We start from the raw sequence: 446,937 nt of genomic DNA, 5'->3' as shown, positions 1-446,937 counted from the left end.
AACGCATGTGGCATCAACATACTGGGTGGTTGTTTTCTTGTGCCGTTTGGCACTGTGTTTGGTTCTGCTCGAGAAATGAGTGACTACCTTCTTTACTTTGCTTAATGTGGGTCTTCTTGTTTACTATCAGCATCAACACTGAATTTGCATTCTGGAGGACGGCAGTTCAAATCTCAGTCTGGCCATCCAGATTTAGGTTTTCCGTGATTTACCTACATCACTTAAGGTAAATGCCGGGATTGTTCCTTTGAAAGGACCGGCGAGTTCCTTTCCCATCCTTCCATAACCTGAGATTGTGCTCTATCTGTACTAACCTCACTGTTCATGGGCTATTAAACTCTAATTTTCCTTCCTTCGATACAAGACACCAAATGCCTCGCAAGAATGTGCTTGAAAAATTCCAAGACTGTCTTTTAGCGCTGAAACTACAGATAATCTTTGGTCTCGTATGTGTCCATCCCTTAGAGACAATGCAGATGAAATTGTAGAAAGAACATCTCGGCGAAAACAGTACAGCCAGTCATTAATCTACGCAGAATGTGTGCATGGAACAGAACTTTACTTTGCGCTTCAATAAAAAGTATCGTCTGCCACTCACTTAACAGTGATTCTCACAGTACAGGTGGTTGTATCGATATGTCCATAGAAAATGAAAGAGCACGAAAAGCCGCTCTTTGTAAAATAATAGAGCAGTTTGCATATGAAAGAACGAAGAGAAACATATTCGAGTAAAAATGGGAACTCAGGACACTAACCTCATATGCTTCCTTAGCAATTTACGTTTTACGTGGATGTTCACACTTATGTACCTTTTTGAAACCATCTTTTCGTTGCAGTTTTGTCTTTCAATACTGTATATTATTGGACTTTTCATGTGGCTATTCTGTATTGTAATCATTTTATTTCTACTGTTTTATTCTAAATGTAAGATATCTAATTAGTTAAATACAGATTACCACAGGAAACAGTTTGGATTTGCATATAACTGAAACATATCTTGGATAGTGTGCAGTAGTTATTTTATGCAAGGATGTAATGACGAATAGCTATTCCATGTAATGATAATGCCCAAAAATTGTTAAGATTATATTTCTCTTACCAAAGTATTAGGAATAAAATTAATTATTTTTTAAAAGCTTTGTTACTTATTTTAATCTTTTACTCAACTCGGAGGAGAGCAGTCATGGTGCTTTGTAATGTAAAATCTGAAGTCATTATCCTGTTGTGCAAATGAATCACAGTGCTGAAGTAAGATAAGTTTCCACAAACAGTTACTTTCATGAAACTTGTCGCTGTGGCAAAATCGTGAAATATAATAGTAAAATTAAAACCAAGGGAACGTTTAGGACCGTCATCCATAAGGAAAGCCTGAAACCAATTTTCAAATGTAAATTTGTTGCTGTCAGGTTTTTGAGACGTAGAAAGCGTCTGATTAATATTCTGGGGACGGACACTATTTTCTATACTATTCTCTTTTCAATAATGAAGTCCGAACTGGGTTGGAAGCATTTACTTTTCAGCATTTTCTCTTTAGCTTTCGTAGTGGAATTACGTATGACGACAATAACGACACTGAAACAATCATCAAACGCGGGAGAGAAGCGTCACTTCACACGAAGACAATTAAATTCTACGTAAAAATCGGTCTATATCCCATTGCAGCATCTGACAGGGAAAGGCTGTTTGACATTTTTTTAAATTCCAGAAGGGTATCAATAAGTCTCTGACAACACTGGTGACAACACTCTTGCCTGCTATGTTTCTGTCATCTGAGAAAATGTTTATTTCTTTGTCTTTGAAGATAGCATGAATACACGAGTATAACATGTGTGTGTGTGTGTGTGTGTGTGTGAATCACACGCAGTATGCTACCATATGAATGTGCCTACAACAATGTCGTTGCATTGATAACATATTCAGCTAAATTAACTGCACAATGGACAACAAACTAATGCCAGAAATTATTAATTTTACTGTGTTTATATCTAGAACTGACATTAAGCATATACTCGACTGTCAGGAAAGTCTTTATTTATGAAATAGCTGCCATTTTTCTTACTACGTACTTCCAACTATAATTTATGAAGTGCAGTAGCCTACAGTCTATTGTTTAAAAACTAAAAAATTCAAGAAAGGGAAAAATTGGATGTTCCTGTTTCACATGTTTGTGTTCATGTTAAATGGAAAATGTAGATACTGGCTTCGATTAGCAAGACAATATTTGTCTACATCAGCTGCTATAGAACACTGAAATTTGTGGTATTTTTGAACACCGACAATAAAACACAGTGAACAACACTACAAAGTCAATTTACTATCACATGCGCTGTTCCCGGTAGTTTCACGCAGCTATATCGGGGAACCCGTTGAGAAACGAGTAAAGTTTATCTGACGTTCTCTCTTCAGAATGGCCTTTACTTATCATTGCGTAAGCTATGTCAGAAACATTGTACGTTAAACGATGTGCGTTCTTGTAGAAGAAAGCAATTTTCAACATCATATTCCAGAAACTCCGCTGAGTTACGGACATGTTTGTTGACAAAGTATGTGTTTGAGCTATTTTTAAAAGTTTCGTTCTGTTTTGTAGAATGAGCATTTGAAAAAGGTCGCTTACTTGTTATATGGAAGAAATAATGACAAGAAATTATTTATTTACCTTCTAGTGCTTTCCTTAAACGATCGCATTTGAGCCACCTCATTTTACGTAATTGGCAAAATATCCACTATAACGATCTATTATTGTCACATTAACAGTTTCATACCAAAGATCCCTCAATAAAAGCTGCAGACATACTCTGGCGTAGAGAGATTATAAGCCACATTCTGACATAACAATCGCGACACTGTCTAGTTTTCGTTACCCAACGCGATAGCAGTGCGCCAAGCGGCCATTAGTTCTAGGTACAATATCGGATAAATATGAGTACTATCGTTTACATTGATTTGTAACGCTGTCTTTACCATAGCGAGCGCGTGTATTGCCATAAAAGTCGACGATTACTAAAAAATGACACTCCATTTGTCATTTGTTAGTTGCCTAAGCTCCCAGAGAGGATGAAACTGTGAACTACAGGATATTTTATGTGCGATTCTCTTGTAACATACGGATACTTACTGAAGAATGTCATTTTCATTTTTAACAAAAAAATTGCCAGTAAATACCAGTAGACCCGACCTACAGAGAGAAGTCATAAGTCTACTCATCAAGGCGAAGTTTTGTCCGCCACACATCCAGCCCAATTCACTAAATTTTGTTGTATGAAACCTGTGTGATATTATTTAACGTACCATATATGTCACCACGCCTGTAGATGAAAGGTAGGTTGCACAGATGTAATAAAACGACAAAAAGCAATGAAACTGTTCCGAAACTGGGAAGAACCCAATTCCACAACTGTTGCTACATCTGAGCCACAAACGGTAAGAATCTTCAACATATTCGCCTTTGAAGCAAAAGGTATTACATTTACAAAAATATTCGTTTATCAGAAAGTCGACTGAAGTGTAATAATGGGCGTATCATTACGCTCCATAACATTTTTTTATGTGTCACGGGAAGTTCCTACTAAAATAGGAAGAGACGACAGAAATATACGCTTTTCATGCATAAAATATGTATTTCTATTCTCTCGCCGTCCGCGAAGTAAATTGCAATTCTGCACTTATTCAAAAGAATTTCTTCATGAACAAGCTGTACCTTATGTTACTGAATCAGAGAAATTCGGCTGTTTTTACATATATTTCACGATAATTAATGTCTCTTTGTAGTTTAGTAACGCATGGAACGCAAAAATACACCATTATTTCGTTACTTATGTATGAAAATAAATAAAACTTTCATTATTCTCATGACTCATGTCACTCTTTCCTTTCTCACCGCTTGGAGCGCTAGTACCGTTCCAGCTGTCAAACGGTAACAACTTTCACAGAGAATGTAGCGACTGTAGATATCAAGACTTTGTTATAGGCTCTGTACTTGGGCGTAACGCATTTCAAAGCCTAGTAGCAATGCAGCTTAACGAAAATTAGTTCTGGAACGCTGTATGCCAGTGACTACACTACCGCATGTATATAGTTTTGAGATGCTGGTAATGTTGCTACGGCGCACTGCACATTTAGTGCTGTATTTCAAAAAGTGACGGACACTGGGGGCTCTCCGAAACCAAAAACATTTCTTAGTTGACGTCCACGATCAGTGGAGGGAAGCCCTTGTACATTCATTGCTAACCATTTTTGTTCAATGATTCATGCATCAAGTCTCGTAGATTAGAGCACGAAGAAGCGACTGCAGGTACAAGGAAGAGAGTAAAGCGCTCATTAGTACACACAGCGCTCATTTTTAAACTTATTTCTTACGTCAAACTAAGTACTGACTGTCATCAATTATAGTCTCATTAGTCACTGACATTTGTTTTACGCTACCTACAATTTAAAAAGAAGCAAATATATATATTCTTACACAGAGAAAAACCAATGCTCTAAAAACAGTTATAAACTTAGCTTTACTCTTGATTTATCCGTGTCATTGAGTGGTTTGTGGGTCCACCTTAATCCAAACACTTTGTTTGCTTCCCCAAACTAGTTTAGGCGATAGTTCATTATCGTTAATCCTTGTCTAATGATCTCAATGTCGACGGAAGATTAAACCCTAGTCTTATTTCCATTTTTCCTTCCTTTTTTCCGTTAGCTTTTGTGGTTTCTCTTTTATTCTAAAACACATGAAATACAGAATTGTTAAATAGTGGAACATGTAAAGTTTTCAACTTGTTTCAGTTAGCTTTTGCTGTAGTTAAGTACACTTCCTTTTGCTTCTGACATGTCTCGTATGCTACTACGTTACCTGCGTATGGCGAATTTCTTATACAGTATGTTATCAATAACATGAGTGCCTGTCATTAATAAAACTTGATTGGAAATTTTTGGTAAGTTCCTATGGGACCGAACTGCTGAGGTCATTGGTCCCTAGGCTTACACACTACTCAGTCTGACTGACGCTAAGGACAACACACACACCCATTCCCGAGGGAGGCCTTGAACCTCCGACAGGAGGTGCCGCGCGAACCGTGGCGAGGCGTAGCAGACCACGCGGCTACCCCGCGCGACTGAAATTTAATTCTGTCTTTGCATAACGTCTACGTTCCAAACCAACGAAACTGCAGATGTCATGTGAAGAATCGGTGAATCTTAGCATAGATCCTGTGTGTCAACTCAAACGTTGACTTCAATCTCTGTGTGACTGCTTTATAAATATCATTTGTTTGAATAAGCAGTCACATAGTAAACTGAGGCAAACGCGTGAACTAACACACGTACAGGGCAATACTTATTAACGTTTAAAAAGCCCAGAATCGACGTAGATGGAGCTGAGACAAGTAATTTAATATAAGACACATGGAAAATACCCAAAAGTGGATGACAAATGTAGAAATATGACGTCACCACTTGACGCATCTCACCGCACGCGCAGCGGTTGAGCCTATCGCTCCGTTGCATCTGACCATCCCAACCCAACCCAAGTATTCACGTCGGGGTGGATCTGGGCCTACGTGTGAGACCAAAGCGCGTGGGGCACAGGGTTCGAGTCTTGCAAATGGGAGGGAGGGTATTTTATGTATGCTTTAGAAAACTATGTATTTACTCTGAGGTAAGATTCATTGTTTTATTTACCGGTCTCACAATCTCCACTGGTTTATTGTACAATACAGTACAACAAATACCCAACGCACTGCGTCACAAATAATTGAGTATAAGCTTCCGAATTGCGTCGCTATCAGTAAATGACCTACTTTTTCTTTTCTAAACAAAGTCCGTAATAAAACAAGGACGGATAAAAGGAAAAAAGCAAATTAAGAACGGCTTTTACTTGGATACAGCGAGGACAACAATTTTTTAACTTCCACGTTTACAACAGATCATATTTACAAAAGGTGTTCGAAAAACGAGTAGCGTAGTGGAGCGATATGCAGCACTGCACCCTACCGGCGACGGTAGGGTCGACAAGCCCAACCGCTACACGTGCGGCGAGGTACCTCATGTGGCGACGTCACATGTTCAACATTTGTCATTTACCTTGGGAGTATTTCCCGACATTTTAAACGTTAACAAAACTCACTCTGTATATACTCTTGAGATCCACAGAATCGTCACATTATAGCTGTAACACCACTGTTGATTCATTCAAATCGTGCCACTATGCCCAGATTGCATGTGCTGGAGTTGCCCCTTTTCCGAACCTGATAAGGCAACTAGCTTTCTGTTCAATCGGATGGATAGTGTTATGCAAGTTTGTATTATTCATATTCAATATAGTATTAAAAGACAGGTTATCAGCATACATGTTTATTTATAATGTATCCAAAATACAATCACAAGACAGCAAAGCAGACAATTGTGAGTATGATTCATGTTTATCCGGTCCATCCTTCACTGGTAACTGGCATACACTGTTATAAAATGGCTTCTGCTCTTCAGATATGTGTTTTAGAATTTTCTTCGTATCGTCTATTCCCTTCTTTTTTACTGGAACAGGTCCACCATACACTTGTTTACATGAACATGGCTCCTTCTGTAACTCAGAACTCGAGGACTTCTGTTGATGGAATATGACCCCCTGTTCTAACAAACAATGCGTAGCGTAGATAAACCTAATTTGAAAACAAAAAGTAGACACGACCTCGGTTTCCAATCCGTCGATTCAACAGGTTTATGATTCCATCTTATACCATAGGCATGAAGTCAGCACTTGCTAAATTAGACAAAATACAGCAGCGGTGTGATGCCTTCAGCACAGACCATTTCTCTGCTCTAGAAAGAAGAAAACATTCGTATCTATATTCGACGGTAGCTTCTGATGGACGTTGCGGAGAATCCAAACTCTGGAGCCCCTAATTGCTTAGAAGCCATCTGCCCTGCAAAAAGTTTCTTCGGATCAGTGTTCATTCCTCTACTGAAATGAAAGGTGTGTATCTGAATATTAAAAGCTACTAACAAAACCGTATCGTTACTACCAAGTTCGCCAGAAGTATGAACATTTCGAAATTACTTTTTCTCACCTACTCTCTTTGTATAATCTCATCTGCTCCCCGAAGATGACACAACGAACTTTAAAAAGAAACACACAACCGCCAAAATGCAGCGGCCAGATTCCACTAAATCTAACACTGACGGCGAAAATTGCAACACCAAAAAATATTAATGTAGAGTCATGAAATTTCATGTGTACATTCGTCTATGTAAAATAATTATTTAAGTGATTAACACTGAAAAATCACACGTCAATGTAAGCAAAGGATAAGCCACTCCAAATGTGAAATGCTGGTTCATTAATAACCGGACTAACTTCCAGACAGATGAATGCAGGCGTGCAAATGTGCATACATTGTGTTGTGCAAGTACCGGATGTCAGTTCGTAGGATGGAGTTCCACGCCTGTTGCATTTCGTCGGTCAATACGGGGACTGTTAATGCTGGTTTTGGATGACGCTGGGGTTATCATCCCACGGTGTCCCGTATGTGCTCGATTGGAGACAGATCTGGTGATCGAGCAGGCCAAGGCAGCGTGTCGACACACTGTAGAACTTGTTGGGTTACAACAGTAGCATTTGGGCGAGCATTATCGTGTTGGAGAACACTCTCTGGTATATTGTTCATGAATAGCAGCACAACAGGTGGAATCACAATAATTGATGCACAAATTTTCAGTCAGAGTTCGTGAGATAACCACGACAGTGCTCATGCGGTCATACGAAATCGCACCCCAGACCAGAACTCAGATTATGTCCAGTGCTTCTACAATGGTTGGTTTTAGGCCCTCAGCTGACCGCCTCCTAACCAACAGACGTCATCACTTCCACAGAAACAGAACCAGTTTTCATCAGAAAACACAATAGACCTCCACTCTGGTTCCAGTGGGCTCTCGATTGACACCACTCAAGTCACAAATGGCGGTGGTTTGGGATCAGTGGTACGCACGCTTCAGGACGTCTGGCTCGGAGCTGTCGTAGAAGTTATCGATTTGTTACAGTTCGTTGTGTCACTGTGGTGCCAACTGCTGCTCAAATTGCTGCTGCAGATGCTCTACGATGCGTCAGAGCCCCACGCCCAACGTGACCTTCCCTCTCGGTAGTTACCACGTGGCTCTCCGGCATTCAGTCTTCTTGCGACCATACATTCTCGCCACCACCGCTGCCAGGTATCATATATAGTGGCTACATTCCTGCTGCAAATCTTTCCGCGATATTCCACAAGGAACATCCAGCTTCTCGTTGCCCTATTACACGACCTCGTTGAAACTCAGTGAAATGTTGGTAATGGCTTCTCTGTCACCTTATGGCATTCTTGGCTACACACGTCTGCCAAATGAAGTTTGTCTCACAACTCGTTCTTGGTGTTGCGATTAATTTTCCGTCAGCGTATATTACTAATTCGGTAGCCCAGAACCCAATACCAGTTGCCGGTTATCTATTCAACTGCTTCCAGAGGCAACAAATAATTTAAATTGAATATTTTGCATAGTTACTGACCTTTCTTAAAAATTTTAAAACATGTCATGAACTACCCATTAAGAGGTATAATCTAATGTTAAAAGTGTAAAACATTAAGACAAGTTTTGCAGCTAGAAAGTGCTCAGAAGTAACGTAATTGACGGCGCGCAAATATGCGGGCTGTACATAATTTCAAACCTTTGCGAAATTCTCTATCACTGACTCCACTCTCAAAATGAAGTATGGAAAAAAGTTCATCCCCTACTTCATTTTTGCTATTCATGCTGAAAAGCTACCACATCAGGCATGATGTTTTAATTTATTAGTTCTTGACTACTGCCTCTATTCGGCACACAGTTTGTAGACAGTAACCACATATATAAATGAATGTACCTGCAAAATCATATCATTTTATACCTAATTCAGGGAATAAGACGTCATAAACATTTAGATGCGCGAAAAACTAGCTTCTGCTTAAAATGGACGCAAACTATCCAGACTATATTGATCCAGTGTTTCATAATTGGACCACCTAGCGACTTCCAACGAACTTTACACACATAATTTTAACCTTTTCCTAAACATTTTTTCGCTTACGTGCTTAGAGTCAAACACAGTGAGGTGACAAAAATCATGGGATGGCGATGTGCACATATAAATATGGCGGTAGTATCGTGTACACAAGGTATAAAAGGAAAGTGTGTTGGCGCAGCGGCTATTTGTACTCCAGTGATTCACGTGAAAAGGTTTCCGACGTGATTATGGCCGCACGACGTGAATAATAAGACTTTGAACGCGATATGGTAGAAGGAGTTAGACGCATGGGACATTCCATTTTGGAAATCGTTAGGGAACTCAGTCTTCATTGTGTCAAGATTGTGCCGACAGTACCAAATTTCAGACATAACCTCTCACCACAGACAACGCAGTGGCTGACGGCCTTCACGTAACAACCGAGAGCAGCGGCGTTTGCGTAGAGTTGTCAGTGCTAAAAGACAAGCAACACTGCGTGAAACAACTGCAGAAATCAATGTGGGACGTACGATGAAGGTATCGTTTAGGACAGTGAGGCGGAATTCGGCGTTAATGGGCTATGGCAGCTAACGACCGACGCGACAGCCGTTGCTAACAACACGACACCGCCTGCAGCGCCTCTCCTGGGCTCGTGACCGTATCGATTGGAACCTAGACGAGTGGAAAACTGTAGCCTGGTCAGATGTGTCCCGATTTCAGTTGGTAAGAGCTGATGGTAGGGCTCGAGTTTGGCGCAGACCCCACGAAGCCAAGGACCCAAGTTGTCAACAAGGCACTGTGAAAACTGGTGATGGCTCCATAATGGTGTGGGCTATGTTTATATGGAATGGACTGGGATCTCTGGTCGGAATGGACCGGTCATTGACTGGAAATGGTTACGTTCGGCTATCTGAGACCATTTGCAGCCATTCATGGACTGCATGTTCCCAAACAACTATGGAATGTATGTATGTATGGTATTTGCCATGTCACTGGGCGGCTGTTATTCGAAATGGCTTTGAAGAACATTCTTGACAATTCGAGCGAATTATTTTGCTACCCAGTTTTCCCGACGTGAATCCGTCCGAGCATCTACGGGACATAATGGAGAGGTCAGTTCGTACAGTAACTCGTTCTCCGGCAACACTTTCGAAATTTTGGATGGCTATAGGGGCAGCATCCATCAAATTTTCTGCAGGGGACTTCTAACGACTTGTTGAGTCCATGTCATTCAAATTGCTGCATTTCGCCTGGCAAAAGGAGGCCCGACACGGCACTATTAAGTATCCCACGACTTTTGTCACCTCAGTATAGTTGGAAAGGGAAGGTCGGCACAAAAGCCGCCACTGCTATAACGCCAAGCAGAACCCCCAAGAAAGTCATAGTTAACTGATTAGTGATTCTGCAGCCAATTCCTAACGTCTACATCAATACTCTGCGAATCACTGTGATGTGCATGGCAATGGTACTTCTTATTGCACCACAAATAAGGATTTCTTCCCGTTGCATTCGTATATGGGCAGCTGTAAGAATAATTGCTTAGATACTTGGAGCACGCTGTATTTAGTCTGATCTCGTCTTCACTGTACCATTGGGAGCAATACGTAGAGGCTTGTTGTACATTCCGAAGTTCATATGTTACTTCTGGGTCTCGAAATTTCGTAAGTAGTCTTCCGTGGGATGACTAGTATCTGTCTTCAAGTTCAGGTTTTCTAGCGTCTCTAAGGCGGTGTACCATGGATGCAACAAATCTTTGGCCATTCGTGCTGCTCTTATTTGTATTCGTTCAGTTCTCTCAGCTAGTACTACATCGTATAGCTCTCAAAAGCAGTCATCTACGAAGGGACGCACGAGTGCTTTGCAGGGAACCTCCTTTCCTGATGGATTGTGTGTGGCTTATATTATACCACAGAACAAACGCAAAATTCGGTATATAAAGGAAGAAGAAAATCTAATTGTCGAGGGGGATCGGAATGTGGTTGTGGGGAGAGCATTAGAAGAAAGGGTTACGGGAGAATATGGTCTTGGTAGTAGAAATGAGCGAGGAGAAAGACTGAGTTCGCCAGTATATTTCAGATAGTAATAGCAGATACTCTGTTCAAAAATCACAAGAGGATGAGGTATACTTGGAAAAGGCTGAGAGGTACGGGAAGGTTCCAGTTAGATTACATCAGGATCAGGCAGAGTCTGAAATAAGATATTGTATTGTAAGGCGTACCCAGGGGCAGATATAGACTCATATCACAATTTAGTAATGATGAAACATGGGCAGAGGTTTAAGAGACTAGTCAGAAAGAAAGAATATGCAAAGAAGTGGGATACGGAAATACCAAGGAATGAACAAATACGCTTTCCAAGGAATGAAGAAATACGCTTTAAGTTCTCTCAGGATAGATACTGCGACAATGAATAGCTCAGTAGGCATTTCAGTTGAAAGAGAGTGGACATTTCTAAAACGGGTAATCACAGAATTTGGAATGAAAAATATAGGTAACAGGAAGGTAACTGCGAGGAAACAATGTGTAACAGAAGAAATACTTCAGCTGATCGACGGAAGATGGAAGTATAAAAATGTTCAGGGAAATCAGGACTACATAGATACTTAGAAATGAAATCAATATGAAGGGCAAGGAGCTAAGACGAAATGGCTTCATGAAAAATGTGAAGAAATCGAAAAGAACTGATGGTAGGAAGGAATGACTCAGCATGTGCTAAAGTCAAAACAGCCTACGGTAAAATCAATAGGAAGAGCGATAACATTAAGAGTTCAATGGTAATTCTACTGTTAAATGCAGAGGAGCGAGCGAAAAGAGGGAAAGAGTACACTGAATGCCTTTATGAAAGGGCGGGCGGTGGGGGAGACTAGTCTGGTGATGTGTAAGAAGAAGAAACAAGAGTCGATAGGGAAGAGATAGGGGATCCAGTATTATAGTCAGAATTAAAAGAGCTTTGGAGGAGAATAGGTAACATTCCATCGGATTTCTAGCATCTTTGGCGTAAGCGGCAACAAAATGACTATGTTCACCTTGTTGTGTAGAACGTATGAGTCTGGTGATACACTGTCTGACTTTCGGAAAAACATCATCCACACATTGAACTTCCTGGCGGATTAAAACTGTGTGCCGGACCGAGACTCAAACTAGGGATCTTTGCCATTCGCGAGCAAGTACTCTACCGACTGAGCTACCCAAGCACGACTCGCGACACCTCTTCAAAGTTTTAATCCGCCAGTACCTTGTCTCCTACCTTTCATACTTCACAGAAGCTCTCCTGCGAACCTTGCAGAACTAGCGCTCCTGAAAGAAAGGATATTGCAGAGACTTCTTCCAGGAGTGCCAGTTCTGCAAGGTTCGCAGGAGAGCTTCTGTGAAGTATGAAAGGTAGGAGACAAGGTACTAGCGGATTAAAACTTTGAAGAGGTGTCGCGAGTCGTGCTTGGATAGCTCAGTCGGTAGAGTACTTGCTCGCGAAAGGCAAAGGTCCCCAGTTCGAATTTCGGTCCGGAACACAGTTTTAATGTGCCAGGAAGTTTCATATCAGCGCACAATCCGCTGCAGAGTGTAAGTTTCATACTAGAATCATCCATACAATTTCGAAGATTGCAAGAGCCGACAAGTGCGAAAATTATCGCACAATCAGCTTAGCAGCTCATGCATACAACTTGCTGACAAGTATAATATATAGAGGAATGGAAAAGAAAAGTGATGACCTTTTAGACGACGACCAATTTGGCTTTAGGAAAAGTAAAGGCACCAGAGGGGCAATGCTGACGCTGCGGTTTATAATGGAAGCAAGAGTAAAGAAAACTCAAGACACGGTCATAGGATTTGTCGATCTGGAAAAAGCGTTCGACAGTGTCAAATAGTGAAAGATGTTTGAAGTTTTTAGAAAAAAACGATTAAACTACAGGGAACGACAGGTGATGTATAATATGCACAAGAACGAAGAGGGGGAGACCAAAAACGAAGTGCTCGGATTGAAAAGGGTGTAAGACAGGCATGTAGTCTTGCGCTCCTCATGTTCAACTCATACATCGAAGGAGCAATGACGAAAAGATTCAAGAGCGGGGTTAAAATTGAGGAGGAAATGATATGAATGAGAAGATTCGCTGATGATATTGCTATCCTCAGTGAGTAAAGAAGAACTACAGAATCTTTTGAATGGTATATAGAGCCTAATGACTACAGGGTATGGATTGAGAGTAAATCGAAGAAAGACGAAACTAATGAAAAGAAGCAGAAATGAGAACAGAAGAAAACATCAGAATTGTGGATGACGAAGTCAAGGAATTCTGCTATCTAGATAGCAAAATAATCAATGACGGACGGAGCAAGGAGGACATAAAAAACAGACTATACCTGGCCAAGAGAAGTCTACTAGCATCAAACTAACTAACTAACTAGCATCAAACTAACGGTTTGACAAATAGTAATGTACTCGGAATATAGTTCTCAGTGAAATTACGACAGAAACTAATCTGTCACTTTTAATTTGTTTGGTCCGGTTTACCGTTTTCAGACTTGAAGAGTTCATAAAAGCCCCTACATATCTAACATCATGTCTCCTTTATCTTGTAGTTGGCAGTGAGTTACTGGTTCACATCGGTGACTTTTTAGTGCTTTCGTCCAGGTTTAATGGGGTGGTATCATATTACAGCATGGAAAAAAAGTGTAATTTTTAATATTAGGGTTCATAATGAAATATAATATCCCATTGTACCTCTTAAGTCTGTAAATGAGAGTCAAGAGATACTTACGTGGTAAACGCCTTGACATTTCTTTCCATCAGGAGATTATTGGCTTTGACTTTGAGAGGCTATACATAAAATAAGAACAGTAATAAAAGTATATCTCGATATTTACTAATTTTTACATTTACATCAGTTATTTTTACGGATCGTTGAAGCTCCTATAATCTAGTACATAATTACAGATACACATAGACCCATTGTTTGTTTACAGTTAACATTTTACTCTTCAGTATTCTACGCTAGTTTTCTGTTCATTCACAATATTATCACAACACAGCATCAGTAGTGAAAATCGAGAGTGCACAATTTTAAGAGTACGCATCTTTTTAATGTCTAGTGCACCTCAAACGTTTCCATGCAGCACACAACTCCTCTGTTTGTTACTGTTTTCACGTCTTGTCAGAGATCTTCGGTCTGGAAGGCCAATTAGTGACTTTTATGTTAGATGGTCACCAGTTTCTTTATCTTAATCAGTCATGTGCTGTAGTGCAGAGTGCATACAAAATGTACGAAAAGTATAGTGTTCAGTAATATGTAAAGTATCTTCAAAAGAACAGTATCTACAGTAGTAACACAAAAGCGACAGTAAAATAAAAGGATTTACATCTGACGAAGCAGATAGACGCTATGAAACTTTTGGTAAAGACAAAAAACTTTGTTGCACCAGTGAAGTCACGGAAAAAAAAAGAAACGTGGCGTCACTAGCCACTGGGCGTTCTGTTAGTTTCAGAACTGTAGCTGCGATCATAAAATACTGGAGCGTAATCTTTAATACTTGGGAGTTGAACTTTATTCCGTTTCATGGTAAATATTTCATTTAGTTTTAAAATTGTAAAAAATATGTCCGCTTCTCACGTAGGTTTCAGGAGTCTAGTCGGTCTTGTTCTCTGAATTTCTGAAGGATGTTGTGGTACAGATTGACCAAGTAAAAGTTGTCCCGAAAAGCGATTTCGAAACTTTGACAATTTCATTTATACAGCAAGAATATCATTTGCAATCGGAACATTTACAATTGTGTTTAAAGTGCAGTTATCTTGTTCATTAATTAGACCAGCTTATTTCGTTTTAGACTCAAATATATTCCTGGTCAGTTATATTTTTGTCACCCGTTATTTGCAGGCAGAAAAATGACTTTACCTTTTTGACATTGTGATTACTTCCTTCGTTCATCTGTCCCTCCCTCTCTTTGTTGACCTTCGTGTTTCGCGAATAGACTGTCGTACGAGTTACATGTACGTTCGAATAGTGCAGATTACACAGTAACGTAATAATAACATCAGTAAAAAAAAAACAATATTATCACCGTAATAGACGCAACTGCCCTCTGAAAGAGGTTTCAGTTACACATGTCCTTTTTAAGACAGGTTTGTCGATGTATGAGTTCTTTCAGCGTAACACATTTTCACATCGTCAAAATTTGCTAAATTAAAATCGTCAGAAGGTAAAACTAAATGTGTAGAATTGTTGGATGTGGAGCACCCAAGAAACGCAGCCACCTAAACCTGAAAGGTTTCCTTTATTCACTTTCTCAACCTTGCGAACTGCGTAACTATTTCGTGTAGGTGGCCGTGAGTAGTGTAAATAAGGTGCAGAGTCAAGTTTTTGTAGTTGATGACGAGCGTAATTATTACTTCCAAAAATTTCAGAGGACTGCTGACTTGAGTTTCCATTCGACAGACGAATTAGCATCAAAAACTATTATCCCTCGTATGTGGCAGTCCAAGCAGATGTGGAATTTGAACTGAGGACATTGATATTAAATCTGATGTTTATAACTACTCCTCCACCACGTCCCCTGGCCACATACTGATGAATCAAAATTCAAACCGCCTGTCTGTAAGTCGAGCGCAGTCACAGTGCTACGCTTTAGCGGCCTCGAAGGCAAGGGCGGGCATCGTAAGTCATCGTGTAAGATTATTTTCCTCAGTAACACATTAGTATCTCTATAGCCAATACAGAAGACGGAAGAGCGATGGATGCAGAAAGAACACACGTATTGCTCCCAACAGGATAGCGGTGAATTCATGAGAAGTAGTTTCTCGAAACTTGACAAGAGATTATTGCCAGTCACACAATCAAATAAGCCACCCGAATGCAACGCTAAATTTCATGGCATTTGATGCGAAGTAGGTATTTCGTTACGCTAAGCAATCTCTGAAAGAGCTTTTTAAGTCTGCAGTCCTTTGAAAATCCAATCAGTCGCGATAAAAAACGGAGAAAACCGTTGATAATTTTCAAACTATTGCTTGTAAGAACAGGAAGACACGCTAGCACCGACTCTTTGGACGCATTGTGATGGCGCGGCGGCAGCTGGAAGGTTAGCACAGCCAGAGGTGAGTGGCGATGGCCAGCGTTGCTCCTTGGTGGTTCAGTCTCGGCAGTTCAAGGGCGGACGGCGGCGCTAAGAGCCGATTGGGATGACGGTGGCGGCGGCAGGGGCGGTTGCGGAGTCGGTGTCGCCGGTGGCGGTGATGGGGGCGGCGGCAGCGCCAGCGTGGGGCGCTGGCGGCTGCCAACCCCCAAGCCCCGCCTCCAACTCGCGAGCCACCGCGAAGCACAGACGGTCCTGGTTCGGCGCCGCCACCACCTGAGCAAGTAACACAGTCACCGTAGAGTTGCAGTTATGGGGAGGCCCTCGATTCAGTGCTTCCCAACCTTTCTGAATCCATTACACCTGAATGTAATAAGATGTTAAAAAATAGCTCTGAGCTCTACGGGACTTAACTTCTGAGGTCATCAGTCCCCTAGAACTTAGAACTACTTAAACCTAACTAACCTAAGGACATCACACACATCCATGCCCGAGGCAGGATTCGAAGCTGCGACCGTAGCGGTAGCGCGGTTCCAGACTGTAGCGCCTACAACCTCTCGGCCACCACGGCCGGCTCGCTAGATTGCAGATTATACAGGGTGTTACAAAAAGGTACGGCCAAACTTTCACGAAACATTCCTCACACACAAATAAAGAAAAGATGTTATGTGGACATGTGTCCGGAAACGCTTAATTTCCATGTTAGAGCTCATTTTAGTTTCGTCAGTATGTACTGTACTTCCTCGATTCACCGCCAATTGGCCCAATTGAAGGAAGGTAATGTTGACTTCGGTGCTTGTGTTGACATGCGACTCATTGCTCTACAGTACTAGCATCAAGCACATCAGTACGTAGCATCAACAGGTTAGTGTTCATCACGAACGTGGTTTTGCAGTCAGTGCAATGTTTACAAATGCGGAGTTGACAGACGCCCATTTGATGGATGGATTAGCACGGGGCAATAACCGTGACGCGGTACGTTTGTATCGAGACAGATTTCCAGGACGAAGGTGTCCCGACAGGAAGACGTTCGAAGCATCTGAGGGAGCACGGAACATTCCAGCCTATGACTCGCGACTGGGGAAGACCTAGAACGACGAGGACACCTGCAATGGACGAGGCAATTCTTCGTGCAGTTGACGATAACCTCAATGACAGCGTCAGAGAAGTTGCTGCTGTACAAGGTAACGTTGATCACGTCACTGTATGGAGAGTGCTACGGGAGAACCAGTTGTTTCCGTACCATGTACAGCGTTTGCAGGCACTATCAGCAGCTGATTGGCCTCCACGGGTACACTTCTGCGAATGGTTCATCCAACAATGTGTCAATCCTCATTTCAGCGCAAACGTTCTCCTTACGGATGAGGCTTCATTCCAACGTGATCAAATTGTAAATTTTCACAATCAACATGTGTGGGCTGACGAGAATCCGCACGCAATTGTGCAATCACGTCATCAACACAGATTTTCTGTGAACGTTTGGGCAGGCATTGTTGGTAATGTCTTGATTGGGCCCCATGTTCTTCCACCTACGCTCAATGGAGCACGTTATCATGATTTCATACGGGATACTCTACCTGTGCTGCTAGAACATGTGCCTTTATACGTACGACACAACATGTGGTTCATGCACGATGGAGCTTCTGCACATTTCAGTCGAAGTGTTCGTACGCTTCTCAACAACAGATTCGGTGACCGATGGATTGGTAGAGGCGGACCAATTCCATGGCCTCCACGCTCTCCTGACCTCAACCCTCTTGACTTTCATTTGTGGGGGCATTTGAAAGCTCTTGTCTACGCAACCCCGGTACCAAATGTAGAGACTCTTCGTGCTCGTATTGTGGACGGTTGTGATACAATACGCCATTCTCCAGGGCTGCATCAGTGCAATAGGGATTCCATGCGACGGAGGGTGGATGCATGTATCCTCGCTAACGGAGGACATTTTGAACATTTCCTGTAACAAAGTGTTTGAAGTCACGCTGGTACGTTCTGTTGCTGTGTGTTTCCATTCCATGATTAATGTGATTTGAAGAGAAGTAATAAAATGAGATCTAACATGGAAAGTAAGCATTTTCGGACACGTGTCCACATAACATATTTTCTTTCTTTGTGTGTGAGGAATGTTTCCTGAAAGTTTGGCCGTACCTTTTTGTAACACCCTGTATAGGTGCGCCGTCGCCAGTGATATCGCTGGTGCCGTACTGCCTGGTATCACGTGATTGTGGAATTGAAACGGGCGCTGCGGTCGCCACACCAAAAGATTACCATATATGGTGCGGGACTGAGCACCAATGACGTCACCGGCAATGGAGCAGCTATACCCGCAGGACAGCAGCATCCACATGACAGTTAACCACTTAACAATGGCAGACGAAATATCTGCCGAAAGCTCGTGGGCAGTTAACCACTTGACATGGCTTGAAACCCCAGAAAATTTTATTAATGGTTATCGCCGCGAGAGCACGCATTCGTACAAAATTGTATTTAGTTTTTCTAAATGTTTTCTTAAACCACGAACTAATGAGCCAGTGAGAAGATCGGAATTATTTATTTGTAAAAATCATTTTTATATAAGGACGAAACGATTTTTAGTGCATTGTGAGTGCTACATACAACTCCTTTACAGAAAACAAAGCTAACTGTCCACATTTGTGTTAGACGCTTACTACAAAGCATGCTTCCTCAGTACCACTCCTCTCCCTAGCGACACTTGTTCCACCAACACCTTGTAGTTACATTTAAAACCAGTCAAGCTGAAATATGTGCACTAGAGGCAAAAGTATTCTAAAATGACGTAGTCTGTTAAAACGCATTTCTCGTGTTTCTTGTACTGCCACGAGAGGCAGCAGTTTATGCTACGACGTTTATTCTTATGCTGGTGATAAATGGTTCAAATGGCTCTAAGTGCTATGGGACTTAACATCTTAGGTCATCAGTCCCCTAGACTTAGAACTACGTAAACCTAACTAACCTAAGGATATCACACACGTCCATGCCCGAGGTAGGACTCGAACCTGCGACAGTAACAGCAACGTGGTTCCGGTCTGAAGCGCCTAGAACCGCTCGGCCACCGCGGCCGGCTCTTATGCTGGTGACTGTTACACCACAAAACGGCTAGGTCGTTTCCTTAGACGCTTACGTGTTATCTGAAGAATCCCTACACATCGGATTTCAGAAGTTGTGACAATTGTTCTTCTGTGGCACACTTCACCTGGATAATTGATTTACGACACTTTTTTCACAGAAGGTGACGAAACACTTCCTTCACATGCATTTTAAACATATTTCTGGTATGTAGGTCTACACGTTGTACACGGAATGTTGCAACTATGGCTAAAATGTCATAGGTATGTCACAACCACAGTTTACGCTTCCTATCCTTCCAGTCGTTTCTGTTTATGGCAATATAACAAGTAGTTAATTATTATTATTATTATTGTTATTACATCTATGAATTATCCCGTCGGTTCTTGGGGGAACATAGATGTATTACAAACTTCTACGATAATATCTACTTAATAGTTCGTTATAAACCGTCTTTCAGCTTCTTAGGTCATCGTCAGACAACTTAATTCTAAATAGATAGTCCACACAACTTCAGCGAGAGTTCATAGCTGTACAAATACTATTGTACAAAGATATGTGATATTTTATGACTATATCGAGACAAAACACAATCATATACCTGACGAAATTTCGAACAAAAACGGCTCTGAGCACTATGGGACTCAACTGCTGAGGTCATTAGTCCCCTACAACTTAGAACTAGTTAAACCTAACTAACCTAAGGACATCACAAACATCCATGCCCGAGGCAGGATTCGAACCTGCGACCGTAGCGGTCTTGCGGTTCAGGACTGCAGCGCCTTTAACCGCACGGCCACTTCGGCCGGCAATTCCGAACAAATAAATCTTATGTTACAATATATTCAAATATTAAAACTATAGGAATGTATAAGAGAAATATGTTGTACAGGTGAGTAAAAGTATAGGTTACTATGTCATATCGACAAACTAGTGAATGTGATCAACAGGCCGAAAAATCGGGGGAGGGGGCGCGGGGGGGGGGGGGGGCGAGGGGGCTGTGGGAAGAAGTCTATGGAGTGTGGGTGTGGAACAGTTATAACAAGCTTATTATCTAATGATGAGAGAAAAATGATTGGCTGCTGCTACTTTAGTAAGGATGAGTAACGGAGCTATGCTTGGTCGTTCAGGGCCAGGTCAGGATTCCTTGATTGGTGTTTATTAATTGCCAGAATTTCGAGTAATGCCAGTTTTATGCCTTGAGTTCCTCTATGGAGAATATCACACTTCACATCATATGAATGACATTCATTCAGAGCATGTTCAGCAAAAGTGGAAACTTTCTTTCTCAGCAAGTAACCGCTACTCATGTGATTCAGAGAGCATGCAGAAGGCTATGGATTCTTTTAATAACAAACAAATGGGCTGGCAGCTTGCCTCAAAAATGTTCGGCGTTCCTCAAGCTACTTTAAGCAGAGTACAAGGCTAGAATAAGAAGTTCTAGAAACTGATAAAGGTTTAGGCCAGTACCAGAAAACGTTTGCAACAGAGTTAGAAATTTAGCTGTTAAAGCACATTAAAGACCTTGAATCCAGGCTATTTGGACATACACCGAATGATGTAAGGAAACTTCCATTTGAGTTGGCCAAGAGTAATGAAACTGGTAACCAGTTAAGCAAGTAGACATTGATGGTATGTAAATATCTGTTATATTAAATAAAGCAAACAATATGCATTTGATAGCCTACCTATAGTTCGATAAACCACACTTTTGTGCCGACTACATGAGACCTTTCCAGATGAGACATATCATTTTGTCCAACGGCTTTCATGACATGACACTGTGTACGCTTTCTAATAATACATTGTGATAATCGTATAAGACATAATGTAGTTTTCTTTCACGAATCGCTGTGTGGTTAATAAGTTTTAGTAACTTACAAAAAACAGAGTTTATAATACAAAAAATGTACCCATAGCAGAATTTTTCCCCTTAGGGTACGTCATTCTGGAAGACTTCAGGCTGTCTTTGCTTTGTGTATGACACCTGCCACTAATAATAATAATAATAATAATAATGTGTATGCCCTATGGCAATCTAATAGTCATAACGTAACTATTATTGTGTTGCGCCACCGGTTTGTTTATTTGTTGCAAAGTGAATAATAAGCAATTTCTGATCCATTGTGGGAAACACCTACAGCCTGGAACAAGATTTTCGAGAGATATTTAAAATCTGATTTTTACGCCTCAGTTTTACTGCCATAGATTCATGGTACAAAGTACAAAGCATGTGCATAATGTGTAGACTTTGTGAGGAAGAAGATGTTCATACATTTGTTTCACAAGCAGTAACATCTACATCATACTCCGCAAGCCACCTAATGGTGTGTGGCGGAGGGTACTTTCGGTACCGCTGTCTGATCCCTCCAACCCTGTTCCACTCGCGAATAGTGCATGGGAAGAATGGTTCTCGGTAAGCCTTTGGATAGGCTCTAATTTCTCGAATTTTCTCCTCGTGGTCATTACGCGAGATGTGTGTGGGGGAAGTAATGTGTTGTCTAATTCCTCCTGAAAAGTGGTGCCCTCATATTTCAATAGTAAATCTCTTCGTGATGCACAACGTCTCTCTTGTAACGTCTTCCACTGGAATTTCTTTAGTATCTCCGTAACGCTCTCTCGTCAGCTAAACGATCCCGCGACGAAACGCGCCGCTCTTCGTTGAATCTTCTCTATCTCCTCTATCAGTCCTACGTGATAGGGATCCCAGATAGATGAACAATACTCAACAATCGGGCGAACAAGCATCTTATAAGCCATTTCTTTCGTGAATGAGTTACATTTCCTTAAGATTCTTCCGGTGAATCTGAGTCTGGTGTCTGCTTTTCCAACTATCTGTTTTGTATGTTCATTCCATTTGAGGCCGCTCTGGATAGTTACGCCTAAATATTTTACAGCAGACACTGTCTCCAGCTGTTTGTCATAAATAGTGTAGCTGTACAGTAGTGGATTTCTATTCCTATGTATGCGCAATATGTTACATTTATTTACGTTCAGGGGAAACTGCCAGAGTCTGCACCATTCATCAATTCTCTACAGGTCGTACTGCAAATTCTTACTATCTTCTGGTATTGCTACTTTGGTACAAACAACAGCATCATCTGCGAATAGCCTTAAAGAGCATCCGACGCTTTCTACTACATCATTTATGTATATTGTGAACAACAACAACGGTCCTATCACACTTCCCTGTGCTACTACGGATATTACCTATATATCTGCCGATTTAGTTCCGTTAAGAGTGACGTGTTGAGTTCTATCTGCAAGAAAGTCTTGAATGCAATCGCAGGCCTCCTCAGATACTCCGTAAGCTTGTATTTTTTTTCATTAAACGGCAATGCGGGACGGTGTCAAATGCCTTACTGAAGTCAAGGAACACGGCATCAGCCTGGGCGCCGTTGTCCACTGCGCTGTGGATCTCATGGAGGAACAGGCCGAGCTGAGTTTCGCAGGATCACTGTTTGCGGAATCCATGACGATTTTTATAGATGAGCTGTTCATTTTCCAAAAATGTCGTAACTCTTGAGCATAAACATGTTCCGTAATTCTACAACAGACTGGCATAACGATATACGTAGGTCAACAATTGTGTGGATCTGTCTTACGCCTTTCCTAAAATCGGGAATGACCTGCGCTTTTCTTCAGTCGTTAGGTACCTTTCGTTGCTCAAGCGATCTACGATAAATTACTGCTAGAAAGGAAGCAAGTTATTTCGCATAATATTTATACAATCTTATAGGTATCTCATCTGGTCCTGTAGCCTTTCCACTACTAAGTGATTGAGCCGCGCGTGATAGCCGCCCGGTCTTGGACGTCTTGTCACGTTCCACGCCGTTTCCTCCGTCGGAGGGTCCAGTCCTCCCTCGGGTAAAGGTGTGTGTGTTGTTCTTAGCGTAAGTTAGTTTAAGTAAGATTAAGTAGTGCATAAGCTTAGGGGCCGGTGGCCTCACCAGTTTGGCCCCATAAGACCTTACCACAAATTTCCAAATAAGCACTTGTAGCTGCTTTTCAATTTCGCGAACGGTTATCTCAATATCTGCCAGTTCGACGTTCGAGCGACGATTGAAAGGAGGGACAAAGTTGCCATCTTCCGCGGTGAAACAACTTCGAAAGACCGAAATCAGTATTTCGGCATTCTCTCTGTTATCTTTCGTTTCGGTGCCGGTATGGTCGCTGAGAGAATGAATAGATGATTTTGAGCCATTTACTGATTTTACATACAACCAAAATCTCTTAGAATTTTTAGTCAGGTCGGTTTACATCGTTTTACTTTCAAAATCATTGAACGCTTCTCTCGTTGCTCTCCTTACGCTCATTTTCGCTTCGTTCAGCATTTGTTTGTCAGCTAGCTTATTACTTCTCTTGAATCTGAGATGAAGTGCTATTCGTTTACGTAGCGCTTTTCTAACACGGTTATTGAACCAGGGTGGATCTATCCCATCCCTTAAAACCTTACTCGGAACATACTTGTCTAGGGCATATTGAACGATGACTTTGAATTTTTTCCATTTGTTCCCCACATCTTCGTCCTCATCAACGAACATTTGATGCTGACTGCTGAGAAGTCTGAAATTTGTATCCTGTCAGCCTTGCTGAGAAAATATATCTTCCTACCTTTCTTATTCCTTGTAGGACCCGTCGTTATAGATGCTGTCACTGCCTTATGATCACTGATACCTTCCTCTACGTTAACTGATTCGATAAGTTCAGATTTGTTTGTTGCCAGGAGGTCTAAGACGTTACCCTCACAAGTTGGTTCTCCAAGTATCTGATCAAGGTAATTTTCGGACAGGACATCCAAAACAATGCCATACGAATCCCTGTCTCTGGCACCAGTTTTGATAGCATAACGCTCCCAATCTATACCTGACAAGTTGAAGTCACCCCCTATTACAACGGCATGATCAGGAAAATTACTAATGATATTCTGCAAGCTCGTCTGAAGCGCCCTACAACCTCAGATCCTGACCCAAGTAGTCTATAAAAGCATCCGATCATCAGTTTTGACCGTTCTTTGGTACTCAATTTCACCCAGATTAATTCACATTCGGAATCTGTGATAACCTCACTAAATTTTATCGAATTTTTTACTGCAATAAACACGCCGCCACCATTGGCGACTAACCGATCCTTACGATAAACGTTCGAGTCTGAACTTAGTATTTCATTGTCACTGACGTCTGGCTTCAACCAGCTTTCTGTTCCCAATACTATCTGCGCATTATAACCTTCAATAAGCTATACTAATTGTGGGACCTTTCCTTGGATGCTCCTGCAGTTTACTAAAATCATAGTAACCTTTTCTGTCTCTGATCTACGAGGACCGAGATTCTCTGATGTCGCTGTAACTGATTTAATAGGCAAATTGTCTTTGATCCCAAGGGAGGGGTCCTCTAACCTAAAAATGCCCCATGTGCACGCCACATGTACTCCGCTACACTAGTAGCCGTTTCCTGCGTGTAGTGCAAGCCTGACCTATAAAAGGGGACTCTAAAATTCTGCACCCGATAGCGGAGGTCGAGAAATTCGTATCCGATACCATCGCCGAGTCGTCTGAGCCTCTGATTTAGACCTTCCACTCTGCTCCAAACCAGAGGACCGCGATCAACCCTGGGTACGATGCTACAAACAGACAGCTTAGCCTGCACCCCGCGTGCGTTGCTAGTTGCCTTCACCAAATCAGTGAGCCGCCGAAAGGAGCCGAGGGTGGCCTCAGAACCCAAGCGGCAGGCATCATTCTTGCCGACATGTGCCACAATATGCAGCCGGTTGCACACAGTGCGCTCAATAGCCGCCGGCAGGGCCTCCTCCACATCACGGAGGAGACCTCCCGACAAACATACCGAATGCACACTGGAATTCTTTCTCGCCTTGCCTGCTATCTCCAAGAGGGGCTCCATCACCCGCCTAACAGTGGAGCTCCCAATGACTAGCATACCCACCCTCTGTACTTGTCCGGACTGGGCAGGAAAATCGACCACTGGCCCAACAGGAGAGGCAGCCCGTGCTGGCTCAGAGTTATCATCAACACTTGGTAGCACCTCGTACCTGTTGCTAAGACGTAGGGATCAAGCCTTACAGCCTGCTCCCTCTTTCGCCTTCCGCCCAGTGACACGCGAACCCACCACTGTCTGCCACCCGCTCTGGAGTGAGGACGGACCGGTGAGATGCGTATCGGAAGTCGCAGTAACGTCCGGGCCACCAGGGGATTCCAGTGACACCAAAGATGTCGCAGGGATCGTCACTGGCGCCCCGACGTCACCGCAACTCCGAGTATTAGCTAGACGCTTGTCGACGGTAGCCAACGCAGCTTCCAGCTGTTTACGGACAGCAGCCAACTCTCCTTGCGTCCGCTCACAAGAAGCACAGTCCACAGCCTTATCGTACTCTGTATAAAATAGAAATAAGGGCTCAAATGGCCCTACTGGGTTTGAAAATATACCAAAGGAGAAGAAGGTAACACTAAAAGTTGGTGCGCACATTTCTCACTGAACTCTGAGAGCGAAAGCTATTAAACAGAAATAATTTTCACTACACGGAAAATTTACACTAGGAAGCCCTCTACACAACGATATTCTCAAGACTTACGCAAAAACAAAACCTAAGATTAATTTTCTAACCACTAATATATACAGTAAAATACACACGTGCAGGTCACTTTTTTGCAGAAAACAAAAAACAAAGACTAAATTAATTTACAGTTTATAACAAAAGTGCTGCTGCTGCTTTGCTGCGCGTCCTCTCGACTCGGCGGCTGCCGCTACACTCTGTAATTTCATGCGTTAATGTTAGTACTCGTATTTTTTTGAAAAGAAAATCGAAATTATTGGTATCACAGCCATACAAAATTGTGATTACTGTAATGATTTCCTAAAAGTAGTTTAGTTTTGTGGAAGAAACGCAGTCGCACCGTTTTGTTTTTACCCCTCATTAAGTTTCATTTTTCTCCTCAGGGGTAATTAGCCCTTGTTGGGAATCACTGGCCTAGAAGAATGCTACAGGCAGCCAGTACAGGGACTTAGCTCCAACGTTCCATTCAAGACTCTTCTTCTACTTTCTTCAAGTGTAAGACATTTGCTTGCTACATTATCCTGCTGAATGCCTCTATTGTCTTACTATTTGATCTTCTCACATCTTTCTTGCTCTACCTATTGATGTCATCACCGTCGGTCGAAGGTGTATTATTTTTTTAGGCATTCTATTTGCATTAATTCCTGTAACGCAATCTCTCCATAACCTTTCTATACTCCTTGATTTGTTCATTTATAGTTTTAAGTCCCAGTCTCTGTCAGCTGTTCTTCTAAAAAACCTCATTTCCGCAGCTTGTCGATTTCCAGCTCTTGTTATCTAACTCTCACTGTCATTAAGTATTGCCAGTGTTTTTAAAAACATTACTATGGTCTCGTCTTTTTATTCAGTGTTCCGTATCTGCCCCATTAATACAAGTAAATGTTTCAGTTTTTTCGATATGTTTTTTAGATTCTGAAGGAGGTAGTATTTCCCAAGATGCTGAATTCATTTAGTCTCTCTATTTTCTGTTCGTTTATTACAACTGTTCTTGGGGCTGGGCCTCGAGCTTTACAAGACATGACTTCTGATTTTTGGACCCTATTATTAAGTTATCGCCCTTGGCAATTATATTTAATTTATAAATGGCTTTTGAAGGGTCTCCTCGCTCTCAACTATAGGAAGTTGGTCATCAGCAAAGAGTGTTGTCTTTACATATTACGATGCGTAAAGTTAGCGTAAAACTATTTCTTTTAGCCAGCGCCTCAGCGTAACATCAACATACATAGTAAGAAGTATCGGAGCTAAACTGCATCACTGCCGTCATCCTGCATTTGTTATTAATTTAACAGTATTTTTCAACAATTGCAGTTTTAGTATGTTGTTTCATGGACTATTCTTAGTAAGTACTGCCTCTCCTGCTTAATATTTCCTACAACGTTCACCCGTCTACATTGTCAAACTGTCAAAAACATTTGCAATTAATAAATGGCAGATATATTTCTCTGTTAAAATCTACATGCTTTTCATTTATTTCTCTGATGACGTGTTGTGTAAACGCCCTTCCCAAAGCGAGATATTTTCTAAACAAGGCGTTTTCTGAAGTTATTGAGAGGTATTGTGTTATTACTTCTGAAAATATTTTACATCCAGTGTTTGTCCCTAAAATTTTCACAGTGTTTCGTATTCTGACGTCTTAAATGCAGGAATTACTATGGCTAATTTCCAGCTCTTCTGAATTTATTTCGTTGTCAAGCATTTATTTACGATGAGAAGAAACCTAAAGTTCATAAGAAGACCCACTTATTCATTTTAGAGGGTGAGATCTGACTCCATCGACAATGTGGGAGATCTCGTTGTCTTCCTTGGCAGCTGAACTAATATAAAGCTCTCGAGTTTCCAGCCAAATCCGTTCATAAAAATGTCGCGACTTTTCGATGATTTCACGCTCATCTTCTAGCGAAATATCGGGAAGACTTTTTAATACACTCCATTCCACAGGCAGAGAGTATTGTTAGAGTACTGAATCAGGGAGGGTTCAGTCCAATTCCAAGCGAACTGCTAGAGGGGCAGTGGTGTTCCCTATTGGGAATAAATGGGAGGGGATTACCATTCTGGCATATGCCTTCCAACCAAGTGAAATCTCCTAAAAACTAGGATCAGAACCAGGAGATGACAACTATTTTAAATCTAACTGTGATACAATATGTGTCAGAAAAAGTGAAACGTGTTTGTGAAAAGTATTTATGAGTATACAATCTACTTGTTCGATGTGTGCACTGTGCCTTCGTGACGGTAGGTTGGTGCTGTTTATATAGGCGATGCAGCGCTTTGGGCTGGCCCCTCCCCCTGCCACAGAAAGGGTATGAGTGTGGATGGGCGAGGAGTGGGAGGGAACGGGCTCGAGTTCCGGTGTAGTGAGTCAGCCATCACCTCGCGCGTTGTCATGCCTCTAGGCTGGGAGCGATCTCACTATATTATGGCCAATAACGAATCCCAAGCCACCACCTTCGTTCACGAGGTGATCATGAGTCCTAATTTTGATGACTCCCTTCATTACGCCGTACCAAAATCCACTCGCACTGCACAGCACTCTTCCCCGTTCAAAATCAAACTTATGGCTTTCTCTCAAGCTTTTGGCTTCCTACCCAAAACGAATATATCTGGCGAATTTCAAGCAGCGCTGTTGAACGCAGCATTGGGTTTGTCCGATGTATCGCAGCTCAAACTCACATTGAATGCTGCAGACATCCGGCATGTGCATTCCCGGTGGATCCTTGGCGAGCGAACAAGATCTTTAATCTTTCGCGATAGTCGGAAGATGGTTTTAGCATCACATTTCTCGAAGATCCTTGTAATATTTCCTGTCGGTGGTCGCACATGAGGGAGAAACGATTACCGCTTGTCCTGGTCCTGTGTTATTTCGGAGCTGCGGTTATTAATCTGTGTGTCACTAGCCTTTCCTCTGGAAGACTTCCCTCAGGTGTGGCAGTTCGGTAGACAGGCTTTCTTGGTCGGCTATGGCCCGACCCCTGAGGACAAGCGGTTCTCAAAACAGTCCTGCCTTTGCCTGGGTGGTGGCAGCTGCATGCATGCAAGTCTGACTTGCCTGTTGCCAGTTTTCTGCATACAGAGGGACCTAACGTGCTATTTTGCTTCTTCCGTATCTAAATGTCAAGAAATTAGATGCAGTCGCATTTCTCTACTTCCATGGTGAATTGTATGTTCTCATGAATGATGCTGATGTGTTCAAGAAATTCACGGTATCCCTGCCAAGTGGCCACACAATGAAGGTATCATCCACGTGTAATACAGAAGTGTTCGGGTTTGAGGCGTGCGGTCTCTATACCACTTTCCTCAGAATGTTGCGTGAATAGATTGCTTATCTGATATGAGGAGAAACCCCATAGCCACACCATCCACCTGCTACTTTCGATAATTCACCAGAGGATCATATGAGTGACGTTCATAGAAACGTTGACGAAATCATTCGGCTGGAAACCAGAGAGCATTATACGAGTTGTAATTTCAGAGTTTAGTCAGGAATATTTTCCAAGTGTGTTGGTACAACGGACTGATGATTCCACAGCAATTTAATTCTTTTAGTTTTTTATGCTCATTTATCTATTACGCAGAAAATATCAGCACAGCAGTGCAAATGAAATATCGACGGTTTATGTTGTGTTTCTTGTTTGGAAACGTATTTCTTCCATTTACTTGAGATGCCAACGGCCTTGCCGCAGTGGTAACACCGGTTCCCGTCAGATCACCGAAGTTAAGCGCTGTCGGGCTGGGCTAGCACTTGGATGGGTGACCATCCGGTCTGCCGAGCACTGTTGGCAAGCGGGGTGCACTCAGCCCTTGTGAAGCAAACTGAGGAACTACCTGGTTGAGAAGTAGCGGCTCCGGTGTCGGAAATTCACATAGGGCCGGGAGAACCATGTGCTGACCACATACCCCTCCATATCCGCATCCAGTGACGCCTATGTGCTGAGTATGACACGGCGGCCGGTCAGTACCGTGTGAGTTAACGAGCATTTAGCTCTTATTTAAGTATATGGCCGAAAGAGCCAGCCTTCAGGAACTGTGAAACGAACCCTGTCGTCCAGGAGAGGCTCTCTGCATCGCGGTGTAGCTTGCTGTCCAGGTTTCCAGAGGGTGCGTTTCTGGATGAGGTGTCGAATATATTGCTTCCTCCTACTTATACCTCCCGAGGAGATTACGAATGTAAAATTAGAGAGATTCGAGCGCGCACGAAGGCTTTCCGGAAGTCGTTCTTCCCGCGAACCATACGCGGCTGGAACAGGAAAGGGAGGTAATGACAGTGGCACGTAAAGTGCCCTCCGCCACGCACCGTTGGGTCGCTAGCGGAGTATAAATGTAGATATAGATGTAGATGTAGACCGTGCGCAGATTCGCCACGAGATGGGGAAATTCACAGGCGTCTATTGCGCTGTAGTGTGCGAGTGAGTCAGACGAGAACCTACGTCATAGGGAAACCCAGTAGAAGGCGATTGTGGCCAGGGAGAAGTAGCAGTGTTAAATGTGGCGGACCTAAGATCGGCCATAAAGCGGAACATTTATGAAAATTATTTCATTCTGTAGTAGTGCAGGGAATGAAGCTACAGTAATTTTAATCTACCATACTTCATAAAATTTAATGGTGAACCCAATAAAACCTGAATATTGATCATATCTATAATACTTTAGGATTTACTGTTGAAGTGAAAGTAACAAGTTTTGTAACAAAGACCTGAATGCTAAAATCTGAACGCTTTGGTCGATCTTAACGATCGACATTTCATATAGAAGCGCATCATTAAAACGACAAATGTTGTATATATCAACGCTGTAACTTTATTCGTTTAAAATATATAGTAAATTTAAACTATCAGTATTTTCAGTTAAGCATCAGATCATCATTTCCTCCACACAAAACACATTGAGCGATGACAGCGAGACACCATATTGAATCATTAGGCAATAGAAAATTTGTTGTAAAGTTTACTTTTGTTCTTTATTTATTTATCAGAAATCACATTGGTGCAAGGCTAATGGCCGTGGCATTCAAAGCTCAGAAGGAAATTGTATTGGTTTTATGTAAAAGAATTTAGCATTTTTCATTTAGAGCGTGAAAGTGATCAAGCTTTGATTATTTAAATATGTTAAAATGTAAAATAGTGTAGAATAAGCTGTAGCCAATCAGATGTACGACTTCAGGAAGGGAATTGCCCTAGTCATTTCAACGGAGATGTTGGGCGCGCGGGAAACGCGCTTGGAGACGGGCAGAAGGCAGTTCTGGTTTAGGCATCGAAGAGTACAACTCTGGTCGAGACACCAACGGGGACAGTTCGGATGGAGACGGGAAAACGGACAGTTCAGCTGGAGACACCAAAGGGTACAGTTCGGATTGAGACGCGAAAGCCGACTGTCGGTGAAGTGAAACGGCTTAGAAAATTTCGCGTTGTGTGGCATCGCGGGACTGAGCGGTGAGCAGCCGCGCGCCTGGTGTGAACGCGTAACTTTTCGCGTAGATAACTTGTATTACGCGATGAGATTGTGATGATCGAACTGTGTCAAATGGATATGTGCTCGAATGTAATAGTAATTCTAAATGCGACCACTTTCGCCATTGGTTTTTTTTCTGAATGAACATTATTCTAACCAAACTGCAATTGTGTGGCCTACATCATTTATGGGTCGTTAATTTAGTTCCCGGTATCATTATTACTGTTGTTATATGTTACATTAACTTTGTTTCATACAATTTCGCAAACTTGCCATCAGCCAGATAAGTTAACCAAAGGGTCATAAGTGTATAATTTAGGGCGTGTAATGCGACACGTGCGTTTCAACCCTTAGACGAGTTTGAGCTAAGACATTTCGACGAAGAGGAACCGCATGTGGGCTCGAACATCTTTGGGATGTTATCTTGCAACCGTTGGGCCTTCATGGCTTGTTCGGGAGGAGCTTAATTTTTTTTTTTTTTTAAGTCTCTTGAGATACTTGCTGTTGCTCCAGCAGTGTTAGTCGTACGTAAATAGCGACATAGACCGGTATGGATAGGTGCTCATGTGCACCATTCGTATGTGTTCACTGACTGCAATGGAAGAGCAGCACAACAAGACTCTCCTGAGCTTTTCCCGCAGCGACCGCAACCCCATCACAATATTTCGCATCACAGAGTTGTCGCTTTAGTTTGTGCTTTATGTTGAACGTTTTGGTGGCAACTTGTTATAGGCTTTTTCATTGTTGTGAAAACTATTTCCACAGAAGCAAAGGTAATTGTGGTAACAAATGAATAAAACATAATTACATCATTAAGAGATACCGTAGACAAGGGTACGCTACACCAAAATACTCAAAGGAATATTCTTGAAGGACCTCCAAAATTGTGGCGATGGAGTTCGGGTTTAGCCTATACAATCAATACGTTAACAAAGGCTCTCAAAACCGCTTTTCCCGATATCACTCCAATACCGATTCCGGAAATGAGCGTTTGGCTGCTGGATTTCAGCTACCACAATCAGTATTCGTGCCATTCATGGTGTTGTCGTGTTCCACTTGCTATTTAAAATGTTGTATAGTGCGGACTAAGTGATTTTATAAGGAGAAGAAGTAGTGTTCGACTGACCAGGAAGGTATATCATTCATCTAAAGGCTAACATACTTTATCTTTATTAAATAAATTTATATGTCTCCCGAATTAGAGCTGATTGGCAGCCAACCCTATTAACAGTATAACTGGCTACTTTCTAAACTGCTATACCCACTCTCTCTGTTAGTTGCAAAGGCTCTCGTGCAAAAACAATGGCTGGTCACTATTTGTTAATTTTATGCTCAGAAAAATATCGTGTCTTCACTTAGACGGAAGTTTCCTACCTATTCGAAGTCTACAAAAGTATGCGAGTACGGTAATCTTCCACAGTTGATCACTTTGTACTTTTTCCTACAACGCACGTGATGCAAGTGGGTGTAATAAAACAATTTCGAATGGTATATAACCTCTCATCTTCCTCTTTACAACTTCACCGACATCCATAAGGAATCTTACAGTGTCTTCATTAAAACTGTTACGGAAGTACTGACATGCTCATTTCATTGTGTTGTGGAGCAACTGATCCACAGACAACATTCGAGTAAAACAAATGACGCTCGGAGAACACATGTTGCACCGGATCGCAAAATCGATAGTGAGAAACTACGAGGGTTGGAAGTTTAATAGTGGCAACTATTTATTTACAGCTCGTACAAAATAGATACGTGTTTCAAAGTTTTACTGACCTTCAAAGTAGTCACCAGCATTGTGTATAACCGTTGCCAGCGATGTGGAAGTCGTAGGATACTCTTAGCAGTGCCAGTTGTGTTGACAGTTCGAGCGGCGCAGTCTATTGCCCGACCAATTTGTAGCGGTTCTGAAGCGAATTCCGTGAAGTGTTTCCTTCAGTTTATAAATCGAGTTGAATTTAAGAGGGCTTAAGTCAGGGGAGTGCAGTAGGTGGTATAGCACTTAGCAACCCCATCAGTCAAACAAATCAGTAACAGTTCACACTGTACGTGCTTGAGCATTGTCCTGCAAAACGATGTTCGGGTCCTGCAGAAAATGTCATCACTTCTGTCTCTATGCTGTTCATGTCTGGAACACAATCTACGACCAGCTTAGAGACAGAAGTGATGTCACTTTCTGCAGGACCTGACCATAATTTTGTAGGACAATGCTCAAGCACGTACAGTGTAAGCTGTTACTGTTCCCTCTTCCGGAAATTGTTTTTCGTGTAAATGTGGTGATGGACTACCTCATGCAAGATGGGTACATCTACAATTTCATTACCTTTCCAACGTTTCAAAACAAGATGTTTTGTAAAGCGGGGTACGCAGAGCGACGATATATGATATTTCTTTAAGAGTGCAGTCAGACAGCATTATCGTATAATTTCATGGATTTAAATTTTGTGTGTAAGAGGGCACTTTATTGAGGGCATATCTGAAGATACACATTAACATATATTCCAAATTAGAAGGAAGAGCAGGAAGCTTACAAACTGTGTGTTTCCATGTACCTGACTGTTTCTATCTGTGTGTGTGTGTGTGTGTGTGTGTATGTGTGTGTGTGTGTGTGTGTGTGAGTGAGTGTGCGTGTGTGTGTGTATTCTAGTTATGACTTCACTAAAGCTTTTTATTATGGTACCTGGTGTTCGGGGTGGATGCGTGTATGATTTAGGTCATAATGTTTGTATGGGGGATAGAGGAGTACTATTATTTATCTACTTGACGTTTACTAACTTCAAAAAGGTTTGGCTACTAATGCTTGTTTCATTGTTTAATATTTGTTTTTTTGTTGCTTTTGGAATTTGGAAATTTTCTCGTATTGTTAAGAGAGGTCTTTTTCTTAATGCGTGTGATTACGAGGGCAGTTCAATAAGTAATGCAACACATTTTTTTCTGAAACAGGGGTTGTTTTATTCAGCATTGAAATACACCAGGTTATTCCCCAATCTTTTAGCTACACAACACTATTTTTCAACGTAATCTCCATTCAATGCTACGGCCTTACGCCACCTTGAAATGAGGGCCTGTATGCCTGCACGGTACCATTCCACTGGTCGATGTCGGAGCCAACGTCGTACTGCATCAATAACTTCTTCATCAACCGCGTGGTGCCTCCCACGGATTGCGTCCTTCATTGGACCAAACATATGGAAATCCGACGGTGCGAGATCGGGGCTGTAGGGTGCATGAGGAAGAAGAGTCCACTGAAGTTTTGTGAGCTCCTCTTGGGTGCGAAGACTTGTGTGAGGTCTTGCGTTGTCATGAAGAAGGAGAAGTTCGTTCAGATTTTTGTGCCTACGAACATGCTGAAGTCGTTTCTTCAATTTCTGAAGAGTAGCACAATACACTTCAGAGTTGATCGTTTGACCATGGGGAAGGACATCGAACAGAATAACCCCTTCAGCGTCCCAGAAGACTGTAACCATGACTTTACCGGCTGAGGGTATGGCTTTAAACTTTTTCTTGGTAGGGGAGTGGGTGTGGCGCCACTCCACTGATTGCCGTTTTGTTTCAGGTTCGAAGTGATGAACCCATGTTTCATCGCCTGTAACAATCTTTGACAAGAAATTGTCACCCTCAGCCACATGACGAGCAAGCAATTCCTTACAGATGGTTCTCCTTTGCTCTTTATGGTGTTCGGTTAGACAACGAGGGACCCAGCGGGAACAAACCTTTGAATATCCCAACTGGTGAACAATTGTGACAGCACTACCAACAGAGATGTCAAGTTGAGCACTGAGTTGTTTGATGGTGATCCGTCGATCATCTCGAACGAGTGTGTTCGCACGCTCCGCCATTGCAGGAGTCACAGCTGTGCACGGCCGGCCCGCACGCGGGAGATCAGACAGTCTTGCTTGACCTTGCGGCGATGATGACACACGCTTTGCCCAACGACTCACCGTGCTTTTGTCCACTGCCAGATCACCGTAGACATTCTGCAAGCGCCTATGAATATCTGAGAAGCCCTGGTTTTCCGCCAAAAGAAACTCGATCACTGCCCGTTGTTTGCAACGCACATCCGTTACAGACGCCATTTTAACAGCTCCGTAGAGCGCTGCCACCTGTCGGAAGTCAATGAAACTATACGAGACGAAGCGGGAATGTTTGAAAATATTCCACAAGAAATTTCCGGTTTTTTCAACCAAAATTGGCCGAGAAAAAAAATGTGTTGCATTACTTATTGAACTGCCCTCGTATTTTGCTGCCGTTTTTATTGAAATAAGGGGTGATTATTTTGACGAAGGTGTTCTGAGGCGTTGAATGCCTGGTGCCATATTTTTATGCTTTCTATGGTCTTTGTATCTCACTTCAAATGTTCTACTGTCTGTTCGAAGTACAAATCATCACAGTTGTTACGTTAAAGTTGGAAAATACCAGATTTTTTTATGTATGTCAATGTGATCTTCTTTCTTCAAACATTTCTGCACGGAAGTATACTTCAGTTATTAATAAATGTCGCTACTGATCCCCCATGGTATACAAAACGGGCCAGATCGCTGTTGCAGAAGCAACGAAAAAAGCATGCCTAATTTAAAAGAACGCAAAGTCCCCAAGATTGGCAAAGTTTTGCAGAAGTTCGAAATATAGCGCGTACTTCAATGCCAGATGCTTTTAATAATATCCACAACGAACCTCTGTATCGGAATCTGGCAGAAAACCCAAAGAGATTCTGGTCACACATAAAGTACACCAGTTGCAAGACGCAGTCAATACCTTCACTGCGCCATAACAACGGTGAAGCCACTGATGACAGTGCCACTACAGCAGAGTGATTAAACACGGTTTTCCGAAACTCCTTCACCAAAGAAGACGAAGTAAACATTCTTGAACGCCAGTCAAGAACAACTGCCAAGATGGGAAACATAGAAGTAGATATCCTCGGTGTAGCAAAGCAGCTTAAATCACTTAATAAAAGCAAGGCCTCCGGTCCAGATTATATACCAGTCATGTTCCTTTCAGAGTATGCTGATACAATAGCTCCATATTTAGCAATTATATACAACCGCTTGCTCACAGGATGATCCGTACCTAAAGACTGGAAAATTGCTCGAGTCACACCAATACCCAAAAAGGGAAATAGGAATAATCCGCTGAATTACAGACCCATATCATTAACGTAGATTTGTAGAAGGGTTTTGGAAAATATACTGTGTTCGAACATTGTGCATTACCTCGAAGAAAACGATTTATCGACACATAGTCAGCACGGATTCATAAAGTATCGTGCTTATGAAACACAACTAGCTCTTTATATTCAAGAAGTAATGAGTGCTATCGATAGGTGATGTCAAATTAATTCCATATTTTATATATTTCCAGAAGGCTTTCGACACCGTTCCTCGCAAGCGTCTTCTTACCAACTGCGTGCCTGTGGAATATCGTCAGTTGTGGGACTGGATTCGTGATTTCATCAGAAGGGTCACAGTTCGTAGCAATAGACGTAATAGAAGTCATCGAGTAAAACAGAAATAATATCCGGCGTTCCCCAAGGAAGTGTTATAGGCCCTCTATTGTTCCTGATCTACATTAACGACATAGGAGACCATCTGAGTAGCCTTCTTAGATTGTTTGCGGATGATACTGTCAAGTACCGTCTTGTAAAGTCATCAGATGATCAAAACGAGCTACAAAATGATTTAGATACAATATCTGTATGACGCGAAAAGTGACAATTGACCCTGAATAAAGAGAAGTGTGAAGTTATTCACATGAGTACTAAAAGAAATCCGCTAAATTTCGATTACACGATAAGTCACACAAAACTGAAGGATGTAAATTCAACTAGATACTTAGGGATTACAATTACAAAGAACCTAAATTGGAACGATCACATAGATAATGTTGTGGGTAGAGCAAACCAAAGACTGCGATTCACTGGCAGAACACTCAAAAGGTGCAACAGGTCTACTGAAGAGAGTGCTTACACCAAGCTTGTTTGCCCTATTCTGGAGTACTGCTGTGCGGTGTGGGATCCGCGTTAGATGACATCGAAAAAGTTCAAAGAAGGGTAGCTCGTTTTGTATTATCGCCAATGACATGATACGTGAATTGGTCTGGCAATCATTAAAACAAAGGCGTTTTTCGTTGCGACGAGATCTTCTCTTGAAATTTCAATCACCAGTTTTCTCCTCTGATTGCGAAAACATTCTGTTGGCACTGACCTATATAGGGACAAATGATCATCATGATAAAATAAGAGAAATCAGGGCTCGCACAGAAAAATTTAAGTGCTCGTTTTTTCCCGCGCGCTGTTCGCATGTGGAACGGTAGAGAGACAGCTGAAAGGTGGTTCATTGAACCCTCTGCCAGGCACTTTATTGTGAATATCACAGTAATCACGTACATGTAGGGCCTTGTTTTATTCCTTGTTTATTTAGGACGTTACCAACCATGTCAATTTGTTTGCAAATGTCAATTGGTACAGCCAGTCTATTGAACTTCTTCCTATACTTGTGATGGCTGGGTGTTGTGTGCTGTCCTTAGGTTAGTTAGGTTTAAGTAGTTCTAAGTTCTAGGGGACTTATGACCACAGCAGTTGGGTCCCATAGTGCTCAGAGCCATTTGAACCATTTCTTCCTATTCTTCAATGCACATAAAATCACAAACATTTCAAACAAGCCGAGAAACCTAATGACGACTTGTTGACGATTCGAAGAGCGTTTACATACTGTAGAAAAACCGATTGTGGAAGCGGAAGTCTGGCGGCCAGAGCCGCATTTCCAGAATTGATACTGGAGTGTTTACAGCAAGGCGGACAGCACGCGCGAGCCGCGAATGGCCTGTATAACAGCTTTGCTCGATTCTTCCCGTAAGTCGTGACTACAGCGCGGCATTTCATTTAGTATTGCGGTGTGGAATTTTGGTCGGTACAAACCTTTTCAATTCGGCAGAATCGTGGTGTTAGCACTGTTTATACTTCATTATTTGTTTGTGTTATGAATGACGTTCACATGTCCAGTGACTATTTGGACTTTAAGGGGCAGTCTAGCGATCTGTCATCACAAGCTTTTAAAAATGAACTGGAATGATAGAACAGAGGTATGAGAACTCTCAATACCTATTATGCAGTCGCATACGCTACGGTTATTGCTATGAAACAATATTACAGTGCTATTCAGAAAGAATTTAAAGACTTAGTTGACAATGAAGGAGCAAGACATTACACCGATAGACACACGGACTCATCGGTCAGTAATCAAAAAGCACTTTGCGCTAAATTTTCAGCTATGTAGAACTTAGTGTGTCTGAATGGTATCATTTCTAAAGTGACAGGCATTATTTCGTTGTCAGTTGCAACGGTTTTCGATGGAACCAAACAAAGAATATAGAGACTTTGTGTATTACTGCAGTGTACGCTGGTTAAGTCAAGAGACTGTCTGGAACGATTTTTCGACTTAAAACTCGTTATTGTTGAATTTGTGAAGGGAAAAGGGGGGAAGGAACGAAAATTAAAACATGCAGAATGGATTGCAGATATCGCATTTTATGTGGACTTGACTGCACACTGCCCAGAGCAAGACTGCAAGGTGAGAAACAACTTCTTTCTGATTACGTGAGGATGCACTTAAAAAGAAAATTGCGTTCTAGAAGGAACACGTTCCGACAAACACCGCCGGCCGGAGTGGCCGAGCGGTTCTAGGAGCTACAGTGTGGAGCCACGCGACCGCTACGGTCGCAGGTTCGAATCCTGCCTCGGGCATGGATGTGTGTGATGTTCTTAGGTTAGTTAGGTTTAAGTAGTTCTAAGCTCTAGGGGACTGATGACCTCAGAAGTTAAGTCCCATAGTGCTCAGAGCCATTTGAACCATTTTGAATAAACACCGTCCAATTCCATTAGCTCACATGCGTTCTAAAGAAAATGTGAGATCTGAAGAATTCATTGTGGCCCTCAAAAATAACAAGGACAGTTTCCTAGACGTTTTCAGGACACTGTCAATCTTGCATGTCTTTTCAAACTTTTCTCGAGATCGTTTTTTGTTTCAGTTGAAAGGATCACTGTGGCTGCAGAGGTATAACTGATTGCACTGCAAAGTAATTCCCGTTTTAATGACAAACCTTTTTACGTTGAAAGTGCCCAGGACGTCTACATTGCTTTCTTCAGATAGTGTTTCCACGTCTCCATAAGAAGGTTGCGGTAGTACCATAATATTTCGATCGACTTAATTGTATGAAAGATCTTTTTCCGATTATGAAACTGAATAATTTCAAATGACTAAGCACTATCGGACTTAACATCTGAGGTCATCAGTCCCCTAGACGTAGAACTACTTAAGCCTAACTAACCTAAGGACATCACACACATCCATGCCCGATGCAGGATTCGAACCTGCGACCGTGGCAGCAGCACGGTTCCGGACTGAAGCGTCTAGAACCGCTCGGTCACAGCGGCCGGCTAAACTGAATAAGTTAAGATTACGTGGCAACTAGGGTGCGAAAATCTATCAAATTGCCTACATATGTCCTTATGCGAGATAAAAATTATGTTATTATTCAGCGTGCCCGAAATAATTAAATAATATTGATATGTTGTCGAGAAATGTGAAAAATATGACCAAATAATATGCAGTGCGACTGCATTGCTATTTAAATGTGGCCCATTCACAGGTTCCACGTCTGCCCCCTCCAAGTGCTGAGACAGCGTGACCTGGCCTTGGGCGTTGTGTGCAGCGAGGGTGAGCACTATGGCATTCGCGTCAGGGCACGGCCTTCGAGCCGGAGTCTTGGCCACGTGTGGTTGACAGTAACCAACCAGAAGAGGAATTAGGATGTCGGTTTACAGCTATCCTGATTTCTGAGTCCGGTGTGAACAGGAGAATGCACGCGACAGCATAGATCCAGGGAGAGCAGAGCGTAACTACTTTACCTGCAGACCGAGGGGCATGCCGGAGCTGGGGTCCAGGCCTGCCGGACAGTGCGTGGCTGGCAGCCCCAGCGTGTTGAAGACGGCCAGGTAGGCGTTGTTGGGGAAGCGCACGAACTGCTCGAACAGCACGTTGGCCGGGTGCGGGGCCGTCGGGTACAGCAGCACGCCGTCCTCGCCCAGCAGTTCCTGCAAGCACGGCGACACACAACTTCATGGGTGTAATCTACTCAGGTTTTCAGTTGGACAAGTCTGGGAAGTGTACTGTGGGTACTGGGACTTGTTGGTGTTATAGAGAACAAATGAGCAGACCAACTGCCGAAAATAGTGCAGCAATGGTTCAAATGGCTCTGAGCACTATGGGACTCAACTGCTGAGGTCATTAGTCCCCTAGAACTTTGAACTACTTAAACCTAACTAACCTAAGGACAACACACACATCCATGCCCGAGGCAGGATTCGAACCTGCGACCGTAGCGGTCGCGCGGTTCCAGACTGTAGCGCCAGAACCGCTCGGCCACCAGCGGCCGGCAAAATAGTGCAGCACCTAGTGACTGTCATAGCATACCTGCCAGCCAAGAGAAATGGAATCGACCATGTTAGTGAACACAGATTGCAGCATCAGAGGTTCATGGTATTGGGCGGGCGATTGAGCAAAAAAGTCCGCATCACCTTTGGTTTCTCAACTCGGCGCTCGCGAGAAAAGAAATAGCTACAGTTAACAGACCAAGAGCAAGTCAATGAATTACACGAATAAATGAAGAAAAAGTGCTATAATAATTTCCAGGTATTGTAATGTTGGTTTTATTTACATTTTGAGGTTACATTACTTATTTATACTGTAAGTATACATGGCAAATTCATATAGTAGAACCAACCAAATAACTGTTATGCATTACATGAATAAAGTAAGACATGTCAATAATAAGGGACAAATGACAAAAATAATAGTTTATTAGACAATTTAGTCTTCTTAGCGCCGATGATACAAAATGAAACATTGCTTTGGATGGAGTCCCACATTGCATTTTACACAGAGAAATTTTGTGCGTGGGTGCCTTCTCCAAGCGGTCATTTCTCAGGGTTCCTATAAGGAACAGGTAAAGACATCATGTTCTGAAATTTATATCCAATATTAAGGTATCCCTTGGCAGTGCAAATAAGTTAAGCTTCTATGTCAATGCAGTCAAAAGATACGGCCATATATGTCCTATAATTTGACGCGTGCCAACTGAGTTATCAAAACACACACAATAAATTTACATAAATATAAGCAGGGTGTCCATAATTTAAAAAGCTGTAGAAAGAGAACCACTGCTCAGAAGACGTCAAATTTGAACAGCATATCATTCACACACAGGGGGGTAACATCGAGAACCAAGAAAAAATTTAACGAAAATTTTGATTAATAGATGGCACTGTAAGCGTCAGAATATGCACACCAACAGACGGACTTGTTCGTCAGTTTGCTTCTGAGATGTCCGACATGACAGTCTCCATGAAGGATCACGTGCTGATGGTAAAGCTCTTTTACAAGAATGGTGACTGTGAGCCAGCAGCCCTGCAGAAGTTCCGGATACTCAAGGGTACAAAAAAAGGCGCTGGTCCGACGTCTGCTAATGGTCTGGAGAAACTGATTACAAAATTCGAAAACACAGCTTCTTTTGAACTGCAGTGTGGCAGAGGGAAGAAAGCAGTTGATCCGACATCTGTCTAAGATGTGGCCACAGCACTGCAGGTGGGGTCGAGAGTGGTGTGCAAACATGGAGTGCATGGGAGATTGCCCAGATGTTGAACATACCTGTGAGCGTGGTTCATAATAATTCATATCCATATAGAATCACCCATGTTCAGAAGTTGCTCCTTGCTGAGCTACCTTTTGAATTTCTTACTTGCATGGAATTGGACAATGGATGGCCATCGGTCATTCTGTGGAAAGACGAAGCCCGCTGCCATCTCCAAGGACATCTCAATACGCAGAATTGTAGAAGATGGGCGGATCGCGCGCACATCACTCTGTACCACTTCATCCTGCAAAGGTGGCTGTGTGGTGCGGATTGGCAGCATCGTTTATCGTAGGGCAGTATTTTTTCGAGGAGATGAGTCCTTGGGATCTGTTAGCCGTACCCTCTCTGGTAAACAGTATGAGAGTCTTTTGGCACCAACGTCGTTCCAACCCTTCAACAGCAATCGTCCTATATTGTGGCGGTAGAGGGTGCTCCTAGTGCAGTCATTCGAGGCGTAGCTCAGTGGGCGTGCTCCATTCATCCTGCATGACCACTATCAGCGTCTAGATGGAACTTGCAATTCCGTTGCAAGTTTCGCGACGCCCATGGCGTGGTATCCATACGTGATGCCACAATTTCCTTACAGCCTGACCGTACAGATCACTTGATCTTAATAGGTGTGACTTCAGGCTGTGCCGTTATCTGAAAGCAGGTTGTTTTCAGTGCTGAATTTAAGGCATGCATTGCACAACACACACTGAACGGGAACCCCAATACACTCTGATCTGTTGTACAACGCGCTGCTTCTCGATTTCAGTTTGTGACACAAAGCGGTGGACAGCATATTGAATATGTTTTCTGCCAGTTTCACAAATGGAAACCGATGCCATTTTGCTTTTTATGCAGTTTTTGTCCCTAGGGCGATTAAATATCAGTGTCATTTTGCTTTTTTTGCTGTTTTCGGCAGCAGAACAGCTAACAACCGATGTTATTGTGGTTTTTATGCGGTTTTTGGCACCAGGACAGTTAAAAACCGATTTTTGCCACCAAATGTGGATCGACGTTGGCTGAACATTGAACAGTAAGGAAGGTGTAATGTGCAAATCAAACTACAGGCGTCGTATTGCGATTCATCTGTCATTTGTAGGCGACGTATTTACGTTAAAGCACTTACAGTGCCATCTATTGGTAAAATTTTCGTTAAATTTTTTGTTCTGTGAAGTTCTCCCTGCATCAGTAATATGCTGTTAAATTGGACATCATTCTGAGCAGTGGTTCTTTCTCTACAGTGTTTTGAAACTGGAACTTTAATTACACACACACACACACACACACACTGGATGATTCAGCAGCCCTTATCTATATATTTTATGCAACCGCAACAGCTTCAAATACCACACCCAAGAGTTTCATATTCACTCGCTAGAAAGAATTAACAGGATCTTTTCATATGAAATTTAATGCAGTTAAATTTTGTACTGGCATACGTTGTCGCTAGAGATTGTAGTTCGCGAACGATTTTTACACCGGAATTTTAATTGAGAATTCGACAGAGGAGTTCCGTATTAATCTAGTACGATATTCGGTTTAGGAATATGTGTTAACGGGAACAGTAAAACATGAAGAATAAGCAGAATTCCAGAAGCGACTGAATAGCCCTGCACCTCGGCGGCAGTAGGCAGCGCGAGTCAGGGCGACACAAGACACGGGCTAACAAGGGAACCTCCCCATCGCACCCCCCTCAGATTTAGTTATAAGTTGGCACAGTGGATAGGTCTTGATAAACTGAACACAGATCAATTGAGAAAACAGGAAGAAGTTGTGTGGAACTGTGAAAAAATAAGCAAAATATACAAACTGAGTAGTCCATGGGTGACATAAGCAACATCATGGGCGAAGTCTGCTTAGAAGCGCCGTGGTCCCGTGGTAGCGTGAGCAGCTGCTGAACGAGAGATCCTTGGTTCAAGTCTTCCCTCGACTGAAAATTTTACTTTCTTTATTTTTGCATAGTTATTATCTGTCCGTTCGTTCATTGACATCTCTGTTCACTGTAATAAGTTTAGTGTCTGTGTTTTGCGACCGCACTGCAAAACCGTGCGATTAGTAGACGAAAGGACGTGCCTCTCCAATGGGAACAGAAAACATTTGATCGTAAGGTCATAGGTCAACCGATTCCTCCACAGGAAAACACATCTGATATATTCTATACGACACTGGTGACGGCATGTGCGTCATATGACAGGAATATGTTGTCGACCCACCTAACTTGTACACTTGGCGAATGGGTAAAAAGATTCTTCTACCTTGCCCGAGTTAGGTTTTCTTGTGGATGTGATAATCACTCCCAAAAAAGTGATGAAAACATAAGAGTTTGTCACATAAACTGAAAATAAACAATTAAAATTTACACTTGATGGAAGATTTGAACCTAGGACCTAACGTTCCGCAGCTGCTCACGTTACCACGAGACCACGGCGCTCCTACGTTACTATTGTCCTTATTGTTGCTTATCTTCCCTTGAACTACTCAGTTTGTATATTTTGCTTATTTTTTCACAGTTCTACACAACTTCTTCCTGTTTTCTCAATTGATCTGTGTTCAGTTTTTCAAGGCCTATCCACTGTGCCAACTTATAACTAAATCTGAGGGGGGTGCGATGGGGAGGTTCCCTTGTAAGTTGGGCATCGAAGACATGGAGAAAAAGTTTTTATTGTGTTTTACTGTCCCTCTTAATACTTTTATCTCAAGCAAGTATCGTACTATGCTAATTTTGGACCGCATCGACATCTACATCTACACAGATACTCCGCAAGCCACAGTACAGTGCGTAGTGGAGGTTACCCCGTACCACTACTAGTCCTTTCCTGTTCCATTCCGAAATACAGCTATGGGTAAACGACTGTCTATATGCCTCCGTATGAGCCCTAATGTCTCGTATCTTATCTTCGTGCTTCTTACGCGAAATGTATTTTCGCGGCGTTAAAATCTTTCTGCAATCAGCTTCAGATGCTCGTTCTCTAAATTTTCTCAATAGTGCTCCTCGAAAAGAATTTCACCTCACCTCCAGGGATACCCATTTCAGTTCTCGAAGCATCTCCGTAACACTTGTGTATTGTTTGAATCTACCAGCAAGGAATCTAGCAGCCCAATCGTGAATTGCTTCGATGTGTTTGTTTAATCCGACCTTTTGCGGATCCCAAACGCTTGTGCATTACTCAAGAATAGGTCCCCTTTGCAGGTGAAGCACTTTCTCCTAAAATTCTCTCAATAAACCGAAGTGTAGCATTCGCCTTCTCTACCATAATCCTCACACGCTCGTTCCGTTACATATCGCTTTCCAACGGTGTGCCCCGATATTTTAACAGCGTGACTGTGTCAAGCAGAACATTACTACTAACGCTGTATCTGAATATAGTGGGTTTGTTTTTCCTAGTCATCTGCATTATCTTACATTTTTATACAGCAAGCTGCCATTCATCACACCACTTTTGTATACGTCATCTCGTATCCTTCTACAATCACTCAACTTCGACACATTCCCGTACACCACAGCACCATCAGGAAACAATCGCAGGTTGCTGCCCGCCCTGTCGGCCAGATCACTTATGTATATAGAAAATAATAGTCACATTTCCTTGGGGCACTCCTGACGATTCGCTTGTCTCTGATGAACACTCGCTGTCGAGGACAACATACTGGGTTCTATCACTTAAAACGTCTTCGAGCCACTCAAATATTTGATAACCTATGCCATATGCTCGTGCCTTCGTTAAGAGTCTGCAAAGGGACACCGTGTTGAATGCTTTACAGAAATTTAGGAATATGGAATCTGCCGTGCCCTTCGTCCACAGTTTGCAGTATGTCATGTGAGAAAAGGGCAAGGTGAGTTCCGCACGAACAACGCTTTCTAAAACCAGACGTCAACTTCTCGGTCACAAGAAAATTTATTATGTTCGAACTGAGAATATGTTCAAGGATTCTGCAGCAAACCGATGTTAGAGATATTGGTCTGTAATTCTGAGGGTCTCTTTCCTTGCCCCTCTTATATACAGGCGTCACCTGCTTTTTTTTTTTTTTTCAATCGCTTGGGACTTTACGCCGGACGAGAGATTCGTGGTAATTGCTAGCTAGGTAAGGGTCCAATGCCGTATAGTACTTTTTGTAAAACCGAATTGGCATCCCATCCTGACGCGGCGACGTATTTTTTTCAACTCTTTCAATTGCTTCTCCACGCCAGGAATGCTTATTACTATGTTCTCCATATAAGACTTTGTGCGATGGTCAAACGATGGCATGTTTGTTGTAGGATTCTCCTGCATGAACGATTTCTTAAAAGCGAAGTTTAAAACTTCGGCTTCTGTTTTGTTGTTTTGAACTGCCGCGCCAGACTGCTGATCACTAATCCTCGTCTCTATACTAAGGCTATCAATAAGTTCAAGTCTGTTTGTAGCTAAGAGGTCTAAGACATTTCCATTGCGCATGTGCTGCCGAACTAGCTGCCCAAAACAGTTTTCAGAAAAATTGTACAAAAGTACTTTGCATAACTGTCTGTCTGTATCCCCTGCAATGAATCCAAAAACCAAGTGAAACCATATGGTTCCAGAGACCTTCCCAAGTTTCTAAAATCTCTGATGTATATATGCTGACTGGAGCGACGAATCAAAATTTATACTAAGGCCAGAACCGTTGTCTCCTGCCCACAAGGCAGATGCGCTAACCATTACATCACCTTGATACAGTGGCTTTATACAAAGGCACAGACTGTCTTAGCATGCTTCCCTCCTCAGTCCAAATTCCAGCATCTAAAGAAATGGGGGATCCTGCCTGAAACCCTGGGTAGTCCGTATAGTTGTGCAAAGCAACTGTGCGAGGGTGGTGCAGTGATTAGCGTATCTGCCCAATGAGCAGGGGACCTGAGTTCAAATCCCAGCCTCGGTGCAAATTTTCATTCGTCGCTCTAGTCTGCACATATACATCAGATATGTCTGAGACTTGAAAAGGTCGCTGGAACCATAGAGTTCCATTTCATTAAAGCACTATGCCTGGGATTCAGGCAGGATCCCCCGTGTCGTTCGATGCAAAGATGCTATTCCATTACAGTTGGAGAGCCTCTGCAATGGTGTTCGAGTTTAGGGGGGATACCAAGCAGGCTGAGGCACGAATGGTAATTTGGGCTGAGGAGGGAGGCGTGCTAGGATAGTCCGTGCATTTGTACAAACCACTTTGCCATGGTGGGGTATCGGTTAGCGCATCTACCTAGTGAGCAGGATACCTACTTTCGAATTCCAGCCTTGGTATAAACGTTCATTCTCGCTCGAGCCTGCATACATACACTCCTGGAAATTGAAATAAGAACACCGTGAATTCATTGTCCCAGGAAGGGGAAACTTTATTGACACATTCCTGGGGTCAGGTACATCAAATGATCAAACTGACAGAACCACAGGCACATAGACACATGCAACAGAGCATGCACAATGTCGGCACTAGTACAGTGTATATCCACCTTTCGCAGCAATGCAGGCTGCTATTCTCCCATGGAGACGATCGTAGAGATGCTGGATGTAGTCCTGTGGAACGGCTTGCCATGCCATTTCCACCTGGCGCCTCAGTTGGACCAGCGTTCGTGCTGGACGTGCAGACCGCGTGAGACGACGCTTCATCCAGTCCCAAACATGCTCAATGGGGGACAGATCCGGAGATCTTGCTGGCCAGGGTAGTTGACTTACACCTTCTAGAGCACGTTGGGTGGCACGGGATACATGCGGACGTGCATTGTCCTGTTGGAACAGCAAGTTCCCTTGCCGGTCTAGGAATGGTACAACGATGGGTTCGATGACGGTTTGGATGTACCGTGCACTATTCAGTGTCCCCTCGCCGATCACCAGTGGTGTACGGCCAGTGTAGGAGATCGCTCCCCACACCATGATGCCGGGTGTTGGCCATGTGTGCCTCGGTCGTATGCAGTCCTGATTGTGGCGCTCACCTGCACGGCGCCAAACACGCATACGACCATCATTGGCACCAAGGCAGAAGCGACTCTCATCGCTGAAGACGACACGTCTCCATTCGTCCCTCCATTCACGCCTGTCGCGACACCACTGGAGGCGGGCTGCACGATGTTGGGGCGTGAGCGGAAGACGGCCTAACGGTGTGCGGGACCGTAGCCCAGCTTCATGGAGACGGTTGCGAATGGCCCTCGCCGATACCCCAGGAGCAACAGTGTCCCTAATTTGCTGGGAAGTGGCGGTGCGGTCCCCTACGGCACTGCGTAGGATCCTACGGTCTTGGCGTGCATCCGTGCGTCGCTGCGGTCCGGTCCCAGGTCGACGGGCACGTGCACCTTCCGCCGACCACTGGCGACAACATCGATGTACTGTGGAGACCTCACGCCCCACGTGTTGAGCAATTCGGCGGTACGTCCACCCGGCCTCCCGCATGCCCACTATACGCCCTCGCTCAAAGTCCGTCAACTGCACATACGGTTCACGTCCACGCTGTCGCGGCATGCTACCAGTGTTAAAGACTGCGATGGAGCTCCGTATGCCACGGCAAACTGGCTGACACTGACGGCGGCGGTGCACAAATGCTGCGCAGCTAGCGCCATTCGACGGCCAACACCGCGGTTCCTGGTGTGTCCGCTGTGCCGTGCGTGTGATCATTGCTTGTACAGCCCTCCCGCAGTGTCCGGAGCAAGTATGGTGGGTCTGACACACCGGTGTCAATGTGTTCTTTTTTCCATTTCCAGGAGTGTACATCGGGGAGTCCGCAGAAATTCCACTCTATACTCGGTAGATTAAAGTCATGATATGGGTATTAACTGACCGTAGACTTCCTTTGAATGAATCTAGAACTGTCACAGCGCAATCAAATGGCCAGCAAAAACATCCAACAATTAACTTCGTTTCAACTAGACCTGTTACGCGCGACCAGATATCTTCACTGTTACAACCACCTTCGAATAGACACGTAAATTTGCGTTTAAGAAATCATTTTGTTTACAACGAGAAACAAACCGACGCTTTCTGTTGAAACTGGGAGACGCTTGAAGTAAGTGATGAGTAGTATTTATTGGGTTCAGTCTATCTACACTCTGCAAGAATGAAACTGCAAATACCTGCCGAAACACCACAGAAGTTGTGCCTGTCTTCTAAGAGAGAAGACACCTCCAGTATGTATATACACTCCTGGAAATTGAAATAAGAACACCGTGAATTCATTGTCCCAGGAAGGGGAAACTTTATTGACACATTCCTGGGGTCAGATACATCACATGATCACACTGACAGAACCACAGGCACATAGACACAGGCAACAGTGCATGCACAATGTCGGCACTAGTACAGTGTATATCCACCTTTCGCAGCAATGCAGGCTGCTATTCTCCCATGGAGACGATCGTAGAGATGCTGGATGTAGTCCTGTGGAACGGCTTGCCATGCCATTTCCACCTGGCGCCTCAGTTGGACCAGCGTTCGTGCTGGACGTGCAGACCGCGTGAGACGACGCTTCATCCAGTCCCAAACATGCTCCATGGGAGACAGATCCGGAGATCTTCCTGGCCAGGGTAGTTGACTTACACCTTCTAGAGCACGTTGGGTGGCACGGGATACATGCGGACGTGCATTGTCCTGTTGGAACAGCAAGTTCCCTTGCCGGTCTAGGAATGGTAGAACGATGGGTTCGATGACGGTTTGGATGTACCGTGCACTATTCAGTGTCCCCTCGACGATCACCAGTGGTGTACGGCCAGTGTAGGAGATCGCTCCCCACACCATGATGCCGGGTGTTGGCCCTGTGTGCCTCGGTCGTATGCAGTCCTGATTGTGGCGCTCACCTGCACGGCGCCAAACACGCATACGACCATCATTGGCACCAAGGCAGAAGCGACTCTCATCGCTGAAGACAACACGTCTCCATTCGTCCCTCCATTCACGCCTGTCGCGACACCACTGGAGGCGGGCTGCACGATGTTGGGGCGTGAGCGGAAGACGGCCTAACGGTGTGCGGGACCGTAGCCCAGCTTCATGGAAACGGTTGCGAATGGTCCTCGCCGATACCCCAGGAGCAACAGTGTCTCTAATTTGCTGGGAAGTGGCGGTGCGGTCCCCTACGGCACTGCGTAGGATCCTACGGTCTTGGCGTGCATCCGTGCGTCGCTGCGGTCCGGTCCCAGGTCGACGGGCACGTGCACCTTCCGCCGACCACTGGCGACAACATCGATGTACTGTGGAGACCTCACGCCCCACGTGTTGAGCAATTCGGCGGTACGTCCACCTGGCCTCCCGCATGCCCACTATACGCCCTCGCTCAAAGTCCGTCAACTGCACATACGGTTCACGTCCACGCTGTCGCGGCATGCTACCAGTGTTAAAGACTGCGATGGAGCTCCGTATGCCACGGCAAAATGGCTGACACTGACGGCGGCGGTGCACAACTGCTGCGCAGCTAGCGCCATTCGACGGCCAACACCGCGGTTCCTGGTGTGTCCGCTGTACCGTGCGTGTGATCATTGCTTGTACAGCCCTCTCGCATTGTCCGGAGCAAGTATGGTGGGTCTGACACACCGGTGTCAATGCGTTCTTTTTTCCATTTCCAGGAGTGTACATTGAGGTGACAAAAGCCATGGGATAGCGATATGCACGCATGTAGATAGCAGTAGTATCGCACACTACGTATGAAAGCGCAGTGCATTTGTGGAGCTGTCATTTGTTGTACTCCGGTGATTCATTTGAAAAGGTTTCCGATATGATTATGACCGCAAGACTGGAATTAACAAACACTGAACTCGGAATGGTAGTTGGAGCTAGATGCATCGGACATTCCATTGTATTGTATTGTATTGTATGGAACTAGGGACCTAGAAACGACTCAGTGGATCACAACCCCACAACAGGCTCCAGCAGTCTACTCACCCCTCCGCCGCCCCACGCCGAACGCAAGGTTATTGTGCGGTTCGGCCCCCAGTGGACGCCCCTCCCCCTCCCCCTCCAGGGAACGTCCCATACCAGACCATACCAGACGAGTGTAACCCCAATGTTTGCGTGGTAGAGTAATTATGGTGTATGGTGTTTGTGCAGCAATCGCCCACATAGTGTAACTGAGGCGGAATAAGGGCAACCAGCTCACATTCGCCGAAGCAGATGGAAAACCGCCTTAAAAATTATCCACAGACTGGCCGACATACCGGACCTCGACACTAATCCGCCGGGCGGATTCATGCTGGGGACCGGCACGCCTTTCCGCCCGAAAAGCAGTGCGTCAGACCGCACGGCTAACCGGGTGGGCGGAAATTCCGTTTCGAATATCTTTAGGCAATTCAATATTCCGAGACCCAAAGTGTCTAGAGTGTGCTGAGAATACCAGATTTCAGGAATTACCACCCATTCGGACAACGCAATGGCCGACGGTCTTCACTTAACGACCGAGAGTAGCGGCTTTTGTATAGAGTTGTCAGTGCTAACAGACAAGCAACAGAAATTAATGTTGGACGTGCGACGAATGTATCCGTTAAGACAGTGTGGCGATATTTGGCATTAATGAGCTATGGCAACAGACGATCTACGCGAGTACCTTTGCTAACAGCAGGACATTGAACTAAAAACCGTGGCTTGATCAGATGAATCCCAATAGCAGTTGATAAGCGCTGATGTTAGAGTTCGAGTGCGGCTAAGACCTCGCATAGCTATGAATCCAAGTTGTCAACTAGGCAGTGTGCAATTTGGTGGTGGCTACATAATGGTCTACACTGTGTTTAGATAGAATGGACTAAGTTCTCTGGTCCAGCTGAACGGATCGTTGGCTGAAAACGGTTATATTCGCCTACTTTGAGACCATCTGCGGCCCATTCATGGACTTTATGTTCCCATCAACGATGGAATTTTTGTGGATGAACTTGTGTCATGTCGCCGGGTGACAACAGTTTGCGATTGATTTGAAGGAGATTCTGGAGAATTCGAGCGAATAACTTGGCATCCACATCTCCCGACATGAATCCCATCGAACATTTATGGGACATAATCAAGAGGTCAATTCCTGCAGAAAATCCTGCACCATCAACACTTTCGCAGTTATGGACGGCTGTAGAGGCAGCATGGGTTAATATTTCTGTACGGGATATCCAACGGCTGGTTGAGTCCATGCTACATCGAGTTGCTGCACTACGCCGGCCAAAAGGAGGATCGACACGATATTAGGGGTTATCCCACGATTTTTGTCACCTCAGTGTATAGTGACGCACATTGTCTTTTCAATCCATCGTTCTGTAGATTCCTCTCCTGAATGATGATACGACGTAGTACCTTGATGAAAGTCGTGTGCCAGCGTTCTAATATTCCGATCATTCACTGTGAAATTTAATTTTGTATCTGTTGCTTTGAGAACGCATATTGGCTTCTAAATTAATTTTTTTGCATCTGGCAACAATGCGGGTGTTTATTAACGAAGTTCTTCCTGAATTATTTCTGTCTGAATAGAGTGACTTCTTTCTCAGTTTTGACTGGTACGGTGCCATGTTGCATGGCCGCCATCTTGTTGTAACTCGGATTGATTCGATTGGCAGCCTAACAGCTTGCTGAATGTGTTGCGGACGGATCTCGCATAATACTATGATGTTAGATGAAAATGATAACCATAAATGTTATGGATGAATTACGCTTTTATCCATAAATTCAATGACTACAAAACTGAGGAAACATCCCCACTTGCACTGCTGGACGCTATAAGCAGGAGAAAAATACTTATTCAATTTTTGATCACTTTCTGGTGAATGATTATTCAATTAACAACGTTCAACGGCAGCTATGGCAACTACATTTTTCCATGTAAGTGTGTGATTGTGTGTGACTATTTCTAGGAAACATTACACGACAGATTCCGTTCCCAAATTGTTTTCTGGAGCATAAGGTTTATACTTATTACATAGCTCAAAGGTTCAGAGTTTAACCATCGCTACTTGTGGGCGTAGTTCATTTCCTTTATACCACGCTCAACTTACAATATGCGGTTGAATACCAGACGCTGTCTGAGAGCGAACAATCGAATTCTTCCAATACATCTGAAGAATGGACCACACAAGGCTCACTATGACAATTTTCAATCTCTTCAACAATACCAAATTCCGTGGAATTGCGGTAGCACATGTGGATGGGTACCTAGACTAAGATATACTATGTGACCAAAGTATCCGGACACCTGGCTGAAAATGACTTACAAGTTCGTGCCACCCTCCATCAGTAACGCTGGAATTCAATATGGTGTTGGCCAATCCTTAGCCTTCATGACAGGTTACACTCTCACAGGCAAACGGTCAATCAGATGCTGGAAGGTTTCTTGGAGAATGGCAGCCCATTCTTCATGGAGTGCCGCACTGAGGAGAGGTATCGATGTCGGTCGGTGAGGCCTGGCAGGAAGTCGGCGTTCCAAAGCATCCCAAAGGTGTTCTGTAAGATTCAGGTCAGGACTCTGTGCAGGCCAGTCCATTACAGGGACGTTATTGTCCTGTAACCACTCCGTCACAGGCCATGCATTATGAACATGTGCTCGATCGTGTTGAAAGATGCAACCGCCATCCCCGAATTACTCTTCTACAGTGGGAAACAAGAAATTGCTTAAAACACCAGCGTAGGCATGTGCTGTGATAGTGTCACGCGAAACAACAAGGTGTGCAAGCCCCTTCTATGAAAAACACGACCACACCATAACAGCACCGCCTCCGAATTTTACTGTTGGCACTACGCATGCTGGCAGATGATGTTAACTGGGCATTTGCGATACCCACTCCCTGCCATCGGATCGCCACATTGTGTACCGTGATTCGTTACTCCACACAACGTTTTCCATTGTTTACGCTCCTTAAACCAAGCGAGGAGTCGTTTGGCATTTACTGGCGTGGTGTGTGGATTAAGAGCAGATGCCCAACCATGAAATCCAAGTTTTCTCACCTCCCGCCTAACTGCCATAGTACTTGCAGTGGATCCTGATGCAGTCTGGAATTCCTGTGTGATGGTCTGGATAGATTAAACATTACGACCCTCTTCAACTGTCAGTCAACAGACGAGGTCGGCCGGTACGCTTTTGTGCTGCATGTGTCCCTTCACGTTTCCACTTCACTATCACTTCGAAAACAGTGAACTTAGGGATGTTTAGGATTGTAGAACACGTACAGACGTATGACACAAGTGACACTCAACCACCTGACCACGTTCGAACTCCGCGAGTTCCGCGGAGCGCCCCATTCTGCTCTCTAACTATGTCGAATGACTACTGAGGTCGCTGACATGGAGTACCTGGCAATAGGTGGCAGCACAATCCGCCTATTATGAAAAGCGTATGTTTGTGAGGTGTCCGGATACTTTTGATCACACAGTGTAAGCAGATAGTCTGTTGCTATTTACAGCGATGGGATAAAAATTTGGAAATACCGCGATTAGGCGTGGCTTACATAAACGTAGATGCTAGCCAAGTCAGCAGGTTGTGCAGTTTTATTTGACCTGTTGTATTTGACATGTGCAATGTACTTAATAAGTTGCAAGCGTCAGACGTGGTCAGAACAGTGTTCTGTGTGGTTGTGGGTGCTTTGCGCGGGAGCAAACAAAGGGAAGGCTTCCGACACGGCCATTCGATTCGGCCCATGTTTGACGGGTCGCCTGTGTACAACCTAAAATAAAAGACTAAGATATTTTGGATGTCAAATCAGACACCTTTCAGCCGTCTAGTTTCCAAACTTATTTGGCTGCCAGTTTCGGCAGGTTACTACGCCTTCTTCAGGCCCCTGACCGACGTGTAGAAAGATTCCAGCTCGGTTCTGATCAAAACAGTGGCCAGCAGTACTGATATTAGTAGATTTCTGCTAGCTATAGCGATCACTTCAACCATCATCTGCCGACCCTTTGCCATTCCATGGTAATGCTTAGTGTTTTTTATGTTTCCATATTTCTGACTGCCCTCTGTGTTTATGTTTTCTAATGTTTCTAAAATATCTTTCTCAGTACGTCGTAATAATTATATTTACATCAGATGTCGATGAATGTTTATTGTACCTCACCATGTGAAAGAATGACTATGGCTTCTCAATAAGTAAAGTGTACTTCCTCCAACTGACAGTACGTGCTGTTAGGAAGATTGATTAGCTGCTCTGAGATGAAAAGCACTAGCACTTTTTTTTATCTAGGAAGTATAACCTACTGGCGACTCTCTTGTGCACTATTTAAAGTCTTTATAATATATACAGTATTACCAGTTGCCGTGCAAGGGGGTCTTGTTTAATCCGCAGTTTAGCAGTGTGGAGAAGAAACAGTGGTACTAACGTAACAAAGGAGTTGATGTTGTGAAAGACAACACATAATCATGCCCTAAAAATTCAAGCAACCACACAGTACCAGAGCATAAAATCATGTGCCAAAATAAAATTCACAAAACTGAAGAAACAAGACATAAACGCTTTTAGTAAGGAGGATTTTCTGAAGCTAGAAGCGGCGCTCCTGATGTATCTGCTTCGGCAGAAGAGATGTGTTATGAAGTACTTACACAAATCTCTCGACGTAGCTCGTCCACTTCATCAGCGAGCCCTCGTAACGTTGATTCGGGCAGGCTGTTGGCCCACTTCTTCAGGAAGGAGTAGTGGAAGACGTACATGTTATGTGGCAGGCGGCACACCATCATCTTCAGTAGCGCCAGCGCCAGGTTCTCGCAGTCCTACAACAATTAAGGGTACAACAGTGTTATGTTATTTCCTAAATGATTACAGGAAAGTGTATAAAACTTAGTTCGTTACCAAAATACCGTTTTACCTTTCCGGCATTTACTGTGGAAATATCAGGCGAGTTTATGCCGTAATTGTTCAGACGCGAAGTTCGTAAATCAAGCATATTATGTACTCATAATAGCAGATGAGTAAACTACGACGTATCTGACCGTACAGCCTCAATTTCCGCAGTTCTTCCATGATCCAAAAATTTTCATTGTTCCCTACTTTTCTTTCATAATTGTTCTTGTTTTGGTGCACACTACCTCCTCTCAAAATATGGAATGTAAAGAGCTTGTAGTAGAAGATATTCGTTTCACCGTATCGAAGATGAAGAAGTACTAACAGCTCTTGCGGTATGCATTTTACAGCTCATATTAACTAGACTTCTTGCTCCGAACAATCGTTCCTGTCATTTTACCATTACTCCTAGGACACCCTGTACAATTTAAAATATTTAGACTAGTAGAATAAGATTATAAATCTCTTTCAAGGTTGACAATATGTAAATGCTTAGGCAAAGTGAAATATAGTAAAAGTTGTGAGTTTTTAAATTGCAGATGTATTTTGCTTTTAATTTGCCCCAGATTGTCAGCAATTTAAATGGTGTATAGATCCTGCCAGTTTTCTCCACGTATGACTATATATCTGTTTACTGATTACTGCAAGAGGAGATGTTTGTGGAGGGGGCTATTACATGACACAAGGCCCAAAAAGGCGAGGTGGCCACACGTAGCCGGAGAGCCTTCTCTTTTGTTAAAATTCAGTAAAACAGGTTTCGGTCTATAAATTAGACTATCTTCAGGCCGTAAACACCATGATGGCGACTGGTGGCCGTGGACGGCAGCTGACATCAGTGATCTTAAGAATATCGCTCTGTCCACCTCCACCAGCCGCCATCATGGTGCTTACGGCCTGAAGATGATCTAAATTATAGACCGAAACCTGTAGCCAAATAAACATCTGTTGCGATCGAGACTGTTTACTGAATTTAACATTTTATACCTATCGCTGTTAACGCTCAGCTGGTAGAATGCTTTTTAAAATTTTAAATTCTGTTTTGTGGTTATGGAGGCAGCAACCAGAGTGTACCAGTCGCTACGGACATTGGACGGAGGTATCCCAGTGGGAATATTCTTCCAGAATCTTTCTCAGTCCCGTGGTGGTTGTTTTATTATTTGTGGCTGTGGCGGAGGAGCGGTCGTTCTTCTTCTATTCTACACCTAGATGCATACACTGCAAGCCACCTTACAGTGTGTGGGGGATATTACTACTGTTACCACTGTCTAATCCCCTCTTCCCTGTTCCATTCGTGTGGCAAGGATGATTGTTTGTAAACCTCTATATTAGCTCTGACTGCTCGTATTTTCCCCTTACGGTCATTTCACGAGAGGTATGTGGCAGGAAGTAATATGTTGTCCGACTCGTCAACGAACGTACCCTCCTGGAATTTCGATAGTAAACGTCTCAGTCTTGCACAACATCTCACTTGTAGCATCTGTCAGGTGGGTTTGTTGAGAATCTCCGTAACACTCTCGCACCGACTAAACGATCCCATGGTGAAACGCGCCGCTCTGCCTTGTCAGTACTACCTGGCAAGGGTCCGAGATCGATAAACAATACTCAAGAATCGGCCGAACGAGTATTTTTTAAGCCACTTCTTTCGTGGATGAGTTACATTTTCTAAAGATTTCCCCAGCGGGAATCTCTCGTTCTGTGGTACAGCATTTCAATGTCAGTGTCAGAGGCCCAGTCACCTCAGACTACCCTGTGCGCTATAGGCTTTTCTCTTCCACCCACATTCTCTCGCGTCTTGCATTGCTCCTTGCGCAGTTAGATCATAGGGACTCCCCACATTTGTAGGGGCACACTATACATTCTTTTTCTCTCACGAAGAAAAAGCAATATTGACATGTCTCTCCAATAAAAAACCCTGTATTGGGGAAATGGCAGATCCCCACAGCAGATCCCATCCCACTACCTACAGCATGACGCATGCGACGCGGGTTCTGGAGGTTAGCATGCGGCACAAGTGGCAGAGATGCAACCTGTTCCCGTCAGCATCATCGTGCTGCTCACGACCTATCAGGAAGTCGTCGCCCTGAGGAAATGAGAAAATTTGAAAAGTTCCTATGGGACCAAATTGCTGAGGTCATCGTTCCCTAAGCTTATACACTACTTAATCTAACTTAAACTAACTTACGCTAAGGACAACACACACACCCATGCCCGAGGGAGGACTCGAACCTCTGAGGGGGGGAAGTTGCGCGAACCATGGCAAGGCGCCTCATACAGCGCGGCTACCCCACACGGCAGGAAATGAGAGATCTTCGCCCGACTGACGGGTGGTGACGTCACATCACAAACAGAAACACAACTATCAGACACACCACCAGCACCAAAAGTACCAAGTAGGCCCTCACTTTCACCAGTAGGGTTCCAGGAACAAGAGTTGTTGGCACCAGAGACCACAGAGGAAGAACAAAGACACAAATACGGACCAAGGCAGCTAGCAAGTCCGAGTGGACAACAGCACAAATAGTACTGCACAAGCACAAAACAGCAACCAACCCACAGCTACGTAATACGCAACACAAACTGGTTTTCCCCGAGTCATCATATACACTACAGGGATACAAAAGCCCTCAACAAAGCATTCGCGAGTACGCACGCAAACACAACATATAACACCAAACTTTCAGGGGACAAAGGGCAAAGATGGATGAGTACAAAGACCTACAGTACTTGACTTACAGAACTGCTGATGAGAAAACGCAGCGTTTTGTGATCTAGGGACTTCATACCTATACCTAAAAACGCTGCACTACAAGAGGAACTCATCACCTTTGGCTGGGAAAACGTAAGCACGTATGTGATGATGGGGTACTGGAGATGCAGAAGCATACCCAACTACATGATGTAGCACCCACTAGCTGACACAACCAACACCCTCGACCTATCGACTGTACATCTCCTCCTTTGCATCGTCGTGTCTGTAGAAGAACAGGAACCATCGTAAGTCCCCAACAGTGCCACCACCGGCAACAATTCGGTCATGCGGTCAAACACTGTCATCTGGCAACCTGTTGCTGCAAATGTGCTCGCAACCACACAACTGCACATAAACAGAGACAAATGATGATGATGATCTGAGGTGAGAGGCGCTCAAGAGCATGATCATCAGCGTCCTGACGAAAAGTCTGCATGCCAATCTCATGGTTGGGGATGAAGGATGTCCCCACATGCACAGCAGTTTATAATATATTAAAGTCTGTCTCTGTTCCCTACCAATTTAGGGATGAGGCCTGACAGTGCACAAAATTTCACCACTCTTGTAACACTGAAATCAGTATCTGCAAGGATGGTAGACAGATCTCCAACAAGACTGAGGGCTGCCCTAATATCAATATTTAGGCCAAAATATGCTGAATTGAAGGTGGCACACCACAAACTTCACAGATTGGGGTTCTTTCGCCGGAGGAGGAAGCCATGTGTTAAAGGCCTATGTCTGACGTGCACTCTGATAAGCGGAACTTCCTTCCAGCAGTGAGGGTGACATGACGTCCGCCATGCCTGTGTGGTCGATTTGAGAGACCACAGTTTGTTATCTGTCACCTGTCACTATTCAGTCTCCTACTGACACATGATGCGTCTGTGAGAAAATGAGATGATGGCATGCAATGGGATGGTAATTTGATGGACAACACCATCCCGACATGCTTCCTTGGCGGTTTTGTCGGCCATATCGTTTTCCTGTATCCCGATGTGGCCAGGTATCCAGCAAAAGATCATCTACTTGCCGCAGTGTTGGAATCAACTGGTGTACTGGATATATTTTATGAAGTACTTGTAGTGCACTAAGCCAGTTGAAACACTCAAGAAACCTTTTATCGTGATGTCCGTGAATCCTCTCCAGTGCCATCAGAATCCCATATACTTCCGCATCATAATTTGTAAATTGCTCTGGAAGATGCATTTTAAAAACACTGTCGGTGAAAACAGCACAACAACTGATGATTTTCTCTTGCTGAGATCTATCTGTATAAACAACGATAAAACTGTGGTACATACTTAAAACGGACTAAAATAAAGTTGTAAAAATATAATTTGGAGTACACGTTTTCTTGTACTGTGTCAAGCATACAATCACTTTGGGCCTCTGAAGACACCAAGGCAACAACGTGTTCCATCCCTGGCTGTGTATTTGGATGTCTGATAGATCCAGATCATAAAGACAGTCTATTTCACGTATCCCAAATGGCTTGGTCGAAAGAGGCTGATCGCTGAACAGCCGTTCAGAGGTGGGTTGGGCTGCTGCACTAAATGTCAATGACTGAGGTGGTACTGAGATTTTCAGTGCCTGTCGAACCACAAGGATATGTCGCCAAATCCAGAGTGGTGGTTCACCAGCCTCTGCACATAAACTCGGAACTGGGCTGGTACGAAAGACACCAGTCGATATCCGAATGCCCTCTTGACGAACAGCGTCTAACATCATGCCGTAGTAAGTACGGGCTGATCCGTAGACCACGCTGCCATAATCTAAACGTGATCAAACAGTGCCCTACAAAACTGCAGAAGGCGAAACTGTCAGCTTCCCATGTTTTCCGCTAACGCATTTCAAAATATTCAATGACTTGAAGGTCTTTGTTCGTAGGTCCTTCAGCTGTGTGAGCCAAATTAACTTCGGGCCACATAATAAACCAAAAAGCGCATAGTTTTTTGAAAACATAAAGTATTGTTCTCCATTATGAACACTGCTAGGTTAAAACGTCGACGAGCGTGATTAAAAGTGACACACGTAGTCTTCTCTGGTTAGAACCGAAAACCAGTTGTCCTGGCCCAGGTTTCCAGCCTCTTAATGGTCAGCTGTAGCTGCCTCATCGTCGTCGTAAGATCAGTGGAAGAGTAGAAGACTGCATGGTCATCCACAGACAAAGAGTATTTGACAGGCGTCCTGACTGCAGAGGAAATGCCACTGATAGCAATGGCAAACAATGTGACACTGAGGACACTGCATTGGGGAACACCACTCTCTTGAACATAGCAGTCAGACAAGGTATCGCCAACTCGATGTTGAAAACGCTGGTCCTTGAGAAGGGATTGGATAAGAAGTGGAAGGTGTCCACGTAGTCCCTATTCATGAAGTTGGCAAAGGATGTTGTACCTCCAAGTAGTGTCATATGCTTTTTCGAAGTCAACAAACACACAAACCAACTGTTTTCAGCGTAAGAAGGTTTCCTGCATCGCCATCTCCAGTAGAATTAAGTTTTCAAGGGTGGTACAGTAGCGCCTGAAACCACAGAGGGAGCACCTCAGGTGACCTCAGGATTCAAGTAGCCAGACGAGATGACAGTTGACCCTGCGTTCAAACAACTAGTAAGGGCTACACTCCAGTAACTGTTAGGGGCGCTAAGGTCCTTGCCTGGTTTCCAGAATGGAATTAATATTGCCTCCTTCCAAGTCGTGGGATACTCTTCATCAGACCAGATCTGACTGAAACAATGGAGGAACTGTCCTTTCACTTCAGGGCACAGATGACGAAGCAAGGCATAACGTACCTTATCAGGTCCTGGAGCAGTGTCTCTGGCCGCAGACAAAGCTGATTCCAGTTTCCACATTGAGAACAGAAGGTTGTAGACTTTCTCATTAAGCGAGAAGAAATTGAACTTCCTCATCTCAGCAGTCCTACGGAACACCTGAAAAGCAGGAGCTTGTCTAGATGACGTAGTGACAGTAAAAGAGTGTTCAGCAGAAACCTGAGGTGTACTGCCATTGCCTGCAATCCGTCTTATTGAGTCCCAAATTTGTGCAGTGGAAGTGGACCGATTAATGGAAGTCATAAATTCCTTCCAAGAAACCCTCTTCCTTTCTTTTATCACTCGCCTCACATGTGTTGTCGCAGATCTGAAGGCATGAAGGTTTTCTGTAGTTGGTCAGTATTTGAAGTTCTGCAGAGCTGTTTGTCTGGCCTTGATTGCCAGTCGACAGTCGTCATTCCAAAAAGGTACAGGCCATCGTCTGAGGTGGTTACTAGACTGGGGGATGAACTCTGCGGTAACCCATTGGATCTCACAATTGATATGGGCCACCGTCTCCTGTGCACAATCCTTTTGTTCAAAAGTGGCCTGTCGACTGTACTGCAACCAATTTGCTCTTTGTATCATCCATCTTCGTAGTCTCCTGTCATCCACTGTCCTAGTCATAGACGGATCCACACTGGGAAGTAGTCACTAGAATGTAAATCTGTAACCGCTTCCCACTGAACTCAGTCTGCCATAGCTGGGGAACAAAAACAAAGGTCAATGGCTGAAAAAGACCCTGTAACTGTGGAGAAGTATGTCATCTGACCCACATTCAGAAGGCAGAAATTCTCATAAGGACGAGTCGCTTGATCATCCGACCGCTGGAGCCAGTGGTAGCCGAGCCCCGCAGCACATTGTGTGCATTGAAGTCCCCCACAAGGAAGAATGGGCGCGGGAGTGCCCGGAAGATTTCTGTCAGTGCATCTGCATCCAAAGCATCATTAGGTGGAAGATACAAAGAAAACACTGTGATATTCAAGGGCGTTGGAACTTTCATGGCTTTTGCTTGTATGGTCGTGGTAAGAGGGACAGGAGAGGAGTGGCATCTGTCATCAATGGATGCAGCCATTCCACCTTTAGCCCTGTCTCCTGTAAATCGCCCTTCCTGTAAGGGTGGTAACTCTGTAATGCAGATGTGTCAGTGACTTTAAGATGCGTTTCTTACAAGCAGATGCAGAAGGGCTTCTCTTGGACCAGAAGCTACAATTGTTCCAACTATGACTGATATCCATTTAAATTATACTGCAACATAGAAGTCCCTGTGGAAGCCATTGTTTAACAGTGGTTGTTTTCTTTTTCCCTCAGAGGCGGTGATTTACTGGGGTGATCATGGGAGACATTAGCCAGTTCCTGGCTCTCTGGTTCCCCCAGTTGGAAGTCGATATCCTCAAGAGCATAGTCCCCATCACAATGGGTGAGAGCTCACCGATCCGAAGGTTTAATTACCACTTTCTTCGACTTGGAACTACTTTTCGAAGGACGTCTTTCTGTACTTATGAGAGGAGGTGGTTGCCTGGATTGAGGGGATGGCTTAGTAGGTTTCTGATGGTGGGCAATGACGTGTGGCTTAGGTGGTAAGCCCATTGACGATGGCTTCTGAATGACTCCGGCTTCAAGTCTAGCCTTTCCCCCACAGGTACACCGACAAGTGCATGTGCCTGTACATGAATCTGTGGTCTCAGTTTGTGTGGAGGCATTACACCTGGCGATGGGCGTAGCAAAAATCGGAGGTTCCATATCTCTGAAAGCTTTTTCAGCTTCACCATAGGGTATGCCTCTCTTGACTTTCAGCTTCTGTATTTTCCTTTTTCCGTTGTAAATTGCACACTTTCTGCTCCACACTGGGTGATACCCAGACCAGTTTACACATTTCAGAGGAAGTGTACAAGATTATCTTCCCTGCATAATGCAGTCTCCATTTTATGCGCAAAAGATGGCTTCCTCTCATGTTAAATCAGAGTCCGGAGGTAAAATAGTCCCCCCATTCGGATCTCCGGGGGGGGGGGGGGGGGGGACAACTTGAAAGGAGGCAAAAAATCAAAACGAGAATTGGTACCTTGAATGTCAGAACTCTGCTACAAGCAGGAAAGCTAGAAAACCTTAAAAGAGAGATGGAAAAGAATAATATGTACCACGTAGGAGTTGCTGAGGTAAGATGGAATGGACATGGGGAGTTGCAGTCAGATGAATATGTATTCTACTACTCATGAGGAGAAGTAAAAGGAATTAATGGAGTAGGAATGATTATGACAAAGGAATTGGCTAAATGTGTGGAATATGTAGACTATGCAAATGACCGGGTTATTGGTGTAAGGCTGAAAGGAGCACAAAAAGATTTACTGATTGTCCAGGTGTATATGCCAACTTCAGAACATGATGACCAAATTGTAGAGGAAACGTACAATGTAATAGAGAGAATAATGGACGAAAATAAAAAATGCTGCAAAATAGTAATGGGAGACTGGAACGCCATTGTGGGAGAAGGGAAAGAGGGAAAAATAGTAGGCAGTCATGGTCTTGGAAAGAGAAATGACAGAGGTGAATGGTTAATTGACTTCTGCAGGGATAGGCAGCTGATAGCGGCAAACACATGGTTCAAGAACCATAAGAGGAGGCTCTACACTTGGAGATCACCAGGGGATAAATACAGAAACCAAATCGATTTTATACTGGTAGAAGAAAGATACAGGGATGGAATCAAGAAGGTGCACACATTACCAAGTGCAGATATTAATAGTGATCACAACTTATTTATGGCAGAAATAGAAATAAGAATGAAAAAACTGAAAAAGGCGACAATGGTGAAGAAGTGGGTTTAGAGAAGATAAGGTCCAACAAAGAACAAATTACAGAAATGCTGTCTCGGGACTTTCTAAACACATTACGAGACAAAGAAGCACCTGATAATGCCAACGAGTACTGGAATATGCTGAAAGAAGGAATCATTAAAGCAGGACAGCAAAATATAGGATATGTAAAAGGGAAAAGGTCAAAAAAACCATGGGTCACACAAGAAATGATTTCCAAGATGGAGGAGAGAAGAAAATTGAAAAACAAGAATACTGAAGATGCAAGAAAGATATACCGAAGGTTAAATAACGAACTGCGAGGGCTAGGAAAAAAATGGCTAAAAGAGGAATGTGATGAAATTGAAGAACTGGACAGGAAGGGAAGATACGACTTACTATACAACAGAGTAAAGACTATGACATGGGAACAAAACAGAGCAGGAAGTGCTACTATGGAAATTTTGAGTAAAGACGAAGAGGTAGTGTACAAAGATCGTGACGATGTCCTCCAGAGATGGGAAGAATATATAAAAGAGCTATATGACACAAATAGCAAACCAGAAACTCTGGAACTTGAATCACACAACAGTGTAAGTGATGAAGAGAAAGGAATGACCATCATAATGGAAGAAGTAAAGTCTGCCATTGCTGCAATGAAAAATGGCAAAGCAGTAGGTACAGATACAATACCGCGAGAAATAATAAAATGCTTGCACCACAATGGAATAAGAGAAATATTGAGGTTATGTAATAAAATATATGACAGTGGTGAATGGCTTGAGGACTTTTTGACAACAGTAATGATTCCATTACCGAAAAAACAAGGAACCAAGAAATGCAGCGAGCACAGGACAATCAGCCTCATTTCACATGCAGCCAAAGTGATGTTAAGAATAATTAATAAAAGACTTGAAAAAGTAATAGAGGAGAATATCGGCGAGGAGCAGTTTGGCTTTAGACGGAACACGGGCACCAGAGATGCAATAGGGCTCCTACGAATCTTGGGAGAAAGGTTTATTGAAAAAGGAAGAGACCTATATATGTGCTTCATCGATTTAGAAAAGGCATTTGACAATGTGGTTTGGGACAAGCTGGCGACTATTATGAGGGAAAATAGAGTGGACTGGAAAACCAGAAGACTTATAAACTCATTATACCTTAACCAAAAAGTTTCAGTTAAAAGTGAGAGGAGAAAGTACAAACTGGATCAGACTAGGGAAAGGAGTAAGACAAGGATGCTGTTTATCACCTACTCTTTTCAACCTGTACGTGGAAAATATGATTGACCAATGCTCATTAGATGACAAAGGAGTAGAAATTGGAGGAAGAAGAGAAGGGTGCTTGAGATTTGCTGATGACATGGTCCTTCTAGCCACAGGGGAAAAGAATTACAGGATTTGGTGGACACCATTGCAACTAACGGAAAAAGATATGGAATGAAAATTAACACAAATAAAACAAAAGTATTGGCAATAGGAGGACATAAGGAAATAAAAATTGTGCTGAATGGAGAAACACTAGAACAGGTGCAAAATTTTAAGTTTCTTGGAAGCAGGATAGACACCGACTGGAAGTGCACCACAGAAATTAAAACAAGGATAGCAATGGCAAAAGAGGCGTTTTATAAGAAAAGGAGAATCTTCTGCAGCGGTCTGGGCAGAGAACTCAGAAAGAGACTCATAAAATGTCTTGTATGGAGTGTTCTTCTATATGGCGCTGAAACATGTACTATGAGGAAAAAAGACAGAGAAAGGCTGGAGGCTGTTGAGATCTGGACATGGCGGAAGATGGAAAGAATAAGTTGGATGGACAGAGTAAAAAATGAAGAAGTACTGAGAAGAGTGGGAGAGAAAAGGCAGTTACTAAATGTAATAAAGAGAAGAAAAAGAAATTGGATTGAGCATATATTAAGAAAGAATGACGGACTGATAAAAACAGTTTTAGAAGGTTATGTAGAAGGGAAAAGGAAGCGAGGAAGGAAGAGATTCCAGATACTGGATGACATGATGGACGGTACAACATACATCAGCCTTAAGAAGGAAGCAATGGATCGCAGAAAATGGAGAGGCAAAGGACCTGCTAATATAGCAGATAACTGATGATGATGATGTACAAGAATTGCTTGATTCGTGAGCTGAGCCTCCACTGTTGCCATACGTAGCGCTCCCATTACATTTCATGTGGTATGGCCAATTCTTTGACATTTGAAGCATCACATTGGGTTAGGAACAAACATGTGAACGTTAAGACGGATGTAGTCTGCAAGGATATGTTCAGATACTTCCGGAGTACTAAACGCTACAATAAATATTGCCGATTTTTCCAATTTGGCATTGACTCTCCTCATATAGTTCCGCACTTCTGTGACGCTCATATTTTTCCATTCTTCACGTAACTCGATGGGGTCCACCTCTATTATATTGGAGCAGGCAATCGCAACCTTACTAAAGTTAAGGATGTTATGCAACTCAGCCTCGACTGGGTAGTTATCTAAGGCCTTACATCTCAGAAGCTTAGATATTTGGTTTGAATTAGCAGTATCAACTAGAAGCGTTCCATCAGAAAGTCGTTTGGCACTTTTTAGAGACCCAGAAATACCATCCAACGCCTTGTGAATGTAGAAAGGCGAGACGTTCTCAAACGTTCCCCCTGTTCTCTTGATTACAATGAAAGTGTAATGGCACACTAATGTCCTGTTAGTATGATTCTGAGATTTTTTTTCGGTGAATACTGACCAACTGAGCTCTCTTTCATGAGTGGGTGTATGTACTACCTGATGGTACACCCGTCCTCACAAGAGTAGTAGTTTGGCGAGACCGTTCCGTGGGGATCCCATGAGATACTAGCCTGAGCAAGCCTTATACAGCTGGGGGTGGGGGGGGTGGGGGGGGGGGGGTGGCAGATGCCCCATGGTTACCCGCTAGAGACTGATATACCTCAACAGCCTTTCACCTCATCAACACGTAGCGCACCTCGAGGTTGAGGGTCTTTTTATATTCATGTGTACCTTCCTTGCAGTCCAGGCCGTGAATCCAAGACCCCTGTTCTCCAAAACACACACCATTGCACTGCTGCACCACATGGCAGTCACTGAAGCATGCCCGGAGCTTACAGTAACAGAGGGCTGATGGTGCTTACCAGCCCCCAGCTCAGGAAACCAAGGTCGCCAAGCCCATACCCAACAACCAAATGCCGAGCCCCTGGGGGAATAAACACAGACAGAGGCAAGTGCACCAAAGTGATATACTCATGTGGCCAACTACAGAGGGTACACAGCGTACAAAGGGGCACTGAGATGCAAAAACGTCAAAAACAATCAAGTAATTGTCAGAACAGGTCCGGAACCCCCCCCACCCTGCCCTCCCCAATCGACATCTGCATCTACATCATACTCCGCAAGCCACATAATGGGGTGTGCCGGAGGGTACTTTCGGTACCACTATATGGTCTCTCCAACCCTGTTCCACTCGTGAATAGTGCTTGGAAAGAATGATTGTCGGTAATCCTCTGTATTGCCTCTAATTTCACGAATTTTTTCCTCGAGATCAATACGCGAGATGTATGTGGGGGAAGTAATATGTTGTCCGACTCCTCTTGAAAAGTGCTGTCCCTAAATTTCAATAGTAAATCTCTCCGTGATGCACAACGTCTCTCTTGCAACGTCTGCCACTGGAGTTTGTTCAGCATCTCCGTAATGCTCTCGTACCGGCTAAACGATCCCGTGACGAAACGCGCTGCTCTTCGTTGCATCTTCTCTATCTCGTCTATCAGTCCTACCTGGTAGAGATTCCAGATAGATGAACAATACTCAAGAATCGGGCGAACAAGCGCCTTAGAAGCCACTTCTTTCGTGGATGAGTCACATTTCCTTAAGATTCTTCCGATTAATCTGTGTCTGGTACCAGCTTTTCCCACTATCTGTTTTATGTGGTCATTCCACTTAAGGTCGCTCTGGATAGTTACTCCTAAGTATTTTACGGCATCAATAGTGTAGCTGCACAGTAGTGGATTTCTTTTCCTATGTACGCATAATATGTTACATTTACTTACGTTCATGGTCAACGGCCAGAGTCTGCACCACTCATCAATTCTCTGCAGGTCGTTCTGCAAATTCTTACTATCTTCTAGCGTTGCTGCTTTGGTATAAACAACTGCATCATCTAAGAATAGATTTAAAGAGCATCCGACGATTTCTGCTAGATCTTTTATATATACTGTGAACAACAACGGTCCTACCACACTTCCCTGTGGTACTCTGGATATTACCTTTACCTTTGTCGATTTAGTTCCGTTAAGACCGACGTGTTTAGTTCTATCTGCAAGAAAGTCTTGAATCCAATCGCAGGTCTGTTCCGATACTCCGTAAGCTCGTATTTTTTTCATCGAACGCCAATGCGCGACGGTATCAAATGCCTTACTGAAATCAAGTAACACGGCATCAACCTGAGTGCCGTTGTCCACTGCACTGTGGATCTCATGGAGGAACAGAGCGATCTGAGTTTCGCAGAATCTCTGTTTGCGGAATCCATTTCGATTTTTATAGAGCGATCTAAGATAAATTACTGGTAGAAGGGGAGCAAGTTCTTTTGCATAATCTTTATAGAATCTTATAGGTATCTCATCTGGTCCTGAAGCTTTTCCATTACTAAACGATTGTAGCTGCTTTTCAATTCCGCCATCGTTTATCTCAATATCTGCCATTTCGACGTTCGTATGACGATTGAAAGGAGGGACAGTGTTACTATCTTCCGCGGTGAAACAACTTCGGAAGACCGAATTCAGTATTTCGGTCTTCTGTCTGTTATCTTTCGTTTCGGTGCCGGTGTGGTCGCTGAGAGAATGAATAGATGATTTTGACCCACTTACTGATTTTACTTATGACCAAAATCTTTTAGTGGTTTTACTCACGTCGGTTGACAACGTTTTACTTTCAAAATCATTGAACGCTTCTCTCATTGCTCTCCTTACGTTCATTTTCACTTCGTTCAGCTTTTTCTTTGTCGGCTAGGTTTTTACTTCTCTTGAATCTGAGATGAAGCGCTATTCGTTTACGTAGTGCTTTCCTAACACGGTTATTAAACCAGGGTGGATCTTTCCCATCCCTGAAAACCTTACTCGGAACATACTTGTCTAGGACATATTGAACGATGCCCTTGAATTTTTTCCTTTTTTTCTCTACATCTTCGTCCTCATCTCCGAACATTTTATGCTGACTGCTGAGATATTCCGAAATTTGTATCCTGTCACCCTTGCTGAGCAAATATGTCTTCCTACCTTTCTTAACATTCCTTGTAGGACCCATCGTCACAGATTCTGTCACAGCCTTATGATCACTGATACCTTCCTCTACGTTAACTGATTCGATAAGTTCAGGTCTGTTCGTTGCCAGGAGATCTAAGACGTTTCCCTTCCGAGTTGGTTCGCTAACTATCTGCTCGAGTAAGAAGCGAGGTCTCCTTCACTGATATAATAGCTGACGTCAGTGGCGAGGGAGGGCAGAGGACCCTCAGCGCCCGTCACACGCACACAAGCAGTAGCCTAAACAACACACAGGCCACACAGACAACACAATCCACTGCACCTGCACCAGTTGCAACAGAGGAACCAGAGGGCGACACAAGCCTACCCTGCGAAATTGTATACTGCCACGTTCATGCAACCACAGCAGACACACCTACAGGGAACCTGAAACTCAGTGGAGGAGAAGGAAGAACACCAAAACAGAAGAGAGAACTCCACCGCCCCACAACAAACACGCCAACAACAGGCCAATGAAACACAGGCACACACTCAAACACTACCCCCCCCCCCCCCCCACCTCCACAGCAGCAACACATGCACCATAAGAAGAGACACGCACCACACTAACACACAAGCTGGTCCATGAACCATGCAACTCCAGAACCAGCTGCCAAAACCTTCTCACCAACAGAGCAGCCAATGTCAACAATATATTATAACAATTGGTGGCTTATTGGATAGACTATTCTCCAGTCACACATTGTTTAAGATCCTCATGAGAGCCTCGCCACCACACTTTGCACACAGCTCATGGCTGCTGCACCCTGCCAGCACATGACTGTCGTACAGACTTCACTCATTGCACTTCCTACACCCTTTCATGGACAATACAGCACGTCAGCTACCTTACACAAACAACAGAACTCTGACAGAGACCCTGTTTGGAACACCAAAGAGACCCACAAACAGAGGACTGAACTAGGTGCGTTCGTGGAGTGGAATGGCATCCCAATCACTCTCTCATGAATGAGACACTACTCAAACAACAAAGACCACTACGCTTACTGTGCCTTTCGTACCAAGGGACTAGGCGACAGGACGGAAGGGTGGAAGGTGGGACAGCAATCATTACACAGAGACATAGAACGCACGAACATAGAGCTCCCTGAACTCGAAAGGATGTAGGCCACAGCCATTAGGGTCAAGTTTAACGAAGCCTACACTGCACTTTTATCGCTATACAACCCGCCAAACAATATCGTAACTTGCGATATCAGCACGGAACTCAGCATACGACATCGAGTAATCGCAACTGGAGATACTAGTGTGAACCACCCAGACTGGAATACGAATACAAATAGGTAGCTCCAAAGGCAAAAAACTTTACGAACACTCATTAGGCCGAAACAGCCTCATACTAGGGGTGGATGTACTCACACTCAGGCCCACACAGCCTCATAAGGGTATCATAAGCACACTCAGTACACTGAATGTTGAAGTTGAAAATGATCTGACCTCAGACCAGCTGCCAGTTATACTGCACATGGAAGATACACTACAGAACATAGAACCACAAACCATGTTAACTGGGCTCTGCTTAAGGAAACGCTAGGTGATCGTAGTCGTAGTTGATGTAGCTATCGAAGCACTCACCACTGATGTCTAAGTCCCAATGACTGACACCATTCTGGTTCTCGTACCACAACACCACTCAACGACACTGTCCCAGGAAATCGTGAGCCTCATTTCAATGGCAAACCGTCTCAGGAGATACTGGCAGTGCACCAAGCACCCATTATACAAACTGCACATTAACAGGCTCCAGGGTATTAGAGGGGAGAAAATACAGACATTTAAACCACACAGCAGGATCAAAACCTCGCATACTCCGCAGTGGAGAAGGCAGAGTTCAGGACCAGAAAACAAGCAGCGTCGTTCACACTGAATCTGGTTTCGTCAGACCCAGTATTCACACCTCAAGCGGATCAGGAGGTTACTCGTGTAACGAATTTTTTGGTGCTAGCGCACACAAATTCATTTGGGCTATTAAGCCAACCTCAGCTAGGAAACCTCCTGGCCTCTATGGCATTCAGAACCGTTCCTCCAAGAGTTCACGGACAAAGCGATAGAACACCTAACACACATCACAAATACTATTCAAAGCCACCAACACTTCCCTGTCTTTTGGGAGGTGGCTAAAGTCCTGGCCGGCCGCTGTTGCCGAGCGGTTCTAGGCGCTTCAGTCCGGAACCATGCTGCTGCTACGGTCGCAGGTTCGAATCCTGCCTCGGGCATGGATGTGTGTGATGTCCTTAGGTTAGTTAGGTTTGATTAGTTCTAATGACCTCAGATGTTACGTCTAAGAGTGCTTAGAGCCATTTTTTTGCTATCCCATGACTAGTCACCTCTGTGTAAGTTGTGTACATGTGTTTCAGGATAATGTCAAGAGGTGTGCAAAAGAAATATTGGCTGACTTACGTTGGGGTCATCCGCCTTCATGAGCGGATGCTGGTGCAGCTGCATGCTCATCGAGAGGGGCGCCGACAACCGCACCGAGTGCCGCAGGCCCTTGATGTGAACCTACAACAGACAAGGCCTCAAATTAAAATTCTGAACCCGCTCCTGTCACCGAAGTAAAAAGTATACAATTTTGCTTGAAGTAATAGCGATTTGTGCGTTTTCACGGCCGGAAATGTCACAATTAATAAAATATTCAGGGCTGTTACGCCGTAGTCAGATGGATTTCACATTAAACCCAACGATTCGCCCTCATTTGCGGAGGAAGTTTCCAAGAGGATCGTAGCTTCTTTGAGTGTCCGATTCACATCCTGACTCGCTGCTTACTGCAGCAAAATTCCTTTTACGCGTGCTTCCATGCAGTGGCGTGACGTCAATGTTTTGTATTGGGACCAACGAGAAATACGGGCCCTGCGACGATTTTGTGATGTCACATTAGTCGGCTAGTCCACCATACTTCGCGAACGCTCGGCTCCGTGTAAGGTCCACGGGAAATCAATATGTAATCGAAATGGTACCCACTAAAGGCCTTCGTTGTGTGCTATCGAGAGCAAGCATTCATTTAAACGAGCAGTCAAGAATTGTTAAACTCGTCTGAAACAGTTACTCGCTTCCCGCCGGAGACGGCTACTGGCACTTGTATGACCTGCGGTGTCACGGTCTGTGTCGTATGCGCCACAACCTGTCTTCCTCGTGGGCCTCATTTGAATACCCCAACGCAACTGGCAGGCCATTGTCGGTCGTCGTCGTCGGCTGTTTGTATCATCGCATCGTTGAAGGGTCCTACGCATTTGCAAACCAGAGGTGCTTGAAGCGGAACTGAAAAATCGCACCAATGCATTGCTCAGCAACGGTTATTCGTCCGATGAGGTACGAAGAGCGTTATTACCGCCGCGAAAAAATCATAGCGATGCCCATGAGCTTGTGGAACCGAAAGTTTTCCTGTTTTTCGTTATGGACGTTACTGACCGCATAGGAAAAATCCTGACAAAACGGAACATCGTGATAATATAGCAACCCAACCAGAACATACAAGATCACCTAAAATTGGCCAAGGATGCTCGCAAACCGTTGGAAGAAGGGTAAATTTATAAAGTTCCGTGTAGCTGTGGGTAGGTGTACGTGCGTACTACAAAAATGACGGTAAAAAAACCACTAGAGGAGGACAAGAGCAACTTCAGGGGAGAGACTGACGGATCAGCTGTTGCCCAACGTGTTTTGCAGCCAAGAGACTACCACATTCATTTTGAAGTACAGGCCGCTATAAGCGGATACCACGGAAGGCTGTTCAGAGAGGCCATAGAGATTGTTAAACACCCTAGGAATTTCAGTAGGAAGGAGGGGCCATCAAATTGAATGACATCTGGATCCCGATGCCGAAGAAGATGTGTACGCGTCTTCCACCATGGGGTGATAGCAACAGCGGACGATGGCAACCCAAAACGGCAAATTACGCTCGGATATTCAAAGCACGTGACGTCACACCACTACATGGGAGCACGCGTAAACTAAATTTTGCTGCAGTCAATACCGAGCCGTGGTGCGAATGAGACATTAAAAAAAGTAACTGCCTCCCCCCGCCCCCTTGAAAATTTTCACTGCAGAAGGGGACGAAACTTTGGTTTTTAATCTGAAATCTATCCGACCACGGCTTAACAGTCCGCAATATTTGATTAATTGTTTCAACGACAATGTTCACGCTAAAGGTTTTGGAGTATAACGCACCAGTTGAACAACACTAATACATGAGAATCAAATATTAATAAATATCAACAATAACTAATCCATACACTAAGTACAGTAATAAAAAACATAGCGCAATGTGAGCCTATGGAATGCATATAGTAGTTCTAAGTCATGTACGTCTGCCGTTCTGGTTCTATTGTTTGTAAATGTCACTCCAACTGTGAGTAAAATATGTAATATGAATTATTTTACTTAAAAGGTACTACATTATTTTATTTTTATAATATTCAATATAGTCTAATCAGACACTCAGTACCGCATTCTTTAAACAACCATACAGAGTACTCAGCGCATCCATTCTAAGCAATTTAAATTTGTTTCTTTCTAGTTATATAGAAGGTTAAACTACAAACAGTACTTTCAGAGCCATAGAGTTGTCATGACGTCACAAAAGTGAAGTCAAGGTCCACCACGTTAGTAGCCTCAAAAATTAGCTTCTTGTTAATAGAGTTCTCATAAAAAATGCCAGCTTTCATCGTTTACATGTGCACTAGTCGTTCTCATTACAGTCCGTAAAGTGCGAAGGAATCATATTTCATTCCTAAGTGAACTCGTTCAAGCAATGTCTTCTTTTATATATATAAGAATTTTCTCCATGAATTGTATTACAGGTTGCGAATATGAACAATCATCAGCAGTATAATACAATGACGACAGTGAATATTTGTGCATGGCCAGGACTCGACCCGTATTTCCCACCTTACGCGAGCGGTCGCCTTAACCACCCTGGCTATCCGTGCGCGACTCACGGCCTGGCGCAAACTTCCATATGTCGTCGTTCCTGCGTCACAACCTGCACACTCACACACATTATGTAATTCGCCTACAGGGGAGGCCATTTTAACTGAAAGTCGCTGCCTGGTATGGGCGTGTCAATATAATATTTCAGTGTCTATGCTATTAAGAGCAGCATGCAGGTATGTCCGAAGAAACATTGCATCGCACTTCTGAACAACACAGACACTGCTATAACGTATAATACTTTTAGTTGCACTAGTTACTTTCACTTTAGTGGTTTTATTTCTGTAAGTAGCAAGTGTAATAGAACTGCCAACTAGTTGCACTAAATGATTGTTTTCAAATAACCATTACCATGGTTTCGACGGATTTAAATCAGTCTTTCTCGGAAGGACAAACCTGCATCCAAAGCGGTAACGTAACTTACAATCAAAACGTCATGGACCATGTTACATATCAAACAGAAACTACTCTCTACAACAATTTAGGAACGTCAAAAACAATATGATACATACCAGTATACGACAAGTAGTACTTACGAACCTGACATTAGCAATCATCAGTAAAGCTATCTCCACATGACATGTGTTGGCAACGGTCTGAATGTCCAAATGAAAAAGTTAAGGTACGTAGAATCAAGGGCTTGTCACATCAGTAAAACCAATCTCTTAAAATAACATGCTATGTTAATGGTGACATGTCGACTGAGGGAGAATGGTGAGCGTGGATACCAGGAAAACAAATCATGAGGCGCATGCGCCGATAAACATGTAGGCTTGGCGGTTTAAGCAGTTAATAACCGTAAGCACATTGAAATTATTGACAGAAATACACCATGCGAATCAACAAGTATAGAATAAAATGTTGCAAAAGCCAATGCATATAATATCTACGAGGGTTGCCCAGACAGTAATTCACCACATTTTTTCTTCAACAATTCTTTATTGAACATAATGAGAATCACACGTATGAGAGAATACTGTTTTATCTACACATCCTATTTTTCCACGTAATTTCCATCCCTTTCTATGGCCTCCCTCCTGCGCGAAACAAAATGTCGTCCACGAATGGCATTCTTTAATGCCCCAAACAAGTGGAGCTCCGAAAGGGCAGTTTCAAAACGGTGTCTGTAGGTGATGTACATTACAAGCAACGTGCCGTCATTGAATTTCTCTCTGCAGAGAAAGAAACTGTGGGAATATTCACAAACGCTTGTGAAAAGTCTATGGAGCATCTGGTGTCGACAGAAATACAGTTAGTTGCTAGGCACGGAGGGTGAGGTAATCAGAAGGCGGTTCGGCGGAGCTCTACGATTTTGCAGCGTTCGGGGAGACCATCCACGACTTTCACACCTGACATATTGCAGCGAGCTGATGATGTCATTCGCGAGGACAGACGCATTTCGACTCGGCAGTTCGCGCTGCATGTAAAGGAAGCGTGGATGCAGTTGTCCACACTCTTTGGTATTCAAAAGTGTGTGCAACATGGGTCCCGTAGTGTCTATCGATGGATCATAAATCGCACAAAAAAATATTTGTCTTGATTTATTGCAACGTTTTGAAGCTGAGGGGGAGGCTTTTTTATCCCGGACTATAACAGGTGATGAAACCTGAAACCTATGTTCACCATTTAGAGCCCGAAATAAAACAACAGTCGAAACTTCCTGCAGACGAAAAAATTCAAAGCAACTGTTTCCACTGGTAAGGTCTTGGTCATTATGCTCTAGGACTGTGAAGGTGTGATCCTCACTGAAGTGATGCCAAGAGGCAATACCATTAATTCAGAAGCATATGCCAACGCATTAACAAAACTCAAGACGCGCTTCTGACTACTTCGGCGCCACAATAACCCAGGAGATGTTTTGCTGCAACACGATACCGCTCGGCCCCACACAAGGCTGAGGACTGCTGAACACATCGCAAAACAGGGTTGGACAGTGTTACCCCATCCAACCTACAGCTCTGACTTAGCCCCCTCGGAGTTACATTTGTTTGGGCCATTAAAGGATGCCGTTCGTGTAAGACATTTTGAGGACGAAGAGGAGTTGATTCACACAGTGAAGTACTGGCTCCGCCATCAGGACAAGAATTGGTACCGCCAGGTCACACTCAGTCTTGTTTCAGGTAGGAGGATGGCCATAGAAAGTGATGGAGATTACATGAAAAAATAAGATGTGCAGATAAAACTCTATTCTTTCGTATATGTAATTCTCGTTATGTTCAATAAGAAATTGTTGAAGAAAAAAATGCGGTGCACTACTTTCCGGACAACCCTCGTAGTATATTATATGCATTTGTCTTTTTCAACATACTATTCTATACTTGTCGACTCGCGTGGTGTATTTCTGTTAGTAATTTCAATGTGCTTACCGTTATTAGCTGTTTAGACCGCCAAGCGTACATATTTATCGGCGCATGCGCCTCAGGATTTGTTTCCCTTGTATCCACACTCTCCATTCTCCCTCAGTCGGGATGTAGCTATTAACTTAGCATGTTATTTTAAGAAATTGGTTTTACTGATTTGACAAGCCGGTTTTACTGATGTGACAAGCTTTTGATTCTGCTGATCTTAACTTTTACATATGGACATTCAGACCATTGAGACAAATGTCATGTGGAGATAGCTCTACTGACTGATTGCTGAAGTGAAGTTTATAAGTACTACTTGTCCTATGTTGGTATGTATTATTTTGTTTGTGACATTCTTACACTTTTTGTAGGGAGTAGTTCCTGTCTGATAAGTAATATGGGTCCATGACGTTTTGTTTGTAAGTTGGTCACCGCATTGGATGCAGGTTTGTCCTTCTGAGATATACTGGTTGAAATCCGTCGAAACCATGGTAAAGGTTATTTGAAAACTACCATTTATTGTAACTGGTTGGCTGTCTACTACACCTGCTGTTCTGTAACCGTTGCTGTAGTGCAGCCATGTTCAAAATATTCTGTAATTAGACTTTCTATTTCCTGTCAATCGAAGAGCGCTCAGGTAGACCCCTGTGAGAAGGGAATATTGCAAATCATCCGGACGTAGCAAAATATGTTCCCAGCTTTTTCGGAAAGAGGACACAGAGGAAATATCATTGGAAGGAAAATCAACATTGGCCATATTTTGCTGACAATAAAACAACAAAATACGGCCATTGTTGATTTTCCTTCCAATTCTATCCACTATTTTGGTCGTGGTGCACACAACACGCCATGGAGTCGCCAATCACGGAAATATCATTTTCGTAGTTCTGTATTGAAGAAAATGCTGGATAACGAAAGGAACCTTTTCAGATCACTTGCTTAGTTTCTTGGTTATTAGAAACGTGTAACAAAAGGAAAGTTATATTAACGAGGTCAAATGCGTCGTATTACTGAATCAAATATGCCTTTAAGACTAGAAAAATAACTGAAAATGCATTCCTAACGTTGTGCTTTTCGTTGTAGCGCTGTAATATTAACTATTTAAAACAACAATGCTAATTTTAAATAGTGGTCAGCCAGTGTTTTGGGGCTTACCAACAATGCGGCGCCGGCTGCAAAGCAATATGCAGCGTGTAAGTCTGTAACGCCATTTTCCCTTATTCTACCTCCTTATTGACAATTTGTAAGTGAAATGTAACTTTGATCGTAGATATGATCTTCTCATGTAACAAAGATGTCAGTCGGCACTCCCGTGGACACTGCGCTGTTTTTTGTGTGTGAGATACAAGTGAAGATACATTCGTGCCACATCTCTAAATGCGAAAACTGGAACAACATGTAACTGTGTAGAAAGCAAGCACAACTTAACCGGTAATATATCGTAAATATACATCTTGCGAAGTGTAGTAGCTGAACAAAATTGTTGATTTTGCACAGGCGAGCTGCAGCATGCAGTTGCTGTCTATATTTTAACTATGTACTCACGCGTAATGGAATAAATAAGAATACATAAAAATGTCTGATTGTTGTATTTCTTAAAAATAATAAATTTACTAATAGATTAATATCACTTTCAATAGACTCTCTCTCTCTCTCTCTCTCTCTCTCTCTCTCTCTCTCTCTCTCTCTCTCTGTGTGTGTGTGTGTGTGTGTGTGTGTGTGTGTGTGTGTGTGACTGGGTGGGAGGGTCGATGATGGGCTGCATGACGACGTGGTACTTTTTTTTTTTAATTTAGCTCCATTTGGGACCTGGAAGTGCTCAGCGACCTTACTTATTTCAGTTGGTGAAACAATTACAATAACTGAGTGAATAACTAGATCACAGAAGCACTACTAAGTGCGCATAATGGCGTAACTAAATTTTGGTTTCGATACAATACCCGTTTAACTTCTTGTTAAATTCTATAGAAAGCAGTGTATTTGTACTGTTTCTACGAGGAACGTTCAGTAAGTAATGCAACACTTTTTTTTTCTAAAGTACACTGGTTTTATTCAGGAATTCAATACACCACATTAAACCCCATTATTTTGGCTACAAAACCCCGGTTTTCAACATAATCTCCGTTCAATGCGATGACCTTATGGCACCTTACTGGCAGGACCACTTTACTGGTCGAAGTCAGAGCAACCGACTTGAGGCATCAATAACTTCCCATCATCCACATACTGCTTCGTGTGGAGTGCATCCGTCATTGGACCTTCGTTGCTCTTGTGGTGTGTGTGTGTGTGTGTGTGTGTGTGTGTGTGTGTGTGGACGAGGGAGGGAGAGGGGGGGCAAATGCTGCGCTTACCTCACGCAGTGATGACACCACACACGCTTACTGGTTTGGCACACCACAGCAAGACAGTCGCTTCTTTCTAGATAGTGCACGCACATGTACTTATTTTAGCTCGCTGATGTTGGCTATGGCTATCACAAAACATTCGTGGTCCGAAGTCGACCGACTTCACTTAATTCGGAAGTAGGGAGGCCAGGGACACGACACGACGTCGTGAACAAAGAATATGTGGTGACGCACCTGCTGGGCCGGGCGGTCCCTCACGGAGTCCAGCCAGGCGACTGCCCTGCGCAGAGCGTCCTTCTGCGCGCGGCTCACTGAGTCCGTCAGCACGCCGCCGCCGTCGTCCTCCATGTACAGCACGCGCACCGACTGCACCGACACCTGCACCACAGCACAATCGTCATCCACCAGCAGTATACACAGCAGTTGCCTGAGGACGCCGCCAACTGCGGACGCTGAGCACTGGTACATTTAAGTGGTAACACAATTTCGTGATATAATACAAAAAAGCGTATGCCACCGAAATATTTATTTTATTTAGAGATATACTCACCTGGCAATTACAGCCATTACGCCCTCTCTCACATCTAATCAGTCATTCCCAGTGAGTCAACATTACAATATCGATATCACACTCTGAAGCGCTAAAGAATCTAGCATAGGCATGCGTATTCAAACACAGAGATACGTAAACAGGCAGAATACGGCGCTGCGGTCGGCAACGCCTATATAAGACAACAAGTATCTGGCGCAATTGTTAGACCGGAAACTGCTGCTACAAAGGCAGGATACCAAGGTTTAAGTGAGTTTGAACGTGGTGTTATAGTTGGCGCACGAGCGATGGGACACAGTATCTCCGAGGTAGCGATGAAGTGGGGATTTTCCCGTGCGACCATTTCACGAATGTACCGTGAATATCAGGAATCCGGTAAAAGTTCAAATCTCCAACATCGCTGCTGCCGGAAAAAGATCTTGCAAGAACGGGATTAACGACGATTGTAGAGAATCATTCAACGTGACAGAAGTGCAACCTATCCGCAAATTGCTATAAATTTCAGTGCTGGGTCATCAAGTATCAGCGTGCGAACTATTCAACGAAACGTCATCGATATTGGCTTTTGGAGCTAAGGCCCAATCGTGTACCCTTGATGGCTGCACGACACAAAACGTTACGCCTCACCTGGGCCCGTCAACATCGACATTGGACTGTTGATGACTGATCGGACGAGTCTCGTTTCAAATTGAATCGAGCAGATGGACGTATTAGGATACGGAGAGGACATCATGAATCCATGGACCCTGCCTGTCAGCAGAGGACTGTTCAAGGTGGTGGAGGCTCTGTAATGGGGTGGGGCGTGTGCAGTTGGAGTGATATGGTCCCGGCGGAGGTTCGAGTCCTCCCTCGGGCATGGGTGTGTTTGTTTGTCCTTAGGCTAATTTAGGTTAAGTAGTGTGTAAGCTTAGGGACTGATGACCTTAGCAGTTAAATCCCATAAGATTTCACACACATTTGAACATTTGGAGTGACATGGGACCCCTGATTCGTCTATATACAATTCTGACAGCATCCGTTACGTCGATTGTGCATTCGGACGGACTTGCGCAATTCCAGCACAATGCGACACCCCACACATCCAGAATTGCTACAGAGTTCAGAAGAGATCTCCAACCCCTCGTACTCTTAGGGATTTATGGACAACGCTGTAGGGTTCATGGTGTCATTGCCCTCCAGCACTACTTCAGACATTAGTCGAGTCCATGCCACGTCGTGTTGCGGCACTTCTACGTGCAGGGGGGAGCCCTGCACGATATTAGACAGGTGTACCAGTTCTTTGGTTTTTCAGTGTATAATGTTCTTAACTGCAGTAGGACAAGTTGGGGATACTTTCATATGACTAAATTTTATGAGAGTTAAACATACTGTAGTGATTTTTCTCTTGAACTATTCGTCCCTATGCTGTTTACTATATTTAAAAAATGATTATTAAATGCTCTTGCTACCTGTGACTCATCATTCATAGCTCTTCCATTCAGTTCAGTAGTAATGTTATCCTGTTCTGTAGCTGGTTGTCCAGTCTCTCGTTTTACTACATTCCATATAGCTTTAAGTCTGTTGTTGGACTTACTGATTTCTGTCATATGCTTGTTACTTGACATTCTATTAACCTTTCTTAGTAGTTTTGAGTAGTTTTTGTAGTTTGCAACTACTGCTGGATCTCTATTTGTTCTTGCCAACAGTTACATACCCCTTTCCTTTCAGAAGATTCTTTAATTCCTCTACTGATGCATGGTCAAGGATACCTTCCCTGATACTTGAGTGAGCTGTGGAGGATAAATTCTGTACGGTACAGAGATAGGAATATATCCAACAACAGTGGTCTTGTGTGTATGAGTTGTGTTTGCGTGAACGTATGTATGTTGTACATTTCAGAAGAAGTCTTTTTGGCCGAAAGTTTACTTGTTTAGCAGTCTTTTTTCTGGTTACTGTCTGTGACTCAACATCTCCACTATGTGGTGAGTAACCTTCTATCATTTTCATAATATTGCCATTATCCCATACTGGATTACCCATTGTTTAAATAAATGAGTACATGGAAGTGCTGGTCTGACAAGGGGAGGCCACGAAGTTGGGATCATAGATTTACTTCAAACTTTGTACACCTTTAGTAGGCCATTAAATCAACATAATGTACAAGTAGTTAAGATGCACTTCTCTATCAGTTCCGAGAAAATCGCAAGAGAAGTTTTACGCATCTATTATGTGGCTTATGTGATTAGCGTTCGAGCTTCGTAAGACGAACGCCTATGAAGCGACAGTTCGACCACCGCTCAAAATTAATTATTAATCTATTTCTTTTCATCACTAGCATTATTATTTAATTTATACTACATTTGAGAAGTAATATAATGAGAAAAAACACTTGTATTTCACGAAGTTTCAATTTATGTTTTTCATGTTTGTATGGCATACTATCCTGCAACGTGTAACGTCAAGATTTCATCCGACGAGTAATTGTACAGTACTCTTGTGGTCTGGCACATTGTGACTTACTGCATTACTGATTCTGAATAACGTCATTCGCATCAGCACTTATTGAGGTTTCGCTTGGGCTTTTCAAGCCTGCCCCTCGTCCTTTAAAATTTGATTACAAACAGTAAATAGCCAAATAAAATATAAAATTCATTACAACTTCATGAAAATACACGTGGTTTTTTTCATTATAGTGTCTCTCAAATGTCACATAAATTAAATAACGTGACCTGCGATGAAAAAAAGATAGATTAAAAACAAGTGTCACCAGGATTCGAACAGTCGTCTCGTTCATGACCCTCTTGCAAAGTGCGAACGCTGGCGACTTTTTTTATTATTCTCATTTTATTCGTTATTGTTCGTTGTAATTGCTCTGGGCGGACGTCCCATGAGACCCATTCTAGCCCAAACACTCACTTTTTTATTACAGAGGGCAGCCTTGACCACAATGACTTCTTACGGCCGGCAACTTCGCACAGATATATCACTAACATAATAGACGCGCAAAACTTCTCTCGCGATTTTCTCGGGATTGCCAGAGTATTGCACTTTAGTACTTCCACGTTACATTGTTTTAAAGACCTACTAAAGGAGCACAAAGATTGAAGTAAATCCGTGATCCCAACGTCATAGCCTCCCGTTGTGGGATGAAGAGGTTAACGCAGGTGAGAAATTCGTGGCGGGCCACACCTAACCTGTCTTCAGACTGATGACCAAAAATAATAGTGCAATAGATATGTAGTCATTAGTAAAATGTTATATAAAGTCCTTGTTTAGTTAAATGCTAATATGTTAAAAGTGATGTTTGTCTTGCATCGGTTCCTACGATAAACTTATAGCTGCGACTCTTTGCTGTGACCCAGCACTATCCTTTCTCACTGGTGACGGCATATTTCCTAAATTATTTTCGCAGACTTTGAGAGACCTGCGACTGTATTTCTTTTTGCAAATTCACATTTACTTTCGACGTTTTCCGTGGATTTCTATTTAGAGCGTAATTCGAAAACGCGACTCTGATGAAGTGCTTGTTTCGGTGATCCGAGTGACATGATATTAATGTATTACGTCTTACCTCGCGTCTTATTTTCGCCCGTTTGGCAATGACGAAGAAAACCACAAGAGGGCAACAACAAGTGGAAAGCGTTCGCAGAAGTACAGAAGGGGCGTTTTGGTTATTCTCCGTCAACAATGAGGCCATTAGAGACGGAGCAGAAGCTCGGATGCGGAAGGAAATCGGTTGTGTCCTTTTCAAAGGAAATATCCTGGCACATTCCTGAAGCGATTTTGAAAACCACGGAAAACTTTAATCTGTGTGACCGTAGAGGAGCGGGATTTTAATTGCCGTCCTCCCGAATGTGAGTCTAAACGCGTCCTGGAAAACGAAAGGTAGCGAGATCGAATCCCGGCTGGTTTACGTAATATTTCAGTCTTCCTCCAACCTAGTCTTCATCTCTCAATTATGTAAATATCCGCTAGAAACTATAAGTAGTTTGGTTCACACGTTTAACGGTAGATCCCCTTTCTCTGGTAGGATTACTGGGGTAGGTTAGGGTTATGCAAGTCGCAGAAGCGTGGTTCAATTGAAAGAACTGCGCAAGACGGTTGAGCCTCGTGGAATTATTGTTATTGCAATTATTACTAGTATAAAAAATACGTCAATTCGTTAGGCCGCTCAGGAATAGTCTAGTGGCCGTCCAGAAAGGACTGTTTTAACCTCCTGACCACAAGATCATCTGAAACGTTAGCATCCTGCTCCGTAGAAAGCATCGGTGCATTATCGTTCCATATTTTCTACTGTGCTAACATCCTCAAGCATGAATCTACGCAGGAAACGAATCTAGATAAGGGAAAGAAAAGTGATCAAGTCACGAATTACTGTACTAGAAAAACCGGTAGACAGTTCCAGGGAAAGAAAAAGAATCACGATTACTTCAGGATGGCTTAGCTCAGTGACAGAACAGTGAAAAGAGACGGGTCCGATATGAATCGATGGTTCTTAATGTAAATAAAAGTGATCCGTTTTCATCCGTCTCCTTGCGATGTGAATACTTCAAGTTATTGCTAGATCTGACAAGATGGTCGATCATATACAGAAAGAACAATGAACTCAGCGACACTAAATACAACGAATAACCATAGAGTGTGTGTGTACTTCATACTACAGTGAGGAGAAATGAGTGCACTGAACGAGTCAATACAGGGTTATTACAAACGATTGAAGCGATTTCACAGCTCTACAATAACTTTATTATTTGAGATATTTTCACAATGCTTTGAACACACATACAAAAACTCAAAAAGTTTTTTTAGGCATTCACAAATGTTCGTTATGTGCCCCTTTAATGATTCGGCAGACATCAAGCCAATAATCAAGTTCCTCCCACACTCGGCGCAGCACGTCCCCATCAATGAGTTCGAAAGCATCGTTGATGCGAGCTCGCAGTTCTGGCACGTTTCTTGGTAGAGGAGGTTTAAACACTGAATCTTTTAACCCCACAAAAAGAAATCGCATGGGGTTAAGTCGGGAGAGCGTGGAGGCCATCACATGAATTGCTGATCATGATCTCCACCACAACCGATCCATCGGTTTTCCAATCTCCTGTTTAAGAAATGCCGAACATCATGATGGAAGTGCGGTGGAGCACCATCCTGTTGAAAGATGAAGTCGGCGCTGTCGGTCTCCAGTTGTGGCATGAGCCAATTTTCCAGCATGTCCAGATACACGTGTCCTGTAACGTTTTTTTTGCAGGAGAAAAAGGGGCCGTAAACTTTAAACCGTGAGATTGCACAAAACACGTTAACTTTTGGTGAATTGCGAATTTGCTGCATGAATGCATGAGGATTCTCTACCGCCCAGATTCGCACATTGTGTCTGTTCACTTCACCATTAAGAAAAAATGTTGCTTCATCACTGAAAACAAGTTTCGCACTGAACGCATCCTCTTCCATGAGCTGTTGGAACCGCACTGAAAATTCAAAGCGTTTGACTTTGTCATCGGGTGTCAGGGCTTGTAGCAATTGTAAACGGTAAGGCTTCTGCTTTAGCCTTTTCCATAATATTTTCCAAACCGTCGGCTGTGGTACGTTTAGCTCCCTGCTTGCTTTATTCGTCGACTTCCGCGGGCTATGCGTGAAACTTGCCCGCACGTGTTCAACCGTTTCTTCGGTCACTGCAGGCCGACCCGTTGATTTCCCCTTACAGAGGCATCCAGAAGCTTTAAACTGCGCATACCATCGCTGAATGGAGTTAGCAATTGGTGGATCTTTGTTGAACTTCGTCCTGAAGTGTCGTTGCACTGTTATGACTGACTGATGTGAGTGCATTTCAAGCACGACATACGCTTTCTCGGCTCCTGTCGCCATTTTGTCTCACTGCGCTCTCGAGCACTCTGGCAAGACTCAAGTCTCACACGGAATTTGCAGTCACCCCTCCATAACGGCCAAAGCCCGGTCACGTGATTCCACCTCCACGAGGAGGGGTGTACTGCCAGCGCTCCTGGTTTCACTTGAGTGTACTAGGTTGAGTACACCATCGCAGGTGTTCCTGTCTGTGATGCAGCGTCAAGGGTAGCGTCGTCGAACTGTTCGTGCAATGGTTGTACTAACTTGTATAGGCGTTTACTAAACTTCGAAAATGTATTGTTGAAGGGCAGTGGCAAGAATTCGTGCTTCAAAGTCCACATTCTTTTGGGCTAGTTGCTATGTTAAATGTAATCCGTCCAGAAGAAATTAGTTATTAAAGCGCATTTCCATATTTCGCTATTTGAATTTCACGTAGTGTCCACCAATATTTTTCGTTTCTTTAGATAAATATAAGTGTGTACTAGAAACATACTTCTGTGCAATGTTATTCAAAAGAACAAGTTTCCGAAACTAATAACACACACATATTTTGGATATGCAATAGATACATAAAGTAATTCATAATAATGGCAACAGAGTTTGTCACGGCAGCAAATATATGTGGTTATTGCACAATGCTTTAAAAACATTCAGCAGTTTGCTGAGGACGACTGTATGGAAAATATTGACAGTTTAATAATTATTGTATCCTATTTGAGCAGCAAATGGACAAAATGTTGGAAACTTATTCTTCAGCCGACTGTAAAAATCTGAAAAGTCATATCCCATGTATTGCCAAACTATGCAGCCTAAGACACAGATATATTATGAACATAATGCTTGAAGTATGCGGAATAAAATCTCACAAGAACACCAGCAGACAGCAACTTCAATAAAGAAACGAAACGAACAATGAACTCTTTGCATCTGCTAAATGTTTATGTACAAAGAAATAGCCAACTCGTTACAGCACGTTAAAGTGGAAATTTCACGAACTTAAGCCTTTTTAATTGCCGTACACGAAATTAAAGTCGACTCCTTCGGCAGTTTTGTCACAGACATTTTATTTTGAACAATAAAAACATCACAGTAGAAACTCATGTTCGCTACACACGAAAGTTAATAAGAAAAATATTTATTTTGAGAAACAAAACGGAAAAAGAGTGCAAACTTTTGTTAAGTCACTTAATCTTCTACGCTCTTTTTGGGCTGTACGTTTTTAAACAACTCGTGGTAAAAACCTGAAAAGAATCTGTGCAATCTGGCTGTAGTACACTTTGCTGGTTTTCCTTACAGGCAACATAGTACACTCAAGTAAAACCAGGAGCGCTGGCAGTCACGCCCCGCCTAGTGGAGGTGGGAATCACGTGACCGGCGTGTGGCCGTTGTGGAGGGGAGACTGCAAATTCCGTGTGAAACTTGAGTCTTGCGAGCGCTCTGGCGGCAGAAACCTGAAGTGCGGCTTCAGCCGAACAAAACTTTATGAGTTTTTCTACGTATCTGTAGTGTGTCGTCACCATATGTCAATGAATGGAGCTACAGTGAAATTATGAAATCGCTTCAATCATTTGTAATAGCCATGTATATTACTTAACCATGCTCTAAGTTCAGCGAGCAAGACATTACTGACAGTAATTGTAGTAGGAACATATTACTAGAATTGAACCAGTACATGTATTTTCGTAGGAGTTGTTGATTTAACATAATAATGATAATGGCAGCAGTAACTGGGGGTGCTAATATTTGTATCAATAGTAGACGTAGTGGTTAGTGCGTGAAGTTCGTTGCGTTTTCCCATAAGTTTAATAAACGCAACACATAAATATAATGCAGACTTTAGTCATCAATAATACATTCTCCTTCACTCTTTACAACAGTCTGTCAGCACTGTGTAACATTTCGCTTTCGCGATTGTAGAAATCACATACAGTAGTTTTCAGGCTTTTTTGTCAGTCTGGCAGAGTGCGGGCGGACGTGATCATGGAGTACCATCACTTCAAGCGGTCTTCTTGATCGCTGTTCTCGGACTGCGTCTGCAAGACGTTTCAATCAGCAGTGGAAGCAATTCGTAGTACATCACGCCGTCGCTGTTCCACCAGATGCATAAAATAATGTTTTGCGGATTCGCGCAGGTCTTTGTACGTTGAGTTGCTGCTTTGTTTGGGCTCAATCATTATTTTCTTCTCCTTGCGTCATTATAAAGGCGTCATTCTCGCTACCAGTAACGATACAGAATAGGAATGATCGGTGTCCTGTATGTGTCAGCTGATGACAAGCAAGCAGAGATGCAGACATGGCCACCCTCCGATTTCAGTGATTTTGGCTTAGTGCATGCTCATACACACGATCGTATGAAATGTCTCACAATGGTGAAAGCACTAAATTTCATTACATTCGCAGTTATCGAGTACACTGACGTGGATAGTTGTGGATTAATGCGTTTCAGCGATCTTCATCAATCCCAGACGGTCTCCGTAAACATGTAGAGTCACTAATGTCAAAACGATCCTTATTAAAACAAGGAAACCGTTTTCGTGCCTTGCTCTGTCCGGTGGCATTAGCCCGATACAAGTCGCAAATGTTTCTGGCTGCCCCCGCTGGTGTCACGCTTCTATTGAGCTCAAACAAAAGAACATATCGGAAATGTATCGATTTCTCCACTTGGCGCCCCGTTTTCTATCGTCCACAGCAGCACTCACTATCGTCAGATAACAAAATAACAATATGTAAACTAAAAGAGCAACAGTGAAATGCAAATAAAAAATGACAACCAATAAATAAACCATAGCTACCTGGATACCAACATACAAAACAAAAACACTGAAAACTTATGCATCACTCTAATATACGTAATTGTAATCATGATCGTTGTAATACAACCAATGAAGCAGGTGACATTGTCCTCGATGGTGAGTGTTCAATCGGAGGTGAGGGTATTATCTGGAGTGCCCCAGGGAAGTGTGGTAGGTCCGCTGTTGTTTTTTATCTACATAAATGATCTTTTGGATAGGATGGATAGCAATGTGCGGCTGTTTGCTGATGATCTTGTGGTTACGGGAAGGTGTCGTCGTTGAGTGACTGTAGGAGGATACAAGATGACGTGGACAGGATTTGTGATTGGTGTAAAAAATGGCAGCTAACTCTAAATATAGATAAATGTAAATTAATGCAGATGAATAGAAAAAAGAATCCCGTAATGTTTGAATACTCCATTAGTAGTGTAGCGCTTGAAACAGTCACGTCGATTAAATATTTGGGCGTAGCATTGCAGAGCGATATGAAGTGGGACAAGCATGTAATGGCAGTTGTGGGGAAGGCGGATAGTCGTCTTCGGTTCATTGGTAGAATTTTGGGACGATGTGGTTCATCTGTAAATGAGACCGCTTATAAAACACTAATACGACCTATTCTTGAGTACTGCTCGAGCGTTTGGGATGCCTATCAGGTCGGATTGAGGGAGGACATAGAAGCAATTCGGAGGCGGGCTGCTTGATTTGTTATTGGTAGGTTTGACCATCACGCGAATGTTACGGAAATGCTTCAGGAACTCGGGTGGGAGTCTGTACAGGAAAGGAGGCGTTCTTTTCGTGAATCGCTACTGAGGAAATTTAGAGAACCAGCATTTGAGGCTGACTCCAGTACAATTTTACTGCCGCCAACTTACATTTCGCGGAAAAACCACAAAGATAAGATAAGAGAGATTAAGGCTCTTACAGATGCATATAAGCAATCATTTTTCCCTCGTTCTGTTTGGGAGTGGAACAGGGAGAGAAGATGCCAGTTGTGGTACGAGGTACCCTCCGCCACGCACCGTATGGTGGATTGCGGAGTATGTATGTAGATGTAGATGTATACATTAAAAACAGTTAAAACAGCTTCTACATTCATATTACAAATATGCTCCAGAAGCCACTGTCCAATGCATGGCGGAAGGTAAATCGAAACAATATCATCGATTTTATTCGGAAATGGGGTATATGCTGTATGAAAACTGCATGAAAAGTAGCATATTGGTAGACATCGAAATTATAGCGTGGTAATCGTAGGAGTCCGCCCCTTAGCTGAGAGGTCTGCTGCGGGCCCAGGGTACGATTCCAGGCCAGGTCGGAGATTATGTCCGCTCGAGACTGAGTGTTGTGTTGTCCTCATTATCATTTCATCATCGAAACTCAAGTCGCCCAATGTGGCGTCAACTAAAAAGACTTGCAACTCGGTGGCCGCCGGCCGCGGTGGCCGTGCGGTTCTAGGCGCTTCAGTCCGGAACCGCGAGACTGCTACGGTCGCAGGTTCGAATCCTGCCTCGGGCATGGATGTGTGTCATGTCCTTAAGTTAGTTAGGTTTAAGTGGTTCTTAGTTCTAGGGGACTGATGACCTTAGATGTTAAGTCCCATAGTGCTCAGAGCCATTTGAACTCGGTGGCCGAACTTTCCCAGGTGGGGAATCCCCACCGTCAATGCCAAAGGATCATCATCATTATCATCGTCATCATCATCATCATCATCATCATCATCATCGTCATAGTGGTAGGAATCTACATACATCGATAAAAAGTTGCGTTTAGCTTCAGCGTAGGAATAAATGCATACTCACTTATGGTCCAGAGGTTTACACATACGTAAATGTGATCTGTAACGGCCTACTGTTGTTATCGAGAAATGTGAATAAAACGAATGAATAATTAGAGGATACGTAATTGTGCAGACGCTGGCGCCTTACCGGCTGCAGGAGGCGCAGGTCCGGGGCGAGGGGCCCGGCGAGGACGTGCAGCATGAGGGGCAGGTCCCCCGCGTAGCGGCACATGGGCGACGCCGAGAAGAAGCGCGGCCAGCGCTTGTCCGAGCCCGACGGGATGTGGCCCTCGTGCGGCACCACGCCTGCGGCACAACACGTCCACACTGTCCACAACTTCTGTCTCACACACCACACCTTCGTTCGTAGCAGAATACGAGAGAACACGCGATTCCTTAAAGAACTGGATTCCCTTGTATAAAACTGGTTCCGAGTTCTGATTACCTTACAAATGAGTTAGTGTGTTAAATATTTCACGTTAAGCATGTGTGAAACTCTCTTTAATTAATCTTGGGTATTAATAAACCGCTTCGGCTGTATTTAGTCCTTTATTTTTAGTTTTGTGGCACTAAAAGCCATATCTTCAGGTGAACATATAACTAAAACTGTAGAACTAAAACGCTCAGAACTTTGTACCGAACATTCGTTGTCCGTCAGAACAGAACACCGCTAAAAGGCGATATATGTCATGGAATAAAACAGCCGGATTCCAATGGGGTGGCTAGGTCCGCTTCTGAGGTCTATAAGCAATCGCGAACAGGCAGCTCCTGACGAATAACAAATGTTGGTTACAAATTTCCGAGCTTTGTAGCTGTCATGTTTTAGTTATATGTTCACCTGAATATGTGGCTTTTATTTCCGTGAAACCGGTAGTGATCAAAAAAATAAAGGACTAAATACAGCTGAAGCGGTTTATTAATACTCAAGGTGATTGCTCACAGCTGTGGTTGCCCTATAAGGCTGTCTGCTCTTTAGTTAAATTGCAGTAAGCTTAAGACGTAGAAACGAATAATAATCGATTTCAACAGCTGCTGCGGAAAATGGCCATGCACATGAACTAGTATGGACGTCTTGTCAGGCATTTCCAAGCGGTCCTCACAAGAAGTTTAGAAGAATACATCTCAACCTGCATAAAACTGTCGAATATACAAAGTTTAACAACATCTGCAGATCAAATAATATAATACCTTATATGTGGTGCTACATAACGCATATTTTAATCTTACGAAAGTTCTGTATAACGCCGCTGTTTTCCCCCATTTCGTTAGCAAGACAGAAAATCGTACATCTACAGTGATGGAAAAAATGAAAAATCCACAGAAGAAAGATTGCAAATTTAAAAGCTAAACAAATACCTAACACAGCCACAAATGATATCCATTCCAACGAGAAACATCATTTCTATCCAAGACGGGTCAACCTCACTGACACTGTTTTGCATACAAAAGAAATAAAACTGCACGAAAAAGGTCTGAAACACAACGTAAGCACACAATAGACGAAAAATACATACAAATCCTTGTAGTTGGATCAGAAAGCTTTCTCGCACAGGAAAGGAGACAAAATGAGATAAACGTTGATCTGACGAGAGACCTAGTAGGTAATGAAATCAAAAAGATAATAACACAGGTGCAGGAAAACATAGGAAATCAAAATAATACAGATTTCATAACACCGACAAAACTTAAAAAGAAACTGCAGGAACACATCATCATTACAAGGGCAGCTAAAGGAAACACAGTGGTTCTCATGGATAAGGAGCAATATATCAGTAAAACACAAGAGTTCATCACAATAAATAAAATTACAAAACGAAAATCAGATTCAACTAACAGATTCCAAACAAACTTGAGAAGCGCTCTGAAAGACACTGAAAATACACTAGAAGACAATCAAAAAAAGAAAACTATTAACAAATCCCAGTGCTCCATCCTTCCGATGTTAACCAAAACAACACGAGACAGACCTCCCCGACCGAGCCATTGTGAGTTATAGATATGCTCCCACATGCCCCCTAGCAACATACATGTTGAAAATCTTATCAGAAAACTACAAATTACAAGAGCATACTACTGCAAGAAACACCACACTTGTGATAAGCTACATAAAAGATGTAGGGTTCCAGATATAGCCACCCTCATGTTATTTGATGTAGAGAATATGTATTCAAGTATACTAATAACTGAAACAATAAACATTATAGAACAAAATCTTAAGACACACAGTACACGTCCATATGAATATATCAAAGAAACAGTCAAGCTACTATAGCTAATAACACAAGAGAACTATTTCCAGTTAAGTAATGAACTCTGTTTACAAAGTGAAGAATTACCAATGGGATTCCTAGTGTCTGGAAGGATAGCAAACATATTTATGAACCACGTAGAACATGGTACTTTTACTGCTAAATACCTACATCTTCCTGAGGGTATTTCCGGTCTGTCGTTGCAACTACAAGAAGTTTCTTGTAGGTGCAACGACAGAACGAAAATACCCTCAGAAATTGTAAAGCAACTATGGACAATATAGGCACACAAATGAAGAACTTAAAGGTGCAACATCCGATACTGGACTAGAAATGTGGATGTCATCTTGTGCCTGATAGAGGAATCAAGCAGGACAATTGACCAGTTACACACACACACACCCACGCACACACACACACACACACGCACGCACGCACGCACGCACACACACACATAAATTCTGTTCACATGAAATACACATTGCAGTACAGAAAGAGCAAAATAGGCAGTTAAGTTTCTTAGAGATAGCCATAAAGATTCAAAACAGCCAACATACATTTGACCCTATTCAATACCTCCTCATTAGTTACATGATCTACCCATCTAGTCTTCAGCATTCTTCTGTAGCACCACATTTCGAAAGCTTCTATTCTCTTCTCGTCCAAACTAGTTATCGTCCACGTTTCACTTCCATACATGGCTACACTCCATACAAATTCTTTCAGAAATGACTTAAATCTATACTCGATGTTAACAAATTTCTCTTCTTCAGAAGCGCTTTCCTTGCCATTGCCAGTCTACATTTTATATCCTCTCTACTTCGACCATCGTCAGTTATTTTGCTCCCCAAGTAGCAAAACTCATTTACTACTTTAAGCATATCATTTCCTAATCTAATTCCCTCATCATCACCCGACTTATTTCGACTACATTCCATTATCCTCGTTTTGCTTTTGTTGATGTTCATGTTATATCCTCCTTTCAAGACACTATCCATTCCGTTCAACTGCTTTGCTGTCTCTGACAGAATTACAATGTCATCGGCGAACCTCAAAGTTTTTATTTCTTCCCCATGGATTTTAATACCTACTCCGAATTTTTCTTTTGTTTCCTTTACTGCTTGCTCAATATACAGATTGAATAACGTTGGGGAGAGGCTATAACCCTGTCTCACTCCCTTCCCAACCACTGCTTCCCTTTCATACCCCTCGACTCTTATAGCTGCCATCTGGTTTCTGTACAAATTGTAAATAGCCCTTCGCTCCCTGTATTTTACCCCTGCCACCTTTAGAATTTGAAAGAGAGTATTCCAGTCAACATTGTCAAAAGCTTTCTCTAAGTCCACAAACGCTAGAAATATAGGTTTGCCTTTCTTTAATCTATTTTCTTAGATAAGTCGTAGGGTCAGTATTGCCTCAAGAGTTTCAATATTTCTACGGAATCCAAACTGATCTTCCCCGAGGTCGGCTTCTACCAGTTTTTCCATTCGTCTTTGCTTAGAACTGGGTTTCCATCTGAGCTCTTGATATTCGTACAAGTGGTTCTCTTTTCTCCAAAGGTCTCTTTAATTTTCCTGTAGGCAGTATCCATCTTACCCATTTTCGTTAATAAAAATCACAAATTATCTTCCATCAAACTTTAGGCAGTCCTCATGACACACTGTCTTTTGGGGAAGCAAGTACGAATTCTCACTCGCTACTCGTATGGGAATTAACCTGAGCACCGAGAGTGGGAGATTTCCCCCTCGTGCTGTTAAAGCCGGCGTATGTAGCAGACCACTACTGGACGGTAGACTAACTATTGCGCAACAAAACGTTCCGTTTTAGGTAAAAGTAGTCTGTCCTGATTTGTACGTTAGTTCAGAGAAACTTAAAACAAAGGTGGGTTAAATTATACACTTTTGCTGGTTTTCCGTTAAATTTCACATTTTTTGAAATAACCCAGAAATTAATAAAGATATTTAATCAGAGACCTCAGTGTTATGTATCTACCACTTGCTTGTTGGTGACGTATAAAGTTCCAAAAACACTTGACGGAACATGATACTGAACCTTCGAAGTCGGAGTTAATGGTCACACGAACACAGCTAGTAAGTAGCCAACGGGCTGGCAATAGGGCGCTTCGTTGGCCCTCTTAACACTTCGACAACAAATCCACGAGCATTAGGCACTGTAACTTCAATTTCGAGCCCCACGTAAGTTTTGGTTATCCCGCGTGTAAGTGCCAGACTACAAATCCAAGGGTTTGAAATTGCGTCGGGGTTAGCCTTCGCAGTACACCGCAGCAAACTTTTCAGTTTTAGCAGCGTCTTTTGTATCCGGAAAATACCACAGTGAAGTATGCTGGGGTTCCACAGTGAACTGTAGATGGCCAACACAACTTGTGTAGTAGCACTAAGTTTATGGAACCAACTTGGAGGTTGATAACAGCTTTACCACTTATTTTGTCAGACGAGATGAGACGATATACACCTTCCTTTATTGCATGTGTAAACTAGTTCAAAAAAGCGAATATTCCCTACAGGAATTGCCGTGTCTGAGAAATTTCAAAGTGCGAAGTCATACCGTTCCTTCGATATACTTGTCAGCCAATACAACTCTTTTCTGGTACGTAGAAAATGAAAGCTTTCGTTAAGGCCCGTGATCTGCCGAATAACCTGGCAGGACTGTGATTATAAAACCACGGGCTAGGCTCACTACACATACAGCATCCTCTCACAGCCACTACCGACAAACTGCAAACGAAGATTCTATCGTAAAACGACTCTCTTTTTTGCAGTAAAGAGTGTTACATTACAGCTAACTGGAGCGGCGTAAACACCAATTTGTCGTACAGGCAGTTGTGTTAGTTCGAAGCTATGATCTTTTCTCCTCTCCTCATTATGTTTATTTTTTTTAAGGTGTATTCATCGTGCTGCAGATCGGTTGTCCATTGGTGCATGTCATCGACTGGCTTAGTGAGCTACCGGACATTCACCAAAGCAACCCTGTTAGGCACCGTTTGCAACGAAGGGAATGGAAACTAAACTAAAGTGAACTAGCATTCGCAGGTAATTCCACAATCTTCTCAAGCTTGTAACTGTGAACAAGCGTTTATACTGGAGGGAATAGAAAAGAAAACTGTGAACGAGCGTAAAGTGTTAGCTCTACGATTGCTGCGTTATACTTTTCTGGCGCCAATAATTGCTACACTGGTTTCACTCGGTACAAACTTTTTATTGGCTCGATGAAAAACTTTCATCTTCAGAAAGTCTTAGTTTACATGCAGAACGCGCTGTTTTTGACAATGCATGCAAAATCGCGTAGTGGTCAGTGTACTGCCTTGTAAGCAGGAGACGCAGCTTCGAATGCCAGTCTGGCACAAATTTTCAAATTTTCAACTTGTCCCATTTATATAAATCAATGCCCACTGGCAAATAATGTCTAATTTCTAAGTGCCTTGATTCATAGTGACTTCGGATATGATGATGATGAGGTCCCATACTCCGAGGAGCGTAGGGGACGACGCGGGAGACCCGCACCACCGACTAGGCAAGGTCCTAGCGGAGGTGGTTTGTCATTGCCTTCCTCTGACCGCAATGGAGATGAATGAGGATGATGAAAACGACACACAACACACAGTCATCTCGAGCCATTCCCTGACCTCGCCGGGATTCGAACCCGGGAGCCCGCGCGCGGGAAGCGAGAACGCTACCGCAAGACTACGAGCTGCGAACCACACACACACACACATATATATATATATATATATATATATATATATATATATATATATATATATATATATATATATCTGAAAGATTAGCAGTTGTTAGTTTGATGGTATATATATACACTCCTGGAAATGGAAAAAAGAACACATTGACACTGGTGTGTCAGACCCACCATACTTGCTCCGGACACTGCGAGAGGGCTGTACAAGCAATGATCACACGCACGGCACAGCGGACACACCAGGAACCGCGGTGTTGGCCGTCGAATGGCGCTAGCTGCGCAGCATTTGTGCACCGCCGCCGTCAGTGTCAGCCAGTTTGCCGTGGCATAGGGAGCTCCATCGCAGTCTTTAACACTGGTAGCATGCCGCGACAGCGTGGACGTGAACCGTATGTGCAGTTGACGGACTTTGAGCGAGGGCGTATAGTGGGCATGCGGGAGGCCGGGTGGACGTACCACCGAATTGCTCAACACGTGGGGCGTGAGGTTTCCACAGTACATCGATGTTGTCGCCAGTGGTCGGCGGAAGGTGCACGTGCCCGTCGACCAGGGACCGGACCGCAGCGACGCACGGATGCACGCCAAGACCGTAGGATCCTACGCAGTGCCGTAGGGGACCGCACCGCCACTTCCCAGCAAATTAGGGACACTGTTGCTCCTGGGGTATCAGCGAGGACCATTCGCAACCGTCTCCATGAAGCTGGGCTACGGTCCCGCACACCGTTAGGCCGTCTTCCGCTCACGCCCCAACATCGTGCAGCCCGCCTCCAGTGGTGTCGCGACAGGCGTGAATGGAGGGACGAATGGAGACGTGTCGTCTTCAGTGATGAGAGTCGCGTCTGCCTTGGTGCCAATGATGGTCGTATGCGTGTTTGGCGCCGTGCAGGTGAGCGCCACAATCAGCACTGCATACGACCGATGTACACAGGACCAACACCCGGCATCATGGTGTGGGGAGCGATCTCCTACACTGGCCGTACACCACTGGTGATCGTCGAGGGGACACTGAATAGTGCACAGTACATCCAAACCGTCATCGAACCCATCGTTCTACCATTCCTAGACAGGCAAGGGAACTTGCTGTTCCAACGGGACAATGCACGTCCGCATGTATCCCGTGCCACCCAACGTGCTCTAGAAGGTGTAAGTCAACTACCCTGGCCAGCAAGATCTCCGGATCTGTCCCCCATTGAGCATGTTTGGGACTGGATGAAGCGTCGTCTCACGCAGTCTGCACGACCAGCACGAACGCTGGTCCAACTGAGGCGCCAGGTGGAAATGGCATGGCAAGCCGTTCCACAGGACTACATCCAGCATCTCTACGATCGTCTCCATGGGAGAATAGCAGCCTGCATTGCTGCGAAAGGTGGATATACACTGTACTAGTGCCGACATTGTGCATGCTCTGTTGCCTGTGTCTATGTGCCTGTGGTTCTGTCAGTGTGATCATGTGATGTATCTGACCCCAGGAATGTGTCAATAAAGTTTCCCCTTCCTGGGACAATGAATTCACGGTGTTCTTATTTCAATTTCCAGGAGTGTATATATATATATATCTGAAAGATTAGCAGTTGTTAGTTTGATGGTTTTATATATATATATATATATATATATATATATATATATATATATATATATATATATATATATATATCGTCTGAAAGATTAGCAGTTGTTAGTTTGATGGTTATTTAACATTAAAATAATTTTACATCTTTCAAAATAACAGTAAAATATTTTATACTTAATGTTTTGAAGGTTCCTTATTCTAGGTTTAAATTGTTCCTTAAAAAACTTTATGTCTTTGTTTTAACGTGATATTCATAATAGTTTCAACGTTTATGCAATAATTTCTACGTTTACACAACAATTTCATTAAAAAATTAGCTTATCCTATTCTGCCCTGTGCGTGGGCAGAACAGGAAATATGCATGCATGTCTTTGAAAAATGTAAAGAGATACAAAAAATACAATTTTAACTAAGTTGCAAGTAAGGTTTGTTAGATTATGTTACAAGGTGATTTTTTGGCTTCAAGAAATGTTTTCTTCTTTACAAGAACTGCTAAGACCCTCGTAAACGATCAACTGTGTTTGACAAAGTCTCTCTTATTTAGCCACGGATTTGCCAAGAAAGCCCGTACACGTTCCAACAATGTATGTAAGTTTAACCTCACTTTGAAACAGACGCAATTCGTGTTCGTCTGTAGTCTGAGCGTGGTGAGTACACTGTCTGTCAACAGTGACGTAGAGAATAAATTGAGGTCTCCGTATAGGTAATCTGCCAATTTCTCTTCGAAGCGGAACTGATTTTATAGAAGAGAAAGGACCAATCATCAGTGAGGACGGATATGACTGGGATATCAACAACAACCGTTGATTCCCCTGACACACTCCTTAGACCCGATTGTGACATTACTAACAAAAATGTGGTTGTTACTGATAATGAAGATGGTTGGTTGGTTGGTTTGGCGAAGGAGACCAGACAGCGTGGTCATCGGTCTCATCGGATTAGGGAAGGATTGGGAAGGAAGTCGGCCGTGCCCTTTCAGAGGAACCATCCTGGCATTTGCCTGGAGTGATTTAGGGAAATCACGGAAAACCTAAATCAGGATGGCCGGACGCGGGATTGAACCGTCGTCCTCCCGAATGCGAGTCCAGTGTCTAACCACTGCGCCACCCCGCTCGGTATAATGAAGATCTCTTGATTTTATATATTAATGTATTATAAGTATTTCAGTATACAATAAGCATATACTTTGATGTCATTTACATACGATAGTTAAATTGCTTTTGCATAATCCTTCAACCAGTGGTTTCACAAACTCCTGAAAGTATTAGACATACGACTACCTTTTAAATATGGGTTAAACATTCAAGGTTTTGAAAAAAACTCTCCTATTGCCAGAAAGTGAAGGGTAAGACCAAGTCTTTGTTCAAGGGAATGTTTCTTTTATCAAATTTGTGTCTTAATTTGAAACTAATGGCTCTTTCATATACATTAAACGTTCAAAACAGGACGGTGAAACCCTAGCGAAGTCAGCGAAAGTAACGCCGTCTTCCACATTCAGCTCTCGCGGCATATTCTTCCCGTCACGTATTCTATAGTGTGTTTTCGTCCAACACGATATCTTCGCTTTCGTCTTTGTCTGCTTATGTTATCGAGTATTATTAATGCAGCGCCACATGTCATTAATTCATCCCATTCTCTTGACATAGCGTTGCACATGAAGCGAATACGTGAAACATAAAATATTTCCCGCCAGTTTCAGTCGATGCGAACACACACACAGAAGTGTTTGTCGCTAGTATGGACGTGGACGATAGGAGCGAATATAGTTACAAACATGTTATGAACATGATCAGAAACAATGCTAAGAACGGTTAACGTATTCACAAACTCAGAGAAAACGGGACTTGACGAACTGAGTTGTATCGGCCACAGCCGAGCATATTGGGAATCAAATGCTGCGTCGCTATTATGACCTGTCCACATTCACCGACACCTGACAATGTGAATTCATATTCAGACTACTATCAGTAAATGTATCATTTCTTACCTCCCCAATAGAACTCAGTGAGATTCTTGACAAACTTTCTGTATGAGGGGGACGAATTTACACATGTAAACGGCGACATGCAGCAGGACGAAATGCTGGTCTGTACAATAACATGACAACGGTAGTGGGTTGGGTTGGTTCGCACCCAGTCTGCATATTTGCCAGATGCCCGTGTCCCCAATGGAATCATCCATTCCGTCGTGCAACGTTCCAGATTTACCGATACCAACTCCTGTGACCTCATATGGCCAACTGCCCTATGGCAGGAAGTTCAAAAATAGCCAAGTTGTACTACAGCGTTTTCCTCTACTCATATGACGTCACTGTGGAAGTAAGCAGTTGTCCTAACTGTAAAAGGGTGGAAAATTTAAAAAAAATACAAGATGGAGCACTGTCCTGTTGGTGCGAAATTCAAAAAGTCCAAGGTTGTGATCCAAGATGGCAGTTCTGGGAATACGAGCACTGCCCTACGATGTCAGAATCCGCGATGGCAATTCAGGATGGAAGACCTGGAGAAACGGGGAAGCCTGCATAGTTGTCAAATTTCCCCAGCCCTATGACATCAGAATCCAACACGGTGAATATGAGGGATATGGGCAGAGTCTGCGTAGTTGGCAGGTCGCTTGTGCTAATTATATAATCCGGTCCTAAGTTTAAAATGGTAGGAAATTTAAAAGTCGTTGTTTTCCCTCACTCCTGTGACGTTAAAATTAACTTGTCCGAAGTCCAGTTCCCAGAAGGAAATTTTCACTCCGCAGTGGTGTGTGCGCTGATATGAAACTTCCTGGCAGATTAAAATTGTTTGCCAGTCAGAGACTGGGACTAGGGACCTTTGTTGTTTTTTTAAAAAAATTCCAGTTATCTTAAGTTGAAACAATTCCCATCACCTATAAGACATCACAGTTTAAACAGTTTCCCATTCCCAATCATCTGACGTAACAGGTCGACACATTAAGTTTGAAGCCAAATTCTCCTATGTTTAAAACGTTGGGATATTAAAAATAGATCCACATGAAACTTCCTGGCAGATTAAAACTGTGTGCCCGACCGAGACTCGAACTCGGGACCTTTGCCTTTCGCGGGAAAGTGCTCTACCATCTGAGCTACCGAAGCACGGCTCACGACCGGTACTCACAACTTTACTTCTGCCAGTACCTTGTCTCCTACCTTCCAAACTCTCACAGGAGAGCTTCTGTAAAGTTTGGAAGGTAGGAGACGAGGTACTGGCAGAAGTAAAGTTGTGAGTACCGGTTGTTAGTCGTGTTTCGGTAGCTCAGATGGTAGAGCACTTGCCCGCGAAAGGCAAAGGTCCCGCGTTCGAGTCTCGGTCGGGCACACAGTTTTAATCTGCCAGGAAGTTTCATATCAGCGCACACTCCGCTGCAGAGTGAAAATCTCATTCTGGATAGATCCACATGTTGTAAATTTAAAGTGGTGCGCTGGTCATAAATTCGCTTGTCCCGAGTTTAAAACTGGGAGAAATTCTCAAAAAGTCTTTTACCCTAAGTTTAAAAAGATGGGAAGCCTACCTTTTGTCAGAACTATAAGGAACTTATTCTAAATTCAAAACTGTATAACTCACTAGCGCAACCTCTACGGTTGTCAAATGCACTATTGTGTAGTAGCATAGGAATGGTTTTCACTTGCGTGTTAAGCACAACAGCGACTTTCTAGATGGAGTCCTATTTTGTTTACTCTATGACTCAACACAACACGAGATATGTCGTGGCATAAACAAAAACTAGCGCTGTACAATGGCATTTTGCGGTAAGAGACCAGAAACTATGTTTCCTTTCATCTGTACCAACACAACCACGGAGAGCTGTTTTCGTGTTCATAATTTGTTTTATTTCGAAATGTTAAAATATAAAACTGCAGCAAATGAAGCAGACGAAACGGAATACAGACGACTAAAAAGTGTGACTAACCGAAAGTGGAAATGGCTAAGTAGGAATCTGTAGAGGACAAATGCAATGCTGCAGAAACGTATTACTATGGGAAACATATATACCGCCTACTGTAAGACGAAAGAGACCTTTGGAGAAAAGAGAAGCGCGTGGATGAATGTCCAGAGCTCAGAAGACAAGCCAGTTCCAGGCAAAGAAGGAAAAGCTGAAAGGCGGAAGGAATGCGTAGAGGAATTCTACAAGAGAAATGAACTTGAAGATAATGTTATAGAAAGGGAAGAGCAAGTAGACGAAGATGAGATGGGAGATACAATATTGCAGAAGAATTTGACAAAGAACTGAAAGATATAAGTCGAAACAAGGCCTCTGGAGTAGACGACATTCCTCAGAATTATCGACATTCTTGGTAGAGCCGGACAGGGCAAAATTATTCCATCGGGTGTGCAAGATACTTGTGACAGGTGAAATATCCTCAGTGTTCAGAAGAATTTAATCGTTCAAATTCCAGAGAAAGCAGGTGTTGACGAATGTGAATATTACCGAATTGGTTACAAAATACCACCCCGAGTTATTTACAGAAAAATGAGTAAACTGGTAGAAGCCCACCTCGGAGAAGAAGAGTTTGCGTGCTGGAGAAATGTAGTAACACGCGAGGAAATACTGGCTCTACAGCTTATGTTACAAGATAGGTTGAAGAGAGAGAAACCTATGTTTGTAAGATTTGTAGATTTTGAAAAAGCTTTAGACAATGTAAATTGAAACACACTCTTTGAATTTTGAAGGTGTTGTTGTTGTTGTCTTCAGTCCTGAGACTGGTTTGATGCAGCTCTCCATGCTACTCTATCCTGTGTAAGCTTCTTCATCTCCCAGTATCTACCGCAACCTACATCCTTCTTAATCTGCTTAGTGTATTCATCTCTTGCTCTCCCTCTACGATTTTTACCCTCCACGCTGCCCTCCAATGCTAAATTTGTGATCCCTTGATGCCTCAGAGCATGTCCTACCAACCGGTCCCTTCTTCTTGTCAAGTTTTGCCACAAACTCCTCTTCTCCCCAATTCTATTCAATACCTCGTCATTACTTATGTGATCTACCCATCTAATCTTCAGCATTCTTCTGTAGCACCACATTTCGAAAGCTTCTATTCTCTTCTTGTCCAAACTATTTATCGTCCATGTTTCACTTCCATACATGGCTACACTCCATACAAATACTTTCAGAAACGACTTCCTGACACTTAAATCTATACTCGACGTTAACAAATTTCTCTTCTTCAGAAACGCTTTCCTTCCCATTGTCAGTCTACATTTTATATCTTCTCTACTTCGACCATCATCAGTTATTTTGCTCCCCAAATAGCAAAACTCATTTACTACTTTAAGTGTCTCATTTTATAATCTAATTCCCGCAGCATCACCCGACTTAATTTGACTACATTCCATTATCCTCGTTTTGCTTTTGTTGATGTTCATCTTATATCCTCCTTTCAAGACGCTGTCCATTCCGTTCAACTGCTCTTTCAAGTCCTTTGCCGTCTCCGACAGAATTACAATGTCATCGGTGAACCTCAGCGTTTTTATTTCTTCTCCATGGACTTTAATACCTACTCCGAATTTTTCTTTTGTTTCCTTTACTGCTTGCTCAATATACGGATTGAATAACATCGGGGGAGGCTACAACCCTGTCTCACTCCCTTCCCAACTACTGCTTCCCTATCATACACCTCGTCTCTTATAACTACCATCTCGTTTCTGTACAAATTGTAAATAGCCTTTGCTCCCTGTATTTTACCCCTGCCACCTTTAGAATTTGAAAAAGAGTATTCCAGTCAACATTGTCAAAAGCCTTCTCCAAGTCCACAAATGCTAGAAATGTAGGTTTGCCTTTCCTTAATCTATTTTCTAAGATAAGTCGTAGGGTCAGCATTGCCTCACGTGTTGCAACATTTCTGCGGAATCCAAACTGATCTTCGCCGAGGTCGGCTTCTACCAGTTTTTCCATTCGTCTGTAAAGAATTCGCGTTAGTATTTTGTAGCTGTGAGTTATTAAACTGATAGTTCGGTAATTTTCACATCTGTCAACACCTGCTTTCTTTGGGATTGGAATTATTATATTCTTTTTGAAGTCTGAGGGTATTTCGCCTGTCTCATACATCTTGCTCACCAGATGGTAGAGTTTTGTCAGGACTGGCTCTCCCAACGCCGTCAGTAGTTCCAATGGAATGTTGTCTACTCCCGGGGCCTTGTTTCGACTCAGGTCTTTCAGTGCTCTGTCAGACTCTTCACGCAGAATCATATCTCCCATTTCATCTTCATCCACATCCTCCTCCATTTCCATAACATTGTCCTCAAGTACATCGCCCTTGTATAGACCCTCTATATACTCCTTCCACCTTTCTGCTTTCCCTTCTTTGCTTAGAACTGGGTTTCCATCTGAGCCCTTGATATTCATACAAGTGGCTCTCTTTTCTCCAAAGGTCTCTTTAATTTTCCTGTAGGCAGTATCTATCTTACCCCTAGTGAGATAAGCTTCTACATCCTTACATTTGTCCTCTAGCCATCCCTGCTTAGCCATTTTGCACTTCCTGTCGATCTCATTTTTGAGACGTTTGTATTCCCTTTTGCCTGCTTTATTTTTGCGTTTTTATATTTTCTCCTTTCATTAATTAAATTCAATATTTCTCCTGTTACGCAAGGATTTCTACTAGCCCTCGTCTTTTTACCTACTTGATCCTCTGCTGCCTTCACTATTTCATCCCTCAGAGCTACCCATTCTTCTTCTACTATATTTCTTTCCTCCATTCGTGTCAATTGTTCCCTTATGCTCTCCCTGAAACTCTGTACAACCTCTGGTTTAGTCAGTTTATCGAGGTCCCATCTCCTTAAATTCCCACCTTTTTGTAGTTTCTTCAGTTTGAATCTACAGTTCATAACCAATAGATTATGGTCAGAGTCCACATCTGCCCTTGGAAATGTCTTACAATTTAAAACCTGATTCCTAAATCTCTGTCTTACCGTTCTATAATCTATCTGATACCTTCTAGTATCTCCAGGATTCTTCCATGTATACAACCTTCTTTTATGATTCTTGAACCAAGTGTTAGCTATGATTAAGTTATGCTCTGTGCAAAATTCTACCAGACGGCTTCCTCTTTCATTTCTCTCCCCCAATCCATATTCACCCACTATGTTTCCTTATCTCCCTTTTCGTACTCTCGAATTCCAGTCACCCATGACTATTAAATTTTCGTCTCCCTTCACTACCTGAATAATTTCTTTTAAAGGTAGTGGCGGTAAAATAAGGGAACGAAAGGTTATTCTCAGCTTGTGCAGAGACCAAGGTGCAGGTAAAAGAGCTGAAGGAGATGAAAGGGAAGCAGTGGTTGAAAAAGGAGCGAGACAGGACTGTAACCTATCCGTTATGTTATTGAGTCTATATATTGAGCAAGCAGCAAAGGAAACCAAGGAGAAAAATGGAAGGGGAATTAAAGGTCATGGAGAAGAAATAAAATTTGAGGTTTGCCTGTGACATTGTAATTCTGTCGGAAAGCGCAAAGGAGTTTGGGAGAGCAGTTGAAAGGAACAGATCTGTCTTGAAAAAAGGTTATAAGATGAACATGAACAGAAGTAAAAGAAGGGTAATGGAATATAGTAGAATGGTATTAAGTGATGTTAGAGTTACATTACGAAATGAGACAATAAAAGCAGTCAATATGTTTTGCTATTTGGGCAGCAAAATAACTGACGATTGTCGAAGTAGAGAGGATATAGAATGCAGTCGCCGAAGTGGCGTCAAATCGCACCCGGCGAACGGTCTACCCAACGGGAGGCCCTAGTCACACGACATTTACATTTATTGGAGATCGCCGCGTCAGTCATTACTTCGGAGCAAGCGAAATGATAAAGCAGCGTCACCTGTTGTTACAGAGGGGGTATGGGACGTAATGGTCAATATTCAGGCTTATGACATGAATGATCACTTGAACATAAAAACTTCATATGGACATTTGTCCTATTCCAACTTGCTTTCGAGGTACAACACATTTGATGAAAATTGTTATTTATTTTCTGTGTTATTGAATACATTGTCAGGTTCACACACGTACACTTTTGCAGCAGTAAGTAAACCTTGCAACCCGGATTTTACGAAGTATCAATTGAAAAACACTTATCTATAACACATTCATCTCTAAGCATTATCATACACGTCACTACCTTGTACCATTCAACAATTTGTTGCCGTTTTTGCAAAGGGCGTTGAACTACAGGACCAGAAGATAAATGGGTACTCGGAGGAATAACGCAATGAGGACTCTGGTAAACACTCTACGATCAGGAACTCGATGTGTGGGAAAGCGCCGACGGTGTTCTTCTACAGCTGGAGCTGCAGCGCAATACTGAGTTTATCGTAAGAATAAACCTGATGTCAACATTATACTACGCATTCTTCTGTGTTTACTGGAATCTCATTAGATTTAGTTTCACATTGAACGAAAGCCAAGATGTCTCTAGTACGGCCAAATATGATGCTGTGCGTTACGAGCACATCGGCTCAGAGATGATATGGGACAATAGCTTTATCGGCGCCTGTAACTTTTGTAATTAAGAAGCAAAAAGAGACGAACAGAGAAACAATAGCTACAGTTTCGAAAGTCATTTAAGTTTTAAATAGAATGATGTAGCGGCAAAACTCCGGTAATACGCTCCTCAGGGGACCAGACTGAAAACATAACACGCTCTCCTTCTTTGATAACATAGTATTGTAATTAAAAACAAGAGTCATGAAAATGGCTAACAACGTAAACACAGGGTAATTTTTCTGCGTGAGGAATGTGTGACGTGAAACCTATGGCAGGGATTTCAACGTATAGTTAAATATTGAGGCAACTGATGGCTTACAGTCAGTCATCTGGTAATCTCAGAACCCCATCTATATCCGATTCCGAGGAATACATGTCAGTACTGGAACTGTACTCTGCTAAGCTGATAACGAGGCGATCAGCAACAGAATCCGCGGAGCCAGCCAAGTGCCACATTCTCCCCTCCTCTTTTATGACGTGCTATTCTGCATCCTGCCAGTGTTCGGCAGCGACGTGTGACAAAGCTTTACACATTAGGTCCAATACATCTGGTAGCTTAATGTCTTCTTATTTCTCGCGACAAATCCAGTAAGTTGGCTGTAGAACAATGCTATTGGGTTCAGGTTGCAATGGTACGGTGTGCTCCATACCGTGAAAATTATCGTTTTCCATGTTTCTACGACGCTTATTCGCTCTGGCTCATGTGAGAGCACATCTGTGGTATGAAGCAACGGACATAGTCCAAGTTAAAGGTGTTTGATTTTTCATCTTTGTGCCAAAAATTTAATTTGCAATATTTTGTTAATTTAAATGTTCTTTATTAAATATCTTTTATAAAATATCGATAACTACTTTTAATACTAATGATGATTAGATATCTGTTGATTAGCATATATTTGATGAATTTTGTATTTAAATGGTGTCATTACTAGAACTGAACGAAAAACAACGCTGTGAGTTTTGACTTAGAAAACTACATACAAACATTCGCCAACGGTACCGATTAAGCTACAAATCTCGTTTACTGAAAACGCCTTGACTTTAGCAAATATAGCTTCCTGAAAATCTTCCAAGACAAGTTTTTCTTTGTAATCTTGTGAAAAATTTAAGAACAACTTGTTTCTCGCCATTTTTAACGGGGTTCCACGCAAGTGTTTCACTACGGTGCAGAAAGCAGCGTCTGCCATTTTCATTTTACGTATAAACAGCGCGACAGTCAGACCACAACTAGAATTTACAGAAACTGTGACCTCACATGATTTTTGAAATAAAAACTACAAAGCTTAAGGATGAATAAGAAAAACGTTGATGGCTGTTAATACATTAGAACATCTTAAAGTTTCACTTACGGTAATAAGATATCTAACATACAGGATATTCGGAAATTCGCGTTATAAACTTCTAGGACTTGTAGAGGAGAGTGAGTACAGAATATTTTGAATAGGAACCCATGTCCGGTAACGTACCGTTTCCGTGCTACAGCCGTCTGAAAACATGTTTGCTAGGCAGTATTGCAACAGGGTTGGGGGGGGGGGGCGAGGGGGGGCTTACATCGGAATGGCTAATGTCGTTTAACGTCTATTCTACCTCTCTGACTGGTTCGAGTCTCAGTCAGTGTCTGCGAGTGTTAGACAAGGTGATTGGACACACCATGATGCTTCTGTATGGCGAAGCTCCTGGTAATGGAAGAGCTGCTTGTCGACTTTATCAAGATCGTTAAGCACAGCGTCCGACCCCATCGCAAACCCGCTTCACCACTATTACGCAACGGTTTCGAGAAAGGGATACTTTCACCGTCAGCAGGCGTGATTGTGGTGCAATAACGAGACGCCACACACAAAATTGGAAGAGACCGTCTGCACCATGTTGAAGGGAACTCGTCAAGTACACGAGACATTCCGCGAGAAATTGATTTTGTTTCCAGCACCGTCTGTCATGTTGTGCATGGCCAACAACAACATTCATACCATCTCCAACACTCCATACCACCTCAAACACTCACAGACACTTGAATGTGGCTCGAACCAGGTAAGAGATGTAGAACAGACGTCAAAATGACATCAGCCAATCTGACGTAACTACCCCTGACTACCCGGTTGCAAACCTACCTAGCAAACATGTTTTCAAAAAGCTGTGGCACGCAAACGGTACGTTTCCGGACATGGGTTCTTGTTAACAATCATATGCACTCACTCCCCTCTACAAGTCCTAGAAGTCTGTAACGGGATGGATTTTCCGAACACCCTAGGTGAGTAGGTCCTACTTCCAAGAACGTTAACTACACCAGTGTACGTGTGCTATGTCTGCTGATCAATCAGCATCTGATTTATTCTTATGATGGACGAAGTATACCAACGTAGAAGCCGCAAACATACAGCATTACAGTACGCATGTGAAATTTTTAACTAGCGTGTGTACAACCACAGTTAACGGTTGCGTCTTCTGATACACTCAAATCCATGGCACCACTTTATTCAAAAAAACACCATGGTCAGCTGCGCGTTCAACGGACTACTTTAATGGCAGACATGCATGTCGAGCAAAGAGTCTTGGAAACAATGAGGTAGGTTGGGCTAGGATTAAACGTCAACGAGGTCTGGTAGTTAAGACTCATACGTGCCCGCCACTAGACCAATAACAAATTTGCATGAAGTGTAGTCTGTCTCGGAAACAGTTGGTAGTAGGACATATGTCCGTATGAAGTTTTTTGTTTCAGATTATCGTTCCTGTGTTTTCTCCGAATATGACAATTTCTGCTGGGACACTCTGTATAAACTTGATGGTTTCTACACAGCGGGACGCTGCAGAAAAGCGGAGCCGCAGTTAGCTGTTGTGTCGGCAGGGACTCACCTGGCGACGGCTTGTGGCCGAAGACGCCGCAGAAGAGAGCCGGCAGGCGCGCGGAGCCGCCCACGTCGGACGCCAGACCCACCACTGACGCCGCGGACCCCAGCAGCGCCGCCTGCGGACCAGCGAGGCACATGGTGAGTCAGGAGCTGGCTAAGCGGCCTGCACACCCCAGCAACGTCGCAGCAAGTTTGCTGTTTAATGCCACTAGATCACCAGCTTTATCCCAGGGCAGGTTAGAGAACATTTTCCCACACGAGCGACATACACTAAGGTGACACAAATCATGGGACAGTCATCTGCATGTCTACAGATGGTAGCAGTATCGCGTACACATAGTATAAAAGGACAGTGCATTGACAAAGCCCTCATTTGTACTCTGGTGATACATGTAGAAAGGTTTCCAAGGTGATTATGGACGCACGACGGGTATTAACAGACCTTGAGCCGGCCGGGGTGACCGAGCGGTTCTAGGCGCTACAGTCTGGAGCCGGGCGACCGCTACGGTCGCAGGTTCGAATCCTTCCTCGGGCATGGATGTGTGTGACGTCCTTAGGTTAGTTAGGTTTAAGTAGTTCTAAGTTCTAGGGGACTGATGACCTCAGACGTTGAGTCCCATAGTGCTCAGAGCCATTTGAACCATTTTTGAACAGACCTTGAACGCTGACTGGTAGATGGACCTACACGCATTGGTCATGCCCTTTCGGAAATCTCTGGGGAATTCAATATTCCGAGATCCACAGTGTCAAGAGTGTGTCAAGAATGCCAAACTTCAGGCATTACCTCTCAACACAGACAACGCAGTGGCCGACGGCCTTCGCTTAACGACCGAGATCAACAGTGCTAATAGACAAGCAACACTGCGTGAAATAAGAGCAGAAATCGATGTAGAATGCACGAAGAAAGTATCGGTTAGGGCAGTGCGCGAAATTTGGCGTTAATGGACTATGGCAGCAAACGATCGAGGCGAGTGCCTTTGCTAACAGCACAACGCCTGCAGCACCTCTCCTGGGTTCGTGACCATACAGGTTGGACGCTAGACGACTGGAAATCCGTGGCCTGACCACATGAGTCCCGATTTCAGTTGGTAAGAGCTGATGGTAGCGTTTGACTGTGGCGCGAACCTCTCGAAGTCTTGGTCCAAGTTGTCAACAAGGCACTGTGCAAGCTGGTAGTGGCTCCATAATGGTGTAGGCTTTGTTTACGTGGAAGGGACTGGGCCCTTTGGTCCAACTGAACCGATCATTAACTGGAAAAGGTTATATTCGGCTACTTGGGGACTGTTTGCAACTATTCTTGGACTTCATATTGCGAAACAACGCTGTCACTTTTTCGGGCCACAACAGTTCGCAATTGGTCTGAAGAAGATTCCGGTTAATTTGAGCGAACGACTTGGCCACTCAGATCCCCCGACATGAATCCCGTCGAAGATTTATGGGACTTAATCGAGACGTTCAAAACAACCTGCACCGGCAACACTTACGGAGTTATCACTGCTACAGAGCCAATATTGCTCAGTATTTGCGCAGGGAACTTCCAGTTGTAGAGTCTATGCTACGTCGAGTTGCTGCACTATGACGGGTGAAAGGATGTTAGGAGGTATCACATGACTTTCGTCACCTCAGAGTATTAATTAACTCCTACTCACCTCCCTTCCTCAGACATAAGTTGCCTTTTTAAAATAAATACTGCATAGACATACGAGGGTTGCTCCAGAAGTATCCATCCTGAATGTGTAGACATCAGTTGTTGTTTCTAACAAATGGCTATAGTATAAAGTACCAACATTTTATAACTTTTAAGTGTGAATTTTGAATTAGGTATCGCATTTGTTTGGTAGCCATCAATAGTGAATGCTCTCAATGAATTTGTCGACATGGATAAAACTGGTCAACGTTTTGTGATATATTACTTTCATTTAACCTTAGAGCAGTACATTAAGTTCTAAGTTCTAGGCGACTGATGACCTCAGAAGTTAAGTCGCATAGTGCTCAGAGCCATTTGAACCATTTTAACCCAGTTCACATAAACATTAACTGTATCCCGCTAAAAAAATAATTTTTAATAATCTGCAATTTTGTCATCCTCTGCGAAGCGGAAACCATTAGTCCTAGAAAAAGATAATAGGAAACTTTTGTAGGAAATTTTAAATAGTTTAATTCTTTGCTGTGGAACTCTTTCGCTTGAACCTGTGGTTTTCGAGTTATTCACGAAAAATGTAAAATTGGCCTTTCAACTCCTCCCACCCGTCACCAATGCTCACACCTCATCTGTCAGGACTTTTAACTCGTTCATAGTACACCCTCCCACCACTGTACAAAAATTTGCGACGACCCGAATTTTTTCCTAGAGTTGGCCGGTTTTGGTCTACATTGACAGCGCTATTTCTGCTTCCAGGTACAGTATTTTGAGGCAGGCGCGGACCGTGGTTTCCATTCGAAGAACGCTACGGATTTTATCCATCGGAACTAACCTAGACCTCTGACTACGCTACAGATCAGTCTTTCACCATGCAATATCACATTTCAGCAATAGTTTACATATTGTATCGTCTTTTCGTTTCATAAACAACTAGTAAATAACACCAAAATTTAACTCCAAGTTAAGATCTATAGATAGCATATTTATCTGCAGACGTTACATTTTCCATTTTACCACAACAAATCGTGCTAAAAGAAACGTTTTGGAGAGATCTTTAATGCTGTGTATGTTAACATCTCTTCAAGTTTTCGTGTTTTCAGCTCTAAACTTGAGACATTTAATGTTTATTGTGCGTTCAATACGCGCCGTTCGTGAAATAGCGCATCGACGAAGTGACATTGCTGCTGTGATTGTGTGTGCAGTAAGGAGCGATCTTGCGCTGTGATTGTGATTTTTTCATAAATAAATACTGAATTGCGATCGAATCCGGGAGAGACGTTGAAAGCAATCTTACAGTTCGTAGGTATATTCTCTGACACGTCCACACTATGGAACAAAGTCACTCCTAAGAGAGAAAAAGAGAGAGAGCTCTTCTATTTACATAACATCAAATACTACAGAGCATACATCTATTAAATTAATAAGAAAGTCGCACAATCTTTAAGAAAACGCAAAGCTGAATAAAAAAAATTGGAGAAAGGAGGATGCGAAACATCTCTGCATCACATTGTAAGTCCGCATCTCCATCCACTAGACCACAGTACACTGCTGCACTGATGGGTCTTATATTGCGTGACCCCTTAAAGGTATTAATTGCCGGTATTTTATTAACATACGTTTAATTGTAACAAATAGTACCAAGAACGATGAATTTTTCATACATCTTCAATGCGTCATTGCCTCGAAACGGCACACTTTCATGATACGCAAGTTATAATTCGAAAACAACGAAATACAAAATTCTTTCCCACCAGCTTGACGTTTGCCGCCATTTCCTTACAACAAATCGTACCAATAACGACGCGTTTTCAGAAGCTCCTTAATGTGATAGTGCTTTGAAGTGGCATATATTCGTAGGATGTCAGTTATATAACTCCTTAACAAAGGGGTTTAAATAATTAGTAATATTGCCGGCCGCGGTGGTCTAGCGGTTCTAGGCGCTCAGTCCGGAACCGCGCGACTGCTACGGTCGCAGGTTCGAATCCTGCCTCGGGCATGGATGTGTGTGCTGTCCTTAGGTTAGTTTGGTTTAAGTAGTTCTAAGTTCTAGGGGACTGATGACTACAGATGTTAAGTCCCATAGTGCTCAGAGCCATTTTTTGAATTAGTAATAAATCCAATATGGCGTCTCCCAAGTTTTGCTTGTGATGTAGACGTGACCTGTGGCTAGGCTGAAGCGTGTGAGCCTTCGGAAGGCCCTTAAAAGTTGTCCTCTATAGGACAAGGCGCAGACTTAAGAACAGCTGCTACCTCTTCGAAAAACATCGCTTGATATTAAATATTAACAGTTACAAGAAGATGAGTATCATTCTCTAAATTCGTGACAGAAATACTTGAGATGCTTCCTTGATCATTTAAATTCTGTTATCCAGAACAGATAAATGTATTTCAATATATATTGTGGGGCAGCTTAGCCTCAGAGCCTTTAACTACGAGCTGCGGCTCAAAATTTGAGGTTAATTACAGAGTCACACTAAATGGAGATTCAAGCTATAATTTTTCTTTTACGAGCTTCAAATCTTCATCTGGCCATCGAGATTAAAATTTCCCGTGGTTTTCACATGTATGTGAAAGCAAGAACAGAATGGAAAACCCGGTTCCCTACTGGCTGCAACTGAACCGACTTAATTACTGCAGTTCCTTAGAGCATCTTAACACTCACCGAAAGCCTCGTACACGGAATTTTCCTCTCATTTATTAAATAGCTGGTAGTATTACATTCACGTGGCCTTGAAAAGCGGAGAGTAGTGTGGAGCACATAACGTTGTTGTTGCAGCCACCAGTCCGAAGACTGGTTTGATGTAAACCCATTTGCACCTGCTTACTGTAAGCAAGCCTTCTACATCTACTTGTACACATATACTCCACAAGCCACCGTATGGTGCGTGGCGGAGGGTACCCTTTACCTCTACTAGTCAATTCATTTCCTATTCCACTCGCAAACAAAGCGAGGGAAATACAACTGTCTATATGCCTCCGTGTGGGCCCTAATTTCTCGTAGCTTATCTTCGTGATCCTTAGGCGAAATGTATCTTGGTGGCAGTAGAATCGGTCGGCAGTCAGCTTCAAAATGGTTCAAATGGCTCTGAGCACTATGGGACTTAACATCTATGGTCATCAGTTGGTTGGTTGGTTGTTTGGGGGAAGAGACCAAACAGCGAGGTTATCGGTCTCATAGGGTTAGGGAAGGATGGGGAAGGAAGTCGGCCGTGCCCTTTCAAAGGAACCATCCCGGCATTTGCCTGGAGAGATTTAGGGAAATCACGGAAAACCTAAATCAGGATGGCCGGACGCGGGATTGAACCGTCGTCCTTCCGAATGCGAGTCCAGTGTGCTAATATGGTCATCAGTCCCCTAGAACTTAGAACTACTTAAACCTAACTAACCTAAGGACATCACACACATCCATGCCCGAGGCAGGATTCGAACCTGCGACCGTAGCGGTCGCGAGGCTCCGGACTGAGCGCCGAGAACCGCTAGACCACCGCGGCCGGCGCAGTCAGCTTCAAGTGCCGGTTCTCTAAAGTTTCTCAATAGTGCTCCTCGGAAACAACGTCGCCTTCCCTCCAGTGATTCCCATTTGAGTTCCCGGAGCATCTCCGTAACACTTGCGTGTTGTTCGAGCCTGCTGGTAACAAATACAGCAGTCCCCCTAGTAACAAATATAACAGTCCGCATCCGACTTGTTTTTATGTCTTCCTACAAGCCTTGCTCTCCCTCTACAGTTCTTACGTTCCACACTCATTACCACATCATTCAACTCTTGTTTCCTCATGATATGTACTGTTAATCTATTCCTCCTTGTAGTCAAGTTGTGCCGTAAAACTCTTTTCTCGCCATTTCGATCCAGTACATGTTTTCCAGCTACTTGAACTCATCATCTAATCTTCAGCATTATTATATAGCACCACATTTAAGAAGCTTCTGTATCCTTCGTTTCTGAGCTATTTGCGGTCCACTTTTGACGTCTATGCAGGGTGAATCAGTGGTGATGTTACAAACTTTCAGAGTGATATAGAAGGGTAAATGTACAATTTGAGGTAAGAGACCCTGGTCCAGAAACAACCGAGTCGAAAGTTAAAAGCGAAAATCGTTCTGATAGCTCTAAAAGCGATTACAAATACAGATACTGCTGTTGGTAAAATTGCCGGATAGGTTCCTTTTAGGGCTGTTGGTACGGACGAAAACAAGAAAAAAATGACTAGTAAACAATGGCTCCACAACGCACATCACAAGAGCTGTGAGCGCTTGTTCATCTTCGCTAGTGTGAAACACATCTCTATACTGAAAAAGTACCTATGGCTCTTGTGATACGCATTTTGATGCCCGTGTTTATTGGATTTTTTTCCCTTGTTTTCGTTCATACTTCTATCTCTAAAAGTTGGCTATCCCCCCACAATCGTAGCAACAACGGTACCAGTAAATGTGTTTCACTGTCAGAGGTATCAGAACGATCTCCGCTTGTAACTTTCAGCTCGGTCTTTTGCACACCATGGTCCCTTGCCTCAAATTGATACATTTATCCTTCTGCAGTATCCCTGAAAGTTTGTAACACCATCACGGAATGATCCTAAACTCTAAACACTCAAATTTATATTTGATGTTAACAAATTCTCTGTTCAGGCATGCTTTCCTTGCATCTCCCAATCTACATTTTTATATTCTCTCGATTTTGGCGTCACTGGTTGTATTGCTGCTTAAGTAGAAAACTGCGTCTAGTACTCTTCTTGTATCATTACGTAATCATATTTCTGCCTGATTTAATTCAACTATATTCTTATATTTTCAAGATTACCCCCCGTCCTTCATGCACAGTGAACTGTTCCCGTAGAGACGAGTGGGAGCCGTTCTACTGTTGGCACAATTAACAGATCACGAAAAACTTTCACTGCAGTAACATGCGAACAGGCAGCAAACGCAACCATTTATGAAATAGTGCCCTTGTGACCCGCAGACCGACAATTATCCGTTTTTCCAACTGAACTACTTGTACACCGCCATTACAACAGACAACTAAATGCGTACGGGCAACTTATCACTCTCCTCACATTTCGTCAGTGCACGTGACATAGATTTGTTATTCACTGGCCACATCTACAGGGTCGAGCAGGTAAAAGTGGCCCGGACAAGTGGATACGATTGGGCGTGAATCTGTGGCAGCATTAACAGAGGAGGAAAAGACCTGTAGTTACTTCCAACAGAATGGAGCAACTGTCCATACAACCGGCCACACCTTGGAGCACGTTTACACAATCTTCACGCCTAACGTTCGCAGCTCGTGATCTAGTGTCTAGCGTTGCTACTTCTGGATCACGGGGTCCCGGGTTCAATTCCCGGCCGGGTTGAGGATTTTTCTCTGCCCGGGGACTGGGTGTTTGTGTTGTCCTCCTCATTCGTGACAGTGCCTAGATTGGCCTGTTCAAAAAATTGGACTGTGAAAAAAATTGGGACTTTGTAGGGGCGCCGGCCGGAGTGGCCAATCGGTTCTAGGCGCTACAGTCTGGAACCGCGCGACCGCTAAGGTCGCAGGTTCTAAACCTACCTCGGGCATGGATGTGTGTAATGTCCTTAGGTTAGTTAGGTTTAAGTAGTTCTGAGTTCTAGGGACTGATGACCTCAGCAGTTAAGTCCCATAGTGCTCAGAGCCATTTGAACCATTTTTGTACGGGAGCTGATGACCGCACAGTAGAGCGCCCCATAAAGCAAACATTATCATCATCTTCACGCCTGATAGAGGTGTTGCCAGAAGTCAGTCTGCTCGCGCCCCTGTCTGGTCATCCAGATCACCTGATATGTCAGGGAGTCCTCATGTATAAGGCATATCGCACCAGTCCTCATAGTCTTCAAGAATTGCAGCAGAACATGTCAGATGAGACTGCAATTCCAACAGTCAAGATTCGATCTGCCTTCAGCAATTTGCTGACCAGTGCCCAAGAGTGCCAAAATATGAGTGATAGTCACTTTCTACATCTGCTATTGTCAGATTAGTACTGTATTTCATTTCCTCTTCTGTCTTTCATCGTTCTCTGGGACTCTGTTCTCCGGGCCACTTTTATTTGTCGTAATAACGTCTCACGCCATTGTATCTCGTTTAGCAGATACAATCTACAGTCCTAAGTAAAGTTCTTTACTACGTTTCATCATGCTAGATAGTTTTAAAATTGGCAAACCTACATTAGTGGCATCGGTAGATTTAGAAATGGGTTTTAACGAACTTGACTGGAACACACATTTTGGAATCGCTTAACTTATTGGAGAACAAAAGGGAGCCAAATGAAAGCATAATAAAATTTTTTGTGTGTCCTGCATTGTGCTGCCGTAGCTGTTAATACTTCGAGGCAGGCATGAGCAACCTTTGGTAACTCAGGGGTGTGATTCACATACTTATTTAAGCTCACAGACCGACTCGTCACGTGACGTGACACCAGCGCGTCTTGTGCATGGAGTCAAAACGAAAGCGCCTGTGACATTAACACCTACGGTGTAACGCACCGATTTGAATGTCGTCCCTTTCCCGATATGCCACGCCAAGAAATTGTGCCTCAAGACAGGCGTTTCTGAGAGTATGTTCATGTTATTTTCACCCCATATTCAGATGTTTACATTTATTTACGTATCATGGACATTGCTTCATTATTTAAAATGTTTTACAATAGCAATCTTAAAACTTCTGTTGCAAAACTTTGCAACAAAGGTAGTAAAAAAACAGTGTTCCCGACACACAGATAAATGTAAACATCTGAAGATGGGTTGCCAGGCGTCTTGAAAGTTATCATGGAAAAATAAATGTCTTTAAAAAAATTGGCTGCAGCTAATTCATTATAAATTATCTTCAGTTTCAACTGCTGTAGTGTTCTAATACGTCCACAATGTACAAGAAGTATTTACTAACGTTAATACGGCAAAGAATAGAAAAGGAAAATATCAGAATCAGACAGATAGTCCCAGTCGGCAAACAATTAGGAGTAACTTAGTTATTTTTGGTCACAGGTATGTTATTAGTGTGTTAAATAGTTGCCAGAAACGTTTTGGATGAGTGATCGCATAGGCATGGGTTGCTTTTGTAATGCTAAATGAATTAGGTCATCTTTTTTTATTTTAGAAAATTTAGAAGTCTAAATCGCCTGAATTTCGCATATTTGGGCTCTATTACACAGCAGCCAAAATAGAATAATGCGAACAACAGAATGGCAAGTTTCTGTCTGATGCCAACAGCGGTCATGCGGGATCTGGCGGACCCAGTGGTGCACACCTCCAGCGGTCCTGGACTACAAGCAGCCTCTCTGCCGCCGTGGAACAGACGGCCGGCGGCAGCCACACAGCCCACTTGGGCTTGGAACCTCTTCGCTGACACCATCGTACGTGCTTAGTACACCGAGTCTCATCCTTGTTGCCATTGTATGAGCTGGACTCTACTTCTTGCTGTATTACTTGCAGTGCGCCTTTGTACACTTGGAGCAAGACGTTAAGTGAATCTTCTGTTTACTGTGTTAAATTGTTCGCATATTTCTGCTGCTGCCCAGCTTTCCTACGATGGCAGTTGCCGCACCACTCTGAAGCCTACCTTTCCTTGCCACTGTGTATGAAGTCGTACACAACAATGGCGAACATACGAACGAGTGATTCTCTCTCTCTATCTCCCATGAATTTCTTCCACGGGCCAGATTGAAACCAGTCACGGGTTGGATCCGACCTGAGGGTCACCAGTTGCTCGCCCATGCTTTAAGCTGCATGTAAAGTTCTACCTAAGACACATATAACTTCCAATGAAACTAAATAGCGACCTAGAAAAAGTGCTAGCTAAACGAACTGCTATTTTCTACAGAGGAACTGCAGCATTTAAAATGCAATCGATAAAAACATACTGACGCAAATATAAATGTATCACATAATTTGGTGTTGGGCGAAAGCATGAAAAGCCTTATTGCCTAAAATATTGCAGGCATTAAAAGTGGCTGATAGCTGTAATTCAATCCACACTCGCATAGATCAACCACCATTTTTTCTTTTTCATTGATGCGGCCAGCGCCATCCTCTTCAATTCAGAGTAGCACTTATACCTTACGTCCTCAGTTATTTGCTTGATGTATCCAAATCTCTGTCTTCTCCTACAGTTTTTACCCTGTACAACAACCTCTAGTAGCATGGATGTGATTCCCTGATGCCTTAACACTTGTCCCATAATTCTGTCTCTTCTTCTTGTTAGTGTTTTCCATGTGTTCCGTCCTTCGCCTATTCAGTAGAGAACCTCTCCATTCCTTATCACATAATCTTCAACGTTCTTCTGCAGCACCACATCTCAAATACTTCGATTCTCCACCGTTCTAGTTTTTCCACAGTCCATATTTCACTACCATACAATTCTAAGCTTCGAATGTACACTCAGAAATTTCTTCCTCAAATTAAGGCCATGTTCGATACTAGTAGAATTCTTTTGGCCAATAATGCCATCTTTGGTGTGCCTGTTTGTTTTTTATGTCTCCCTTGTTTTGTTAGTAAGTGTTATTTTGCTTTCAAGGTATCAAAATTTCTTCAATTTGCCTAATTCGTGATCTTCAATTTTGATATTAAAAATATCTGTAATCTCATTTTCACTACTCTTTATTAACCTCGTCTTTTCTCCCTTAATCTCAATCGGGTGTGTGTGCACATTAGACTAGATGCTTTTCATGTAACAGGTCCTGCAATGCCGACCTCATTTTCACTGAGGGGACTACCTTCTTGTCTTATACCGTTTCTAATCCGAGCTCTTCACCCCTTTTCTTCCTTTCCCATATTTGCCTTTTGGTTCTTGTACGTATTGTATAGTACCCGTCTTTCCCTGTGGTTTACAACTGTTTCCCTGAGAATTTCGAAAATCTTGGACCATTTTATATCGCTGAATGCTTCTTTTAGGTCAACAAATCCTATGAAAATGCCTTGATTATCCTTAACTCTTGTTTCCTTTATCAGTCCCAAAATGAGAACTGCCTGCCTGGTGCCTTTACCTTTCCTAAAGCCAAACTGAGCGTCAGCTAAAAAATCTTCAGTTTCCTCTTACATTCCTCTGTATCTTATTTTTGACAGCAACATAGAGGTATTAATTTCGATAAATTAATGTAAATCGCCTTCTTTTCCTCTCTACTCCTTCATACTGACTAAACTTTCTATATTGGTTAGGTCGTTCCTTACTGTAAATAGACATGTCAGCTGTTTATTTTATTTTTCTATGATTGTGACTATAATGGTGGCACCACCTGTCACGCCACTGCAGTTTGAACTATGGAGGAACAATAGCAGTCAAGTGATTCTGAATCAAAACAACAGAACGTTTCTGAATGTCAACAAGTTATTCGTTTTTAGTGAGGTTTTCGGTGCATGGGGGACCGGTTCAATAACATTTTTCCACACAAGCGACGTATCGTTTGGTGCCCCCTTCCCCCCCCCCCCCCCCCTTAAATTCCTATCCCATACATTAGTTGTCGTTCCGTTAAAAATAAATCTAAATCTAATGACGGTGCAAATTGTTTGTGCTCAGCGTTAATTATGATGTAGCCTATGTAGGGATGCAGGTTCGAATCCTGCCTCGGGCATGGGTGTGTGTGATGTCCTTAGGTTAGTTAGGTTTAAGTAGTTCTAAGTTCTAGGGGACTTATGACCTAAGATGTTGAGTCCCATAGTGCTCAGAGCCATTTGAACCATTTTGATATTGTTCTCTATATTTTAGGTTGTGACAATGTATATCCCAAGTAATAACAAAGGGAATGTTAATCTAACACAGCGGTACGTGCAGGTTGTAGAGAGCAAAGTAACTGCGGTTTGTAACGAACAAAAGAGCATTAAAAACTTGTATTTTTAAGTTTTCTAGCAGGCAAAGACGGAGAGAAGCCAGGACATAAATGGGATGAAAATGACATGAATAGAGGCTTAGAAAAGGCAGACTTCTTGAAATCACTACCTTGGAAGCGAGTGAGGAATATTCAGATCCAAGAAGTACATTACGTAACCGACTTATAGCTTTACGAAAAGCAGAGGTGACCATGAAACCTGTTTTAGGAACTAATAAGTTTTTTTTCTGATAACATTCACTGACGAACATGTTAAAAATTTATACAGCCAGCTTATGCCTTTGAGTAAAAACGAGTTCTCAAGTCTAGTGTACAAATACGATGAGCATAAATAAAGCTATAATAGTATACGGGTTTTTACTATGATCTCATGAAAAGTCATATAGGCTTAAGGCTGAGGACAGCCGAATCCACGAGTTTGCAGCGAGCAACAGGTTTCAGTCAGGAATAAGTTGACAGATACTAAGATAAATCTGGTGAACTGATGGACACGTTCAGCTTTACAACCATTTATGCTTCAATTAAACTTTTTTGCAACAAAAATGACTTTTCTTACACACTGCAATTTCATGTCCGATACAACCCTTCATACTAAAGGACCAGATACAAAGGTGGAGAAAATATTTAAAACACGAGTATACTCTTATGCCACAGTTTTATAACTCTTTTAACTAACGTACAACAGTATCGCTTAGTGTAAGGAGTGTTCTCATGCAATTTTCAGATATTGTTATAACTTCGAAAAAGTGTCCGATACTGCAAGTGTTGTCAGATGTCCCGATTTCCACGCGATGTTCCGATTTTTAGGAGTGTTATGACTCGTCTCAAGTAAGATTTCACCCTTTGAGGAATGAATTACGTTATTGTTTAATTCTGAACTGAAATTATATTTTTCTTATAGAATTAAACCAGGTAAACTGGAATACAATGTTTGTTTTTAGTTTTGATGTGTTGCTAGGACATAAACCGGTGGTAAAGTTTTTGTAAATTTGTGGTAAGGACTATGGGACCAAACTGCTGAGATCATCGGTCCCTAGGCTAACACACTACTTAATCTAACTTAAACTAACTTACGCTAAGGACAACACACACACACACACACACACACACACACACACACACACACACAAACACGCCCGAGGAAGAACTCGAACCTCGGACGGGGGCAGCCCCAAGAACCGTGACAAGACGCCTAGACGGCACGGCTACCCCGCGCGGCAAACCGGTGGTTTCGGTGTGAAACCAGTGTAGCAAAACCAACTTCAGCAGACTTGTACAGCTTTTCATTCATCCCATATCAAAATGTTTAATTGTATGTGCTACACGTTGAACAGAAGTACTTCTACAAAATAAACAGAATCGAGAATGCAATCAAAAAAGCAGAGTCCATAACATACAATTGTATGGTGACCCTGCATTTCAAACATGTAAAAAATTGTTTCAGTTTTTCACCTTTAGTCCTCAAAAACGAAAGCACTACTTTTGATACTGTTGAAAGCCCTCTCTTCCCTTCATCACACATAATCCAACTTTGCATGTGGAACATACCTATCTTGCTCATTTGGCATTCTTCCTGCTGCAATAGGTACAACGTCTAGAAGTGCTCTTCACAGGCATGTGTGTTGCTTTATAAGTACGCACTGCCCTTGAGACGTACAGCTTGAAATGGTTTCTTGGGCTATTTCCCCCCTCCCCCCAAAAGGGATGATAAATATGTCCCAATAATTTCGGTAGCTAACTCAGACCAGAAAGATTTCAATGACCACTTGGGAACGTATTGACCATTATTTTCTGCTTTTGAGGTGAAGGGTGTACGTTGCCTTCAACATGTCTACTTTATCAACGAATTCCATGTTTTTCTTGTAATCCCTGACAATTTTTGGACGCTTGATTGTAGTTATGCTCCCATCTCTTTCTTTTTTTGGGCTCAGAGTCTGTTTCATTAGTTAACAATTACTCAGACAGTTGTGTGACACAGCGTTTGCCCTTCCGCCTGAGGCATGTAACGCCATTATCACTTGTAAATTCTGCACTTTCGCCTCTTTGGAGATGGCTATCTCTTGGTAACACTGGAAGGTTACTCCTGTTTGCACTCAAAGTACAAGCATATTTACCTTCTTCCTTCATGTAAACATAACAACAATTGAAAAAAACTTACATGTAAGAGTATCTCAAAGTAACAACACCAATTTATAAAGTTTTACAGTAATGTGTCTGTCTCCAAAGACTCACAACATACTTAAAAGTCATTAATGTTTTGTGGTACTGAGGTTCCGACTGAAACCATGAAAAAAAAAACACGTTAGCATTATTTGCAGAAACTTTATTTACGTGTATATGTTTAATATTCTGTAATATTTAGAAACTGGTATTATAGCTGAGTACATAAAATACAAAAAGACTTACCATAAGAACAAGAACACACAATTATTGCAAAAAACAATGAAGTCTAACGACATGAACTGTTTATTGACTTTATTTGTTTCAAGTAGGACAGCAGCCACCTTTAGATCGTAGTTCCTGTTTTGACGCAAGGTGAATGCGCATATTAATGATGTAATGATGGACCCAGTGAGAAACCATCATTTAGGCAGGCACGGATTGAAAATATTACGGTGTTTTCCCTACGACACCAGTTAGGCTAAAAAGGTTAAGCGGGACGCTAAATGTGCCGACTTTTGGGCATTGCTAACAATTTGAAATACGTTCACTTTAAAAAAGGTGGGATATATGAAAGTCCCGACAGAGTTTCTGAACACATCCGCGCTTGTATCCAAGAAAAAACAGGATGGACTAAAGACCTCCTCAACGCACGCGCGAACTGTACGTTCCGAAACATCTGTGCGACTTCCAGTGTCGTGTTGTTAACCGCCAAGCACCTATTTCCAGAACACTTTTTCAACATCTGCCCTCCCTCTCGCCCGCTGACTGGCCCTTACCTGCCTTGGCGCGCCATTCATACTTCCACCAGTAAACTCTGACGCCGGTTCTTTAAGGAATCGAACTCCTATGTATAAAAAGTTGCATCTTCCGTACTGTCTCTTACAATAATATAATTTTGCAAGTACATTCACTGGCATATCTGCCTACTGTCTGCAAAATACGTTGCTCATACAGTTAGTAGCAAAGGAGTAATAAATTAAAAGTCATGCTTGATGCTGATGTCTTACTGTATAAACATAGAAAACATAGTAAGCGGTAATTTGTCTTTCATTATTTTGTGGGAAGTGAGCTAGAAAAAGTTTCAAAAAGGTTTGACATTACGTGTAAAGTTTGTCGGAAGTTTCTCTCACTATGAAACGCTGTATGAGTATAGTCTAGGTAAGATGCCCCCCCCCCCCCTCCATTTACAGAAAATATAGTTCTTCACTCATCTCAACGTTTATGACGGCTTATCTTCTGAACGATGTGTGATACAGTTACATAATTTTGCAGGTGTATCAAGTAGTGTATGTGGACACTGTCTGCGAAATATGTTACGAATAAATTAGTAGTAAATAAGTAGTAAGTTAAAACACAATGTTTGACGTTGACGTTTTACTGCATCAACAGAGAGAATACAGTAAACAATAAACATTTCTCCGAAGATATTTTGCGGGAAGTGTCGGCGAGAATTAGTTTGGTAAAAGTTTGAAATTATGTATATAAAGTTTGTTGCAAGTCGCTAAGCTCTCTCATTCCCAAATACTGATGTGTATTGTCTGGGTAAATTGCCCACAGTTATTACGCTGCCTCAGGACATATATACTTTTCCTCTCTAATACTTGCATTGATATCATAAGCCTTTAACATAAGATTATACCTCTTAATAAGTAGATTAAGACATTATTTTAATTTTGTCAATAATCAATAATAATATGAAATATTTTTTTTTTTAAATCAGTTTTGTTGCCCCTGGAAGCCGTTACATAGTCATCCTGGAACTGAAACTTTGCAAAATGCACTGGGTTAGCTGGTCAGCTATATACAGAGTGATTCTTATTAACTTTTAAAAACTAGCGTAGGGAAGTATATGACGCTCAGACAAGTAATTTAATATAAGACACATGGTACCGCAAATGTCGGGAAATAACCCAAAAATTGACGAGGTACCTCGTCGCATACGCAGCGATTGAGGTTCTCGGTACTACCCTCGCTGGTACTGGGAAGTGCTGCACATCTCTCCAGTAAGCTACCATGTTTTCTTAAATGTAAACGAGTCATCGTTGTCTTGTATTGCCACTCCCGCAAGCACTACCGAGTCACATCGGATAATGAAAGAACTAAGAGTAGCTGGGCGACGCGATGTCTAGGACACAGCCGGCCGATGGTGGCCGAGCAGTTCTAGGCGCTTCAGTCTGGAACCGCGCGATCGCTACGGTCGCAGGTTCGAATCCTGCATCGGGTATGGATGTGTGTGATGTCCTTAGATTAGTTAGGTTTAAGTAGTTCTAAGTTCTAGAGGACTGATGACCTCAGAAGTTAAGTCCCATAGTGTTCAGAGCCATTTTTTTTTCTTTTTTTGTCTAGGACACAGCCCCCTACGGGCGATGACAGGATCGACAAGCCCAACCACTGCACTTGCGGTGATGTACGTCACAATGTGACGTCACATGATCAACAATTGTCATCCACTCTTGGGATGGCTATGAGCAGTATGGGACTTATCTTCTGAGGTCATCAGTCCCCTAGAACTTAGAACTACTTAAACCTAACTAACCTAAGGACATCACACACATCCATGCCCGAGGCAGGATTTGAACCTGCGACCGTAGCGGTCGCGCGGTTCCAGACTGTCGCGCCTAGAACCGCTCGGCCACTCCGGCCGGCACTTTTGGGATGTATCTCAACATTTGCAGTACCATTTGTCTTGTATTACATTATTTATCTCAGCCTCATCTACATCTTCAGGGGTTTTTAAACGTTAATATGAATCACTTTGTAGATTCAATAGCGGCAATCACCTCTCGCGTTCTCCCGCTTGTTCGTTTCGTGGTTGTCAATGTTGTTGCGTCACAAATCGCAATTGAGCAACATCTATAAATCAAGTTTCAAGACAAGATCCAGAATATTTTGAACAAGAGAAAAGTGTGTACGAAGTTTGTGCGGCACACTTTACTCTCGAGCCGGCCGGAGTGGCCGAGCGGTTCTAGGCGCTACAGTCTGGAACCGCGTGACCGCTATGGTCGCAGGTTCGAATCCTGCCTCGGGCATGGATGTGTCTGATGTCCTTAGGTTACTTAGGTTTAAGTAGTTCTAAGTTCTAGGGGACTGATGACCTCAGCAGTTAAGTCCCATGGTGCTCACAGCCATTTGAACCATTTTACTCTCGAAGAAGAGTAACGATCTGTGGACGCCTGCCGCGACTTGATGGAAATGCAAAACACGGACAATTCGTTCCTGTACAAAATCATTAAGGATGACGAGACTAACCCACAACGATAGAGTGCAGCTATACACATCAAGGATCAACCTTTGCCGCCATAACCACCATTCAAGACAACGTGTCGCACAAGTTGAATGTCTAAAGAACATTCGTACAACCATGTGAGACTCTCAAAAGTCTCACATGGTTCTACGAATGTTCTGTGCGATGTAAATAAATATGGGGAGGCTATGTAGAACACATTAAGCATTAAATAAAACCACCATCTGAACTTTTCATTATTTCTTATTAATCCAATGTTTTTTGGACTGACAGCTGTGTCATAAGGCAGTGGTGACCAAGATTTCGGCTTGCGGGATGAGCCCTGGCACGAATGCCAAAGCGATCGACCCGGCTGGCATATTTCCGCCACCGTCACGCCACGCAGTCTGATCGTGAGGGCGGGAAAGAGGGGGAAACTGCGAACGTGCCTCATTTAAATGGAAATGCGGTTGCACTGCATGTGACTTGCTCCTTTTTCAACAATATACATAAAAAAAACAAATTTTCACTATTATTTAATTATGTTTGGCGTGCTGAAAACAGAATATAAGTTTTATCTAGTAAAAACCGTCGGCATATGGGCCTACACAGACAATTTCACAGATTCACGCACTTAGGTTGCCACGTAATCGTGACTCATTTAGTTTCATAATCGAAAAACTCGCGTTTCACCTACATATCGTGGTCGAAATATTGTGGTACTTTTACAACCACATTATGGAGACATCGAAAGCCTACCCAAGGAAACCAATGTAGACGGTCCTGGACAATTTGAAACGAGAATTATCCAGCATATCAATCAGTTATATCTCCATATCCACAGGAGCACTTTCAACTGAAACTGGTAACGGCCTCAAACACATTTCGAAAACGGATTTAAGATTGGCAATGCCCTCAAAACATTTAGGAAGCTATTCTTGTAACTCTTTAAGGGCGACGATAAGTTCTTCAACCATCACATTATCTTTAGCGCTAGATTCTAAATGTGTCGCTTCTACAACGAGCTTTTCTTTTTAAGTGCATTCCAATCGAATCGGAAAGAAGTTATTTCTCACCTTGCAGTATTTTACTGTGTCAGTGTGTAGCCACGTCCACTTAAAATGTAAGGTTTGCAGTCCATTCTGGATGTTCTAATTTTCGTTCCTCCACGCTTTTTTCCTTCAAAAATTTAACAATAGCGAGCTCAAATCGAAAAATTGTATCCAGGCATGCACCTTGACCTAACGAACATACTCTCCAAACTCTTCGTTCAGTTCCATGGAAAATTTTTGCAGCTGACAGTGGAATAACGCGTTCAGCTTTAGAAATTTTACTGTTCGTACCTGCAGCTTCTTCGTGTGCTCCACGCCTGAAAATTTAACACAAAGTGCTTCTTGATGTACAGAACAATGAAGCCCGTCTACCGATCGAAATTTTTTGCTCTTTCATTGGCAATTAAGTCTTTAAATACCTTCTACATGGTACTGTAATGTCATATAGCAGCAAACTTGCTATACCCGTCGTTTATGTGACTGCATAGTGTATACTGAAAATTCTCATCGCTCTCTTCCGTCAGTGCTATTCATTTTTAAAGGCCTGTAACGATAGATCGCTAGACTACCTCTTTTTGTGTACATAGCCCTGGACCAGTGAACGTCTTCATACCACGAACACATAGCCAGGAGTCACGTTTCTGCCGAACTCAGGAGAACTGTGCCGACCGAAAAATGTCACGATAGTCAATGAAATGGCGCGCTGTTGTGGGTATTTCCAAGAACCACCGAGAAAAGCCGAGACAGGCCGTGCCTTGGCCTGCGCGCGGCACACACGCCCAGCCTGCGTGAACTCTGGCCTGCCGGCCGTGTCATAATACTTACCTAAGGCCTGAAAATTCAAGCCATTTTTTATGTCCAGACTTTTAGATCCTGGTTCCGCTGATTACATAAACTACCAATCCTTAAGCTATCTGCCTCTATAACTCAGTGGCAGTCTTCCTTCCGCAATGGTGAGACGCACGCCTTGTTTACGATCCCCTGTTGTGCTACTTGCGAGCGAGCGCGCGTTTGTTTACTTCTGCGTAGCGGCTTTCTCAAGAGTCCGACTTCATCGACCATCATGGCGTTTTCTTACCGCAAAACCAAATCTGAATTAACTTTTCCTTTGGTTCACGAACGGCAGAAGCCGTATGAAGTAGAAAGTTTTATATGAGATCAAATGCGTCTCCCACCAGCAAGTGTTCTCGGAAGCCATTTTTCGATCCTCAGTATTACGGTGTAGACAAAGCTCGCGAAAGACTGCAGGGCTGTCGTCATGTACGATGGCCAGCCGCACACCTGTTCAGATTATGGCCGGGAAAGCCATGACCGTTCTGAATGTCTTCGAGTAGAATGGTTCAGACGCCGATCGGTGACGTCGCTTTTCCTACAGCGACCACTGTGTTACCTCTATCTTACGCGTCTGCGGCGATGCTGCCTGCTGTGCCCCATTTGAATCAGTCGGCCCCGGCGTCGACTCCTCTCGACGACGAGATGGACGTTTCGCTTGTGTCGCCTACACTCCTGCCAGAGGCAATACAAATGATTGCCGCGCCGAGTGGCCGCGCGGTTTGAGGCTTCATGTCACGGACTGCACGGGCCCTCCGCCGGGGGTTCGAGTCCTCCCTCGGACATGGGTGTGTGTGTGTGTGTGTGTGTGTGTGTGTGTGTGTGTGTGTGTGTGTTGTTCTTAGTTTAAGTTCAAGTTGTCTGTAAGTCTAGGGACCGATGACCTAAGCAGTTTGGTCTCTTAGGAATTGCCACACGTTTGAACATTTTACAAATGAATGATGACCGGCAGCAGGCACAAGCTGTCTGTCCCGTCCCCATTGGTTGTTTTCTGTTATCTGGCCACATCTCAGACGACAGCCAACTAAATGGAAAAGTCAATTCTGTACACTCCTGATGACTGCCTCCATTGGACGAGTGCACAGGATAACGACCCTGCTACTGATGGTACGCTGTCCTCTGACGCCGTGACACCTGACGACGCGACGTCCTTCCCTGCCTCCATCTATAGTCAGCGTCCACCTTCGGACACCGACCCCCCCCCCCCTTCCCCCTGCATCTGGTGCGTTCGCCTCCCTTTCTGTCTCTCACCCTACCTGTGGTCGTACCTATGATAGTGTTCCGCTGAACCGGCCCAGAGAGGCGCCTGTCTCCTGGGCAGACGACGTCTATGCTGAGGATCGACGTTCTCAAGGTGTACATAGCAATGGACCTCCCTTGGTGGGGTCAGCTCCCTCCCTGTCAGCCTGATGTGCCCTTCCAGAGGGGCCTAACAGGGAGGTCCCTGTGCTTCCCCCGTGTTTGGACTACCTATCCTCTTGGCGATGACAGCTTTCCAGACTTACTCCATACCCAAGGTCAATGTCAATACCATTCGCGAACATCACAAACTGGCTTCACTCCATGAGATGCTGTATGTTGCAGACGTTGACGTTGCTTTCCTCCAGGAGGTGCACGTTGCAACTTTCTGTGCTCCCTATGGTTTTACAGCACATGTCTCTCATGCTTCCCGTACTGGTAGCGGGGTGGCGATCCTCTTACGTGACGGCATCCTCGCTGATGCAGTCGCCTATCTGCCTGATGCCTAAGGAATGGCTGTCACTTTTAGTGGCGTCAGGAGCGTCAATGTCTATGCGCCATCTGGTTCGGGTCGCCACCGTGAACGTTCCACCTTCTTCCCGTGTCATCTGCAAACAACCTAAGACGGCTGCTCAGATTATCTCCAAAATCGTTTATATAGGTAAAGAACAGCAAAGGGCCTATAACACTACCTTGGGGAACGCCAGAAATCACTACCGTTTTACTCGATGACTTTCCGTCAGTTACCACGAACTGTGACCTTTCTGACAGGAAATCACAAATCCAGTCACATAACTGAGACGATATTCCATAAGCAAGCAATTTCGCTACAAGCCGCTTGTGTGGTATTTCGCTACAAGCCATCCGGAAAACCAGAAATACGGAATCGATCTGAAATCCCTTGTCAATAGCACTCAACAGTTCATGTGAATAAAGTGCTAGTTGTGTTTCACAGGAACGATGTTTTCTAAACCCTTGTTTACTGTGTGTCAATAGACCGTTTTCTTCGAGGTAATTCGTAATGTTAGAACACAATATATGTTCCAAAATCCTGCTGCATATCGACGTTAACGATATGGGCCTGTAATTAAGTGGATTCCTCCTATTACCCTTCTTGAATATTGGTGCGACTTGTACAACTTTTCAGTCTTCCGTCGAGAACTAATGCATTATCATACTATGAAAGGAACCTGACTGGTATACAGTCTGGACCAGGAGACTTGCTTTTATTAAGTGATTTAAGTTGCTTCACTCTTCCGAGGATATTTACTTCTACGTTACTCATGTTGGCAGATGTTCTTGATTCGAATTCTGGAATATTTGGAATATTTACTAGGTCTTCTTTTGTGAAAGCATTTCGGAAGGCTTTCTTTAGTAACTGTGCTTTGGCAGCACTGTCTTCGATAGTATCTCCATTTCTATCGCGCAGAGAAGGCATTGATTGTTTCTTGCCGCTAACATACTTCACATACCACCAGAATCTCTTTGGATTTTCTGCCAGGTTTCTAGACAAAGTTTCATTGTGGAAACTGTTATAAGCATCTCGCATTGAAGTCCGCGCTAAATTTCGAGCTTCTGTAAAAGACCGCCAATCTTGGAGATTTTGTGTCTGTTTAAATTTGGCATGTTTTGTTTCTCCAACAGTGTTTTGACCCGTTTTGTGTACCAAGGACGATCAGCTCCGTCGTTTGTTAATTTATTTGGTATAAATCTCTCAATTGCTGCCGATACTACACTCCTGGAAATTGAAATAAGAACACCGTGAATTCATTGTCCCAGGAAGGGGAAACTTTATTGACACATTCCTGGGGTCAGATACATCACATGATCACACTGACAGAACCACAGGCACATAGACACAGGCAACAGAGCATGCACAATGTCGGCACTACTACAGTGTATATCCACCTTTCGCAGCAATGCAGGCTGCTATTCTCCCATGGAGACGATCGTAGAGATGCTGGATGTAGTCCTGTGGAACGGCTTGCCATGCCATTTCCACCTGGCGCCTCAGTTGGACCAGCGTTCGTGCTGGACGTGCAGACCGCGTGAGACGACGCTTCATCCAGTCCCAAACATGCTCAATGGGGGACAGATCCGGCGATCTTGCTGGCCAGGGTAGTTGACTTACACCTTCTAGAGCACGTTGGGTGGCACGGGATACATGCGGACGTGCATTGTCCTGTTGGAACAGCAAGTTCCCTTGCCGGTCTAGGAATGGTAGAACGATGGGTTCGATGACGGTTTGGATGTACCGTGCACTATTCAGTGTCCCCTCGACGATCACCAGTGGTGTACGGCCAGTGTAGGAGATCGCTCCCCACACCATGATGCCGGGTGTTGGCCCTGTGTGCCTCGGTCGTATGCAGTCCTGATTGTGGCGCTCACCTGCACGGCGCCAAACACGCATACGACCATCATTGGCACCAAGGCAGAAGCGACTCTCATCGCTGAAGACGACACGTCTCCATTCGTCCCTCCATTCACGCCTGTCGCGACACCACTGGAGGCGGGCTGCACGATGTTGGGGCGTGAGCGGAAGACGGCCTAACGGTGTGCGGGACCGTAGCCCAGCTTCATGGAGACGGTTGCGAATGGTCCTCGCCGATACCCCAGGAGCAACAGTGTCCCTAATTTACTGGGAAGTGGCGGTGCGGTCCCCTACGGCACTGCGTAGGATCCTACGGTCTTGGCGTGCATCCGTGCGTCGCTGCGGTCCGGTCCCAGGTCGACGGGCACGTGCGCCTTCCGCCGACCACTGGCGACAACATCGATGTACTGTGGAGACCTCACGCCCCACGTGTTGAGCAATTCGGCGGTACGTCCACCCGGCCTCCCGCATGCCCACTATACGCCCTCGCTCAAAGTCCGTCAACTGCACATACGGTTCACGTCCACGCTGTCGCGGCATGCTACCAGTGTTAAAGACTGCGATGGAGCTCCGTATGCCACGGCAAACTGGCTGACACTGACGGCGGCGGTGCACAAATGCTGCACAGCTAGCGCCATTCGACGGCCAACACCGCGGTTCCTGGTGTGTCCGCTGTGCCGTGCGTGTGATCATTGCTTGTACAGCCCTCTCGCAGTGTCCGGAGCAAGTATGGTGGGTCTGACACACCGGTGTCAATGTGTTCTTTTTTCCATTTCCAGGAGTGTATTTCTTTGAATTCAAACCACATCTGGTCTACACTTATATTATTAATTTGGAAGGAGTGAAGATTGTCTACCAGGAAGGCGTCAAGTGAATTTTCATCTGCTTTTTTGAATAGGCATATTTTTCGTTTATTTTTGGAGGATTTGTGGGTTACAATATTCAGTCTACAATATTCGATCACTGTGTTCACTAATCTCCGTATTCGTTTTGCTGCTCGTTGCCGGCCGGGGTGGCCGAGCGGTCCTAGGCGCTACAGTCTGGAATCGCGAGATCGCTACGGTCGCAGGTTCGAATCCTACCTCGGGCATGGATGTGTGTGATGTCCTTAGGTCAGTTAGGTTTAAGTAGTTGTAAGTTCTAGGGGACTGATGACCTTAGAAGTATAGTGCTCAGAGCCAGTTTTTGCTGCTCGTTATTAACTCAGGACTATTTGTTGTTAAGAGGTCAAGTGTGGTTTCACAACCGTTTACTATTCGTGTGGTCTCATGAACTAAGTGATCGAAATAATTTTCAGAGAATGCGTTTAGCACAATTTTGGATTATGTTTCATGTGTACCTCGCGAATTAAACATTATAATTCATTTTTGTTCTGGGCATGTGCTTTTTCATAAGCTATTGACCTTATTATCCTCAGTTCTTCACTTATAAACTTAATAAACCACTGTTTCAGAATTCTCTCGCAACTGCATCTTCATAACATGTCAGTGTGGTGACATTATGTAAACTCCGCTTTGTTTTGGCAAAAGAAGCAAATTTTAACATGGCGACAAGAGAAACATGGGTTTTATTCCAAATTCGCTACTTGTGACACTACAAAGACAGGCGAAAAGAAATCGCTGCATTTTCAGCGAAATTCTTTTTACATACTAACCAAGGCTGAGGTGACAGATCTTTTTGACTCATCACCATGCAGGTGTGGGCGTGGTGGGGCTCCACTTAATATTTTCAAAGAATGTGAGCCTAGGCTTCAGTTTAGAACGGCACTTCCCCTCCAGCACTTGGCATTTCCCCTACAGCACCAGCCTGCAACCCCCACCACTAGCACTCTCCCGAGACATACCCTGATGAGTCGGCATCCGCTGGCGGTACTATTCTGCATGGATTTTGAAACCCAAATTTTCAGTAATTGTAGCATACGAAAAGAAAATTTCAAAACGGACATCAGTTTCCTAGAGCTTAAGTAACAACTATAAAGGTTAGAGGCTGAGTAAGAAAAACTTGCTGCTCTTTCACGTAAATCACTTCAAGAACAATGAATTATCAATAACCATGTAAGTTATTAAAACCTGTGAAAGGCTTTGTAGCGACATTCATTGCAGTGAACAGTTTTTAAAAAGAGCAACAATAATTCTCATAGTAAACAATGGGCAAAAACGTGTTTCTCAGTGTAATCATGTTCCACCAAATAGACACAGTGAAATCGATACAAATTACAAGACTAAAGCTAATGCTTAGAGCACCTTCTGCAAAGCCACCTACCTCGCCGCCAGATGAGCCGCCGGGGGTGCGTCTGGTATCGTAGGGGTTGCGGGTAACGCCGTGGATCTTCTCATAGGTCTCGTAGCAGAGGCCCAGCTCGGGCGTGGTGCTCACCAGCAGCGGGATGGCGCCGGCCTCCCTGAGGCGGCTCACCGCCTCCGCGTCACGGTCCGCCTTCACCGCCGCGTGCGTCAGTCGTCCGCAAGCGTGGCTCAGCCCTGCCAATATGTATACAACCAGTTCGCAATCTCGTGCTCTGCGGCCCCCAGTCAGTAAAATGTACTCTTTTTTTCAGTCGTTTTATTTTATTTTCATATAAGATGATGATATACACTGAGCTCACAAAAGTCATAGGACAGCGGTATGCACTTATGCAGATGGCGGTAGTATCACGTATACAATGTCTAAAACGGCAGTGCATCGGTGGAGCTGTCATTTGTGCTCAGGTGATTCATGTGAAACGGTTTCCGACGTTATTGCGGCCGCACGACGGGAATTACCGCACTTTGAACACGGAATGGTAGTTGAGACTAGTGGCATGGAAATCTTTAGTGAATCAAATATTTCGAGATCCACAGCGTCACGAGTATGCCGAGAATACCACATTTCAGGCAGTACCTCTGACCACGAACAAAGCAGCGACTGACGGCCTTCGCTTAACAACCGAGAGCAGCGGCATTTGCATAGAGTTGTCAGTGCTAACAGACAGACAACACTGCGTGAAATAACCGCAGAAATCAATGTGGAATGAACGACGAAAGTATACGTTAGGACAGTGCTGCGAAATGTGGCGTTAATGGGCTACGGCAGCAGACATCCGACGCGAGTGCCTTTGCTGACTGCACTACATCGCCCGCAACGCCGCTCTGGGCTCGTGACCGTATCGATTGGACTTTAGACGACTGTAAAACCGTGGCCTGGTCAGATAAGTCCCGAATTCAGATGGTAAGAGCTCAAGGTAGGGTTCGAATCTGACTCAGATCACACGAAGCCATGGATCCCAGTTGTTAACAGTCCACTGTGCAAGCTTGTGGTTACTCCATAATGAGGTGGGCTGTGTTTGCGTGGAGTGGACTGGATCCTCCGGTCCAACTGAACCGATCATTGATTGGAAATGGCTTCTTGGAGACCATCTGCAGCTATTCACGGACTTCATGTCCCCAAACGTGTCACGAGGACACAAGTGTTCACGACTGGTTTGAAGAACGTTCTGGACAATTTGAGCGAATGCCACTCAGAACTCTCGACACGGATCTCATCAAGCATTTTTGGGACATGATCGAGAGATCAGTTCGTGCGCTAAATCCTGCACCGATGACACTTCCGCAATTATAGACAGCAATAGAAGCAGCACGGCTCTATATTTCTGCTGGGGTCTTCCAGCGACTTGTTCAGTACATGCTACGTCGAGTTGCTGCACTATGTCTAGCAAAAGGAGGTCCGACACGACATTAGGAGGTACCGCATGACTTTTGCCACCTCACTGTATAAGAAAACATTATTTCACTAATTTGAACAATAACCCACACTACGTAACTTAATTTTCAACCTGTGGTGTTACAGAAGAATGCTGAAGATTAGATGGGTAGATCACATAACTAATGAGGAGGTATTGAATAGAATTAGGGAGAAGAGGAGTTTGTGGCACAACTTGACGAGAAGAAGGAACCGGTTGATAGGACATGGTCTGAGGCATCAATGGATCACTAATTTATCATTGGAGGGCAGCGTGGAGGGTAAAAATTGTAGAGGGAGACCAAGAGATGAATACACTAAGCAGATTTAGAAGGATGTAGGCTGCATTAGGTACGGGAGATGAAGAAGCTTGCACAGGATAGAGTAGCATGGAGTGCTGCATCAAACCAGTCTCAGGACTGAAGACCACAATAACAACATTTAAACAATAAGACTAAAACTACTTGTTGTGGTAATACACCTTGCATACCCACCACTTCCAATGAGTGAAATCCAAAGAACGTGTTGTTTTGCAAGCATGGGACTCAGTCCTACGCACAGGCTTGAATAAAGTGGCTAAAGTCTAGATCGGAGCCAGTGCTCTACTTAGCATGTTTCATGCAGCAATGTTGTTAGCAATCGCCGTGAGGTATGATAGGAACGAAAGGGGGTTTTCTCAGCTGCTGATTCAGTGCAGCCAAAATGAGGAAGCAGAGGGACATCTTCACGGACGGCGTCACGAAGGGCATTGACACTGCCAAATATGATAACAACCATGCCGACCCCGTGTAGGCGCGGGATAAAGGCAGAAGAAGAAGAATATCAAATGCCTGCTTGATTTTAAAAGCCTGTCACTACTCTTATAAGTGACCGACACTGACTAGGCGGACGCTAAATGTTTACTGATCCAAGAACACCGACAAAAGTGAAGTTGACTGGTCTTGCTGGAACCTCTTTAAAAACTAGGAGCCCGCAAGAAAATACAAAACCGTCAGGAAAGGTGCTGTCTTCTGTTGCCACCATAAACGGCTGTTCCTGCAAAATGCTCTGCTCGTATTACAAGTGAGTCCTGCCGGAAGTCTGCAAATCTGCTAGAACGCCATTACCTGGCTGGTCCTAACCGCCAGCTACCTTCCAGGAAGGTCTGTCTGCAATACTGGTATCCTTCTTCAAATAAAGGAGCCTATATAACAGTCACCGCCAGTTTGGTAGCCACCAATAATTGTATTTTTAAGACGTTACAATATTAAAACTAATCTGACCTAAAATTATTGTTATAAAGAGGAATTTCCGTCCTACATGCGTTTTTGGGACACAAAATCGGAATGCAAAGTTTTTATATCATATATCCCTAACAAAATAAATGTATTATCACACTGCCACAATTGACTCTCATTACTTCCATTCACATACTGATGAAAAATCGCTGTTTACCAGTAATAGCTCTCTCCATTGTAAAATAAACTTTTTAACCACTACCTACTTACACCATGCATACGCTGCAGCTGACGACGTGACCAAGTTGCACTTCATCTTGTTTTCACTAAGTGTAAACTGTAAAGGAACCGCTGATTTAGATTTTTTTCCATCACCCGAATTCCCAGCCAATAGACCAGACAATTGCCCACTGCTCAAGCATCGACTTGTGCAGACTGACTAAAAATTGATTACAAATCATTACAATCCTCATTTGAAAGAGAATTTCCTCACCTCAGTGGCTTGAACTTTACAGTAGGTGTATAAATTTTACAGAAATGTGATGAAACATGGTAGAAAAAATATGCTGTAGACAGCTACTGTTCCCGAACTTGAAATTAGTGAAATAAAGATAAAACCAGATCGCAAAAAGAGCTTCAATTGAGCTATATCCGCAGATATTACTACGAGGGCGTGCTGAAAAACCATATCTCCAAATTTCTTATGTGAAAACTCTTAAAAACTTTTGAAATAAAACATACATATTAAGATTCTACATTTTTATTCCCAGCCATCTGCTGCTAGAGAGATCAGAGTTGTAGCCTGCAACATGGCGGTGTGCACCGTAACTACGTCGGCGGATGAGAAACAGCGTGCTGTAATTAAGTTTCTAATCGCAGAAGATTTCGTCACCACATGGAGCACCCTCTCTTTCAGTATGACAATGCACACGAGCACTGCGACACCTGTGTCATTTCGACGCTTTGGATTCATTGTCATCGATTATCCTCTTGGCAGTCCCGACTTAGCCTCATCCAATTTTCATCTGGTTCTCAAACTTAAAAGGACACCGCCGAGGACTTTCGTTTGAGACTGGTGAACCTGTGCAGGAAGAGGTGCGGTTGTGGTTCCATCAACAGAAAGCTTGCCAACTACAACCGTCTTTTATGTGTGTGCTCCGCCGCCGCTCAATGAGTAGATTTTTTACCCATCCAATTAAATAATTCTACAGTGACTGTACCAATAAACAGGTATCTCTTTCGGAGAAATGAGTTCGTCGCCAGAGTGTTGAGAAATACGTATGTAGACACGAACTACAAACGTGCAGAATTTTAATAATGTTTGTTTTATTTAAAAAGATTTGAGAGCTTTCAGATAAATAAATTCGGAGGCATTACTTTTCAGCACTGCCTCGTAGATTAGTGATCCATCGCGTTCGTCCAGTATTTATGTGACGGCTAATCTCAGAACCTATTATGGGGATTTTTATAATGCTTTCACCAATAGATTAACTGATTCATGGGGAAGATCTGGGTATACACAATTACGTTAATAATGAGTGTGTAATATAAATGTAGTTGTCTGTTATCTATGATAGGGGCTATAAGCCGGTCAGTTACAGAGGAGGCGGTATCTAAAATGAAAAGCTTTAATGCAGACAGATGCCACAGCTACAGAGAGCAGCAAAGCTTGGCGAAGATTTATACATCTTTTTGTCTTTGTTGTTATTTCGTCCTCCCTCGTCCCATATGGGCGGGAAGGGGGCACCAGCGGTACATTAAACCTGCTCTTCAGCCAAGGGACAAGTAAAGACCAACTGAGACGACAGTAAACGCTGACAAAAAGATGAGATCCAGAATGAGATTTTCACTCTGCAGCGGAGTGTGCGCTGATATGAAACTTCCTGGCAGATTAAAACTGCGTGCCCGACCGAGACTCGAACTCGGGACCTTTGCCTTTCGCGGGCAAGTGCACCACCATCTGAGCTACCGAAGCACGACTCGCGCCCGGTCTCACAGCTTTACTTCTGCCAGTATCTCGTCTCCTACCTTCCAAACTTTACAGAAGCTCTCCTGCGAACCTTGCAGAACTAGCACTCCTGAAAGAAAGGATATTGCGGAGACATTCTGGAAACATCCCCCAGGCTGTGGCTAAGCCATGTCTCCGCAATATCCTTTCTTTCAGGAGTGCTAGTTCTGCAAGGTTCGCAGGAGAGCTTCTGTAAAGTTTGGAAGGTAGGAGACGAGATACTGGCAGAAGTAAAGCTGTGAGACCGGGCGCGAGTCGTGCTTCGGTAGCTCAGATGGTGGTGCACTTGCCCGCGAAAGGCAAAGGTCCCGAGTTCGAGTCTCGGTCGGGCACGCAGTTTTAATCTGTCAGGAAGATTCAAAAAGATGAGATATTTAAAATGACGTCATTTAACCTAGCTTTCTTCTCTCAATGACGTGGACAGTCGCCAGGCACGAAACGTGTTCCGGATTCCACTTTCAACTCACGTCGCCTTTTCCCAGTTGGATAAATGGATGGGAGACGCAAATTGCCTAAGTGACGTCCAGCTGAAGGACTTGCGCCAGGACACTGAGCGTCACGAAGGTATTATTACGAAAATGCGTACATATGTAGGAACATTCAATCTCTATGCATATCGCAAATTAAATTATGCCATCGATTTTCTCTGCCTATATACGAAAGCTAATCTCAGGAACGATTGTAGGGATTTTGATAACGTTTCCACTAACAGATACACCGATTCACGAGGAAGGTTCGTGCAAGTAATTTATAAATATTTGTTGCAAATTGGCTGAAGTACGATTAATTAGTCGCACACCGCGGTTTTTTTCTGTCTGTATGTGAAGGCTACTTTCAGAAACTGCTGCCAGGATTTTGATACTCGTGTCGGACAAGCGCAACTGCCCCGCTGACGAACGTGCAGCCGTGGAGGCGCGACGCCCTTGATGTACAGCTCGCACTGTTGGCGGGTAGCCGTCGGGCAGTCCGCTCACGCCTTTTGGCGCTGCAGTAAGCCAGCAAGTGGCGTGTGTTGCTTAACTCGTTTAATTTATATGAATGTGATGGTGTTAAGTTAACTAATGGTGTTTTTAGATTTTTAATCATAACTCTACAAAGCGCCAAGTAAACAAAATTATGGTTACGCCAGACAAGCCGTCCTGCTACCCGTGCGAAGCTGGGGAGGGCCGCTAGACTATGTCCATACATACACTGACGAAAAAAGTCGCAACACCAAGAAATAATCTATGTAGAGTAATAAAATTTCAGGAATATAATTCTCTAGGCAACATCTTTAGGTGATTAACATTGCAAGATCACGGGTAAGCGAGAGAAAAATGTGAATTGCTGGTGCATTAATAGCCTGTGTAACCGCTAGAATGTTGAATGTAAGCATGCACACGTGTATGCATTGTGTCGTACAGGTGTCGGATGTCAGTTTGTGGGATGGAGTTCCATGCCTGTTGCACTTAGTAGGCCAGTTAATACTGTTTGTGGATGATGCTGGAGTTGTCGTCCGATGATTCCGATATCTGTTCGACTGGAAAAAGATCGGTGATCGAGCGTATGTGGGCGAGCATTAGTCTGTTGGAAAATATCCCCTGGAATTCTATTCATGAATGGCAGAACAACAGGTCGAATCACCAAACTGACATACAGACTTGCAGTCAAGGTGCGTGGGATAATCACGACAGTGCTCCTGCTGTCATACGAAGTCGCGCCCCAGACGATAACTCCAGCTGTAGTTACCAGTGTATCTGGCACGCTGTCGCTTGACACAACTGAAGTCGCAAACGGCACACACGCAATGAAGGGTGTCTGGCTCGGAGCTGTCCTCGAAGTAGCCGATTTGTAAGAGTTCCTTGTGTCACTACTGTACCAACTACTGCACAAATTGCTGCTGCAGACGCAGAATGAGACACCATAGCCGTACGCAAAAAACCACGGTCTTCCTTTCCTTAGCGCCACATGGTCGTCCGCAGCCCGGTCTTCTCTCGACCATACCTTTCCGTGACCACCGCAGCTAGCAATCACGTACAGTGGATACATTCCTGCCAAGCCTTTCTGCAATACCATGGAAGGTACATCCCGCTTCTCGTAGTCCCATTCCACGACCTCGTTCAACCTCAGTGAACTCTTGATAATCGTGTCTTCGTCGTCTTAAAGGTAATCTTGACTGACATCAACTCATTACGTCCAGTCACGAAGGTTAATAACCCTCATGATCGTTACAACAGAGTATTTAAAGCAAACCTGAGTTGCTTCCTCGTAGTGGCGCTACTAGCGTCACTCTAAAGCTACTGGCGTGAAATTGGAATAGATGTCATCTTTCAGATGTTGAAACACACCTACTAACTTTGGTTTATCTCCTTCTCGATGATGCGACGTCTTTTCCAACTGTGTATTGTAAACATGGATGTATGTATGATCCACAACTACTTCTAAACCACTGAACCGATTTTAACCAAACTTGGAACACAAATCACTTACTGTCTGAGGACAACCGCTGGTATGAACCATCCATCTATCAAAGGAGAGGGAACTGCCTCCACCCCCCCCCCCCCTCGCCTCACCCCGCTAGCTCCCAGGAAAACGAAAAAATATAGTGTATTCAGGAGTTGTTCTTTCAAGAAAATGATTGAAGTGTCGGTATTACTCCGGTATTTAACAGGGTCGGAATTGGATCTTTTTAATGGCTACTTACAAGTCGCCATTCGTCTTCAAAATATTAAAAGTACTCCATTCCCACAGGTATTCCTTCCCCCTCTCATCTCCCCCCCCCCCCCTCCGGCCACTACAAACTATCGTGTGGGCGCCCTGGGTGGGGGTCAGGGTGAAAAAACAGCGTAGCCCACGACTCGCGAATACCCATACTTTATTTATTCAATATTTGAGTATGAGACCACTTATTAACCTACAACAGACTTTAAACATAATTTCAAATCTTTACGAATCTTCTTCTCGTTGATCCCCAGAAAATGATGCAAGGAAAAAGTTTTATCGCTTACTACATTTTCGCGGTTCATGCAGTAAATCTGCCGTATGGAGCATGCGGTTTTAATTTATTACTGCCTTACTCACTATATTCGCGACATCTTTTTCAGACAGCATCCACATTTGCGAGTGAATGTACTTGCAAAATTACATCACTGCACGACACATTGTTCAGGGGATACGATATCGTAAACATTGAGCTGGGTGAAAATGCAGATGAAAGGTGAAATTCGCTAGAGATACAGGTGAACTGCGTGTACAAGAAATGTGTGAAATTCATTAAATACGTGAGCAAAACCACGAATAGAAAGCTCATCCTAGACACTTGGAACGATTTCAACCAGACTTTGTACACACGATCTGGGAAGAAATACTGTGTGGGTAAGAACCACCAGTTCCCTCTTGTAGTGGGTGTGATGACGTGGAAAGGAAGAGGAAAGCAGATGATAGAGATACAGAGGGAAAGGAGGAGATGGATACAGATAGGGGGAGGAGGATATGGATAGAGAGAGGTTGGAGGAGGAGATGGGCAGAGAGGGTGGAGGAGGAGATGAGCAGAGAGGGAGGGTGAAGGAAGAGATGGGTAGAAAGAGAGGGGAGGAGAAGGAAAGGGAGTGGAGGTGACGGACGTAGAGAGAGAGGGGGCCCGGAGGAGATGGACTGATATAAGACTGGAATTAATACATACGCTGGCAATAGCACGTTTATCTGTCTGTGTGTGAAGGCTAGTTTCAGAAATTATTCTAGAGATTTTAATAGTTTACACTAATAAACTGACTGACTCACGAGGAAGGTTTGTGTATATAATTTTTTAGCGCTAAGCTAGGCAAGCCGTCTCGCCGCAGATACTTATTGCTACCTGTGCAAAACCAAAGCAAGTCACTAGTTATATTAATCTTATGTTCATATTACCCATGTTGATGGCGTAGAGCATCAATGGGCTCATTAATCTTGACTACAGAGTACTACTAGTAGAAAGGACAGGGACAAACAGTTAAAGAGAAAAATCACAGCGGGATATAGAAAAAGTGATTCTTATAAAATTAAATCATACGAATGTATCCCCAAGTTTTTCTTATGAAATTAACAACAATTACACATTCTCTCAAAAATAAAAAAAAATAGTTCAAATGGCTCTGAGCACTATGGGACTTAACATCTGAGGTCATCAGTCCCCTAGAACTTAGAACCACTTAAACCTAACTAATCTACACATCCATGCCCGAGGCAGGATTCGAACCTGCGACCGCAGCGGTCGCGCGGTTCCAGACTGAAGCGCCTAGAACCGCTCGGCCACACCGGCCGGCTCAAAAATAAAAGCACACATGGTTTCGATGGTATTTCTAGCAGAGTGCTAAAGATTTGTTCCCATATAATAAGCCCGGTCTTATCTGAAATACGTAATGTATCACTAACTCAAGGCATTTTTTCAGAATCTGAAATGTGTCGTTATTAAACTTCCCTTTAAGAAAGGTGATAAGAGAGATGTCAATAACTACCGACCTGTCTCTCCGCTGACATCATTTTGCAAAATCTTTCAGAAGGTGATGTATTCTAGAATAATATCTTAGCAACAATAATATCCTGAGTAAATCACAGTTTGCATTTCAGAAGGGTTGCTCTACTGCGAATACCATTTAAATGTTCACTTCGCAGGTTTTACGAGCATTAATTAGCGTCGTTTCGTATTTTCTGCGACCTAGACATTTGACTGTGTCAGTCACAATATTTTAATACGTAAATAGAAGTTTTATGGGACTGATGATATAGCCAACCAATGGATAATGTCATATCTGACTAAAAGAATGCGGAAAGTTGTTCTTAGTCGTTCAACCAGTGTAGTCCAAGGCTGTAATTCTGACTAGGGAGAAATCACTTATGGGTTTCCGAAGGCTTAGTGTAAGGTCCACTAATGTTCCTCACATACCTAAACTCTCTACAACATAATATACAACAAGTAGAACTATTTCTTGCTACAGATGACACTAGTACTGTAACCAATCCAAGCCTACATACAGAAACAGAAGAAATGGTAAACATTGTTATTAAAAGTTTCGTTGACTGGCTCTCTACGAATATTCTCACTCTCAATTTTAAAAAAGACAACATATTCAGTTCTGCACATATAGGAGTACTACACGTGCCGAGATAATAACAAATAAGGGGAAACTTCCAAATTCTTAGGTTTCCATATTTATGAGAATTCAAACATTTTGTTACTCCTAAAATAACATAGTTCAGTCATATTTGTACGTAGAATCACAACAAATCTTGGGGAGAGACAAGTCAGTAAGTTGACGTAGTTTGCATAAAAAAATGGTTCAAATGGCTCTGAGCACTATGGGACTTAACTGCTGAGGCCATTAGTCCCCTAGAACTTAGAACTATTTAAACCTAACTAACATAACCTAAGGAAATCACACACATCCATGCCCGAGGCAGGATTCGAACCTGCGACCGTAGCGGTCGCGCGGTTCCAGACTGTAGCGCCTAGAATCGCTCGGCCACCCCGGCTGGCTAGTTTGCATAGTTGCATCTAATAATGTCATGTATGTCATATGGGATAATGTTCTAGGGTAACTCATCTTTAAGAAAGAAAGTCTTCATTTCTCAGAACTGTGCTGTAAGAATAATATTTAGCGCTCACCTAGGATCATCCTGTAGATATCTGTTTAAGGAGTTGGGCATTCAGACTACTGCTTCACATTAGTTTATTCCTTCACGAAGTTCGTTGTGAATGATCCACTACAGTTCAAAAGGAACAGTGACGATCATAAGCACAATACCAGAAGGAAAAATGACTTTTATTACTCCACATTAATGATACCTTTAGCACAGAAAGGGGTGAAACATGCTGCAAAAAAGTTTTTGATCACTTATCCAGATAGAACGTCTGACAGACAGCAAAGTAAAATTCTAAAATAAACTGAGACGGTTTTTCCTTGCCGATTCATTCTAGAGCGTAGAAGAATTCTATTACTGTAACGTGAAGGACTTACTAGCAATATCTGTATATCATTTTTGGTTTTGGAAAGAAACTTAGAAATGTTCAGAACGTTACCATATGTACAAATTAATTTCCGATGCGAACGTAAAATGACTCGTTCCACCTCATTACTATTTATCGTACAAGATGATCCATGGACCATGATAGTAAATAACTCTCGCGTCTAAACGTGCACCATCCATGATGGGAACCATCTTTGGCGTACGATGTGAAACACGTCCCTTGTGAAAAGTCGCCAGGAAGAAGAAGGAAGGAAGATTGGGTTTAACGTCCCAGCAACATCGAGCTCATTAGAGACAGAGCACAAGCTCGGATTGGGTCAAGGAGGGGGACGGAAATTGGCCTTGCCCTTTGAGAGCAACCATCCCGGCATTTGCCTTGGAGCGATTTAGGTTCAAAATGGTTCAAATGGCTCTGAGCACTATGGGACTTAACATCTGTGGTCATCAGTCCCCTAGAACTTAGAACTACTTAAACCTAACTAACCTAAGGACAAAAAAATTGTTCAAATGGCTCTGAGCACTATGGGACTTAACATCTGTGGTCATCAGTCCCCTAGAACTTAGAACTACTTAAACCTAACTAACCTAAGGGCATCACACACATCCAGGCCGGAGGCAGGATTCGAATCTGCGACCGTAGCAGTCGCGCGGTTCCGGACTGCGCGCTTAGAACTAACCTAAGGACATCAGACACATCCATGCCCGAGGCAGGATTCGAACCTACGACCGTAGCGATCACGCGGTTCCAGACTGAGCCCCTAGAACCGCACGGCCACACTGGTCGGCCAGCGATTTAGGGAAATCACATAAATTTCCTTTACTTTACGTCTGTGGTCACAAATTTCTTGTCATCAGACTACCGGTTTCTGTCTGTAATGACAATCTTCAGATCTTTTTTATAAAAACCTGTCCTAATGTACTGCAGCCATAGTGGCATCGTCAAATGTTAAACACAAAATTAGCAGTACATTAGGACAAAATTTGTGACCATAGACGTAAAGTAAAGGAAATTTATTCTATATCCGGTTCAATGTTTTATTCGCGACCATGTTGCAGCTTGTGAAATTACATAAAACGTAAATCTGGATGGCTGGACTTGGGTTTGAACCATCGTCCTCACGAAGAAGGCGTCAGGGAGGGGCACTGCATGACTTTTGGAAGACACGTACCCTCGACGGCGAAGCTGCCCTTGACGGTGAGCGGCACGCCGAGCAGAGGCTGTTGTTCCGGGGGCGGCGCCGCCCCCACGGCCAGTAGGTGGTCGACGCGGCGCGCCTCCTCTAGGGCGGCGGCCAGACGGTCCTCCACCACGGCGTTCACCACCGGCTGCACCAGCCGCACACGCTCGCTGTACGCCCGCACCACGCGCTCGCTAGATAGCTGCACACAAGCACCAACGTCACTCACACGCCCGTCGACATGCTCTTACTCATAAATTACGCAATTTATTTCTTTCTATATTAGGTATGGAGACCCAGTATACACATACACTGAGGTTACAGAAGTCACGGGATAGCGATATGCACATAAACAGACGGCGATAGTATTGCGTACACAAGGTACAAAATGGAAGGCATTGGTCGCGTTGTCATTTGTATGCAGGTGATTCATGTGAGAAGGTTTCAGACCTGATTATGGCCGCGCGAATGCTATTAACAGACTTTGAACGAGGATTGGTAGATGGAGCTACACCTATTGGACATTCCATTTCGGAATTCAATATTCCGATATCTAAAGCGTCAAGAGTGTACCGAGAATACCTAATTTCATCCATTACCTCTCACCACGGACAACGCAGTGGGCGACGTCCTTCACTTAACGACAGAGAGCAGCAGCGTTTCCATAGAGTTGTCAGTGCTAACAGACTCGCAATACTGCATGAAATAACCGCAGAAATCCATGTTGAAGTACGACGAACATATCCGTTAGGACAGTGGGGAGAAATTTGTGGCTAATGGACTGTTGCAGCAGACGACTGACGAGAGTGCCTTTGCTAAAGCACGACATCACCTTCACCGCCTCTCCTGGGTTCTAGACCATATCAGTTGGGGCCTAGACGACTGTAAAACCTTGGCCTGGTTAGATGAGTGCCGATTTCACTTGGGTAAGAGCTGAAGTTAGGGTCTGAGTGTGGCGCAGACCCCACGAAGTGACGGACCCAAATTGTCAACAAGGCACTGTGCAAGCTGGTGGTGGCTCCATTTAGGTGTGGGCTTTGTTTACACAGAATGGACTGGGTCCTCTGGTCTGACTGAACCGATCACTGACTGGAAATGATGTTCGGCTACTTAAAGACATATGCAGCCACTCATGGATTTCGTGTTCCCAAACAACGATGGAATCTTTATGGATAACAATGCTCCATGTCATCGCGCCACAACTGTTCACGATTGGTTTGAAGAACATTCTGGCAATTCGAGCGAATGATTTGGCCACTAAGATTGCCCGACATGAACCCCATCGAACATTTATGTGACGTAATCAAGACGCCAGTTCGTGCACAAAACCCTACACCGGCGACACTTTCGCAATTATGAACGGCTATAGAGATCTGCATGCCTCAATATTTCTGCAGGGGACATCCAGCAGCTTGTTGAGTCCATTCCACATCGAGTTGCTGAACTGCACCGGGCAAAAGGAGGTGCGTCACGATATTAGGAGGCATCCCATGACTTTTATCACCTCAGTCTATCATCTACTGGTGACACATGAGAATTTGTCCTAGACTGGGACTCGAACCCGGATTTCCCGTTTATCGTGAGCGATCCCCTTAACCATGTCGCCTATCTGTACACATTTCCCGGACCGATCCAAATCTCCATTTACCATACTGCCTACGTCCTACTGCTCGCAAATTTACTTGGATTCCCGCAACAGGGTTAGACTGTATTAATCTGGGTTGTAGGCTTTGCTCGGGTTTTTCCAGGTTTTCTTTGAGCCGTGTTCAAATGCAAAAGCAAATGAATGTTCCTGGAGGTAAAAAATTCCAATCCTGAGCAACGCAGTAGTATTTTAAGAAATGTAAGAAATGATGAAACACCCCAGATTTGTGTCACGCTTTTCTTCCAGGAAAGAGGACTCAAGATGATTTAAAAATTAATAACCTACATGATTTAAGTGCATAGATAACTTGTATCTGCCTGTGATTTAAACTTTCTTTCATGTGACTTGTACAAAGGACAAAGAGTAACTGCTATACTGAACTGTTTATAACATATTTAAAACAAATAATAAAAGGTTTGCAATTGGTCTTCAGCCATAGGATATCGAAGAGAGAATGGTAGCAGAAATTTTTCCTGAGTAAAAGGTTTGCTGCTCCCGTCAGGGGACATATAGTATATCATGAAATAAGTTACAAAAATTTAATACACCAGGGAGTATATGATCACTGCAGTGGCAATCTTATGCGCTGCCTGATCACGGATTTGCTCTCTGCTGTTATTCATTGTCCGACATGAAACGATGGAGTTCATAATATGAGTTCTATTTTAAGCACTGAAACATGTCTTAATTGATTTTGGTAATTATTAGTGGTGCACTGTCAGTCGTTCAAGACGATATGGTACATTAAACCTAATTTCGAGGTAACATTCAAGCTGCCTATTGACTATATAACACAGAGCGCATTGCAAAGAGCTGCGGACTGACAGTAAAAAAAAACTATTACTTGATCCCTGAGTTAACTTCAGTTATGGTTAGCATATTGTGGGGAATTATTTACTTACTTACAGGAAGGAATGATTACAATCATTTATTGATTCATAAAAATTAATCTAGAGAAAGATTATAGCAGCTATTATTGGGCAGATTAGACTTGCTACTATAATATATCGTTATTACTTAAAATAATCTTACTTAAAAAGGACGATTTTTTAGCATCGTCTCTTCAGCTCAGTTTCAAACAAACAACTTAGATGTACATTTAACAAAGCTAAAGTAAAGGCATTCAAGGGAAAATATCCAGTGCATTAAAAATCGATAGTTTGCATTAAAATAGTGGAGCAGGCTTGTAAATTTCACTGTTTAGGATGTTTGATATTCTATACTCAAGATGACCTGAAAAATAAAGGAAATAAAATATTTGAAACTGTAGTTCGTCATCAGTATATATTATTAAATTAAGTGTACAATGAGCGTGCCGCTAAAACTCAGAAACGAGTTCCGGCACGACCAAGGGAGTTATACGGTGTGGTAGCCCTCAGTCCTCCATCCATGAAGAAGGTTCCCATTTTTACCTGAAGGCGTGCTTTTGAAGATATAAGGAAGTGCAAGTTTCTCCCTCTAGAATTATCTAGAACATTCGAGGGTATTCGAGAGCATTCCACACATCCCAGAATGTTCCGGAATGTTCCACAATGATCTGGAATGTTCGGGAATAGACTGGAACATCCTGGAAGAATTCAGAATGTTCGGAAACATCCTGGAATATTCCAGGTCATTGAGGAACATTCCAAAATACTCTCGAATGTTGTGGAATGTTCTGGAGCATTGTGGACCATTCGAAGTATTTTGATATGTTCCGGAATTCGCCACTAGCGGGCCTAGCCTCTGGTAGGGGTATTGGTCCAAGACTCGTCGTGGGTTCGAACGTCAGTTTCTTATCAGTGACCTAAGAGGAACAGAGAAAGTAGTGCAGTGAGTGAATAAAAACAAACAGTAAAATGTGAGTAATAAAAGTGATACAGTGACTGAATATAAACAAAGTGTGTAAAGTGAATTTAGTGTATTTCTACATCTACATCTACATGATTACTCTGCAATTCACATTTAAGTGCTTGGCAGAGGGTTCATCGAACCACAATCATACTATCTCTCTACCATTCCACTCCCGAACAGCGCGCGGGAAAAACGAACACCTAAACCTTTCTGTTCGAGCTCTGATTTCTCTTATTTTATTTTGATGATCATTCCTACCTATGTAGGGTGGGCTCAACAAAATATTTTCGCATTCGGAAGAGAAAGTTGGTGACTGAAATTTCGTAAATAGACCTCGCCGCGACCAAAAACGTCTTTGCTTTAATGACTTCCACCCCAACTCGCGTATCATATCTGCCACACTCTCTCCCCTATTACGTGATAATACAAAATGAGCTACCCTTTTTTGCACCCTTTCGATGTCCTCCGTCAACCCCACCTGGCAAGGATCCCACACCGTGCAGCAATATTCTAACAGAGGACGAACGAGCGTAGTGTAAGCTGTCTCTTTAGTGGACTTGTTGCATCTTCTAAGTGTCCTGCCAATGAAACGCAACCTTTGGCTCGCCTTCCCCACAATATTATCTATGTGGTCTTTCCAACTGAAGTTGTTCGTAATTTTTACACCCAGGTACTTAGTTGAATTGACAGCCTTGAGAATTGTACTATTTATCGAGTAATCGAATTCCAACGGATTTCTTTTGGAACTCATGTGGATCACCTCACACTTTTCGTTATTTAGCGTCAACTGCCACCTGCCACACCATACAGCAATCTTTTCTAAATCGCTTTGCAACTGATACTGGTCTTCGGATGACCTTACTAGACGGTAAATTACAGCATCATCTGCGAAAAACCTAAGAGAACTGCTTAGATTGTCACCCAGGTCATTTACTCGTATATAGATCAGGAACAGCAGAGGTCCCAGGACGCTTCACTGGGGAACACCTGATATCACTTCAGTTTTACTCCATGATTTGCCGTCTATTACTACTACTACTATTACTACTATTTGTTAGTAAATAGTTGATCTGATTTTTATTTTAGACAATGCCCAAACATAAAAGAGGAAGACGTTGACGTCGAACATAGGCAGTGGTCACAGTAATGCGATTGGACCTTGTATATAGCTCAGCAGGAACCTACAGCATTTAAAGGTTATGTATTTCTCAGTTACTATGTATAAATGTTGCAAGTGAACTTCTTAATGTGTTATCTTTCTGTATACAGGTATGACTGATTTTACTGGCGACCTCTATTACCGACACATCAGAAAACGGTGGCGCTCACGAGAAATTACAAACCGTCGAGGCACTGTAGTTGACTTGAACCACCAACTGTTTAGCAGCATTAGGGAGATAACAGCCCATCATCTTCGGGCGTAACAAAACGCTGTTTCCGCTCCTGGCGGAAACTGGCGACGACATTAGCAAACAGGTCACGGACACAGGCGCGGCTGTGATGAGGGAAGGAAGTATTGTGATGCTACGACGCAGTCTTTGCTATGAATTTTTTCGCTTACTTAACACATGAAAGTGTTTGTATGCGATGTATTGTCTAGTGTAAATATGTATTGTATAAACTATGTTTAAATTATGTAATGTTTAACACTGGCAAGTCAGGGCATATTTAGTTAACCTTTAAGTCAGAGAGATTGTTTTGTTGCGCCTCTGGGCGCGGGAGCGCGCAAGCGGGTAGTAGTAGCAGTAACGCCATGCTCGGAGTAAGACGTATAGTCGAGTGCTGCTAGTCCTAGTTGTGTTACATCTAACGGCTAGTGTGTGGATCTAAGTACGACGGGAAAGTAATGGTGGGCATATCTGGAAGCATGGCCGGGCAAGTTATTATGGATTAATGGGCATAGTGCTGAAGAAACGAGGACTTAAATGTGAAGCGCATTGTGGGCCCAAGTCGTAACAGTAAAAGCCCGGTGCCACATTGTGTCGCTGCCGAGGACTTCCGTCGATCCACCGACAACAAGGGAAGTAAGATCTACGTAATTTTCGTAGGATAAAATTGTAGGAGGCTTGCCAGTGACTGTGCTTTTCTCTGAAGTCGAACAATTAATAACAAGCAGTTTATAATCGAAGTGTTACAGTTACAATTCACCCGACAGTAACACCAAGTAGGTTCCTTCCAATCCTTACCTTATTGAACAGAGTGTGTCACGCCATTATCCAGAGAAAATATGTTAATTGTCAAATTATTTGCATAGACGGTGAAGAGTAAATTTCAGACTGGTTATCGTAGTTAATTGCTGCACTTAATAAGCTTACGCCAACCGTAGTAACATAATAATAGACCGAAGTAATAAATTTGATTATTAAGATTTATTTCAATGCATATTCAGCTGAAGTTAATTCAAGAATATTTCATGAAACTATAAAGCTTATTCCACCTGACAATCCCCCAATTAATGAATTATTATCAGTCAAAACATAGTTAATCAATTATTGGCAATATATTTCATTATCAGTAGATTGAACTGTGCAGAGTACCTAAATTTAAAGACAGAATTACAGTCCATTATTCAAAATCTGTGTTGTCAGCATTGCACAAATTATGAACAAAATAAGTATAGTTAGATTGTTATGACATTGTTTTATGTGACTACTGAGCCTGACACAGCACTTACGTAAAAGTCCCCGTTCCACCTGCTGCGCTACAAACAGGAAAACTTTATTTTTGATACAATTATTCACGTACTTAACAGTACTGTCGCTCATCAGTTGAGCTGGCGACCGAATTTTTAATTGCTTTTACAACTTAATCATTTCTTTCGGCAAAATTTCCACTGGCAAAAATTATTTCCAAATTATTTCCATTATTTCATTTACCGATCGTTATTGAATGAAATTACTCATTCGATAATGATCAAGTTATAACGTCTCCTGTTTCCCGCGCAATAATCATTATTTACATCGGATTCGGATGCCTTATCGCGACGCGGGTCAAAATTCATAATTCACGGTCATTGTCAACTTGTAATTTCGCAAATCCCGGGAAGCAGGGGGGTGTTATAGTATTGTTGTTGTGGTCTCCAGTCCTGTGACTGGTTTGATGCAGCTCTCCATGCTACTCTATCCTGTACGTACTGCAACCTACATCCTTCTGAATCTGCTTAGTGTATTCATCTCTTGGTCTCCCTCTACGATTTTTACCCTCCACGCTGCCCTCCAATGCTAAATTTGTGATCCCTTGATGCCTCAGGACATGTCCTACCAACCGATCCCTTCTTCTAGTCAAGTTGTGCCACAAACGTCTCTTCTCCCCAATCCTATTCAATATCTCCTCATTAGTTACGTGATCTATCCACCTAATCTTCAACATTCTTCTGTAGCACCACATTTGGAAAGCTTCTAATCTCTTCTTGTCGAAACTATTTATCGTCCATGTTTCACTTCCATACATGGCTACACTCCATACAAATACTTTCAGAAACGACTTCCTGACACTTAAGTCTATACTCGATGTTAACAAATTTCTCTTCTTCAGAAACGCTTTCCTTGCCATTGCCAGTCTACATTTTATATCCTCTCTACTTCGACCATCATCAGTTATTTTGCTCCCCAAATAGCAAAACTCCTTTACTACTTTAAGTGTCTCATTTCCTAATCTAATTCCCTCAGCATCGGCTGACTTCATTCGACTACATTCCATTATCCTGGTTTTGCTTTTGTTGATGTTCATCTTATACCCTCCTTTCAAGACACTGTCCATTCCGTTCAACTGCTCTTCCAAGTCCTTTGCTGTCTCTGACAGAATTACAATGTCATCGGCGAACCTCAAAGTTTTTATTTCTTCTCCCTGGATTTTAATACCTACTCCGAATTTTTCTTTTGTTTCCTTTACTGCTAGCCCAACATACAGATTGGATAACATCGGGGATAGGCTACAACCCTGTCTCACTCCCTTCCCAACCACTGCTTCCCTTTCATGCCCCTCGACTCTTATAACTGCCATCTGGTTTCTGTACAAATTGTAAATAGCCTTTCGCTCCCTGTATTTTACCCCTGCCACCTTCAGAATTTGAAAGAGAGTATTCCAGTCAACATTGCCAAATGCTTTCTCTAAATCTAACAAATGCTAGAAACGTAGGTTTGCCTTTTCTTAATCTTTCTTCTAAAAGCGAGTGAAGAAGAAGAGCCGGCAGACGCACCTGTCCGCTGCGGATGGCGGCGGCGAGCTGGTGCGCCGGCGCGAGCAGCACGGGGTCGGAGACGGGCGGCACGGCGCGCCGCGGCGCGAACAGCAGGCGGGCGCGCACCAGGGCCAGCGCCACGGGCCGCGCCGCCAGCATCAGCAGCCGCAGCGCCCACTGCGACCACCACGTCAGCATCCTCAGCTCGCGCTCTGCAACACCGGCCACACTCCTGCTCGACACAAAAAACATTTGTCAATTCCAGCTTCGATAACTGCCTCTCTCCGCTGACAGTCCGCGTGTTTCTTCAGGTATGCCATTCCATATGAAGCCATTCACTAATGATTTGGTCCTACAGAGCTACCAAATTGTTGGGGGTGCATTTCACCCACTGTCCCAAATACCCCTTGGGGATGTAGAAGAGGTCACTAGCGTTCCAGTCTAGGAGCGGATGGGTGTTTGTGTGTTCATCAAATGGCGACCGTATGGATGCAATCCTGTGAACACAGTGGTCACCATATTGGAACGGGGGATGTTCACAGTGTACTCTTACTGAATATCCCGAAAGAAGAAGCTACATTCGGTGTCCGAGAATGTTGACACAAACATCACGGTACGTTATACGTACCTAAAACATCACATTATCAAGTCCAGCCTGAACCACACTCTCCACACACTGCAGATTAAAAAACTCATTGGACAGTGGGGGCTTTAGAAAATCGGATGCACATAATTACCGACCAATTTCACTGACATAAAAAAAATGGTTCTGAGCACTATGGGACTCAACTTCTGAGGTCATCAGTCCCCTAGAACTTAGAACTACTTAGACCTAACTAACCTAAGGACAACACACACCCCCATGCCCGAGTCAGGATTCGAACCTGCGAGCGTAGCATTCGCGCCGCGCGGGATTAGCCGAGCGGTCTAAGGGGATGCAGTCATGGACTGTGCGGCTGGTCCCGGCGGAGGTTCGAGTCCTCCTTCGGCATAGGTGTGTGTGTTTGTCCTTAGGATAATTTAGGTTAAATAGTGTGTTTGAACCTTTTTTCGTAGCGGTCGCGCGGTTCTAGACTGTAGCTCCCAGAACCGCTCGGCCACTCCGGCCGGTTCACTGACATCGATCTGTTGTAGAATCAAGGAGCATAATGAACTTTCTAGACTCTGACAAGCTCATCTGCAGAAACGAGCACGGTTTTAGGAAACAGCGGTAATGCGAGACACAGCTGGCCCCCTTTGTGCATGATATACAACAGGCTCTAGATACCGGCTCCCAGGTTAATGCCATATTTCTCGACTTTCGAAAGGAGTTCGACTCAGTTCCGCACTGTCGCTTGCTCCAAAAAGTGCGCGCTTACGGCCTTTCCGATGACATATGCGGTTGGATAGATAGTTTTCTAACAGACAGGGAGCAGTATGTCGTCCTGAATGGGTTGACGTCAACAGAAACAAGTGTAACTTCAGGTGTGCCCCAGGGCAGTGTAATAGATCCGCTGCTTTTTACGATTTACATAAACGATCTAGTTGGTGGTATTGACAGCGGCATTAGGCTATTTGCCGATGATTCTGTACTCTACAGGAAAATAGTATCAAACGAAAGTTGTGAACAAAGCAATGAGGATTTGCAGAAAATAAATGCGTGGTGTAATGACTGGCAGTTAACTCTCAAATGGCTCTGAGCACTATGGGACTTAACTGCTATGGTCATCAGTCCCCTAGAACTTAGAACTACTTAAACCTAACTAACCTAAGGACAGCACACAACACCCAGCCATCACGAGGCAGAGAAAATCCCTGACCCCGCCGGGAATCGAACCCGGGAACCCGGGCGTGGGAAGCGAGAACTCTACCGCACGACCACGAGATGCGGGCAGTTAACTCTCAATATTAGTAAGTGTAACCTACTGCGTATAACAAGGCGAAAATCCCCATTAATGTACTAGTACAAAAAAAGTGCCCAGTGTTTGGAAGCGGCAACATCCGTCAAGTATCTGGGTGTGACTATTCGAAATGATCTTAAATGCAATGATCAGATTACAGAAGTAACGGGCAAGGCGAACTCAAGATTGCGGTTTATTGGTAGAATCCTGAAGCGATGCAGTCCTTCAACAAAGGAAATAGCTTACAATACGTTAGTTCGTCCAGTCTTAGAGTATTGTTCGTCTGTATAGGAGACTTACCAGTTGGGTCTGATTCAAGAGATTGAGAAGGTCCAAAGAAGAGCGGCAAGATTCGTGACTGATACATTTAGCCATGGCGAGAGCGTTACAAATCTCATAGAAAGTTTGAAGTGGGACACACTTGCAGATAGACGGCGCGCTAAGAGGCAGCGGCTGCTCACTAAATTCCGAAATACGATCGTCGCCGAGGATGTAGAGCATATATTATTACCACCAACTTTCAAATCGCGCAATGATCACCATTCCAAGATAAGGGAAATTAGAGCTCGTACTGAGGCATTCAGACAGTCGTTTTTCCCTCATGCGATCCGCAAGTGGGGGGAAATATGACTTTGGCGCGAATTGTGCCCTCCGCCACACACCGCTTGGTGGCTAGCGGAGTATATATGTAGATGTAGATTTGAAAAGAGGCAAATCGTGACTCATCGGAACACACTCCACTCCTCCAATCAGCTACTAACCAGTTTCTGCCTGCTTTGGCCCACTGAAGCTGTTCATGTCGCTGTCTAGCAATGGCATTTTACAGACTACTAGACTCCAAGGCTACCTTGTATGCAGCTCTTTTCGATAGATTAGCTTGGAAACTGGTTGAGATGGACTTGCGTTAACTAACAGCAGTAATACCTATCGGGTTTGAAACCGATTGTCATGGATCAGACACAACAGTCGTCTCTGGTCCTTTTCGGCTAGGATACTTTTATCACTACTATTCTAACGCAGTGTTTCGTGACTGCGAGTGCTACATCATTCCTCGTACACAGGTTTGACAGTCCACGCTGACAGAGTAACAAACAGGGCAACTTTTTTCACGGTGTGGTCATGGGCTCGTCAAGATACGATAACTGCTTTCTGTCATACTGTTTCGTTTCCATGTTGACGCAGCTTACCGCGCTGATCTCATACAACCGACTGGAGCACACACACGCACTTACTCACGCACACACACACACACACACACACACACACACACACACACACACACACACACACACCACACACACACACACACTACTCCAGCGTAATGACCTACGTCAGCAGTGAAAGATGACTTGACCACCTGGTACCAGCTCTTCACCATCTACAAAAGATTCTACAGTGCATCAGAATGACTAGAGGGTTAGCATACTTCAATAATATTAACAATAAGTATATAAAACAGTAATACAATAATTTGTTTACGTCAGTGGGGTACATCACTGTAACATAACCTCCAAGAAATTGCAATCCAAAGAAAAGTATTCGACCTAAAATTTCAGAAGCACATATGCCATGAAATTGATTTAAGAACTGTATAGCAATAAAATCTCACACGTCTGACATCGTCGTAATTTACGCGATACAAAATGGAAATGTGCACGCCCCTTTATCAATATTTCATTTAGTACCACAACTGTGAATGCAGCTTGAAGACTATTACTTTTCGAACAAGCAAATGTTCGAATGATGTTTCTTTGCACCCAAGTTCGTGAAAGTCAGTCCTTCTGTTATTTTTTGCTGAGTAAAGGGTGCAGCTGGGGTCAATTTACTGCGGTGTGCCTGTTCTACTTGCTGCTTATGAACCGTGTCAGATTTGTTTTCCATTTTCGAGATTTAGTTTTTTTGCGAACCCGCTGGGGTAGACGTGCGCGTTAGCTTGCCACTTTTGGGATTCGGGGAGTATCACCGGCTCCGAATCGAATCCGCCCTGTGGATTAACGATGATAGCCGGTGTGCCGGCCATCCTTGGTTTGGTTTCCGCGGTTTCTCACATCCCACAAGGTGAATGCCGCACTGGTACTCACGTCCTCGCACTGGAACAAGATTCGCACGTTCTCATCTTTTACATGGATAACACTAAACGCAGACAGAGGGGGTACATAAATTCGATTCGCGGGGGAGAGGGGCTGGAGAGACGGAGACAGTAGGGCATGTCCCACAAGTTGCAGAACGTATATGCTCTGGGTGTGTGATACATGTCTCTTTATTGTATGTGTATACTAAGAAGGCGATCTCTCAGCGAAACATTGTGCTTTTCTCCATGACTAGCATTTTTATGTGGTTTTTGGTTAGTGGCCAAAACTGATAAGTGGCAGAATACAAATAGCCTTTAAATCTCTATACAAATGTCATTTAAATCTCTACTGACATTCAGATGACCATTATTTCCAAAAATGAAGTTGTGTAATGAGTATTTTTCCATGTGTTTAATTTTGTTAACATGTGTTATTCAAAAAAAAATTTTATGTAAACGATTGACTAAGTTATTACAAAATCAAATCTTGCTATAAATGAAAACTTTATTCAAGAGTAAAAATCTTCCTAAATCGTTTAATTTAAACTTCTTCTTAATTTGTACCATTTTTGTTCATATTTGTTCCTCGTGACTCACTATTAACATACCCAGTAGCCAACCAGCAATGGGTCTCGACGCAGAAAAGAACTACATGACAGCTGTTTCAATTATACTTTATTAAACTCAATGTTGTCTGGTATTCGTAGGTCTTGCGAAAGCTTTGAATCAGTTTCAGTAAACCTGTGCTGACAGACCATGAAAAACGAGGCATTGGTCGATTCCATGTAGCGTCCTTAACAACTGAGCTAATGTTTTGGTTTCAATTAGCTCACTGTGAATGAGACCTCAACTATTACCTCTTATATTACTTCAACTAGCGGAATTCCTTTCCGTCTTTATTTCAACAGCAATACTTGATACTGTTTGATGCGAGTAGAGGAAGCCTTAACGCGCCACAGAGGGAACTTCACAGAGACAAACAGGTGTAAATATGTGGTCCAGAAACGCATCCATCAACACATCTGCTTCCCAGGACTCGACTCATAACTCGACGTCAAAGCAGACGATTCAAACAAAGACGAGGGTAATATAAAAACAGATGGCGCATAAATGTTAAATATATTGCTTATTTTCCTATTAATAAAGTAAACAGTCTGGTGAAGGGTTTATAAGCATACACCAAGAAAGTTAACGTTAGGACCCCTTCTATCAACGATAAAATTAAGCCTGTATAAATTCCAAAAAAGGACTGAGATGTATCTAAGAAACACACAGTAAGTGCATATAATCTCAATGAGACAAAAATCATTTCCTTGTAATTCGAGATAAATAGTAAAAAAATAACAAATGGTTCAAATGGCTCTGAGCACTATGGGACTTAACTTCTGATGTCATCAGTCCCCTAGAACTTAGAACTACTTAAACCTAACTAACCTATGGTCATCACACACATCCATGCCCGAGGCAGGATTCGAACCTGCGACCGTAGCGGTCGCGCGGTTCCAGACTGCAGCGCCTAGAACCGCTTGGCCACACCGGCCGGCGAAACAGAACAAAAGTTAGTAACAATGTCCCCTCTTTAGTTTTAGATATATTTATTTGTTTGTAAAGCTCACACTCACACAGAAACGCTAAATTATTTCCTCCCTCGTTTAGCCGGCCGGTGTGGCCGTGCGGTTCTAGGCGCTTCAGTTTGGAATCGCGTGACCGCTAAGGTCGCAGGTTCGAATCCTGCCTCGGGCATGGATGTGTGTGATGTCCTTAGGTTAGTTAGGTTTAAGTAGTTCTAAGTTCTAGGGGACTGATGACCACAGATGTTAAGTCCCTTAGTGCTCAGAGCCATTTGAACCATTTGAACCTCCCTCGTTTATGGTTTCATGCATTTCTTTCTGAAGTGATGTGATCAGTTCAAAGCAATAGTTATTCTTATAATAATAATAATTAATTAAAAATGGCTCTAGTGTATTGATCAGCGTTGTTAACTGAGGATTGTGTAGATATTATATCCCACTAGATGAACCATTTATCTAACGAAACAATAAGCACGAGTGAACAAATTTTTACGGTTTGCCCAGGGTCAGAAAGTAACTGAATGTCTTTTCATAAAATCTTTCAGCTAAAAGTGATCACAAAGATAGATAACCACAAACTAATACTGTGTCTAATAATCTGCTCCGAAAAACTGAGTTTTTATAATGCGATGCAGTCCATATCTGTTAATATCATTTACTTAAGCAACACTTCGCAGGAAACCCAATATATATATAATCAAAAGTGTCATTTCTTTTACATGTGGCTATGACCAAACGTACAAATGTTGCAGTTAGAACGCGAAGCAGCAGCTGAAATAATGCATATGGTAAATATGAGAAATCGCAGCGGATGACTGCGATGTCACAGATGCAACTGGGGCTAAAATTGATTATGTTGAGTACTGGCGGTTTCTAGGAGCTGCCTCCATCCTGTAACACTTCACTGAGCTGCTGTCTGACAGCGAAGGCTGTCCACGAGTCTGCCGTCTGGCGATCACGGTTTGTGTGTGCGTCTGTGTGCGTGTATGTGTGGACCGCGATTCCGCAAGCGGCCTTGACGACCTGTTGCCTCGGTGGCTCGTTCTGGATGGCGCAAGAACGCCTCCTGTTTTCTACACGACATGATACACAGTCGACCGCAACAAACACGAGTAGTCTCTATCGCAGACATCGGAGGGAGTTCAAAAATATATTCTGAGTGTTTTGGTACAAAAGACCTTGAGTCGCCGTGGCTCGTCAAAGATTGATACTGCAGTTGTGATACATTCGGTTTATTACTCCAATTATCTTTGTTTCTGTGAAAATATACTGCCTGAGAAATTAGTGAAGCATCCAGAGGACATGGTCGTATATCATTGTACCTTCATACACGTACACACCATCGGCGGGTACGCAAATGATAGAGTTTCAGTTCTCTGGGACAGGTAGAGCGGCAGTCAGAAAGCATTACTGTTGTACGTTTTTAGCGTTGTTGCCAGGACTGTTTTTAGCGTTGTTACCAGGACTGGTAATGTATACAGGAGTTGTAACAGCGTCAGATTTTAACTGATCACTGCGAAGGATTTCCAGACGCTGTGTACTCGTGTGTGCAAGGGTTATAGACATCTGCCGGGTTTTGAAAAAGGGCCTCACTGTGGGTCTCCATTTGGCTTGTCGAATCGCGCAGTATCCAAATTTGCTGGGCATTCCGATGCGACAGTGGCGCGATTTGGACGGCTTGGGAACGTGAGGACAGGCATTCTCGGCGTCTAGGCTCCGGTCGACTGCAACCCTTTCACGTCTGCATCTGCCACCTGAGGACAATTAATAGACTCTCTGCAGCGTACTGTGTCATCCTATACCATTAATCGGACACCAGCAGCAGACGGACTAGGGAATTACTGTCCCACGCTTTTTGAATGGTGCTGTGACCGGGAAGCATGGACTTCTAATGAACAGGATGAATCGTGGTTCTACAGTACCCTGTATGACCATCGCCGGTAAGTATGGCGGCGACCTCGGGAGAGGTCCCATTCTTCCAATTCTGCAGACTCCTGGTGTCATGGTGTGGGTACGACTTTGGCTCACGGGCTGATAGTGACTGAGCGAACTACGACGGCGCAACGGTACGTTACTGACATCCTCTCATGCGAACGTATTGCGGTCCCATTCTGCAACAGAACAAAGCTCGTCTGCACGTGGCCCGTGTCTCTATGAAGTCTCTGCGTGATGTCGAACTACTCCCGTGGCCAGCAAGATCCACGGGTCTCTCCCCACTGGACACGTGTGAGACTAGCTCGGACATCAACTTCAAGGCAACGTTAATATTCAACATATCAAGGACCATTTACAACAGCTGCGAGCCAGCATGTCTCAGGAGATAATTCAACGTCTTTATGACATCATTCCCCAGCGAATCAGCGCGTGTATCCAGTCAATTGAGGGTGCACCTTCATAATGATAAGTAAGCTCATACTACCAAGTTCTTTGTAAATTTCACTCGATTTTGCAATGGCTGAATTAACATTACACGTCCTCTCTATCCGTGAATTTTCGTTTCATGTCCTCCTCCCCTTTTTTGTGGTTAACTTTTTTCGTCAGGCAGTGTAAGTTCAAGACAGTGAAAAAAACCTTGAATATGCAATCGCCAAAACCTACACCCAAAAACAGAGTAATTCAAACAAAACCCTTATACTTTTATTTCACTGTGATCAGTCCTTTCTGTCAATATAAATGTCCCTATACGTCGACCACAATGATCATGGAAGAGCGAACAACGACGCACAGTCGACTTTTTTTGCACGACCAACAATGTTCGGCTGCGACGTTTCTAGCAACCAGATCCAAGTGAGTATCGCCCAAGCTCTTCATATGGCCGCAGAAGAAGAAGAAGTCGCGAGGTGGCAACGGAACAGGACAGCCACGATAATTACATTATTATCCAATTAGGCTGTAATGAACCACCGAGGACCACGAGTCCCTCTACCAATATGCTCAGAAAATATCACCGAAAAACCTCCGAAATTTTGCCGGTGGAGTTCTGGTTCACTCAATACATCGATAGATAAGTCCTCATGGAGACACCTGATCGGGCGAGAAGTGGTACAGCGTTTAGCCCCGTAATCGTCGATTTGTAGGAATTCTCTCATCTTAGAAGGATCGTGCTGAAAGTCATGTTAAAGCTGCAGTCCCAAAAGTATAAATGTGATTGCCTTATAGTAATCAACAAATTTTAACAATGTGTTGTCAAGTTGTGACGTCATTTACTTCTGTCATGTAAATATTGCCTCTGATCAGAGGCTGTTACAAAACGTTTACTGAGGACGCCTCAGAGCCAGACATCCTGTAACGTGCATTCCACTAACCTCACACCACAGCCATTTGAGACTTCAGTGCTGTCAACCGAACTAATTTGAGGGCAGGGTGGAGGTTTGTTATGTTTTCTGATGAAAGTTGTTCCTGCCTCGGTGTTAGTGGTGGCCGTGTGTTGGCTAGAAAGAGGCCAGTTGAGAGCCTGAAACCATCCAGTCTGCTTGCTAAACACACCGGACCTACACCTGAAGTTAACGTCTTTGTGCGATCTCGTATGACAGCAGGAACACTCTCATGGTTATTCAACGTACGCTGACAACAAATCTGTACGTCAGTCTGGTGATTCGACCTATTGTACTGCCATTCATGAACACCACTCCATGGGGTGTTTTCCAGCAGCATAACGCTCGCCCACATACCGCTGTTGTACCCTAATATGCTCTAAAGAGTTTCAACATTTTGCCTTAGCCTGCTCGATCACCATATTTGTCTCCAATCAAGCATATGTAGGACATCATCGGAGGACAACCCCAGCGTCATCCACAATTAGCACTAACCGGCGTGTATTTTCCGGTCAAGTGCAACAGGCAGGCAACTCCATTCGACAAACAACATCTGACGCTTATTCAACACAACACATGCCGTTTGCAAGTTCGCATTCAACATTCCGGCGGTTACACCTGTTATTAATGTACCAGCATTTCATATTATCAATGGCTTATCTCGCACTTACGTTAACCTGTGATCTTGAAATGGTAATCACTTAAGTATGTTACTTAGACAAATGTAGTGCCGAAATATCATTACTCTATATAAATTATTATAAATTATTTTTTGGTGCTGCGATTTTTTTTTCGTCAATGTATCTCGTAACAGAAAGGCGTTGGTTGGTTGGTTGGCGGGGGGGGGGGGGGGGGGGGGTGACCGAACAGCGAGGTCCCATCGGTTTAGGGAAAGAAGTTGCCCCCGTGCCCCTTTGAAAGGAACAATTGCGGAATTTGCAAGAAGCTATTTAGGGAAATCAGGGAAAATCTAAATCAGGATGAACGGACGCGGGTTTGAACCGTCGTCCCCCAGAATGAGAGTCCAGTGTGCTAACCATTGCGCCACGTCGCTCGGTATAGAGAAAGACGTAAAACTGTGTGCAAACAAATGCAGACTATACTGCCAAAAATTGAAAAGCCTTCATATTACGTTGATTTACATGGACTGTCTAAAAAATAAAAAAACTATATTCATAACTATAGGTTTCTCGTGAGTTACAGTATGATCGTAAAACCACTACGGATGGCACTTCGGATGATGTTCCTGGTCCACAGGGGTTCAGCTATGTACTGAAACCACCCCCAAGTAGAGATAGGAACATGAATTGAAGCGCTGGTAAAGGGATGTGTTGAATTCTAATCAACACCTATACTACATATTTCGCTCGAATACCTAAAATGTGCACGTGGTCCTTAGTGCCAATTCTGCTTCGAGAATACTTGTAGGGCCAACGGAATTCAACTAAACAGCTGCTATCAAGATCAAAAACCTAGCCTCCAGGATTAACAGCAGGAAATATGCAGTTCAAATGATCAAAGGATTATCTTTTTGTTGACGGGTTTATTTGTGAATTACTTTCCTGCTAGTAGTCACGATTTATTATTTACATTTTACACGACGCGTTTTGGGAAATGATTCCCATTTTCAAGTGCGTTCTTGTCTCTGTACAGGCTATGGAATGTACAAAGTAACATGCCACTGGCAAACCGAGATTTCAGCACCAGGTTTACAGAGCAAGAAAAGCCTACAGACACAACAGCCACATATCAGCAACAACCACACACTTACACAATACAGGACACCCATTTGGAAAGTAGAACAAAATGTGAAAGTACTCCACTAACTAAATAAATGGCGTAAAACAGATCAGTTAGAAGGACTGGAGATATATTCAGATTAAAGAAAATATGAAGTTAAACCTGAAAGTGAACCAGTGAATTTCTTAAGGTGCTTAGACTGTATACTTAAACAAAAATAGTAACATAAAAATAGGCACCTTCGTAAATAGATACAAGCAAATTGTGATCCAGACTGTACCAAAGTATATCACAATCTGTAGAAGACATATAATGTTATATCTGCTGACTGCATCTGAAAACGTCTTTGTAACTGTTTCTTCATGTGAGTTTGTTATTATTGATGTATACCGTGCATAGAAAATTGACGTTTAATATGCATGAAACTCAGCATAAATGGACATAAGAAAACTGTAAGTACTAATACTCCCAAATTTCCTCACTAACTACATACAAACACCGAAAATCAACTAGAAAGTGTACGTTTTTACATATTGCAGTAAAGTCTAAGTAACAATGCATAACGTCACACATTGAAAACTTTACGAAAAGATGGCTTAATACACAGAGAAAAATGAACTTGAAAATGGGAATAATTCCCAGAAACGCGTCGTGTAAAATATAAATAAAGGAAAATCGTGACTGGCCGCAGAAAAGTTACAAGGGCCTGTCAATAAGTAATGCAATAGATTTTTTCTTCGGTGAATTTCGGTTGAAAAAATACGAATTTAATGCAGGACGTAATGAAATATTCTCGCATATCATTTCCTAATCTAAGTCCCTCAGCATCACCCGACTTAATTTGACTACATTCCATTACCCTCGTTTTGCTTTTGTTGATGTTCATCTTATATCCTCCTTTCAAGACACTGTCCATTCCGTTCAACTGCTCTTCCAGGTCCTTTGCTGTCTCTGACAGAATTACAATGTCATCGGCGAACCTCAAAGATTTTATTTCTTCTCCATGAATTTTAATACCTACTCCGAATTTTTCTTTTGTTTCCTTTACTGCTTGTTCATTATACAGATTGAATAACATCGGGGAAAGGCTACAACCCTGTCTCACTTCTTTCCCAACCACTGCATACAGGCCCTCTCAGTAAGATGGCGTGAGGCCATTGCATTGAACGGAGAATATGTTGAAAAATAGGGTTTTGTAGCCCAAAGAGTGGGGAATAATACGGCGTACTGGAATCCTGAATAAAACCAGAAAAAAATGTGCATTACTTATTGAACGTCCGTCGTCGCAGTCTTTCACGAACAGTTACTAATGGATCAAATCAGATCCTTTTCTTGTGTCAGTCGTACTATAACCCTACGTATTGCTGGAAACAGAGGATGACTCATCGGTTCGTTTACTTTTTTCAATCGTGGCTGGTTCATGTTACATTGTCTGACGATATTTGGCTTGTGCTAATACGAGATTTTCTAGATTACATCGGGTCACAAAGGATCAACGTGCACTTTGCGAGTCAAGCAGTGATTGCAGAATGATACTGCGTGATTGCTTGTGGAATTCTGATGGCATGGTGTGTATTACCTGTAGGATTCTTTGTAATAAACCCATCTAATGTTGAATAAAATGTTCTCGGGTTTCCAACCGCGTCAATTGCTTAAAACTACACGAGCTTTCGGCCAAGCACTCCTTGGCCATTGTCAAGTGGTATGACTGCCAGTGGGTTGTTGGTGCGCCCTTATATACGCTAGCTGCCGGCTGTGATGTCACTGGTGCCCGTTACATTGCCATATATGGACATGTTTTGAGTCGGCGTTCGATGTGCCCTCTTCAACAGCGCTGGTTCCCACGCAGTGCTGAGCTGTAAGCCACCGTCTCTATTCAGGGTGTTTGCGGCAATTTTTATTTCAATAGCTTCCTTTATTAAACTGTCCCAGAAGCCGTTAGTGCGAGCCACGACAGAGGTATCGCCAAATTTTATGTGTTGACCGTTTTCTAACGCATGCTCAGCTAACGCAGATTTCTCTGGATAGTGTAGGCGATAGTACCTCTCATGTTCTTTCCTGCGTTGTTCCACAGTGCGCACTGTTTGTCCGATGTACTTCTGGCCACACAAGGTATTTCGTTGACTCCAGGTGTTCTGTGACCTACTGCGTCTTTAACTGGTCTCAGTAATTGACGGATTTTCGTTGGAGGCCTGAAGATTGATTTGATCTTGTGTCTTTTCAACAGGCGGCTTATCTTGCCCGACACAGAGCCACAGAATGGCAGCAAATCAAGTTTCGTTTCCTGCTCTTCGTCGGTGGTCTTATTCTGATATTTCCCAGAAATCACTACTTTGTTTGCTACCTGGCTCTGTAGCCCAGATTGTTGACGCACGATGGTGGGCTGGTGCTCAACTCGGAGGTTATTTGCTCGAACATCGGTGGAAGATATTATCATTATAAGTATTTAGCCACCAAAACATGGAGAAATGATGTGCAATGTTCCTGGCCACCACATGATGCAATAATCTTCCCTTTCTATGTTTTTCGAGAGGAGAATACTGTATGTGCCAGCAGAAGATTTAACCGTCATCCACCCCCACCCTGCCTCTCACTCTCTCTCTGTCTCAGGAAGACTTACTCATATCAGCGACTATTATCAATTTTCACCACGCGATACGAACTGTGCAACATATTGAACCACTGAGTTCCAAGTAAATATTTATCGGCCTGCGCGGATCAATAATCGCCACTGTTACAACTATAAAACGGTTTTAATAAATGTCGCTAGCCTCGCTTGACCCGAGAGACAGGGCTAAAATAATAACATCTTCAGCACCAACGATAAGGGACACGCATCAATCCAATTGCTTTCATAAAGATTAAGAATTCCGTGTATGGACCGGGGAATGTAAACCGCTAACAGTCACTACGTCGCATAGGAACTGATATCTTGCAACTTCTGCAAAAATATCCAAGAAGACAGCGTAACAGTTTAGAGCTACGTTAGTCGAAAGTCAGACTCAAATCGCAGCACTTAAAATATCCAATGGAAACGAACGCCGTTTTGACTTTAATAGAACTTCGCCAAGTGCGTTCCTCCCCATCAAACACCACCTCCAACTGGCCACTTAGCTCCAGTGTCTGACGTAAAACACATTGTGACAGTTACCGTCGCAACACACCCAATATTTTTTATTAAATCTGGGTGCGAGCTATTAACTCTTAGTAGTAGTAGGGTTACGAGCACAGGGTTGCACTTGAGAGACAAGAAGTAACCGTTCCTGCATATAATAATACACACGCGTCATCTGTTGCAACAGATATTAAGGCCCCCGTACATGATCAAATTTGTTTGTCAAATTCGCTCTTTGCCATCAACGGATCTGTCAAACAAGCCCGTACGTATACCAACTAGCTTGTCAATTCAACCTCACTTTTGAGCAGACGCTGGTCGTGTCGCGATATATTCTTGCACTGACATTCAGCACTGTGAATAAATAAGATTTAGAAAACAAGCCGTTGTTCCAGGGAATGGTTGAAACCGAGAGAGAAATACAAAATGGTTCAAATGGCTCTAAGCACTGTGGGACTTAACATCTGAGGTCATCAGTCCCCTAGTCTTAGAACTAAGTAAACCTAACTAACCTAAGGACATCACACACATCCATGCCCGAGGCAGGATTCGAACCTGCGACCGCAGCAGCCTTGTGGTTCCGGACTAGAACCGCTCGGCCACCGCGGCCGGCAGAGAAATACACTCGTGAAAATCTGGTAAAGGAAATATTACACTTAGCACCTGATAATTACTTCAGTTTTCTCCGAATTGACAGTAAAACCTTTAATAGCTGAGTTATTTCGCCATCACATTGAGAAGGAAGACACATAGCTAAGTTATTTCGCCATCATATTAAGAAGGAAGACACAAGTATGCGAAAATTCATTCTCTTCTACTTGGTCCTCAGACGGTTCATTAAAATACCACAACGTGGGAACATAAACATCTCCCATGGAAGAACCAGAGAGCTTCGAACACTTTTTTATTTTATTTCATTCCCGTTTTTACGTTTTGCATAGAATAATGTTTTTCTTCCTACGCAGTATAAGGCTAAGAATGAGGCGACACCTCTTCCATTTTGGTAGCTACCACTGATATTTCGTTTTTATCCTTAATGTAGTTTCCATAGTTGTGGAAACTCTCGATACAATGAGATAAATTGTAATAAAACTCATCTTCCCTAAACATGCGCTGTGAAACATCAGCACGAACATTGTCTTCCATCTTGTCAAATCCGTCGTTATTGGAAACTTATCCCAAAAACTTCTAACAAGCTCTATATTTGACAAACACGTCAAACGACAAATATTTGACAAACACAGTAAAGTTTGACAAGTTGTTTGGTCGTGGACGGGTGCTTTGACGGTAGTTGAGACTAGCCGAGACCTGCCGTTCGGAGTAGTGCGGCATTGGGTCTGATTGGCTAGCGTTCATGACGTCATAAGAAAATCAGCTCGATCGTCTAGTGCGAACCGATGCATGTCTCTGCAGCCTTTGCAGTTTGCTCGCGGTACTGTGTTTCTCCGTAACAATAATATGCGAAATGAATTTCGCATCGAAATGTTGAACGAGTTAGCAAATTTTCAAACACGTGCGTCGCATATTAAATGGATGCACGATACTTCACATTGCCAACAGAGCATCATTTGTCGTAAAAGTTTCCGTGACGCATTTGGTATGCAGCGTCATGTGCTTTTTTATAGTGCCCAGTTTGTGGATGCAAATTAGATTTGAATGACCCCTCATATCATTTCCAGTAACATGGGCTTACTACAGAGACAGAGACTTCATGATTAAACTGTGCAACCTTCGAATGTATGGAAAAAGTGACTAATTACCTGTTTGTAAAGCGCCATGCTCAAAGAACATCTAGAGAGAACTTCTACAAAGTAATCTGCTAACTAAAGACTTATGTTTGATTATTTCTCAAGCATATGGGACCAGTATCATAGAGGACTAACAGATAATGCTGACCTAATCTTAGAATTAGCTTATCCAGTTTAACATGGAGCTCTTGCCGTAATGAAGCTTGGAATTTTTCACGGTAACAAATCGTTGCCAGAGATGAAAGACGCAATGAATAATTAAAAAAATCATAGCATCCATATGGGAATGAACCCGAGACCTTCAGATTAGTAATAATCCAGTATTTACTGACTGGGTCAAGCGCTGGTATCTGAGCGGTGCCTTAATCGTATGTATTCCATCCTTGTCTAGGGAGCGTTCACCGTCTTTACTTTCATACAACACCTGACTGGGCCGCTGGGCACGACATCCACCATTGATTAAACATGCGCATACAGTAGTTTACCACTGGGGGAACCTTTTCCTTTTTGTAAATTCATGTAAGTCGCGAAAGTGATGTTGGTTGTCAGCTACAAAGTAATAAATAACAGAAATAGCTTCTAAAATTGCAATGAAAGTGCCTTTTTGAAGATACAACGGACTGCTACTTGGTCTCCTAAAATGATTACCGCCGTGTAGGATCACGATACTGTGCCCGTAGATGGGCATTCGATGAAAAGTGAAAGTTTTTTTTATTTTGATGTTAATACTTCAGTGTTAGTTGTACAAATGTCACGTCTATATCTACTGAATGACCCAGAGAAATTAATCAGTTCGTGCACGAGCAAGTTGATCTTATGACGTCATAAATGTTAACCACAAAACAGCCCAGATGCCTATCTGCACCGAAAGGCACACTGTGAGGGGTCAGCCATCCTCTTGGGAAGATCGGGAGGAGTTAGTAACGACCCGGCTGAATACGCTTGCAGTTTCAGTGTCAGAAATCAGTACTTTATTAACAGCTGTCAAACAAAATACGCCACGGCCACATATGCGAATGAAGAGATGTTCATAAGTCATTTTTTGGCATGTTTTCGAGCTGGAAATAGTAGACGAAGACACGAACGTTGCCGAAAATTTAATACTGAAATTTAACGCCCGAGGAAGTCATTTTTGATTCGGGTTTGGTCTGGGATACATTATGGGTCATTTGTCATGAACGAGTGATTACAATTTGGTTTATATACCACTAGTTTGATCGTTAGTTGATGTAGAGAGTAGACGCTTTAAATTTTGCCATATCGTGAATGATTTTTGTATAATATACTAGCTAAGAAACCAGGCATTGCCCTGGTATTTATTTTGCCAATTTTCTAGTAGAAACGAAAACAAAAAATGAACTGTGTTTTTAGTGTATTATCGAAAAAATTTCATTTCCATGTATTCGTGAGAACACCTTTGAAATTATGAAACGATCATACAAAGAAACACGTATAGGAACATTCAGCAGCCTATGTGGATGCTGTCTGAGAAATGTGTTAGGAATGGAGTTAGTGGCAAACAAGTAACAAATTTAAATGTTATGCATGACGCGGCAGTTTTTAACACGTCTCAGGGTTTCTGACGTCTTATCACCTGAACTATGTGTGGTACCATGATATAATTTCGTATTTGCATTTAGCTGTGTATGTGGATAACGCGAAATGTATTGTGAATAAATTTAGTAGCACGGAAGTAATAAATTTAGACTTCATGCATGATGCGGCGATTTTTCACGCATCGCAGTGTTTATGATGTCGTATCTCCTGAACTATGACACGTAGGTGATTTTTACCCCCACAGTGATATTGCCTGATAGTAAGGAATATGTGTACCAAGCTGCGTTGAAATTGGTCCAGTGGTTTAGGAGAACATATGACACACACGCACATATGTACATAATTTTCTATACGTTTGTATGTAGTTGGAGTGACGGCAGGCGTACGCACAGTAGTGATAGTTCTATATACGTTTTCCAGTACAGGAGAAGAGTGTACTTGGATGCCTTGAACAGATACTAATTAACGGCATCCCTTTTTATTTCTCATGATGACTTCATTACACCCCGCCAGTGGCGCAGTAAACCACATACAAAGAATGCTGTTTTCAGCCAACAAACGCTACATCTGCAAGGAACAAATAGCGACAAACTGTGTGGTGTGTATGCCGCTGAGACCAAACCGACGCTAGCTTGTGGTTTTAGTACAAGTACTTGCTTTATCTAAACAGCAGCTCCCTGTGTGACTTAACTTCTATAAAAATTCTATGGTGGTGTCAGTACAGCTTACAGATAAAGTGGTTGGTCAGAAGGTAAGGGTAGCTCACACTTTTCTGATCAATCATGTAGACGTAGATGTAGAATACCGTGCACATTTCTCTAAAACAGTCTAATACGACCTACCATTTGCAGTATTTTATTACGCAATAAGGATAATATTTGACAGATGTACAGGACAGTCATTTGTTAACTGTTTTATGCAAAAACAATATGAGGGTATATGACATTCGATGCTACAGCATTCGTCACAGTGATATAGATACTGTGTTTCAGATAATGGCGTGGAACGCTTTGCAGAAGCAAGGAAAACAGCAGGGGTTTTCTATACCATGCACAGAATGCAAAAATCGTTTGTAGGTGTCTCAGCCATGTCATTTAAATATCTGGGCGTCACGTTGCAAAGCGATATGAAATGAAACAAGCATGTGAGAATTGTGTTAGGCAAGGCGAATGGTCGACTTCGGTTTATTCGCAGAATTTTGGGAAAGTGTGGTTCATCAGTAAAGGAGACCGTTTATAGGACACTAGAGTGACGTATTCTTGAGTACTGCTCAAGTGTTTGGGATCCACAGTACGTCAGATTAAGGGAAGACATTGAAGCATTTCAGAGGTGCGCTGCTAGATTTGTTACCGGTAGGTTCGAGCAACACGGAAGTATTAACGAGATGCTTTGGGAACTAAATTGGGAGGGGACTGATGACCACAGATGTTAAGTCCCATAGTGCTCAGAGCCATTTCAGCCAACTAAATTGGGAATCTCTGGAGGGAAGGCGATATTCTCTTCGATGAACACTATTGATAAAATTTAGAGAACCAGCATTTGAAGCTGACTGCAGAGCGGTTCTACTGTCCACAACATACACTTCGCGTAAGGACCACTAAGATAATGTAAGAGAAATAGAGCTCGTAGATGGAAATATAGATAGTCGTCTTTCCCTCGCTCTGTTTGCGAGTTGAGCAGGAAAGAAAATGACTAGTAGTGGTACATGGTACCCTCCACCACGCACCATACGGTGGCTTGTGGCGTATGTATTTAGATTAAAAATCTTTAACAAGAGGGGGGGGGGGGGGGTTTCTCCATGGAATCTGACCTAACTGACGTTGGAGCAGTTTTTCCTAACTGAGAGCGCTTTCTTCGATGCAAACCAAACAGATTTTTATCATCCTGACGAATACAGGTGCTGACACTTGATGATGAATTAATGAGTATAGCTTTATAGCGTTCTTTCGGTATCTTACTTCTTTAATTGGCAATTAATTAACTTGTATTTTGCAATCGCTTCAGAAAATTTTTCACTTGTTGGGAGGCTGCACGGATGATACAGAGGTGTATACTAAGCCACTGTGATGAGAAACACAATTTGTTAAATAAACTATGTGTCGTAGAAAAAAATCTTTTATAACAACCGGAAATAAAAACGCCCAACGCTACGACCACTGCTAAATTCAGACAGCCCACGTCCGTCGCCTCCTAAGCGTTGAGGTTCAAATGGTTCAAATGGCTCTGAGCACTATGCGACTTAACTTCTGAGGTCATCAGTCGCCTAGAACTTAGAACTAATTAAACCTAACTAACCTAAGGACATCACACACGTCCATGCCAGAGGCAGGATTCGAACCTGCGACCGCAGCGGTCACGCGGTTCCAGACTGAAGCGCCTTTAACCGCTCGGCCACACCGGCCGGCCCTAAGCGTTGAGGGTCCCAATAGGAACTTCCCTTTATAATTGTTACAGTAGATACACCAAATAGCTGCTTATAATGAGTAATCTTTATTTACATTTACGGCAGACTGTTTCGGCTTAATCGCCATTTTCAGGTACCTGCAATTACAATTTTGGTGAGAACAGGTATGGATGCGAATGTCATTCAAATTAAAGTAGCTGTCTTGTACTCACGTCTGGATTGATGTGACGTCCAGTGTATCTACTGTAACAATCACGTCGTTATCAGACATATATTACGCTGCTGGCCCTAAAGAAGATGAAAAGAGAATGCCTCAGATGGTCACAGGATAAACAGGTTCTACAGCATCAGACGTATACTTCATATTATGATCCAGTGCAATATTTTTGTGTTGGAATGACAGGAACACTCATCAGTGGGAATAACACGTAACAAACTGCACTGAAAGCAGTTTGAAAAAAAAAAAAAAAAGAAAAAAGCCTCCGTCCATAAGCCATCCAGCCAGTCATAGTCACCTGTATTTTATTCAACTCTACATATAGCGTACCACTGGAGGTACGTAATGTATTGTCTACATCTTTACTCATCAAGTCATCTTATGATGTTTGGCAGAGTGTACTTTGTGTACAAGTGTCAGTTCTCCCTTTACTGTTCCAGTCGCGAACGATCCGCAGAAAAAAAATACGTTGCTAGTAAGCCTCCGTGGAAGCGCTAATTTTGGTTTAAGTCATCAGTCTTCTAACTCATGCATTCCGTCAAGAATTCCTGTACCAATCTTTTCATCTCAGAGTAGCACTTGCTACTTACACCCTCAGTTATTTGCCGGATGCATTTCAATCTTTGTCTTCTTCTGCAGTCTTTAACTTACACAGCTCCCTCTAGCACCATGGAGGTTATTCCCTGATGTCTTAACTGATGTCCAACCATCCCGTCTCTTCTCCTTGTTAGTGTTTTCCATATATTCTTTCCCTCGCTGATTCAGCGGAAAACCTGCTCGTTCCTTACCTTATCAGTCCACCGGATTTTCAGCATTCTTCTGTAGCACCACCTCTCAAATACTTCAATTCTGTTCCGGTTTCCCCACAGTCCATGTTTCGCTGCCTTACAAAGCTGTGCTCCAAACGTACATTTTCTGAAATTTCTTCCTCAAGTTAACGCCTGTGTTTGATACTAGTAGACTTCTCTTCCCCAGGAACGCCCTTTTTCCCAGTACATGTCTGCTTTTTGTGTCCTCCTTGCTCCGTCCGTAGTGGCGTATTTTGCTGCCTAGGTAGCAGGAGTCCTTAATTTCATCTGCTTCGTGTTCACCAATCCTGATGTTAAGTTCCTCGCTATTCTCATTTCTGCTACTTCACATGCCTTCCTTTTTCTTCGATTTACTCTCAATCCATATTCTGTGCTCATCAGACAGTTCATTTCGTTCAAAAGATCTTTTAGTTTTTCTTCGCATTCACTGAGGACATCAATGTTATTATCAGCGGACCTTATCATTGCTATTATTTTATCTCGAATTTTAAACCCACTCTAGAACCTTTCTTTTATTTCTGTCATTGCTGTTTGGATGTATAGATTGAACAGTACGGACGAAAGAAGACATCCTTGTCTTACACACATTTAATCCGAGCACTTCGATATCGGTCTTCCCGTCTTATTGTTCCCACTTGGTATTTATACATATTGTATATTACTCGTCATCCCCATACCTTACCTCTATTTTTTTCTGAATTTCGAACTTCTTGCACCAATTTACATTATCCAATGCTTTTTCAAGGTCGACAAATCCTATGAACGTGTCTTGATTTTTCTTCAGTCTTGTTTCCATTATGAACCACAGTGTCAGAACTGTTTCTTTGTTGTCTTTACATTTTCTAGTGCCCAATTGATCGTCATCTGACAGATCCTCAATTTTCTTTCCCATTCTTCTGTATATTATTCTTGTCACCAACTTGGACGCATGAAGAGTTAAGCTAATTTTACAATGAATTTCTCACTTCCTGGCTCTTGCTGTCTTCGGAGTTGTGCGGGTGATTTTTTTCAGAGAAAATGATGGTGTATCGACATTCTCCCATATTCTACACACCAGCGTGAATAGTCGTTTTGTTGTACTTCACCCAACAGTTTTAGAAATTCCGATGAAATGTTACCTATCTCTTCTGCCTTATTTGATCTTAAGTCTTTCAAAGCTCTTTTAACTCCTGATTCTAATATTGGATCCCCTATCTCTTCTCTGTCAACTCCTGTTTCTTCTTCTATTACGTCACCAGACAATTCCTCCCTCTCACAGAGGCCTTCCATTTACTCTTTTCACCTATCCGCTGTTTCCCTTGCATTTAATAGTGGAATTCCCATAGCACTTTTAATGTTACCACCATTCCTTTTAATTTCACCGAATGTATTTTTGACTCTTCTACATGCTGAGTCAGTCCTTGAGACAATCATTTCTTTTTCGATTTCTTCACATTTTTCGTGCAGCTATTACACTTTAGCTTCCCTGTATTTCCCATTTATTTCTTTCCTAAGTGACTTGTATTTCTATATTCTCGATTTTCCGTGAAAATTATTGTACTGCCTTGGGTCGTCATACGACTGATGTATTTCTTTTGCTACCCATGGTTTCCTTGCAATTACCTTTTGTACTTGTGTTTTTCTTTCTACCTCTATGATTGCCGTCTTTAGATATTTCCATTCCTCTTCAACTGAACTACCTACTGAGCTGTTCATTATTGTAGTGTCTAGAGCCTCACAGAATTCGAAGCATATCTGTTCATGATTTAGTACTTCGGTATCCCACTTCTTTGCGCACTGATTCTTCCTGATCAGTCTCTCACACTTCATCCTACCCTTCATTAGTACTAGATTATGGTCTGAGTCCATATCTCCTCCTGAGTTACACCTTATAACTGAGTATCTGACTTCGGAATCTCTGCCTGATCATGACGTAATCCAACTGAAATCTTTCCATATCTCCAGGCCTATTCCAAGTATATCTCCTTCTCTTGTGATTCTTCATAGTATTTACTATTACTTGCTGAAATTTATTGCAGAACTCAATTAGTATCTCTCCTCTCTCTTTCCTAATACCAAGCCCATATTCTCCCGTAACCCTTCCTTCTAACTTTCCCCTTCCCCTACCATCGAATTCCAGTCTCACATGACTATTAGACATTCATTTCCCTTTACGTACTGAATTACCTGTTCAGTATCCTCCTAAACTTTCTCTATCTCTTTATCTTCTACTTGTGATATTGGCATGTATACTTGAATTATTGATGTCGGTGTTCGTTTCCTGCCGATTCTGATGAGAACAAAATTGTCACCGAATTTTCTGCACTATACATAACGAATCTTACTCCCGTTATACCATTTTCTGCTGCTGTTGATATTACTCTACACTCACCTGACCAGAAATCTTTACCTTCTTTCCATTTAACTTCACTAACCCTCAAAATACCTAGATTGAGCCTTAACATTTCCCTTTTCAGGTTTTCTAGCTCCCCTGTCACGTTCAAACGCCCTATATTGCACGCCCCGCTTCGCAGAACGTTATCTTTTCTTTTGTTATTCAGTCTTTTTCTCGTGGTCACCTTCACTTGGGAGTCCCCTCCGGAAGATCTGAATGAGGGACATGCCCGCAATCTTTCGCCAATGGAGAGATCATCACGACACTTTCTTCACACATGTCCTGTGGATAAGCATTGTGTGTCTTTAACGCATTGGTTTCTACTGCATTCTGCATCCTCATGCCGTTGATAATTGCTGTTTTTCCCCTTTTAGGGGCAGTTTCCCACCACAAGGGCAAGAGAGTGCCCCGAAAGTCTGTCTGCTTCTTCATCCTCTTTGACGAGGCCGTTGGCAGAACGAGGATGACTTCTTACGCCGGAAGGAAGCTATATATAGGTTGACTCTTTCGGGAATGTACGATCTCATATAGCAGAATTACAAAAAAAACAATTATTACATAAAGCAACAGATGTTATTCACATACTGTTTTATATAGCTGAAACTTTGTCTGTAACTCTGTGTCATTCTCCACTAAGAAGCTGTATAGCTACCGGTATATGGTTACGTCGTTGGTCGCCGATAAGGTTTTTATGACTGTTGATAGTTCGGTCCCCGACGACACTATTTCCTGTGATCTTACGCTGTATTTGGGGGCAGCCGAAGTAAATACGGTTGCAGTATCCCTCAGATCGACAATTACGGTAGAGAGATGGAGCCGTATTGATTCTGTTCAGGCGCTGTCGCAATCATGTGATTAAATCTAAGGTGTGATATTGTCACTTCGAAGTTCTGTTGCAGCGGTGTTCACTAATCTGCCAAAACATCCTTGGTATGAAAACATCAGTGGAATTTTTTACACCAAAGATGTTTTGGCAGAGTAGGGACCACTGCTACATAATATATTGCTTTACACTGCTATGATAAAGTAGTTTGTCATTTCACTGACTCCTGATTTGTGTTCTCCCGGTACACAGGAAGTTATACGGGATGGTTTGTCGTAATTTATTGATTCGGAGTACAAAGCGTCCTTAATCCAAGCATCTTTATTTTCATTGCCATAAATTCCACAGCGACAATGATGATTTTATTCTGGCTTCAACGGATAATTTTTGAGTCAGGATGTATGCAATGATCTTACTACAGATGATGAGAATATGTATGCGAATATTTAGTATTTACTTATTTTAGCTTTAGGTAGCAGACTATACAACCAGCACGAAACTGTTCAGATTCTGAATTGCGGAAGAGCTTCTCGGTAGTTGCAAGACGCCTTTATGCACTTCTGATGAGGTGTAAATTTAATGTTGTGACAAAATCTGTCAACCTAACACTTAATCGTGAGTTCTTGTATCATCTCTAGTAGCCTGACTTGTATGAAATGGATATGCTTAGGTCTGAGCTATAACAAAGGCATGCACAATCCCTTTGCTGTCTGATAAAGGCACAATAAAAACTGATGACAACCCTTGAGCTGTACCCCATCGAACACTACGTTGTAGCCCCTTCACAGTTTTAATAATAATATATTTAATAGTGGTCTCATTATTGTTTATCGTCAAGGTATTTCATGACTCGTTTAAGAAGGAATGTGAATGCACCTTATGTCATGTTATTTTGTTCGTTTGTCTTAAGTCTGGAATATGAGAGCACAGACGATTTGTGAAGTGAAATTTCGAGGCAGTTTTTAAGTAATCATTTGTTGAATTATATCATTGTTGTATCTAAACTCTTGTCACGCTTTGTAAGGTTATCACTGATGTTATGCTAGTATGAATTGTTGATTTCTTGTATTATTTTCTTATCTGCTGTGGGTGAATAGCAAGTAGACAGGACAGAACCGTGTAGAAGACTTTTAATTATTTTTCTTGCACCAACAACATCTTCTTTCTTTGACCAGGTACCTATCACATAAAAGGAAACAGAACTTTCATTTAAAGGAATTTGAAATGTCGTATTTATGAGCTTCTGAGCAGCATCTATAGAGAAACACTGTCATATGCTTTAGTGATATCTGAGTAAACTGCTAATAAATATTCGTCCTCTGTAAGCGTGGGCTGAATGGTCACCGAAGGAACCAAGGTTGCATTGGTGAAAGGATGGTATGATTCTCAGAAGACATTTCAAGTCTGTTGACTAAGACGTTCCTCGTGCGTCCCGATCGATTTTATAACGGGCGCAATCGTCTCCAGCGACATCGCTGATGGGTTGCTGGAGAGAGCGAGGAAAGGTGTCTCAAGCAGCGCAGCATGCTGGATGAAAGGCGGTGGCTGGACACAGCGGCAGATGAGCTACCGGGTGTTGAAATGGTGCTGCGGACTCTGGTGCCGGCAAGAGCTCTGTGCGTGGCACGGGAGGCATGTGCAGTCGACGCGAATGAACGAGCACCACGGACCGGATTAGACGCCTTGTTTTGATGAGGAGCGGTGTGTGGACTTCCTGTGAGGAGCGAGGCGTTCGGTAGCAGTTTTGGACGGCTGTTTCTACGGTGGGCTGGAGCTCTGGAGCTTTGAACTGTGGGAGACTGTGCTGGCGTCGCGGCTCATTAGGCATGTTATACAGTACCTTCGCTATAGTATTTTGAATTTATGTCTTTGGCGGCATTTCAAAACTTTAATTGATAGTGCTAATCTCACCTACGCTTTGTTCAAGAGGTTGCTTGTACATCTCTTCGCTAAGTGTTGAAATTGCGAAAGAACTATTTTGGGAGGCTTGACATATTTCGTCGCCAAGGATGATATTTGTAAAAAAAAAACCTTTTTGGATTGTTGTGTTTCGCCCATTGTGCACACTACAACTACTAATTAGGCGCACGTGTTAAAGTGTATGATATTTAAGTTAGCTAATCCACTTCTTTGTTTGTTGTAGAAGCCTGATTGATAATACTGCGCGCAGAAGTTTTTCGTGCTAGCACTAGATATTTTCGTAATTCCAAGCGGTCGGTGGCGGGTTTGTCCGCTCTTGACTATCCGATGGGATGGTGGATATTCTGTCTCCGGCCCTGTAATATATGAGCTGGATGTCCGGGTATGGTGGTACACGAATTTTCCCGGCTTAAGTTTTCGAGGGTATTTTACTGCTTTGTTCTTACTTTGTGTTATTGTAAGTAATTGCCAATGATTAGTAGACGTTCGTTGGTGCCAGCACGTAGTTCTGAGATTGGAAGTTATGCGATTTCATTTATCTCCTGTAATGTATTACTAAAAAGGTGGCTAAACCTGACCTTATACGGTAACCTATAGGTACTTGCTAAAGATAAATTTCTGGAAAACACTTTAGAATTTCCTTTAATAACTTCATGTTGCGGGTAGCGACCGATCGAGATTTGTTTTACTGTTGTAATGTCTTATATTGTTTGATCTACAAGGTGTTGAACGAAATTGTTGACTTTTAAGATGTAACTTTAGATTAATATACTGAGGTGACAAAAGTCAGAGGATACCTCCTGAAACGTCTCAGCCCTCCTTTTGCCCAGCATAGTCCAGAAACTTGACATTCCATGGGCTCAGCAAGTCGTTGGAAGTCCCCTGCAGAAATAACGAGTCATGCTGCATCTATGGCCGTGCATAACTCGGAAAGCGTGGCCGGTGCAGGATTTTGTGCACGAACTAAGCTCTCGATTATGTTCCATATATGTTCGATGGGATCCATGTCGAGCGATCTGAGAGGCCAAATCATTCGCTGGAACTGCCAGAATGTTCTTCAAAGCAATCATGAAGAGTTGTGCCCGGTGACATGCTACATTGTCATCCATAAAACTTCCATCTTTCTTTGGAAAAATTAAGTCCATGGATGACTACAAATTACTTAAACTAACTTATGCTAAGAACAACACACACACCCATGCCCGATGGAGCACTTGAACCTCCGGCGGGAGCCACCACCCTGCATAGTGCCTTCTTGACAACTTGGATCCTTGGCTTCGTGGGGTCTACAGCGTACTCTAAACCCACCATCAGTTGGTACTAAAATCGGGACTCACCTGATAAAGCCACGGTTTTCCAGTCGTGTAGGGTCCAACCGACGTGGTCTCGGCCGCAGAAGAGGCGCTGCAGACGATGTTGTGCTGCTAGTAAAGGTACTCGCGCCGATCGTCTGCTACTACAGCCCATTAAAGCCAGATTTCGCCGCACTGTCCTTATGGATACGGTCATCGTAGGTCCCACATCTATTTCCTGGGGTTATTCCACGCAGGGTTGCTAGTCTGTTAGCACTGTCAACTCTACGCACACGCCGCTGTTCTCGGTCGATAAGTGACGGCCGTCGGCCCCTGCGTTGTCCGTGGTGAGAGGTAATGTCTCAAATTTGGTATTCTCGGCACACTCTTGACACTTTGGATCCCGGAATATTGAATTTTATAACGATTTCCGAAATGTAATGTCCCCTGCGTTATCGTCAACTACCATTCCAGAACCTTCAACATCGCAGCGCGTCAGCAATCGTTGGTTGATATATTAAAAAACTAAAAACCCGCCTCGATTGCGAAGAAAGCATCTAGTGTTAAATGTTAACCAAGGTTTCGGCGTAGATAACTACACCTTCTTCAGAACAACAATAAAACCCACAAGTGCCTAAGAAGACCTTTGTAAATGATTAAAAGAACACCATAGGTATATATTTACAAACGAAAAAGAAAAGGAAAACACAAACGGTACATATGTATAAAGTCAAAACCACAACTTAATGGTGTACGCTCCACCTCACACCGGCCTATGTTCGATGGGCCATGACCCGCCATAAACTGCAGCTACAAACGGTCGCTCACTTACAAGCCTGACCCGCTATCTATGCACATGCGCAAGACAAGGGAAGTTACTTGAATGCGCATGCGCATACGAACACGAGAAAGTTTATACATGGGTCGGGGCTAAAAATCTCATATATTCCCAACCGTGGATCAACGTATATCAAAAAATGGAATGGATAGAACAAGAGACGAGCTAAATAGGAGATGACAAGAATCACTTGTGTATAAATGTGAGTTCTGCCAATGCACTGCTGTTTCATACCTCGTGAACGCTTGGATTAGGGGTAGCTTCTTTGACCAGTAATCAAAACGTCCTCGGCCCCGGCTTCCAAACCCGTCACTGCTTAATTTTGGAATAAAAATAATCAACAACGGTGACCGAAGTCTTCCGGTGCGAGAAGTCACCCTCATTCTGCCAACGGCCTTTCTCAAACTGAGCGGAGGAGCAAACGGAGGTTCAGAGCACTCTCTTGCCTTGGAGTGGGAAACTGCCCTCAAAGGTGGAAGAACCAGCAATGATCAACGGTATGAGGATTCAGAAGTCAGTAGAAACCACTGCATTCAAGACATGTAACGTGTACCCGCAGGATATGTGGCCTGTTATTAAAAAAATGTGTCATGATGATCTCTCCATTGGAAAAATATCCCGGACTAGTTCCCCATTCGGATCACCTCAAGGGATCTGCCAAGAGAAAGGTGACCAGGAGAAAAACATTGAATAACCAACGAAAGTTTTACGAGTCGGGACTTCTAATGTCAGAAGTTTGAACGTGGTAGGGAAGCTATAAAACCTGAAAAGGGAAATGCAAAGCTCGATCTAGATATAGTGGGGTCGGTGAAGTGAAATGCAAGGAAGACAAGGATTTCTGGTCAGATGAGAACATGGAATATCAACAACAGCAGACAATGGTATATGGGGAATAGGAATCGTTATGACTGAAGACCACAACAACAACATGAATAAGAAGGCGCTACAGTCTGGAACCGCGCGACCGCTACGGTCGCAGGTTCGAATCCTGCCTCGGACATGGATGTGTGTGATATCCTTAGGTTGGTTAGGTTTAGGTAGTTCTAAGTTCTAGGGGACTGATGACCTCAGAAGTTAAGTTCCATAGTGCTCAGAGCCTTTTTTTAAAAAAAAAAAATAGGAAGATAGTGCAAAGAGTGAGTTATTGTGATTAGCTCATTGAAAGGATTGTTCAGTGACAGGGTTGCTCTCTGAGGCTATTGATGCTGCGATAGTGAATATCTCAGTAGGCAGTTCAGTTGAAGGGGAATGGACATTTCGAAAAATAGCAGTCACCGAAGTTGGGATGAAAAATATAGGTACAAGGAAGGTAATTGATCTATGAAGGAAGGAAGTACAAAAATGTTCAGTCAAATTCATGAACAAAGAGATAATAGTCACTTAGGAATGAAATAAACAGGAAGTCCCTGGAACCTAAGGCGAAATGGTTGTATGAAAAAATGTGAAGTAATGGAAAAGACTCAAATGTCGGAACGACCGATTCAGCAACAAGACACGATGAAATTAAAAGAAAGGGCGGTAACATTAAGAGTGCAATGGGAATTCCACTGTTAAATGCAGAGACGAGAGCGGATAGGTAGAAAGAATACATTGAATGCCTCTATGAAGGGTGGCACTTGTCTGGCGCCATGATAGAAAAAGAAACAGGAGTCTACACGGAAGGGATAGGGGATCCAGTATTACAGTCAGAGCTTAAAAAAGCTTTGGAGGATTTAACATCAAATACGGCAGAAGGGAAAGATAACATTCCATTGGAATTTCTGAAATCGTTGGGGGAAGTGGCAACAAAACGATAGTTCACGTTGGTGTGTCGAATGTATGAGAATGGTGATATACCATCAGACTTCCGGAAAACTATCACCCACACAATTCCGAAGATTGCAAGAGCTGAAAGGTGCGACAATTACTGCACAAATAGCTTAACGGCTCAGACACCCAACTCGCTGACAAGAATAATATACAGAAGAATGAGAAAGGAAATTGAGGATACCTTATATGGCGATCAGTTTGGCTTTAGGAAAGGTAAAGGAACCATAGAGGCAGTTTAGACGTTGCGCTTCATAACAAAGCAAGGGCGAAGAAAAATCAAGACACGTTCATAGGATCTATCAACCGTAAAAAGCGTTCGACTGTGTAATATGGTGCAAGATGTTTGAAATTCTGAGAAAAGTAGAGGTAAGCTATAGGGAAAGACGGATAATATACAGGGTGATTATAATTAAAGTCCTAACCGCCGTCTGCTTCACGTCTGCTGTGCAGCGAGCTACTTTAATTTAAGTATTAACTGTATTTTTCTTACTTGTCACTTCTTCTTCCTTGTGTTTTTGTTTTTAGGAAGCTTTAATTGTCGAGTGCTATTAATAGTGTTCCATAGATTTCGTGTTTGTTTTGAATACAGTCAGAGAGAGTCCCTTTAGCCAACCATAGTGCCAGTAGTGCTAGTGTTTGTTTTCAATACAGTCCAGAGACACGTAGTGCTATTTTCATTGTTTTCTACAAGAAGTGGCTAGCAATCACAGTTTAGTCGATAATCAGCCGCCTTTAGTGAATTAGCAGTCTAGTTAAAAGTTGATTAAATCTCTTCAGTAAATTGATTCCTTAGGATGGATAGGATGTGTGACTGCTGTGCACGGACGCAGGAGGAGCTGGCCACTGTTCGCGAACAGCTGAACGTGTTGATGGCCGCGGTCAGCCGTCTTCAGGCTGCTGCCTCGGAGTGTAGCGGCAGTGGGGAGTCTGGTGCGTCGCATGGTACACCCCAGGTGTTACATGCTTCACCCACTGTCTCTGCTGTCGAGACATCTTCGCGGGTACCGGGCGCGGTTGGGCCACCCTCTCCCCAAGGGGAGTGGCGGGTTCAGCGGCGTTCGCGGCGCACGAGGCGGAGGGTAAATGTGGAGGCTGGCCGTGTGGCATCGCCCGCTCTGAATAGGTCAGGCGTGCACTACACGCCGGAAGCGGCTACAAGGGTAGCGGAGTACGTGTGGAGTGCACATGGGGGTTTTTTAGGTTAGAGAATTCCCTCCCTAGGCCCGACAAGACGCCTCCTGCTCCTTCAACAAGGTCCGAGCAGACACACGGGGGGAGGGGTTTATTAGTTATTGGGAGCTCCAACGTTAGGCGGGTGATGGAGCCCCTTAGGGAAATAGCGGAAAGGTCGGGGAAGAAGGCCAGTGTTCACTCCGTCTGCTTGCCGGGGGGTCTCATCCGAGATGTGGAGGAGGCCCTACCGGCGGCGATAGAGAGCACTGGGTGCACCCGACTGCAAATTGTTGTTCATGTCGGCACCAATGACTCCTGCCGTCTGGGTTCAGAGGTCATCCTCAGTTCGTACAGGCGGTTGGCGGAATTGGTGAAGGCGGAAAGCCTCGCTCGCGGGGTGGAATCAGAGCTAACTATTTGTAGTATCGTTCGCAGAACCGATCGCGGTCCTCTGGTTTGGAGCCGAGTGGAAGGCTTAAACCAGAGGCTCAGACGATTCTGCGGAGGTCTGGGGTGCAAATTTCTCGACCTCCGCTATCGGGTGGAGAAATGTAGGGTCCCCATGAATAGGTCAGGCGTGCACTACACGCCGGAAGCGGCTACAAGGGTAGCGGAGTACGTGTGGAGTGCACATGGGGGTTTTTTTAGGTTAGAGAATTCCCTCCCTAGGCCCGACAAGACGCCTCCTGAGACGCGGCAAGGTAGGAGTAGGCAAAATGCAACAGGGAATAACAATATTAATGTGCTAATAGTAAACTGCAGGAGCGTCTATAGAAAGGTCCCAGAACTGCTCTCATTAATAATCGGTCACAACGCCCATATAGTAATAGGGACAGAAAGTTGGCTGAAATCAGACGTAAACAGTAATGAAATCCTAAACTCAGATTGGAATGTATACCGCAGAGACAGGTTGGACAGTGAAGGGGGAGGCGTGTTTATAGCGATAAGAAGTGCAATAGTATCGAAGGAAATTGACGGAGATCCGAAATGTGAAATAATTTGGGTGAAGGTCACGGTTAAAGCAGGCTCAGACATGGTAATTGGATGTCTCTATAGGCCCCCGCGCTCAGCAGCTGTTGTGGCTGAGCACCTGAAGGATAATTTGGAAAATATTTCGAGTAGATTTCCCCACCATGTTATAGTTCTGGGTGGAGACTTTAATTTGCCGGATGTAGATTGGGAGACTCAAACGTTCATAACGGGCGACAGGGACAAAGAGTCCAGTGAAACTTTTTTAAGTGCTTTATCTGAAAACTACCTTGAGCAGTTAAACAGAGAAGCGACTCGTGGCGATAACATATTAGACCTTCTGGTGACAAACAGACCCGAACTATTTGAAACAGTTAACACAGAACAGGGAATCAGCGATCATAAAGCGGTTACGGCATCGATGATTTCTGACGTAAACAGAAATATTAAAAAAGGTAGGAAGATTTTTCTGTTTAGCAAAAGTGACAAAAAGCAGATTACAGAGTACCTGACGGCTCAACACAAAAGTTTTGTCTCAAGTACAGATAGTGTTGAGGATCAGTGGACAAAGTTCAAAACAATCGTACAATATGCGTTAGATGAGTATGTGCCAAGCAAGATCGTAAGAGATGGAAAAGAGCCACCGTGGTACAACAACCGAGTTAGAAAACTGCTGCGGAAGCAAAGGGAACTTCACAGCAAACATAAACATAGCCAAAACCTTGCAGACAAACAAAAACTACGCGAAGCGAAATGTAGTGTGAGGAGGGCTATGCGAGAGGCGTTCAATGAATTCGAAAGTAAAGTTCTATGTACTGACTTGGCAGAAAATCCTAAGAAATTTTGGTCTTATGTCAAAGCGGTAGGTGGATCAAAACAAAATGTCCAGACACTCTGTGACCAAAATTGTACTGAAACAGAGGATGACAGACTAAAGGCCGAAATACTAAATGTCTTTTTCCAAAGCTGTTTCACAGAGGAAGACTGCACTGTAGTTCCTTCTCTAGATTGTCGCACAGATGACAAAATGGTAGATATCGAAATAGACGACAGAGGGATAGAGAAACAATTAAAATCGCTCAAAAGAGGAAGGGCCGCTGGACCTGATGGGATACCAGTTCGATTTTACACAGAGTACGCGAAGGAACTTGCCCCCCTTCTTGCAGCGGTGTACCGTAGGTCTCTAGAAGAGCGTAGCGTTCCAAAGGATTGGAAAAGGGCACAGGTCATCCCCGTTTTCAAGAAGGGACGTCGAACAGATGGGCAGAACTATAGACCTATATCTCTAACGTCGATCAGTTGTAGAATTTTGGAACACGTATTATGTTCGAGTATAAAGACTTTTCTGGAGACTAGAAATCTACTCTGTAGGAATCAGCATGGGTTTCGAAAAAGACGGTCGTGTGAAACCCAGCTCGCGCTATTCGTCCACGAGACTCAGAGGGCCATAGACACGGGTTCACAGGTATATGCCGTGTTTCTTGACTTCCGCAAGGCGTTCGATACAGTTCCCACAGTCGTTTAATGAACAAAGTAAGAGCATATGGACTATCAGACCAATTGTGTGATTGGATTGAGGAGTTCCTAGATAGCAGAACGCAGCATGTCATTCTCAATGGAGAGAAGTCTTCCGAAGTAAGTGATTTCAGGTGTTCCGCAGGGGAGTGTCATAGGACCGTTGCCATTCTCAATATACATAAATGACCTGGTGGATGACATCGGAAGTTCACTGAGGCTTTTTGCAGATGATGCTGTGGTGTATCGAGAGGTTGTAACAATGGAAAATTGTACTGAAATGCAGGAGGATCTTCAGCGAAATGACGCATGGTGCAGGGAATGGCAATTGAATCTCAATGTAGACAAGTGTAATGTGCTGTGAATACACAGAAAGATAGATCCCTTATCATTTCGGTACAAAATAGCAGGTCAGCAACTGGAAGCAGTTAATTCCATAAATTATCTGGGAGTACGCATTAGGAGTCATTTAAAATGGAATGATCATACAAAGTTGATCGTCGGTAAAGCAGATGCCAGACTGAGATTCATTAGAAGAATCCCAAGGAAATGCAATCCGAAAACAAAGGAAGTAGGTTACAGTACGCTTGTTCGCCCACTGCTTGAATACTGCTCAGTAGTGTGGGATCCGTACCAGATAGGGTTGATAGAAGAGATAGAGAAGATCCAACGGAGAGCAGCGTGCTTCGTTACAGGATCATTTAGTAATCGCGAAAGCGTTACGGAGATGATAGCAGTGGAAGACTCTGCAGGAGAGGCGCTCAGTAGCTCGGTACGGGCTTTTGTCAAAGTTTCGAGAACATACCTTCACCGAAGAGTCAAGCAGTATATTGCTCCCTCCTACGTATATCTCGCGAAGAGACCATGAGGATGAAATCAGAGAGATTAGAGCTCACACAGAAGCATACCGACAATCCTTCTTTCCACGAACAATACGAGACTGGAGGTACTCAGGGTACCCTCCGCCACACACCATCAGGTGGCTTGCGGAGTATGGATGTAGATGTAGAAAGTTAAACTTTCAAAACGCGGTAGAAGTGACACCACTGGTCAGAATTATTTCAAATTGCAACGGAATGTTATCGGAGAAGGAGGACATGTGTGGCAGAAGAAAAAAACAGTGTGAAAATTGATCAATAGATGGCGCTGTATGTGTCAGAATACGTAAATGAGAATTGCTGTCATGCACACACCCATTGAAGTTGGTATCAACACGCCGGGTAGACGACTTTTCCACCTCTCTCGTCTGCGACGTTCTCCATGACTGTCTCAATGCAGGATCGCGCTCTGTTCGTAAAGCTGTATTACAAGAACGATGACTGTGCACACGTCGCTCTGCAGAAGTTCCGGACACCGAAGGGTTTGAAACAAGGAATTGGTCTGATGACTGCCTTGGGTCTGGAGAAAATGATTCGGAAATTCGAAAAGACGGATTCTTTTGGTGTGCAACCTGGTAAGGGGATGAAACAAATTGATTCGACATCAGTGAAAACAGTGGCATCAGCAATGCAGGAGAAGACGAGTGGTGGTGTGCAAAAGTGTAGTGCACGGAGAATTGCACGAACACTGGGCATGCCCGTGAGCACGCTGCGTAAAATCCTACGAAGCATCCTTCTTTGCAATTCATTCAAAATTAATGATGTGCACGAGTTGCTTCATGTTGACCTGCCAGTAAGACAGACCTTAGGTTTAGAATTTATTGCTCGCATGGAAGCGGACAATTATTGGCGGTGAAAGATTTTGTGGACAGACGAAGCCCACTTACATCTGAAAGGATATGTCAATACAACAGAATTGTCGAAAATGGGCAACGGAAAATTCACACGCAAACCAACCAGTACCACTTCATCCTTAAAAGGTCACTGTGTGGTGCGGGTATAGGACATCATAGGGCCATATTTTTTTAAAAAGACACGTGCTTTCGGTTCTGTTACCTGTACCGTCACTGATATGCGCTATGAGTGTCTTTTGCGCGACCACGTCATTTCAGCTCTCCAACAGCGTGGATGTGTGGATGGGATCATTTTTATGCAAGATGGCGCACCTCCGCACATTGCAAATCCAGTTAAGCAGCTGCTGAAGCGCCATTTCGGAAATGCTAGAATTATCAGCCGCCATTTCCCTACAGCCTGGCCGTTCCGATCACATGATCTAAATGCGTGTGATTTCTGGCTGGGGATATTTGAAAGATGTTGTGTTCAGTGTTCTGATTGCGAACTTAGCTGTATTGAAGGCACGCATTGCACAACACATTCTGAACGTGACCCCGGAAACACTTCGATCAGTTGTGGAACATGCAGTTTCTCGATTTCAACTTGTTGCAGAAAACTGTCTACAGCATATTGAACACGTTTTGCGCCAGTCACACGGAAGATAATAACCCGATTTGATTTTGATTGATGCTTTTTATGCGGTTTTTGGCCTCAGTATAATTAAAAACCGATGTGAGTGATGCTTTTTATGCGGTTTTTGGCCTCAGGACACACAAAAACCGATTTTTCGCTTCCGATGTGATATGATCTTGCCGTGGTGGATGGACTTACGTAAGTAACAATATCACACCTGTACACCCATGCACACTGAGTAGTGCAGTTTGTTTAACGTCAAACGTACACCTTAGGCATTGTTGTATGATTCATTTGTCATTTGTACCCACTATTAAATGCTTAAGCGTCATCTATTGCTACATTTCGTAACTATTTATTTTTCTTCTGCCATACGATAATATTCCATCCAATAATATTCCGTTGAAATTTGACATCATCCTGACCATTAGTGCTATTTCAACAGCGGTTTGAAAATTTAACTTTAATTATAATCACCCTGTATATCATGTACAAGAACTAAGAGGCAACAGTAAGAGTGGGAGACCAAGGGCGAAGTGCTCGGATTAAAAAGTGTGTAAGACTGGGATGCCATCTTTCTCCCCTACTGTCAATCTATACATCGAAGATGCAATGCCAGAAATAAAAGAAAGGTTCAAGAGTGGAATAAAAATTCATTGCGAAAGCATATCAATGATAAGATTCGCTGGTAACATTGCTATCATCAGGGAAAGTGAAGTAAAACTACAAGGTCTGCTGAATGGAATGAACAGTCCATAGACTACAAATATCGATTGAGAGTAAATAGAAGAAAGACGAAATTAATAAGAAGTAGCTTAAATGAGAAAAGCGAGAAACTTAACACCAGAATTAGTGATCAAGAAGCAGACGAAGTTAAGGGATTCTGCTACCTTGGCACCGAAATAACCTACGACGGACGGAACAAGGAGAACATTAAAAGGAGACTAGCACTCGCAAAAAGGGCATTCCTGACCAAGAGAAGTATCAAACACAGGCCTTAATTCGAGCAAGAAATTTCTGTGAGTGTACATGTGGAGCACAGCATTAAGTGATAGTGAAACATGGACTATTGGAAAACCGGAACAGAAGAGAATGGAAGCATTTGGATATGGTGCTCCTGAAGAATGCTGAAAATTAGGTGGACTGGTAAGGTAAGGAACCAGGAGGTTCTCCGCAGAATCAGCGAGGGAAAGAATATATGGAAAACACTGACAAGAAGAGGTAACAGGACGGCAAGACATCTGTTACGACATCAGGGAATAACTTCCCTGGTAATAGAGGGAGCTATAGAGGGTAAAAACTGTAGAGGAAGGCAGAGATTGGAATATATCCGGCAAATAATTAACGACGTAGGCTGCAAGGGTTACACGGTTGGCACAGGAGAGGAATTCGTGGCGGGCCGCATCAAAGCAGTCAGACGACTGACGACTGAAAAAATAAAAAATAAAATGCGGTAGCGCTGCCATTTGTGTATGTGATAGCACTATCCCATGAATTTTGTCACCTCAGTGTAGTTACTGTTGTTTCTACATCTACATCTACATCTATACTCCGCGAGCCACCTTACGGTGTGTGGCGGAGGGTACTTATTGTACCACTATCTGATCCCCCCTTCCCTGTTCCATTCACGAATTGTGCGTGGGAAGAACGACTGCTTGTAAGTCTCCGTATTTGCTCTAATTTCTCGGATCTTTTCGTTGTGATCATTACGCGAGATATATGTGGGCGGTAGTAATATGTTGCCCATCTCTTCCCGGAATGTGCTCTCTCGTAATTTCGATAATAAACCTCTCCGTATTGCGTAACGCCTTTCTTGAAGTGTCCGCCACTGGAGCTTGTTCAGCATCTCCGTAACGCTCTCGCGCTGACTAAATATCCCCATGACGAATCGCGCTGCTTTTCGCTGGATCATGTCTATCTCTTCTATTAATCCAACCTGGTAAGGGTCCCATACTGATGAGCAATACTCAAGAATCGGACGAACAAGCGTTTTGTAAGCTACTTCTTTCGTCGATGAGTCACATTTTCTTAGAATTCTTCCTATGAATCTCAACCTGGCGCCTGCTTTTCCCACTATTTGTTTTATGTGATCATTCCACTTCAGATCGCTCCGGATAGTAACTCCTAAGTATTTTACGGTCGTTACCGCTTCCAATGATTTACCACCTATGGCATAATCGTACTGGAATGGATTTCTGCCCCTATGTATGCGCATTATATTACATTTATCTACGTTTAGGGAAAGCTGCCAGCTGTCGCACCATGCATTAATCCTCTGCAGGTCCTCCTGGAGTACGTACGAGTCTTCTGATGTTGCTACTTTCTTGTAGACAACCGTGTCATCTGCAAATAGCCTCACGGAGCTACCGATGTTGTCAACTAAGTCATTTATGTATATTGTAAACAATAAAGGTCCTATCACGCTTCCCTGCGGTACTCCCGAAATTACCTCTACATCTGCATATTTTGAACCGTTAAGAATGACATGTTGTGTTCTTTCTTCTAGGAAATCCTGAATCCAATCACAAACCTGGTCCGATATTCCGTAAGCTCGTATTTTTTTCACTAAACGTAAGTGCGGAACCGTATCAAATGCCTTCCTGAAGTCCAGGAATACGGCATCAATCTGCTCGCCAGTGTCTACGGCACTGTGAATTTCTTGGGCAAATAGGGCGAGCTGAGTTTCAAATGATCTCTGTTTGCGGAATCCATGTTGGTTATGATGAAGGAGATTTGTATTATCTAAGAACGTCATAATACGAGAACACAAAACATGTTCCATTATTCTACAACAGATTGACGTAAGCGAAATAGGCCTATAATTATTCGCATCTGATTTATGACCCTTCTTGAAAATGGGAACGACCTGCGCTTTCTTCCAGTCGCTAGGTACTTTACGTTCTTCCAGCGATCTACGATAAATTGCTGATAGAAAGGGGGCAAGTTCTTTAGCATAATCACTGTAGAATCTTAAGGGTATCTCGTCTGGTCCGGATGCTTTTCCGCTACTAAGTGATAGCAGTTGTTTTTCAATTCCGATATCGTTTATTTCAATATTTTCCATTTTGGCGTCCGTGCGACGGCTGAAGTCAGGGACCGTGTTACGATTTTCCGCAGTGAAACAGTTTCGGAACACTGAATTCAGTATTTCTGCCTTTCTTCGGTCGTCCTCTGTTTCGGTGCCATCGTGGTCAACGAGTGACTGAATAGGGGATTTAGATCCGCTTACCGATTTTACATATGACCAAAACTTTTTAGGGTTCTTGTTTAGATTGTTTGCCAATGTTTTATGTTCGAATTCGTTGAATGCTTGCTCTCTTTACGCTCTTTTTCGCTTCGTTCAGCTTTTCCTTATCAGCTATGATTCGACTACTCTTAAACCTATGATGAAGCTTTCTTTGTTTCCGTAGTACCTTTCGTACAAGATTGTTATACCACGGTGGATCTTTCCCCTCGCTTTGGACCTTAGTCGGTACGAACTTATCTAAGGCGTACTGGACGATGTTTCTGAATTTTTTCCATTTTTGTTCCACATCCTCTTCCTCAGAAATGAACGTTTGATGGTGGTCACTCAGATATTCTGCGATTTGTGCCCTATCACTCTTGTTAAGCAAATATATTTTCCTTCCTTTCTTGGCATTTCTTATTACACTTGTAGTCATTGATGCAACCACTGACCTATGATCACTGATACCCTCTTTCTGCAGGAACTTCGTCCGGTGTGTTGTGGTTTTTAATGAATAATACATTTAGTGATTAACTGAGTTGAAGTTTTATCACTGCATATCTTTTGATTACCAAGGGATGAAATCTTTGACTGTCATAAAGTTTGAATCAATAAATCCAAAATCTTGAGTGAATGTTCACCGGATTTCCACTAAAGGAACCCTGTTTGCTAGCCAACCTGCGCAATTGGTAAGCTTCTCAGGATTTTTTTTTTTGTTTTTTTTTTTTTTTTGTGACATGATTTGTCATCAACTCTGGGACATAAGATTGATACGACCACACATTTATAGTACGTTCATTATGTGGATTATGTCTTTGTGCTGCAGATGTAGCACTGCTTAATGGAAGGTTTTTGAAATGGGTCCCGTAGTTCTGTCTTGAGCTGTAGTTCTGTTGATTTTCGTTTAGCAGTACTGTCTTCTTTGGGTTTGTTGATGGCATAGTCAACTGAATCTGGTGTGATGGCACGTTAAATTTCTTCTAGAATGCTTATCGTTGTTGTCTGAGTTTACCATTTCCTTGTTTACACGTCTTACACTTTCTCAAACTATGATTTTTGAGTAACGTTTGGAAAAACTGTTAAGAAGTTTGGTTTCACTGATGTGGGTTGTCAAGTCTCGAGATCGTACCATCAGTTAACACCAGTAATGTTTTGCTTTTTATTGGGCTGACCAGTATATTACCAGCGTTGTCTACACCAAATAGATGCCATGTTGGACGATGGGCACTTAGACTACCAATGACTGGTTTTGGGTGGCTAACGATATGATAAGATATCCTACTTGTTCGGTTGTTATGGTGGTACTGGGAGGATCTATAAACTGGTAAAACATTTGTTTGGTCTTGCAGTGAACGGGCGATCATTCCAATAACATTCACAGGGATGTCCCACGGATGTAGCTGGATAGGTTTGTATTCTATCAGAATTTTAATTGAGACTACCGTGGTAGGGATTTATCCAGTCTTCCCGTAAGTTTCAGAAATACGGCATATGGATAAATTTCGACATATATACAGCGCTGGTTCTACTGCAGTTTACTGACAATCGTTGCCTGGAGGAAGGTGCCACAAACGAGGCAATGAGTAATTTTATGATATTGCTCTGTACTGGAGAGTAACATAATGGATGAATTTACTCGTAATACTGTCAGTACTACTTGCATTAGTGCTTCATTTATGATCGATTTAGGAGCTTTCCAGTATTTTATGAATGTGTGTCGTATACGGATTGCTACGGAACTGACTGGAGGGCGGGCAGAATCACAATGTGTTGGTCTGGTAACAAAAAATTCTGATAGGCGCTGTATGATGCTGAATTCTTGATTCCATTCCTTCCACGCCTTTCGATGCGTCTGCGGCCAAAGAGTTGTCCAGTTAAATATCTGCACTGCAAGAAATGGGGGGGGGGGGGGGGGGGGAAGTGAGGGAGCATATTGTTTTACAAGCATAACAGGAGGTGAGACCGTTGTTGCTGCAGGAGCTATCTGATTCGCATTAGGAGGCTTCCCGCAGGGTACTGTATGGACAGCCTCTCCTCGTGAAGCCATTTTCTGTTTAATATGGCTCTGCCTCGCAGAGTAGGCAACGGCTATTGTTAGGTGTATAATGGCCAGAACTATGCACACACACATGCGGAAGATTTTCTGTAAATAGATTTATACCACTTTTGCAAGTTTTATACTGATTTTTAATCTGTATTTTGATGCTACATGCTGTATTATATTTTATGTTTCCTCTTAGACACGAAGTTTAGCTGTGTGGAACCATTTTAAATAAAGGCTATCAAAATAGTCAAAGTTGTGTTCATAGTCAGGAAATGAGCGTAGGGGAGCAGATGCAAGAATCTTGCGTCGCCGCTCTTGGCAATATCCTAGTGATGGTCGTTCGCCGCTGCCTTCCTCCAACCTGACAAGTGTGTGTTTGTGTCGTTTGCTTGACCGCAATGAGTGCGTGGACAGTGCAGACTTGGGTGTGTGATGTTATGGACGAATGGGAATGTGGTGGTAGAAGCCAGGGCCTGTACATATCCTACCCGTCTCGAATAGCACTTGGGGGGCCGCCAAGCTTAACATCTCCATCCGACGGACGTTTACCAACAACAAAGTCATTCTGGAAACAATGTCACGCCCTCACTTCATGAGACACAGAGGAAAGATTGTTGATCAGGAACGTAACGCCACCGTCCCTCTTCGCCTTGCCGGACAGACTGACAGTGAAAATTTTCCATGATTCGAACTAGCTTACCTCAGAGAGGTTAGCCACCGCACAGGATTAGGTCATCTAACTCAACTGCGGCAGTAATTGTTAATGACTATGAATATCCTATTTTAAACTACGCATCTGTGATGCTGGACGCTTACGTCATCTCATCACTATCGCTCTCTCACTTATTCGTATGTGCATAAGTAAAGGACGCTAGCACTTGACCACGTGTACAAAATATTTAACGTTGATACTCGTACCAGATTGCTGTTAATGTTAAGCCATGGCCGTCAGCTGTGTTGTTGTTATGTACTCTTAGATTTTTTCTGTAGATTTAGTCTTCGACCAATTGAAGCTATTACTGTTACGTTAGTTTTTTCCCGTTTTTTTTAATAGATCTCATGATGGCTGTAAGTCAAAACTGGTCATATTGTGAACTATATAGGATAATGGCCCATCAAGACGGCCTATTGTGAATAACATATCGGAAGCGTTGATTCGTAAAACTTTATCATGCCAACCTCCATATCATGCACATACACTATGTGGTTCAAATGGTTCAAATGGCTCCAAGCACTATGGGACTTAACATATGAGGTCATCAGTCCCCTAGACTTAGAACTACTTAAACCTAACTAACCTAAGGACATCACACACATCCATGCCCGAGGCAGGATTCGAACCTGCGACCGCAGCAGCTGCGTGGTTCCGCACTGAAGCGCCTAGATCCGCTCGGTCACAGCGGCAGGCCTACACTGTGTGATCAAAAGTATCCGGACTCCCCCAAAAGCATAGGTTTTTCATATTAGGTGCATCGTACTGCCACCTACAGTCAGGTACTCCATATCAGCGACCTCAGTAATCATTCGACATCGTGAGAAACAGAATGGGGCGCCCCGCGGAACTCACGGACTTCGAACGCAGTAGGGTGATTGGGAGTCACTTGTGTCATACGCCTGTACGTGAGATTTCCACACTCCACTCCACTGTTTCCGATGTGTTAATGAAGTGGAAACGTGAAGGGACACGTACAGCACAAAAGCATACAGGTCGACCTCGTCTCTTGACTGACAGAGACCACCGTCAGTTGAAGAGGATCGTAATGTGTAATAGGCAGACATCTATCCAGACCACCGCACAGGAATTCCAGACTGTATCAGGATCCACTGCAAGTACTATGACAGTTAGGCGGGAAGTGAGAAAACTTGGATTTCATTGCCGAGCGGCTGCTCATAAGCCACACATCACGGCGGTAAATGTCAAACTACGCCTCGCTTGGTGTAAGGAGCGTAAACATGGAACGACTGAACAGTGGGGAGACGTTGTGTGGAGTGACGAATCACGGTACACAATGTGGCGATCCGATAACAGGGTGTCCGTATGAACATCATCTGCCAGCGTGTGTAGTGCCAACAGTAAAATTCGGAGGCTGTGGTGTTATGGTGTGGTCGTGTATTTCATAGATGGCGCTTGCACCCGTTGTTGTTTTGCTTGGCACTATCAGAGCACAGTCCTACATTGATGTAGGCCTACATTGACGTCGATCGCATCTTTCAACACGAGATCGAGCACTTGTTCATATTGGCGGCCTGTGGCGGAGTGATTGCACGACAATAACATCCCTATAATGGACTGGCCTTCACAGAGTCCTGACCTGAATCCTATAGAATACCTTTGGGATGTTTTGGAATGCCGACTTTGTGCCAGGCCTCACCGAAAGACATCGATAGCTTTCCTCAGTGCAGCACTCCGTGAAGAATGGGCTGCCATTTACCAAGAAACCTTCCAGCAGCTGATTGAACGTATACCTGCCAGAAGTCATGAAGGCTAAGGGTGGGCCAACACCATATTGAATTCCAGCATTATCGATGGAGGATCCCACGAACTTTTAAGTCCTTTTCTGCCAGGTGTCCAGGTGATCACATCGTGTATTTGTCGGCTCCTGCACTGTTTGCTCCCTTGTCCATAATGCAGACAATTATGGCATTACAGGACTACAGACTTGCATATGGTTCTTCGAGAAGGCGAAATCGGAAGATATATATGGACCACATATTCACGTAATCTATTATTTTAGCGTAACAGCATACACAGGAAATGCATTAGCGAATATATTCGCTGACGGAAGAGAAACCTCACTAGCTGCTTTGAGGGCTGAACTTGAGCTTTCGACACTGCCCGTCATTACGTCACACTTGAGCAGTGCGTTGATTTGTTTTGCTTGAGGCACTAATACTGTCAGATAATGCTATATTTGTAGTTCGTATTACGCTTTTAGAGGGCTTTGACAAATGTGATGGAGAGATTGCGCTACTAAATCTACAAGTTTAACTACGTAACCAGATGATAACGAGCTTACGGTCATCAGTTAAGAGCTTATAGATTACCTTTGTTTGTCCATTAACGAGCGTAAACAACGATTAGAATTTACGAGAGTTTGGAATTTCCTATGAATGTATAATCCTTTCGAGACTCATTTTCCTCAAATGAGAACAAATTGCAACGTAATGAAATCAATACTATTCAGTGACTAACAATACTAATATCACTGAAATAGCTGACACTTCGACAATTAGGAAATACGTAAGTCTGCAAAAATTTAACCACCAACGAAGATTGAATCCTTTAACGTAAAGTTAAAGAAAGCAGTTTTAATAACTGAAAGTGATAAACCGAGCTTTAGCAGAATTAGTTGAGGCGAGGACAGACAACACGATCCACAAAGACAGAATAAAATAATCGTCGCCAGGTCCTCTTCACTGTGTATCATATCACTTCCATATGATATCTGTTTTTCGCGATTTTAGCTTTCTGTATCAGGATTTTCAGTTGAGCTATATAAGTGAAGCCGTGTTCTCTGTATCACGTTCTGTGAATTCCCGATTTTCAAGGTTTCTTGCTATTTGTATCGGGATATTTACTTGAACTGCATACGTCAAGTGATGTTTCCGGTACCAGTTATAGTTGGTTTGAACTAATTTTGTGCTTTGCGTCTTTTATACCCATCGTTACATCGTGTTTTTCTTGTTCTTTTGGTCAGAATTTCTTAGATTTTCGTGATTTTATGGTTTTTCTATTTAATATTTTAATGCGTCTATCAAAACTCCAAAATTCCCGCTGTTGTCTTGTTACGTTCAATATTCGCTATTGTTGAATTTGTACGATTCCGTAACTGATGTTAACGTTTCCATATCACGAGAACGGTTGTTTGTGACTTTATGGTCGCTATACAAAATGAAATAGTTTTTTGTTGCATTTCCAGGCTTGTGATGCCATTGGTCAAAGTCGACAGATGGTTTCCAAGGTTCTGTTTTATCCACTTTGAAATCCGGTTGTAAGGTGTGACGGTGTGGTCCCTCGTGAACTGTATCCACTTTCTCCACATTGGCCACCATACATGACGACTCACGCCACTTCCTAGACTGCTCTGAAATCTGCTGGCTTATCCCGTCTGCGACCCTCCTTGTAACACTACAGTTCACTGAATTGGCTCGGAGTATAACATGTGATCGTGATTTCGAGAAACTTGGAACGTTTCATAACAGTGGGAGAAAGTCTCTGGGAAATGTGCTACTTGCTTAAAACTGTTTCATTGCAGAAAACGCAAAATAACAACAAAATCATGAAAAAATTTTAACAAAACATATGAAGAGTATGAAAATTAATGAAAATAACAGAGGGCTCTATCAGGCTATAATAGTTTACGTTACCACGGCGATCAAAGACGCGCGTTATTTTTACACAGGAAAGGAAATGTCTTGACTAATTGACTCATCATCACCCGTCCCAAACCGCTAAAGACAGAAACTTTAAATTTGCAGAGGGCGTTCATCTTATGCTATAGGCATCGTTTAAGAAGAAGTTTTTCGAAATTCCATCCCTAATGGGGTGAAATAGGGAATGAACGGTTTTTTGAAAATATGTCGCTATTAAAACAATTTTGAAATTGAAACTACGAACATCGGTATTTAATTTAACGGTCAGAAATAAAAAAAATACATGTTTCAGTGTATTTAAAAACAGGGAATTAAAAGTTTTGTGAAAATATTGCATTATGAAAGCATTTTAAAGCTACATCTATGATAATTTGTGTTTGGCTTCTGAGTTAGAAATAAAAAAAGAACGTGATTCTGTGTTTTTGGACATCCAACCCTTAAGGGGATGAAATAGGGCATCAAAATTTTCATGAAACTATTTCGTTATATTAAAACATTTTTAAAGGTGAATCTGAAAAAAAATGGCATTTGATTTCTCGGTTAGAAATATAGAAATATACGTTAGAGGATGAAAGTTTATATGGAAATATCAGCACAAGATCTCAAAAGGCAGGATGAACAACCCCTGTCTCCAGCTCCTAGAATCGCTTTTTGGTCAGAAGTTCAATGTGAAAATATCATGCTTCTATGGCCTTAATTAGCGTGAAAAGTTTGGAAAGTGTTGGAATTTGTGAACTAAATCAAAGGAAGCTATTTAACAATTACCGCGACAAATCGGCTTTGCCAGAATTGCACGGAAAGAAACAGATCTTTAATACAGGGTGATTCAAAAAGAATACCACAACTTTTGGAATTTAAAACTCTGCAACGACAAAAGGCAGAGCTAAGCACTATCTGTCGGCGAATTAAGGGAGCTATAAAGTTTCATTTAGTTGTACATTTGTTCGCTTGAGGCGCTGTTGACTAGGCGTCAGCGTCAGTTGATGCTAAGATGGCGACCGCTCAACAGAAAGCTTTTTGTGTTATTGAGTACGGCAGGATGGAGCGCCACCACATTGGCACTTATCTGTCCGTAACTACCTGAACGTCAACTACCCGAGGCGATGGATCGGTCGCCAGGCAGCCCGTGACAGAGCACTTCATCGCTGGCCTCCAAGAAGCCCTGATCTTACCCCCTGCGATTTTTTCTTATGGGGGTATGTTAAGGATATGGTGTTTCGGCCACCTCTCCCAGCCACCATTGATGATTTGAAACGAGAAATAACAGCAGCTATCCAAACTGTTACGCCTGATATGCTACAGAGAGTGTGGAACAAGTTGGAGTATCAGGTTGATATTGCTCGAGTGTCTGGAGGGGGCCATATTGAACATCTCTGAACTTGTTTTTGAGTGAAAAAAAACCTTTTTAAATACTCTTTGTAATGATGTATAACAGAAGGTTATATTATGTTTCTTTCATTAAATACACATTTTTAAAGTTGTGGTATTCTTTTTGAATCACCCTGTATATTAATTTTTCAGTAGGTATAATATGTGTTCACAAAATTATTTTTATTGTAATTATTACACAAACTAATCATTACTGACGACAACATAGATACCACGTTTAAAAACGATTCCGTACACAGGAATATTCCTCTGAGGTGGCCAGGTACACTGTTCTAGAATGTGGATTCTAGATCAACAATAGTGCATAAGGGTACATAGATTTAATTAATTTTTTTAAGTGTGCAAATGTTATATAAAGAATTGCTGTATTCGATTTTAATACACTGTCTGCAGCTTAGTTTGCATAGACTAAATGCATTGTTTGGACATTGTTAGCTTTCCACATGACCAATGGGCGTAACACTATACAAATTCGATTAAAGAAAAACCAAGAAGATCTGTGCAGACCCATACAATCTATGTGAGCGAAGCAGGGGCGCTAAGGTAATTAAGTAATAAGATGTACTTTCCAGTACGCGTTGTGGGGAGAAATTATCAGGCCGTTTTGTTTGGAGAAGCAAGGAGACGTCATATGCAAGTTAACAATGTTAACAAGGAAGGGGAATGTCTTAAAGGCAGATGGAGCACAGATTACCTCCTCCGGTGATTGTTCGTTGTTTTTAAAAGCGAAATACCATATAATTGTTTTCTTTTTTTGTAAATAAAAAAAGCCCCGCTGCATATGTTTGTGAAAGTTGCAAGTGTCAGTCTTGGTAAGGACAATGTCCTGTATAGTTGCGAGTGCAATATGTCGGAGCTAACTGAAATCGAACGTGGACAAATTGTTGGCGCTCGTATGGTGTGTGCTTTCCTAGCCAAGGTAGCGGAACAATTTCGTGTTTCAAGAGGTACCGTATCGAAGATTTACACCGCTTGCAGGGAAAGCAGGAAAACGTCATCCAGTAAGCCAGGATGCGGACAAAAGAGTGTGTTGAGTGATCATGGCAGACGGTCATTCAAGAGGATAGTGGCAAAAAATAAGAGGATGACAGGTTCAAAAGTCACTGCAGAAATAAATGCCGCATTCGCCAACTCTGTCAGCACCAAAACAACTCATCAGTGATTCAAATTCCCGTCACAGGAACACGTGGTGCCGGAGCAATATTTGGAGCCATAAAACGTGGAGTATGGAGGCACGAAAGTGGCCACCTGGTCGGATGAACCTTCTTGCACACTGTTTGCAATTTCGGCCTGGTTTACGTCCCAAGAGTGAAACATGGCCGAAGAGGATTGCTGATGATATGGGCAGCCACATCGTGGTATTCCACGGGCTCCACGGATAGTCTGCAAGGTTGCGTTACTGCCAAGGAATAAGTGACCATTTAGGCTGATCATATGCACGTCATGGTACAATGTTCATTCCCGAATGGTGACGCCGTGTTCTAAGATGACAGGGCCCCTGTTCAAGCAGTTCACATCGTCCACGACTGGATTTGTGAGCACGAGGATGAATTCTCCCCTCTCTCTTGGCCTACCACAATCACAAGACCACAACATTGTTGTGCCTCTGTAGTCTGCTTTGGAGAGAAGGGTATGTGATCGCTATCCACTTCCATCATCGTTACCTTAACTTGGCACTGTTTTACAGGAAGAATGGAATAAGATTCTCTTGAAAACCAAGCAGGAGATGCGTTTATCCATTCCTAGACGACTGGATGGTGTTCCTACTTCATATTAGGCATGGTAATGTGAAGTTGGTGTTTCCATATTTTTGTCCACCGCCTGTAGATAGTCAATGGCAAGACAGCGGCCTCGCATTCGGGAGGACGGCCATCCAGATTTAAGTTCCTTGTGCTTTCCCTAAAAGTCTAAAACGACGCATTGTCTCCCAGTCCGAGTTTGCGCTTTCTCTAATAACCTCGTCGTTGATCAGACGTCAAATCCTAATCTTCCTTTTTATGTTTCTTTCCAACCAGACTGTGTGCCCATCAGATGATAGCTCACTACGACGTGACCGTTCTTCGATATACGGTGCAGGGAAATGCAACTGTCAAACCTGCCGCACACGTGCAAATAAGTGTTTAGCTCAATGTTAGGAAATAACCATCTCCTAATTTGAAAAATAGATATCGTTATGCTAGTGATTTATTGAAAGTATGGATTGACCAAAGTAGTTATTTTCTAGATTCCAAGAAGAGAAATGATTAAGAAGACGACCTAATGTAGGGTGACCAGATGCAATTGTTCAAAAAGGAGGACAAACAGCTTCAAAAAGGAGGACAAAGGAAGAAAAAAGAGGACACAAACGGGTCAACTGCAGATGAGGATACCACCCGTCAGCTTTCGACAAGTCACGTGACTGCCGGAAATTACCGGTAAAACTAGTAGTTAATTGTTACTGATGGTAAGGTGGTGGTTAACTGAGCAATATAAAAAAAATTAAAAACATTGATTGTGGTGACAGTGTGGCGTCAATTGTTTTGTTATATCAACAACACGGAATTGTTTACAAAGCGAAAAACGTAAGACCATTCACCTTCCTTCATTCGACGCACCGCTACCAATATCTACAATTCAAGCAGCAGCTGACGACATGTAAACAGCACTTTAACCTTCCGAATACAAATAAAATGAATGACTATGAAACAATGAAATAAAACCATGACAGTTAATCTGTTGAGTTATTTCTTACCTTTATTGGCCACTGAGACGTACGTTCCAGCTCCACGTATCTTACATTCCACTTCATTTCATTTCTCTCTTTCTTAAGGCCGGATATTTGCAGGAAAGGACATCAGAAAATGTACACTTTCGTTTAGGCATAGCCAAATATTTTACGTAACTCACTCGGTTAAAAATTACACTCACAAATCACACGTGCACTACAGGAAGCCAAGCCAATACAAAGCGAAGATACGAAACGAAAATTTTAAATAATCGATATTTGCACTCGCCTATAGATAGATCAACGATAACATCGACGATCCTTGTGCCACCTACTAACACCGCCTCCGTGCGTGTTTATCACGAAGGCTGTGCCAATAGTTAAAGCATTTAAGAAAAGAGCAATAGAACGGGACGAATTGTAAATTTAACTGTATTACGCTCAACTCTGAGAAAAAGCCGGATACTGCAAAAATCCGCCCGAGCTAAAAAGGAGGACATGTCCGGATTAATCCGGACGTCTGGTCACCCTAACCTAACGCGAGTTTTGTAGATCACATTAGAAAGCAAGTAGGCTATATAGTAGCAACATGCGTGCATGTGACTGAACACTGTAATGCATGGAGAAGTCTGCATTCCACAGTGTATACCAAATGGGCTGTGATGATCTGTTACCGAGGGCTGGAATTGGTAACCAGTTCCGCACTGATAGTTCAAGGCTTGCGAGACGGACCAAATGTGGGCTACTTAAAGGAAACATTTTATAAAATTATGGAAACATTTGATCCGGATTAAGTTTATTGTGGATCCAACTCTGTACGTATTGCTGCACCGTATGCGAAGAAGGAAAACCTATTATGGAGTCCTTAACAGACGAAATGCAAGATAGCTTGCAATCGTTGAAAGGTCTCTGTTGGATTCCTTTCATGCTAATTTCTTAAATCTGTTGTCATTTACGGCATAAATTCCTCTTCTAAATTTACTGTGGTGTTTCAGACTATCTGGGAGGAGACTGAGCAGTGAAACGTGTTACTTTTACACATAAACAAGAACGATCTGTCACACTACTACACTTTAAAACACAGTTTATATGTAATTCATGTCACACAGTCTCATACGGAACCCACATCCGCTTTCTTTTATATACTGTATATGATAAGATACTGTCATCCCCGTTCCCTTCTGTGTGAGAGGATGAATGAGCAAATGTATTTCTAGTTGCATGCTGGATGGTAGCAGACAAGCCTGTCTGCTAGAGAACAGTAGGACCAACGTCGGAACAGGTAGCTACGCTTTCTAAAAGCAAAGGGGTTTCTATCCTTAGTATGGTCCTGTCCGTCCCTTGTCATGTTGGTATAGGAAGCTGCCTCTCTGGTCACTTCCGTTTTGTATACGGAAGCACCCTTGGTAGGAGCCCAGGTCAGTCTGTCCGCGGCGAGCGTCTGATGTGGTAAGATCTCCGGCTAAGCGCGTGTCTCTAAGTCCGTAGGACAATGGATTTCTTAAGTTCAGCCTAACTGAAAATTTAATCACTTTTATTTCAGGTTTAGCTCTAAAATATCTAATGTTATCTTAAATTGCAACGCAGTGTATTTCGAGTGTGAAGTTCAGAATATCTTCCAGTAGCTGCTTTGTCACTACTTTGTGAGTAAAGTGGAACCACGTGTTGATCAGTAACTCTAAGATCATCAATCTTAAATGCGTGTATATATGCAAGGTTAGTTTCCCCAGACAGCTCACAGCTTTTAACCCACTTTTATGGTCATGAATAGCAGCACCGCTTGCAGAACAAATTAAAGCAACAACATTACATCGTTAACAATTTAGATGCCTTAAAAAATACACCATCCGTCCACAAAGTTCAGACACCGATTTTATTCCCGACGTATAAGCAACGACGGTGCACTTAAGTACGGCGGCAGCTTGAACTAACGCCAGATGTTCAATCGACCAGTCAGTTGTGAGCAGACAGTGCTACGTAGTGGACATGTGGCCGTAATTTGTCAGCGTTGTTGTGTCACAAATCTCAATGAAGCAACATCTATAAATCAAGTCTCAAGGCAATATCCAGAATGTTTTGAAGAAAAGTTAGTGCAAATTTCGTGTCGTGTCCCGAACGAAAACGACGCGTCGACGTCTGCCGTGACTTGATTGAAATGCAAAACGCGCTCAACTCTTTTCCGAAAAAAAATTATAAAAGCCGGAATTTTATGTCATTAATACTAACCTACCACTAAATAAGGAAGTGCAGAAATTCACAGGAAGGTCAGCGCTTTGACAACATGGGCGACGTTCAAGCTAAAGTGACGCGCGAGTTTAACAACATCCCAAAGACCGACTTTTCTCACAGTTTCACATTGTTTTATGAATGTTTTGTGTGTCGTACTCAGGTGGCAGAAGACTATGTAGAACACCTGAAGCATTAGAACCACCATCTTAGCTTTTCTCTATTTTTTATTAATCTAGTGTCAAAACGGTGAGTTATATTTATCTGACGTTTTCATTATTCTGCAGTATCTGCCAGAAAGAGAAATTCCAATGCTTTTTCTCCACGCCGCTGCGAAGTGTCACCGGAACTACAATATTAATGCAAGAGTAGAACATAAGAGTCGTAATGACTCCCAGTAACATCACGAACACGTTTAGCCGTTTGTCTCGCTGTCAGTACCGGCTGCTGCGGGCGATACAAATATTCCAGCTGCTCCTAATGACACCCATTAGGTCTCAGCGAACGGAAAATTGTCAGAGGAGAGAGCCCGTCGCGTTGCGATAGCCGTCTGACAACGAAACCTTGCACTTACGTTCGCTGTGTATTTTGAAATACTGTACAGTAGCGTCTCATGGATGTAACTGCATATACCATTTTTGTCAAGCACATTACACAAACAAGTTCGTTTTTAGTTTTTATGTTTTGCATCGAATTAAAAATGGGTTATCACTAACTTTTGTACCATTTTACATTAAGTATTTTTCTGCTAAGTTTCTGGATATTACTGATATTGAAATACCGGTCTCAGTTGGTCCTCCGCCATTCCTCATCTGGACACATTTGTGTTTATTGGTAGTTAATCTCTGTAAACCGTTCTCTCACGACATACTGATCGCTTGTGAGTATGCTGTTATCATTCCCGGCGGAACTGTATCAGTAACTAGTCATCCAAACGAACATTACGTACAAAGGAGGCCAGTGAGCGTACAATACGACTAATCAAAGAAGACGTAAACTGATTTTTTCCAATATGTTCACTAACTTGCATCAAAGTTTACACGATCTTTTTCAATGCTCTTCTTCCAAAGTTTTTGTGAGTCCTCCAGCACATGCTCCTGGCAGTTCTGTGTCAGCTCTTTTAGTGTCGTATTGATTGAGAATTCTCAAACCAGATCACTGAATACCAGTAGAGCTACGAATAGAAAAAAAAACTAACATCAGGTGTGCAATGTGCAGCTAATACGCATTTCATTCTGAATTTTGACAGAATGTTTCGTGATTTGATTCGCGACGTAAATTCGTGAACTGGTCTGATGATACTACCACATGTGCGGATGACACTACGGCCATTTTGTAGCAGTATGTTTTCTCAGTATTCCACGGACGGAAAACAAATTCATTCCTTCAATGAATGAGCGAAGGAGGCACACATTCATATTGCTACTACCATGACTAATGAAAGGTGATAACAGATTACAAAACAACATCAAATATCTCAACAAAGAGCGCGGCAAGTCACAGAAGGGAGATTCACATTGTGTTTGGTTCCTAATAGACAGACTTGGCATCCATCACACACGAACGTGGTTCCACAGAGATGATCGTACATGCTGGAATAGTCAATGCCACATGGAAATCGCAACAAATATATTCCTCGCCAGTAGGCTCTCTGAAAACAGCGGATGAATTGATGGTGGTTACCTTGAGCGAAGGGATCGAAACGTTAGTTTCACCTTACTTAACTCACAAAACTCTTACCTGAGAGTCCTGGAACCTCTTCAGTCCCGTAGCATGAGGGAGCCTATCTTGACAATTCGTTTGCCGCAGCATTTCCTAGAGTAGTGGCGATGTGTGCTTAACCAGAAACAGAATTTTATTGCTCTGCTGTTTCTGTTACGTCACACCCATTTAATAGAATAACAAATGTAAGCTTAAGTTCTAAGACAGACGAGTGCTGCCAACTCATCTCTATAGTTTCCTTTCCAATATACAAAATCAAGAAAGCTGCGGAGAAAATTTAGTTTTAGTTACTGATAACCAGTGCTCGAATACACTCTACATCTGTCTTAAGCCACAGTAACGGTGATGTTTTCATATGGAACAACGTACTGCCACCTGGAAATAGAGAAGTTTGTTATGTCTAAGCGCATGTTCATTCATTCATGCAGACAACGTTTTCTGCAGACCCCGTCAATAAGAGCCTTCAGGGATGCAGAAAAAGTCAATGTGCACATTAGCAAAAGAAAAATCATGGAAACATAATCTGTATACTGTATTAACAGTAATTTATCAATATACACCTTAATGTTATTTATAATTATGACAGCTAAATTTAATCAAGTATATAACGTTGGTTGATCTGCGACGCTGTCATGATGTTACTTCAACTCAACTAAATTATCTGATGATAGTGTAAAACAAACTGTAACAGGACATCGCCCGATAATATCGACCGACCACTTGGTCAAAATGCGTCCGATCTCCTCCGTCAGTTTATGGCGAGACGAAGGACGATGTAATCTATTTTGTCAAGGAGATTAGAGTATATTCTAAAGTGGCGAGTACTGTACACTCTTCCTGAGCTACTGCAGCAGTTTGACAAATATACGAGGTGAAGCGAGAACGTTATATTACTTACTCCAGATGATTCGCGGTAACACTGAAAATCAAGATTACGAATACCATGCACAGTTTCAAATAAGTTCACCAAAGTAGGCATGAGTCAGTTAAACTTCAATGACTATCATACAGCACATGTGTGAAACACAGGTACAAAATTAAGATTAAGATTATGTGAACAACTAGAGCACTGAAAAGTAGAAACACATAATCCACATTTACATCATATAACAGAATTACCATCCTACTGCCATGAAAGCACCAGCAGGTAGTTAAAATAATTCGTACACAGCTGTACTGTGAAGCATTGTTTCGTGTAAATTTCATTAGTCTAGGTCAAGGGGTTCGTATGTTATAGGTTGTAATGAGTTTTTACACTACCAGGGGCTATAGACAGTAGTATGTGACAAATTTAAACTTAATTCGTCTACCTGTTCATGAGAAAACGAGTTTATAACATTCAGACAAGACAGACAGTTGGATAACAAAGGTATCCTATAAGGGTTCCGTTTTTATCGATTGAGGCACAGAACCTTAAAAATAGCTTCATTGTGATATAAAAACCAAGCAGTAGCTAGCAAATAGCAATCTGTCGAAAGTGCACCTCTGTAAAATCAAAACCTCCATTCCACGCACATTTTAACTTGCTTTAACTTTGGCAGGGTTTCTCAAATTTCTCAAACATTTTCCGTCGCGCCCCCTTCTGAAACATAAATTATTTCAACCCGTCCCATATTTTAGCCAACGGCCTTGCCGCAGTGATAACACCAGTTCCCGTAAGATCACCGAAGTTAAGCGCTGTCGGGCTGGGCTAGCGCTTGGATGGGTGAGCTTCCGGTCTGCCGAGCACTGTTGGCAAGCGGGCTACACTCAGCCCTTGTGGGGCAAACTGAGGAGCTACTTGATTGAGAAGTAGCGGCTCCGGTCTCGTAAACTGACATACGGCCGGGAGAGCTGTGTGCTGACCGCATGCCCCCCCATGTCCGCATCCGGTGACGCCTGTGGGCTGAGGATGACACTGCGGCCGGTCAGTACCGTTGGGTTTCCATGGCCTGTTCGGGCGGAGTTCTCCCATATTTTCCTTTCTACCTCACCACTTCTCATACGGCGCACGATATCTGTTTACCTCTTCCTAATTATTGCAACTATCAGTTACAACAACAACAATAATAATAATAATAACAGTTAGTCATTCGAGCACATAAGAAATAAACTTTTTTATTTTAAATTATCTTACATTCGTACTATTCAAGGTGGTGCAAGACGACAAATGCAACAAGTTTATAAATAATCCTGGCTGTGAGGGCAGATACTGGAATTGAGCAAATATGTGTATTTCATTACAATTTTTTGTCAAATTAGTTCACAAATCCTTTAACGGCTGAAGATACTCGCGTCCGCAGCACACCATAAGCCGCACGTTTCCCCTAGGTGGTGCTAAATGAGTATCAGAGCTGGCAGCCACACTTATCTATTACAGACCTCCTGGCTTAAACATGAACGCGAAACTTCTTCACAACGGTTCTTCTCAGAACTAACCAACCAGACACCTATGCCACAACATTCGAATTTTACAGCTCAATGCTGATGGGCTCAGTCGATCTAAATCACATCTCTTTCGTATGCTACTCGAAAACAATGTAGATGACGTAGTCATACAAGAAACTCATATAGATAACGAGCAAAGACTGTATTCAAGAGGACGTGTAGTCCTGGGAGCTACATACCACCAGACCTACGGTTGTGCTACCAAATGCGCAGTAACATTGAAAATGCGCATCTGATATCTGCAAACTCCATGCAAAATATTGAGACTGTCTCAGTTAAACTTGAAGGTGTTACCGTAACAAATGTCTACAAGCTTCCAGCAGATAACTGGCCACATCATGTTCTTCCCGTTTCCTCCAATCGACTTCAACAGCCATCACAGCAATTGGAAATACAGCGATACTGCCGAAAATGGCGAGAACCTTGCAAATCGGGCTGAACATAACAACCTTAGCTTAGTTTTTGACTCAAAGAACAAGGGAACATTTAAATCTGCAACCTGGAACAAGGATTCCAACCCTGACCTATGTTTTGTAACAGAAGAAAACGCTTGCTGTCGGGTGGAGCGCCGTGACGTCACGACGAGGACCCTAGTGCAGCGCAGCCGTATGCTTACACGCGAGGCCAACGAGTCCCTTCTCCGTCAGTTCCTTCTATTTGTAAATGTAGGTGCTGCTTTGACAGTTAGGGGGCCAGTAGAGAAGTAAACTGGTAATCCAAGATGATAAATGTTCAATTTTATATTGGAGCTACTTGGAATGTACAGTAAGCATAAAATGGAAAAAAATAGAACTTAGATTACGCATTTTGTAGTATCATCTTCAGACACAAACCAATATATATATATATTTTAATAGACATTAAAAATTATTACACAGTCAGTACTCCAAATAGAAATTTTTCCATTGTGGAAAACACTGAAATGATGTAGCAGACCTTCCAAAAAAACTAATAGCCCTTATTCCATAATCATAATATTTGCATCAATGCTGACTTCCTCAAGAGACAGATAAGTTACAAGTTCTTGTCAAACTACAGGTGAAATTTTTGTTTTTGTAGAACTGACCGCCAAACAACATCATAAATATGTTAAAAGTTACTTTATTTTGCACAATCTGTTTCGAGGAAACCTGTTCCTCATTCTCAGGTGCCTTTTTCTAATTGCAATGAATGAAATATGCAAAAAAAAAAAAAAATACAGGTGAGAATTTGCCTCTGACAATTCAATACATTAGGTTTGTTCAAATCCAAGAACATAATAATTCCTGTCTTAAAGTATTTAATAGAAGCAATTTTATTATGCCTCGTAGAAACAACGTGGCATTCGTGCAAAACAGGAAATAATGAACATGTATTACGTTCAGGTGATCGCCCTACGAGTCTTGTCAAAACTATGGCATAATGCACAACTTCGTCGAAATCATTCTGTAGAGATGAGTATTTTCTGTAATTAAATTTTCTTTCATTAAAAATGAAACACCTTGGAGAAAAATCGGCGAAATATATCAGGAAAAATATCGGCTGCTGATATTTTCTTTCGTGTGAGGAAAACACACCTACATACATTTCTGTGCGCCTTGGGTGAATGTAACCTAGTACGGAAATGCCTACGACACGTATCTTTTAACTTGTTTCTATCACTGTGATCTGAATATTTCGCTGTCTGTTAGAAATGTTCATATACTTACAAATAATGTTATGAATGGAATTCTATGTGAGAGCCTGTCGAAAATTAGTTGTTTGTAACTGCATTTTAGAAAAAAATCTGATTACATTCTTTCCTTTCATTCATGCAATTATTGTGTGGTGTAATTACTTTACCGGTTACTGGAGACAAAAATGAAACACATATGTCTGAAAGCACATACATCATCGACGTAAGCTGTGCTTGGTTAGTAAGCAAACAAATTGAATAAACTCTTAATTGGGATGCATATGTTTTATTTGTCATTCCAGACCTGCTGTTTTTCAGCTATTAAATACGTATGCCTACAACTATGTTCTTGATTGCTAGGTTTCTAACAAGGGAACATCCCCATCGCACCCCCCTCAGATTTAGTTATAAGTTGGCACAGTGGATAGGCCTTGAAAAACTGAACACAGATCAATCGAGAAAACAGGAAGAAGTTGTGTGGAACTATGAAAAAATAAGCAAAATATACAAACTGGGTCGTCCATGTCTAAGATATGCAATATTAAGGGCGATGTGAGCCGAGGAGCGCCGTGGCCCCGTGGTTAGCGTGAACAGCTCCGGAACGAGAGGTCTTTAGTTCGAATCTGCCCTCGGCTGAAGATTTTGCTTTCTTTATTTTCGCAAAGTTATGATCTGTCCGTTCGTTCATTGACGTCTCTGTTCACTGTAATAAGTTTAGTGTCTGTGTTTTGCGACAGCACCGCAAAACCGTGCGATTAGTTGACGAAAGGACGTGTCTCTCCAATGGGAACCGAAAACATTTGATCGCAAGGTCATAGGTCAACCGATTCCTCCACAGGAAAACACGTCTGATATATTCTATACGACACTGGTGATAGCATGTGCGTCACATGACAGGAATATGTTGTCGACCCACCTAACTAGTACACTTGGCGAATGGGTAAAAAGATTCTTCTACCTTGCCCGATTTAGGTTTTCTTGTGGATGTAATAATCACTCCAAAAAAAGTGATGAATACATAAGGGTTTGTCACATAAACTGAAAATAAAAAGTTAAAAATTTCGGTCGAGGGAAGATTTGAACCAAAGACCTCTAGTTCCGCAGCTGTTCACGCTAACCACGGGACCACGGCTGTCCTCGTCTTACACTCCCCTTAATATTGCCTATATTGCACATGGACGAACCAGTTTGTATATTTTGCTTATTTTTTCATAGTTCCACACAACTTCTTCCTGTTTTCTCGATCGATCTGTGTTCAGTTTTTCAAGGCCTATCCACTGTGCCAACTTATAACTAAATCTGAGGGGGGTGCGATGGGGAGGTTCCCTTGTAAGTATATCTTGCATCGAAGTTTACCAGTATTCAGAAATCCAGTATATGTGTACCCTGCAAAACTTTAATTCATATAAAACTTTCACGGACTCATTTTAGACAGAGGCTCTATCTGTTCCGAAGTGACAAGATGTTAGGACGCTGCCGGTCACGTGACATCCTCTGTGTGACGTACGCGGCGCGGCCTGTCTTTCTCGTTGGCCCCGGCTTACACGGCAAAGGCGCCGCACCACAGACTCAGTGCCATGTTACTCGTTCATTTTACTTTCGGTTTCGTTCGATACGCATCTGTACAAGTCAAAACAAGGAGCATGACAGGTTTTGTACACATTAAGAGTAAATAAATGATAGTTAAGATGAAAAATAACTCACTCGTTTGATGAAGAAACAAATGTTAATGTAGTCTGTTTCTACTGCCGTTCACCAGACGACGATGCAATCCACAACTGCTTCCTCTTTGCGGCACATTTCTTCATTGCTTCCAACTTTGCTTCTTGATTGAGATGCCTAATCCTTATAAATGTTCTCGTTTTTACGTAAAGAGTAATAAATGCTTCATGAACCTCAGGAAACGTTTGTTTTGAAATAGAGCACAGAGACTTTACCACATTTTTTTGTTTACACACGCCATTTCCGTGAAAAGCAGCAAATTCTTCTTCAAACTGCAACACTCTGTTTTCCCATGCTGGCGTTAGAGTGTAAAGACCACCACGAGATGTAATTGATATCCAGTATGCAGCATGATCTCCTTCACTATTTGCTACTGGAGAGCCTAGTGATTTATCAGTGTTGTGGCACTTAAATGCAATATAGCCTGCAGTGTATTTTACCGCATCTGGAAGAACATCTGAGATTACAGAGTCATCCTCCATTGTTACCACATCTGTCAGTAAATTTTCTTCCACATTCACAGTTTCTGGGATTTCTCGTAGCGGCGCTTCGTCAACAACATTTACACAGAGCTCACTGGTAATGAAACTTAGGGATGCAGAATCAGGGTCGACGTCACACTGGGAAGACTCTGTGTTTAATTCTTTAGTAACTGGTGTGTTCCCAGAGAAAGAAATATCACTTGCATTACCTGTCAGTATAAGGAGACGTATCCTTTTTCTTACTTCAAAAGGTGTAGGATTGTTATAAAATATACCTAATCCTCGTACACTAGAAAAAAAGTTTTCCAGGCAATTTTGCTTCAGTCTACAAGTTAATAGATAGCGAACTTTCATACTCTTCAGTCTTTCGAAAAGACCAAAGAGAGATTTTACTGAAGTTATCAAACCTTTTTGGAAAGGCAACATTCTTTCTTTGTCACCAACGCGCATTGCTGAACAGATATCTAAGAATCTCTTCAAAGTATTTTCTTGAATTGTGAGATTCATTCCAAACCCACTACGCAGGAGTGAGCATTCATCTTTTGGAACTCTAGAGTTCAAGATATCAAAGACGTCGTTAACGAGTTCAATAAAATTACTTTCAACGTCTTTATGAAGAACATACTTCAAAGCCTGAGCTGTTCGTCGTGAAAATAGGCGCGCTGCCCTCCGTACATTCTGCCTTGCTCGTCCAATTACGTTTAAGTGCGCTTCAGTAATGTGGTGTGTTATCGTTAAGTCACTCTTATGGTGCTTTAAAAGTTCCTGTATAGCTGCCTTAGATATTTTGGATCCATCAGGTGGCGAAATGCCTGTATCCAAGAAATGGTTCCGTAATAACTTTAACAGATGTGGTACATCGAAGAAAGCCCACACATTCCTGGTGTCGTCTGCTGGATTTACGAAATAAGTTCTCTCTGTATCGACAGACAGTTCCTTCTAAACTTTTATATTTTTTCCGCCCATATCACATGTCACAGCAACAACACTGATTCCTGATTCCTCAACTGCCTTAATGATGCTCTGAAGCAAATTACTAGTCATCACAGTGTCTAAATCATAGTAAACTGGTTGTTTCCACCGCTTACACAACCAACGTATCATGCAAACTTGTACATTGGAATGTGGTCCGACTACTACGTCTTCAGACGAATCGTTTCATATGCGGCCATCAACATTCATTTCGTCAAATATCAGAGCTGCTAGTCTCTTGAGTAGTAAAAGTGTGTGACTTGGCTTTCATTAAACACAGGATATCTTCAAGAATACCCGGTCTGCATTTAAATTCCTTCGTCCATTTCTGAAGAGTTGATCTGCACGGCAAAGGAATTTTTCGCTTTCGCAAATAAGTGTATGCTTTAAGTGACAGAGCTCTTAAAGTCAATGCATGGGCAATGTCCTCTGAATTCCACTTTATCCATTTGTTTTCGTTTAATGGGCATCTTATTTGCGCCGCTGTAAAACACTTTGACAATACACTTTTTACACTTTTGCGCAATTTGACTTTTCTTTCGCGTCAGATGACTTTTCTGCCCGCTTCAACGAAAGAACACGTCGGTGATCGTTTTACTTCGTAAGGCTGCATCACATTTTTTTAGTGCCGCTTCTTTCCGTGCGTTCAGTTTTTCTAAAAGTTCAATCTCGGCCCTCAGTTCCTTAATTTCCAAATCCTTATTCACTACTTCAGTGAGTTCATGAACGCGTTCTGTACATGTGGTTCGGTCGACTTCCTTTTTTTTTCGGTGACACAGTTTCTAAAGTCGTCAAAGCACGCTTTTGCAAACTTCTTGCTCCACAGCGTTGTGCACGACTTCCAGATCCCCAAGGAATGAATTTAATTTTAATTTTATTATTCCTAAAATTGTTTACCGAGTAGGCCTACTATTCCCAAAATTTTTTACTAAGTACTATGCAACTGCATTAACGTCTCACTAAAAATCAGATAAATTGACAAAAGCGATTAAATATCAGTGGCATAAGCGGCTACAATCGCTTAATCTGATAAAATGTAAAAATAAAACTTCATGTATACGATCGCATAACCTCCAACATGCGAGTCAGAAACAATACCAGTACGCTACGAAGTCAACTGGTCAGTATCAGCTATTCTTACAGAAGTAACTGTAAACAAATTACGCGAAATATGCTGATTTTGTCATTCGAACTATATACTAGCTTTAAAATAGTTAACATATCGAGAATACGTAAAAATAACGGCTATTTCTACGACAAATGAAGCTATTATATCCAGGAGGAGAAGCAAATACACCTGAGCAGCATTATTTATTGCCTGTACAATATAGCGATTCATTCACCCCCGTATAACAATATAGTAATGCGTCAAAAAGCGCAGAAGTGTCGCAACACGACGTGGCATGGACTCTGATAACGTCTGAAGTAGTGCTGGAGGGAACTGTCTCCACGAATCCTGCAGGGCTGTCCATAAATCCTTAAGAGTACGAGGAGGTGGAGATCTCATCTGAACAGCACGTTGCAAGGCATCCCAGATATGCCCACTAATGTTCATGTCTGGGGAGACTGGTGGTCAGTGGAAGTGTTTAAATTCATAAGACTGTTCCAGGGACCACTCTGTATCAATTCTGGACGTGTGGGATGTAGCATTGTTCTGCTGTAATCGCGCAACACCATCGGAATGCACAACGGACATGAATGGATGCAGGTGGTAAGACAGGATGCTTTCATACGTGTCACCTGTCATAGTCGTATCTAGACGTATCAGGGGTCCCACAGCACTCCAACTGCACAAGCCTCACACCATTACAGAGCCTCCACCACCCTGAACAGTTCCTTGCTGATCTGCAGGGTCCATGGGTTCATGATGTTGTCATCATCCCCGTACACGTCCATCCGCTAGATACGATTTGAAACGAGACTCGTCCGACCATGCAACATGTTTCCAGTGATTAACTGTCCAGTGTCGGTGTTGACAGGCCCAGGCGAGGCTAAGGCTTTGTTTCGTGCAATCAAGAGTACGTGAGTGGGCCTTCGTTTCCGAAAGACCATATCGATGATGCTTCGTTGAATGATTCGCGCAATGACACTTTTTGATGACCCAGCATTGAAATCTGCAGCAATTTTCAGAAGGGTTGGACTTCTGTCACGTTGAACGATTCTCTTCAGTCGTCGTTGGTCCGGTTCTTGCAGGATCTTTTTCCGACCACAGCGATGTTGGAGATTTGACGTTTTAGCGGATTCCTGGTATTTATGTGAATTCGTTTGTATTACGGTAAATTTTCAGTTTCAATTATTTAAAGTGTTATGTATGTGCAGACGTCTTACCCTTTCGTTTGCATCACCGCTTTCCGCAATTTCTTCTCCATGCTAGTTCAGAATGTTTATGCAAGGGATTGCTGTTGGTAATAACTTCTTTCTTGAAGGTAACCCTAGAGGCTCATTTCTCAGATCCCGTTCATAATCTTCAGGCCGAAAATGAGCTGAACACACACGTGCAGTTTTCACATTCACTTTGTCCTTGCGTTTGCAGCAAACTATCCATTCACGTTGCAAGTGGTCATCCTTGGGAAAAACGTGATAAATAACGTCCGTCGTCGTTCGAGCAGTATTAATGCAATGTGCCACGGCACCGTTACAGTGACCCTTGCTCATGACTGTCTCAAAACAAATTACTTTTATTGGATGTACACTACCACTTCCGTGTTCCACTGAATGCACAGCACTGCAGCGTCCTCTCCGTGACGTGAAGGCGCGGAAGGGCGTGTGGGAGTTTTTTACTCGCTTGGGGCCGGAATGGCCTACCTCCTTTTTCTATATACCTTGGTGTGGAGTGACGAATCACAGTGCACAACGTGGCGATCCGATGGCAGCGTGTGGATATGGCGAATGCCCGGTGAACGTCATCTGCCAGCGTGTGTAGTGCCAACAGCAAAATTCGTAGTCGGGGGTGTTACGGTGTGGTCGTATTTTACATGGAGGGGGCTTGCGCCCATTGTTGTTGCGTGGCACTACCAAAGCACAGGCCTACATTGATGTTTTAAGCACCTTCCTGCTTCCCACTGTTCGGGGAGGCGATTGCATCTTTCAACGCGATCGAGCACCTGTTCATAATGCACGGCATGTGGCGGAGTGGTTACACGACAATAACATCGCTATAATGGACTGTCCTGTACAGAGTCCTGACCTGAATCTTATTGAACAACTCTGGGATGTTTTGAAACGCCGACTACGTACCAGGCTTCACCGACCGACATCGATACCTCTCCTCACTGCAGCACTCCGTGAAGAATGGGCTGCCATTCCCCAAGAAACCTTCCAGCACATGATTTAACGTATGCCTGCGAGAGTGTAAGCTGTCAGGAAGCTAAGGGTGGGCCAACACCATATTGAATTCCAGCGTTACCGATGCAGACGCCACTAACTTGAAAGTCATTTTCAGCCAGGTGTCCGGATACTTTTGATACGTAGTGTACATACACTCCTGGAAATGGAAAAAAGAACACATTGACACCGGTGTGTCAGACCCACCATACTTGCTCCGGACACTGCGAGAGGGCTGTACAAGCAATGATCACATGCACGGCACAGCGGACACACCAGGAACCGCGGTGTTGGCCGTCGAATGGCGCTAGCTGCGCAGCATTTGTGCACCGCCGCCGTCAGTGTCGGCCAGTTTGCCGTGGCATACGGAGCTCCATCGCAGTCTTTAACACTGGTAGCATGCCGCGACAGCGTGGACGTGAACCGTATGTGCAGTTGACGGACTTTGAGCGAGGGCGTATAGTGGGCATGCGGGAGGCCGGGTGGACGTACCGCCGAATTGCTCAACACGTGGGGCGTGAGGTCTCCACAGCACATCGATGTTGTCGCCAGTGGTCGGCGGAAGGTGCACGTGCCCGTCGACCTGGGACCGGACCGCAGCGACACACGAATACACGCCAAGACCGTAGGATCCTACGCAGTGCCGTAGGGGACCGCACCGCCACTTCCCAGCAAATTAGGGACACTGTTGCTCCTGGGGTATAGGCGAGGACCATTCGCAACCGTCTCCATGAAGCTGGGCTACGGTCCCGCACACCGTTAGGCCGTCTTCCGCTCACGCCCCAACATCGTGCAGCCCGCCTCCAGTGGTGTCGCGACGGGCGTGAATGGAGGGACGAATGGAGACGTGTCGTCTTCAGCGATGAGAGTCGCTTCTGCCTTGGTGCCAATGATGGTCGTATGCGTGTTTGGCGCCGTGCAGGTGAGCGCCAAAATCAGGACTGCATACGACCGAGGCACACAGGGCCAACACCCGGCATCATGGTGTGGGGAGCGATCTCCTACACTGGCCGTACACCACTGGTGATCGTCGAGGGGACACTGAATAGTGCACGGTACATCCAAACCGTCATCGAACCCATCGTTCTACCATTCCTAGACCGGCAAGGGAACTTGCTGTTCCAACAGGACAATGCACGTCCGCATGTATCCCGTGCCACCCAACGTGCTCTAGAAGGTGTAAGTCAACTATCCTGGCCAGCAAGATCTCCGGATCTGTCCCCCACTGAGCATGTTTGGGACTGGATGAAGCGTCGTCTCACGCGGTCTGCACGTCCAGCACGAACGCTGGTCCAACTGAGGCGCCAGGTGGAAATGGCATGGCAAGCCGTTCCACAGGACTACATCCAGCATCTCTACGATCGTCTCCATGGGAGAATAGCAGCCTGCATTGCTGCGAAAGGTGGATATACACTGTACTAGTGCCGACATTGTGCATGCTCTGTTGCCTGTGTCTATGTGCCTGTGGTTCTGTCAGTGTGATCATGTGATGTATCTGACCCCAGGAATGTGTCAATAAAGTTTCCCCTTCCTGGGACAATGAATTCACGGTGTTCTTATTTCAATTTCCAGGAGTGTATAATGGTGAGTACAAACTGTAAATTACGAACTCGTATGAGTTGTGAATGTTATTATTGTTGCAGATTTTACATCACTCGTATGAGACATATGTTTTCTGAATTCTCGGATGAGTACTTCGCAAATGATGTATTTTTCTGAAAAGCAGTTTGGTTGATCTTATACTATAGTTATGTATTAACCACTGATTTAAACAAATTACTATCATAATATTAAAACAATTTATGTGTTGTTCTCGTTACTATTATCAAAATCCTAAGAATCAGTCTCGTATTGCATTTGTAGGCAGACTGAAGAAGTTAAATGTGGACTAGCATGATCTAAAGCGAAAATAGTCTACATACTGAACAACAACAAAAAATATGTAGGGCACATATGCGTCACGCTCATCCACTCTCCCCGCAACAGAGACACCGAAGTGAAACAGATTATGAAAATCACCCTGATTCATGAACAAACTGTGACCTCTTCCCACCGCCAGGACCTAACCATGGATTCGCACCTGTAACACACAGACTGGAATATAAGTAACAAATAAATGAGGACACTAAGTGTTCCTCTGAGATGAAAAGTTGGCATATGAGGAAAAATCGTGACGGGGAGCATCAAGCCAGTCATAAGCGTAAAGACAACAAAGTTTCACGTGCCCTAGCCTCTCATATGCAGGCAACAGTACGGTTGCAATGTTTTACTTTAATAACTGTTGCTTAAAGTAATCCAACACGGTTTCGAGAGAGCAATGTCACTTTCATTCCAATGCTTACCATTCATGCACTCCAAACGTCACCTCTACCGCTGCACTTACATCTCGGTTTTACTGTCCAAACAAGCCTTGTCTGAGTGTCTTCAGTTGGCAAAGACTCCAAATGTTGGAGCTATACTCTAGATCTGGTCTCGCTAACGTCTTGTATGCAGTTTCGTTAACAGATTCACGATACTTTTCCTGAATTCTCCCAGCAACTCTTAAGTCTTCAATTTACCTCAATCGCTCAAATTCCTCGTGTTTCTTCAATTTCATATCGTTTCATCATATTACTCATGTATACTAAAACAATGTGACAAGCTCCTGAATTTCGTCTTAATGTTGTAATCTAATACTATGGAGTATTTTATCTTGTTTATTAGCACTGTCTTGCATTGTACGCGTTTTGCGTCTGCTGCCATTTAGTAAGACAAGCGACCATACTTACCTGCACACAACACCAACGCCAGCTAATAATGGGGGCCGCTACTGTCAAATCGTCAATCTATACTGAAAACACCTGACTTCAATTTTTCAATGAAGCATGTAGTTGAAAAAGCAGTAATTTAGTTAATCTACTGGGTTCCTCAAAGAAGTATTACAGCCTCTCATCTGTTTCTAATTTATATTAACGATTTAGGCACAATCTGAGCAGCCTTCTTGTATTATTTGTAGATGATGCTGTCATTTACCGTCTATAAATTCATCGGAAGATCAAAACCAATTGCAAATTGATTTATACAAGATATCTGTGTGGTGCGAAAAGTGGCAATTAATGCTTTTGGGGTTCAGTGCCTCACTCTGGAGAAACGGAATCCTTATACGATCACTTTGTTGTCGGTCTGTCTCCCTGTCCGTCTGCCCGATGGTTAAGAACCCTTTTTCGCAGGAACGAGTAGATGTAACAAGTTCAGAATTAGACAAATATAAGGTCTATTGTGCCTTGTCGCTGTAAGAGTTTTAACCTTCTAAATAAGTTCAGTCAGAAGCCACGGCCATTTATCTCTCATATTTTGCCATTTATGTCACATATATTGGTACTCGAAAACCTAGTCATCAAACGCTATAGGGTACTTTCCGTCACCTAGAATCATCAAATATGGCAAAGAAGCAAGGTTTCACTGTACAAACAAAACGAAAAATTCGTTTTTTTTGTTTTGTTTGAGTCATCGGTCTTTAGACTGGTTTGACGAATCCCACCACGAATTCTCTCCTGTGCCAACATTTTCAGCTCAGAGTAGAACTTGCAACCCACATCCTCAATTATTTGCAGTCTCTGTCTTCCATTATAGTTATTGCCCTCTACAGCTCCCTGTAGTACTATGGTAGTTATTCCCTGATGTCTTAACATATGTCCTGTCATCCTGTTCCTTCTTCTTGTCAGTTTTCCATACGTTCATTTCCTTGCCGATTCTGCGGAGAACCTTCTCATTCCTTATCTTATCAGTCAACCTAATTTTCAACATTCTTTTGTAGCACCACATCTCAAATGCTTCGATTCTCTTCTGCTCACAATCCATGTTTCGCTATCATACAAAGCTGTGCTCCATACGTATATTTTTTGAAATTTCTTCCTCAGACTAAGGCCTATTTTAATTCCACTCTAAAACCTTTTCAATTTATAGATTGAACAGTATGGACGAAACATCACCTGTGTCACACCCTTCTTAATCCGTACATCGTTGTTTGTCTTACATTCTTAATGTTTCCTCTTGGTCTTGGTACATGATGTACACCACCCGTCTTTCCCTATAGCTTACCCCTATTTTTCTCAGAATTTCGAAGATATTGCACCATTTTACGCTGTCTAACGCTTTTTCCATGTCAACAAATCCTTTGAACGTGTCTTGATTTGCCTTCAATCTTGCTTATATATCATCCGCAACTTAAGAACTGCCTCTCTGGTGCCCTTACGCTTGCTAAAGCCAAAGTGATCGTCACCTAACAGATCCTCAATGTTATTCTTGCCAGAAATTTTAGTGCATCAGCTGTTAAGCTGATTGTGCGATAAGTCTCGCACATGTAGGCTCTTGCTATCTTCTGAACTGTGTGGATGATGTTTTTGCCAGAGTCCGATGGTTCTGTTGCCACTCCCCCCAGCCCCTAATGATTTTAGAAACTCCTATGGTATTTTATCTATCCCTTCTGCCTTATTTGAACTTATGTCGTCCAAAGCTCTTTTAAATTTTGTTTCTGATGCTGGATCTTCTATTGTTTCTATATCGACCCTGCTTCTTCTTCAGTCACGTCATCAGACAATTCCTCCCTCTCGCTTTCACCTTCAGTGTACTCTTCCCATCTCTCTCCTCTGCATTTAACAGCGGAATTCCCGTTGCACTCGTAATGTTACGCCCTTGTGTTTAATTTAACCGAATGTTGTTTTGACTTTTATATACGCTGATTCCGTCCTTCCGACAATCATTTCTTTTTCAATTTTTTTTGACGTTCTTAATGCTGCCATTTTGTTTCAGATTGCCTGCACTTCCTGTTTATTTTATTCCCAAATGCCTTGTATTTCTGAATTCCTGAATTTCCCTAAACATTTTTTGTATTTCCTTCTTTCGTCGATCCAGTATTTCTTCTGTTGCCCACGGTTTCTTTGTATTTATCTTCCTTGAGCCTATGTTCTTCTTCCCGACTTTTGTGATTGCCATTTTTAGAGATGGCCATTCCTCTTAAACCGAAACATCTACTGAGCTATTCATTATCGCAGTATCCATAGCCTCAGAGAACTTCTAGCGTGTCTTTTCATTCCTTAGTATTTCGGTATCTCTCGTTTTTGCGCACTGATTCTTCCTGTGTAGTCTTAACTCTTAATCATTTATAAATTGTGATCTGCTCCTGGGTACGCCTTGCTATGCGATGTCTGATTTCGGAATCTCTTCATGGCCATGACGTAATGTAAATGAAATGTTCCTGTATCTCCCGACCTTTTCCAAGTATACCTCCTTCCTTTGTGATTCTTGAACAGAGTATTCGCTATTTACGTTATTGCAGACCATGTGTCGTTGAGAAGAATGATGCATTGTTCCTTTGGACATACATGCATATCCTAAGGAACATTGCATCGTCGTACTTAACAACACAGGTACTACAATATCGTATTTATCCACCGATACCAAGGCAGCGGCTTTCAATTAAAATGTCCTCTCCTGTACGGAAATAACATAATGTGTGTACGAGTACAGGTTGTGACGAAGGAACAACGACATGTATTAGTCTGGCCGTGAGTCGTGCACTGATATCCAAAGCGGTGAAGGCGTCCGCTCGCGTAAAGCAGGAAATCCGGGTTTCGAGTCCGGGTCCGGCACAAATTTTCATTGGCGTTATTCCCTTACACAGCTGATAATTATTACATTTATTCGCGGTTACTAGCTGAAGCTTATTGCCGCACTCAATTAGTCTTTCTCCTTAGTCCTACTACCAAGCCCATATTTTTCGTAACTCTTTCTTCTACTCCTTACCCCACAACCGCATTCCACTACCCCATGACTATTAGATTTTCATGTCCCTTTACGTAGTGAATTACCCGTTCATTACCCTTATATACTTTCTCTATCTTCTCATCTTCTGCTTGCGACGTCAGCATCTATACCTGACCCTCAATAATGAAAACCGAGCGAGGTGGCGCAGTGGTTAGCACACTGGACTCGCATTCGGGAGGACGACGGTTCAATCCCGTCTCCGGCCATCCTGATTTAGGTTTTCCGTGATTTCCCTAAATCGTTTGAGGCAAATGCCGGGATGGTTCCTTTGAAAGGGCACGGCCGATTTCCTTCCAAATCCTTCCCTAACCCGAGCTTGCGCTCCGTCTCTGATGACCTCGTTGTCGACGGGACGTTAAACACTAACCACCACCACTCAATAATGAAAAGTGTGAGGTCCTCCACAAGCGTACTAAAAGGAACCTGTTAAAGTTCGGTTACACGATAAATCTCACAAATGCAATTCTACAATTATGAATAACTTAATTTGGAACCACCATGTGGATAACCTTATGGGTAAAGCGAGCCAAAGACTGTGTTTTATTGGCAGAACACTTAGAAGATGCAAAAGGTCTCCTAAAGAGACCGCCTGCACTACGCCTGTCTTTCCTCTAGTGGAGTATTGCTGCGCGGTATGCCATCCGTGTCAGAAATGACGGAGGACGTAGAAAAAGTGCAAAGAAGGGCAACTCGTTTCGAATAATCGCGAAAGAAGGGGAGAGAGTGTCACGGGTATGATACGCGAGTTGGGGCGGCATTCATTAAAACAACGGCTTTTCTCGTTGCGACGAGATCATTTCACGACATTTCAGTCGCCAACTTTGTCTTCGGAATGCGAAACTATTTTGCTGTCACAAACCTACATAGTGAAAAATGATCATCGTAATAGAATAAATCACAGGTCGCATGGGAAGATTTAAAATTTCGTTTTTCCCGCGCACTGTTCGAGAGTGGAACGATAGAGAAATAGCCGGTAGGTCGTTCTATGAACACTCTGACAGGCATCTAAATGTGAATTGCAGAGTAATGATGTAGATGTCATGTAGTGACGTTAATACAATCTGGAAATGGTTGCTGTAACCCCCGAGACGGATATACATTGGAATAATTGCGATTGTGTCTCCTGAATCAACATTTCCAAGAAAAAGAATGAAATCGAGGTTGACTTATACAACGCAACACAATGAAGTTCGATACAAAGTTTGTAGTGTACTTGTAAGACATGGGGAGCACTGTTTTGAAAAGTTTTTGACTTAGATCCTTTCTTTCTTCTGAGAGGGTACAGTCATCAAGAACGGCAAATTCTAATATATTTTAGATCGCACAGTGTAAGAGCTAAAAACGTAGGTATTGTACTTTTTTTCCTTTCATTGATAAATTTTATTGTATCTCGTGCGCGTTACAAGAAGTGTGATGAGCAGGTTCCATAACTTTATAACTTTGCTAAACCGAACTATTGATCTCAATGGGTGTGAACGAATCTACAATTTTATCGAAATAGTATTACCGGGCGAATGTTTCCGGCTTAGATCAGAAAAAGGAAATAAATTCTCACGCTGATGATGTCTGCATAAGCAGGTCTTTTCTCCACTCACTTCGTCGGCAGCCGTGCCGTGCTGTTATTGCTGCAGCACCAGTTGCGTGCCTTCGCCCTCCAAGGACGAGGAATTTCACAGAATGTTGCTCGACAGGAAATACCGTTGAGCAACTTCGTGACAGTGGCCACACCGGATGGCTCTAAAGATAATAAATGCATTTATCTTTGCTTCCCACCAGACAGTCAACTTCGATTACGAATACGAGCCGCACGTCAGTCTTCGCTCCGGTCAATCGTCTTTCTCTTACTGTCGTTGCACAAGTTCGTACAGTCGTTCTTGGTTGGACGTATTTGTTCTGTACAGAACCCAATGTCCATTGACAGATTTCACTCCGACAGCAACAATCACTTAACGAAGCCGTCGTACTCACGGCTTAGAACTTTTCGGGTGAAACTGACGTGGGCTGATACCATGAAGCATGGTACACACATTTCGAAGTAACAGCAGGACACATCTTTAATGTAGCAATTAAGTGCATAAAACTGCTTATTTTGATAGTATACTGGAACGTCAGAACGACTTGGCAGCGAAGATAAAAATTACGAATATCTGACCGTTCATTCGTCGACGAAGATGCACGCTACTAAGTAACTACTGGCAAAAAGGTGAATGTTTTGACCCGATAACGTCAGAATGGGAGAGACTCCACAACTATCATCACTGGGCCCAGTCTTTTTCTTAGCCTATTCAGATTTGTGTGACACACCTCAGATGGTTTTGAACGATCAGACCTGGCTACTACGTCCCTATGCTCACGACTCATAGGTTCCTCTCATTCACTTTTTCTACACTTCAGTCAAACATTTCATATTGTCTGTTCCACCCACTTGTCCGCACCCCTTCTGGTTGTATTAACACTTACTTTTCTCGCCCATTGTCATAAAAAAGTAATATGACAGAGAATTACGGGTTGTAAGACAGCTACTACTCATGTTACAAGTTAGCGGGTACTGTTAATTAAAGCATCGCCAATTTTTCAGGGGATTAAAAAAAGTACAATCAGATCAAAATTTTTGTGATATTCAGTAAGACACTGGTTTATTTATAAAGCTAATTCTGACCTGAACATAGTCTCAGTTTTATGTAAATCCAAATGGCATATTTCTGTTTATTGGTGGTATATTGGGAAACTTGAATCTGCCTGGAAATGTTATTTTCCACCATGTGCCTCAATAGAAGCATCAGCGATCGCAGTCGCATGCTCCAGGCCAGAGGAGGCGAGCTGTCCGTTGACTGGTGTAACTACACTACTGGCCATTTAAATTGCTACACCACGAAGATGACGTGCTACAGACGTGAAATTTAACCGACAGGAAGAAGATGCTGTGATATGCAAATGATTTGCTTTTCAGAGCATTCACACAAGGTTGGCGCCGGTGGCGACACCTACAACGTGCTGACGTGAGAAAAGTTTCCAACCGATTTCTCATACACAAACCGCAGTTGACCGGCGTTGCCTGGTGAAACGTTGTTGTGATGCCTCGTGTAAGGAGGACAAATGCCTACCATGACGTTTCCGACTTTGATAAAGGTCGGATTGTAGCCTATCGAAATTGCGGTTTATCGTATCGCGTCATTGCTGCTCGCGTTGGTCGAGATCCCATGACTGTTAGCAGAATATGGAATCGGTGGCTTCAGGAGGGTAATACGGAACGCCGGGCTGGATCCTAACGGCTTCGTATCACTAGTAGTCGAGATGACAGGCATCTTATCCGCATGGCTGTAACGGATCGTGCAGCCACGTCTCGATCCCTGAGTCCACAGATGGGGACGTTTGCAAGACAACCATCTGCACGAACAGTTCGACGACGTTTGGAGCAGCATGGACTATCAGCTCGGAGACCATGGCTGCGGTTACCCTTGACACTGCTTCACAGACAGGAGCGCCTGCGATGGTGTACTCAACGACGAACCTGGGTGCACGAATGGCAAAACGTCATTTTTTCGGATGAATCCAGGTTCTGTTTACAGCATCATGATGGTCGCATCCGTGTTTGGCGACATCGAAGTGAACGCACATTGGAAGCGTGTATTCGTCATCGCCATACTGGCGTATCACCCGGCGTGATGGTATGCGGTGCAATTGGTTACACGTCTCGGTCACCTCCCGTTCGCATTGACGGCACTTTGAACAGTGGACGTTACATTTCAGATGTGTTACGAGCCGTGGCTCTACCCTTCATTCGATCCCTGCGAAACCCTACATTTCAGCAGGAAAATGCAAGACCGCATGTTGCAGGTCCTGTACGGGCCTTTCTGGATACAGCAAATGTTCGACTGCTGCCCTGGCCAGCACATTCTCCAGATCTCTCACCAGTTGAAAACGTCTGATCAATGGTGGCCGAGCAACTGGTTCATCACAATACGCCAGTCACAATTCTTGATGAACTGTGGTATCGTGTTGAAGCTGCATGGGCAGCTGTACCTGTACACGCCATCCAAGCTGTTTGACTCAATGCCCAGGCTTATCAAGACTGTTATTATGGCCAGAGGTGGCTGTTCTGTGTACTGATTTCTCAAGATCTATGCACCCAAACTGCGTGAAAATGTAATCACATATTAGTTCTAGTATAATATATTTGTCCAATGAATACCCGTTTATCATCTGCACTTCTTCTTGGTGTAGCAATTTTAATGGCCAGTAGTGTACCTAGCAGTAGGTGAAATAAACATAAATAGGCGGGCACCGATTAACTAACCACACTCTTATACTTGTCCCACAACTACTAGATGAAGGACGCTATCGTCGCTCAGACGCAAGGGACAGTGTTAAGTAGTTAGACTTTTTAATTGAGTAAACTGAGAGTTGTAGAAATTTGATTGCCCTTCAGAAAACCGTCTCTACTTCGGCCATATTCAGTTATTTACTATGCAGATAGAAAAACTCATGTACTGCTTTAAGTGTCTCGTTTCCCAATATTCCTTCAGCATCTGTTCTCCCAAGTCCAACCTCGAAATTTTTATTTCCTCTCCCTGAAGTTTAATTTCACCACCAAATTTTTCTTTCGTTTCCTTTACTGCTTGCTTAGTTTACAGGCTGAATAACATCGGGAATAGGCTAAAACACTGATTCATTCCTTTCTCAACCTCTGCATCCCTTGCATGCCCTTCGACTATTTCATCTGTCACCTGGTATCTGAACATGTTGTATATAATCTTCCGCTCCATGTATTTCACGCCGCTATCTTCAGAATTTCAAACAGAGTATACCAGTCAACATTGTCGAAAGCTTTCTCTAAGTCTACAAAAGCTATAAACGGAGGTTTCCCTTTCTTTAAGATAAATTGTAGATTCAGTATGCGTGTCACATGTTCCAACATTTCTCCAGAACCCAAAATGGCATTCTCCGAGGTGGGCTTCTATCAGTTTTTCCATTTTTATGTAAATAATTTTGTCAGTTTATTGCAATCATGACTTATTAAACATATAGTTCGGTAATATTCAGACCTTTCAGCAACTGCTTTGCTTAGTGACATGAAAACTGCGCCCCATGCTGCAGCGGTGTTTTGTATCGGTATTAAATTACGCTTGCTTCCTCAATATCCGTAAGCGATATGTCACAGTCAATGAAAAAAAGTTTACAAAAGACTTGCACTTTAATTCTGCTCAGGTACGTGAGACTAGCATCAGCTCAGATTAACAAGAACGCTGAGTGTATATACGAAGTTAAGGGTGAATGACCACAAACTTATTTGCCCCGCAGTAATAAGAAACATATTTCGTGAAAACGCAATTAGAAAATTCAGAGAGCCAGTTCTCCGGACACGATCTGCGTCTTATATTTCAGGGAAGTATTAGTTTAATAACAGATCGCACAACACTCAATCAGTGAATGGAGCGAGAAGAAACTACAATACATGGTCCAGTAAAAAGTACGCTCTATACTACGCATATATACAAGCGCAAACGTCTTGCTGAGATATTCTGAGGAAAGAACGATAGCATGAACCTGAAAACTTACGCAGTCAAAGACTTAAACATCTTCTAAACTGAAATACAGCAGGAAGATGGACAGGCCAGTTTTAATTACAGCGTATGCAAAATAGCTACGTATAATTGGAAAGGAACTAATAAATAAACTGCAACATGGATGTAGGAAAATTTTGTGCCGTTAAGTTTGACTGTTGTGGCATAACTTGGTGAAACTCTAGAAACACAGCCTGTGTGACATAAAACTACTTCCCGAAATCAGTTTAGCAATAGAAATTTACGTCTTAACTTCTAGGACGCGCTTCGGTTAGCTATCGGTGAAGATATTCTGAGTATCTGAGAATCCAGCTTCCAGATTTCTGCTTAATGCAGAATATGCCATGGAGCTTAACAGGACGCTGTAACTGAGGCAGGAACGCGAATAACCTTCACGGTCCTCAGGGACGGCAAGTCTTGCGTGCGCCAGAACTTGTCCTACTTTGTTTTATTTTGCCGCTGTACTTTTATTTCCTTATTTTTCGAGAGTCTGGTTTCAGATTGTAGCAAAGAATATAAGTTGCAACATTCTACAATAGCTGCTAATTTTGACTACTTCTGTTTCTCGTGCTCAAAGTCATGTGCTTCAACTTACCTAAGGGCCACCAAGTGCGTAATTGAAGAGCAGTTTGATTAGTCTCTTATGCTGTGCCAGCAGGTAATTACCCACGGCCCTCATACTCAGACCAACATGTAGCGTGCGTCGAGAATTTCGTACCGGAGGAGGCTGAGGCGAGGAAAAAAGGTAGGCATACTTGTTGCTTTCGTCACACTGCCTGCTGACTACGCTGGCGCCGAGTGCGAACAGGTCGGACAAACAACACAGCGCAACAGGTGACGCCTGCGGAGCGTCCCTATGTCCAGTGAAAGCGGCTGCAGCCCCGATGTTCCTGCGCCATTTTCGAAACAAAAAATTTCCCACTCGCCCTAGTACGCTATGTCGGCCTAAGTAATGGGAACCTTCATCCAGTACCATCTCCTGAGTTGAACAGGATATTGGCATTGCGACAAGAGAATGATGAGAATAATTGAATTGCAACATTTGACACATCAGTCTCAACGAGAGCATCCCTTCCACAATTTGAGTTCCTGCTTCCGTTGTCAAACGATCGACGACGGTGGGCACTGATGCTTAGATACCGGGTTCGATATCTGGTGACAACTTAGGGATTTTTCTAAGTTAGAAAATTCTGGAATAGTGTCGTTCCTTCACTGAAATCAGTCCTACACAGAACGTTAGCATCTGCCACCATCATCATCATTATATCCAGTTTTGGTTTAGGCATCCTTGTCTGTTTCAGTTTCAAGTAGATTGCAGCTGATCTTTCCATCTCTTCTTTGGACACCGAACATTCCTTTTCCCTTGAGAAGTATTATATGTAATATTAGATATTTGTCCATCTGGCATCCTTTGACACCAGTTCACATCCGATCAATGAATTTGTAAACAGCAAGAGGTGCCGGCCGCGGGGACCGAGCGGTTCTAGGCGCTTCAGTCCGGAACCGCGAGACTGCTACGGTCGTAGGTTCGAATCCTGCCTCGGGCATGGATGTGTGTGATGTTCTTAGGTTAGTTAGGTTTAAGTAGTTCTAAGTTCTAGGGGACTGATGACCTCAGATGTTAAGTCCCATAGTGCTCATAGCCATTTGAACCATTTGAATCAGCTAGCGGTCTTAAGAGTCTCATCTCTGCTGCCTCAGTCCTACTCCTTCGACTGGCGGTTAGAGTCCAAGCCTCTGACCCATACCTTAGAAATGGCACTGCTATCACACTGTAAAATATTATTATTGTCTCTTTTCTAATTTTTTTGAGTGTGATTTACAGTACCTACCAACTACTGGAATTTTTGCATTTCGTTTTCTTGATCATTATGTGAGATATATGAGACCTCACATCACAGGTATTTTATATCTAGTGGCGTATCATCAATCATTATTTTTGCTCTTAAATGCTCCTTATCCTGGAATGCCGTTACCTTAGTTTTACGTTTAGATATTGTCATATTATAAAAATTTGCCACCTTGTTCAACAACCAAATTGTTCTCTGTAATTTATCTTCTGATTCCGCTAAGATTATTTGATCATCTGCAAATAGGAATGTATTTATAACTTTATTATTAAACTTATAATGGTGTACTGCTTTGTCCTGCCTTGTCTTTATGACATCACCTATGGTTCAAATGGCTCTGAGCACTATGGGGCTTAACATCTGAGGTCATCAGTCCCCTAGAACTTAGAACTACTTAAACCTAACTAACCGAAGGACATCACACACATCCATGCCCGAGGCAGGATTCGAACCTGCGCCCGTACCGGTCGCGCGGTCCCAAACTGAAGCGCCTAGAACGGCTGGGCCACACCGTCCGGCTACATCACCTATGTCCAAATCAAATAATGTGGGTGATAAAGGACACCCTTGTCTCACTTCCTGACAGATTTTTCTCACAGATTTTTCTTCCTTCTTGCGCTTTGATTTTGTTGTGTATATACATACTTTGAATTTCACTTATTACATGCTGCAGTACTCCATTATTTCTAAAATTTCCCATAGTTTAACTCTGTTAACTTTATCAAAAGCTTTCTGAAATTCGATAAAGGCTGTATATGTGGATTGATTATATTCCCTATGATTTTCAATAATTTGGCAGACTGGAAAAGCACTGTCTTAGCAAGATGTTCGCATCCGAAACTCATTCTTTTCTTCAGGAAGAAACGTTTCCGAAAGCAGCTGAAGTCTATTTCCTATTAGTTTTGCTTATATATTATCTCCAGAGTTCGTAAGACTAATACCTCGATAAGTGTCACATTTTCTGCCATCCACTTTTTTAAATAATGGGATGACAACCGCTATTTACCAATCCTCTAGTATGCTGCTGTATTTCCAACAAGTGTTTGCAAAACTCAGTAATTTTTGGTTAATGATTCCGAAGCATATTTAAATAATTCCACATTGAGGTTGTCTTCCCGGGAGAATTTTCTGTTGTTAGATGTTTGTAACACAACTTTAGTTCTTCCACATATGTAAGATCAACGTGCTTGTCACCAACTGCGATTATCACGTTCTCCTCAACACCTGTCCATAGATTTCGTAAATAATCCAACGACTCATTTTCTGAAATGGGGTTAATTTGAACCACGTCTCTTTCATCTTTATTAACGTGTTTCAGCATCGTATAGGCTTTAGTTGGTTTCCCATGTACAACATATTCCATTTCACTCATAAAATGTTCCCAGTTTTGTAGTTTTACTTTTCTTGTCTCTCTTTTGACTTCTGTTTTCTGTTGCTTATACTCGATACTCTTTAAAAAGAGTGAATTTACGCAGCACAGCTTGTCGAGAATATGTAGCTTCAATAGCACCATATTAAAACTACTTGGGAAGCGCTACCACAAAAAATCTTACGTTCTACAGTTGAGCGAGTATTTAAATTAATCTTCCTGATAGGTACCCGTCCCTTGAAACCGCACAATTGTCCTTCGAATGTAATATTATTACCACATGATCTGTCGAGGCACTTACGGCCCTGTCAGGAAACAGGAGCGGATCGTTGATTTGTTAAGACTGTTACAACCGTTATACGTAAAAGGAAAATAGCGAGTCAGGTCAAAACTGAACATAGTTTTCATCTGCCAGAAAGCCTCGTCACGCTCTTACTGCTGTTCCTCTATAAATGACAATTTTCCTTTTCCTTTTTTGTTTCTTGGAAAACTTTCATCCCGAAGTTATGCAATGTATAATACTAAAACACTTATTCTCTTTATGATCTGGGACTTATGACCTTGCTGTATAGCCCCTTAACCGCCAATCGATCAACCAAATCTCTCTGACGTCAATTTCTCACTCATTATGCTAACTCAATTTTTCAGGCTAGCTAATGGGAAATCTTGGTACACAAAATGGAAACTAAACATGGTCCTGATGTTAGCTGACAGTGTATGTACTGGTACATAATGAAATAACGTGTCTATAGTGTGTGCAGTGACTGGTAGTGAGAAACGAATGAACAGTGTAGGACTAGCCTTTTACATCCTTAAATAACTTATTTGCAGAACCGTATTGTACGCTGGGGATAAACAGAGTGAGGTAGCACTGTGTTGAGCAGACTGGCCTTTTATTTGGGAGGTTAGAGATTTCAAACTTCAACTGGCCATCCGGGTTTGGATTTTCGGATGTTTCCCTAAATTACTTCAAGTAAATTGGGCACAATCGATTACCTGTTCCATCCTTCTCAAACTCTACCTGAAATTATGTAATTGCCTGTATGAATGAATTATGTTACTTTTGTTGTTATTAAATTGTAATACTACGACATAAACAATATCCTTGTAAATGGGATCCACGTGTAAAGGAAACAACAACATATTAAAGGTGGATTATCTGTTCTCGACGAAACGAGACAGTCAGTCCATCTTTCGCTACTACTAAAACTCAGAAAATAGTTGCTAATTACTTTTGGCAAACATTATCCAGAAATTTTACTAAGTGATGGCAGTCAGACGATCCTGCAGTCATGTCCTCAGTACCACTTGTTGCACTGATAACTGCATATCGTATCTGCCGCTATCCGGTCGGCCACACTTTCAAATACGCGCGCCGCTAGTTAACGCCGCCGAATGTCCTACAACCGGCACCGCGGCACGAGGGCTCCACTATGTACGATTTCGCCGCCGCCAATGAGATGCAAGCACTCCCTCTCTGGAGCTCCAGAGGTGGATGTACTGAAGTCCGAACATTCACGCGCTCGACCCCATTTTGTGTATTTGCGAGTTGAATAACGTTTACAGACCTTCATAGTGGCCAGTGCTCAACAAAATGGTTCAAATGGCTCTGAGCACTATGGGACTTAACATCTGAGGTCATCAGTCCCCTAGAACTTAGAACTACTTAAACCTAACGAACCTAAGGACATCACACACATCCATGCCCGAGGCAGGATTCGAACATGCGACCGTAGCGGTCGCGCGGTTCCAGACTGTAGCGCCTAGAACCGCTCGGTCACAGGAGCCGGCAGTGCTCAACATCTTTTGAATAGACGTTGTATTGAAGAGTGTCAGATTTATAAATCCTTCGTATCTGTATATATTTCTACATACAAATCTACTGTTAACAACTGACGCTGCAATCTACAACAACAAATTTATGTATTAATTTTACCACTTGATACTGGTGTAGAATAAAATCAGTTCTCTGTTCATGAACGGTATCTGTTCCTCGCTGCTGTATCCACTAAAGAACCACACAGTGTGCAAAGGAAGATATAACACTACACTAATGAAGAAAAATAGCGTCATCTGAAAAAGTAATTTGTGCGATCTCATAAACATATCCAACGTTTTCACACATGAAAACACAGTTACGGGCAAAGAAATTCTTTTTGAACTCTGAACATTTATGAAAGGTAAAAGATATATCTGTGATTTTGATACATAAATAGGGAATGTCATTACCGCGATTATCGTGTTCAGAAATGAGTTACGCTGTTATGAAGATGTGCACGAGCTCCATAGAAAGTGCCTGTCATCCTTCTTGCCAAGAAGCATTCCAGACATGTTTTATAGGCTTACGGTGAACATATCGAACTGGCCACTCCTTGTACTGAGTCACGTGTGTTGCGCGATGACGTCAATAACCAGTTGTTCCGATGAAAGTACGAGGGTTGCCCAGAAGGTAATGCACCACATTTCTTTTTTTCTCAGCCGAAAACAATGCTACAAATGCGAAACGTTACGTATGTATTATTTTAAGTCCCCTGCGTGAGCACACCAAGTTTCCATCACTTCCGACAGACAGTGTAGCTGCTGGACAGTTTAAAAATGGCGTCTGTAGGTGATGTACGTTACAAGCAACATGCCGTCAGTGAAGTTCTCACTGTAGAGAAAGAAACTGTGGGGAATAATTACAAACGCTTGTGCAAACTCTGTGGAGCATCTGCTGTCGACAGTAGTACAGTTAGTCGCTGGGCACGCAGGATGAGGTCATGAGAAGATGGTTCGTCGGACCTCCACAACGTGCAGCGTCCGGGGAGACCATCCACTGCTGCCACACCTGACATGTTGCAGCGAGCTGCTGTTGTCATTCGCCATTTAAGGATGCGATTCGTGGAAGACATTTTGAGGACGATGAGGAGTGAAGCACTGGCTCCGCCACGAGGACAAGGACCGCTACCGACAGAGCATACACCCCCTTCTTTAGCGCTGGAGGAAGGCCACAGAACGGGATGGAGGTTACATGGAAAAATAGGATGTATAGATAAAACATCATTCTTTCGTGCGAGTAATTCTCACTATGTTCAATATAGAACTGTTGAAGAAAAAAGTGCCGTGCATTACTTTCTGGGCAACCCTCCTATTTGCTTATAAAGGGTAGGATGTGTAGATAAAACATTATTCTTCTGTGCGTGTAATTCTCACTATGTTCAATAAAGAACAGTTGAAGAAAAAAGTGCGGTGCATTACTTTCTGGGCAACCCTCGTATTTGCTTATAAAGGGTAGCATCTATACGGTCTTGGGTAGCTATAGTTAACATGGGCATCCAGAGGTTCCATCTAAAGACATCCACTCCGTACATGTACTGCTTCTTCCCAAAGTATTCCTTTCACGGAAGTTCCCAAAATCAGAGAAGATTCCAGTCATCGCAGATCAAAACACGCCGAGGCAAGCGGATGCAAGAGCAGCAGTAGCAGCAGCATTTGCCTGATAAACAGTAATTTAGTTTAGTTCCTGTTTTTTTTCACGTGTTTCTTCAAAGAAGTGAACTATACCTGTGTATTTTAATGTGTAGACTAGTGGTTAGCAAATTACTCTGTGTTTTTCTTTTTGCGCAAATCTCGGTGCATATCGTTGTGTAAGGCGGCTTCCTAGTGTTATTTTCCCGCCTCGAGAAGCTCCACGCCACGCCACTAAGTTTAAATCTCGTGCTGGTACACAGCATATAGTTGAGATTAGTGCATTTTAGCTTTTGGATAAGCAGTGTTTCTAGTGTCAGATAACTATAGATACATTCATTTCAGTAGAGAAATTTATTCTGTTTAAGAACTTGCCTTCCCAGGGTATAGCGAGAAATCTCAAGAACAGTTTGTAGTGTTCCTTTATTCTCCAAGTTATATTTTGCGTACATTCTAAAAGCCATTTGAATTCTTATATCTATTTTGTACACACTACGATATGGCTAGGGACTGCGTTGGTTGTGGGCGGACACAAGGAGAACTGACTACTGTCCGTAAACAGCTGGAAGTTGCGATGGCTACCGTCGACATGCTTCTGGCTAATGCTCAAAGCTGCAGCGACATCGGGGCGCTGGTGGCGAGACCTGGACTCCAATGGTGCCCTTGGAATCCCAGGGTAACCCGGGTGTCCCTGCAACATCTTATGCGCAACTTCTGACAGGTCTCCTCACTCGAGAGTGGGTGGGTTCGCGTGTCATTACGCAGAAGGCGAAAGAGGGAACAGGTCGCGCGGCTGGCTCCTTACCCCTTAGCTGCAGGTATGAGATGCTACGCAGCGTTGATGATAGCCAGCACGGGATGCCTCTCCTGTTGGGCCAGCGACTGATTCTCTTGTCCAGTCCGGACAAGTGCAGAGGGTGGGTATGGTTGTCATTGGGAGCTCCAATGATAGGCGGGTGATGGAACCCCTCAGGAAAATAGCAGGCAAGGCGTGAAAGAATGCCAGTGTACAGCTCAGGGATCTCGTCTGTGATGTGGAGGAGGCCCTGCCGCCGGCTCTCGAGCACACCGCTTGGCTTCTGAGGGCACCCAGCCTGCTTTCAGCGGATGGCTGATTTGGTGAACGCAACGAGCATCGCACGCGGGATGCATGCTGAGCTATCTATTTGTAGCATTGTGCCCAGGGTTGATCGCGGTTCTCTGGTTTGGAGCAGAGTGAGAGGTCTAAACCAGAGGCTCAGACGACTCTGTGACGGTATCGGATGCGAATTTTTTGACCTCCGCTATCGGGTGCAGAATTGTAGGGCTCACCTTAATACTTCATGCTTTGACTCCACACATGAAGCGGCTGTTGGGGTAGAAGTGTTCGTGTGGCGTGCACAAGGGCTTTTTTAGGTTAGAGAAACCCTCCCTTGGGATCAAAGATGATATGCCCGATAAATTAGCCACTATGTCCTCAGAGAATGTTCGTCCTCACAGATTAGAGATAGAAAAGGTTAATATGATTTTAGTAAACAGCAGGAGCATCCATGAAAAGATCCCAGAATTAGTATCGTTTACTGAAGGTTATAATGCATAGATCGTAGGTAGCACAGAAAGTTGCTGGAAACCGGACGTTAATGACAACGAAATCCTAAGGTAGATTGGAATATTTATCGTAAGGACAGGTTCATCGCCAGGGTGACGGTGTGGTTATTGCAATAAAGAATTCAATAAAATCAAATGAGGTTATCAAGAGTTCCGATTGTGAATTAATCTGGGTGAAGTTAAGTATGAAAGGTCGGTCAAAAATGGTAATCGGATGCTTTTACTGACCGCCTGGGTCAGGACCTCTAGTGGCAGAGCTCCAGACAGATCTTGCAGAATATCTTTAATAATTTTCCTGATCATACCATTGCAATGGCAGTGACTTCAACTTTCCAGGTAAAGATTGGGAGTGTCATGCATTCAAAAGTGATGCTAGACATAGGCATTTTTCTGGAAATCTTGACCGATAATTACTTTGAGCAGATAGTTAGAGAACCAACTCGTGAGGGTAACGTCTTAGACCTCCTGGTAACAAACACACCAGATCTTACCGAATCAGTCAAGGTAGAGGAAGTATCAGTGACCGTAAGGTTGTGATAGCATATATGACGAAGGGTCTTACAAAGAATGTTAAGATAGGTAGGAAGATATTTTTGCTTATTAAGAGTGATAGTATACAAATTTCAGAGTATCTGAGCAGTCAGCATCAAATATTCGGTGATGAGGACGAAGGTGGGGGGCATAAATGGAAACACATTCAAAAGCATCCTGCAGTATGCCCTAAAAAAATATGTACCGTGAAAGGCCTAAAGGCATGGGAAAGATCCAACATGGTTTTATAGCCGTGTTAGGAAATTGCTCCTTAAACAAAGAGAATTTCATCTCAGATTCAAGAGAAGAAAAAACCTGCGAAAATGAGCGCAAAGAGAGCAATGAGAGAAGCATTCAATGGCTTTGAAAGTAAAACTTTGTCAACCGATCTGAGCAACAACCCTAAGAGGTTTTCGTCGTGTGTAAAGTCAGTAAGTGGATCAAAATCATTTATTCATTCAATCAACGACCATACTGGCACCGAAACGGAAGATAACAGAGAGAAGGACGAAATACTGAATTCGGTCTTCCAAAATTGTTTCAGCGCGGAAGATCGTAACACGGTCTCTCCTTTCAATCGTAGTGCGAACGTCGAAATGACAAATATTGAGTTAACCGATCGCGGAATTAAAAAGCAGCTACAATCGCTTTGTAGTGGAAAGGAGACGCTGCAAATATTATGCGAAAGAACTTGCTTGCCTTATAGCAGTAATTTATCGTAGATCGCTTGAGCAACGAAGGGCACCTAGCGGCTGGAAGAAAGTGCAGCTCATTCGCGTTCTTAAGAAGGACGTAGGATAGGTGCACACAATTACGGACCTATATCGTTGACATCAATCTGTTTGTGTGGACCACGTTTAATGCCCTAGAATTAGGAAAAGAAATCCACTACTGTACAGCTACACTATTGATAACAAATCGCTGGAAGTAGTATCTGCCGTAAAATATTTATGAGTAACTAACCAGAGCGACCTTAGGTGGAATGACCACATCAAACAAATAGTGGGAAAAGAAGACGCCAGACTCAGATTCATAGGAAGAATCTTAAAAAAATGTAACTCATCCACGAAGGAAGTCGCCTCCATTGCCAGACGTTACAAGAGAGGTGTTGTTCATCATGGAGAGCTTTACTACTGAAATATCGACAGAGCATTTTTCAGGAAGAGTCGGACAACATAGCACTCCCCCCCCCCCCCCCCTCCCACACACACACACATATACGTCTCGTGTAATGGCCACGGGGATGGTGGGCTTGGTTACTGGTATAAATGTACCCTCCGCCACACACTATTAGGTGGCTTGTGGAGTATGAAGTAGATGTGGATGCTGTCACTTCCCAACCTGAAGTTAGACACTTTCGTTAACACAACGGTCCTGTTGATCTGGGTTGTGTGGTCATCTAGATGAGCTCCTTGAAACCGATTTAGCGTTTATTGATTGGTGAACAGTAATCATGTAACTAGTAGACTGAATACAATAAATTTGTCAGACTTACACATTCATCCGTTTTTAGTCAGCTTTAAACTAACCACGTCTATCTGAATCATTCATTTATACTGTTGACTGAAAATTTCACTTTTATCCAAATATTGGCAAACACTTGAGTTTTTATTTCCATTTGTTTTAGATATTTGTGTAAAGCTATTTTCATTGACCTTTACAGCGATATGAAAAAGTCCTGTACAATATCCACAAAGGGAGGAAGATGAAATATCTTGAAATAATGGAAATTAACACACACATGATTACTTGCTCATACTTACTACCATGGAGAGCTTTACTACTGAAATTTCGAGAGAGCATTTTTCGGTAAGAGTCGGACAACATAGCACTCCCCCCCCCCCCCCCCCCCCCCCCAACTTAGCTAAAACAACACGGGCGCTTAGGAAAATCCCAAACACAAAATCATCATTATTTTCACAATTTTCATGTGAATAGTCTCCCTGTATACATGATACTTTCGTCATGCAGCAAGTAATGACATTACGTGCAGCAATTAATGACATTACTCTTCGATGATTTAGAAGAGATTCACGCAAATTGCAGTGCCCGTGGGAGGTATGTAATAACTATGTACAGTTCTACTACGATAACAAAATATGTGGCTATCTTGAACATTTCTTGGTGTAAGCAACACGTTTTCGTATATGGCGAGTCACCAACAAAAATAGATGATGACAGTTGGTTTGTGGGGTGCTCAACTGCGGAGTCATAAGCACTCATACAAATTCCCAATCTTTTCACTGCCCAGCCTCGCCACTCCCCCCAATGATTATGAAATGATGAGGACAATAAAAACGCCCAGTCCCCGGGTGGAGAAAATCCCCGACCCGGCCGGGAATCGAATCTGATACCCCGTGATCCAGAGGCAGTAATGCTAGCCACTAGACTGCGGGCAGCGGACAAAAAAAATAGTAGCATCAGAGGCGCTCCAGTGAAGCGTATTGCTCCCTTGTACTTTATGTTGCATCTTGACTCCTCGGTGAAGGTATGTTCTCGAAACTTCAACAAAAGCCCGTACTGTGCTACTGAGCGTCTCTCTGGCAGAGACTTCCACTGGAGTTTATCTATCATCTCCGTAACGCTTTCGCGATTACTAAATAATCCTGTAACGAAGCGCGCTGCTCTCCGTTGGATCTTCTCTATCTCTTCTATCAACCCTGTCTGGTACGGATACCACACCGGTGAGCAGTATTCAAGCAGTGGGCGAACAAGTGTGCTGTAACCTACTTCCTTTGTTGTCGGACTGCATTTCCTTAGGATTCTTCCAATGAATCTCAGTCTGGCATCTGCTTTACCGACGATTAATTTTATATGGTCATTCCATTTTAAAACACTCATAATGCCTACTCCCAGATAATTTATGGAATTAACTGCTTCCAGTTGCTGACCTGCTGTATTGTAGTTAAATGATAAAGGATCTTTCTTTCTATGTATTCGCAGCACGTTACACTTGTCTACATTGAGATTCAATTGCCATTCCCTGCACCATGCGTCAATTCGTTGCAGATCCTCCTGCATTTCAGTACAATTTTCCATTGTTACAACCTCTCCATATACTACAGCATCATCCGCAAAAAGCCTCAGTGAACTTCCGATGTTATCCACAAGGTCATTTATGTATATTGTGAATAGCAACGGTCCTACGACACTCCCCTGCGTCACACCTGAAATCACTCTTACTTCGGAAGACTTCTCTCCATTGAGAATGACGTGCTGCGTTCTGTTATCTAGAAACTCTTCAATCCAATGACACAATTGGTCTGATAGTCCATATGCTCTTACTTTGTTCATTAAACAACTGTGGGGAACTGTACCGAACGCCTTCCGGAAGTCAAGAAACACGGCATCTTCCTGGGAACCCGTGTCTATGGCCCTATGAGTCTCTGGGACGAATAGCGCGAGCTGGGTTTCACACGATCGTCTTTTTAGAAACCCATGCTGATTCCTACAGAGTAGATTTCTAGTCTCCAAAAAAGTCATTGTACTCGAACACAATACGTGTCCCAAAACTCCACAACTGATCGACGTTAGAGATATAGGTCTATAGTTCTGCACATCTGTTCGACGTACCTTCTTACCTTACTGTCGATACAACCACAACTGAGGGGTATCTGCTGAGAGGCCAGACAAACATGTGGTTCCTGAATAAGGTCTGCACCCTTCTCAATAGCTGCTGAGGCAAAAGTCTGGATAAATGACTGATCTGGCCTTGTAGCATCAATCAAAAGAGCCTTGCTACGCAGGTACTGCAAACGGCTGAAAGCAAGGGAACTACAGCCATAATGTTTCCCGAGTACATGCTGCTCTCCTTTATGATTAAATGATGATGGCATACTCTCGGATAAAATATTCCGGAGGAGAACAGTTCCACATTCAGATCCGTAGGAAAGGCTTATTCAGGAGGATGTCGTCATCAGGAGAAACAAAACTGACATTATACGGATCGGATCGTGGAATGTTAGATCCCCTATCTGGGCAGGTAGATAAGAAAAGTTATAAAAGGAAATCGTAGGTAATTTGAAGCTAGACATAGTGGGAATTGGTGAAGTTTGGTGGCTCAAATGGTTCAAATAGTCCTGAGCACTATGGGACTTAACATCTGAGGTCATCTGTCCCCTAGAACTTAGAACTACTTAAACCTAACTAACCGATGGACATCACACACATCCATGCCCGAGGCAGGATTCGAACATGCGACCGTAGCGGTCGCGCGGTTCCATACTGAAGCGCCTAGAACCGCTCGGCCACACCGGCCGGCAAGTTTGGTGGCACGAGGAACAGGACCTCTGGTCAGTTGAATACAAGGTCGTAAATACAGAGTCAAATAGGGGTATTGTAAGAGTGGGTATAACAATGAATAAGAAAATAAGAATGCGGGTAAGCTGCTATGAACAGCATACTGAACGCATTATCGTTGCTAACATAGACACGATAACCACACCTGCAACAGTAATACAAGTTTACATGCCAACTAGCTACGCAGATGATGAACATATTGAAGAGATGTATGATGAGATGAAAGAAATTATTCATATAGTTAATCAAGACATAAATGAAGACAAAAATTTAATAGTCATGGCGAACAGGAATTCATCAGTAGGAAAAGGAAGAGAAGGAAAAATAGTAAGTGAATATGGACTGGGGGAAAGGAATGAAAGTGGAAGCAGCCTGGTAGACGTTTGCACAGAACATAATTTAATTATCGCCTACACTTAGTTTGTATATCTGGAAGAGACCTGTAGACACCGGAAGATTTCAGAATGATTATTTAATAGTTAGACAGAGTTTTCGGAACAGATTTTAAATTGTAAGACTTTTCAGCGGCATATATGGACTCTGACCACAGCTGATTGGTTATGAACTCTAGATTAAAACTGAATAAACTGGAAAAGGATAGGTAATTAAGGAGAGCAGACGTGGGTAAGTTGAAAGAACCAGAGATTTCCGAGGGTTCCAGAAAGAGCATTAGGCAGCGGTTGACTACAACAGGTGAATCGAATACAGTAGAAGACGAACAGATGAAGTAGTGAAGGCAGTAAGATTAAAATAGGTAAAAAGACAAGGCCTAGTAGAAATCGTTGGATAAGACAACAGATATTGAATTTAAATGATGAAACAAGAAAATTTATGATGCAGAAAATGAAGCAGGCGAACGGGAATACACACATTTAAAAACTCAGATTGACAGGAAGTGCAAAATTGATAACCTGGAATGGTAAGAAAGCAAACGTAAGAGATTAAAAGAATATTTCACTAGGGGAAAGATGATACCACTTATAGGAAAATTAAAGAGGCGTTTGGAGAAAAGAGAAGCAGCCGTACGAATATTAAGACCTCAGATGGTAAACCAGATCTAAGTAAAGAGGGGAAATCTGAAAGGTGTAAGGGTGTGTAAAGGGTCTATACAAGGAAGATGAACTTGAAAGCAATATTATAGAAAGGGAAGCGGGCGTAGATGAAAATGAGGTGAGAGATACGATCCTGCGAGAAGAATTTGACAAAGCTCTGAAAGATCTAAGTTAAAACAAGGCTCCGGGAGTAGACGATATTCCGTCAGAACTACTGGTAGCCTTAGGAGAACCAGCCATGACAGAACTCTTCCATCTGGTATGCAAGATGAATGAGATACGTGAAATACTCTCAGACTTCAAGAGGGACGTAGTAATTACATTTCCAAAAAAAAAAAAAGCAGTTGCTGACAAGTGTGAAAATTACTATCAGTTTAATAAGTCACGGTTGCAAAACACTAACACGAATCCTTTACATAAGAATGGAAAAACTGGTAGAAGGAGAATTTGGGGAAGATCAGATTTGGATTCCGGAGAAATGTAGGAACACCTGAGGCAATACTGACCCTCAAGCTTATCTTAGGAGATAGGTTAGGGAAAGACAAACCTACATTTATAGCATTTGTAGACTTGGAGAAAGCTTTGACAATGTTGACTGGAATGCTCTCTTTCAAATTCTTAAGGTAGCAGAGGTAACATACAGGGAGCGAAAGGCTGTTTACATCTTGTACAGAAGCCAGAGGGCACTATAAGAGCCGACAGGCATGCAAGGGAGGCAGTGGTTGAAAAGAGAGTGAGGCACAGTTGCAGCCTATCCCCGATGTTATTCATTATACGCACTGATCACGCAGTAAAGGAAACCAAACAAATACTTGGAAAGGAATTAAAGTGCAAGGGGAAGAATTAAAAACTTTGGACTTTGACGATGACATTGTAATTCTGTCAAAGACAACAAAGGACTTGGAAGAGCTGTTGAATGGAATGGACAGTATCTTGAAAGGAGATGTAAGATGAACATTAAAAAAAGCGAAAAAAGGATAATGGAATGTAGTCGAATTAAATCAGGCGATGCTGATGGAATCAGATTGGGAAACGAGACACTTAGAGTAGTAGATGAGTTTTGCTATTTGGGGAGCAATGTAACTGATGATGAACGAAGTAGGGAGTATATACAATGTAGACTGGCAATGACAAGAAAAGCATTTCTGAAGAAGAGAAATTTGTTAACATCGAATATAGATATAAGTGTTAGGAAGTCTTTTTTGAAGGTATTTGTCTGGAGTATGGAAGCGAAACATGGACGATAAACATTTTAGATAAATAGAGAATAGAAGCTTTCGACACGCGATGCTATAGAAGAATTTTAAAAAATTAGATGGGCCGATCACGTAACTAATGAGGAAGAACTGAACAGAACTGGGGAGGCAAGATTTTTGTGCCACAACTTGATCGGTTGATAGGAAAAGTGCTGAGACATCAAGCTACCACCAATTTAGTACTGGAGGGAAATGTCAGAGGTAAAAATCTTAGAGGGAGACCAAGAGATGATTACAGTAAGCAGATGCAGATAGATGTAGGTTGCAGTAGTTATTCGGAGTTGAAGTGGCTCGCCCGGGACAGAGTAGCATGGACAGCTCCATCAAAACAGCTTCCGCCTGAAGACCACAACAACAACAATAACAACAACAACAACACCTCTTGAACTAGGTGTCATACAGCGTATATTTTTGTAAGTATATTCAGCGACGTATGTGGATGCTGTCTGCTAAATGTGTTGAGAATACAATTAGTACTAAAGCAGTAACAAATTAAAGCGCCAGGCTTCATGCGGTAGTTATACTACATGAACAGTGAAAATGTAGTAAGCGTCAAACTCTTTTCCTTTCATAATTTTGTGGGGGTTGCCAGCAACAGAAAATTTCGTAAAAGTTTGAAATTATGTGCAAAGTTTGTTGCAGGTTACTAAGTCCTCTCATTGTCAAATACTGGACGACAAAAGTATGTCTATTCACGCGTCATGGGGCTACAATGCCTTTTCGCCCCCACCCCTTTGATAGGTAGGTGGTTCTTAACCCCACAGTGATTCTTTCCAGACAGTGAGTGAGATGTATACCGAGTGCAGTTGAAATCGGTCCCGTGGTTTAGTAGGAGATATGGAACATACATTTTTATTATATGTATGGATGACGTACTACCTGGTAAAAACTGCACAAGTATACAGGCACATCTAGTTTTCAAAGTTCAGAAATGTAAAACTGTGCACTTCATAAAGTGCACAAAATTCGTCTCCTCTGACAGCTTCACTGAGTGAAAGTTGGAATCAGTCAACTGATACATATACATGGATGTAAGAATTTGTAAAGATATGAAATGGAATGATCACATAGGCTCGTTGTCACTCTTAGGTAATAGAGGTGGCAGATTTCGGTTCATTGACAGAATACTTGTAAAATGAAGCCAGTCTACAAGTCACATGTGTGTTCGTCTTAGTGTATTACTCAAGTGCGTGGAACACGTACCAAATAAGACTAGCAGGGAATATTGAAGTACACAAAGAAGGGCTGCACGAATAGTCACCGGTTTGTTTCACTCATGGAAGAAATTCGCGGAAATGTTGGAAAATATGCACTGGCAGACTCCTGAAAAGACGCAATATATTTTACGAAACACTACATACACAGTTTCGAGAGCCAGTATTAAGCGAACAATCTAGAGGTTTTCTTCAGCTCCCTACGCGTCGCTCATCTGCGAACTGTGAAGACAAGGTCAGACTAATTACAGAACGCACGGCGCCATTTAAGCAGTCATTGCTCCCGCTCTCCATACGCGATTGCAACGAGAAGAAATCCGAACATGTAGTATCATGCTAAGTATTCTCTGCCATTCGCTTCACTGTGGTTTGCAGAGTATGTGTGAAGATGTGGATGTATAACTGTTAAGCCAATGGCTGTGCGTTCCTGAGTTATAGTTGTTTTTGTAATTTTCCCCTCATTTATACAAATTACTTCCTTCGTCTTTTGCCCTTCTTCACAAGTACTTCCGCAACAACTTTTCTCGAGAATCTACACTGCTTTGCAAAACTTAACGATGAGATAAAAGTAACATAACGTATTAACAACTCGATGGAAATGAATGAATGTGCAGGAGCTTGATCCGTCTCTAATGATGACCCAATCGTCCTTCATTCTTCAATTCAGGTCGTCGTAACGTTAACGCGTAGCCAAACTAGACGAGCACATGCAACAATTCCACAAAATGCTGCTTTACGTCTCGTTCTTTAGGACTGTATCATAACATGCTAGGAAGTTTCAAGTTGACCACTGTCTATAAACATCCAGGACAATGAAAATCAAACAGTGCAGGCGTCCGTTTCACTGTCATGCAAGTAATCGTTATTATAATCCTGAAGACGCAGAGAAAGTTATTATAATTTAGCGACTTCAAACTGGCATTGGAACTTCTAAGGTGATTCTTAATTTGCCTAGAACTGAGGCACTGAGGGGAGAAACAGTATTGCCGAATACAGTATATGGAACAACTTCTCATCTCCTTTCCACAACACTACATGAAACAGACAAGGTATAGTATTCAATGTACTCCTTACTACATAACTGTGCCACTGTCAATGAAACAGGTCATGCATTTACAGCAAAGTTTTGTTTTTCTCTGCCAAGTAAACCACTACTGAACAATAAAAACTACAGAATTTGCAAAATTATAGGTTGCCACTTTGAAGGCTACTCTTCCACATTTCTACCGATAATAACGTATAGAATAATGGGAGAAAATGAGCCATATTAGTCTAAAATCATTCCAGGTTTAAAGAAAATAAAGGAACCACAAGTGATTCTGACGTTTCACTTAGAAATGGTTGGAGAAGTTTAAGAAGTACTAGGATGTAGACGAGGTTTTTCTGAACTTATAGAGAACCTTGGATACTGAAGTTGGAAAGATGAGAAGAATGACGTTGAAACACAGTTACAAACACGTTATTGATAACATCTGCAAAACCAGAAGTCGTAGTGGTAAAAGTCCGAAACCAAGAAAGACACGCAAGCGCAAAAATTGCATCAAACAAGGTTGATTGCATCAGCTTTGTTACTTAAGTTTCAGCAGTAAAGGATGTACATAAGAGAAATAAAAATATACGGGGATTGGCCCCAGGACTAAGATTTACAAATGAGATTTATAATTAAAGAACAAGCAGAACTGTTAAATGCAAGTGACAAACTATTTTTCACTGATCAGCAATGGAAAGTAACGAGAAGAGCAATAACAGTCATACTAACATCAAAACTGCGAAAGGAAATATTAGAATAACTGGAGAAATCCTGACGTCATCAAATAGGGAGCGAGAAGTCTGTTAGACGTTAGGATTTGACCTGCACGTTAGTTGGGATTTTCAGCAAAAGATAGTTAATCGTGTTAAATAAATGAGAAACCGTACGTATGAAACAAGCATCGTAAGAGTGGAAGAATCGGGAAAAATTAATCGTAGTTGTTGGATTGCAGAAGGATACCGAACTAGACGGTAAAATACTACGTAAAGTGTATTAGGTAGAACAGAGAATGAGCTAATATTGAGATACAGAGTGATGGAGCACATGCTAATGCACAGAGGCATCTTTTAATGTACGGAAGAAAAGAAACGATGAAACGTCGCTTACTTTAGATATGCTGCGAAAGCAACAGCTGGAGGAAGCAAAAATCCTGCTATGGTCATCGCAGCATAACACAAAGGTCGTCGTTATCTATTCGTGCAATCTATCGACAAGTTTTAATATAAATATTCGAAAGAAAAGTATTGTTCTTCATAAGACATTTGAAAAAAGTACAACAAGTCTATATTTTCTGCAAAATAAGGACGTCACACGAAAGTCGACACATTGACCAGTGCTTCATTAATGTGTGAGAGAAGAATCCGTAATACTATGCATTTGTAGTAGCACAGAATAATGTGTTCAACACTTCTGGTCCGCTTTCGACAAAGGTATTTTTGTAGGTTGATTGCTACGAAAAGATCTCTACTAAACATCAGAATCCACTCACTGCAAATATGTAATGCAGTACAAATAGCTCAAGATAAGAAAACTTGATCCAGATCTTAACTCTACAGAAGAGAAGATAGTGTGAGGCAGTATCACGCAAAACTAGATATAGTGAATACGATGAAAGGCGAAATTCGAGAACTGGAAACTTTAGAAACAATGCTAACGCTGTGAAGATAGAAGGAAAAGTACCGAGAGGGATAAATAAAAATAAAATTACTAGACGCCATTAAGGAAGTAATTGCAATGCCAATAGGAAAATAACGACAAAAAAGTGAGGTAGAACTACCTTGTCTAACGTGCAACGAGGTGCCGTGTGCCGCATAGCTGGTTACGTCAATCGACTGCGGTATGCTTAGGTGTTCGTATGCACACGATCCCTACAATCGTTCAGTTGCTTGTGAACCGATTACCATCGGCACGGTAAGAGACATTCAGACCATCGGAAGATCTGCTGTACGAATCGTGACAAACATATTTAACGAGCTTGAGAGTGTTAAAGTCATGCTAAATAATCTGCAACGAGAGCCGCTAGAAGAAAGGAGTCCAACCTCATGGAAAAGACCAGCGCGAGAAAATAAAGCTGTGTTACCACGATGTGCCTCTTATACCAGGCTTGATGTAATAAATTATAATAGTGACATTAATACATGTAGATGCCATGCACAAGCCTATAACAAAGTTTTAACTTAGGAAACTTTTGTAAAGAGCTTCTCAGTACGTGTTTCGCCTATCTGAGGAAATGGTAGGCAACAAAATCCATGAAACTTTTGATAGCCCTAGAGATCCTGAAATTTTGTCTGTGTATACATCAATAATATGGAATAAGGTGAAACTTAAAATTTGTAGATTTTTTGCCATTTACCCATTTAATTCGCACGTTATCATTGTGTTCTGAACGAAACTATTTTTCGTTAACTTTAGTCACGAAATTCGCACTAGTCAATGATTGCTGTATGTTGCCCATAAACGTTACTAGAAATCAGTGAAGTTTTTCATTACGTTCCTGCGAACTGCTGGAATAGTCTTCGAGCTAGAAGAGAATTACTTTATTATACCAATGGAAGAACACATAGGCTACAGTGGTGTTCTTACCGTGGAGTATTACGTCCGCTATTTCTAGAGAGCCATTCTCAATTTATTTAAGTCCGTAATGTTCAATGGAAGAAATGTCTGAAGAGGTAGACCACCCAGTTGTTATACGCCTTATAACAAGTATTCTCTCATACGATTCAATAGCTTCTATCTTTTGTGTTAATCCTTTTCTTTCTTAACAGTTATATTGCTGCACTTTCTGGGCAGTTTTGTAGCTCCAATTAATACAAATGTAACATAACAGAAAAGACAAAAATAATCACAATTGGTGACAAATGCATTCAGTGCGTAAATACATTTTTACATAAAGAAAATTGCCGTTCTAGCAATGTACAGAATGTTTCTGTTTTAACAGTGTACAGAATTTTTCTGTTTCTTCTATTTTCCCGTTTGTTAGTTTTTTCCGTATTTTTTTCGTTCAAATTAAAAATATTAGTTAAAGCAAACTAAAACTTGAACTACTGTAACAGAACAGGGACCAAGAATTAATCAATGAGAAAAATGTACTGATTAAAGGATTCCTGAAGAGAATCATTTTTCCTTAGAATGCGACATACGGATCTCAGAGAACTGATGAGTGTAGTTCTAAATTTGAATTTGATGTTCGAAATGTTCATCTGTGTGTGAAATCTTATGGGACTTAACTGCTAAGGTCATCAGTCCCTAAGCGTACACACTACTTAACCTAAATTATCCTAAGGACAAACATACACACCCATGCCCGAGTGAGGACTCGAACCCCCGCCGGGACCAGCCGCACAGTCCATGACTGCAGCGCCTGAGACCGCTCGGCTAATCCCGCGCGGCCAATTTGATGTTCGATATTAAAATGTATCAACAGCGCTTCTGGTCACAGAGGCATGGAATAGAGGCAATAAATAATGTTGTAACAACTATCTTAATTCTTTCCATTCTGTATTGAAACATTTAGAAAGGTGTGGCCGTATAATGGTAATTTAGGAAATACATAAATTTTTATGAACAGCCACATTCAGTATATTTGTTTATTCCACGACCTGTTTCTAGATTTCACCTCAATTTGAAGTGTATCCATATAGCACATAAAGTTGGCATATACAGCATCCTGAACAATAATACTCGATACATACTGAACACTGTATTACTTACTTCATATGCTGCAGGGTTTGTTAAAATATTGACATTTCCAGTATTGTAAAAGCCGCAGCACGCAAAAATAATCTACCCCATATTTAAATTATATAAAAATACAACAGCTATTTGCGTCAGGAACATAATTATTACTATGATTCTCAAGAATTCCGACTCGCCGCATTCTCATACGCGATTGGACGCAATATGTGGCCAGTGAATGTTCACACGCATCCTTGATGGCTGCACGTCATGGTATTTCCTATCGAGGGAACAATCTTACAAAGGTGCAACGGCCGTATTATTAGAATTCTTCTGGTTTGACAGGAATGTGTACAATCTTGAAAGCCTGCAATGGAGCACCAAAGCAGGGGATTTAAAAATTATAGGTTTTCTGTGGTCGCATATAGGGACAGAGTATCTTGTTAAGATTTTATCCCCCGTCGGCAAGCCAGTCATAACAAATTGTGGTACAGTACGTCGAGTGCTGCAGTGTTCATTCAGAGAAATTCAGAGACTGTATGCTGTCAGTCGGCGTGGAATCACCGACAAGCTACAGGTGGTCCAATGGCATCTTAGGCTTTAGTGTATTTAAAGATAGAGGTACTGTCTACAGTTGTTGCCTTATCCACACGCACACAATACCGGTCATGAAGATACATACCGTTGCTCTTGATGATGACGGTCCGAGGCATCGTAACGAGACTCAAATGATATTAAAACTTAGCAGACACAAATACGTTTTATTTTTATGATGTATGTATGCAGACTAAAGCGACAAATAAAAATTTGTACCAGGGCCGGAATTCGAACATGGGTCTCCTGCTCACTAAAGATATGCGCTTTCATTTCACTGCATAACATTTTTCCGTCGAAGTTATGTTTTATGTCTTCTGAAGGTTTCACACATAAACAAGAACCTGAAATATCTTTCTTTCGATGCAACTTCTTTCGCTTATAGAAAACACTAGTCTTTCGTAGCAAGTTTACTAGCAATATATCCGACTTCTAATGCTCCCAGGTATTCTGTCACATAGTGTGTCTACTTTGTGCGATCTACATCTACAGGGTTATTACAAATGATTGAAGCGATTTCACAGCTCTACAATAACTTTATTATTTGAGATATTTTCACAATGCTTTGCACACACATACAAAAACTCAAAACGTTTTTTTAGGCATTCACAAATGTTCGATATGTGCCCCTTTAGTGATTCGGCAGACATCAAGCCGATAATCAAGTTCTCGGCGCAGCATGTCCCCATCAATGAGCTCGAAAGCATCGTTGATGCGAGCTCGCAGTTCTGGCACGTTTCTTGATAGAGGAGGTTTAAACACTGAATCTTTCACATAACCCCACAGAAAGAAATCGCATGGGGTTAAGTCGGGAGAGCGTGGAGGCCATGACATGAATTGCTGATCATGATCTTCACCACGACCAATCCATCGGTTTTCCAATCTCCTGTTTAAGAAATGCCAAACATCATGATGGAAGTGCGGTAGAGCACCATCATGTTAAAAGATGAAGTCGGCGCTGTCGGTCTCCAGTTGTGGCATGAGCCAATTTTCCAGCATGTCCAGATACACGTGTCCTGTAACTTTAAACCGTGAGATTGCACAAAACACGATAACTTTTGGTGAATTGCGAATTTGCTGCACGAATGCATGAGGATTCTCTACTGCCCAGATTCGCACATTGTGTCTGTTCACTTCACCATTAAGAAAAAATGTTGCTTCATCACTGAAAACAAGTTTCGCACTGAACGCATCCTCTTCCATGAGCTGTTGCAACCGCGCCGAAAATTCAAAGCGTTTGACTTTGTCATCGGGTGTCAGGGCTTGTAGCAATTGTAAACGGTAAGGCTTCTGCTTTACCCCTTTCCGTAAGATTTTCCAAACCGTCGGCTGTGGTACGTTTAGCTCCCTGCTTGCTTTATTCGTCGACTTCCGCGGGCTACGCGTGAAACTTACCCGCACGCGTTCAACCGTTTCTTCGCTCACTGCAGGCCGACCCGTTGATTTCCCCTTACAGAGGCATCCAGAAGCTTTAAACTGCGCATACCATCGCCGAATAGAGTTAGAAGTTGGTGGATCTGTGTTGAACTTCGTCCTGGAGTGTCGTTGCACTGTTATGACTGACTGATGTGAGTGCATTTCAAGCACGACATACGCTTCCTCGGCTCCTATCGCCATTTTGTCTCACTGCGCTCTCGAGCGCTCTGGCGGCAGAAACCTGAAATGCGGCTTCAGCCGGACAAAACTTTATGAGTTTTTCTACGTATCTGTAGTGTGTCGTGACCATATGTCAATGAATGGAGCTACAGTGAATTTATGAAATCGCTTCAATCATTTGTAATAGCCCTGTACATCTACATCCATACTCCGCAAGCCACCTGACGGTGTGTGGCGGAGGGTACTTTGAGTACCTCTATCGGTTATCCCTTCTACTCCGGCCTTGTATAGTTGTTTCAAATTGTTGAGGATAAAATAAAGAGATCAGGTCGTCTGCTGATCCATACAGACAGTCATTTATTCTCCCTCAGTACGCAGATGAAATAGCACTGGAGACAACTAGACCGTGTAAGATATAACACCCATTTTATTTCGTTAACGGATCAAGATATCGAAGCAAGTTTTCGCTAAATCATGGTAGGCAGAGGGGCACGGAATTTTGTTGCTTGGTAACAAATCTTAGCTCTGGTAGTATCCGGTACACTGAAGCAAGTACGTACCCTTTTTTTAAAAAAATATCATTCAAAAGCTCCTGAAAAGACAAGTACATTGACAGAACGCTTTTTCATGGCAGGCTCCGACGTTATATGTAACTGGACAATAAGGTCACCGCTACGGAAACGAAACACAATTCCTCTTGCCTCTACTTTACACGACTTACGAAAAAGGGCCAGCTACTATTTTTCATAAATGGGACAATATTCTGACTTCCGGCGTATCAGTAGTAAAACTTCAGTGGAGTGACCACATAAAACACCTAGTAGGAAAAACAGATGTCATACAGATTCATAGGAAGAATCTCAAGGAAATGTAACGAAAGAAGTGGCTTATAAGGCGTTTGTTCGACAGATTCTTGGATACTGTTCATCAATCTGGGCTCCTTATCAGACAGGACTGATAGATGAGATAGAGAAGATCCAATGAAGAGCGGTGCGTTTCGTAACGGGTTCTTTTGGTCGGCGAGAGAGCATTACAAAGATGCGCAACAAATACCGGTCGTAGACATTAAAAGAGAGGCTTCATTCATCATGGAGAGGTTTACGACTGAAATTTCGAGAGAGCACGTTCCCACGAAGAATCGGACAACATATTACTTCCTCCCAGATACATCTCGCAAAATGACCACGATGAGGAAAATTCGAGGTATTAGAGCTAATACAGAGGCTTCCCGAAAATCGTTCTTCTCAAGCTCCATTTGCGAGTGGAATAGGGATATGGAAAAAGAATTAGTGGTACCATAAACACCCTTCGCCACGCACCGTTGGGTAGCTTGCGGAGTATGATGTAGATGTATGTCAAATGTGCGTACGTACTCCTGTGTATGTGAATAACTTTCATTCTAAAAAGCGAACAATCGAAAAACTTTACACGACGGAGTCTGGCGAAGAGCCCCACTTGACCGCGCATCGACCATAACAGCCGAATCCGGCCAGCTTGTCTCCCAGTTTTAGCACTTTTTTCGTATATTTCTGCGTAACTTTTCAAAGCGAACAAGTGCTTTACCACCGTACTATTCGAATTCTATGAAAGAAAAGTATGTCGTTCCATTAAAAAAATTGTACTTGCTTCAGTATCCTGGTTGATGCAAAAGCTAAGAGGATCAGACATAGAACAAGATAACGGCCCGTTTCGTAATATCATTCACCGAAAACGTCGTTTCAATGTCTCGAATCGTTCACGAAGTAAAATGGGTATTGTGTCTTGCCGCCTGTCAATGACAGTAAGTTGCTGAGAGCAATTCAGAATCGTCACACACCGAGTGAACTTAAAATGACACTCTATGCCACAAAGTGAGATGTTTTACTCAACTATTGCGTAAATACGCATTTGTTTTTTACATTCGTGCTGCTAGTACCGCAGATAGACTATCGAGAGTGGTGATACCTCCTCACATGAAATTCGCAACTTTTACCAGTCCAAAAACATGAACTCTGCAACTTATCCAAAACTGTCCATATCCCCAGTATCCGAACTATTTAACTAGCAGCAGAACTTTGATTTTCTCTTCAGCACTCCCCACAACACATCAGTAAGCCGTATTCTAGCAGTCGAGCAATGTCAAGAATGGACGTTAAACACTAATCTTCCTTCTTTTAGCAATGTTAATCTAAAGAACATTATCACCTTTTTAACACAATGTTTACAAAAAGGTAAATTGTTGTCTAAACACCTTAACTGACAGAAGGATACGAAAAAGCGTTTAAAGAAAAGAAATTATATAATAAACCGATCCAACTGAAATTACTTGCATTCGGAAGGTATTTTTAAGCTAATTATAACGTTTAAACTTTGTAGGAAACACACTTCAGTAGGTTCAGTCTATCCATTTCACCATTTTGCGATGACACTGGTTTATTCAGGATGAAGATGGTTCAAATGGCTCTGGGCACTATGGGACTCAACTGCTGAGGTCAGGATGAAGTATTGTCTTTATGTAGTTTTCTTGTCACTTTTTGGAACAGAACAGGAGTTGACGTTATTTAACCGGCTGTAAGATTCTGTTTGTTCTCAAGAAATTCAAACAAAGAGTTAAAACGAGAATGAAAACTCTGGCACGCATTTGTCGCTCTCCAAAGTGCAGAGGACGTCTGCCAAAACCACAAGGAGAGAAGGACGCGTTTCCTCATCTATACAGTTTTCTATGAGGTAAATAGCGAACTGTGCAAATAACGGATCTTCTGGCATAACGCTCATTAAATTAATAAACCTATCTCCTACGACTTTATGATTGAAATAAATTAGAGAGGAGTAAAAATGAAGTCACTTCCCTTTTTCACCCACTAATTCCTTTCCTTTCTGTTCCATTTGTTACCAATTTCCCGTCAGTTTCTTGCACCGAAGATGAATCAGGAGTATGATTTCCGACGCGTACAGCCGGCCGATGTGGCCGTGCGGTTCTAGGCGCTTCAGTCCGGAACCGCGTCACCGCTACGATCGTACGTTCGAATCCTGCCTCGGGCATGGATGTGTGTGGTGTCCTTAGGTTAGTTAGGTTTAAGTAGTTCTAAGTTCTAGGGGACTGATGACCTCAGATGTTAAGTCCCATAGTGCTCAGAGCCATTTGAACCATTTGAACCGACGCGCACAGACAAAACATGATCGCTTCCTATTCTAAAATTTTGGCGTTACAGTTCTTGTTCTAACATCCTCAACCCTGATCACCATTATATTTCACTTTCCAACAAAATCTGAAGCTTTTCGACGAAGACAGTCTGGCGCCTTTCGCTATACATTGCTATACGTTACTGTACTTACACAAGATTCTCCATCTTCAGTATCACTATAGTACATATGTAAAAGCGTTCACTAGTAATTTCCTTTCTCTGCTGTAGATACTGCACTAATAGGCTCGTATCTGCTGCCAGCTACAAATTACGTTCCCAGACGCACCTGTCTGGCGAAATGCCGGCTCTTTTAGCTGAGCGGCAAGTTGCGGAATTCGATTAGCAGATCCTTTCTCGACCTTTACCGAGCCGTGGAGTTCGTGTCCGCCCAGTCGGCCAGTGCTGAACGACAGCCAGCGGCAGGTGCAGTACGTGGGCAGGTAACTCACCGCGTGTGCAGTACGGCGCGTCTCCGGCCTGCGGTGTCCGCCAGCGACGACTGCCGAGCCGCGCTCGCCCGCCAGCCAGCCAGCCGGCCATCCGCCGCTGCCCGCTCCGGCCTTGGCCTTCCCTGCAGTAGCGCGCTGCCTCTCGCTTTCTGTGGCCTTGCCCACCGTCGTACGCACAGTGGGCAATACTGTGACGTGACACTCTGGGTCTTCCTGTTTTCCGTCTGATGGCCCAGTTACGCAGCTCAGGACAGCACAGCTTGGCAGATGGTTGTCGCAATGACGGAGGCACCTGTCGTAAGACTGTGACTCGTCGCGGAGTTATTTCGATAATTAGCGTATTTTTTAACATATTGCGTCCCCTCGATGTTTTCTTATCCTATACGACCAAAAAATTTCGCGCACTCTACTAAACTTCCCCAGAGCGACTTCTTACTATGCATCCGCGGCTACGTGCGTCAACATTACAGACGTAATGTCTCTTGGAATGAGTTAAGGGCGAGAGCTTGAGTGCAGCACTACGATAGGTAGTCTTTATTCGGTCGGTCATTAGCCTTCTGACTGCACTGAAATCGCCCACTACGAATTCATCTTCTGCGTCAACCTCTTCGTCTCAGAGTCGCATTTCTACATCTACACTTACGCTCCGCAAGCCACTTTACGGTGTTTGGCGGAAGGTACTTTGTGTACCAGTCTCAATTCCCCGTTTTCCTGTTTAGTCGCGAATCGTTCGTGTGATGAATGAATGCTGGTAAGCTTCCGTCTAAGCCGAATATCTGTACTTTACACGAGATGTACGTAGGAGGAAACCACTTCCTTCGTGGATGAGTTACATTTACTTCAGACTCTTCCTATTGATATCAGTCTACCACATGCTTTTCCGACTATTTTTTTTATATGGTCATTCCACTGAAGGCCGCTCTGGATAGTTGCTTCTAGATATTTTACGGCAGATAATGTTCCCAACGGTTTGTCATCAATAGTGTAGCTGTACAGCAGTGGACTTGTTTTCCTATATATCCGCAATACATTACAATTACTTAGTTCAGGCTCAGCTGGCAGAGCCTGCACCATTCATCAATTCTCTGAAGGTCATACTGCAAATCGTTACTGTCTTCTGGCGTTTGTTACAGATAACCGCATCACCTGCGAACAGCTGTAAAGAGTATCCGACACTTCCTACGAGGTCATTTATATATATTGTAATCAGTAACGATCCTAACACACTTCATTGGGGTACTCCGGAAATTGCCTTTACATCTGTCGATTTTGTTCCGTTAAGAGCGATGTGTTGAATTCTGTCTGCAAGGAAGTCTTGAATCCGATCGCAAATCTGCTCCTCGATAAGCTTGTTTTTTTTTTTCGTCAACGGCACTGCAGGACGGTGTCAAGTGGCTTCCTGAAGCCAAGGAACACAGCATCCACAGCATCAACCTTAGCACCGTTGTCTGCGGCGCTGTGGACCTCGTGGAGGAACAGAGGAGCTCAGTTTCACGGGACCTCATTGCGAAATCCATGCTGATTTTTATGGACGAGATTTTCATTCTCCAAAAACGTCATAATGCTTGAGCATAAGACAGGCTACGTAATTCTGCAACAGATTGACGTCAGCGATACAGATCTGTAACTTTGTGTTCTTATCCTATGGCCCTTCTTAAAAACGGGAATGACTAGCACTTTCTTCCAGTCGCTAGGTACCCTTCGTTGCTCAAGCGATCTACGATAAATTACCGCTAGAAGGGAAGGAAGTTCTTTCGTATAATCTTTGTAGTATCTTGTGAGTATTTCGTGTGCTCCTAACACCTTTCCACTACTAAGCGATTGTAGTTGTTTTTCTATGCCACGATCGGCTATCTCAATATCTGCTATTTTGACGTTCGTGCTACGACTCAAAGGTCAGACCGTGTTACAGTATTCCGCGAAGAAACAATTTCGGAATACCGAATTCAGTATTTCGGCCTTCTCTGATGTATCTTCCGTTTCGTTACCTGGAAACGTTTACTTTTACATGCTTACAAAGCACATGGGCGTCCCAGCTCAGAATATTGCTCGAGTGTGAGAGACCAATATCAAACAGGACAAGCAGGGGATGTTGAAAGTAAACAAAGAAAGACGGTACGAATAGTCACAGCGTCGTCTGACACCCGGAATAGTGTCATAGAAATGCTTAAAACCCTAATTTGCCAGCCGCTTGAAGATAGAAGCAATATATCTCGCGAAAGTCTACTGATACAGTTTCTGTAATTAGCTTTAATTGAAGAATCTTGAAATATTCTTCAGACTCCAACTCCTGTGGGGCTCCTGTAGAGGCCCGGAAGACAAGATTACGCTAGTTACAGCGTGCAAGGTGGCATTTAAGTATTCATTCTTCCTGCGTTTCATACGCTAAAGGAACGAGAAGCCATAACACGAGCTACTACGTTACTACTTTCTACCATACATTTCACAGCGATTTGTGGGGAACGTATGTGGACGGTCATGCGGAGTTTCATGTCTTCAATTACGTGAACAACAATGTTATTGTTAAGCACATCAGAGGAGAACTAAGTTCATTTGTTGCTGTGTCCGGACTTAGAAACGAACACATAGGTCTTCCTATCGATCTGTAAAAACCAATAGTCTCACATCCTTGAGAACTACTGCAGATCAGATAACATAGCTCAGCGACAGACCGTTCTATCGGCGTGCAACAGAACTCTACTTCTGTGGTTGTCCTGCTGTACAGAAACTACTTCGCATGTGAACCAATACGAAGCATCTTTGAGATAAGTAAAGAGAACGTCATCACTTCACTGAGCCGCAGTGGAAGGACTTTTCACGAAGACATGGTATGGAACTCAGGTGAACGTGGACGGACATTAGGAGTGTCTACCTGTAAGTGTCGCCGGTGTTTTGATCTGGTGCTGTTTCCACTGGACTTCAACCATTAGTTCTTTTCAAGGGTAAAATGTGTTGTGTCCGTCGATGTAACAAGGTGAATGAACACTCTAGAACACATCAAACATTGTAGAATGATTAAATCATAAATGTATTCATCTACAAGATATTCGATATAAAACACACAGAACTCTGTATCCTGTTATCTCTCTGCTGTCTCTCACTGTCTCTCTTTCTCTCTCTCTCTCTGCACCACTACTACTGGATTTGTAACAGTCACTAACGGTCGTAGTAGTACCATAGTGCTTCGAGTAACACTGTAACATCAAGCTAGGTTCGTATAGTCTTACTAGCGTCTTGCTATGTTCGTAAGATCTCACTGCCTGTCGTCTTTAAGAGTCGGTTTGATCGGAGAGTAGTCTGAAGATGTTCTGAGATAATCTGAAACGTAGCTCTGAGTGAGGCGGCTTAAAAAGACACGCAGAGGAATCGCGTGGTGGCGTGTGGCGAGCCTTCTCCTGCAGTGGCTCCCGGCAGTCTGTTTAAACATCTCTTCTACGGAGATAAACGCGGCGCCGAAGGTGGTCGACGAAGACACCGTGGCTATCGTATTCAGCACTGTGTTTAAGAAAGTAAGTTGAAAAATAGCATGCTTCCCACCAAGAAGCAGCACTGTCAACTCGGACCTTCTCTGTATCCGTTTGACAAATGTTCCTGTCCAGAAAGCTACGAACATTGCATCATGGTTTGAAGAATACCAGGCGACTTTGGCATGCTCAGAGCCCTAGCTTGCATTCCAAAACAGTTCGACAGTATACCGTATGTCATTAGTTACGTGAGTCGCGTTATTCAAACGAATGTGTTTAGATGCCTGGAAACTCATGTCAACTTAATGTGGTTTCAGCTGAGTTGGTGAGGGAACAGGGAAGAAAGTAAAGTGCGACGAGTTCCTTGTTCTATACTCGGATACTGACTTTTGATGATCAGCAATGCGACTGATACGGAGGGACACTCACGCATAGTCTAGTGAACAGAAGCTTCACGCTACCAAATCGCCTACTCTTGTTGGCCAAATATTAGCGGTAAAAATTTATTGCATTACTAGTGGCAGCGCCACTGCACGATGGCTTGTCTTGATGTAATAACTGGCGAGCAGTTAAATTAAGAGTGGCGATGCTGTATCTGTATGGCTAGAGATATATTCTTCATATAATACTTTAAAAAGAAACAAAATGTTATTGTTCAGAGACATCAACAGAGAAATGTCTCACGAGCTAGTTTTACCCATGTGTGATTACTTCGACGTGCTCCAACATGGCGTAAACATCGACAACTCCCGCCGACTGTTCAGCGTCGCCCTAGAGTACTGTTTAAGCTAAGCTCAATCATCGCACGCTTTTGTTTGATTTATCAATTCCTTCACAATCACAATCCCAAATCTCTAACCTTAAATACGGCATTCCTACATCAAAATCATTTACGACAGAACAAATCCTTACCTAATACATTATTTTTAGTTTCCTGTCGTGTTACAAGAGTTTTTTTACCAAGCTCTCCTGTAGTAACATATTTAATTTTCGTTGTTCTGTCGTCCTCAGTTGCCTGTAATGTTATGTTAATAACGATCATTTTGGGTTCGTCTAATTACAAGTGAATGAACCGTACATTTCGAGGCACGCGCCTTACGCCTTTATTACCTGAAAGGCATCATCAGTGAAATATATACATATTTGTGTTTACAGTTATATTTTGTTTTACATATTGCACAGCGTACATTGAATTTATGAAAAGTTCTTGCCTTTTTTGGTTTTTTATGTCGTAATTATAGTTTAAATTTCTGCTTAGCAGAATTAAAAGGGTCCGCTTTCTTATAGGATCACAATTATGTTTTATTTCCCCAAACATGTTTCTGATAGTTGTTGGCATGTTCAGTGGCTTTCTCTTTTATTGTTTCTGAAATATATACATACACATTTTATGCCCATTAGGAATATGTTGACATCAGATTGTTTGTTGTTTAAATTACGTACGTCAACTAACTTCACCATTTTTACATTGTGTTCTGGCTGTCAGAAGAACTCAGCCACAAGACTGCAACACACTGATGCTAAGCAACGTTTGTGCTCAATGTTTGCCCAAAACGTAACCTCAAAACTATCTATATATATTCTTCTGTAATGGCAGCAGTAGATTATGGAATAAAGTATCCCGTAAAATCAGAGAAGTTGCAAATTTCGTCAGTTTCAAATACATAATGGCGTACCTCTCGAAATACTTATAACTGAGTTCATGTAGACCACAATCGTTAAACAATGTGGAAAAAATTGTTAACTCCTTGCCTCATTTTTTTCTTTGTCTTTCTTTCCTACTCTCTTTTCCCCCTTCTCTTTCTAAATTTTGATTGTATCGTAATTATACTTAATGTTACATAGTAAAATCCTGTAAATTGGCAATTTCAAGTGCTTATAAGTTAAAATGTGATAACAGAGGAAAAATTTGCATACGACAAACTGGACGAAATTTCAAAATAAGATTTAAAGAACATCAAAATCTGACCGGCAAGAAACTATCATCATTTGGTACTACACATTTAAGAGAACAAAACCACACAGCCAGTGACGTGACACAACGCGTATCAGTTCTAGACATCGCCGAAAATGGCAGCTTACTAAATATATCGGAAGAAACAGAAGTTTTCGTAGATATGGAGAAACACCGTAACACTATTTTAAATGAACACAGCGATCTTAAAAACAAAAACTTTGCCGAAAATTTCACTAGTACTCTTCAATGACAACACATTCCATTGTTCTACTAAAAGGGCATTATATAGATTTTATTCTTTACAACAAAAAATAATCTTTTCATGTACAGCTATTGCTAAGGACAACCGCATATATTTTCGAAAAAATCCTTTATGCTGATTGCATATCTGTACATCTTAAATCATAGTATCGTGTTATTGCACGATTGTTACGAAACATCGTCATTGACATACGCTAAAAAGCATTACGTAGAAGGCAATCCGCAACGTAATGACATGGAAAATCCCACACTCATAAAACACTATGTATATATAAGTAACATAAGAAAGGCACTGAGGAGCCAAAACATTATGTACTTTCATTATTGTCTTCAATTAACACGAAAAAGTAAGGAAGTCTACACCATAAAGTTTAATGTAGGATGTTACAGAAGGTAGGTCTGAAGGCCATGGCATATACGGTCCTCGTAAAGGATCTTCCGTTACCCAGACTAGTGAACAGGACGTGCTTGTTTGGGGGAGAGTCAGACGTACCGGAATGGGAGATCATTGCCCGTGGTGGGTCGCACGGAGACTACAAAGGCTCATTAATTGAAGTTTTCTGTCAAATCGATTTTAAAAAACCAAGAATCTGAGTGCCTGCATATCGAACAAGTGAGCTAGCTCGCACTCGTAGGAGAAAAACATGATAAGAATAAACTGAATGTCCCGAAAAGACTCATTTAGAGGAATGGGTTAACAGTGGACAACGCAAGTCATTAGGCTCATTTTATGAAACAATTGTTCGGGCAGTATTAAAGACATAAGCTGGTCAGTCAAAACAGTATATACCCAGTTCGACGTTTAGAAGGAGCTTCGTGGGAAGAACAGAAGGACCTTTCCGGAAAGTATTATTGTGGTTAACGCATTGGTTTTGGCTTCTACTCGAGCACTGCTTCTGGAGATTTCCGGTAAGGCGTAGTAACATTCCTGCCACAGATACCGGCTGGGCGTTCTGTGTCTGGCATGTGTGATGACGTCACTGTCCGCGACGATTCCGAATCCATTACTCACCTGTTGCCGCCGTACGCTCGCTGCAGTCAGGCTTTGGGCAACTCATGTAGTAATCGCCAGAAACAGTGAATGATTTAGGCCACTAGTGTTCAAAAATTTGATCTCAAACTAGCCTTAATGTAAACAGGCAAACTGACTAGTAATTTGACAGTTTAATCTAAACTGAATTCTTTTTATAAACAATATGACTTCCTTGGAATGTTCTTAAATACAGGGTGTCGCAAAGTGTGTGCGAACTTTCAGCAAACGTTCCTCACACGAAAAAGAAGAAAATGTGTTGTACAGAGACGGGTCCGGAAACGCTTTATTTCCGTGTTAGAGCTCAATTCCTGCAGCTCCTCAGAACATTAATTATCTACTCTGAAGTGATGCCTCATCCGTGAGCAGCCCATTTACACTAAAGTGAGGGTTGACAAATTGTTCAATGAACCATTCGCAAAAGTGTACCTGTGCAGGGAAGTAAGCTGCTGATAATACCTGACAACCAATACATCGCACGGATGCGGCAGTTTCTCATGTAGCACTCTCCTCACAGTCATGTGACCAACATTACTTGTCGCAGTTAATTGTCTTACGCTGACACCAGGGTTGTCGTAAACTGCATGAAGAAGTTTCTACTCCAATTGAGGTGTCCTCGTGCTTCTAGGCCTCCTGCAGTCCCGAGTAATGGGCCTGCTCCCTAAGACTACAATAGATTGCTGTAAACGTCCTCTTGTTATTCTGGAAAACTCTCCCGGTACAAACGTTGAGCGCCACAACCATTACCGTCTGCTAATCCGTACAGTAAATGGGCATCTGACAACTTCGCATTTTAGTACGCCTCCATTGTCCATTGCATTGTACCAGAAAGTTCGTTACGAACGCTGAACAGTTGATGCTATATGCCTGTACAGTCTGTGATGAATACTGAACAGCTGATGCTTCATGCTTGCAGCTTGATGTTAGTAGAGCAATGTTGTGAATCACCTGTCAACATTACCTTCGTTCAATTGGAACAAACACTGGCAGTGAACCTATGTATTACAACTTATTGTACAATCTTACAGAGCGTAAACAAGTTGGTATTTTGAACATTTCATGTAAGGAAACTTTCATGTAATGCTGTGACGTTCTGTTGCGCTGTGTCTGCCATGATTAATGCGATTCTAAAGAGAAGTAAAAAATGAGCTCTAATACGGAAATGAAACGTTTGCGGACTCGTGCCCATACAACAAATTTTATTCCTCTACTAGTGCGGAATGTTTCCTGAAAGTTTGGCAATGCCTTTTTGTTACACCCTTTTCGTGTACTCATAACTGTTCTGTAACCGGAATAAAAAGGACACTTTTAGCCGCACGGGGTAGCCGCGCGGTCCAAGACGCCTTGTCACGGTCCATGCAGCTCCCCACGTAGGAGGTTCAAGTGCTCCCTCGGGCCTGGCTGTGTGTGTTGTCCATAGCGTAAGTTAGTTTAAGTTCGATTAAGTAGTGTGTAGGCTTAGGGATCGATGACCTCAGCAGTTTGCTCCCATAAGACCTTACCATAAATTTCCAATTCCCAAGGACACTTTTATTTTGTCGGGGTTCGAATTTACATACTAGTGTGCCAACGTAATTATGTACCTCACCATTCCTCACAGCTACGCACCTAACGCCGTTTTAATGGACTGAATTACATACTGGAACTGAATTAGTACGTTTTAAAAATGTTGCTTGTACCACACTTTATGTTCACCAATTTTCACAGTGATTAGAGACCAACCTGTCTGTAAATAAATGCACCATTGTGCACGTAAGTAGAAGGAAAAAATGAAATGTCGTGGGGCTACGGCCTTCCGTAGGGTAGGCCGGTCGCCTGGTGCAAGTCTTTTGAGTTGACGTCACTTCGACGACTTCCGTGTCGATGGGGATGAGATGATGATGATCAGGACAACACAGCGCCCAGTCCCTAAGCGGAGAAAATCTCCGACCCAGCCGGTAATCGAACCCGAGCCCCTTGGCATGGCAGTCCGTCGCGCTGACCATTTTTTTGTCTCATTTTGTTCGTTACGATTCGTTGTATTTATTCGGGGTGGACGTCCCATGACGCTTTGAAACTTCCCCTTATGAACAATTATACATGACTGTGCTTAAACTGACACACAATATTTTGTTAGCGCAACGCAATCTGACTTTCAAAATTCCCTACAAAAGAATGGCCCTGACTAACATTAAACTATACCTTTCACAAATCACTTACCTCACAAAAATCTTCGCTGCTCAAGCTACTGCAATACAGCAAGCGCCACTACTGCCAGCTAAATAAAAGATTCAAACTACTAAAGGCACTAACTACTGATAGGGATAGTTAGCAAATGAAAGATATTAATAGAGAACAAACAATGTATTTACCTTGATATCATCATATATAAATATAGCAGTTCATGACAAATTTCAAAACTCCGTCATCTCTCTCCCCACATCCACCACTGCTGGCGGCTCACCTCCAACTGCGCAACGCTACGCGCTGTTCACATCCAGCTGCCGCTGCCCAACACTACAATGGCAGACAACAATGCAAACTAGCCACAGACTGCACACAGCACAGCCAGTGATTTTCATATTGAGCGCTACGTAACGTTGCCAATAAGAAAACATAAACAGCCTACTTACATAGAGAAAACATAAACAGCCTACTTACAGCTTGTTCAAGTTCATCGTTGATCCATTAACACAGTTTTTTTTTTTTACAGAACACGCTGAGCTACCGAGCCGGCAGCACTCAGCTATCGGGGCGGACAAGTAGAAGGAAGAACTAGGCAAGATTTGAAGGGGTCAGTATTAAACTGATAATTATTATTATAATTTAGCATATTAAAAATACGTAAAATATAAATTTTATATACCAATGTTAGCTGTAGCTATATACTCAAGACATACGGGTGGGGATGAAAAACTTGGACCACCACAGTATGCTCTCCGTTCACGTTCTTCGACAATGTGGCAGATGGATTGTCTTGGTAGCTCCACAGGCGAAGTTTGGTGTTGGAAGTTTTCCACACATGTATCGGTCCAGATATTGGGAGACGACAATTTGCAACACTATAAGGCAGTAGGACCACACTAACGTTGAAAGGGGAAAAATAAATTCCTTGTTGCGTTCCACTGAGTAAGGTGGCGTAATAAGTCAAAAGTGGTTCAAATGCCTCTAAGCACTATGGGACTTAACATCTGAGGTCATCAGTCCCCTAGACTTAGAACTACTTAAACCTGACTAACCAAAGGACTGCATGAGGCAGGATTCGAACCTGCTACCGTATCAGCCGCGTGGTTCCGGACTGAAGCGCCTAGAACCGCTCAACCACAGGGGCCGGCGTGATAAGTCATCCTGTGAAAAATTACTAAATGCCTTCTCTGAAAATGACCTAGAACAGATAGTCAGGAATCCCATTCATGATGAAAATGTATTGGATATAATGCCAACAAATAAACCTGACCTATATGAAGGTAGTAACTGTTCCGAAAGAACGGATACCAATTATAACCATGCAGCTTCTCTAGAAAGAAATGATAATTAATCGAAACCCACAGCTGCCGAAGGTAGCTGAGGGTTTCGATTATCATTTCTTTAGAACTGATCTATTTGAGGATGTCCATATCGAAGCTGGTATCAGTGACCATGACGCAGTCGTTGCAGCAATGATTACCTCAGTACAAAGGACAACTAAAACAAGCAGAAAAATATACACGCTCAGTAAACTAGATAAAAAATCAGTAGTGTCGTATCTCAGTGACGAACTTGAAACTTTCAGCACAGGGCAGGAGCATGTAGAGGAGCTATGCACAAGTTTAAAGAAAACGTTGACCGAGCACTGGGTAGATATGTACCCAGCAGGACAGTTAATAATGCGAGGGAACCTCTGTGGTTTACAGTCACTCTAAAGAAACATAAAGAAACAGAGACTACTGCATAATAAGTTTAAAACAAAGCGTAGGGAGATGCTGTCAAGAGGGCAATGCGTGATACCTTCAAAGACTACAGTAGCAGAATATTGTCGAATGGTATTTTACAAAACCCAAAGAAATTCTGGTCGTATGTAAAGGCTGTTAGTAGCACCAAAGTTAGTGTCCAGTCCCCAGGAACTGAAATTGAGGGTAGCAAAGCAAAAGCTGAAAGGCTTAACTCCGTTTTCAGATGTTACTTTAAACGCGAAAATCCAAAAAATTTACCCAAATTAGTCGTCGTACCACTGAAAACATGAATGAAATAAATATTAGTATCAATGGTGTGGAGAAACCGCTAAAATCGTTAAAGCTGAACAAAGCGCGATGAAATTCGTATCATATTTTGTACCGAATTTTCGGCTGGGTTTTCCCCTCTTCTAACTCTGATTTATCACAGATCCCTCGAATAAAAAACCGTGCCCAGTTCTTGGACAAAAGCACACCCGTCTACAAGAGGGATAGTAGAAGTGATCCAAAAAATTACCGTCCAATATTCTTGATATCGATTTGTTGTAGAATCTTAGAACATGTTCTGAGCTGAAACATAATGAGATGTCTTGAACAGAATGACGAGAATGACAACCAGCATGTATTCCGAAACCATCGATCATGTGAAACCCATCTCGCACTTTTCTCACATGACATACTGAAAGCTTTGGATCAAGACAGTCAGGTAAATGCAGTATTTCTTGTTTTCCGATAGGCACTTGGCTCAGTATCATAGATATGCTCCCATCGTATGGGATATCAAGTGAAACTTGTGACTGGACTGAGGACGTTTCGGTAGAGAGGACACGGCATGTTATCTTGCATGGAGAGTCATCGTCAGACGTAGGATGAACTTCTGGTGTGCCCCAGGGAAGTGTATTAGAACCCTTGCTCTTCATGTTGCAGACAATATAAACAGTAAACTCAGACTTTTTTCAGATGATGTAGTTATCTACAGGGTGAAAAGTATTTAAACCGACAAACTCTTTGAGGTTGTAGAGGACATCAAAACAAATATTTTTCCCTTATTATCATTTTTTCCTATGAGGAGTATTTAAACCGGTAGAGGAAGATTTCTCTAGCGGCAAATTAATTAAACCAACAAATACTTTTCCACTTTCTTATGACCAAGAGCCAACACACTAACAAAACCCAATTTTAATTACAGTAGATTTTTAAAAATGGCTCCATTTAAATGTAAACAAAGGTTACACCGTCGGATCATGTTTTATCTAACACGGGCAAAAATCCCAGGAGTATCCTGAATTGTTCCTGCTGCTGCTGCTACTATCCGGGCAACCAGATCCTCTTCTGATGCAACAGGAGTTGCTTAAACAAGATTGCGCATCTCTCCCCACACAAAAAAGTCCAGAGGGGACATATCTGGGGATCGAGCAGGCCATGGTACAGGACCACCTCTACCAATCCACGTCTCTGGGAACCGTCGGCCTAGTAATCGACGCACACGACTACTGTAATGTGCCGGCGCCCCGTCATGTTGGAACCGCATGCGTTATCTTGTAGGGAGCGGGACGTCTTCCAGCAATTCTGGCAATGCTCTGGCGAGAAAATTGTAAGAGTGCCTGCCATTTAATGGCCTAGGTAACAGATACGGCCCAATTAAACAGTCCCCAGCAACACCGACCCACCCATTAACAAGAACCACACTTGATGAGCGCTCGTAACTGTGGCATGTGGGTTATGCTCACTCCAAACATGCGAATTTTGCATGTTGAAGACTCCATCACGCCCGAACATTGCTTCATTGGTAAACAATACAGAGGATGGAAATGTAGGACGCATTTCACACTGTTCGAGGTACCACTGTGAAAACTGAGCTCTGGGTGGATAATCAACTGGTTCCAAGTTGTGGACACGTTGTAAGTGAAATGGACGTAACAATTGGTCTCGAAGGACTGTTCTTACATTCGTCTGATTCGTCCCCATGTTACGTGCATTTGCACGAGTGCTGATTGAAGGGTCCCGCTCCACATGCTGCAAGACAGCTTCCTCAAACTGCAGCGTTCTTACTGTGCGACGGAGTCCCTGTCCAGGTAATCTGCTAAATGACTCGGTCTCACGCAGTCGTTGGTACACAGCAGTAAAGGTCGTATGATGCGGGATACGGCGATTAGGATATTGTTGTCGATAAACCCGCTGTGCAGCTTGTCCGTTGTGGTGCGCTACGTAGTACGCATCAACCCATATCAGTGCACTCACTCCAGGTGTATTGCTCCATAAGTAAACAGAGACAGTCCACTACTACACTGTTGGACAGCAGTTGTCTACAACTGAAGAGCGTAATACGCCCTCTAAGAACTGAAGATCGTAATACGACGTCAAACAACTGAAAAGCGTAATACGGTCTCCACCGGTTTAAATAATCCTCACAGGAAAAAATGACATAAGGGAAAATTATTTGTCTTCATGTCCCTTACAACATCCCAGAGTTTGTCGGTTTAAATACTTTTCACCCTGTATAGTGAACTAATGTCTGAAAGGAGCTGCATAAACAGTCAGATCTTCATAAGATTTCAAAACTGTGCATAGATTGGCAATTTGCTTTAAATATGCAAAAAAGTTAAATTGTGCACTTCACAAAACGAAAAAAAGTAGTATCCTATGACTATATCATCAATGACTCACTGTTGTAATCGGCCACCTCATACAAATACCTGGATGCAACAGTTTGTAGGAATCAAAATGGAATGATCACATAGGCTCAGTCGTGAGTAAAGCAGGTGGTAGACTGCGGTGTATTGGTAGAATACTGGGGATGTGCAATCAGTCTACAAAGGAGATTGCTTACAAATCATTCGTGCGACCGGTTCTAGAATATTTCTCAAGAGTGGGAACCCTTACCAATAAGGACTAACATGGGATATTGAACGTATACAGGAAGGGCAGCATGAGTCGTCACAGGTTTGTTTGATACGTGGGAGAGTGTCAAAGAGATACTGAAGGAACTGAACTGGAAGACTCTTGTAGATAGTCGTTAACTATCCCGACAAAGTCTATTAACAAAGTTTCAAGAACCGGCTTTAAATTATGACTCTAGGAATATACTACAAATACCTACATATCGTTCACATAGGGATCAGGAGTATAAGATTACAATAATTACTGCAGGCACAAAGGCATTCAAACAATGATTCCTCCCGCGCTACATACGTGAATGGAATGGGAAGAAACCCTAATAACTAGTACCGGCACATAGCGACGTACCATCTGCCATGCACTTCACGGTGGTTTACACAGTATAGATGAAGAAGCAGATATAGGCGTAGATGTAGACGTCCCCTCTTTATCTCCGCAGCTAATCACTTAACGAGCATCGACGAGAATAGCGAGTTAGTGCACGAAAGTGGTATGCATTCAGAATGATAATGGAAGTAAAAAAAAGACTGAAAAGCTGGAGGCGTGTGCTTGGATAGCTCTATAAGTATAACAATTTTTCCGGATGTTGGATTTCCGGTGGAGTAAAGCAGTTTACGCCATTCTGTTATGCTCATGGTAATATCTGTCACGGTATCCGGCCATGTGCAGCACTACAAGCGATCATATTCTTTTTTTTTTTTTTTTTTTTTTTTTTAATGGACTGGGTGATATATTACAATACAATACAGCATCACCGGTCTATTGCGGTCTAACTGTGTTGGTGAGGCAGTAAATTTCCACAGGGCAGTGACTGCAGTCACTGCAATTCACTTTGGAGGTGTGGCGGTGGGACTTCTAGTCCCGTACCACCCTCTGACGGTGATAGGCGTTTTACTTGCTGTCCGCGTAAATAACGCTACAAAACGCAAACATGTCCGACAGTAGCAAAGTCAGCCTCATTCCAAGTAAAATACAGAGCGAGAATAACGCACGAAAAGGGAAAATTAACACTGACCGATGAAAAGACATGACATTAACTCTTATCGTCGCACGTGTGGTCTCACAGGTCGCTAGCGTTTATTGTTAGTCAGTTCCTAATGCATAAGGGTGGGGTAGAAGATAACAGCGTTGTCTATTTCTCCTTTCCCGAAACTGCCGTGGTTTCCTTTGTCAGTGGCTACTTAAACGTGACGTGGACCTATACTATTAATGCTTCTTTAGCGTTATTTTAGCGGTCTCTGAGACCGCACCTGTGACTTTGCGTTATGGATTCAGTAGTCAAGTCTTCGTCTACTGTACGTGTTACAGATCCTGACTTTGAGAATACTGTTTTAAAATGTTTTGAGGACAGTTTAGGAAGTTATGTCGTATCAGATAGTGACAGTGGAATTGAAAGTGAACATAGTTCAGAACAGGAACAGTGAGAAAGTAAACACGAATTTGTTTTGCCATTTGTGAATTTCTCGAATGAAACAAGTGATCAAAATAATGAAGACAGAAGGGTGAAGACTGAATCTCTAGCTAAAGTGTCTGCTATAAATAATTCTGGTTGAAACAAATATCGCTGGTCGACGAAGCCTCTTCCAGCGATGGCCATGGCATAATTTATCAACGTGTTGCACATAAGTGGGATGTATACGTTTGTCCTTCACGATTCCTACGAAGATAATACTCAGGTCAACCGTTTTAATGTTTTGAATAAGCTTGCAAATTGTTTGGTGAAAACAGATAAAAAGCGAGTCACCAACTATCACATACGCCATAAAATTCGTGCACCTTTCACCGCGTTTTGGGTGTAGCAGAACCAAGAGTAGAAGTCGCTGTAGAACGACAGGAAAAACGCTAAACGCGCTCCACCTGTGACTCAAAAAAGAAGAGAAAGACGCCTTATATTTGCTATTGTTGCAAGAAGCCAATTTAACTTGAAGCCTCTACAAAAATTTCCAGCGACTGCAAATAAAATCGCTGGGGAGGAAACCAAAAACCGGAAAAGTACCAGTGTAATTTTCATTTTGTTGAATGTTTTATCGGAATTCATGTTTTTGTTAATACACGTATAATAAACAAAAAATATATAGAAAAAAGTTAAATTTAGAGTGCAGGGTATTTGAGTTTTCATAGTGTTAACATTATCATGTAATATTATGTTCATTTTGTGCAGTTTTCTGCCTAAATGTGTTATTTTCATAAAAATAAACCTTAAAATTTATATGAATATGTTTTGTGTGTTGTTAACGTAATCTTTTAAATGAAAACTGATGTGTTCCCCAGATATTGCTGAATGCCATTTTTATGACTATTTAAATATAGCGGTCCGTCGGACAGCACCTGGGACACTTGGCGACAAAAAATGACGTGGGAAGCTAAGGGTTAAAAGAGAAAGACTTCGAGATGTTGGTTTAACCACACATCAAGAATAAAGAAGTCGGTCCCGGCGAAACAACATCTCACAAAGATGAATGGAATAAATACCAAATGGGATTATTGTAACGCTGGTGCATGTGTGAGCAGTTTGCGTAATGCAAGAGACTGACGCTATATCCTTATAAACATATAGTCTATCTCTAAAGACAGACATGCAAGCCAGTAACTCGAAGATACCGCTGGCATAGAACTGTAATAACACAGGCATCAGTGAATTGAATGTACAGGGTGTCCCAGATAAAACAAGTGCGCCTCGCGCCCCAGATTCAAGTAATAATCAACAAAGTAAAAAAGAATAGATAATAGTAAAGTTAAAAACATGTTGTGACTTGTTTATTAGAGATGCAGTGTAGCCAACTTTCGAGACAGTGTTGCCATTTAACAAGCAATTCGACTAGAGATGGTTAACCGGTAGGTGGGAGACACTGTATTATTGAGTACAGAATCACGTGAACTTCTCCGTGAATTGAAAATGAACGACATCCGTTTCAAAACTTGAAGGAACTCTTATTTCATTTCTTTTTGAGGACTGATTTTGCAGTCTTAGTATCTGTTTTAAATGTCGGTACAAATACGTAAACTTAGAGGTCAATTAAAGTACGGTAATGATGTGTTTTACTTGTTTAATGTTGATTTAACGAAGCTGTAATGAAGATTCTGCTTACAGTGGGCACTAGCATGTTCAGTACAGAAAACTCGTGACACGGAATAAAGATGTATATAGAAGACACTACAACCATATCCCACCATGAGGAAGGAATCTTGACATAAATATCCTAAGACTCCATTATTAAATTCATTTCTACCATTTATACCACGAGTATGTACAACAACTGCAAATAACTTGCTAAGGAATTACGATATTATTTTTCAGAGTCAGACATTGTCCCTGTACGTAAATATGCCATACTGCGTTATTGGCCTGTGGTTCTCGTTTACAGAAATGTTCTTTTCGCAAACTGACAATAAATTTGCATACTAACTTTAGTAAAGAACAAGAAACTTATAAAACGGTCACAACGGAGTACGTCAGTGTCGTTGAACAAAGCTGCATGAATACTTCTGACACCGGCAAGTTCGGAGTTCGTGCTTAATGCAGTACAGCTAACGCAGCTGCCGCACGCCGTCAATCACCACAGGAAATGAGCGTAGCAGTTCGACTTCTATAATTTGCTACTACCATATTTCGGTGCAGAATCTTGTGCCCAACTCAATTTTGTACTCGAGATGTTCAAACGATGCTGGATCGAAATGTCGAGGCAGAAAGCTAGGGACATTTATGCAATGCCCCAGCTCACTTGCTATTGTGCTGTTCGTAAATAATTTGTATAGTTGGTAGGTGGGAGTTAAAGAGATGCTACAATAGAGGAAATAACAAAAAAAAAGTTCAACACGAGGTTTACTCTTTTAAGATGCCGTGCCTCCACGCAGAACATGAATCAAAGATAACATGATTCGTTCAACGACAAGGATGATAAAAATATAGGCAAAACTTACATCGTTGGGTGCAGGAGACACAGCGATACCCATTATTTATTACAAATTGTAATAGTCTCGCTCGCAATATAATCCAACAGCAAATAGCAGTGCCGCACGGCGGAAATTTTGTGCCACTGGCATAGCTGCAAAAGCTCCTCCCCCTTTCTTCATTTGTACTCCGCAGATTTTATAATTTTATAACTAGCTTTAATAAAAATGAAGCATTGATTAAAATATTATTTAAATTAACGATACCGAAAAAATATGGCACACGTCACATTAAATACATCATGCTAGTAAATACTGCCAAATTTACTAATAAAATTGAAAGTAAAACGAATTATCTGTCTGTAGACACAACGACTAACAACCTCCGTAACATTTTTCAAACTTGCTAGACCTTGGCCTATGCAATGTTGAAATAACTTAAGGGAATACAGCCCAGTGAAGTCGTCGACAACCGCCGATATTGCGACAGGAGCACACTGCCATTTTCAAGGCAAAACTGCAGCAAGTAAGCGCTATGCAAAGGAATTTAAAAACTCGGTTTTCAGACACACACACCTCTAGCGCCATCACAAACCAAAGACGACCGACGTCAGAGGTTATCGATAGTGAAATTAATAATCAACAGGAGTAGTAGCATCATCTTTTTCCTTCTGATTTTTGACAAGGAAGAGAGCAGAATTTAATCCAAAACCACCATCTCTATTTGTAAGGTTACTGGCTAGTTTTATTTCAACTGCTCCCTTAATAACACTATACCAAGAGCTGGGAGTGCATGCCAGAATCCCCGTGTTGTTATATTCCATAGGATGACCGATGCCAAGAGAATGTTCTGCAATGCCGTATTTTCTCGGCTGTTGTAAGTCCGTGTGACGCTTATGCTTAATACACCGATTCTCCACAGTCTTAGCAATCTGATCAATATGTCACAGACCACAACTGCTATGAACACGGTAGACACCCGCCTTACGCAATCCGAGATCATCCTTTACGGAACCTAAAAGGGCCTTGATCTTGGTGGTGGTGGAAAAACGCATTTCATATAGTATTTTCGTAAAACACGGCCAATCCTGTTCGAATTGCTCCCTGCGTAAGACAAGTGCCACATCGATATTATTATCACTCATCCGTTGTACAGTTGGTCGATAGAGCAACGCAGGTCTAATCTGTCTCTCACTATGACCATTCTGACGAAAGGTGACCTCGAGATGGGCTAACTTGCTGGCAAACTCTCAGGGTCCGAAATGACATGCGCCTTGTGAACATAGGTACGACGTACCCCTTTACGTTAGGCCGGATATTTACTGTCGAGGTGACAACGGGCTTCCCATCGAGACTCCATCTGTCTGCTCGTAGTACGTTGATTGAATAAAAAGTAAGTGAAAGGTAAAACATATCGAAATAGGTTCTTTAATTCAACGCCAACCCAACCTCAATCAACTGTAACGAATCAGACTGAGGAACACAAGTGATGCAGTACTATTTACTGTCTTATACAGCTTATGGCAGGATCGGTGCTGATATCACAAAGTGTTGAGAGAAATACTGACAGCCTCCTGGGGAAAAGTTCTTGTCGCTGTGCTTACTGTGCTGTCCCCCCCTAGGTTATACGGTCTTCCATTGCTACTCTGTTGAATCCTCTTGTATGTCGGTGTGAGCATCACATTAAGAACTCGGCGGATTTCTTACGTCGATTAGAGGGAATGCATCATTTGAATGACTCTGATATTCTAGTAGGTTTTGATGTAGTCCCTTTTTTCACTCGTGTTCGTCTGTCTGATTTGTTACGGTTGATTGAGGTTAGGTTTGTTGTTGAATTAACAGTGACCAGTAATACGAGAAGACAGATGGAGTTGCGTTGAGAAGCCCGGTGTCGTCTATTATTGCCAATTTTTTGTCGAAAACTTTGAGAAACGTGCCTGGGAGGGGGCGGTATTGAAACCTGCGTGTTCTTTTTTTTTCAGGTCTGTAGGCGATACTTTAGTTTTTTGGCCTCATGCTAGCGAGTATCTGAACCATTTTTTAGAACACCTGAATGCAATCCATCCGTATATTTCTTTCACGGTGGAGCTGGAACAGGATTCGTAAAGGTTCTGTGAAGAGTAATTTTGGTTTGCTTATGGCAGGTGTCTAACGTATTCACTTGTGACATGCCATGTATTGGTCAGACACCAGGACTGCGGAGAACCCGTTGGCCGCTGTGGCCAAGCGGTTCTAGGCGCAATGGATAGAATAAATGTCTAGAACTTTCAACGGCAGCCTTAAAGAACTACCTAGCCGAACTCGAAGGGGTACCTAATAATCAATAATAAATCGCTTTCATAGGATAGTACATTATTTCGGTGGAACCACCTTGTAATTTAAAATACCTCGGTATAACGGAATGAAGTTGATTTGCTGAATTGCAATGCATACAATGAAGTTGATTGCGTATATTGAGTCTGTGCAAGGAGACTGCATATGAGCCACTAGTCTAATTTACTTTGAATACTGTTAGGCTGTATCATTTATGCTAGGTGAAAGCCCCATGAAACTTGCTCCTTTCAGGGGCAGCTACTGCAGTCTTCACACACTTTCGATAAATATTTGAAGTTGTTATTTTGAAATTGTGGAACATAATTTTACTTTCACTGTGTGAAGGAGTCTTATTACTTTTCGAGGTTTCGTCACGTCCAATCTTCCTCCTTGACTGTGTGAATCAAGTGTAGATGGCACAAAGAAGAAGTCCGATTGCACTGGGGGGTGGCGGTGTGAAGTCCGATTGCATTGGGGGTTGGCGGTTTGAATGGAATAACAAGCTATCCGATGTGATGAAATAGCACACTAGTTACGTTAAAAACATTTTTAACGCAACTAGTGTGTTATTTCTTTACATCGACATTCTTCACAAACAATTGCTGAAACTAATGAACAAAAATCTAAATGACAAGACTGGTATTTGCGGTGGGTGGAGAAGTGAGAGGAAATGCTGATGTAATCGGCGCTCGGTGTTACCAACAGAAGCTGCATCGTTTAACTTCACCATGCAATTTTGACACTACGACTGCTAGGTCGATGGCGTTTGCAGAAACAAAAAAAATAAAAAATAAAAATAAAAAATTTAAAAAAAAACAGGGAAGTCGACATGAAGAGTTATAAACAAATCCGATATGCGACGAAATCCAACGACGGATGACGGATCCATGGGACAATTTTTATTGCGCCACTTACCTGCAGTTACCATTGTTAGCAAAGTGGTTATTGCCAAACGGTGAACATGCATCGTTTTCCTTTCAATTCCTTCTCTAAGGGGGATAAGGAGGATGCTAGCTTGTTGATGTACAGAATATCTAATAATAAATCAATATTTAAATAAACAACCCTAAAATTGGCAGTATATTTACAATTTGCTACCGATATTATTTTGGCCGGTACTTCGATACTTATACCGAGGACAGATCGATATTTTTTTCGGTATATCGAGTACGAGTACAATTTATACATCGAAACAGCGGATTTCCGATATCTTTAAAAATATCAACAGTATATGAAGATAGTAACTATTCTCGAAAGAACAGATACCATTGACGACCGTGCAGCTTCTCTAGAATAAATGATAATTAATCGAAACCCTCAGCTGCCAACAGGTGTTGTTGATATTCTTCAATGGGGACAGCTGAAAATGTGTGCCCCGACCGGAACTCGAACAGTCCTAGTAAAGGGCATGCTCAGAACCGGAGAAAGCTCTGATTGATGTACCAATTACTTTTTACGTTGTTTTTGTCGGGCCTGGTGGTAAAGGGCATGCCCAGAAAGCGAAAAGTCATGGGACGGAACCTCGGTGTGACTATGGATTTTTTTCAGTCTGCCTTTAACCTAGCCTCAACTTAATGATCTGAGGATTCGCCAGGAACGGTACGTGGTTCGAATTATAGGTCAAACCAGTGGTCGCCTCATGCGGCCCGAATCAGGTATTTGTGCAGCTCTGCGTCCTCAGTCATATTTTAAACAGTAATATGCATCTAGCAACTAACGGCCGAATCCAAAAAGGTGAACCCTAATATCCTCTGATACGCGCAGCGTTCTGTTCAAAATGGCTCTGAGCACTATGGGACTTAACTCAGCGTACTGTCTCAGCAGCAAACAACCAAAACAGTTGGCGTTGGTGAGTTCGACATTGAGCTAAACAAAACTGGCCGCTTACCTCAGGGGCAGAAGGGTAAGTAGCCCGGCCACTGCGTGGTTGGAGGATGTGAGAGGGAGGAATGTTTTATTGTTTGTCCTCCAGTAATGACTACTCACGTGTGCGAATCGTACCGATCAGCTACTGTGGTGTACATTTTGACAGGGATTAACATGGAATCGTGAATGCGCTTTAAAGGGACGGACATCAAATGCGATACAGATTTGTAGCAAGGAATATGAATTAAATTAAGGCTGTTGTAATACAATGCAATGAGAAGAAAATGTAAATGGCATTCAAAACATTTTGTAAACATTTGTGATTGTATCTCATACTGCGTAACGCACAACCACGCGGCGCAGAATGGAGCAAGATAGACTTGGCTACTGTTTCTATGTTTCGGTACAGTGTATCGATACGTGGAACTGTTTCAGTGTTTCGAAACGGCTATGTTTCACTGTTTCGAAACAGTGGTGTTTCATTCCGCTCTGTGTCGGATAACGGGCCCAGATTCGATCTCGAGCCAGCCACAGAAACTATATCGTTGTTTCAAAATAACGCTGTTTCAGTCCTCTTGTGCTTGGAACGGACGAACTGTATCGAAACAGTGATGTTTCATTTCGCTTTGTCTCGGACGAGATTCGGGAACGGCACAGATACGGAAATACGTTTAATATACTACTTCATCGAACTCTTTCAAGAGTGTCGAAATCCTTTTGACACACAACAGCATGAAGCTTAAGATTTCCGAAAATAATGCTTCGTTTCTAATTGACTGCTCTATTCCGAAATGGCGTAATATATACTTTCTAAACACTAACAAATAATAAAATAAAGCACACTATTCGCATTCAAAATAATAAAAGTGTGAAAAACATTCAGTTAAATTACACATCTCCTATAACATACGCTTCTCTGTTGATGTACAGTAATCATTTTAAAAAACTCTAGTAAACCTACAACATTTTGATTTAGAAAAGGCGTAGAGTGGCAGTTTTTAGACATATACGTAAATTGGATGTACTTTCAAGCAATGTGATTGACGGATCATTGGTGATGTAATGGTGAACGGGAAGGGCTTGGAAGCATGGTGGATTTATAGTAATGATTCGAAACACCTTAAGGGACAAAAAAAATTTTCTCTTATTTTTTGTTATTTATTCGAATTATGTGGCTTTATTTGTGAGCCTATAGTCTATTCTCCACAATGATTTCTTTTGTGTGCATGGATATTAGCAAGCCGGGTATATATTATCCATACTAACGAAATGTGGGAATCCCCGTAGCGTATCCGTTGTGTCTGCAGTTTGTTCCCGCCTCCAGTACGGTTCGTGTTGGTTCTTCTGTCTTCAACTATGGCGTTACGAAGCCCGGTGTGGGATTATTCTATGAAGATAAAAACCTGAAAAAATTAAATGTAACTTGTGCTCGGCAGTGTTGTGGTTTAAAAGTAGTTCGACTTCTTGCTTAAACAGACACTTGCGACATAAGCATCCAACAGTTAATTTAAGTGAAACTCGTTCGAAATCAGTTTTTATGAATCTGGGCAGTGATGAAACCAGTTCAGTTTCCGCAGTAACTGTTCAGGAATCTGCCATTTCAGTGCCTGTGCGTCAAGATGAACAATCTGTGCAAGAAATACCCAGCACTTCCACCAGTTCAGTTCTGGGTAGGTGTGGTAAGCAAACAAAGATTACTGGATTTGCATCAAGACCAGTGCCTTCATCCAAACGAGCCAAAATAGACGAACAGATTTTAAGACTTGTTGTTAAAGAATACCTTCCATTTAATGTAGTTGAGAGTGTAGAGTTTAGAAAAATGACTTATTTATTAAATGAAAACTATGTACCACCAAGTAGAAAAACACTTTCCCACAGTTTACCCTCTCAAGTGTTCGACAGCACACTAGTGCGAGTAAGATCTGCAGTGCAAGCTGCATCCTACATCTGCATTACAACTGATGGATGGACATCCGTAAAAAATGACAATTATATTGCAGTGACTGCTCACTTCATTGTTGAAAACTGCAATCTGAAGTCATATTTGTTATCTAGTTTTAAATTCCATGACAAGCATACAGCAGAAAACATTTCCAGTGAATTACAAAATGTGACTTCAACTTGGGGTATTACCAATAAAATTGTAGCTTGCACTACAGATAATGCACCTAATATGGTGAAGGGAGTGATGATGTGCAAATGGTGGCATGTACCTTGTTTTGCACATGCACTGAATTTAATTGTGCAAGCAAGCCTTGAACCAATTACAGACACAAGGGCAAAAGTGAAGTCAATAGTGGAATTTTTCAAAAGAAGCCCTCAAGTACTTGGGAAATTACACAATATTCAGAAGCAAATGGGCTTCCCTATTTTAACACCGAAACAAGATTGCCCTACGAGATGGAATTCCACATATGAAATGTTTGACAGGCTTTTGAAAATCAAAGAGCCTTTGCAAAGCACCCTCGACATCCTCAGTGTGGATTCACAAACAAAACTGTCCAATGAAGACTGGTTAGTTATTGAAAAATCTTGTGAAATACTATCTCCTTTTGAACAAGTCACAACAGAAATTAGCAGTGAAAGAAATGTAACCTTGTCAAAAGTTGTCTTATTAAGCAAAGGTTTACAAAGTCATTGTCTGAGACTGAAAAACTCAGATCACAGCAATGAAGCCACTAATACAGTAATTACTAAACTTGAGGACGGAATCTGTACCCGCCTCGTTCAAAAGTTTGCAGATTAAGCAATTGCTTGTGAAGCAACATTATTGGATCCTCGCTTCGGGGAGCATGGTTTTCCAAAAACTGGGCATCGATTAAAAGAAACAAAAGATGTCATAATTAACAAGTGCTGTGCAATACGACAGAAACCCACTCGGTCTTCTACAGAAAATCCACCACTAGCCAAACCAGTTGAGGTGAGCACATTCACCTCTAGCAGTGGCAACATTTGGCAAGATTTTGACCAAGCTGTTGGTGGCTTGATCCAAAGTGTAGACAATCCACGTGCTGCAAGTATAGTCGAGCTTGATAAATGTATGAAGATGCCACTGATACACAGATCACAAGATCCATTGCTGTGGTGGAAAGGAAATCATGTGTTGTTTCCTACACTGTTTAAAGTAATTAAGCGACGCCTTTGTATTATGGCCACCTCTATTCCATGTGAGCGCATATTTTCAAAGCAGGGGCAAACAATAACAGACAGACGATCTCGTATTTCAAGCGAAAAAGCATCAAAAATGATATTTCTAAACTACAACTTAGAATAGGTACAGCAGATCTACTCAGAAAGTAACAGTAAAATTTCAATTGATTTTGTTCTTCTCTAAACAGAGTGCACTGAATTTATATTTGATTGTATTTTGTTTAGTCCACTAAACTGTGCATGTAGCTACCTTACAAGAACATTTTTCTCAAATTTGTTGCACACAGAAGACACGTTTTTGCTCACCATTCAGTGAGTTTAATTTTTTTTTAGTTTGTTATTTATTCATTTATGTGTTTGAGAATAATCATCTGATTTGTGTATGTATATGTTTGTGTGTTTATTTTTGTAAATATGCTGTGTTTGGCTATTACACTATAGGCATCTTGATACTTGTGTATGATAAAAAATTATCAGGCAAATCAACAATGGTACTTCGATACTTCTGTTTTTGGCGTTCAGATACTGTAATAAAAATTGCATTTCTACAACAACGTAATTTCATGTCCGATTTCCTGGGGAAGTTTATAATAAAATGGTAATACATCTGCTTGCTGTGAGTACTTGAAGGAACTCCATGTACCTGTACCTCAAACAAACTTCTTTAGCAAGAACTATAAGTGGTGTAGAGGCAGATCTGTCATGATACAGGTATCACAAAGGCATTACACAGTAGGAATTGTTTTAAATTTTCGTCTGGATTTTATACTTCAAAGAAACATACGTATCTCTGCATTTCAGTTACCTTGAAATGGTTTCCTATTCTATCAAGTGTACTTACTATGAGATGTATCCAGCTAACTTGTGAATGTTTGATGAGAAACTGCCATACTTGACCATTGTGCTATATCCTCCACTCTGTTACGGTAATTTTTTGATCTGTGTGCATCAGTCACTTTGCATCTTGCTCTGTGTGACAAACAATGGAAAATTTAACTGCGAGTAGTAAAAGTGTGAGTGGCACACTCATAAATGTTAATTCAGTGCCTCGCTTCCGGGATGTTATCTCAATAAATTATATCTCATGATATGCCTTTTCAAGAGCACGTATAAATTATCACACATAAAAACTATCAAAATTATGCGCTGGAATACAGGGAAACGAGTTTGGCAAAATCTGTTATGTCAAACATATTAAGTCTGACCTCGGCTAACTGGAAAGTATGAAAGTCAAATGACACGAAAGTAGCGTATTTGCTGCTACACGATATATGGAACTGCAAAGACGCCTAAGTGAAAGTTCCACACTTTCTGCGATATGATTGGCGGTCCCGCACCTCATTTGTGTTTTTATGACAATATTTATACAGTAGACGCTCAAGATTATATAACGTGAAGACCTATACTATTACAAGACAAACTGTTTCACTGTTTCGAAACAGCGTTTCGAAGCATTACATTGTACTGTTTCATTTGCTTCGAAACAGTTAGATGTCTCAGTTTGCCCATCTCTAGAGCAAGTGTTCGTAGATGCGCAACAATACTCCGATGGGCACGGGCGTGCTTCAGTAACAATGGAAAACAAGAAACGCCGTCCAAACAGAGAGCGCACGAACGAATCGTTTCCTTTGATGTATCAACATTGCGGAACTTCTTTGTTGTTGCACAGAATGGCGCCGTTTGACGTCCATATCGGTCGCGCCGCGCGGAGCCGAACCTCCTTCGTTGGTTTAGCCTGACGCGGCCACAACTTTGATGTTGCTGAGGGTAGCAGCACAAAATTGACCGTGTACATGGTGACTAGTGACGAACTTACGAACAACAATAATCAACATTCATCTTTTTTATCTATAAGTAAGAAAAAGAAAGCTAAGCTAAACTAGACACGAACGATAAAGCTATAAACGAAAAATATTAAAATGTTCATACCTAGTCTTGTAGTATTGACAACAAAGAGGCGCATGCGTCGTCATTCTGCTAACGTTATACGTAAAAGAACTTCTACATAGACGACAAAAGCGCATCTCAAACGATGCCATCTAGCGATAAAACTATATGGCCATTACACATTCTTCTGTATTTACACATATAAATATTTTAATAAAAATATCTAAAAGGAAACATTATTAAAAAAGATAAAGGTAAGAACGTCTTTAATAAATGCGTCATCAATGGTTGCTTGTGACTTTTATGGTAATATTTTATTTACATGCACAAAGAATATCTAATGACCTTATGTTTCTAACGATAGAGGCTTGTATTGCTATGCACTATTTTCCTCTATGTCTGTATATAAGCTCTTTGATACTTTTTGTTTACCATTATCACAATGCTTGCGAATCTGTACTGTGGGATTATTTACGCTACAACACTTGAGTGTGATAACTTAAATCTTTCCCTTTCAGTTTTGGTTATGTTTAGTTTTTTAGTTAATATGTTTGCAGATTGTTGATAATTACCAGTTGAAACCTGTGATTGTCGCCCGGTTAAACAAGAAAAGAAGAGACAATTAAGATAAACCAGTTGAAGCAGAGGCAGAACGACGAACGGGATCTATTAAAAGTGCAAAAGAAGTTATTACTATCTTCAGCTTTCTGTTGAATGTAGTGTTCTACAAATAAACATAGCTGTAGAGCACGATGTTTGCCAGGGTACCACAGATTACGCTGCAAAAAGCACAGATGAGTCTTTATCGTTCATATTTCGTTAGTTAATTCACAGAATTAATTTGGCTTACTGTTAAATTAGTGAGTTTGTTACGCATTTCCAGAAGTATGCGTACAACAATAACAAGGCAATTTATTTGAAAATTCTCTGCATCACGGACCGCCTACCTTCTTTTATCACAGTTTCGGAATATGCCCTCAAAAAATAAGTAGTCTCTGGTTATACAGAGAAGCCTAATACTTTTGATACGATGAACGTCGTTAAATTGGGAAAGGAAGAACCCTATATAGTGACTCTGTATTTCGGAACGTAAATGGCGAGACGCCATCGAATTACTGTTATCCACTGGAACTTAACAGGAAGTGAGACAAAAAAAGCAAAGTTGTCGTAGAATTTGGCTTATAATATTCATTTGACCATATTCCATTCATCATGATCTTCGTTTTATCATACCCTAGACTCTCGCTAATCCGGCCATTCCTTGCTCATATGGGTACCGGATTATCGGAAGTACCTAATTACTGAGTGTCTGAAATTTATTTTATTCATTTATTTTGGAAATATAGGGGATATAGTGTACTGTACTTTATTAAACCGAAGTATACAATTTTAAAACAGAGGATATACTTTATTAAATGCAAAAATACAATAATTTTCAAAGAAAAGTTAGTCCTTGAGTATATACTGAACATAATTATACAGTCGTATCACTCACTGTGAAACATGTCCCTAATTTTTAACTGTCGCAATGACGATACGCGACGTTGGCATGCTTTATCACGCAACCGCTTTACAAGCATTACATCGGTACTGTATGTATCTGGTTGTTGCATAATGTACTCCAGGAAGACTTCGGCAGCTTCAACACCAGCAGTCTGGGAAATCTTCATGCTCTCTCCTGCACGCTTTTGATTATTTCTTCATCTGTTAAATTTTGGTCCATATCACAGTTTTCCTCATTCAGCCACTTAGTAGTATCTTCATCATCAATTTCTTCTCCTCCTGAAAGGTTATGGAACATGTCAGTGTACAAAGTAATTGATAATTCCGAATTGACTGGCTCATCGCTGCCACTCACTACTGGATCCGACTCGGCATCAATGGATGGCCACAATTTTCTCCAACTTTTCATTATGGAAGCGTTCTTTACTTTATGCTTCAGCTGCTTGGAAAACAACATCACGTATGTTAACTGTTTTCCACGCTTTCAGCATAGTCTCGATAGAGTCGTTTTCACGTTCGTTCAGCAAGGAGACGAGAAGTGAATGTCGATAATGGCGTTTTATTGATTCCAAAATTCCCTGGCCCATGGGCTGAATTAGAGCTGTCACATTGGGTGGGAGAAACATCTGAAGGATGACTGGGAGCATTGTCAGTTATAAGGATAGCTTTCAGTGCAAGCTTTTTATTCTTTAGCTCTTTTCTCACTGCTGGTAAAACGTTTCATGGAACCGCCGAGAGAATATTTGTCTGTCCATCCAGGCTTTCAGCTTAGCGCTATACTGCACTGGTAGCATGTTTATGTCAGTGTGTTGAAAAAACGTGGATGTTGGGATTTTCCAATCACCATAAGCGGTAGTTTATGACTCCCATTTGCATTACAACACGCCATTAATGTTACGCGCTGTTTCCGTTGCTTGTAACCACGAGCTTCCTTCTCGTTCTTGGCAGATAAGATTTTTGAAGGAAGAATCTTGTAAAAGAGTCCTGTTTCATCAGCATTATACAAGGCATCAGCAGTTAAATCTTCTTCCTCTGTTATCTTCCGTATCTTGCTTACAAACTCATCAGGATCTTTATCGTTAGCTGAGCGACTTTCCCCGGTGACTGTAAGTTGCCGGATGCCATGTCGTTTTTTCCAGTTTGAGAGCGAACCTTCGCTCGCTGCAAACAAGTTACTGCCGCCAAGTTCTTTGTTAAGTGCAGCTGCTTTTTCCTTTATAATCAGGTCACTGACTGGAATTCCTTTACTGCGTTATTGCATGAACTATCTATAAACTTTTACGTCCAGTTCTTCATTCTCACTCTTTCGCATAAACATCCGTTTTCGCCGGCCAGTGTGGCCGAGCGGTTCTAGGCGCTTCAGTCTGGGACCGCGCGACCGCTACGGTCGCAGGTTCGAATCCTGCCTCGGGCATGGATGTGTGTGATGTCCTTAGATTAGTTAGGTTTAAGTAGTTCTAAGTTCTAGGGGACTGATGGCCTCAGATGTTAAGTCCCATAGTGCTCAGAGCCATTTGAACCTTCCGTTTTCCCAACTCACTATCCATTTGTCTTCAGTACTGTCGAATAACATCTTTCTTTCTGATGTCATAAATAGTTGCTCGTCCAGCAATGAACTCAGCAGCAATGGCTTTCTGCGAAGAACCTCGATTTAACTTAACTAAAATTTCGAGTTTCTGCTAGTCTAGTGTAACGTGTTTCCTTTTAGAAGACATGATTCCGAACTGAGAAGAAAGCTACAGTTTCAAATACAGTATATAAAGCATTGTTTAACTAAGCATTGTTCCGCACGATAATTCATTGTGCACGTGTTTTTGGATGTGCGCCAGATTACTGAGAGGCCGGACTACTGAGGGCCGGATTAGCGAGAGTCTAGTGTAGTTCATTTTTGGACAAACTCCAGATCAAACTGACGCAAGCTCACTAACCAGTATCTGAAGTTCTTCTGTACTGTTTGCAAATAGTACAATATCTTCAGCGAACCACAGGTTGTTTAATCTCTTTCCCAGAATTTGGATTCTCTTTGATTTCCAATGTAATTTAGATATCGCTTTTTCGAGGACCGCTGAGAAAAATTTTGGAGATATAGCGTCACCTTGTTTTACGCCCTTTTCGATAGGATATTCATTAGGTACTTCAACTACATTTGCAAACACTGTGGAAGTCTTGTATGCGTTGTAAAAAACATTAATGTAAGAATTGCTCTGTTAGGGGCTCAATCACAGCTGGGTGGCTGATGGAGTCGAACGCCGTTTCGAAATCTATGAAGGGAAGGCAAAAAGGTAGATGGGCTCATTTGTTCTTCTAATTGTTTCGCGTAAAGTGAGGATGTGATCAGTTGTGCTAGCCACTGCGCGGAAACTAGCTTGTTCAATGGATTGGGCCAGGTCAAGAGTAGTGCTCAATCTGGTAGTCAAAATACTTGTAAAAACTTTTGCTCTGTGGACAGGAGGCTGATAGATCGATAGTTCTGTATGTTTTTTGCACTACCTTTCTTGTGTATTATTGTTACTTTGGCTTTATTCCAGTCTCTTGGTAATTTTACATTGTGCAAACAATTTGAAAATATTTTAGCTAAATGCTTTATAGATTCGCCATGCAATAGCTTTAAAATATCGACTGATAGGGTCTTCACTACCTAGAGCGATTTAATTTTTCATCTTATCTGTCGTATCTTTGACTTCTGAGGGGAGTATTTCTGGTATTTGGGAAACAGAGGCATCCAATTCGATGATATCATCATTAACTTTACTGTACAGATTGCTGTAAATTTTTTAAAAGTATTCCAGTATTTCTTTCTTACGTGTAATTCAGGCATGGTCTGTGTCTAATGCTATTAGCATATTTATTCCAGTCATAAGTTTCCGCTTGGCTATTTTTAAACTAGATTTATTTTCAAGACCGGCTTTTAGCGTATCTTCTTCATACTTCTTAATGTCATCTTTTATGCTCTTTCTCAGAGCGTTGCACAGTTCTATATATCCTGTCTTATTTTTACCTGTTTCTACTTTCATTTTTCTTCTCTTTTTCATCAAACTTAACGTCTCATTTGTCAGCATCTTTGGTTGGTTTTGAGATTTGCACAAGCCACCCTCTTCTTCAGTGTTGTAATCAGTATCTTTGTTATTGCTTCTGCTTCACATTCTTTTAATGTATAATAAAGTACTGTACGTTATGTCGGGCAGGTCTTCTCTGTAGTTATTTTGATTTTTCTGAAGTTAATTTTACGTAAATCATTAAAAGACGACAACAGTTGATAATATAATTTTGCGTATAATGTATCAGCTAAGTGACTGAACCACGAACTGAGTGCCCATTTTTGAACGCAATCTAACCGTAAACGTCAGTAATGTCAATGTCAAAGTTTCAATTTAGGAAGAATGAGAACCAGTTAATTTCATATTCTTCGTAATTAGGAAATACCGCATTTGAATCTGTTAGACAGTGTGAAGTAAGTTAACTCTCTGTATGGATTATTTATTCCACGGAAAGTTGCCAACGGCTGAAAAATGGCTCTGAGCACTATGGGACTGAACATCTGAGGTCATCAGTCCCTAGAACTTAGAACTAGTTAAACCTGACTAACCAAAGGACATCACCCACATCCATGCCCGAGGCAGGATTCGAACCCGCGACCGTAGCAGTCGCGCGGTTCCGGACTGAAGCGCCTAGAACCGCTCGGCCACCGCGGCCGGCTTGCCAACGGCCTCCAGAAGTACTGTTCGGTGCATATCGGCACTACTGCAGTCGCAACATGTGTTCCTCGACGCGACTGCTGCCAACCTTAACGATTTAACAGATGTTGCACTATTGTAGCGTAGAAACGCACTGCGTTCCTTGTTTCAGTCTGTTTTGTATGAGGAGTATTGAGAACAATAAAGTTAGACTCTTCGATTTTATAGCCTTATGTAATAGCGAATCATGGATAAAGGCAAATTTAGTAAACTGAGTAACCTCGGCTGGTATAGGGATGTGAATGGAAAAATCTTGTTTTGTATATCTTTCCTACTGTTGATTCCCACCACTTCAGAATCACAAAGAGAGGTTTCGTCTGTGATTAATATTCTCTGAATTCGATATAAGATGAATTATTTACTTACATAACTTTAACATAGGCTGCAAAGGTGCTGTGAAATTATTTACCAATGACAGTTATTTGTTAAATATTGCTAAAAACTGTGTTTGCTTTAAAAAAGTTGGCAACCCTATCTGCTATTATGGATGGGCGTGAGAAGATCCGCCTACTGTGACCGGATGCCTTCGACATGGTCAAGCTATCTCGATGCGCATGGTGGATGGTCGTATTGTGTAACATTTTCCCAAGGTACACCATTTTCCCTTTTTGTGGCCTATACTGGCAACGTTGTGCCAGCGAGGATCCTTTCATTCGAAGGGGTATGCTGAACAATCGTGCAGTTGTAACAGCCAGGCAAAAGTGGAACCGTGGCCACAGGTAACTCGTGTTCCTTGACACAGTGGCCGGTTTCTGAAGCTGTCTACGCACGCGATGGACAGCTAGCGAGACCGGCAGCCATGCTTGCTCCGAGTTTTTGTACTAACTACGAGGCAGTCGTCAAAAGACAAAACATATTTTCGTATATATTGTTTATCACACTGTTGTGTTCAGGATAATACCTGTGTCTTTAACAACCGAAATAGAGGGCAGAATACGTGTGAATAACTGACTGCTTCATTTTTATGATGAAAACACAGAAATATCGAATTTCTCACAGTGCATTTCGCGATTACAGTTGTAAAGCTGGGTGCTTGGATGTCCTAGCATGTAGATGGTGTAATTCAAGAAAAGGGAACTATCTCCAGTGTATGTGTGGCGGGACCAGATCTACAATATAGGTGAACAAGGCAATCGCCTACGATCCTATACGGGTAAACGTCAAATGTTTACGGATGTACAGAAAATATCGACAACAGGAGTTTTCTATCAGTTTTCATTGTCAGCAGCGTTGTCTGCTGACTAGCATAGTATAAAACAATTACTCCTAACGTTAGTCGTGCACCAGCATTTCAACAACGGGATATATAAAATTTTGACACTAAGAGTGCGATTTCTCAGCGATACGTCTGTTACTATATAACACCAAAGGCACCAGCTTCATGAGAGACCATTTCAATGTGAAGTAGTCTCTACTATTACCGAATAAGCCCTTAGGAATAAACACGGGTGCGGCTAAAGATCCAACGGGTGCTGCAGTGACTTCCTGTAGAGGAACGACTTTTTGGAATAACTGTGTGTGAACATATGGGTATGAATCTTAAATTAATGTAATCGTTAATCTGACTGTTGACCTAGGAGACGGAATACGTGTGAATTACTGACTACTTCGTTTCTGTAACGATAACACCGGAATGTCGATGTTCTTAGAGCACACTTCCCATTGTAGTTGTACAAATGCGCTCTTGGATTTTGTAGCACGTGGCGGATACAAGTCAAGAGAAAACTACATGGTTTAAAGCCGCAGGCCAAATAAACAGATACAAAGCACCGCCAGAAGCAAGTGACAGAGACGAGTGCTGGTCAATAACGACCAACAGAAGCCCAGCCCCAGTAGTTTGCAACACGCTGCGGTGGATAAATTTCTCTCACGGTGTGGACTGAGAAAGAGGCAACACTAACAGAACAAGTAATATTGAGCACTTCTTACACCATTGCTCTAATGGGCCGGTTAAAATCAACAGATCACATGTTAAAAATTATGTTTGGTACGTTTCGGTCGTAGATCGTCATAAATTCATACAAAATGCCTTAATATATAGGATAGCATCTTCTCTGCTGGGCCTGCAGTATATATGCGGTCAAAATATGAATTTTTACACAAATTGATTCCCAGTTAGCTGCAAAATATTTTAAGTGCCTTGTGCTGGTCCTATTTCTTCACTACACGCTTGTTTATACCATTGTCAAGTGTTCCTGTCGATGTTACAATTAATATAATTTGTTGTTGTTGTTGTTGTTGTGGTCTTCAGTCCTGAGACTGGTTTGATGCAGCTCTCCATGCTACTCTATCCTGTGCAAGCTTTTTCATCTCCCAGTACCTACTGCAACCTACATCCTTCTGAATCTGCTTAGTGTATTCATCTCTTGGTCTCCCCCTACGATTTTTACCCTCCACGCTGCCCTCCAATACTAAATTGGTGATCCCTTGATGCCTCAGAACATGTCCTACCAACCGATCCCTTCTTCTGGTCAAGTTGTGCCACAAACTTCTCTTCTCCCCAATCCTATTCAATACTTCCTCATTAGTTATGTGATCTACCCATCTAATCTTCAGCATTCTTCTGTAGCACCACATTTCGAAAGCTTCTATTCTCTTCTTGTCCAAACTATTTATCGTCCATGTTTCACTTCCATACATGGCTACACTCCATACAAATACTTTCAGAAATGACTTCCTGACACTTAAATCAATACTGGATGTTAACAAATTTTTCTTCTTCAGAAACGCTTTCCTTGCCATTGCCAGCCTACATTTTATATCCTCTCTACTTCGACCATCATCAGTTATTTTGCTCCCCAAATAGCAAAACTCCTTTACTACTTTAAGTGTCTCATTTCCTAATCTAATTCCCTCAGCATCACCCGACTTAATTAGACTACATTCCATTATCCTTGTTTTGCTTTTGTTGATGTTCATCTTATATCCTCCTTCCAAGACACTGTCCATTCCATTCAACTGCTCTTCCAAGTCCTTTGCTGTCTCTGACAGAATTACAATGTCATCGGCGAACCTCAATGTTTTTATTACTTCTCCATGAATTTTAATACCTACTCCGAATTTTTCTTTTGTTTCCTTTACTGCTTGCTCAATATACAGATTGAACAACATCGGGGACAGGCTACAACCCTGTCTTACTCCCTTCCCAACCACTGCTTCCCTTTCATGTCCCTCGACTCTTATAACTGCCATCTGGTTTCTGTACAAATTGTAAATAGCCTTTCGCTCCCTGTATTTTACCCCTGCCACCTTTAGAATTTGAAAGAGAGTATTCCAGTCAACATTGTCAAAAGCTTTCTCTAAGTCTACAAACGCTAGAAACGTAGGTTTGCCTTTCCTTAATCTTTCTTCTAAGATAAGTCGTAAGGTCAGTATTGCCTCACGTGTTCCAGTGTTTCTACGGAATCCAAACTGATCTTCCCCGAGGTTGGCTTCTACTAGTTTTTCCATTCGTCTGTAAAGAATTCGTGTTAGTATTTTGCAGCTGTGACTTATTAAGCTGATAGTTCGGTAATTTTCACATCTGTCAACACCTGCTTTCTTTGGGATTGGAATTATTATATTCTTCTTGAAGTCTGAGGGTATTTCGCCTCTTTCATACATCTTGCTCACCAGATGGTAGAGTTTTGTCAGGACTGGCTCTCCCACGGCCGTCAGTAGTTCCAATGGAATATTGTCTACTCCGGGGGCCTTGTTTCGACTCAGGTCTTTCAGTGCTCTGTCAAACTCTTCACGCAGTATCGTATCTCCCATTTCATCTTCATCTACATCCTCTTCCATTTCCATAATATTGTCCTCAAGTACATCGCCCTTGTATAGACCCTCTATATACTCCTTCCACCTTTCTGCTTTCCCTTCTTTGCTTAGAACTGGGTTTCCATCTGAGCTCTTGATATTCATACAAGTCGTTCTCTTATCTCCAAAGGTCTCTTTAATTTTCCTGTAGGCGGTATCTATCTTACCCCTAGTGAGATAGGCCTCTACATCCTTACATTTGTCCTCTAGCCATCCCTGCTTAGCCTTTTTGCACTTCCTGTCGATCTCATTTTTGAGACGTTGGTATTCCTTTTTGCCTGTTTCACTTACTGCATTTTTATATTTTCTCCTTTCATCAATTAAATTCAATATTTCTTCTGTTACCCAAGGATTTCTACTAGCCCTCGTCTTTTTACCTACTTGATCCTCTGCTGCCTTCACTACTTCATCCCTCAAAGCTACCCATTCTTCTTCTACTGTATTTATTTCCCCCATTCCTGTCAATTGCTCCCTTATGCTCTCCCTGAATCTCTGTACAACCTCTGGTTCTTTTAGTTTATCCAGGTCCCATCTCCTTAAATTCCCACCTTTTTGCAGTTTCTTCAGTTTTAATCTACAGGTCATAACCAATAGATTGTGGTCAGAGTCCACATCTGCCCCTGGAAATGTCTTACAATTTAAAACCTGGTTCCTAAATCTCTGTCTTACCATTATATAATCTATCTGATACCTTTTAGTATCTCCAGGGTTCTTCCATGTATACAACCTTCTTTCATGATTCTTAAACCAAGTGTTAGTTATGATTATGTTGTGCTCTGTGCAAAATTCTACCAGGCGGCTTCCTCTTTCATTTCTGTCCCCCAATCCATATTCACCTACTATGTTTCCTTCTCTCCCTTTTCCTACACTCGAATTCCAGTCACCCATGACTATTAAATTTTCGTCTCCCTTCACAATCTGAATAATTTCTTTTATTTCATCATACATTTCTTCAATTTCTTCGTCATCTGCAGAGCTAGTTGGCATATAAACTTGTACTACTGTAGTAGGTGCGGGCTTCGTATCTATCTTGGCCACAATAATGCGTTCACTATGCTGTTTGTAGTAGCTTACCCGCATTCCTATTTTCCTATTCATTATTAAACCTACTCCTGCATTACCCCTATTTGATTTTGTGTTTATAACCCTGTAGTCACCTGACCAGAAGTCTTGTTCCTCCTGCCACCGAACTTCACTAATTCCCACTATATCTAACTTCAACCTATCCATTTCCCTTTTTAAATTTTCTAACCTACCTGCCCGATTAAGGGATCTGACATTCCATGCTCCGATCCGTAGAACGCCAGTTTTCTTTCTCCTGATAACGACATCTTCTTGAGTAGTCCCCGCCCGGAGATCCGAATGGGGGACTATTTTACCTCCGGAATATTTTACCCAAGAGGACGCCATCATCATGTAATCATACAGTAAAGCTGCATGCCCTCGGGAAAAATTACGGCTGTAGTTTCCCCTTGCTTTCAGCCGTTCGCAGTACCAGCACAGCAAGGCCGTTTTGGTTATTGTTACAAGGCCAGATCAGTCAATCATCCAGACTGTTGCCCTTGCAACTACTGAAAAGGCTGCTGCCCCTCTTCAGGAGCCACACGTTTGTCTGGCCTCTCAACAGATACCCCTCCGTTGTGGTTGCACCTACGGTACGGCTATCTGTATCGCTGAGGCACGCAAGCCTCCCCACCAACGGCAAGGTCCATGGTTCATGGGGGGGTAATATAATTTACTTACCGTTATATCTGTTTCTTTTATAGTTGTTTTACAATTTTACGTACCTCTAGGTGAAGTGACGTTAATAATACATCTAGAAGCGGATATTTGTCTGGCGACAAGCTGTATGAATTATGTAATTTCTTCTGTATGAAATACTATTTTTCACAGAGAATGACAGTTCTTGCTCCTAAATTCTTTATGTTTACGGAGTAAATTACATCTCTGTAGGTCAGAGATGGTGGTTGTGTATAATAGATATCAGACTTTGGTTGTTAACTTGGAGACAAAGATGCATTTCGCACAAACAATAATTTAAGAACAAAACTAAGGTCAAGAAATATTAAAAAAACACATTTATTCCAATCCAGGAGTCTAAAAAATTTCATATAACGACTGGGTTAAGTCTTACATTGGGCAAATGGGAAGAAGTAGTACAATTCGATTTCAAAGAACAGTGTGATACTGTGAAAACAATCAGCCAAGCTTCTACTTGCACCTAAGGCGGCAAAACCAAACAGCATAACACATCAAAAATGGTTTAAGGATTCTCCATAAAGTACGGTACCTAAATATTTTGGAAGAACTGGAAATTTACACACATACGAATAAATATTCCAACGACATCTTCAATAAACAAACCGATTTGAAACATAAAAATTATTTTAAAAAGAGAAAACGAATAACCACATGATACATGAGAACAATAAACCCTAAAATTTATGATACACAACAACCATCTCTGACCTTCAGAAATACGATTTATTATGTAAACGTAAGCTTCATAGGAACGAGGGCTGTCGTAGCTGTCAAAAATAGTATTCTACGCAGACAAAATTACGTGCTTCATACAGCGCATCACCAGTCAAATATTCCCTCCAAGATGCATTATGAACGTCACTCCACCATAAGTAAAGTTACAGAACAACTGTATGTGAAACAAACATTGACGTAAGTAAGTAATATTAATTTAACACAGGTATGTACACTTAACAATGGTATGCTAGCCGAAACAAGCTTGTAGTGAAGGAATATAACCAGCACAAGCTAAATCAAACATTTTGCAACTCACTGGGAATTAATTTATATATAAAAAATAGTACAGCGTCACGTAAGAACATTCTCAACTTCAGTGTCAACCAATATTGAGAATTCGCATTATAGTCACAAGCCTCCTGCAAGATTTCATGTTATAACTTACGCTAGTGTTGTTCAGGCGTTTCATGACACAATTTAGGCAAGCGATTGCACTTACACGTACTGGGACCGCCATGATTGTCTTTTCATCTAGATAACACTGGTTGTCCGCTCACCAACAGACTTTTACAGCAGTCGTGTACTGTCTGGATCAGTAACACTGTCATTTACACTTAAGAAGAGAGCGAGATCGCTGCCAGTTGAGGAGCGAGTCGGCATTGCTGAACGTAAATAGAGCTGTAAAGCGCAGGTGCTTCGTAGTTACCTGCTCAGCACTGCGTTTGCAGAGGCGTATATGGAAAACTGCCCACAGCTCAAACTGGAACCTTAAGTTGGTCGACTGCTTACTTGTACGGACAGAGTTACGGAAGAGTACGCCGCATTCAGGAAAAAGAATACCGAAACGAAAGCATTGGCAGAAAGTTGAGCAGTGCAATCTCATAAGGGAGAAACGCTGTGAAATCCATGTGTGGCCATCAAGCTTTCCATGTTCCAGAATTTCCCTAAATATGTTTAAGATCAACGCTCACTTCAAAAACCAGGAACAGTTTTATGTTCCTGCCTCGTACAATAACGGTTTATATGCCAAGTCTAATGACCTCAACGGTGACATTTCTTACTCGCATCCTTCGAAAGAATATATTTCCAGGAGTTCAATGGCGGTCCAAAAATTGGAGGAGGCGTCGGAAGAAGGTGTTAACCCTCAGTTTAATAGAGTAGCCTGGTCATTATACACTCCTGGAAATTGAAATAAGAACACCGTGAATTCATTGTCCCAGGAAGGGGAAACTTTATTGACACATTCCTGGGGTCAGATACATCACATGATCACACTGACAGAACCACAGGCACATAGACACAGGCAACAGAGCATGCACAATGTCGGCATTAGTACAGTGTATATCCACCTTTCGCAGCAATGCAGGCTGCTATTCTCCCATGGAGACGATCGTAGAGATGCTGGATGTAGTCCTGTGGAACGGCTTGCCATGCCATTTCCACCTGGCGCCTCAGTTGGACCAGCGTTCGTGCTGGACGTGCAGACCGCGTGAGACGACGCTTCATCCAGTCCCAAACATGCTCAATGGGGGACAGATCCGGAGATCTTGCTGGCCAGGGTAGTTGACTTACACCTTCTAGAGCACGTTGGGTGACACGGGATACATGCGGACGTGCATTGTCCTGTTGGAACAGCAAGTTCCCTTGCCGGTCTAGGAATGGTAGAACGATGGGTTCGATGACGGTTTGGATGTACCGTGCACTATTCAGTGTCCCCTCGACGATCACCAGTGGTGTACGGCCAGTGTAGGAGATCGCTCTCCACACCATGATGCCGGGTGTTGGCCCTGTGTGCCTCGGTCGTATGCAGTCCTGATTGTGGCGCTCACCTGCACGGCGCCAAACACGCATACGACCATCATTGGCACCAAGGCAGAAGCGACTCTCATCGCTGAAGACGACACGTCTCCATTCGTCCCTCCATTCACGCCTGTCGCGACACCACTGGAGGCGGGCTGCACGATGTTGGGGCGTGAGCAGAAGACGGCCTAACGGTGTGCGGGACCGTAGCCCAGCTTCATGGAGACGGTTGCGAATGGTCCTCGCCGATACCCCAGGAGCAACAGTGTCCCTAATTTGCTGGGAAGTGGCGGTGCGGTCCCCTACGGCACTGCGTAGGATCCTACGGTCTTGGCGTGCATCCGTGCGTCGCTGCGGTCCGGTCCCAGGTCGACGGGCACGTACACCTTCCGCCGACCACTGGCGACAACATCGATGTACTGTGGAGACCTCACGCCCCACGTGTTGAGCAATTCGGCGGTACGTCCACCCGGCCTCCCGCATGCCCACTATACGCCCTCGCTCAAAGTCCGTCAACTGCACATACGGTTCACGTCCACGCTGTCGCGGCATGCTACCAGTGTTAAAGACTGCGATGGAGCTCCGTATGCCACGGCAAACTGGCTGACACTGACGGCGGCGGTGCACAAATGCTGCGCAGCTAGCGCCATTCGACGGCCAACACCGCGGTTCCTGGTGTGTCCGCTGTGCCGTGCGTGTGATCATTGCTTGTACAGCCCTCTCGCAGTGTCCGGAGCAAGTATGGTGGGTCTGACACACCGGTGTCAATGTGTTCTTTTTTCCATTTCCAGGAGTGTAGTACCAGATGGTTATAAACAAAGTACAGCCACTGACGGAGGTCTGGTATGGTGTATCGTACCTTAGCGAAACGTGGTTGATATGTATTAATGTGGAACCTGTTTATGCAAGAAAAAATTAGTTTTAATTTCAGTCATCAGGCGCAAATCTGCGGCTGTAAAGCATCTCAACGACGTCTCCAGTGCTCATATTGATCGAATTGCGTAAGTGGCTGTATATTATAAAGTCGACGTTATGCTTTCGCAATTGTTTTACTTTTTCTGCCCACGTCCCGTTCCTCATCCATTACGATGGAACATTTCTATACCTGTTTCTTGCAATCAAAGAGCCACATTTGCAACTGGTGCCCAAAATTGGAACTAATTTTTTCCAGTGTAAGTCGGTTTTGCATTAACGCATTAGAATATCTCCGAAGTTTCCTTGCCATGCGATAATTACAGCTCACACTGGACCTCTGTGAGTGTTGTTGTTATGGTCTTCAGTCCAGAGACTGGTTTGATGCAGCTCTCCATGCTACTCTATCCTGTGAAAGCATCTTCATCTCCGAATAATTACTGCAGCCTACATCCTTCTGTATCTGCTTACTCTTGGTCTACCTCTACCATTTTTACCCCCAACACTTCTCTTCAGTAATTAACTGGGGCTCCCTTGATGCCTCATAATTAGTCCTACCAACCGATTCCTTCTTCAAGTCAAGTTGTACCACAAATATCTTTTCTACCCAATTATATTCAGTACTTCCTCACTGGTTGCGGATCTAGCCATCTAATCTCAGCATTCTTCTGCAGCGTCACATTTCAAAAGCTTCTATTCTCTTCTCGTCTGTACTAACCCTTATATCTACTCTCGATGTTAACAGTTTTCTCTTCTTTAGAAACGCTATTCTTGCCATTTTCAGTCTATTTTTTATATCCTCCCTACTTCGACCATCGTCAGTTATTTTGCTTCTCAAGCAGCAATACTCATCTCCTACTTTAAGTGCCTCGTTTCCAAATCTAATTCACTCAGCATCATCCGATTTAATTCAACTGCATTCCACTATCCTCGTTGTCTTTTTGTTGATGTTCATCTTAAATCCTGCTTTCAAGACACTGTCCATTCCGTTCAACTGCTCTTGCTAGTCCTTTGCTGTCTCTGACAGAATTACAATGACAACGTCAAATCTCAAAGTTTTTATTTATTCTCCCTGGACGTTAAATCCTACTCCAAATTTTTCTTTTGTTTCCTTTATTTTTTGCTCAGTATACAGATTGAATAACATCTGGGCCGGCCTGTCTGGCCGAGCGGTTCTAGGCGCTACAGTCTGGAGCCCCGCGATCGCTGCGGTCGCAGGTTCGAATCCTGCCTCAGGCATGGATGTGTGTGATGTCCTTAGGTTAGTTAGGTTTAAGTAGTTCTAAGTTCTAGGGGACTAATGACCTCAGAAGTTAAGTCCCATAGTGCTCAGAGCCATTTCAACCATTTGAATAACATCTGGGACAGGCTACAACCCTATCTCACTCCCTTCTCAAAAACTACTTCCCTTTTGTGCCCCTCTACTCTTATAACCATCTGGTACTTGTACAAATTGTATAGATTTTCGCTCCATGTATTTTACCCCTGTTACCCTTAAAATTTGAAAGAGAGTGTTTCAGTCAACATCATCAAAGGCTTTCTCTAAGTATGCGTAGGTTTGCCTTTCCTTAACCTATCTTCTATTAGAAGTCGTAGGATCGGTACAGTCTCTCATTTTCCTACAGTACTCCGGAATCCAAATTGATCTTCCCCGAGGTCGGCTTGTAACAGTTTTGCCATTCTTCTGTAAAGGATTCGTGTTAATATTTTGCAACTGTGACTTATCAAACAGTTGGTTCTGTAATATTCACACCTGTCAGCATATGCTCTCTTTGGAATTGGAATTATTATATTCTTCTTGAAGTCTGAGGGTATTTCGCCTGTCTCATACATTTTGCCGACCCGATGGAAGAGTTTTGTCATGGCTGGCTCTCCCAAGAGTATCAGTAGCTCTAACTGAATATTGTCTGCTCCTGGGGCCTTGCCTCTCAGCGCTTTGTCAAATTCTTCACGCAGTATCATATCTGCCTTCTCATCTTCAGCTACACCTCCTCTTCCATTTCCATAATATTGCCCTCAAGTTCATATCTCTCGTATAGACCTTCTTTATACTCCTTCCAACTTTTTGCTTTCGCTTCTTAGATTAGTACTGTTTTTCCATCTGAGATCTTGATATTCATATAGGTGATAAATGCTTTTACATCCTTACATTCATCATCTATCAATTCCTGCTTAGTCATTTTGTACTTCATGTCGATCTCATTTTTAAGACGTTTGTGTTCCTTTTCACCTGCCTCATTTATTCCTTTTTTATATTTTCTCCTTACATCGATTAAATTCAATACCACTTACATTACCCAAGGATTTCTACTAGCCCTGGTCCTTTTACCTATCTGTTACTCTGCTCCCTTGACTATTTCATCTTTCAAAGCTACCCATTCTCCTTCTACCGTATTCCTTTCCCCAGTCCTTGTCAATCGTTCCCTAATGCTCCCTCTGAAACTCTCTACAATCTCTAATTCTTTCAGTTTATCCAGGTTCCATCTCCTTAAATTCCTGCCTGTTTTGCAGTTACTTGAATTTTAATCTGCAGTTCATAACCAATAAATTGTTGACAGAGTCCACACCCGCCCCTGGAAATGTCTTAACAATTTAAAACCTAGTTCCGAAATCTGTGTCTTACCATTATATAATCTGTCTGAAACCTTCTAGTGCCTCCAGCCCTATTCCACATATACAACCTTCTTTCATGATTCATATAAACCAAGTGTTAGCTATGAAGAAGTTATGCTCTGCGCATAATTCTACCAGGCGGCTTCCTCTTTCATTCCTTATCCCCAGTCCATATTCACCTACTACTTTTCCTTCTCTTCCTGTCCCTACTATTGAATCCCAGTTCCCAATTACTATTAAATTTTCGTTTCTCTTAACCATATGCATAATTTCTTTTATGTCGTCATACATTTTCCTCAATCTCCCCTCATCTGCGGAACTAGTTGGCATACAAACTTGTGCTTCTGTGGTAGGCGTTGGCTTCGTGTCTATCTTCGTTACAATAATGCGTTCACTATGCTGTTCATAATAGCTTATCCGGTTTCCCATTTTTTCATTTATTGTTAAACCTACTCCTACCCCTGTTTGGTTTTGTATTTATAGCCCTGCATTCATCTGCCACCGAACTTCATTAAGTCCCAGTATATCTAACTTTAACCTATTCGTTTCCTTTTTTAAATTTTCTAACCTACCTGCTCGATTAAGGGATCTGAAATTCGAAGCTCCGATCCGTAGAACGCTATTTTGTTTCTCCTGATAACGACGACCTCCTGAGTAGTCCTCGCCCGGATATACGAACGGGGGACGATTTTACCTCCAGAATATTTTACCCAATAGGACGCCATCATCATTTAATCTTACAGTAACGCTGCATACCCTCGCCGAATTGCCGTTGAGGAGTGGGACAATCTGGACCAACAGTGCCTTGATGAACTTGTGGATAGTATGCCACGACGAATACAGGCATGCATCAATGCAAGAGGACGTGCTACTGGGTATTCGAGGTACCGGTGTGTACAGCAATCTGGACCACCACCTCTGAAGGTCTTGCTGTATGGTAGTACAACATGCAATGTGTGGTTTTCATGAGCAATAAAAAGAGCGGAAATGATGTGAAAGAGGACAAATTACTCTCTCACATATTTTATGCATATGGAAAGCTATTAAAGATTTCATTAGAACCTGATGCACCTTGAGCGAGACTCTAGAAAGTTAACGGAGGAAATGATGTTTATGTTGATCTCTGTTCCAATTTTCTGTACATCTTCCGAAACTTCCGGAACCGAGATGATGCAAATCAATTTTTGATCTGTGTACAACGAGACAGGCTCGTTGGCGGTTGTCCTCAAATAAGTATTGTAATTTTTGAAAGATTATTGTTCGTAGTTGATGGACTGCATTATACTTCTACAAGTTTGTGAATAAATTATAAACTGCCGCGTAAGTAAAAAATGACAAGGAAAGAAGTATGTTTAAATGAAATTAACACTTTTAAATTGTGCGTTAGGCGGTACTAAGAGAATGAGGTCTTGAAATGAGATACTAATAGTAGCTATGAGTTTTATTATTTAGGTGACAAAATAAGAGACGATGGTAGAAGCGGAGGGGAGACAAAATGCAGACTAGCCCTAGCAAGAACAGCACTTTTGAAAAACAGAAGTTTATTAATGTCGAAAATAAATTCAAATGTTAGGAAGTCTTTCCTAAAGGTTATTGGCTGGAGTAAAGCATTGTGCAGAAGTGATAATGGACGATAAACAGTTCATACAAGAAAAGAACAGAAACTTAGGAAATGTATTGCTACAAAAAAACACAAGATTGGATTGGTAGATCGAGAGGGAACAAATTTATGGCACAACTTGACGAAAACAAGGGTTCGATGGGTAAGATGCATCCCAAGCTATCAAGGCGTCGTCAGTTTTGTAATGGAGGGACGTGTGAGTGATAAAAATTGTAGGTGGAGACCAAGTAAGCAGCTTCAGCCAGGGCAGACTTTCAAGCATTATCTCGTCTTCATTTTTCCTGGTAGTCACATACTCAGTGTACCACTTCAAAAGTTTAACAGCACGGAAAGAACTGAAAAGCACTAGCATTAATATCCCTTCAGTTGTGGAAAATCGTGAGTTTTGTCGGGTAACTACGAACGGGGTTCAGTACGCAATAAGACGACCCAAAGGCAATCAGTTGGTGTAGAGTTCCTTACACTACTGGTAGGGGTTCAGTACGCAATAAGACGACCCAAAGGCAATCAGTTGGTGTAGAGTTCCTTACACTACTGGTAGTTTATTACAATTTCTTGGTCACACTTTGGTACTATAGGAAGCTTCTTGAACTGGTATCGACCATTAAAGCTGGACGCTAACAGAAATAGTAGGTCACACATCAATATAGTACATTCTAATGAAGAATGACAAAGCTTTTCGACGGGAACGAAATCACGAAGCTGAACGCCTGCAACTAAAAGCAATAAGCTCAGTATTCCTAGCACGCCGGTGATGTGCAAATGCGTGCGTGCAAATGGAACGCAGCCTGTTTTGTTGACCTTGCCGAAACAGGTGGTTCAAGTTGCGACCACCTTCAGTTGTAGCGCTTATGGTAAAGATATCTGAAGGTTAGAATATAACGTCAGATCACCGTCTTGTGTGGTGGCATATAAATACACTCACAAAAGTTGTGAGAATATTCAAGCCCACTTATTTTGCTTCATTCCTTCGTTTTACAGGTTTAATAAATCTATAAATAAATTTTCAGCGTGTTCTGGCGATATAATCATCGCTTCCTACCATAAAGCTCCAAGCTGAGATACACATGCCTTGAAATCGAATATAGGAGTGTCTCATTTCTGAAAAAGTTCCACAAAACTAAGAATAATCATTTATAAAATTGTAATATGAAAAGTTTTTCTTGCTTTCACGTTGTGAAAAGTCTTTCTTGCTTCCATACAGTTTGACTCTCACAATACGAACACTTAATACAAACATCAGAATCATTTTAAAAAGCAACAGTTTGTTACCCAAGTATATGCAGATAAAAATAATAGCGGAAATGCTTTCTTTATCTATGTGGGTGTCCGCCCCCGGTAGCTGAGTGGTCAGCGCGACAGACTGTCAATCCAAAGGGCCCGGGTTCGATTCCCGGCTGCGTCGGAGATTTTCTCCGCTCAGGGACTGGGTGTTGTGTTGTCCTAATCACCATCATTTCATCCCCATCGACGCGCAAGTCGCCGAAGTGGCGTCAAATCGAAAGACTTGCACCAGGTGAACGGTCTACCCGACGGGAGGCCCTCGTCACACGACATTTCATCTATGTGTGTAGAATGTTAATATAATTACCTACAAATTGTGTTCAGTGCCATGTAAATGCAAAACAGTACAGATGTTAATGTAGGAATGGTATTGCATAAAATAAGATATTCCCCCTTTCTGAAACCTCTTTTTGTCTCGTTAGAGAGTCTCATGTATAAGTTATATGTTTGATTTTGGCTAGAGTTGGTCTGGAGTTCTGGCAATAAATGCTTTTGCCTTGATGTGTTCATTCGACATCAATGGGCCGTTTAGAATTGGAGTAAATAATGCATTTCTTTGCGTGCTTTTAATTAAGTTAATTTTCCTGGATATTATCCTACAATCACCCCTATAACGCGAAAATGGAATAATACGTAATCTAATATCACTAGCACTTTTATTGCTGTTTGAAAACTGTTCAGCCATGACGCATTAATGTTATTTATCATCGAGTTCTTGAAAGTCATGGCCATTATCTCGTATATTCCATATTGTTCTTGTTTCTGGAAGGATTTGCGAGGAGCTTGTGTCTTACTTCTTCTGGAGTCAATACGGAGATTAGTGGGAAAATGTCGTCAGAAATTGAAATCTTTTCTTCATTACTAGATGAAGTTTTACCTTGAGCGTTGCCCATCATTATTTCAGGTATTGTGTTGTATTGGATGTCACGAAGTTTTGTTTCTGTATCTACTGCACCCTGTCAACTCTCAAAAACAATGAGGAACAAAGTATTCAGTGCCGTTGGGTTGATGCTGTGCATTCCTACGATTCTCTCACTACGTAATTTCGTTTTATGAAGGTTGGTGGGACATCTGCCTATTTGTGTGCGTAACGCTTTTGTGGGACTTGTTCAGATTTAAACGTTTCATAAGGACCCAAAAACCAAAAAGATAGAGCGACTTAATAAATGAATCGCTCAGGGATTTGTTGATTTATTACTAGTCAGACTCACAAAAAAACATGAGTAGTTCGAAATTTTCTGAAATTCATTCAACGTTTACCAGCATCAACAACCAACGTGTTTGGGATGAACGTAAGATTTTTCCGAACCGCCATGTTTGATAAATGTGACATATTTTTAATTGTCTCTGTCGTTCGCACCTAGACTTTATTTTGCTAAATGACATCATCTCGTCAGATCTTTGTATTTCCCACATATTTTATAACCACCTGATGTAAATGTAAAATGAAATGTTGGCTTTCTGTAAATTTTCCCCTAATTTTTCATACGGATGTTGAGCAGTTGCTATTTTCTCAGCAGTCTCAGGGACATTGGGTTCAATGGTTTGAATTAGTTTTCAAAATCAGTTTACAACTCTGTTGTCTTCATCATCAAGGTAGCTTATGAAAGTGAACTCTAGTATTAGTACTAAATATTTTGTATTCTGTATCTAATTTGAAGATGCGGTTTTATGACTGTCAACAAATACTTATTTCACAGAAATTATTGCTTTATTTCGCTTTATTTGCAGTAACTGCACTATATCTGAAGCTAGAAAGCAACTCTTGACAATGTCTGACAACTTCGTACAACCTTTTTGTCTGCCATCTGAATAAAATTAAGGTTTTTCGCTTATCAGGAGAGCAATGCGTAACGCCTTCAATGACTACCGTAGCAAAATATTGTCAAATGATCATTTACAGGAACCAAAGAAATTCTGGTCGTATGTAACGGCTGTTAGTGGCATCGAACTTAGTGTCCAGGTCCTAGCGAATGAGACAGGAACTGAATCTGAAAGTAGCAAGGCAAAAGCTTAAATATTTAACTCCGTTTTCAAACGTTCCTTTACGAAGAAAAACGCAGGAGAACTGCCCCAATTTAATCCTCGTACCACTGAAAAGGTGAACGAATAATTATTAGTTTCAGTGATGTTAAGAAACAGCTGAAATCGTTAAAACTGAACAAAGCTCCAGGGACTGACGGAATATTTGTCAGATTCTAATCTGAATTTGAGGTCGAGTTAGCCCCTCTTGTAAATATAATCTATCGTAGCTCTCTTGAACAAAAAACCGTGCCCATTTCTTGGAAAAAAGCTCAGGTCACACATGTCTACAAGAAGAATAGTAGAAGCGTCCACAAAACTACCATCCGATATCCTTGACATCGATCTGTTGTAGAATCTTAGAATGTATTCTGAGCTCAAACTTGATGAGGTAACTTGAACAAATGAGCTTCTCAGTGCCAAGCAACATGGATTCCGAAAACATCGATCATGTGAAACCCATCTCGCACTTTTCTTACGTGACATGCTGAAAGCTTTGAATCAAAGCAATCAGGTAGATACACTATTTCTTCATTTCCGAAAAGGATTTGACTCAGTACCACATCTACGCTTATTGTCAAAAGTTCAGTCACATGGGTTATTAAGTGAAATTTGTGACTGGATTGAGGACCTTTTGGTAGGGAGGACATAGCATGTCATCTTGAATGGAGTGTCATGGTCAGATTTAGAAGTAACTTCGGGTGTACCCCATGGAAATGTGTTGGGACCTTGCTGTTCATGTTGTATATTAATGACCTTGCAGAAAATATTAATAGTAACATCAGAAGGTCTTTTACAGATGATGCAGTTATCTGTAACGAAGTACTGTCTGAAACAAGCTGCATAAATATTGTCAGATCTTGATAAGATTTCAGAGTGATACAAAGATTGGCAGCTTGCTTTAAATGTTCAAAAATGTTAAACTGTGCACTTCACAAAACGAAAAAACATAGTGTCCTACGACTACAACATCAATGAGCCACTGTTTGAATCGGTCAACTCCTACAAATACCTGGGTATACCACTCTGTAGGGAGATAAAATGGAATGATCACATAGGCTCAATGGTGGAAGACTTCGGTTTGGTGGTAGAATACTGCAGACGTGCAATCAATCTACAAAGGAGATTGCTTACATATCACACGTGCAACTCATCCTAGAATAGCGCTCAAGTGTGTGGGACCCGTACCAAAAAGGACTAAGAGGGGATATTGGACGCACACAGAGAAGGGCAGCACGAACAGTCACAGATTTGTTTAACGCGTAGGAGCGTGACACAGAGATACTGAAGGAACTGGACTGGAAGACTCTTGAAGATAGACGTAAACTATTCCGAGAAAGTCTGTTAACAAAGTTTCAAGAACCGGCTTTAAATGGTGAGTCTAGGATATACTCTAATCCCCTGCCTATCGCACACATAGGGATCATGAGGATAATATTAGAATAATTACTGCTCGCACAGAGGCATTCAAACAACCGTTCTTCCAGCGCTCAGTACGTGAATGGAACAGGAAGAAACGCTAGTAACTGGTATAATGGGACGTACCCTCTGCCACGCACCTCACGGTTGTTTGCAGAGTGTAGATGTAGATATAAATGGTTATGGGGAATACGGATTTGAAAATAATAATTTCCCATCACATACCGTTCTCCCAGCATGCTGCTGTTCCACCGCCTCACAAACTGTTTTTCCATTACTAGAAGGTCCTGGTGAAAACGTGCATGATTTTTATCCTCAAAATTATGAGGGAAAAAGTCAAGATGGTAATCAAGAAAATGTAACTTTGCTGACGCGTGACACTGCGTGCATTAGAGACGTAATGTTATTCACAATCTCTTTATAGTCATCAGATCTATGATTTCCAGGAAAGTGCGCACACTGAATGGAGGATTCCAAATATCTTTCTTAGTCTCACTTAAAGTGTTGGTAAAATCTGTATTTTGCATAAGCTGCCGTATTCGTGTACCAATAAATACTCCCTCATTAATCTTTGCACCGCTGATCTTGGGAGACTGTCTTCAGGCGTGCAAAAGCTTCCCCTTCTGTGTACAGAGCTTTTGCACATATTTTCATTAATCCTATTGTAATACGCTTGGTGGGCGATGTCCACTGTTTATGTACGTTATGTTGTTTCTTGTTGCGACTATCCCACTCGCACAGAAAATGACAGTACCTCGTGTAACCTTGTTGCACATCAGTCAATAGCCTTGTTGGTTTCAGATCTGCATGCAGTTGCCAGTTATACAGATCATAGAGTAAGTAGCTGAGATAATCTCACATAGTTTCATAAGTATCTTTCTTCCTAACTGAGTATCCGACTCGAACTGAGGAATATTTATTACCATTGTGAAAGAGAACTGCCTTTAAATTTGATTTCGAGGGTTTAGTAGAGAGTGTCCATTCCTCAGAGTTGTAAGCATAAAGCAGTGTTCAAATAAACCACTGCTGTCACCACAGCACACATACTCGTTGGAGACAGAAAAAAAGGTTTGAAATTGACTCTGACGCCTCCTACATGACATCAGTTCAATACATTGAGCGAGCGATTTCATCCTTGCAGTCACGTAGCCAGTAACTCAGATTGTGCTTGTGACTTATGCAGGTTCCTACAGAGGTGGTTAAGTTCTGCCTGGGTAATGCATTGAGGTGATGTTGATTGTAGTACACAAATATTCCGGATCCGGACCAACACGGGCTGTGCCGCTGTGATGTTGATTGTGGTGCACAAATATTCCGGATCCGGACCAACACGGGTTGAGCCGCTGTTTCATTACCACTGCTGTCGGATAGCTTCTCCATACGTTGTTCATCAATGGTGCTACCACCTGGTGGCTTAGGAGGCGAAGAAGCAACCTGAGGAACCGGCCGCACGACTGGGGGCAGGCTTGGATAGTGGCTAGCGTGTTTTGATTCTGCAAAATATCCTTTCACTTTGGTCAAGCAAAAATAGCAGTCATTGTTATGATATTTCTATTTGCTGCACAATTTTGACACCATAAAGATACTAATACTCGCAAAACGCTGCAACCACTTGAGAAGTTACTTGCACATGTGCCGCAGCAAAGATGAGGAGCAAAAGTCCTGTATTGGTGCCCGACTCTGCTGCCAAAATGCAACTCGTATGCCATCTTAATTACAGGAAAAATATTATGCCTTTGATTTTTCACTCTGTATAAACCAATATACGCAAAAAAAAACATATTGGAAGTATTTACACATTATCTAGATATTTTGTACAGAAGTTTCTGACAGAATATTCTCATACATCACAAATTTCATATAAGCATAACATAAAATACAGTAGTGTAAGTAGGCTGTTTAGGTTCTTATATTGGTAACGCCACCGCCACCTAGCTCTCTGTATGAAAATCACTGGCTGTGCTGCGTGCAGTCTGTGAGATGGCGTAATTTTGAGAGCGGATGATCTGGACAGAGACAGTAAATTTGTAATATTGGATATCATGGACTGATATAGATATTACGACTTTTGAACACTATTAAGGTAAATACATTGTTTGTTCTCTATCAAAATCTTTCATTTGCTAACTATGCCTGTCAGTAGTTAGTGCCTTCAGTAGTTTGAATCTTTTATTTAGCTGGCAGTATTGGCGCTCGCTGTATTGCAGTAGTTTGAGTAACGAAGATTTTTGTGAGGTAAGTGATTTGTGAAAGGTATAGGTTATTGTTAGTCAGGGCCATTCTTTTGTAGGGATTATTAAAAGATTGCGTTGCGCTAAAAATATTGTGTGTCAGTTTAGTGTTGATCAGAATAGGGAAAGAGCGGAATGTATGAGTACGTTCAGTTCTGCTCAGCTGTTTGAAAATCAAGTAATGTATGAGGTTTATCAGCACAGTAATTCATTAATTTTTCTAAGGGGACGTTTCATATGTCGACCCTTAGCCGAGGATACCTCATTGGAATCCTCTGATTTTTTCTTGTAGTTTGTGTAATTAGTGTAGCTTTTGTTTATTGTTAGCGCGTAATTGTAGAGATAATCTCCTTTGTAGTTGCAGTCTTTCATTGTTGTACAGTAAAACAGTTGTGGCATGCATGTAGATTTGCACCAAGTATTTCGCAGCTGCGCTTGCAATTAACTAGATATTATTTTCAGTTCATTGTTAATGTTTCCTTATTTTGCTCTTCAAATTGTGTTTTCTGTGTTATCTGTGAAATATTGTGACAATAATGGTGTGTGAAAAACGTAACACTAGACTCCAAAGTAAACAGAAATAATAGTGACGACGAGCGTAGCTTATCAGCACCACTGTGTAATGAATTAACAGACATTCAAAGTAGTAATTTGGTAATTGTGCATAGGGAAATGGAGCGGGCGGCAAATAATGGTGTAGACAGTGAAACAAGTAGTGAACAGGGAAGCATTATCGATCGATCAGTCGGCAACAGCTCGCCTCAGGAATCCGAAATGACAGAACACAATATTGCAAATACTGTACAATACTCACCGTTTTCTCAAATGAGTCAAGACACATTTTCTGCTCGTCAAAATGTGTGTTGCCGGTGAAAATGCACTGCCAAAAAGCATAGAGAAACAGATTCCAGACACTAATACATTATTATTGCAATTAATGCAACAAATGGAACAAAAGCAGAGACAAACACAGCAAAAGCTTCAACAATGGAACAAAATCTTCGGAAGTTAGACACCACACTTGAACAAACACCTGAAGATTTAACTACTGAGTTACATAACATTGAATCGAAATGTCAAAATGTCTGTAATGACGTAAAAACACAAATTTGTGATAATTTTCAACCTATTTTTTCGCGGCATGAAAATGCATTACAGAATCACGAAGCAGCCATAAAAGAACTGCAAACTGTTGTTCATGAAAATCACGAAACCTTGCAAGCTAAAATTGACTCAGTTGCATCTACCGATTCGGTTACGCAACTTGCAAAAACTCAGGAAAACTAAAAGGACACAGTAGATAAGATTTCAACACAGATGGACACTCTGAAACTTGGTTCAGAAAAACACACTGAGGAAATAAGTTCACTATCAGAGAAAGTAGCCGAACTTTCGGATCAGTTCACTAACTTATCTACAAAGGTAGATGATGATCTGAATGACACAAAACCTGTAGCCTTCACTGATACAGAAGAGTATGAACAAATTAGAAAATTCAAACAAAATCAAAATCAAATCAATACGCAACACCAAAGAGAAATCCGGGAAGTACAAGATCAGTTGACACAGGTAATACGAGAATTACATATCTCAGAGGACACTCGCGCTCCAATACGGGAAGAGGGATATAGAAATACGGAACAGCTACAAAATAATTACACAGGGCACTTCGGAAATTATGAAAGAAATTGGCAAGGTACACAGAATTTTGAGATGGAACCGCCGAAACGACGTAACAATGACCGACATGCGACACGCCAACATGATGATTTTGACTATAAGCTGTTTATTACTACACATAAATTCAAAACATTTAAGAATTCTGGCAACGACATTCATCCACAAGCGTGGCTTCATCAATTCTCTCATAGTTTTCCTCCCAACTGGTCATTAGAGCACAGATTAGAATTTATGTGTGGCTACTTAGAGAATGAACCAGCTGAAAGAATGCGATCGATCATTCACGATTGTCACAGTGAAGGAGAATTTTATCATGCCTTCCTCTCAGCATATTGGTCTCAAGCTACACAAGACCGAGTAAAAAATAGCATGATAATGACGAAACATTTCGAACAATCTGAATTTTCCAGTCTTGTGAAATATTTTGAAGACATGTTGCACAAGAATCAGTTCCTGTCAAAGCCTTACAGCCCCTCAGAACTCATCCGCATTTGCTTAATCAAATTGCCTGAACATTTACGACATATTAGTTTGGCAGAACGTTGCAAAGACGACATTGAAGCTTTTCAGGGACTCTTACAAGAATTGGAAATTGACACTGACAATCGCGGGACGCGAAAACAGGAACACAACAATTACAGGTCACATCCTTCACAATTCTGCGATGAAATAAATAATAACTGGACACGACAAGGCTATTCTTACAACGCAAATAATGACCAAAACAGACACGACCCATATGACAACCGTTGGCAGAGTAGTAATAATTAAAGAGAAAGATCGCATTTCCATAGTAATGAATGTGACAGAGACAACCATAGAAACAGACAATATGGGAACCAAACGAATTATTATCAAGGGAGACAGAATAACTTCAGACACAACGGTCCTCCGCACAGTTATGACTCTAGGAGAAGTTCTCCACCACGTGACCGACAAGAAATTAATTACAGAAATTACCGACATGACGACAGACGATATAATCGTAACGACAGACCTGAATTTCATCAGAACTGGCGAGATTCAAACAGGGCAGGGCCTTCTCATCAAGGTGAATTTGTAGAAGTTAGGTCTCCTAATCCCAATAACGACGCGCGCCAACAAAGATACAGACAATGACTCGCACCGCAGGCAGCCACGTGCGACGGCTGGCTCAGCGAAAAATAACATAGACGCTAACCTTGAGAAAAATTTTAGCATTCCTTACCGACATCTACAACATAATAATTGCATTCAAGTTGTAACTCTGCGTACTAGGAAGAGTAAAGGATTGCATTACATTTCACATGTACAACCGTTTATTGAGAGATAATCTGCTTTTTAACTTAGTCTTTGCTATAAAATTTTTCACTTTACATTACTAGTATGCTATGTGAGACTTAGAATCTGTTAACATGCAACAATGTTTCGAGTTAAATATCCAGTCAAGAACCTAGAGAACTTATTTAGATACTATATACGAGTGCATTGCTATAGTGAACAGACGACACAGTGTTATTGCGTGTGTACATTCTTGCTTGTTAGTTGCAGGATTACGTAATGACTATAAGGTTTACATACTTAGAACATATACAGGTACTGCTAATGAGATTTTAATGCAACATTTTGGTTTACTTGAAAATACATTCTGTATTTAAAGTACTTTCTGAGAGATACCAGATGACACAGTGGTTAGTTTATTTGACAGCTACACGATTATATCACGACACTACTAATGTGTGACACAATTTACATTGTTGCTTTTGCGGTGTATCTGTTTTATATCTGCTCAGTTTTTCTGAATTCTTCTGGAAAGTAAAACATGTTTTAGTAGTAATTTTTGTAGTATAGCTACAATGAGACAGTCTTTTCCATAGCACAACAATACATTACAGTATAGTAATTTCTTGATATGGTACTGTACATAATAAGTACGATATCTATATGCAAAGCATTTCACTTTTGTTTATGATGTGGTAAGTACATTGACTTCAGCAGAACTTTGCTTACAGAGGACGATAACTACGACACTTCCACAGAATTATCTTACAGTGAGACGCACATTTAGCGCTACAGGACACGCATTTGAGTGATTAATTTTGTACTTAAACCATTTATTTTTAAAGATTTTTTAATTACAAAGAAAGTTTTCCGTGATACATTTCATTCCATTGCTGTAATTTGTAACACTTGATGGTATAGTTACATTAATCCTCAGGGGGTACACACCTACTTTGTGTGCTAAGCGTGTAGCGAGCGCTAGGATCCCTAGCTAATATGGTATTTGCTTATACAACTTTACACATCGGTACCATATTTCTCTAACACATAAAATACACAGCTATCTGATCATATAACTGAGAGAGACAAACATTTTTTTTACTCCATCAGTGACAGATGTTTATGTAATTACACAGTTGGATAACTTCACACTTATCAAATTGTATTTTGTCTGTACTTGTGAACTGTTCATATTTTTTCGGAACCATTGTGATGCTATGACAGCTTTGAATGTCGTAATTGGTGAGAGATCATGATTTTTGAAGTATGTTTGAGGTAGATGACTTTATTGAAGGTCTTGAAATTATTGAAAGAAGCTGCGACGATTTTGAGATGTGATTGATCTGTTATGATGTTATTATTACAATGACGATGTGTATTATGCTGTTGAGGTATGTTTATGATCAATAAGCTGAGAATCGTACTTTAAGAGTTATGAAATGTGTGTAAATGCATGAATGTATCACAATGCCAGCGAAAATTTTTTGGACACTTTTATATTTATAAGATTTTGTTTCTACAGATTTGTAACGCAAATATTTCGACCTGTGAAATTTTATTTGTATCAAACTGTCACTGTAGTGGACACTGATGTCATAAATATTTCGGTAAGGAAGGTAGGTCACCTTGACATAATGCACTGTAAGCACCCAGCTGCGCGACAGTCGCCTGGAAAAAAGCCATTAGTGTGTGCCTTTCAGAGGCACAGGTGGAGAAAGAAAAAGAGGCCATTATCCTCGCTATTGACATTTCTTTGTAGAAAGCATCGCAAATATGACATGCTCAAACTTGAAAACAGATGATTACAGTGTGGAGCTCTTAATTTACGATATTTACTAAAATGCCTAATGAAATGATGAGAAACATTTTACATCTATTGTCTTTCTAGTTGAGAGATTTTTTTGCCTTTGGAGACGCCATTTGCCTAGTGAATGACGTTTCATATGTTGCTTTATATATATATTTACTCATTTCGTTTAATATCTGGTTTCTAGCTGCACTGCAGCATTGGTTAAAATAAAATTTAATAGATGTACTAATATAAATATTTTCTGTCTACAGATCCAGTAAATAATAATTTTGTGATATACTTCCAAAAAAATGAGGGATCAGTAAAAGACATTTTCCTTCACAGGAACTGCATCATAATTTTCTTTTCAAGTACTTGGTAATTTATTTTGTAGAATAAGTTGTGGTGCACCATTTAATTACATAGACATTAAGATGTGAATAGACATTTCCCTTATCTGCATTGGTGTCTTAAGTGTACTATTTTTTTCTGCTTGAGCTTTGTCATGTTTAGATATAAGTTATTGCATTTGCTGCTGCTGTTTGCCAGGCATAGTGTTACTAAATTTCACTTTGTATTACTCTGTTAAGCCAGTTTTACTACTGATTTATTTTTCTTGTTTGCTGCACATTGCCTTATATTAGTGGTAATGTTGCATTTGCTTTGCTAATTTAGATATACTGCTGCTTGCTTTGCCAGTCTGCATTTTTTTGTCATTGATGTTTGTGTTAATTTGTTATGTGTTGCTGCATTGCCTTGTCCCTTAGTTTATGCATCGGAGCTCAGTAGATTTAAGTTAGCTTAAGATGGGGTAGACTGTACAAGAGAACGAGTTGTGATGAATTGGAAGAAATGCATTGAGAAGTTTTACAAAAAAAGTACAGAAAGCAGGTATAGATAGCACTTTTTGAAATAATGAAGAACGAAGGGAGATCTCCAAGAAGTAAAGAAAGTTTTGTTTGCAAGATATTGCAGTAAAACAAACCCTGTTCTTTCCTTTTCTGTTATTCCGCTATGTGTTTGTGTACTCTTGTATATTTATGTTTTTCCTGTCTTTATGTGTTTAGCTGATACGAGTTATGTTGCAGAATTTTTCTAATAATATGTTATTTTCTTTGTAAAGATATTTAGACATAATTTATTCTGTTCTGTTTTAATGCTCGTGTGTGAAGTTGATGTTTCAAAAGCTATTCTGATATTTTATGTATTTACTTATATCATAATTCTTTTAACACTTATGTATATGTTTATTTCTATTCTTTTGTAAAGCTTGTGTTACTACAAATGTTATCTGTACTGTTATGTTCTTTAATGATGTATTTTGTACCTTTATAATTGTATTCTTATGTTGTAAATTTATAATTGTATAGACACCAGTTCTTCAAATTAAGTTTCATTTCAGTGCGCACGTTTCTGTTGGTCATAATATACGCACAGTATGTGAGCAGTTGGGACTGTTACTGCTTGCACGTGTGTTAATAATTCAGCAAGAGACTGGTTAACAGCATTGCTGGTTCTAAGGACAATTCCAAAAACTTTGTGAGTGCACAAGTGGTGGTTTATGGACTCACGATATTATCCACAAGACTCTTCGATGGTGATTGTGCACCTGCACAGTTGCAACAGATGGCTGCTGGCCATCTCTACAAGGACTGAAGTGGGTCTGCACATTTGATGGCCCACCAGTACCATTATTTCTACAAAGACTGCAGTGGGTCTGCACCTTTGATGGCCCACCAATACCACAATTTCTACAAGGACTACAGTGGGTTTGCTCTGTGATGACCTACCTACCAGTATTCTTCAAAACTTCGACTCACTCTGCTGTGGGTTTGCTCTGTTGTGGCCCATTACCTGTCTGCATGTCAAGAGTCAGGACTATCTTTTCGTTGGAAAAACAACACTACTTCTTCAAGACTGCATGGAAATCCACTACTTCCGTGTGCATTTTCTTTTACTGCTCAGACTTTGAGAGAAACACTGCAATTTTACTGTGATGAACGATCAGGACTGTCTTTATGGATTGTGAGCAAATTTTAGCTTTTGACCAACATTGTATCAATAAGTGTGTGCATTTGATTTCTTTGTTATTGTAATTGTGAAAAAATTTTAATAAATATGTATTGGCCACTGCCTAAAACAATTTGTAAAATTTTTTGTGGGGAGCATGGGGGCTATGTAAGTAGGCTGTTTAGGTTCTTATATGGGTAACGCCACCGCCCCCTAGCTCTCTGTATGAAAATCACTGGCTGTGCTGTGTGCAGTCTGTGGCTGGGTGGCATTGTTGGAATTTGCTATTGTAGTGTTGGGCAGTTCGCTGTTAACAGGGCGTAGCGTTGCGCAGTTTGAGGTGAGCCGCCAGCAGTGGTGGATGTGGGGAGTGAGATGGCGTAATTTTGAGAGCGGATGATCTGGACAGAGACAGTAAATTTGTAATATTGGATATCATGGACTGATATAGATGTTATGACTTTTGAACACAATTAAGGTAAATACATTGTTTGTTCTCTATCAAAATCTTTCATTTGCTAACTATGCCTATCAGTAGTTAGTGCCTTTAGTAGTTTGAATCTTTTATTTAGCTGGCAGTATTGGCGCTCGCTGTATTGCAGTAGTTTGAGTAACGAAGATTTTTGTGAGGTAAGTGATTTGTGAAAGGTATAGGTTATTGTTAGTCAGGGCCATTCTTTTGTAGGGATTATTAAAAGTCAGACTGCGTTGCGCTAAAAATATTGTGTGTCAGTTTAGTGTTGATCAGAATAGGGAAAGAGCGGAATGTCGGAGTACATTCAGTTCTGCTCAGCTGTTTGAAAATCAAATAATGTAAGAAGTTTATCAGCACAGCAATTCATTAATTTTTCTAAGGGGACGTTTCAGTAGTAACTGCCATTGCAATGGAGAAACAGGTCTTTCTTCGAAATTGCATGAAAATTCATCAAGTGGCAGCACAAGGCAGGATCACAGAATAGACGGAACACTAGGTTTACCAGATGTCCTCGTTTTCGACGTTTAATGCAGCGTCCACATACATTTTTATGATTTTTACTAATATCTGCCATTTTGAATTTTGGAAATGAAGATCTTTTGATTTCTGTTTTCATCTCGTATGGTCAACAATTTGTGCACTTTTTATTCTGGTCATTAAATTACAGCATTTGATTTTAGCTTAAAATCAATCTGTTACACTCAGAAAACAGAAAATATCGATTTATATTGCGTACAAATCATGTTCCTATCTTTTTAGCTTAGAGATAGCTGCTTCGACCATAGGAAGTATCTATGGTCAAAAGATAGCTATGATGTTTACGTGCTTTTTGTTTTTGTGTGATACACGTCTTTTTAGTGAACTTGTGGATCATACAGCGGCATCCTTACTTTCCGTACTCCGTATTCATCTTATTGGGTAAGTTCCGTGATTTTCAAAATATATCTTATGGCACATAAATATAGTTCAGTTTTGTAAGTGAAGACTTTTTCATGCGGTAGCTGAAAAGTGCGTTTTGATCATTCTCGATTTCACTTTTGTTTAAGATAATTTCTCACCATATCAAAGAGGAAGTCTGCATTTGCCGATAAACTCCAAGAATAATAACCAAGCTTTCGTCCTGGAAGACTTCAATTGGAAGCGAAATGTATGGCTTGTTGCCCAGGGCCCTACGTATCTATAGCAAATCATGGCGCCAGCGATCTGGAAGCGCACATGAAAACAGAAAGAAACATATGAAATGTGTTAGAAATGCAAGTAAGTGATGCAAAGCGAGTAATTTTTTTACAGAACCCTGCGCTATACTGGACGAAAAAGTAAGTGCAGCTGAAGGAATTCTTGCTGACCACAGTGTGTTATAAATCTATGAACTGTACCAGTGGACTGTTTTCCATGATTCGCCCATATCGTAAGAAATTTTGTGTGGACGTACCAAAACTGAAGCAATAGTGAATTCAGTTCTAGTACCTCATTCAGTAGAATGCATCACGAAATATCTGGAGTACATTCCTTTTGTTGGTGTCTCGATACATGCTAGCAACCATGGGAAAATTAAAATAATCCCCATTATAGATCATTACTTTGATTACAGAACTGGAGCACTGCAAATTAAACTTCTTAATATTGAAAGTAGACCAAATGAAACTATTTTAACATGTTTCGCTGATTTGCTTTAAAAGTTTAAAATTAAGGGTAAATGTGTGGCGTTTGGTGCTGATAATTGCAACACAATGTTCGGTGATATTAAATAACGTTCAAAATGGTTCAAATGGCTCTGAGCACTATGGGACTTAACATCTGTGGTCATCAGTCGCCTAGAACTTAGAACTAATTAAACCTAACTAACCTAAGGACATCACACACATCCATGCCCAAGGCAGGATTCGAACCTGCGACTGTAGCGATCGCCCGGTTCCAGACTGTAGCGCCTAGAACCGCACGGCTACTCAGGCTGGCTATTAAGTAACGTATTTTCTACCATAAAGAGAGTACTTAACAAGGTATTGGTTGGAGTGGGGTTCCCTGCTCGTGTCCTTAACTGCATTCAGCACGGAACTGACCTCCTTGAAATAGGTTTAGAAGGATTATTAATGAATTATTTAGAAGGATTATTAATGAAAATATATAACCATTTTTCAATATATACTGTCCGTGTTGAGTTTCTAAAGAAATTTTGTGATTTTGTCGAAACAGAGTACCAGCAACTTCTCAGCCATAGCAAGACTCGATGACTGTCACTATTTTCAGCTATTCAGAGACTTACAGAGATGCTTCCCGCTCTGAATCCTTCTTTCTGTCACAAAACAAACCTTCGGTAGCCCTTAAGGATTTATGGACCCAATCAATGAGATAAATCTATGACTTATTCAGTCTTTATTTGGCATTTATCATAATGATATTGGTAACTTAAAAAATGAAGAAAACTCCCTTGCAGATGTCACGAATATTCTACATTCCCTTCGTGGTTTTCAACACAGCAAAAATGAAAAATTTGTGTGTTTCAGTTGAAAGAAAGATTATTTCAAATGGAAAATGACGATTATGCTTCGAAGGTGAAGGATGTTATGTACCATGTTGATTTTGCCATGCTGATTTTCTATCATATGTGGTTATGAATTTTTTTTTATTTGAAAACTAATCAAAGCATTTTTCATCGGCAGTTTTACTATTTTAATTCAACAAAAATTTGATTGATTCTTCCACGTAAGTCCACGATATATCTGAAAAATCAAGCCACTTATAAGAAACTTTTAAAAAAGATTCAGTAAAAAAACCATGAATTATAAACTGTTGTAGATGTTTGAGATGTGTGTAATGTTTTTATTTTTTGTTTCTTATTCAATAAATTTAAGTAATAGAAAGTGACCTCTTTTTCATCCTAAAATATAGAAAATGTTCTCTTTTTGGCATTCCGAAATCTGCTAACCCTACAGAATACAGAACGAAACCAGAGGGCGGCTCCTTTGATTTGTTTGCAGGCAATCGTTGCAGTCGACGCCATATTGAAATCGAGTGAATGCTAAACGATGTTGATGATGATGAAGTCCCATACTCCTTGACAGAGCATAGGGGACGATGCGGGAGACCTGCACCGCTGTACTGGCCAAGGTCCTAGCGGAGGTGGTTTACCATTGTCTTCCTCCAACCGTAATGGGGATGAATGATGATGAAGCGATAGCTGCTAATTACTGTGTCTTGAAATGAACATTCTTACTTAACGGAAATAATGAATGACTAAATGAAAACTTTTACGAAAGGAAACGCTAATGAAACAAGTTGTGATATATCTTTAGTTAAAACTTGTCACATAAGCGTTTAAATTTATTAGCTACTCTTCACTAGAGTAAGTTTTGAACAGCCGCTGCTTTTAGCTTCAGACGACAGTGAAACTACTTTGCTTTTTAAATATTGGTATTTTTGCTTGCAGCAATTTTATTTTACTTCTTATTTTTTCTTTTCTGGGTCTTTAACTCGATAATTCAAATTCACTTCAATAGAAACAGGTCCAAGAGTTTCAGTGTTTGCACCAATGCTGGAATTTTCATTCGTATTTTCAACCCGAAAGTAATACGTAGGTATCATTTACTTGCATGTCTGGATGAATAGTTATTAATGACGATTGGCAGCCATCCAAAATTAATTCGGAATACTCGCGTGCTCTGGTACCTGAAGTGGTTAAGGCGACCGCTCGCAATAAGCGGGAAATCCGTGTTCGAGTCCCAGCCCAGCCACAGCTAATGCCAAGATATTCGCACTCAGCGAATTTATTTCGAATTACTTTAACTGAATACAGCAGGCTGCGTTAGAATATAATTTATGCAAATGTCTTGAATTAGAGCCAGACCTACGATTTCACTCCATGTTATGTAATATGAGCCATTTTTGTTTAATAAGAGACGACTGATACGTGTCGCAAAGAAACGTATGTCAAGCTAAGTCCTAAGTATGAGATGTGTTTCAGCTTTTCCATTATGTGACTGCTGATGTGGAATGTCTTCCTCATCATCATTTTCTTCCAGCGGTGAGTACAGTAATAATTTGCAATCACTAATTTGAGAAACGAGCATCTACTTGCACGTACTGTTCACGACCGAGCTGCAGCCTACTTGTACGTAGTGCCAGCCTGCAACGCCTTCAAACTCTCCTAATTTCTCTTTACTGTAACGAGATGTGGCTTTCCTTCCACTTTAAAGTAATTTCAATATGTTAGCTACATTTAGTTCACAGCGGTATGTCGTCTAAATTGAACCAAACGTAAATAAGCCAGCGACCACATTTTTCAATGCAAATTATATGTTGCAGAGTACTAGCAAATTAAGTATCATAGTAACTAAGATCAACATCGAAAGGCGTACTCTTCTACATCAAGCTGTGATATACGAAATAAATCATTTTTGTGCCCCAGTTAGTTTCCTCAGAATCGAATGGGATGTATTGTATACAGTACTGAAGAAAATGCGCAAATGCGAAACAAGTCGTTTTTAATTTTTTAAAGGAAAAGAAGAATCTCTTCTGAAACACTAACTCCAGGAGTTGATGTAGCTTTGCTTCATTTACACGCAGTACTTTCTAACGTTTGATGGATTTTTACTATTTGCATCAAGAAAATCTGAAAACTCATTCTTCCCACGCAATATTCGCGAGTGGAACAGGGTTGGAGGGATCCGATAGTGGTACCGAAAGTACCCTCCGCCACACACTATTAGGTGGCTTGCGGATAATGATGTAGATGCAGATAAATTACTCTAGCACGCAAACATAGGGGTTTCACTCGTCTGGAATAATAAGACGTTCCCGGGGAAGGGGGGGGGGGAGGATGGTTCCACTGGGGGCCGAACCGAACAGCAATCCTAGGTTCGATTTGGGGCGGCTGTGGGGTGAGTAGACTGCTGTAGGGTTGTATACCACTAAGGGCTATGGCGGGGACGGAGCCTCTCCGCCGTTTCTAGATCCCCAGTTCATTGCATACATACATACATACATATACCATAAGTGCTATCTAGTAGCCGCAAACACAAACTGGCTACTTAAAATTCCAAATATTGACCGGTGAAATTTGTAATACATGAAGTACGAGGCAATATTTTATCTGACAGCAGCAGACATGGTAACAATTTGTCCACGGAAGATTTTAGAAGTACAGTTTAAAGCCTGAAAAACGCCATTACAGAATTACAAAGGGAGCTGAATAACTCAGCGAATAGAAAAACGGCATAACATGTAATGTAGTTAATATAAACCATTTAATGAACAAACAGTTATGAATCGACTTAAATAGAAGAAATATTTCGGTAACTGCACGAGGGAACACGAAATCAAATATCAAGTAACGGCTTTATACCGTTGAAGAAGCTTTTATTACGTAATTGTAGATGCTCATTAATAATGAGACCATCATTTGAAGAAAGATGTTTAAAAATTTCTAATTCTTCGAAAACATCTAATCTACGCCCTTTCTTCTCAGTGTGCAAAATGTTGAAATCGTGAACAGCTTTAGGCGCGTGACCTGTAATCAGAAAGTGGTCAGCAAAAGACGAATTTTGGGTGTAAGTACAATTTTTTCTTAAAAGGTGTTCTTTGTATCTGACTGTAAAGTCACGTCCTGTTTGTCCTATGTAGTGAGAAGGGCAGGTGTCGCAAAATTCTTACAGACACCAGAGTTTTTCAGGGGGGAACGGGTAGATTTAAAATTATGAATAATTTTTTTTTCAAAGTATTATTGGTTGAAAGGCGACATTACAGTTGTATTTATTACGAAGAAAGCGTTGGAGCTGATATGAAATGGGCCCCAAGAAAGGAATAGAAATAAACTTCTTGTTTAGGCTGGACTCAAAGATAGAGGTACCCAGTGTAGTAACCCTTTTTACAGTTTTCTTTTTAAAAATGTTATCGACTATGGCAGGTTCGTATTCGTTATTAACTGCTATCGTTTTGCTTATATTAATTTCTTCCTCGAATTTTTCTTTCGAGAGTGGACTAGAAGTAGCAGAGTAAAAGAAAGCGTTCTTAGGAGATTGTGGGTGCATAGAAGACGCAGGTACGATCTGATCAGTGTATGTTTCTTTGCGAAAAACATTAAATGAGATTTTATTTTCTTCTGCTGTAAGCGTCAAATCAAGAAAATTCAATTGATGGGCCTCGTTTCCGAATTCGCTGGTGAAGAATATTTTCTTGTGAAGTTCATTGAATAAATTGAAAATGCGGTCAATGCCATCAACAGGTCCTTTGTACATGACTAGAATATCATCGACACATCTGAAATAGGAAAGAATGGCTAGCGCTGTAGCCGAGGAATAGTTGAACGTTTCTTCTACAGAGTTAATGAAAATGTCAGCAAGGATACCAGCTAACGGATTTCCCATAGCGTTTTTCTATTCGCTGAGTTATTCAGCTCGCTTTGTAATTCTGTAATGGGGTTTTTCAGCCTTTAAACTGTACTTCTAAGCTCACATGTAGACAAATTGTTTCCATGTCTGCTGCTGTCAGTTAAAATATTGCCTCTTACTTCATGTATTACACATTTCACCTGTCTATATTTGGAATGTTAAGTAGCCGGTTTTATTTGCGGCTACTAGATCGTACTTTCGGAATAACGTTCACCTTCCTGCAAATGCTAACGCGGGCGCCTCAGTCTGATGCTACAGCAGCTCGATATGTGATGCAGCCCTTAATCGCCTGCCTCTATGATTTCTATTTTAATATTTTGTGACTAAAGCGTTATTGCTTCATATTTATTTTATATGTGACATGCCAGTTTTAAATGTTTTATTTCTGATGACGGCACTCTTTGAAGTGGCCCAAACATAGGCCAAAAAGACTTCATTTTTGCGACTGAGGGCTGCAGTTGTTTTAATTTTACCTTGTAACGGTCGCTGACAACGCAGCCATGTTTAAAGTTTTAAGGATCAGTTCGCCTTTGGATTCAGACACAGCTCTTTACTCTGTTTCAATACGGCAGTATGTACACTACAATTTTGGTGCGTGGATTGCAGACCAGTTTCCATTCTGTATACTCGTGCAGAATTGTGACTTGTAGCTAACACAACATGGACAAACACAGAGATCAGAATACAAATAGAGAAAAAGTTTCCTTATTGTATGCAAACTGAAACTTATTTCAGTTAAATTAAATTATATTTCCATAACAGATAAAAAACTGAAATCCATATGAAACTGTATGTGATGGAGAAGAACTAGAAACAAATCTGAATTCAGCATACGAAAACCAGTCATAATCATCTATTTTTATGCAAAGGGCAAAAAGTGTGTTGTGCAGCGTCATTGATCCATTACTGAAATTGTACAGTGAGAAGGCCCTCTCTGATTAGGGTTTCTATTATTGTTATACTTTCTATATTAAAAAAAAAGTTGATTGTTTCGCTTTTTTCATACAAAGTGCTATCAACTTTTGTATATTTCAGATTTTCCCTTAATTATCAGCACTCAAAATATCTGCTTTTATTGTGTAGTCATACATCTTACACTTTGCTCTGTAACTATATTTCAGATCTGTTGCTAATTTTGTATATTCTCAGGAATGGGTAGTGTATGTCTTGCCTGTATCAATATCGATAACAGGCAAAAACCGTCGAGATTATACGATTCCTGGGATGGATGAACTATCTATATACACAGTTAAATTTGTAAGAAACCCATGATCCCCAAGTCATACTCGCACTTATCCGGATTTTGCTTTCTTTGGTTGTGGATGGTCCACATTCACCTCCTTCACCATAAGACTCTGCCATTATATCTAAACAGAAAGAATGTATGTTCCATACTAGAGTTTAGATTAGATTATGAAAAACTTGTAATATTCGATCTAATGATGAACTATTTTCTCAGTAAAGTAACAGAAACCGTAAGCTAACTAACCTATATTATTTGTTGTATATTCGAAAGGAAATTAAATGCACAATTATATGAAAACAGTATTTTACGCCAATATGAAGAACTTTCTACTGTTTATATAAAATATTGGCATCATAGTATAGAAAATGCTTTTTTCGAATTAAAAAGTAGAGGAGTAATTTACACAAGGTTCCTGTTTTCATATGCAATGGAAATGATCATTTTATATATCTTCTTTCCAAAGTTTCAATGGGTACAATTAGTTTTGCGTGTCATCTACTCAATGTTAAGCTGTGAATCCGTGACAGACTTTTTTTAAAAAAAGGCTGGAAGATAATGACCAAATACATTGTTTCGTGTGTCAGCATTTTTTTAAAACTGGAACTGTACTCAGATGGTATTATGAATCTCCTCCTTTCTGCTCAAAATTATGCTCTGAACTTTTCTTAGTACACTGACTTTTTACTGATGCACTACCCAAGGAATTAATCAGATATTTTGGTTTCGTTCGTCCATTGTCCCTTGTTTGGGAAATCGGGAATTAATGGGGTCCCTACAATACTGAAATCTAAAAGACACTTGTACAGGGTTATTACAAATAGATTGAAGCGATTTCACAGCTCTACAATAACTTTATTATTTGAACTATTTTCACAATGCTTTGCACACACATACAAAAACTCAAAAAGTTTTTTTAGGCATTCACAAATGTTCGATATGTGCCCCTTTAGTGATTCGGCAGACATCAAGCCGATAATCAAGTTCCTCCCACACTCGGCGCAGCATGTCCCCATCAATGAGTTCGAAAGCATCGTTGATGCGAGCTCGCAGTTCTGGCACGCTTCTTGGTACAGGAGGTTTAAACACTGAATCTTTCACATAACCTCACAGAAAGAAATCGCATGGGGTGAAGTCGGGAGAGCGTGGAGGCCATGACATGAATTGCTGATCATGATCTCCACCTCGACCGATCCATCAGTTTTCCAATCTCCTGTTTAAGAAATGCCGAACATCATGATGGAAGTGCGGTGGAGCGCCATCCTGTTGAAAGATGAAGTCGGCGCTGTCGGTCTCCAGTTGTGGCATGAGCCAATTTTCCAGCATGTCCAGATACACGTGTCCTGTAACGTTTTTTCGCAGAAGAAAAAGGGGCCGTAAACTTTAAACCGTGAGATTGCACAAAACACGTTAACTGTTGGTGAATTGCGAATTTGCTGCACGAATGCGTGAGGATTCTCTACCGCCCAGATTCGCTCATTGTGTCTGTTCACTTCACCATTAAGAAAAAATTTTGCTTCATCACTGAAAACAAGTTTCGCACTGAACACATCCTCTACCATGAGCTGTTGCAACTGCGCTGAAAATTCAAAGCGTTTGACTTTGTCATCGGGTGTCAGGGCTTGTAGCAATTGTAAACGGTAAGGCTTCTGCTTTAGCCTTTTCCATAAGATTTTCCAAACCGTCGGCTGTGGTACGTTTAGCTCCCTGCTTGCTTTATTCGTCGACTTCTGCGGGCTACGTGTGAAACTTGCCCGCACGCGTTCAACCGTTTCTTCACTCACTGCAGGCCGACCCGTTGATTTCCCCTTACAGAGGCATCCAGAAGAACTCCGCATACCATCGCCGAATGGAGTTAGCAGTTGGTGGATCTTTGTGGAACTTCGTCCTGAAGTGTCGTTGCACTGTTATGACTAACTGATGTGAGTGCATTTCAAGCACGACATACGCTTTCTCGGCTCCTGTCGCCATTTTGTCTCACTGCGCTCTCGAGCGCTCTGGCGGCAGAAATCTGAAGTGCGGCTTCAGCCGAACAAAACTTTATGAGTTTTTGTACATATCTGTAGTGTGTCGTGACCATATGTCAATGAATGGAGCTACAGTGAATTTATGAAATCGCTTCAATCATTTGTAATAGCCCTGTATAAAGTATTCTGCTTCATTGTTTTTGCCCTGTTATACGGAACCTCTAAAATAAGTCAAATCGATTGGTTTAATTTTATTAGCATGACTACTACAGAATTCGGCTACATTTGTGAACGTGATCGACTTCCTTCGGGTACTAGCACGAACATAGCGACTGCCGTACATGTGTTCGAATTCAGATACGGTTGGCAGCACAAGAATCAGAGAAGGGGAAACTACAGCCGTAATTTCTCCCGAGGGTATGCAGCTTTACTGTAAGATTAAATGATGATGGCGTCCTATTGGGTAAAATATTCTGGAGGTAAAATTGTCCCCCATTCGGATCTCCGGGCGGGACTACTCAAGAGGATGTCGTTATCAGGAGAAAGAAAACCGGCGTTCTACGGATCGGAGTGTGGAATGTCAGATCCCTTAATCGGGCAGGTAGGTTAGAAAATTTAAAAAGGGAAATGGATAGGTTAAAGTTAGATATAGTGGGAATTACTGAAGTTCGGTGACAGGAGGAACAAGACTTTTGGTTAGGTGAATACAGGGTTATAAATACAAAATCAAATAGGGGTAATGCAGGAGTAGGTTTAATAATGAATAAAAAGATAGGAGTACGGGTAAACTACTACAAACAGCATAGCAAACGCATTATTATGGCCAAGATAGACACGAAGCCCACGCCTAATACAGTAGTACAGGTTTATATGCCAACTAGCTCAGCAGATGACGAAGAAGTTGATGAAATGTATGATAAGATACAAGAAATTATTCAGGTTGTGAAGGGAGACGAAAATTTAATAGTCATGGGTGACTGGAATTTGAGAGTAGGAAAAGGGCGAGAAGGAAACATAGTAGGTGAAATGGATTGGGGCTAAGAAATAAAAAAGGAAGCCACCTGGTAGAATTTTGCGCAGAGCATAACTTAATCATAGCTAACACTTGGTTCAAGAATCGTGAAAGAAGGTTGTATACATGGAAGAATCCTGGAGATACTAGAAGATATCAGATAGATTATATAATGGTAAGACAGAGATTTAGGAACCAGGTTTTAAATTGTAAGACATTTCCAGGGACAGATGTGGACTCTGACCACAGTCTATTGGCTATGAACTGTAGATTAAAACTGAAGAAACGGCAAAAAGGTGGGAATTTAAGGAGATGGGACCTGGATAAACTAAACAACCAGAGGTTGTACAGGGTTTCAGAGAGAGCATAAGGGAACAACTGACAGGAATGGGGGAAAGAAATACAGTAGAAGAAGGATGGGTAGCTTTGAGGGATGAAATAGTAAAGGCAGCAGAGGATCAAATAGGCAAAAGGACGAGGGCTTGTAGAAACGCTTGGATAACAGAAGAAATATTGAATTTAATTGATGAAAGGAGAAAATATAAAAATGCAGTAAATGAAGCAGGCAAAAAAAATACAAACGTCTCAAAAATGAGATCGTCAGGAAGTGCAAAATGGCTAAACATGGATGGCTAGAGGACAAATGTAAAGATGTAGAGGCTTATCTCACTAGGGGTAAGTTAGATACTGCTTACAGGAAAATTAAAGAGACCTTTGGAGAAAGGAGAACCACTTGCATGAATATCAAGAGCTCAGATGGAAACCCAGTTCTAAGCAAAGAAGGGAAAGCAGAAAGGTGCAAGGAGTATATAGAGGGTCTATACAAGGGCGATGTACTTGAGGACAATATTATGGAAATGGAAGAGGATGTAGATGAAGATGAAATGGGAGATATGATACTGCGTGAAGACTTTGACAGAACACTGAAAGATCTAAGTCGAAACAAGGCCCCCAGAGTAGACAACATTCCATTAGAACTACTTACAGCCTTGGGAGAGCCAGTCCTGACAAAACTCTACCATCTAGTGAGCAAGATGTATGAGACAGGCTAAATATCCTCAGACTTCAAGAAGAATATAATAATTCCAATCCCAAGGAACGCATGTGTTGACAGATGTGAAAATTACCGCACTATCAGTTTAATAAGTCACAGCTGCAAAATACTAACGCAAATTCTTACAGACGAATGGAAGAACTGGTAGAAGCCGACCTCGGGGAAGACCAGTTTCAATTCCATAGAAATGTTGGAACACGTGAGGCAATACTGACCTTACGACTTATCTTAGTAGAAAGATTAAGGAAAGGCAAACCTACGTTTCTAGCATTTGTAGACTTAGAGGAAGCTTTCGACAATGTTGATTGGAATACTCTCTTTCAAATTCTGAAGGTGGCAGGGGTAAAATACAGGGAGCGAAAGGCTGTTTACAATTTGTACAGAAAGCAGATGGCAGTGATAAGAGGCGAGGGGTATGAAAGGGAAGCAGTGGTTGGGAAGGGAGTGAGACAGGGTTGTAGCCTATCCCCTATGTTATTCAATCTGTAAATTGAGCAAGCAGTAAAGGAAACATAAGAAAAGTTCGGAGTAAGTATTAAAATCCATGGAGAGGAAATAAAAACTTTGAGGTTCGCCGATGACATTGTAATTCTGTCAGAGACAGCAAAGGACTTGGAAGAGCAGTTGAACGGAATGGACAGCGTCTTGAAAGGAGAGTATAAGATGAACAGCAACAAAAGCAAAACGAGGATAATGGCATGTAGTCGAATTAAGTCGGGTGATGCTGAGGGAATTAGCTTAGGAAATGAGACACGTAAAGTAGTAAAGGAGTTTTGCTATTTGGGGAGCAAAACAACTGATGATGGTCGAAGTAGAGAGGATATAAATTGTAGACTGGTAATGGCAAGGAAAGCGTTTCTGAAGAAGAGAAATTTGTTAAGATCGAGTATAGATTTAAATGTCAGGAAGTCGTTTCTGAAAGTATTTGTATGGAGTGTAGCCATGTATGGAAGTGAAACGCGGACGATAAATAGTTTATACAAGAAGAGAATAGAAGCTTTCGAAATGTGGTGCTACAGAAGAATGCTGAAGATTAGATGGGTAGATCACATAACTAATGAGGAGGTATTGAATAGAATTGGGGAGAAGAGGAGCTTGTAGCACAACTTGACTAGAAGAAGCGATCGGTTGGTAGGACATGTTCTGAGATATCGAGGGATCACCAGTTTAGTATTGGAGGGCAGCGTGGAGGGTAAAAATCGTAGAGGGAGACCAAGAGATGAATACACTAAGCAGATTCAGAAGGATGGAGGCTGCAGTAGATACTGGGAGATGAAGAAGCTTGCACAGGATAGAGTAGCATGGAGAGCTGCATCAAGCCAGTCTCAGGACTGAAGACCACAACAACAATATATATATATGAACAAATGTGAAATATCTGGTACTATTAGACACATGAAATACGAACTGTATGTGTCATGAGCGCTGACACTTTTCCCTCATTTAATTGCTTTTGCGTCTTTTTTACTACTTCATTCTTCCTATCGGAAAAGATTGGCAACAGCTATGATACTGTTCTCCCACATACAAACTAAACACATAACAGAATGTTTTAAAAGACTAAAATGATGACAAGAGTAGACGATATAGTAGCAAAATGCGATTAATTCTGGATGAGTGGTTCGAAGAGGCCACGTGAGTCGTAGCAGTGAGCTCGATTTGTCCGTGACAATATATTCATTCCGTGGTCAGGTTATGGTTTTTATTTAAGCCAGCATGTGTGGTAGTGAACATAAGAGTGCATTGCTGTATTCAAAAGCGTTTCCATACAAAAGACAGTCGAGTCATCCAACTTTTGCTGCTGTTTGATGTCGAGAAGCAAGTGGACTCTTTGAACATTTGTTACGATTTTGTGATTTAAGAACTGCCACTCATTAATAAATCAAGAATGATTTTACATGGATTGATTTCCTTATTTTCAGCTGTGAAGAATTTACAGTTCAAATTCGTAATTTTTTTCTCAAAAACTCTGTGACTGTGAAGACAACATACTGCGATGAATTGTTAGTAACGAAGCATAGAATAAAAAACGCCTAGTCATTTATTTAGAGGAGCCGCAAATTCACACGCAATATTGTTGATAGAAGTTACCAAAGTAATAATGCGTAAGTACTGTCGAACGTAAATGCCAATCAGTGTTGAATACTTGCTGAACGTTTCGCGCAAAACAGCACTTCACTTGCAAGAATACCGGACGTATACTACACCTGTCCCTCTTTCTCTGGACAGGGGGTATAATACACGGTGGCGAAATGTCGAGTTACATTGAATCAATGTATAAAAGGTAGGAAAGCTAAAAACGAATCTTGTCGCCTTCTTACATGACTCGCTGGTTACTAAAAACATATTAAAATTCATCACGGCCATTTTAAATTCCCGCTTCTGTTCTAGGTGGCTATGTGACCATCCAATTTCCAAGGTATATACACTCCTGGAAATGGAAAAAAGAACACATTGACACCGGTGTGTCAGACCCACCATACTTGCTCCGGACACTACGAGAGGGCTGTACAAGCAATGATCACACGCACGGCACAGCGGACACACCAGGAACCGCGGTGTTGGCCGTCGAATGGCGGTAGCTGCGCAGCATTTGTGCACCGCCGCCGTCAGTGTCAGCCAGTTAGCCGTGGCATACGGAGCTCCATCGCAGTCTTTAACACTGGTAGCATGCCGCGACAGCGTGGACGTGAACCGTATGTGCAGTTGACGGACTTTGAGCGAGGGCGTATAGTGGGCATGCGGGAGGCCGGGTGGACGTACCGCCGAATTGCTCAACACGTGGGGCGTGAGGTCTCCACAGTACATCGATGTTGTCGCCAGTGGTCGGCGGAAGGTGCACGTGCCCGTCGACCTGGGACCGGACCGCAGCGACGCACGGATGCACGCCAAGACCGTAGGATCCTACGCAGTGCCGTAGGGGACCGCACCGCCACTTCCCAGCAAATTAGGGACACTGTTGCTCCTGGGGTATCGGCGAGGACCATTCGCAACCGTCTCCATGAAGCTGGGCTACGGTCCCGCACACCGTTAGGCCGTCTTCCGCTCACGCCCCAACATCGTGCAGCCCGCCTCCAGTGGTGTCGCGACAGGCGTGAATGGAGGGACGAATGGAGACGTGTCGTCTTCAGCGATGAGAGTCGCTTCTGCCTTGGTGCCAATGATGGTCGTATGCGTGTTTGGCGCCGTGCAGGTGAGCGCCACAATCAGGACTGCATACGACCGAGGCACACAGGGCCAACACCCGGCATCATGGTGTGGGGGGCGATCTCCTACACTGGCCGTACACCACTGGTGATCGTCGAGGGGACACTGAATAGTGCACGGTACATCCAAACCGTCATCGAACCCATCGTTCTACCATTCCTAGACCGGCAAGGGAACTTGCTGTTCCAACAGGACAATGCACGTCCGCATGTATCCCGTGCCACCCAACGAGCTCTAGAAGGTGTAAGTCAACTACCCTGGCCAGCAAGATCTCCGGATCTGTCCCCCATTGAGCATGTTTGGGACTGGATGAAGCGTCGTCTTACGCGGTCTGCACGTCCAGCACGAACGCTGGTCCAACTGAGGCGCCAGGTGGAAATGGCATGGCAAGTCGTTCCACAGGACTACATCCAGCATCTCTACGATCGTCTCCATGGGAGAATAGCAGCCTGCATTGCTGCGAAAGGTGGATATACACTGTACTAGTGCCGACATTGTGCATGCTCTGTTGCCTGTGTCTATGTGCCTGTGGTTCTGTCAGTGTGATCATGTGATGTATCTGACCCCAGGAATGTGTCAATAAAGTTTCCCCTTCCTGGGACAATGAATTCACGGTGTTCTTATTTCAATTTCCAGGAGTGTATACTTATACACAAATAAAATGTGAATGTGCTAACGTTATAAGCAAGTACAAAGTTGTCGCTACGTTCCTTCAGTCGCTGAATTATTTATCACATCAAAGAAAGATTTTAAATGCCGACTAATTTCTTTGCTTTCTTACTGGTCTGCTCATTCCCTCTCATCAAACATATCAGACACAATCATTCCATAACTGCAGTACCACATCGGATACGTCCAGCATCTTGACTATATCTTTGCATAACACTGAATATTTCTGCCTCTCCATGTTAATTTCAACCACGCGGCTCTCGAACAAAGTATCCCGTAACTCGTGTTTTACTTGAAACCATTCTGCATTCAAGAGAAGATTAAACCATTATCTGTTGTCATCGGCGTAAGTTCCCTCTCACCACATCCTAACTGATCTTCTGTCCGTCAGTGAACCACTATCTATGTGTGTTCGAAAACAAAGAAAAGAAGAAGCTAAATGAATTACTGTAATTTGTTAAGTCATATTTACGCATATTGGCCATTTCTCTGGTAGAACATATTTTTTTAAGTGGTCACAACTTTTCTTATGCAATTTCTTTCTTGTGCATTACATTTCTCAGAATTGCACATTTCATTTGTTTCTTGTAAAATGGCAAATATCTACCCCATTTCTCTATTTCGTTTGAATTCACAATCTGTATTTCATTCTTACCCAACAGTGAGTTTGTGTAGCCTATTGTTACTCTATGAGTAATTAGTTGTTTAACCCATTCTTGTTGAAGTCGGGAGTCTGTGCAGTATAGTTCAGAAAAAAGTCTAAAAGTGAAGCAATGTATTCAAGTAAAATTACAGAGTTTCGTATCTCAGTATGGTGAGAAATATTTACGACTTTTGGTAAGATGTTACATTGTAAACTGTGCGACGTAAGAGTAACTAAGGAGAAGTCATTTTAAGTTTAGCATGTGGCAACAGAAAAACACAAACATAATAGACTAGAAATGAAAAGAAAAAAACAGCAAATCCTCCTCAGCGAATCTTGACATTCTTATCCAGCATTCTGTGAAGAATTTTTTTTCAGCTTTCCTTTGTGCTGCCATTCCCTTGTGAAAGATGAATCATCCCAACCTTCGTGAATCCTTAAGAAAAAGTATACACAGGCATATCTTTTCCTGATTCTTCCACTTTAAGAAAGAACCATGTAATCCGAAACTACTAAATAACGATGCAACAAATCGGATGACTGATTGCAAATAAAAAAATATGGCTATCAATTCATGAAACCACATTCTGTGCGAAGATATATAGCAAATGTCATTGTGGAAATTTTGAGAGAAGGTTATTCAGACGAAAAGTTTCTAACAAACTGAAAATTGTTCGACAGATCTATGAATGCCATACAGACCGATGCAACAAATCGGATGAAAGATTACAAGTAAAAAATGTACCAGTCTTCGTAACGGATTGTGCACTTTATATCGTGAAAATTGCCTCTTCACTACAAGAATTATACAATAGAAGGGCGCATGTGACTTGTTAAGCTCACGCCCTACTCAGAATTGCAGAAGAGATTGGTAGTAAATTCAGTGATGTTGACAAAATTAATTGGTTGTGACAAAAACGTATTTTCAAAGCCGCTTCACGTGTTATAGCATTTAAGTTGTTCGCTCCAGACATTTCCTTGCTACCATCTCTCAGTGTGACATGATGGGTTCCTGGATTGATGCCAGCAACTATTACTGCCAGAACTTCTACGTTGTGTAAAGCATGATTGATTCATTTGACAGCAGTGAATTCACTCCTATTGGACAAGCACAAGAAGTAAAGTCTAATGTTAAAATTTCAAGCAAACTATCGCACAGAAAGTAAAATTTTGGATTTATTCCTTCTGCCATAAGTGCTTTGTAGCAATCAGAAGTACCGTTAGTGAAGCGGATGGAACAAGTGAAACAAATGCTGAATAAATTAGAAGCTTTTGTGGGAAAGCGAGAAAGGAGTTTTTGAAAAAGGGGAAAAGTCTTAGAAAAAACGAACACTGTGTTCCATTTCTATCATTTTATTGCGTGAATAGTTCCTCTCTTAATCATTTAAATTTAGATTCAAATGATATTGTCCGTCTATTCTGTCAGCTGAAGTAAAAAGGCGTTTCTCCAAATGTAAGGCTGGTTGGCACGAATTTAAGGAGATGGGACCTGGATAAGCTGAAAGAACCAGGGGTTGTAGAGGGTTTCAGAGGGAGTACTAGGAAACAATTGACAAGAACAGCGGGAAGGAATACAGTAGGAGAAGAATGGGTAGCTTTGATAGTTGAAACAGTGAACGCAGCAGAGGTTCTAGTAGGTAAAAAGTCGAGGGCTAGTAAGAATCCTTGGGTAACACAAGAGACATTGAATATAATAGATGAAAGAGGAAATATAAAAAATTGAATAAATGAAGCAGGTGGAAGGGAATACAAACGTTTAAAAAATGAGATTGACAGGAAGTTCAAAATGATTCAGCAGGGATGACTAGAGGACAAATGTATGAATGTATGAGGTAGATACTGCCTACAGGAAAATTAAAGAGACCTTTGAAGAAAAGAGAACCACCTGTATGAATATCAAGAACTCAGATGGAAAACCAGTCCTAACCAAAGAAGAGAAAGCAAAAAGGTGAAAGGAGTATAAAGAAGATCTATATAAGGGAGATAAACTTGAGGCCAATATTGTGGAAATGGAGGAGGACGTAGATGAAGATGAGAAGGGAGATACGGTATTGCGTAAAGAATTTGACAAAGCGCTGAGAGACTTAAGTCGAAACAAAGCCGTGGGAGTAGACAACATTCCGTCAGAGCTACTGATACCCTTGAGAGAGACAAAACTGTTCCATCTCGTAAGTAAAATGTATGGGACAGGCGAAATATCCTCAGACTCCAAGAAGAATATAATAATTATAATACCAAAGAGTGCAGGTGCTGACAGGCACGAAACTTTCAGAATTATCAGTTTAATAAGTAACGATTGCAAAATACTAACACGAATCATTTACAGAAGAATGGTAAAACTGGTACAAGCCGGCCTCAGAGAAGATCAGTTTCGATTCCGGAAAAATGTAAACACGGGAGGCAGTACTGATCCTACGACTTATAGAAGATAAGTTAAGGAAAGACAAATCTACGTAGACTTTGAGAAAGCTTTTGACAATGTTGACTGGAACACTCTTTCAAACTCTAAAGGTGGCAGAGGTAAAATACAAGGAGTGAAAGCTATGTACAATTTGTGCAGGTACCAGATGGCAGTTATAAAAGTCTACTGGGACGAAACGGAAGCAGTGGTTAAGAAGTGAGTGAAATAGGGTTGTAGCCTGTCCCAGATGTTATTCAATCTGTATACTGAGTAAACCAGTACAGGAAACAAAAAGTCAGGGATTTTCTCTGCCTCGTGATGACTAGGTGTTGTGTGATGTCCTTAGGTTAGTTAGGTTTAAGTAGTTCTAAGTTCTAGGAGACTGATGACCATGGATATTAAGTCCCATAGTGCTCAGAGCCATTTGAACCAGGAAACAAAAGAAAAATTAGGAGTAGGAATTAAAGTCCAGGGAGAAGAAGTAAAAACTTTGAGGTTTGCTGATGACGATATAGTTCTGTCAGAGACAGCAAACGACTTGGAAGAGCAATTGAACGGTATGGACAATATCTTAAAAGGAGGATATAAAATGAACACCAACAAAAGCAAAACGGGGATAATGGAAAGTAGTGAAATTAAATCAGATGATACTGAGGGAATTAGATTAGGAAATGAGACACTTAAAGTAGTAAGTGAGTTTTGCTATTTGTGAAGCAAAATAATTGATGATGGTCGAAGTAGAGAGGATATAAAATGTAGACTGGAAATGGCTAGAAGAGCGTTACTGAAGAAGAGAAATTTGTTAACATCGAGCATAGATTTACGCGTCAGAGGGCTTTTCTGAAAGTACTTGTATGGAGTGCAGCCATGTATGGAAGTGAAACATGGACGATGAACAATTCTGACAAGAAGAGAATAGAAGGTTTTGAAATGTGTTGGTACAGAAGCATGCTGAAGATTAGATGGGTCGATTACGTAACTAATGAGGAGGTACTGAATAAAATTGAGGGTAAGAGAACTTTGTGATACAACCTGACTAAAAGAAGGGATCGCTTGGTAGGAAACATTCTGAGGCATCCACACGTCACCAATTTCGTACAGGAGGGAAGGGTAGAGGATAAAAATCGTACAGGGAGACCAAGAGATGAATACAGTAAGCAGATTCAGAAGGATGTAGGTTGCAGCAGTTACTCGGAGATGAAGAGGCTTGCACAGGATAGAGTAGCATGGAGAGCTCCATCAAAACAGACTTTGGACTGAAGACCAGAACAACAACAAGGCTTGTAGGCTGACAATATGAAATCTTTCTTTATTTAAAAATTTGTAAAAGGAATTTATTGTTTATTGCAACTCAGAGTTCATAAGTTGATGTAAAAATGACGACGTACAAGAAACCACACCATAAGTTAACTATGTTATGATGATATTAATAAAGAGCGTACTAAATTATCAAATTCCTTAGCTTAGCTTGCGTTCCATGTGCATGTTATTCTTAAATAAATAGTTCATTATTATACCGCTTTATTTTACAACAGAAATTTTACCTCATTTTAAAATATTTGGGTCATATTTTTTATGTTATTATGCGATGTTTATGTATCGCTTTAGTCATAACAGCATATTTTTGAGCATTTATGGTGATTTTTAGCTAATAAAAATGTTAGTGCTAATGATAACGTTCAAGTGACAAGCTGTAACCAAATTTATTATTTTCTCCAACGACCCAGTGCCTATTCTGTAAGTGTTCAGCACAACTGCCTTTGAGGACAATACCGATGTCCGGTACTACCACAGGGATGATGTGTATAGGCTTCTGTTTTCGAATGACCTTCAACTCATCTGCCGTGTCATGTTCTCGTTCCAGGTGGTTTGCAAATTATGGATGTTGCGTACAGAGTTGGCTGTAAGGGAGGTTTGTTATTGAGCAGTTTCACAAAGAACTGTGTTATCAGTTTGTATGCTGTGGATTCATTAAAGTTTGAAAATTTGTATTCGACAACAGTTCGAGCATTGTATATGTAGTACGGAAGAGAGTCTTGTGTTAATTGATACTGCAGTCCCAACTTGTGAATTATTTTCGTGATCTCATCATGCCTTTTCAAATATTCCAGGGTTTTATATTCAGAGGTAAAGTGTGATATGGTCTCCTTACGATCCTCATACTTCGTACAGCTTTCATACGTTCCTTAGAATTTCGATATGTACTTCTGGTTGTTCCTCGTCGCAGAAGTGTCTTGAAGGAGCTAGGAATGGATGATGGCTGCAGGAAAAGTGAAAAGGAGACCATATCACACTTTACTTTTAGATGTAAAGTGTAGGCGTTTATAGAATGTTAAAAGAAGAATGATGAGGTTGCTGAAATACTACTGCTACAACTACTACTACTATTATTATTGTTATTATTATCATAGTGCACCGTTAGATGCATAACCTGTCCTGGAGGCCCTAACCTTGCCATATGAAATAAATAAATGTTTCGGAAACGGTGGGACCCTAAATGCATTCACGCTTCACTTACCGTTTACGATCTGTATTTTTAATGATCGGTTCTGGCTAAAAGTAAATCATTCAGCATTAAAAAAAAGGGATAAAACTCTATCTGTTGCCTGTGTGCAAAAGAATATAACGCGAAAATTTTCATACAAACTTCACACCCATGCTGTGGCATTCACAATGAATGAAAAAACTGCAATGTGCTTTCCAAACATTACAAAAGAGACTATTCTAATTTTTTCTGTTTACCTTTTTTCTCCACTGAAACGCCTGTTAGGTGTTCTGTGATAGATGTGTTCTTTAATCCTCCAACGAATTTCAGCTCATCTGGAACGACTCGAAAAGTATTTTTCAGAGGTATTGGTGCTATCCACCTACAGCGCAAGATACTTTTCGCAGTGGCCAAGAACCCGACGCTACTACGAATGTATGTGAATCGACAAGAGAAGGAAGTGGATGACTACCGCTCTGGCTATAGTGTCACAACTTCCGATCCGCACTTCTCGGTAAAGCGTGTCGACATACAGCACAAGGTGTCACGATATAAATATCAGCTTATCAGGGACGCGAGAAGCAGCGGCAGCATCACTGGAGAACCGGGCAAGTGTCAAGCGCAGCTTCCGAGGCACTTGCATGTGACCTACACGTTCTGCTTGCTAATTAGGAAATACAAACCACAAAACCAGTTCGAATTCGATGTGAGAGATTGAACTGACGTAACGACAAAATACTGAATTTGTAATCTGCTTAGAAGAAACTACCAGACGAAAAGAAATTCTTGGCACGAAAAGGATAGATTGCAAGCGACAGCAGTAGAGAAATGTGTAAACCAGTCTCACTCTTAGTCAGCGAAACGACAATAACCGAGACATACATAGTTTACATAACTGTCCTAACGTCCTATCCTGGGGTTCCCAGATAAAGCCACAGATTTGACGAGAATCAAGAAGAACGCTCGAGCAGAAATCCGATGTTTTTCAGTCAAGATGATTTCGTAAATATACCAATGCTCCTTCTCTTGAAAGTGAAGTTAATTTAAAGAAGGAGTATTCATACCTCATCGAACAAGAATACGAGATATAACAGCGTAAATCGGCTACTTACAGTTGACTGTTAATATGACTTGTAGTTCATAATTCGAAATTTACGAAAAGTGTAAAAATCTGTCGACAACTAGTTAAAGACGACGTCGTTTTGACCTTAAGATCTTAACTTGAAACATTTACTTATTTATTTACAATGTTATAGGATTTGTCATCATAATACAATGAAAATAGATGTCTCAAATATACATACACATAGAGTAATACGTATGTTTTTGCCGTGATAGGACAGTTGGTCGGTCCGGCCTGAAGTTTGCCCGAAATGATTTAGAAAAAACACTGATAAATCAGGGCAGTCGGACGTAGCAAACAATTCTTCCGAGTACGAGATCAGTGTCTTAACACTCTGTCTGCACTCTCTCATTCCGTTGGTCCCTATCGTAGATGTTCTTTTAATTGAACACAATTTTCACAAGATTGTCTACAATGTAAAATTCAGTTTTGCACTACATCACTGCACACACTATGAACGCCTTGTGACGAAGCACGCTAACTGCCACCACTCTACTCTGTATGCACTCCTATTTCATGTGTTAAGGATTATATAAAATTATTGCTAACACTCTTTTCAAAATTCCGATGTTTAAGTCCCTAAATTAAATACATAGCATGATTGTTATCAATCAGATTATTCAATTTGTTGCGATGGTTACAATGTGGTAATTGGTTGCATCAGAAATGATGGCAATCAAAGTTATTTCAATACTCATGGAGAAGAAAATCTTACGAACTAAGAGATAAATTCGGAAGAAAAGACAACTTTCAAATTAAAGAGCTATTCTTCCTCTTTTCAGTGAAGTATTTACATAAACCCAAACTTAGTTAGTTCGAAAAAATTGCTAATTAAAGGTTTCACCTGGTCTAACTTTCAGTGCCAATTATAGCCATATTACTGCAAATTTCTGGGATGTGTTTGATACACTTTTGATCGCTTGATTTTTCTGAATCTGTTGACACCCACATCAGTGAACAAGAGTCCTTAATTAAAGATTAATAAATTTTCAGTAACTAAATTTTAACCTACAAAATGGATCCCATGGCCATAAACTCAGGATTCCCAGTGCTTAGGCATAGATTAGCACTATATACTTTAACCCCTTCGGTGATGGTGACCTCATATAAGGACATACTAACTAAATGCTTAATATATTAAAATTCGTTAAATTTTACTCTCTGTGATTGTTGTCCTCATATTTTCGTAAGCAGAGAGTTTATTTGAGAATGGTGTCGACATCTTTTGTCAATCTGTGGTACCACAAAAAAAACTGAATGCGCACAGTCACATGCAGGGGGGCGCAGAAAGCTATGCGCAGAAAGCAACGTGTTTTCTCAGTTGTGCGCATGACGTCATGGTGGAAGCAGCTGTGCCAAACAGTACACAGTTCGAATTGTGTGTGATTGTTTTTCTTGTGTTGTTTTGTGTTTGAAGGAGTATTTTGATTGAGTTCTTTCTTCTGAGGTACTCAGTCAACAGCGGAAACATTCGGAATTCGGGAGTGCTAACGGTTTTTGCTGTAATTGATATTTGATTCGGAACTGAAATAGTTAGCGATAGTGGACAGCGGAATCAACATTGTGTTCGCCAGCTCTATAGTTTATGGTTCGTCCTGTGAAATTCTTATTGGAGAATCTACAAGTGAGTGAGAAAATTAATTTTTACAATGCCAGGCTGTTCTGTAACGGACTGTTTTTCCTACAACTGGAGCACAAAGGGAACTGACGTAATGTATCACAGTTTCCCACGTAATGAAACATTACAAAAACTATGGTTGTCGAAATGTTGAGGGAAAGACAGTGTAAATGTTGCGCATGCAAGAATATGTTCTCGCCATTTCGCAGGAACAGATTACTTAAGGGATTTACAGTCTGAATTGCTGAATTTGCCCCAAAAAAGAATTCTCAAGCCAGATGCAGTTCCTTCGCGCAATTTGCCGTGCAGTAGTGCGACTGTCACTGTGTCACCCGCAACAGAAGACAGAACCAAACGGTATAAGAAACGAGAACTACATAAGAAATCTCTGGAAACTCTGGAAAAGGTGTCACCAAATAAGAAACATCATAATAAGAGCACATGTACAGATGACAGTTTTTTTTTTTTTTTTGAGACACAGATAAAGTTACTTTGATGAATACCATAGCGACTTTAGAAAGAAGGAATGCTGTTCTTACAAACAAGTGTGCGCAACTTCGAGCTCTTAAGTAAATTCATTTCAATGCGATTAAATGAATACTTTCTGATTTATTTGAGACGAGGTTTCGAATTTCAAGTGTGTGTCAGTGTGGTTGTGATCTGACATTTTACCGATGTGTGAGGCATAAGCTGCGAAAGAATATAACTCATCAGTTTTAACTGTAATATTTTAGCAGCAGAAAAGCAGTTTAGACATCTCATTTCTGGTATAAACAAAATCTTCCGCCAAAAACTTGACGTAAACGCGCATGCCGTGTCGTCTGCTTGTGAGCACTTGCTTCCACGCTGACGTCACTAGGCCAGCCAATGGCAGAGCAGAGCGCTTACTGCCCAACCTTATTATTTAGTAACCTTGGTCACATGGAAGCTTCTCAGTAATCCTTGTACCTTCCATCAGCCGGTTAATATCTTCTGAGTTTAGGTAAAAAAAAAAAAAAATATTTGTGGGTAGAAAGGTGCATTCTTGAAGGTGAAACCAAAAGGTGTATTTCAGAACGAAAAGAAAGTGACATATTTATAACTTTATGCATGTTTCTGAATGAGGACATTGTGATTGAAAGTTTATAATGGCATAGAAATATAAGACATTATTTCGCTGTAAATGCAGTAAATGAAGCAGGCAAAAAAAAAATACAAACGTCTCAAAAATGAGATCGACAGGAAGTGCAAAATGGCTAAGCAGGGATGGCTAGAGGACAAATGTAAGGATGTAGAGGCTTATCTCACTAGGGGTAAGATAGATACTGCCTACAGGAAAATTAAAGAGACCTTTGGAGAAAGGAGAACCACTTGTATGAATATCAAGAGCTCAGATGGAAACCCAGTTCTAACCAAAGAAGGGAAAGCAGAAAGGTGCAAGGAGTATGTAGAGGGTCTATACAAGGGCGATGTATTTGAGGACAATATTATGGAAATGGAAGAGGATGTAGATGAAGATGAAATGGGAGATAAGATACTGCGTGAAGAGTTTGACAGAACACTGAAAGACCTGAGTCGAAACAAGGCCCCAGGCGTAGACAACATTCCATTAGAACTACTGACCGTCTTGGGAGAGCCAATCCTGACAAAACACTACCATCTAGTGAGCAAGATGTATGAGACAGGCGAAATACCCTCAGACTTCAAGAAGAATATAATAATTCTAATCCCAAAGAAAGCAGGTGCTGACAGATGTGAAAATTACCGAACAATCAGTTTAATAAGTCACGTATGCAAAATACTAACGTGAATTCTTTACAGACGAATGGAAAAACTAGTAGAAGCCAACCTCGGGGAAGATCAGTCTGGATTCCGTAGAAATACTGGAACACGTGAGGCAATACCGACCCTACGACTTATCTTAGAGGTTAGATTAAGGAAACGCAAACCTGCGTTTCTAGGATTTGTAGACTTAGAGAAAGCTTTTGACAATGTTGACTGGAATACTCTCTTTCAAATTATGCAGGGGTAAAATAGAGGGAGTGAAAGGCTATTTACAATTTGTACAGAAACCAGATGACAGTTATAAGAGTCGAGGGACATGAAAGGGAAGCAGTGATTGGGAAGGGATTGAGACAGGGTTGTAGCCTATCCCCTACGTTTTTCAATCTGTATATTGAGCAAGCAGTGAAGGAAACAAAAGAAAAATACGGAGTAGGTATTAAAATCCATGGAGAAGAAATAACTTTGAGGTTCGCCGATGACATCGTAATTCTGTCAGAGACAGCGAAGGACTTGGAAGAGCAGTTGAACAGAATGGACAGTGTCAAGAAAGGAGGGTATAAGATGAATATCAACATAAGCAAAACGAGGATAATGGAATGTAGCCGAATTAAGTCGGGTGATGCTGAGGGAATTAGCTTAGGAAATGAGACACTTAAAGTAGTAAAGGAGTTTTGCTATTTGGGGAGCAAAATAACTGATGATGGTCGAAGTAGAGAGGATGAAATCTAGACTGGCAATGGTAAGGAAAGCGTTTTTGAAGAAGAGAAATTCGTCAACATCGAGTATAGATTTAAGTGACAGGAAGTCGTTTCTGAAAGTATTTGTATGGAGTGTAGCCATGTATGGAAGTGAAACATGGACGATAACTAGTTTGAACAAGAAGAGAATAGAAGCTTTCGAAATGTGGTGCTACAGAAGAATGCTGAAGATTAGATGGGTAGATCATATAACTAATGGGAAGGTATTGAATAGGACTGGGGAGAAGAGAAGTTTGTGGCACAGCTTGAATAGAAGAAGGGATCGGTTGGTAGGACATGTTCTGAGGCATCAAGGGATCACCAATTTAGTATTGGAGGGCAGCGTGGAGGGTAAAAATCGTAGAGTGAGACCAAGAGATGAAAATACTAAACAGATTCAGAAGGATGTAGGTTGCAGTGGGTACTGGGAGACGAAGAAGCTTGCACAGGATAGAGTAACATGGAGAGCTGCATCAAACCACTCTCAGGACTGAAGACCACAACAACAACGGTGATTTCACGATGCCCCAAGTCTAAGATAGACGAAGGCCACTTACAGAAGAAGAAGTAATAAAGCTCCTTAATTCATCTGAAATTTACGATCCATCCGATGATCCTGACGATAAATTTGAACAAATGGACAATGATGTAAGTCATGTTAGACGTTTTATACCATACGGTATACTGTAAGCTGAGTAGCCTGGACGCAAAGCCTGCTAACTACATGGTAAGTGACATCGAGATAATCACGAAACACTATTCCCATCCAAACGACAATGCATTGGCAGCGAGAATGTTATTTTTGGTTACGAATTTGTTACAGCGCAGCCAACCTAAAGCTGAAGCTAAGAAAAATACCCATTCTAGTCGTAACAGCCATTAAGGTAGCTTTGAATGTCCAGATTGCTAGATCTGATGTCTGCTCACATGCTTTGCGTCCGGACATGGCATGGCGACAGCCACGCCTGTTGGGCATTTAGCGGGCTTTGCACCCGAAGACAACATGCAGTTATCTGCTTTTTAAACCGAACATGATTTTCTACAGGCATGTTTGTTCATGCAATTGATATAGTAAGTGTAAATGCATGGACTGAGTACAAGAAAAACGCATCAGAATTAAGGTGTTCCTAAAAATAAGACACTTGATTTGCTTCACTTTAGGGCAAGTGTGGTCAAAGTACTGACAAAAATAGGTAAGCCAGGTGCTAGGAAGAGGGGATGTCCCGCTAGTGAGAGTCCAATGCCATCTCCAAGTACTTCAAAACTAGTCAATGTGGAAGTTCGTCCCGAAGCTGATCTTCATTTGGACAAAGTCGAGCATCTTCCAGGGGTCAGTGACAAAAAATCGTTTGACATGTGCAAGAAACCGGATTGCAAAGGCAAAACCAAATTTTATTGTGTAAAATGTAACATTCACTTATGTATGGATAGAAAAAAAAACGTCGTTTGGTTATCATTCTTCACAAGGGTAAAACGATAGTTTATGTATATAATCATTAAGGATACAGGGTACTTTTCCGGCTCAATATTATGTAAAAATCAATCCATACTTCATCCAGGCACTGTTTATAATGTATATGTTTTACAAATTTTTTCTTGATACCAGGTATTGCAGTACACTTTCTAGACAAATTAGAAGTATTTTGATTATTTTTTAACCTGCTTAGGGTTATTAAATAAATTGCAAAGAAATTGATGCAATTTTTTGCCAAAATACTTCCTAAAATTGAGGTACCATTTAATCCAATGTTGTACATTTGAAGGGGACCAAATTTTTACCAGATATGCATGATATGATGGCTGAGGTACTAGACGTATTTAATTCCACCTATTTTGTATATTACAAGGATAAAAAATCACATCTTACATTTTAAGTTTTATAATTTTTTCCTAATAAGAATGTTATTTTTTCTGTGATTTAGTTGATTCTGCAATAAAGCTTAGATCTACTACATAAGAAGGGACTATTGAAAGTTACAGAAAATAAATTAGAGCTATGTTTATAAACCTTAGGAAATATCTGTTCCTGAATTCTGTAAAATACAACCTGCAGGAAATAGCAAATGAAGATATGAGTTCAATTAAACTGTGCCTCAGGACATTCCTGAAGCATAGTCTTCATCCTACAGCACTTCTTCAACTTCAGTCCTCTTCTTGGCATTGCTTTTAGCAGTTCTTGCTTCTTTGATAACTTGAAGAGCAAATCTTTCAGCTTCATGCACCCGTTTACTGTGACATGCAAGCAATTGATCTTCCATATTAGAGCCACATTTTATGCCTAAATTTCTCAGGACTTCCAACCTTTCTACCACTCCATCATTGAAACATATCACTGCATCTAGTACACCAACTTTTAATGTATTTAGTCCCACAAAAACATTCTTGGGTAATCTCTCTCATATGCAATGGTTGAAACTTTCATTTGTATTGTGAGTGCCCCCATTAAGATATTTACTAAGCAAAACAGGGTCACTCAGGTCTCTAAAAATTGGTTTTATTTAATTCATAACAGGCTCAGGAAGAGAATGCTTATGATAGTATATTTGACCACTTTCGTTTGCTTTTTGGTAACCAAAAAGCTCCTTTAGGGCTGCACCCACCTTTAGGGCAAAGTCTGTGAACAGGGTGGTCATCTGTGGACATGAAAGTAGGTGGCCCATACAGCTTTTCTCATTGCTGTAACATCAGTTAGAGGTGCAGTTCTTGTAACAGCCAGTCCATAATAACTCTGAAGAAGGTCTATTTCAGTTTCTTTCAATCTGCCTCTGCCAAACAGAGATTTTCCATTAGGTAGCAACTTTCCTCTCATTCCTCCTCGTAGCTTCCTCAGTCTAGCACCCATCTTCTTTTGCACATGTCTACAACACTCCATATACAATGTATCATACATATAATCGCTGGAAACAGAAAGTTCACAGTTCTTTTCGAAATAGTACTGGTTTCTGTAACAGAAATAAAGGGGGCATGGCGGCATACATGACTGTAACTTTAAAATTTTATATATATATATATATATATAAATATATAAATATATAAATATATATATATATATATATATATATAGAGGTCATTTTTCATTTGAAACACTATAATGTATATAACAATGTAATCAGGAAAGATTATAGAATATAATAAAGTCATAAAAATATTTAGATTTTTCCACCATTTATAAGTACCCTGTATCCTTAAGTAAGCTTTGTGTAATTTATGTATTTTGATGAAATGAAAATCAAATAAAATACTTTGAGTTTTCGACTTATACTGCACCCACTTGAACACAATGTCCTCATTTGGGGATGTGTTGTATACCCCCTTGGGGGTACCTCAGAATATTCTATAAATCTGAAAAATCATAATTTGAAGAACTGGATGGCAAAGCCATGATTTTTTTTCAGGAATAAAATAATTCGTGACCGGAATGGTTAATATATATGGCCCATTAGAAATAATATACAAATGAAAGATAATTAACAAATCAACAGCCAATAAAAGATGAACTCTCTGAACTATAGAATATATAAACTATTATAAATTAACAAAATTCAGTAATATTCTGGACTGGGTCTTTAAAAGGCCAACACTTGCACCATTTTCAGTTAGCCTGCTTTTAGTTTTCACTCTTGCTTCAGTCTGCGTTCTCGCTCATTCTGTTCAGGGTCGGTCTGTTCTCAGTTCTTTTCATTTCGCTCTTAGCCTTCAGCTTGTGTAGCTAGTCTGTTTTATGTCCCAGCCTCAGGAACCGTTTGTGTTGCCTCTCTGTTCGTTTAAGTCAAGCTGAAGAACATGTTTTACAGCTATGAACAATAAGACATTAAAATGTGTGTTAATGTCTACATCTACATCTACATTGATACTCCGCAAGCCACCCAACGGTGTGTGGCGGAGGGCACTTTACGTGCCACTGTCATTACCTCCCTTTCCTGTTCCAGTCGCGTATGGTTCGCGGGAAGAACGACTGTCTGAAAGCCTCCGTGCGCGCTCTAATCTCTCTAATTTTACATTCGTGATCTCCTCGGGAAGTATAAGTAGGGGGAAGCAATATATTCGATACCTCATCCAGAAACGCACACTCTCGAAACCTGGCGAGCAAGCTACACCGCGATGCAGAGCGCCTCTCTTGCAGAGTCTGCCACTTGAGTTTATTAAACATCTCCGTAACGCTATCACGGTTACCAAATAACCCAGTGACGAAACGCGCCGCTCTTCTTTGGATCTTCTCTATCTCCTCCGTCAACCCGACCTGGTACGGATCCCACACTGATGAGCAATACTCAAGTATAGGTCGAACGAGTGTTTTGTAAGCCACCTCCTTTGTTGATGGACTACATTTTCTAAGCACTCTCCCAATGAATCTCAACCTGGTACCCGCCTTACCAACAATTAATTTTATATGATCATTCCACTTCAAATCGTTCCGTACGCATACTCCCAGATATTTTACAGAAGTAACTGCTACCAGTGTTTGTTCCGCTATCATATAATCATACAATAAAGGATCCTTCTTTCTATGTATTCGCAATACATTACATTTGTCTATGTTAAGGGTCAGTTGCCACTCCCTGCACCAAGTGCCTATCCGCTGCAGATCTTCCTGTATTTCGCTACAATTTTCTAATGCAGCAACTTCTCTGTATACTACAGCATCATCCGCGAAAAGCCGCATGGAACTTCCGACACTATCTACTAAGTCATTTATATATATTGTGAAAAGCAATGGTCCCATAACACTCCCCTGTGGCACGCCAGAGGTTACTTTAACGTCTGTAGACGTCTCTCCATTGATAACAACATGCTGTGTTCTGTTTGCTAAAAACTCTTCAATCCAGCCACACAGCTGGTCTGATATTCCGTAGGCTCTTACTTTGTTTATCAGGCGACAGTGCGGAACTGTATCGAACGCCTTCCGGAAGTCAAGAAAAATAGCATCTACCTGGGAGCCTGTATCTAATATTTTCTGGGTCTCATGAACAAATAAGGCGAGTTGGGTCTCACACGATCGCTGTTTCCGGAATCCATGTTGATTCCTACATAGTAGATTCTGGGTTTCCAGAAATGACATGATACGCGAGCAAAAAACATGTTCTAAAATTCTACAAGAGATCGACGTAAGAGATATAGGTCTATAGTTTTGCGCATCTGCTCGACGACCCTTCTTGAAGACTGCGACTATCTGTGCTCTTTTCCAATCATTTGGAACCCTCCGTTCCTCTAGAGACTTGCGGTACACGGCTGTTAGAAGGGGGGCAAGTTCTTTCGCGTACTCTGTGTAGAATCGAATTGGTATCCCGTCAGGTCCAGTGGACTTTCCTCTATTGAGTGATTCCAGTTGCTTTTCTATTCCTTGGACACTTATTTCGATGTCAGCCATTTTTTCGTTTGTGCGAGGATTTAGAGAAGGAACTGCAGTGCGGTCTTCCTCTGTGAAACAGCTTTGGAAAAAGGTGTTTAGTATTTCAGCTTTACGCGAGTCATCCTCTGTTTCAATGCCATCATCATCCCGTAGTGTCTGGATATGCTGTTTCGAGCCACTTACTGATTTAACGTAAGACCAGAACTTCCTAGGATTTTCTGTCAAGTCGGTACATAGAATTTTACTTTCGAATTCAATGAACGCTTCACGCATAGCCCTCCTTACGCTAACTTTGACATCGTTTAGCTTCTGTTTGTCTGAGAGGTTTTGGCTGCGTTTAAACTTGGAGTGGAGCTCTCTTTGCTTTCGCAGTAGTTTCCTAACTTTGTTGTTGTACCACGGTGGGTTTTTCCCGTCCCTCACAGTTTTACTCGGCACGTACCTGTCTAAAACGCATTTTACGATTGCCTTGAACTTTTTCCATAAACACTCAACATTGTCAGTGTCGGAACAGAAATTTTCGTTTTGATCTGTTAGGTAGTCTGAAATCTGCCTTCTATTACTCTTGCTAAACAGATAAACCTTCCTCCCTTTTTTTATATTCCTATTAACTTCCATATTCAGGGATGCTGCAACGGCCTTATGATCACTGATTCCCTGCTCTGTACATACAGATTCGAAAAGTTCGGGTCTGTTTGTTATCAGTAGGTCCAATATGTTATCTCCACGAGTCGGTTCTCTGTTTAATTGCTCGAGGTAATGTTTGTGACTATAGTAAATATTCTGTGACTTTTTCTACTCAGTTGTCTGTTACCTGAGTAAAACAACCATCCATGACATTTAGACCCTTCTAAAGCTGTCCAGTTTGACTTTTGGTGATGTGACTAAAGCGGAGACGCAAAGGGACAACCACTTCATCTAAGTATTGTGTAAAATTTTGCTTTCTGACGAGATAACAATTAAGCTCCGCTCATGTTCGTACTATCTGTCTGTAAACATTACAGGGACAGTAAGAGATTTTGGTCATCACCAGTAGTATGTTAAAAACGTGATTAAAGATTGTTAAACTTCAGTTTTGAACTTAAAAAGAAGCTTGTAGCTTTTCTTTCCTATAACGGAACTTTCAGGTGGTAATCCAGCAAAAGTACGCAGCTACCAAGGCTTATTAGATAGAGGTATGAGTAGTTTACCTGACAACCTGGTGGGGACTTTAAGACCACGAACACGCTGCTACGTCCCTCGCATTCTCTTCAGTCCTTCGAAAAACTGATTTCCGGCCCGTCCACGTGTCACTATATACCACACACTTCTCTGCGCCCTCCCTTCAGCCAGCCTAGAAGACTGGGAAAGTAAATCTTTGTGCCGAACAAGGACTCGAACACAGAACCATTCCGTCCTAGGCTCGATTCACGAAATTATTCCCTCACCTTCCTCCCCCCCCCCCCCCCACCTTCATAATTTCATTTCTGCAAATACCTCTCTCCCAACTTCCAATTGTATTGCATGTTAACCGGGGCCTAGAAACGGCGGAGAGGCTCCGTCCCCGCCGCAGCCGCAGTGGTCCACAACCCCAAGACAACTACCGCAGTCCACTTCACCCCTCGGCCACCCCACACCAAACCACTCTTTCAGGGTTATTGTGCGGTTCAGCCCCCGGTGGACGCCGCCAGGGAGCGTCTCACACCAGACGAGTGTAACCCCTATGTTTCCATGGTAGAGTACGGTAGTGTACGCGTGCGTGGAGAACTTGTTTGCACAGCAATCGACAACATAGTGTAGCTGAGACGGAATAAGAGGAACCAGCCCGCATTCGCCTAGGCAGATGGAAAACCGCCTAAAAACCATCCACAGACTGGCTGTCTCACCGGACCTCGACACAAGTCCGCCGGGTGGATTTGTGCCGGGGACCAGGCGCTCCTTCCCAATCCGAAAAGCCGTGCGTTAGACCATACGGCTAATTTGGCGGGCTCCCAACTTCCATACTTTACAGGAACTCTTCTGCATACTTTCCGGACTAGCACACCTGCAACAAACAATATTGTGCAGAAATAACCTATCCTCAGTCTAGGAGTTGAATTAATCTTTCGCTCTGGAGCTATTTCAAAGCTTTCTGGAAGATATAAACTTTAAGCGGGACTAAGATATGAATCCGGAACTTGGAAACAACCTCTAGGCTATGACTAGTCCATTTCTCCACAACATCCTTTCTTCCAGTAGTCGCAGTCCTCAACATATGTAGGACTGCTTCTTTTAGTTCAGGAAATAGGTGACAGATACTGGGGAAATTGCAGCTACACTATCTTATCAAAAGTATCCGAACTAAACTAAACTCCGTCCGAACAGGCCTTGGAAGACCCAACGGTACCGACCGACCGCCTTGTCATCCTCATAGATAGGCGTCACTGGATGCGGATGTGGAGGGGCTGTGGTCGTTACACCGTTCTCGCGGCCATCGTCAGTTTTCGTGATCGGAAAATTATCCGGACGCCAAATAATGAGGAACTGAGCCCTAGATACCACGAGAGGTAGATCCGCCAGTAGATGAAGAGACGAGGAGTATTGTAGTGTAAGTAGGGAAGCAATAACAACATCATGGACTGTTCATGGGATGTCACCTGAGTAAAAAAACCATCAGGGACATTTTTAGCCTTCTAAATCTGTCCAATTCGACTGCGGCTGATGTAACCGCAAAGTGGAAACGCGAGTGAACACTAACACCTAAACAAAGACCAGGCAGACTTCATGTACTGACGGACAGGGACTGTATAGCACTGCGGGTGGTGGTTGTAAAAGATCGCGTGAAATCGGAGGAACGAATCACTCGTGAGTTCCAAAGTGCTCTCAGCAGTCCAGCTAGGACAATGACTGTGAGTAGGGGAGTTAGAAAATATGGGGTACAGTGGTGTAGCAGTTCCTCATAAGCCACGTTTCTGTGTTTTGTGCTAAGCGATGCTTAATGTGGTTTAAGGGTGACGCCATTGGACAGTAGCTGACTGTAACAAGTGAGATGGAGAGATGAACACTCTATACTCGGCGGCAATCCAACGGAAGGATTTGGGTTTGTCAAATTCCTGGAGAACAGTACCTGCCTTCGCGTGTAGTGCTAACAGTAGAGCGTGGAGGAGATGATGTTGTGCTGTGGAGGTGGGTTTCGTGTTTTGGGTGTGGTCGCCTTATTGCACTTAATAAAACAGTAATTGCGGAAGGATAAGAAAACATTTTACAGCATTGTGTACTGCATACAACAGAATAGTTCGAAAACGATGATTATTTATGTGACTGTACCCTGTTATAAAGCAACATCTGTGTGGCAATGGTTTGTGAACATTAACATTCGTGAAATGGACTGGTGGACGGGGCCGCCCAGCGCCCCGATCTGTAGCAAATGAATCACCTTTGGGATGAGTTGAAGCGTCGACTTCGCTCCAGACCCCAGCCTCCAACATCTATACTTTCTTTGGTTTCGTCTCTTGTGGGAAAATGGGCTGTCATTCCTCCACAGACATTCCGACGCCTCATTGAAAGTGACACAGCAGAGTTAAACTCATAATAATATTTATATCCACTAATAACTGTTCGGATACTCTTGATCAGACAGTGTATAGGGGCTGGTTGTTAGCCATGTCAGGCTAGCTCTGCTAGTTGGTTGGCTCTGAGCACTATGGGACTCAACTGCTGAGGTCATCAGTCCCCTAGAACTTAGAACTAGTTAAACCCAACTAACCTAAGGACATCACACACATCCATGCCCGAGGCAGGATTCGAACCTGCGACCGTAGCGGTCTCGCGGTTCCAGACTGCAGCTCCAGAACCGCGCGGCCACTTCGGCCTGCTCTGCTAGTAAAATGGTTCAAAAGGCTCTGAGCACTATGGGACTTAACATCAGAGGTCATCAATCCCCTAGAACTTAGGACTACTTAAACGTACCTAACCTAAGGACATCACTCACATCCATGTCCGAGGCAGGATTCGAACCTGCGACCGTAGCAGTCGCGCGGTTCCCTCTGCTAGTAAGTCCATTGCCCGGAAAAGGCAAGAATCCCCGTTGGAGTATCAGTTCGCTCACAGTTTTAATCCCCGAGGAAGTGCACATTCCTCTGCGTAGTCATAGTTTCATGCTGGAAACTGACGTCAATTTTTCGTTAGTCTACAGGTCAGATTAGTAATAGAACAGAACAACGCCTCTGCTAGGCAGACATATGGGCAACGATGTGATTTGGTGGTGGCTTGTAGGTCGTTGTCTGCTGTCCTGACAGTATGAGTTTGAAACAGTGGAACCTGGTAGTCGTAGTTGACTGCTGAAGGCTAGCAGGAAGAGGAAGTCGGCACTCGGTAGCAGTTAAGGAAGCACTGACATGGTACGAGGAACCGGTTCGCGGTGAATTAACAACTAGAAAGCTTATTGTCCGCCGATTCGGGCACACACACTCGCTCGCAAGCGTGATAACATTCATCCCTCAACTGGCAGTAGAGTTTCCAGGTGCACACTTTAAGTAATGTGCATCTTGGAAAGAGAAGGTGCGTAATTTGAGTAATGAGTAATGAAAAAGTTAGTCATTTATACGTGGTTAATTTCTGCAACAATATCACTGCTTCATACACTCAGCTAGGTAGGTTGCGGCCAGTGAAATTACATGACTACCATACACTATGTATACTTCATCGGTTCCTCAGTGCGCATGCACCTCAGTACCTCGCATCGGTCATTAAGTATCTACCTGTCAGCTCATCATAACCGAAACACAAGGTCTCACTCATCTAGTATCATAGCTGATGCTGTCCGTTAAACAAAATCTTCGCAAACATCTTCTCTGTTGCTGTCGTTCACTTGTGGAACGAGCTACCCTGCCTCTGCGAAGAATTCAGTGTCCTTTTTAAGAACTGAATCACTCCTTTTGCTGCTCCCACAACATTTCCTAAAGTTAATCGTGTATGGGCAACTTTTCCTATCTCAAACAGTAAAGAACATGGTCCAGTCTTCTTTCCGTTACGTTTTTTTTCTCTTTTCATTTCTCAGTCACGTCCCCTTGTTTTCCCCTATCTTTCTTGGTTGTGTTTTATCACTTCTTCTAGCCCTTCTCTCATGTCCATTGCTGCTAACATTCGTAGTTTAAATATATCTTCCTGTACCCTTTCTCTACATTGTTGTACACATGAACGAATGTAAACTACACCGACGGAAAAAATCGCAACAGCAAAACATAAAAAATTTAAAGTAATGAAATTTCGGGAATACGTTTGTCTAGGTAACATATTTAAGTGATTCACATTACAACATAACAGGTTAATGTTAGCGCGATATAAGACATTGCCAATGTGAAATCCTGATATATTAATAAGCAGTGTAATCACCAGACTGCTGAAAGCATGCATGCAAACGTCGGTCAATACAAGAACGATTAACGCTGGTTAAGGCTTACACTGGAATTGTCGTCCAATGATGTCCCATATGTGCTCGGTTGATAGCAGATCTTGTGATCGAGCAGGCTAAGGCAACATGTCGACACTCGGTAGAGCATGTTCGTTTACAACAGCGGTACGTGGGCGAGCGTTATCCTGTTGGATAGAATGCTGTTCACGAATAGCAGCACAATAGGTCGAATCACCTGACCGACTTACAAATATGCAGTCAGGTTGCGTGGGATAATCATGACAGTACTCCTGCTGTCATACAAAATCGCACCCAGGGCCAGTGGGGCTATCACGGAGACAGATTGGTTGCAGGTCCTCAACTGGCTCCTTCTAACCAACTCGCGACCATCACTGTCACCGAGGCAGAGCCAGCTTTCAACAAAAAACACAACAGATCTCCACCCTGCCCTCCACTGAGCTCTCGCTTGCCATCACTGATATCACAAATGGCGGTGGTTTAGGGTCAGAGAAATGCACGCTAGCTAGAGAGTGTCCTTGAAGTAACCGATTAGCAACAGTTAGTTGTGTCACTGTGGTGCCATCTGCTGCTCAGATTGCTGCTGCAGAAGCATTACGATGCGCCAGAGCCATACGTGGAACACTATGGTGTTTCCTCTCGGTAGCGCCATGTGGGTGTTTGGAGCCCTGTCTCCTTGTGGCCGTACATTCTCGTGACCACCGTTGCCAACAGTCATGGACAGTGGCTACGTTCCTGCCAAGTCTTTCTTCAATATCGCAGAACAAACTTCCAGTTTCTTGTAGCCCTTTTGCCAGTGAGGCGTCTTTGTCGCCTGAAAGGCATTCTTTACTAACTACAAGTAACCACGGTCAATCTCAATAGGTAACTAACGCTCGAGACCGTCACAGCGTGTATTTAACGCAAACAATAAACACAAAACTGGTAGAGCACTTGGCCGCAAAAGGCAAAAGTTCCGAGTTCGAGTCTCACAGTTTTAATCTGCCAGGAAGTTTCATATCAGCGCACACTCCGCTGCAGAGTGAAAATCTCATTCTGGAAACATCCCCCAGGCTGTGTCTAGGCCATGTCTCCGCAATATCCTTTCTTTCAGGAGTGCTAGTCCTGCAAGGTTTGCAGGAGAGCTTATGTAAAGTTTGGAAGGTAGGAGACGAGGTACTGGCGGAAGTAAAGCTGTGAGGACGGGTCCTTAGTCGTGCGTGGGTAGCTCAGATGGTAGAGCACTTGCCCGTGAAAGGCAAAGGTCCCGAGTTCAAAAATGGCTCTGAGCACTATGGGACTGAACATCTATGGTCATCAGTCCCCTAGAACTTAGAACTACTTAAATCTAACTAACCTAAGGACAGCACACAACACCCAGTCATCACGAGGGCAGAGAAAATCCCTGACCCCGCCGGGAATCGAACCCGGGAACCCGGGCGTGGGAAGCGAGATCCCGAGTTCGAGTCTCGGTCTGGCACACAGTTTTAATCTGCCAGGAAGTTTCATATCAGCGCACACTCCACTGCAGAATGAAAATCTCATTCTGGACATACATAAATGTTTTCTTTAATGCTGTCGCAGCCATTTGGCTGCAACAGTTTCGATTTTACTGTTATACAGTTCAGATTTCGCTGTATTTCATACCAGTCTGCTATCTTTTTGACACGTAAATAAATTACTGTGCTTGAAAATCGCCTATGGCCGAACTCTGGATCGTATAACAATAAATTAAAAATTATTACAGTCAAACGGCGGTAACATCATCAAAAAAATTTACCATGAGTGTGGTTCAAGCCAAAATAAAAATAACACTCAGTCACATTTTCAACACTAAGAAGATAAACCAAATTGCACAAATGTTATGTGTAAAATATCGAATAAGAACGTTATTTTTCGTGCGAGAGAACGGAAACCCCAAGATCATTACACCTTCTTCTAAGTTTGATCTTGCAATCTCTTTCCACACGTGGTTCAAGACGTTGTTCCAATTTTCTGGCGTTATTCGTGTGACAGCCTCATTTACCAGTCTCTCTGTGTCTCGCAACGTAGTGGTTTTGTTTCGTCCCGCAACATCTGCTTTTATTTGAGCCTGAATGAGTTCAATTGCGTTGTATGGCAGTGGTACGGTGGAAGACGTATAGCGCTGTGGCCGTGGTTCTCTGCTAATGTTTCAATTACACATTGCGTCTTCTGTGGCTTATATCGTTTCATTAATTCCAAAAGTTCCGCTTTCTGCATATTCTGTTCAAAGCCTATTTTATCATCTTTCAACCAGCGGACTATTTTGTCTCTCCTTTCAGCAGCCGTCGGTGCCCTATTTAATTGTACAGAATGGTACGGCGCATTGTCTATCACAAAAACACTACCAGAACTGACGTTTGGTAGCAAACGAGAGTAATGAATCAGTCTTTGAATGTATCTGCATTCATCTCCTCGTGGTAGTTGACAGTGTTTTTTTGACTGAAACATCATCATAGCACCGGGCACAAAACCGTTCATAGAGCCAGCTTGAACTATAATTAGTCGCTCCCCCCCCCCCCCCCCCCTTACCAGTTGGCACACTCATAGTTCCATGGCGCATGTCGTCTGTCCATGCGACACAGAACGTGCATGATGCACTTTGACTCATGTTTCGTCTATCCATATTACATTTTCCGGATTCACTGTTAGCAACTCGCGCAGGAAACGACATCTCCATGCTACAATGTCTATGTATTCCATTAATACCTTTCGTCCCGAGAACGTTTTCCAACTGAGGCCAATTTTTTTCAAAACAATGGAGAGACTTGTCGTTTTGGCTGTAAACAAACCACTGTCCGACAGTGATTCCATCAGCCTTTTAAGTGTCAGATACTCCTTCCCGCTGTAGTAAGTGTATACGTGTTGCCTGATAGCACTTTCGTGAGTTGTCTGTTTCAGTCACACAACATGATCTCTTCCTTGGTTTTCCAGGCGTCACAATAACAGGGCTCGCAGCTGAATTGGAGGACTCTTTATCATTTGTGACTCTCTTCACTGTTGCTGTAGAGATGTTCAATGCTTCTCCCTCTCTGTCAGCCACTTTACTCACTGATATCAAAGACCTGCCATTGTCCCTTTCTCTTTTAAGGTAAACACGCAATCTGCATATAAATTCGCGTACTTGGCACTTCAGCATAGCTCCTTTCCCAAAAGCCCTCTTCTCTGCATTACAGGCAGCCGTTTTCCACTTATACACACTTTTCCACTTATACACACCGCAAGAAACTCAGAAGTGGCAGAATGCACATACCGGGTGATCAAAAAGTCAGTATAAATTTGAAAATTGAATAAATCACGGAATAATGTAGATAGAGAGGTACAAATTGACACAAATGCTTGAAATGACTTGGAGTTTTATTAGAACAAAAAAAAAAAATACAAAAGTTCAAAAAATGTCCGACAGATGGCGCTTCATCTGATCAGAATAGCAATAATTAGCGTAACAAAGTAAGACAAAGCAAAGATGATGTTCTTTACAGGAAATGCTCAATATGTCCACCGTATGCCTCAACAATAGCTGTAGTCGAGGAATAATGTTGTGAACAGCATTGTAAAGCATGTCCGGAGTTATGGTGAGGCATTGGCGTCGCATGTTGTCTTTCAGCATCCCTAGAGATGTTGGTCGATCACGGTACACTTGCAGCTTCAGGTAACCCCAAAGCCAATTCTCACACGGACTGAGGTCTGGGGACCTGGGAGGACAAGCATGACGAAAGTGGCGGCTGAGCTCACGATCCTCACCAAACGACGCGCGCAAGAGATCTTTCACGCGTCTAGCAATATGGGGTGGAGCGCCATCCTGCATAACATCGTACGTTCCAGCAGGTGTTTATCAGACAGGCTGGGGATGATGCGATTCTGTAACATATCGGCGTTCCTCTCACCCGTCACGGTAGCAGTTACAAAACCAGAATCACGCATTTCCTCGAAGAAAAAAGGCCCTATAACGTAGGTGTGATAAATCCAATCCACACCGTGACTTTCTCGTCGTGCAATGGAGTTTCCACAACAGTTCTAGGATTTTCACTAGCCCAAATTCTGCAGTTGTGGACGTTGACAGAGCCTCGGAGCGTGAAATGAGCTTCGTCGGTCCACAACACGTTACTCAACCAATCGTCATCTTCCGCCATCTTTTGAAACGCCCACTCCGCAAATGCCCTCCGCTTCACTAAATCGCCAGGTAACGGTTCATGATGCCGATGGATTTTGTACGGATAGCATCAGAGGGTACGCCTCAGTGCCAACCAAATAGTAGTGTATGGAATGCCGGTGTGACATGTGACTGCACGACGCTGACTTCCCCGTGCATAGACGAACCCGCTACAGTCTCCATTTCTTCCTGAACTGTCTCAGCAGCATTACGCCTTGTGCTCGTTCGGCCACTAGGGGGTCTATCGTCTAAACAACCCGTGGCTTCGAACTTCGAAATCATTTTCGCCACAGCTGCATTTGTCAACGGACCTTTACCCGTTCGAATCCCCTTCCTATGTGGATAGGATCGTAATGCTGAACTAGCACATTCCCCATTTTGATAATACAGCTTCACTAAAAGCGCCTTTTCAGGTAACGTCAACATGCTGCGACTGCTGGTGCATCTGATTCTCTCTCTCATTACAGCTCCTTTTATGCACGATTGTCATGCGCAGTCACTGACGTTTTGCTGTCCAGCGCCATCTGTCGGACATTTTATGAACTTTGTTTTTTTTTCTAATAAAAGCCCCTGTCATTCCAAGCATGTGTGTCAATTTTTACCTCTCTAACTACATTATTCCGTGGTTTATTAAGTTTTCAAATTTATACTGACTTTTTGTTCACCCGGTATGTTTACACAAACCTGAACATAGCAAGTGGCGCAAATGACTGAAAGCAGTAAACAAAAGTTCACGATCTGATTGGCTGTCGTGTATGCGCTAACCACGTGCGCCAAGGCCACATCAACTGTCAGAGTTCTCTCGCCGTATGGCGTACAGACCGGGAGCTGCGGACTATCGTGTAAGGGGCGATCAAAAAGTTTCCGTTTGAGGGCGTTGCTGCAGCGTACATCCAGGACAGTGAGATTCCGATCCGGGTATATACGCTCTGATGTGTAGGCAAGGCATAGTGTGTCATTTGTCTCTTTACTATCTGCGTGCGGTAGATGCAGAAATGTGAACTACAACGATGTTATTACCAAATGCGTTCAAACAGGACCAGTGTGCTGTTATTCTTTTCTTGGCTGCTGATGGACCAACACTGCTAGACATCCACTGGAGAAAGAAGAAGCTGTTCAGGCCACCATGTCTATCAGAAACAACCTTTGTGGAATGCTGCGTCAAGTTCCGTGGTGGTCGCGATTCGACACAGGATATCCCCACATCACAATTATCGCAACAATGAAAGTTACGCCAAATCAAGTGGGAAACACTCGAGCATCTGTCCTGTACTCCTGATCTCTCCCAATACGATTTTCAAGCTTCTGTCCTTTAATAAATGCCGGTTCCTGTCGGACGAGGACGTGCAGTAGGCAGTTAACAACGGCCCTAGTCTTGCCAGCTTAAATAAATCAACAAATAAATAAAAATATAAAAAAATATCTTAAGGAATAAGGAAGGAAGATTATGGTTCGACGTCCCTTCGACGAGGTCATTATAGAGGGCGAAAGAGCGAGTTAGGGAAGAATCGGGGAGAAAATTGATTGTGTCATTTCAGACGCATTCGGTATTCGCCTTAAGCGAATTAGGAAAATCGGAGAAAATCGTCGTCACCCCGAATACGAGTTTAGTGTTCTAAGTTCTGCATTTCCTCGGTCGGTGTGCGTGATGTATCGTTTGCTGAGAGAGGCAAGTGTTGCCGGTGGAGTCTCTGTCCTGTTTCCACACCAAATGCTCTGGTAACTGCCTGGTTGCCTGTACTGAGTATGCCCCACATGGAGACACTGTTCTCTTTTCTGACCAGGTCCCCCTTAATGCGCAGTCTATTTCGGCTGCTCTTCACAAAGTAAGCGCCGCTTGTATAAATTGTACAGTGCTTCAGTGTTTATTGTTATTGTCTACGTGGCGTCCTGTCGTGTGGCTTTTAGGTAGCTGATCATCATTTCACAGCTGCAGCACTCTGTGATACATGACGAGTAGTGGCTTATACCGGGCGTCACCCCAAAGAGTCGTCACGTGCAGTTTCTCTGGCATTTCGGCAGATATTTGCAGTTTTGTTCTTTCAATGTGTAGCCGGAGTCGACTCAAACAATTACTGCTCGCCACGTCATTCATGCGGCGCCCAGTGTCAACAGAAAGCGTCGGTTTGTTGCCCTTTACAAACAAAATAACTTTTAATTCGAAATTTTACGTGCCCGTTCGACACAGCGCTAAGTCTAGTGCGATATTTCCTTTATCATATTTATTGACAGGGACAGTGAAACACTAAGAATTAACAGCAATCCAGCCGCGCGGAGTAGCCGCGATCTCTGAGGCGCCTTTCCACTGTTCGCGCGGTTCCCCCGTTGGAGGTTCGAGTCCTCTCTCGGGCATGGGTGTGTGTGTGTTGTCCTTAGCGTAAGTTAGTTTAAGTTGGATTAAGTAGTGTGTAAGGCTAGGGACCGACGACCGCAACAGCTTGGTCCCATACGATCTTACCAACCAACAACAACAGCGGCGACACAGTAGCGCTTCCTCCTTGGCACTAGCAGTCTTGTGCGGGCCAGGGCAGTTTTGTCGCTGCTGGAATACTGCTTATTCTTTGAGTTTTATTGTTCCTGTTAACATATATGGATGAAAAAAATGGTTCAAACGGCTCTAAGCACTATGGGACTAAACATCTGAGGTCACCAGTCCCCTAGACTTAGAACTACTTAAACCTAATTAACCTAAGGACATCACACACATCAATGCCCGAGGCAGGATTCGAACCTGCGACCGTAGCAGCAGCGCGGTTCCGGACTGAAGCGCAAATATTACAATAGACTAATCTGGGACCGCTCTATAGAATGGACACTTGAAATTTCGCCTTAAAAATCAGTTTGTCTGTAATGGGAAACAAAGGGACGCTTTACGTAGACACTGGGCGCAGCATGACAGGTGCGATGAGCACTGTTTGCCCTGGCTGACTCCACCTTGAGAGATGGCTACACTGAGTCACAGCGCCAGAGATTGCGCCAAAGAGTGTGATTCCGCCGCCTCCACTGGGGCAGTAGTTGTTGAGAGGTTGCCGTGGGCAGTAGTAGTTCAGAGGTTGCCGTGGGCAGTGCTTGTTGAGAGGATGTCGATAGCAGTACTAGTTGAGGGTATGTCGTGTGCAGTTGTTCTGTTGGACGAGACAGCAGATGCTGTTTGATTGGGGATGTTGCAATGATCACACTGTATGTTTCGTCAATATATATGAAGGTAACAATTTTTTTTTATTTTTTATTTCAAATTTCCTAAATAACAATACTTCTTGGTCACAGGTTCAGTCAAGAAAGCATCTGGCTTGTGTTCATGTATTAGACTGTAACTCTGGTTTCTATGTACAATTATAATATTTCTGGTTTTTTTTAATTACTTCATTGTAAATGGTGTGTAAAATATCTTGTCGTATTGAGGAAGAACCGTGCCAGATGTGTACGTCGAATCACACTTCCACACACAGAACAGTTACACTAGTGCTTTGTTGTTTCGTAGATTTTATAGTTGCTGGGGAGTTAATTAATCAATTGTGTTAACGGAAATTTCCTTTCATTCTGTGTTGTTGTTCTATGCAGTCAGATTGCGAGACTTCGTAAGCGGACACACAGCTATTAAAAATTATTTGCATTTTATTTAATTAAGCCCCCATGCAACCTACACAACACAAAAACTAAATTGCAAATATCTGCTGAAACGTCAGAGAAAATGCGACTGACGACTCTTAGGAGAGACTCCCTGTGTAGAGAAGGGGGCGATCCACCCATCACACAGAGTACGGACATGACCAAGGTACTGTTTTTGCGGCAATTGCCAGTAAGCTTTACGCTGTTAGGCTATAGTCAGTATGGAAGCCCAGCAACTAGTTGAAAATAGGGAACGAGCCAGTTAGGCTGACAATCAGCTCATTTTTGAGAAAAAGGTTACTATAGAAAATAGTCTCGAGTCTCAAAAGTATCGCAACAGGAGATGTTTCCTCTCAAAAGAACTCTGTAAAATCTAAATGGGGAAAATTAGCAGTGCTGCTATTAATCTAACCGCTAATGCAAGATATACTCGACTTAAAAGTAATATATATAAACCAAATTACTGTGCCCCTTCCTAAGTTTATATTGAAAGTAAAATACACAAGTGGAAAAAGATTGCAAAACCAAAAAATAATGTAGGGGAAAGAATTTTTGGGAATACAATTGTTTAGGTAATTTAAGTGATTAACACTGCAAGATCAAAGGTTAATGTAAGCGCGAGATAACTGTTGCACATTAATAACCGTTATAACCGCCAGAATAGTGAATGCAAGCATGCAAACGTACATGCATTTTGTTGTACAGTTGCGGGATGTCAGTCTGTTGGACGGAACTCCATGCCTGTTGCACTTGATCGGTCAGTACAGGAACGTTAAAGCTGTTTCTGGATGTCGCTGAAGTTGTCCGATGTTGTCCCATATGTGCTCGATTGGAAAAAGATCTAGTAATCTAGCAAGCGAAGATAACATTTCTATACTTTGTAAGGCATGTTGGGTTACAACAACGATATGTGAGCGAGCGTTATCCTGTTGGAAAACACCCCCTACAATGCTGTTCGTGAATGGCAGCGCAACAGGTCGAATCATCAGACTAACGGGACAAATTTGGAGTCAGGTTGCGTGGGATAAACAAGATAGGGCTTCTGCTGTCATACAAAATCGCAAATCATACCGTAACTCCAAGTGTATGTCCAGCGTGACCAGCACGCAGACAGGTTGGCTGCAGGCCTTTCACTGGCCTCCTCCTAACCAACACAAGGTCATCTCTGGCGCCGAGGCAGAACCAGCTTTCATCAGAAAACACAACAGACCTCCATATGCCCTCTAATGAGCTCTCGCTTGACATCACTGATGCAGATGGCCAGGGGCGCCCGAACGTTTTTGTCTCAGTAGGGGCAAAAAATTTTCACCATATATATATATATATATGGTACATATATATATATATATATATATATATATGGTGAAATGGCCCTTAAACAATTATTAGTGGTAAGAAAACAATTTACTGGCAGAATACGGTTCATAAACATAAAATCTGGGAATATATATATATATATATATATATATATATATATATATATATATATATATACCATATATATATCTGGGAATATATATATATATATATATTCCCAGATTTTATGTTTATGATGCGTGGGATAAACAAGATAGGGCTTCTGCTGTCATACAAAATCGCAAATCATACCGTAACTCCAAGTATATGGTATATATATATATATATATATATATATATATATATATATATATATATATTCCCAGATTTTATGTTTATGAACCGTATTCTGCCAGTAAATTGTTTTCTTACCACTAATAATTGTTTAAGGGCTTAAAAACACTGCTCATGCAGCGAACGCAGTTGGATTTAAATTAACAGTCCAGAAAAACAAGGTTCACTACACTCAACTGTGTAAACCCGGACAAATTCACTTGCATTACTGTGAAAGCTTCTTTTATGCACTTAACAATAGTGTTCTGCAGCTGCATAGTGTACTAATAACGATTCTTTCATGTGATACAGCTCTATTTTGGAATAGGCCTACGCATTCTAATATGCTTACTGAATTACTATTGTTCTCTGAAGAGAATTTGTCGTTTCATGGTAAGCCAGATGTTTTCCCCTTATATGCAATTTAGAAATACTAATGCACTTTTAGTACCATGCCAGAGTCATGAACATAAAAAACTAACATTATAACTATAGTAAAACCTGTTTTTACATTAGCAGACTGTATATTTGCCGCCATTTTCGTTTGGTCCTGTCCTAAGCTTTTTCTCTCTGAACTACTTGTTTTCCTGCTATTAAAAATCGACATTCGGAAGTAACTGAAGGATATCTTGTCATCCTTCCCTTCAAACAACGTTTAGGAAGCTCCATCCTCCCCTCTTCTTAAATTAATTGGATGATGATCCCAAATTACTCGGTTTTTCCTTCTCCTTTTCATTAGTCGACACAATAACAATACTTAGATTTTATTGTCTGATCATTTCAAATAAAACTGTACGTTTAAAACCAATGAATAATTTACGTAACACATTAAAATTAAATGAATAGCTTTGATGATGAAAGTACATTGCCTTTAATCTGCTGACTCGTGGGGTGGCGACGGTGATTTTACCGCCGTGTGTGTGTAAACACTGGACTTCTGACGATGGCGACAGTCAATTGACCTGGCGGAAAATATCCGCTGTGAGTGCAACCGGCCTTAACACTTACCATGCTAAGCCCTTAACTGTATGCCACTCCCTGTGTGCTGGCTGATTTTTTCTATTTTCTACAGACTTGAAATAGCTGTAAAGGACGTTTAGTTAGAGATACTGAAACACGTATGTTGTGTGGCGGCGATGGCGAGGCATTGCAGAGTCTCTGACCAGAGAGCTATTTATCGTGGCTAGTCTGCGCTTGACCGCGCGAGAGTTGCGAGCAGTACTCTGTCAGTAGTAGTCGTGCAGTACAGTTGCGAGCAGTAGTCTGTGGGCAGTCTGTGAGCAGTGCAGTCTGTCGATAGTAGCAGCCCAGTGCAGTTGTGTGAGAGGAGTCGGCGGGCGTCGACATGGCACTCTGGTCAAGATTCAGGATGAGGTATATTATTTTTAAATGCGCTCAGCTAATAATGTAAATTAACTGTAACTAATTTGTGCAACAATCGCCCCAATAATAATTTTGATTTTCAAAGCAATTTTTTTAACAAAGAATTCTTTAATGAAAGAAATATTCCCTTGATATTCCTTAAAGAAAAGCTTCCCTTAGATTCAAAATTTTTGCAATCAATGTCCTCCAAGCTATGGCAAAAATAATAAGAGCAGATGCAACTTTACTAAGGTAAGAATTTCAGTTTAATTAATGAACAGGGCCTAAGATCGACATTTCGGTCTGTTTTTGTTTTCATTGTCACTAAGATTTTATTATCACTGAATTGACTTTCATTTTTTTTTGTGAGGAACTTATAGTTGGGTCAGATTGCTAATTTTTGTCTAATTGTCATTGTCATTGAATTTATTTGCTGGGAGGTTACGTTAGGTTGTATTCTTGTTAACATTCAAAACACATAGCTCAATGAGCATTAGCATTTAAAATAATATCTTTAAAATTTCGGTGGGGAGGTTACACTTGGCGACACCCAGTCCAGGATCGTATTTCGTTGAGAATCTTTTGAAAAACAGTCAGATATCTGCTCTTATTTGCTTAGATATAATTTGGATTTGGCGCAACGCTTTTACTAATTTTGTGACTTTCTTTCTACAGGTCAACGGCAATTCGTTGCTCTGTTGTATTTGTGTGTTGCTTTTGCATTGTGCTTATTTATTTCGTGAATAATTGTGACTATTGCAAAAATGCCGCGAAAGACTGTGAATAGTGTATCGCGAGGTATTATGAACGAAATTACCGACTTAAACAACGTGACCGATAGTAATTGTGACACGCAGTGTAATGATGACAATCCTGCGTTCACTGTCAATCAGTGCGTTCCAACCATTAATAATGATGTAGACCTTAATGATGAACAAACGAACTCGATTGTGTCTTGTGTTGATTTGACGACAATTGATGACGCCGGGCGCACTATTGTAATGAGCGCTGCCCAGCTTAACATAACCGGTTTACTAAATTCACGTGACGAACAGACAAATTTGTCTAATGAAAATGGACAGTGTTCTGAAAGTACGACGGATCCATTTAATTCAGAAATAATGACCGACAGTGTACATTCGACTGACAAACCTTTTTGTAAATCTCAAAATAACCAAATGGTTACAGAAAGCGAAACAATTCCAGATCCACCATTAAACAGCACAGAGAATAGAAATGCTGACTTTGAGTCGAATCCAATTATGGCATTGTTGCTACAAATGACTAAACAACTTAATGAAAATAATGAAAAACAAGACAAACTTAGTGAACAGGTCAAACAAGATAACGAAAAACTCAAACAACACTTAAATGAAAAATTAGACGACAATTCCAGACAGTTAAATGAAAAATTAGACGACAATTCCAGACAGTTAAATGAAAAATTAGACGACAGTTCCAGACAGTTAAATGAAAAGTTAGACGACAATTCCAGACAGCTTAGTGAACAAATTAGAGCCGTTGCCGCGCAGTGCCATGACACTAAGGAACAGTTGCGCGTGGAAATTGAGGCTTGTTCAAAAAAAAGTTGCGAAGAAATTAGGTCTGTTGCTCAGGAATTAAGGGAAATGCAAACAGCCGCAACAGAAACACTTAGAGACGAAATTAACGGAGTCGCTAAACAATGCTCTGAAAAAGCTGCACAATTACGCGACGAGTTTAAAGCAATGACAGCAGAACTTTCGCGCACAATGGATGAAAAGATTGACGCGAAATTTGAACAGCAGAACACTCAAATTGACGAGCGATTTAGTCACCACATACAAAACAGTGATACGCGTTTCCGCAAATTTATTCAGGATCAAAATAAAGTAAAACGTCAAGTAATGGAAACAGTCACTGCACAGAAACAAGAAGACAAACGTAAAATGTTTGCGAAAGCAAAAACATACGTAGACAACAATATTGCTACAGTGTTCGACAAAATTAATACCATCGAACAGTTGAACGCGGAATTACGTGATGAGATTTCTGACCTTAAATCAAAAGCAGATACACACACAGTAGATATTCAGATAGTGACAGACAGATTCGAACAATTAGAACTAACACAGGATTCCGATGTAATTCAAGCTGACGTTAAAAACTGAACGAAACAACACGTAAATTGCAAAAACAGATTAATGCCTCTGACACTAAGTCTGATGAACAGGTAAAAATACTGACTGAAAAATATGATGAATTGGCCAGTCGTATTGATGTTATAGAAAGTAGTAATGACAACAAATCAGACGATACTTCACCGGTTTCATTTAATCAAACACCTGAATTTCAAAATTTACAGCAGACAATTAATGAGATCGATTCGTCTAATAACACGTTACGTAGAAAGTTATCAAGTTTACAACAAGAAGTAACAGAGATGAAAAGTATTTCAGTTAATAACATATCACAGCAGACGCCACTTTGCGAACATTTGTCAGACTCGCGCAGCGCGCATAATTTGGCTAATCTACAGAGACTACACGACTTAAAATCTGAAAAGCTACGCAACTTGAAATCCGAAATGACACAGACGAACAGATCCTCACACAAACCTGAACGTATTCTCAAATTTAGTGACGAGAACGTTGATTACGAGCAGTTTTTATCAGTAATAAAATCTAAGAAATTTAATAATGACAGAGCACAGATTCATGATTTGCACTGTATAAGACAATTTACTTTTGTACTTTCACCGCTATTGCCTGTAATGCGGAAGCTGGCTTTGAACCCGATAAGACAATTTGCTATTGTACTTTCAACAGCATTACCTGTAATGCAGAAATTGGAATTAGTAAGAATACAACAATTTGCTTTTGGATTTTTACCGCTATTGCCTGCAACGCAAAAACTAAAATTTATTTGCAGTACGTAATTGACCTCAGGGGATTCATTACGCTTTAATGAATATGTGCCGTAGCGTGCATAGGGCCCCGAGCTGTAGTAGTGCTGCTTCATCTTTAGTTTTCTGCACTGCTGCCTTCTCTTCTACTATCCTTTATATCTATCAAAACAGCTCTTTAACTATTGCTCTATGTAGAATTAAGAAACGTTGTAATGAAAACCCGATAAGACAAATTTTTTACAGAATGTGACAATTTTCATTAGGCACTCGAGAAATGACAACTACGAGAACTTTAATAACAGATAAAATCGTAATCATCAGTATGTATAAAATTTTGAGCAATCGGAACCACATTTTTGTAACAATAGATGTTTTTCACTACAATAGGATGAAAGTCAGCCGCTTAGCATACCTAACCAACAATGCAGTCTACAAGGTCAACCAAACTTTAATGTTTCGCCGCGTGCACGTATAGTCCCAGATCCAACAAATAGTAACGCACGGCAGCAAAGGAAACAACTACGTATAGAAAACACAGTATTTCAATTCCTATCGCAATGCACCGTATAGGAATGACTATTACGACAGACGTAAAAATAATGAGCACAATTATCAGCGTACATTTAAGAACAGTCTATCTTATCAGCAGCAAGAACATTAGCAACAACAAATAATCATGAATGAACCAGGCAATAGGTGTCATATATAGCGTAACACGTCAGTAAGAAATAACAGAGCAGTTCAAATAGTCGAAATGCCACAGCATCCTCCCGTAAATAATAGCACGTACGACAGATTTGACCAGACACAGTACAGGTTGCATATTCCAGTAAAGTACGCAATAATTTAGACACGCAGAATCTTGTTCACGAAAGTGTTATTAATTTTGACGCCATCCGACACACGTTTGCATTAAAGACAGAATCACGACGTACATAGACGACATTCTTATCGCAGAAGCTAACTGGTCTGAACACAATCTGATTCTTGAACAACTGTTACAAACTTTTCGTGCACAAGGACTCACAGTTAACCTCAGTAAATCGCACTTTGGCAAAACTTCTATAAAATTTCTTGGACACGTAATTTCAGCAGAAGGAATTTCGTCTGATCCGGAAAAACTTCAGGCTCTACGTGACATTACTATTCCTACGACAAAGAAGCAATTACGCAGTTTTTTGGGCTTCATTAACTTTTTTCGTAAATTTATTCATCACTCTGCTTTAGACACGCCTAGATTATGCCAATTAACAGGTAAAAACAGTATTTGGTCATGGGAAAAGCAAGCACATTCTGAATTCATGAACCTGAAACATGCTTTGTTGAATGCTCCACTTTTATCGCACCCAGATCTTACTAGAAATTTTTCCATTGCCACTGACAGTTCCAATACCGCTTTAGGCGTACACATTTTCCAGGAAATTGAAGAAGATGGCTCTACAGTAATTAAAAACATCGCATTTGCAAGTCGCATTTTGTCACCTGCTGAACGAAATTATTCCGTTACAGAACTGGAAACATTATGTGTTGTATGGGCTTTCACGAGATTTAGGCACTTTCTTTATGGCAGACATACCACCATCTACACAGACCACAGAGCGATACAATTTTTACTTTCGACTAAATTCACACACGGTAGATTAAGTAGATGGAAACTTTATTTACAAGAATTTAATTTTACAATAGTTCACATTCCCGGCACACAAAATGTTATAGCAGACGCACTATCGCGTTCTCTGAGCGACAATCAGCAAGACGTCGTAACCAACTTCTGCAAAGCAAATTTCAGTGTCATGTACATTCAACAAGTTGCATTTGAAAATTTTATTTCGTCGTCATTACAGGACATAGCACAAGAACAAAATAAAGACAACATGTGGAAAGAAATTAAACACTTTTGGCAAGATCGGAATAATGGTACGATTAGAAACCATTACACTGTACGCAATGACATTCTGTTTCGCCGCTCTCATCCAGACAGCAACAACTGGTTATTATGCATTCCTGACGAACTGGTTAACAAATTAATCTGGTACACTCATTTAAGTTACGCACATTACGGAGCACGAAAATGTTTTCTTATACTGAGACAGAACTGTTATTTTACCAACATGGAGAAACGTATACGACGAGTTTTAGCGTCTTGTAAAATTTGCCAGAAAGCTAAGTCAGACACCACTTCACATATTCCTCCTTTATATCCCATTGTACCTGTTAAATTAAGACATATGGCCGCAGTAGACATTTTTGGTCCAATTCCGAGAACTAACAGAGGTTTTTGCTACATCTTTGTCGCTGTTGAACTCACTTCAAAATTTGTTACTTTCACTCCGTTACGCAAAGCTACTGCTAAAACTGTTTCGAAAGCATTTGTAAAACATTTTCTATTTCATGTAGGGCATGTAATGAAAGTAATTTCTGACAATAGATCACAATTTCGTTCTGCTACATGGACACATATGTTACGAGCTAGAAAAATTTCTCCGATCTATATATCCAAGTACCATGCTTCTTCGAACCCTTGTGAACGATTAATGAAAGAAATTGGTAAACTGTGTAGAATATACTGCCACAAAAGACATATTGATTGGGATAGACACATACTCTCATTCCAAGATGTAATTAATTCCATTCCAAATGAATCCACTATGCTATCTCTGTCTGTTATACTGAAAAATGTTGAACCACCTAACAAAATTAAAGAGTTAGTAAACTTCCCTACTTGTCGTCGACTGCGTCACCATGAAATAATTAACATTGCGCTGAACAACATCAAACGTGCCGCAGAGCGCCGGAGAAGACAGCAAAAACAGGTTCGTAGACGCCGAGACTTTCACATTGGACAGAAAATATTAGTACGTACACACTATTTATCCAGCAGAATAAAAGGTAAGTGCAGTAAATTTGAACTTCTATACGCAGGTCCATTTCGGATTCGCAGCATCCCTCACCCCAATGTTGTACACGTCGAAACTTTGAGAACCAGAAAATCGAAAGGCAACCACCATTGGTCAAATATTAAACCCTTTATTGAATGAAGACACTTTATGATTCAACACACTATGATGCCATTTACTAATTTTTTTTATGACCACTTATGCAATTATATTCACATGACTAATTACTGATGATTATCGTATTTTTTCTTGGCAAGTGCCCGGCAAGGTAAGGTTAGCAGGTCGCTCTTCTTGTCGTTACACATCAGACCGTGCACATTTTCCATTTTTTTGTGTGTATGATTGTACTCCAGTTTTGTTTGTATGCACTGTGAAATAGTTAAGATATAACACACACCAGTTGACTTTGACATTTTTGTTGCCCTATGACATCTCAAGATCGTGACTGTTTTACATTTTTTTGCCGCTGCATTGTGATATTCTGTGTACATTTTTGCATCTGAACACTGTCAATGTCTTTGACATATTACGTTTTCTGTCATGTTATGCTGTATGCTTAATTGTGTCACCATAAACCAGTCATTATTTAATGGGTATATGATTTAAATGCAAGGCATTAATCTCTGTTCATCAATTTCAGAAAGAAATGATGCGTGTAAGAAATAAATTCAACAGAAATGGGAATTTCACCTACGGAATAAACGAAAGAAGATGCAATAACTTTATGAGGAAGAGTAAATGGATCAGGATTAACAAGCATTAACAAGAATATACTATACTCATCGTAGAATAGCAGTCTTAACTAATTTTTCTTTCAGAATACAAGGTGATTGATGCAGGCTGTCAGACAGAACTACACATCTTAGTTTTAGTGATGAAATATGCTAGAGATAAGGAATAGTTGTGTAATGAGTAATGAAGTGATTTTTTTTGCAGAGGATAATGAATGCTGATGAATAATGATGAAGAATATGCCACTATGAATAATGAAGTTTTTCTTTACAGGTGATGATAATAATGAAGTTCAGATTACATGTATAGTGCAGTTTTTCTTTACAGATGAGGGTAATGTTGAAGTTATATTTAGGCTATGTAGTTATTTAAGTATTTGTTGCAGTTCGTTTTGACAGCAGGTGTTATATTGCACAGTATAATGACTGAAGGTTTTGGAAAGGACAGCTATGGAACACATTTTTATACACATTTCACTACCTGTTAATTCGAAGTTCACTACTTCTCAGCATAAAATGCATTTCTCTTTTCAGCTTAATAATCCATTTTTATATATTTTTTGCAGGAGAAATTATTTATGAGATTAATGTGCTATAAGCAGTTGTTCATTAAATCTATGAATGTGGTTACATATACTCTACTTGTTTCATAATCTTGCCACAGCTGACTTATGACGGATGATGTTACACATTTTCATTTATACCAACAAACCAGAAACAAATTTTTTTTTCTTCTTGCTTTCCCCTATAATTACCCTAAGCAATGCATTGCTAACAAAAAAATGTATTACCAGTCCCAAATAATGTTACTAGTTTAAGAGAATTCTGAATAATACTGATCAGCTCTGAATAGTATGTCACTTCAGTAATGACTTCTTAATGATACAAAAAAATAATAATGCTTTGTAACTGGCTAATAACTGCCACTGTTTATTGTAATGAGACTACTTATAATGCCCATGATTGTTAATGCTGTGACTGTAATTAACTGATTTTTAATAATGACTTCTTACTGATCTGAATAATACTGAATGATGAACAATGTTTTATACTATTCAATAGTAACTGGCCACTGAGTGCCAATAATTAATGTCACTAAAAGAATTATGTTATTAATTATGCCATTAATTAGCTCCTGTTTTCAATGATGTTTTTTCATGTTTTGGTACCTGGCCAATGAGTGCCAATAATTTGTATAACTCAATGTATTATGTTAATGCTAGGCCAATAATTGACTTTTTTTTCAATGAAGACTTCTGATGAACATTATTCTGTCATACTAAATATGCTTTGTAACTGGCCAAAGACTGCCGCTGTTTATTGTAATACGATTACCCATGATGCCAATAATTTAATTTTATGAACATTATTCTGTAATACTACATACTTGGTACAGAAATGTTCAATAACTGGGCTATGAATGCCGCAAACTACTACTGTAATTCTCAATGAAGCCTATTATGTGACTTAATCTCCTTCACCTTATGAGCTAACTACCCTGAATTACTGCAATATCCATTTGTCCTGTCCATCCTCATGATCATGGGGCACTATATTTGGTTTTTGCACTAATTCTACGTTGGTGTGCCTTGTAAGAGCGTGGTGTTGACACGACATGCTGTCCACCACCGTGAGCGATGAAGACGTTATTATGGTCCCACTGTTTGGTGTACCTAATGTACTGCCAAAATGAAAACATGGAATATTACTACGACAGTTCAGTGTCTTGGCTACGCTGATAAATTCTGATGGGAAAAGAACTTCAAATTGTGTCACTTGGTGTTGTACTTCTGTGGAAATATATGGACTTTCAGAACAGCTGTGTGCAATCTAAAGTGCTACAACCATGATGCAATCCTTCCCTTTCCTATGCTAATAGTGAAAATCATTTTTTGCTAACATCATTTATGTTCATGGGCTATACGTTTTTTTCGATTTGCTGAATTCCAGTGCGAGTACACTTATGTCACTTGTCGACATGATTTTTTGCCATTATGTTTATTTGTTGTGAAAATGCTAAAGACATTTTTTCGATTTGTTCTGAAGTACAGTATATGTGCACTCTTGTCTTTTATATTGTATATACATTTTTATTTTGATGATATGTTCTGAACTACAGTGCATGTGCACTTATGTTATGAGTTAATATGTTTTCTACTGAACTTCAGTGCCTGTGCACTTTTCTCATTTTTCAATATGATTTGTACTCATTCTGTATGTTCAATACTTCAGTTCGTATGCACTTATGTCATTTGTTACTCATTGTATATACATTTCGTCATTTGCTGATATGTTCTCAACTGCAGTGCATGTGCACTCATGTCACTTGTCAACATGATTTTTTGCCATTCTGTTTATTTGTTCTGAAAATGCTAAAGAATTTTTTCAGTGCGTGTGCACTTTGTTATCTGTCAAATAATTTGTATATACAGTTTTCTGATTTGCTACTATGTTTTGTACTCACATTTTGTCTTTGTTTGAAATGTTTTGTACTCGGTGCATGTGCACAACATTTAATTCAGGTATCTAAATATTCTGTAAAGTGTACAAGTTGATTAATTAAAGAAAAAATTTTGCCGCACTTGGCAAGTCCAAATGACTCACCATCGCTGCCAAATTTTTGCCCCCCCAGTGGAGGGTTATGAAACACGTATGTTGTGTGGCGGCGATGGCGAGGCATTGCAGAGTCTCTGACCAGAGAGCTATTTATCGTGGCTAGTCTGCGCTTGACCGCGCGAAAGTTGCGAGCAGTACTCTGTCAGTAGTAGTCGTGCAGTACAGTTGCGAGCAGTAGTCTGTGGGCAGTCTGTGAGCAGTGCAGTCTGTCGATAGTAGCAGCCCAGTGCAGTTGTGTGAGAGGAGTCGGCGGGCGTCGACATGGCACTCTGGTCAAGATTCAGGATGAGGTATATTATTTTTAAATGCGCTCAGCTAATAATGTAAATTAACTGTAACTAATTTGTGCAACAATCGCCCCAATAATAATTTTGATTTTCAAAGCAATTTTTTTAACAAAGAATTCTTTAATGAAAGAAATATTCCCTTGATATTCCTTAAAGAAAAGCTTCCCTTAAATTCAAAATTTTTGCAATCAATGTCCTCCAAGCTATGGCAAAAATAATAAGAGCAGATGCAACTTTACTAAGGTAAGAATTTCAGTTTAATTAATGAACAGGGCCTAAGATCGACATTTCGGTCTGTTTTTGTTTTCATTGTCACTAAGATTTTATTATCACTGAATTGACTTTCATTTTTTTTTGTGAGGAACTTATAGTTGGGTCAGATTGCTAATTTTTGTCTAATTGTCATTGTCATTGAATTTATTTGCTGGGAGGTTACCCGTTAGGTTGTAATCTTGTTAACATTCAAAACACATAGGTCAATGAGCATTAGCATTTAAAATAATATCTTTAAAATTTCGGTGGGGAGGTTACACTACATAAAAACTTCAAGTATGGTTTATAACTTTAAGGTTTCAACTTTACATGGGTTAACAGTCATGTGTATGGAGCACATACTGTTTCCAAGAAGAGATGTGGATTTCTCCTCGATTTTGCAAAAATAAATTTTTCTCAAAAATTTATTTTTACTACTTTATTCAACTTAAAGAAGAAATAAATTTAGGAAAGTGATCATTTGACACTGAAAAGACATTTGTTATACCATTTGCACATAAAGCATAGCTACATACACATAAGCTATTTTGCATAGTGAACCACAGTGTGATAAAGCTTGAAGCTTTCCCAATAATGTTCTTTTGTTTTCCACTACACATTACACAACGTCTTTGTGCTTTCTTCTTCCCTTCTGCCATTTCCACACGGTTCGGAAAATGTTTGTGCGACATTCGAGCAATCGTTGCAGATCCATGAGAATCCTCAATTCTCTCTCCTCTCTGTAACACTAACACAGTGCGGACCTCCTGTATAAACTTAGGAGTGCTCAGTTTCTTCTCATTGATGCAATTGTGCAAAATACAACCATTGGAAACTACCATAATTATACAGCGGAATGCAAGCTTTCTCCACCACTTCACTGTTTTGTGATCAAGTGCTCCATGTGAAAGACACTGATCAAAAAGGTCTACACCAGCTTTATGTTTGTTGTAATCCAGCACTGCCACTGGTTTCAACTTCTCATTACCTTCTCTTGTAGCAACAGGCAACATTGAGAATGTGTGCCTGGTACTTATCATCCACACATCCCTCTTGTCTTTCCATCGCAATGCTAGCACATCGTTCTTGCGGCGGAATATTTGTTCACCCTTTTTGAGTTTACCCTCTTTGAGAGCCTTGGTCAATCCTTTTCTGTTTGGAATTACAGCCCTACAAGACCAGTGTTGTCTCTAGCCAGTTCTTCGGCTAGCTGAACACTGGTGTAAAATCTGTCAACATATACAGTGTGGCCCTTACCTTGGAGTGAGCCGAGCAATCGTTTTACCCCTGTAGAAGCACTGTTGTCCAGTTTATCGTCCGTTCCGTGGCAAACTTCAAAGTTGTATATTTACCCAGTTTTGGATTCTGCGAGAATGTATAGTTTCATGCCATATTTGTTTGGCTTATTAGCCATATAAACTTTGAAACCTACACGGCCTCTGAAAGGACACATACCTTCATCAATGGTTAGCGCTTCACCTGGCTGATAACTTTCTTTGAAATTCCTTACCAAATCATCCAGAAGAGGCCTGACCTTATGAAGGGCATCAAAGTCTACTTCACCTTTCTTTTTTTGCTTTGAATTGTCATTTATGTGGAACACAGACAAAATATTCAGAAATCTGTCCCTTGGCATAATATTGGGGCAAAAATTGCAGCTAACCACTGGATCACTACACCAGTGACTGACCATATTTGGCCTCTCACTGAATGACATGTGGAGGATAATAGCCAGAAACGTCTTTGTTTCAGCAATTGTTAGCGTCCTCCACTGCTTGAATCTAGAATTGGGCCCTAGTTTGTTTTGTGATCTCACTGTGGCCAGCTTCTGTCTAGCATATAGCATATAGGTTTGTTTGTTCCTTCATGATTGAAATAGCCCTGTCATTTATAAAATGAGAAAAAAATCTAAATATTCACTAGACTGACAGAGTCCTACATTACTTAGCACACCATGAAACCCTGTAAATAACAAAATGTTTGGTGTTTGATCCACTATAGTCCAGTCATCCTGTGAAATGTCACTCAATCTTGGCCTCTTTCGATTATGAGTAGGGGGAACATAGGCGGTGGCTCACCTTCATCTGACGACAAATCTGTGTCTGAAATAATACAGAACGAAACAGAACAAATCGCAACATGAACTGTCCTGTTCTGCATCGATTTAGTAAGATGTTAGACTTACCTGGACTATCGATATTTTCCGGCATTTCGTAATCACTGTCACTATCGAAATCCGAAAAATCATCATCAGTAGGTTCAGCAAGTACTTCTTCAATCATTTTTCGAAGTTTTGCATCCTCATCACTCGCCATTGTGAGTAAAAAGAAGATAAACAAGCTAAAACCAAAATACTAGCGCAAAAATCAACTGTAAACAAAAGACTGGACACCACAGAACACGTGATTATACGCGTGAAAAACACACGTGAATTCGAAACTTCCTGGCAGATTAAAACTGTGTGCCCGACCGGGACTCGAACTCGGGACCTTTGCCTTTTCGCGGGCAAGTGCTCTACCAACTTTTTTTTTTTTTTTTAATCTCATTTTGTTCGCTTTTGTTCGTTGCATCTGCTCGGGGCGGACGTCGTAAGACATCCGTTGAAGTTCGTTGTTGATCGATTAGCTCAGTTTTTTTATTACAGAGGGCTGCTAACCCTCTGACCGAACACGCTGAGCTACCGTGCCGGCGGCCAACTGAGCTACCGAAGCACGACTCACGCCCGGTACCCACAGCTTTACTTCTGCCAGTATCTCGTCTCCTACCTTCCAAACTTTACAGAAGCTCTCCTGCGAACCTTCGCAGGAGAGCTTCTGTAAAGTTTGGAAGGTAGGAGACGAGATACTGGCAGAAGTAAAGCTGTGGGTACCGGGCGTGAGTCGTGCTTCGGTAGCTCAGTTGGTAGAGCACTTTCCCGCGAAAGGCAAAGGTCCCGAGTTCGAGTCTCGGTCGGGCACACAGTTTTAATCTGCCAGGAAGTTTCATATCAGCGCACACTCCGCTGCAGAGTGAAAATCTCATACTGGAAACACGTGAATTCGTTGGGAAATATATATGGATATATCGCATTACCTCACTAGGTGCTGCGATCTAGCGCTAATATGATGAACTACAAGCATTACAGGACCTACAGGTTGTAGCGGGAACGCTAACAAAGCGTTTGAAACACTAAAACAATGTGGAATGCGGCGGGACGTAATATTACGGTGGCCGCATTTTCTTCGTTTCCGCCCGCGACGTAATATTACGGCAGCCGCACGGTAAGTGTTAAAGACCTGGTCAGAAAGAGCGCGGCCTGGCGGTCCGACCTGTGGCCTTGAACAGCAACGGCAACGGCCAGGCCGCATAGTAGTTGTATATAGGTGTCGGTCACACAGAGCGCGACTGTGGCCGGCTCGCCGCACCGGCTGACGTCGAGTTTTAACACAGACAGATTCGCAGCAGCCCGGAGCGGCTGTTTGCATTTGCTGGCGCACTTCCCAGCAACGGCGCGAGGCAGATCTTTGATACCACGCTACACGTGCAGGCTGCTATGTGATGAGGATCCGTCCGTTTCCACGGTGTGACAGCTGACGCAGCAAGCAACCGCTTTTGCCTGTGCGGCGTTCCTTGCCCCGGTCATCCGCCGTGCCTGACCCACATAGGCAGACTGCGGCGTTGTGTCTGACGAGGCCTTCAAGACGCTGAAAATCAGTTTTTATCTTTCCTGTATGTTTGGTAACTGGCACATCTGGGATATATTATAGGAACGAAGCCTAGAAACACAGGTGGCCCTTGTGACTCCTAAGGGATTGAGACCACTCATTTCTAAGTCATTATCAAACTATCACAAACAAGCCATCATTGTCTCATTAATCATCAATCACTTATTAGTTACCATCTCTCTACAATATGCCATGTCGATCAAATGCCTGGATGGTTAATGGCGTACCCTCGCTTGCAATACTGAAGTAAATGGCAACTGGGCAAATGTTTCGAACTTGGTCCCAGTGTGGCGACTCCACGTGGTCATAGAGCGGAGACAAATAAAACTGGAAAAGTATTTCCGAATAAAATCTGGCAGCTCTGCCAAGTTTAGATTAGTGTGCTGGCCTAGAGTCAGCCACATCGGTTTTAGATGAATTCGCTGTTTCTCACACATTTGCTCTTAAGGTGTCTCATTTTAAGAGTTAATGTTGTAGGAATATTCTGAATTGCTCTCGTAAATGCACATTTTGAGGCACAATGCCATGTAAGTAAGTGCACCACTGCTGAGAGATGTTAATAAGTGCTTAAAATAAATAAAAACAATTTCATATTGTTAAATAAGTTAAAAATAAATTATTTTCTCTTTTTAAGTAAGAATAAATCGTTCATTTTCGCCTGCCTTAATACATTTTCTTGCCATTTACACTTTTCTCTGTCAGTCCCCTGAAAAGTGAAAAAAAACCAGGGCTTTACTTTCTATTTTGTAAAGTAAAAACTAAATGTACACAATAATTTCCACAACCCATAACAGATTCATGTCCTAACAAATTTTGTGAACTTTGATTGTAAGGATGATGTGACTGTTTTATTGTTACAAACATATTAATGTAGTTTGAAATACTGTTGTAAATTTAATATTAAGAACAAAAGAAGGCATACGATTGTGGAAATCGGTTCTGTTACTAATAATGTGCAAAACTTCACTACTCACATACCTGTATCACTTAAACAGAAATTGAATTCGTCTTCGGTCCTTCCCATAACTATCTACCACTCTTTCGATAAAGGACTCCTTATCTGATTTTATCTTATCACGATGAACTGACACCATACACAAACAACTGAGTCGATTATCTGCCATGGTAGTTCTTAGCCACGTTTTCATGCACCTGAGAGTGCTGCAAACAAACATGACGTAGGCCTATACTAATTCATACAGTGTAACCTTCTTCAATTACTCTATTGTGATAATATTTCAAACAAGATTTAAAAATAATTAGAAGAAATGTTTCATCTGACTTAAGAAATTGTTTCAGTCTTTCTAATTAAGTAATTACAATCAGGAAATGTTACTGTGGTAATTAAGTACCCGAACGATCTTTCTGCAGAGCAGGTGCTTGCCGGTAAGCTAAGGGCTATCTTCAAGGCTGAAGCTATGGCGGGCAAGAATTTGGCTTTGTCCAGTAGATCAGTCAAGCTTAATTCAGCAATATCTCTTTCAGTTATTTTATCGCGTTTCCACACACTGATCCATGTCCGTGCTTCTTCAGTGAAGTTATCTAAAAGATCACTATAAAATCTTTTGATATTTTCAATTATCCTTTTCATATCTAGGTCGCTTTGGGATTTCATTACCTTTGGGTGCAAGCAGAAAATCTCAAAAGATGCCTTGTTTTCTTCTGAAAACCGTTCTTGCAAGGACTGGACTAGGGAATCCAAATATGGAATAAAGAGAGATTTTCTGTAGTACTCAGCGACAGAAACTGATGGATGATTTGAACGATGCATTTGTCGTGCAACAACTCGCGGTTGTCGAATGCCAGTGACATCTATTCCAAGTGCACTGTAGTCGCTTTCAGCACTTTTCATTATCATTTCAAATTCGTCTTCCGCATTTTCTCTGTCATCCAATAACATTTTTACATTCCTTGAATGTGTTCTGAAACTTCTACTAAGTTAATGTTTACTGATTGTAGGATATTGGCAACAGGTTCTAGTTTGGCTGAATATTTTGCTATGACTTTTAATGTAACAATAAATGTTGGAGAAGTAAGTGTGCAGTAAAGTTGCCAGGCTTTCTGCCTAGTTTCACGATCTCCTTCTTTATGTAAAATTGCTAATGCTTCAACAGTTTCTAAAAACTTATCATTAAATTTCCTTATAGACTTATGCTTCTCAGACCAGCGTGCCTCACACTGTTTTTGAAGGTTCCCAACTAGGGCTTTCCTTTGCATGCTCACCCGGAAAAAAGAAATTCCTTCTTTGACAGTACCAATGGCATTTTTAACCTCTGGTAAGGTGTTCAAATCATTCACAACTAAATTAAGTCTATGGCTAGCACAATGACAGAAGCGAGCCTTGGGATATTTCTCAGCAATTATCTTCTGCACTCCGCCAATTTTACCGGCCATCGTACTGCACCCGTCATAGCCTTGTTCTACCATTTTATCTAGATTAAAACCCCAAGCAGATAAAGTAGATATTATTGTGTTGGAGATATGTTTTGCATCTAACGTTGCTAATGGTGTAAATCCAAGGAAGTCTTCTCTGACAACATTAGTTGCAAGGTCAAAATAGCGTACAGAAAGAGAAAATTGTTCTGTGCCTGCAATATCCATTGTTTCGTCTGCCAAAACTGAAAATGATTCGCTGTTATTGATGGTATTAATCAAATCATTTCGTAGTACTTCGGCGCATACATCAATTAAATCATTTTGGGTTCTATGAGAAACATAGGTAGCATTTTTAGGCGCACCCTCAAAATGTTTCCGCAATGTTTCGCCACCTGACTGTACTCTAAATTGTAACAAATCATCAAATACAGCAATTGAATTTGTTTTTCCTCTTCAAGGTAAGTCATGTAATGCACAAGACAATACACAAGAAACAATTGATTTTAACTTTGCATGATTAGTTTGTACTAATTTCGCAAGATTCTCGTTGGCGAGTTCTTCCACAGTTTTAGTTTTGTTTGTCACAACACTAATGAAATTATTTGACTTTTTTATTGCATCTTTATGCCACTCGGAATTCATATGCATTTTTGCACATGGAACTTTTTGAAATTTGTGAATGGGCGGCTTATGAATGCGCCATGATGACTACCATGCGTCATGTGTGGGCGGAAAAGCACACAAAACTTGCGGAGGGCACCTCTAACTGCTTTAGAATAGACCAGCTACGGATTAATGACAGCCAGTCTGGTCGAAATGTTCTTTTTGTGATATATATGTCATTCTTAAAATTATAACTTTTTTCAGGTTGCCATGGATTCAATAAAATCTTATACTTTAGGCAATTGTCAATATCCTATTTTTCAATGTAATTTCTGACATCGGGAATACTGACCAGGATACTACCATCCTTTTCATCAATGCACTTGAAGCCAGCAGAGGTACTGGCTTCGTCTTTATTTTCTCCATCAGCACAACTACTGGAATTTTTAATAGTGATCGTTGCGTTTGACTCACCCTTTTCCTGTGATACCTCATCATAGACAGTATCTTCTTCGACACCTCCACTTTCATTTGTAGTTTTCATTCGCTTATGAGGTACAAAAAACTTACGTATACCGGTCATTTTGCCACTGTATACACTGCGCTTTTACATTCACAACGCACAAACGTCTATGCAAACCACAATCATGCACCACTGTCCACTTACAACTAACAATGAATTTACACAACCCTTAACGCGATGCGATGCCGAACCGAGCTGAGCGATGACTAAAGAACAGAAGCTGAAATCGTATCACAGTGGTGGGAGGGAGGGAGGGGTTTTGGTTCAACAATGAAACAGCGCGGTGTCCATTTGATGGGAAGCCAGCGACTTTGAGTTTCGCGCGATCGTTTGGAGTGGTTTCTTGCGATGTATGTGGAAATATTTATGCGATATGTTCCTATTAGAACATAGCAAGACTCATCTAGAATATGAAGGTAGCTCACGCCACACCCTGCTAGATCACGTTCGTTGACAGTAGTTCCAATGACTAATATTGCCTACTTCTACAGACAAGTAGCGATATTAGTGGCCACACAGTACCCTCGCACACTTCTTCAGCAAACGAAAAGGAACATAATACAATACACTAATTTAAATTAGCGTCTGACAATTGTTAACCATTATTTGAAATTTGAAAGAATAAAATTTTGCCGAGTGTGTTTTGTTGTGCAACTGTATCGTGTTGCCAGCTGAGATTTATGAAAAGGTTTGTACCTAGTGAGGTGGAAACTGAGAGGGTGACATTTTAGGACCCTAAAGGTTAACATTTTCGAGTTGGAACTCTCACCATGGGTACCATTCTTAATGGGACCACGTACACATGTAGTTTGGCGATCGGCAGATTCGCTTTATTTTATTATAGCTTATTAGTAATGCCCAGAGTTTGTTAACATGTAAACGGCCTTTCCTTATCAGATATGCATTGTTTACAGTTACTAAAATCTCGAATATTCCGGCTATAGATACCTGTCTTTAATTTTGTATTTTTCGTCATATGGATACCGTATCGTAGATTATTTTTCAAGGAAGATATCTTTTTTTACGTTTGTGTTTAACGTCCCTTTATGGCACAACTGATTATTTTAATATGTAAAGAACGAACAATGGGCGTGCCTTCAGGAAAAACGCTTAAATGTTGCTCAAGAATGCATTTGTAAAAGTTAACAATAAACTGCTGGTTCATCTGATTATTCCCATTGTTGCCTCACTTGCTGTTGTTAATTTCTACCACGTGTGGGTGTAGAAATAAAAATAAAGATACTTCGTAGGCAATAGCTGTAAGACGGATATATAACAATTTTACACATCTTCAACGAACGCGATTTCTTAAAGAAAAACACACAAATTTTAAATTTATCATCATTTTTTAAATTTAGTTCGATTCTCCTTTAAAGTTTTTCATTGCTCTAGTTCAGCCTGTAATTCTATTTACATATGTTTTATATCATTTTTACGTCATTTTATCGATATTTTCCCGTTATTTTAGTGGTTATTTTACAGGTATTTTAAATCATACATAACTGAGCCCTAAAGTTACAGGAATTTTTAATATTCGTAAACTGAATGAATTCTCACTAGGGGCAACTGCCCCCGCTGCCCCCCCCCCCACCCCCTGTGGGCACCCCTGCCCAAACACGACAGATTTATAATAGTATGACTACAAGGGACGTTACGATTTTTCGTGATTCTTCAACTACGAGAAATGAGCGACGTTATTTTAGACGAAGACGCAATATCCACAAAGGTTTAGCTGACATTAATTTCACTGTAAGATTTTTACAAAAAAAATGAGTGCATCTGACTGATTATATTTGTGTTACAGAAGAGGACATTGAAGAAATTGGTAGTGCTCTAGAGAATGATTTTGTTGATGACAATAGCGTTGTTTAGTCCGAGAGTGATTACAACGTTCACATTTTCTTCTCTTGAAATAAACTGTATTTTTCGAACTTTATTTTTGTACAATTTATTTAAACAATACTTCACTACGACTGTTTCTAATAAGCTATTAATCATACGAGAATTTGAGGGCTGCAGCTTATTTATTGTCTTACAACATAGACTTTCGTACTCGTCAATACGATCTCGTAATGATTTTTGAGTATCGAAAAGTTTACAGATTGGTAAGGTGCTGCTCCAAATTAGTCTGATACCCATTTTTCTGCATCTGAGCAGCTTATATTACCATATCTAATAGTTTTTGCATGTAGTGCTTTGTCACTGAACGTTAGATTTATTAAGTTTTCAAAACGGTTTCATTATGGAAGGTTTTCATACTCTTTTGTGCGTTAATTGACCCAAATCTACTAGTAAAACATATTTTCAGACTATTTGCTATGAATTCCTTTTGCGGTTTCGTGTTTCATTTTTTCATATAGTGCCCCAGGTTCGTATGACACTACAGGCGACTGAAGAACGTGTTTTTGGTATTTTTAGTATATCATTCAACTACATTTCAAAAATCTGACGCATCCTATGATACAATTCGATAAAATTCGTTGACATTTTTGGACTGCGGTAAGAGCAGACGATACGGGAAAAATTTCTGAAATTAGTGTTTCTTGGTTTAGAGTAATCGAATCTATCGATCTTACTTTATTCTGACCATATTACTAGAAGTCAAAAATTTTGGTCGTGGGCTCTCGTACTTACAGTTCTGTGTTACGTACAGTGTTGCAGTCTCTATCACGCACTCAAGAGTGCACGCGTATTTTAAATTAAACTGCATGTTTATACCTGTTTCCAGTCCTGAGAAAAAAATTCGGAGTGCTATAACTTGAATGCATCTCGTATTTACCACCATAGTGCTACTTAATGGCAGGCTTTTAAGACTGTGCCGCATAGCGTTCAGCTTAACCGTCGACAGGTAATTCTTTGCTCCTAGCCATTTAGAATATAATATGTATGCTGATATTTCAGCCAGTGCTCGGAGTGTTTTGAACTGGATTGTCCGTGCTGTCTTCACTCCTCAAAGGTCACTCGACTTCTGTGTCAACAACATTTTTCTTTTTAGCGCAGATATCGTGACTTCTGCGTCTACATGTGTACCACGTTTGCTGCGGAAGTCACTGTAAAGTGTGTAGTGGAGAAGGTATGAAACACCATTATTGCTCACGTTCATTCCTGTATTGTTCGGAAATAAAATCAAAGGTAAATGGATACTTGTGTGCCTCCGCACAATTGCAATAATATGTCTTCTTCGTTGGCAATTGACCAAATACAGGACGACGAAATAACACCGTTTTGCAGTTAGCTCAAACAGTGGTTCTCAATCTATCAGTCAATAGCGTAATACTGCTACGCATGTGTGAAGCGTGCGCCTCAGACATTGCGTAGAACGCTTACCTTTGAAATTGTTGGGCTATAAGAAACTGGTAAAGACATGCGTATTCAAATATAGATATATTAACAGGCAGAATACGGCGCTGCCGTCGGCAACGCCTATATAAGAGCACAAGTGTCTGGTGCAGTTGTTACGTCGCTTACTGCTGCTACAATGGCAGGTTGTCAATATTTAAGTGAGTTTGAACGTGGTGTTAATAGTCGGCGCACGAGCGATCGGATACGCCATCTCCGAGGTAGCGATAAAGTGGTGATTTCTCGTAAGACTATTTCACGAGTGTACCGCGAATATCAGAAATCCGGCAAAACATCAAATCTCCGACATCGCTGCTGTCGGAAAAAGATCCTGCAAGAACGGGACCAACGATGACTGAAGAGAATCGTTCAACGTGACAGAAGTGCAACCTTTCCGCAAATTGCTGCAGATTTCAGTGCTGGACCATCGACAAGTATCAGTGCGCGGATCGTTCAACGAAACATCATCGATATGGGCTTTCGGAACCGAAGGCCCACTCGTGTACCTACGATGACTGCCCGACACAAAGCTTTAAGGCCAGTTCCCACTAGGGCTGCCGCGCGTCAAAACCGCGCGTCAGCGGCGTGGTTGCCATGGAAATGGCGTCAGCGGCAAAGCGCGGCGGGCTCTGCGCGCGGTTTGACCATGTCGAACCGCTTCCGCTGCCGCGTGACGCGCTCCAGGTGCGCGCCGCCAATCACAGAACGCGCTGAGCGTGACGTCAGGTACGGAACCCCGGGCCACACGAACTTTCGCCGAACCGCTGGCGCGGCCGCGGCGGCAGCTATGAAATACTTATCATCCGATTCCAAGGAAACTATTCGGTAGAAAAATTTGATTCTTGGTCATGTTGCAGCCTGCTATCTTCTCTCGATAAAGGACCGAATTTCTTTTCGTTATTCGTCGTGGTTACTTGCTGTATCGCATTTACGTAAACCTTTACACGAAATTTGAATGAGTGTGCAGAGGTAAAAACGCATTGCGTGGACTTTGCGTACAGTTCATTTTAGGTAATACATTATTGCGTATGAAATTTAGTCAACATATCGAAATTGTTTTTAAAGGTGAGATCAGATCGATAGCTATCACCGTTCTCGAGATATTGAATGATATGTCGGTGGACAGGCTGTGCCGTGACCGCGCGCGGGTTGCTTGCGGCGCGACCGGTACTTCGTCCTGCTCGTCGTAAACCGTGTGGTTGTATCAACCGCAAATTTCGTAAACGGTTCAAGAAATCGAAACGTGTTTTTTTTTGCAAACGATAACTTGTGAAAAGTCATGTATTTCGTCGCATCATAAATATCGAAAATCTGTTTATCTACCGAGATATGAAAGTAGCTACAGTTTTGCAGAAGGGATAGATGAATTGTTTTAAACAGCATTTAATAGCATGTGGAATGAGAAGTTAAACCGAAACTAATTTGCTGGTATGTCATAAAATGTAATTTACTAAATATCTACAGCTATTGATTATTTCCTTTGGTAAGTAACAAACTTTTTTTTCTTTATCCAGTGAACTTTACTGATTCAAGCGCGTTTCGCCTTTTACTTTAAGGCATCTTCGGTGGAATCTAGAATGATTCAGTTTTGTTTTGATATGTGATACTTGCAGATTATAAAACAGTTCACCTCTTTTTTTACGTGAATGACTGATTACTTACAGTGAATCGAGTTTTTGGCGGACATATACGTTTCGCCTCACCTGGTCACATGCTGGAGGTTGAACTAAAACTTAGATTATGGAACATAAGCACATTTTCATGTTCGCTCTTTTTTCTTCAGTCACTAGCTGTAGACGTTTTACCGAAAACTCTGATTTGAAGTCGTAACTACAGTGTGTTCACCTCATGTCCCTTCCTGTCTGGTTTGTTTATGTACATGTTGCTAATCTGCAGAATTATATGCTGAAAACTAATGTTTGTTTATTTTTGTTCTCTTTATATCTGTATGTATGTGTGGCTAGCCAGTGATAATTATAGAAAGTTGAAAGTAAATCCGGTAGTTGTCAGACAGTGGTTGAAAGATTTGGTGTTCAGCTGATTTCAGTTTTGGTTTAAATGTTTTGTGGAGGAGTGCATGGAAGAGTAAATTCACTGCTTACAGTAATAGATAAAATAGTACAATAGCATTACAACAGATGATTATTATCAGAATACTATCACCCAACCCCTTTGTCCTCACTCTTTGACGCCCCACGATACGTTGTCAACTAACCCCCATTGTTGTCAAGGTTGTGCCGTAATTTCCTCTTCCTCCTCTATTTAATTCCGTACTTCTTCTTTAGTCACACGATCCTCGTATCTAATCTTCAGCATTCTTATTGATCACCACGTTTTGAAAGCGTCCATTGTCTTCTTGACAGAACTGTTTATCGTCCACATTTCACTTACATACAAGGCTGCACTCCACACAAATACCTTTGTAAAATAGTATCCAACTATTAGAATTTATATTCGATGTGAACAAATTTTCTTTTTCAGAATGCTTTTTTTGATATTGACAGTCTTCAGTCAGGTTTGCGTCTGCACCAGGAAATACCTTACAATTTAAAATCTGGTTTCGAAAACTCTGTTCCAAATTTATATTATTCTTTCGTGATTCTTAAGCAAGGTGCTGGCGATGATTACATTATGCTCTGTGGAAAATTCTATCAGGTGGCTTCCACTTTCATCCCTTCCACCTAGCCTTTGTGTTCTTACTGTTTTCGTGTACCTGCTACCGTATCACATTTTAAATTTTTGTCTCGCTTAACTATCTGAATAATCTCTTTTATCATACATTGTTTCAATGTGTTAGGGGATAGTGAACAATCATGAACGGTAGTCATGACATCTGTTTATGTTGACATGAGAAAACATGAATAATGAAATATGTGAAAGAGTACATTGTACAGAAAATGAAAAATTGGTATGTCTTCACCCAACTTCGTTTTTCCTTCATGTAGGTGTAAGATATCGTTATTCAAACACACCGGTCGTTTCGGTGGGTCCCAGCCCGTACCTCAGTGGCTGTCCGTCATTGGCTACCGCTAGCGTCTGCCGCTTCCAGGTGGGAACGCCAATTCCGCGAGCCGCCGCTTCATCGCGGAAAACGATTGCCGCTGCCGTTGCCGCACGCCGCGCTACCGCGCTCTAGTGGGAACCGGCCTTTACGCCTCACCTGGGCTCGCGCCACGCGGCGTTAGCCGAGCGATCTTACACGCGCTGCAGTCATGGACTAGGCCGGTTCCCACTAGGGCTGCCGCGCGTCAAAACCGCGCGTCAGCGGCGTGGTTGCCATGGAAATGGCGTCAGCGGCACGGCGCGGCGGGCTCTGCGTCGCGGTTTGACCATGTCGAGCCGCTTCCGCTGCCGCGTGACGCGCACCAGGTTCGCGCCGCCAATCACAGAACGCGCTGAGCGTGACGTCAGGTACGCAACCCCGGGCCACAAGAACTTTCGCCGAACCGCTGGCGCGGACGCGGCGGCAGCTATGAAATACTTATCATCCGATTCCAAGGAAACTATTCGGTAGAAAAATTTGATTCTTGGTCATGTCACAGCCTGCTATCTTCTCTCGATAAAGGACCGAATTTCTTTTCGATATTCGTCGTGGTTACTTGCTGTATCGCATTTACGTAAACCTTTACACGAAATTTGAATGAGTGTGCAGAGGTAAAAACGCATTGCGTGGACTTTGCGTACAGTTCATTTTCGGTAATACATTACTGCGTATGAAATTTAGTCAACATATCGAAATTGCTTTTAAAGCTGAGAGCGGAATGATAGCTATCACCGTTCTCGAGATATTCAATGATATGTCGGCGGACGGGCTGTGCGGTGACCGCGCTGGTCGCTCGCGACGCGACCGATACTTCGTCCTGCTCATTGTAAACCATGTGGTTGTATCAACTGCAAATTTCGTAAACGGTTCAAGAAATCTAAAAGCGTTTTTTGCAAACGATAACTTGTAAAAAGTCATGTATTTCGTCGCATGATAAATATCCAAAATCTGTTTATCTACCGAGATGTGAAAGAAACTACAGTTTTTCAGAAGGGATAGATGATTTTTTTTAAACAGCATTTAATAGCGTGTGGAATGAGAAGTTAAACAGAAACTAATTTGCTGGTATGTCATAAGATGTAATTTGCTAAGTATCTACAGCTAGTGGTTATTTCCTTTGGTAAGTAACAAACGTTGTTTTTCTTAATCAAGTGTACTTTATTGGTTCAAGACGCGTTTCGCCTTTTACTTTAAGGCATTTTCGGTGGAATCTAGAATGATTCAGTTTTGTTTTAAATGCATAACTGATTACTTACAGTGAATCGAGTTTTTGGCGGACATATACGTTACCCCTCACCTGGTCACATGCTGGAGGTTGAACTAAAACTTAGATTATGGAACATAAGCACATTTTCATGTTCGCTCTTTTTTTCTTCTGTCACTAGCTGTAGACATTTTCCCGAAAACACTGATTTGAAGTCGAAACTACAGTGTGTTCACCTCATGCCCCTTCCTGTTTGGTTTGTTTATATACATGTTGCCAACCTAAAGAATTATATGCTGAAGTTGTTTGTTTATTTCTGTTCTCCTTATATCTGTATATGTGTGGGGCTAGCCAGTGATAGTTATAGAAAGTTGAAAGTGAATGCAGTAGTTGTCAGACAGTGGTTGAAAGGTTTGGTGTTCAGCTGATTTCAGTTTTGGTTTAAATGTTTTGTGGAGGAGTGCATGGAAGACTAAATTCACTGCTTACATTAACAGATAAAATAGTAGAATAGCATTTGAAAAAATGATTATTATCAGAATACTATCACCCAACCCCTTTGTCCTCACTCTTTGACGCCTCATAATATGTCATGTCAACTTACCCCTCTTGTAGTCAAAGTTGTGCCATAATTTCCTCTTCCTACTCTATTTAATTCCGTACCTCTTCTTTAGTTACACGATCCTCATATCTAGTCTTCAGCATTCTTATTCATCACCACGTTTTGAAAGCGTCCATTGTCTTCTCGACAGAACTGTTCATCACCCACGTTTCACTTACAAGGCTGCACTCCACACAAATACCTTCGTAAAATAGTACCAAATCATTACAATTTATATTCCATGTGAACAAATTTTCTTTTTCAGAACACTTTTCTTGCTATTCACAGTCTTCATTTTATATCCTCTCTACTTCTGCCTTCTCAATTACTGCTTCCCTTTCAAGTCATTGAAGTCTTAGAAATGCAGTTTGGTTTCTGTACAAGTTGTAGATAATCTTGTGTCCCTGTGTTTTATCGATGACATCTCCAGAGCTTCAAAGAATGTTTTAATTTAAGATTGTCAAAACCTTTCTCTAAACATGCAAATGCTATAAACACAGTTTCGCTGTTCTTCAGTGTGTCTACTTAGTTAAGTGGTAGGATCAGTATTGCCTTGCGTGTTCAGACATCTCACAGGAATCTAACATTGTACTTATGTTAGTTTGTACAACCCCTCCCCCTCTCCTGTCTACATATTCCTTCCACTATCTAGCCTTCTCTTATTTGCTTAGTTCTGGCTTGCCAAATGAGTTCTTGACAGTTGCTTCTCCTTTGAGCAAAGATTTCTTTGTTCTTTCTCATTTTCATTCCCTTATGTTTTCCAAGTGCAAAATCAAGTTGCAATTTTGGACTTCCTGTCAACGTCATGTTTAGACGTTTCTATTTCCAATGGCCTACTTTATTTGCTGCATTTTTATATTTTTCCCTCTCGTCAGATTTAATATTTCACGTTTTATCTAACGATTTCTACTGTACCTTCTTCCCATTCTCATACTCTGCTGCATTCACCACTTCTTCTCTCAAAGATATCCATTCGTATTCTAGCGGATTCCTTCCTCTGTTTCAGTCAGTCGTTGCATTACGCTAACTTTAAGATTATCGAAAAACTGTGGGTCTTGACTTATTCAAGTTCCATTTCCTTAATTTGCTACCGTTTACTGTCTCTTTAGTCGTAAACTGCAGCTCGTAACTAATAAAGTATTGTAGGTTTGCGTCTGCACCGGGAAATGTCTTATAATTTAAAATCTGGTTTCGAAAACTTTGTTCCAAATATGTATTCTTCTTTCATGATTCTTAAGCAATGTGCTAGATAGTGAAGAATGATGAACGGTAGTCATGAAATCTGTTTATGGTGAAATGAGAAAACATGCATAATGGAATATGTGAAAGAGTACATTGTACTGAAAAAAAAAATTGGTATGTCTTCACCCAACTTCGTCTTTCCTCCATGTAGGTGTAAGATATAGTTTTTCAAACGCACCGGGAGTTTCAGTGGGTCCCGACCCGTACCTCAGTGGCTGTCCGTCATTGGCTACTGCTAGCGTCTGCCGCTTCCAGATGGGAACGCCAATTCCGCGAGCCGCCGCGTCAAAGCGGAAAACGCTTGCCGCTGCCGTTGCCGCACGACGCGCTGCCGCGCTCTAGTGGGAACCGGCCTCTACCGCGCTCTAGTGGGAACCGGCCTTTACGCCCACCTGGGCTCGCGCCACGCGGGGTTAGCCGAGCGATCTTACACGCTCTGCAGTCATGGACTGTGCGGCTGGTCTCGGTGGAGGTTCGATTCCTCCCTCGGGCATGGGTGTGTGTGTGTGTCCTTAGGATGATTTAGGTTAAGTAGTGTGTAAGCTTAGGAACTGATGACCTTAGCAGTTAAGTCCCATAAGATTTCGACACATTTGATTTTTTTTTTTCACCTGGGCTCGTCAACACCGACATTGAACTGTTGATCACTGGAAACACGTTATCTGGTTAGACGAGTCTCGTTTCAAATTGTATCGAGCAGATAGATGGACGTGTATGGGAATGGAGACGACCTCATGTTTCCATGGGCCTGCATGCCGGCAGGGGACTGTTCACGTTGATGAAGGTTCTGCAATGGAGTGGGGCGTGTGCAGTTGGAGTGATATGGAACCCCTGATACCTCTAGATATGACTCCGGCAGGTGACACGCACGTGAGCATCCGGTCTGATCACCTGCACCCATTCATGTCCATTGTGCATTCCGACGGACTTAGTGCAATTCAGTAGGACAATGCAACACCTTACTCGTCCTGACTTCCTACAAAGTGGCTACAGGAACACTCTTCTAAGTTGAAACACTTCCACTGGTCACCAAATTCCCCAGACATGAAGATTATTGAGCATATCCGGGACGCCGTGCAACGTGCTGTTCAGAAGAGATCTCGACCCCCTCCTACTCTTATAGATTTATGGAGAGCCCTGCAGGATTCATGGTGTCAGTTCCCTCCAGCACTACTTCAAACATTAGTCGAGTTAATGCCACGTCGTGTTGCATCACTTCAGTGTGCTCGCGGGGCCCTATACGATCTTACGCAGGTGTACCAGTTTCTTTGGCTCTTCAGTGTAGTTATCGATAGATAGCTGTGCTGAAGCTGCGGGTCCTACCAGGGATTATCATGTGAAAAATAACCATCAAAACAGCATTTCAGAGCAGTTTTCTATTAAAAGCCTACAAAGCCGTTCGAGGATGGTTCGATAAGTCTGGTAAAAAGCAGGGAAAAACGCAGCGATCCCATCGGAAAGCAGCTTCTGTGAAACTCTGCAAAATACTCGTTGACGGCAACTACCACTTCCTCATTTGACGAAAATTTCTACCTAGGAAGCCAAAGTTTCAAGTTAGGGAACAGGCAAAAGGAACTTCGTGCTAAGTCTGATGAATGATGTTGATGACGAATCAGTTCAAAGCCCAGTTCATGTAATTTCTCTATTGTTTCGCTGATGTGTGTGATGGTGTATTATCCTGATGGAAGACCACTTTTCTATGTGCCAACCTTGATGTTTTATCAGCCGACGTATGTTTCAAGCAATTCAACAATGAAGCATAATAGGGTAAAGTTATAGTTCTGCCTTTCTCCAAGTAATTTATGAGGATTATTCTTTGGGAATTCGAAAAAACAGTGGTCATCATCTTGTCAGCTGACAAAATGGTCTTTTCCGTCCTTGGTGCACTTTCAGCAGCCTTTGTCCATAGTTTTAACTGCCATTTTGAGTCTGGCTTGTAATGATAGATCCAGGTTTCATCAAAAGTCACAAATGGTCGCAAAAAGTCATGTGGATTGCGATTAAACATCGTCAGAAATGGTGCTGAAATGTCGTGAGGATGCGCTTTTTGTCGACTGTGACCAACTGCGGCACCCATCCTGCACTCATTTTGCTCATAGATAATTCTCCGTGCAGTTTATTATACAAACGCTCAGGGATGCCTACAACCTCAGCAATCTCACGAACTTTTATACGGAGGTATAGGAGTGCCATATAATGGATTTTACTAGTTGGTTCCTTTATGACGATCTCAACGGGACGGCAGGAGTGCTCTTCGTCTTCGGTTATCGCCAGACCAGTCATTACTCCAAAAGTAAGTGGTCTTCAATGACGGTACAAAGTCCGCGTGAACTTCATCCAATTCTGTTTTGATTTGTGTGGCAGTCCTGCCCATCAAATGAAACGTTTAATAACAGTACGAAACTCGGTTTTCTCCATTTTCAATCGCAGTCAGCCCACTGACCAATACAGACGGGTCAACAATGAATTGTATGCTGTACATTGTTTAAATTCTTTTTACGATAATTCTTTCATGGAAATTCACCAGACTTATCACCCAATCCTCGTCTTTAAAGATTGTTATTTAACTATATAAAGTTGTACTGTACAGTTGCACGATATAGCGCATTGACGATACCAGAAAAAGAAGAGAATTGAGATCAGTGTGGTATGCAATACGATTTATTAATATCGGAGAAGTAACTATACTTATTTTAAAAAAGGACCGTAAGTTGATATCTACGTTCATGCGAAAATCTGTATTTCAAATTTAAAAATAACGTCTTCCAACTATAAACAAGTGGTAGCGGTATAATTACTTAAACAAAAATATTTTTATTGAAAGACATAAATACATTCGTATTTTTAAGAAGGCATTTATCTGACTTTTGAATTTCCTATTAAAACATTAAAGATGGTCGTGGTCGCGTGACTGAACTCACGAGTCAGTAAGCCATCCGTCATGTCTTTTTTTACGTTACCCACGACACATCATTAACGAATAGAAGTATCTGAAAACGTTTTCTCCGATAACACTGACGGACAGGAGGAAAATATGGACGTACTTCATACGTAGCCCTTTGCTGATAAACGTACTTCATCTGTAAATCAGACAACATTTTTGGCGTCAGACAATAGTTGGTTTCCCTTCACTAATTATTTACTTGGAGAATGTCTTCAAGCTGATCACTTCAAGCAGCTGATTCCGCGAAGTGCTTTCTCTTAGTCGAATTCCAAAGTGACTCTCCGAAAACACCCAACTTTTGCACCTTGCTTGTGTTTTGCAAATAAATATGATTCTCCTAGGTGGCTGGCTGTGAGTGCATTCGTTCCTTCGCCTTCACCTTGTTTTTAGCAACAGACGTAATAGTAATAATTTTTCCTGTAGTTTCAGGATGACCCAAGTAGATCAGTTTTCCAACAGATACCGGATACATTTTGCTAGCACTATTTATATCGACAGAAAAAAAATCGCAACACCAAGAAGGAGTTGTGTGACATAACCGAAAGCTGGTAGGCCTGCTTCTACATGTGAAAGATGATGTCCATCAAATTTCGCGTTAGATACACGTTGTAAAGGTCGTGAGCGGTGGTTCTCTTTGAGATCGAACCTGGTGGGTTGATGCAGTAAAGAATTCCTTTAAGGCCTCAAATACGCCACTATCAAGACTTCACTGAGTTTGAACGAGGTCGTGTAATAGAGCTAACAGAAGCTGGATGTTCGTTCTGCGATATTGCAGGAAGACTGCTGGCAGCGGTTGTCACGAGAATGTACGGGGGCAGGAAGATCGGGCTCCGGACGGCCACGAGGCACTACCGAGGGAAAGACCATCGTGTTCGGAGTATGGTTCTGGCGCATCGTACTGCAACTGCAGCAGCAGCCTGAGCAGCAGTTTGCTGTACAGTGACACAACGAACTGTTACAACTCGGTTCTTCTAGGACAGCTCCGAGCCAGACGATCTGTAGCGTGCGGGCCACTGCCCCCAAACCACCGCCATCAGTTTGAAATGTGGTGCTGCAGATGGACGCTGAAGAATGCATGGGCCGATCACGTAACTCATGAGGAGGTACTGTAGAATTGGGGAGAAGAGAAATTTGTGGTACAATCTTTCTAAAAGAATGGATAGGTTAGTAGGACACATTCTGAGGCATCAAGGCATCACCAATTTAGTATGGGGGGGGAGGGGGTAAAAGTCATAGAGGGAGACCAAGGGATGAAAACAGTAAGCAGATTCAAAGGGATGTAGGATGCAGTAGTAACTCGGAGATGAATAGGCTTGCACAGGATAGAGTTGCGTGGAGAGCTGCATCAAACCAGTGTTTGGACTGAAGACCACAACAAAAGCTTACGAAAATGTCTAAGGATGGAAAGAGAAAGTGTCATTTTCCGGATGACTGCACAAAAGAGTGATCTTTTGTCAAGACGGGCGCCAGGATTAGGAACCGTTGTGTGAGATTTGTAGCTGTTTCATCTCACACAGGTAAGGAAGAATCGTACAAACAGATTCGCGGTAGCATCGACATAAAAGTCCATTACTACATTAATGGTTGAAGAAGATAAACAGGAAGAATAGCTCGTTGCTGCTGCAGAACTAACAACGGCTTATAAAGTCGTCAAGCATCACCACTCCTTCAGTTCTCTTGATGGTACTCTAAAACTGAATGCCACAATGTATTCTGACCCCAAAGTCACCGCAAAGCAGTCTACAGCCAGGACCGAAGCTACAGCGATTGTTAAAAATATTCTTGCACCGCACTCCGTGTCCTAATGTACCGGGTGATCAAAAAGTCAGTATAAATTTGAAAACGTAATAAACCACGGAATAATGCAGATAGAAACGTAAAAATTGACACACATGTTTGGAATGACATGGGGTTTTATTAGAACAAAAAAAAAAAAAATAAAATAAAGTTCGCAAAATGTCCGACAGATGACGCTGGACAGAAAAACGTCAGTGACTGCTACCGTGACGGGTGAGAGGAACGCCGATATGTTACAGAATCGCATCAACCCCAGCCTGGCTAATAAACATCTGCTGGAGCGTACGATGTTTATGCAGGATGGCGCTCCTCCCCATATTGCTAGAGACGTGAAAGATCTCTTGCGCGCGTCGTTTGGTGATGATCGTGTGCTCGGCCGCCACTTTCGTCATGCTTGGCCTCCTAGGACCCCAGACCTGAGACCGTGCGAGAATTGGCTTTGGGGTTACCTGAAGTCGCAAGTGTATCGTAATCGACCGACATCTTTAGGGATGCTGAAAGACAACATTCGACGCCAATGCCTCACCATAACTCCGGACATGCTTTACAGTGCTGTTCACAACATTATTCCTCGACTACAGCTATTGTTGAGGCATACGGTGGACATATTGAGCATTTCCTGTAAAGAACATCATCTTTGCTTTGTCTTACTTTGTTATGCTAATTATTGCTATTCTGACCAGATGAAGCGCCATTTGTCAGACATTTTTTTAACTTTTGTATTTTTTTTTTGTTCTAATAAAACGCCATCTCATTCCAAGCATGTGTGTCAATTTGTACCTCTCTATCTACATTATTCCGTGATTTATTCAGTTTTCAAATTTATACTGACTTTTTGATCACCCGGTACAAAACAATTGCAAGAAATTTCATTTTACAGCACAGGCATCAACCTGTCGAGCCACAAGGCTGAAAAGATGTTTCCTTTAGTTGTTCAATACTTTAGCGATTCAATACTTTACCGATACTGTTGAACTTTGATTTGCTGATTAATGAAACATCGGAGACAACTGCAAAGTTTTGTCACTTTAAGACGACTGCAAATTCCATAAGAGAAATTAATCGCATTTTGTGGAGACAGTATCAATACCAGTTTCGGAGGGATTCATCGACGCGACCAGAGGAATGTTTTTCACAAAACTGAAGAAGAACTAGGAAAATATGTAGAAGGAATTGGATGCCCTGCCCACCTTCTCCACAACACTCCATCAAGCGCTGCTGGAGTCTCAACGTCGACATTGAAATAATCGTCGTGAAAATGTTGAATTATTTATCAGATAAGGACAGACAAGCTGAAAGAGTTTTGCTCATACGTCGATGTCAATCATCAGGCTCTTGTGTCTCACCCACAAACAGGATACGGTAGCTGCCGTTAATGCCCGCACTTGAGAGAATTCTTAAGCTTTGTATTCCATTAAAACAATTTCTTGTCGCCGAAGACAGGCCTTCTAAAATAATTTTAGATTTTTTCAGTAGTCTGATCAGTGAAATTCACTTCTTGTTTCTGCAGTCAGACAATTTTAGCAAAATTCTTTACTGTTCACAAAAATATACAAATCAAAAAAAGATTTGCGTCACCTCGGTTCCGAGAGTTCCGGAACCTGTACAGAAAATTGGAATAGAGATCAACATAAACATCTGAAAGTTAACCCTATTGGGGACTGTTTAAATGAATGATTATGTTGGCATAGTTTTAATGTTCTAACGACATTTGTTTTTTCTTTAAAACAGACACAGATTACGCTAAACAAGTTATTGATAGAATACCGTAAACAACTAAGAGGTGGTTTCAGACTACAGTGGACAAGGATGCCGGGTTGCCAAAGACGGTTTAACTCTGACCCTAAAAATTAGGATAACGCAATATGAATTGATCTGACGCTTAGCAGACTTCGACTGATCAAATCTACTGTAGTTTCTCTACATAGGTGCAGCTGAGAGCAAGTGGCGATTGAGATCTGTACGTTCTGACAATGACGGAGCGGCAGTACGTTACCCTGTTTGCTTCGTGCGCGATGTAACTTGCAGCTGGCGAGAAGTATGCGGCGGAGGTGAGACGTGGAGGTGGCACCTGTGAATCGATCGCGGCCACGAAAGAAATACAAAATCATCACGGTCTAGCGATCAGGCAGACGGATCGCAATTTACTCTCTACCAGAGCCCTGAAATCACAGTAGATTTCAGTGTGTGACACACCCGTTCGCTGGTTGTTCCGAGGACCAATTTGGCTCACTTAGACGACAGAGCGCACAAGGATACCAAACGTCAAGATTGGAAAACCAGAAACGAGTAATAAGTGTGCCCTCGGCAAACGAGTAGTCCGAGACGTTTGAAGTCACACTGTTGGTACAGTAACAACTTCACCACAGACTCCCCAGTCTAAACTACTCGCAAGTGAAGTCAGTCTCAGGACAGGTCCCAAGCACCAACCGCACGTGCCAGAGCCTCGACCAGAAGTGCTTACCAGACCAAAGTCTCGCACCCAAGTGCTTCACACCTCTTCAGAAAAAATTCCGTTTTCCCGCAAAGTGCACGAACGACACCGCCTTCACCCCGTCTTGAGCCAATCACAAGGCTCTAGAGGCGCTAAATCTCCCTTCCCACACAACAGAACAAGCTTATGTCGCACCAGGGCAAGAGTTAAGAAACCTGCATCTCTGAAAAAAAAGGAAACCGCCAATTTCTGACTTTTTTAACTTTTCGCAGATGGGGAAGAGCTGATTTCCTCCGAAGCCATGTCATTTCCCGCGGCAACAGGTGTAATGCTACACTCTTAAAGATATTTATGTAAATCGCTGGTGCCATGGAGCTTGTTAGTCCTAGCTATGAGGTGTAATAACGACTCTATCTCTAAGCGTTTCTCAGGTGCAGGAGTTTCTTATACAACTGAGGTGGCCGATGGAAGTGGTTTACTGGCCTATTTGTACGATCGGCGAACATGAAAACTTGTGAATTTTTATTACGCATGGCTCTGCTCACAATGCCTGGTTCATGACTCCACTTTGTAGATGCGTTCCTTCAGACCGTCGCCCACAGCCCGGGCTTCGGCTGGCGCCTCAGCAGATAATGTGGCATTGCTCTGCCGGAGACCTGTTTCAACGAGGGGCTGCCCTGTCTGCCCTGTACGGCTATGAACCTGTCTGGTAAGATTTACTGAGGGATGGGCTCGCAGCCAATTGCTTTCAACTCCCAACATACTGTTTCTATGAGCTAATAATCATAAAAATACCTCATGCTTTTAACGCCCTACCAGGCTCCATCAACATCTACTCAGCCCGTTAACTTTCTAGAGTCTTACTCAAGGTGCGTCAGGTTGTAATGAAATCTTCAATAGTTTTCCATATGCGAAAAATATGTGAGAGAGCAATTTGTCCTCTCTCACATCATTTCCGCTCTTTTTATTGCTCATGAAAACCGCACATTGCATGTTGTACCACCATACAGCAAGACCTTCAAAGGTGGTGGTCCAGATTGCCGTACACACCGGTACCTCTAATACCCAGCAGCATGTCTTCTTGCATTGATGCAAGACTGTATTCGTCATGGAATACTATCCACAAGTTCATCAAGGCACTGTTGGTCCAGATTGTCCCACTCTTAAATGGCGGTTCGGTGTGAATCCCTCAGAGTGGTTGGTGGTTCACGTCGTCTATAAACAGCCCCTTTCAATCTGTCCCTTGCGTGTTCGATAGGATTCATGTCTGGAGAACATGCTGGCCACTCTAGTCGAGCGATGTCGTTATCCTGGAGGAAGTCAATCACAAGATGTGCACGATGGCGGCGCGAATTGTCGTCCATGAAGACGAATGCCTCGCCAATATGCTGCCGACATGGTTGCACTATCGGTTGGAGGATACAACGTCGGCGTACGTCGACCCCACATAATTCAACCCCAAAACAGCAGGGTACCTCCATCTTGCTGCATTCACTGGACAGTGTGCCTAAGGCGTTCAGCCTGACTGGGTTGCCTCCAAACACGTCGCCGACGATTATCTGATTGAAGGCGTATGCGACACTCATTGTTGAACAGAAGATGATGCCAATCTGAGCTGTCTATTCGGCATGTTGTTGGACCCATCTGTACTGCCTGCATGGTGTTATGGTTGCAAAGATGGACCTTGCCATGAATGTCGGGAATGGAGTTGCGCATCATGCACCCTCTTGCCCACAGTTTGAGTTATAACACGACGTCCTGTAGCTGCATGAAAAGCATTATTCCACGTGGTGGCGTTGCTGTTAGGGTTCCTCAGAGCCATACTACGTGGGTAGTGGTCATCCACTGAAGTAGTAGTCCTGAGCGAGGCATGTCATCGACAGTTCCTGTCTCTCTGTATCTCCTCCATGTCCAAACAACATCTCTTTGGTTCACTCCGAGACACATGGACACTTCCCCCGCGGAGAGCCCTTCCTGGGTTGATTGCAGAAAACTTAAGGGGGGACACTGACACAAGTGGTAAAATACCAGTGGTCACAGGTGTCAGAGGGATGCCTTTTTTAGGATAGGGAAGGGGGAAAGAAAACGAGTTTTAAGAGAGATTGGCAGACACACTCAGTTTGAGAAAACAGATGAACAGGAGTCAGATTTTATCATACAGCCTCCATTTAAACAGTGTTTAACAGAAAGTAATCAGAAACTGCCAGTTCATCTTCGCCAAAGCAGTTACAATCCAATTAGTATGCAGTATCAGTTATCTTTATTACACCAGAACATTCCAGGACTTAGAAATAAAGTTGATGAACTACTCATTTGTATCGATGAAATGAATTCATCTAACCAAATTGACATAATCTGCCTCTCTGAACATCAAGTGACCACTGATATAGATATGTTAGACATTTCAGGATTTAAGCTAGCTTCCTACTTCTGCAGAGTGGATATGGATGGAGGAGGAGTTGCCACATTTATCAAAAACTGCCATAAATTCAAGAACATTGACATTAATAAATTCTGTTTAGAGCAGCATCTAGAAGCATGTGCAACAGAAGTAGAGTTCCATAACAGATCCTATATAATAATAACTATTTACTGAACACCTGCAGGAAATTATAATCTATTTTTAGATCATCTAGAAGCTCTTTTGGGTTATTTAACAGGAAGAAAAAAAGAAATTTTGATTGCTGGTGACTTTAATACAGATTTTCTAATGCAATCTTCCAGTAAACATTCACTGCAGTTAGTAATGTTGTCCTTCAATCTAACTCACACTGTAAACTTTCCAACTAGGATCACTAAATCCTCAAGGACAGCCATTGATAACATTTTTATAGACAAATCAAAGGAACAAAATCTTATTATAAAACTTGTTATAAATGGACTATCAGATCATGACATGCAGCTCCTTGTTTTAGATGTAAATTCTAAGCAGATTATCAAGACTGCTAAATCTGAGTACAGGAGAGTAGTCAATCAACCAAAAATTGAGTCTTTTAGAAAACTGCTCAAAGATATGAACTGGGAAGATATTTATAGTGCTCATGACATGAATGAAAAATATAACACATTCATGAACAATGTCAGTACCATGTTTGAAAACTGTTTTCCTCTAAAACTTACTCAAATTAAACAGAAGTCTATAATAAAACCATGGATTACACAAGGAATAAAGATTTCCTGTAAGACAAAAAGGAAAATGTATCTGTTGACCAAGAATAGCTCCAGTGCTGATGATTTAGCTAAATACAAGGAATACTGTAAAACATTAAAAAAAGTAATTCAGACATCTAAACAAATGCACTACGAGAAGAAAATAGCAATGTCAGGGAACAAAATAAAAACAATATGGGATATAGTGAAAGAGCTGACTGGTAGAACCAGAAAGGAACAGGAGCAAATAGCACTAAGGGTAGATGACACATTAGTAACTGATGGGCATAGTGTAGCAAATCTATTTAACAAGCACTTTATATCCGTTACTGATAGAATGGGACTTTCAGGATCAGTAAATAATGCCCTTGAATATCTGAAAATAGCCTTCACAAATAGCTTCAAGTACATGAATATATCACTCACTTCACCAAAAGAAATAACTTCCACAATAAAATCTTTAAAAACAAAGCATTCTAGTGGGTACGATGAAATATCAACAAAGTTAATTAAGGCATGTTCTTGTGAGTTTAGTACAATTCTAAGTTACTTGTGTAACCAGTCAATTATAACTGGGACATTTCCTGACTGGTTAAAATATGCAGATGTTAAGCCTCTATTCAAGAAAGGGGATAAAGAGATACCATCAAACTACAGACCGATTTCACTTTTGCCAGCATTCTCAAAAATTTTAGAGAAAGTAATGTACAGGCAGCTGCTCAACTATCTGACCACAAATAACATATTATCAAGAACACAGTTTGGATTTCTGAAGGGTTCTGATATCGAGAAGGATATTTACACCTACAGTGAAAATGTACTTAATTCATTAAATAACAAATTACAAGCAGCAGGTATTTTCTGTGATTTGTCAAAGGCATTTGACTGTGTTAACCACAATATCCTTTTAAGTAAATTAGAATTCTATGGTGTCACGGGCAGTGCTGCAAAATGGTTCAAGTCATACCTCACTAACAGGAAACAAAGGGTGTCAGTGCAAGGGACTAGTGAATTAAGTCATCAGTCATCATCAGAATGTGAGGAAATTACATGTGGTGTCCCACAAGGATCCATCTTAGGGCCGTTGCTTTTTCTTGTGTACATTAATGATCTCTCATCAGTTACACTGCCAGAAGCAGAGTTCGTTTTGTTTGTAGATGACACAAGTATTGCAATAAATAGTATGTCAAGTGTAGTTCTAGAAAGATCTGCTAGTGATATTTTCATGGATATTAATAAATGGTTTAAAGCCAACTCACTGACATTAAACTTCGAAAAGACTCACTATATGCAATTCAGAACCTGTAAGAGGTTTCCACTCAGCATATGCATAAAATACGAAGAAGAGCAGATAGAAGAGGTTGACAGTCTTTAATTCCTGGGATTACAACTTGATAATAAATTCAGTTGGGAAGAGCACACCACAGAACTGCAGAAACGCCTTAACAAATCTGTATTTGCAATTCGAGTGTTAGCAGACGTAGGTGACATAAAAATGAAAAAGCTTTCATACTTTGCCTACTTTCATTCCATAATGTCATATGGTATAATATTTTGGGGTAATTCTTTAAGTCAAACAAAAGTTTTCCGAGTCCAAAAACGTGTAATACGTATTATTTGTGGAGTAAATTCACGGACGTCCTGTAGAAACCTCTTCAAAGAAATGGGTATACTAACTACCAGCTTTCAGTATATTTGCTCATTAATGAAATTTGTCCTAAATAATATATCTCTTTTTCCAACAAACAGCTCACTTCATACACACAATACCAGGAACAAAAATGATCTGCACAAGGACTTAAAAGCACTTACTTTAGTTCAAAAAGGGGTTCACTACTCAGGAACACTCATCTTCAATAATTTGCCAGTAAACATAAAAAATTTAGTTACAAATAAAGATCAGTTTAAAAGGAGCCTGAAAGACTTACTAGTGGCCAACTCCTTCTACTCCATTGACGAATTTTTTAGTAGAAACAAATGATGTATTGTGTATATTCATACTATTAGTACTGTAATTTCAGCTTAAAAAAAAAATTGACATGTTCCACATTCACGAGGATCTCCTCAGCACGGATCTATGGAACGAAAACTAATCTAATCTAATCTGGCACAAAGTAACAATGTGGACGCGATCGAACCGCAGTATTGACCGTCTAGGAATGGTTGAACTACAGACAACGCGAGCTGTGAACCTCCTTCCTGGTGGAATGACTGGAAATGGTCGGCTGTCGGACCCCCTCCGTCTAATAGGCGCTGCAATTCATGGCTGTTTCCATCTTTGGGCTGGTTTAATGACATCTCTGAACAGTCAAAGGGACTGTGTCTGTGGTACAATATCCACAGTCAATGTCTATCCTCAGGAGTTCTGGGAACCAGGATGATGCAAAACTTTTTTTAATGTGTGTATTATAAGAGCCTACACTAGTCCAGGCCAAGTATCCAGTTGGTCATTAAGCCAAAATTCAGTAAGCAAATGTTCAAAAAATTGAACTGCTCAGCTTCTCTCCTATTCTGAAAATGAAACATTTTAAATCGTCGCAGACCATGCAGCCTTTTGCACGGTTAGTTTAAATTCCCATTTACCTCGTAATGACGCGGCTGCAGCTCGTCTACGATGATACATGAACAACTAAAAATGCCAAATGCTAAAAAAACTTAATGAATTTAACATACAACGATATTTGCAGTACCTAAATAGTTCCAACAAATGTTCTGTAATCATATATTGAAATATTTAACAGATTTACACACACACACACCCACACACACACTCATGATTACTAAAACAGATAAGTTCGACCATTAATATCGAAAGCAAACAGAGGAGAGAGCGAATTTATCATCAAATGTTTGTTCAAAAATGGTTCAAATAGCTCTGAGCACTATGGGACTTAACATCGGAGGTCATCAGTCCCCTAGAACTTAGAACTACTTAAACCTAACTAACCGAAGGACATCACACACATCCATGCCCGACGCAGGATTCGAACCTGCGACCGTAGCGGTCGCGCGGTTCCAGACTGAAGCGCCTAGAACCGCTTGGCCACACCAGATGGCAAATGTATATTCCTCAATCAACAACATCTTATATTCCCTTGCTTGCTCCATCAGTTCTGTTCAAGGCAGGTAAACCTCTCGGTAATCGACATAATGCATTTCTTATTTGAAACTGGTGTTCTTACAGTGTTAAAGCAAATCTGGCTAACATAGCATGCAACAATTTACATGTTAATAAAACGCTTAATATCTGATGGTAGCAAAAGATTCTACTTCATTTTGCATAGATGTAGTAATGTAATTTCCTGATAGCCCGCACGACAGATAATGCTTTTAATTCTGTCATTATGTATGCCCATTCGAAACTAGAAAGGACCCTGCTTGCAAAACTGATTATTGGTATCTCCTTTGTATTATTCACTTGTTCTATCTGAAACGGACATGCCCACAATCCACAAGAGGACACGTCTGTAGCAGGGCAAAAATCATTCTCCATCTTGGGGTGGTACAGGATTTTTGCATTTAACAGTGCTTTCCTCATTCTCACAAATTCTTGCTGGGACTCTGCCGACCAAATCACAGTGTATTTTTCTGTAACAGATTTAGTAGTGCATCACTGTTCATTACTTAATCTGGCATAAAACGTCATACAAATGAAAGTAAGCCAATGAAGGCTTTCACTTGCTTTTTAGTACTCTATTGCAAACATTTTCTTAGGGTCAGGTTATGGGAGAAATAATGTGACTTAAGAACTATATTCATGCCTGCTGAACTCGGATTTTTTTAAGTCAGCAATTTTTTTCAACATTGTTAATATATCCATGTTTTCTTACCAAGTGGGTGTGGCTATTAAAAGATCGTCTATATACAATGGCAGTTTATCTAAGAGCTCTGGACCCAGTATTGAGTCTAGTGCAGTTACAAATACTCCTGCACTAATGTTCAACCCAAACAGCAACACTCTGAATTAATAGCTCCTCCCACTAAAAATGAAAGGAGTATACTTACTTGAACTTTCTGATAATGGGATCTGCCAGTACGATAACCAGAGGTCCTGTAAGGTAAGATATTTCACACCAAAGAATTTTTGTATCTGTTCATCCAGGTTTTCCAGCCTAGTACGAACCAGGACTACGATTTTATTAATGTCACAAGCATCCAGAACTAGCCTAACTTTGTCCCTGCCTTAGCTGTGGCGACTAGAGGACTTCTATATGGTGACATTTATGGTTCAATTATTCTCTATAAATCATTTTTCTAATCTCTTTTATAACTACTTCCTTTTCTGACAATAAGACGGAGTAAGCAACTTGGCAGGTGGTTTTGTTGGGTACCACCTCTATATGGTATGTGTAGCTGTTGTTCTTGAGGACAATATTATGGAAATGGAAGAGGATGTAGATGAAGATGAAATGGGAGATATGATACTGCGTGAAGAATTCGATAGAGCACTGAAAGACCTAAGTCGAAACAAGGCCCTGGAAGAAGACAACATTCCATTAGAACTACTGACAGTCTTGGGAGAGCCAGTCCTGACAAAACTCTACCATCTGGTGAGCAAAATTTATGAGACAGGTGAAATACCCTCAGACTTCAAGAAGAATATAATAATTCCAATGCCAAAGAAAGCAGGCGTTGACAGATGTGAAAATTACCGAACTGTCAGTTTAATAAGTCACGGCTGCAAAGTACTAACGCGAATTCTATACAGACGAATGGAAAAACTGGTAGAAGCTGACCTCGGGGAAGATCAGTTTGGATTCCGTAGAACTATGGGAACACGTGAGGCAATACAGACCCTACGACTTATCTTAGAAGCTAGATTAAGGAAAGGCAAACCTACGTTTCTAGAATTTGTAGACTTAGAGAAAGCTTTTGACAATGTTGACTGGAATAACCTCTTTCAAATTCTAAAGGTGGCAGGGGTCAAATACAGGGAGCGAAAGGCTATTTACAATTTGTACAGAAACCAGATGGCAGTTATAAGAGTCGAGGGACATGAAAGGGAAGCAGTGCTTGGGAAGGGAGTGAGACAGGGTTGTTGCCTCTCCCTGATGTTATTCAATCTGTATATTGAGAAAGCAGTAAAGGAAACAAAAGAAAAATTCGGAGTAGGTATTAAAATCCATGGAGATGAAATAAAAACTTTAAGGTTCGCCGATGACATTGTAATTCTGTCAGAGACAGCAAAGGACTTGGAAGAGCAGTTGAACGGAATGGACAGTGTCCTGAAGGGAGGATATAAGATGAACATCAACAAAAGCAAAACGAGGATAATGGAATGTAGTCGAATTAAGTCGGGCGATGCTGAGGGAATTAGATTAGGAAATGAGACACTTAAAGTAGTAAAGGAATTTTGCTATTTGGGGAGCAAAATAACTGATGATATCGAAGTAGAGAGGATATAAAATGTAGACTGGCAATGGCAAGAAAATCGTTTTTGAAGAAGAGAAATTTGTTAACATCGAGTATAGATTTAAATGTCAGGAAGTCGTTTCTGAAAGTATTTGTATGGAGTGTAGCCATGTATGGAAGTGAAACATGGACAATATATAGTTTGGACAAGAAGAGAATAAAAGCCTTTGAAATGTGGTGCTACAGAAGAATGCTGAAGATTAGATGGGTAGATCACGTAACTAATGAGGAAGTACTGAATAGGATTGGGGAGAAGAGGAGTTTGTGGCATAACTTGACAAGAAGAAGGAATCGGTTGGTAGGACATGTTCTGAGGCATCAAGGGATCACCAATTTAGTATTGGAGGACAGTGTGGAGGGTAAAAATCGTAGAGGGAGACCAAGAGATGAATACACTAAACAGATTCAGAATTATGTAGGCTGCAGTACGTATTGGGAGATGAAGAAGCTTGCACAGGATAGAGTAGCATGGAGAACTGCATCAAACCAGTCTCAGAACTGAAGACCACAACAACAGCCGTTGATTATCTCAGATTGCTCAGAAAGTACACATACATATTTGGTTGGTAATTGATTGAGATCTTCTATTGTTCTATGGCTAATTATTCAGATTCCTTAACTTTGGAGCTTATCAGTTATAGCTTGGCAAGTAATTCCTATTCCTTGTCTGAGTAATAATATTCTCGCTTGGATAGTTCATGTGTGATATGCAATACCTTCAGCTATTCATATTTTACTTGAACAGTCTGGCATTATTTATCATGGATTGGTTTTGTCTGAACCATTTCCAGAGTTATTCTCCTACTCTATTCTCAATGCTTTGTTTTCCACTTGTGAGATCAATTTTTGATTTCCTCTGCTGCAAGAACTCGCAACCAAGTATGCAAGCTACCACAAGACACTTTACCACAAGAAAATAGCATGTAATCGCTTCTTCTCTTATTTTAATCTCCATCTGTACTTCGTGCTTTAGAAGTTGTAACTGTGTGCCAATAACACCAGTCATTTTACAACTGCTAACTGGAAATGCGGTATTTTGTTACCTTGACTTATGGTTTTGAAGAATTGCTTATCCATAACAATCATTGAGGCACAGGTACCAATAATTAAATTTACAGGTACCTGACAGATTTGTGCCTTAACCACTGCTTATATCAATTCAGTGTTAGATGATAGCATTTACATTGTTCGGTCAACAAATCCTATTCTATTCTGATATGCGCGTTGTAGCCCAATGTACTAATTTCGCTTTCTGCGTAATGGATGTCACTCTCACTCCATCTCACGGCCAACAATGGAGATCAAATTGCAGCCATGTGTAGTCTGATGCGAGGGTCCCGGACGCTTGTCACTTGTTACCTTAACGATACACACATTAAAATTTTTATTATACCTTGGGGCGGATTGTTTTGTCCCTGTTGTGCAGAATTATTGTTTTCTTTTCTTGTTATATACTGGTTGATAGGCGGTGGTATTTGGTTTTGCTCTCACTGATGTGGATATCCACCTTGCCCTTGATTATGTGTTTTCCTACCTTTGAAATTGCTTTTAGCATTTGCATTTGCACAAACAGATAAAGTCTACACACACACACACACACACACACACACACACACACACACGCACACACACACATCCACACCAGCATGCATGCACACACACACCCTCTCTCACACACACACACACACACACACACACACACACACACACACACACGAAAAATAGATACACTGAAATCTGCAAAGACGCACAATTTACACACAAAAGGAATACCATATAAAAGACAACACACGCAGCTAAGAAGCGCACAGAAAAAACCACACACACACACACACACACACATGCATGCACAAAGATAAAATACAAACAAAATTCACATTTGGCGCCGAACTCTATGGCGAACAAATGAACACTGACTGGGCTGGGACAGACAACAAACCACAATCACATTGGGTTTTGGTGAAGTGTATAACGTTTTACTATGTTATTTGTGGAAAATACTTGTTATCGTTACGTGTGCATCACAACACCTCAGCATGATGCGGAGAATGGAAGTGCTTGCCACACGAAAACATAAGTAAAAACGAAGATAGCCGCGAAAATATCGCGACGAACTAAATTACATCCTAGAAGATACGTTAACTCTCAGCAAAAACTTTCTCATCAATTTCATTTGGTTGCAGATGACAAGCTACCTGTGGTAACTGACACACAAGTGATCCAGAAAATTCATGTACACCAAATGTAAAGATATTTACAAAAAGAAACGATCTGTTGTTTGAACTAAACATGCACATAATTTTATAATAATTTAACAAAAATGTTCACATTGCAGAATAAATAAAAATTAAAACCCTCTGATGATGGCACAGTGATGCCAAAACTTGTTTGGGTACTGAGAAAAAACGGTGTTTTGAATAACTGGCGGACCTCACATCCAACAATATGAACCTCATTGTTCATTCAACTATGTATGTGTTTGGAGCAATTTGGATGAGATTTCTTAACACACCTTCAGTTTTTTATAAGTTTTTACTCTAATTCTCAACACAGAAGTTAGTAACATGCTTCATTACTGATTTATACAAAAACAAGAACAAATAAATCTATTTGCTATACAATGTCTTTAAAGTATCTTCCAGACGTATTTTATTTAATGAAGCAATCACATATTCAAAATAATTTTCCATAGTTTTGGAACAATAATTTCAAAATTAATAGTTTTCCTATAAATTACCAAATTTACACATGATTATGTATAAAATGATTATTAATTATCATTCAAGAAATCCATTGTTGAAGTCATTGTAATAAGATTTTATAACAACACAAGATATAGAATCTATGATGAAGATTTTACTAATATGCTGAGAAGCTTTTTTTAAAGAAAACTGGAAAAGATATTGTCTACAAAGAGTATTTCAAGCAAAATGGAAAAAATACAACTGGATATTACTGACACGATAACCAGGCATATTGATAATTTGTCGATGTTCCATTTGGCTAATATTTGCAAAAAAAGTTAGATTCAGAAATTCTTAATAAAAGTTAATTATATAGTTTTTTTAATCCAAAGATAGAACAAACAAAGAATCGACTGATTCAAGAAAGGAGAAGTGAAGTCACCTGGCTGGGGTAGGTACTATTCTCAAGAAACTGTAATCACAACAGTGTAGTGAGCGCCCTACATATTTCAGTTCATAAAGTGTTTTGTTCTATGATTTTTTGTACTCTTAGTTTTTTGAAAAGGATAACAAATATGTTTTTAAGAAAATGTAATTGGCCTCATGACTACAATTTCTTTTACCCCCCTTGTAAAACAGTGTCAAACATCTTTGCTTAATAATTTGTGACGAAATAAAATGATGAACCATCTTTAAAAACATGAAAAATATTTGAATAAAAGGTGCAGCATTTAGTTTTCAGTTAAATGTAAACTTCTACATCTAGACTGATACTCTACCAATCACATTTAAATGTCTGGCAGAGGATACATCGAACCACCTTCACAATTCTCTTTTATACCAACCTCGTATAACACTTGGAAAAAACAAAAACCTATATCTTTCCATATGAGCTCTGATTTCCCTTATTCTATCATGGTCATTGTTTCTCTCTATGTAGGTCGTTGTCAACAAAATATTTTCGCAGTTGGAGGAGAAAGTTGGTGACTGAAATTTCTTGAGAAGATTCTGTTGCAAGAAAAACGCCTTCATTTATGTCCAGCCCAAATCCTGTATCATTTCAGTGACACGCTTTCCCATATTTGGTGATAATAAAAAACATGCTACCCTTCTTTGAACTTTTTCGATGTACCGTGTCAATCCCATAAGGTTAGGATCCCAGACCATGCAGTAGTATTCTAAAATAGGACGGACAAGCGTAGCGTAGGCATTCTCCTTAGTAAATCTGTTACATTTTCTAAGTGTCCCGCCAATAAAATGCAGTCTTTGGTTTGCCTTCCCCACAACATTTTCTATGTGTTCCAATTTAAGTAATTAGTAATTGTAATTCTTAGGTATTTAGTTGAATTTGCGGCCCTTAGATTTGACTGATTTATTGTGTAACCGAAGTTTAATGGATTCTTTTTAGCATTCATGTGCATGACTCCACACTTTCTGTTGTTTGGAGTCAACTGTCAATTTTCGAACCATTCAGATATCTATTCTAAATGGTTTTGCAATTTGTTTTGATCTTCTGATGACTTTGTTAGTCTATGAACAATAGTGTCATCTGCAAAAAACTTAAGATGGCTGCTCAGATTGTCTCCCAAATCGTTTATATAGATAAGGAACAGTAAAGGGCCTGTAACACTACCTTGGGGAACGCCTGAAATCACTTCTGTTTTACTCAATGACTTTCCGTCATTTACTACGAACTGTGACCTCTCTGACAAAAATTCACAAATCCAGTAAAATAACTGAGACGATATTCCATAAGCACACAATTTCACTACAAGCTGCTTGTGTTCAGAATGTTCAAATGTGAGTGAAATCTTATGGGACTTAATTGTTAAGGTCATCAGTCCCTAAGCTTACACACTGCTTAACCCAAATTATCCTAAGGACAAACACACACACTCATGCCCGAGGGAGGACTCGAACCTCCGCTGGGACCAGCCGGCTGCTTGTGTAGTACAGTGTCAAAAGCCTTCTGGAAATCCAGCAATATGGAATCAATCTAAAATCCCTTGTCAATAGCACTCTACACTTCATATGAATAAAGAGCTAGATGTGTTTCACAAGAATGATGTTTTCTTATTCCATGGTGACTGTGTGTCAATAGACAGTTTTCATCGAGGTAATTCATAATGTTCGAACACAATATATGTTCCAAAATCCTGCTGCATATCGAAGTTAATGATATGGGCCTGTAATTAAGTGGATTACTCCTACTACCTTTCTTGAATATTGGTGTGACCTATGAAACTTTACAGCCTTTGGATACGGATCTTTGGTTGAGCAAATGGTTGTATGTGATTGTTAAGTATGGAGCTAATGCATCAGCATACTCTGAAAGGAACCTTATTGGTGTACAGTCTGGACCTGAAGACTTGCTTTTATTAAGTGATTTAAGTTGCTTCAGTACTCCAAGGATATTTACTCCTACAATACCCATATTGGTAGTTGTTCTTGATTCGAATTCTGTTATATTTACTTCCTCTTCTTTTGTGAAGGCATTTCGGAAGGCTGTGTTTAGTAACGCTGCTTTGGCAGCATTGTCTTCGATAGTATCTCCATTGCTATCACTCAGAGGAGGCGTTGATTGTTTCTTGCCGCTAACATACCTCACATACAACCAGAATCTTTTTGGATTTTCTGCTAGGTTTCGAGACAAAGTTCCTTTGTGGAAACTATTGTACGCATCTCACATTGAAGTCCTCACTAAATTTCGTGCTTCTGTAAAATATCGCCAATCTTGGGGATTTAGCGTCTGTTTAAATTTGGCATGTTTCTTTTGTTGTTTCTGCAACAGTGTTCTGACCCATTTTGTATACCAAGGAATATCAGATCGTTGTGACAACCCAGTGTTCAATAATCCCTGTATCCGTTTTGATGCTTGTTATTAACTAAGTATTATTTGTTGCGAAGAGGTCAAGTGTGTTTTCACAACAGTTTACTATTCGTATGGGCTCATAAACTAACTGCTCGAAATAATTTTCAGAGAATGCGTTTATCACAATTTCGTATGATGTTTTATTAATTAAACATGTGTTTTCGCCAACATATAGAGGGTAAATTAAAGTCACTACCAACTACAATTGTACGAGTTGGGTATGTGTTTGAAATCAAACTCAAGTGTTCTTTGATCCTTTCAGCAACTATATCATCTGAATTGGGAGGTCGGTAAAAGGATCCAGTTACTATTTTATTGCGGTTGCCAACAATGATCTCCATCCATAGAAACTCACAGGAACTATCTATTTCAATTTCGCGACAAGATAAACTGCTTCTAACAACAACAAACACGCCACAACCAACTGTGTTTAGCCTATCCTTTCGCAATACCATTAGCTACTTCTTAAAAATTTCGGCTGAACTTATCTCCGGCTTTAGCCAGCTTTCAGTGCCTATAACGACTTGAGCATCAGTGCTTTCTATTAGCGCTTGGAGCTCTAGTACTTTCCCAACACAGCTACGACAATTTACAACTGTTATACCAAAGGTTTCTGTATCTACGTTCTTCCTGTGTACGACCTCCACCCTTTGTGGCTAAAGCCCTTCTTGCGTTTTCCCAAGACCCTATAACCTGAAAAACCACCCATTCCACACCACACAGCCCATGTTACCCATGTAGCTGCCTCCTGCGTGTAGTAGACACCTGACCCTTTCAGCGGAACCCGAAACCCAACCACTCTTTGGCGCAAGTCGAGGAATCTGCAGCCTACATGGTCGCAGACCGTCTGAGCCTCTGATTAAGACCCTCCACTCGGCTCTGTACCAGAGATCCGCAATCGGTCCTGTCGACTATGCTGCAAATGGTCAGCTGTGCTTTCACCCTTGTAAGCAAGACTGGCAGCCTTTACCACTTCTGTTAGCTGCTCGAAACCAGAGAGAATCTTTTCTGATCCAGAGCCACACGCATCATTGGTGCCAATGTGAGCCACCACCTGCAGTTGACTGCACCCCGTGCTCTTCGTGGCATCTGGGAGGACCTGTTCCACATCTGGAATGACACCACCTGGCATGCACACGGAGTGCACATTGATTTTCTTTCCCTTCTTGGCAGCCATGTCCCTAAGGGGCCTCAGAATGCGCCTAACGTTGGAGGTCCCAACTATCAATAATCCCACCCTCTGCGGTTGTCCAGATCTTGCAGGCTGAGAGGTTTACTCCAAGACAGATGACAGCATCTGGCCCAGGGACGGTGTCACTCACATACAGCACCTGGAACCTGTTTGTCAGACCTACCTGGGAGGCCTTGAGAGTGCCTTCCTGGGAAGTCTTTCGCTGCCTGTTACGCACCAGGGCGACCTCCCACTCGATCATAGGTGAGGGGTCAACCTCAGTGACAGCAGTAACTGGGCTGACCACCGGTGAGGACTGATCGGAGGACTCTGATGTGCTGGACGTCCTTTGGATCCCCAAGGCCGGCCCACAACAGTGGTGCCCATCCACTGCAGCCTCATGCTGTGTAACCGAAGCCATCACAGCCTGGAGCTGAGAGCGAAGTGTCAGCAACCCAGCTCGCATCCACGCACAAGTCGCAGTCCCTGTCCATATTAAAGACCATGGAAAACTAAACTAGGCAGATAAATGGCCTATTGGCATGTGTTGCTGTACTCCACTGTAGACACTGACGTAAATGCAGGAGCTGTGTCTAATAAATCAGATTAATACATATAGATTGTAAACCATAACTACCAGAGCACTCAGATGAAACAAAATAATTCGCCCCTGATTAGGAACTTGTAATATGTCACAAAATCGGTTTGCTTACTGATGCAAACGAAAACAGAAGGACTGTGGCTATCAGATATGAAATTAGCAGGCAGAAACTCAACAAGTTAAACTATTACAGCACACAGATGGTATTATAAATTTCGCTCCTAGTTAGGAACTAGAAAAAGTCACAAAATCGGTAATGTCTGTATTGGCTGGCTGCTGCTGCTTGAGTGGCTGACTAATGCCAACAAGTGGTCACTATCTTTCATTTAAGTAAACTGACTTCATCCCCTAGCCCACACAAAATGAACATATTGTAAAAAGCAGTAAAGTTTTCCTACTTTCCTTTTTATACAAAATTTTAAATAATCTCACACTATAATATTAAGAATGCAAAAGTATCATCAGTCAATTCTTCAGTTTTATTGTAAAAATGAATATTTCTGACATTTTTAAACTAGATAAATTCTCAATTTTGTTTGGTATTGAATAATCCCCCATTTTTTATCTCTGTCCATTAAGTATACCAGAGAGTTTCTACGTTTTTCCTTATGTGTTAACTTTTTATAGTCAGTAACAACATTATGTTTAGTACATCACATAAATCATAATAGAAATATTTTCATTCCAATACTGTGTCATCTTAATAAAGTTTCCACCAGAAATTCCACAAATATATCAGACCCACTGCAAACATCTAATAGAAATCTTCACTATAACCACAGACCAAAACTTTATGTCAATATATAGCCTTAGTGATTTCCTAGAACCATGTGCAGCAAACTGTTGCAAATACATTAAGAGTGAAATAAATCACTAAACAGAGCACTACTAAGCCCTTAGCACATCAGCATCTCTGGATCATCATAATCATCATAAAAGTTACAAAAATTTCTTTTTAACATATTCAATAACCTTCAAAAACCTCATAATAATACCATAAATAAGACAAAATATTTCTCCACAACTTGCACACAACTCAGTAAGTATACCTACAGTACAAAAGTACTCTGAGTGCAATTCACATACCTCACCTATAACAACACAGTATGTGCTTTGAACCAAGAAACATCTTACATTGCAACTGATTTTTCGAACATCTCATTCGATAATTTGTTCAGTCTTTTGGTCTGACAACCATCCTCCTGTATTGAACTTCCCTCTGACAGTGATACAATAAACATACCTAAGTTGACATTGCTTGCAAGAAAATGTACTATTTCCATTTTCCAACAAACGTTTTTCACTTGCTAAGACTTTAGATGTTTTCTCTTCATTAAAAACATCTGTCATTACAATAAAACAGTAAAATATTTCTAGTCTGACTTCTCATTACATGAAACCAAATTTCGTTTCCAAAGACACAGTAAAAATTCAAAATGCAACAAATGTATATTTATATCTAAAAAGTTTCTCCCCATAAACAGTAATAAAAAATATACCAGAAAATTTTCTGTTTAAGCATGTGCATTTCAGAGTAATTTTTCCTGGCACTGTGACATTATTACTTTAGCCCTATATACACTTATAAAATTATTTTTATAGAAAATAGAACAAGACAGACTGACAGTAGAAGATAACTGCACAGTTCAGATGAACTATTAAACGGATGAGTTGGAGAACAGAAAGTACTAAAATTATATTGCTGAACTTTAAGGCCCTGAGTTTGCCATGCCCATGTCAGAAAAAGAGCTTGTGATCCTCTGAGTGTTACAACTGTACTGGCCCCTACACATTGAAGTTTGAATAGTTTGGCTTGAGCCCCCACATATTATGGCACCAAAATATATATTTGTTGTTGTTGTTGTTGTGGTCTTCAGTCCTGAGACTGGTTTGATGCAGCTCTCCATGCCACTCTATCCTGTGCAAGCTATTTCATCTCCCAGTACCTACTGCAACCTACATCCTTTTGAATCTGCTTAGTGTACTCATCTCTTGGTCTCCCTCTACGATTTTTACCCTCCACGCTGCCCTCCAATACTAAATTGGTGATCCCTTGATGCCTCAGAACATGTCCTACCCACCGATCCCTTCTTCTGGTCAAGTTGTGCCACAAACTTCTCTTCTCCCCAATCCTATTCAATACTTCCTCATTAGTTATGTGATCTACTCATCTAATCTTCAGCATTCTTCTGTAGCACCACATTTCGAAAGCTTCTATTCTCTTCTTGTCCAAACTATTTATCGTCCATGTTTCACTTCCATACATGGCTACACTCCATACGAATACTTTCAGAAATGACTTCCTGACACTTAAATCAATACTGGATGTTAACAAATTTCTCTTCTTCAGAAACGCTTTCCTTGCCATTGCCAGCCTACATTTTATATCCTCTCTACTTCGACCATCATCAGTTATTTTGCTCCCCAAATAGCAAAACTCCTTTACTACTTTAAGTGCCTCATTTCCTAATCTAATTCCCTCAGCATCACCCGACTTAATTAGACTACATTCCATTATCCTCGTTTTGCTTTTGTTGATGTTCATCTTATATCCTCCTTTCAAGACACTGTCCATTCCATTCAACTGCTCTTCCAAGTCCTTTGCTATCTCTGACACAATTACAATGTCATCGGCGAACCTCAAAGTTTTTATTTCTTCTCCATGAATTTTAATACCTACCCCGAATTTTTCTTTTGTTTCCTTTACTGCTTGCTCAATATACAGATTGAACAACATCGGGGAGAGGCTACAACCCTGTCTTACTCCCTTCCCAACCACTGCTTCCCTTTCATGTCCCTCGACTCTTATAACTGCCATCTGATTTCTGTACAAATTGTAAATAGCCTTTCGCTCCCTGTATTTTACCCCTGCCACCTTCAGAATTTGAAAGAGAGTATTCCAGTCAACATTGTCAAAAGCTTTCTCTAAGTCTACAAATGCTAGAAACGTACGTTTGCCTTTCCTTAATCTTTCTTCTAAGATAAGTCGTAAGGTCAGTATTGCCTCACGTGTTCCAGTGTTTCTACGGAATCCATACTGATCTTCCCCGAGGTTGGCTTCTACTAGTTTTTCCATTCGTCTGTAAAGAATTCGTGTTAGTATTTTGCAGCTGTGACTTATTAAGCTGATAGTTCGGTAATTTTCACATCTGTCAACACCTGCTTTCTTTGGGATTGGAATTATTATATTCTTCTTGAAGTCTGAGGGTATTTCGCCTGTTTCATACATCTTGCTCACCAGATGGTAGAGTTTTGTCATGACTGGCTCTCCCACGGCCGTCAGTAGTTCCAATGGAATATTGTCTACTCCGGGGACCTTGTTTCGACTTAGGTCTTTCAGTGCTCTGTCAAACTCTTCACGCAGTATCGTATCTCCCATTTCATCTTCATCTACATCCTCTTCCATTTCCATAATATTGTCCTCAAGTACATCGCCCTTGTATAGACCCTCTATATACTCCTTCCACCCTTCTGCTTTCCCTTCTTTGCTTAGAACTGGGTTTCCATCTGAGCTCCTGATATTCATACAAGTCGTTCTCTTATCTCCAAAGGTCTCTTTAATTTTCCTGTAGGCGGTATCTATCTTACCCCTAGTGAGATAGGCCTCTACATCCTTACATTTGTCCTCTAGCCATCCCTGCTTAGCCATTTTGCACTTCCTGTCAATCTCATTTTTGAGACGTTTGTATTCCTTTTTGCCTGTTTCACTTACTGCATTTTTATATTTTCTCCTTTCATCAATTAAATTCAATATTTCTTCTGTTACCCAAGGATTTCTACTAGCCCTCGTCTTTTTACCTACTTGATCCTCTGCTGCCTTCACTACTTCATCCCTCAAAGCTACCCATTCTTCTTCTACTGTATTTATTTCCCCCATTCCTGTCAATTGCTCCCTTATGCTCTCCCTGAATCTCTGTACAACCTCTGGTTCTTTCAGTTTATCCAGGTCCCATCTCCTTAAATTCCCACCTTTTTGCAGTTTCTTCAGTTTTAATCTACAGGTCATAACCAATAGATTGTGGTCACAGTCCACATCTGCCCCTGGAAATGTCTTACAATTTAAAACCTGGTTCCTAAATCTCTGTCTTACCATTATATAATCTATCTGATACCCTTTAGTATCCCCAGGATTCTTCCATGTATACAACCTTCTTTCATGATTCTTAAACCAAGTGTTAGTTATGATTATGTTGTGCTCTGTGCAAAATTCTACCAGGCGGCTTCCTCTTTCATTTCTGTCCCCCAATCCATATTCACCTACTATGTTTCCTTCTCTCCCTTTTCCTACACTCGAATTCCAGTCACCCATGACTATTAAATTTTCGTCTCCCTTCACAATCTGAATAATTTCTTTTATTTCATCATACATTTCTTCAATTTCTTCGTCATCTGCAGAGCTAGTTGGCATATAAACTTGTACTACTGTAGTAGGTGTGGGCTTCGTATCTATCTTGGCGACAATAACGCGTTCACTATGCTGTTTGTAGTAGCTTACCCACATTCCTATTTTCCTATTCATTATTAAACCTACTCCTGCATTACCCCTATTTGATTTTGTGTTTATAACCCTTTAGTCACCTGACCAGAAGTCTTGTTCCTCCTGCCACCGAACTTCACTAATTCCCACTATATCTAACTTCAACCTATCCATTTCCCTTTTTAAATTTTCTAACCTACCTGCCCGATTAAGGGATCTGACATTCCACGCTCCGATCCGTAGAACGCCAGTTTTCTTTCTTCTGATAATGACATCCTCTTGAGTAGTCCCCGCCCGGAGATCCGAATGGGGGACTATTTTACCTCCGGAATATTTTACCCAAGAGGACGCCATCATCATGTAATCATACAGTAAAGCTGCATGCCCTCGGGAAAAATTACGGCTGTAGTTTCCCCTTGCTTTCAGCCGTTCGCAGTACCAGCACAGCAAGGCCGTTTTGGTTATTGTTACAAGGCCAGATCAGTCAATCATCCAGACTGTTGCCCTTGCAACTACTGAAATGGCTGCTGCCCCTCTTCAGGAACCACACGTTTGTCTGGCCTCTCAACAGATACCCCTCCGTTGTGGTTGCACCTACGGTATGGCTATCTGTATCGCTGAGGCACGCAAGCCTCCCCACCAACAGCAAGGGCCATGGTTCATGGGGGGGGGGGGGATATATTTGTTACACTCAGCTTAATTGAGTGGTCCAGAGATGTGGCTGGTCTCAATGTTTGGCTAAGTTTTTCATCATAGGGTGCCAGCTAATACCTGTCATAAACTCAGTTTTTAAGCTAAAATAAAATATAACAAAACAGTGCAGGCAGGTATTGCAGTGAAATTTAAAATATTATGTCACTCACATTGATTTATAATTTGAAAAAGTAGTTTATTTTTCTTCAATATATTGAGTTCAAAGTGGTTAAAATGGCTCTGAGCACTATGGGACTCAACTGCTGAGGTCATCAGCCCCCTAGAACTTAGAACTACTTAAACCTAACTAACCTAAGGACATCACACACATCCATGCCTGAGGCAGGATTCGAACCTGCAACCACAGCGGTCTCACGGTTCCAGACTGTAGCACCTAGAACTGCATGGCCACTCTGGCGGCTATATTGAGTAAACACTTAAAATGCAGTGTGAGGGGTTTTTACATAAGGGCGGCCATTGACAACTGCTGCTGCAACACTTCACTATAAAATTCATATGTTGCGATCAAAATACTCGACAGTCTGTTCACAAATTCACAAAATACACTCTTGTCTGCTGTCCTAAACCACTATATTGTGCTTCACTTGATTGCTTTCGAACATGGCTAACAATCCACTACTACTCCCATATGCGTGGCACGTCTGGCTCTTAGTGTCGCTCAGAACCCATTCCATGTAATCAAAGATGGCTGCCCTATGCACCCTTGAAACGAGTGCCTAATTCAAAACAATTTTCGACAAAAAGAATTACGAATATTCTAAAACTAAAAACAAAAACACATATGATACATTGAGAAATATGGAAAATTCCCAGGCAATAACAATTTAAGGTCCAATTATCTGTATCTGCCACCGTTTTTTCACAAATAATGTTCTTGTGGCATGATACTGCTTTTCCCAGATTTTTCATGCTAAACATAAATAAACAAATAAAAATACATAATTAACCATACACCTCATTAAACTTTAGAATGCCGCCGCTAGTTTCGTCTCTTTAAATTTGTTTATTGCCAAAAACACAGTTTCTCTCAGTTGAATCCCATATTCCGACCTCTCATTCAAAAACAGTATATGTTTGGCTAAGTTGGCTATGATTGCTCGATGCAGCTCTACTAGCCGCATCTGTGGACACTATGTTTATATTAATTGACCAAAGCATTACCAATATATTAGCTTCTGAACTTTCATAAATTTACAATTTTTAAGATAACAATAACTTTTAAACTATTATATATTTTTTGGCGCATCTAGATAATTTAGTTTTACATATTTTTCTGTTCATGGGTGCCTACTCGCACATCTGTGACACTCTTAGTTTTGCTTTTATCAATTTTTCTGTGGCATATAAATTTCTCCAAGCATGCAGACACGGTAATACATGGCCCTGCCAAGCGCTTGGGTTTTTCCAAGGTCGCGTAAACGCTAGCTGCTCGCCAAGGCCCCATAGCAACCGCCAGCCACGTGCTCTGCGGCGGGTAACTGTCGCTCTAAACTCCTGCCACAGCTTGTGCGCTCACAGCGTATCATTATTACAGTTTCTGAGAATCACTTGCTGGCCTCAGTACATTTGAAACAGTGTCACCATTTCATAAACAAGCTCCAATTGTACCAGCTCTTTATTCAGTAGCTCTGCTTTTATTTCACATGTACTTCTAATTACTTTTCATCTGACAGTTTTATAACTGTAAACTGCAGTTTTTCTGTTTTTACAATGTTTAATGGTTAATGTTTAATGAAGTTGTGCCAATATAAGTTGCATGCACTATTGGGACACTACTAGTTTTCTCAACTAACTGTTCCTCTTTGACCACATAGCATATTTTACCGTTAATTTCCTGTACCCTGTTATCCAGAAAGATTTTTTTTACTTCTGTAATTTGGGTTCTAAAGTTTTTAATTTATTACTGTTTTCTTCTAGTTTAGTTTTTATCAGTTCATTGTTATTTTTTATTTCAGATTTTATTGTAGCTTCTATTTCTTCATCCGACACTCCATATTCTCTGATGTAGAGTTTAAGAGACACTACTGCATGTCAATGCCATTTCCGTTTTGAAGTTCATATTTGAGAGCCTATTTCTCCTATTTGAAGTATTATTGCTTTCAAAAAATCTCTCTGGTCTGGTTTTACTGCGGTTTACACAGGGTATGAATCCTGACTCACATCTGATACCTACTCACTGCCTCACTTTTGGCTTTTTCACTTTTTATAACGTTTGCTATTTTCGAAAACCACGCACACTCATAAACAACATCTGTATAGCTTCCTTTATATATTTACTTCTTATACTTTTATCTAATCTTATTCTTCTAAGTCCAGCATGATAGTCTTCTGCTTGACTTTGTGTTTTCATTTACTCATGGTATTTCTATGAGTAGCCACATTTCTTTGAATTCAAGTCCAACATGATGTTTTCCTCCAAAGTTTTCGTCAAACAATTGTTGGCACATAATATATTTTTGGAAAATAAGACTCATGTTAATATTTCAGTCACTAAATCTTCATATATTGGCTTGGCCCCCCAAATATGAAGTCCCCCCCCCCCTTAGCTATTTTCTCATATTAAAATTTCACTCTTACTGTAGTCTAGTTTAGTACTCTGTTATTGCAATATTTGTAGTAAAGTTCATAAGAGCAGACATTATATGTTGATGATTTTACTTAACCTCAAATTGGCAAAAGCATCCAGATGTTGTTTCTACTGAAGTACCTAATTAAAAATAAAGATGATCCTAGTTGTCAGACAAGACTGAAGTATAATATTATGATCTTGACAAACACTTTTTATTTCCACTTTATGCAATTCTGTAAACAAAATATCAGAAATGTTCTCCAAATAATATGTTATTGAATTCATACAAAGACTTAATACATATTTTTCATTGTTCAGTGAGCTTCATAGCAAAGAATCTTGTGAAATGAACTTCTGAACTGCAGAACTACAAGTGGCCATGTGCATGCTTTTGGCATCAATTTCATGGTATATATGAATTACATTTTGTTCTAGAAGCATCCAGGACATTTGGTGAATCAAATTAGTGGTATAATAATTTCCATTTTTACAAGATTTAAGAGATGTATAAACAAAATACATTTCTGTAAATAAAAAAATTAGAAATGTAATGAAGATAAAATCTATCTGTGTTAGGATAATTCAGATATTTTTTAATGAAACATACCACATCATAAGCATTACATAATATAAGTTTGTAAATTAATCAAATTCAAATGGCATCCCTTATGAATGATATTACATTGATTTTATGAAGCTATATAATAAAACAAGGCTATGTTTTATACTTTGTAGCGACAACTGTAGAAAAACTAATTTTCATAACATAACCAAGAAGTATGTAAAATATCAATACAAACTTGACTAATTCTGAGCGAGGAAGAAGGTCATCAGAGTGCTTAATTATTGTGTAAATCGCAAAAACATGAATCAGATACTATATATCGAAAAATCGTTACAATGACAGCTCAAAGTCAACTGGTGTCAACAGTTTCTGTAATCTGGAAAATTACTTGAAAACCTTGGTTTTTTATGAATGATGCTGCATACTGTTGTAATGTCCTAATGACTATAAATTATTATTATTGCTATTATTGTATGAGTAAAGGCCAGTTGACACAGGTTGTCATGGCACACCATATCAGGATGGATTTACACAATCCATCACATCAAATCAATTCAGATCACCTTATCTCTGCTTGCATGGCTGAAAAAATGCTTTCTCAGCTGTTTTTATGGAAAAAGTATGTACACACAACACAGTAGTTTGTGTGTATGGATGGTGGAGTCCACATCTGTACAAAAATGCCATTTATCGGACTCATATGCAGTGTGCAGGGACAGCTTGTATGTTAGAGAAGAAGACAGAAGAGCAAAACATTTCAAAAAAGATTGTGGATCCGAAAAATGATGTAATGACATGGTACAGAAGCGGAACTGCACACACACTACAAGGAGCTTGAGGAAGAGGAATATGCATTTTATAAATGTTTTAGAATATTGAAGCACCAATTTCTTGATTTGTTATGTCAAATTTCACCTAGAATTACAAAAATGAGCACAGTATTATGAGTTGCCATCACACTCAGTAAGAAATTAGTTTCTTTCATGTTAAGTTTAGTTGCCAGCCCAGAGCAGATTTTTTGGCTTTACCTGTATCTCCCTTAATACCTTTCCCTTCAAGATTTCTAGCTTTTCTGTACATCTCGTATTTGGTATTTAATATTCCAAGTGGTTTAGTTGTACTGGGATTAGCTAGAGTAACCATGTAAATATTGACCACTGACTCTTGTAAAACTATTTCACATGTACCCCACAGAGCCACTGAACAATGTACCATATAAGCCTGCCCCAAGTACATATTTAAACAAACAACTGCAATGCATTACTTGATGTATACTTCAGAAAAAAAGCATTTTGCCACTGTTGCATTGGCTGAAGGCTTCAGTCTATTTCTTCACTAAACATTACAAATACAAGACAATAAGAAATAAATTCCACTTACAAATCAATCTGATTCTACTCATAGTATATTTTTCACTTCAATTTTGTGTCATAATCAATTCATTTTATTGTAAAATATTAAACACTGGTATGTATAAAAATTCGTTTTATAAATGTAGTAAAGGGTATGTCACTATCGAAAATCCATATGTAGCAAATGATAATTACAGCACAAATGTGAAAAAGTTTAAAATGTTTTGGAATCAGACCTCACACATTCTTCATTTGTTCAAAACTGCTTCTTTCCTAACAGAGTCTGAGTACCTCCCATCACTCATGTCATCCAATTCAAACTACTGCCTCAATTAATCTTTCCTCATTCATTACAAAATTATAAATTTTAACAAAAAATGAAAGAATTTACAACAAATAACAAAAATAAAGAGTAACAAACACTTAGAATAACAAATGATACAAACCACGAAAAACATGACAAAACGAAGCACAGAGGATGAGTGCACGGCTGCGTATTGGGAGGAAATGAAGTTGGAAGTCACATGATCAACACAGATGGTGTCACCCATCAAAACTTTCTTCCCAAGTGACCTTGATGGTACTGTGATGTGATGTGATATTATGGCCAGTGTGTGTGCTGCCTTTCGAAATGCATTGCAGAATGTTTTTATGGGATATGACATTATGATCAATGTGAATTGGTTTTTTCTGTTGATTTTTAAAATTATCTCTGCCACTCTGACCATCACACAGCCTTTTTTCCATTTACATACGTTTTTCAAGGAAATGTTCTGTGTCTTTAATTTTTTTAAGTGCTTTCGTTTTATTCAGGAAATGAAACTAGTTTATCATACGCTGTTATAATATAATTACAGTCTGTCCAACACATCAGGGGCCCAGAACAACGTGTTAATGTACTGGGGTAATGTATTATTTTCTTTGTGTCGATTAAGTCTTCAAAGTGCATTCAATTAAATTGAGGTTTTTACTCAGATAGTGAAAAGGTAAAAGATAGATCGAACACAGTTTAGCTGTATCCGAAAATTTGAGGGCTTTAATTTCCTAGTATCGAAAGGAAATTATATTTTGAGCCGAGAAATTGATAGATGTTGTTGACTGAAGTACATTAAGACCAGTTGAAGGCATAGATGAGAGTACTTGTGGGATGAGCTGGTGCAAAAGCAATGATTTTTATTTACTCTGCTATGGAATTTGACCAGCTGTATACTGTCATATAATGTGCTGCAGCAAATGGCATGTGGAATCTGCTTCAGATAATTCATGAACAGTGAACTGCAATAAATAAAGTAGGGTTCAAACAACAGTTCTTTATTTGTAAGAAATCACTCTGTAATACTACTACACAACAAATTAGTAAAGCTCAAGCATTAGCACAGGCTCTTGCAGAAGCTGGTGAACCAATGGGAAATAGAGAGAAGATTTTAGAGGTTTTAGGTGAGCTTCTGACAAAAATTGGTTCGTTTCTTACAGCTTGAGAATCGTGTGATGAAATCAGGCAGACCTTCAATAATTTAGCAACAAGATTACTGAAAGAAGAGCAGTGTTTGTCACAGATTTATGAACAGTGGCTGCATTAATGGTAGTCACAAATTGGGTAAAGGTAAAGGTCAGTGTTTGCAAACCAATTTAAGCCAAAGTTCTGTGAATAAGAAGAATTTTGAGTACTATTATTACAATAAAGAATTCATTATAGGCTATGAATACAGAAATCAGGAACATCTTGGCTCCCAATTGTAATAATGTTTCGCTTGCTGATAGCATGGCATCAAATCACATGACATCACATTGGGAATGGTTGTTAAGGCTTAAACCACTTGGGAAGTTCCAAGTTCCTCTTCAGATAGGGGATAGTTCCATTATCTAAGCAAAACTATTGGCTAAGTCTGAGGTAACACAGTTGTCTATGCCAAATGTATTGGAGCAATATAAAGTTAAATGCACTAGTAAATGGTGTATGTGAACATCATACACTGGAAGATATATGGTATGTATCTGGTTTGAATAGAAAAAGTTCTTCTTTCAGTGGGAGCCATAATTAGTAAAGGTTTGGATGTCACATTTAACAATAATAAGATTTAGGTATTTAGTGAGAGGCTAGTGGCAAGTTATGTAAGAGCTGGAAATCAATGTTACAGATTCTTATTTTATATGGACAAAGTGGAACACTCAAGTTGTGCATTATGTGACTTAGCTCTGTTATGGTACAAGATTTTGGGACACATAAATTCTGAAAATTTGAAGAAAATGACTGTCTATGGCTTGATTCCAGAAATAAAATCAAATGCTTTATGTATGTTTTTCTGTGAATAATGTAAGTATGATAAGCTATGTAGGAAGGGATCTAGATCATGTTTTCAGACTCATGCCTTTGCTCCAGGAGCACTTTTTCATGCTGATGTATGTGTGAAGATGCCATACACATCGTGATCTGAAACTAACTGTTTTGTTGTATTTAAAGATGACTATACTTCATATAAGTTTGAATTTTTTCTCAGGAACAAAACCGATGTTGCTCCTGTGTTCTTGGATTTTCAGCAGTTGATGGAAAGGCAGAAAAGGAATTAACTTAAAGTTATTAGGACTGATAATGGGACAAAGTTTGTTAATATCCTCTTAATAATCATTTCAAGAAGACTGATATCATCCATCAAACCATTTGACTATATACAGCAGAATTTTAAAGCTGAACATGAAATCAGATCTATAGTGGAAATTGCTCGCACAACGCTAATCAGTTTGGGTCTTCCAGACACCCTTTGAGCAGAATCACTCAACACAGCAGTTTAAACATTAAAATGTCTGTGTAAGCCTAATTCTGGTAAGGTGCCTTATGAGAAATGATTCAGGAAGAAAACATCATTTAAGTACATGAGGAGATTTGGTGCTGAAGGCTTTATGCATACTTCAAAACAGTTTCAATCCAAATTTCACAATAAATCAAAGAAGATGGTAATGGTTGGCTGCCGTGGCTAGAGTAATAATTATATGCTATATGATCCTGTAGCAAAGAAGGTAACTGTTCCATGAGATGTAGTTTTCAATGAAAATACCACAAGGTATCCCACAGAACTCAGGCCCAACAACATTATATAAGATTACAACTTCCTGACAGATGCAGAATGAAATGAAGTTCAAAAACCTGTTTTAAACGAAGAGTAATTTGTGCAAGACAAAGACTCTATACTACTCAGAAGGCTGCTCAGTCAGGAATTAATCTTAGAAACCATGATGAACTTTGTACTCCATTTCATTTCCAAAACTATTAGCTTATGTAACTGTCATTGGTGAACCATAAACTTTCACCATAAACTTTCGGAGAAATCGCAGCAAGCAATGAAAGACGAAATATCTTCATTGGCGCTAAATAATACGGGGAATTTAGTGGACCAACCTCCAGATCGTCAGGCCACTGGTTGGAAGCAGGTTTACAAAATTAAATGTAAACCGGATGGTAACATAAGGAGATATAAAGTTAGATTGTGTGGAGTTCATTATATAGAAACCTTTTCAGCTCTAGTGAAGCATAAATCAGTTCTCATTCTTTTGGCTCTAGCACAAATGTATGGTATGGATGTGAAACAATTTGATTTGGAAACTGCTGTTCTCTGATTTGAAAGAAGATATGTTCATGAAACAGCTGAAGGTTTCATTAACGAAAATACAGATTAAACAAAGGTGAAACAAAAGACTCTGTGGACTGAAGTAGTCTCCTTGATGCAGGAATCAAAAAATTTTTCAGTTTATTAAATGTTTTGATTTCAAACAGCTTCATTAAGATATTGTGTATTTCGTGCTAAAGTTGAGGAACAAGAACTGTTTTAGGCTATTTTTGTTGATGGCCAACTAATCAACAACTATCGAAGAATTCAAAACTCATTTTGAAATAGTGGTTGACAATCCCAGTTATTTTACAGGATTGGAAATCAAGCAAGGCCAGGCAAGTAAAGAACTGTTTATCTGCCAAGAGTGCTGCATTAGTCGCCTCCATGAACAGTTGCAAGGCCTTTTCAACATCGAGTGATTGCAGTTTGCATTTGCATTTAGGACAAGGCCCAGCGAATGAAGGTAAGAAATCTATGGAAAATGTTCAATTTCTTGAGGCTGTAGGTAAACTGATGCTTGCTGCCCCAGTGACAATACCTTACAAAATGTTTTCTGTCAGTCAAGTAAGTCAGTGTCTTACAACCCTGGACATGAGCACTGGACAGCTATTAAACACATCCTAAAGTATCTTCAAAGTACAAGAGACAAAGGCAATAATCTCAAACTTCTTGTGTATCCAGATGCTGGTTTTGCTGAAGATAACGATACTCCTCATTCAAAACTGGCCTATGTCAGTGTACTGGCCAGTGGACCAGTTACATGGACATCTCACAGCCAAAAATATGTTGCCAGATCTACAACAGAAGCAGAGTATGTTGCAGCATCTTTCGTGTGGTCAGCAGATCAGTTGACAGATATGTTCACAAAAGCAATGTCAAAAGAAAAGTTTCGTACTAGCTGTAAATCATTATCGATTGTGCCTTTAAAATCAGCACTCATTAGTGGGAGTGTGGCATACTCTAGTGTTGCACTGATATAATGTCTTTACATATTGATATTTTATTATTTTTGCCTCTTATGACCAGCACACTATCTTTTTTCCTTTGCATATGTTCGTTTTTTTTATGGGAGTGTTCTGTCTACTGAATTTCTTAAGTGCCTTTGTTCTTTACAAGAAATAAAACTAGTTCATCACATGCAGTTGTAATTTAATTAGAGTCTCTTCAAAAGCTGAACTATCGCCATCAAAATTAGGAACATTTTATATAAGTTCCTTAGAGATTATTTCATTATTTGTTACATATTTATGCTTTCTCCAAGCAATTTGTTAGGACCCCTCACTCATGCCAGTGATATTGCTTGCAATCTATCGTTTTTCTCGACCCTATTGCACACGAGTAATTTAATGAGCTGTTTCAACTATTATTTCGAACGTCACTGTACCTTGAAGTTCTGCTGTGTAGAACGACGTGCTATGTTCAGGAAGGGTGGCATTGATCTCGGTATTTTGACAAATATGACAAAACATAATGATAATGAAAAACGGAATGAAAATTATTAAACTTGTTTTGGGACGCCTTCATGGGAAACTGTACGCTACCTAAAAGAACACATTATATTTCTCAATGATACCAAATATGTTGCATATATCTTTCCTGTCTGAATTTCGTAGATACACTCTAAGACAAAAAGAAGACACACCATAAATGATATATCCCAACTGAACGAAAATCAGCATATTTTATGAATGTGTACAGAAAAACAAATTATTACAATTTCAGAAAAACTGGATGACTTATTCAAAAGAAAGAGCTTCATAAATTGAACAAGTCAATAAAGTGTTGATCTATTTATGGTCCTCATGCAAGCAGTTATTCGCCTTGGCTTTGATTGCTAGAGTTTTTCAGTGTCCTCCTTGAGGGTCTATCGTGCCAAATTCTGTCCAAATGGTGCGTTAGATCGTCAAAATCGCGAGCTGGTTTGAGGGCTTTGCCCGTAAAGCTCCAAACCCTCTCAACTGGATAGAGATATGGCAACCTTGCTGACCAATGACATCGTCGATGTACCACCATGCTGTCAGGGTGCCACAGATAACATCCAAAGTACATCCAATGACTCTGTCAATCATTGCCAAGCCAAACAATTGCTAGCTTAAGGGCCAGAGGCAAACCAATGCATTATTGATTGCTCAATTTCTGAAGCCCTCTCTGTTGAATAAACCATCCAATTTTTTCTGAAATTGTAATAATTTATTTGTCTTTACATGACATCGCAACTACTGATTTCTGTCCCATTCTGATAATTCCTTCAGGTTGCGTATATTTTTGTTTTTTATAGTGTACATTCTAATGTCTGACGGCCTTTTGCTCCTGTTTGAACTAAAGTGGATACGTAACCGACAAGAGGCTATGAGACCTCGCCTTGTAAACACTAGAACGTATTCACAAATCAGCCTGAAATACAGTAATCACTCCCAACGTATTCAGGATCAGCATGAAATCTCAAGTTCACAGAAACTAACTTGTCTTATACAGACTGTAAAATGCAACCACTCCAAACATATTCAGGATCAGCATGATATCTCAAGTTCACAGAAGCTCTAACTTAACTTATACGGACTTTAAAATGCATGCAAAGAATTGAAAAGCCGAAAAAATCTGTGATTCTCCGTCACTACGAGGGCTGTTCAAAAAGTAAGGTGAGTTTTCAAATTGCGCGAGCGACGTACATTCAACCATCGATATTTTTTTGTTATGTTGATACACATGTCCTGAACATAAGTTCACAGTTTCAAGTGTACAGCACATTTCGTTTGTTTTTGTCTGATAGAAAGGTCAGACATGTTTTAGTGTCCTCAGCGATTTTCGATTATCGTAAAAAAAGGTAGCAAAGAATTTGCATCAAATTTTGTGTGAAAAACGGAATCAAGTGCTCTAAAACACTTGAAATGTTGACAGTGGCATACGATGATCTAAGCAAAAAAAAAAAATGTTTACAAGTGGTACAAGCTCTTCCAGGATTGCCAAGAATATACCAATGACGAACCTCGATCTGGACGCCCCAGCACATCAACAACAGTTGATAACGTCGAAGCTGTGAAGAAAATTGTTTTGGAAAATTGTGAAGTTACCGTAAGAGAAGTTGCTGAGGGTGTTGGCATATTGGTCAGCTCATGCCCTGCAATTTTTTCGGATGTTTTGGGCTTGAGACGTGTCAGCAAAGTTTGTTCCAAAGCTTCTCAGTTTTGATCAGAAGAATCGTCGCATGAGCATCGCACAGGACCTCTTGAATAACGTCAATGATGATCCTGATTTGCTCAAACGGGTCATAACTGGTGACGAAACATGGTTTACTGTTATGACGTCGAAACCAAAGCCCAGTCATCCCAGCGGAAGCATCCCAGAGAGCCAAGACCGACAAAAGCACGATAAGTTCGATCAAATGTCAAAGGTTTGCTCACTTTTTTTCAATTACAGTGGCTTAGAGCATCATAAATTTTTGCCTCAAGGTCGTACGGTCAATAAGTAGTATTACCTTGACGTTATGCGCCGTTTGCGATAAGCAATACGCAAAAAACCTCCGGAGTTGGGGAAAAACAATTCATGGCTTTTGCAGCACGACAATGCACCTGCTCATTCATCGTTGCTTGTGAGAGATTTCTTGGCGAAAAACAACACGACAATCATGCCTCAGCCACCGTATCCACTGTATTAGGCCCTCTGCAACTTTTTCCTGTTCCGAAAACTAAAGAGATCTATGAAAGGACGAAGATTTTCAGCGATTGAGGAAATAAAAACTGCAATACTGGGAGTACTCAATGCTGTACCAAGAAGTGCTTATGAGAGGTGCTTTGAGGATTGGAAGAAGCATTGGCAAAAGTCTATTTTATCCGAGGGGATTACTTTGAAGGGGACAGCATGAGTATTGATGAATAACTAAATATTTCTTCATAAAAATATAAAGTAGCTTTGCTTTTTGAACATACCTCATATTTCGAATGAATTCAAAATAAAACGTCTTTCTAAGATCGAAATTATATTCTACACCTTTTTTTGCAATGCAGACTGTTTAATATATTCGTAATGTTAGTTTGTACCCCTTGTTTGACTGCGAAAGTACCTAGATTTGTTAATTTCAAAGTGAGACAACGTTGATCTTAAATACTTTTTTATCAGTTTCAACTCAAAGAAGCTCCTCTCACAACTATCATCACTTATGGCTGCTATGAGGAATATACTCGGCATTATACACTGAAGAGCCAAAGAAACTGGTACACCTGCCTGTCTAATATCGTTTAGGCTGGGATAGCACTTGGATGGGTGACCATCCTGTCTGCCAAGCGTTGTTGGCAAGCAGGGTGCACTCAGCCAGAGGCAAACTGACGAGCTACATCGTTGAGAAGTAACGGCTCCAGTCTCTTAAACTGACATGTGGCCGGGAGAGTGGTGTGCTGACCACATTCCCCTACATATCCGCAACCAGCGATGCTTGTGGGCTGAGTATGACACGGCGGCCGGTCGGCACCGTTGGGACTTCATGGCCTGTTCTGGTGGAGTTTCGTCTGAAGTAGTGCTGGAGGGAACTGACACCATGAATCCTACAGGGCTGTCCATAAATCCGTAATAGTACAAGGGGATGGAAATCTCTTTGAACAGCACGATGCAAGGTATCCAATTTATGCTCAATAATGTTCATGTCTGGGGACTCTGGTGGGCAGCGGAAGTGTTTAAACTTAGAAGAGTGTTCCTGGAGCCACTCTGTAGCAATTCTGGACGTGTGGGGTGTCGCATTGTACTGCTGATATTGCCAAACTCCGTCGAACGCACAATGGACATGAACGGATGCAGGTGATCAGACAGGATGCTTGCATACGTGTCACTTGTCAGAATCGTGTCTGGGCGTATCAGGGGTCCCACATCGCTCCAATCGCACACGCCCCATATCATTACAGAGCCTCCACCAGCTTGAACAGCCCCTGCCGACATGCAGGGTCCGTGGATTCATGAGATTGTGTCCAGACTCGTACACGTCCACCCACTCAATACAATTTGAAACGAGACTCTTCCGACCAGACAACAAGTTTCCAATCATCAACAGACCAGTGTCGATGTTGACGGGCCCAGGTGAGGCATAAAGCTTTGTGTTGTGCAGCCGTCAAGGGTATACGATTGGGTCTTCGGCTCCGGAAGCCAATATCGATTATGTTTCGTTGAATGATTCGCACGCTGACACTTGTTGATGACCCAGCATTGAAATTTGCAGCAATCTGCGGAAGGGATTCCTAATATTCACAGTACACTCGTGAAATGGTCGTACGGGAAAATCTCCACTTCATCGCTACCTCGGAGATGCTGTGTCCCATCGCTCGTGCGCCTTCTATAACACTACGTTAAAACTCACTTAAATCTCGATAACCTGCCGTTGTAGCAAAAATATCCGATCAACAACTGCGTCAGACACTTGTTGTCTTATATAGGCGTTGCCGACCGCAGCGCCGTATTCTACCTGTTAGTATATATCTGTATTTTAATACGCATGCTTGTACCAGTTTCTTTGGCGTTTCAGTGTAAAACCATGTTAGCTAACTTTCTTCAAGTTTGTACTCATAGATAAACTTTCATAAAGGCAATGGACCAGAGTCAATACATTGTTTCTTAGAGTCTGTTTAACTACGAAAGCCTGTAGATGCATGCACTCAAGCTCACACTCTTCTCTGTCAGTACGCTGAGGAGCTTGGTCCAGGTTGTATTCCTCATCATCGACAGCCAGTGTTGTTGGAGGCTTTAGTAAGGCTATTTTTAATGCCAAATTTTTCGAATTCCAGCAGTTACTCTATCTAATGAAGAAAACAGTTTTTCATTTTAAATCTTCTTCATGTGATAAGCCAGCAGTCGACTTCCGTCGCCACAAATGTGCCTCCTCCTAATTCAATTTGGAAGTTCAATAGAAGTGTCAAGTTTTTCACACAAGCTTTAAACGTAACCTAAGGTCTCGTCTACGAATTCCTCTCCTTTATCTTCCAGTACCATCTGTAAGACGCTCCTTTTCTGAAAGAAACTGATGAACGTTAAGCCCTCTGTTTGCAAATGATTTTGGTTATCATTCGCTTCAGGCACTACCAGCTGCCTGAGACCCAAGGTACATAGAAACTCAAATGATTGTATCATGACTAACGAATTTTCTGCGTCTGTTCGCGTGTTCAAGCTTTCTTCTATTTCTGTTAGCTTCTGTAGCATTGCCACAGTGATTTTGTAATGATTTCGAGTCATATTTTCAGAATCATATCTTGTGCTCCAACCTGTGTTCTGAGTACTCTTCAAGTTCTTGCCTGTAACAGCAATCAGAAATTCCCATCGCTGAGTAGACATAGAAACGAAAGCATAACAATGTTCTAATGTGCTGAAGAAAGTCACTGAATTCATCTCCTCGAAATTGCATGCGAGCAAACTAGGCTCAATGAGTAGTTTGTTTGGATACTTCGTTTGCAGTTTCATTGAAATGTATAACAGATTCCACTACTCATGCTTCCCTATTCTCAATCATCATATATCGTAATACTTGGCTTGTTTGCTGTTTCTAGTGAATACTTGGTGTACTGTCGAACATCACAGAATGGTTTGGCGAATTTTATTCCCTAAATTTTCAATAAACTCGTTTCGAATTTCTGCTGACATGTAAGTAAGAGAAATTTTTGGCCCATTTTTATTCTTACTAAATGTTCTCAGAAAACAGGATAGCACTTTGTCAGTGGAAGCACCAGTTCTAAAAAGTTGCCTCTATTGGCGCTCGCGTCACCTTCTGTGTGGCCTCATGATGTCAATGTTAAGGGGTGACCAGACGCCCTTACTGCCGCCACCAGGAAGGAATTAGTGTACCCCAGCTGTCTGCGTCCAGTGTAATCCATGGAATAGTGTGAACGTGTTCAGATGTCTGCAAGTCATGTAACTGAAGCGGAACGTGGGGACCAGTCCAGTATTCACCTAGTGGGATGTGGAAAACTGATTAAAAACCATATCCAGGCTGGCTGGCACACTGGCCCTCGTCGTTAATCCGCCAGACGGATTCGATCCAGGTCTGGTGCGCCTACCTGAGTCCAGGAAGCAGCACATTAGCGCTCTTGGCGAAACTGGCGTGTCTATACTTTATAGTAATGTACTCTACGTTATTTCAGGCAATTGTTTTCTGTTCTTTGTTACAGCAATTAAATATGTGAAAATACTTTATTTCACAGTTTTACTTTTTTAGTATTAATTTTAAGCAAAGCATTACAAGACTACAAAATCTGATTGTAATTTTGACTGTAATCTTCAAAAATGTTCAAACTTGTGTGAATTCCTAAGGCACCAAACTGCTGAGGACATCGGTCCCTATAGTTACACGCTAGTTAAACTAACTTAAACTGACTTATGCTAAGAACAACACACACACCCATGCCCGAGAGCGGACTCGAACCTCCGGTGGACGGAGCCGTGCCATGCATGACATGGCACCTCAAACTGCGCTGCCACTCTGTGTGGTGACTGTAATGAATTGGCTCAGTAACTAAGTACTGGTTTCTGAACACAGCCCAACGTCAAATATCAAAATTGTCATTTTAAAGGCTCTGGTCAAAGCTCCAACTGAAAAAAGAGTGAGAACTTGTTATTCACTTTCTTTGCGAGTAATAAGTGCCACAAATTTGTCTGCTAGACAGTGTGAAGTAGGTAAACATCTTCCTGTGGAGTACTTACTTGAGCTGAAACTGTGATTCCTGAGGAAGTTTTTAAAATTCATTTTATTGGCTTGTTGTAGCAAAACAATACAGCCATTACAGTTGGTTAGGTTAGTGACTTCAGTTAAATTTTAAGTGCACATCCCCTTTATACATACATTAAGTTACAAAATTCAGTTACAAATTCAATATTCTATATTTCAGAGCTTTATTTCTGCCTCTTGTATGTAACATACTAATAAACTATTGACTTTCAGGGCATTCTATTTATTAATGGTTTAATATTTGTTAGTAATGGAATCTTCATTTTTGCAAGGTTATTCCACAATTTATTTTGCTGTGAAGCTTATCTGGAACATTCCAAAATAATATGGCCAAGATCTCTATTGTCTTCTGGATGTTCAATGCATGTGAGAGAGTCTCTCAGTCCAATTCTGTTTGATGTATGGGGAAACATGCATATCCCAACTTTATTCTAATAACTGATGTTACATATCTCCTTGGGAGATTTTTATGACTGGACCCCAGTTTATTTGGTATACTGCACTGCAGTAAAGCAAACGATAAGACTGTTGCCTGCTGTGATGTTTGCCACTGTGTTCCCATTGACTGCACACCTCATTTTTTTAAACATGTAGAAAGTCAGAACATGGAAGCTGGGTGAATATCGAGTACCTCACTTTGATGTTTTCTTTTGCAAGACCATATAGTCGTCCATTACGCAGAATACCTAAGTGCCCTTTTACCCACATTACATGTACTAATTTCTATCGTATTTCGCTTCTGTTATTAGTTCCACCACATCGTAGATATAACTGTCTTTTGCTTTCCACTTTCGATGCTCTAATTGCTCCAGAGCACTTCCATAGTCAATCAGAATTAGTGTTTTGTTCCCTTTTTCAGTTCCAAACTTAATTGCTTCTTTAATAGCTGTTACGTCTGCAGTGTAAATACAATTTAATGATGGTAATAAAAGCTTTTTAGCTTTCTGCAATCTAGGGCAATAACACATGCAACCAGCTCCCTCATGAGTTTATATAAATCTGGCCTTTCGCTTTCCAGGTACTTTATAATTTCCATATTACCTGTAAGCTCTAGACCCATTCCATCTGGTAGATAAAAAACATCATGGTAGTAGATTGTTGTTTGATATTCTTTAGTGAATTCTGGTGACATTCGGTCCTTCCAACCCAAAGGGAACGTAAATCTGAGACATCAGAAGTCTGTTACTAACAGTGGTGTTCGCTTATATTCATTTGAATATCTTCTTTCTGCCAACTGCTTAACTTTAACTATGATGCAATGATTAATTACTATGGATCTTTGAAGCAGAAACTTTTTAGCAAGTATTTCTGTATGATATCATAAGGCAATCCTGTGGCTTCTATTAGAAGGGCATTAATTGGTGATGACTTCATTGCTTCTAGGCACTGTCTGATAGCTTGGTACTGAAGTACATTTACATTTTCTAATAAATTTTGTGGGGCATTTCCAAATAGAAAACGTCCTTAGTCCATTATAGTCTATGATATAGGATAAGTAGTATCGACATAAAAGTTTTGTGTGTGTGGTACCACATCATAGTGTATAAAACTACTGCTGCTGTAGAAAAAACAACGTTTCGGCCACAATTGCAGCAGCCTTCTTCTGGGTCTGCTGGTGCCTTCTAGCTATACAGATTTAAGGGACACCGCATAGCTAGAATGCACCACAGATCCAGAAGAAAGCCGCTGCAAACGTGGTCGAAACTTTGGTATTCCTCCAGCAGCAGTAATTTTATACACTATGACGCGGCACTATACCCAGAAAACTTTTATGTCAATTGACTCAGGCCGCAGAAGCCTACGCAATTAGATAAGCAGTATGTCTGGTTGGGCTTCCCACCGCAGAGCTTTACATGGTTCACATGTTCTGTCCAAGTAAGTCTGCTATCCAGAAAAAGCCCCAATGCCTTTGCTGATGTTTGTACATTAAATATAAAAGGTCCCAGGCTTATTTTTTTCATCGGGTATGTTCGGAGTTTTTGTGAAAAAAAAGTGCAGAAGAGTTTGATTGTGGCAGACTGAAACCATTCCACAGCAACCATTCAGACAGTAGATTAGCGGCATTATTCATCCAAGAGCAACATAGTTCCTGGTTGATGTGTACTGTATGTATACAGACACAATCTGCATATTGTGGCACATGAATAGTGGGGCCAAATATGCGAGAGATTGCAGGACACTTTCACTTCTGATATGGGATCATGCTGCTTAATGTTCTTAGGGAAGATGATCTTTATTACTTGGTTGCTATATCTGGATACGATCTGACTTCATTCATATAATGAAATGGTTGGCAGTAGTTAACGCTCTTGCTTGTGTGGTCTAGTGAAGGAGTAGCAGTAAGCTTTACCTGTATTCAAAGGAAGAGGGTGCCGATTTAAACGACTGCAGTAAAAGCGTACGGTGGCTGAGGGCCGAAGGGAGCGTATTTTTCTGCAGAACCTGGGTGAAACCGTGTGTGGACTGCCCAGTTCCTCTGTCTGATTGTGCAGACACGTTGGATGGCGCTAGTCGGTCGGCTGTCGAGTCCAAGTAGGCTGACTAGCACCGAGGAGTCCCTGCTGCTACGGGCAGAGCATTGATGACCGGCAATAAAGCAGAGGATGAGCCTTTGTTAGGCGGGAAGTCGATGAGACGACTGTGTGTATCTGGTAATTTCCGTGGGGCAGGTCAGTGGCGCCCAGACGTCCAGACTCTGCTAAAAAACATATTTCTGAAGGCAAGGGGCTTTTAGGTAGTTTATGGCCGTTGTTTGGAAAGTTCGAAATGGACGCTACAGGGGAGATAACTATCTTTTTCTATGGAGGGCTGTGGTTCCATCCCATATCTCATAGGGAAAACCCGTGTTCCGAATTACCCGAACCCGAGACCACATATTTGAATTTTTCGGGCGCTCACCATTAAAAACAGATTGCTGCCGTCCATGACTCCAGTCGCCGGTGTGCTTCCCTGACCTGCAGAAGGGTAAAGGATTTGCTGCTATGGCGTAGGGCTCCAATATATGCTCGTTCTTTGGAACCATATCTTTCTTTATGGAATAGTAGAGTATAGATGCTTGGTAGTTGCGTGTTTTTTGGGCCATATCATATATTCACATGGATGAAGTCAGCTAAAGTGATTAGTTCTGGTTAGTGTCGTGTATTGATCCCCAGCTGCTCACTTTTGTTCACCACCGATCGTACGTCATTGAAAGAGCTTGTACCATAAAAACATGTTTGTGTGCCATTTCTTTGGCCATTTTTTTGTCTTGTGATGTTAAGAATGAATAAATGTATTGTTATTTAGATCACAACTCCTCCCAGTGTTCTGATTAACATTACCTTGTCATTTTTATTATAGCCTTGATTACAACTGAAAGTTGGAAACTTATCTATGTTCTACAGATCTGCTACAATTAAGGCATATAAGAGGGGACTTAGGATAAGAAAGGTCCATGGGTGAACTGGTGTCTTACTTTCTGATATAAACGGATTTATGGTGTAAATAATTTTGAAGAAAAAGAAGGCAAATGTGTCAGACACCTAAGTCGTGTAACTTGTGCAAGAATGAAAAAACATCAACAGTGTTATATGCTCCCGACATAGCCAAGAATAAAGCTGCAAGGTAACGTTTCTCGTTGAATGTCCTTTCAGTGTCCATATGAGAATGTCCATCAGTAGTGCTTCTCGCTTTCCAAAGGCCATGCTGTAACGATGATAAAATTTTATTATGTTGTAACCACCACTCGAAACGTAATTTGAGAAGCTGTTTCAAAAGTCTTTGCTAAGCATGATGCCAGTGCATGCGGACAATATGAATGTGCTTTGATGGATGTTTACTGGGCTTTAGTATAGGTACAATAATTTGAGTGATCCATTCTTGAAGAACTTCACTCTCTGCCCATATTGCATTAAAGATCTGTAACAGTGTGTTTTTTTACTGCTATCAGTAAGATGAATATCATAGTGTAATTTATTTGATCATTTCTTGGTGTCATGAAGAAGTCGTTCAAAAGTCTTTGCTAAGCGTGATGACAGTGCATGTGGACGGTATGAATCTGCTTTGAAGGATCTTTGTTGGGCTTTAGTATAGGTACAATGATTTGTGTGGTCCATTGATAAGGAACTTCACGTTCTGCCCATATTGCATTAAAGAACTGCAACAGTGTGTTTTTTGCTGCTCTCAGTAAGATGAATATCGTAGGATAATTTATTTGATCATTTCCCAGTGTCATGGATGTAGAACATTTAAGTACCATTTATAATTCTTGGATTGTAAAAGGTTTTGTAAGTAACTCGCTAGATGCCTATGCTTTTTCATGAATGCTGTTTTTGAACTGTAATGTTTCCCTTTCTGCTGATGGAGGAGCTGTAATATCTTTAAAGTCTTCAAGCTAATTGTTTAAAGATTTTTGCGACAAGAGTTTTATTGGTGATTCTTCTTATCATTGTCTGCACCATCGACAGAGAGGTATTTCTTGCAATTCTTTCACAATATTTTTTTCCTGGAAGATGTCTTTTGGAGTTTAAGGTATTGTTTAGCTTTGGCGTCCTCTTTCTTATAGTTGCAAAAATTTTCCCACATGTTGTTGTGCTTGTAATGTCTATATTGTAATTTATAATAAGCAACTACACGTGAACACTTAGCATGCCACCATGGTGCAGTTCGAAATTTTGGATTTCTTGTTGCCTTCTTCTTAGGAATGAAGGCAGACGCTGCTGCACTGACCATATATACAAATTTACTGTACACACTATGGCATCCTTCTGAGAGATCGAATGTTCTACATTGTATGTCTAGAAGTTTTTGGTATCTAGTCCAGTTAGCTTTCTTTACATTTCATCTCGATTTTGGTTTGTAAACAACATTAACTGGGGGAATCATAACTGATATTTCAACTGTAAAGTGATCGGAGCCGATTGGATATGAGTTAACTTTCCACTCAAACTATCTGCTAGCGATACTGAACAAACAGAAAAATCAGCTGCCGGTTTTCTCTAGTGTGGCGTACTAAGCAGTACCAGAGACCCATCATTTAATGTAAATCAATTAAATTCATTCCTTAACTTATTAAATAAAGAGTACCATTCTCTTATTGTTATTTTAGATCATGGCAGAATATACATTGAGATTATAAATGATGAGATGATAAATGTACTTTTGCTGCTACCACTTAGAAATTATGTATATTAGTAAAACCTTTATACTGTACAGCAGAAGCCACAGATCTTATTACCAGAGCTATGCCTTCTTTTCCACAATTTCTGTCTTGGCATAGAAGATGATACCCTTTAAACTAAACATTTGATTCTGGTTTGTACCACGATTCACAAACCACTGTGATACTGATATTTATCAGAATAAATTCATGCTCTAAAGCGTCCTTATTTGAGACTGCTGAGCGGGCATTCGACAGTAAAATTTTCATTAAATGTTCTTCCTTTCTATAGTAGATAACGGTGCTGGTACAGGATGAACAGTTTACCCTCCTCTTGCAGGAGCTATCGCACATGGATAAAGTATTAGGCTGTTGTATAGCTAATGAGTCTATCGATTCCATGTTCAGTGGTTGGGCCTTTTCTTATAAGTGCGGAAACAAGGTTCACAAATTCTTCAGTAATTTGTGACTTGTTTGGCACATCTGAAGAAGAAATGCTGCCTGTATTTATTTCATTCTGGCTAGGGAACTGATGGTATTGTAGACAGTGTGCATTTACTGCAGTGGGTCGTAATGGTAGTTCATTTTGACGATGAATGGCTGGGAATCATGGTCCAGTAGAAGTTACCGGAAGTACTGTTTGTTACCAGAGCTGCCCGCATGTTGTGTATATGTGTTGTACGTTAAGTAAACTGGTGTAAGCTTGCACGCCTCCTCTCAGCCACAGAGCCTTCGATACTTCTGCTTAAGGTATGTGAGTTACTAGAGTCTTAGCTTCGTCCTATGGAATGTAGAGCTCAGCAGAAGTTTTTTATTTGTTCTCTGCTCCTTATACTCTTACCAAGAACGCATATGGGATTTGAATTTGAGCACTCATCTGCTAAATAATTATCATCACAAAGTTTACAACATTTCTGATGTAAGTAGGCTGTTTAGGTTTTTTTATTGGTAACGCCACCTCTGTATGAAAATCACTGGCTGTGCTGTGTGCAGTCTGTGGCTAGTTTGCATTGTTGTCTGCCATTGTAGTGTTGGGCAGTGGCAGCTGGATGTGAACAGCGCGTAGCGTTGCGCAGTTGGAGGTGAGCCGCCAGCAGTGGTGGATGTGGGGAGAGAGATGGCGGAGTTTTGTAATTTGTCATGAACTGCTATATATATTATGACTTTTGATGATACTAAGGTAAATACATTGTTTGTTCTCTATTAATATCTTTCATTTGCTAACTATCCCTATCAGTAGTTAGTGCCTTCCGTAGTTTGAATCTTTTATTTAGCTGGCAGTAGTGGCGCTCGCTGTACTGCAGTAGTTCGAGTAATGAAGATTTTTGTGAGGTAAGTGATTTTTGAAAGGTATAGTTTAATGTTACTCAGGGCCATTCTTTTGCAGGGATTTTTGAAAGTCAGATTGCGTTGCGCTAAAAATATTGTATGTCAGTTTAAGCACAGTCTTGTATAATTGTTCAAAGGGGACATTTCATATGTCGACCCTTAGCCGAGGATACCTCACTGGAATCTTCTGATTTTTTCTTGTAGTTTGTGTAATTAGTGTAGCTATTGTTTATTGCTAGCGCGTAATTGTAGAGAGAATCTCCTTTGTAGTTGCAGTCTTTCATTGTTGTTGCGGCATGCATGTTAATTTGCACCAAGTATTTCGCTGCTGCGCTTGCAATTAACGAGATATTATTTTCAGTACTATGTTAATGTGTTCTCTTATTTTTGCTCTTCAAATTGTGCTTTTCTGTGTTATCGTGTGAAATATTGTGACAATAATGGCGTGTGAAAAACGTAATACTAGGCTCCAAAGTAAACTGAGAAATGACAGTGAAAACGAAAGCAGTGTGTTAGCGCCACCGAGTAATGAATTAACTGATGTTCAAAGTAGTAATTTGGTAATTGTGGATAGGGAAATGGAGCAGGCTGCAAACAATGGTGTAGACAGTGAAACAATTAGTGAACAGGGAAGCATTATCGATCGATCGGTCGGCAACAGCTCGCCTCAGGAATCCGAAATGACAGAACACAATATTGCAAATACTGTAGACTTAGGTTTTGCGTCCTCACCGTTTTCTCAAATAAGTCAAGACACATTTTCTGCTTGTCAAAATGTGAATGTTGCCGGTGCAAATGCACTGCCGAAAAGCATAGAGGGACAGATTTCAGACACCAGTGCATTGTTATTACAATTAATGCAACAAATGGGACAAAAGCTTCAAAAGTTAGACACAATGGAACAACACCAGAGACAAACACAGCAACAGTTAGACACAATGGAACAAAATCTTCAAAAGTTAGACACGATGGAACAAAATCAGAGACAAACACAGCAACAGCTTCAAAAGTTAGATTCATTGGAACAAACTCTTGAACAAACACGTGAAGATTTAACTACTGAGTTACATAACATTGAATCGAAATGTCAAAAAGTCTGTAATGACGTAAAAACTCAAATTTGTGAGCATTTTCAACCTATTTTTTCGCGGCATGAAAATGCATTACAGAATCACGAAGCAGCCATAAAAGAACTGCAAACCATTGTTCATGAAAATCATGAGACCTTGTGGGCTAAAATTGACTCAGTTGCATCTAACGATTCGGTTACGCAACTTGCAAAAACTCAGGAAATCTTGAAGGACACAGTAGATTCGATTTCAACACAAATGGATACTCTGAAACTTGGTTCAGAAAAACACACTGAGGAAATGTGCTCACTATCAGAGAAAGTATCCGAACTTTCGGATCAGGTCACTAACTTATCTACAAAGGTAGATGATGATCTGAATGACACAAGACCTGTAGCCTTCACTGACACAGAAGAGTATGAACAAATTATAAAATTCAAACAAAATCAAAATCAAATCAATACACAGTACAAAAGAGAAATCTGGGAAGTACAAGATCAGTTGACGCAGGTAATACAAAAATTACATATTTCAGAGGACACTCGCACTCCAACACGGGAAGAGGAACTTAGAAATACGGAAAAGCCACAAAATAATAACACAGGGCATTTCGGAAATTATGAAAGAAATTGGCAAGGTGCACCGAATTTTGAGATGGAACCGCCGACACGACGTAACAATGACCGATATGCGACTCGCCGACATGATGATTTTGACTATAAGCTGTTCATTACTACACGTAAATTCAAAACATTTAAGAATTCTGGCAACGACATTCATCCACAAGCGTGGCTCCATCAATTCTTTCATTGTTTTCCTCCCAACTGGTCATTGGAGCACAGGTTAGAATTAAGTGTGGCTACTTGGAGAATGAACCAGCTGTAAGAATGCGATCGGTCATTCACGATTGCCACAATGAAGGAGATTTTTATCATGCCTTCCTCTCAGCATATTGGTCTCAAGCTACACAAGACCGAGTAAAATATAGCATCATAATGATGAAACATTTCGAACAATCTGAATTTTCCAGTCTTGTGAAATATTTTGAAGACATGTTGCACAAGAATCAGTTCCTGTCAAAGCCTTACAGCCCCTCAGAACTCATCCGCATTTGCTTAATCAAATTACCTGAACATTTACGACATATTATTTTAGCAGGACGTTGCAAAGACGACATTGAAGCTTTTCAGGGACTCTTACAAGAATTAGAAATTGACACAGACAGTCGCGGGATGCGAAAACAGGAAAACAATCACTACAGGTCACATCCGTCACAATTCCGTGACGACAGAAACGATAACTGGACGCGACAAGGCTATTCTCACCACACAAATCGTGACCAAAACAGACACCACCCGTATGACAATCGTTGGCAGAGTAGTAATAATTACAGGGAAAGATCACCTCTCCGTGGTAATGACTATCACAGAGACAATCAGAGAAACAGACAATATGGGAACCAAAACAATTATTATTACAGGAGACAGAATAACTTTAGACGCAACGGTCCACCGTGCAGTGATAATTCAGGGAGAAATTCTCCACCACGTGATGGACAAGGAAGAAACTACGGAATCTACCGACATGAAGACAGACGATATATTCGTAATGACAGACCTGAATTGCATCAGAACTGGCGGGATTCAAACAGGGCAGGGCCTTCTCGTCAAAGTGAATTTGTAGAAGCTAGGTCTCCTAATCCCAATAACGGCGCGCGCCAACAAAGAGACTGACAATGACTCGCACCGCAGGCAGCCACCCGCGCCGGCTGGCTCAGAGAAAAATAACATAGACGCTAACCTTGAGAAAAGATTTAACATTCCTTACCGACGTATAAAACATGAAAATTGCTTTTCAGTTGAAACTCTGCATACTAGGAAGAGTAAAGGTTTACACCACATTTCACATGTAAAGCCGTTTATTGAAAGATAATCTGCTTTTTAACTTTGTCTTTGCCATAAAACTTTTCACTTTACATTGCTAGTATGCTTTGTCAGACTTAGAATCTGTTAATATGCAACTATGTTTGAAGTTAAATCTCCAGTCAAGAACCAAGAGAACTTATTTAAACAGAAATTACGAATGCATTGTTATAGTGAACTGACGACACAGCGTTATTGTGAGTGTACATTCTTGCTTGTTAGTGGCACGATTATGTAACGACCATAAGGCTCACATACTTAAAACATATACTGGTACTGCTAATGAGATTTTAATGCAACATTTTGGTTTACTTGAAAATACATTCTGGATTTAAAGTACTTTCTGTGAGATACTAGATGACACAGTGGTTAGTTTATGTGACAGCTACATGACTATATCACGACGCTACTAATGTGTGACACAATTTACCTCGTTGCTTTTGCGGTGTATCTGTTTTATATCTGCACAGTTTTTCTGTATTATTCTGGAAAGTGAAACATGTTTTAGTAGTAACCTTTGTGGTATAGCTACAATGAGACAGCCGTTTCCGTAGAACAACAATGCGTTACAGCACAGTACTTTCTTCATCACGGCAATAAGTGTAATAACTAAGATATCTATACGCAAAGCATTTCACTTTTGTTTATCATGAGGTAAGTACATTGACTTCTGCAGAACTTAGGTTTCGGAGGACGGCAACTACGACACTTCCACAGAGATTATCTTACAACAAGACGCACAGTTTAGCGCTACAGTACATGTATTTGAGTGATTAATTTTATACTTAAAACATTTATTTTTAAAGGTTTTTGAATTACAAAGAAAGTTTTCCGTGATACATTTTATTCCATTGCAATAATCTGTAACACCTGAGGGTATAATTACATTAATCCTCAGTGGGGTACACATTTACTTTGTGTACCATGTGTTTGGCAAGCACAAGGAGCCCTAGCTAATATGGTATTTGCTTATTCAACTTTACACATTGGTACCATATTTATCTAACACAGAATTACACAGCTATCTGATTATTTGACAGAGAAACAAACATTTTTTTTCTACATCAGTGACAGATGTTTACGTAATTACATCGTTGCATAACTTCACACTTATGAAATTGTATTTTGTCTGTACTTTGTGAACTGTTCATATTTTTTCGGAACCATTGTGATATTATGAGAGCTTTGAATGATATATTTGGTATGCGATCACGATTTTTAAAGTACGTTTGAGGCAGATGACACTTTTGACATGAGCAGAGAATTTTTTTTAATTATTGGAGGAAGCTACGACGATTTTGAGAGTTGACTGAGGTGTTATGATGTTATTATTACGATGACTATGTGTATTATGCTGTTGCGGTATGTTTATGATCAGTAAGCCGATGCTATATGAGTTATTTGATTATGCTACATATCTGTAATGATGAAATATTGAAGAAGTGTCGACGAATAAGGTAAGGAATAATGAGTAGTGGTTAGGGACTCTGGTTTGTGAAAAAGGTTGTTGGAAACCAAGAATCGTACTTTAAGAGTTATGAAATGTGTGTATATGCGTGAATGTATCACAATGCTGGCGAAAATTTTTTGGACGCTATTATATTCATAGGATTTTGTTTCTACACATTTGTAACGTAAATTTTCGACCTGTGAAATTTTCATATGAGACTGTCACTGTAATCCAAACTGGTGTCGTAAATATTTCGATAAGAAAGTTAAGTGACCACCTGCACTTAATGCGTCGTGGGCACCCAGCTGGGCGACAGTCGCCTTGAAAAAAGCCATTAGCGTGTCCCTTCCAGAGGCACAGGTGAAAAAAAAAAGGGAGGCCATTATCCTCGCTATTGACGTTCCTTTGTAGAAAGCATCGGAAAAACGACACGGTCGAACTTGATAACATATGATTACACTGTGGAGCTCTTAATTTATGATTTACTGAAATGCTTAATGAAATGACGAGAAATATTTTTATGTCTATACACCTGATTATGACTACTGTCTCTCTAGTTGAGAGATTTTTCTACTAACTTATGAAATGCCTAATGACTACTGAATGATGTTCTTATGCTTTAATTTGCACATAGTTGCTTATTTCATTTGATATCTAGTTTCTAGCTGCGCTGCAGCATTGGTTAAAATAAAATTTTATAGATGTACTAATATAAATATTTTCTGTCTACAGATCGAGTAAATAATAATTTTTTCGAAAAAATGAGGGAGCACAAAATGACATTTACCTTCACAGGAACTGCATTCATAATTTTCTTTTCAAGTACTTGGTAACTTTTTGGTAGAATAACTTCTTGTGGTGCACCACTTTAATTACATAGACATTAAGATGTGAATATACATTTCCCTTGTCTGCATTGTTGTCTTTAGTGTACTATTTTTTCTGCTTGAGCTATGTCATATTTAGGTATTTCATTTTCTGCTGCTGTTTGCCAGGCATAGTGTTACTGAATTTGACTTTGTGTTACTCTGCTAAGCCAGTTTACTACTGATTTATTTTTCTTGTTTGCTGCGCATTGCCTCATATTAGTTGTAATGTTGAATTGCTTGGTAATTTAGATTTACTTTAGCTTGCTTTGCAAATTTCCATTTTTTTCATTGCTGTATGCGTTAATTGTTTTGTGCTGCTGCATTGCTTCGTCCCTTAGTTTAGCATCTGAGCTCAGTAGATTTAAGTTAGCTTAAGAGGGGTAGACTATATAAGAAACTGACTATGGAGAATAGGTAAAGAATGCGTTGCGAAGTTATATGAAACAGATTTGGCAAAAATGAGTATTATGCACTGAGAAATAATTATTTTGAAAGAAATATGAACAGAATACAGAAAGCAGGTATAGATAGGACTTTTTGGGAATAATGATGAATGAAGGGAGATCTCCAAGAAGTAAAGAAAGTTTTGTTTGCAAAATACTGCAGTAAAACAAACCCTGTCCTTTCCTTTTGTATTATTATGCTATGTGTTTGTGTATCCTTGTGTATTTGTGTACTTCCTGTCTTTATCTGTTTAGCTGATGTTGTTCTGTTGTAGAATTTTTCTAATACTGTGTTATTTACTTTGTAAAGATGTTTAGACATTATTTATTCTGTTTTGTTTTCATGCTCATGTGTGAAGTTGATGTTTCGAAAGTCATTCTGATCTTTTATGTATGTACTCATGTCATAATTCCTGTAACACTGATGTATATGTTATTTCGATTCTTTTGTAAAGCCTGTGTTACTACAAATGTTATCTGTATTGTTATGATTTTTAATGATGTATTTTGTACCTTTTTAATTGTATTCTCATGTTATAATATTGTAATTGACACCAGTTCATCAAATTAAGTAACTTGTAAGCATTCATTTCACTGCACACATTTCTGTTGGTCATAGTAATGCACAATATGTAAGAAGTTGGGATTGATAGTGTTTGCACATGTGTTAATAATTCAGCAAGGGACTGGATAACAGCATTGCTGGTTCTAAGGACAATTCCAAAAACTTTGTGAGTGCACAAGTGGTGGTTATGGACTTGCTACATTATCCGCAAGACTCTTCAATGGTGATTGTGCACCTGCACAGTCACAAGAGATGGCTGCTGGCCATCTCTACAAGGACTACAGTGGGTCTGCATCTTTGATGACCCACCAGTACCATTATCTCTACAAGGACTACAGTGGGTCTACATCTTTGATGATCCATCAATACCATTATTTCTACAAGGACTACATTGGGGCTGCATCTTTGATGGCCCACCAATACCATTATCTCTACAAGGACTACAGTGGGTCTGCACGTCTGGTGGCCCACCAATACCGTAATCTCTACCAGGACTACAATGGGTCTGCTCTGTGACGACCTACCTACCAATATTCTTCAAAACTTCGACTGACTCTGTGGTGGGTTTGCTCTGTTGTGGCCCATTACTTGTCTGCATGTCAAGAGTCAGCACTGTCTTTCCGTTGGAAGGACACTACTTCTTCAAGACTGCATGGAAATCCACTACTTCTGTGTGCATTCTCGTTTACTGTTCAGGCTTTGAAAAAAAAGAAAAACACTGTAATTTTGCTGTGATGAATCAGGACTGTCTTTATAGACTGTGAGAAAATTTTAGCTTTTGACCAACATTGTATCAATAAGTGTGTGCATTTGATATCTTTGTTATTGTAATTATGAAAAATTTTATCAAATCATTATTGGCCACTGTCCAAAACAATTTGTAAATTTTTTTGTGGGGAGCATGGGGGCTATGTAAGTAGGCTGTTTAGGTTTTTTTATTGGTAACACCACCTCTGTATGAAAATCACTGGCTGTGCTGTGTGCAGTCTGTGGCTAGTTTGCATTGTTGTCTGCCATTGTAGTGTTGGGCAGTGGCAGCTGGATGTGAACAGCGCGTAGCATTGCGCAGTTGGAGGTGAGCCGCCAGCAGTGGTGGATGTGGGGAGAGAGATGGTGGAGTTTTGTAATTTGTCATGAAATGCTATATATATTATGACTTTTGATGATACTAAGGTAAATACATTGTTTGTTCTCTATTAATATCTTTCATTTGCTAACTATCCCTATCAGTAGTTAGTTCCTTCCGTTGTTTGAATCTTTTATTTAGCTGGCAGTAGTGGCGCTCGCTGTACTGCAGCAGTTCGAGTAATGAAGATTTTTGTGAGGTAAGTGATTTCTGAAAGGTATAATTTAATGTTACTCAGGGCCATTCTTTTGCAGGGATTTTTGAAAGTCAGATTGCGTTGCGCTAAAAATATTGTATGTCAGTTTAAGCACAGTCTTGTATAATTGTTCAAAGGGGACATTTCACTGAGAACCACATTGACTACTAACATGCTTGAATCTTAGGTAATTGAATCATTGTCTGGTTATTGATACATATAGTCAGACTCGACACATCATCCCATACACTCTTACATGTTCTGGTAAGTTTTGGGAATCAACGGTCAAATTACAGGTTTTGTTTGAAAAAGATGTCAAAGAATTCCCATTTAAAAAAGCTTAGTCATCCTTCTATGCTAAGAACTTTTGTTGGTGATTCTATGGCTCGAAATAATTCTTTATCAATAACATTCATATCAACATTACATATTACACTGTGCCAGGTTAATCTGTGC

At 41.6% G+C, this 446,937-nt stretch overlaps 2 protein-coding genes, 2 non-coding genes and 1 pseudogene across 4 annotated transcripts; 1 reads left to right on the top strand and 4 right to left on the bottom strand.

Annotated features, from left to right (window-relative positions):
- Positions 1-13,834: 13,834 nt before the first annotated feature.
- Positions 13,835-255,087, bottom strand: LOC126477096 (fatty-acid amide hydrolase 2-A-like). The gene is made up of 11 exons (XM_050103591.1): positions 254,972-255,087; positions 152,758-152,951; positions 145,073-145,283; positions 133,242-133,459; positions 108,636-108,747; positions 89,928-90,085; positions 79,075-79,218; positions 71,625-71,726; positions 55,315-55,482; positions 40,064-40,249; positions 13,835-16,332 (listed from the first exon to the last, which is right to left on the bottom strand). Exons 1-11 carry the CDS (start codon positions 255,060-255,062, stop codon positions 16,147-16,149), a joined length of 1,770 nt encoding a protein of 589 aa, XP_049959548.1. The 5' UTR covers positions 255,063-255,087; the 3' UTR covers positions 13,835-16,146.
- On the top strand, positions 29,375-29,492 carry LOC126425339 (5S ribosomal RNA; annotated as a pseudogene).
- LOC126424697 (U6atac minor spliceosomal RNA) lies at positions 168,498-168,602 on the bottom strand. Its single transcript, XR_007576203.1, has one exon. It is a non-coding gene; the product is annotated as a U6atac minor spliceosomal RNA (small nuclear RNA).
- Positions 172,053-172,136, bottom strand: Trnas-gga (transfer RNA serine (anticodon GGA)). The gene is given in 2 exon segments: positions 172,053-172,087; positions 172,097-172,136. It is a non-coding gene; the product is annotated as a tRNA-Ser (tRNA).
- A 122,215-nt stretch (positions 255,088-377,302) lies between the features above and the next one.
- LOC126418369 (52 kDa repressor of the inhibitor of the protein kinase-like) lies at positions 377,303-378,962 on the bottom strand. Its single transcript, XM_050085190.1, has 2 exons — positions 378,854-378,962; positions 377,303-378,018 (listed from the first exon to the last, which is right to left on the bottom strand). The coding sequence occupies exons 1-2, from the start codon at positions 378,960-378,962 to the stop codon at positions 377,303-377,305; spliced, it is 825 nt and encodes a 274-aa protein (XP_049941147.1).
- Positions 378,963-446,937: the final 67,975 nt, after the last annotated feature.

Source organism: Schistocerca serialis, chromosome 1 (assembly GCF_023864345.2).
Source record: "Schistocerca serialis cubense isolate TAMUIC-IGC-003099 chromosome 1, iqSchSeri2.2, whole genome shotgun sequence".
In the NCBI taxonomy this organism is placed as follows: Eukaryota; Metazoa; Arthropoda; class Insecta; order Orthoptera; family Acrididae; genus Schistocerca; species Schistocerca serialis.
This window is presented reverse-complemented; position numbering and strand designations above follow the sequence as displayed.

Excerpts from the sequence above, each read along its gene's own strand:
- LOC126477096 (XM_050103591.1), bottom strand. The coding sequence starts at position 255,062 with ATGGCCGGCTGGCTGGCTGGCGGGCGAGCGCGGCTCGGCAGTCGTCGC. Across the intron at positions 152,952-254,971 it reads CGCGCCGTACTGCACACGCG|AGCGCGAGCTGAGGATGCTG; the intron begins GTGAGTTACCTG and ends CCGGTGTTGCAG. Across the intron at positions 16,333-40,063 it reads GCATGCCCCTCGGTCTGCAG|GTGGTGGCGGCGCCGAACCA; the intron begins GTAAAGTAGTTA and ends TTACTTGCTCAG.
- LOC126418369 (XM_050085190.1), bottom strand. The coding sequence starts at position 378,962 with ATGACCGGTATACGTAAGTTTTTTGTACCTCATAAGCGAATGAAAACT. Across the intron at positions 378,019-378,853 it reads TGAGGTATCACAGGAAAAGG|TTTTGGCAGACGAAACAATG; the intron begins GTGAGTCAAACG and ends AATCATTTTCAG.